General features: G+C 40.8%; 2 protein-coding genes and 1 long non-coding RNA gene across 11 annotated transcripts; 1 reads left to right on the top strand and 2 right to left on the bottom strand.

Moving 5' to 3' along the window:
- Positions 1–12,458: 12,458 nt before the first annotated feature.
- On the bottom strand, positions 12,459–16,079 carry IL17A (interleukin 17A). The gene is made up of 3 exons (XM_086370508.1): positions 15,947–16,079; positions 14,592–14,788; positions 12,459–13,245 (listed from the first exon to the last, which is right to left on the bottom strand). Exons 1-3 carry the CDS (start codon positions 15,971–15,973, stop codon positions 13,008–13,010), a joined length of 462 nt encoding a protein of 153 aa, XP_086226634.1. The 5' UTR covers positions 15,974–16,079; the 3' UTR covers positions 12,459–13,007.
- Positions 16,080–48,663: 32,584 nt separating this feature from the next.
- On the bottom strand, positions 48,664–62,695 carry LOC147346950 (uncharacterized). The gene is made up of 2 exons (XR_015152762.1): positions 62,006–62,695; positions 48,664–50,766 (listed from the first exon to the last, which is right to left on the bottom strand). It is a non-coding gene; the product is annotated as an uncharacterized LOC147346950 (long non-coding RNA).
- A 45,862-nt stretch (positions 62,696–108,557) lies between these two features.
- PKHD1 (PKHD1 ciliary IPT domain containing fibrocystin/polyductin) lies at positions 108,558–552,297 on the top strand. 9 transcript variants are annotated; one of them, XM_086370761.1, is made up of 67 exons: positions 108,558–108,765; positions 112,136–112,278; positions 115,093–115,170; positions 115,794–115,938; positions 120,206–120,314; positions 123,971–124,028; positions 127,890–127,968; positions 129,902–129,976; positions 130,977–131,041; positions 131,551–131,590; positions 132,510–132,580; positions 134,058–134,159; positions 135,171–135,266; positions 139,742–139,883; positions 141,975–142,089; positions 143,069–143,347; positions 143,813–143,902; positions 143,996–144,086; positions 145,064–145,206; positions 149,476–149,600; positions 150,356–150,531; positions 153,229–153,367; positions 155,533–155,660; positions 158,431–158,615; positions 159,517–159,639; positions 160,704–160,809; positions 163,039–163,311; positions 165,711–165,841; positions 168,592–168,727; positions 172,936–173,131; positions 173,826–173,893; positions 176,482–178,077; positions 180,750–180,893; positions 187,241–187,460; positions 194,785–194,935; positions 240,399–240,555; positions 260,972–261,184; positions 285,394–285,604; positions 286,015–286,172; positions 289,598–289,789; positions 293,560–293,685; positions 297,053–297,109; positions 297,350–297,480; positions 307,084–307,196; positions 308,641–308,746; positions 310,854–310,988; positions 318,597–318,732; positions 322,296–322,542; positions 337,515–337,692; positions 339,541–339,736; positions 352,003–352,068; positions 358,564–358,692; positions 389,485–389,622; positions 403,959–404,072; positions 406,484–406,571; positions 425,811–425,965; positions 427,473–427,625; positions 433,097–433,975; positions 435,350–435,518; positions 437,108–437,265; positions 506,540–507,548; positions 518,360–518,495; positions 519,679–519,766; positions 524,746–524,853; positions 530,956–531,114; positions 535,326–535,448; positions 548,071–552,297. In XM_086370761.1, exons 2-67 carry the CDS (start codon positions 112,227–112,229, stop codon positions 548,523–548,525), a joined length of 12,210 nt encoding a protein of 4,069 aa, XP_086226887.1. In that variant the 5' UTR covers positions 108,558–108,765; positions 112,136–112,226; the 3' UTR covers positions 548,526–552,297. The 9 variants fall into 9 exon arrangements, 8 of the variants coding, with proteins under 8 accessions (XP_086226887.1, XP_086226889.1, XP_086226893.1 ...); XM_086370768.1 differs by having other exon boundaries at positions 108,571–108,765; positions 132,515–132,580; XM_086370763.1 differs by lacking the exon at positions 135,171–135,266.
- Positions 552,298–576,716: the final 24,419 nt, after the last annotated feature.

Genomic DNA, 576,716 nt, shown 5'->3' with positions numbered 1-576,716 from the left:
AAGGAGAAATTTGATTAGAGTGAGTGTTGTAATATTTAAAACTTTTCCCCAATGTGAGAAGTGGAAAACTACTATTGCCATGTTAGCTTTTTAATTTGTGATATTTTGATATTTAAATGCTTCGGAACTCAATTTCCTCCTGTTTCTCTACCTTCACCTAAAGTGCCATCATAACTTGTTTTTTATCCTGATGAATTTATTTTTCACTTGAGGTAACCACAAGGTTGAGCATATGATGGAGATTTGGCCTAAAATGATAAAAATAAATAAGCCATTTGATAACATGCCCCAGAGTAGACAATTTATGCTTTCAACATGAATGGCTCCGTCACAGGGTGTAGAACATAATACATATGCTGGTGGTTTTCAATACCAGGGAACAGACAGAACAGCATAAAAAGGATGAAAACTTACATTTATTTCAATGTTGATTTGTGTGAGTGAGATGTTTTTATTGATGTTTTGAACATAGAGCTTTGTTTTTCAGATCAGATCAGTCACTCAGTCGTGTCCGACTCTTTGCGACCCCATGAATCGCAGCATGCCAGGCCTCCCTGTCCATCACCAACTCCCGGAGTTCACTCAGACTCACGTCCATCGAGTCAGTGATGCCATCCAGCCATCTCATCCTCTGTCGTCCCCTTCTCCTCCTGCCCCCAATCCCTCCCAGCATCAGAGTCTTTTCCAATGAGTCAGCTCTTCACATGAGGTGCCCAAAGTACTGGAGTTTCAGCTTTAGCGTCATTCCTTCCAAAGAAATCCCAGGGCTGATCTCCTTCAGAATGGACTGGTTGGATCTCCTTGCAGTCCAAGGGACTCTCAAGAGTCTTCTCCAACACCACACTTCAAAAGCATCAATTTTTCGGCGCTCAGCCTTCTTCACAGTCCAACTCTCACATCCATACATGACCACAGGAAAAACCATAGCCTTGACTAGACGAACCTTTGTTGGCAAAGTAATGTCTCTGCTTTTGAATATGCTGTCAAGGTTGGTCATAACTTTGCTTTCAAGGAGTAAGTGTCTTTTAATTTCATGGCTGCAGTTACCATCTGCAGTGATTTTGGAGCCCAGAAAAATAAAGTCTGACACAGTTTCCACTGTTTCCCCATCTATTTCCCATGAAGTGGTGGGACCAGATGCCATGATCTTCGTTTTCTGGATGCTGAGCTTTAAGCCAACTTTTTCACTCTCCTCTTTCACTTTCATCAAGAGGCTTTTGAGTTCCTCTTCACTTTCTGCCATAAGGGTGGTGTCATCTGCATATCTGAGGTTATTGATATTTCTCCCGGCAATCTTGATTCCAGCTTGTGTTTCTTCCAGTCCAGCGTTTCATGATGTACTCTGCATATAAGTTAAATAAGCAGGGTGACAATATACAGCCTTGACGAACTCCTTTTCCTATTTGGAACCAGTCTGTTGTTCCATGTCCAGTTCTAACTGTTGCTTCCTGACCTGCATACAAATTTCTCAAGAGGCAGATCAGGTGGTCTGGTATTCCCATCTCTTTCAGAATTTTCCATAGATTATTGTGATCCACACAGTCAAAGGCTTTGGCATAGTCAATAAAGCAGAAATAGATGTTTTTCTGGAACTCTCTTGCTTTTTCTATGATCCAGTGGATGTTGGCAATTTGATCTCTGGTTCCTCTGCATTTTCTAAAACCAGCTTGAACATCAGGAAGTTCACGGTTCACATATTGCTGAAGCGTGGCTTGGAGAATTTTGAGCATTACTCTACTAGCATGTGAGATGCAATTGTGTGATAGTTTGAGCATTCTTTGGCATTGCCTTTCTTTGGGATTGGAATGAAAACTGACCTTTTCCAGTCCTGTGGCCACTGCTGAGTTTTCCAAATTTGCTGGCATATTGAGTGCAGCACCATCTTTCAGGATTTGGAATAGCTCAACTGGAATTCCATCACCTCCACTAGCTTTGTTTGTAGTGATGCTTTCTAAGGCCCACTTGACTTCACATTCCAGTATGTCTGGCTCTAGGTGAGTGATCACACCATCGTGATTATCTGGGTCATGAAGATCTTTTCTGTACAGTTCTTCTGTGTATTCTTGCCATCTCTTCTTAATATCTTCTGCTTCTGTTAGGTCCATACCATTTCTGTCCTTTATCGAGCCCGTCTTTGCATGAAATGTTCCTTTGGTATCTCTGATTTTCTTGAAGAGATACCTAGTATTTCCCATTCTGTTGTTTTCCTCTATTTCTCTGCATTGATCACTGAGGAAGGCTTTCTTATCTCTTCTTGCTATTCTTTGGAACTCTGCATTCAGATGTTTATATCTTTCCTTTTCTCCTTTGCTTTTCGCTTCTCTTCTTTTCACAGCTATTTGTAAGGCCTCCCCAGACAGCCATTTTGCTTTTTTGCATTTCTTTTCTATGGGAATGGTCTTGATCCCTGTCTCCTGTACAATGTCACAAACCTCATTCCATAGTTCATCAGGCACTGTATCTATCAGATCTAGGCCCTTAAATCTATTTCTCACTTCCACTGTATAATCATAAGGGATTTGATTTAGGTCATACCTGCATGGCCTAGTGGTTTTCCCTACTTTCTTCAATTTCTGTCTGAATTTGGCAATACGAAGTTCATGGTATGAGCCACAGTTAGCTCCTGGTCTTGTTTTTGTTGACTGTATAGAGCTTCTCCATCTTTGGCTGCAACGAATATAATCAATCTGATTTCAGTGTTGACCATCTGGTGATGTCCATGTATAGAGTCTTCTCTTGTGTTGTTGGAAGAGGGTGTTTGTTATGGCCAGTGCATTTTCTTGGCAAAACTCTATTAGTCTTTGCCCTGCTTCATTCCGTATTCCAAGGCCAAATTTGCCTGTTACTCCAGGTGTTTCTTGACTTCCTACTTTTGCATTCCAGTCCCCTATAATGAAAAGGACATCTTTTTTGGGTGTTAGTTCTAAAAGGTCTTGTAGGTCTTCATAGAACTGTTCAACTTCAGCTTCTTCAGTGTTACTGGTTGGGGCATAGACTTGAATTACTGTGATATTGAATGGTTTGCCTTGGAAACGAACAGAGATCATTCTGTCGTTTTTGAGATTGCATCCAAGTATTGCATTTCGGACTCTTTTGTTGACCATGATGGCCACTCCATTTCTTCTGAGGGATTCCTGCCTGCAGTAATAGATATAATGGTCATCTGAGTTAAATTCACCCATTCCAGTCCATTTTAGTTTGCTGATTCCTAGAATGTCGACATTCACTCTTGCTATCTCTTGTTTGACCACTTCCAATTTGCCTTGATTCATGGACCTGACATTCCAGGTTCCTATGCAATATTGCTCTTTACAGCATTGGACCTTGCTTCTATCACCAGTCACATACACAGCTGGGTATTCTTTTTGCTTTGGCTCCATCCCTTCATTCTTTCTGGAGTTATTTCTCCACTGATCTCCAGTCGCATATTGGGCACCTACTTACCTGGGGAGTTTCTCTTTCAGTATCCTATCATTTTGCCTTTTCATATTGTTCATGGGGTTCTCGAGGCAAGAATACTGAAGTGGTTTGCCATTCCCTTCTCCAGTGGACCACTTTCTGCCAAATCTCTCCACCATGACCCGCCCATCTTGGGTTGCCCCATGGGTATGGCTTAGTTTCATTGAGTTAGACAAGGCTGTGGTCCTAGTGTGATAAGATTGACTAGTTTTCTCTGAGTATGGTTTCACTGTGTTTGCCCTCTGATGCCCTCTTGCAACACCTACCGTCTTACTTGGGTTTCTTTTACCTTGGGCGTGGGGTATATCTTCATGGCTGCTCCAGCAAAGCGCAGCCATTTCTCCTTACCTTGGACGAGGGGTATCTCCTCACTGCCGCCCTGCGATAACTGTGGTTTTTTCCCAGCTAGAGTGGATTCTTACCTTCTGTTTCCCTACTTGTCATTCCTGCCACCAGGGGGTGCAATGGCCATGATTTTGGTGGCCTGGATGTTTTAAAGTTTTATTTTGTCTTGTTTTATTTACTTTATGTTATTTTGGAATCAAGATTGCCGGGAGAAATATCAATAACCTCAGATATGCAGATGACACCACCCTTATGGCAGAAAGTGAAGAGGAACTCAAAAGCCTCTTGATGAAAGTGAAAGTGGAGAGTGAAAAAGTTGGCTTAAAGCTCAACATTCAGAAAACGCAGATCATGGCATCCGGTCCCATCACTTTATGGCAAATAGATGGGAAAACAGGGGAAACAGTGTCAGACTTTATTTTTCTGGGCTCCAAAATCACTACAGATGGTGACTGCAGCCATGAAATTAAAAGACGCTTACTCCTTGGAAGGAAAGTTATGACCAACCTTGACAGCATATTCAAAAGCAGAGACATTACTTTGCCAACAAAGGTTCGTCTAGTCAGGGCTATGGTTTTTCCTGTGGTCATGTATGGATGTGAGAGTTGGACTGTGAAGAAGGCTGAGCGCCGAAAAATTGATGCTTTTGAAGTGTGGTGTTGGAGAAGACTCTTGAGAGTCCCTTGGACTGCAAGGAGATCCAACCAGTCCATTCTGAAGGAGATCAGCCCTGGGATTTCTTTGGAAGGAATGACGCTAAAGCTGAAACTCCAGTACTTTGGGCACCTCATGTGAAGAGCTGACTCATTGGAAAAGACTCTGATGCTGGGAGGGATTGGGGGCAGGAGGAGAAGGGGACGACAGAGGATGAGATGGCTGGATGGCATCACTGACTCGATGGACGTGAGTCTGAGTGAACTCCGGGAGTTGGTGATGGACAGGGAGGCCTGGCATGCTGCGATTCATGGGGTCGCAAAGAGTCGGACATGACTGAGCGACTGATCTGATCTGATCTGATGTTATTTTTAATTATACTGTCTATTTTATTTTTTGGTCTGAGGTTCCAGGTTTCACATATTGACTTTCTCAGAGCCATTTTTACGTAATTACATACCTTGCATTCATCACATAATTTTATTAAAAATTAAAATGATTTATTCAAATTACCAAGCAACTGTTATTTTTAAAATTTCCAGTTTTCAGATCATAAAGGCATGACATTTAAAAAGAAATAGGTGTTACTTTAAAATCGGATATTATACAGAAAACATGAAAATTAATCATTCTTCATGACCCAGACTAATTCCTGTTAGTATTTTTATTCCTGTGTTCCTAATATTTCCTTCTTGTTTTTAATACCTGATTTACAATAATTGAATAGTTTTCTATCTCTCATCCTGATTTGTACTCAGGTATTTTACTACATTTTTAACATTTCAAAATGTTTCATGATATTTATGATAAGCTATGATAGTTTTGTATGTAGTTTTATTAATATATTTTAAAATATTATTTTTCTCTAATAACTTTCTAGATGATTAGTGGTCCAAAGAGTATGAATATTTTTAAGGTTCTTGAGTGAAATTATCAAATTGCTTTTCATAAAGCTGTATCTGTTTACATTAACTAGCAGTGAATAATTGCTCAATTTGGCACGTTCTGGCCAACCGTATTACAGTTAAAAAGATAAGTCTGGCTACTTTGATAGGGAATTGTTCAATGTGAATTTATTTATTAAGGGTAGTAAATATTTTTGCATGTACTTCAAAGACATTTTGATGCCTTATTACACTGTCAGTTTATAGCTTTTGAGCAGATGTTCTGAATGCTTGTCTTGACAATCAGCATGAGGTTTTCATTATTATACATAAAACAGATAACAAATAAGGATCTAATGATCCTTATTGCACTGTGCAAGGAGTGCAAGGAGCTATGGTCAATATTTCATAACAATCTACAAGGGAAAAGAATCTGAAAAAAATTATACTTACATATGTGTATCTGAATCACTTTGCTGTACACTCAAAACTAACACAACTTTGTTAATCCACTGTGCTATGCTCAGTTGCTCAATTTGTGTCCAACTCTTTGCAATCCCAAGGACTTCAGCCCATCAGGCTCCTCTGTCCATGGAATTTTTCAGGCAAGAATACTAGAGTGGGTTGCCATTTCTTAACTTATATGCACAGTACATTGTGTGAAATGCTGGGCTGGATGAAGCACAAGCTGGAATCAAGACTGCCAGGAGACATATCAATAATCTCAAATATGCTGATGATACTACCTTAATGGCAGAAAATGAAAAGGCACTAAAGAGCTGCTTGATAAAGGTGAAAGAGGAGAGTGAAAAAACTGGCTTAAAACTCAACATTCAAAAAACAAAGGTCATGGTATCTGGTCCCATCACTTCATGACAAACAGATGAGGAAACAATGGAAACTGACAGACTTTATTTTATTGGGCTCCAAAATCACTACAGATGGTGACTGCAGCCATGAAGTTAAAAAACACTTACTCCTTGGAGGAAAAGCTATCACAAACCTAGACAGCATATTAAAAAGCTGAGACATTACTTTGCCAACAAAGCTATGGTTTTTCCAGTAGTCATATATGGATGTGAAAGCTGGATGGTTGAGTGCCAAAGAATTGATGCCTTTGAACTGTGGTGCTGGAGAAGACCCCTGAGAGTCCCATGGACAGCAAGGAGAGCAAACCAGTCAATCCTGAAAGAAATCAACCCTGAATATTCATTGGAGGGACTGATGCTGAAGCTGAAGCTCCAATATTTTGGCCATCTGATGCAAAGAACCGACTCATTGGAAAAGACCCTGATGCTGGGAAAAACTGAAGGCAGAAGGAGAAGGGGATAACAGAGGATGAGATGGTTGGATGGCATCACCGACTCAACGGACATGAGTTTGAGCAAACTCCAGGAGATGGTGAAGGACAGGGAAGCCTGGCGTGCTGCAGTGTATGGGGGTCACAAAGAGTCGGGCACACCTGAGTGACTGAACAACTCCACGGGATTATCCCAACCCAGGGACTGAACCTGTGTCTCCTGCCTCTCCTGCATTGGCAGGCAGATTCTTTACCACTGAGCCACCTAGGAAGCCCCAAAATAGTGTATTAGGAGGAGATGAATGCTGTTGAAGAAAATTAAATCAGGGAAGTTGCAGAGGGAGGGTCAGGGGGGTCAGAGACACTTTCACTGAGAAGGTGATATTTGCCCAAAGACTCAAATGAGGGGAAGGAAGACTGTGAAGCTTCTAGTAGTGAGTGTGCCAGGCAGAGGGACCAGCAAGAGCAAAGGCTCAGAGGTAGGGGTGTGTCTGGTACTCAGGTCCATAGTCTAGATATTCAAAAGTAAAAACAAAAACAAACTGAGACCCTGTTCTTTAAGAGGTGAATTTTAAACGTTTGCTCATTTTGTTCCTTATTTTATACTTCCCATGTCTTTTCCCCCCAGTATTTTCTTGTGCTTTTGCTTTTGGCTTTCATCCTTTGTGGAGACTTATCTTACGATTTGTTTACACTGACTGATGGTTACATTTAGATTTTAGCTTATTTATCACATTAGGTGACTTTTAAACCATCTACTTATCAAAGCCAAGAACGGAGTGATAACTTTTGACCTCACTCTAGTGAAGCTGAGGAATTTTCTGCCTTTGTATCGTGTCCCTTGTTTTCATTCCCATTTTGGGGCTTGGTTCCCTGAATTTAGATCACAGGTTTAGAGGATGGTAATGATCTAGATCATCTAGATGCTGATGCTCAATCATCTTGATGCTGATGATTATTATATTATTATTAGCTTTTTTTTTTAAGATATATTACCTTTTTTTTTTTTTTTACAATTTCTTTTGTTTTTTTTTTTTTATTCACTTGAAAAGCTTTTATAACATCATTATAAATATTATTTAGACTTAATCCAATGAATAGTTTGTTTCAGAGCTCACAGGGATCCAGGATATAAAGAGTATAAAGAATAAAGTGCCTATTTGAGTTATTGAATTCTTAGCTTTGATTCATCTGTCAGCCAGCCAAAGTCTATCTCTGAATGTTGTTTTTAACCATGAAGATGCCCACATAGAATTTTTCTCTGTCCTCACATGCTTGAGAAAGCCTTCTAGTTGACTTCACAGAATATTATTTGATGGAGCATTTTGGTTTGAGTCATTTATTTTTTCATTTGACAATTATTTATTGAGAACCAACATGTTAGACATTGATCTTTTTTCTTAAGCAAAATTCATACTGAACCATTGCATACAGAGAAATGTGCAGCTCTTAAGTGCATAACTCAATAAAACTTCACAAATGTATCATTTGATGATCAAAGAGGTCTTGTCTGAACAGAAGCTGTCTGATCTATACTTTCTGTTCTTCTGGACTTTGAAAATTTTACTCCATTATTTCCTGGTGTTTGATGTGGATAAGTCTGACATCAATATAATTTTGGTTCCTGATTTGGTATTTTATATTTTCCTCCTGGATGTAGGCTTATATCTTCTTTATTTTTAGAAATTCAGTTCAGTTCAGTTCAGTTCAGTCGCTCAGTCATGTTCGACTCTTTGCCACCCCATGAACCACAGCACGCAGGCTTCCCTGTCCATCACCAACTCTCGGAGTCCACCCAAACCCACGTCCATCGAGTCGGTGATGCCATCCAACCATCTCATCCTCTGTCATCCCCTTCTCCTCCCACCCCAAATCCCTCCAAGCATCAGGGTCTTTTCCAATGAGTCAGCTCTTCGCATCAGGTGCCCAAAGTATTGGAGTTTCAGCTTCAACATCAGTCCTTCCAATGAATACTCAGGACTGATTTCCTTTAGGTTGGACTGATTGGATCTCCTTGCTGTCCAAGGGACCCTCAAGAGTCTTCTCCAACACCACAGTTCAAAAGCATCAATTCTTCGGTGCTCAGCTTTCTTTATAGTCCAACTCTCACACCCATACCTGACCACTGGAAAAACCATAGCCTTGACTAAACGGACCTTTGTTGGCAGAGTAATGTCTCTGCTTTTTAATATGCTGTCTAGGTTGATCATAACTTTCCTTCCAAGGAATCACCATCTGCAGTGAGCCCAGAAAAATAAAGTCAGCCACTGTTTTTAGAAATTAAACAAGCTTAACATACTTGCAAGATATTTTACATTTAAAAAAATACTGAGATGGATGAAAATGGTCAGAAGGTACAAACTTCCAGTTACAAGATAAAGAAGTCCTGGAACTGTAATGCATAGCATGGTGATTATAGTAAATAACACTCTATTGTATATTTGAAAGTTGCTTAGAGAATAGATCTTAAAAGTTCTAATCCTAACCAAAAAAAGTTGTAACTATGTGTGATGATCGATTTAGCTAAATTTATTGTGGTAATCATCTTTTGATACATGCATATATCAAATTATTATGTTGTACCCTAAAATTTTCCCTTCTCCAAGGGATCTTCCTAACCCAGGGATTGGACCCAGGTCTCCCACATTGCAGGCAAATTCTTTACTAGCTGAGCCACAAGGGAAGCCTAAGAATACTAGACTGGGTAGCCTATCCCTTCTCCAGTGTATGTATCTTCCCAACCCAGGATTTGAACCAGGGTCTCTTGCATTGCAGGTGGATTCTTTACCAACTGAGCTATCAGGGGAGCCCATTGTGGTAATCATTTTATGATATATGCATATATCAAATTATTATGTTGTATACCCAAAACCGTCTAGTCAAAGCTATGGTTTTTCCAGTGGTCATGTATGGATGTGAGAGTTGGACTGTGAAGAAAGCTGAGTGCTGAAGAATTGATGCTTTTGAACTGTGGTGTTGGAGAAGACTCTTGAGAATCCCTTGGACTGCAAGGAGATCCAACCAGTCCATTCTAAAGGAGATCAGCCCTGGGTGTTCTTTGGAAGGAATGATGCTAAAACTGAAACTCCAGTACTTTGGCCACCTCATGTGAAGAGTTGACTCATTGGAAAAGACTCTGATGCTGGGAGGGATTGGGGGCAGGAGGAGAAGGGGACAACAGAGGATGAGATGGCTCGATGGCATCACCGACTCGACAGGCATGAGTTTGGGTAAACTCCAGGAGTTGGTGATGGACAAGGAGGCCTGGCGTGCTGCAATTCATGGGGTCACAAAGAGTCGGACATGACTGAGCAACTGAACTGAACTGAACTGATACCCAAAATGAACACAGTATTATATGTCAATTACGTCTCAATTTTTTAAAAAATAAAGGAAAATATCAGAATACCTAGAACTAAAAAACCAGAATTAAAAACAAGTATCTCACTGTTCCACTGCCTTTAACCCCCTCAAAATGTTAAGGATATTTCCACTGTCCCCCTAATGTCTCCCGCATTGGCAAGCAGATTCTTTACCACTGAGCCACTTGGGAAGCTGAAGAAGCTCTCTGGGGCTTCTTTAATAAGGGCACCAATCTCATTCAGAAAGGGCTCTACCCTCATGACCCCCCCAATGGTCCTGTGTCCCAATTCCGTCACTTTGGGGGTTAGGATTTGAATTTTGGGGGGACACAAACATTCAGACCATACTGGCAGGGTATGAACAGAGGAAAGAGAGGGTGGTAAAGGCATCAAGACAGAGGGGCCATGACACAGGCACTGAGGGAAAGACAGCGTGGTGGTCACAGTGAGGACTTGATAATGGCAGGGTGAAACATCAAGTGGGAAGTCACATGAGATGAAAAACAGGGCAGGACCAGGGCCAGGTTATGTCTGATTGTGTCATGTCTGATTTTGTGCCACAGATAGATACTGGAGGATGGATTGAAGGGAAAGGAGCAACAGCAGCGACGACAGGCGGGATGCTGTTCCAATAGCAGGAGAGAAATGAGAAAAGATGAAGTCCTGAACCTGGGCAGGGGGAGGGTTAAGTGGAGAACTTTCAGGAAGTGAAACTTCATGAGTCTGGGGATGTGTGGGTGTCAGGAGTGAGAAAGAGGAAGAGGGGAGTCAGGGATGCCTCACAGATCTCCAGCAGAGGTGATGGGGTGAATGATGGTGCTAACCGAGGGAAATGAAGGGAAAATGAAAGTAATGCATATCAGGGGAGAAGAGGCTTGGAAAGCAACCATCTCTTCCCACTCTCAAAATTCCCAGGAATACAGTCTAGTGAGAAATCATGGTTTAGAACTGTGGTGGTATATGCCATTTTCTCGTCCTCCATCCCAAAGCAAAACACCAATTATTTTCACCACTACTATTCAAGGAAAACAAGAGAAATGAACAACAATACTTTAAGGAGAGGTTTTAAAGCAGAGACTGTGAGACAATTTTAGTAGTAGCTGCCAGTGAATCTCTTGTATGAAGACCATGATGGGAGACAGTCATGAGACTCAAGATCTCGGGGTGCAGAAGCATTGGAAGGACGTGGCTGGAGAAGATGACCTTGGGTTTGGAATTGGCAAAGAAGCAGAGAAAAGCCATGGTTCTCTGGGTGGGGCTGGAGTTCATAGGGAATAAAGTAGTGCAGAAGATGGTCTTTTGAGAAGCAGGGAGCCTGTGGGACCAGCTTGAGAATTGTCAAGGTTGCCCAGAAGTAGGGCAAGATGACATGCTTGGCCATGATGGGGAAATATAGTTATGACTTGAAACATGAAACTACTCTGGAATTGAATACAGTTTGGTTTTTATTTTACTTAGGCTGAACTTTTCTCATGCTTGAAGTTTGTTTTGCCCCAGTGGCTCTTTTCAGTGTCCTGGACTTCACTGAATTAGAGGCCAAGGGCTGGAGGGGCTGTTCTAGGGTTATGGCCTGAGAAGAGAGAAATGTTCTTTTCTAGGTCTCTGGTTGACATTAATCTTCAAAAGCAGCCAGAGCTCAGGGAGACACAGGCCATTCTAGTCTGAAAACAATGTTTTCTCCCAGAACTTCCTCCTTCCTGCCAAACCTCAGGTCCTATTTTGGGGAGGATCTTTTTTTTCCTCCTGTATGTTTTTTAGCAATGATATGTCATTTTCCCAAGGCCATTGTTTCTATTTGCTTAATTTGTTCCAGAGTGTATGTGTCCGCAGCACTGGATAATAGTATGAGGGTCTCCATCGTCTATTGTCTTTTTTTTTTTTTTAATATTTATTTGGCTGCTCCAGGTCTTAGTTGCAGAATGTGGGATCTTTAGTTACAGCACATGGGATCTAGTTCCCTGACCAGGGATTGAACCTGGGCCCCCTGCCTTGGGAGCTCAGAGTCTTAGCCACTGGACCACCAGGGAAATCCTTCTATTGTTTTGAAAAGAGTAAAACTGAGAATCTGGAATTGGGGTGGGTGGAGGGTATTGCTACTCAAAGGCATGCTTTGTTTTGTTCTATTGATAAATTTGCATACCGTTCTAAATAGGAAAGAGCTGACCTCTCTGAAGGGCTTCCTTGGTAGCTCAGCTGGTAAAGAATCCTCCTGTAAAGCAGGAGACTCCAGTTTGATTCCTGGGTCAGGAAGATCCCCTAGAGAATGGATAGGCTACCCAATCCAGTATTCCTGGGCTTCCCTGGTGGCTCAGGTGGTAAAGAATACGTCCGCAATGTGGGAGACCTGGTTTTATCCCTGAGTTGGGAAGATCCCTTGGAGAAGGGAACAGATACCCACTCCAGTATTCTGGCCTCTCTGAAGACATTTTAATGAGAAAAGAATAAAGAAGCAAATTTTTTCCCCAAACTTTATTATTACAAATTGTTTTTATGACAACAGTTTAATAGAGCAGTTAGACTTGCTGTCTCTCTTGTAATGCCTCAATAATTTACAAAATTAAGTTAATAAATATGAAACTAAATTTAGTCTCTTTTCAGCTGTGTTATGTACTCCAAACAGACAAGCAAGAGAAAATTCTATAGCCATATGTAGTACAAGCTCAGACATTTTCAACTGCTATTTAATCCTATCTAGGATTTCCCTAGGCAAAACAGATACTCATATATTTCACCTTTTTTCTAAAGACTAATGAAACATAAATAGATCCATAAATAGCTCATATAAATATAGGTTCTACCTTTTAAATAATAATATTCACAAATCTGGAAACTTGTCTTAAAAGAATAGAAAATAAAGCATGTAATACATCAAAGTGGAATCTTATGCCCCAAAGTTATTTCAGGGCTTATTAAATACATAAATGATGTTAGTTAGAAAAGGGGCTGGGCCTACTCCCCAGGAAACCTAACTAATTTGGGGAGTAGGGGTCAGGCAGAAAGCTCTTAAGCCAAATGGCGGACAATGGGGGTGACGCAGGTGCAGCCCACGGCCACCAGCATCTTCTCCAGCCGGAAGGAGTGAGGGCAGTGCTGAGACTCCCTTCGGAGGACCAGGATCTCTTGCTGGATGGTGACAGAGTTCATGTGATGGTCCACCTTGCCTTCAGCATTGATACAGCCTGAGTGGCTGCACTTGGCCTCCCAGATCACAGAGGGGTACCTCTCAGGGTCCTCATTGCGGCTGCAGGGGAGACAAAAGCCAGGAAGAAAGTGAATTCCTGGTAGAGCAGTAAGGAAATCAAACAGGAATAAGCAAAGGGAGGCAAATTGACATGATAGGCATTGCAAATTCTCTAAGTGCTATTAGTCTGGAAAACAAGCCATTTGGGAAAAACTTGGATTTGGAAGCCCATGAAATGTTACAGAAAAAAGAAACAATGATCAGCTTTCCCCAGGTTCTTTGAAGAATAAACAAAAGAAGACAGACTGAAACTACAGAAAGGATTTGTTTGTCATAAAGGATATTTTTTTAGGGTGCATTTGATAGATTAAAAAAACTAAGAGTCATCTAGAAACAAGATAGCTGCTAATCTGACTTAATGAAGTCTGTCTTTGAAACAAGAAAGGCATCCAAATTTATCTGACAACACACTGATGGAGCAGAGCCCACGGGTGACAGGAAGGGCTGGAAACAATATCTGAAGCCCCTCTGTAACTTTCCCTTCTCCCTCTCCTCTGGCTGAGAGAGTGATTGGACTTAGTTTAAGTTATTTGAACTATTCTTGGTAAGTAAGTAAGTAAGAAGAAAAGACCCTATAGACAAGTGAATCTGTAGGCTCCACATAACTGAGATCATTTGCCTGAAATCAAATTATCAAAATGCATTTTGTATTTGATCCATCATAGGGTCTAAAGGGGAGCCTGGTGGGCTACAGTCCATGGGATCACAAGAATCGGACACGACTTAGCGACTAAACCACCACCACCACCACCACCACTAGATGTATTAAAGACACAGCGAATGTCAGTCTGTTGGGGATGTAATTCAAGACTAAGTCAAAAAACGGTGAAACACCCAATGGAACACTTCTTCTACTGGGATTCAAGCTAATCCAGTAGCTAATCCACTTTTCCCAGTGCTAATATAACCAAGAAAAGCACAAAAATCCCAGTTAATTGATTGTTGTTGTCAACAAACTCTACCAGGGTATTCTCTGGTAGCCCTGGGAAAGAGAATTCCAGTACTAATCTCCCATGCTAAATGTCTGTTTCTTTTTTGGGTAAATAAACAATAGACTTGGGGTGTCATAAATATCAGAATGATGACCACCATTCATTTAAGTGGATTCTGGGGACATCGAGAACTCGTAGGCTAGGTGTTATGGATGGGCTGGGGAGAGCTGTGATCTATGAAAGAAATCTGTAGAAAGAAAATTGGAGAATCACTAGTTTGAACAATGGCTCTTCCAGGTTTGACAGGTGATTCTGAATGAGTAATATCACCCCCCTCAGATGATTTAACTGGCAGTCTGATGTGTTCTTCTGATGTAGAAGAATGCAGAGGTTTTATCTGGGGTGCTTACGTACTGGAGAGTCCAAGGTGAGGTGGAGCGCTTGTGATAATCGGTGGGCCTTCTGGAGTTTGTGCTCCGGTTAACGATGTTTAGGTTGACCCTCACATGCTGCGGGAAGTTCTTGTCCTCAGTAGGTGGGCAGCCTGGACTCTGTGGGATGATGACTCCTGCCTTCACAAGAGCCACCAGACTCAGAAGCAGTAGCAGTGACTGGATGGAGAGAGAGGTAGATTGGGTTAGTACTACAATGGTTTTTGTTAACACACTGTGGTAATGATTAAATTGCTGATAGTAGAGAACATTCTATGGTCCAGGACAATCTATACTAAATTTTCAAATATGTTAAGTGAAAAGCTGATGAGATGACTAAAGTGACATTAGGACCATGGCATTTCTACCAGTCTTGAACATTTTTTTTTTAAGTAGAAAAACCACATTATTCATTGGCTGACAGTAATTTTAGTGAAGATGGCAAGTCATCAATATATCAGTATATGCATCACTCTCAGGTCTTTGGAAGGGTAATGACCTTGATTTTCTAGGAAGAAATGCCCTTCTACACCATTGATATCTCCTCTTACATTTTGTGAAACATTGCATAAAAGGGAATGCACACCTTAGACATAAAGGGCTGTATAAAATCCATGTGGAATCAGTTAGAAATTCTGTTGGTACCACTGGCAAATGTCCAAGCCCAAACTCAACACCCTCTTATATTTTCTTAAGTATATTTCCCAGTTTTTCTAAATTTACATATATTGATTCTGTAATCAAATTGGGTTTCAAAAAAGACGCATGTATAACTTTAGATTAGAATTAAAAGGTCTCTGTTTTTAAAATATTGTTAAAGCATCTTTTTTGAAATCCAATTTGATTACAGAATCAATATATGTAAATTTGGAAAAGCTGGGAAACATACCTAAGAAAATAGGGTTAGTGTACCAAGACTATAGTATAATAATACAATAATGGAAAGAAGAGTCACTGCCAAAACATTAAATCTTCAAGGGTAGTGACCCATCTTATTTTGAATTAAAGAAAAACACTGTGGAAGAATTATATTAAATCCCTTGTACCCAGAGAAACAGATTTTCAATAAGCATTCTCTCTTACAGCACAATGTCACGTTGACACTTCTTGTGTGGTTTAGCCCCAGTCTAGCTATCTTTCAGTTTTAATCTCATCTTTCAAACTGATATGCACCAGTTCTTGAAAATGCTCAATAATGACAAATATCTATCAAGGGTTTCATTTCCCATCCTATATAGACTGTATTTCCATAGTTAGAATCCAGAATTTCATGCCCGCAGTCCAGAAATTGATCTGGCCTAAATCGAGAAGAGAATCACACATCAGTTCAGGACTCACCATAGATGAAGTTCTCATAGAAGCCATGGTAGTTCCTTCCAGTTCACTGTAGACAGATGAACTTGTGCTCGCTGTGAGATGGACAATGCGTAGTGCTATCGTCTCTCTTTTTATAGGGTTTTTCTCCTTTTGTGGTCGCTTGCGTTGGCGTGTCGGAGTGAGTTCAGGGGTGACACCGTTTTGGTTAAAAGTTCCATCCCAAAATGAGGTCAAAGAAAAACCGCCCCTTCGTGACGGGTAATAATCTGCTTCTGAAGGATAATGGGAAGAACAGAAATCCATTTTTTAAAGACCATGTCCTCTCTTCATTCTTCAAGGAACTATGACTTGTCAGGGGCTGAGCTGAGACCGAGAAATTATTTATTTATGGGCAAGCATGAAGCTGCCATAAAAGATGTCCTCTCTTTTAACAGATCATAGGGAAATAAAAGTTTGGCATCACATTCAAACTTCTGACAGTCTTCTTCTGCTGTATGCCTTGATTTCCCATTCTATAGTGCTTTTCCTCACCAGATTTCCTAGCCAGGTGTGGTGGGCATCATTCCAGAAACTACTCAAGGTCTTGCCATATAAACAAACCAACAAAAGACCAATACATAATTTCGTGATGACAGGATATATTATTTCACTGATTTAACACCTGCTTTGTTCAACATCTACTCTGCCTGAGGAACAAATAACTAGATTTGAGAGACATGAGATTTACTATCAAAGACATGTCTAACACTGCATGTTACCAAGCAACTTCCTCAGGAGGAAGAAGGAATGAAGAAACATAGTCAGACAAAGAGAGGAGTTGAAAGTGGAGGTAGAGACTGCAGAAAGGTGGTGAGGGTAGAGAAAGGAAGGACAGCAAAGAGCAGACAATGATAACAACAAGAAAGGAGGGGAGAGATGGGGGATAAGAAGGAAAAAGAGAAGGAAATTGTTCCTCCTTCTTTTTCTCCACTCTCTAAGTAAGTGAACTTTGATTTCAGGTCCTTGAGAAAGGCTTCTCCTAGGGAATATTGACGTCTATCCCAAGGATGATAAAATGAGGGATGTAGATGTGGCTGGGGACATGTCACCCTCTCTCTGCCCCTTCTTTGCAGTGGGATGTTCTTCTGGCTAGACAGACCCTGACCAATCAGTGAGGAAGACCATGAACAGATGAATCTCAGGGGTAATGTTAGATGGATGATCTTGGTAGATTAAGCAGCTACAGATAGAAGAGGAAGTGGGATGCAGCTTGCCCTGATTTCCTTGATTCTGCTGTTGACCTCACCACCTACCCTTGGAGACATGGAGTCAATGTGAGCTCCCCGTCCCTCCTCGACATGTGATCAGGTAGCCATCTTAGCAGCTACTGTGTCTCTCACATCTATTTCCTATTCCCAAACCTACTGCCATTCCTCTAACTCAGACTCTTACCCACTTGCATTGTTTTTTTTTTTAATTGAAGTATAGTTGATTTACAAGGCTGTTTTAATTTCTACTGTAAAGCAAAGTGATTCAACTATACATATATATACATTCTCCTTATATTCTTTTCCATTATGGTTTATTATAGGATGTTGAATATAGTTCCCTGTGCTATATAGTAGAACCTTGGTGTTTATCCATCCTACATACAATGGTTAGCATTTGCTAACCCCAGCTCCATTTCTTGCCCTCCCCCCACCTCACCACCTTGGCAGCCACATGTCTGTTTTCTACGTCTGTGAGTCTGTTTCTTTTCCATAGATGGGCTCATTTGTGTACTTGAACTGTTTTAATAGCCACATTTGCTCCTCCCAATTGCTGTCTTCTGCCCACCTTCGACATTCCTGCAATAACGATCTTCAAAGTATGGCTCTGATTGTGTCTTGTCTCACTTGGTTGTGTACAGAACAAAATGCAAACCCCTTCAGTTCAGTTCACTCAGTCGTATCCCACTCTTCGTGACCCCATGGATCGTAGCACGTCAGGCCTCCCTGTCCATCACCAATTCCCAGAGCTTGCTCAGACTCATGTCTGTTGAGTCAGTGATGCCATCCAACCATCTCATCATCTGTCGTTCCCGTCTCCTCCTGCCTTCAATCTTTCCAAGCATCAGGATCTTTTCAAATGTTTGACTTAGTATTGAACATCCGCAAACTTTACAGTTTTACCCTCCACCACACTCCATGACTTAGACTCAGGAGTTCCTGATTATTCTCCTACAGATGGCCCCTGGATTAATGATGGTTCGACTTACAATTTTTTCAGCTTTGCAATGTGCAAAAGTGATATGTGTTCACTAGAAGCTGAACTTCAGATTTTGAATGTTGATCTTTTCCCAGGCTGGTGATATGTGGTGTTGTCTTCTCTTGTGATGCTGGGCAGTGGCAGCTCCCAGTCAGCCATGTAATCATGAGGGTGAACAACTGATATACTTACCACTGTCTGTACCCAGACAACCATTGTATTTTTCACTTTTAGCACATTATTTAGTCATTTATATGGGATATGCAATACTTTATTATAAAATGAACTTTGTGTTAGGTGATTTTGCCTAACTGTAGGCTAAAGTAAGTGTTCTGGGCACACTTAAACTAGGCAATGCTAAGCCATGATGCTTGGTGGGTTAAAGTGTATTAAATACATTCACATCAAGATGTTTTCAATTTATCAGGATGTAACCCCATCCTTTTTTTTTGGCCACACCTCTCAGTTTGTGGGATCTTAGTACCCCAAACAGGGCTTGAACCCATGCCCTCTGTAGTGAAAGTGTGGAGTCCTAACCACTGGATCACCAGAGAATTCCCTGTAATACCATCTTAAGTCAAGGGAGATCTGTAATGCCTGCACATTTTTCATTAGGTACTGTCTCTGAAATGCCCTTTCTCATCCTCAGTTTATATCAAAATTCTCCTTGTCCTTCCAGATCCAGTTCAAATGTATCTTTGGGGTCTGGAGGTCCCTCCTGATCACTATAGTTGGAACGAGCAGCTCCCGCAACACGAGATTTTACCTACCTCTACAGTAACTTGTTATTTATTCTTTTGGTCACAACTGCGTGGCTTGTGGGATCTTTGTTCCCCAACCAGGGATTGAACCTGGGCCCTCTGCAGTGAGAATGCAGAGTCTTAACCACCAGAAAGCCAGGGAAGTCCTTGCTTCATTTTGTACTGTATTTTATTTGGCTGGGAAGAGTATGTTTAAGACAAATGTTTATTTCCAATTTAGATTTTATTGTCATCCTTCAAAGCCAGCGTGTTATTCTTTGTAACTTCCATGGTACCTCATGTGGGGCTTTATACAACATAGGTCTTCACAGATTGCTTCTGTGTTGCTGGTTTCTCTCAGCTACACATCTGTCCGTGTATATTTTTAGTGTATCACCTGTCATTTGTTTGCGTATCTGATTTTCCTGCTAGAAAGATATTAGTCTTTGTATTACTTTACATAGTATCTAGTAAATAGGAAGTGCTCAATATTTTGACTGAATTACAATATGAAGAATGTTTGGGTAGTTTGGAATCTTGACTATTCCTTTTGGGACCCAATTGCATCCCCATAACCATACTAAGCTAACACTTTGACTTTCCATCCTGATCATTTTGAAGGCAGTGTGGTAAGGTTGTGATCTGTTTTGGACCATCCTTAAATGGAGGATTTCTTGCTTCTGCTGTCTGGTAGGGATGAGGTCAAGGTGAATGTGTTTGTTGGCCAAAGCGGACAAACTGATTCTAGTTGTCCTGTCTGTGTCTGCCTCCTGTGTCAATGAAATACACCCTGTGTGCCCCTTTGCAATACCAACCCTTGCTTTAACATAAGGATGGGAAGTAAAGTGAGTTTTCACAAAAGTATAAAAATGATCATTTTGAGGTGGTGATCGGGGCCGGTTGTGCTCTGTCTTGAGCAGCACAGATTTCTCAGATGCACACTTGAGCTGGAGAAAGAGTCAGAAGTAGAAAGATGGTGTGCAGAATGGGAAGGGTTGTTATCTACAGAGGCAGCTGGTTCAGGCTTATACCCTAGCTTGTTGAGACAGAAGGAATACTGGACTGGAAATTCATAGCTCAGGCAGTAAAGAACCTGCCTGCAATGCAGGAGACCCAGGTTCAATTCTTGGGTTGGGAAGATCCTCTGGAGAAGGAAATGACAACCCACTTCATATTCTTGCCTGGAGAATCCCATAGACAGAGGATCCTGGCAGGCTACAGTCCATGGGATCGTAGGAGTCGAACACGACTTAGTGACTAAACCACCAGAACACCCAATGAGAGAGCACTTTGGTTTTTGCTGTAGTTCTGCCATTAACTACCTATCCCTTTGGGTACTTCATGTCCTTGAGGCTCAGTTTCCCTTTTGATAAAATTAGTTTTTGCACCAGGTGATCTTTGATTGTCTGAATTTTTAAAGAAAGAAAATAGTGGGAGAACAAATAGGGGCAGTAAATTAGGGGTGATGACTTCGCTTAGTGATTTTCTTCAGATTTATCAGTCCTGATTCTTGGAAGGCTGGGGAACAGGTACCCACAAGTAACCAGGAACTGCAACCTGGCTGTTGAGAGCTGGGTAAGGTGTGGGGAGGAGAAGCAGGTGGAGGCTGGGAGGCTGGCTTCCTGGGAGCCAAGCATGCTTTGGAAGAGATGGTCCTAGTGAAGTGTCTCTGGGCTTCTTGACTTAGGGAAATGATCTTCAAATCTCCTTGACTGTGTTACATTATCAAACAGCATTCCCTTCTACTTATAGTAGAGAATAACATGGGAGATGGAAGAATATATATTCCTTAAATTAAGACTGTCATTAAAAAATTAATTAAATAAATAATTTCTTGCTTAGGTGGTGGGGTTACCATGGAGATAATCACTATTGTCTTTTTTATTTCTACTCTAGCGCCTTTTAAAATAAAAATAGCACTAATCTGAGTAGAAGAGGAGGCCCTGTGCCATCATTAATGATTTCTGTATCAGGTAAGGGTACTGGAGTCGGTTGCCATTGCTTTCTCCGATTACACCTTAAAGACAATGGCTACTCAAAGAAATGGGTGTCATGTTGTCTCATGGTGTTCACATCACCAGTAAGCCTCCTTTTCTCTTGATTTTCATTTACTATAGAGAGGATAATGAGTAGCTGCCAAGAATCTTTTTGGGTTTTGAATTTGTGGGCCAGCATACAAGAAGCAATGTCAGACACTTAATAGGAAGACATGGTTTTGAGGGAAGGGAATGTTTGCAGCAGAGTCATTTGGAGGGCCTTGGGGAATCAGTACAGTTGGGATTTAGCTGAGGTCCAGATTTAGATCCAGTTGTTCAAAATCTAGATCATCTAATTTTGAAGTATTAATAGTGTTATGTACCAGAGGCTCGGCTCTGAGGTTAAAGCTGATGTGTTTAAAGGATCACAACTTACTATATGTGAAATCACCATGGTTTTTTTTTTAAATAAGAAAAATCAACCTTAATATCAGCCTGATAGTATCATTGCTCATCTCCAGAGCAAAGCTGTTAAGCATTCACTATGGCTGTGTTTCTGAGGCCTGTCCTGAATGATGAACTGTTGGGTGGGAATTCTGCAAGGGTAGGTAACAGACTTTCCCTGAAATCGCTGGTGGAGGAATTTCCCCCCTTATGTGACATGATAAATTGAAGGAGCTCTTAATAGAGAGAAGCTCTAAATGAATCATTGTTAATGGACTGGTGAGGGCTGAGAGGTGAGAGGTAGAATCCTTTTCCAACATCTGGATTCTGTTTTTTCACCACTGGTCATTCTAACTCTTGCAGGGTTGTTGATGAAGATACGCTGTAAACAGCTCCTGTGAGTGACTAATTATCTTTCTTCTGCTATTCGTTTTTTGAAATTTTATTTTATTTTATTTTTTGCTATTCATTTTTGATGTTGTAAGAGCCTAGATCTAGCCCAGACCAGACTATTTTTATCTGATGGAGTCAGATCGCAAAACTCTTTGTACGTCTTTTTCTTTTTTTCCATTGGGATATAGTTGCTTTATAATGTTGTGTTAGTTTCTGCTGTACAATGAAGTGAATCAGCTATGTTTATACACATATCCCCTCTCTCATGGACCTCCTTTCCATCCCCCCCTGACCCTCTTTACCTAGGGTCACCACAGAGCACTGAGCTGAGCTCCGTGTGTTATACGATAGTTTCCCTCTAGCTATCTATTTTACACATGGTAGTGTATATATTTCAGTCCCATTCTCCTGATTCATCGCATCCCCTCCCCGTATCCTGTGCCCACATATCTGTTCTCTACATCTGCATCTCTATTCCTGCCCTGCAAATAGTTTTACCTGTACCATCTTTCTAGATTCCACATACATGCCTTGATATATGATATTTTAACAAATTCATCCTATGTAGTCAAAAGAATGTTGATCAGCTGTGACTTTGGCCACCTGAGGGATTTGATTGACAGGTATTCTGTCCCTGGTGACTCCCCAGTAGTCCATTATGCCTTCATCATCTGGGTAAATGAGATTTGCTCTTACACATCTTTCCCGGACTGAAAGCATTGAGATGATATTTGGAAGATGTGACGAAACCAAGCCATACAAGAAGGAAGATATATCACATCACGTCATCTTAAAACAACCGCAATCCATCAGTGTTTCCCCAGTGTCTACATGAACATCCACAACCCAACTCATCAGATGAGCATGTCAGTTTCTCCTTTGAGTAATAATTACTACTAACCTCATGGAAACCAAGCCTCTTCCTTAGGTAGGTTTTTCACTAGCATTTTACTGAAACACTGATTTAAAGTGGGTCAGAAAACTTTCCATTTCTTTTCAAACCAAAGCATTTAGAATTCTATCCCAATACGTTAGCAGGCAAATGCAAATTTTCTTTTTATGGGTGGGCTTCCCTTTGGTAATGCTGACTTCATCTGATACCTTGAGAATTAAGGTCAGAAAATGACTGAAGTTTCAAGTCTGAACGGATGTCACTGAAAAGTAAGGTCTAAAATTAAACAAGCAAACCAAACCGCACACTGAGGTTGGGCCATCAACTTATCAGTTTTATTTTCTTTGCAGCAATTTTGAAGTTAATATGATTTAGAGACAACCGCAAAATGTATTTAAATGCAAGATTCTACATGCAGACCCGGAACAAATTGCGAATTGGTTTTTCTTTTTAGACAACATAGAGGATCCTCTGGTGAGGTGGTTTCTCCGAAGACTGGAAATATAGTAAAATCAATACATAGTGATGCTATGTTCGTTTATTCCAAAATCCTTAGAAGGACTTGAGATGATTTATAACAAAAATTCAGATAATAAAGTAGGTAAAAAATATGAATCAGGCCTGGCAAAAAGAGAGTCAAAAGTCAAGATCAGGGGAAAGAAAACCCAAAGTCTTAGTCTATTGAGTTTATATTTGTCTCTGAGCTTTCTGGCAGCCAAAGAGAAAGGTAGATACATTCAGTTACATAGTTCTCATTGTCAGCAAGGAAGAAGCTAGCTAATTCCTTAGAACAGACAGAGTTTTTCTTATCATTACCTTTCGAAATAAAATTTTCATACGGGGCTTATACGGGGCTCCTGTTTGACATGTTCTGGCAACAGACATTCCCATAATGAGATATCAGCCTCACTTTGGTAGCTGTGTGCCTTTGGGGAAATTATATCATGTACATCCCAGTATCCATACCTATAGAGTGGAGAATATGACTCATAGATTACTGAAAGGAGTAAAGTAAATAATATATGTATCAATGCTGCTGCTAAGTCACTTCAGTTGTGTCCGACTCTGTGTGACCCCGTAGGCAGCAGCCCACCAGGCTTCCCTGACCCTGGGATTCTCCAGGCAAGAACACTGGAGTGGGTTGCCATTTCCTTCTCCAATGCGTGAAAGTGAAATCGCTCAGTCGTGTCCAACTCTGTGTGACCCCATGGACTGCCACCTACCAGGCTCCTCCATCCATGGGATTTTCCAGGCAAGAGTACTGGAGTGGGGTGCCATTGCCTTCTCCAATATGTGTCAATACATATTGACAAAATATTAACTTTTATAGGAACACCAGGGCAATAGAATCTGACAGAGTTTGTCAGATTTTTTTTAAAACCATTGAATCTGAGAGTCAGACATTGAATCTGACTAGTTATCTGCTAATTGAATGTCTACTCTTTGGGCAAGTAGGGAGATTTCTTCAGGCTTTCATATGGCTGAGGTGAAATAGCCCTTCATTTAAAAAATTTTTCTTGAGCATGACTCCATAGTAAAGAATCCATCTGCCAATGCAGGACACATGTCTTTAATCCCTGGGTCAGGAAGATCTCCTGGAGAAGGGAATAGCAACCCACTCCAGTATTTTTGCCTGGAGAATCCCATGGACAGAGGAGTCTGGTGGGCTACAGTCCATGGGGTCACGAAGGGTCGGATGTGATTTAGTGACCGAACAGCAACAGCCTGTTCTATACCGGGCACTGTGTGTGCTGTGGGGAAAGAGCAGGGCACCAGCAGGAAAGGCCCTGCTTCCAAGGAGCTGTCATCCAGGGTCATGCAGGTTCTTTATTCATATTCTGTACTTTTCAGACTGCTTGCTGATAATGAATTGGGTTTCTTAGGCACTATGATAACTTGGAATCAAGTCCTGGTTTATATACTGCTGCACTGATGATAAGGAATTTCAAGATTTACCTTACATTGTATTGAACTTAACTCAGAATTGTCACCCCATATATATATATTTATGTACATATTTTATATCAATCTATCATCTCTCTATCATCTATCTACACATGCACAAGCACACACACACACATACATTTTTCTTCTGACCATGAAAGTGATATACGCTCTTCTGTTATATACAATAGAGGAGACCTGGTTGTGGGAGCAAAAGAAAGACAGCAAAATTAACACGTAATCCTGGTTATTAGAAACAAACTTTAGGATTACATTGCTCCTGTTATTTTATAAAACTGGTATCATTTGAAGTGTATTACTCTAGTTTAAAAAATATATTAAAAAACTATAAGTATTTTATTTTACCAAATTGGATCATGTTATAATATGCTTTGTGACCTGTTTTCTCATGTTACAATATATTCTAAACATTTTTTTCCCTTTTTAAAGCTTTTTTGTTTGTGTGTATGTGAAACGGATTGGCTACCTAACATCCTGAAAATGAAAGAATAGCCGACCATTTAACCAGTTGCTTTTGTTCAACATTTTAATCGCTTCTATGTTGTCATTATTTCTTTGATTTTTCTGTGTCATCTCCCCATAGCAGCAACAAGTCTCATACCTAGGTGCTCAATAGAATTATTGTAGAGTTCCACTTTTGCAAAGTGACTGCATTTGACAGAAGAGCAGTGCTATCAAGACCTAAAAACAAAGGAAGAGAAAGACCCACAGGGTTATACATGCTTGGTTATGTAAGTAGAGCGTCCATCATGAATTCATAGCACTGGGTTTATTATTGTTTTTAATAATGGCGTCATTCAGAAGGAAGCAACCCCAACCTAAGAGTTAAAGAATGACTTGGTGACAAGGCCGTACAGGATGGGTTAGGAGAGCCAAGTTTTCTTTGTAGTTACAATGGTATGAAAAGTTTAACTATAATGGAACGTATTCAATATTTTAATGATTCAGTTCAGTTCAGTTCAGTTGCTCAATTGTGTCCAACTCTTTGTGACCCCATGGACTGCAGCACGCCAAGCCTCCCTGTCCATCACCAACTCCCAGAGTTTACTCAAACTCATGTCCATTGAGTTGGTGATGCCATCAACCATCTCATCCTCTGTTGTCCCCTACTCCTCCTGCCTTCAATCTTTCCCAGCATCAGGGTCTTTTCCAGTGAGTCAGCTCTTCGCATCAGGTGGCCAAAGTACTGGAGTTTCAGCTTCAGCATCAGTCTCTCCAATGAATATTCAGGACTGATTTCCTTTAGGATGGACTGGTTGGATTACCTTGAATATTCTTGAATCTCAAGAATATTCTCCGATACCACAGTTTAAAAGCATTAATGCTTCGATGCTGAGCTTTCTCTACAGTCCAACTCTCACATCCATACATGACAACTGGAAAAACCATAGCCTTGACTAGATGGACCATTGTTGGCAAAGTAATGTCTCTGCTTTTTAATATGCTGTCTAGGTTGGTCATGACTTTCCTTCCAAGGAGTAAGCGTCTTTTAATTTCATGGCTGCAGTCACCATCTGCAGTGATTTTGGAGCCCAGAAAAATAAAGTCTGACACTGTTTCCCCATCTATTTGCATGAAGTGATGGGGCCAGATACCATAATCTTTGTCTTCTGAATGCTGAGCTTTAAGCCAACTTTTTCACTCTCCTCTTTCACTTTCATCAAGAGGCTCTTTAGTTCTTCTTTGCTTTCTGCCATAAGGGTGGTGGCATCTGCATAACTGAGATTATTGATATATCTCCTGGCAATCTTGATTCCAGCTTGTGCTTCCTCCAGCCCAGCGTTTCTCATGATGTACTCTGAATATAAGTTAAATAAGCAGGGTGACAATATACAGCCTTGACATACTCCTTTACATATTTTGAACCAGTTTGTTTTTCCATGTCCAGTTCTAACTGTTGCTTCTTGACCTGCATACAGATTTCTCAGAAGGCAGTTCAGGTGGTCTGGTATTCCCATCTCTTTCAGAATTTTCCAGAGTTTGTTGTGATCCACACAGTCAAAGGCTTTAGCATAGTCAATAAAACAAATTGATGTTTTTCTGGAACTCTTTTGCTTCTTCGATGACCCAACAGATGTTGGCAATTTGATCTCTGGTTCCTCTGCCTTTTCTAAATCTAGCTTGAACATATGGAAGTTCATGGTTCACATACATAAAGCCTGGCTCGGAGAATTTTGAGCATTACTTTACTAGCGTGTGAGATGAGTGCAATTGTGCAGTAGTTTGAGCATTCTTTGGCATTGCCTTTCTTTGGGATGGGAATGAAAACTGACCTTTTGCAGTCCTGTGGCCACTGCTGAGTTTTCCAAATTTGCTGGCATATTGAGTGCAGCACTTTCACTGCATTTTTAGGATTTGAAATAGCTCAACTTGAGTTTCATCACCTCCACTAGTTTTGTTCATAGTGATGCTTCCTAAGGCCCACTTGACTTTGCATTCCAGGATGTCTGGCTCTAGGTGAGTGATCACACCATTGTGATTATCTGGACATCACCCGATGGTCAACACTGAAATCAGATTGATTATATTCTTTGCAGCCAAAGATGGAGAAGCTCTATATAGTCAGCAAAAACAAGATTGGGAGCTGACTGTGGCTCAGATCATGAACTCCTTATTGCCAAATTCAGACTGAAATTGAAGAAAGTAGGGAAAACCACTAGACCATTCAGGTATGACCTAAATCAAATCCCTTATGATGATACAGTGGAAGTGAGGAATAGATTTAAGGGACCAAATCTGATAGAGTGCCTGATGAACTATGGACTGAGTTTCGTGACATTGTATGGGAGCCAGGGATCAAGACCATCCCCAAGAAAAAGAAGTGCAGAAAAGCAAAACGGCTCTCTGAGGAGGCCTTATGAATAGCTGTGAAAAGAATAAAAGTGAAAGCCAAAGGAGAAAAGGAAAGATACACCCATTTGAATGCAGAGTTCCAAGAATAGCAAGGAGAGATAAGAAAGCCTTCCTCGGTGATCAGTGCAAAGAAATAGAGGAAAACAATAGAATGGGAAAGATTAGAGATCTCTTCAAGAAAATTAAAGATACCAAGGGAACATTTCATGCAAAGATGGGCTCAATAAAGGACAGAAATGGTATGGACCTAACAGAAGCAGAAGATATTAAGAAGAGGTGGCAAGAATACATAGAAGAACTATTTTAATGATTATAAATTATTAAACAAAAGATTTATTTGTTCAGCCTTCTTTAAGTTACTTGTTTACTGGTTTGCATTTTCCCATGCTGAGAAAATGAGTGATTATTTTACTCAAAATGCTTTCCCACCAATTTTTGCTTGATATGACAAAAATAAAAATTGTGTTGATATCAACAGCTTTTTTAAGGGAAGTATGCTGTCTTGTCCCATAAGAACATGAATACAATGTGATCTATTTATAGATGTATGACAATCAAATATAATAATAAAAATAATGCTTAAGATACATTGACAGAGAACTATGAAACTTGTTAAAATTGTAGGCAATGTTATTTCAATGGTAATAGCCATTAAAGACATCAATAAAAATATTTGCAATAAAAAGGCTTATGATACTATAAAAATAGTGGTCTGCCATATGGTTGATGTCAAATAAATGTAAATGATACAAATTTTGTAATGTCACAGAGAAAGACATTTTTGGGTATATTTATCCATTCATTTAATCTCTATAACAATCTTGTACTTTGACCCTATAACTATCCTATATATTTAGATACTATTAATTGCACTCATCTCACACGCTAGTAAAGTAATGCTCAAAATTCTCCAAGCCAGGCTTCAGCAATATGTGAACCGTGAACTTCCTGATGTTCAAGCTGGTTTTAGAAAAGGCAGAGGAACCAGAAATCAAATTGCCAACATCCGCTGGATCATGGAAAAAGCAAGAGAGTCCCAGAAAAACATCTATTTCTGCTTTATTGTCTATGCCAAAGCCTTTGGCTGTGTGGATCACAATAAACTGTGGAAAATTCTGAAAGAGATGGGAATACCAGACCACCTGATCTGCCTCTTGAGAAATTTGTATGCAGGTCAGAAAGTAACAGTTAGAACTGGACATGGGACAACAGACTGGTTCCAAATAGGAAAAGGAGTTCGTCAAGGCTGTATATTGTCACCCTGTTTATTTAACTTATATGCAGAGTACATCATGAGAAACGCTGGACTGGAAGAAACACAAGCTGGAATCAAGATTGCCGGGAGAAATATCAATAACCTCAGATATGTAGATGACACCACCTTATGGCAGAAAGTGAAGAGGAACTAAAAAGCCTCTTGATGAAGGTGAAAGAAGAGAGTGAAAAAGTTGGCTTAAAGCTCAACATCCAGAAAATGAAGATCATGGCATCTGGTCCCACCACTTCATGGGAAATAGATGGGGAAACAGTGGAAACAGTGTCAGACTTTATTTTTCTGGGCTCCAAAATCACTGCAGATGGTGACTGCAGCCATGAAATTAAAAGACACTTACTCCTTGGAAGGAAAGTTATAACCAACCTAGATAGCATATTCAAAAGCAGAGATATTACTTTGCCAACAAAGGTTCATCTAGTCACAGCTATGGTTTTTCCTGTGGTCATGTATGGATGAGAGAGTTGGACTGTGAAGAAGGCTAAGCGCCGAAGAATTGATGCTTTTGAAGTGTGGTGTTGGAGAAGACTCTTGAGAGTCCCTTGGACTGCAAGGAGATCCAACCAGTCCATTCTGAAGGAGATCAGCCCTGGGATTTCTTTGGAAGGAATGACGCTAAAGCCGAAACTCCAGTATTTTGGCCACCTGATGCGAAGAGTTGACTCATTGGAAAAGACTGTGATGCTGGGAGGGATTGGGGGCAGGAGGAGAAGGGGACGATAGAGGATGAGATGGCTGGATGGCATCACTGACTTGATGGACGTGAGTCTCAGTGAACTCCGGGAGTTGGTGGTGGACAGGGAGGCCTGGCGTGCTGGGATTCATGGGGTCGCAAAAAGTCGGACACGACTGAGCGACTGATCTGATCTGATCTGATCTGATCCATATTACAGAAAAGAAAACTAAGGTTTGGCAGGTTTCTGTAACGAGTGTAAAATGATCTACCTGGTAGGTTGCCACCCTGAAATGAATCAAAGACATGATGATTCTCAGGCCTGTGGACTTTTCACTGTGACCAACTGAAAACATTAATACTGAAAACATTTTAAAAACTTATTTTGCAAGTGATTTTCCAACTTTTTGAAGCTGACTTTCTCTTCTGATATTTTTAAAGTTTAAAGATTATCAAATAGTTTTTCTTTCCTCATCCATTTTATGGTATCACTTCTTGCATTTGCCCTTGTCCATAATCTTTGTTTTACTGATAATCCCTCTTTGTCTAGTGCTATGACTAAGACATTCCCAGCTTATCTTCATTTTGTGATTCCCTCAAAGTGGAGATTTTATGAAAGTGATGCAAGGAGGGGCAGAGAGAGGTGTCTATGGTCGTGGTGGTGGGTTAGTTGTGTCTGACTCTTGCGATCCGTGGACTGTAGCCTGCCAGGCTCCTCTGTCCATGAGATTCTCCAGGCAAGAATACTGGAGTGGGTTGCCATTTCCTTCTCCAGGGGATCTTCCCAACCCAGGAATTGAACCCAAGTCTCCTGCATTGCAGGCAGATGATTTACCAACTGAGCTCTGAGGGAAGCCTAAGGGTGTCTATACATCTGTGTTTCACTAAGGGTGGAGATAAGATGATTAGTGCTCACTTTCCCAACCAGATAACAGCAGCAGTAACTGCCTTTATTTTTCTTTTTTCCTATAAAAAAATGTGGGGGTTGGGAGAAGTAGAATTTAAGCATGAGAACCACATAGATGATGGCTATGAATCAGACTGGTTTTCTCTTTGATCTGAAAAAACTAGGCCATTACAGTCATAATGCATTTTGGCTACCGTGAAAAACTTTGCAGAAGTCAGGCTTTTAAACATTAAACTTGTATTGAGTTAAACCTCATGAACTTGATGCCAAGTATAAGAGGATAATACATGAAGAGCAGTTAATTAAAATTTTTTTCCAATGTATGCATCATTTAAACATGTTTGCTTAGAATTCAATTGCAAGTATATACCATAATCTATTAAATCTCCTATTAGTATATTTAAAATTCATCATTATCCATTATCCATCAGTACAATGATAAATATCTTATTCTTTGGATCTTTTCTCAAATACATATTATTACTATAGGATATATAACTCTTATAGGGTTTTTGTATTATTATCTACATTTTACCAAGATGTTTTGAAGACTATATAGTTTCTTTGTAATAGAAACTCAGTGGGGCTAGTTTAAGAAAAAATGTGGAATTAATTATAAGGACATAAAATGGTTCAGGAAAATGAAGGCTAGGAATTCCAGAAGGAAAAAACAAGAGTTAAAAAGCCAATGGGAATCAAGCAGTTGCTTTCTCAGTCTCTCAAACACCTTCCTCAAACTATGTCATTTCTTTCTCTGTGGATTCCTTTTCTCTGTACTCCTGGCTCTGCCAGAGCATATTCAAGGTCCACTGATAGGCATTTCTAAGTTTTAAGCCATAGAATCAGGAGCATCTGATTGGCTTAACTAGACTCTCATGTCTAATCAGCTGGGGTTGAGTGGATCATATTGTACAAACAGGGCTGCTGGGGAATCCAAGTTTGTGGTTAAGTTAGCCCTAACCTCAAAGAAAAGGAGTCTGGTCTGGGAAGACATTCTAAGTGGTGTGTGTACTCTAGTAAATTTCCTCCTTTGACAGAGGACAAGCATCTATCTGTAGGTGGCAAAGTAATTTCTTTCCTCCATACCATCAGATCTTGGTAAGGATGCCTCTAGCTCTCTGAGCTTTGTTATTCCTCCTCAACATGAGTGATACGAGTGTTTTTATTTTGCTGATGACATTATATTTGAAATATACATGTTATATAATATACTTGTTTTATACAATTTATATATGTAATGTGCGTATATCTCTATATTTATGAATAAAATTTTAGAGATCTGTATTCACTAGACTTAAATGTATTAAGTTGCCATTCTTAGCACTGTATACAATGCATACAGAAAATGTTTAATACATGCTTGTTACTGTCTTTTCAAGATAGTCTTCCTATCTGAAAAGGCTGGATGCAGAACAATTATCTGCCCACTTTTAAAAACAGTTGCATGTTTTATATAAGTCTATGAGGATCCTGATGAACTGATGTGGTTTGTAAGCTTTTCTTTGATAAGATCTGCTGAATAAAGCATGTACAGACCAAATGTGGTGAGCCTGACACCCGAAAGTGAGAGATGGGGAGCTAGGGTCCTGTGTGGGCTAAACACAGCATCTGCTAGACATGACGAGTGAACAGCCAGCAAGGAAGTGGTTGACGGACCATTTGACCGAGGTGAGAAACTCATCTGCATTTATACTTGTTGCCAGAAGACATACTTCAGCAGGGTGTCTGGTGTAAACGTACGAAACTCTAAAAGTGCTTTCGTTTGGGAAATTGGATTTCAGCAGAAATACATTGCCCACTGGTTGTATGGGCAATGTTCATCAAACATCCCCATCCATCCATCCATTCACCCATCTTGTAAACATTTATTGAACAATTACTGTATAAAGAAACAGCAAGAACTATAATTTTAGAAGGAGTATTGGTTGAGTCACACTTAAAAGTTTACAAACGAATAGGAAAGCTTTGAGTTAGACACATCTGGATTCACTCTGCTGTCTCCTCACTTTGAGACTTTACTCAAGTTACTTAATACTCTCTAAACCTCAAGTTCCTCACCTTTAAAGTGATAATAATAAAAATAAAAAAATAATACTTGTACTTATGTCATAAAGTTATTGTAAGGTTTGGAGGAGATACTGTAGGTAATGCTTTTTGCACAGAGCCATAAATATTATGTGCTATTATTTCTAACCATCAAAATGATATTCATCACCAACCACAAATGAGTTTTCACAAGAGGTCAAATATGCATTGTGGAATCTATAGAAAGAAGGTAAATTCTGCCTGTCACAAGCTGTCACTGTAAGGAAACTGCTGCACAGGGGATGTGTCCATAAAATAAGACATCTGAAGAAAGAAAAAGCCAGTTTATCAGAATACTTTGCCTGCTTGTTGCTAAATATAACTTGTTTCTTGTTTATGCACTATTATATCCAGGTGGGCTAATTTTTTTCACTTTTCATCTGTAGGTTTGAACAGCCTGCATGAATGGCTTTAGACTCATAGACCTACGGAATGAAAAATGAAAAAAAAAAAAATTCAGAGAGCTTATTCAATCAATAAGTGTTCTTAAAAACCTGCTGAAACATCTATGCTTTATCTAAACACATTCAGAGAAAGAGATATTATAACTGCTTTGGAAGTGTATCCTAATTTCTAGTTGAACGCTCTCTGTTTATAAATTCAATCAATGTGTTTTGTTTTATTCTTAAGTGATATCTTCTAAATTAATGAGGCCCAAAATTTTTTCACTGTCTTTGACTTTATATATATATATTTAAAAATTTTATTTTCTTTGGGCTTTCTTGGGTCTTCATTGCTGTTTTAATGGCTGCTCTCTTGTTGCAGCACACGGGCTCTAGGCTCATGGGGCACAGGCTTAGTTGCTCTGCTGCACTTGGGACCTTCCTTGAGCAACAATCAAACCCATGTTCCCCCATCAACAGGCGGATTCTCAACTACTGGATCACCAAGGAAGTTCTCACTGTCTTTTAAAAATTGAAGTTTAGTTGATGTACAATATTATCTAAGTTACAGGTATACAATATAGTGATTCACAAGTTTTACAGGTTATGCTCCACTTATAGTTTATTATAAAATATTGACTGTCTTCCCCATGTTGTACAATATACTTGTAGCTTATTTTTTTTCTTCCCCTGCTGCCTCCCTTCTGAGCCCTGGTTCCAGTTGTCACTGAGTCCTATTGATTTTCCGTGTTCTTCTGCCATGTGATAAGAGAAGTTCTTCCTGCCATTGTTCAGGTCCCCCTTCCCTTGGGCTTTTCCAACTGCCATTGCTTCCTGCTGGAACTTCACTGCCTCCAGACCCTCCTCCTTGCAGCCCATCCCACTCACTAAAACTGCATCCATCTTCCTTAGCCATCACTCTCCTCAAAGGTTTTCCTGTGGAAAGTTATTACAGGATAGATAACACTTGGGCTTCTCCCCTTATCCATCAGGGTCCTCCATGTGTGGGACTGCCCTTCTTGTCCAGCCTTGACCTTTATCATTCTCAGCTCTGCTTCTGTCTAGACAATTTTCTGTCTTGCAAACACAGTGTTCCAACCTTTTAGCAGGTCTTTGCTCCTGTAAATTATTTCTTCCCTCTCTTTTTGACTGTTGTATGGCTAAATGGTTCAAAAATGGTAACATTATTAATATAAAGGTTTAAACTTTTGCTAGCAATTTGTTGTAGGACAGAAGAGTTGAGATGATCAGTGGATGACATAGAACTTGTGGATAATCTTCTCTGCTTTCACATGAGCTGGGGACTGTATGGTTTCCTCAGACTAGAACCGGGGAAATGTGGGAGGTTCTGAGATGGATTCTTGATTTAGGGCTCATGGGTTTCTAAGAAGTCTATGGATAAGATTCAAGGAATATGCAAACTTACTAAAATTATAAGTAAAGATGCATGCATATGAACATTGTTTTGGGGGGAAAGCATCCACCACTTTCATTAAGAGAAACAGGACATTTGACAAGAAGAAGCTTCAGTTAGGGGGTTGAGTGGATGAAAGAAGATAGCATGACAAGATAGTCCCTGTCTCTTCTGGTTGGAAGAGACAGGGGCTGTATGGGACATATTTAAAAGATTAAGAACAGGATTCTGGGAACTTCCCTGATGGTCTAGTGGTTAAGATTCTGTGCTTCTATGGTGGGGGGCATAGGTTCCATCCTTGGTCAGGGAACTAAGATCCTGGCTCCTCATACCCAAAAACCCAAACACAACAACCCACATGTTCTGCCCCTTAAAAAAAAAGCAAAGACCAAACTGGATTCTGGAAAGAACTGAGATTTTTTTTTTGGACAGGGCCACCTTGAATGATTTCAGGTAAAATTGTCCTTGAAGATGAAAAGAACAGAGATCTGTTTGTGTTTCGAACATACTGTTGACTCAAGAAACTTGTGATTAGGGTTTAGTTATCTGAGTTTCATGTCTATTATTTTGCATGTTCAACTTTTTTTTTTCACTTTCAGATTTTATCATAAGTTTTTCCTTTTAATTTTTCATACAGATGTTTTAAATATGTGAAGCTGATCTGTTTTGAAGAGGAGGAAACATAGGAAAGTGATGGGGTTTTGTGGGGAGGGTGAAGGGGACTATCTTAGCCCATGGTGTAGTTACTCGGGGGGAATGTCCTTTCCACAGCTCTGACAGATGTTTGGCTGAAGTCCTTTACTTATAGCCCTCCCACTTCCAGAGATCCATAGCCTAACTATGCCTTGGTCATGCTCAAATCCAGGAGAATATAACTCTCTACTGACCTTCTGACAAACCTCTTACTCTCTCTTCCTAAATCCTTGGTTCTTAACCAGGAATGAGATGGTGGAGCTTTTACAAAATAACCCTCCACCATACTGAGCACTGGAGAAGGCAATGGCACCCCACTCCAGTACTCTTGCCTGGAAAATCCCATGGATGGAGGAGCCTGGAAGGCTGCAGTCCATGGGGTCTCAAAGAGTCGGACTCGACCGAGCGACTTCACTTTCCCTTTTCACTTTCATGCATTGGAGAAGGAAATGGCAACCCACTCCAGTGTTCTTGCCTGGAGAATCCCAGGGATGGGGGAGCCTGGTGGGCTGCCATCTATGGGGTCACACAGAGTCGGACACGACTGAAGTGACTTAGCAGCAGCATACTGAGCACACGTATGGACCATTTGGTCAAAGAAAAAAAAAAAAAAGGATTTTTCACTTGTCATGTATGGTTTATCTTCCTAGTAATACTCTTGGCTCTTTCATGGGTGCTGGAATCAGATCCATAGGTTCAAATTCTGGCTGTTCTACAGCCTACATTATTTTATGTGAAGTACACAAGGCTTCCCTGGTAGCTCAGCTGGTAAAGAATTCCCCTGCAATGTGGGAGACCTGGGTTTGATCTCTGGGTTGGGGAGATACCCTGGAGAAGGGAACGGCTACCCACTCACAGTATTCTTGCTTGGAGAATACCATGGACTGTATAGTTTATGGGGTTGCAAAGAGTCGGACGCTACTGAGCGACTTTTACTTCACACAAGCTTGCTAAACCATGGTTCTTCATTTAAAATAGATTAATTGGTATTGGATGGTAATGTAACAAACTCATTACAAAGCATTGGAAACTAATAGATATGGATAAGAATTGAGATTGATAATATTTAAGGGTAAAACGAATATACGTAGTTAAGGCTAAAGTATCTGAAACAATGCATCCTACATTTTCCATATACTAAATATTACCAAAAAGTAAGGCTTTTTTTTTTTTTTTTAAATGAAGGAGATGCTTCGAAATAAGTTAATCCAAATTTAACAGAGAGGAATTTGTTGGTAAATTAGATTTCATGATAGAACTATAAGGTATAAGAGGAGAATGTCTAATAGGTTTCAGGCAATCAAGTCTAAATAAGGGCAGGGAAAGATTTTTAAATTAAGAGCTATTATTAAAATTATTAAGTGAAGAAGGATGCATAGTTTATATTCCCTTACAAGAAGATCAATGTTTGCTGGCTTAGCAAAATAGGTTGAAGCTATCATTTAAAATGCCAGATTGCAACATGTTAATTTTTGAATGTTAGCGAAATAGATGGATTCAGTGAAGATTCTTTTATGACCTATTTTCTAAGGAAATAAAGTTTCAAGTTTGCTAACAGAACCTACGCAAATGAAAGTGATCATAACTCAATAATGACATAATGAGAGAGGGAAAAGAGTTCTAAGTTTCCAATAAAGATTTTCCGATTGAAGTTAAAAATCTGACAATTCAATCTCTTTAAGAGATAAAAAAGATACATATCTTTGAAAAGTTAGCAGACAGTTTAGTTTTCAAGACTTGTGAATATAAGAGAAACAGCAAGTAATGGGAAAGATATCTTGAATAATAAGAATCTTATGAGTCTGAATTTGTCTCCAGGTGGCAATTAAAAAAACAGGCTGGAAAATGCATCAGAGACAAATATTTGGATATATAAGAAGAAATGAAATTGTAACTGGAATTAAATCTTCACTGTTAGAACAATAAAGATTTTATTATTATTTATGTTTAATAAAATTAAAATATTTATTTAATACTAATGAAGGACAGGGAAGCCTGGCATACTGGAGTCCATGGGGTTGCCAAGAGTTGGAAAAGACTTAATGACTAAATAACAACAACAAAAATGAATACAAATGGAAAAGAAAAAAGGTTGGAAAATATACTTTTTTTTTTCAAAATGTTAATAATGTTTTACGAAAATGGATATCATTATGAGCTTTGCTCTTCAGATATCCTTGGTGTAGAATTTTGCAGAGGGCCAGCATCTTAGCACAACTGGGAGGAAATATCCTCTTTCTTGTATCAGAGGTCTGGGACTTCCTTGGGTGCCCTTCAGGCATCTGAGCCAAGGACTGCCAGGCCCCAGAGGCACGGTTCATCTGTAGCATTCCTGGTTATCAGAATACCGGCCTCCCTGGTTATCAGATGTTGTCAGATCCCCAGCACCTCAAATATTCTGAGATATTGGGGATCTTCTTGGAAAGCCTCACCTATCTTTCTTACTCTCATCTAGACAGCAGATGAGAGAGAATTTTGCTGTGGACAAGTTTGATTTGGTTCACAGACCTCAGGTCTAATGCTGTAAGAAGGAGTCTGAAATGGGGTGGGGATGGAGGAAAACGCACACAGCTATATTTCCGTTAAGGGAGATGTACTCCACATTTGAATGAGTCTGAAGGATCAGGTTTGAGATCAACTGATTATGCTGGGGAGTAAAACTTTCTTGTTGGCCACAGGAAAAGGAGAAAGAATATTTAAAGCTACAGATACAAAGCTTAGGTTGTATTTGCATTTAAGGAGGCTGAATGCACAACTCCTTCAAAACAGGGTCTAATGGTCGCATTCCTCTCACCAGCCACTCACTGTAGATCTTGAAATGCCATTGTTGGGTGTAAATTTCTCTGCCTATCCTCTGGAACTCTCTTTTTAGTAAAAGAAGTGACATTAAGTCAAGCACATAGTGGAGTGGGTTACTTACGCCCTCCTGCCTTGACTAGGAAAAAAAAGCACAATGTGAGAGATGTGAGTTAAGCTTTGTTTGGGCCAAAATGATGGTTATAGCCTGGGAGTCAGCCTCTCGGAGTTCTACGGAAGTGTTCTGACGTGATAAGGTGGGAAGAGGTCAGTACCAACGAGATTCTGATGAAAAGAATACTTGCAGCCAGGCACACTTTTTGGCAGAAGTGTGCCTGGTTTTTTCTGCTAGTCACAAGGAGAAGATGTCTCCATGAATGATTTTAGAGCTTGCCTAGATATGAGAAGATGCAAGAAGTTGGGCTCATAAAATCTCCTGAAAATACCTTACTATTTGAAGGTCTGTTCCGCCAGTTTTTCCCAGAACACAAAGTTCTTCTTTTCTGATCTCCACCCTGAACTCTTTGCAGGGTGTGTTAAAGGTTAGCAACTGCAGTGACTAGTGACTTCATGCTTATGGAACCAGATAGCAACCAGATTAGTTGGTGCCCGATACTCCAAGGGCACCTAGGAAGGGAAGAGAGGAAGCCAGGGATAAAGAGGGATGTGGAAATCGTGCAGAGAGGTGTTGACAGGGCAAGGAGATTAATTTTCCTGCTTTATCCTGTGCTCAGAGACCTGCCGTATATTCCCAGTCCCTGGGCTTGTAGCCTTGTCTAGGGCCTCCTTCACACGTAACTCCTCTTTCAAATTCAGTTCCAATTGCAATGTTGGGAATCCGCAGTCACATGCCCAGGACTATTGTTTTTGGTTTGGGGGAGCTTTAAAGCAAATAACACTTCTTTGCGCCTTTTGTAAAGGTGGAATGTGTACAGAAACGTTCACATGATAAAAAAAATTCCCCTCTCACCCCTCACATCATAAAAGCATGACAATAAACACTATTAGTGTTTTGGTGCCTTTGTCTATTGTCACATGTGACTGAAATTAACCTGGATATACAATTTTATATCTGACATTTAAAAAAATTTAAATGGTATGATACATATTTCTTTATATGATTAAAAACCTTTGTAAATATGTAAATAATGGGTATCTAAATTTTCTTCCTGTGGATTTTTCATCACTTGTTTAAAATTTCCGTGTTCTTGAGTGCTTAAACTATTTCCCATATTCTGCTATAGTGCTGTGATGAACAACTCTGTGGAGCGTAAATCTGTCTCTACTTTGGATTATTTCTTTAGGACCCTAAAAATGAAATATATACAGTATGAGCATTTTTGAGACCCATGTTATATACTATCGAGTTACTTTCTGAAAACCAAGGTTCCGATTTATACTCCTAGCAGATGAGAGTGCAGTTTCTACTATACATATAAAAAAATTAATAAACTGAAAGCCAGTGAAAAAGAGTAGGGAGACCAGAAGGGGGCGCTCTCACACTCTGTGAGGATAGTAGAGCTCAACATGAAGAAGAAAGACTGCTTTTCTGACAAGGAAAGGCCATGGACTCTTGGTTTTCTACAGCCCTCCCAACGTTTTCCTCTCTACGTGTAAAAGCCACCTCGTTCCCCAGTGTTGAAGGGACTTACCCGTAGCTCATCATGGTTGCAGACCTTGAACTGCAATTTTATACTGATCCGGTATAAACTCATCTTTGCTGGAGAAATATCTGGCAGTCTGTTTCAGGTCAACAATGTTATTTAATTCATTGAATGAAATGAATAATAATTATTTATTGAATCCTTACTGGCATTGTTTTCATAAACAATCCAAACTATGAAAAACACTGATAACAATACATATCATACCAATTCATACACAAAGGAATGCATTTAACTGTTATAATTTACATTTCCTTAAAGACTGACATACACAGAAAATTTTTGTGGGAGGAGTTATTTCTGTGCTGACACCTGGGGCTGTCCAGGGGTGGGCTAGAATTTTTAATTTGTACATGGGAGACTGGCTCAAGACCTGAAGAGAATCTTCTTCTATTAATTCTGAATGACGAAGGTCTTTAAAATGAGCTCCACCTCAAATGGATACCTCAGAGAGGGCTCCCGAGGCAACCGGCATCTTCAGTGATGAGAGCAAACCTTTGGAAAATAGTGCTTACTATTTGCAAAGAATGTTCCAACTGACCCAGTAAAGTTGTGTATTGACCCACCAACTCCTTCCAGCCACTCTCAGAAGCGTTGCAGGAAGAGGGACCCCTCCTAGGGCCCGAAACTGGGCTCTTGTCTAACATTCAGAAATGAATTGTCCAAGGAGACATATGTGCTGACAAAGCAAGAGATTTTATTGGGAAGGGCACCCGGGTGGAGAGCAGTAGGGTAAGGGAACCCAGGAGAACAGCTCTGCTGCGTGGCTCGCAGTCTCAGGTTTTATGGTGATGGGATTAGTTTCCGGGTGGTCTTTGGCCAATCATTCTAATTCAGAGTCTTTCCTGGTGGCGCATGCATCGCTCAGCCAAGACGGATGCTAGCGAGAGGGATTCTATCATTGACTCTTCAGTGCTTCAGCTAAAAATCGAACGGGACTGAAATCTGTGCTTTTCCCCCCAAAATTCTTTGGATCTTATTTATGACCAATTGCTCCTGTTGGCTTGGACATAGCTTATTCACTGTGAAAACCTGGTTCAATGTACATCCTATAATTTCTAAATGTTTATTAACATTATTCCCTGGAAATGCTGAGTAAGTGCATGTGTTAATACAGTTAGAGTAAGTTAGAGTAAGTTCTTCTGTTTTTAAACCCTTGCTGTCAACAGTTTAAAGAAGTTCTTGAGAAAAAAAGAAATTGTCTTACGATTCACCAGGGTTTGAAAAAAGTCTGGGCTTAACAAAGGCTGTTGAGAGATGCTTTTATTGATGTTTCAAATGCAGGAAGCATTTAACGAGTGGTAAACTATCCTTCTTACTAGCAACTGCTGTCATCTGGTGGCAAATGTGAGAAATAGCAGAAAACTTCACTATCCACAGGTATTTTCTTTTTTGATGTTCAGTGAAGTGGATTGGGACTTCCCTGATACCTCAGTTGGCAAAGAATCTGCCTGCAATGCAGGAGACGCCAGTTGGATTCCTGTGTCGGGAAGATCCCCTGGAGAAGGGAAAGGCCACCCACTCCAGTATTCTGGCCTGGAGAATTCCAATTGTATAGTCCATGGGGTCACAGAGTTGGACATGACTGAGCGACCTTCACTTTCACTTTCAAAGTGGATTGAATGTTTTCACTGTGTTTGCCCTGAGCATATAATCAACTTCAGTGCTTATGACAAAGCCAGGATTTATTATAAACTAAACCTCAGCTCATCTTTCTTTAGCCTATGGTAATAATAACTGATATTGACTGAAAGTGTATCAAAGACCAGGGCCTGGTTTCAGTGCTTGGCGTGAATCATCTTATTTAATATTTATGAGACTTCTGTGAGATGTCTATCATTATTATCTTCATTTTAACCCACTGAGGCAATTACTGATTGAGTAATTCACCCAAATCACACCACAGAGAAGTGGTAGAGCCAGAATCGTAATCCAAGAGATTCTGATTCCTGCCTCCATGATCTTTTCTTTTAATTAAAACTGTTTTTATTGGAGTATAGTTGATTTACAATTTTGTGTTACTTTCTGCTGTACAGCAGAGTGAATCAGTTATACATATATATATATATATATATATATATCCACTTTTGGTTTTTTTAGATTCTTTTCCTATATAGGTCATTGCTGCTGCTGCTAAGTCACTTCAGTCGTGTCCGACTCTGTGCGACCCCATAGACGGAAGTCCACCAGGCTCCTCCATCCCTGGGATTCTCCAGGCAAGAACACTGGAGTGGGTTGCCATTTCCTTCTCCAATGCATGAAAGTGAAAAGTGAAAGTAAAGGCGCTCAGTCGTGTCCGACTCTTTGAGACCCCACGGACTGCAGCCCACCAGGCTCCTCCATCCACGGGATTTTCCAGGCAAGAGTACTGGAGTGGGGTGCCATTGCCTTCTCTGATATAGGTCATTACAGAGTATTAAGTAGCATTCCCTGTGCAAAAAGCCCAATTTTTAAACACTTCCTCTAGAGGCGGTTTATAAGTTAAAAGTTGTACCCATGATCTTAACCACTGCTTTACTATGGAATCTGAAGCTAAGATAGCCAGAGGAAGAACAAACTGGAGGTGGGAAACTTGAGTGTGAATTTTAGCTCCGCTGCCATCTCCTTAGTAGCAATTCCTTGTTCCAAAAAAAGAAATACCTGTAACATGCAATATTGTACATCAACTATACTACAAACACACAAACCAACCAAAAAAGACTCACATCAGCAGGATCTGAACTTGGTCCTGTTCATCTCCTCTGGGTCCCTTTTTGTTTTTCATGAAGTCATGGGATTGGACAGCGGTTTTCAAGCTGTTGTTTGCGATATGCTAGTGTTTCCAAATGTGATGGGGTCAGAGAGAGAGAGAGAGAGATGAAAGGGAAGGGGTTCTTGGCCAGCGGGGTTGGGACTCTCACGCCTACTCCTTCACATCTTTTACATGACAATCTCCTAATTAACTTTTGGGTTCTACAAATTATATAAAGGCTAAAAAAAATTTAGAAACAAGAGGGTCAAACTCTCCTGGTGACTCCAGAAATACTTGATGGAAGGACCATCCCTAGACAGTTGCAGGTGGGAAGCATCACCCAGACACCAATGATCTTCAAGAGAGGAGCAAAAGAAATTCATTCCTATGTGGACGATCCCATAGCATTGTGAAAGACAGTTATTTCTGTAGAGTATTCAGAATATAGACTTATAATATGCTTACAGCAATAACAGAGCTCTTTGTCCATCAGGGAGAACCTAAGAGGAAGCCTCTTTTATATTCAGAATAGGGTGCAGATTTAAAGGAAAATTCTTTGAGAACTTTTGAAGCTCTTTCTTTGGGGGAGCATGGTTTAATTCAACAGAAGCAGAAAAGAAACAAAGCAAAGCATGCACTAGCAGTTTTAATGTTTCCAGCAAATTTTTGCCTACCAGAAATGCATCAATAATGATAAGCATACTTATATCTCATTTTACTTGAGCTTGTATTGTCTCGATTAATCGACACTTTGGTTGCTTATGGGATATACAGTCTTTGAAAGTTTTGGTTCTGGGTAATATATTTTACCTCAGGTATTGAAATCTGTGCCCATTCTGACCACGGCACCCACTGCATAGCAGGTATCCAGTAATTGAGGAATATTACTGTTGAGGAAATTATTGTCCTTTCATGAAGGAGCATGCTACATTGGAAACTACCCAAATTAATTCTTTGGCTCTGAGGTCTACTGAATACTCACTTGCTTATAAAGTTGATTTTTTTAAGTTTACTGGTTTCCCCCATTTTATAGATACAGAAACTGAGGCCGGAAAAATGACTTTGTTCCACTGTGTTACGAAAAGTCTGTCAAAGGGAATCAGAACCTAGGTTTTCCTGATGGCTGGATGTTGGCTATCTAAAAATTCAGTTTCCTGAAAGCCAATTCACCATCAGTCAATGCACTGTGCTTACTTGTTTCTTTTCAAGTATTTTAAATATTCAGGTTTGCGTGACCTACTTTCACAGCTGCGTTTTAAGGGGTGTTAAATTGATTCTCTCCCCGTCACCTGCCACCACACTTGGATGCTGAGGGTAGGGGGAGGTGGAAGCTGAGGAAGGGAGGGGGGCTGATGGGGGGCTGGTTTATAGACTAAACACTATAAGACATTTTCCTTTTCAAGAGTGTACTAATGAGTCATCATGAATATATTCTCTTTTTCCTTCTTTGGATCATGGGATTCTTGATCTACTAAATGTCACTAGTTGGCTTAAGATCTTTCCCCCTCCCTGTTTTGTTTTATTCCCACTTTCTCTTCTCATCTACCCCTGCGTTGCCCCCATCTCTGGCAAATGAGCTTGCTGTGTACCTTTTTGCTTGTTTGTGATCTTCCAGACTGGGTATTGTTTTGTGCACATGATTTAACTTACCCAAATGGTATTGTGTTCCAGATCACGTTTGTTTTCATTCAGCTCTCTCCAGACGCTGTCAGAGGGCATCCAAACGGTTTAGAGCACGTGTCGTCCACTGCTTCTTACCTCGAGATGCCCACTTCACCCAGCCCCTCCCTCTGTGATGGAGGCAGCCACCGGCCTCTGTCTCTACCTGAAGCGAGGCTGCAGTGAATATTCTGGTGCCTGCTCTTTTACAGACCAAATGGGCAGAGCTTTAGGCTGTACACCTAGGAGCAGGAATTCTGAATCATCAGAATTCACATGTTTCTATTCTGAGAACAAGAATTCCTGACGTTTCAGTGGAAAATTCTATAAACAGATGAGACCCACTCCCACTTAACCTTCTGTGAAGAAAGAATTGAAAACTGTCAGGGGCTGAAACTGTGTGTGTGGCTGAAAATTCAGCTATTGTTGTTTTTTTTTTCCAGAGGAAAAACTCAAGAGGAAATGGGTTTTCATAGCATTAGGGGAATTCATGGGGCGAACGAGGGAGAGTTTTCCGTAGCAAGATTCTGTCAAGGATGTGTATGAAGCTTCTTTCCTTAGACAGAGGATGGTCAGGGCAAGGTCCACACTTGGTCTTGGGCGGGGAATCAGAGGGTCACTCCATGGGGGTAAAGTCAGTGTTCAAATTCAGCCCCCCACCGCCCTTGTCAAAGAGCCATTAGCCTTTTACCCAAGTCATGGTCATATTTAGATGATCTTACTTACATAACACCCCCAAACTGCATTTCCAATCATGACCTGTGCTCTCTCTTCAATATTTCTACTGTTTTGAATGTGGATACCACTGGGGAGTAGAAATAGGGGTTGGGGCAGAGGAATACTATATTCATTAAAAGCTTTAAAAATGTGAACTTTGTGTATATGCAGCTTTGAGAAAAATAAAAAATTTAAAAATATTAAAAAAAACTCTGCTGCTAATTTTTTGTTGTATAAGTAATACCTACCCACTGGACAAAATTTAGTAAATTCAGAGAACCGCTCCCAAGCTTCACCATCTAGAAATATTTATGACACACCTCTAACGCTACCTGGGCTTCCCAGGTAAAGAACCTGCCTGCCAATGCAGGAGACATAAGAGACGTGAGTTTGATCTGTGGGTTGGGAAGATCCCCTGGAGAAGGGCATGGCAACCCACTCCAGTATTCTTGCCTAGAGAGTCCCATGACAGTGGTGGATACTGTTTACTGGGTCGCAAAGAGTTGGACATGACTGAAGCAAGGAGATCCAACCAGTGAATCCTAAAGGAAATCAGTCCTGACTATTAATTGGAAGGATTGATGCTGCAGCTGAAACTCCAATACTTTGGCCACCTGATGTGAAGAAGCGACTCATTGGAAAAGACCCTGATGCTGGGAAAGATTGAAGGTGGGAGGAGAAGGGACGACAGAGGATGAGACGGTAGGATGGAATCACCGACTCGATAGACATGAGTTTGAGTAGGCTCCGGGAGCTGGTGATGGACAGGGAGGCCTGGCATGTTGCAGTCCATGGGGTCTCAAAGAGTTGGACATGACTGAGCGACTGAACTGAACTGAAGCAATGTAACACACATTGTTAACCAAAGCGACATAACTCACATTGTTATAGATTCTTTCATATTTTCTCAACATGTACATAGACATTTTTTCAAACAAAAATGAATCATGTCATTTTGCTTTTGTCACTTAAGAATATAGCTTTAGAATAAACTCCTAAGTCAAGGGGTGTTCATTTGATGCTGTGTGAATTGGAATCCCTTTGTTTCCAGTGACAGAATTTCAGTGTTGTGTGTCTTGGGATTAAGTAGATGCAGGACTTAAATGCTTCCAGGACTCTCTATCTCTTCTCTCTTTGGTTGCTTTTTATGTAATCAGTTCATTCTTCTCTCTTACTGAACACTGGCAGAAAATATTGGGACCTGTTGTGGAATTTCACACCTTGCCATTTGAACTCTCCAAAGAAGTTTATCCCTGATTTTTATGGATCTCAAATCCAAAGTCCCACAAAGGGCACACTAGGTCACTGTGTGGTCAGGAAAGGTTCTCATAGAAACCTGGTGAGTGAAGTGGAGGAGGAATTTTAAGAAGAATGGACAAGGAAGAGAGACCACTATTAACAGAAAGGGAGGATTCAGAGCAGAGAAAGTAATAGCATCTTCCATAGATTTGTGAGGATAAACTATACTCTAGTGAGTTTTGGGATTTCCTGGAGACTGGAGGCTGGCCTCTTTACCTCGAGACGGTAAACAGTTTGCCTGCAATGCAGGAGACCTGGGTTCAATGCCTGGGTTGGAAGGATGCCCTGGAACAGCTACTGATTCCAGTATTCTTGCCTGGAGAATTCCATGGACAAAGGAGCCTGGCAGGCCCCAGCCCATGGGGTCACAAAGAGTCAGACATGACTGAGTGACTTTCACTTTCAGTGAGTACACACCAATATTCACTCTACGCAGCAATGTAGTGGCTGCCCATTGGCCAAAGTCTAAATGTTACTGGGACTATCGTCAACAAGAGCTTCGTCTTACGGGATTTTTATGTTCTGAATTCCCGTGCGATAGATGGCCCTGGCACTACTTCCCATCATCTCCTCCCGGGGAAGGACACTTCAGCAATTTCTGTTTGTTGTCTCCCTCTTAGAGACACTGCTTGCCGGATGTGGGGGTGGGGGCCAGTTTGAAGGTGACCCAGAGCTGTCAATTTTGCCAACTGTGACACTGTCATATGCTGTCTCTTCCTGGCACAGGTATGATGACTATACAGGAACACACACCAAAGGACACAGCAGCCAAAGCAAAACCACATGCCCCGGTGGGTGGCTTAACCTAGATTTTGCCCTGAAAAGCGGCCATGGCAGGATGAGCAAGCCCAGCCCTCAGGCACGATGCCCGGCTCTGACTGAGCTTGAATCCTGACTAACGCACAGTCTGGTCTTGGGGGACTTTTGGACAAAGATGTCAAGATCGTTCATAGTTACCAGAAAAAATGCTTTCTGAAGTGTTCTGCCTTTTTTTTTTTTGGTGGCTGGTGGAAGCAAGGATACTTTTATTCCTCTTCTGGTTTTATGAAAATCAGACAGAAATGTAAATTTCACTCATATTGTCAGGGGTTGAGTACAGTTATATTCTCAGGGGCTGAGCCAGGGTGGTATGCTGAGTTTGGATGCTCTAGCCTGTGGCTAGAGCCATTTCCAGAAAGATGCAGTGGCCAGTGAAATGGAGCAGGACCCTGTAGAGCTCCAGGGCACAAAAGCCTTTCTGTGTCCTTCCCCTCAACCATTTCCTGATTATGGGTAATAGCCTTCAGTCTGCCTGCATGACCTTCCCTGAGTTCCAGCAGAAACAGGTTCAAACAGTTGCCAGTTAGGGAAGGGAGAGGATACAGAGGAGGAACAGTCAAGAAACAGCAGTGCAGCCTTGGAGTAAAGCTCCGGTTCCCCCTCAAGGGACATGTGTGTGTGTGTGTGTGTGTGTGTGTGTGTGTGTGAGTGCTCAGCTGTGTCTGACTCTTTGTGACCCCAGGGACTGTAGCCCAACAGGCCCCTACGTCCATAGGATTTTCCAGGCAAGAATACTGGAATGGATTACCATTTCCTCCTCCGGGGGATCTTCCTGACCCAGAGATTTCCTGTTTCCTGTGGCTCCTGCATCTGCAGGCCTTTTTTTCCCTGGCGGCACCTCTGTATATGTTGTTATGTATAGCCCTAGCTCTTGAACAGTATCTTTGAGCTGTTTTGCAGATACTGAAACCGTACTAGGTGGGAGAAGTTAAAAGCATGCTCCTATAGGCACAGAGACCCCAGACCTGTTGAAACTGGAAGGTTGATGATGCTGACCCCCATTCACCTCACCACCAACCAATCAGAAAAATGTCCATGAGCTGATCAAGCCCTCTTTGAAACATTTCTATAGAACTCCTCACTATCCACTCCAGGTGGGGACACACAGTTCTGAGGACATTAGGCTGCTGCGGCCCCCTTTACCTGGCAAAGCAACAGAGCTATTCTTTTCTGCTGCTGCTGCTGCTCCTAAGTCACTTCAGTCGTGTCCGACTCTGTGGGACCCCATAGACGGCAGCCCACCAGGCTCCCCCGTCCCTGGGATTCTCCAGGCAAGAACACTGGAGTGGATTGCCATTTCCTTCTCCAATGCAGGAAAGTGAAAAGTGAAAGTGAAGTCGCTCAGTCGTGTCCGACTCTTCACGACCCCATGGACTGCAGCCTACCAGGCTCCTCCGCCCATGGGATTTTCCAGGCAAGAGTACTGGAGTGGGGTGCCATTGCCTTCTCCCACTCTTTTCTACTTTATGCAAAACTCTGAGATTTAATTTGGTATTGGGGTACAGAAGCCAGATACAGCTTCACCAAAGGCAAGGGTGAGTGGATTTAGACGGTAATGTTTGCCTCCTGTTCTCTGAGTAGCGTTGGAAGCCCTGTGACCTGCCAAGGGCAAGGAGATGCTTTTATAACCACCCAGTAGGTGGGAGGAGGTAAGTGTTCTTCAAGTCAATCCATGTGTGGGTTGCCTCTTCCTAACAAAGACCAAGATATTCTTTAGTCTTAGATACATACCGCCCTGTTTCATCAGGTATTTTAGCCATAAAATCCCAAATCTGCAAGTGTTCCTGTCTGTACCTGACATTGTCCATCTAACTTTTACCCAAATGATCTCTGCTCATCTGAGTGGAAAATCCCCTCCTTGTAAGGTGAACCCGGTCATGTTTGTTCTCAAATCGCTTAATCCTCTCTGAGTCTGAGTGGTCTGTCACTGTGCTTCGGGATCCCGCTCTCTCCCACGGGAGATGAACATCTAGCTCCTGGGGAAGGCAAGAACCTGGAGGCAGAGCCAGCTGGCCAGCATCCTACCCCTATTCTGGGATCGTACCAGCACGCTGCATTTAAAGAGATGCGCAGAAATAGTCAAACCAGAGATCACAGGATCTCATACTTTGTGTTTAGAATGAAAAATCAAGGTGATCACTTATTAAATACATTTTTATTGAACATCAGCTTAGTTTCAGGAACATTTCAGATACATTGTCAAAGACTTAGAAGTTTGTTCTGCACCCAACACTAGTTTTATGCCTTTACATTTTCATTTCGTTTTCATGAACACCTCGTGAGGTATACACATCATTAATATCTCCATTCTACATATGACGGAATCTGGGCCTAGAGAGGTCAAACAATTTGCCCAAAGTGGCACAGCTGGTGACGGGCAAGGATCCGCCAGTCTCATTCTGGTGCCTGTGTCTGAACTCCATACACTATGGCTTTCCTATACTTAGAAGGACACATTGATTACAGATGTGGTTGCAGACTGGCATCTTGGCAGTGCTCTCAAATGAGTTTTCCAGGCAGGATATTTCCTTAAGGTAAGATGGTCAATCTCATGTATGAACCATTGATTTTTTTTTAGTAAAACTTATCACATACTAGTAACACATACCAGAGTGAAGGCATGCTACATGATAGTAGAATAGTTAGAATATAAAATTACTGTAATGAGGTTTCACTGATTTTTTTTTTTTTAGTTCTTCTTTCTGTTTTTTTTTTTTGTTTGTTTGTTTGTTTTTAAATCTGGTCTTTCCCTTCCAGTTATGAGTGCCTGTGAACACAACTTTGTCTTTGAGCTGTTGTATCTACAACAGCCATACACCAGCTGCCATTGGTTGGGGGCTTGTATGTATTTCTTGCTAAGCATTCCCTTTTAAAATTCTCAAATCGACTGTAAGTATTATTGTCCCCATTTTACAGAAGAGGAAGCTAAGATTTATATAAGGTTAACTGAGGCTCAGGGAGGCTACACCAGGACTAGTAAACAAGAGGGGCAGGATTCAAACCTGGTCCCCCTGAACCCCCAGGCACATACATATAATCACCAAATAAGCTTCCCTGTGCGGAGACTTGGTGGCTCCTGGGCATCGTGAGACCACACTGGTGTCAGAGGACAGAATGTGAACGCAGGCTTCTGTAATACCATCAGCAAATATAAGCCTACCTAAAGTACTGAGCATATCCTGAGGAACACTGTTAAAGATAGACATTATTTTGGCCACGCCATGCAGCATGTGGGATCTTAGTTCCCCAAGCAGGGATCAAAGCTGCATCCTTGCATTGGAAGTATGAAGTCGTAACCACTGGACTGCCAAGAAAGTCCTAAAGACAGAAATTTTGAAAGAGAAATTGGAAGGCAGGTCAGGATCCCTTCTTTAGTAGCAGGTAAAAATGATTGTGGGCTTTCCAACTCCCTTACATGTATTCTCATTCCATTCCTCATAAAACCATATGTGGTAGGTACAATGGCTGTTATTATTCCCATTTTATAGATGGGAAACTGAGTCATGTGTATATTTCTTAGTGAGTAGCTCTCTTTGGGTGGACTTGTTAGTAGACAGTGTGCCAGGCTTATATAATGGGCTGTGTAAAAGAATTATGTTTTGGTTTGACAGAAAAAACCAAAATTCTGTAAAGCAATTATCCTTCAATAAAAAATAAATTAATTAAAAAAAAAGAATTATGTTTTGGAAACAGTCATGCTGTGACTTGCAATTCCATTGCATTGTGCTATATTCATAGATTCAATTTCTTTACTTAGACTCTTAGCCCCTTTGAGCTGGAGCCCCATCTCCTAAGGGTCATGCTCTCCCCTGGGTGGTCCAGGGCTGAAGCACAGCCCATCCTAAAATCCTTACTGTGTGTCAAGAGCACGTGAGTGGGTCTAGTTGCGGGTGCAGGCACAGAGCTCTGTGTGTGGAAAGTAGAACTCTGGCTCACTTTTGAAGCCAGGGCTCCCTTTTTCTCCCTTCCTGAGAGCATGAGAGTGTGATAACAAAATCAGTCATTTTCTTAAGAGAAACGGTAGTAGGTACTTTCAGCCACAGAAGGCGAATCTCTTCTGTTTCTCCAAGGACTGGGCTTTGCCAGCCCTGCTGTAGCTGGTTGAAGGGGACCAAACCTCTCAGGAAGACGGACTTGGTTCCGTTTGACCAGCCAGAGCAGGGGGCAGCTCCTGGGGGAGGTGACTGCAGCCTCTAGGGCGAGGATTCTTGGTGTGTCCCGAGCATCCCTGGTTCAAGCCTGCAACACAGAAGGAGCTGGCATTAGCATGAATCAGATCCCGGGAGCTTGCCTTGTCCAGAACGCTCTCTTTGGATTTGTGAAAACCATAAATAATTTGTATTTTGCATTGCACAACTTTATGTCTTTTATCCTTATTCTTTTTTCAAATATGAAATTGTGAAGAACTAACATGATATAGAATTGTAGAATTTGGAAAATAAAAATCTCCCACATTTTTCGCTCCTCTGATTTTCCAAAACAACATTCTGAAGTAAGCTTTTGAATATCTTATATCATAATGTTTAAAATAGTTTATAATTTTAATTCAAATGCAGTATATTTATGAAAGAATAAATGTAACACGTGTGTAAATTATGACACATAGTGATGAAATTAATACCAACAACAAACAACTGTTTACCTTAGAAAAAGAACTGGTGAAATCAATACTATTGAAGCTTTCTGCATGCTTTTCCTAGTTTATCTCTTTAGTTTCCCCTCATAGGTAATTATTATTCTGAGCTCTGTTTTTCATACAATTTAAATGTTCTTCTTTATAGTTTTTACCAGAATAAAATATTATTTCCTAAATAATTTATTGCTTGTTTTTTTTTTACATAATAGTATCATACAGGAGGTATTCTGCTATAATGGTATTTTCACCTAAAATGATATTTGTAAGATTTATCCATATTTTGTGGCAGCAGTCATTTATTAATTTTAATTATTTTTATAGCTTTCTACTGTAAGAGTATACATCAGTTTCATTAGTCATTCTCCAGGTGATAGACAGTGAGGCTGTTTGGTTTCGACAAATGGCCAGAATTGACTAAATGGTTGTCCCATGGAGGTTGGGAAATCTTTGATTCTTATATTTTTTGAAGGAGAAGTCTGGGCTGCAGTGTGTAGGAACCTGTAGGCTGACCTTGCAAAGGAAAAGCAACGTTGACCAGTCCCAGACATCTGACGGTGGGCCCAGAGACCTGGTAAAAACTGCTCTTCAGGTGATTCTGATGAAGCTAAAGTCAGAACCACTGTGTGAGCAGAGGTACCCACTGGTTTCTCTGTGTTTTTGGGAAAGTGTGGCCAAGGGGTCAAGGAGCTGATCAAGGAGGATATCTTCCCCAGGAAGGTGGCCTGGCTATCTTCATCATGCATTTGAGCAGGTGAGGGAAGAGATAAGAAGAAAGGATATTTTGAACAGTGCTGGGAAATTGCTCTTGGGGGTGGGCTTGCCAGCCCTTTTATATCCCCTTCCTGATGAAGGGAGTGAAATGAAGCAGAAAGCCTGTGGCCTTGGAGTCATACTTACCTGGGATCAGATCCCATGGATGGCTCCTGGCTCTCTTGCTTTTCAGAAGTTAAACCTCAATTTATGCCTCTGTGCAGTTGGGGGAGCATACCTACCACACCGACTTGTTGTAAGTCTTAGTGGAAACAAAGGAAAGAGGTCCAGGGGACCCTTTCAGGGGTCATGGGAAAGTCCTAGGGACAATCCCCACTGCTTCTGAGGTCAAGAGTTTCACTCTCAGTGCCAGTTTGTCCTTTAAATGTTTCCCTTCCCTTGACTGCAAGTATTTTCATTTTGTCTCTGAAGCTGTGGAAACCACTGACAGGAAAAAGCCGAGCTGGTTTGCCTAGCCAAGCAGACCTCTGCCAGGGGCGTCCCAGCTTGAGAGCACTGCCTGGGGTCAATAAGACACCCCAGAAACCGAAGTGCTCACCGAGGCACCAGAGAAGTGGCAGGTGTGACAGTGGTGGAGGACCAGGGGTCCCGCCAACTGTGACTGGTCCAGAGTGATGCTGGTGCAGCCTTTCTTGTTCTGAATCCCCGCCTCCTTGGCTGGCATCCTGCAACTCTGCAGATAAGTACCTCATCTTTACCCTCTGCTCCTACCTGTGATACAGGTGTCTTGCAGCCACAGCTTATGGTTCACTAGCTCTTCCCCTGGCTACTGCTATCCTAGCCCAACAATCCTCTGGTTCCTTCTAAGGAGCAAGGGTTAGACAGGCAGCCATGCAGGTGGAGGTCAGCCAGGTGGAAAAAGTGCATTGTCCAGCTCATCCGTCAAGCCCCTGGCACTGCAATTTCCTCAACTCAGGACACTGGTCTTCATCACCTCTCCCCTATTCTTCATTCACATCCTGCCGCACTCACACATTACAACCCCAATTTCTGAGCAGATGACATTAAATAAATCTTAGGGTAGGAAAAGGAAAACTATCTCTGGAGCAGGTATGATTTAGAAAAGGGAAGGGCTGTCACTGAAAAGAAGCACAACTTGGAGGTATCTGCCCATTTTACAGGTTTGAAGACAAAGCAATGCTTGTAAAAGAAGGGCAATAATTTTCTTTGGGAGATAATGTACTATCATATACCCATGTCAGCAATTTCAAAGTAACATGATCTAAAGGAAGGGTTTCTCGACCTCGGCATATTGACATTTAGATAACTCTCTGTTGTGGGGGCTGTCCTGTGCATTGTAGGGTGTTTGGCAGCTTCTCTGATCTGTGCCCACTTGATACCGGTAGAACTGCCTAGTTGTGACAACCAGGAATGTCCCCAGACATTGCCAAATGTGCCCCAGGCGGGGGGCTAAATCACCTCCAGTTGAGAATTGCTGATCTAAAACTGTAAGTTTCTCTGTTCCATCCTGTAGCTGCCCCATTGGTAGTAATTCTCCCACATTCTTCTAAGTTTCCCCCAATTTTCAAGGAGCCCAGTTTGGCTGCCCTTGAAGGACATCTGGTGTCTGGAAGAGGCAGGCAGGTGATGTCACCTGTATTGCTGCAGTCCGGGGAGGGGTTCAGCCCCTTGTGCTCTGGGTGCTGTCGTCCAATGGGGATGGCAGCCTTCAGTGCTGACAACTCAGCCTTCACCTGCCATCGGCTTTGTAAACATGGTGGCCCCTCCCTTTGTCCTTTCCTTCCCTCCTTATCCCAAGCTCTCATTCTGGGGCTTCTCAGTTCCAGTTAACAGCCCCTTCCTGTGTATCTCAGCACACATCCATCCAATCTTGCGGTGTCTCCTTTTGTTGTTTGGCTTGAGAACTTGTAGTAGAAGTTTAGTGTGGTCCCAGCCCTCATGTCACACACTCACCCAACAAGAAGGAAGCAGAGCCATGGGATGCAGGAAGCCCCCCTGAGGCTGGGCATCAGTGAGGGAGGGAGATCCTTCTCAGAGCTGGGATTAGCTGATGGCTAAGCCTTGGGGGACCACAGTTTCTCCTCATAACTGAGGCCTTCCTCTCTACTTCCACCTCCTTCCTGGTGTGGGTTCAGGCCCTTTAGGCTCAAGGCTGGGAACAAAGGGGTTCAGGGAAGAGGAGAGAAAGGAACTAAGCCAACTGGATGAATGAATCTCTATTCTAACACCTCAAACCTTTTCCATAGACAGCCTCTGTCAGTACTGCTTGGTAACAGGTTGTGATACAAAGAGGAAAAGACAGCAGAGCAGGGTCAGGGGACTGGCTGTGTGATAAGGCTGGATCCCCTGAGCCTCCCAGCTCCTAGCCATCTGCAGTGAGAACCCTTGGAGATGCAAAGAACTGCCTTAACACACCAGTAATGATGAAGCAAAGTGATACAGCCAGGTATGAAGGCTTTATGGTTCAGTTTGGTTGATAGAAACATCTTTCAGGAGCAAAAGGACAGGAGGAAGGAGCTTGGATGGTGAGGGCTGACCTTGTGACAAATCTTCAGATGATGTGTGCTCTCCTCGAATGAGGAGCTAAGTGTGGGGAGATGGCCACGGAGGGCACTCAGGGACCACAATCAATGTGCCTGATCCTTGGGTGGAGGATGAAATCTCAGGAGGGAGAGAAAGGATGTGGGGAGGACTCCAGGCAAGATTTGGAGGCTCTCCCTTTCTCAATGAGGATGCCTGTGGGCACAAGGCCGGGATGGGGAAGAGGGGACCAGGTGCTCTGGGTGGGACCGTGGGGCCGAGGAGAGGCGCTCGCCGAAACCACACACTTCCTTACATTCCATAGCAAAGTAATCCGTATGGGGATATAAAGAAGCATGTGGCCTTGGGAAGCAGTCTTGGCCCCTGCCTGCTTCCTCCATCGTCCGGATGCAGCCCCACATCTCAGATGGGGGCCCCTCCCACTCTTCTCCTCCTCTAGGTGCTGAAGCTTGGAGGATAGGGCTCCCGGGACCTCACGCCATCACCCCAGCATTCCCCTCAAACCGTCCTGCGACACATCTGTTGTGAGGCACAGGGGTGCTTTGGGGCGGGGTGGGGGTCCAGCCCTTGCTCTACTGTTTGCTCAGGAAAAAATGGCACCCAAGTTTCTCTAGCTTATTTTCATTCAGTTATAATGTATCAAAACTTTTATTATTACTATTCACTAGTTTGCCTTGGTTTTATACAGGTCAATATGATTCTGTTTTAACATTTGGAATCCCATGAAGGAAAATTAGAGAGAAAGAGAAAGAGAGGGAGAGAGAAAAAGCGGGCGACAGAGAGCATCCTACAGAGATGCTATTGTGCACATGCGCAGTGAAGGACCCCTGCTCGGACCGTACCAGGCCTTCCTGCGCTTCCTACTGTGTGTCTGTCGTGGGCACAGTTGATGGGCTGCAGCTGCCACGCAGCATTCTGAGCACCACTGTGGAGCAGATTCTGCTCCCCCTTGCTCATCACCTGCCCTACTATCCGTGAGGTCCAAGCTGCAGAAAAGTGAGGGACGCTGGCAGCTGGGGAGTCACCCACAGTCTGGACAGGCCACCCCGGCTGAAGAGTGATGGGGTTTTTCAGCTTCAGAGGATCGAATACTCTGCCAGGAAACAGAGAGAATGCAGAGGGAAGAATTGTGCCCCAAGGAAGGTTTGGGCCTCACAGCGTTGACAAGGGCAAGCAATGAAATCTAGTAAAAGTAACACAAATAAGAACAAAAATGTTTTCAAGCATGTTCTGTATGACAGAGATGATTTTTGGTGCTCTGACAAGTTCCTTGAATCCTCTCTACTCTATGAAATAGCTGTTAACCTTCATCTGGTTTTACAGTTCGGGGTTGTAGAAATGAATCTGTTCACACATATGTAAATGGTAAGCCCTTAAAAGAGTGAATCAGGTTGGAAGGACAGTCTTGGATCCACCCATGGAGATAGGCTTGGAAGTTGGGAATTCAACGGGAAGCAAGGGAAGAAAATGTCTATAGGTTTTATACTCTGTGAACATTGATTCCTCTGCAGCTGTACCCTTGAGGTGGTGGCTTATCTACCATACTTTTTCTCAGGAAAATGACACCCCAGTCAAAATCTTTATGGCTGATCTCAGGAATTATCCAATAACTCATTTAATCCAATCCAAGGGCTTATGAGTCAACTTCTGCTGTGAAAACAAAGTTGTCCCCCATAGTCAAGTACAAACAGTGTGAGTGAGAATGTGGGACTGTTCTTTCTCCCCCAGGTTTGGGGGCTGTGGTCAGTTAAAACAAGGGCTGGTGGGGAGGAGAGACAGAGCGACCAATGAGAAGTTGTAGCTGTGCCTTTGAGATCAAAATGTCTCATCTCTTCCACTGAACCAGAGAACTCAGAGTTGAGTACAGGTTCATTTTAACTGGTTAAATCCTTCACATCTAGATCTGAAATGCCATGCATGGCACATGCTTTTCAGGAATGAGAATTTGCATAAGTGAGAGAGACTGAAGTTTTTGGTCCTGAGAACTAGAAAGAGCCAGTTTTAAGGGACCTGTCCTTCATAAACCAGCTGAGAGCCAGAAGTGATTAATTCATGTAAGGATACAAAAAAAAAAAAAATAATAAATTTCCAAAGAAATGATGCCAGAAAACCAAGACCATGCTAACCATCGCTGGGGTGAGACTGTCTCTAGCATTTGGATGTGAATTATTTTGTCTTTTGGTCAAGCCCAACCTCATATGGTCAAAAGATTATTTAAAAGTTCCTTTCAACATTTCAGACAAAACCAACAATAAACTTTGAAGAACCAAATACTTGATTGTTTTGAGTCTCATTTTCCTTTTCCACGTCATCTAACTTAAAATATCAGGAAGGAAATTCATGGCAATTCATGGAACAGATGTGGAAATGAAGGGAAAGGTAGGCTGGAAAAACAAAACAAAGCAAACAGCTGTAATAAAATCAGAATCTTTCAGACCAGCATAAATGGGAGGAAAAATTCTAGGAAAGGACTATAAAAACATGTTTCTGAGTTTTGTACAGGCCAATGGACATTGATACAGCAATTGGCTTTAGGTCTTTTTCCCAGATTATTTTTTTAGCTTCTTACCTGCCCAAATCTCCTGATTTTGGCTGGTGGTGTTAGTAGGAAGGATGGGGAGGGATGTTGTGTCACATGGCCACAAGTGTGCTCTATGGTGTTGGTGAAATCACTACCCTTTCTCTTTCATTCCTGTAATAGTTGTATAACTCCATCTGCCCACCACAGAGTGGGTTAAAGATTAATGAGATAACACATGTGGAGGGTCTTGAGTTTCATAGAACAGGCTGATGGCCGTATAAAATGTCACTCAACATGGTATTGAAAACAAGATTTATTTTCCCCTCCTTCTGCCCTGTAGTCAGTGGATCACAAGACTTAAATTTCACTTGTTCTTGAGAAACTCCATTTAAAAGCATTCAGAACTTAAGTAACAGTCAAGGTAGCATGAAAAGCATAAGCAGAAATTACAGTTCTTTCCTATTTCTTTCAGCAATCAGGGCAGTACTTGAATATAAGTGTCTCAGAAACAACATGAGAAGGAAGGATGGTGGTTTCCCATGAATGGCCTCAGAAAGACTCTTGCATTTGGGCAAAATCAAGGATGAGCTAAAACAAGGAGAGGTCTGAATGATAGACAATGGAAGCTTCAAGATTACTGCTGGCAGAGGGGTGTAGGTAGGAAGGACCTGGCTTGGGCATCTGTGCATTCTGGCTCTGTGACTCTGAGCAAGCTACTTAACCTCTCTGAACCTGTTTCCTCATCTGTAAAGTGATTGTAATGCTACTGATCCAACAGAAGGCTTCAGTGAAATAGATGGATGTACAGTGCCATGAACCCAGTATTAGAAGTCTAATAAATGGTCTCTATCACTCTTGTTACTACTATTCAATATATTCTTTATTAATTAATATTAATATGGCAGCAGAGACTACCCACTCCATGGAAGTCCTTATGTCTGACCCATTTTAAAGAGTTTCATCCACATGACAGTTGTACAAGGGGTGGTTCTAAGATATTTGGGAAAGCTTAAATATTTTTAAAAAATACATCTTTCACAATTTTGGTTTCCCTTATTTAAAAAAATCACATTTGTAATCATTTCGTATGTCTGAAAAAGATTTGTTAAGGAAGGGAATTCATCAGTATCATATCTGACAAGGATCAACAGAGGTTCTGAATATCCAGAGCTCTAGTCTCATTTTCAGGACTTTTAGGAAAAGACATGAACGGTGAGACACTCAGACTGTCCCCTTATCCATCTTAAAGCCTTGCCCTCTGACGACAGAGCTGACCCTACCTAGTCAGCCCTGTGCTGGATGAAGAGAAAGCAAGACTGCGGGAAAATCGCCCCCATTTCACTCTCTGAATTTCAAGTAGAAGCATCTTAGTTTTCTCTCTCCCTTCTCTGCCCCATAGAAAGGCCTGATAAAAGTTTCTTACAATAGAACCCAAAAGTTGATGCTTTTATGGGGATTAGGATCCTTCTGGTGTCTGCAGGAGGAACAGTCCACACAGATGCATCTACCCTGGGAGTCTGAGCTCTTGTGACCTGTACTGGAGTCACTGCCGGTGTGCTCAGTGGCTGCCATGAAACAGAAGCTATTCTGGAGTTCACCGAGGCTCAGGCCAAATTATTTGGGGCTTACCATCATCTGGCTGAGGGGGTAGGAAATAAAACAGTGGTCCCTCCTTTTAAGGCAAGCCTAGGTTAATGTGTGGAGACAGAACCTTATTTTTCCAAAGGCTCAGCCAGACATCTTGCTATTTTTAGAGGACTGGCCAGTCCTGAATGTTGATTCCATCATGGGCATGAGCCTGATTTTAACTTCCCAGGGCCAGCCAAGAGCAAGGGCAGCTCCCAAACCCATCTTCTCTCCCTGCAGGCACCCTGCCACTTCTCTCAATGGTATTTCACCATCACTGCCATGCTTACCCTGTTTCTCATCAGAGCTGGAGGGCTGAACTGATACTTAGGAGGAGGCTGGGGCAAGGGGATGAGCAGAGAGAGCTGGCATGATACTAAGTCACTTACTTCTTTATGCTTCCAGCCATTCTGTGAAGTACCTTTCATTACACAGGATGAAACTCACTCCAGCAGGTTAGATAACCTGGAGGCAAGGAGTGGTTAGGAAACACCCACATCACACAGCTGATAAATAACTAACCTAGGATTTGAAGGACCTCTTTGATCCAAAGCACACATTCATTTCATGTGCTGTATATCCCAACCTCATCTGAGCCTAGAGCCATAGAGGCACCTATTAAAACCCCTGTTCCCAACAACCCAGAGCCACAGAATCAGAATCTCCGTGGGACTGGCCCGACATTCACATTTTAAACAAGATTCTTCTAGGGGATTTCTAGGCTCTGCAAATTGGGGAAGAACAGCTCTGGGAGAGCTGCTTTCAAACATAGAGAGAACATTAGAATCATAAGGGAGCTTGTTAAAAATGCAGGTTCTTCTGTCTTGCCCGCCAAAGCTCCTGAGAAGCCAGGGAGCCTGGACTCAGGAATCTGCATTCTCAATTATTCTGCTGAAAGTGGGCAGAAGACTTTGAAAAACAGGGACCTAATAATAAATAAGAAAGAGAGAAGTAGATACTAAAGTAATGAAATCATTTAATACTGGAAAGGACTCATTTGACAGCAGTCCAAGGAAAATTATTTAGTTTGGATTTAAGGAAGAATTTCTTGCAGACATGACGACAAATGGGTGATCTCTTTCTACTATGTGAACAGTGAACATATTAGTAGCAGAAAGGGGAGCAGGCACTGTGGTCTGTACCTGGCCACTGACATCTTATCTTTTCCATGTTCCTGAATCTCAGCTTCTACCTGGAATGTTCTTTTCCCTTTGCTTATCTTCACTAGTTAAAATTTCTCTCAAATCTTAGTTCAAAAGATACTTGCTCCACGAAGTTTTCTCCCAGTTTCCCCTCTTCTTCTTCTTTGTTTCTATTGTTTGCACCTGTCATTGGGCATGCATCACATCTCACCCTGCTGTTGGATTCCCTGGGTACCTGTAATGCACACGTTTCCTCACAAAAAGGGCTAGGACCTGACAGCTTTGTTTTTGATTCCCCACACTGCTGCTCAGTGAAGGCCTTTTGCTCAATAAGGGTGGAGGAGATAAAGCCATCACCGCTGTTACTCTTACTATGTAAGTTTCTCAGCACTGTAACAGGCAACTTTTATTAAATATTCCTATTTTGCTGATGAAGGACACAAGGCACTGATTGAGAGATTGCTGTTTGTGGAGGGGTCTCTTTTAGAAGTGATAGCGCTGTAGGCGACCAGAGTCCCGCCTGTAGGGAGATCTGAGCTCTGTGTTAAGGAAAGAGCACTTTAAAAAACCTTAAGCTTCGAATTTGGTATAACAAAGTCCCCTGGAGGGCTGGCTAAGGCACAGAATGCTGGCCCCACCCCAGGAGTGCCTGACTCAGTAGGTCTGGAAGTGAGAGAAAGTGAAAGTTGCTCAGTCTTATCAGACTCTTTGTGACCCCGTGGACTGTATAGTCCATGGAATTCTCCAGGCCAGAATACAGGAGTGGGTAGCCTTTCCCTTCTCCATGGAATCTTCCCGACCCAAGGATAGAACCCAGGTCTCCCATGTTACAGGCAGACTCTTTACTAGCTGAGCTATGCCTGAGAAGCAGTAAGTCTGGAGTGGGATCCAAGACTTGGCATCTCTAACAGGCTCCTGGGTGATTCTGATGCTGCTGGTCTGGGAACCACACTTGGGGGAGCCACTGCTCTAGTTTAATAGTATCTGAATAATTCAGGGGCAAAGAATCAGCCCTTACATTCCGAACTTTCTAAAAATGAGGAGGTGAGGAAGAGGAGTAAAGCCATACAGAAGCCAGAAAGGCGTGAGCTCCATTCAGGGGTGAGGTTGTAGGAGCTTTCACCAGTGAGGGTGCAGAGAGACACACAACACTCCAAAGACAGAAGCCCAGTCTATGAAGTTACTAACTGACTAAAAGAGTTTTCAGTTTGAGGGGTTGTACACAACTGGGGGCCATTTCTTTGGCTCCCAATTCTTACGAATAAACTTCAAATGGGATTTGCTGAAGAATGGATATAAAATGAGGTGGACATTTTTTTTGGGAAGCTATCTCAGCAGAGGGTCCCCTGACATATGACCTCACATTGTACTTGCAGAGGGATCATAATGATAACACAGCACAATAATACAGAATATTGATAAAACTCTGTAGCTCCAAAATCTCTCTTTTTTTTTTTTTTTAAAAAGTGCACCTGTTAAATTGAGTGAAGATCAAGAATCGCTTAAGATCCAGGGAACACATTAGAGAATCTGGTTCTTGTCCTAGTTTTCCAAAGAAGTACATTGCTCAGGGACTTCTCAGTTTTTTAATAAGATGGAGCACTTCATATTGTTATAGTGGGGACGTCTGTGGGGTCATCGGAAGAAAATGCTCCCATTCAGTGATTATTTGAGATACATGACAGATTAGAACTGCCTTTGCATTGCTTTGAAGAACATTTCAACATACATTCAAAATAACCAAGGCACTGAAAGGGCAAGAGACCAGTTCAAGGTCACAAGGTCCGAGTCTCGTTCATCCCTTCCCCAAGTCCACCTCTTCTTTAGGCCATGGAGCAGCCCCTAGGCGACTGTGGAATCTCTACCCTCTTCATCAACTGTCTGTTCCACCCACCCTCCTTCCCCTCTGCTTTTGCTTCAAGCCTCAGCACACAGAATCGGGTTCACTGTCGGGACCCAGCCAACAAGTCAGTCCCACACACCAATCATGTGGGCTGGGGCGATTTCTCTCCTCCAATTCCCCTGGCCTGGCTCTGCCTGATGGAGCTGGATTCCAGCGATGTCCTCCCCCGCCCCTGTGGGATGCAGATGTGAAGCTTCACCTGCTTCTGGAGACACCGTGGAGCTGGCTTCAGATGACAGAAGCAGGCTGCCCGCAGGGCTTCCCCAAAATGCACAAAGAGAGAAAGACAGATGGGCCAGGCAGGAACGGCCAGAGGACAGTTAGAGGAGAAAGCCCTCCCCCTACCCCACCACCCGCGGGAGCAGCTCTGTACCTACCTGGGGAAAAGTTGCCGCCGGGTCCCTCCTCTGTATGCCTTCTTCCCTGGCAGGCTCCAGCCCCGTGGAGGTGTTTGGAGCGTGGATTTTTTTTTTTTCCAGAGCTAGCAGTGTTGGCTTGCATTTCTATGCCTTCCTGTCAGAATTCTCTCAAGGAAACAGCAGCTGGTGAGCTCAGAAATGTCAGTCAGAATCTTGGCCTAGTTTGGGGCCTTGAAGATTCTTGCAGAAAGTTAAAAAGGTTTCTGGGCCAGTGTCTCCTTTGGGTTTTCCCTCTCCTGCTTCTCACCTTTTCCATCTTCTATTTTATTTATTTATTTATTTTTCATTTTTACCTCAGGAACTGGCTACTTAAATCGCCTGCCTCTGTCTTTCTGATGGTTCCCTTTGGAGTCTGGCTATGGCGCTTCTCCCAGTCAGCCAAACTGCCTGGTGATTTTCTAAGCATTTAGCTTGTGCGCTTACTCCTTATTTTATCTCCTTACTTGTTCCCTTTTCCTGTTTCCTCCTTTTCTCTTCACGCACATCTTTTTAATCATCATTTCTCCTTATTTGTGTCAGGTCTGCTCACTGGCTCTTTATCCCTTTCGTTCTTTTTTTTTTTTTTTTCCCTAGCTTTACCTCTTATTGTGTCCTGCCTAGCTCTGCTGCCCCCTCTCCACCTGTTCCCCGGGCAGGCTTGCTCTCCGCCTTCTTCGTCTCTGCCCTCAGAAGGCCAGCCTCTGCCTTTTGTACCCTCCAGCCCTCCGCCCACCCCCAGCACGCTCTCCCACCTGTTTGTGTCTTTTAAGGGCCTTGGTCATGTCCATGCCTTCTGTCCACCTCAATCACTGCAGTGACGGGCCTCTGAAAGCTGTTAAATGACACCTCTTCAGCTGTCCCCTCGCAAGGAGAAATGCCCTTTGCTAAACCCTTTCTCACACAGACCAGTCTAGAGTCATGCTTCTGTTTATGGAATACCCTGTTATTTTCAAGAGTACAGAACAGAAATTTATTTCAAGTGAATGAATCTCCATCTCTCGGCACTAGGTTTCTTTGAAGTGATGTTAATACATAGCTTTTCTGGTGGCTCAGATGGTAAAGAATCCACCTACAATGCAGGAAACCTGGGCTCAATCCCTGGGTTGGGAAGATCCCCCACAGAAAGGAATGGCTAACCATCCAGCATTCTGGCCTGGAGAATTCTATAAACAGAGGAGTCTAGCAGGCTATAGTCCATAGGGTTACAAAGAGTCGGACAGGACTGAGTGACTTTCACTTCACTAATATGTAACACCTCAGATACAGTCCTTTTAGCGTGTCTCAATTTTGGCCACTTTTCGAACCAGAGAGTGCTCCTAGTGGACTTATGGAAAACGTGGCTAACTGGGGACTTGAAAAGATGCTCAGTTGTGTATATTTAGTATGTCTGTATGTGTGTGTGTGTATGTTTGTGTATGTGCTCCAGTTGCTCAGTCGTGTCAGACTCTGCGACCCCATGGACCATAGTCCACCAGACTCCTCTGTCCATGGGATTCTCCAGGCAAGAATACTGGAGTGGGTTGCCATTTCCTACCCCAGGGGATCTTCCGGGCCCAGAGACTGAACCCATATCTCTTGTCTCTTGTGTCTCCTGCACTGGCAGGCAGATTCTTTACCACTAATGCCACCTGAGAAGCCCCGTATTTAGGGGTAGTGCCTGCCAAATTGCAGTGTAACATAGAAGGCACTGGAATCATAAACAAATGCCTACATTCCCTGACTTAAAAGACTTAAACAGTTTCTTTTGAGGATAGGACGTGTATATGGAAAAACAAGTATATGAAAAATATGATAATTGCAAACTGATAGTACACTGCTATTGGCATTCAGATACAAGGAATGATGAGTGGGGGCAAGGTTGGGAAATCTTCCTGGAGGATGTTGGGTTTCACCTGGGTCCTGAAGGTAGGGGGTCTGACATACCTGGAGAGATGAGGGAGGGACTTTCCCAGGTGGGTGAACACTTGAGCAGATGCCTGGAAGCAGATATGTACAGAGAATGCTTAGGAAATCCTGATTAACCTGAGGCCAGATCCAGGACTTTGTAAAGGGTCAGCCTGTGGTGCAATTTTGGAGACAGAGCCCATATACTCGTAATGGGAGATTTCTATTTCTAAAAAAGAGTTCCTTTAGCCAACCCACACCTTGATAGGTGCTTAATTTTATTTATTTATTTTTCTTTTTTTTGTTTATTTTTTCTTGTTTTCTAGTGCCTTCATTTTAAAAAGAAAAAAATGCTATAGTGTTATGATTTCTACAATTTAGGCATGTGTGGATTCTTTGAGAATTAACATCTGAAAAACCACAGTCTGAAATCTATTGCTATTGAATATAGAGAGAAATGATTTCTTTCCAAAGCCCAAATATTAAGATTCTGTTTCGTATTTAATTCTGGCATTTGATATTGAAGGCCTGCTGTTATAAATGTAGACAACTGCTCATCCCACTCATTTTCAGTCTGTTTCCAGTTCTGCCTCCTTCATGAACCTGCCCCAAACTCTGGTTAACACCAATCTTTCCCCTTGCTCAAGGCTCAGATCCCAACGTGGTTGGATTATGCATTTGTTATAGGGCTATATCTACTTTATTTTTTAAAATTAATTAACTAATTTTATTTTTGACTATGCTAGGTCTCTGTGGCTGTGCGTGGGCTTTCTCTAGCTACTGTGAGTGGGGGCTACTCTTGGTTGCAATGTATGGGATTGCACTGGTTTCTCTTGCAGAGCACGGGCTCTAGAATGCTCGGACTTCACCTCAATAGTGGCTCAAGGGCCCTAGAGGGCTCAGTAGCTTCAGCAGGTGGGCTCTAGAGCACTGGTTAAGCGGTTGTGGTTCATGGGCTTATTTGCTCTGTGGCATGTGGGGTCTTCCCATACCAGGGACCGAACCTGTGTCCCCCCACATTGTCAGGCAGATTCTCAGACACTGTCCCAAGGAAGCCCAAGCCTATATACAATTTAATGTGTCATTATACTGTTTTAAAATTTGTTTCACAATTTTTTGTATGTGTACAAGTGTTGAATTTACAAGGTTGTAAACGCCTCGAGGTCAAGTTTACACTTATATTTACTTCTTCTCTTGACTGCAGCACAATGTAAGGCATACAGTGGGCTCCTAAAAATACAGTGGCACTTTACAACAAAATTTAAAACCATCAGCCACCCGCCGACGGGAGGTAAGCATTTTTTAAATGTTGTATAAATCTTTTAGCTCTTCTGAGATTTATCGAGCACCAAAAGAGGGAAATGAACTTAACTGAATGATTGATCAGTATAGATGTTTATACTTCACATTTTCAAGTCACACTTTATTGTGAGCCTCAAAGACTGCTTGGAACAGGTAAGTCAGGTATAGATATTTGAATTTGGAAGATGAGCCATCAGAGGTACAATGAAGGGTCTTACTGAGGGCTAGACAGCTAGCTACTGAAAAAACTATTCTGAAATTCAAATCTTAGAACTCCTAATACATTTCTTTTTTTTAAATCTTAGGTTAGGAATTCTGATTTCCTTGGTAAAAAGGTACTTTGCTTTCCCTGAACAGTCCTTTAAACCAGATTGGTTTTAAATTTTTATTTATTTATTTTTATTTTTTATTGAAGCATAATGGCTTCCTAGGTGACTCAGTGGTAAAGAATCTGCCTGCCAATGCAGGTTTGATCCTAAGGTCAGGAAGATCCCCTTGAGTAGGAAATGGCAACCCACTCCAGGATTCTTGCCTGGAAAATCCCATGGACAGAGGAGCCTGGTGGGCTATAGTCCATGGGATTGCAAAAGAGTTCCACATGACTCAGCAACTGAGCGCACACACACGGTTGATTTACAATGCTGTGGTAGTTTCTGATGTACAGGCCAGTGATTTAGTCATATAAACCAGGTTGGTTTTTAACAAGGCAAATTGACGGGTGAGGTAGAAACAGTAACGAGGCATGGGAGGCTCTTTTCCTGAGCTCTTTCCTGGTGAGGTGCTCTTCCCTGTGGAAATCTCCAGAATCCAGGGAGATGGTAAATCTAGAGCTGGTCTGAGCAAAATTATCCTCAAGATTAACTATCTCATTTTGTCATTTCATTTAATATGTGAGGAATCCTATAGCACAGGGAAGTAGAATCAGCATCTTGTGATAAATCTATACTGGAAAAGAAACTGAAAAAGAATATATATATATATATATGTAAATGTGGGTTTCCCTAGATGGCTCAGCGGTGAAGAATCTGCCTGCCAATGCAAGAGATGTGGGTTTCGATCCCTGGGTCAAGAAGATCTCCTGGAGAAGGAAATGGCAACCCACTCCAGGATTCTTGCCTGGGAAATCTCATGGACAGAGGAGCCTGGTGGCCTACAGTCCATGGGGTCACAAAAGAGTTGGACACGACTGAGCAACCAAGCAACAACAATGTGTAAATGTATTAAATATATACACACACATATATATATATGAATCACTTTGCTGTATACTTGAAAATAATTTGATATTGTAAATTTACTATACTTCAGTTAAAAAAAGGAAAAAAAAAAAATACAGTCAAGGAATCCAAGGCCCAAGTTGGCAAAGAGACTTTTCCTCATTCACCAAACTAGCATCCTCTGACCAGCTCTGTGCTCTTTGTATCATATGGTCAATTGGCTCCTGTTGTTAAACAGCCCCTCAAAGGGCCTTTTCCCCACCAAGGTGACCCCAGGACAAAGCAGTGATGGTGGAGGGACTCCCCAGGATGACTTCCTTGTGGCTGCAGACGATCACCTAGAACCCCTCCAACAGTGAGCAGAAATTGGGGGTCGGGGGAAGAGGGGGAATCCTTCATGGTGATGGGAATGCAGAAAACAGATCGTCCCATGTAGAACATGGGCTTCATGCTTTGTAGTAGGCTCAGCTACTGCATTTCATAAGGGCGATAATAATAATAATGAAATCATGGGATGATAATAATAAATCCTTTGAGATGCTGCCAGAGTTGTGAATAGGAGGCTTTAGACACCAGTGGGCAGCTGCTTGGCTAAATGTGGCCCCCAGTTGTCAAGCAGAGACCCACCCTGATACGAGAGAAACAAATCAACAAGGATGTGCAGGGCATACACAGGGCAGAGCTGCTTGGAGGTGAAGGTTTCAGTGGAGACCCTATTTCTGCCCTTGAGAAGTCGCCCAAACGGTCAAATTTGACTTGGAGGCATTAATGGCCCCAGGCACTGGTTTGCATGAATCAGAGATCGAATATCATATGCCCTGGTTGGTTATCCTGGTTTCAACCAAATTGTTGACAGTTGCAAGCATCGTGCGGAGAAGGCAATGGTCACCCACTCCAGTACTCTTGCCTGGAAAGTCCCATGGACAGAGAACCCTGGTGGGCTGCAGGCCATGGGGTTGCAAAGAGTCGGACACGACTGAGCGACTTCCCTTTCACTTTTCACTTTCATGCATTGGAGAAGGAAATGGCAAGCCACTCCAGTGTTCTTGCCTGGAGAATCCCAGGGACAAGGGAGCCTGGTGGGCTGCCGTCTATGGGATCGCACAGAGTTGGACATGACTGAAGCTACTTAGCAGCAGCAAGCAGCGTGAAGCTGGACACACCTGAAGGTAGTGTGAGCAGGAAGTTCTGCTAACTTTCTCCTTTCCAAGATGGTTCAGTTTCTTCAGAACTGGAAGGCAGGACTTTTTAACCTCCTGTGTGGGTGCCAGGAATCACTGACTCTCATCTCAGTCTCCTCATTTGCAGACTAATGATATTAATAATAAGTAAACTACCTCCCTTATTTGGAGGATTAAATGAAGTAGCTTATTTACTATGATATATCTCAGGTGGTGCTAGTGGTAAAGAATCCTTCTGCCACTGCAGGATATGCAAGAGTTGCAGTTTCAATCCTTGGGTTGGGAAGATCCCCTGGAGTAGGAAATGGCAACCCACTCCAGTATTCTTGCCTGGGCCTGGGGGGCTACCATCCATGTGTCCCCAGAGACTCAGACACGACTGAGCATACACATAGACACACAGACACACATCCTGAGGGGGATCCTGGTTTATTTTAGTTGTATTTGAGTGAGTGAATGCTAAGCAGTGTGATGGAAGAACAGAACAGTTTGAATTTCATTCAGCAGTGGATGGGGTTCCCTGGGAAAGGTTTGCTTTGAGGCATTTGCTTATAAATGTTCATTTAGTGGGAGATGGTCTAGTTCAGTAAAGAAATGGAGTCCTGAAAAAAACATTGACAAAATTCAGCACCCATTTATGATTAAAACTCTTCAAAAAAATGGGCATAGAAGGAACCTACCTCAACATAGTAAAGGCCATATATAATAAGCCTACAGCAAACACTATTCTCAATGGTGAAAAACTGAAAGCATTCCCTCTAAGATCAGGAACAAGACAAGGGTGTCCACTTTCACCACTATTATTCAACATAGTTTTGGAAGTCTTAGCTACAGCAATCAGAAAAGAAAAAGAAATACAAAGAATCCAGATAGGAAAAGAAGAAGTAAAGCTCTCATTGTTTGCAGATGACATGATACTGTACATAGAAAACCCTAAAGATAGTATCAGAAAATTACTAGAGTTACTAAGTGAATTTAGCAAAGTCACAGGATACAATCAATACACAGAAATCACTTGCATTTCTATATACTAACAATGAAAATTCAGAAAGAGAAATTAAGGAATCAATCCCATTCACCATTGCCACAAAAATAATAAAATATCTAGGAATAAACTTACCTAAGGAGACAAAAGAACTGTGCACAGAAAATTATAAGACACTGATGAAAGAAATCAAAGATGACATAAGCAGATGGAGAGATATTCCATATTCCTGGGTAGGAATAATCAATATCATGAAAATGACTATACCACCAAATGCAATCTGCAGATTCAATGCAATCCCTATCAAATTATCAATGATAATTACCAATGGTAATTTTCCAGAGAACTAGAACAAAAAATTTCACAATTCATACGGAAACACAAAGGATCCTGAATAGCCAAAAAGTCTTGAGAAAGAAGAATCAAACTTTCTGACTTCAGAGTATACTACAAAGCTACAGTCATCAAGACAGTATGGTACTGGCACAAAAACAGAAATACAGACCAAGATAGAAAGCCCAGAAATAAACCCATGCACCTGTGGAACCTTATTTTTGACAAAGGAGGCAAGGATATACAATGAGGCAAAGATAGCCTCTTCAATAAATGGTGCTGCAAAAACTGGACAGCTACATGTAAAAGAATGAAATTAGAACACTTCCTAACACCACACACAAAGATAAACTCAAAATGGATTAAAGACCTAAATGTAAGACCAGAAAATACAAAACTCTTAGAGAAAAACATAGGCAGAACACTTGATGACATAAATCAAAGCAAGATCATCTATGACCCACCTTATAGAGTAATGGAAATTAAAAAAAAAAATAAGTAAACAAGTGGGACCTGATTAAACTTAAAAGCTTTTGCACACTAAAGGAAACTATAAGCAAGGTGAAAAGACAACCCTCAGAATGGGAGAAAATAATAGCAAATGAAACAACTGAGAAAGGATTAATTTCCAAAATATACAAGCAGCTCATACAACTCAATACCAGGAAAACAAACAACCCAATCAAAAGTGGGAAAAAGACCTAAACAGACATTTCTCCAAAGAAGACATACAGATGGCTAACAAACACATGAAAAGATGCTCAACATCGCTCATTATTAGAGAAATGCAAATCAAAACTGCAGTGAGATATCACCTCACACCAGTCAGAATGGCCATCATCAAAAAGTCCATAAACAATAAATGCTGGAGAGGATGTGGAGAAAAAGGAACACTCTTGCACTACTGGTGGGAATGTAAATTGATACAGCCACTATGGAAGACATTATGGAGATTCCTTTAAAAACTAGGAATAAAACCACCATATGATCCAACAATCCAACTCCTAGGCATATGCCCTGAAGAAATCAAAATTGAAAAAGACACATGTATCCCATTATTCATTGCAGAACTAGCTAGAACATGGAAGCAACCTAGATGCCCATTGACAGATAAATGGATAAAGAAGTTGTGATGCATATACATAATGGAATATTACTCAGCCATAAAAAGGGACACATTTGAGTCAATTCTAATAAGGTGGATGAACCTAGAGCCTATTATATAGAGTGAAGTAAGTCCAAAAGAGAAAGATGAATATCATATACTAATGCATATATTCAGAATCTAGAAAAATGGTACTGAAACATTTATTTGCAGGGCAGCAATGGAGAAACAGACATAGATAATAAACTTATGGACATGGGAAGAGGGGAGGAGAGGGTGAGATATATGGAAAGAGTAACATGGAAACTTACAGTACCATATGTAAAATAGATAGCCAACGGGAATTTGCTGTATGTCTCAGGAAACCGAAACAGGGACTCTGTGTCAACCCAGAGGCATGGGATGGGGAGGGAATGGGAAGGAGGCTCAAAAGGGAGGGGTTATATGTATACCTATGGCTGATCATGTTGAGGTTTGACAGAAAACAACAAAATTCTGTAAAGCAATTATCCTTCTATTAAAAAATAAATAAATTAAAAAAATCTAATCAAAGGTCATGCATTGTAAAAAAAAAAAAAAAAAAGGAGTCCTGGACGGTTAAAGTGACTTCTCCGTCACTAATATCATTCGTGGAATAATCCTCAGAGCTGGGGTCAGAACCCAGGCCCACATTCCTAATCTTACAGAGTCAGCCAGGCTTGTGCTGAAGGCCTGAGCTGCTGTGCTGTGTGCTCAGTTGCAATTCGACTCTTCGTGACCCTCTGGACTGCAGGCCTCCAGGTTCCCATGTCCATGGAATTTTCCAAGCAAAAATACTGGAGTGGGTTGCCATGCCGAAGGCCAAGCGAGAACAAAGGAGATCACGATGGTGGGAGTTACCTGTCAACGGAATGCTATGACATAAATGCTCAGTGTTCTTTGAATGAGATGTGTCCCTCAAGCACTGTTACTCTAGGACAGGGTGCTTTCTCCAGGGTGATGGCAGCGGTGTGAGGCCTTGGCCACCAGCTGCTCCCCCGAAGCTTTCCCAGCTGCTGCTCAGACCAGCGCTGTGGTGGGGGAGCCCCGTGGTGGGTATTCCAAGAGCGCAGATTCCTTACAGGATGGGGCAAAGCAGGTCAAAGGCAGAACAGTTGAAGCTATTTGGGAAACAGGTGGGAACAATGAAAAATTCATTTGGTTAAAAGTGGGCTTAAGTCAACACAGAAGTTGTCCCAGTTGCTTGGTTTGGGAAGACAGTCCATGCAGTGCTTAATAGCTTTGCTTCCTTTCTCCCTCCCACATAGCCTCCTTCCTTTCTTTTCTTTTCTTTTTAGTTCTCTTCCCTTCTTTTTTCTCTTCCTCTTCCTCCCCTTCTTCTTCCTTCTTCCCCTAGTCCCCCTTCCCCCTTTCTTTCCTCTCTATGTCTCTCTCCCTTCCTCCTTTCTTGTTCTTTGTTCTTTTTAAATTTACATGTGAGGCTTGGTCAGAATTTAAAAGAAACTAGAAAAGTGATTGAACTCTCTGAAGAGATAACTAAATGAAAGTTGATTACCAGTTAGTTGATTTTTTTTTTTTAAATCCTGTTCTATAACAGATCAGATCAGATCAGGTGAGTCGCTCAGTTGTGTCCGACTCTTTGCGACCCCATGAATTGCAGCAAGTCAGGCCTCCCTGTCCTCACCAACTCCTGGAGTTCACTGAGACTCACGTCCATCGAGTCAGTGATGCCATCCAGCCATCTCATCCTCTGTCGTCCCCTTCTCCTCCTGCCCCCAATCCCTCCCAGCATCAGAGTCTTTTCCAATGCGTCAACTCTTCGCATGAGGTGGCCAAAGTACTGGAGTTTTAGCTTTAGCATCATTCCTTCCAAAGAAATCCCAGGGCTGATCTCCTAACAAGAGGACTTGATTTCCATGCTGGGGGAGGGGTGGTGGGGGGGCGGTGGTGGGGAGTAGGGGGTAGTGGGTGGAGGAGGGGGAAGAGATTAGTTAAATGTAAGGGAAACTAAATTTTATCAGGTCCCCTGGCCTGGGTCAGCTGCATGCTTTCACACATTTCTTCATTTAATCCTCACAAAACTTCCCTGCCCCCCACCATTAGATGATAAACTCTTCAATGGCAGGGGTGTCTTCTTTGCCTTTGGTATTCTGTCACGGATTTCTGCATTCAGATTGTTATTTTAAAAAATGTAGCTTATGTCTTTTTTTGTCTCTGCTCCACTTCATTTCCAAGGGGATATATTCTCTAAAAGATTTAATTTTAAAATTATAATTATTTGAAAAACTTTATATTTCTGGTATAAATATTGACATAAGTTCAAATATTGTATCATTCTTTTGAATACATCCAGTGAAACCTAATCATAGCAATTTGACATTTGTCACTTTCTTTAAAAGAATATGAAAGCGAGCTTTTCTAAACAGTTGGAATTTTGTAATGTTCTTTTTTTTTTTAAACTTGTATTATTCTGTTTCATTTCTCACAACAAATTTTACCCTAAAGAGTACATTATGTTTGAAAATATTTTATTACCCTATCAGATTTTGCTACGACATAATATAAATATCCCAAGATGGAAATTAAATTTAAGAAGTTTGTCATTAAAAATTAAATAAAAATTATTTTAATTTCCTGAGACTTACAGAGCTAAGATTAAAAATTTTCCTTTGGACTATAGCCCTCCAGGCTCCTTTGATAATTCCATCATTACAATTATTACTAGTACTGAGTTACTCAAAATAGCATAAATATATTGCAAATAATATTACTAAATGTAAAAATTAATATTTATTGGAAATGCATCTCTCATGAGATTGATAGGGCTTTAAACATTTTTTCTTGGGTTCATACATCCATGGTTGGATATTGCTAACTGTTAGCGTAGAGGTTTAGCATCAAATTTTTTCCCCCCCATTTATAGATATGAACACTGAGAACATTTGTTCACATAAATAAGAAGATGGGAATGGAAGGAATTTTATGGTGGTGATCTCTCACAATTTTTTGATTCACATCTGATTTTATGCCAGAAGTTAAATAGTATCTTGTTATCAAAATTATTAATGATCCATCACTCACAGCTTGTTGGGGTTCTCCTTTCAATTTTGTTGAAAACTATGAAATGGAAACTTTACTTGCAGAAAAGCTTGTTACTTGGTTATTTTGCTGGGAGAGGCCCTGACTGTCTGGCCACATTCTTGCTAAACATGCCAAGAATGTGAGGTTCTGGCTGCTTTTTATCCAGACCACTTATCAGAGCAGTGAGCAACCTTGAGATGGTAGGATCTCTGTCCAGATGAAGAGCAAGACTGCTTCTGCTTGCTATGAAAATCTCAAATCCTCTAAGCTCAGGGTGCTACAAACCCACAGTGTACACAGAGTCCATCTAAGTCCACTCATCTACTTGTGTTGCCCCCATGCGACTTGGATCACACAGGAAATCAGTGCAAACCAACATAAAGTTCATGCTTCTTGCTGTGCCAAGAGCAATGGTCAGCTTCTGACCCAGGAGTTTCATGGCTTTTGCCAGCATTTGTGGAACCTTTAACAGACTAGTTCATCAGGTTTCAGTAGAGTAAAACCCCAGATCCTTCACAGATCTTTGTGTATTATGTTTAACTTCTGAGAAGAATACCAGGAAGGCTTTACCGTGGCTCACTGAATGACTGTTAATTGTAGCATTCACTCTTTTACATGGAGGCACTCTGCTTACTATAATCCAATCAAAGTGTTAGAAAAATCCAAAACTTGTTAACTTCAATGCACCCTTGTCAATATATTTTTGAAAAACACTTTAAAACTCTTACCATGTACTTTAAATATACATATTCATCAAAAATTTGGAGCCATAGATTTAGCTCATTCAGTTTGGAGGATGTCTGCCATTAACACTTGATTGGCAAAGCCAGTCTTTATCATCAAACCCATCAGCCAACGTAAACTTGAGTGTGTGATTGTTGTGTTCTCAGTCCTGCCTGACTCTTTCTGACCCCATGGACTGTAGCCCCCCAGGCTCCTTTGTCCATGGAGTTATCTAAGAATACTGGGGAAGGTTTGCCGTTTCCTTCTCCAGGGGATCTTCCCAACCCAGGGATTGAACCCTTATTTCCTGGATCTCCTGCACTGGCAGGTGGATTCTTTACCACTGAGTCACCTGGGAAGCCCCAAATAAACTTATTCAATATCATATATCTGTCTTTATTTTTGTGTCTCAGGGTACAAAAGCATGCAAACAGGCATCTAAACTGGAGGGAGAGTCCAGATGACTGCCTTTTACATTTTTTCAATCACAATGGAAACAACTTAAAAAATCATTCACTGTTGTACTTAAAAAAAAAAAATTATTTAATTCATTTGTTCGGTTGCACTGGGCCTTAGCTGCAATACGAAGGATTTTTCTGTCTTTGTTGAAGCATGCAGGTCCTTTAATTATGGCATGAGAACTCTTACTTTGCGCACATGGGATCTCATTCCTTGACCAGGGAGCGAACCCCAGGCCCCTTGCATTGGAAGCTTGGAGTCTGAGCCACTGGACCACCAGGGAGGTCTCTGGATTTCACTGTTTTGAATTAGACTTTTTCTTAAAGTAATGGAGTGAGAGTTTCACATCTCCCTAAGGAGAGACATCACATCTCCCATCAGGGAGACATACCACCGGTATAAATAAGCCACATTTCTATCCATGTATGTTAGTATTTTATTAATAATTAAAGTATTTAAAATGAATAAAAATTAAATTTGGAAAATGGTGCAGGCCGAGGGCACAGATAATTGTACTGTACACAAAGTAGAATGGCATCCATGGTTTGGCCTTGTACCCAAGGGAATGTCAGTAGTACTAGCAGAGGCCTGTGGTAGGTTGTACACTTATTTGGGATAAATGAAACTCTCCCAGAGGAGTCTCAGAAATTTTGGTGTAATGGGGAGAGTTGTAGGAAATTAAAGTTCTGCTGAGCACGTGGGGAAGGGCAAGTGCCATGACATTTAGGTTAATGACACCCCATTTGTCACCACATTCCAATGTATGAGAGCGTCCAGTGGAAACTTAGGTTACACATAAAACCTTGGTTCTTTGGAGCAGCAACTGCTGAAACCTCTTCCTTCTTCTCTATCAGCTGCCTCTTGAATTACCTCCCCCAGGGCCCTCCTTCATTTCATAAAAGGCTAGGGCTGGGATGTATCATGTTTGCAATGCTTCGGAGTGAAGCAAGCCTTTTTCTTTTTTCCAAAGCAAACACTGGAATGTTCCCTCTAAACCCTTTGATGGACTAATTGAGATAGATCTCCAGGCCTCCCGGGATTTGAAGGGGGAATAAGAGGTGGTCCTCACAATGGCCGTGGGAAAATGATGAGAATAGAAAATGATGGTTTCTCACGTGTCAGTAAAGAACATTCGGCCTATTCAATATATTCGAATGTATTATTTGAATATTCAGGGGCCCCCAACCTCCAGGATTTAATGCCTCATGATCTGAGGTGGAGCTGATGTGATCATAATAGAAATAAAGTACACAATAAATGTAATGCACTTGAATCATCCTGAAACCATCGCCCCCCTCCCCCCCCCCCACTGTAGTCTGTGGAAAAATTGTTTTCCACGAAACCTGTCCTTGGTGCCAAAAAGGTTGGGGACCACTCAATATATATAATCTGACTTATTTCCAGGTTAAAATGTACAGCTGAATAATTGACTTATTTTACTTTTTCATCTTTATTAAAGTATGATTGACTAATAAAAATTGTGTATCTATAGGGTGTACAACATGATTTGTTCGAGCACTTGAATGATTGATTTAGTCAACTTTAGTTGGCATCTTACTATTAAGAGAAATCAAATTTCACTATATTAACAAGTTTATTCATTCCCCACCCCCCCAGATTTATAAGAATTGAAAGTCTTGGAAAGATTTTGCTTGTAAATTAGATCAATATAGTGTTCATGAGACAAATCAAATGTATTAAATTCATAAATAAAAGTTGAAATATTTAAGGGACTTTAATTAAGTAGGTTAGTTCCAAAATACTAATCCAAGGCCCCTTGAAAAGTGATAGCTAAAAACTCCTAAATTTATAGACAGAATAAGATTTGTAAGCTGAATATGAGAGCTGGATGAACTTTTGTTTTATTTGTGGTTGTTTTGGAGTTTTCTTTTTTCATTTGTAACTTCAATAAATTAAACAATGATTTTAAATAACAAATAAAATAAAATGATGATTTCTCTCCATGGGTGGGGAACCAGCCATCCCACCTGTTCCCAGCTCAGCCCTGCCCTCAGAGCCCAAGGCTGGCAGGTTGCCTAGTTAATGTTTAAAACAAAAACCTGTTGAACACAGAAAGAAAGTCTTTGAAAGTACAAAAGGCCTTCACACTGAAGGCCCCCTCCTAAATCTCCCCTGGGTAAAGAGCACTGGACGCATTATCTCCAGTAATTCTTGGTGAGAAGGCATCGGCTTCTCAGGGAAGGTATTGCTGGTATTTAGGTCAGGAATAATAAAGTTCTCAGGAAGAGCCTAGAAGTTTAGGGCGAGGGAGGGGGCACTGAGAAGATTAGTGGGCCCCAAACACAAGTGGGTCCAGAGAGGGTCTTGGGTCCTTTAACGTAAACCAGCCAGAAGGTTTGCCACGAGCTGGGTCCACACAACAGCTGGGGTCAGCCAGACTGATTTCTGAGAAAGGCCGTCCTGTCAGCAACACTGGGAGAATGTTTTGGAATTTTGGTTAGAAGTGGTTAATGTATGCAGCACGAGGGAAGAACTAAGTAAATATTTGACGTTCAGCTTGTGATCTGGAGGAGAGGAGGCAATGGAGGACTCTCCTGAAATAGAGGGTATTTTATTTGGAATTGTTTGATGATAATGAAAGAACTTGGAATGGAATGTCCACGCCCCTTCATTTTCAGCGTGGGGTGTTCTGAGGGATGCCCTCCTTTCCCTACTCTGCTAAGAGGTAGAGGTGGTCCCCTTAGGGAGTATAAATGTCTGGGGTATAACAAGGATTGACCTCAAAGGGGGACAAGTAAATAGTTATCGGAGGACCTTCACCTGGAGTGTCATGTTCCCACAAACAGTGTCTGGAGAGTGGATGGGCAAGGTTTTGGTGCACAGAAAGGACAATGGCTAAAATATAAACTCAGCATTTGTTCATGGATGTATCCTAAGTGCTCAGACCAGTGTTTGCTACATGAATGGCTTTGCTCACATGACGGGAGGGACCTCCTGCTAAGGCCAGTATAGCCTCTGGCTGCAAGGGTGCTTCTCGCCAGGGTGGCTTTCCCAGTGCCCTGCACCTGCCTCCTCCAGGCCATGTCTCTCTCACCCTTCCTCTAGCCTTCTTACACTAAAAGTCAACTAAAAACTGTTGCTTCTATCCCTTTTTCCAACTGACAGCATGTCTGCTTCCTGTTTTAGAGTAGCCGCCCCAATCCCTAGGTATACCCCCTCCAAAGGGGAGCTATGTTTATAGTTTTCAGATGAATAAAAGGAGACAAAAAGCACAATTTAATAGTCTATCCAGATATTTGCTACAGGGCAAATAAATGATCTGCATGTGAAGTGTGACTATCTATCACCTCTGTGTGCTCCCAACCTGTACTTCTAAAAATTCTTAGGGGGCAGAGATGCTATTTATAAGATATTTTGTGGCATAGAAGAAGTGATGAATTTTTATTCCATAAGAGATAAATACTTGGCCCAGCAGCAGCCAGGTTGATGCGTCATGCTATATCTCATGATGGAACAGAATTGAGGAGCAGAAAAGCAGATAGGATATACAATTCCTTCTTCTTTGTCATTCATCCATTAATTCAACAAATATTTATGGCACCCTGACTCTGCCTTAGGCATTGTTGCTGGAAACCTGGATGCAGTGGTAAAGAACCCTATTTTTCTGGAGCTTAAAGTTTTTCTGGGAAATTAGGTGTTTTCTACCTAGGTCAGAGGACAGAGAGAGGAGTTAAGAGATATTTAAATTTGTCACAATCTATGAATTCTTCCAAAGAAGTATAAAAATAGAAGGCTGGTAGCATTTTTGATGCTAAATTAGCCTGCTGTAACTCAGTGGCTCAGTGGTAAAAGATCTGCCTGCCAATGCAGAAGAGGTGGGTTTGATCCCTGGGTCGGGAAGATCCCCTGGAGAAGAAAATAGCAACCCACACCAATATTCTTGCCTGGGAATCCCATGGACAGAGGAGCCTGGCAGGTTCTCTGCGACAGTTCATGGGGTCGCAAAAGAGTTAGACGTGATTTAGCAACTTCAAAATGACAAACAAATAAACAAAAAAGGAAGGTTCTATTAACCCTAGGAGAGATATAACTGGACCACAGGAAGAGAATTAAGAATGATACATAAAAAATTTTTCTAAGAAAATCTGGGAGTATGTCAGTGTATGTTTTTAAGGTCAGTTTTAATGTTGCAACTACTAATACACAACTTCTTCCTAGCTTATTTCTTTAAAAAATTTTTATGTGGACCATTTTTAAAGTCTTTATTGAGTTTGTTAAAATATTGCTTTTGTTTTATATTTTGGTTTCTTGGCTATGAATCAGGCAGGACCTTATCTCCCAGATCAGGGATCAAACCCACACCCCTGGCATTGGAAAGTGAAGTCTTAACCACTGGACCACCGGGGAAGTTCCTTTTTCTAGCTTATCTGTGACTGAACCTGCAGAAAGCCAGAGTGGATACTCTATGCTGTTTGGATGGCAAGATCGAAGAGGGAGGAACCCATTCATCTCGCCCCTCCTCACACACAGAACCTCTGCTTCCTTATAACAATGGTGGCTGGGAGTACACCTCCCAAGCCCCCACAGATACAGGAGGGCTGCATGGGGCTGAGCTGATGGCTGAAACCAAAGAAGCCCCAGACCTGTGGTTGAAGCAGCTGCATGAGTCATAAATTGTTTGTAGAAGCAGCCCTAGTGGCTGTCTAAGGGGAGGGGGCAACAGGAGCAGCTACAGTCAGGACTGATTTCCCTTTGGTTTCTCCATCCAGCTCAGAGTTGCAGGATTCTAGGTTCTTTTCTGGAGACAGAAATACAAAAGCTGGGCTTCTTTTAGATTCCTTTAGTCAGGGCAGGGCAGGCAAGCTCCCTTCCTTTTTGTGTGTGGTTTTACTCTTAGGCTGATTTCCATTTCCGAGAGAGCACTGAAGGTCCTCACCCTTGTGAGGGTGATAAAGCTTCCCTTCTCTAGGTCTTCTAGGGCTCTTCTCATGTTGGTCTTTATGGCATTGTATATGTCCAATGAGCTGACTCTTCGGAAAAGACCCTGATGCTGGGAAAGAGTGAATGCAAGAGGAGAAGGGGATGGCAGAGGATGAGATGATTCAATGGCATTACTGACTCAATGGACATGAATTTGAGCAAACTCTGGGAGGTAGTGGAGGACAGAGGAGCCTGACATCCTGCAGTTCATGGAGTTGCTGAGTCAGACATGACCTAGCAAGAGAACAACTACAGCAACCTATCTTTTCACAGGTGAGAGAAAGCAGCACTGTGCATTTGTCTCAGCTTCACTGTCTTCCCTTGCAGATTACAAATAAAAACCTTGACACTCAAGTGGGGTCCCATGCCTGTCCCCAAGGGAGGGCCATGCACCACATGTGGCTGTCTCCTTCTGGACATTTTGGTCTCGGCTGATACATCATTGCCTGAAAAGGACATTCCCTTAATATTTAAATATGCTACCTTGTCCCTCCTATCACGTCATCTTTTACTTTTAGTTATTGATGTCTCTCACTATTTGCAGTCAGCTGTTCATTTATTCTTTACTTGTATATTGACCATCTTCTCCAACAGAATGGAATCCTTATGGGAATGGAGACTTTAACTGCCTGACTTAATCTCCTGCCTGTGCCTACAAAGGTGTCTGTCATATAGTGGGTGCTCATCGTCACCCAGTCACTTCCTGGGTGCCTCAGCAGTAAAGAACCCACCTGCCAAGTGCAGGGGATGAAGGAAACATGGATTTGATCCCTGGGTCAGGAAGATCCCATGAAGGTGGGCATGACAACCCACTCCAGTATTCTTGCCTGGGAAATCTCATGGACAGAGGAGCCTGGTGGGCTACAGTGCATGGGGTCCCAAAGAGTTGGACACAACTGAATATACATATGCACACACCAATTACCCATCTGCTCATGACCCTTCACTTTTTCCTATCTTAGAGGGAGTTAAGGTCTTGTATTTCGATAACCTACAAGGCCCTCCAAGCTCCATCTCTCAAGCACCACTTGCCTCTCAAGTACCACCTCTCTGAGCTTGCTTTCTTTCTTAATCCACTCTGGTCAGACTGGTCGGCTCATTAAACACTGGGTGTGCCAAGAAGATGCCTTTCTCACGCTCTTACACCTGCTGTTCACTTGCCTGGAGCCCTCTGACCTGACACATCCATGGGCCTGTTTCTTCATTGCTTCTTATCTTTATCTGATGTCTTCCCTCCCTTCCTATCACAGCCTTTAGTCCCACGCTGGCATTTCTTCTTTTCCTTCCTTTATTTTCCTCCTTGGCACTTAACATAATCTAACCTGTTATATATTATACTTGCTTTTCTTGTTTATTTTCTCTCTCCCACTAGACAGTGGGCTTCCCTGATAGCTCAGTTGGTAAAGAATCTGCTTGCAACGCAGGAGACCCTGGTTTGATTCCTGGGTCGGGAAGATCTGCTGGAGAAGGGATAGTCTACCCACTCCAGTATTCTTGGGCTTCCCCTGTGACTCAGCTGGTAAAGAATGCCTGAGACCTGGGTTTGATCCCTGGGTTGGGAAGATGCCCTGGAGAAGGGAAAGGCTACCTACTCCAGTATTCTTGCCTGGAGAATTCCATGGACTGTTTAGTCCATTGGGTTGCAAAAAGTCAGACACAACTGAGCAACTTTCACTTTCCCACTAGGCTGTAGTTCTCTGAGGGTAGCGGTATTTGTCTGGTTCACTATTATATTTTGGTGCTTGAGCAGTGTCTGACACTGAGTAGTTCACAGTAAGCATTTACTGAGTGAATGAAAAGTGAGGGAGAACTTGGTGTTCTCTGTCATAAATTCTGGACTGATTGGAAGCCACTGAACACTGTGAAGGAGAAAAATGTCAGTTTTCCGTTGGAAAAAAGATTGATTTGGGCACTTGGGATGAATGGATTGGGAGAGCAAGTGTGGATATGGAGTGATAAATTAGGAAGATTTGCAAGAGTTTAGGGGAAAGAGAGTGGTAGCCTGAACTGGGGCTGGGGGAGTGAGAATGAAGATCGCGGATGTGTTAGAAACTGTTAAGATTCTGAATATGTAAGTCTTGGGGACTGATTAGAAATGGGAAGCTATGGTTGGAGACAAGATGTGGAGTAGGAGAATGTATGCATACATATATCTGATTCACTTTGCTGTACAGTAGAAACTAACACTGTTGTAGCCATGCGTTCCGGGAAACAAACTCACTCAGAAGGACAATGCAAATAGTGGAGTGCAGTTTATTACCCCAGCGGGCCCAAGGCAGAGTCTCCTCTTAGCCAAGGACCCTGACCAGCATTTGTGAAAATCTTTTATACCCCATGTGTACGTGTCTGAACCCACCACTCCGAATTCCTTGAGACTTACATAAACCAAGGAAAATACAATCCCAATAACCCCATCATTCATGTGCTATGTGCTCGTGTGCTCAAACAGTCAAACAGTTAGCCAATAATCAATAAACCCGAGGTTACACTCCGATAGATACAGAAAAATTTATGGCCTGTCTGGAGGAAGGGGTGATTAGTGTATGTTTTCTCTTAGGCGATGAGTAACCTAGATACGATCTTCAAGGTTCCCCTGTCTGGAGGGGGTCTTATCCTTCTGTTATTGTTTTCGTAGGCACTGAACACAGAGTCCAGAGTCTGTTGGAAAGGTGGCCGAGCATGACCAGCATGAACAGGCCTAAGATGGAGTCCAGGACCTATGAATTCCGTCTTCAACACAACATTGTAAAGCAACTCTATTCCAATGAAAATTTTAAAAAGGAATGGGAAGCTAAGCTGCATCAAGAATGAATCTAAGGTTTCCCTGTGTGAGTAAGAACCTGTGTGAATGGTTTGTTGTTCTATTCCTGGATACAAAAAACACTGGAGGAGGAAGAGATTTGAGGCAGAAGATCAAGGGCGTAAAGTCTCTGGCCTTGCTGAGTTTAGGGCATCTGAGAGATAGCGGAGTGGAAATACTGTGTTTGCAGTTGGATATTCAGGTCAGGAGCTCAGAAGATTCGAGTCATCAGCACATAGATAGTACATGAAGCCATGGAAATGGATGATAAACAAAAACCAGCATCAGGTGGCATCTGTGAGATTAAAATTCATCAGACATTTTTATAATTCCAGTATGGCTTTATCGACTGAAAAAAAAATGCATACCCAATTGATAAAAGTTGAGAATTGTGACTTATTTGGCAGACTTTCTGAGGACTCCAGCCTGGGAGGCAGCCTCTCAGACAGCTTTGAGGGACTGCTCCGAAAAGGAAGGGAGCCCGAATATATAGGGGTTTGGCAACAAAAATTAGGTAGTCAGAACATCAAAAGATGACTGTTAAAGAAAACTGGATATCTCAAGTTAGTGAATTTAGTGCTTTTCTGTGTATGGGAAGATCCAAGAATCTGGGCTCATTGAAATCAATCCTTTGCTATGCACCTTAATTATCAAGGGCCAGTATCCTGCTTTTCTCCATTCTGAATCCCCTCAGGGTGTACCATTGTGTGGCTTGATGACTGCAGCATCCTTTGTTTACTGAGATGACAAGTGACATTTTTCATCCACAGCTGTTTCTCTCTGGGAAGGCTGGTTTGCCTTTCCCCCTCCTACGGGGGGAGGAGGCAGTGGGGCAGTGGGGGGAGGGTGTGGGGGGGTCAGAGAACTCAGCCTCCACCTCCAACCTGAATTTTCGGTTGGTCCTACATGCATCCCTCCACCAGGGTTACCCTGGATAAGACTGCACCTCTGTCTTTAGACTTAGTTCTATTTTTGAAAGTTTCCCTTCTGCCATCAGTCCTGAGTCTTCCCCAGAAACCAAGTTAGTGAGGGGATGGTGACAGTTACCATCTAACCCAGCTGTTGATGGGGTCAGTTTTCTCCTGAAGCTTTTGGACCTGTGTTCAAAGGGGGCTGGAAGACAGATGGCTCCAGAAAAGAGAAGTTCAGGACTAACAGAAGGGCTTTATTATTTTTTATTTTTTAATTGGAGGATTGTTGCTTTACAATGTTGTGTTAGTCTCTGCTGTACAATAGCATGAATCAGCTATATGTATATGTATATCTATATATTCTTCCTCTTGAGTCTCCCACTCCACCTCCATCCCACTCCTCTAGAGCACTGAGCTGAGCTCTCTGTTATACAGCAGCTTCCCACTAGCTATCTATTTTACAAATGGTAGAGTTTATATGTTGGCACCCCACTCCACTACTCTTGCCTGGGAAATCCCATGGACGGAGGAGCCTGGTAGGCTACAGTCCATGGGGTCGCCAAGAGTCGGACACGACTGAGCGACTTCACTTTCACTTTTCACTTTCATACATTGGAGAAAGAAATGGCAACCCACTCCAGTGTTCTTGCCTGGAGAATCCCAGAGACAGGGGAGCCTGGTGGGCTGCCGTCTATGGGGTCGCACAGGTCGGACATGACTGACTCGACTTAGCAGCAGCAGAGTTTATATGTTAATGCTACTCTCTCAAATCACCCCACCCTCCTCTTCCCACCCTGTGTCCCAGAAGAACTTTAAGTTGAATGAAGATCTTGGTGCAATTTCGTGAGCATTTTGACATCTTTGCATCTGAAATGGTAGTTGTAGGAAACCATGCATTTATTTTAGGCTTGTTTTATTCTTTCTTATTTAAAATGTTGGGTTTTTTTTTTTTAATTTAAAATTTAAAAAAAGAATTGGGGCCACATCCAGTGGCTTATAGTATCTTCCCTGACAAGGGATTGAACCCGGGCCACCACAGTGAAAGTAGACCATGATGACTAAAAAAGATGTACAACTTGAGTGTTGCGAGTTAAGTTTTTTTGGGGGCAAATGAGGACTGCAGCCCAGGAGGCAGCATCTCAGATAGCTCTGAGAGACTGCTCCAAATAAAACTTAACTCACAACTCTCAAGTTGTACATCTTTTTTAGTTGACAGTTACGGCAACTGATGAAGCGACCCAGAGTGGACTTCCTTCCTTAGCCTGGACTTAACGAGGAACCGGAGCTTTGGTAACAGCAGTGGCCTCTTGCACCCATCCACCTCCTCGGGGAGTGTAGATGAATTTGGGTAAGTCTCTCCTGGTTCTCGAATCTCCCATATTGGTTGAGATTCTGAGTTTTATCTGGTGGTGGAGCAGATTACCTGCCGCCTTCCAGTAGGAAAGATACTGTGGGGGCGGTGTGTGTGTGAAACATCCGGGGGATACTCACTCATGATCTAGACACTGAGTGGGGCTTGGTTGAAAGTACTGAGATATTCCCACCCAGTCAAAAGATACTGGGTGTCAGGAGTTGGGGGAGGGTGGCTGACTGAAAGATGCCAGGGCAATTGTCACCCAGTAGAAAGGTACTGGGCGGGAAAGGGCTCAATTGGGAAAAAAATTGAGGAATACTTGGGACCTGACTGAAAGATTCCGAGGTTGCTCCACTGTAGGGGACTGAATGGTCTTGGCTGAGTGGTTAAGTAAGAGGCTGATCTGACACTTTCCCTCAATTTGACTGCCATCACAGAATTTGTCAGGATAAAAGTGAGGAGAATGCAAAGAAAAGGGACACGACTCCTCCTTGCCTGTTTCAGTTTTCTCAGGTGACTGAGGAATTTGCAGGAGTGGTGGAGGCCTTGTCTTCATACTGTGCAGTGGTCCCATAGGGAAACCCACTCATTAATTAAAATACTTGCTCGTCCAGGGGTCGTACAGAAGAACTGGCCATTCAGCAATGTGAGGAGCCTTGGTGGTCTTAGATTGCCAGAGGCAGAATCTGAGACGCATAAGACGAGCTGAAATGATTCTGGGGTGACTCCTGGAGGAGTTAAGCTCACAAACAGCACTTGGGCCCATTACACAAGTTCACTAGTGATTTTTATCCCTGACAAATTCAGCTTAAAATGGGAAACAAAATCTCTCAAAAACAGAAACAAAGGGGTGTCAGAAAGCCAGCCTCTGCCTAACACTCCAGCCAGGTCATGTACAATACATATGGAGCTCATACTTGCAAGTACCTGGTTAATTGGAGAAATTATACTAAAAGAGATTTCGATCTAAAATGGCCAAATTGGGGTTCTTTTGGTATTTCAAAATTGATGTTTTTGTGTGCACAGTTAGAAAAGGCCGGCCGTGCTTACTTTGGTATCTAGAAGCTTCTAAAAGAGGAATTAATAGAGAAACTTCTTTGCAGGAAACCAACAAGAAATTGTGTGAAACTGTATCAGAACTAAAAAAGGCTGCTAGCCCTGACTCTGCCAGGTCACAGGTCTAGGGGAAAGGGGAAGTCACATTTGGCATTTATGCCATTTGGCTTTTGATTTCTGGGCATCATTTTACCATCTTTTGGGGGCACTCTTGCCTCTTGGATTTTGATTCTGGGCATCACTTTGCCTTTTTTTTCATTTGGAGTGTGACTCCTGGCTGGTGAAGTTCTGGTTTGGTTTGGTTTGGTCTGTTTTGAGCACACAGACATCTGGTACAAACTGCTGGAGTTAGTATGGGAATTGCTTACTCTAAGGTTCCACACTCCATCTGGGAACTCCTGGGAGAAAAAAGGTTTTTTTTGACTTGTCAATCAATAGCTATGATCCAATGACAAGAAAAATGGCCTAAAAATATTAGATCTTTATTGACATTGGATAGGAAAATGGACCAAAGTTTCCCCTATGTCCAGGACTTCCTCCTGTATCTCTTTAAGAATTCTTGCCTTGAGGAAATAACTTCTCCTAATCCTTTATACCAGAAGCATCACTATGAATAAAGCTAGGGAGGTGATGGAATTCCAGTTGAGCTATTTCAAATCCTGGAAGATGATGCTGTGAAAGTGCTACACTCAATGTGCCAGCAAATTTGGAAAACTCAGCAATGGCCACAGCGCTGGAAAAGGTCAGTTTTCATTCTCATCCCAAAGAAAGGCAATGCCAAAAAATGCTCAAACTACCACACAATTGCACTCATCTCACATGCTAGCAAAGTAATGCTCAAAATTCTCCAAGCCAGGCTTCAGCAGTACATGAACCAGATGTTCAAGCTGGATTTAGAAAAGGCAGAGGAGACAGAGATCGAATGGCCAACATCTGTTGGATCATGGAAAAAGCAAGAGAGTTCCAGAAAAACATCTATTTCTGCTTTACTGACTATGAAAAACCCTTTGACTGTGTGGACTACAACAAACTCTGGAAAATTCTTAAAGAGTTGGAAATACCAGACCACCTGACCTGCCTCTTGAGAAATCTGTATGCAGGTCAGGAAGCAACAGTTAGAACTGGACATGGAACAACAGACTGGTTCCAAATCAGGAAAGGAGTACATCAAAGCTGTGTATTGTCACCCTGCTTATTTAACTTAAATGCAGAGTACATCATGTGGAATGCCAGGCTGGATGAAGCACAAGCTGGAATCAAGATTGCTGGGGAAAATATCAATAACCACAGATTTGCAGATGACACCACCCTTATGGCAGAAAGCGAAGAGGAAACTAAAGAGCCTCTTGATGAACGTGAAAGAGGAGAGTGAAAAAGTTTGGTTAAAACTCAACATTCAGAAAACTAAGATTATGGCATCTGGTCCCATCACTTCATGGCAAATAGATGGGAAAACAATGGAAACAGTGACAGACTTTATTTTTCTGGGCTCCAAAATCACTGCAGATGGTGACTGAAGCCATGAAATTAAAGGACGCTTGCTCCTTGGAAGAAAAGTTATGACCAACCTAGACAGCATTATTAAAAAGCAGAGACATTACTTTGGCAACAATGGTCCATATAGTCAAAGCTATGGTTTTTCCAGTAGTCATGTATGAAAGCTGAGTGCCGAAGAATTGATGCTTTTGAACTGTGGTGTTGGAGAAGACTCTTGAGGGTCCCTTGGACAGCAAAGAGATCCAACCAGTCCACCCCAGAGGAAATCAGTCCTGAATATTCATTGGAAGGACTGATGCTGAAGCTGAAACTCCAATTCTTAGGCTACCTGATGGGAAGAACTGACTCATTTGAAAAGACCCTGATGCTGGGAAAGATTGAAGGTGGGAGGAGAAGGGGAAGACAGAGGATGAGATGGTTGGATGGCATCACCAACTCAAAGGTCATGAGTTTGAGTAAGCTCTGGGAGTTGGTGATGGACAGGGAGGCCTGGCATGCCGCAGTCCAAGGGGTCGCAAAGAGTTGGACATGACTGAGCGACTGAAGTAACTGATACCTTTATACCAGAGTTCTCTAGATCACTTATCTAGACCATCTCTAATTCCTGAAACCAAAAGAAAAAAAAAGGGAAACAAAGCCTTTTAGAATCTTATTTCAACCATTGTTTACAACTACGGAGTTTTGTATTGTGAAATCTGATTCATAGTAAGTTTGGAAAACAAAGCTATAGGGTCTCCTGTGTCTATTTGGATATATGTATGTCTCTATGTGTCTTTGTTTTTTGGATAATATTGCTGATTGCTGAGATCAGTTTGTAAATGAGTTCTAATCTAATTGGCATCAAAAAAGAAAAAAGTAAGCGCTTACAAATCAAATAATTCTAAATACAAGAGAAATTAACCTAAATGAATTTCAGGTTCATGTGAACTGGGAAATGTTTAGTATTAAATACCCGATATTAATGTTTGTTTGTTGATATAACTAATACAGACATTCTAAATAATTAACATTAGGCAGAATATTTTCATTGTTTAGGAATGTCTGTCTAAAATAATCTCTCCAGATTGGGGTAACCTGAATTTCTAAGGGTTGTGCTAAACTAAATATTGAAAGTTTATTGAATCAGATTAGATCAGATCAGATCAGTCGCTCAGTCGTGTCCGACTCTTTGCGACCCCATGAATCGCAGCAAGCCAGGCCTCCGTGTCCATCACCAACTCCCGGAGTTCAATGAGACTCACGTCCATCAAGTCAGTGATGCCATCCAGCCATCTCATCCTCTGTTGTCCCCTTCTCCTCCTGCCCCCAATCCCTCCCAGCATCAGAGTCTTTTCCAATGAGTCAGCTCTTCACATGAGGTGGTCAAAGTACTGGAGTTTCAGCTTTAGCATCATTCCTTCCAAAGAAATCCCAGGGCTGATCTGCTTCAGAATGGACTGGTTGGATCTCCTTGCAGTCCAAGGGACTCTCAAGAGTCTTCTCCAACACCACACTTCAAAAGCATCAATTCTTTGGCGCTCAGCCTTCTTCACAGTCCAACTCTACCATCCATACATGACCACAGGAAAAACCATAGCCTTGACTAGACAGACCTTTGTTGGCAAAGTAATGTCTCTGTTTTTGAATATGCTATCTAGGTTGGTCATAACTTTGCTTCCAAGAAGTAAATGTCTTTTAATTTCATGGCTGCAGTCACCATCTGCAGTGATTTTGGAGCCCAGAAAAATAAAGTCTGACACTGTTTCCACTGTTTCCCCATCTATTTTCCCATGAAGTGGTGGGACCGGATGCCATGATCTTCGTTTTCTGAATGTTGAGCTTTAAGCCAACTTTTTCACTCTCCTCTTTCACTTTCATCAAGAGGCTTTTGAGTTCCTCTTCACTTTCTGCCATAAGGGTGGTGTCATCTGCATATCTGAGGTTATTGATATTTCTCCCAGCAATCTTGATTCCAGCTTGTGCTTCTTCCAGTCCAGCGTTTCTCATGATGTACTCTGCATGTAAGTTAAATAAACAGGGTGACAATATACAGCCTTGACGAACTCCTTTTCTTATTTGGAACCAGTCTGTTGTTCCATGTCCAGTTCTAACTGTTGCTTCCTGACCTGCATACAGGTTTCTCAAGAGGCAGGTCAGGTGGTCTGGTATTCCCATCTCTTTCAGAATTGTCCACAGTTTATTGTGATCCACACATTCAAAGACTTTGGCATAGTTAATAAAGCAGAAATAGATGTTTTTCTGGAACTCTCTTGCTTTTTCCATGATCCAGGGGATATTGGCAATTTGATCTCTGGTTCCTCTGCCTTTTCTAAAACCAGCTTGAACGTCAGGAAGTTCACGGTTCACGTATTGCTGAAGCCTGGCTTGGAGAATTTTGAGCATTACTTTACTAGCGTGTGAGATGAGTGCAATTGTGCAGTAGTTTGAGCATTCTTTGGCATTGCCTTTCTTTGGGATGGGAATGAAAACTGACCTTTTCCAGTCCTGTGGCCACTGCTGAGTTTTCCAAATTTGCTGGCACATTGAGTGCAGCACTTTCACAGCATCATTTTTCAGGATTTGGAATAGCTCAACTGGAATTCCATCACCTCTACTAGCTTTGTTTGTAGTGATGCTTTATAGCTAGGTCATTTCCAAATAAAATAAGATTTTGAAACATTTACTACTGAACACTAATTTCCTCTTACAGAGAAACTAAAGAGATTTGGGACTAAAAATGAATGATGTTTGGTGCCATCCTAAAATGTTCTCTCTAGGAAAGCAAAGGTTTTAGAAATTATCACTGGTATTTATGCTCGCAATCTATAAAATACTAATACAAAAATCAGTTCTTAGTTTCTTAAGGAGAGTAGGAAGTGTGTTTTTGGTAAAGAAGTTATGAGGAATGAAATTGCAGTTTGTGAAGGAAAAAGGAAGTAAGCCTGACTTACAGGTGGCTTTTTAGGATGGAAGAACAAAGCACTCAGTACAGAAAGTGATAAGAAGGCTTGTGAAAAGTCAACCATGAGAAAAGAATTTTTTACATGGTTTAAAATAATTTTAAGTTTAACTTTTAAATAAAGTGAAAGTGAGTGAAGTCACTCAGTCATGTCTGACTCTTTGCGACCCCATGGATTGTAACCTACCAGGCTCCTCTGTCCATGGGATTTTCCAGGCAAGAATACTGGAGTGGGTTGCTGTTAAAGTAGGCTGGTGCAAAAACTTGAATTTAGCTTTTCTGTCTGTTAAGATGACACCTTTTCTTCAGATGTTGAACTGCCTTTGATAATAGATTTAAGTTTCTTTTATCTCCTCAATGATCTGTTCTGAAATCCTTTATTGTTACTTTGGCTAAGTGAATAGCCAATGACCTATAATGGTATCTGACTGAGTGTTCTAAACCTTTTTGATATTTGTTGACAAAACTTCCTAAATCATTCTAATGAAGAAGATTTGTAGCTAAATTTGGGACACTTCAGAGGGCCCCTGAAACGTCCCAAAGAGATGTTTACACTCTTTAGATGTTACACTTGTTAGGTTCATTTATTACACAGAATTACTTGGGAAGTATTGTCAGGTGAGTAATAAGTCTCAGGTTATATTGTATGGTTAATGTTACTAATATAGACATCCTAGAAACTAAAATTGACTCTTGGATTAACTCTCACTTCTAAGTGCCCCTATGAGGACCTGGTCTATAGAGAGGCCTGCTGATCTCAAACTCACCTTAAGATGAGGCTCAAAAAGAAGAAACTGCACTGCACTAGGAGAAGAAGATGACAGCAGAAGTAGACAGCTTGCCCAAGATGCTGATCTGGTTTGTATGATCATTTGTAATGTTTTCTTGATTCCTTGGACCTATACCTATCAATCAAATGTTTTCTATCATGGACACTATTCTATGCTAGTTTAAAACTCAATCCAATTGTTGGATTGTGGCCAATAACCTGTGTCTAGTACTTCTGTTTTACCTTGGTGGATTTTTGTCCTCCAGGGCTCTGATTGGATATCCCATAGGAAATTTATTTTAGATGAGAGTTCAGTCATGTTCTGTCTATTCATGACATTACTAGATGGGATCCTTTCATCTGGCCAATTAATAATACCTGCTCTGATGTTCGGAGAAGGCAATGGCACCCCATTCCAATACTCTTGCCTGGAAAATCCCATGGACGGAGGAGCTTCGTAGGCTGCAGTCCATGGGGTCTCGAAGAGTTGGACACGACTGAGCGACTTCACTTTCACTTTTCACTTTCATGCATTGGAGAAAGAAATGGCAACTCACTCCAGTGTTCTTGCCTGGAGAATCCCAGGGATGGCAGAGCCTGGTGGGCTGCCATCTATGGGGCCGCACAGAGTCATACATGACTGAAGCGACTTAGCAGCAGCAGCAGCTCTGATGTTGGCAATAGATTTTTCTCTTAGGGTCATTCAAACTCAATCAGAGTGACAAGCTAAGTCTCAATAAAAAAAAAAAAAAAAAAACTAACTTCTCATCTATTAAAAGGAAAATTCCCACAATTATGGGATGGATCTATATGGTTAACACCAGGCTACAATTATTTAGGTTTAAAAGCTTCTCTATTTTGGGAACAACTAAATCATACTAAAAATGATCAACCTGGTAATATCATGAGACAAGGCCAGGTGGTTTATGAACTATGCCTATTATTACCCTTAGAGAGAGTGATTGTTATGGAACTCAGTGGATTTGTGACACTAATTTATGGCCTTGACATCTACAGGGATGGATGCGAAGGTGTAGCCTGGGATTCTCATGAATTTAAGGTCATACATGTTAGCAAATTAGAGGTAACCCCAACCAATCTACCATTGGTATGATCCCAATTGGTCAAAGATCTGTATTCTACTGGTATGACCACTTATCAGCTTTTTTGGTGTGTGCCTTCATTGGAGTTGGAGGATGTAATTGGGCGTATAAGAAGCCTTAACAACTTTCATAAACTTTAAATGATAGAAGGAAAGTTATGACCAACCTAGATAGCATATGCAAAAGCAGAGATATTACTTTGCCAACAAAGATTCGTCTAGTCAAGCCTATGGTTTTTCCTGTGGTCATGTATGGATGTGAGAGTTGGACCGTGAAGAAGGCTGAGCGCCGAAGAATTGATGCTTTTGAACTGTGGTGTTGGAGAAGACTCTTGAGAGTCCCTTGGACTGCAAGGAGATCCAACCAGTCCATTCTGAAGGAGATCAGCCCTGGGATTTCTTTGGAAGGAATGATGCTGAAGCTGAAACTGCAGTACTTTGGCCACCTCATGTGAAGAGTTGACTCATTGGAAAAGACTCTGATGCTGGGAGGGATTGGGGGCAGGAGGAGAAGGGGACGACAGAGGATGAGATGGCTGGATGGCATCACTGACTCGATGGACGTGAGTCTGGGTGAACTCCAGGAGTTGGTGATGGATGGACAGGGAGACCTGGCGTGCTGCGATTCTAGGGGTCGCAAAGAGTTGGACACGACTGAGTGACTGAACTGAACTGAACTGAACCAGATTATTAGCCTATTGAATTCTATGATGAGAATTTTCCTTCTTCTTTCATCATAGAGAAATTTCTCTATGATGAGAAAGGCAGTGCTACACAACTGCAAGGCCCTTGACACCTTACAGCATCTCAGAGAGATATCTGGGCTATAATTCAAAGTAAATGCTGTATTTCCAAACCCGATAAATCCTTTAATGTAACACACTTGATGAACCATATGAAAAATCAGATTTCTGCTTTAAGTGACCCATTCCCTAATCTTGATGATCTTTTAAACTGGTTTGGTGTGGAAGGCTCATGGCAGAAATATTTACTTTTAATTCCACTAATGTTATTAACTATACTATTTGTATTTTGCTTGTTTCACAAGATTATTGTTTCTTATATTACCAAGTGTATGACTGAGCCTCCAATGTAAATAATGATGACTAGACTTGAAGCAGTTGATCAAATATATAGCTCAATATATGATCAATGATTGTAATAGTGTATCTCTAGATATGGGAATCAGAGAAGGCAATGGCATCCCACTCCAGTACTCTTGCCTGGAAAATCCCATGGGCGGAGGAGCCTGGTAGGCTGCAGTCCATGGATGGGATTGCTAAGAGTCCTACACGACGGAGCAACTTCACTTTCACTTTTCACTTTCATGCTTTGGAGAAGGAAATGGCAACCCACTCCAATGTTCTTGCCTGGAGAATCCCTGGGACCGGGGAGCCTGGTGGGCTGCTGTCTATGGGGTCACACAGAGTCGGACACGACTGAAGCGACTTAGCAGCAGCAGCAGCAGATATGGGAAGATGCAATGAAAGGGAACACTTTACTGGGCCATAACTAGAAGACAGGTGTCCAGAGATCTTTGACTATTAAGACCTAGTCCAGTAATAGCACACTGAGTGGCCTATCAACAAAAACTCTCTTCAGAACTGGGACAAAACCTTGTATATTGACCTTCCCCCACTGCTGCTTTGGCGCGGTCTCTCAGAGCTCTCTGAGATGCTGCCTCCCGGGCTGCAGTTCTCATTTTGCCCCAAATAAAACTTAACTCAAAACTCTCAAGTTATGCATCTTTTTTAGTTGACAGCCACAAGGGAAGTCCTAAAATTTTTAAAAAACTACATATTTATGGTAAAAAAAAATTCAGTGTAGAAGAATGTAAGTGAAAAATATAAATTCTCTTTCTTCCTCTCCATTAAAAAAAAAAAAAGCTGGTTCCAGTGCTCATCCTGTTACATTTTGTTTTAAATTCAAATTCGATTGGGTGCAGCAAGTTGGGGTGATTCACTCTTGGGTTTCTTTGTGGCAGCTGTTTGCCATGAATGAATATCTCGCTTGTCCCAGGGGTCTTCCATGCGGCCTCTCCGGGCAGCACCTGGGAGAACAGTCAGATCTTTTCATTCTTGGGCAGGAGGTGGCGTGCCCTGAGGACAGGCAGCTGCCTCCCTGTGGGAGGGGAAGGAGCAGGTGGGGCTAGAGGCCACATGCCACCAAATCCCTTGCAAATTTTCCTCCTTCCTCAGCCCGAGGCTGCCAACCGGGCTGAATACCACAGGGAGATTTTTTCCACTGTGAACAACTGTCCCGGGACAGCAAGCTGGGATTACATTTCAGGAATCTTGCGTTGCCCTTGAGAAGCCGTGTGGACGGCTGTCAAGTATGTATAGGGGATAAGAAGGCTCCAAAGAGAGATGATGAGTCAGGAGGCACTGGGGTGAAAGGGGCGCCTTCTGTGGGGGTGGGGGTGGGGGTGGGGCATCCTGATCCTTCCAGGCTTCCCTTCAGCCTTTCATGGAAGAGAATGATCAAACTAACTCACATTTTAAAGATTTACTTTTTGTTTTATTTAATCTTCCTTTTCCTTTCCTTTGAAATTTTTTTTCATTTTAATTCAGTTTCCAATCCAATTTGAAATATAGTATTGTGAAGTTGATTTATCTTCAATGATCTATTAAAATTCATGGAACATATAACAATATTGTTGTACTTATTTTCTTTCCTAATGTTATTTGACTCTGAAACAACATTAGTTATTAATACTTTTATTCCCAGCATGAGCTGTCTCAATTTTTTTTTAAATCACACGTGTTATATATGAATTCTAATTCTAAGTCGCTTCAGTCATGTCCGACTCTGCGTGACCCCATAGACGGCAGCCCACCAGGCTCCCTCGTCCCTGGGATTCTCTAGGCAAGAACACTGGAGTGGGTTGCCATTTCCTTCTCCAATGAATACCTCTTAGTAAAATATTCAGATAACCCCCATCTTCTCATTTGAGGGCATTTTACAGTTTACAAAGTGTGTTCACAATTATTCTCTCATCTGATTTTTACTAGAAGGTGTTCTCAGCTGATGGTCTATATCTGCATATTTTTGAAAGACTCTGGGAGAACAGCCCTGGGAGGCAGACTTCTAGAGCAAGCGTGGACAAGAGAGATGGAGGAAGAGGGAGAAGGTGGCTGCCTGGAGATGGGAAGTCAGAGAACAAATGCGGTCTAGTTCCCAATCTAGTTCGGTGAATTTAGGAGGCTCTGCATGGTCCCCAAGCCTAGTCCCACCCCTCTGTTAGGTCACCCACCCCCATCAAATCAGGTGACTTCTACATCCCATGCCTGTGGAAGGAGGATACCCTGATTTGGTGACCAAGGGTATGACAGGGGTTCAAGGAGGCAGCCACCTAGAGTTAAATAATAAAACACAAACAACAGACCCTGGGGAATGATGTGAATACCCCAAGCCCGCAGCCTGCCCTCCCATCTTGCTTCACACCCTCTCTTCTTCTCTCCCTTCTTCCCTTCCTCCTCGCCTCCTGTCTCCCCTCTATGCAGCCCATCCTCTTTACAGCCAAACCACCAGCTGAGATGGCCCTTCTCCATTTCCCCCCATCCCCTTGAGTGCTATTTTATGTGCCTTGGAGTTATTTAAGTCAGTCCTTGGAACTCATTTTATCCATACTTCATCTGCATAATAAACATGTTGACATGCCCCTGAACATGTGGGGTCTCCCTGGCTCAGAGTGCCACCAGAAGAGTCCTATTTGCAGGAAACAATGATGCCATTTCGCTCTTCCCAGAATGTCTCTAAGCCCTACATGCCAGAACTTTTAAGATTAAATCTCTCTGCTCCTCAGTTCAGTTTAGTTCAGTCGCTCAGTCGTGTCCGACTCTTTGCGACCCCATGAGCAGCATCCCAGGCCTCCCTGTCCATCACCAACTCCCTGAGTCCACCCAAACCCATGTCCATTGAGTCAGTGATGCCATCCAACCATCTCATCCTCTGTCGTCCCCTTCTCCTGCCCTCAGTCTTTCCCAGTATCAGGATCTTTTCAAATGAGTCAGCTCTTTGCATCAGGTGGGCAAAGTATTGGAGTTTCAGCTTCAACATCAGTCCTTCCAATGAACACTCAGGACTGATCTCCTTTAGGATGGACTGGTTGGATCTCCTGGCAGTCCAAGGGACTCTCAAGAGTCTTCTCCAACACCACAGTTCAAAAGCATCTTCTGTGCTCAGCTTTCTTCACAGTCCAACTCTCACATCCATACTTGACTACTGGAAAAACCATAGCCTTGACTAGACGGACATTTGTTGGCAAAGTAATGTCTCTGCTTTTGAATATGCTATCTAGGTTGGTCATAACTTTCCTTCCAAGGAGTAAGGGTCTTTTAATTCATTGGCTGCAATCACCATCTGCAGTGATTTTGGAGCCCCCCCCACCCCCCAAAATAAAGTCTGACACTGTTTCCACTGTTTCCCCATCTATTTCCCATGATTTGGGAGCTCCCAAAATAAAGTCTGTCACTGTTTCCACTGTTTCCCCATCTATTTGCCATGAAGTGATGGGACCAGATGCCATGATCTTCGTTTTCTGAATGTTGAGCTTTAAGCCAACTTTTTCACTCTCCTCTTTCACTTTCATCAAGAGGCTCTTTAGTTCTTCTTCGATTTCTGCCATAAGGTTAGTGTCATCCACATATCTGAGGTTATTGATATTTCTCCCCGGCAACCTAGATTCCAGCTTGTGCTTCTTCCAGTCCAGCATTTCTTATGATGTACTCTGCATATATGTTAAATAAGCAGGGTGACAATATACAGCCTTGATATACTCCTTTCCTGATTTGGAACCAGTCTGTTGTTCCATGTCCAGTTCTAAATGTTGCTTCCTGACCTGCATACAGATTTCTCAAGATGCAGGTCAGGTGGTCTGGTGTTCCCATCTCTTTAAGAATTTTCCAGAGTTTGTTGTAGTCCACACAGTAAAAGCCTTTGGCATAGTCAATAGAGCAGAAGTAGATGTTTTTCTGGAACTCTCTTGCTTTTTTGATGATCTAGCTGATGTTGGCAATTCGATCTCTGGCTCCTCTGCCTTTTTGAAATCCAGCTTGAAAATCTGGAAGTTCACGGTTCACATGCTGTTGAAGCCTGGCTTGGAGAATTTTGAGCATTACTTTACTAGTGTGTGAGATGAGTACAGTTGTGTGGTAGTTTGAGCATTCTTTGGTATTGTCTTCGTTTGGGATTGGAATGAAAACTGACCTTTTCCAGTCCTGTGGGGCCACTGCTGAGTTTTCCAAATTTGAAGGCATATTGAATGCAGCACTTTCACAGCATCATCTTTCAGGATTTGAAATAGCTCAACTGGAATTCCATCACCTGCACTAGCTTTGTTTGTTTGTAATGATGCTAAGGCCCACTTGACTTCACATTCCAGTATGTCTGGCTCTAGGTGAGTGATCACACCATTGTGATTATCTGGGTCATGAAGATTTTTTTGTATAGTTTTTCTGTGTATTCTTGCCACCTCTTCTTAATATCTTCTGCTTCTGTTAGGTCCATACCATTTCTGTGCTTTATTGTGCTCATCTTTGCATGAAAGTTCCATTAGTGTCCCTAGTTTTCTTGAAGAAATCTCTAGTCTTTCCCATTCTATTGTTTTCCTCCATTTCTTTGCACTGATCACTGAGGAAGGCTTTCTTATCTTTCCTTGCTATTCTTTGGAACTCTGCATTTAAATGGGTATATCTTTCCTTTTCTCCTTTGCCTTTCACTTCTCTTCTTTTCACAGCTATTTGTAAGGCCTCCTAAGACAGCCATTTTGCCTTTTTGCATTTCCTTTTCCATGGGGATGGTCTTGATCACTGCCTCCTGTCCAGTGTCATGAACCTCCGTCCATAGTTCATCAGACACTCTGTCTATCAGATCTAATCCCTTGAATTTCTCACTTCCACTGTATAATCATAAGGGATTTGATTTAGGTCATACCTGAATGGTCTAGTGGTTTTCCCTACTTTCTTCAATTTAAGTCTGAATTTGGCAATAAGGAGTTCACGATCTGAGCCATAGTCAGCTCTCGGTTTTTGCTGACTGTATAGAGCTTCTCCATCTTTGGCTGCAAAGGATATAATCAGTCTGATTTTGGTATTGACCATCTGGTGATGTTCATGTGTTGGAAGAGGGTGTTTGCTATGACCAGTGCGTTCTCTTGGCAAAACTCTGTTAGCCTCTGCCCTGCTTCATTCTGTACTCCAAGGCCAAATTTGCCTGTTACTCCAGGTGTTTCTTGGCTTCCTATTTTTGCATTCCAGTCCCCTATAATGAAAAGGACATCTTTTCTGTGTGTTAGTTCTAGAAGGTCTTGTAGATCTTCATAGAACTGTTTAACTTCAGCTTCTTCAGCATCATTGTTTGGGGCATAGACTTGGATTACTGTGATATTGAAAGGTTTGCCTTGGAAATGAACAATGATCATTCTGTCATTTTTGAGATTGCATCCAAGTACTACATTTCTGACTCTTGTTGACCATGATGGCTACTCCATTTCTTCTGAGGGATTCCTGCCCATAGTAGTAGATATAATGGTCATCTGAGTTAAATTCACCCATTCCAGTCCATTTTAGTTCGCTGATTCCTAAAATGTCGATGTTTACTCTTGCCATCTCCTGTTTGACCACTTCCAATTTGCCTTGATTCATAGACCTAACATTCCAGTTTCCTATGCAATATTGCTCTTTACAGCATTGGACTTTACTTCTATCACCAGTCACATCCACAACTGGGTGTTGTTTTTGGTTTGGCTCCATCTCTTCATTCTATCTGGAGTTAGTTCTCCACTGATCTCCAGTAGCATATCGGGCACCTACTGACCCGGGGAGTTCCTCTTTCAGTGCCCTTTTTTTTTGCCTTTGCATATGTTCATGGTGTTCTCAAGAATATTGAAGTAGTTTGCCATTCCCTTCTCCAGTGGATCACGTTTTGTCAGAACTCTCCTCCATGACCCGTCCGTCTTGAGTGGCCCTACGTGGCATGGCTCATAGTTTCACTGAGTTAGACAAAGGTGTGATCCATGTGATCAGATTGGTGATCGTGGTTTTCAGTCTGAGCTTCTCTTCAGATTTGATTAATTTGTGTGAGCAGCTCATGAAACTGAGGAAAACATTTTACTTACTAGAAAACTGATGTATTGTAAAAGGATAAAACTCAGGAGCAGCCAGATGGAAGAGATGCATAAATGAAAACATGTGGGAAGAGGCATGCGGCTTCCACGCCTTCTTTGGGCATACTACTCTCTGACATCTCTGCGTTTCTACCAACCTGGAAGCCCTCTGAACGCAGGTCTTTTTTTTTTTTTTTTGTAGAGAGTTCATTACCTTATATGGCATGATTGATTAAATCATTGGCCATTGGTGATTGAACTGTCTCCAGTCACTTTCCTCTCTCTAAAGGTTGGGAGTCTGTGGCTGAAAGTTCAACCTCCAGTCATAGGGTTGGTCCCCTGGCAACCCACTCCCACTCTTAGATACTTATCAAAAGTCATCCTATTAGCATAAACTCAGGTGTAGTTCAAAGAGTTTTGTGATGGATATCATAAGTCATCTTTACTCCTATCACTTAGGAAATTGAAGGGATTTTTGGGAGCTCTGTGCCAATATATACTTATTACAAATCACATAATTATAGCAGAATTTTCCAAAGAATGTTCAGAATTGGAACCCTAGTTCCAATGAAAATGATGAATCTGTGAAATATGTATTTGGGAAATACTTCAAGAAACTTAAGTGGGATTCATTTCTGCAGGACCTCAGAGGCTTTATCTATTTTAATTAATTTTTATTGGAATATACTTGCTTTCAACGTTGCATTAGTTTCTAGTGTACAGCAAGGTAAATCAGCAATAGATATACATATATCCTCTTTTTTTGGATTTCTTTCCCATTTAAGTACCACTGAGCACTGAATAGGGTTCCCTGAGCTATACAGCAGGTTCTCTGTCACAGGATTTAATAAGCCAATATCCGTTGTGAATCTTTAAGGAAGGGTGTGTCAGAGGCATCAGTGAAGCCCTAACACAAGGAAGGGTGTGTGTGTGTATGTGCTCAGTTGTGTCTGACTCTTTGTGACCCCATGGACTGTAGCCCACCAGGCTCCTCTGTCTATGGAATTTTCACAGCAAGAATACTGGAGTGAGTTGCCATTTCTTTCTCCAGGGCATCTTCCTGACCCACGGATTGAAAGCTCATCTCTGGTGTCTCCTGCATTGGCAGGCATATTTTATTTACCACTGAGCCACCTAGGAAGTCCAAGGAAGAGTATAGCTCATAACATTTTACACGCTATTTGATCACAGAGCTTGTTTTCTCGTGAACTGTCTTTCTAAGTTATTGAGTTACACAGAATGTCTTTTTTAGGCTCCCTCAAATGAAGGAAGTTGCTCTAATGCCACTCTGTGAAGTTGATTGATGGGAAGATACTCTGGGCTAGACTGGGTTCTGAGGTGCCTGAAAGTTTACATTTTGGATGGCTGTCTTTTCCAAATTAGTATTTATTTGCTCACAATGGTCTGCTTCTGTGTTCACCTTCAAGGGCTCAATACTGCCCCCTAGTGGGTCCAGTCGGATCCTAAATTTTCTGTGCCATTGTCCTAAACTTGGGAAGTGACCTTGGCAGTTTCTAAAAAAAAAAAGAAAAAGAAAAAGAAAAAAACCCACCTTTTCAAGTTACAAAAAAAGATACTACTGTTATGATACCTGATATCACTTAAAAAAACTTTACGACACAATAATAATATGTGTTTGTTTTAGAATGAGAAAATTTAAGGTAAGTAAAATGAAGAAAATAAAAATAATCTACAATCTTACCTCAGGGTTAACACTTATCATTCTAACATGTATGTCCATGCAGTCTTTTTTTAAATCTACATTTATCTAAAAATTCATACTTCCCCTGATCCTAAACTAAAAATATATTTTTTCCGGACTTTTTCTTGTATGCCCATTTTACTTGAACGTCAGTTAAGAACCTACTCCTTGAGCACTTTTGGTCCTTTTGAAGGAGGCAGGAGAGGAGACGGAGTGAAAAATTTAAACATTTAAAGGGGTGATTCAGGGGCTAAGTGACCCACTATGTCTTACGGGTGATTGCACCAGTGTCTTCCAAGAGGGGCACATACACTTTAATGGCACCAAATGGCAACCCTTCCTGGCTGCTGCTATAATACAATTATATAACAATACAGTATTATATAAACATATAAACGACATCTAAGGCTGTGGCTTAACGCAAACGTAGTGGCTTAAACAACATGGATTTGTGATCTTACAGTCTGGGGTCAGAAGTCAAAGTCAGTTTTGTAGGGCCAAATCAAAGTTTTTGTAGGGCTAAATCAGTTTCGTAGGGCTGTTCCTTCTGGGGGTTCGTCTGTTTCCTTGCCTTTCTGTCAGCTTCTCAAGACCCTTGCATTCCTCAGCTCGTGGTCCTTTTTCTCCCAACACCTCAAACTCTGACTCCTGTTATCACATCCCCTACTACTAACTCTGATCCTCCTGCTCCTCTCCTATGAGGACCTTTGTGTTGATACTGGGCCAACCAGGAGACTCTCCCCATCAGGACCGATAACTTCATCACACTGGCACAGTCCTTATCACCATGAAAGGTCACATTTTGACAATCCCTTCTGGGCATTAGGATGTGGGTAACTTTGGGAGGGCCATTCATTATTCAGTCCACCATACTGAATACGTTTCTTCTCTTTCTGCTCCCCTCCCCCTGTCCTCCTCACTTCCCCTCCTCCTTCTTCCTCTTCTTTGTTTTTGAGAATTTAAGGTGAGAATTAGGTGTTCATTTTCTGGAAATCATGGTCTCTAAAGGCCAATTAATCTCGTCGATATAAGAGCTTGTCAGATTGCAGCACAAAGTCAAATAAAGCCCACTTGGATCACCTGCCTTGGCTGAGAGCTGCACTTCTGGGATGGACACAATGGTCTTTGGCCATTTACTGCACTGGGGGATGATGGGGCATTTCTGGCAGGGCCCAGAGCTGGCTGCCAGGAGCTGTTGTGTCCCATCCTTTCCTCCGAGTGTTCCCTCCACTCCTCTGGCTTAGCTGTGTGCCCCCTTTGAAGTTCTGCAGCAGTTGTCGTCTATAAATAGGGCATGCCCAGCCCCATCAGAGTTCTCAGATGAAGGGCAGAGCTCACTTACAAAGCGCTGAAACCGCAGGACGGTGTAGGGAGAGAGCCTGCTTTCATGCTTCTTCTCCAACCTCTCCTCAACCCTCCCACCTCCAATTTCATGTGAAAAATACATGAAGGCCCCAGAGAGAATAATCAAAGCTCTGTCACACTTGGAAGACACTTTCTTGCTTCCCTTTAACAAGAAGAAGAGAGAAATGAGCTTCTGGATAAGAGCCCAGGAGCCTATATCAGTTCAGATGTGCCCCAGCATCCATATCTCCTGGAGGTCTTCCGGTTGTAACACCACAGATGACTACATTATCTGACTCTAAGATTCTGGGTTATCTCATCTTACCCTCATGACTGTCCCTGGAGTCGGGGTATACGAGTTTCCATCTCTCAGATGGGGAGCTTTCCCCCAATTTCTCACTTCTAGGAACACAAAGGAAATGGTAATATTTGAACTTGTGGGGGCAGAGTGAAAGGTTTTTTCCCAAGTACCTCTCACTTCTCTCTGCCACCTCTGAGCACGTCATGGGGTCGGTGCCTTGTTAGTCCATACAGCAGAATGCATGTACCAGTTACAGCTGAGAAAGCACATTTGGGTGTGTGAGCCACCAATTTGGTTCTCAGGCTTGACTCCACATTCGTTAGCTGTGACTTTAAAAGAGCTACTCGATAGTTCCAAGGTCACGATAAGTGGGTACAGTAGCCCATATGGTTGTAATAAGCCTTACTGGGAGCCTCCTCCTGGCATGGTAGCCCTAGGTAGCTGGACTTCTCAGGGATTGGCTCAGAGTTCTAAATGTAAGTATAAGTGTACCAACCTACACTGCAAAACTGTGTTGTGACTTAGCCTCGGAGTGGCGTCATCTCCAGTGATCACCATTGGTTATAAGTGAGTCACAAGTCTATCTGGGTCCAAGAGGGAGACATAGATTTCCTTCCAATGAGATCATTGATAAAAACTATTTTTAAAGTACTGCCACACTATGCATCTTCACAGACATCTGAATGGTTTTCTTTAGATATAGTAATAGCTCTAAGTCTTACTGAGCAATTTTATCCGTTACTGGTTGTTTTCATTGTTTAATTCTGAAGGCAGTCTTTACTTTTAGGTTTTTGTAGTTCCCCTCATCTTCATGTGGGGCTTCCCCCATAACTCAGTTGATAAAGAATCTGCCTGTAGTGCAAGAGACCCGGGTTCGATTCCTGGGTTGGGAAGATCCCCCAAAGAAGGAACTGGCAACCCACTCCAGTGTTCTTGCCTGGGAAATCCATGGACAGAGGAGCCTGGAACACTACAGTCCATGAGGTCCAAGAGTCAGACACGACTTAGCGACTAAACCACCACCAACTCATTTTCACCACCGATGTTGTCCCTTATATCAGGTATCAGACTCGGCTATTTTATCAGCTGTGCAACATTTGCCAGAGAAGGGGGAAACATTTCTTTCATTTTCAAAACAATTTTCTCTAGGATATAGAATTTGACCGTATCATAACATTCTGCTGCTAAAGCAAGCATTCTACTGGGCTGCAGATATTTATGACTTCTATGTCACTCATTCTTTTAAAACAAAATATGAGATATACTTTAGACATCTCTGCTGGGCTCCTGACTCAGATATTAATAGTAACATGGAATCAAACTAGAAAAAAATTAATTGCTTTTGTATTGTGGCTCCCTGCTGGTATGATTTATTTTAAATTCTGCTGATCCCAGGGAGAAGATACTGTATTGTCTGTAATTCAGAAACTGACATATGCTGTTTTCCCATATTTCCCACAAATGCTCCAACTTCAAAGAAAAATATGCTTCTGTGGTCTGGAAAACACTGGATATCACAACATCTATTTTATCTGACATGGCGGGAACTGAATTACTTGACATGTAAGTGGATTTTAGAAGCAACTGAATACAATCTGTCTGCCTTGAGTGCCAAAGCCTTTTAGAAAATTATTGACTATTTCTGGACTAGGAGCTGTCTAAAGCATAGGGGTGAGTCATCCTGGTGGTTTTCCTGGGACTCTCCCTGTTTAACACTGAAAGCCCCATGACCTTACCTTGGAAAGCTCCCAGTTATAGACAAACTGAGATAGTTGGTCATGCCCTAGATTAGATATGAGCTTGATCTCACCACTTTCTGATCATCCTGTGTCACTGGTATGAATCTAGCTATGCTGAGTGTTGTGATCCAATGATGCCCTCAGGATGTTTGAGGTATATAACCCATAGATTTCCAGCCTATATGATGCTGGAGTAGCCGGTTAGCTCTGCTTATTCAAATGAGGAAACTGCCTGTAGTTCAATGTTAACTCCCAAGTACGTGGACATGATGAGTTATTTTCACCTGTAACCCCCAGGGCATCCTTGTTGGTTTTTAGGACTCTCATCAGGATGATAGAGGGCACGACAGTTTTGATTCCAGGTAAGTGGGGGTCATTATTATCAAAATAAGTTAATCAGCAAAACTGACCTCAGACAGGCGCAGTAATGAAGGATTACTTTTAAATAATTTTACTGTAGTGGGAAACTTTGTCTAAAGAAACTAAGAAACAAATATTTGATCAGAAACTTAACCCCTCTAGTGGAACAAATTCATTTCTTTTCCAAATATGAGTTCATATATTCATTATCCTTTGGCTCCAAATGTAATCAGGGGTATGATATTGAACCAGAGAGAATATAATTCCTTTAGCTTTGTTTCTTTATGAAAAAGGGAGGCTAGGGAGACTTGTGGGCTTCGCAGGTGTTGGTAGTGGTAAAGATCCTGCCTGCTAATGCAGGAGACATAGTGAGACTCGGGTTTGATCCCTGGATGGGAAGGCATGGCAACCCACTCCAGTCTTCATGCCTGGAGAATCCCATGGACAGAGGAGCCTGGTGGGCTACAGTTTATAGGGTTTCAAGAGTTGGACGTGACTGAAGACTTAACATGCATGCAGGGAGACAAGGTGGAGAAGGAAATGGCACCCCACTCCAGTACTCTTGCCTGGAAAATCCCATGGATGGAGGAGCCTGGTGGGCTGCAGTCCATGGGGTCTCAAAGAGTCGGACTCGACCGAGCGACTTCACTTTCACTTTTCACTTTCATGCACTGGAGAAGGAAATGGCAACCCACTCCAGTGTTCTTGCCTGGAGAATCCCAGGGATGGGGGAGCCTGGAAGGCTGCTATCTATGGGGTCACACAGAGTCAGACACGACTGAAGCGACTTAGCAGCAGCAGCAGCAGGGAGACAAGGAAAAGGAAGGACTTGAGTAACTTGAGTTGGGTCAATCTTAGACAGGTGAAAGGGGACTTCACCTGTCTCACTTCACCTGGGGAAGACTCTGACCACACAGGAAATGTGAAGGGTATGGTTGTGCCATAGTTCCAGGGCTAGTCACACAAATGGTATAACTCCAGAGCCCCAGTTACAAGTGAAAATCTTACTTAGATGAAAGGGCCGTGTTAATGCTGTGCTCCAGGTTCATTTTCTATCAGAAACATGCCTATGAGTTGAAGAGGATATGATAAAACAAGTTCGATAAAGAGAAAGCCAAAAAAAAAGAAAAAAATAGAAATAAATGCATTGAGCATTCCTGGTTTCCATTTAAAACCTGCTTTTGACTTTGACGGCCCTCATCTACTGCAGAGTGTTTTTCCTCAAATGAATTCACAGGCATTTCTTTTCATCTGATTGTGTGCCTACAGTATATAAGGTACAGTGCAAAATGATTTGAAGGTACAGAGGGAAAATACCAATTTCTTTCTTTAAGAAATGTGGCGTCTATGGGGGATGGCCAAAAAGTTCTTTTGGATTTTCCTAATATCCTTATTGTATAGAAAAATCCAAAAGAACTTTTTGGTCAATCCTATAGTTTGAGAAAGACATGTATAACCCAAATGTTTTCAGGCATCACCTTACTCAAGAGGTCACATTTACGGTGGTATTCTCACTCATTTTGATGACTTCTAGCTCTAAATTTTAGGGCTTCCCTAGTAAAGAATCTACCAACCAATGCAGGAGACTCAGGTTCGATCCTTGCATCAGGAAGACCCCCTGGAGCAGGCGGATTCTTTACCACTGAGCCACCTGAGAAGCCCTCTTGATGGCTAGGCTGCCAAAAAGAATGATAAATATCCATTGCAGGTTCTTTACTCAAGGATAGATGGGGTTAATTTCTGGAAACCTCTTATTAAAGTAGCAAGAAGTAAAACACAAGTTAAGTCTTAATCACGAGATTTGACTAAAATATAGTAAACTAATCTGATCATGATTTTGTTTCCCCTGCCAAATAGGAAGCACTTTGAGGGCAGAAACTGTATAATGTTCTTTATAAAAATAATTTTGAACCATCTAAGTGGTTCATGAGTATAATTTCTTTTACGAAAATAAAAATTACCAATCGTTTTGGAATCCCCTTTGATTATCTCCCCCGAACCTGGTCTGTCTGTTCTTCCTTGTTTCCCATGTGGCTCAAATGACGCTTGTGGACCTGTCCTGGAGGGTCTAGAGTGGAAGCTGGGGTTCAGGAGGGAGGAGGGTGGCCGGGTGATTGGCTCCCTGGCCGCCTGATCTGGCCAGGCCTCCTCTCTCTACCCTACTGGCTGCTGCTGCTGCTAAGTCACCTCAGTCGTGTCTGACTCTGTGCGACCCCATAGACGGCAGCCCACCGGACTCCCCCATCCCTGGGATTCTCAGGCAAGAACACTGGAGTGGGTTGCCATTTCCTTCTCCAATGCATGAAAGTGAAAAGTCAAAGTGAAGTCGCTCAGTCATGTCCGACTCTTAGCGACCCCATGGACTGCAGCCCACCAGGCTCCTCTGTCCATGGGATTTTCCAGGCAAGAGTACTGGAGTGGGGTGCTGTTGCCTTCTCCGACTGGCTGCAGTGCTAGCAAATCATTCTGCTTGTCACTGCTTGCCAAGCTGTGATGCACAGGAGATTTGGTAAAGACTCCCATACTTACTGGGCTTCCCTGGTGGCTCAGCTGGTAAAGAATCTGCCTGCAATGCAGGAGACCTGAGTTTGATCCCTGGGTTGGGAAGATCCCCTGGAGAAGGGAAAGGCTACCCACTCCAGTATTCTGGCCTGGAGAATTCCATGGACTGTGTAGTCCATGCGGTTGCAAAGCGTCGGACATGACTGAGCGACTTTCACTTTCACTTTCTTTCCCATACTTTCTAGAGGATAGTTCCACCACAGTCGTGAGAGATGTGTTGTATTTCTGTGGGTTAAGTCTTGCTTGGGATGCTTCCCAGGTCTTTTGAGGTGGACATTCAGGGCTATCAAATTCTATTAAAAAGGCTTCTGTCTCAAAGGAAAGAAGATGAATTTCTTCTGGTCAGGAACCACTGGGCATGGCTGACTCCATCAGGAAGCTGGTGATGTGAGCTGGAGTGGGTGGTGGGGCAGAGACAAGGAAGTCAGACATGGACCAAGTACGGAGGTGGTGCTGATCTCCAAGGTCAGATGCGTGTCTGATTCCTCATCAAGAGAGTCAAACCAGTGACTGAGACCTGTGGTCTGGGTCCTAACAGGAGGTGATGGGTGGAAGCCAAGGGCTTCCTCTTGGCCAAAATGCAAGGTCAGGAGGGAGGAAGGGAAGTGAGAAAATAGAGAGGGCTTGCATAAGCCCTTTCTTAGCAAGATTTTGAGCAGATCATCTCCTGTCTGCTTCTTTAGGTTGCAGTGAAAATCACTCAGTCATGTCCGACTCCTTGCAACCCCATGGACTATACAGTCCAGTGACCTCATGAACTATACAGTCCATGGAATTCTCCAGGTCAGAATACTGAAGTGGGGAACCTTTCCCTCCTCCAAGGAATCTTACCAACACAGGGATTGAACTCAGATCTTCCACATTGCTGGAGGATTCTTTACCAGCTGAGCCACAGGGAAGCCCAAGAATACTGGAGTGGGTAGCCTATCCCTTCTCCAGAGGATCTTCCAGACCCAGGAATCAAATCCAGGTCTCTTGCACTGCAGGCAGATCCTTTACCAACTGAGCTACAAGGGAAGCCCTTTAGGTTGCAGGGCAAAGGCAACTCGCACTTCATGTTGGAACTGTTTCTGTGACTTGCTCTTTTGTTATCATAATCACACCTAACTGCCCACGGAGAATCCTGCCCCTCTGCCTGACTGTTAAGCGCCTTTGTTTATAACCCTGTCCACCTGTAGATGGTAAGAAGGAAGAAATTAAGACATCCCTTGCCTCAGGCTTGCCAGTCTAGGGGATATTTGTAAGATTAATGGCCTTTTTACTTTGTTTCTTCACTCCCCCCATCCCTGATCTGTAAAAGAACCTGGCATCAGACCCTGATAAGGAAGTTATTTTGAGATAGTCTGCCATCTTATTGGTCAGTGGGCTCTCCTAAACTCGCATTCCTTACCCCAACATCTCGTCTCCGATTTGTTGGCCTGCCATGCAGTTGGACTCAGTAACATTTAGACTCACCCCGCATAGTGAGAATGCCAACCTGCGGCAGGGCATTTAGCAGCCTTTCCTCTTGATGAGAAGTCAGAGACTGCTCGTGAATGGGGACCAGCCCTTCAGTGGCCCTTTCTCCTGGGCCTGTGTTCGATCACTGACTTACTGGCAAATTCTTTCAATCATTGAATACCTGTCTGTCTCATTGGGTAAACTTTCATCTAAACATCTTATCTAAGGTACATGTAAGTGGAAAAAAAATGTTAAGACTTTCTTTGATCGTTAATAAAAGATCGTGGGGGAAAAAGCCTCAGTAGCTTGTGTTAATCATTAAACTTGCCCCATGGTCAGCTCTGAATTTTTTCTTTAGCACAGGTTTGGCTGGGACACAAACAAGTTAGGTGAGTTACAGCCTGACAAGTTACAGCCAAGTAAGTTACCTGTGCTGCCGCGGGTGGGCTCTCACCAGGTAACACAGCCATGGGTTCCTGAGAGGAAGAAGGTCATTCTGAAAGGAACAAGGTCGTTCTGAAAGGAAAGGACTCCTCCCTTGAGTCCAAAGGAGAGAGGAACAGGAAAAGGTACTGTTGGGTTCAGAAATGTCTCTGCCCTGTGTTTTCTAGGTGTTGCCTTTTTGCTAATATGTTAAACAAAGGAACTGGGGGATATGATGTAGTAACCTCCCAGGTTTGTCTTTTCAAAGCCCCAAAGGGAGCGGGGCTGGGAAGGGGAGAGAGAGGAGGAGGAAGAATGAGGGCAGAGTGGGGAGAAAGACAGGGGAGAGAGAACTGACCCGAGGCACACAGCTCTCCTCTGGTTGAAAATATTCTGGTTAAAGTATTTAAATGGAGGCTGGGTTTGTTCTTAGGAAGAATTAGTGGATAATCATTTTAAGAAAAAATACATTTGTTATTGATTTGATTGCTCTGTTTTAGAGGGAAGATGTAGGTCTGAACATAGAGGTTTTTTAAAAATTAATTTTTATTGGCGTATAGTTAACTTACAATGTTGTGTTAGTTTCTGCTGTACAGCAAAAGGAGTTAGCTGTACAGGGACGTGAATCCCCTCCCTTTTGGACTTCCTTTCAGGTCACCACAGTACTTTGGCTAGAGTTTCCTGTGCTTTAGAGTATGTTCTCGTTAGTTATCTGTTTTACACATAGTCTTTATTGATAGTGTATCTGTGTTAATTCCAATCACTCATTTCCTCCCACCTGCCCCCTCCCAACACAGGGTTTTAAGAAAACCAACATGCAACTATTTACTTCTGATATTCTAAATTTGGGAGTAGGCACCAAAATAAAATGTTAAAATCCCAGTCAGATTGAAAATCGACTCTCCTGTGCCTAACATATTCTGTTGGGTGTGACAAGTAAATCAAATCCAGTGCTTTTGGACTATAAGTAACTCCTGGGTACTTTTCTCTAGGCAGTAGATGTATTTCTGAAAATTAAATGTTTGAAAAATGAATCCTATTCCAAATAGGTGTAAAATATAGAGAATTTTACAAGTTAAACACCTGCTTAATCTACTTGAAAACTTTAGAACTCCTCTTGTAAATGAGAGTAGCTTCTGCTCCTACCCCAACTGCTCGGTACTTGAAGGCAGGTACAAAGATAATTTATCTCTGTTTTCCCAGCTCCAGTGGTACAGAATCTGCCTCTAATACAGGAGACATGGCAAGAACTGTGAGTTCGATCCCTGGGTCAGGAAGATCCCCTGGAGAAGGAAATGGCAACCCACTCCAGTATTCTTGCCTGAGAAATCCCACGGACAAAGGAGCCTGGAGGGCTACAGTCCATGGGGTTGCAAAAGAGTTGGTTGGACACGACAGTCACTAAACAACAAAAGAAAGCACGGTGCTCAGAGTATATTAGGCATACGATGAATGTTTGTGGAGTGGAATGAGCTACAGGTGATTATCCATTGCACTGTCTTAATTCGGACATACCTAACAGATACGTTTATTCTTAGGCTTTTTGTAGATACTCTTTTCCTGGGCGTTTATTTATTTATTTATTTTGTAATGGTAAAACTATTTTTTCTGGCTTCAGTGTTTTCTCAACCCCTCCCCCCCCAATATCAATGAAAGGGGTTTGTTACATTGAGGATATAATGTTAACATGTGGAGTCTTGCTTCACCTGTTACGAGGTCAAGAGGGGTGGATGTTGCTCCACCTCCTCCAGGTCATGGACAGGGCGTGACCACCAGTCCACCTGCAAGCAGGCCTCCTCCCACCCCACCCCAAGTACTTGAAATGTACGTTTTGCGCAAAGGTTCCACAACAGGAGCTGTTTTCAGAGATGCACTTTTCAGAGAGCCATGTGGCATTGGGATCATTGGGATTGAACACGTGACGACGCTGTTCAAGCCTCTGTATAAACTTTTAAGATTGTGATGGGTGGAGATCTACTCATCTTGCTAACACCCAAGACAAGCCTGGTATGTAAGTTTTCCTGCTTATGAAACCCGGCACCTGCCAATCTGGAGTGTTTGCGTCCTTCTAAGGTGTCTCCTTGCCCTCCGTTTTTGGAGGCCAGTTAATTTTTTTCTTAAACCTTTATTTATTTGGCTGCACCGTGTCTTAGTAGCAGCATGTGGGATCTAGTTCCCTGACTAGGGATCGAACCCGGGCCCCCTACACTGGGAGTATGGAGTTTTAGCCACAGGACCACCAGGGAATTCCAGTTAATTTATGAATCTACGTGGGGGACAGATTCCGTGGAGAGGCAGATCCTGAGTTGGGCCCTGAAGGAGGCCAGGAGTTCATTAGGGCACAAGAAAGTTGGGGGACTCTAGAAAGGGCCCAGCAGGATCCAAGGCAGAGGCTGCCGTGTGGGGAGCTTGCTGGGTTCAGCGAAAGGGGAAGTTGGAACGATGAGGGGCAGGTCCTGGTGAAACTGCGGAGTCAGAGCTTTCTGTGGGACGCAGAGAGCCTTTGAAAGGAAAACTGACCTTTGTGAGTGTCTTCTTTGTACCAGGCCCTGTGTTAATTTCTTTAGGTATATATCACCTCTGCTGCTGCTAAGTCGCTTCAGTCGTGTCCGACTCAGTTATTCTTAATAAAAATCCTCTCAAGTGTTCTTATCCTCTGTTTGACGTGATAGAGGTTTTGCTTTGAATTGAAAGCATTAAACAGGACAATGCCACAGTGAAAGCAGTGTTTAAGGAAGCTGATCCAGGCGTGGTGGATTGAGGTAGAGGGACCTGGGGTCCTGGGGTCCAGTTTGGAGGGTCCAGCTTTGTCTTCCTGTTTCTCCCTCCCTGTTTCCTCTGCTGTGAGAGTAAGATGCTGCTGCTGCTGCTTGGTCACTTCAGTTGTGTCTGACTCTGTGTGACCCGATGGAGTGTAGCCTGCCAAAATCCTCTGTCCATTGGATTCTCCAGGCAAGAGTACTAGAGTGGGTTGCCATGCCCTCCTACAGAGGATCTTCCCCACCCAGGGATCGAACCCTGGTCTCCTGCATTGCAGGCAGATTCTTTATGGCTGAGCCACCAGGGTAAGATAATGTCCAAATTTCCATTAGCATCTGTTTTTCAACCTGTTACCATGTTTAACATTCATTTTGTTAAGCTCTTTACTCTTTTTGCATGTTGATTGCTTCCTGGAGGACCGAGACTTCCAGAGAACAAAACAAAACAACCCCCTCCCCCCATCACCATTAGCTAGTATTTTGACTCTGGGATTTCCTTACTTTTAAAATATAAGTGTTTAAGAATGAATTAATGCAAGAGGTTACTATTACTTACCTAGGTTATGTATGCATAAAATGAGTAAATGAGACAAAGAGAGGGGGTAGAATAGTGATGATTTTATATAAGATTCTTAGATTGTCCTTTTCTTGCAAGTTGGGATGATGGTGGGTCTCTCAGAAGATCCTTAATTTTCCAAGTTTTAACACAGCAAAGCAATTGTATGTAAGCCAAAATAATAGTCATCTTTTTTTTCAGTTTGTTTTTATAAAGCTATGCAGCTCCAATCAAAATTGAAGATGTGTTTAATGTCTGAGCAATTTTGAAAGGATCAATTTCAGCAGACAAGATGACTGGCTGGCTGATCTCTCTGACAAGTATCAAAGTACTACTTCTGGCAGGTGAGTGAATGTGTTTTGAAGAGATTTTAGGGAGATCACAGCAGGCTACCTTGAGAACTAGTTTACTGATACTTAAATATTATTGGGAAAGGTTGAAGGCAGGAGGAGAAGGGGACGACAGAAGATGAGACGGTTGGATGGCATCACCAACTCAATGGATGTGAGTTTGAGCAAACTCTGGGAGTTGGTGATGGACCTGGAAGCCTGGCATGCTGCAGTCAATGGGGCCACAAAGAGTCAGACATGACTGAGCGACTGAACTGAACTGAACTGAACAGAAATATTATTGGGGATGACCTACTAGTGTCTGCTCTAAGACTGAATTTTCTCTGCTTAATAATTTTCTGTTTATTAGTTGATGCTATGCTAAGTTACTTCAGTCATGTCCGACTCTGTGCGACCCCATAGATGGCAGCTCACCAGGCTCCCTCGTCCCTGGGATTCTCCAGGCAAGAACACTGGAGTGGGTTGCCATTTCCTTCTCCAATGCGTGAAAATGAAAAGTGAAAGTGAAGTCGTTCAGTTGTGTCCGACTCTTGGCGACCCCATGGACTGCAGCCCACCAGGCTCCTCCATCCATGGGATTTTCCAGGCAAGAGTACTGGAGTGGGGTGCCACTGCCTTCTCCTTATTAGTTGAGGTTGTACATTAAACAGTTATAAATATATACTTTAATTTTTAACAGCCAGTGGAAGTTGCTATTATAGTCTAGAGCTTTTAATAATAACTCATAATCTTTTTATAATTCCTTTTTGAGCCATACAATGCAGTTCTTTTTAGATTTTATTACTTTATCTTCCCAAAGGAAGGCTTAGCTTGTCTTAGCAATGAATGGGCAACTAAAAATTTCTTTTCTGAAATTGTGTCACTACTTTTCTCAGCAAATTCGGTTATCCTCTGTATCTTCTTGGGGGCTTCCCAGGTGGCACTAGAGGTAAAGAATACGCTTGCCAATGCAGGAGACACAGGTTCAATCCCTGGGTCAGGAAGATCCCCTGGAAAAGGAAATGGCAACCCACTCCGGTATTCTTGCCTGGAAAACCCCATGGACAGAGGAACCTGGGCTGCAGTCCATGGAGTCGCAAAGAGTCAGACACGACTGAAGCAACTGAGTGCACACACATCTGATACAGCTTTGAGGGCGAGTGTGAGCTGGTCTGGCCAGAGTGCCACCAACGATTGTGTTCTTGTGAATGTGCCTTTACTGTTAGTGCAAGTTCATGTTCCCAACGTAGAGTGAGGCCAAACAAACAGAAACGTCAGCGTTTGGAGCAGAGAAACGTTTATTGCAGGGGTGTCTGAGGAGAATGATAGCTCATCCCCTAGGGGAAAAACAAAAGCCAAACAAGCCTGAGTTCTCTGAAGATTTTCAGGAAAGCCGTTGTAAAAGTCAGGTGAGAGTTGGGGGGTCATCGGGTCAGCTGTCACAATTCTGACTGATGGTGGTGAGGTAACCGGATGCTGTCACAGAGGTTAACATTATCAGTCCTCAGGCTCCTGAAGGCCTGGGGCTCTGTGCTCAGGCTCATCGAGTAGTTAACATCTTCCGTTTGGTGGGGGATTTTCACATTTGCAGAGCACTTTAGGAAATGTGAATCAAATACTGTTATCCTGATACGTCCTGTTATCCTCAGAGAGGACGAAAAGCAGAGGCTATGGGGAAAAGCCTGTCGACGCCCCCTGTCCCCCACCTCCTGGGAAGGCCCCATGGGGTCCTACTCAGTTGCATCATCACTCTTGGGCACTGTGCCACCTGCATATATGTACATGGATGCCCTGGGCTTGCCAGAGTTGGCGTGGCTTTGATGATCCTTTAACTTTTCTGATACAGAAAATGACAAGTGTTTTATAGGCTTCACTGGGGAGCTGATTTTTGCTGGCTTTACCTCGTACAAGGAATGTCCATCCAGGAGCACCCTCAAAGATGAGGCATTGATAACGTCATACTCAGCCTGCAGTCTGTATGGGAGAACCCAGTGTAGCCTACTGTGCAAGTCTATAGTGTTTTTTTTTTTTTTTTTTTAAATTCTAGCACTGATTCATGCTTCACTGCTTCTCTGAGCAGGCAAAGCAAAAATTTAGAGGATTTTGTATTTGGGGAGTCATTCTGATCATGTATTCAAAAGAGGATGGTGTACTGAGTAGGAAGATTAAAAATAGAGACAGCTTCTAAAAGTTTCTGGGAAGTGGAAATATTAGAAATAAGTGGTAACTGTAAATACAACCTGATGAATAAAGAATTTGATGCAGGAGATGCAGGAGACACAGGTTCAATGCTTGGGTCAGGAAGATCCTCTAGAGGAGGGCATGGCAACCCACTCTAGTATTCTTGCTTGGGAAATCCCTTGGGTAGAGGAACCTGGTGGGCTACCGTCCCTGGGGTCACAGAGTCGGACATGACTGAGTGATTAAGCACACACACACACACATAAAATATCCTGATTAAAGAGTGAGAAAGAGGGGAGACATATTTCGGCTTCCATTAGGAACCAAAATGTATCCTTGAAGCTTCTTCCAAAGGAAGTGGAAATTCAGGATAGTCTTGGTGAACACTGGGGTTTTGGATGTCTAGGATCAGTCAGAACTTTTCCTAAAATGGGAGTTTTGAAGGCGTGATTCTCCAGACTGAAAGCAGAAGGGACACTTTGTCAGAAATGCAAATTCTTGGGCTTCACCCAGACAGAAGCAGAAGCTCGGGGTGGGACCTTGTTCTGGGCTGTATCAAGCCCTACTGGTGATTCTGAGGAATGCTGAAAGGAAGCTGGGGGACTGAATTTGCACACTGAAGCCACTGTCTCTCCTATTCACTTACAGTGCCTTGTCTGAATATCCACATTGAACCTGAAGAAGGAAGCCTCGCAGGGGGAACATGGATCACAGTCATTTTTGATGGTAAGTCTTGGTCTTGCCAAATGCAAGTTTCTTATTTACTGATCTAAAGAATCCTAAAGGATGTGAGTCTTTGGTTTCTTCTTGTCTAAGGCCAGATGTAAAAGAGGTCCTGAAGGGGGATGGACCTAGGGAACACCCTCTCTGTTACTATCAACAGGTGCTAATGTCACATCACAGCATTCCGTGTTTGGGTCCATTTCCTTATTCTGAGCTGTGGAGTGGACTCAAGGAACCCTGATGAGATGATGCACATGTAGCATAGAACTTAGCAATGTGACCCCAGAACCTTGGTTATCTTCCTTGTTGATAATCCTACACGCGGGAGTTTCTAAACCATGGCTCAGTGTCTCCATCTTACTCCACAATAAAGAGTAACTTTCAGGGTTGGAGAATTCTTTCCTGGATTTAGACGGATGGACCTGAAAAGAGAATTTAAAAAAAAATAAAGTCATAAATGAGAACACTCATTCATATGGCACTCAGAAATGCCTTTGGAAACAAGGAGCCTTTGAATTTTAGGTAAACTCAGTGCCTCCCACTGCCCCCTTGTGGCATGTTTTTGTATTGCCCAGTGTGGATTACAGCTCTGTTCAGCCTGAGACTCATCTGTGCCTTGTGTTCAGGTTTGGAGTTGGGTCTCCTTCATCCCGCCAATGGCTCTCAGCTGGAGATCCACCTGGTGAATGTGGCTCTGCCAACGCTGCCCAGCATCCCCTGTGACGTCTCCCCTGTCTTCCTGGATGTTCCAGCCGTGATGTGCAGGACCAGGTACCCGGGACAGGGAAGGCCAAATGGGATGAGTACTTTCTTCATCTCTGTAGCTTTTGGTGGTGAATTAGAGCAACTTCTGCAGTGATTGCATTTACCAATATAGTTCCCTGTCAGGGCTTTAAGGCTTAATGAGGATGAGATATGGGAAATGATGAGACTCTGGGAAAGATTTTTGAGAATTTTACGCTATTTATAAGGAGGAGTCGGATTATGTTTCCAGTTGTTGATTTTTTTGCAAGGTTTCTATTGATATTCAGATTTTAATAAATGAGGCCATTTTACCATCTTCTTCCCTCGTGGCTCAGATGGTAAAGAGTCTGCTTGCAGTGCGGGAGATCCGGGTTCAATCCCTGAGTCAGGAAGATCCCCTGGAGAAAGGAATGGCAACCCACTCCAGAATTCTTGCCTGGAAAATTCCATGGCCAGAGGAGCCTGGCAGGCTACAGTCCACGGGGTCACAAAGGGTCAGACATGACTGAGCAACTGTTGCTTTTGGAGTAGGCATAATTGTAATGACTGTACATTAACTAAAAACCATTTAGAAAGGAAATTCACCTTAGTCTTCAGTTTCTTTGCTGAGTTCGATGTGATGTTTACAGGATTCCAGATTTTCTATCGTCCTACTTAAGTTTTCATTGGCCAGCAAAGTTTACACTAGTTCATTCTTTCTTTAATATCTTAGACATGCTGCCTGAAAGTGGATCATTCGTTAAGAGAAAAGGAGATTATGATTTCCTTTTGTTTTCTGTTTCCTCTTTCAGGAAAGCTCCCCCTCTTCTATCTCTGCCTATTGAACCAACCATACTGCACACACTCCCTCGCCCCTAAACAGCCAACTGAGTATCATCTTTCCCTTCCTTCACAGGGGGACAAGTAGGAAGTGAAATCCAGGCTTTGAGGAAGGAACATGTTCTAGGAATTCATCCACATGATGTGTGTGTTTGTGTGTGTGTTACACACTTTCTTGTGCAATTCATCTTCCTTGAGGGAGGACCTTTTTGTAATTTACACAAAGACACAATATGCACAGCCTTAGTGGCCAGGTTTGCTCAGCTTTTTGTTTCTCCTGACACTATGGCAGCTGCTCACTTTTCAGATTCATCCTCATGAAACTAAGTGCTTTGAGGACAGAGGATGTGATCAACTCATCCTTGTAGTCCTTATGATGCTGAGCACAATATCTTGCTAGTAGAAGATGCTCAATAGATATTTCTTAAACTGAAGTTCCTTATAGCATTACTATAGGGAGAGATGATTTCCATAGGTTATATAATATTTTAGGGGATAGAGTTCTTGCAAGAACTTGCTATGAAATAAGTCAAAGCTCTAACAATTTGTATGTTCTATTTTCTCAACCCCAACATACTAATGACTTTAACATGCACCATTGACTTTATATCACCATTTTAGAAGAAAAGAAATATAACCCTCTTAAATGTACTCATTGATTGGAAGATGAATATCAAATTAAATTAGCACTCAAACGTGAGAAAATAATCAATGAAATACTGTTATTATAATAAAAAGACGTCTGAGTTTGCAAAATTTGGCATTGGAGCGTCTAAATCAGCACTGCCCAACCAAGATATAATGCGAGCCACAAAGAAAACTTCACATTTTCTAGTAGTCACTTAAAAAATGTGAAAGAGGTGAGATTAATTTTAATGATACATGTTATTTAGCTCAACATATCGGAAACACTGTCATTTTGCATGTAATCAATATGTAAATTATTAATGAGATACTTTATACCCTTCTTTGCCTACAAAGTCTTCAAAACCCAGTGTGTATTTTACCTTAATAGAATATCTTAATTGGTACTAGCCACAATTCTTCTTTTTTTAATAAATATTTAATTATTTGTTTAGGGCTGCACTGGTCTTTGTTGCTGTGTGCAGGCTTTCCCTAGTTTTGGGGAGCAGGGCCTACCCTCAAGTTGCAGTGCACAGGCTTCTCATTGCGGCTGCTTCTCTTCTTGCAGAGCACAGGATGTAGGGTGTGCAGGGTCAGCTGTGGCACACAGACTCAGTTGCTCTGCGGCAGCATGTGGAATCTTCCTGGAGCAGGGCTTGAACCCCTGTCCCCTGCATTGGTAGCCGGATTCTTAACCTCTGACCCACCTGGGAAGTCTGGGATTAGCCATTATTCAAGCGCTCAATAATCACATATGACTAATGGCTAGCACATTGGACAGTGAAGATTTAATATTTAGGGTAATGCTAAAGATTTTAAGAGAAGTTTTGGAGGGGAGACACTTCTAAAATCTAACTCTGTATTCATCATATTCTCCTCTCACAAAAATCAGACTGAATGGTGGCCTTGAAAAGGCAAAGAAATCACTGTGATCTTCACGAAAAGAGGAGAGAAGGTCTAGGACTCTCTGGGGGATAAGGGGAGTGTTTATGGGCTGCTGGAATAAGTGTTAAGTCAAGAGTTTTTGGCAACATGTAAAATCAATGCCTTTTATCAGAAAGAGCCTCAGACTCAGGTCCTACTTTGCCCTTCACATTGGTGTTTACTTACCCAGATCCCTTAATCCATGAATATGTGGTTGTTGTTCAGTTGCCAAGTCGTGTCTGAGTCTTTGTGACCCCATGGACTGTAGCCTGCCAGACTCCTCTGTCCACGGGATTTCCCAGGCAAGAATACTGGAGTGGGTTGCCATTTCCTCCTCCAGGACATCTTCCCCAACCCAGGGATCAAACCTGAATCTCCTGCGGTGGCAGGAGGATTCTTTACCACTGAGTCACTTGGGAATCGCCTCTATATGGAACTCATTATTTTTTAAATGGAAACTAGAGTAGATTATCTATCAAAGTCCCTTCCAACTCTTTACAGGACAGAATTTTTAAAATTTCAGGTACTTTCAATAAAAGATTCATAACTTTTGCTGAAGGATCCAATCTTTAAAGTCTAGTGAATGCATGGGTAGAGGAGGTAAAAAGTGAAATACAGGAATCCTGGGTTAGCTCTGCTTCACAGGTGCAGAGGGCTTCCCAGATAGCTCAGCTAGTAAAGAAACCGCCTGCACTGCAGGAGACCCTGGTTCAATTCCTGGGTTGAGAAGTTCCCCTGGAAAACAGACAGGCTACCCACACCAGTATTCTTGGGCTTCCCTGGTGGCTCAACTGGTAAAGAATCTGCCTGCAATGCGGGAGATCTGAGTTTTATCCCTGGGTTGGGAAGATCCCCTGGAGGAGGGCATGGCAGTTCACTCCAGTATTCTTGCCTGGAGAATCCCATGGACAGAGGAGCCTGGTGGGCTGCAGTCCATGGGGTCCCAAAGTGTCGGACACGACTGAGTGACTAAGCACACACACACACACAGGTGGAGGAAGGAAGTCCGAAGTAGTGAAGTTGGACTGGTAGCTTTGGCAATTCATGTTTTTTTAAAAAATAATTTTATTATTTATTTTTAATTAGAATATAATTGCTTTACGGCATTGTGTTAGTTTCTGCTTACAACAGTGTGAATCAGCTATAAGTATACACATATCCCCTCCCTCTTGAGCCTCCCTCCTGTCCCCTTACCCCACCCCTCTGGGTCATCACAGAGCAGCGCTGAGCTCCCTGTGCTCTCCAGCAGCTTCCACTAGCCGTCTATTTCACACGTGGTAGTGTAGAGATGTCAGTGCTACTCTCTCAGTTCATCCCACCCTCTCCTTCCCCACCAGGTCCACAAATCCGTTCTCTACATCCATTTCTCTATTCCTGTCCTGCAAATAGGTTCATCAGTGCTATTTTTTCTAGGTTCCATGTATATGCGTTAATATATGATATTTGTTTTTCTCTTTCCTGACTTACTTCACTTTGTATGACAGACTCGTTATTCATCTGCTGCTGCTGCTGCTAAGTTGCTTCAGTCGAGTCCGACTCTGTGTAACCCCATAGACGGAAGCCCACCAGGCTCCCCCGTCCCTGGGATTCTCCAGGCAAGATCACTGGAGTGGGTTGCCATTCCTTCTCCGATGCATGAAAGTGAAAAGTGAAAGGGAAGTCGCTTAGTCGTGTCCGACTCTTAGCGACTCCATGGACTGCAGCCTACCAGGCTCCTCCATCCATGGGATTTTCCAGGCAAGAGTACTGGAGTGGGGTGCCATTGCCTTCTCCGCTTTATTCATCTACATCGCTACAAATGACTCAGTTTCTTTCCTCCTTATGGTAGAATGATATTCCATTGTATCTGTGTACCACGTCTTTATCCATTCATCCGTCGATGGCAATTCATGGGTGATTCATACGGATTTCCACTTTCTGCCTTCAGATCTCTGCTGCCTGAAGCACAGGAGGGTGTGTACTCCCTGGAAGTGCAGGCTGGGGGACAGGTGGTAGGCAGCCCACATCCAGGACCACAAGACAGCCGCACTTTCAAGGTGGGTTCCAAGGAGGGAGGAAAGTGTGTTTGCCTGATCTGAGGGTGTGCTTACACTGTCGACAAGCAAGTTACACCTCGGCTAGGGAGTCTGTCTGCCTTGCCAGGATGAGAGGACAGGTAGATGATAGTTATGGGGTTTCTGAGACTATCTTAAGAAAGTTAGTATAGAGCATGTGAATGTTAGGATCTCGCTAAGTGCTTTATACTCATTAACTCAATTTTATGGGGTAGCTTTTTATTACTGATTAAAAGATTAGGAAGGAAAGAGAGGGGAAAGAAAAGAAACACTTCCTAAAATCGCACATTAGAGATATCAAGTCCTTCAGTGGTTCCCAGAACTCGGTAAGTTGATGAAAATTCACCAGGGGATGCAGTTAATGAGAGGCATTACATCTGCTTTTACAGATGAGAAACCTGAGACTCAGGGAAATTAAATAATTTGGCCGTGTCGTCAAGTTCATAAATTGTAGAGCCAGAATTTGAACCTGCGTTTAAATCCTCATTTAAATGGAAGCCCATAGAGGAGCCTCAAAGATTACCATTGGGCATCAGTGGTTCATCTTACAGAGATCATTTGGAGTATCAATGTGGTGAAGGGACTCAGGGACCCAAGTTGTACCTTCCTCTCTGCTTCCCGGTTGATTTCTGCTTCTCTTTCCAATCCTCAACCGAAAGAGCATTTGCTGCTGCAATTCTCCTTCAAGCTCAGAGAGACAGCCAAAAGCAATCAGGGCAGGGTGGGGTGGGGGTGGTTTGGGGAGAGAGAGTGAGAGTTCATGAGCCAATGCTTGGGCTTATTTTAGAGGTTCCATATGCATTAATTTTACATTGGGGCTTAATGTTGTTTAGTCTACTGCCCATTTCAGATTGGTTTTATTAATACACTAAAATAATCTCTGAAAGCATAGGTTCTAGATTTTCCATAACGGGCAGTGGTTCAGCAGGGCCCCTTGCCATGGTTGTACTTCCCACAAGGAGCCTCCATTTAAGAGGGTTCCTAAGAACACAGTTCAGTTATTAATTAATGCTCCTGTACAGCAAGTCTTCGTTTTCCAAATTCATCTCTCATACAACCTGCATTTTAATATAGGCAATTCATCTTTAGAATTTGCCATCAATTCACATTTGGCAACTTGTTTCTCCCTCCAAGGGAATCTTGTTTTCCAGAATTTTGCTTCTGCACATATGAGGCAGAAAGAAAAAAATTATTCTTTTTTATTAAGACTCGCACCACCACCTCTACAGTGTCTCAATGAATAAAACAGAAGAGAGATGGCCGGGCATGGTCCTTAATCACCATCCTGTTTTTGGTTTTGATGGCCTTTCACCCCAGATAATAGTTTTCCTACTGATTAAAAGATTAGGAAGGAGAGAGAGGGGAAAGAAAAGAAACACTTCCTAAAATCGCACATTAAAGATAGCAAGTCCTTCAGTGGTTCCCAGAACTCGGTAAGTTGATGAAAAGTCACCAGGGGATGCAGTTAATGAGAGGCATTCTGAGCTGAAGGAAACCCGGTGTCTGCCTTTGTTTGGGGACTGGGGCTAGGGGAACCGTGTGTATTAAAAATTAATTCCACCTCGCCAGTCCACTCCAAAGAGCCTGCTGCAGGCACTGACAAGTTAGAACAGCTCACAGAAGGTTTATCAAGCAGCTGGTGGCTCGGCTTTGTCACTCTCATCCTCTGCTTCTCAGCTCCCCATCTTGCTGCTGCCGACCCTACTTGGGCTCAGGGATCAGCATGAGGAAAGCCGGGTTTGGAAGCTCATTAATTTTTCACTCTGTCATGTCTCTAGCTTGGTGGGTGACCAGAGGCCTGTTTCTCTTTAAAAAAGTACAGCTTTATGTCATGTCAGCTCACAGAGAAATCACGAGTGGAGCCCTTTCCGAGGTTTCCCTCTGAGCCTGCTCCACCACCCTGAGGACCCGGGAGGGATGATCAAGCTCTCTTTCCCCTGCTCTTCTGGAGGAAGGCATACAGCTGAAGGGTAGACCCTGTATTTTAAGCTGGAAATCGACGGGTGTGTTTTCTTGTGTGGTTTGGACTTAGTTGTTTCATCTGCCTCCGTTTCTAACTTCTGGGAGATGGGGCAGTAACCACTGCTCTATTTCACGAAGCTCCCATGATAAAGTCCCAGTGGGCATGACAGTGGTCTGAAAGGTGTCCTGGTGGAGGTGGAGGTCTGGGTGCAGGAGGAGGCTGGGAGAGAGGGAGTGTACATTTGGCAAGTGTGTGTGGAGCTGTGTTAATCTTTATCCTTGGGTGCCAGCAGAGACAGCTCCCAGCCTGTGAAGTCACAGCATTCTTATTTTGACCCCCAGACTGTGCATATTTTCTGTGCACTCTTTTCTAACCTTTTCTGTTAGGAAGGGAGGAAACTAACCTTGATGACAGACTGCACAGATGTGTGAATCAATACGTAAAGCCCACACTTGCCCAGACACCATCAAAGTCCGTTGATTCACGATGTCTGATGAGGGCTGGTGATTAACACTGGAGTTACTCTTTAGTGACCTTCTCCCTGGGAAGGTGGACTCCTGGGGTGTTGGAAGCTGACCAAGCAAAACAGTTTGCTGTCTTGGCTTTGCAGACGGGAGGTACAGTAGGTTTGGGGAGGGAAGGCGGTCTAGGCGCCTATAAGAGGTGGGGGTGAGGGTAGCAGGATGGGGAGACTGGGTCTCCTCCTGGGTGAATCATTAGCACGTGGCTCAAACCGCAGCCAGGGCAGTCCATCCTTATGACTCTCTGTTTCTTCCCACTGGCCCTGTAATCTGGGACTAACCCAGAGGATGACAGGTGGTATGGAATTTCTGGAATTGTCTCCTTTTCTGCTTTGCTTCCGGGCAGTGTGTCAGTTGTTTCAGATGGGGCCTCTCCATGCATTCACAAAAATGTAAATGTCTCCTTATACCAGGCTGTGCCCAGGGATGCAACCAATGACTTAGGCCTTGCCCCTGCCTCTCTGGAACTTATAGCTAGCAAATGACGCGCTGCAGGTGACCTGAGTGCCACGACCAGGCTTCCCCTGCCTGTCCCATCAATGCTGGTTTCCTCCTTGGAGAATAATGTTGCTTCTCATTCGTTGCATCATGTTCCCCCCCACAACAGGCACCTTGCATTTTCCCGAACAAATCTCCCTTTCGTATCTTTCAAACTTCTAATTTTCATAGCTTGCAAGGTGCTGACTGATAATAATTTAAGTTGCAATCCTTTCAATTTAAATAAGCAAATTATTGTCCAGAAAAGTTAAAAAAAAAACAAAACTTTAAGACCCCAAGATATCAAGTTGCAATAAAGGAATTAAAAAGTTGGTATTTTAAAGCGTGGCTTGTCTACCTTTCCTTTGGTAAAACATGCTCCTGGTATGACCGGTGGGCTGGTAGAAACAGATTTGCCCAGGTGTGAGTGATAAATGGTGCAGGGAAACACATGACCTTGTCAGAATCCCTTGACCTCATCCATGGAAGAACTATGATAACATCTATCGTCTCTGCTTCACAGAAATATCATGAAGATGAAAAGTAGTAGGAGTGATTTGAGGAAATACAGCGACTTGCTTCCGTAGATGAACGACCTGTGAGGAATGACAGGCTTCTTGTGTATGTTTTTGTGTTGTTCTAATGAAATGCTCACCATGATAACATTTTCTAAACAGTTTTCCAGGGCACAGACACCAATTGTTTACAAAGTTAATCCACCCAGTGGAGTTCCAGGTAAGAAATCTATTAACAAAGGAATAAATAAGAATCTCTTTACCAAAGCTATTGTAAACTCTTCGACCCTGGTAAATGGTCTCCATAAACAGGAAAATCTTACCACTTCTCTGATGTTGTTTTGAAGGTGAGTGTCAACCTCTGGTTTACTTTAAACCTGGTTTGGTTTCACCTCTGGGCACTTTTGCTCTATTAGGTCACTGATAATCAAAGGAATCCTTACGTGAAAAGAAAAAGAGACCAGCAAAATCAAACCAGGTGTTGCTGGAGAATGGAGAAAATAGATATCATCATCACTCCTAAGTTTATAATCATCCACATACTGCTGCTGCTGCTAAGTCACTTCAGTTGTGTCCGACTCTGTGCGACCCCATAGACGGCAGCCCACCAGGCTCCCCCGTCCCTGGGATTCTCCAGGCAAGAACACTGGAGTGGGTTGCCATTTCCTTCTCCAATGCATGCAAGTGAAAAGTGAAAGTGAAGTCGCTCAGTCGTGTCCGACTCTTCACAACCCCATGGACTGCAGCCTACCAGGCTCCTCCATCCGTGGGATTTTCCAGGCAAGAGTACTGGAGTGGGGTGCCGTCACCTTCTCCACACCCATGTACTAGCAAACCTTTATTGACCCTTGCTGGGAGCCAGGATCTGTTCTAAGCTTTTGGTTTATATTATCTAATTAGATCCTCATAACACCTAGTGCTATAAGAACTATTATTAGTTCCATTGTTTAAAGGCATACCCCTAACGAGTGGTCAAGCTGAGGTTTGGACCCAGACAGAATCTAGAGTGGGCCCATGTACCTTACATTGATTGTATTTTGTATTGAGCCGAGTTGGGTGCCAATTGGAAGGCCATTAACTCTGGTCCTCATCCTGGGAGTTTGTTTATGAGTTAGCGAGCACACGGATATGCAGAGACCAAGAGGACAGAAGAGAAGAGAGAACGCTAGTGGGGTTGAGGCTGGACGCAAAAGAAAGCATTGCAACTAAGGCCTGCCAAGCCTGCTTTAAAACTAAGTAGTAAACAGAGCTAGGATTACATACAATTTGCAGTCTGATTCTTGACGAATTCCTACACGTATTTTAGGTTTCTTGTTTGTTCAGGGATTCCAGGTGGTATAAGTATGGGGATACAAGTTGTTCAGTTTTTACTTGTGATTGGGTCTCAATACATGAACTGATCTAGTTTCGAATGGCTCAAGAATGTCGAAATGAATATCTTACTCAATGAAAAGTGTCTGTACTTTTTGGCGCATGTGTGTGTATAGACACACAGATGTATGTGTTTTTTAAATTACATCCTGAAGAATACGAATTTGGCATTATTAGTCACATTATTCACAGATCTGCTCCATTCCATTCATCTCAATAATCAAGACATGATCATGTTTTATGAAAAAGAGATGTGACCTGTGAAAGTCACATGCTGTCATTTTGCTCCCCCTGTTTGGACGATAGAAGCCTTGTTAGGATGAGGGATGAGGAGGGAGCCTATTGTGAGCAGTGTGATGCAGGGCATCAGCTGGCACTCAGATTAATCAAGGCCATTTCCCCCACCCAGTTTGAGTTCTTCACACTGTCTTTTCCACCTTCAGGGAGAACTGGTTGGAGTGGTCCCTCTGGGCCGGATCCACACGGCTGCATCTTCAAAATCACTTTCCAGACGATTACTCTCATTTCCTTTGGGAAGCCTGCCCAGAGTAGCAGCCGCAGAGATGGGGGAGGTAGCGGGGACAGCAGAGATATTTTGTGAGCAGTTGATTTCCTATATGTGGTTAACAGTCCTCCACTGTAACGTGGAATCCACCCCCTACCTCCCCCAGCACATGGTCTGGCTTGGCCATTTGTCAGCTGCTGTTGGGCTTCTTTGTTTAGAAATAAAACAAAAACTCGCGGGAATTCCTAGTTTCTATAACCTCCTATTCGTTTTTAAAATTGTGCCCATCAGTTGTAGAAATCATGCCTGCCAAAGCCAGGAAACTGATCATTTAGCCCTAATGAAATGAAGGTGAGTTATTTTGCTAGATGGCAACAGTAGTAGAGACCTTCAGACTCTACGTGCTGTGCTGTGATTAGCTGCTCAGTCACGTCCAATTCTTTGCAACCCCAACCCCATGGACTGTAGCCCACTGGGCTCCCCACAGGGCTCCTCTGTCCACGGTGATTCTCCAGGCAAGAATACTGGTGGGTTGCCATGCCCTCCTCCAGGGGATCTTCCCAACCCAGGGACTGAACCCAGGTCTCCTGCATTGCAGGCAGATTCTTTACTGTCTGAGCCACCAGGGAAACCCAAGAATACTGGAGTGGGTAACTTATCCCTTCTCCAGGGGATCTTCCCGACCAAGAAATTGAACCAGGTTCTCCTGCATTGCAGGCAGATTCTTTACCAGCCAAGCTACCAGGGAAGCCCTAGGCTTCCGCCAATCCCATGACCTTTGTCTAAGTCGACTAACTTCCCACTCGTTGTACTCTGGTCAAGTGCCTGCCGTACTTCCTGGAAGTTTTCCATTGTTTTAGGACCAGTCATCCAATGACTGCAGCTAAAATCACTTCCTATTAATAAAACATGTGCACAGTATGTCAGGAGCATTACTTCTTGGTCATGTTCTTTTTTTGGCCTTAAGTGTAGCCATGAAGAAATTCAAAGTCCTCTGAAGTCAGTGGCCTCATGAGCCCTATAGGTGCCCTTCTCTCTTCTAATTTTGAGGTTTTGTCTAGTTAACCAGCACCTTTCTTATCTCTTAGCATTGTGATACTGGAAGATGACAGCCTCAATGGTTAAATTCTATCATTATTTGGAAGGCATACTCTTGCAGGTTGTGGGATTGTGTGGTGAACTTGAACTGCATTGCCTTGCTATGTTTGCTTCAAACCTTGCTTCATGCCGTTCCACAGATCTGAATCTAGGTGTTTTTCAACTGGAGGAAGTCAGCTCAAGTAGCATCTGGTATGGGTCCCAGAATGTTTCTGAGAAGGGGCTGTTCTAGATTTCTTTCCCAGGTCCTCTGAGCAGAGAAGTTGGGGGTAGTGCTGAGAGTGCCCTTAATGAAAAGGGTTGTTGATGCCTGCTCCCCTATTCCTACAAACTCAAAAGAGGCGAGTATCAGGGGAAAACTTGCTACCCAATGGAAATCTCTGCAAATTGCATAGAGGAGACCCAGCTGAGCAAGTCATCCTCATCAGTGAGCAAGGCAGTGCCAACTGTCTGTGGATCCCCATTTTGCCAGATGTTTGAACATAAGTATTTTTGTTGAATGAATACTGTGTGCAGTGGCTCATTCTTTAAGCCAGGGCTCTGTTGCTCTCTCGTGTCCTTCTTTCTGACTTCCTACCCGATCAGTTCATCCGTGACATTTATCTTTTGTACCCTGAGATACAGAAAAAAGTTTAGTATTTTTGAATATCCATCCAGATCGTGCGATATGAGCCTTCTCTTATCACATGTGTCCAGAGGAAAGTCACATGGAACACTCCCAAAGAATATTATTCTTAAATCCCGTGTAGGTGAGTGGTCTATACACAGCCAAGAGGGGAACAAGGCAGTGTATTTCAGCAGGCCCTCCCTCCCTTCCTCCATCCCTCCCTCCCGGGGACTGAGGAAGCTCTGCTACTCCTTCTGCTCCATACCAACGTGATAAAGTCTGCAATGGCAATGGTTGATTGTTTTTGCTTCTTTGATTGATGACTGGCTCGTACTTGGTGATCCTTTGCTGTTGTACAATTTATAAAACTGTGTTAGTATTCTGAGTCATGACCAGTTTGGCCATTTTGAGTAGAGATAACTGAAAAAGAAATACAGTGTATGTTATATATTTAGAGTGTGAGCTGAATAGGTTAATTAAAAAAATTTTTTTTCAAACAGGAAAGCTAATACATGTGTATGGCTGGATTATCACTGGAAGGTCAGAAACCTTTGATTTTGATGCTGAGTACATTGATAGGTAAGTGTGTGCTTGTTTCTGTGTTCGACCTGTTACAGATACGCAGGATTGCTCCCTGAGACCGGCTTCCTTGAGAGCAATAAATTGTGAGCAGTCGGCACAGAACTGCTATTTTCCTCTTCGCAGTTTATGGTCCCTGGTGAGCTGGGCTTCAGCAAACTTGGCTAATGTAATTGCAACTGGTCGATTAAGTTGGTCCATTTATTTACTGACAACTAGTCACTCTGGGCACAGTGTGAGTTGGACTGTAATTGCATCTGTGGCTTTTCTTTCTTGATTCTTCCCCTTTTCCCTCTTGTTTCTCAAGCTGGAATAAATCCTTTATAACCATGTGTGAACCTGACCACTGTAACATCCTTGTTTGTTATCCATCTGTATATTTAGAAATTCTGTTAGTGTGATCAGACAAAAATGTGGAAAATGTACAGAAAGCCATTGAGCTATTTTTAAAATTTATTTTATTGCAGTCTAGTTGATTTACAATGTGTTAATTTCTGCTGTACAGCAAAGTGATTCAGTTTTATGTCTATCTCTCTCTCTCTCTCTCTCTCTCTATATATATATATACACATTCTTTTTCATGTTATTTTCCATTATGGTTTATCACAGGACACTGAATATATTTCCCTGTGCTATACAGTATGACCTTATTGTTTATCCATCCTATTAGTATATGTAATAGTTTGCATCTGTTAATCCCAAGCTCCCGATCCTGTCTTCCTCCTCTTCTCCTCCCGCTTAGCAACCGCAAGTCTGTTCTCTATGTCTGTGAGTCTTTCTGTTTTGAAGATAAGTTCATTTGCATCATATTCTAGTTTCCACATATGAGTGATGTCATATGGTGTTTGTGCAAGCAATTGAGTTTTTAATATTTTGGGGGAATGATTAGGGCTTCTCTAGTAGCTTCGTGGTAAAGAATCTGCCTGCCAAGCAGGAGACATGGGTTTGATCCCTGGGTCAGGAAGATCCCTTGGAGAAGGAAACAGCAATCCACTCCAATATTCTTGTCTGGGTGATTTGATGGACAGAGGACCTTGGTGGGCTTGCAAAGGGTTGGGTACGTAGGATGCCGATGTGACTTTTTTCATTGGAGACTTTTAAAATGGAAAGTGAATTGAGATGTTCGTGAGAACCTCTAAGCAACTGTGGTTACTCAGCATGAAGCAGTTAGAGTGAGGGTTTATAAGGTAGAAGGACCACAGCCTCATGAGATGCTCTGCTGAGGGACGCCACATAGTATGTCTAATTTTTCCTCTACCCCTTGGATAGAGTGGGGGAATCCTCATGTTCTGCTACAAATCTTTGATTTTGAAGTTGACTGCTTTCAGGATCTACATTTCTGGCATAAAATAATGGTCAGGGAATTCCTGGGCAGCCCAGTGGTTAGGACTTGGCACTTTTCACTGCTATGGCCACAGTTGATCCCTACCTAGTTAGGGAGCTAAGATACAGCACGCTAGGCTGCGGCCTAATAATAATAATAAAATAGTCAACTTGTCTTGAATGGAAATTACTCTTCCCATGGAGGCTTGAGGCCCCAAGTACATCCCTGACGATATGCCATACTCAGTACTTGGTCCCATCACAGCCTTGGTCTGGGATACTGTTTAGGAGGAACACAGGCGTACACTCCTCAGTGGCTCTGTGTAGACCCAGTATAGTCAAGGAGGAGATGATGATGATTTTTCTGGAAGGGGCAGTGCTCCCTCACTGGTGTGAAAGTATGGGCCACAGATGAGTGTTGTGCATCCTGCCCTAGGGTTGAGGGTCTGATTTAGCATCTCCTCTGGGGACAGTCCCCAGCCACCTGCACTAATGCCCCATAAGTTAAGAGATGAATGTTCACAATAGTGTTTCCTCTGAGTTTTTCCAGAAATGTTTGCAGAGAGCACTCCCTCTTGACTTGTGTCTGTTGTTCCCCTTTTGTATCCAGTCCACTGATTTTGGAAGCTCAGGGAGACCAATGGATCACTCCTTGCTCTCTTGTAAACAGACAGACAGGATCCCGGTGAGTATCTTTCTTGCCAATATCTATGTTTTTAGGCTCTCCCACGTGGGCATAGCACACACATAAACATCTATTTTTAATTTAAAGCACCCATGCCTGTTGACTGCCTCATCTTTAGACTTCCTAGAAATGGCACAGTCATCGATTCACAATGCAACCTGAAGTGGGTTCAGAAAGCTTTCTTGAAAAGACAGGTAGCTAATAATAAGTGCTTACTGCATGAACACTTTCACATTGAAGGCAGCCAATAACCTTGTAAGTACATACAGCTCTTAGTCTCACTTTACAGATTTGGGAGCTGAGGCACAGAGAGGTTAAGTAATTGCCCAGAGTCTCACTACGAGCAAGTGGCAGAGCTGGGATTTGAACCTGGGTCCACTCACTAGCCTCTGGAGTTCATCCTGTTAACCACTGTACTATATCCAGAGTTCATCCTCTCACCCACTGTACTGTATCGACTAGCCAGAGGAAAAAAACACTAAAGTTTCAATTGTTCAATTGTTTATTTATTACAAGGAAAATTTAGAAAATGAGTATCTATGTGCTTACTTTTGAGATAATCAACATTTTTCTGGCTTTTTCAAATCACTTGGGACTGAGTGGGTTAACCTTCTGTACCCTATGACTTACCTTTTTGGGACTAGTGTTTAGAAGAGGCAAATTGTATAATGTGATTTCTTCCTGGTATCTTTCATTGGTTTGCTCAGAATTTTCCTGTTTCAGGTTCAAACTTGCTAATAGACTTTTTTTGGGGGGAGGGTGATAATGATCTTGCTGTCCTTGTCATAAAACAGACTTTGGAAAGAAAGAACCCAATGGAGGTAAGGAGTACGTTAAATTTTGTCTCTCACACTATGTGTTTGACTGGTAGTGTATGTATTGATGATAACTCTAGTTATAATTTTATTTTGTTTTATAACTTTCCTGGGTAAAGAACCAGAGCTTCTGAAGTGAATTGCCAGGTAATTCTTATCTCTTACCTTTTCCTGTTTTTCCCTAGCTATCCTATTCAGGAAGACCATGGTCTTGGGACTCTGCAATGTCGTGTGGAAGGCAACTACATTGGTCTGTTTGAGAAGTAACAGAATTTTAAAGTCTTATCCATCTGTGTCTCTGTGTCCAGAAAAAAACTATTTCAAGAATTGGTTCTCCTGAGAATGATACTAATAATTACCATTTGTTGAGAATTCTCTGAGAGACGCTCTAGGAAGCAGCTTAAATATAAACTAAATTAATCCTCACACATGCACCTGTGAGGCTGGTGGGATTGTTCTTGCTTTGTAGGAGAGAAAGTTGAAGCTAGTAACCAGTGGAGCAGGATTTATCCTTCTTGGTCTAACTCCAAGCCAGTTCTTAGCTGCTCTATTGCTATTACATTTATCCTTGTATTGTTAGACGTCGCCACTGCTGATGCAATGCGAGTCTGGAACGTGTTTATTTCGAGCACTGTTAGAGACGTTAAGGTGCGGGTGGTACCTTGGTGATCGCTGGACTTCTTGCTTTATGATAGCAATGTTCTGGCCCATGTAGTTCATGCAGGTTCCTGTATTGATGCTTATTTCTGTTTGTTACAGGCTCCCAGAATGTTAGTTTCTCAGTATTTAACAAAGGAAAGTAAGTAACTGGGAGGAAGCAAATTTATTTTTATCTTACATTATCTACTCTCTTGTCTTGCTTAGTTTTCTTTAACCTTTTATAATGGAAAATTTCAAATGTATACAAACAGTAGCGTAATAAATCTCCAGGTACCTACTTGATTCTTTTTTTACACCTGAGTGAATATAACTGTGTCCTGTGCACTCATCTTGAAGTGACATAAATGTTTCAATGGGATAAAGATACAGAATTTGGGGAATTACTTAAGTAATCTCATAATACTGGAATTTTATTTTATTTATTTTTTATTTTTTTTATGGAATTTTAAAACAGTACATAGTTCCATAAAGTGCTTTGTGTCATTCCAGGAAATGACTTCTTTAAGATGGAAGGGGTCCAGATTTTATAGAACTCTGGAGAGAGAAATGTGGAGTTTGGATTTCTGCTTGCCTTACCTCATATTCTGACACTATGTACTTTTCAGTGTTTCCTGAAAAGGGCATTGCCTAGCTGATATTAATTTCATTGTGAAGATAATAACACATGACCTACAGCTACTCAGCTCAACATAGGGAGATTTGCTCTTTGTGTCTCTGACTCTTTTTTAGGAAGGAATAAAACTAGCATCTATTGACTACCTCCCACGGGCCAATTCCACACCAAGCCCTTTCACATTCATTATTCCGTTTAATGCTAGTCACACTCTGTAAAGTAGGTATTATTATTCCCATGTAATTTTATAGATCAGAAAACAAACTTTGCCCCATTGGTATTCTCTAGTCATCAAAAGGAGCCGGTATCTAAACAGTTTTAAAGATCACTAAAAGTTAGTGATCTTCTTTCAAGCAGTTAATCTAAAAAATGAAATCCCAGATGCAATTTTCATCCAAAACACAATTTTGTGTTTTTGTTTTTTTTTTTTTTCCTTTTTTTGGAGGTCAGTGATACACAAGGATGCATGGCTGGTCAGTGCGAAGCAAGACCTTTTTCTGTACCAGACGTACTCAGGTACCATTTTCCTTCACGGTATTTCTCCCCCCTTCCCTCACACCACCCTGGACCTTGAATTCTCTCTGACTTCCTCTGGCCATTTCTCTATGATCATTAACACCTAAAGCTTTCCCTGCAGTCATTGATGGCCCTTTGGTTTTGTGTGAGAATAAGTTCCTTGATGAGTGTTGACTTTATTTACTATATTAAATTTTTGAATATTAAATTTAATATTTATCTATTAATTATTGAAATTAAATTCAAAGTAAAATTAAAATATTAGAAGAGGCTTGGTCATGGATTTTTATACAAAATCTAGGGATATAAACTGAGTAAAAGAAAGGGGAATCATCCTTATTGTATGTTCTAAGAGAATAACAGAAAAGAGATGGTGCTGAAAAATCTAAAAGCACATCTTTGTAGTTATTTTAGCATCTCACCTCTGAGTATTCATTCAAGGATTTATGATTTGCTGATACAGATGCTAAGTTTGTGTTGTGATGAGTATACAAAAAAAACCAAAATCTGAAAAACTGGAAACTTGCATGAAATTGTGAACTCAGTCTAGGACTAGAAAGCTGACTCCTGAAAATGAGTGCTAGCTTCTCAAGTTGAGTACAATCTCAAAACCACTGAAAAGTTGTGAGGCTGATTCAAATCCCAGAGGCAGCAGAAATCTACCTTTGCCAAAAGTGCAAGAAATTTCCTAAGTGAAGGGGTCGATGCCATTCACTCTGTAGGTGGCCTACCTCCGTCAAAGCTGGATTTTGACCCTTGCTTTTGTTTTGGAGTGGTAACCACTCATAATTAGCCTCTTTGTACCTTCAGTTAATGAGAGAACATGACTACTTGTTCGCTTTGAGGGGATGAAACTTAGAACTCTCAAAGTTTGATCATAGGAGGGGAAAAGATCAGAAAAAGTTAAATTCCTGGGGACTTGTGGCATATGACAGTGTAACTCATTCTTTGCTTAGAGCAAATCACAGACTCATATGTGTAAGCTGAGACCTTGACCAATGCATGCGGAGTTGAGGTCTCTATAAAGTATAACCTATTGTTCTGTGATGTATAAATAGGGTCCTTGAAGTGAGGAGACAGATGTCCTAAGAAAGCCTCATGGTATGCAGGGATTTTTGCTGACAGCATGAGCAACCATGGGGAAACTCATGGGAAAAGCTGCAATTCCCACTCTTTTTAAATATTGATCCTGTATAGTGGCTCAGACGGTAAAGAATCTGCCTGCAGTGCAGGAGACACAAGAGATGTGGGTTCGATCCTTGGGTTGGGAAGATCCCCTGGAGAAGGACATGGCAATCCACTCCAGTATTCTTGCCTGGAAAATCCCATGGACAGAGGAACCTAGCAGGCTACAGTCCATGGGGTCACAAAGAATTTGATAGGACTTAGTGACTCAACAGCAGCAACATGATTATATTATTATTCGGGTCACATCCTGGATTATATTTGGAAACTTACTTTTCTTTTCCTCTTGCAGAAATACTGTCTGTGTTTCCAGAAACTGGGAGCCTTGGGGGAAGAACAGACATCATAATTATAGGAGACTTCTTTGACAACCCTGCTCAGGTTACCATTGCAGGTAAGTTGAAATGACTGAAAAGAGTTCATACTTGAATGCTGTAGGATATTATATATCTCTTTTGGCCTGGAGAGGGTGGAAGGGAAGCAATCTTTGCCTCTTCTGACTCCTCCTGGGACCCTGTTCCACGGTCTTTGTCCTATGTTTGGTTGAGACTGGGAAAAGGAGGGGATTTTGGCCTTGCAGCTCTGCAAACATGTAACAGAATGCCCTGTTGCAGATACCCTCACAAATCAGAGCAAGTCCCTTTGGTGTCCCCATCTGGGGAGGGAAGAGAAGCAAGGGCATAGCTCCTTTTCACAAAAGTATTTCTTTTAAGGGCTTCCCTGGCGGCTCAGATGGTAAAGAACCTGTCTGCATTGCAGGAGACCAGGGCTCAATCCCTGAGTTGGGAAGATCCCTTGGAGAATGGTTACCCACTCCAGTATTCTACCCTGAAGAATTCCATGGATAGAGAAGCCTGGTGGGCTATAGTCCATGGGGTCCCAAAGAGTGGGACATGACTGAGTGACTAACATTTTCACTTTATTCACTTCTCACTCCTTCTAAAAGGCAACCTCACCCCCTCCTCCTTAGCCCTGGTTGTAGGAATAAGCAGGAGTGGGTGGGCATTTGTTACACCAATTCTTCTGGAATGCCCCCTGGACAAATGCTTTTGTGGAACCTGCCTAGAATCCTTTGTTCTGCCTGATGGGATGCTCTTCTAGCTGGTGACACCAAGGATTCTGGACGATGTTTTCACACTCTCCTGTCACAGTTCCCTTCCCTAGCTCGGTCATCTCCACGGAACGGCATGGCTGACATTGCTTTCTTCCTGATTGTTCTAAGTGGCCTGTGTTCCACTGCTCTACATTCTCTCTTTCCTGCCTCCTCCCACAACTTTCTACTCTCCACTTCCGGCCTTTTGCCCTGCTACAGGAGCCTGTCTACTTTAGTGTGGTCCTCTGGCCACATCTGTATCTCCACTGGTATTGCTACTGACATCTGTATCTAATTTAAATTTCCCCTCAGGCATTCCGTGTGATATTAGACATGTGTCTCCCAGGAGGATTGAGTGTACCACCAGGGCCCCAAGTAAAGGTGCAAGGCTCTCTGCTCCTCAGGCAGGTAAGGAAGTCGCCACGGTGACATTTTTTAACCACAAGGGGCAGGAAGTGGAAAGGAAGGCGTTTGAATCTGGTCTCAGCTGTTTGATTGGCTGCTCAGTGAGTCCTGCATCATGGATCAGAGCTTTTCTTTCAGAGGTATTCTTAGCTTTACTCAGATGCTTGACAACACCCGGGACTCCTAGCCCCAGGCGACTGAATGGCCAGTGGGTTCAGTGGAAACCACAATCCAGGAAGTGTAACTGCCATCAAAACGTTCCCATAGTGATTGGTGGAAAAGCCTGAGCTGCCTCCTCCATGCTCTGGGTCAGTTGCACTCCAGTTCATGCTCTAAGAAGACAGAGTAACAGACTGCTTCTTCTATGCTCATAGGACGGTTAGATGAGGCAGAGAGTGGGGTGTAATGGGGTGCATTTAAATGTTGTTTCTTTGCTGTTGTGGGCACTGTCTGTTACTCTGAAAAGTAGAGCTGTATTGTGATGGGGCCACCAGAAACAGAGGGGGCAGGGGGCAGGTTCCACTGGTCCTTTTTCACTATTTATTTATTTTTGGCTGGATCTTCATTGCTGCACATGAGCTTTCTTCGTTGTAGTGCACGGGCTTCTCCCTGTAGCGGCTTCTCTTGTGAAGCACAGGCTCTAGACGCATGGGCTTCAGTAGTGTGACACACTGGCTTAGTTGCCCCATGGCATGTGGGATCTTCTCGGACCAAGGATCGAACCCATGTATCCTGAATTGCAAGGCGGATTCTTAACCACTGGACCACCAGGAAAGTCCACCTTCTGTGTTTAAACCTCCTACCCCATGTCTACAAATTGCAAGTGCACCAGGGAAGCACTTTTCTGGGAAGTGTTAGAACAGGATCTCAGGTGTAGTTAGGGATGAAGGGTAGTTGGTGTCTGGAGTCCTACATGCCCCACAGGGGCTGACTTCACAGTTAAAAGCACAGGCAGGGGAGTTCATCTCCTGAGTCTCATCGAGGGGAAAACTTTCTAAAGAAAGGCCATTCGGGTGTAAAAACTCATTCAAAGCGTAGGCTGGGCATTCTCCAGGTCCCTGATCTGTGGTCTTTACTCAGGGAAAGCTCTAATCCAAGGTAACAAATGACTATATGAAGCAAGTGATGGAGAAAATGTGAGTCTGAATTCAGGGAATAGAGAGTCTGATTCCTATCACAGCGGTTCCTGCTGGAAGCTACCAGGGTCGTGGTAGGGGAATTTCCTGAGTGCTGCTGATTTTTTTAACTTGAGGAAGTAATTTTTATTGCATTTCTAGGCTTCCTTATTACATTTAGCAGGCAAGTTTGAAGAATGTTGCTCTAAAATAAGATCAAAAGAGTTTAAAGTGTACATTATAAATAAAATGTATATGGAAAACATAATGTGGCAGTTCTGGATGGTTGACAGTGTCCTTTATACAATGCTTTTGGAATTTCTTTTATGGAAGAGTAGTAGGGTGGGGTGGACAGGCAGCTGTTAACATTCGATCGTTAGCTCTAGACAGGCAGATCACAGTCTCCTCCCCAGGGCCCTCCAGGCTGTCTGGTCTCAGGCTGGCGGGTGAGCTGGGGGTCTCAGGGACAGGATGAGGGCTGTGTCCTGCAAAGCTCCCAAGCCCTCACCCCAGCCTCCCATTGACCGGCGCAGGTCTTGAGTCAAGGACGACTTCTCCCCTTATCTTTGCCTCTGCGACCTAATGGCGACAGGGGTCTCCATGGGTTGCAGTTCATGGGATGCAGCCCCGATTTGGGCGGCCTGAGGATCCTGAGGGGCAGCTGGAGTCCTCTGTGATGGTGACTGGGTAAGGTCTGGATACCTGAGGGCACCGCCAGCTGAGAGCTGCCTCCTCAGCTAGGCTGGGCACTGGCAGGAGGACCCAAACTTGAGTGCTGGCCATACATTCCCTGGGCAGGGTAACCGGCACCCGCAGGGACCCCTCCTCCTCTTAACTAGGACCTGGATCTCAGAGGGTGAAGGTTGAGCCTTCTTGGGACCTTGCCATTTCTTGTCAGAACGGAGACTAACATTTGTTTTGATGGAGACTGGAACATTATGGCCTGACCTCAAGAACAAAAGATCTGACACCTAGAAATTTGCAACAACTAATAACGCCCCTCCCTCACCTTCCCTATAAAAGGACTTTGCTGAAAAGCTTTCAGGGAGCTTGGGTTTTTTTTAAAGTCGTGAGCCACTCTTCTTGCATGGCTCTGCGGTAAACCTTTCTCTGTTCCAGGCTCCGATGTTTTGGTATTGTTTGGCCTCAGTGTGTATCGGGCACACAGCCCTGTGTTGGGTAATAATGAATAATAATTCATGCATTGGGTAACAGGACAAATGATCCTGTTTTGCAGCTGTTGTCAGAAGCAGGCGTGGGGCACTTGGCAGTGTTCGGTCCTTACAACTGGGATGGCGGTGCTACTGACCTCTAGTGGGTAGAGGCTGGAAGTGCTGCTAAATATCCTTCAGTACAGCCCTTAAAACGCATTGCAGGCAGCACCAGGGAAGCCCCACAACGGAGTTATCCAGCTCCAAATATCAATCCTGCTGAGCCTGAGAAACCTCAAATAGTACATTAAAATATGCTGTTATTTTTCTGCTTATTCCTTATCTGTTTCCCCTTCGTAGGATTTAACAGGGAATAACAACAGGAATTAAAAATAATAATAACAGCCCTAGCTATCCTTTACTGAGTACTTATATTTCCGGCTCTTCGTGTATATATTTTAAGCTCCCTTTGTCTTTTTCCCTCCAGATTTGTCAAACTGACTTTACTTCTCCCCACGGCTTTATTGAGATATAATTGCCGTGTAACTCAGCTCCCTTAGTCTTTAGAGCAGTTTCTCTGTTTACTATTGACCCCATTTTGATGCAGGAGAAAATAAAGATGTGAAGCAGTTTGCTCAAAGCTGCCCATTAAGTAAGTGGTAGAGCTGGACTCTGAACCCATCCATGGGTGATTCCAGAGCTTTTACCGTCAACCCAATTAGTAGCCAGTATCGGAGAAGGCAATGGCACCCCACTCCAGTACTCTTGCCTGGAAAATCCCATGGACGGAGGAGCCTGGTAGGCTGCAGTCCATGGGGTCGCTAAGAGTTGGACACGACTGAGCAACTTCACTTTCACTTTTCACTTTCATGCATTGGAGAAGGAAATGGCAACCCACTCCAGTGTTCTTGCCTGGAGAATCCCAGGGACAGGGGAGCCTGGTGGGCTTCCGTCTATGGGATCGCACAGAGTCGGACATGACTGAAGTGACTTAGCAGCATTGATAACACAATGCAGTATTTTAAAAAGCAGAGACATTACTTTGTTGACAAAGGTCGTCTAGTCAAAGCTATGATTTTTCCAGTAGTCATATATGGATGTGAGAGTTAGACTATAAAGAAAGCTGAGTGCCAAAGAATTGATGCTTTTGAACTGTGGTGTTGGAGAAGACTCTTGAGAGTCCCTTGGACAGCAAGGAGATCAAACCAGTTAATCCTAAAGGAAGTCAGTCCTGAATATTCATTGGAAGGACTGATGCTGAAGCTGAAGCTCCAATACTTTGGCCACCTGATGTGAAGAACTGACTCACTGGAAAAGACCCTGATGCTGGGAAGGATTGAAGGCAGGAGGAGAAGGGGACGACAGAGGATGAGATGGTTGGATGGCATCACTGATTCAATGAACATGAGTTTGAGCAAGCTCTGGGAGTTGGTGATGGACAGGGAATCCTGGTGTGCTGCAGTCCATGGAGTCACAAAGAGTCGAACATGACTGAGCAACTGAACTGAACTGTACTGACTGATTACACATATGTCTTTGGTCTCAGGGTTTTTTTTTTTTTTTAATATAAAACACAAATAAATAGATGACATTTAGAATGTTATGTAATGGCAGCCTGTCACATGATTTGCTGCATGTTCACAAACTGAGGTCAGGACTCATGAAAAATGTGAGGATTGCCAATTTTTGGGGACAAAGAGGGTTTAGGGAATAGAGTTCTCATGACATTAAAAGTGCACTGAAGTGCACTCCTGGCTTCACAAGCCTTTTTTGCTTTTTCGAATTTTTCTCTTATCTGGACACTCCCATTAAAAAGCGCTCCTTGGTTTTTTATGGTCCTCTGAGAAGATGCCCCTTTACTGCTCCTTGTCAGGTGTCTCTTTCTCAGAGGCTGAATTCTTACACCTAGCAGTAGTTTCCACCTTCTAGAACATTTGTATTATCTTTATTTATTTTGGGGGGTATTCTTTCACTTAAATTTATTAGGATAAAGTTGCTTTACAATATTGTGTAAGTTTCTGCTGTACACCAAAGTGAATCAGCTCTATATACAGTCTTTACAATGTCTCACATGATTACTCCATCTGGGTCTCAGTTGACTCACCTTCTAAATCGTTCCCGTATCATCTTCATCCTGAATCTGTAGTCAAGAAGTTCCCCCGCTTGGGGGAGAATCCCCCTCTGATGTTTATGAGGCATACGTGTCTTACAGGCAATCGAGGGCTTCTCTTTGAAGTTGGAGATGCTTCTGAGGACTTGGACCTGACTGAAGCCACCCCTGGGTACAGTTGGCAGATCGTCCCTAATGCCAGTTCCCCATCTGGATTTTGGTCAAAGGAAGGGCAACCTTTCAGGTATGTTTGTAGGAAAAGTGGATGTCCAGATCACAAGTGAATCTACTGGCCTGGGTGAGGCTAGGAGACAGATGAGTAAGCAATGAGATTTCTGGGGGAAAATGTAAAATATCTACTAACTCAGCAGTCACAAAGTTTGATCACTGTTTTCAGCCGATATTGGTTATGTTCATGGACCACAGGCCCTTTATGCGTACATGCTAAATTTTGATCAATGAGTAAAATACGTATGTTGTACAGCTTAGTTTGAAATCTGCTTTGGGGAGGACTATTCATCAGAATATTTAGCTGGGTAGGCTTGGAAGCTTGGTAAAGAGCAGGGCAAAACTTCCTGTAGGAATGTGGTTAAGAGATAAAACCAATATCTGGATGATGCTAAAGAAAGACTCGAACAGTTGCCCTTTGGGCATATGAGGGAGCAGAGGCTGAGCAGCCAACAGCTCTGTGGGAACAATTATCCAGTGCTGTAGGTCAACCAGATGGGTGGTGTAGAGCAGGGGTAAGCTCCCGTGGGCTCGGGAGACATTGTTTTCTACAGCAGTGACTGCAGTGTGGTGAAGTTTCCCTGTTTAGATTTGTCTTTTTAATCCCTTCAAGGATGTGGCCAGAATTTCTCATTATTTTAACGTGGGCTTAAAAATGTAGAAAATAAGAGAACTGTGGAGACATAGTGTGCTCTAAGCTTGTATATAGGGGTCTATATCCTTTAGGTGTGATGGATCTCTTCTTTTTTTGAAACTCTCCTCAGAGAGGTTGGTTATGACTCCTGTATCTGAATTCTGTGCTAAGTCACTTTAGTCATGTCCAACTCTTTGTGACCCTATGGACTGTAGCCTGTCAGGCTCCTCTGTTCATGGGATTCTCCAGGCAAGAATATTGGAGTGGGTTGCCATGTCCCCCTCCAGGGGATCTTTCCCGCCCAGAAATCGAACCTGTGTCTCTTACATCTCCTGCATTTGCAGGCGGGTGAATTCTCGTCAATCTGTAACCACTTTCAAGGATTTGACTCTTCTACTGATTTCTTTTGGCTGTGCTGCATAGCATGTGGGATCTTAGTTCCTCAACCAGGGATCAAACCCATGTCCCCTGCAGTGGAAGTGCAGTCTTAACCACTGGACCACTAGGGAAGTCTCTTGGCCATTTTAAAGGTTAATTCAGTTGTGAAAAGGAAGGCTTTGTTCTCTGTTCATTGAATTTCAGACATTGAAGGAACCAAGTAGGGAAGGAAATCTGATCAGAGTTAAGTTTCTATTGTCTTGAAAGTTGTACTAATTAGATATCTAACCACCAGTATATGGTTTTAAAGTGGCAATAAATAGTGTGTGTGTGTGTTTGGTGGCACCTAGTACTGCAGCTTTGTCATAGTTTCTGAGGACCATAAATAATGTTCCAAAGAAAATCTTTCAGCTATATTCAGTGTGTGTGGGGGCATCAAGGAGAGTCCCACCTCAATAGATAAAAGAACATTTTGATTATTTGGTATGACCTGTAGGTTTCTCTCTGCCATTTCAAGGATCCCCAAACCAGAGAGCAACTCTTTCTATTCTTTCTGGCATTCGTTTCTGTAAAATTCAAAAATTTAAAATAAAACCTTGGAATATTTATTAGTATGATAATGATGGAACTTTAGTTATTTTCAAAACTATTCTCAGAAAATATTCTCTGTATTCTTCATATGTAGATCAAATCAGAGAAAACTCTGATTGAAGATCTCTATTTCTAATAAGAGAATGAGATTTACTATTGATTGAATGCTTACCATGTGCCAGACCCTGTACTGGCCATGTTTGGTAAGTGATCTCAGCTAAGCCCCCAGGTGATCCTATGCTGTGGCTACAGCATCTTTTCCCAAAGATGATGCAAACTGCCTGGGGAGTCGTGCCAGTTCGAAGTGATGGGCTGAGATACTGAGCCAGGCAGGCATCACAGGAAGAGATGCATCCAGAGGGCTCTGGCCAGTCACAGGCATAAGAGTCAAGTGTTTCCTCCTCATTAACATAAAGACAAACAAACCCAAGGGCACCGTAGTTGGGTCAGTGATACCGGGCTTGGCTGCCCTCACGTCTTTCTCTGTGTTCCTCTGCTTTCCAGAGCACGGCTCCGTGGGTTCTTTGTGGCCCCAGAGACAAATAATTACACTTTCTGGATCCAGGCTGACAACCAGGCCTCTCTGTATTTCAGTTGGTCGGAGGACCTGAGGACCAAGGTATTCACCACCTTCTTGTTTTCCTTCTTCTTGTCCCCAGTCCCTCACTCGTGAAAAAAAAAAAAGCAGGAAGTCAAAATGAAGGCTTTCATGGTCTACTGATAGTTGTAACACACTGTTAAGCAACCAGAGACTTTAATTTTTTTTGGTGCGTTCATGTGTGTGTGTGGGTTTTTTAAAATTAGAAATGTTAAAAAGTTGAGATATAATCTACATGATTTTACTTTTTGAAACAGAGCTTGCTGGTCATTATGCTACATACCTTGTTTCTAAACTTCACAGCATCTTGTGAGCTATGTCTCTTTATCTCCATTTTCCAGATGAGGACAATGAGGCTTAGAAGGCTTGTATGACCAATCCAGGGCCACTGGGGTGATAAAGAGGCACATTAAGAATTCAAATCCAGATTTGTCTGACTCAGAATTTGTTTTTACGACTGATTCTGGGTGTGGATGTAGCTAGTTTTATGCAGGAATTTTCTGGCCAGTTTTGAAGGATAAAATAAGTGTTTTAGCAAACAACCAAAATTCCTTAATGCCATTGTCAAAGAAACACAGTATTTTCTCTCAAATGATGAATATGCTTCTATGAAATTACTTTGCTGGTTGGGTGGAGAAGCATCATAGATTTTGATGTGGTCAAGTCGTTTAGATTTCTCAAAGGGTGTCATATGATTTTACCCACAGCATCACGTAAAGTTAGGGTTTCAGGTTGGCTCTTCCAGGTTTACACATGGCCCATCCATCTCATCTGAATACTATGTGATTTAGACAGAGAGAGAGAGAGAGAGAGAGAGAGAGAGAGAGAGATGACTGGAGAGGCATGCATAGAATAGTCCTAGAAAGTTTAGGCTAACTTGTTGGAAAAGGCAGAACAGCCCCCAAGTCCCTTGTTAGTAGATGTCTAGATGCTTTTTGTTTGAGAAAGAGAAGCCCAGAAGCTTCACAGTATCGGTCCTGATGTGTTTACTGGGGTGCAGGTGAAAATGGCCTCTATCAGGGTGGGCACTGCCGACTGGTTTGACTCCTGGGAGCAGAATGGGAGTGACAAGACCCAGCAACAGAAGACCCCCAAGCTGGAGCTGCTTGGGGGAGCCAGGTACTACCTGGAAGCAGAGCATCGAGGGAGAGCCCCCAGCAGTGGGGTGAGAATTGGTGTCCAGATCCACAACACCTGGCTGAATCCTGACGTGGTCAGCACATACCTCCGGGAGAAGCATCAGATCCGAGCTTGGGCCCAGAGACTTCCAGAAATCCAGGTCTGCCTGTGTTTTTTGTCCCATGGGGTTAGATTCAGGGGCTGAACTCTGCAAGGAATTTAGTGCTGGCTGGCTGGGAGCCAGGAGACTTGAGCCATAATGATAACTCTCCTACAAAAGAGATTGGACATCCATCCAATAGAGTTGAGAGGATTTTTTTTAAAAGGAGTCTTACTGTTGTGACGCCCTGATTCATGGACTTAGTTTTGGGTACCAAAGTCCTGGTAAATCTTCCTTTGGAAACGTATTCCTCAGAGAGGAAATAAGGTCATCCTAACACTCACGCCCATGTCTGCATGCCTGTGAGTGTATACATGTGTGATTTCATAGCTCTTTGACCCACTTAGGTCCTGTTTCCTGGTGTACTGTCTATAGCAAGTCAGGGAAGTATGTCTTATGTTCCTAGACTGTCTTTTTGGCTCAGTGAGCACATATTCTTTAATTCTGTCTCTCTTGACTTTATAGATGCTGACTCTGTCTGGCACGGGGAACTTCTTCCTTACCTGGGACAACGTTTCTAGTCAGCCAATCCCTGCAAATGCCACAGCCCATCAGGTGGGCATTTTATTCACATAACGAGAGGTGGGGGAACTAGAGGTAGTCTTTACATCCATGGCATGAGCTCCTGGTCATTTTTCTTATTAACAGATTCAAACAGCCATTGAGGAGTTACTTGCAGTCAAATGCAAACTGGAACCCCTTTCAGCGAACATCTTACTCTGGCTGGGATTTGAACAAGGTACGATTCCTGGTTTGACAAATTCTGACCTTCTTCTTCACGCTTATCTTCTCTCTCTCTCTCTCTTTTTTAATGTAAACAGGGAACAATCTTCATTTCATCTCCAAGGTCACTCTGTTCATTTCAATGGAAACTGGATTTGGACACAGTGTTTAAGAGAGAGGCTGCATGTTTGGGAGGGAGCTGCTTGGTGTGGGAATCAGAGAAAGAAAAGACATCCCTTCTGTGCTGTCAGGGGAGCAGAGAGTTGGAAACGAACGATGCTGGTGACTTAGGCTCAGGAACTGCATCTCATGCCACACGTGGGAAAGAGCAACCGATATAGGAGAGACATAGCAGAACAGTGCAAATCTTGTTTAACTCAAATCATATCTCAAAGGAATTCTTACATCATGCAGTAGTCTGTGCTGTGCATAGTATCTTGTGTCAGTCGTGTCTGACTCTTTGCGACCCTATGAACTGAAGCCCGCCAGGCTCCTCTGTCTGTGGGATTCTCCAGCCAAGAATACTGGAGTGGGTTGCAGTTTCCTATGCCAGGGGATCTTCCCAACCGACCTATTGAACCGAGTCTCTTATGTCTTCTGCATTGGCAGATGGGTTCTTTACCACTTGGGAAGCCGAAGACGGTAGTCTAACATATTCCAAATATGTGAGGATATGTTTTAGAAATCGTAAGGTGAGCTAAGTTGCAGTCAACACACCTTACCTCTTTGCTTCTCAATATTTTTTTTTGTGTGTGTGTGGTACACATAGAAAATGATAATAGATTTTTAATGCTCTGGAGCAGACATAATGTATTTCTCATAGGTGGAGCCTTCGAGCTGGAGGGTGCTGGCCACCCCGAGCCCTGCCCGGCTTGCCCAAAGGACTAAGAGGCCGATGTCATGGAGAACCCATAACCTATTCCTTGCAGACATGTTGTGGAGCTCTGTTTGATAATTACTCCTGACTTCCTATTTTATCTGAACTTCATCCAGGGTTAGAAGGTTCCACCTCTGATGGGCACCTCACCAGTGGGACAGAGCCCTTCTGTGGGAGGTTCAGTCTCCATCAGCCTCGACACCTTGTCCTGACACCTCCAGCTGCTCAGAAAGTCTACCGGCTAGATCAGTACACACATGTAAGTAGCAGCCATGGTGTTTGCAGGCCAGGTGGGTAGGGAGGGGTTGAAATTGTTCTCTGGGATGGACAGTGGAGAAACAGAAGCACAAGGCAGTGGTTACCATGACTCACAAGCTGTTTCAGGCTGAGGTGCTAGGTTTTGGGTGTGAATAGACACCTTGGGTCCTCCGTTAGCTAGTTGCTGCATAGAAATGCCTTTGTAATAACTGAGACCTATGGAAGCTTCTGGGCTTTCTAGGTGGCTTAGTGGTAAAGAATCCACCTGCCAATGCAGGAGACGTGGATTTGATCCCTGGGTTGGGAAGATCCCTTGGAGGAGGAAATGGAAGCCCGCTCCAGTATTCTTGCCTGGAGAGTCCCATGGACAGAGGAGCCTGGAGGGCTATAGTCCATGGAGTTGCAAAGAGTTGGAGTTGGATTAATGACAAAACAACAACAATGACGACATGGAAGTTTCCATATGCTTCAGTGTTTTCTTTGGTCTCCAGGTATGAGAGCAGACTCTCCACTCAGACTCTCTGGTTTTGAATTCTGACTCTATACCCTGCATGCCCTCTGTGTTTTATCTTAGTTTATTCATCTGAGAAATGGGTGATAACAGGTCTGCCTCTCAAGCTATGGAGGAAGAGTGTATGAGGTAATCCAGTGAAGTGCTTGGGCAGCGGCTAGGACTTGTTTAAAGCTAGTTATTATTTATTATTTATTTATTTATTATTATTTATTATAATAACTAGCTTTAAACAAGTCCTAGCTGCTGCCCAAGCACTTTACTGGATTACCTCATATACTCTTCCCCCATAGCTTGAGAGGCAGACCTATTATTATAGTTACTGTTATTATTGATGGATGGACTGACACATTCCTCCAGTACCTCATATCCTTTGCGTTAATAGCTCTGCTCTTTGGGAACCAGTGTGAACCTTCCTGGGATAACTGAGCTCACGGCAGTGGTTTCAAGTCCTTTCTGAGTGAAAAAAGAGTGGGAGCTGGGACTAAACGGTTCAGGAAAGGGCAACACCCAACTTCCAGCCTTTCTTCTATAGCACAGGCGCCCAGCAGGTGGTGGTGGGGATTTAGCCCACACTAGAGGCCTTGGAATATGGAATGAAGCAGGGCAAAGACTAATAGAGTTTTGCCAAGAAAATGCACTGGTCATAACAAACACCCTCTTCCAACAACACAAGAGAAGGCTCTATACATGGACATCACCAGATGGTCAACACTGAAATCAGATTGATTATATTCTTTGCAGCCAAAGATGGAGAAGCTCTATACAGTCAACAAAAACAAGACCAGGAGCTGACTGTGGCTCAGACCATGAACTCCTTATTGCCAAATTCAGACTGAAATTGAAGAAAGTAGGAAAAACCACTAGACCATTCAGGTATGACCTAAATCAAATCCCTTATGATGATACAGTGGAAGTGAGAAATAGATTTAAGGGCCTAGATCTGATAGAGTGCCTGATGAACTATGGAATGAGGTTCGTGACATTGTACAGGAGACAGGAATCAAGACCATCCCCATGGAAAAGAAATGCAAAAACGCAAAATGGCTGTCTGGGGAGGCCTTACAAACAGCTGTGAAAAGAAGAGAAGCGAAAAGCAAAGGAGAAAAGGAAAGATATAGGCATCTGAATGCAGAGTTCCAAAGAATAGTAAGAAGAGATAAGAAAGCCTTCCTCAGTGATCAATGCAAAGAAATAGAGGAAAACAACAGAATGGGAAAGACTAGAGATCTCTTCAAGAAAATTAGAGATACCAAGGGAACATTTCATGCAAAGATGGGCTTGATAAAGGACAGAAATGGTATGGACCTAACAGAAGCAGAAGATATTAAGAAGAGGTGACAAGAATACACAGAAGAACTGTACAAAAAAGATCTTCACGACCCAGATAATCATGATGGTGTTATCCCTGAGCCAGACATCCTGGAATGTGAAGTGAAGTGGGCCTTAAGAAGCATTACTACGAACAAAGCTAGTGGAGGTGATGGAATTGCAGTTGAGCTATTCCAGATCCTGAAAGATGATGCTGTGAAAGTGCTGCACTCAATATGCCAGCAAATTTGGAAAACTCAGCAGTGGCCACAGGACTGGAAAAGGTCAGTTTTCATTCCAATCCCAAAGAAAGACAATGCCAAAGAATGCTCAAACTACCGCACAATTGCCCTCATCTCACACGCTAGTAAAGTAATGCTCAAAATTCTCCAAGCCAGGCTTCAGCAATACGTGAACCGTGAACTTCCAGATGTTCAAGCTGGTTTTAGAAAAGGCAGAGGAACCAGAGATCAAATTGCCAACATCCGCTGGATCATGGCAAAAGCAAGAGAGTTCCAGAAAAACATCTATTTCTGCTTTATTGACTATGCCAATGCCTTTGACTGTGTGGATGACAATAAACTGTGGACAATTCTGAAAGAGATGGGAATACCAGATCACCTGACCTGCCTCTTGAGAAATCTGTATGCAGGTCAGGAAGCAACAGTTAGAACTGGATATAGAACAACAGACTGGTTCCAAATAGGAAAAGGAGTACGTCAAGGCTGTATATTGTCACCCTGCTTATTTAACTTATATGCAGAGTACATCATGAGAAAAGCTGGGCTGGAAGAAACACAAGCTGGAATCAAGATTGCCGGGAGAAATCTCAATAACCTCGGATATGCAGATGACACCACCCTTATGGCAGAAAGTGAAGAGGAACTAAAAAGCCTCTTGATGAAAGTGAAAGACGAGAGTGAAAAAGTTGGCTTAAAGCTTAACATTCAGAAAACTAAGATCATGGCATCTGGTCCCACCACTTCATGGGAAATAGATGGGGAAACAGTGGAAACAGTGTCAGACTTTATTTTTCTGGGCTCCAAAATCACTGCAGATGGTGACTGCAGCCATGAAATTAAAAGACGCTTACTCCTTGGAAGGAAAGTTATGACCAACCTAGATAGCATATTAAAAAGCAGAGACATTACTTTGCCAACAAAGGTCTGTCTAGTCAAGGCTATGGTTTTTCCTGTGGTCATGTATGGATGTGAGAGTTGGACTGTGAAGAAGGCTGAGTGCCGAAGAATTGATGCTTTTGAACTGTGGTGTTGGAGAAGACTCTTGAGAGTCCTTTGGACTGCAAGGAGATCCAACCAGTCCATTCTGAAGGAGATCAGCCCTGGGATTTCTTTGGAAGGAATGATGCTAAAGCTGAAACTCCAGTACTTTGGCCACCTCATGCGAAGAGTTGACTCATTGGAAAAGACTCTGATGCTGGGAGGGATTGGGGGCAGGAGGAGAAGGGGACGACAGAGGATGAGATGGCTGGATGGCATCACTGACTCAATGGACGTGAGTCTGGGTGAACTCGGGGAGTTGGTGATAGACAGGGAGGCCTGGCGTGCTGCGATTCATGGGGTTGCAAAGAGTTGGACATGATAGAGCGACTGAACTGAACTGAACTGAATGAGAAGCATTTTTGGTCATCACAACCGGGGAAGTGTTAGTGCCATCCAGTGGGTAGATTCTAGGAAAGTTGCTACACGTTCCTTAATGCACAGTGTAAGAAAAGCACTCACAGAAAAGTCCCAGTCCTAAATGTCAATAGCGCCACAGTTGAAAAATCCTGCCAAACAATTTTACTTAACTCTGAATTAGAAGCCAAGGATGCCGGCGAGTTCAGGTTAAGGAGTGAGACTCAGACAGGTTCAGTGCCTTGCTTGAGGTTGCACAGGTATCTGGGTCACAACAAGGGATTTCTAATTGAGATCTCTAATTGAGATAAAAAATCCTCACAGCCACACACAGTGCTAGGCATTGAATAACTCTCTGTTGGATAAATAGCAATTTGCTCTAAACTAAGGTAAGATCCGGAGAAGGCAATGGCACCCCACTCCAGTACTCTTGCCTGGAAAATCCCATGGATGGAGGAGCCTGGTGGGCTGCAGTCCATGGGGTCGCTAAGAGTCAGATGTGACTGAGCGACTTCCCTTTCACATTTCACTTTCATGCATTGGAGAAAGAAATGGCAACCCACTCCAGTGTTCTTGCCTGGAGAATCCCAGGGACGGGGGAGCCTGGTGGGCTTCCGTCTATGGGGTCGCACAGAGTCGGACACGACTGAAGCGACTTAGCAGCAGCAGCAGCAGCAAGGTAAGGTCTAGGAGGGCAGGCATGGTCTGGCTGTCTCTAGGTTGGTTCTAGGGGGTGGGTTGTCCTCAATAAACATTACTTGAACAGCTGCTTCTTAATGACAGAGCTGAAGCTCTTGTTTTGTGTCTCTAGTTATGCCTTGCATACAGAGGCCATGAGAATACGACCCTGAAGATGACTGTGTCCTTCACAATTGGCCTTCAAAACCCTGTTAAGAACATCACGTGTGACTGGAGTCTCCTGGGGACCAGTCCTAAGTAGGTACCCGCAGGTAGCTTGTCTGCGGGCAGGTGTGGTGGGAATTCGCCAGATGGTATGGCTAACTATCCTGGGGACAGTGACTCATGGCAGGTATTGTCTGATAGTGGGGTCTCGGACAATAATTTCAGCTCTGAACATGTTTTATTTGGCAAAGAAGTTTGATTTAAGAGCAGTTAGTCGTTACATATATAAGGAGTCTGACATTTCTCATAGAGATAGAGTCAAAGACCATCATATGTGGAAGAGATTTTATGGAACATTCCTTGACATTACAGATGAGAAAAATCGGGGCCCAGAGAATGTGTGATTCACTGACATTCATTCAGCAAGTGAACAAAGATGCTGGAATATGATTCAGGCATTTTGATCCCTTGATTCAGCACTCTTTCCACATCTCTCAGGGGTTTTGTAAGTGGTTTTAAACCTAAGTGAGTTTTAGGTTTTAGAGACCACTAATCATCTCTGTGGTTAGAGCCTAACATGTGATCTGCTTAAGACACACAATTGTATTATAATTTGAAAGTACTGCTGACATTGTTATGAATGGATGGTGGACTTAAACGTGACTCACTGGTGTTGTGTCCCAGCCAAGTTGAGCCCATTTTGGATGGGATGCTGGTACCATGGCAACCAGGACTGTGTGGTCTCCCAGCTGCATGGTCTTCGGGCCCAGGTTGGGGAACTGGGGCTCTCAGGTGAGAGGACTGTGGTGCTCACGGGAGGCCCGTGTCTGCTCTGTGCTTGTGTTCAGCTGGCAGTTCACCTGCACCAACCTCTGGAAGACGTGTGTGCATCACTCCTCGCATCTCCAGCTGCCTCCTGCAAATTCCCCAGTGCTGGTTCATCAGATTGACCTCCTCCCTCTGTCTCCAGAGATGGGCATGTTCTATGTGGATGAGATTATTATTGCAGACACAAACCTAACAGGTGATTATCAGATCTACTCTTCTCTATGAACTATCCATCAGATAGGGTCCTCAGGCTTTTCTGGAGGGGCTGCTTCTCTTTTAATGGAGAGAGAACAGATGATTCTCCATCTTTCCGCCTCGATCCCAGGGAGAAGATGAAGTTGTGATTGTGTGTCTTTGGCTTTTATATCCCTCTAGCAAGTTCCTTCTGTTTTCTGTTATTTACCCCAATGTTTGCTCTTGCTTTGGATGCCTGTCATCTTATCCCAATTTTACCACTTTCTGGCTGAGAGGCCTTGGTTTTCTCGTCTATAAAATGGCATAATGAGGCCTCTACCCCATGGGATTACTATGAAGATTAACTGAAGTGTGATGTAAAGCACTCATCATGGGTCCTGACTGTAGTAGGTGCTCAGTAAATATGATCAGTTATTACTACTATTATCATTACTACTGTCAGGCCAGCAGGATTTCTCCCCCTCCATCTGTTAATATCTGTCATAAAGGTGCTGTGAGGAACAGAGCATCATTGGCCCTGAAATGGGCCACAAGTCTGATTGTACAACCCTTAGGGCCAACTTGGTGTTAGAGGGTCATCACATCCTCATGAGAATAGCTTTGTCTTTCTGCCCATCTGATTGCTCCCACGCATCACTCAGAGCTCAGGCCTGGCCCCTCTCTGCACAAAGTCCCTTGATCTCAGCTGGCTTTGTTTGTCTTAAGGGCAAGGTGCTCACCAAGGGTTCCCCCGAGGCCACGTGTGACACACATGCCAGGGACAGAAGGCCAGAGGGGTGGTGTGGTTTGCTCCTAGGGCCTCTAGGTTTCCAACTGGTTCACTCTCCCTCTTCCATCACATCCCTTGTGACTCTGGCTTTCCTGCTTCTCATAGCTTCTCTTTCTCTCTTCAAGGAGAAAAGGATGGAATGGTCATTTGCGTTCTGATTTTCAAGTTGTGCAACTTTTAATGTTTTACCTGAAAGTTGCAGAGCTAAGGGGCAGGGAACTTGGGGGTGAGGGGTAAGAGAACTCTCTTTCAAGCCCTGAAATTGCATCATTTTTGATGCTCTTCAGAATTCCATCTCTTACCTGTTCCAGTGATTTGAGTGTTTTGGGCATCTGGCATCGCTGACTTCAAATTCCATGTTCTGACACACAGAAAATAATATTCAAATAGTGTGCTGGGATAACTGTCTGAATTCCTTGGTGCCCAAGACTGGCTGAGGCCTTTGGTAACCCCAAATTCTGCACAGATTCCCAGAGGGCTAATGGGATCAATATTTCATACACTTGAACCCACTAACTGGGAAACTCAGGACTAGATAATAGGTATCATTTCCCTTCCTCCTCTCCAAACCCTCAATGCCCAGGATCCCAACTCTTTCTCACGGCCATCACCTCTATGCACCCAAATGCTCCAGCATCTGGAGCCATGTACGGGTGAGGTGGGGAGGGGAGCAGGGAGGCAGAGGGCAGAGATAAGAAAGGCAGGAGGTGGCTTGGGTATAACAATCTGCTTCCCACTTGGTTCAGTCATCCTGCTGGCAACAATTTTTCTATGAGGATTATTTAATAGTAACATAAACTATATACTTGGGCTCCATATTCATATTTAATTGGCTGACATTTATCTGATCAGCTTAATATTTGATTATATTCTCCCACCTAATGTCCTCCATGAAATTTCTTTTTATTTAGTGGTAGCTACCAAATACTTCTCATTTAATTCTCAGAACCCCTAAGATGGCCCTATGATCCCCACTCTATAGATTAAGAAACCAAAGCTAAGAGGGTGCTGAGTGTCTTGCCTCAAATCTTTGGGGATGTGGGGGACATTGAAACCTAGAGATCACTGGCACCAGAGCCATTTTTAATGACTCCATACTCAGTAGAGCAGATGAACTTTTATCGAGCACTGGCTCTGTGCCTGGTGTTGTGCTTAGCACTGGGCCTGCAAGGATGCTGCTTTTCAACTGTTTGCTGTCTCGATGGCACAGACTTGGGAAAGAAACTGCATTTACATGGTGCCTAATAGAAGGGAAAGAGGATATTACGCTGGCCCTTTAAACCTGCCATCTCAGTAAACTCTCCCTGCCAAAATGCAGACTGATGTCTATCATGAGTCCCACTTTAGCAATGAGAAAAGAGTCTTACAGGGGTATGGTGATTAGCCAAATGGTCACCCAGTAGAAGTGGAAAATCAGGATTTGCAAAATGGTCTGTCTTAAATGCTTGCCCTGTGTCTGCACACATGGTGACACCATGCAGTGGATAAAACTCAAGTATCTCTAGGATCTGCCTTGTGTGTTCCGTGTTCCTGAGGGGATCATCTTGCATTGCTGGAGCTGCCGGGACTTGGAGAAGGAAAGGAGGAAGAGAGGGGCAGTGCACACCGCCACAGATGAGCTGTGTGTTTGCACGTGTGTGTGGCGGCAGGGGACCTCCAATGGAACAGGGAATGATGATTGGTTGGCTTGGGGCTTACTGAAGTTTGCTGTGGAATTAGTCATTGTCTTCTTATATCATGACCTTGCATTTTCCTTTGGCAACTGAATTCCTCCCTCTTCCTTTTCTCCTCATGGCAGCAGGTAGGTGGGAATCTCTGTTTTCATGGTGTGCTGAGATGTGAGTGACTCAGACCCTCCAGCAGGGACCATCCACCCAGCAGGTCTTCCATCTTGATTTACTTGATGATGTTTGGCTCCTCGGTCTCCAGTTTCTCAGGCGGACACTGGTACAGCTCGCCCTGGCGGGAATCTGCTAGAATTGCTCTCGGTAGTGGGATCACCTCCCGTCTACAATGTGACCTCCTGGTTGGCAGGGTGTGGCCTGGAGCTCCCGCTCATCACTGCAAGGTAGGGAACCATCTTTGGTCACCTGTCCCTCCTTAAAATTGCTAACTGGCCTTAGGAGTCACAGCAGTGAGACTTTTTATCAATCAGGAAATTTTACCTGCCTTGCTGCTTACAGCAATAGTTCTCAGTGTTAAGAATGCTGCATCAGACTTACCTGAAGGTTGTGTTAAAACACAAGTTGCTGTGCCATAACCACACCATCCTAATTCAGTAGGCTTGGTGGCAGGGCCTGATAATTTGCTTTTCTAATGAGTTCCCAGGCAATGCTGATTCTGTTGATCTGGGGGCTAGTTCCTAGTTAATTACTTTACAAGTAGATGTATTTTTATGCTTTTCAGAGGTTCACATTACCACTGTTTTCTTCTTGCTACTCTTCTTCCATTCCATTAATAAGATTAATATATTAATTTTACTAGAATTCTTTGAGGCAAAAGGAAGTACAATTCATAGACAAAGGAACAAAACCAGCCAGTTCTGAAAGCTCACCACCAGATGGCACTAGAGCCACATAAGCGTTGATTCGTCAATAAACCGTCTTGGCCATAGTTTACAAAGCAGTAACTAAGAATCAGGCTCCTCCAAGCTCCTGGAACACATGCATGCTGTAATTCGTCCTTTTAAATGTTCACTAAAAGCCGTAGGATGGGAACGACTGAGATGCCTTGTCTTTAAAATTTCTTTTCTCCCCCTGTATCTAACATGTTCTGGAATGAGTTCTCATTACTTACACCGTGCTTGAGACTTTTTATCAATGTTAGAAAGCTTGAATCTATATTCCACATTTCTTGACAATGTTTCACGGTCCTCTGGGTAGAAAAGACAAAAAGTCATCAATAGAATAAAGGAGGGAAAGGCTTTTGGTGATGGAGAGGGAGACGTCAGATGAGCCCCCTGTGATCCTGTGCTCCAAATGCCAAAGTTATTAACTCTGAAATGATGGAGTATAATCTAGGTCCACACTTAGAAAGGTGCTCACAACCTCCCCTTCTGAGTTTTCTCAGGCTCCTTAGCTCCTTCTGGAAGCCTTCAGCCTGAGAAAGTCAGGACAACACAGGATGGCCCCCAACCAGATAAGCCTCAGTCTAACTGTTTCTGTGTGTTTGTGAGTATGCACATCAATACGTAGTACTTAAGTAATATTACTGATCAAAATCACACATGTTCATTGTTGAAAATGTGGAAAGTACAGAAAAGCACATAGAAAAGGTACAAATCACTCATAACCCCTCTGTACAGAGATACTTTCTTTTAACACGTTGAATCCATGTTCTAAAATACTCTTTTTCCTCACACACACATATACATATATACACAAAATACATGTATATGTACTATATATTTATATATATTTGGTAGCTCAGACGATGAAGAATCCGCCTGCAGTGCAAGAGACCTAGGTTCGATCCCTGGGTTGGGAAGATCCCCTGGAGAAGGGAATGGCAACCTACTCCAGTATTCTTACCTGGAGAATTCCAAGGACAGTGGAGTCTGGCAGGCTACTGTCCATGCGGTCACAAAGAACCGGACACAACTGAGTGACTAACACTAACTAATTATATATATTTACTTTTTAAACCTCAAGTTGGTACAACAGATAAGACACTGTATTTGCAACATGTCCTTTTCCCCTACTGGTATAAATGGAATATTTCCCCATTTCATTAAGCATGCTTTTTAATGGCTGAATAGTATTCCACTGCATGGTATGTCATGATTTATTTGACCCACTTATTGTACTGAAAGCAGGATTAGGTATGCAGTGTGCATGCAGGTGCTGGATAAGGACTCTGCTAGATGGAGTGGCCTGTTTCTGCTGGGGATACTGAGTGCAGAGGATCTGTGGATCAGGGTGAGCTTTCATCTGACTGTGAAGATACAGTCCACTGTGCATCAGGACCAGAGCAGCGGAGGCTACACTCCTCACTCTTCACTCTGCCTCTGCGTTCTCCCAGGATCAGTAGAGGGGGAGAGTGGAACACCCTTAGAGACCCCTCATATTCACCTTTCATTTTCTCTGCTGTGGTGGGAGAGGGATTATTTTGGAGCTCATGCTCATGGCCTGGAAACGTGGGAGACTGTGTGGTCCTTGAGATGGAGCTGTGCTCTGTCTGGAGCAGCTGCTCAAGGGTCCTTGTGGTTAATGCTTTGTTTCTGACATGTTGCAGCGCTGTGCCCACTGAAGGAGCAGAGGAAGGATCCCGGTTGGTCCAGGTGACAGCACAGAGACTGCAGAGGACAAGTCCACCTTTAGGAGGACACTTTCGCATCCAGCTTTCTGACACAGCGATTCCTGGTAAAGGGGCTGTAACGGGCGCAGCATTTCTTGTTGAAGCTTTCCGTGGCATCCCCAGGCAAACAACATCCTGCCGATAGGGTGACAGTCTTAAAGTTAGCATACTTTGTTAATTTTCCAGTGTCTGAGAATGACTTTTCTAAAATTAAAGATCTGGGATATCCTTGTCAATATGATCCCAGTCTTTCAGCTTTACAGATGAGGAAACTGAGTGGATTAGCTTCCTACGGCTGTCATAACAAATTATACAAGCTTGGTGGCTTAAAATGACTGAAATGTATTTTCTTAGAGTTCTGGAGGCCAAAGTGCAAAATCAAGTTGTCGGCAGGGCCACGCTTCCTCCTCAGGCCTAGGGGAGGATCTGTTTTCTGCCTCTGTAGCTGCTGGTGGCTGTTGGCATCCCTCGGTGCAGTGCATCGTCCCAGCCCCTGCCTCCTGGTTACATGGTCTCTTCCTCTGCCGTCTCCAAACTCCCTCTAAGGATAAATAGGACTGCATTTTTGACCCACCTGGATAATCCGGGATGATTCCCTCTTCTCAAGATCCTTAATCACATCCTTTGCTCTATGATATAACATCATAGTTTCCAAGAATTAGGATGTATCTTTTTGAGGGCCACCATTCAGCTCAGTCTACTCAGGCTTGCCCGAAGCTCATAAAAATAGCTGAAGCAGGGTCCAGATATGAACTTGAGTATTTGCTTCTCAAAGAGTTCAGTCTTCTTTTCTAGAATTTCATAGACCAAGATCCATGGTAGCCACCGCCTTTCTAAATTAAACTCCCAAGTGATCCCACATGATATTGAGCGTTTTAGAAACCGTATCCATGGGGTCGCAAAAATTCAGACATGACTGAGCGACTGAACTGAACTGAGAAACCATATTAAACGTAGAAAGAGCTTTCAACTGCAATGAGGATATAAATGTTTCTAAATCTTCAACTATCAATGTATATACATCTCATCAAGGACAGGGTTAGAAGTGATTATAATACATTATTTATTTAGTAACAACATAGGGGAAGTTGGGGGCTCAGGAGAATGTAAGAGTGGTTGTCCAAAAGTTGGCAAGTGGTCCAAAAATCTTCTACCCTCCTGAGAAGAAAGATGCTGGACTTGCAAAGAAGTCCATCCTTGGCTGGAGGAATGGAGTTTTTCCTCTAGTAGGACAGCTTAGGAAAAGTAGATGGCCCTGAGGCTATTGGAAACTGTAAGTGTGTGAGTAAGTGCTCTAGAGCTCTGCCACTGTGAAGCCCATTACTGTGCTGTTTCCCTTCTCACAATGAGGGAACTGCAGAGTACCTGTTGAGAGATTTTTTTTTTCCTGCCATCATCTTCTGTTGCTGATGCTCTTCACATCACTGTCTGCAAAACAACTGGGGGATAAGCCAGCCTTCACCTGGCCATTTGAAATAGCCCTCAAATGATGTATTCATATAGGACAATCTTTTTTTTTTTAAAGATGAGTTTTGTTTGCATTTTGGAAATGCAGTGGTATTTCATTAACACTCCAGGGCAGTGTGGGATTCAAGAGGAAATCTCTTGAGTTGGTCAAGGCAATCTGGGTTTTAATCAAAACCCCTCTCACTTGTTTGGTGAGCTGTTGAATCACATTGGGTTTCATTTTCTTCATTTCTTAAGGAGGCATTAGGTACTCTTGCCTGGAAAATCCCAGGGACGGAGGAGCCTGGTAGGCTGCAGTCCATGGGGCTGCTAGGAGTCAGGCATGGCTGAGCGATTTCACTTTCACTTTTCACTTTCATGCATTGGAGAAGGAAATGGCAACCCACTCCAGTGTTCTTGCCTGGAGAATCCCAGGGATGGGGGAGCCTGGTGGCCTGCCGTCTGTGGGGTTGCACAGAGCGGGACACGACTGAAATGACTTAGCAGCAGCAGCAGCAGGTTATCCAGATGACCCACCTCAAAGGGTTGCTGGGGTAGCTAATGAAATGGAAACTTCAGGTAAAGCATGAAACAGTTTTCAAACACAAGCCCAGAGTGCAGTTATTTCTCTGCATGGATGTGTGATGGGGAAGCAGGTGGTTGGGCTTAAAGGAAATTCTAATAGAGAAACCAGAGTTCAGTGCCAACATTCCTCAGCTTGGTTGGCTCTGTTTTTATAGGTGTCAGCTGCTTTATGCCTTTCCACTCCTTGTGGAAGGTGGCCAACTTTTCCCTATTCACAGGGCCAGCTACACTTTTTTTTTCCTGGGAAAAACTCAGTATTTAATTAGACTTTCAGGACTTACCAGTGTTTGGAATTCACATTTTGAGTTGACAGTTGAGATAGTTTTGTCTGATGTGACTGTGTTCTCTGCTTGAGAGATATGATGCTGGTTAAAGGAATCGTGATATAAAAAGTGAGCATCTACTTATGCTTGCCTTAAAAATTGCGTAACTGGACTGAGGGTTCTCTTGAAGCCACATCTTGAACCTGAGGGTCTCTGCATATGTGAAGGCATTTTAACCTGTATTCTGCTGTCTTGATGATGAGATGCTACAAGGTGGAGTAATTAGTTTCCTGTATTTTCTATATTGCACTTCCCTGGTAGCTCAGCAGTAAAGAATCCTCCTGCAGGAGATGGGGGTTTGATCCCTGGGTTGAGAAGATCTCCTGTTGAAGGAAATGGCAACCCACTCTAAGATTCTTGCTTGGGAAATTCCATGGAAAGAGGGGCCTGACGGGCTACAGTCCATGGGGTTGCGAAAGAGTTGGACACAACTTAGCGACTAAAATAAGAACATTTTTGGTGTCATGACCTTCTCCCACAGGTGTCCCTGTGCACATCTCAGCCAGTCACCTCCAGAAGCTCTTACAAACCAGCGCTGATGACTTCACATCCAGGTACCTCAATGTTAGTGACTTCACTGTGACGGAGGATCTAAAGTCTTGCTATGAACATGTGTGGACCTTCTCCTGGTCCAGCCGGGTTGGGGACTTGCCCAACTTCATCAAGGTATGTATGGCATCCCTTTTGGCTTTATGGACTTGGTGCTCTGAAACAATTTTGTGAAAAAAAAAAAATCAGAATTATATGAATGAAAACTGTCATGATTTGTGAATTTGTTGGAATACTCAAGTAAAAGAGCTCAATGATCTTTCTGAAAGTTTCAAGGTATGTTTTGTATCTCATATTCCTGATAAAGCAATTTAAGTATAATGTTGCCTTTCCTAACATGATGTAGGTAAAGAAATTGTTGGTCAGTGTCCACCATACAATAATTCTACATCTGTTATTGGATCATTTAAGCAGATGTGATTGACTTAGATTATCATGGAGGCAGATGGCAGAGCAGAAGGAAGTTTAGGAACGGATTTGCTGTCTTCGGATAATGACAAAACCAGATGCTCTTGCATATTTAGGGTTTTAAAAAATAATCTAATGATCATCTAGCATTTGGTTTTATGAAGTGAAATCCAAGGTGAAATTTTATTCTTGTTATTTGGTGTTGTGGGTCATCTGGTTTTCAAACAAAATCCTTGGGTGGAGATGGAGGAAGGACGGAAGTCATCTCATGGCACTTGTTTCCTGACATTTTATTTTAGTATTTGTATTGTAAACTTGTAAAATAGAAAAGCACATGGGAACAAAATCTCTTGCAAGACTTGAGAGATTAGCATAGTGTGCATTTTTTGGTAACTCTACTTGCAAATAAATATTCTTCTAGTCTACTGGGGCTTTCATTCACCACTACTTACTGTTAGGCTTCTAGATTTCAAGCCCGGTGTCACTCTATTTTCACTTTCTAGCTATCTGATTATTGTAAATGAATGTGAAAACACCCTTTGTCATTTGTTTCAAGCAAGATTAGACTTCTGTTCCATGGCAGGATTCACCAGAAATGTGACCATCTTAGGTGTCTAATGAAAACCTCACCGGAGTGAACCCTGCTGTGACCACACGTGTGGTATATGATGGTGGTGTCTTCCTTGGACCCATATTTGGAGACATGTTGGTCACTGCCAACCAACACACTCAGGTGAGAGCAGATGGGCCCCCCAAAGTGAAGTACTGGTTTCCAGTCTACTGCAGCCCCTCCTGATTTGTGATGTGGGCCAATCCCAAGGGTCAGTGTTCTAATTTGCAAAATAGAGACAGCCCTGGCTGTGCTCTTTCTACTTCCACAGGGTTTGGAGAATACTCTGAAAATACAAGTGCTTTGTAAACACAACATCCAGTTGTTATAATTGCTGATGCTCTTATGGCACCCAAAATAGAGAATCTCTAGCTACCTACTTTTTATACCTCCTCACAGTGGCCTTGGAAAGTAAATGGGCTGAGTCACCTCCTTTTCTCTTTAAAATGTCTTTTGCACTTTCCCCTCTTATAAGTCATGTGCATTCGAGACAGTTTTAAAATGCAAAATCTATAAGAATAATATAACCAATACCTGGGTACCCAAACAAGAATTAACAATTGCTAACATTTGATGCATGATCCCTTCCTGCCATAAGCAAACACTATCATAGATGTAGTGTGTACTTAATCCTTATTTTATAGGCAAAGACTGAGAGTCTTATCTTTTTCACCACTTTCATCTACAAGTATTGTAGAGTTCTATTAGATTAACCTTAGTCCCAGTGAGAGGGAAAGATATATAATTTATTCTTAGGGACTTCCCATTCTAGGACAAAAAAGACCCCAACCCAAGTGTCCAAATCCACTCTAATCTTCAGTTATATTGGCATTTACCAGCAAAGATAGGGCTTTTCACAGGCAGTAGGTCCTAAGTTAAAAAATATAAGGTGTTAAAAAGTCCTTGCACAGTTTGAATTTACTTCTATGTGAGAGGGAATTTACTCCAGACTGAGCCTATCTAATTGTAAAAATATTAGGTTTCTGCATATTAACCATCATTTAAAGATAGCCTACCATGTTGAGTCATGCTTTACAACTGAGAGTCTATTATTGGAAAATAGAAGGAAAAAATAAAGAGTAGGTGAATCACTAACACATTTCAGTTTGGGCAAATTTCACACGTCCTTTAGGAATACCCTTGAGCATATGAGATGTGTACATTTTAATGCTCTTGCCTTTTTCTAGGTGGTTGTGCGAGTGAATGACATACCAGCTTATTGTTCAGGTTCCTGTGCCTTCCAATACCTTGAAGGGTCAACTCCCCAGGTCTACTCGGTGTGGTATGCCCTAGGTATGACGTGTACTTGACATTGAAATGGGCGTTGAGTTTATTTTTTGGTTGGAGTGTAGTTGATTTGCAATGTAATGTTAGTTTCAGGCATATGGCTCAGCGATTCAGTTTTATATGTATATATACCTATAAAGTGAAAGTCAAGTCGCTCAGTTGTGTCTGACTCATTGTGACCCCATGGACTGAAGACCATCAGGCTCTTCAGTCCATGGGATTCTCCAGGCAACAATACTGGAGTGGTTTGCCATTTCCTTCTCCAGGGGATCTTCCAGACCCAGGGATTGAGCCTGTATCTCCTGCATTGCAGGCAGATGCTTTACTGTTTGAGCCACCAGGGAAGCCACACATCCCTATAAAACTATGTGTATATATACGTGTGTATGTGTGTATGCTGTGTGCTCGGTCATGTCTGACTCTTTGTGACCCCATGAACTTTAGTCTGTTAGGCTCCTCTGTCCATGAAATTCTTTAGGCAAGAATACTAGAGTAGGTTGCCATTTCCTGTGTGTATACTTGTTTGCTCAGTTGTGTCCAACTCTTTGCAAGCCCATGGACTATAGGCCACCAGGCTCCTCTGTCCATGGGGATTCTCCAGGCAAGAATACTGCAGTGGGTTGCCATGTTCCGCTCCAGGGGATCTTCCCAACCCAGGGATCAAACCCAGGTATCCCACATTGCAGGCAAATTCTTTACTCTCTGAGTCACTAGGGAAGCCCTTTTCCAGGTGATCTTCCCAACCCAGGGATCAAGCCCGTGTCTCCTGCATTGGCAGGTGGATTCTTTACCACTGAGCCACCTGGGGAGCCCCATATATATGTGTATTTGTTGTTGTTCAGTTGCTCAGTTGTGGCTGACTCTTTGTGACCCCATGGACTGCAGCACACCGGACTTCCCTGTCTTTCATCATCTCACGGAGTTTGCTCAAACTCATATCCATTCAGTCAGTGGTGCCATCCAACCATCTCATACTCTGTCGTCCCCTTCTCCTACTGCCTTCAGTCTTTCCCAGTATCAGGGTCTTTTTCCAATGAGTCAATTCTTTACATCAGGTGGCCACAGTATTGGAAGTTCAGCTTCAGCATCAGTCCTTCCAATGAATATTCAGAATTGATTTCCTTTAGGATTAACTGGTTTGATCTCCTTGCAGTCCAAGGGACTCTCAAGAGTCTTCTCCAACACCAGAGTTCAAAAGCATTGATTCTTTGATGCTTAGCTTTCTTTATGGTCCAACTCTCACGTCCTCACATGACTACTGGAAAAACCATAGCTTTGACTAGACAGACATTTGTTGGCAAAGTGATATCTCTGGCTTTTAATATGCTGTCTAGGTATGTCATAGTTTTTCTTCCAAGGAGCAAGCATCTTTTAATTTCATGGCTGCAGTCACCATCTGCAGTGATTTTGGAGCCCAAGAACATAAAGTCTGTCACTGTTTCCATTGTCTCCCCATCTGTTTGCCATGAAGTGGTGGGACCAGATGCTATGATCTTAGTTTCTTGAATGTTGAGTTTTAAGCCAACATTCAAAAAACAGGTATCCATGTATACACATATGTATTCTTTTTCAGGTTCTTTTCCCTTATAGATATTATAAAATATTGAGTATAGTTTCCTGTACTATGCAGCAGATCCTTGGTGGTTATCCATTTTATGTATAGTAGTATGTAAGTGTTACTCCCAAACTCCTAATTCATCCCTCCCACAACCTTTCCCCTTTGGTGACCATAAATGTGGGTTTATTTCTTGTGCGTGTGTGTGTGTGTGTGCACGTGCGTGACATGGGGGGTTACTATTTCTGTGTGTGAACTTTAAGATCAGAATGATCTGTTGGAGGGTATGTCCCTGGTGATGGCTGAATAGAAGGTACATCAGCTCATGGGGTGAATGTAGAGTAGCACAACAAAAGGACAATTTTGAGCTAATCTAAATGAAATGGTCACGATTTGAAATGGTAGATTGTTGATGACTTAAAATGTTGCATATTCTTTGTCCCTTGTTTTGAAATATTCTTTAGTTTTTCCCCATTTTTTAACTGGTTAGTGATTTGTCATTACTAGTTTGAGAAAATTTAAGTGGAGGGCTCTAGGCTATTAAAATAAACACAGATTCCAATATAAGTCAGCATTCAGTTCCTTGAATTTTGAGAGGAAGATGAGAGGGAATGGATATTTGACAGAGTTCTCATAAATGGAGTGATATTGCTGAGAGATGGTTTCTTTCTTCTTTTAAGATGACATGGACCTACTGGTTTATATTACGGGAACTAGTTTCTCTGGTGACTACAAGGCCCTGCAAGTTACAGTGAACAAAACGAGTTGCAACGTTATTTTCTCAAACCAAACAAACGTGGTGTGTCAGACAAGCCTGCTGCCTGTTGGAGTGCATCAGATCTCGATGTTGGTGAGACCCTCTGGTCTTGCCATCAATGCCAGTGGAGGAGGCCTCTTCCTAAATGTGGAACCCAGACTGGACACTGTGGAGCCTTCCCGAGCTGCAGACATTGGTAATCTGTGGGCACCCGCATTGCCTCTGATGCTCTGAGACCTTCGTTCTTGCCAACCTGCAGGAATCTAGTCTCGCCGCATAATAAATCCATATCCTCTGTGGCTCACAGGTTTTTGTTTTCTGCCATCAGCATTTCTTCTAATGAGTAATGGATGTTTGAGCCCTCAAATGAAGTCACTTGCCACATCAAATGCCAAAGTTTGGTTGATGGTGTCAGGCATCACGAGGTCAATCATTAAGTCACTGGGACAATCTGATCAAGAGGAAATGACACTAGCTGGGGATTTGGGACACGTGGTTTTGTTTTCAGCCTGCCAACGTCAGAAGTGTGACCTTAGATATTTCATATACTCTGTGGGACTTAGTTTCCTTATAACGATGAGGATGGGCCTGGTATCATTTACTGAGCACCTCTTCTAGGCAGTTGTACACTCTAAATGCTAACAGTTGCCTGAAAGATGGAATTATTATCCTCATTTTTCAGATGATATAATAGGGTTCTAAGAGAAGAGTGATCTGCTCAAGGCTTCCTGATGAAAAAAGTGCGAGTGGCTAGGACTTCAGCCTATGAATTTTGAGGGGGACACCGTTCAGGACTCCTCTTTCTGGTATTGAACCTAGGGCTGGGGGACCCAGTATGTGGCTTGAACCCCTTAGTCCCCTGGAAGGGTCCCTGAGCCTGTGACATTCCCCTATTCTTCTGTGTCGCCTGTGAGGGTCTTGACTTGATTGCTTCTCTTCCCTTCCCACCCGACTAGGTATAGATCTTTCTTACAGCCTTGGTTGTAAGAAGAGCCTTTCTCAGCCTTCAGGTTGTTAGCAGTGAGCTCTGCTCCACATGTAGGTGTATCTTTGATGTTTGTGTATCCTTCTACTCTGCTGTCCTGATCTCTCCAGATAGAGCTGTTTTATAAGATATTTTAAATGTCCAGCCGAAGATCCCTTTACTTTTATTATTGGAATTTTGTTATTGGCATGTATTTTTCATTGAATTTTAAAATCAGCTGGTTTAATTTAAATTAAAAAAAATTTTTTTTGTATTTTTATCATAATTGCACTGGTGCTTTAGTTTAACCCAGAAAGATATGCCACCTTATGATGTTCACTTTCTGTACATTTACTTTAGTTTTCTTATTTAGGTTTTAACCCATCTGTTAGATTCATCAACAGCATTTCAAAGCTTTCTTCAAGTTTCTTCATATTCTTGAATTGCTCTTGTCAAGATTGTTTCCAGATATTGTATCTTTTATGTTGCTATTGTATGTTGGCTCTTCTTCAGTGTTAGTCTTTAACTTAGAAGTCTATTGTGGTCGTGCTCTGAATCTTCAGGGCATGTTTATATCTTTAACTTCAGGGTAATATTCCATTCAGTCAAGTGATACTGAAAGGTCTCTGTCAGGCTGTACGTTTCCTTTCTCACCCCGACACATGTGCCATCTCCCCACTCTCGTGTGTCTCTATTTGGTGGCTTTACTGCCTCTCCTGTATCCCTTTCTGGAGAGATGGCAGACCAGAGTCATTGCTCATCCACGAGAGATGGGCTACCTGTCCATCAGATGGATCAAGGGCTGCCCTCCAGGTGGGATATCAGTGTGACTGGTGCCATCGCTCCTCTTGTTGACATTATGATTGCTATAGTTGATCCTCAGTGGTCAGCGCAGAAGTCCTGATGACACCAGGTGCTGATGACAGTCACTTCTATATCATCATGGAAACCAGAACCTTGTTGGTGTGGTACCATTATCACAAAGCCAGAAAGGCTAAGGCTGTCATTTAAAGATGAGGAAATGGAAATTCGCTGGTGATCTGGTGGTTAGGACTCTGCACTTTTGCTGCAGAGAGCATAGATTTAGTCCCTGGTTGGGGAACTTAAGACCTGCAAGCCATGCAGTGTGGCCACAAATTAAAAAAAAAAAAGAAGAAGATGAAGGAGATGAGACCAGTGAACTCAGGGACAATGGTGCAAATGACCTGCTGTAAGTGGCAGAGCAGTCTGTGGCCCTGACTCTGGGACCCTGTTCTTTCTACCATTTTATTCTTCCTCTCTTATACTCTTTTCTTGGGAAAAGAATTTAAGTTTTATAGAATTGACAAGGATGATATTTAAAAATCTTGAGCAGAAAGAGTTTTCGGAAACCATTTACTTTATTTCTCCTTTCCATGACTGTGTTGTATCCCTATGTTTTATTCTTGAATATCTCCTTTTCTCTGCCCTCTAGTCACTGTATCTCCCACCTTATTTAGCAGTTTATATCTTTAACTCCAGTCTCTTTCTGCATGTTGAATGTGCCTTGGGTTTTAACTACGCAGCTTCATATTTTTATTTCACCTATTTCTCTAATGGGTTGTCTACTAGCACAGCTGTGTGTCCCATCTGAAAGTGTTGCTTTTTTACAGGAGGTCTCTGGGCCACCATCCGAGGGTCTGGTTTGGATAATGTTAACCTGGTGTTATTTGGATCCCAGTCTTGTGTCATTAATGTCACTACAAGCAACTCACGAAGAATTCAGTGCAAAGTTCCATCCAAAGTAAGTGGAATCTTTGGGCATCTCCTTTCTGGGTAGATGACCATTATTAATGTGTAGTTAATTAGGGGGAAGGCAATGGCACCCCTTGCCTGGAAAATCCCATGGATGGAGGAGCCTGGTAGGCTTCAGTCCATGGGGTCGCTAAGAGTTGGACACGACTGAGTGACTTCACTTTCACTTTTCACTTTCATGCATTGGAGAAGGAAATGGCAACCCACTCCAGTATTCTTGCCTGGAGAATCCCAGGGATGGGGGAGCCTGGTGGGCTGCCATCTATGGGGTCGCACAGAGTCAGACACGACTGAAGCAACTTAGCAGCAGCAGCAGTAGTAATAGCAGCAGTTAATTATGTGTAAGGTTCTCAGTGGATCATTTCTTAGAACTAAGTTAACTGACATGATCGTCTCATCATGAGCGCATGCTTACTTATATTGTTTACAAGGACACACTTTTGCTATGAAGTGGGAAGCTGACCCCACCAATGTTGCTTGTAATTAGCATCAGTTAATATCTTTTAAAAGAAAATATCCATGCTCCCTTTCTTGGTCCTGCTTGTTCTTAGTCTCCGGTACCACCGTGCAGACTGAGTCAAGTAGAACCAAGAAAGGGAATAAAAATAAATAAATAAATAAATAAAAGAGAATGACCAGACTGTCCCAGTCCACACTCTTAATGAATATTAGTGCCACTGAGTAAATATATTAATCTAGTGTACATTCTGAGTGTTGGTTTGCAAGACATATATCTTATAATTTTACTTCTTTTTCAAGCAAACAACTTAGTTTTCATAAGCAATTTTGTTTTCTGGCATGGATGGGACTGGTGAAACTTGGAATATTCTAGAATGTCTGAATGTATGCATGCTAAGTCACTTCAGTCATATCTGACTCTTTGCAACCCTATGGATTATAGCCCACCAGGCTCCTCTGTCTACAGGATTCTCCTGGCAAAAGTACTGGAGTGGGTTGCCATGCCCTCCCCCAGGGCATCTATCTGACCCAGGGATCGAACCTGGGTCTCCTGTTTGGCAGCAGCTTCTCTACGACTAGTGCCACCTGGGAAGCCCTTCTTTTCTCCAGGGGACCTTCCCAACCCTGGGATTGAATGCAGGTCTCTTGCATTATAGCCTGATTCTTTACTGTCTGAGCCACTACTCAGTCCTGGAATGTCTGGTTCCTGTGAAATAAATAGCTTAGTTAATCCTAGTTACTCCCTGCTGCTCCCCTGTTCCCTTAGAAGCAAGTCCCTTAGCTTTCTCATCCCTCTTCAGTTGGTTCTGTTTCATAGATGGCACAAGAGGTTTGGGTCCAGGTCCTTGCCTAGTGCTGTGGGAGAGAGTCATGCTCGCAGCTGAGCTTGAACCTCCTATTCAGAGTTCACTTCAGTGCCATCAACATTCCTAGCACACCCATGATCCCCAAAGAAGGCTGTTTGCCAAACAATAAAGATCTCTGAAAGAAGAGAAAGTTCAGAATAATCTTTGATCTTTGATCTCATATTTTTAATCTCATCCAGTTATTCAAATATTATGAAATATTAGCTTTTATATATAAACTGCATGCAGTTCTACCATACATTTGTATTGTGATTCATTTCCTGTTATTGGACATTTAAATAATTTCCAAAGTTTCCTATATTTATCGTGTACTCACCATGTGCCAATATAAAAACACAGACATATAAAGCTTTTGACACAGGTATCTGGTTGTCTGAAACTCTTTTTAAATTAATACTCTCATCGTCACATGGGTGCCTGCTTTCTGATCCCTTGGCCAACATTGTCAGCACTTCAGTATATATTGACCATTTTAATGGGTAAAATTTTTACTGATTGAATTTCTTTCACCAGAGAGAATAAATATTAGGAAAATCAACTTTTAAACTTGAACCAAGCAATGCCTGCAAAGTTCAAAAGAAAATGATAATACAATCACACTCTCTCCTACCTCACTTCCCCATTCTTCAAGTCCCCCTTTCTGAAACAAATACTTTCAATTCTTTTGATTATAGTTACAGAAGCATTTTTTGGTGAAATCAATAAACCATATTTACATTATTAAACTATTTAAATGATAATGGTAGAATCAGGCAATATGTATTTTTTATAGTTTGTTTTTTCTTAGAGTTTTTTTTTTTTTACATGTCTTCCTTGTAATAAAAATACTCTGTATTAAAAAAAAATTCTTTATATCAGTTGCTCTTTTTTCTTGATGCTTTCTCTTCTGCTTCAATTTAACTTGGTGATTTCCAGATTTATTTTACAGGTTTCATCCTAGTGTTTCCCTTGATTGCTCTCCTGAATAGATTCAGTGTTTCTTGGAATTTCTTTCTCCTTTTTTGGTTATTGTTTATTTTTTGAGGTCATATCTGTAAGAAATAGTCCAAGACAGAAAATGTGGGCGGGAAGTTCTCTGCGTACTTAAATGTCTGAAAGTATGCTCATACTTGATGGATAGTTTAGCAAGATATAGAGGTTTATTTGAAATTGCTCTCTTTTTTTTCAGAACCAGTTGATGTGTTAATTGCAAATCACTCTTATTTACTCTTTAATCTGTTAGATACTGCACTTACCTTACCTATTCTAAGTACTAGTCACTGTGTGTGTGAGAGAAAGAGAGAGAGACTTGAAAGTAGCAATTATATTCTTTAAAAACAATTTTCTTGAAGTTAATCTTTTAAACTAGTTCTATATGGACTTCACTCACGTCAGTCTTATTTACAGAGTTTTGATTTTTAAAATTAATTTTCAGGGGGAAGATGGACCTACTGTGAATGTGACTGTTATCTTGGGGGGCCATCCTGTGGTTCTTGCCATGGCATTTACATATGTCTCCTCTTTAAATCCAGTAATTGTGTCTCTCAGCAGAAATGGAAGCAGCATAGCAGGTAAAATACCTCATCCTGGAGGATATTTTCATTTTAGACCATTGAGCCTATAAGAAAGGCAAACAATGGCCTTATTAATTTTTAATGAATGTAGTATTATATTTTGGATGGAAGTTATTTTTCTGAAAACCTGGAGACTGATTTTCTCATCTTCGTGTGCTCAGTTGCTAAGTTCTGTCTGACTCTTTGTAACCCCATGGACTGTAGCCCACCAGGCTCCTCTGTCCATGGGATTTTCAAAGCAAGAATACTGGAGTGGGTTGCCATTTTCTCCTCTTGGGGATCTTCCTGGCTCAGGGATTGAACCCACATCTCCTGCACTGGTAGGCAGATTCTTACCACTGAGCCACTTGGGAAGCTCTTTCTCATCTTAGCCATCATTAAATAAATCTCCTTATATATATTTTTCTCTCTGTAAAATTGAGAACTATTTCTATCTTGAAAATGGGAATTCAGTGGTAAAAACTCAGTAAATATTTATTGCACCCATCATGTGCCAATAATAATAGCACAGACATATAATCAGAATTCATCTTTGTCATTAATTGATAGAATTATTAGCCTCAGTTTACAGATTAGGAAACTAAGGGACAGAGAGAATAAGTAACTTGTCTAAGATGTTACTTGTAGTAAGTACTAGAGCAGGGATTTGAACTCAAGCAGCCTGGTTGCAGATTCCAAGCATCCAGCCACTTATAGTTTACTATAAAATGGCATTTGGGGCAGCAGTTCCTATTATAGCAATTATTTGATATGATTAGAGAATAGTATATTCTGATGAACTTTTTCCTTGAGAGACATGTATAGAAAAAATGAATTCTTTAACATTCCAACTGCATTAAATGACTTAATCTTTGATGATTTAGATGATACAACAGGATGGAATTATGACAATTTATTATCATGTCTGGATAGATTTGGAAAAGTAGCGGGTAGCATGGTGTTTTGGTTAATTGGATGCCAGACGACAGAGTTTATGGCAGACATGTCTAAGGGTTTATTATACAAGACCATCAAATTTCCCAAAGAAACAGCCTGGACTCCATCCTTCTGGTACTATTTTCATTTTCCATTGCTCAAGAGTACATAAATAAAGGGAGGTGTCCTTTAGCTTCTCAATATTATTCAGCTCAGATAGTGCAGAAGAAGAATTTGCTGCCTGAGGCGACCAAAGTGTGTAAAATTCCTTAGTGGTATAGATTCTTCCCAACAAAGTAGAAAAGGGAGGAGGGAGCCCTGTGTTCTATTCAGATTTCAGTGATTTTGGCTTTTAATAAAATTCCCCACCTATAATGAAAAGAATAAATGCATTGCATCAGTGCCTCAAAGGCATCTCATATTAGCTTGACAGTTGACCAAGAGCCCAAGGAGTTCATGTTATTGATATATACAACATGATGCATTATTTGCAGGATTTCCACTTGCATTGAGATCTTTCTACAGGCAGAATAAAGAAGAACATGTTATAAAACCCCAAGTGAGGAGTACCCTATTGGGAAAGTCTGTTTCGAAAGTTGGAGGGTATTAATACATATCTCCATCAAGAAGATGCTGATGCTGATGATAACAACAGAGTCAAGAAGAAATCAGAGAAAGAGGAAGAGGAGCAGGGGAAGGAGGAGGAAGAGTTTGATGTGAGGGACCGTTAGTGTGGTTTTTGTCATCAGCGCTAGATTTGAATGAATCCCAACTTAACCACTCCCTGGGCAAGTTACTTAAATTTTTTTTTTTTTTTTTTTTAGTGAAAAAGGCGCTGACATGTTTATTTTTAATATTTATTTGTTTGTTCTTAGTTGTGGCACTCAGGATCCTTGATCTTGTTATGGCATGAGAACTCTTAGTTGCAGCAAGCAGGATCTAGTTCCCTGACCAGGGATTAAACCTAGGCTGACTGCATTGGGAGCATGGAGTCTTAGCCATTGGACCACTCCTTTAACTCTATTTTTAGTGTCTCCAGTTGTTAGGTGGGAATAATCATTTCAAGGCCATTGGGAAAAATGGAGATAAAGTACGTAACAGTACCTAGCCCACCCAGGAACTAACATGGAGTAAGCACTCGATAAATGCTTTGTCGAAGTGAACACCGTCATTCTGCCAGATACTGAATGTGGAATAAATGGGTCAAAGACGACCTCTGTACACTGGCCCCATGTGACTTGCCCCTTTAAGCAGGCTGGGATCCATCAGCTGAAAACTCTGCCAATGCCAAATTCTTTCACCCCCAGTTGTTTGAAAGAAAGAAAGAAAGAGAAGTCACTCAGTCGTGTCCGACTCTTTGTGATACCATGGACTGTAGCCTACCAGGCTACTTTGTCCATGGAATTTTCCATGCAAGAGTATTGGAGTGGGTTGCCATTTCCTTCTCCAGGGGATCTTCCCAACCCTGGGATAGAACCCAGGTCTCCCTCATTGTAGGCAGACACTTTACCATCTGAGCTACCAGGGAAGCACCGCGCCCCCTGCCCCGCTCACAAGCATATTTATTTAACCTTTTAGAGCCTAGCTGCTTTACACACCCTAAAAAAACACATTTAACATGTTATAGCCATAGATCAGATCAACCTGGGGGACTCAGAGCCATTACCACCCTGAAAAGCTCTCTGACCCAGAAACTACCCACAGGGATGCTGAGTGACTCATTATGTGAGGGACATAGAAGCTGCCTCTCTGATCTCTTTCTCCCCTAGGAGTTCTTGGCCCTTCTCCTCTTCTGGGTGGCAGTCTCTGACTGATGCTTCTGGAAGGTCTCCAGCTGGCAGATTTCCCCACCTATGGAACCTGTCAAAGTACCATCTCTATAAATCTTGTTCTGTGCTACGGCCACCTTGTGATCATGTCTTCTCAGTCAACCCTGAAATTTTTGTACTCACTACACTGAGCCTTTAGACCTGACAGTAGAAGTGAGGTTGGGAAGACAGGAAGAAGTAAAGAGGACGCGGAACAGAGAAGAAAATGAAGTTAGCTTTCTTCGTCTTCAGCCACAGAACCATCTTTAACTTGGCCTCTTTCCATACGATCCTTACCTGTATCCACATGTACCTAGAATTCCAGGAAGTCACCCCTTCTCTTTCCTTCTCTCCAAGTCACTGGGTGATTAACTGAGAAATTGCTACAAAAGGCAAAGCTTTGGGTAAAACTGAAGTTTTTAGAATCAAATTGTAAATCCTTGACTCTCTATCAGTCCCTATTGGGATTTATCTTTCAAATTGAATTTCAGGCACCGTCTTGCCCACAGGGCCTTTCTTGATATTCAGACAGTGGCTCTGATTTGAACAATGCCATGCCTAATTTCCGCCTCTTTATGGCTTGTCTTGTTCTGAAGCTTTTTCGGCACCTATTTTTATTAACTTTAGAGGTTCTTTGAGGGCAAGGACCATATTTAACTTATTTTGTGCCTCTGTGGCATATTCTTCTTTATACTCAAGAAATATTTGAGATAAAATGAAGTGTATTTATTTTATTCATGTACAATGAACGCTCATAGTATACATGGCATTTTAGTAGCGTTGCTAATAAACTAAAAAGGCATTGAGATATTTACAAGACTGGGCTCAGGCCCTCACATTTCCATTAATCATCTCTGAGACCTAGACTTCTGAGCCTTGGTTTCCTCAAAAGCAAAATGCTGGTCCTGCTAACTGTCCGAATAATGTTATCGGGACAGTGTGAGGATCAAATGGGACAGTATAGGTGAAAGGACTCCATAATTGTGAATTGTTGTTGTTCAGTCACTCAGTTGTGTCCGACTCTTTGCAATCCCATGGACCGCAGCATGCCAGGCTTCCCTGTGAATGACTGAATGCATATATAGCATTGCTATGGGGCTCAGTGCATACTGGAGACAGAGTTTTAGATTTTCATCTTCAGAGAAGTGGAGGCTAAAAAAGAGGTCACGAGGTGTTACTTCCTGGTGGTTATGCAGACCATCATAACTACTTGATTTGCCTTGACACTGAGATGAACTAGTGCTTCTTGAGTATAATCGTTCTGACCATTTTGCTTTCTGTGCCCTTGAGGTTATAGGCTGTAGCTCCATTAAAAGAGTTGTAAGTTTCATGAAAAAAAATTAGGTTGACATTAAAACTCTTGATTAGAGTATTATGCACAGTGCTGACCACGTGTTTAATCCGGAAAGATAGTTTTAGAATTGAATACGTGACTGAAGCATAATCCACTTCACAGGGGCTAATGGATTTTCTTCAACACAGGAGGTGAGATCCTTTCCATTGGAATGCTGCTGCCAGTGAACCACACAGATCTGGATGCTGAAGTCCGCATTGGGGACACCAGGGCTTGGGTCCTAGCGCAGACACCTCAGGGCCTGGAGGTGGTGCTCCCCCCGCTGCCTGCCGGGCTCCATGGAATCTCAGTCTCCATCAATGGAGTCCACATTCACGCACAAGGGTGAGGTGGACTCCTGCCATTCATTACAGCTCTCCTGATGGTCTAATGATTCAGTTGAAGAATTCTAGCTTTGAGTTAGGTCATTATTTTTTTCTTCTTCCTCTGAAGCTAAGAGATAAACTCATGAGAATCCTAAAATTTGAACAAATCTTAGAGATCCTACAGGACAGTTCACTCTCAAGTCCAATTTTTGGCTTACCTGTTGGGGAAAGGAGAACTTTCTGGAGCTAAGATGTCATGTCTCTTGGTTGGGCTGGGGTGGGGTGGGCACCTCTATGTCAGGAGAAAGAATCTGTGCTTAATAAGAGACTGATTTCACTAAGACTTTAATTAGACTGTATCTTGGTCTTTGAATAAATGCTGTCAATTACTGCACAAGCTGCTGTCGGTCCTCTTCGCCCTGAAGTCCCTCTGCCCAGCATTTCTCCGAAAGTTCCCTCGCTTCATTCAGAAAGTAGCTAAACTCAGGGAGACTGATGTGCCCACCTGATGTGCATGCAGAAAAACGTCCCCCAAAGATTCTTTTCTACACTATTTCCCTCTTTCTCTGGTGGGCAGTGCTGGTCTCATATGCTTTCCATCACAGCCCCCTTTCTCTTTTCTTCTCTAACATACACATCTCTGCTGTTTTGTGCCTTCTTTTCTCTTCTCCTGACTTTCAGTTATTTCATGGCCATCTCCTCATTTTATGTAGGGTGCATCTTCACATCCAGTACATCACAGAAGTCTTCAGCATCCAGCCTTGCTGTGGGTCCCTTGTGGGTGAGTGGCTCTGACCTGACTGGTTGCATTTATTCTGCAAGTCTACTCCCTGGGTATTCAGATTTCGTTCCTGGATTAATTAACTAGTGAGACCAGAGATGGGGCTTCAAGGAGAAGCCCTTTTCCCTGCCCTGGGAACTGAGTAGTGTACTTTGGAGAGTGTGAAACTCAGGATTCTTTAGCCCAGTGAGTTCAGAAAATTAAAGAATTTTTATGAAAAAGACATGTGCCTGGTTTTCTTTTTTTTTTTTTTAATGGAAAGAGGCTGAAATATCTAAAAAGTGGCACATCTGGAGTACATATCACCAAATCACTTTGCTATACACCAAATGAGCAGAAATGAGCATAATATTGTAGATCAACTACAGTTCAATTGAAAAAAATACACAAAACAAGTGAAGAGCTTCCTGAGTTAGCCATTTCGATACTGCTTATGCAAGGAGAGGAGACATGAGTCTCTGGTGTCTTTACTTGCTCTGGGATGTGGATGAAGGACCAGAGTCAGGAGATGGATGGGAAGGAGTGGGTGGAAGGGAGGTCCAAGAGAGAGGGGATGTATTGATATGAATAGCTGATTCACTTTGTTGTTCAGCAGAAACTAACACAATAATGTGAAGCAACTATACCTCACTAATTAAAAAAAAAGAAACACAAATGCCAGTATGGGAGATGTCAGCACTGGACAAATAGAGAAATATAGAAAACTATTCATTTTCAGGAAAAAAAATGAAAGCTATGTATTTGCATGTGATAACCATTGTGACAGTGTATGAAATAGCACAGTATTCATTAGAATTTTCTTATTGAAGTATAGTTGATTTACAATGTTGTGTTAGTTTCAGGTATACAGTAAAGTGAATATATACACACATATCCATTCTTTTTTAGATTCTTTTTCCATGTAGGCCGTTACAGAGAATTGAAGTATTCCCTGCATCCTATAGTAGGTACATTATCCTTTTTTGAACGTAGTATAATCCTTTTAAAAGCTGCTTTACTTTACCACTGATTTGGTGATGATAAGGGGTTTATGGCTCCCATCCCTGTCCTGTAGGGAGGGTGTGATTGGCCCTCAACTAGAAAGTGAGACAATATGACTGTAACAGCAAAACCACAAGCATGTTTCAGTGGCTCTTGATATGTCACATACAAATACACGTATGAGTATACAATATATGGATTACTGAAACATTATATAGACTAATATAGAAGATAAGTAGAAGAATTCAACAAATTTAATTTTTCATCAGTGTGTAAGTTGAATATCAGTTCAGTTGCTCAGTTGTGTCCAACTCTGCGACCCCATGGACTGCAGCACGCGAGGCTTCCCTGTCCATCACAAACTCCCAGAGCTTGCTCAAACGCATGTCCATCGAGTCAATGATGCCAGCCAACCATCTCATACTCTGTCATCCCCTTCTCCTCCTGCCTTCAATCTTTCCCAGCATCAGAGTTTTTTCCAGTGAGTCAGTTCTTTGCATCAGGTGGCCAAAGTATTGGAGTTTCAGCTTCAGCATCAGTCCTTCCAATGAATATTCAGGACTGATTTCCTTTAGGATTGAGTGGTTTGATCTCCTTGCAGTCCAAGAGACTCTCAAGAATCTTCTCTAACACCACAGTTCAAAACCATCAATTCTTTGGTGCTCAGCTTTCTTTACAGTCCGATTTTCACATGCATACATGACTACTGACAAAACCATAGCTTTGACTAGACAGACCTTTGTTGGCAAAGTAATGTCTCTGCTTTTTAATATGCTGTCAGTTTGGTCATATATAGAACAATATACATATACTCTGCATAATAATACAGAGAATAATATGGAATAATAGGGCAGTTAATACAACAGATGATAAGACTGGAGAATTTGATTTTTTATTAATGTATATATTGTATATCGGAGAAGGCAATGGCAACCCACTCCAGTATTCTTGCCTGGAAAATCCCATGGACGGAGGGGCCTGGTAGGCTGCAGTCCATGGGGTCACTAGGAGTCGGACACGACTGAGCGACTTCACTTTCACTTTTCACTTTCATGCATTGGAGAAGGAAATGGCAACCCACTCCAGTGTTCTTGCCTGGAGAATCCCAGGGACGGAGAGCCTGGTGGGCTGCCGTCTATGGGGTCGCACAGAGTCGGATACGACTGAAGCGACTTAGCAGCAGCATGTTGTATATATGCGTATATGAATTACATATATACTCTTTCTACATAGTAATATATAGAATAATGTAGAATAGCATGTACGATAATACAGCAGATGACGAGAGCACGTCAAGAAATTTGATTTTTCATTAGTGTCAAAGTTGTCTAGGATCTATAAATATACTTGAAAACGTATTTTGTCTTAAACTTTATAAACATTCTTCTTATGGAATAATTTGTGTTGTTTTACTGCCATGTGAATTTCAGCCCATCTGACTCCTGCCAAAACAGTCATACATTTAACACTGGTGGGGTGAGGCGAAAAATTTCACTAACGCTTACCCCACCTTTCACTTAGTTGTTCTGGGGCTCACACAGCTGCTGTGAGTTCCTAGTTCTGAAATACCAGCTTCTCAGTTTTTTTTCTCAATATTTGTGCTTCAGGTGGAACCATCCTCAGCATCTCAGGAAGAGGGTTCAGCAGGGACCAAGCTTTGCTTTGGGTGCTGGTGGGCAATTGGTCCTGTGACATTGTGAACTCAACAGAGACCAGCATCTGGTGTGAGACCCCGCCGCCAGCCCCCCTGCCGCTGAGCGCCCCAGTCCCTGTGGAGGTCTGGGCTGGCAGCAAGCCCTTCCCCCACCGACCTTCACCTCGCCTGGTGGGGAAGGGCTTCACCTTCATGTATGAAGTGGCAGCAACACCAGTGGTCACTGCCATGCGGGGAGAAGTCACGAATCACAGCCTGAGGCTCTATGTGGAGGGACAAAATCTCTTCGACTCAGTGGTCCTTCTGGGTAACTTGAGCTGTGATCTCCAGACTCCGTCTCCTGGGAGCAACTTGAGCCCGGCTGGGTGCGCTTTTCCTCTTGACACTTTGGAGGCCGGCCTGTATCCTCTCCAAGTACACCAGAGGCAGATGGGGTTTGCTAACATGTCTGCGGTGCCCCAGCAGTGTGTGGTGATGCCTCAGATAACCTCCATTTTCCCAACACGCGGGTCCACTTGCGGAGGGACTGTTCTCACAGTGAGGGGCTTGGCTCTCCGCTCCAGCAGGGGGTCAGTGGAGGTTGACCTCTCGGGTCCCTTTACTTGTGTGATTTTGAGTTTGGGGGACCAGACAGTCCTCTGCCGGATTACCCCCGTGGGTGACCCCTTGCCTGGTACTTCCTTCGCCTTGAATGTCACTATCCTGGTGAATGGACTTCCCAGCACGTGTCAGGGGAATTGTACTCTTTTCTTGTGTGAAGAGACAACTCCTATCGTGGATGATTGGACCACAAACATCAGTGGGTCTCTGACCACAGTGCTGGTTAGGGGTCAGAGGTTAGGTATCACGGCTGATGAGCCAGTGGTGTTTGTGGATGATCGTCTTGCTTGCACTGTGGCTTTCCGTAATGCAAGCCACGTGGCGTGCTGGATAAGTGACTTGTCCCCTGGACCTCACTACCTATCTGTTTTTCATGCAAGATATGGGTATGCCTGTTCTGGTAACTTGTCCAGACACTTCCATGTTTGGCCTCAAGTGTTTCATTATTTCCCCAAGAATTTCAGCCTCCATGGTGGAAGCCTCTTGACCTTGGAGGGCACAGCCCTGAAGGGACTGAACTCCACATTAGTCTACATTGGCCAGCAGGCCTGCTTGACCGTGAGCCTCGGTTCTGAGCTCATCCAATGTGCTGTTCCTGCAGGGAATGGCTCTGCTGCCCTGGTCATAGAGGTAGATGGACTTTCCTATCAGATGGGTGTCATTGGTTACAGCAGTGCCTTCACTCCTGAATTGCTCTCTGTTTCTCAGACTGAAGATGTCTTAACCTTTTCGGTAGCCCGGATCTCAGGAGCTGCAAATGTAGACATTTTTATTGGGATGTCCCCTTGTGTGGGTGTCTCTGGCAACCATACCCTTCTCCACTGTGTGGTCCCATCCCTTCCGACCGGGGAGTACCAAGTCAGAGGTTACGACCGCATGAGAGGGTGGGCCTCGTCCATCCTGGTGTTCACTTCCAGAGTGACCATCACAGCAGTGACCGAGAATTTTGGTAAGTCGGACAGATGAGGCAGAGAGCTTTCTTCATGTAAGTGAATTAATAGCTCCTCTCACCACTCTACAAGGTAGGAAATCAGCATCAGTTTGAACAACAGAAGAAGAGAGAAGCCGGTTGGCCTCTTACAGTCCCAGCTTCCTCCTAAAACTTTGTCATGCTCCAATTATGAGGCATTTTTTGTTGTTGTTGGGGAGATTGTGCATATTCTCTAAGTGTTTGATTGTCTTTTAATTTGATGCATTAACCCACTTTAATTTGTGTTTTAAATTAAATAATACCATTTGTAAGAGCTCATAATTTGATCATTTAAGTAGAGCATAAATGCCTTCATCTATTTTTAGACCTATTTGCCAATTTGAATTGTTTTAAATGTATTAAATATGATTAATTTTTATCATTTTGTACTATTTCACACATGAATTCATACTCCATAAATAACAGGCCAATTGTGCAGTACAGCTGCATTGGTTGAACTTTCTCTCCTTTGAGATATACTGCAGTGTGCTTTGCCTTTTCTTACAGGGAAGGTTTGGGTTTCTGTTCCCTTAATGTCTTCCTGCATTTAAGATGGGGCTTCCTAGGTGGCGCTAGTGGCGAAGACCCCACCTGCCAATGCAGGAGACATAAAAGATGTGGGTTCCATCCCTGGGTGGGGAAGATCCCCTGGAGGAGGCATGGCAACCCACTCCAGTATTTTTGTCTGGAGAACCCTATGGACAGAGGAGCCTGGTGGGTTACAGTCCATGGGGTTTTAAAGAGTCAGACACAACTGAAGTGACTTAGCACATAAACACACTTCAGTTCAGTTCAGTTCAGTTGCTCAGTCGTGTCTGACTTTTTTTGACCCCATGAATTGCAGCACGCCAGGCCTCCCTGTCCATCACCAACTCCTGGAGCTCACTCAAACTCACGTCCATCGAGTCAGTGATGCCATCCAGCCATCTCATCCTCTGTCGTCCCCTTCTCCTCCTGCCCCCAATCCTTCCCAGCATCAGAGTCTTTTCCAATGAGTCAACTCTTTGCATGAGGTGGCCAAAGTACTGGAGTTGCAGCTTTAGCATCATTCCTTCCAAAGAACACACTTAAGATAGTTCAAATGTGATTGTAATGCAGAAAGTTTAGAAGTCATGGAGTAGGGTCTTAGATGGAAGAAGTACCAATCCATTTTTTGGAACAAATGTGTCTGTCCTCAGCTGGGTGAGATACTATAGGGATTGGGGCTTGTTTCTAAGTCTGTTACTATGTTAGCTGGGTAACTTTTTTAAGCCTCAGCATTCTTATTTGATAAAAGGTTGGGGCTGGTTTTTCCTCCCTAGTTCCCCTTTCAACTCTCTAAGAATCCATGATTTTTAGGCAAGAGAGCAGGGGTAAGAATGTACCCAGGCAAAAACTTGGTCAGGTGGCTGTGTAAGTACCACCTAGACTTGACATGAAGGTGGGAGAAGCTGGAATCTCAGCATGGACTAGAGATTTCAACTGGCATTTTCCTTTATTGGTTCTCATACTGAAGCAAAACATATTGTCTTGACTTTACCTATTGGATAGGCATACTTCCTACATGGCCGGTAGAAGTGTAAACCAGGGCAACATTATTTTGGAGAGAAATATGGCCATATCTTTCCAAACTAAAAATTTCCTTTTCTGTTGACCTAGTAATTCCACGTCTAAGAGTTTGCATCATTTTTATTCATATAAGTGTATAGTCCATTGCAGCACTTTTAATTGCAGCAAAAGGGGAGAAATTATGGAACTATTCCTGATAGCTCAGTTGGTAAAGAATATGCCTGCAATGCAGGAGACCCAGGTTCGATTCCTGGGTTGCGAAGATCCCCTGGAGAAGGATAGGCCACCCACTTCAGTATTCTTGGGCTTCCCTGGGGGCTCAGCTAGTAAAGAATCCTCCTGCAATGTGGGAGGCCTGGGTTCAATCTCTGGGTTGGGAAGATCCCCTGGAGAAGGGGAAGGCTACTCACTCCAGTATTCTGGACTGGAGAATTCCATGGACTGTATAGTCCATCGGGTCACAAAGAGTCAGACAGGACTGAGTGACTTTCACTTTTACTTTCAGCAATCAACAGGAAAATTGCTCAGTAAATTAGGGCATAATCATATAATGGAATTCTAAGTGTCTATTAAAATGAAGAGCTGGATGTCTCTCTCTCTCTATATATATATAGAGAGAGAGACTTGGAAAGATGTTTATGCTGCATTTCTAATTAAAAAAAAACAAGTCGTAGAATGCTATGTATAGAATGATCAGTTTGTAGTAAAATAGTCTATATGCTTTAGAAAATCCTAAAGGCTTCACAAGAAACTAGATATGTCTTTTTCTGGGGAGTGAGATGAGTAGGTAAGGGAAGTTTTACTTTCATTTTGTACTCTCCTGTATAAAAAGTTTATAAACTATAAACAAGCATTATTTTCATACATAAGAATCATATGACACTTTTCATAGGTTGTTGAGTATGACTGGGGTTTGACAGAACGGGCTTCAGAGCTCAGATCTTAGTGAGAGGAAACTGAAAAAATCAGGGATCTCAGGCCAATTGTGTGGACTCCATTAGGCATGGAAAGAAGGGTGGGCAGCAAGAAAGCATAGGTTTGAATTTTGAGAAAAAAAAAAGATTTGCCTCTGTGATGGTAAACTCCTCATTTTGTCTTTAAAGGCCGCCTAGGCGGGAGGCTCGTGCACGTGTTTGGAGCAGGATTTTCTCCCGGGAACATCTCAGCTGCCGTGTGTGGTGCTCCCTGCCAAGTCTTGGCTAATGCGACGGTGTCTGCCTTCAGCTGCTTGGTTCTGCCCCTCGATGGTCAGTAAAAACACCAGATTTGTTTTATAAAGAGTAGGTGTGAAATTAGCATACTTTGGTTAACTGCATCTTTTTGGTAATTCATGCTCTCAGTTCAGTTCAGTTCAGTCGCTCAGTCAGGTCCGATTCTTTGCGATCCCATGAATCACAGCACGCCAGGCCTCCCTGTCCATCACCAATATTGACTCAATTTTTCTGTTTGTTCCTATGGAAAAAGTTTTCTCTGATCCCCATGTAAAGTGATAGTTAGCACTGAGGACCGCCTATTAAGATGACTCATAATAGCTTTTTTTGTCGTATTAATAACAGCAAAAAATTTATCACATATTTTTGACAGCAGTTCTGTGATGACAGGGAAAGTGATTCTGAGTTGTGAATACTAGTTTCAATGGCAGCATAGCATCAGGGAGAAAATAGTCTCTTGGTCTCCTGAGGTGGGGCTGCTGGAAATGTCTGCCTACTGGAAGTACTAGCGAAGGGATTACATCATCCGGCTGGAAATGTCTTGCACATTAGTGTGCTCAGGTCCTGAATCTTATTATAGGCAAAAGGGTCAATGTTGACATTATCCTTTTATTCTGTAAAGTCCAGGTAATTATCTGAGCCGTAACTCAGTAAAATAACCATGATCTCTCATTGCTTTAAACTTTGTTGTAGTTTGTTGCTCTCTAGTCGCTAAGTCATGTCCAATTCTTTGCGACCCTATGGACTGTAGCCCGCCAGGCTCCTCTGTCTGTGGGATATTCCAGGAAAGAATACTAGGATGGGCTGCTGTTTCCTTCTTCCGGTGATCTTCCCGGGATTGAACCTGCATTTCCTGCATTGGCAGGCAGATTCTTTACCCCTGAACCACCTGGGAAGCCCTTTAAGTTTTGTAAAATATGGCATGGGAAGCTATGTCTTTGTGGGGTGAGGGGGTTAGAATGCAAAGTGCAAGGCTTGATTTTCCCATGAAGCTCACAACGCATACTAACTGCCCACTGAGCTTCAGAAAAAGAATGTTTCAGGGATGAAATTGCCATTAATCACTACAGGGTCAGCTAAACCACCTGATTATCTTATTTGCATAGTCATACATCTTGTACCTGTGCACTTAAAAACCATTTACCCTCATGTTTTCTGTGTAATGCTTTAAGTTACATTCCTAATTTATGTGTTTGCAACTTGACTGTGGGTAAAAGACTTATAGTGATAAAAGCATCGCTTCATCTGAACTTGGACAAAAATTTCATGATGTATAATACTATTGTGATGGCAGTTTACACTGGATCGTCTTAGACCAGAAGGAGGAAGGAGAGGAGGGGGAAAAGTTGGGGGAGGAGAAATAACCCTTGTTTAAAATACCAGAATCTGAGGGTCTTATTATCATCATGTGTATAAGCAGAACATTATAGAAGAGAGTATTATTCTACTTAAGACTCTGCAGTAGGATATTTAGGATATGGTAGAAAATTTAAGTTAATATATCTGTTTCTCTGCTCTCACTCCTATGCAAAGAACTGTCCTGGCTTAGGGGACATGCAAAATCAATGTTTGATGAAAGAATAAATAAGGGAATTGGGAAATGGTGGAAACATAAACTGTTAGTTGCTCAGACGTGTTCCACTCATTGTGACCCCTGGACTGTAGCCTGCTAGTCTCCTCTGTCTATGGTATTCACCAGACAAGAATACTGGAGTGGATAGCCACTCCCTTCTCCAGGGGATCTTCCCGAACCAGGGATCAAACCTGGGTCTCCTACATTGCTGGAGCATTCTTTACCCTCCCAGTCACCAGGGAAGCATAGAATCAACCATTTCTAGGTCCTAATATTTAATAAATGCTGCTACAGTTTTTTTTTTTTTTTTCTGGGGGAAGGTGTGGCTTTCACATATACACTGTTTAAATCAGTCAACCCCTTGCTATTGTTTCAAGACAACCAGAAGTACAAACTTAAAAACCATGAAGTCAGGGTTAGAGAATTTGTGTTTTATTGGGAGTTTCATAACTCATAGGAGAAGAATAAAATAATTATATTTAATGAGATTTGGTTAAATTTATAAAAAGACTTCAAAATTTCTTGATATTTTGAGGAAAACGAGTGAGAAGCTGTGACTCTTACGCTTACCACTAGGTGTCAGCAAACACTCATTGATTGTGCAAGGGCTGCTCATTTATTCCAGAGAAATGGATAATTTGACTTTTCCTTTTTCATTAAAAAATAAGTCTTTTAAAAGATGTCTAAAGATGGGGAGGAACTTATGAAATCCTACTCCATTGGTTTCTTACGGAAGATCCAAGATGGAAGTTGGAGATTCTATGAATCTCTGAAATTGAAAAAAATATTTTATGACTATGATTATGTATTTTTTCCCCCAAGAAGTAGGTCTATAATGGACATCAAACTGTCAGAGGGATGTATCTCAGAAATTCTTAAAAACTACTAATAATTACCCTTCCTTAAGAAAGGACTGTACAGAATCAAGTTAGTTAAGAATCTGCTATACTTTAAAAGATTTTTTTAGTGGGCACTTTCACAGCAGTAACCCCCTCAAGTGGTTCCACAGTTACTCTTTCCAGAGAAATCTGCCCTTTTACCTAATGCTCCCCGCTCTATTTTTTTCACCTTAATCAGTTGGAAAGCCCTTGGGAAAGCTGAATAATTTCAGTTCTTTTAACATAATGCTTCTCAATGATTTTATTATTGAGGATTATATTATTATGGAAGGATTATTGAAAAAAATTATTATTACTGGAGCAGCAACAGTAGCAGCACCTGGGAGTCTGTTAGAAACGCACAACTTTGGGAACTGCTGTATCAGTAAACATTTTGGCGTTTCTCTTCTGAGACTCTAGAAATATGGAATCACTATGCTGTATCCTTGAAACTAATATAGTACTGTAAATCAACTATACCTCAATAAATTTTTTTTTAAAGATGAAGCTTTTAAAAAAGTCCTTTTGCTGCTTTGGGGTCTTTTGTCTTTACTTTGGGGCTTCTCCAGTGGCTCAGCAGTAAAGAATCTGCCCGTGATGCAGGAGATGGCAAGAGGCCTGTGTTCGATCCCTGGATCGGGAAGATCCCCTGGCAGAGGGCATGGCAACCCACTCCAGAATTCTTGACTGGAGAATCTCATGGTCAGAGGAGGCTGGCGGGTTACAGTCCATAGGGGTACAAAGAGTTGGACACGACTGAAGAGACAGCACACACACACACATCTTCACTTTTCCCTCAAATTATACTTCTAATGAAAGAAGACTTTTACTTTTGCATATGATAGGTTGTTATAGCACCTTGTCAGTTTAACACTCTGTTTAAAATCAGCAAGATATTTGATCTTTTGGTTTCCTGCATTTATATCTTGACTTATACAATATGACTTCTTCATGGAAACTGATTTTTTCTGTGAGGTGCGAAAACCTAAAGTGATTAAGGTTGCACAGCTATTTCGTGGCAGAACCTTGAGTAAAATTGAGTAAAATTCCTGGATTCCGATCCCCAGCTCTGGGCATTTATCATAATCCACCTTGTCAATTTGCATCCACCTAATCACCCGTAATGAGTTCATTACTTTATAGGTGTTAAGCCTGTTTTTATTTGCCCTAGGGCTTACTAACTGGAAAGTTCTCATATTTCCTCTGTCCATGTGAGAGTCTTACTTTCCAGACGTTTTAACTGCTCTAATTCTTTGGAAACACAGTCACAGAACCTACGATGTGTCAGGTGCTTCAGAATGTACCAGCAAAAATAGTAACTATTTTTGTGTGAATGAGTAAAGGCAAACCCTCTTGTGTACTTGCCTCATCCCTTGCTGCATGCAGTCATGTGATATGGGCAGGTGTCTTAGCTTCAAACTCATAGTCCTTGATAACGCATGTTCTGTACCTGAGTGAACAGGCTACCTCCTGAGGTAGAAGACTAGAGAAAATTTGCTTTTTTTTTTCTATTTGATTAAGGTTTTCAGGCAGAGGTGTTCCCAAACCATCTCACGTAGAGATGTGTTCGTGCTTAGTTGCTTGGTCATGTCCAGCTCTTTGCAATCCGGTGGGCTCTAGCCTGCCAGGCTCCTCTGTCCGTAGGATTCTCCAGGCAAGAACACTGGAGTGGGTTGTCATTTCCTACTCCAAAGAAAGTAGGAAATGGCAGACTTGTTCATCCTCCTGTTAAAGGTTATTGCCAGTCTGCCTTGGTGATGCTTTTTACACTGGGTCTCGTGACCTGGGAAGAAATGGTCTCAGGGTCAGAGAGCTTCAAATCATTGCTTTTCTTCTTTATGAAATGTTAATCGAACTCTCTGTATGAAAATCAAGAACTTCAGTTAATCAAGAGATCCCATAAAAATAATGGGAAGTCTAGCCACAAACCTGGGGAAGATGTTAATAAGCATGTAACTTCTTTAGGATTAGCACTCAGAATTTAAAATGGCACAAATCAGTAAGGAAAAGATAAGCATTCCAGTAGAACAAAGGGGCGAGTGACCTACACGGGAAGTTCATAGAAGAGAAAATAGGAGTTATTACTAAATATACAAAAAGCTGTTCAACCTAAAAAATAATGATGAAAATGCAAATTAAGGTCACAATGAAATGCTTTTGTATACTCACTGGACTGACCAAAATTAAGTCTGATAATCTCAAGTGCTGGCAATTATGTGCATTACTGGGAACCCATAAAGATAGGAAAGTAAAATGGCACAAACAATTTTCTTAGAGACATATCCTCTAGAGAAAATGCATCACATATTTGTAGTGGCAAAAGCTGGGAAATTCCCCAAAGTCCATTGGTGACAGAGTAGGCAAATATATTGTAGTACTTTCACTCAAAGCAGTGTTGAAGAGCAATGAAAACAATGGAACAGCAGTTATGTGTGATAATATGGCTAAATCTTGGAAACATAATGTGGAGTGAAGAAAGCAGGTCTAAGAATATTATGCCACGTATAACTTTCTAAAGTTCAAAAGGAGGTAAAAGGCAGCCACCTTCTGTCTAGTGGCTGTTTCCGAGAATGAGGAGGAGAGTGGTAGACTTGGCCAGGAGCGCGTCAATTGGCGAGCATCGTGCTGGTGTTAGACTTTATGTTGGCTGATCCTGTGGTACATTCACATGAGTTTTTTTTACTTGGATGATTTATATTTTACAAAAACATGATTTATATCCTTCTGTATATATTATGTATATCTAATACATTTAAAAATTAATGTATTTTATTAGAGGATAATTACAATATTGTGGTGTTTTTTTTCATACACGGACATGTGTTATTTATTTTTGGGGGTATAGTTGCTTTGGGCTTCCCTGGTAGCTCAGCTGGTTAAAAAATCTGCCTGTAATGCAGGAGACTCCACTTCAATTTCTGGGTCGGGAAGATTCCCTGGAGAAGAGAGAGGCTACCCACTCCAGTATTCACGGGCTTCCCTGGTGGCTCAGATGGTAAAGAATCCACCTGCAATGTGGGAGACCTGGGTTCGATCCTGGGTAGGGAAGATCCCCTGGAGGAGGGCATGGCAACCCACTCCAGTATTCTTGCGTGGGGAATCCACATGGATAGAGGAGCCCGGTGGGCTACAGTCCACGGGGTCACAAATCAGACACGACTGAGCAACTAAGCACAGCACAGCACGTACTTGCTTTATCACGCTGTGTGAGTTTCTGCTGTATAATAACATAGATCGGCTAGGCGTGTTAAGTCGCTTTAGTCATGTCTGACTTTTTGCAACTCTCTGGACGTAGCCCACCAGGCTCCTCTATCCGTGGGATTTTCCAGGCAAGGATGCTGGAGTGGGTTGCCGTTTCCTACTCCAGGGGATCTTCTTTACCCAGGGATCGAACCCAAGTCTCTTATGTCTCCTGCATTGGCAGGTAGGTTCTTTACCGCTAGTGCCACCTGGGAATCAGCTATATGTGTATATATATCCCTTCCCTCTTGAACCTCCGTCCCACTGCGCCTCCTTCCCATCCCATCTATCTAGGTAATCACAGAGCACAGAACTGAGCTCCCTGTGTTATACAACAGGTTCCCACTAGCTGTCTGTTTTACACATGGTAGTGTATATATGGCAATCCTAATTGCTCAGTTCAACCCACCCTCCCCTCCCCTACCCTGATGTCCACATGTCCATTATATCCATTTTCTACATCTGTGTCTCTATTCCTGCCCTGCTAATAGGTTCACCTGTATCATTTTTCAAGATTCCACTGATGCATTAATGTATGATGTTTGTTTTTCTGATTTTTAAGAAGAGTAAACGAGGAAGTTTATTTTCCTGTTGGTCAAAGTACAGCACATGGGCTTGGTTGATGAAACAATGTGAGGCCTTCAGTTCTCTCTGTGGTTATCACCTAAACCAGCGGTGACTGTTTCCTGCAGTGTCCTTAGCTTCCCTGTGTGACCTGAGGCCTGAGGAGGAGGACTGCGAGACCGCCAGCTGCAGCTATGTGCACTGTGATTTGATCATCACTGTGGGGACAGAGAGCCTGCCGGAATCGTGGCCTTACTTCTACATCTGTGAAGAAAGTTCCCGATGCCTCTTGGCACGAGATCATTGGACAGAGTCTATCCTTCCATCGTTCTCAGGCCTCTTCATCAGGTAACTCAGTCCTCTCCCTCCCTGACTTTGCACACAAATGCGTGGCCAGTGGATTGATGGAATCATCAGGAACTCCATGTTGGGTGGACATGGCCCTGGGGCCAATGCTGTTGTCGGAGGGACTGTTCCATTGTGGATTCCAGCCAGCCTGCATATCAAAGCGTCTCCTGTCTTTTCAAGTGTTCAAGAGAACATCTGAAAAATCTGCCCAGTAAACAGCCCGCTTTGTTCTTGCTTAGATTTTAATATTTATCTTCCGATCCGAAGCAACATCTGGTGAATGCCAATGGGGAAAAAGATTAGACATTATGAAAAACAGAAGGCTCTTTTCCCCTCTCCTTTTTCTTTTCTTTCCAAACAGATTCACAAGTATGAGAAAAAGTCGTAGAGAAATCCAGCAGATTGTACAATGTTTATTCAAAAGAAGTGGGGGTGTACAGGCAGGACTGTAGATTTTGGATTTAGAAGTTATAAGCTTATAAGGATTTTTTTTTTTTGAACTTAAAAAACAAATACCACAACTTTCTGGGTAAAAATCACCTTTTCTAAACAAATTTTTTAAAAAGTGTGGCCATGTCGGTTGCTCTACATGGACTTCATTTTCACAAGCAGCTCCTGTTCTATGAAGTATGATGTTTTAGTGCTGAACGTGGCCCAGTGTCCTTCTTTATTTCTTATCAAGAGTGGTTACATCCAATTATTCAATGAAGGCCTATTTCCTCATTAAAAAATAAAACTAAGACCGACTACCCAGAGGAACAACAAGAACCAGCCTTTTTCACAGCAGTTGGACTTTCTGATGTCCTGGAACAGTCCGTGTTTAGAGTGAATTTGCCACCAGGAGTTTGGATTTAGTGAGAGGAAGAAAGGGCCTCCTTAAGGTTGTTACCTGGACTAGAGGGGAAAAGCTTGCTTAGGGCTCATCAGAAATGGGGCTGCAGCTGGTGCTCAGGGAAGACTGGATCTCAGCATGCTGACGCTGGGGACCAAGTGTATGTCAGCTGGTCCTGGCTCCCCAGAATTAGATAACTTTATTTCGGTCCCTAAGCTATTCTTTGGAGTTCTTCTATGCTCTTCTCTCTAGGAGGTGGCTGAGGGCAGCTGAGCCCTGTGCTCATTCACTCAGTTGTGTCCGACTCTTTGAAATCCCATGGACTATAGTCCTTCAGCTCCTCTGTCCAAGGGATTCCCAGGCAAGAGTACTGCAATGGGTTGCCATTTTCTTATCCAGGGAATCTTCCCGACCCAGGGGTCAAACCCGTGTCTCCTACACTTGCAGGCAGGTTCTTTACCACTGAGCCTCAGACCCTACTAAAAACTATGTCCTTATCTATGAATATCATTTGCAATATACACTAATAACCTTATAATTCTTCATATTCTAATTCAGCAATTTCACTTTCAAGATTTTAAGAAAGCAGTTAGAAATATGTAATATTTATGAAAAACTATAGTCTTTGAAGTTTTAGGTATAAAAACAACAACAAAAAAGCTGAAATGAAGTAAGTGTTTATACTAAGAAACCTTGAAAAATCATGATGGATAATATTTAACCAGACAGAGAAATGCTTACAATATATTAAGGAGTGAAATGTGTAGGTTATAAAATATTGCATCAATGTAATCCTGAAAGTGTTTATAGTACCTGCGTCTGTAGGCATATATGACAAGTATTTGGGAAAAGACTAGAAGGAAGTATTCCAAAACACTGAGGGTGCCTAGCCCTATGGGGCTGGAGGACTGATCATATTTGCTTTCATCATTGAGTTTTTATGTAATTTTTTCAGTGACTATGTACTAATTTCTTAATCAGAAAACACATTATAAATTATACAAGGGGAGTTAGGAAAATCATGTGCTAAATGGCTTACCTTGTTCCTCTTAAGATTGTGAGCCCATGGAACTATTTTCCAGGATCTTTACAAGGGATCCATTTCATCAAATGGTTTACTCCTCAGCCAGCCACTACCACTATAAATTTGATGTCATTTGGCAAAGGCAGATATTCATATCTGCAGCAAAAATATGCCTGATTTGTCCATCTACCCATCCATCTATCCAGTATTTATCAAATGTTTACTATGCTCTAGTTATCAGAAGCTGGTGATTCAATAATGAATAGGATGCAAAGTGCCTACTTGTAAGGGTCAGGAGGGGGCTAGACAATAAACAAGCTGGTCATGTGTTGTGCTAAGGGCTATAGAGTGATAGAAAACAGTAAAGGCTATTTTTAAAAAATTATTTTTACAACTGAAAATTTGTAATCAAATTGTATATTTGATTCACAATACTGTGTTACTTTCAGGTATACAGCCAAGTGATTCATATATATATATATATATATATATATATATATATATGTAATATATTCTTTTCAGATTCTTTTCTCTTTTAGATTATTTTAAGATATTGAGTAAAGTTCCCTGTGCTATACAGGAGGTCCTTGTTGGTCATCTATTTTGTATATAGTTGTGTTTATACGTTAATCCTAAACTCCTGATTTCTCTCTCTCTACCCCTCTTTCCCCTTTAGTAACAGTAAGTTCTTTTTCTATGTCTGTAGGTCTATTTCTGTTTTGTCAGTAAGTTCATTCATATCATTTTTTTTTAGATTCCACATATAAGAAATATGATTATGATATTTGTCTTTTGGCTTACCTCATTTAGTATGATAATTTCTAGGTCCATCTAAGTTGTTGAAAATGGCATTATTTCATTATTTTTTATGGCTAAGTAACATCCCATTGTATGTATGTACCACATCTTCTTTATCCACTCATTTGTTGATGGATACTGAGTTTGCTTCCATGTCTTGGCTATTGTAAATAGTGCTTCAGTGAACACTGGGGAACGTGTATCTTTTAGAATTATAGTTTTTTTCCAGATATATGCTCAGGGTTGGGATCCCTGGCTTGGCTCAGAGGAGACTTTTCAGAAAAGGTGTCTTTTAAGCTGAGCTAAAGACAAGTGTCATTATGGAGAGTCAGATAGTGGGTGCAGCAAGTACAAATGACTCATCAAGTTTCATGAACTGTTAGAGGTCAGAAGGGCAGGAATAGTGTAGGAAGAAAATAAAGTGGCTAAAGATGAGCTCGGGGAGGCAGGAAGACCTTGAAGGCCATAGTAAGGAGTTTGGATTATATTCTAAGAACAGACTAAGTATCTTTCTAAAATCACACTGTCAAGCCTTGGTGGTATTGGGGCTAGAACCCAAGGCTTCTGACTAATGGTGTACTTAGCATGATGCTATGTTGTCAGCATCAGCAGCAAGAGGCTTGGCTGGGCTGTGCAGGTCCAGGAGATGAGACAGAAGAAGCAATTTCAGGCTAAGTGAGGGAGACAGAATGACAGCCTGTGTTTTTATTGCCTCCCCTAGAGAGCGAGTACAAGGAGATTACCTGCTTACCTTTGGGTCTGATCAGACCAACTGAAAGAGAAATAGGTCAGGACTCAGGAAACTTAGGCTCTAGAACTCTCTACCACCATGTGGACCAAATATTCTTTCCACATTCTGTCAAAATAAATATTTGTGTGCATGTGTATACACATGCCCACTATATAATCTAGCTGTGTATTTCTCTACATATGCATATGTCTATATTTAAATCTAGCCAGTTGCATTCCTTAATTCATAGGATGATTGTGGAAGAAAACATGGCATAGTAATTATTAAGAAACTTTGAAATTTTGCAAATGTTAGTCTATTGTTGATATCCTGGTGTCTCTGCTCATCTTGGTGATGGCTTTTTAATGAAAAGTATTCTAGTCAGATAATCAGAAAGGAAAAGAGAAAAGAAATAATGAGCTAAAAGTTGTGAAAAAGGCTAAGGAGCAGAAAGGGGTTTTAACTCTTTTAGAGCAAGAAGAACATGATATTTTTCACTTTATTCTTTTATTGGGAAGCACATGCAGGCACACAGAGTGGGAAGCAGCCTGGAGACCCAGGACGATGGGAGGCAGAGTCAGGGGTGCTATGGTGGGCTGGCCTATGCCTGACTTCACAGAGGTGGGGAGGAGGTGGGCCCTTCCACACCATGATCACTGGTCTTTCCCAGGAAGATCAGTGGCCCCAACATGACATCTGCTTCTTCTGACATGTGTCTGAGACTGTGGGGAGCAAGCTGTCTCCTCCTGGAATGGTTTGGAAAGCCACAGCAATCCTTGCTACAACATTGACAGATACCAGCAGGACCTTCTGCTGGGGGACCAGCTATTGGAGGACTTGCTGAAGGAACAGGCTTTGTTTAGTTGGTCTAGGACTCTGTCAGCCGGAGTGACCTTCCGATGGCAAGTGATACATATCATGCTTCTGGAGTCACTAGTGGAGTCACAATGGAACATTTCACAATTGTTCCATTGTGAAATGGAACAATCCACTGGGAACTGGAGGGCATTGCTACAGGCAGGTGGAAGGAGGGCAGGGCAACTTACCCCTTTTTTACTCTGACATTTGCTTTTGAAGAAACTAGAAAGGGTAGACGAAGGCTCATTAGGAGGTAGAAGCTCATGACCAACAAAGGTTGTAAAGGAAGTTGGTTGCTTCTCCCTTGGTATCCGAGATCATCCTATACTGAGTGCAAAAACCCTGCTCATACGAGTGAAGATCCACAGGGGGAAATGAATGTGAGAGCAGGGCACAGAACAGGCAGAGGTGACAGCAAATATTCTTTCTCTTGCCTAAAAAGCAAAACAAGGGGAATTCTGGAAATGTAGAAAGCTAGGCTTGTATTATCCCTGACAAAATTCCAGAATGAATTATTAATCAGATGGTTTGTGATTACTTCAGAAATAGAAGTAACAATCTGGGAACCGATTCACAAGGAATAGGATGGGGTGGGAAACCAAATTCGTTTCCTCTCTGGTGACGTTAGAAGAGATTTACAATGGTAGTGGCGAAACTACTATTCTGTTAAACTATTCTACCCACTCCTGTACTCCCACCTCTAGTAGCAAAAGAAAGGGTCTCCCTGCAAAGCCCGAAGTGCCCTGGCACAAACATAGAGTTGCTTTGAAGTCAGGTGTTTCACTTGGAAGGTGAATTTTGCGTTCTACTTCCTCATATTTCCATAGGTATCTAAACATTACATCATATTTTAATTTAGAAGTTAAGTTGGTTTTCTTTTCTTTACTGAAGCTTTGAGTGCAGCCAACACTCCAGGAGCAAATGGTGTGGCTCTGTCTACCCACTGGATGATGGCTCAGTAGCTACATTACAGGCTCAGATTCCAAATGTATCTGAGCATTGGGTCCACATCAGTGAGATGACCTAGAACAATTTACAATGAATGTAAATTCCCACATTGGCATTTCAACAATAATACCACCAACGTCCCTACCACTCAAAACTAACAATGGCTGACTTTATCAGCCACTTCCAAGTGCCAGATTCTGTACAGATCCGTTTGTTGGCTTCATTTTGCTCCATCCCCCAATACCTTATTTTATTTAAATATATTCAACTTAATTGGAGGGTAATTGCTTTACAATATTGTGTTGGTTTATGCCCCAATACCTCTTGAAAACACATTTTTTATGACTAGTAATTTCATTTTATAAACATGCTTTATAAACCAAAGCTTAGAGAGTCATGTTTTCACAATGTCAGATGGATGGTAGATATCTGTTTAGGGATTTGAATCTAGTTGGTCAGCTTCCCAGCCTCAACTCTGCATGCTAATACTCCTCAGAAAATTGTCGTGGCTCTGAGACTTCAAGTTCACTGTCATCTTAATTTAAGCTTGAAAGTGAAAGTTAGTCACTTAGTTGTGTCTGACTGCAACCCCCTGGACTATAGCCCGCCAGACTCCTCTGTCCATGGAATTCTCCAGGCAAGAGTACTGGAGTGGGTTGCCATTTCCTTCTCCAGTTTAAGCTTGGGGGGCTACAAAATAAATACAGTATTAAGTGCCATGGTGAGGAGAGCCTAGGTAACGGGAGACCACAGCCTCAAAGGTCAGCCAAACTGGGGTGCACGATGTTAAAATATTGACACTGTACGGTAGGTCCAGAAGATAGTGGGTATGGGAGTCACGTCTTGGATGGATATGGAGCTGAGAATATTCTAGCCTGAAGACGAGGAGATTAAGTAGGTGTAATAGTTATCCTGCTCATTACTTCTAACAAAGTGTGGGGGAAACCATTTTTGACATTGATTTGAAAAAAATATGGTTCGACATGATAGTTTCTCAGTGACCTTTTGCCCTCTTCATCACCAATTCTGGTCTTCCCATGGGATCAGCCATCTTGGCTGTGATGCTCCATCTCAAAACTTAGGGGTACTGCTCTAGGAGTTGGGAGCCCTGCAGCCTCATCTTGGAGCTGACATACTTTTCATGTTTGACTTTATGCAAATCCTCAGGTCTCTTTGGGTTACACTTTTCTTATGCCTCTACGTACTTTACTGGCTGAAATGAGATCATACATATGAAATTGTTAAAAAATGTAAAACATCATGCATTATTATAACTAATCATCTAGGAGCTAGTTGCAACAATGCCTAAAGCCAGGATTATTCTCAAGCAAATATCACACCTGTTGGGGGCCATACCCTGCAAACTCCATGGTCTCGTTTCCTCTGGACCACATATTTTTAGACTTTCTGTAATGCTACACTGCTGTTTTTCATTTTGAATCCACTCTGGCTTCTCTCCTTAAAGCAAGAGGACTTTTAAAGCAAGTGGCTGGTAGTATAACTGGCACATATATCGAATCTCCTTAGTCTGGGCTGTTAAGTAAGTTTAATTAATTTACTAAGTTAATGTTCCACTGCTAGCAACAGAGACTCATTGCCATCAGCTGGGGAGAGGGAATTGAAAGCCTAAATGAGCTCATTTTTTCACAGTTGGAATTAGGGACCAGTTAGCCAGTTGTGTGGGTTTTCCAATTTCTCCATCTGCCCTGGGGGCATTTAGCAATTCACTCCCCAAACAGAGTGTAAGAACAGGAAGAGAGAAGGGGTAAAGAAAAAAAGAAATTTTTTTCCCCAACATTTGCTTCCATTTTTGAAACTGGAAGTATTATCTGTGTATTGCTTATTCGGTTGGGCTTGGAGAAGCTTTTGCTAAATGTTCCTGATAGATCTGGAAAAGAGAAAGGCCTCAGTGAAAGATATTTACCATGTGCATTTTCATTGCAGGGTGCGCAGATAAAGGGAAAACAAATAAACAATAAAAGAATGGAAACAAAATTACAGAAATTTGCAAAATTTGACAAATGGTGGCCTGTAGTTGCCACAAGCTAATGGCTTGCAATGATTAATAAGAGTAAAAATAATTGCATTTCATTAAGATTGATGACACCCCATTTAACCTCCCCTCTCGTTTCAGCCCTAAAGTGGAAAGAGATGAAGTTCTCATCTATAATAGCTCCTGTACCATTACCATGGAAACTGAGGCAAAGATGGAGTGTGAGACGCCTAATCAGCCAATTACCGCCAAGATTACTGAGATACGGAAAAGCCGGGGCCAGAACACTCAGGTATAATCAAATCTTTTTTACAGACTGATTCAAACAGCTCAAATTAAATTTGTAATATTGTGTACATTAAAAAAACAATTTAGCCCAAATGGCAGCGATATATAATATTAAATGCTCTCAAACTTTGAGGAGCTGGTCTAATGCACAGCATCTGAATTCATAGTTAGCTATGGTTAATCATATATTTTCTCAAAAATAAATGAGTGCTGCCTGGGCTCTTTTAAAGCAAATTCTGAGCAGATAATCTCAGCATTTTGTCCTGCTTTCCATGAGCATGTTTGAAAGAAGCTCTCTGTGGTTTATTTCTCCATGAAATAAATGGCCTACAATTCAACCAGGCGCTTCTGGAAGGTTTCCAAATCACTCAGCCATCTTCATTTGGTGGGATGACAGTGTCTGCTGGCCTGTCCCGTTCGTGTGTGTGCCGTACAAAACAAACAGAGTGGAAACTTCCACTTCTGAGAGGATGACATGGAAATGAGGACCAAAGAGGGAAAAGGTCTGCAGGGTCATCTGGCCCAGCCTCCCTCCTTCATCTATCCGTTTTACATCATCTTAGCCACCCCTCCAAGGGGCTCTTGTAAGAAGGTGTTCTTAAAAGTCCCCAGTGAGAAATTCCACAGCCTCCCAGAGAATTTTTGAAAATTGAAATCAGAGGCGAAGTGCTCTTTGGAAATATATCAGATAATCTTTTACGACTCTCCGGGCTGCTCATGGTACACAGATAAAAAATAATATTTATTGAGCACCTACTCCCTTAGGTGTCTTTCTCTTTATGAAAGCAATCCTCAGATCTTCCTCTTTTGTCTCTTTTATTGAGACAAACCTTTACTGAGTGCCTATTAAGTGCCACACAGGGTCGTAGATCTTGTAAATGTTGCTCAGATGAAGGCTTTGCAATCCCAAACTGTGCTTCCTGGGTTCGTGAGGCGTGGTTTTCTCTAACTTCTGGGCTGGTGCTGAAAATGCATGCTATGATAAGTAACGTGATTTTTCTGTTCCCTGTCTGCCTTCTCATCTCCCCCTCACCCAGCCCCCCAGGATCTCCCTGTCCAACCTCCCTCTTCCCAGGCTTCTCATGCCCCTTTCCTGAACCTTCAGGTGGTTGTACGGGCTGTTACTTCCTCCTTCATTGTGTCTGCCTGCCGCCCCCCCTCCTCCGCAGAATGCACCTCTTCCTTTCAATGCTTCATTGCATCAACAGCTTTAATTCTTCATCTGCAGCACTATGGTCCCCTAATAACAGCCTCCTCTTCACGCCAGTGCCCCTTCTCAGCAGTTGGCTGGCAGTGGTGTCTCAGAGGTTTACGGTAGTGAGCGAGCCTGCTGAATTAGTCTCGAAATGTAGAAAGAGAACTGTGGGCTGAAGACTAGCTCTGGGACACTGAGCAATCCTTAAGACTTTCTGGGCCTCTGTTTCTGCCTCGGGAAATAAGCTGGGTTGTTGGTCTGCTCATCTGAACAAATGTGGTGACAGAGAGGAAGAGGCAGGTAGCACAGGAGTGAGGAGTGGGCTTTGAGTTGGACTGCTGGGGCTGGAACACATCCGTTGCTCCCTGGGGGACTTCCGGCAACTTAGCCCCTCTGTGCATCAGTTTTCTCGTCTGTAAAGTGGGGATAATAATGGTACCTGCCTGATAGGGTTGATGTGAGGATTCTAGTGTGCGAGCTGCTGTGAATTGCATCTCACACACAGTCAATGTCCCGTGTTGGCTGTTCTTGGCCGTGCTGTTTGCTAGTTTCAGTGCAAGAAAATGAAATAGGATCATTTCTCTGCAGTGTTCACTGCTTTGACCAGATCATTTCACTTAGATTTCTTTGAATTTTCTATCATCTCAAAGACTAACTTTGAATTTTTTTTTGAGGATTAGATGTCTGTCATCTTTAAATATTTATCTTCCTGCCTCCCTCTTTGGTAACCATCAGTTTGTTTTCAGTGTCCATGAGTCTGTTTCTGTTTTATAAATAAGGTCATTGTATCATTTTAGATTCTACATGTAAGTGATATCATAAAATATTTGGCTTTCCTGTCTGACTAACTTTGCTTAGTGTGATCATCTCTAGATCCATCCATGTTGCTGTGAATGGCATTATTTCATTCCTTTTTATGGTTAATATTCCATTATGTGTATGTGTTTATATATATATATATATATATACACCACATTTTTTTTTATTTGTTCATCTGTTGATGGACATTCAGGTTGCTTCCATGTCTTGGCTATTATAAACAGTGCTGGTATGAACATTGGGCTGCATATATCTTTTTGAATTAGAGTTTTAATTTTTTCTGGATTTATCTGGAGCAGGACTGCTGGATCATGTGGCAATTTAATTTCTAGTTTTTTTAAAGAACTTCCATACTGTTATCCATAGTGGCTACACCAATTTATCAATACATTCCCACTAACAGTGTAGGAGAGTTCTCTTTTCTATCTACCCTCTCCAGTGTTTATTATTTGTAGATTTTTTGATGGCCATTCTAACCAGCGTGAGGTGACACCTCATTGTACTTTTGATCTACATTTCTCTAATAATTGGTGATGTTGAGCATCCTTCTCCTTTCCCTTTTCCCACTCCACTTGAATATTTTGCTGAAATGCTACTTCCTGAATGAAGTCTGTCCTTCCCACCCTATTTAAAGTTACAACCCAGTGCTGCTTACTCCATGTGTCTTACTGGCAATTTTCCTTTGTCTGTTCCATTTTTTTCCCCCTAGACCTTCTCACCTGCTAACATATGTAAGGTAATATGTTATTACATAAAATAAACACATTCTGTTTATTTATTGTTTAGTGTCTGACTTTTCTTGCTAGAATATGATCTCCAAGGAGGCAGAGTGTTTGTCTGCTTTGTTCACTGGTTTGTCCAAAGTATCTAGAACTAAGCCTGAATCAATTGTACAAATGGACAATAAAATAAAATATTTTATTTTAATATAAATTAAAATAAAAACAGGTAAAAGAAACCTTCTCACATGTTCCTTCTCTAATTGCATCCCCTGAAGATTCCATCTGAAAGAAGGCACACACACACAGGTATAGATATACCCATTTGCACACACAGGTGTTATTGTGTCATTAATATTGTTCTTCAACTTGCATTTTAAAAAAACCTATTGACAGTCTAGGATATCAGCTCCTGAAAAGAGGCACTTTGTTTTGTTGCTTCTGTTTCCCAAAGCTTTGAACGATGTCTAATACACAGCAAATCCTCTTAAAGTTTATTGAACGGACAAATGGATTTATAAATGAATGCATGCGTCATGGTCATCTTTCCATTTTAGCATAGGTACATTTTTCTCTTCTTCAGAAAATATTGTATTGCTATGGTACATCAAAACAAGAGAAAAGATATCAGGAAAAAAAAACCCAACATCTAAAATGTTGCTGCAAAACGCAATAAGGTGCCATAAAACAACCAGCAGTTTTGAAGAATTCTTCAAGGATAAAGCGTGGGTTGCATTGGATGGGTAGAGAAATCAGAGCAGAATAAACATGATACAAAATCAGTTTAGAGAAAACTGATAAAAAGAGTCCACTATACTTTTCAGTGGAGTTCCCAGAGAAATTCTAAACTTGAGAGTCCGGCAGGGCAGGTATCAGAGTGACTAAGGAAAGAATTGCTTGGGAGAACTGCTAGGGCCTTTTCCCTCACTTTTCCCTCTCTCTCTTTGTCTCTGTCCCCGTGGTGGCTCTGTGGCTCTCAAGATGAAGTCTTAAGAGTGATTCACAAAGCAAAAAGGGATTATTTTCTTGGGGACAGGAGATGGGTGTGGTCCTTTGTGGGTTATCAGTTTCTTTTTTAACCTTGGCCCAACCCAAGGCGACTCTGAGATTCCAGGACAGACTCAGGGAGAGAAGGAAGAAAAGGGTGGGGAAAGCCACGTTCTTCTCATTTCTGCCTCCGAGGAATCCCTTTACTTTTCCTCCACTCATCCAGATGTTTCACCCAGCAATTTCCGTTGTGCTAACTTGAAGAGGTTTCTGTGAACATCTGATCTGCCACATCAGTGGAAAAAGAAGTCAGAAACAGTGCTGTTAAAGTTATCTGGCAGGTGATTTTAAACCTAGCATCCTATACCCTGTACAACACTATTTGGAATAGAAACAAAATAAAGACATATATGTTATACACAATTTAGAAAGTTTATCACCCTGTGCACTCTCTGAAAAATGAAATGCTCTGGCAAGCCATAAAACGAATCCAAGAAGATGGAATGAGGAATAAGAAACTAGTGAACGAAGAACCTGAAAATAGCAAAACCAGAGAAAAACGGTTAGAAATATGACTGTGAAGCTTAATATAGTTAAGAATGGACTCTTAACCAAACAGAGGAAGGGACCTCCTGTGTCAAGGAGGAGGACAAAAAATAAATAATAAAAGGAGGACAAAAAACAGAGGCATAAGCACCCTTCTTGATTAAGTGGGGAGATTTTTGTAACACAAGCACACCATGTCAAGATGGAAAGTATATGGGGAACGTGGATGAATTCATGGGGAATAGGAACATAAAAATGAAGTTCCTGCAAAGGGACATTTAGATAAAAAACAGGACAGTTTGCCCCACTGGACCCTAGGAGAGCTTTGGATTTAGATAAATTTAGGTACCAGGAAGGAGCTTCCCTAGTAACTCAAGGGAAGCTAGCTTCCCTAGCTTGTAAAGAATCCGCCTGCAATGCAGGGAACCCCAGTTCATTTCCTGGGTCAGGAAGATCCTTGGAGAAGGGATAGGCTACCCACTCCAGTATTCTTGGGCTTCCCTCGTGGCTCAGATGATAAAGAATCTGCCTGCCACGTGGGGGACTTGGGTTTGATCCCTGGGTTAGGAAGATTCCCTGGAGGAGGGCACGGCAACCCATTCCAGTATTCTTGCCTGGAGAATCCTATCGACAGAGGAGCCCAGCAGGCTATAGTTCATGGGATGGCAATGAGTCAGACACGACTGAGTGACTAAGCGCGCTTGTGCATGCGCGCTTGTGCATGCGCACATGCACACACACACACACACACACACACAGGTATCAGGAAATGGACAAGAGTCTGGAGGGGTTGTTTGAAATCTCTATAAAGAGTAGCTAGAGCCCAGGACAGTACTGCTGGCAGACCCAATCAGACATCTACTTACCACTCCTTCCTCCAGGAAGCAGAGACATAATTGATGGACATACTGAATTAGTGAGGTATTAATTAGGTGCTTGATGGAACCTATTAGTTTCCAAATAGGAAAAGGAGTATGTCAAGCCTGTATATTGTCACCCTGCTTATTTAACTTATATGCAGAGTACATCATGAGAAACGCTGGGCTGGATGAAGCACAAGCTGGAATCAAGATTGCTGGGAGAAATATCAATAACCTCAGATATGCAGATGACACCACCCTTATGGCAGAAAGTGAAGAGGAACTAAAGAGCCTTTTGATGAAAGTGAAAGAGGAGAGTGAAAACGTTGGCTTAAAGCTCAACATTCAGAAAACTAGGATCATGGCATCCGGTTCCATCACTTCATGGCAAATAGATGGGGAAACAGTGGAAACAGTGGCTGACTTTATTTTTGGGGGGTCTCCAAAATCACTGAACATGGTGACTGTAGCCATGAAATTAAAAGAAACTTACTCCTTGGAAGGAAAGTTATGACCAATCTAGGCAGCATATTGAAAAGCAGAGACTTTACTTTGCCAACAGAGATCTGTCTAGTCAAGGCTATGGTTTTTCCAGTAGTCATGTATGGATGTGAGAGTTGGATTATAAAGAAAGCTGAGCGCCCAAGAATTGATGCTTTTGAACTGTTGTGTTAGAGAAGACTCTTGAGAGTCCCTTGGACTGCCAGGAGATCCAACCAGTCCATCCTAAAGGAGATCAGTCCTGAGTGTTCATTGGAAGGACTGATGTTGAAGCTGAAACTGCAATACTTTGGCCACCTGATGTGAAGAACTGACTCATTTGAAAAGACCCTGATGCTGGGAAAGATTGAAAGCAGGAGGAGAAGGGGATGAAAGAGGATGAGATGGTTGGATGGCATCACTGACTCAGTGGACATGAGTTTGAGTAAACTCCGGGAGTTGGTGATGGACAGTGAGGCCTTGTGTGCTGTGGTCCATGGGGTCGCAAAGAGTTGGACACAACTGAGCGACTGAACTGACCTGAACTGTCCAGCACAGAGGAGGAGGGGATGGAGAATACAAGATTTCCAAGTTGGAACATTGTTTACTCTTAAAGAGAGGTCAATCTCTCCCAACCCCCTACAAAATTCTTTTTTTTTTTTTTGCCCCCAGCTCCAGTATCCTGGTAATTCAAATTCTATTCTTTCCAGAAAGAAGATTGGAAGATACTTTTTTTTTGGAACTAAAGACCCATGGATTTGGACATTTGGAAGCCTCATGACATCCCACTTACACAAACTGTCCACTTCAATTTTTAGTGCATTGCTCTTAAATGTGAACAGACAGACTTCTGGTTTTGGCCACAGGAGAGTGATGTTTTAGACTTACCCACCTGCTGGGTTTCCCTGGTGGTTCAGTCGGTAAAGAATCTGCCTGCAATGTGGGAGACCTGGGTTCAGTCCCTGGGTTGGGAAGATCCCCTGGGGAAGGGAATAGCTCCCACTGCAGTATTCTGGCCTGGAGAATTCCATGGACTGTATAGTCCATGAAGTTGCAAAGAGTCGGACACAAGTGAGAGACTTTCACTTCCACTTCACTTTCATCTGCTGTACATGACTGTAAAACTAGTTAGAATATATTTCAGGCTTTGGATAATAGACACAAGGCTGTGATCCTTGAGAGAAGGGAAACACACAAGGAGAGCAAGCAGCTTTCTGTCTGGGGACACTATTCTAGACACAGCATTAGGGAGAGAAACCTCAAGCAGAGAGATACAGCAACACTGGGGGGTCATCGGAAGCTGGAGCTCAGGGCTGCTTTTGTAGGTAGGAAGCATGGAAATGGAAGTGGAGGTGAGAGGGAGAGAAAAATATTTAATGAGATAATGGCCAAATGTTTCCCAAATTTGATAAAATACAGTCTCACAGATCCAAAAAACTTGAAAGTCACTCAATTGTGACTTTCAGGGAGTCACAAGGAGATCCAACCAGTCCATTCTAAAGGAGATCAGCCCTGGGATTTCTTTGGAAGGAATGATGCTAAAGCTGAAACTCCAGTACTTTGGCCACCTCATGCGAAGAGTTGACTCATTGGAAAAGACCCTAATGCTGGGAGGGATTGGGGGCAAGAGGAGAAGGGGACGACAGAGGATGAGATGGCTGGATGGCATCACTGACTCGATGGACATGAGTCTGAGTGAACTCTGGGAGTTGGTGAGGGACAGGGAGGCCTGGCGTGCTGTGATTCATGGGGTCGCAAAGAGTCGGACACGACTGAGCGACTGATCTGATCTGATCTTATCTGAGTGATGCTTGAGGCTGCAGGATAGTATCGATGGGGAGGAAAACCAGATTTTGTGGGGATAAAGAGTAAGTGAGTGGTGAGTAAACACAGCAGCTGGTGCAGATCACAAGTAGGAAGAGAAAGGACAGATGAAGATTGAGGGTGGGCAGCCAGTGCCTTTCTCATGCCCATACTCACCTCGATATCATTGGCACTAGGGATGGTTTCTTTTCTTTCTTTCTTTTTTTTTTGGTATTTTAATGTACTTTATGTATAAGGTCATTAAAAAAAATTAGTTTTCATTGGAGCATAGTTGCTTTACAATGTAGTGTTATTTTCTACTATACAGCAAAATAAATCAGCCACATGTCCCTTTGGACTTCCTTGGGAACATGCTGTATAATAGCACAGGGAGTTCTACTTAAGGCAACTGTGGTGACCTGAAAGAAATGGTTTCTTATGTTCAAGGCACTTTGATTCAAGCGGGGATCTTTAAGGATATTACGTGATTTGACTAGACAGAATCTCTGCAGGTGTCTCACCCTATTCATTCTTGTGTGTGTGTGTGTGTGTGCTCAGTCGCTTGGTTGTGTTCATTCTTCTAGTGACTACAAAATAAATTTCATGTGCTCCTGATGTTAGCTGGTTGAATCACTGCCATTTATTTTAGAAATATTTATATTTTAAAATGCACTTCAATGCCTGGATTGCTGTTAAAAAAAGTAAGGCCCCTCTGCTTAATTTAATCCCTAATTTCGGCTTAAGGACATTCTCCTAGAAAATTGATGCAAAACAGTGATGTGACAGATTTTACATTTATAAAAATAATGTGTGTACCTAATTAAAGGCTAATTTGAAAAACTGCTTTCTATTCCCTAATGATTTTGTTTCTTCTGTTACTGAAACCCCATAGCACTTTCCCACTTTTGTCTCCTTTCTTTTCCCCTCCTTTTGGTCTTATTTCCTTTCCTTTTCTTTTTTCCCCACTCTTTTCTCTCTTCTCTTCTATTACTTTCCCTTCTCTTCTCTTCTATCCCCTAACTCCCCCTCACTTTTTTCCCCCCTCTCCTCTTTTGTTTTTTTCTCCCCCGTCTTCCTTTCTTCCCTTTAAATCATCTCTTTTATTCAGTGTTTATCCTCAGGCTGTATGCTTTTTCAAGAGATGCTTTTGGAAGTAGGGTTGAGCTGGTTGTTAAGCTTAGGGCCTAATAATTAAGTGGTAGTCACTTCCCAAGATGAATGGGTGTTTAACTGATTTTCCAGAGTTTTTCCTTTTTTTTTTTTTCTGCATACAAAACAATTTGTTTTTATTAGAGATATAAAAGAGGAGAAGGGGACGACAGAGGATGAGATGGCTGGATGGCATCATTGACTCGATGGACGTGAGTCTGAGTAAACTCTGGGAGTTGGTGATGGACAGGGAGACCTGGTGTGCTGTGATTCATGGGGTCGCAAAGAGTCGGACACGACTGAGCGACTGATCTGATCTGATCTGAAAATCACATAAAATTTCTATAATCCTATCACTCAGAAAGACACACATGAACACTGTCGCCAGGCAAATTTTTAAATGAGAATATTTTTAAATATAAAACATTTTTATAATCCACATTTCATCTTAAATATTTTGTAAAATTTTGATATTATTAAATAATTTTACAGTTTTTCAGGGGTTGCATAGTATTCCATCATTTGGATGTTCTATATTTTTTTGAGAATATTTCTTCTTTTTAAAAAATTAATTTATTTATTTTAATTGAAGGCTAATTACTTTAGTGGTTTTTGCCACACATTGACATGAATCAGCCACAGGTTTACATGTATCCCACTGTCCCAAACCCCCCTCCCACCTCCCTCCCCATTCCATCCCTTTGGGTTGTCCCAATGCACCAGCTTTGAATGCCTGTTTCATGCATTGAACTTGGACTGGTCATCTATTTCACATATGGTAATACACATGTTTCAATGCTATTCTCTCAACTCATTCCACCGTTGCCTTCTCCCACAGAGTCTAAAAGTCTGTTCTTTATATCTTTGTTTCTTTTGCTGTCTCACATTTAGGGTCATCATTACCATGTTTCCAAATTCCATATATATGCTTTAATATACTGTATTGGTGTTTTTTTTTTTTCTGACTTACTTCACTGTATATACTTCACTCCAGTTTCATCCACCTTAGAACTGACTCAAATGCATTCTTTTTAATAGTTGAGTATTATTCCATTGGGTATATGTACCACAGCTTTCTTATCCATTCATCTGCCGATGGACGTCTAGGTTGCTTCCATGTCCTAGCTATTGTGAACAGTGCTTCAATGAACATTGGGGTACACGTGTCTCTTTCAATTCTGGTTTCCTCGGTGTGTATGCCCAACAGTGGGATTGCTGGGTCATATGGCAGTTCTATTTCCAGTTTTTTACGGAATCTGCACACTGTTCTCCATAGTGGCTGTACTAGTTTGCATTCCCACCAACAGTGTAAGAGGGTTCCCTTTTCTCCGCATCCTCTCCAGAATTTATTGTTTGTAGACTTTTAGATAGCAGTCATTCTGACTGGTGTGAGATGGTACCTCATAGTGGTTTTGATTTGCATTTCTCTGATAACGAGTGACATTGTGTATCTTTTCATGTGTTTATTAGCCAGCTGTATGTCTTCTTTGGAGAAATGTCTCTTTAGTTCTTTGGCCCATTTTTTGATTGGGTCGTTTATTTTTCTGGTATTGAGCTGCATGAGCTTCTTGTATATTTGAGATTAATTCTTTGTCAGTTGCTTCATTTGCTATTTTCTCCAATTCTGAAGGCTGTCTTTTCACCTTGCTTATAGTTTCCTTCATTGTGCAAAAGCTTTTGTTTAATTAGGTCCCATTTGTTTATTTTTGCTTTTATTCCCATTACTCTGGGAGGTGGGTCATAGAGGATCTTGCTGTGATTTATGTCAGAGAGTGTTTTGCCTATGTTTTCCTCTAGGAGTTTTATGGTTTCTGGTCTGGATTTAGATCTTTAATCCATTTTGAGTTTATGTTTGTGTGTGGTATTAGAAAGTGTTTTAGTTTCATTCTTTCGAGTTGTTCCTTTTCGCTAAGGATGTCCTGCGGTTCTGCAGTCAGTTCGCTTCGTGGTAGCCTCCTCCACCATCCAGTCCTCATCTGTTTTGAACCCAGGAGGGCTTCACACAATTTTGAAGGGTGATGGGCCACCTCACTTGCTTAGCTTGTGGGTAGAAATTTTTATGTCTAGGGCTTGACTCTCCAGATCTCTCTTTTCCTTTGCCTTGATGATTAAATGGCAAGGGCGTGGGGCCAAGTTATAGAGGAAAGCTGGTCCATCCTGGAAACTTGCCAACATCTATAATGGACTTTGTGTTGTACCCATGAGGATTTGGGGCTGTTTGTTACTTCATGTAATCTAGCCAGTCCTAGCTATAGACTAATGACTGCATCATTAACCTTTAGCCTGGTGACTGGCTCACTGCATTCCACATGGTCCTTTAGTTCTTGTCTGTGAGTCCACATAGAATAATTTCCATGTAGAATAATAATCCTGATTTATGTTTTCAGTGGCAGGGACGGCAAGAAACTCCTGATATGGGACCATTAGGCAGAGCTTACAGCCTGCTGGGAGTTAGTAAGGTAAAGCCAGCCTCTTTCCAGACCCTGTTTCCCCACTTCCCTCCCCATTCATTGGTGATGTGCTTCCAGTCCCACCTTTATGTCCTGAAGATTTTCTGTGGAATTTTCTGCACTGAGAAATTAGTCATCATGTTTTGCAGTGTTGTTGCAAGCTGTGGAAGTGTGGGGGGATATGTGGCTTTTTCCCCTCATAACTCTACCTGTGCTGAAATCTTGTCTATTTCCTCCTGAGAATCACTCTGGAACATTATGTGTGAAGAAGATTTATTCCAGTGGAGCAGATCTTTATATCTGTAGTCTGTAATTCATATCCGTAACTCTGTGGAATCCATGTGTAGGTATTTTTCCACACACTCATGTGCTTTCATTTCTTTCTTATAATTTTACTTAAAAATCTTCTTATGAAGATTTCAATCACAAGGGAAGAAGAGCATGACTCAAATGGACTTAAATCATAAAGCAACTCACAGAATGGCTCATGGGACAGGAAAACTCATTCAGGAGTCACAGGTGTGGCCTGACCCAACAGTTCTGTGCTCACTTAATAAATGGCTCTTTCCATGTCTCTGTTCTGCCTTCCGTGGGGCTAGATTCAACCTACAACTGCCTTTTCTGCAGCCAAAAGGTGGTTGCCAGTAGTATTCAGGGCTACTTGCTCCCCTATCTACCCTGCATGTGAATAAAAGGGTCTTTTGTGGGCACAGTTTCAGAAGGAGGAAGTTTCCTTTCCAGAAGCCCTCAGCAAATGTCTTTTCATGACTCATTGATCCAAACTGAGTTGCTTGACCTTACTGCCCTTTGCTCAGGTGGTACGTTTTGCTGGCTATTTTTGGCCAATTATTGTGGGTCTTGGAACAGAGTCAGTGCCACCCCTAACACCTGGGTGAAATATGACAACAGTGATGGCTGGAAGGAAAGATCTAGAGCTATTGACAAGGGAAACTGGAGAATGACACTGGAGGGTCAGCCAACAATCGACCTCAATGGCTTCGCTTTTCTTTCTCTGGCTCTAAATGAAGCCCTCTTCCTCTGAGTCTCCTCACTGATCTTTTGTGATAAACTCAGGCATTGCTGTTGCATGGAATTTTGATGGAGGTGAGAACAAGGTGCCAATAAGGGATCTGGCTAAGTGAAAAGGAAAAGAGCGTTTGGTAAACCTCCCTTTAAATTCCACAGAGTGTTTGCTTTTAACAAACAAACAAGCAAATGAGAACGCATCATGACCACATAAAACACACATACCTCCAGTAGCCTGCAGGACCTCAAAACCTGTAATGTGTCTCTTCTGTGGTGTGCATCTTCCTGATTCAAAATGACAGGAGTTGTTTATATGATGTACCAGCTCCCAATGGGGATGGCTCATCATTCAGTTCTAACCTTCTTCTAATAATAAGGAAACAAGCAATCTAGGGAAAGAAATGATCTGTTTGAGTGTTTGTTTCTCATAATGGGTCTTCCCAAACACTTGGCAATTATTAGTTGATCCTCTCAGTGCCCCTGTGTAATGAATACCTATGTATACAAGGCGTGGGGTAGACACAGTCAACTGACCAAGGCCCCTCCATGAATTAATGTCAAAAACAAGGACCTGGACTGTTAGGCTCACAGCTCCAGTACCAGTCATCTTAGAGCAGTGCCAATTAACTTCTTTTCCTTCCCAGAGGGGAAACGTATGCACGGCCAAGCAGAAGCAAATATATTTTGTTCCATTTCTGCTTGGCACCAGTGAGTATGCATTCGAAGGACATCATATGATGACTTTACTAAGACATTGAACAAAAGCAGCAATGTGGCCAGCAGAGAGGGCAAGGTACTCCTGCACTGGGATAATGAAATTATTGTCCTCATTCCTTCTCAAACATCATTTACTGACAACTCTTAGGATGCCAGCCATTGTATTAGTCCCAGTATAGGAATGCCACATGCTCCCTTTGAGAGATAACAGAAGACTTTGAAACTATGAAGGACTTGGACAAAATAATTTGGTCACCTTCCAAAGGGTTGGATTAATTCTACAGATGAATTAGATGCAACCCCTACCTTGTGGAACATTCTCTTCACTAGGGTAGATATAAAAGCCCAATAATTATGCTATAAACAAAAATGTAATAAATGTGGTAATAAAGGTATTTGTATTTTACTGTGGAAAATTGGTGAGGGCCAAGAAATCTTCTGGGTGGAAAAATCATCACCTAGAAATCCCTGGAGGGTGTGCCATTTTTATCTGGGCCCAAATTTATGAGGATTTAAAGGATAAGGGGAGAAGAGAAAAGGTTTACTAGTGAAGAGATGAGTTTTACAGAATCCCAGGGGTGGGAAGACATGGTTGTTATATAAGTAATTGTATTTGGCTGCAGTGTAAAGTTTGAAAGGAAGTAATGGGGAAGAGAGTCCCTGGGAACAAAGGTTTAGAAACATAAACCGTTCTGAGTGTCAAACTAAGGCATGTGGATTTAATCCACGTGGAAATGTAGGACTGTTCAACACTTTGTAAATTTTATAGCTGCCATTTTGTCTCATGAAATATCCCTTAGAGCTCATGTCAGGTGGAGCACTGCTGGCTGAAGTGTGGCCCAATGTCAGGCTAGCCCTGACACTTGTAGCTCCTGTTCTGCAGCTGAAGTGCAAGTGTTCATGGGGCAGAGCTGAGGCACGAGCCTGGGAAATGAGGCATCAGGAAGCGGCAGCTGAGAGAGGGTTGAGGATGGGGGTCCTGAAGGCAATATGGAGAGATGTCCTCATGTCTCACTGAGGTACAGGAAAGCACAAGTGATTCTCTTTGGTATTCTGGATTCCTGTGAGTTACAGAGAGCAGCCTGGGACCAGTGGTTGGCCTGAGAGCAGATGACCTGGGTCCTAACTCCAGGCTTGAGTATCACCTACCTGTGTGGTTCTGGGCAAGTCCTCGGGAAAACCAGTTTCCTCATCTGTAATGAGCAATGGGACCATGTCAGCATTTTCTAATGTGAGTTCTCTGAACAATTAGTAACAAAGAATAACCCATTAGAAAAAAAGAGTCTGTGGTTGAATACGTTCGGGAAACGCTGCAGGCTCACTTGTACGCTGGGCATCATGAAGTCCAGCGATATGTTAAAGGCAGGCAGTTTCACTCTGTCGAACTTACTTTTCCCCAGACTTCTCTGCTCACAAGAATCTGACTTATCTCTTCCTTCCATGCAATACCCCTTGGCTGCCTATGGAACATCTGGGGAAATTCTGGAGTAGATCATTTTAAGGAAAGGACTGTCTTCACATTCTCTGATCCTGTGTTAACTGTGAAGGTTTCTTCTCAGTTTTGGATTTTACAAATCCAAAGGAAGTCTTCTCCTCCAGTCTGATTGAGGGAATTCCTACCTGTAGTACAGGATTGGCCATCACCCCTCAATCAACTTTCAGAATCGAGGCAAGAAGTTTTTTAAAAGTGTTTTTTAAAAATGCTTTGAGATCCTTGAGGAAGGAGATCCCTGGTGGATTTGTCATATGACTTCATTAGAAACCTTGTATGCTAAGAAGCCTTTGACTTCACCTCCTAGTTTGGAATCATCATATTTCTAACGTTACTCTATTAACCAGGAAAGAGCTGAGGGATTATTTTTTTATTCTTCTTCTCTCTCTTTTTTTTTTTGCATCTATATATAATGTAATTTAACCTAGGAAAAAGACACTGATTGTCTGTCCCACAGGACTTAATTAACTCCCAGCTTCACAGTGAGCCACAGAAATAATAAGAAAAGGAAAAGTTCGGGTGTTCCATACCTGTCCACTTCTACCTCTGGTGCATAATGAGATGTCAGGAGAGGTGACACTGACGAGATGTGTAAAACACGCTGATTGCAGGAGGCGGCCAGCTGCCTGCTCAGCTCCTGGGAACCCTGGCCAGGCTGGAGGAACTGCGGACCCAGAGAGCACTACTTTTCTTCAGATGACAATTTCCAGCATCCTTCCCGCCCACCACCCTGCCATCTGAGCAGTGCTTTTGTTAACCTTTAGCTCTGCCTTCTGCACCCTGGTCGGATGTTATGACAATTGTCATAGGGCAGATGTTATGTTTATTAAGCTGCCTGTAGCAAATCCGGATGAACAGTGCAGGGTTCTACCAGCCAGCCCTCAGGGGAGCCCATTAAGAAATTGCAGGGCTAATAAAAATCATGCTGGATGAAATTGCAATCCTCTGGTGCCACTCTCGGATGGGTTGAAACTGGTTTTAAATTTTCATTGGGGCAGGGACTGAAGGTTTAAACTGGGTCCCTTGTCCCAGTAGCCCTCAAAGTTGCACCTTCCTAACTCAGACTAGAAAAGTGCAGGGAGAGGACATGCTTGCCTCTCTCTTTGTGTGGGGTTTCTGTACATTTTAGATAGGAATTCATGCATGTTTCTTGCATGCTAGCAATGGGAGAGGCTCTGGAAAAAAGCCTCACTCTGCTGAGTGGCATGAAATTTGGCCACAGTTCAGGTCCTCTAGCTTCATACTGGTTGAAGCCTTCAGCATCCAGGCCTGAGGTGGATGGTGCCTTGAAAATGCAAGGGAAACAATTTTTGGTTCCCTGTCTAGGTAAAAGTGTTCTAAAACTTCCCTGTCCTGGTAGCTTCACGAAATGGAGATTCTGTAGTTTTCTTGGAGAGCCATTCCAGCATGGCAATTCATCTTCACCCTATATCCCATCCAGTCCAGGGGTCATGGTTTCAGAAAGGAGTTCTTCGTTCCTTTGTGGAATCTGTTTTGCTTGTGGGCTTCCCTGGTGGCTGAGACCTTAAAGAATCTGCCTGCAATGCAGGAGACCCACCTTCAGTCCTTGGGTCAGGAAGACCCCTGAAGAAGGAAATGACTACCCACTCCATTATTCTTGCCTGGAGAAGTCCATGGACAGAGGAGCCAGGTGGACTACAGTCCATAGAATGGCAAAAAGTTGGACTCAGCTGAGCAACTAACACTTTCACTTTCTTCTGCTTTTAGAATTCACCATTTCATCTGGATAGGTAAATTGTTTTTAAACGTTAAAATGAAACAGCCAAGTTTATAATTGCTGTTTGAGGGAAGACTGAAGAAAATGGAAGGAAAAATGTAATAGGGAATTTCAGTAGCAGGTATGATACCATCTAGGGTGATACATTCTGTATTTTCCTGAAAGAAGCACTACCGAGGGAAGGAGGTAACATTGACTGAATACTGACTCCTTGTCAGGGACTGAGTGAAGTCCTTTATTTGAACTACCTGTTCAATCCTCAGAACAGAGCTGCGACATGGTTACTGTAATTATCTCCAATTTTGTTTGTTTGGCTGTGCCGTGGGCATGCAGGATCTTAGTTTCCTGACCAGGGATTGAATCCATTCCCCCTGCGTTAAGAACAAAGAGTCTTATCCACTGGAACACCAGGGAAGCCCCTACCATCTCCAATTTACAGATTCATAAAGGCTCAGGGAGCTTCTGTAGTTTGTTTCAGGACTCACAGCAGGTAAGTGGCAGAGCAAAGACTCAAGAACAGAAGAATTCCAGAGCCTGTACTATTACCAAAATAATAATTTTAATAATAATAGAATAGTCATTTAGCAATATTACTAAAATAATAATTCTTTTTGAAAATAATTTCAAGAAATAAGCAAGGAAAGCTGTCCTCTTTTATAAGCAATTCTCAAAATGTGAAGCTACAGTATAAATTTGTGGATCTCTGGGTAGTGGAGAAAGTACGAGTATACGAAAATGTAACTCTCAAGCTTCAACCTTGGCTGGGAGCATGGGTCTACTTCTGGCCCCTCACCCACCACGGCACCTTCAACCCCGGCCTTCTTGTGGGCATTGACTTACCACTAGTGTTCTAGATCCTTCTAGTGAGATTTTCTGCTTCCACTATCCTCCTGCTCTGACAGTGATTTCACTGGACATGCTCTTATGTGGACTTGCGTTTGTTTATGCTGGTGGGGGCTCGGTATTTATATTTTATAACTACTATAGAAATAAAGGTTTATTGAATGAATGCATGAGTGAACATCATTAAAGCTGATGATCACCAGATAGAATGTTATGCGTGCTTAGCTGCTCAGTCGTGTCCGACTCTTTGCAACCCCATGGACTGTAGCCCACCAGGCTCTTTTGTCCATGGGATTTTTCAGGCAAGAATATTGGAGTGGGTTGCCATTTGCTTCTCCAGGAAATCTTTCTAACCCAGGGATCGAACTCACGTCTTCTGTGTCTCCTGCATTGCAAGCAGATTCTTCCCCTGCTGAGCCATTAGGGAAGCCCACCAGATAGAAACCAGGTCTCAAAAGTTTCACTGTGAAACTTTCAGAAGCTGTTATTGAGACTGGAGACATTGGGGAACACAGAAGCCTCCTACTCTTACCAAAGACATAAATTATACAAACAGTGATTTACTCAGAAAGGCCTTCCAAGTTCAGAGGAAGGCATTTGGCCTTCCAAACAATAATAGTTTCGCCATTTGTCAACTGTGTTTTCCTGAGGGTTACTGAAATAGAGATCTGGGAATTCTCTGGAGATGCAGTGGTTAGGAATCTGCCTGCCAATGCAGGGGCATGGGTTTGATTTCAGATGTGAAGATTCCACATGTTGTGGAGCAACTAAGCCTGTGAGCCACAGTTACTGAGCCAGCTTGCCCTAGAGCCCATGCTGTACAACAAGAAAAGCCATTGCCGTGAGAAACCTGCGCACTGCAACTAGAGAAGAGCCCCTTCTTGCCACAACTAGAGAAAGTCCACGTGCAGCAATGAAGACCTAGTGCAGCCACACATAAATAAATAAATGAAAGAAATAGAGATCTGCTTGACAGGTGATTTTCATGATATCTTTCTGAACTGTTTCATTAAGTTTTGATAATGTGGGCAATATTTAGTAGAAATGACTAATTTCTGCAGTACAGAGAGAACATTGTGATTTCCTTTGCCATGCTTATTATCTTAGTGAAGTAATTGGAGACTAGACCTGTAGTTCCAGAACATTCAGCTTAATTTTCTTTTTTTTAATTTTCTGGGAAATGAGGCTTTTTTTTTTGCTTTTATTTAAAAACATCTTTTCAAGTTCTTTTTATTTTCTTTATTATCATTACACCGGGTCTTAGTTGTGGGACTTGGGATCTCTGATCTTCACTGTGGCATGTGGGATCTTTTAGTCATGGCACTCAAACGGTTAGTTGCAGCATGGGGGATCTAGTTTCCTGACCAGGGATCGAACCAGGGTCCCCTACATTGGGAGCATGGAGTCTTAGCCACCGGGCCAACAGAGAAGTCTCGAGACAATGTGTCTTGTAAGCTAAGTTAGGGATGATGGGTGCTATTGTGGGGGACACACGGGGGTCATAATTTTTAGGCACTTCCCAATATCACAATGCACCTAATTCCCATTTCTGTCTTTCTACTATTTTGGCTGCTCCATTTAAGTGCTTAGTATACACACCAAAACAAGACAAAAATACCTTTTCATCTTATTGAAAAGAGGATACATACTTAGAGTAGACAATGTAAAACAAGATAATAAAACAGACAAAAAAGATCTTCTATAATTTCAGCATTCAGTTGCTTTGATCCTGGCCAAAGGAATGTTGGCCAGTGAAGTCATGAGCCAGGAAGGCTTTCCCAGCTCCTCCACCTCATAACCTTCAAGCTGGAGAGAGATGGCCACTCCTGATTTCAGTGTCTGCAGGTATTGAGTGTACAAGTATGGTACTTGCGTGAAGTAATTAAAAGGCTTTCTCTGTATGTTGAATGAATAAATTTGAAAGGGTCGTAAGTTCAATTTTGGCAATGTGTGGGGTGATATATTTATGACTATATATCTATCCATAAAGTACATCATTTGAGACAATATTTAAGACTTTGTTTTGTCCTAAGAAATCATCCTTTTCAGAAATCAGCATCACAGAAAACTGACCCAGCTCTTTACTGTGTTATGCACTTTGAAGACACAGTTGGAAGAGCAGTGCGATTGGCCTATTGAAGGTAATATATTTATTGGGACCTATTTTTCCTTAACTTTTAAAATACACAATTTCAAATATACTAAAGTAGAGAGACTAACATAATAAATGCCATGTACCCATCTCCCACCTTAAATGGCTCTCAACTTTTGTTTTTTAACAAAACTTGAAGATTATTTGATACAGGTTACCTTTGAAAGCAGAATCTGCTGGTGGGATTTTTAAGGATGAAGGTAGTTTTTAACCTGGGAATCTCTCATAGTTTAGTATTTCACACAGGGTATAAATGCTGTGAAAAGGATGACTATGTTTCACATCTATTTGAATTTATAGGAACATGAGGCATCTGGGGTTTAGATTAAAAATGGTCTCTATATAAAGTTTTCCTTTGAGCTTCCCTCTCTCTCTCTTTTTTTTTTCAATTTATGTCTTACTTTCTTATTCAACTTCTATTTAAGTTCATAAAATCCAAAAATCTCCAGGTATTATATATTTGCATTTTATAATGGAATTCTTGGAGACTCAACGGTTATAATGACATAAAAATAGGCGGTGATGATTTTTATTTAAGAGTTGGACCATGCTTGGTACCCCACCAACTCCCATTGCCTGACCAACTAAATGACCATTTATTAGCTTTAAAACAATAGTAGCTTGTTTTAGTAGCTACTTAAAATAGTAGCTTCAGTATATGGACCTGTCATATGTGATGGGCATATGGCATATGACTATTTTGTACATGTTATTTTCATAGCACATTGAGTAGACATTAGCTCCATTTTGCAGGTCAGGAAATGATGCTTCTGAAAGTTGAGAGGCTTATCCAAGGCCCCATGGCTACAATGTTGGTCCTGGGATGTGAAACTTCCTCTTCACCATGATGCTGCATGCTAAATAAGTGACTAAAAATGATTGCAAATGGTATGTGGGGGGTGAAGAGAAGACAGGATGGGAAAAGGACGGAGTAGCATGAGTTAATCAAAAGAAATGTTTCATTAAAATCTCATGTCTAGTGGAATTAGAGCAACACTCTGTGAGTTTAGTTTAACTTTATGGGCATAGCTGGATTTCCTAAGGAACAAAAAGTGTTTCAGTTTTATTCTGAAAATTTTGCCCCCCTCCCCCAAGCAAGATTCTTTTCCTAGCCTATAACTGTTTCCCTGGCCCTGGAATTTGGAAAGGCTCTGATAAAAGGGAGGGGCTTCACTCATTCCCACCTTGATTTTGTCTGAAAAGATGTCTACTGGAATAGAACAAAGAAACAGGCCAAACAAGGGAAGAAAAGGACTCGGGAGCAGATGTTCTCAGGCTGGGAGGTGACGTCTGCGAGTCAAGATGGCAGCCCAGTAACCACGGGCTACAGACGCGCCAAGATAAATGGTTGACCCCGGCCTGTGTCAGCCCACGATTGATGCCACTAACAGTCCTACTGCCTTCCCAATGAGTTTTTTTTTAAAAAAAATCTTTGATAGAGTGTGTTATCTAGTTACTGGCATGAGGGCAATAGCCCGGAGGGGTGAAGGAAAAGGAAAGAATAAAAGGTCACTCCAGGAGGACAATCTCTGTTGGACTAAATGAGAAAAAAGGATCTGACTCCAAAGGGGAGGAAATAAATAAATAACAGTAATAGCAGCTGCAAGGTGCTTGGATGGATAAGTGAGATGCGGTCCCTTTGCTTCCCTTCCTTTATATTCCTTCCTTCCTCCCTCTCTCCTCCTCCCTCCCTTTCTTGCTCTCTTCCTCTCTCTCCCTCTATTTTCTTTCCTCCTCACTCTCTCTCTCTCCTTTACATCTCCCCTTTTAAAAAAAAATTAACATAGGCCTTGAGCTGTTCTAGAGAATTTCCTACATGTAGCCATAGATTTTGTTTTTTTCCCTTGAACTTTTCTAATGGTCTGATTGGGATTGTTAAGTCTTAAAAAAAAAAAAAAAATGTCTAGGAGAGGTGAAATTAAAGGCCTTAATAGCCTCCCACTTTGTCTGTAAAAGAATGACAATTCAAGTGTAAAAGGTACAAAACAAATAACATGAGATTCCTCTAGATAACAGGAAATACGTCATTATAATATGGTATTATTAACTGTTTTGTGATGGATATATGAATTCAATTCTGTAACAACTGTCTCGCCTCCCACCCCCTGACACACTCAACCCTGAAGGGTGCCCACATGCATAGTTTTTTCACAAACACCTATATATACTTTTTTTGGAGAGGCAGGAATATAATTGCTTTTACTCAGTATTGCTGCATGCACTGAATTCTACTTCGTGATAACAGAATCTTTAATTGGCTCATTTAGTCTTGAAGGACATTTTTCAGAGGGAAAAGAAAAGGAGAACTGAGGTTTTGTTTTGTTTTTTTCCTAAAAGATCATGGCTTTAATTATGAATTTTTGCTTTTTACTTGATCTGGAAAAACCTAGTTTTTTTTTCTGCCCTCATCAAGTGTTTGTACAAGGTAAAATGGTTTCAGGGCCAGAAGCCTGAAGACTGGGTTGGACCTATGATATTAATACTATCCTTTGAGAGGAATCATGTTGGATATAAAAATATTGTTCCTCAAAAGCAGCTCTGGAAAGAGCAGAGACATATACTGTAGGCAGAATCCATCCTCTGGATGGCCAGAGCAGTTTAACAATTTGACTTCCTGGCCTTATGACATTGGCTCTCAGTAGCCAGTGCTGGATAGGGTCATCTTTAGTTGGCACAGGTTGGAGGACCTGTTTTGCCATGTTTTCCTCTGTCAAAGGCATCTAAGTAATGCTAAGAGATGAGTATTGTTGTTGGAAATTGTGGTTTCTAGTCTCTGCCAAGACCATCTTACTAAGAGTTCCAAGGCTTGATTTCTCAGAGCCATCATTGTCCTCATGTACATGAAGACGCTAGTGCTTCACAGCATTTTTCTGCAAAGGTTTTTAAATTTAAATGAGTCTGCAAATGTGAAAACCCTCTGAAAGTACTACAGTGCTACTCAATTGTCACAACCCCTGTATCAGTGTGGATTCCATTGTTGTATGGAACTGGTGGTTGGCTGTAACATGTTACTTGTAGAATAGAGCAGTGACATGATAGCTCCTGTAAATTTCCACAGGATTGACTGAAGTGGGAGCAAGGTAGAGGAATGAAATTTTAGGGCTAGCAGAAAAATATGTAATGCATTACTTTTTTTTTGGTTTTTAGTAGTTTCTAGCTTGGCACCATAAAATATATGTTGTACAATTTTGCTTGCTTATAGAATTAATATATTTGATATACTAAATTTAAAAGTAATATTTATTTGTCAAATATTTGTCTCTTGACATAGTATGATATATAAATTACATAGACAAATGTACAGATCTTAAGTGTATTGTTCATTGACATGGATGTACCATGAAGCACACACTCAAAATCAAGTTATGGAGCATTTTCATCATCCCAAAAAGATGATTTCACTTTTTTTTTGCCACAAATAGTGATGCAACAACTGAAATCTATCTTCTCCTTGTTTTTATTTAAGGAAAAGTATGAGAAAAGCAAGAAGTAAATCCCTGGTATAGGTCAGACACTGAGTTGGTCTTCATATATATTAGTTAACTATATACTTTATAATTATAATGGCCCCTGAAGAATCTTCATTTTATGGTTGAGGGACTGAACTTCAAAGAAATTATGTGACTGCCAAGGTCACACAGTGAGTAAATGGTGAAGTTGGGATTTGAATGCATGCTGCTGCCTTCCAAAGCCTTTTTTTTTTTTCCCCTTCTTCAACTGTTAAGTTGAAATGATTCTTAAGATTTGGGGACCCAAGGGTCTTCCACAGAATCAGAGGTATTGCAAGTCTACATTTTCAGGAAAAAAGAGCTAAAGAAAAAGAACTTTTTCCCTATGAGGGGAGAAAAGTGATTGGTTGCAACTTTTGATTGGTGGAGCTCTGTTTCTGGGGTTATATTTTCCCCATCACTTTGGATTTCTGAAAACTGTGCCATTCTTGAGACTGTTTGTACTGCCCTTGGTTGTTCTTTAAGGCATAGGTTCCTCACGTCTGGACACAGAGCAGTGAGCCCTGGTCCCAGCCCTGCGTCGTGCTTTGTCCTGGAGCATCCTCCCTGCCTTCTCTGCACGTCTCAGTTTTCTCATCTGTAAATGGGTTGATAAGATAGACTCCTCACATGCTGGTTGTGAGGCTCTTCCAGGGTTATGACAGCGCAGGTCTTAGTGCAGTGCCCAGCATCTGATGAATAGTGTTCAACTGGTATTTACCATTATTGTTGTTGTATTTGCCATTCCTTCCAGTCTCATGCCTTCTACCCTGAAGTTTCAATCGGTTTGGTTTTTATTTTGATGTTTTTCAAATTCAGATCAGTTGAGAGTGCTCCCCAAATGGGGAGGATCTGAGAGAATAAGGAAACCACTGAGTCAGGGACTGTGCTGGGCACATGCCTTGCCTCATCCCTGGAGTGCTTTTTGGTCCTGTGGCTGGAGTTCTTTGGTGATGCCCCGACACCCCCTGCAGCCACCACTCTGCCTGATACTTGCTCTGATACTCGTTTTCTTCTAGATGATGTGCCCTGGGGGGCAGTTTGGGTGCCCAGCTTGACACCTGACATTAGTAGGTGCTGCCCCGCTATCTTTTGAATAAATGGCATTTCCAGATTTCATTCCTGGACCAGACTTCTCGTCTATTTTTCTTGGTGGGGGGATGAGGGATAATGTAGGAGTTAATTTTCTGGACAACCAAACCATTGTCCTTAAAATACTGAGCCATGTTTATTTTGGATGCTATCTTCTAGAACAGAGCAAAGGCTTTTCTGACTTTTTGACCGACTCTGAAGTGAAGTGAAGTGAAGTCGCCCAGTCGTGTCCGACTCTTTGCGACCCCATGGGCTGTAGCCTGCCAGGCTCCTCCGTCCATGGAATTTTCCAGGCAAGAATACTGGAATGGGTTGCCATTTCCTTCTCCAGGGGATCTTCCCAACCCAGGGTTTGAACCCAGGTCTCCTGCATTGTAGGCAGATGCTTTTACCGTCTGAGCCACCAGGGAAGTCCTGACTGACTCTAGGGAGCAGAATCAGAAGTTTCTTGGATGCTTCTGGGTCATTAGCATAAACCTCAGTGAGTTTACTTTTTAGAAATAACACTTCCACCAGAGGTAGTATTGAAAAAGCAGAAGGTGTGTGCTCTTTGCCAACGGCCACGAGCACACTGGCCTTTTGTCTTTGCTGTTCAGACTGCAGGTGTCTGTCAGGCCGGGCCGCTGTCAGCAGCCTCCACTTCCTTCTGATCTGTCCTGTTCTCTTCTTCATTGACTGCGCAATTTTGGCAGATAGATATGCAAAATCAATGTAAAGCAATTCTGAGTGCAACGTTGAAAGATACTTCTTGAAGAAGTTCATGAGCTTGTGTGTGAATCTTGTGAAATTAACACTTGCTCCCCCCCGCCCCGCCCCCCTCCACCATTTCTCATTAATCATCTTCATGACTGAGGGATGCATCTTCTACCATGGAGACCTAATCTCGTGATCTTAGAGGACCAGAGCCAAGTGCTATATGTTACTTACACTTCTGCTGCTTCTTCTTTTACATACTTGACACAGATAACTATAGTTACACAGGTTTCCCCAGAGAGAATCATTCTTGTTTATCACTAAGTTTTTACTTCACGCTCTCACGTTTATAATGGGAAATATGCTAAGATGAAAAATAAATTGATAATACAACCTGTGCCTTTTGTTAAATAATAGCTATCAAAAGTACATTCTGATGCACTCAAGATTGACAAAAATTATTAGAAAAATTCTGCCCATTGTATAACTTTGAGAAATACTTTAAAAGTCATGTAACATGTGAGAATAAGGAAACATACAAAGATTCTATTTGGTACTTAAAAAAAAAATTAGAGTCTGATTATATTTGTTTTTTTCTTGCTATGAAAATAGAATCTAGTAATGACAAAGTATCTTTGGACAAAGAGCCCACCCTTCCCACTTCCTCCTCCTCCGGTGGTAACCTCTGAATTACTGTCATGCTTTGGAGTCCTTCTCAAGCCTTTCTGTTTTTGGTGTTGTAGAGGTGGCCCAACTTGGTTTGGTAAATGAAACTTTACATTGTGTGTGATTTCTAGGTCACAGATTCTGAACTTCCTTTTCTTTGTAACTAAGCTTCTGTCTGCATTCCTCAGAGGCATTCCAGATTAGATTAGAAATTTTGCTTCTACTTTTGCTGGGTTGGGGAATGCCTCAGGCAAAGAATACCCCTAAATTCTCCAGCATAACAACAGCCTTAGGGAAAGGGTGGAGGTCCTGAATTTCGTACTGATATTGACATCTGGGCATGCTTAAGGTCAAGAATCCATACAGGATCACGGAACATAGAAGAGTGCTCTTAGGACTTTGGCAGGAGATCCAGAAGAGACCTGCTTTGTTTGAATACATCATGGAGTTGGAGGCTCAGTGGACAGACTGTGCAGGAGTGGGGTATGTGTAAATATCCATTTATGTCAGGCTCATTCACTCTTCGTCCTCTTTCTCCCTTCTTCAACAAGTCAGTGTTCCGAAAGCCTTCTTTGGCAAAGAGTAAAGAGAGGAGAGTAGCTTTCTTGACTTGGTTAATGATGGATTCACTCTCATTCAGTGAACCATGATTTTAGCTGAGAATGCAGGCCATCTTCTCAATCTCATCAATTTGTTCACTGTGCTCTCTTTGGAAAAGGTTTGTTTAATGGCCTTGCCAACAACACAAGTATTTTCGTCTTGCCTTTTGAAAGGGTTGACTTTTTTTTTCCCTCATGGCCCGCTCCTTTGTCATAACTCCACATTCTCAGACCCGTCCTTACAATCCAGGTTACTGTAGAGCAAAGAGGTTCATTAATGTGTTCCTGCTAGACTTGAAAACAATTAGAGCCGTGACTAGGAGGAGTTCAAGGGGACCCCCCAAATCCTGAAACCAAACAGACATCACAGGGCAGGGATAGCAGGTAAAGTGGTTGCTATAAACACTTTCTCTTGAAAGCTGTGTCTTTTCAATAAACACACCGTTAGGCCCTAGCAAAATATTTCCAGTTGGCGTCATGGGTGGTGCAGTGCTGGAAGCTGTTAGCTCATGCTCAGTTAAATTTCAAATGTCAAAGCTCATTAATAGTGATTTTAGCCAAAGACAGCTTGTAAGGAGCTGTGCAAACTTAACTTCCTCAAATAAAACGAGAAGAAAGATGACCATTTAACATTGCTTTTCCTCCCCCTGCTTTCTTCACCTCCGCTTCGAGTTTGTTTTTGGTTTTATTGACAGTAGGTTTCAAGTTTATATTCTGCATTTCCCTTAATTTGCCTTGTCCTTTTATCCCCCCCTTGGGAAATAGGCCTATTACAAAGGTGTCGCGATGTTTCTTTGAGTTTTAGGAGGAGTGTTTTGTCTGTTTGAAGTGGGCCTGGAGGAGTCTGTGAAAGTGTTAAAGCAGACGGTTCAGCTTTTGAGAGACAGAAACACACTGGGATATGATTATGTGTTCAGATGCTGTTTCCAGCCTTGTCTGAATACAAATGTCAAAGGAGATTCTTTTTACACCAATAACGATGCTTCAAATTAAAATAGGAATACAAGCTGTATCCTCATTATTTGAGGTCTGGTCAGGTCTCACCACTCTGGTCACCACTCTGGTGACCACTCAGCTTTCAAATCAAATGAAAACCAGGAAAAAAATTTTTTCTAACCAGAATTTACTTGTGCAGTTGTGATTGTGGGGTGGCTTGCTGAGTTAAATTCTGTGAAAAACAAATTCATTAAGTCACCAGTTACAAATTTGACATCAACTTGGCCACCTATATAGATCTTGGATTTTACTAGCAGCAGGGTTTACTATGCTCTCTTCCTGAATCTTGCAGAGGTTTCCTGGGTGTCATGTAAGCAACACCTGATTTTCAGCTTTGGTGCAGGAGGCCTGACTTACCCAGGGCAAATGTCTCAGAGGTGATCTAGGTGTGGCTGGCTCGAAGTTTCTTTTATTGGACCCTGTGACTACAGTTGTCTTGAGGAACTTGAGCTTGGACTGCACTGAGGTTTTCGTGTGACTCCAATCAGAGTAGAGGTGGAGAATATGGGTGGATGAATATGTAGGGTGAGTGTGTATCAGGGGATGGTGTTGAATCAGGAATTTCTTCTGAAAATTTATGACAATTGCCTCTTGGGGTGAACATGGGTCCCAATCAGAAGTTTATGAGCCCTGTGTCATTTTCCATTAAAATAAAAGGAATTTTAATTCCCCCCCTAAAACGTTTGTTTAGATTTTTAAAAACGCTTACTGATTTGGACAAATGTTGTTATGCTGAACAGAGATCATTAATTGTGAACAGTCCATCTTCTTGAAATAAGAACCCAGTTTCATTATTAAATGGATGGGTGTCCAGTTATTGTTTATAGATTTTGATGATATTTGATTTCCAGGTAAAGGCTTTAATAACATGAGATCATGTTGAGTAGACTATTTGGTTCAGAGTATTAAAAGTTTGCATGATTTCTTTTTAAAAGTCAAGTAATTACATTTTCTGTAAGCAGGATCATGATCTGGGAAGTATTTCTAAGTATACTCTTTTAGCTTTTATCTTTTCTATCTTCTCTCATAAACATCCAGATTTTGCCCTTCTGAGAAAAGAAACAAGCGTATGCAATATTATAAGAATTGGCTTTTATGTTGGTTTCTTCTAGACAGTGAGCTTCCTGAGAGCAGGGAATTATGTTACTTATCATTTTATCCTTGGGGCTTAGCACAGTACCTGGCTCAATAAATGTTTATTGGCTGAATATAGTAAAACTTCATTAATTGATACACTAACAAGACTGTAGGTGGAATATTTAACTTAAGAAAAAAATCAATTTTATGGACTTTAGCACATTAATTATTTGCATGTAAATGGAAGCTGCAAATTACAAATAAGTGCTATCAATTTATTGAGGCAGGTCTAGAGGTGCACTGCCAGCAGACACAGCCCCAGAAATTTGGGTTGTACCTTGATGAATATATTCTGCAGTCTTTTTTAAAAAAAAAAACACTAAATCATTTTAACAGAGGACAAAGACATTGTAAGAGGAAGATTTTTGGTGTCACTGTAATCCTGTTTACTGCCTGCCTGTTCACATAACTGGTCTAACTCATGAAATTTGGTCTAATTGACTTGGTGGGAATCCCCTGTAAGAGTAGTTTTTCAAGAGCCTGAGAAAGCCATCACAGAGACATTTAAAGTGGAGCCAGACTGAGATGATGGTATTGCCCAGGAGAGGAGGGGCTTAGCACTAGCGTGGCCATGATGTGTTTGGAGATGGTGTGGCTTTGGGTATGAAGCCCTTCTACTAAGCTCTTCCGCTGGTTCCCTTGAATCCCATCTCATTCGGCTTCGGTGAGGAGGGACTGGAGACAGAAAATACCGCAAGATACCAAACATCATGGAGATAAGTACTCAAGCAAAAATTCACAGCCCAGTGGGTGGAGAAAAAGGAGACAGCTCATTTCAGGGTGAGGGGACACCAGCTAAAGCTTCAGAGAGAAAAGGGGATGACCTGGCTTTTGAAGACTGAGCAAGCGCTTCCCTGCTAGAATAGGGTAGAAAGGTCTTCTGGACGAAAGTTATAGAGGTCCACCTCCAGGACTGGAGGTTGGAGATAAGTAGCAGAATATGTCTGGGGAGCTGCAGGAGATTTCTGTGCGCCATCATGCAGGGAGGAGGTGAGTGGAGTGGGGAGGCGACCAGGGACTAGAAAGCACAGAGGACTCATGGATACACTCAGGCACATGCACTCACAAAAACAAGGGGACAAACCCACTCTCCACAGAGCAGCAAGGCAATGCTGAGCCTTATTTTCATTTTTGGTTTTGCGTTCCTTTATCTGGTTTTAGAACCTTGAAAAAGTCATTTAACCTTCTGAGCTCTAGTGCCATCATCTGAAAAAAAAGGAGACAGGAGGCTCTAAAATTCCTCATTAAACACAAAGAAACATCTCCCCCACCCCATCAGTTTTTAAATTGTAGTTAAATATGCATAATATAAAATTCACTGTTTTAGCCATATTTAATTGTGCAGTTCAGTGGCATTAAATAATTCACATTGTTGTGCAGTCATCACCACTGTCTGTTTCTGGGACATTTTTGTCTTCCCAAGCTGAAACTCCATACCCATTAAACACTACCTCCCCATTTTACCTGCCCACAGATCCTGAGCACCATCATTCTACGTTCTGTCTCTGCATGTGGCAACATAGGTATCTCATCTAAGTGGAACCGTATAATATTTATCCTTTTGTAGCTGGCTTACTTCTCTTATGAGCTTCTGAGCAGCTTTGGGGAATCCCTGAACCTCTTAATGTCTTCAGGGTTCATCCATGGTATGGATTCGCACATTTTGTTCATTCATCTGTTGGACGCTTTGTCTACCTCTACTTTTTGGCTTATAATAATGATGCTATGACCACGGATATACAAATATCTGTTTGAGTCCCTGCTTTCAGTTATTTCAGGTATAAAAACAGAAGTGGAATGGTCAAAATTATATGGTACACCAATGTTTAATGTTGCGAGGAACTGCCATACCACTTCCAAAGGGGCTGCACCATTTTACATTCCTACCAGCAAGGCACAATACTTGTTATTTTGTTTGTGTTTTTGTTTTAACTAATAGCCACCCTAATGACTGTTAAGTGACATCTCATTGTGGTTTTGATTTGCATTTTCCTAATGATTAGTCATGTTGAACATCTTTTCATATGTTTATTAGCTATTTATAGATCTTTGGAGAAATGTTTACTTAAGTCCATTGGCCATTTTTATTGTTATTTTGAAGAGTTTTATTATTATTTATTGACCACACTGAGTGGCATGTAAGATCTGAGTTCCCCAACAAGGGATAGAACTTGTACCCCTCCATTGGAAGACAGGGTCTTAACCCTTGAGCTGCCGAGGAGGTTCCCCCCCATGCCCCTGCCCCAATCAATTTTAAATAGGGTTGTTTGGGGGTTTTTTTGTTGTTGTTGCAACTCAGAATTTCTTTATACATTCTGGATATTAATCCTTTATCAGATACATGATTTGCAAATCCATTCTTCTATTACACAGGTTGGTTGCCTTTTTCACTCTGTTGATAGTGTCTTTGATATACAAAAGTTTTTAATTTGATGAAGTCCAGTTTATCTAGTTTTGTTATTGGTGTTGTGCTTTTGGTATCACAGTGAAGAAATCATTTCCAAATCCAAACGTCATGAAGATTTCCTCTATATAACAACAAAGAAGCATCTTTTATGTAAATTATGTTGACCTAAGTTCTGTCTTTAAAATTAAAATCTCTAGCTTAGTCTGAAGAAGATTAACTTCATTTATCTTCTGCTCTTGCCTCTAAACATCCTTTCAGTAAGGTCAGTCGCTCAGTCATGTCTGACTCTTTGCGACCCCATGGACTGCAGCATGCCAGGCTTCCCTGTCCATCATCAACTCCCAGAGCTTGCTCAAACTCATGTCCATTAAGTCGGTGATGCCATCCAACCATTTCATCCTCTGTCATCCCCTTCTCCTCCTGACCTCAATCTTTCCCAGCATCAGGGTCTTTTCCAGTGAGTCAGTTCTTCACGTCAGGTGGCCAAAGTATTGGAGTTTCAGCTTCAGCATCAATCCTTCCAATGAATATTCAGGACTGATTTCCTTTAGGATTGATTGGTTTGATCTCCCTGCAGTCCAAGGGACTCTCAAGAGTCTTCTCCAACACCACAGTTCAAAAGCATCAATTCTTTTGGGTACTTCTTATCCTCTCAGTTGTTTGAGGAATTAGGCAAGGTGTCAATGATCTATGTCCATTATTACATTGTCTATAAATGTTCTCAACATATTCAAAGGTTTAAAAATGTTTTAAACGAAGGTTTAGGTTTGCTTTGGGTTGCTCAAGTGAAAACTTAAAGACTGGCAGAGGAAAAGCTACGTTCCCACCTCAGCTGTGTGTGTGTGCACAGTTGTGTACGACTCTTTGCCACCCCATGGACTGTGGCCCTTCAGGTTTCTCTGTCCATAGAATTTTCCAGGCAAGAATACTAGAGTGGGTTGCCCTTTACCCCAGAAAGAGGAATGAGTAACAAGGAAATGTTATTTCTTTCTTCTTTACGTGATTGATAAGGAGGTGAAGTGAATTTTTTCTCAATTTTCTGAAACAACAGAAATTCCTTTGGATAGATCCTAGGCAAAGGAAATTTCACCTGAAGGAGTTGTCCAGAAGTAGGAAATGGGGAATATGGAAAGCTGTGCCATGTGCTTGCCAACTTTTTCATGGCATCCATTGATATGGCTCATACCTACCAAAAATGCATTATTTTTTGGCCGCCGCATGCAGCTTATGGGGATCTTAGCTCCACAAGCAAGGGTCAAAACTGTGTCCCCTGTAGTGGCAGCAGAATCTTAACCACTGAACCACCATGGAAGTTCTGAATGCATGTTGATTGGCCCATCAGGAAAATTTGAGAAGAGCTCCTTGTGCACGCATGCTAAGTTGCTTTCGTCATGTCTGACTCTTTGCCACTCTCTGTACTATAGCCCACCAGGCTCCTCTGTCTGTGGGATTCCTCAGGCAAGAAGTAATCTTGCCAGTAGGAGTGGGTTGCCGTGTCCTTCTCCAGGGGATCTTCCCTACCCAGGGATAGAATTGTGTCTCTTACATCTCCTCCATTGGCAGATGGGTTCTTTACCACTAGCGCCATCCGGGCTTATTGGGAACTCTATTTCATCCCATTGGGAAAACGGGGAAAGAAGAAGCTTCTATTTGATTCAGGCGAAAAAGAGCTATGTGAATAATTAATCCTCAGCCAGTTGAGGTCCTGATTTTCCGCAGAGGGATAATGCCCCCAAATTGGGAGAACTCCTGGAAAGGTGCTTTGCATGTGTTATGTTACGATCTCTGATCCCATACTGCTTATTGAATTAGTCCAGTCTCGGATCCCTAGAAGGTTGATTACTGCTGCTTTAAGGCTCATTCATGGGGGTCTTTGTGGCTTTTAAACGTCCAGACTTCTTGGGTGATAACTATGCTTGTGGATTGTTTAGTATGTGCTGAGGGTTCTGAGTTTTCTGCCTTTAAAGACACAATAAAGACAGTTTTTCAAGTGTTTGTATAAACTTATGTGTATATGTTATACATATACCCCTGTTTATACATTATGTGCATTGTATACAATGAATGCCAGGTGACTGGAAAGCAAATGATTAAAGTGCATTTTGCTATCTGGAAAGTCTATGGAACTTTATGATTTTTTGGAAGGGTTTTGGAAAATTTTTCTTTATGGGGTTTTCTCTAAAGAAGAGTTTGTTGGAAAAATGCATATATTTCATTCATTTTATTTATCATCAGTCAAAGCAATAACTTACACATATATATTTAAAAAACAGTTGAGAGCACCTTTCTTTGAGATAATAAATAGATGGCAGTTTAGTTGATTTTTGGAAGCTTTATTTTTAATCACAGGGACATTTAAATTATGTTGCCACTGGGCTTGCCACACCTACCCATACTGATACCTGGCATATGAAAATTTGGAAAAATAAAACATTGACATTTTCCCATCATGTCAAAATAGCATGTGGTTTTGATCCTGAGAGTGGAGGGTTTCCATCAGACTGCTGTATCTGAGATCTCTGGGTCTATTTCTTCCTTTGCCTGGACTGCTGTTCCTGGTAGTTGGCATTATTCAATTATCTCTACATTTTAACCTTGGTGTTTACCTCTAATGTCGCTCAAGTCAGTAGATGATTCATTGCATCTGGAACCAATAAACAGGGTTTGGCAGAAAAGGGACAGTGTGTGGCGGATGCGTTTAGAGGGAAGGGAACAATGCACTTGAAGCTGGGCTCTAAGAGCTTACAAATTCAGTTATGCATTTGTGGGTCCAGGGAAGGGTCCCATAATGCCTGCGCCATAGAGAGTGCTCAGTAAATGTTCATGAAGCTGATGGTGATGATTTAATCAACACAACCAGTGTATATAAGAAAAACATCTGGACTGCAGGGAACAGGCAAGTTCCCCAAATTCTAGATCCTTAAGATGGCATCCCAGCTTTGAAATCCATCATTTAATCTTTCTGGGCTTCCTCATTCCCAAGTAGGACGGATAATTTTGTGGCATTAGCATTAAGAAAAATCATCTTTTGCATCATCAAATGCCAGACTATATATGCGTGAATGCTTAATGATAAAAGATTATGCTACTTTGATATCAGGGGATCTTAAAACCTAAATTAACATTTCCTTTGTCTTCCTAAAAAGTATGGTAATCACTATCCTTAAAGAATGCAGGAAGAGTTATGTAGTCAAGATTGATGAAGATAGCATGTCCAGGTACAGAATGGATTTCTCTGGTTTCAGAGCTTGGTTTTCCTCTGCGTTGCCTTTTTTTTTTTTAAGTAAGGGAATAAAAAGCCAGATTCTCTTCTCTCCTTGGGGAGCAATGCAAGCAAAAAAGTAATGCTATTAAAACCAATTATATTCAAAATACTATTTTCAGAAGTCTAGTCGAAATCTGGGCTTTCAAAAATTCTTCGTCTCTCCCGAAGGACATGCATTATGGTTGTGTTTAGGATCAGGAAGGTTTTGCGTTTCTTCAGCCTAAAATAGAGAAAGGTTGTGAAGACACAGCAGCCCTATGACATTTTCTGTTTTTCTTCAGCTGTCTTAACTTTTCCTGAGCAAATGAGTTCTCAGGTCTTAAACTTCTTGGCATTGTAAATGAACAACAACAACAAAAAAACATACAATCCGAAAAACTGTATTGCCAGTCCTGTGTGCTGGGAGTCACTTGTACAGTGGGAGAACCATCTGACTTTCTGCCCAGCACCACTGTCTTAGCAGCTTAAGACAAGGCCCGTTTGTTATCTCCAAGTTTCTGCAGGTCAGATGTCTGGGAGCAGAGTAGCTGGGGTCTCTATACAACATCTCATAAGGCTGAAGTTAAGGTGTCAGCCTAGTTACATCCTTACCCTGAGCTCAAGGTCTTCCTTCAGTCTCATTCAGGTTGTTGGCTGAAATCAGTTTCTTGAATCTACAGGATGAGGGCCTCAATTTTTGTTGGCTGTTGGCCAGGGACCAGTTTGGGTCCTTGAGGCTGCTCTTAGGTCCTAATCACCTGGTTCTCTCCATAAGCTGGCAGTTTGCTGCTTCAAAGTCAGTGAGGGCTCTCTCTTTTAAGGGCTCACTTATATGTCTATCCCCTTTGACTAACCCAAAGTCAGCTGATTTCTGAACTTAATTATACCTGCAAAATTCCTTCACCATTGCCGTATGATGTAACCTAGTCATGGGAGTGAGATCCCATCCTGTTCATCAGCTCTGTTCCTACTTCAGGGGAGGGAAATATCTGTGGCATGTATATGAAGGGGGATCAAGACTCCTGGGGGATATCTCAGAATTCTTAATATACATAGTATGCTCAAATTTGGGGATTAGAGAAGGTCTCTAGACATGGCCTTTGTGAAAGTCAAGTTCTGCTGGCCTTGCAGTCTGTTCCATGTCTTTCTGAAGGTCACACATTTCACTGAAACCTGAGTGCCAGGGAAGGGACCCATTATGGTCTATTTCGGAGAAGGCAATGGCACCCCACTCCAGTACTCTTGACTGGAAATCCCATGGATGGAGGAGCCTGGTAGGCTGCAGTCCATGGGGTCGCTAAGAGTTGGACACTACTGAGCGACTTCACTTTCACTTTTCACTTTCATGCATTGGAGAAGGAAATGGCAACCCACTCCAGTGTTCTTGCCTGGAGAATCCCAGGGACGGGGGAGCCTGGTGGGCTGCCGTCTCTGGGGTTGCACAGAGTCGGACACGACTGAAGCGACTTAGCAGCAGCAGCGTGGTCTTTTTCCATTCCTGGAGGCTTTTTTAAAATTGTATTTTTAAAAACTGTTTTTTTTTTTTTTTTGGTTTCATTATGTAGCATGTGGGATGTTAGTTCCTTGACCAGGGTTGGAGCCCGAGTCCCCTGCCTTGGACGTGTAGAGCCTTCACCGCTGGACCACCAGGAAGTTCCTCCATTCCTGAAGGCTTTACTGAGCTGTTAGTTCTAGCTTCCAATGAGGTGTTCAGGTTTGAGGTGGTCTCTGGGGAACTTAGGAGAGAGAATTTTTACTCTTGGCAGACTACCTATCTCTATACTCAGTGTTTCTCAAAGCTGGCCATGCCTGATGCCCACACAAGCACTGGAAGAAGACTTGACTTTGGTTCTGATCCAAATGTAAGGAATCGATGTGATGTCACCTGTAGCTCAGACAGTAAAGTGTCTGCTTACAATGTGGGAGACCTGGGTTTGATCCCTGGGTCGGGAAGATCGCCTGGAGAAGGGAATAGCAACCCACTCCAGTATTCATGCTGGAAAATCCCACGGACCAAGGATCCTGGTGGGCTACAGTCCATGGGGTCGCAAAGAGTCAGACACGACTGAGCGACTTCACTTCACTTCACTTCACCTCAGACCTAGAAACGTGCCTGGGCATGTCCTTGCCCTCTGTGATCTGTGGGCTTGATTCCTCCAAAGTGGTGGGGCAAGGAGGAAAGAGGGGGGAAACCATGGAGAAGACTCAATTTGTTTCTGTTCATCAGAAACCTACCCACTTTCTTAATTGATTGTTCATTACAAAGTAGCTTGATGCTTCTTTAGCCTGGAAGCTAAGTGTAATCAACTTTTGTTTGTTTCTGTAAAAAACATTTTTTTTTTTTTGCCCTTGAGGAGATCATTATTTCTATTGTATGAAGATGGTAGCCCAAACATTAAAAGTAATTAGAGCAGATGGCAGTGAATACGGCTATTGTAAAATACAGGGATGCTTACAAACTGGTTTTCATTCTCTTGGCTTCCTCCTTTTCTTTCTGCCACCACATATTCATTTTGCTTCCCTTCAGGTATAAAGGGGAGGGGAAAAGAAAAGGAGGAAGAAAAAGGTTCCCCTGGTACATGAAACTGAGGAGCTGTCAAAAGGTTCATAGCAGGGAAAGTGAGCTCCCGTGTATTCAATCACTGAAATTAAGTGTTTTCGAAGGTGGTGCAGTCACGGGTCCATTGCATGGGGAAATAACATGCTGTAGTCCATCACTTAAAATGTTAACCTTGTCTCTTACTAGTGACTGGGAACAGAAACACGTGCTCTGCGCTCGCTGGTTAAATGGCAGCGTGTCAGCTCTGTGGAAAAGGCTAGCGTGTATCTGTCAGTCTTCTGATTTGGCCTTATGTGTGTATGTGTACATGCCCATGACACACACACACACACACACACACACACTCACTTCCACTTGCCCTTATGTAGCCTTCAGAGACCTGGCTTATTGCTTACTGGAAAATGAAGAGAATTGAACCAGTTTCCAGTGTTTCAGTGTATAGTCTTTTGCTATCCAGTTCCCAGGTTCTTAGGTAGTTGTATTACAATTATTTATTTTTAATTGTAGAAGGCTCTATTTTGAATATATTTCAGTACTGATGGAATATAGATATACTGTTGTTGATTAGTCACTAATCGTGTCCGACTCTTTTGCGACCGTGTGGACTATAACCCACTGGGCTCTTCTGTCCATGGGATTTTTCCAGGCAAAAATACTGGAATCGGTTGCCATTTTCTTCTCCAGGGGATCTTCCTCACCCAGGTATTGAATCTGACTGTCCTGCAGTGGCTGGTGGATTCTTTACCACTGAGTCACCCAGGAATCCTATAGATGTAGTGTTCTGAGCATATTTTAGGTACCTAGACAATATCAGTGATTATTATTATACTGATTATATACATCAGAATATATCAGGAGTAAGCAATTTTTTTCTACAAAGAGCCAGGTAGCTTTTAGCTTTGGTGGGCCATAGAGTCTTTGTCACGAACAGAAAACAGCCAGAAAACAGTATTTAAGTGAATGGTCAAACCGATGTTCTAATAAAACTTTATTTTTATTTCAGCTATAGTTTGTGAACCCTGCTATAGACTGCTGAATGTTTTACTTGATTCTTTTCTCTGTGACATGAAGAATTTGAGGTCTTTATGCAGTTGGAAAAATGACTGAATGCCCTTCTTCAGCAAGAAGATAACAGAGCTGTGCAAACTTCTTGCCTCCAGACCCAGCCGCCCTCTCTGGGCTCCTTGCTGAGCTTGCAGCATTTCACACGTCTCCTTTCTCAGAGCACCTCTGGCTCATACTCCACCTCTGCTCCCATCTTTTATCTGAGAGGCTGGACCCTGATCACTCGATATGAAATAGATTCTCCCACACTGGCGCTTCTGTTCTACTTCCCCTTGCTTTTGCTTTTCAGATCACGTGATTTGTTTTATTTATTTATCTTTACCTCCCTAAGATATAAGCTCCCCAAGAGCAGGGTTTTGTTTTATTTTGTGGTCAATAAATATTTGTTGAATCCAGAGATTCATCTGCTCCTGCAGGCAAGGAGGTTGAATAGAGTCTATGATGATTGAGTGAGATAATATTTGTTTTTTAAAAATTGTATTGAAGTATAGTTGAAAAAGCAAGAGAGTTCCAGAAAAACATCTATTTCTGCTTTATTGACCATGCCAAAGTCTTTCACTGTGGATCACAGTAAATTGTGGAAAATTCTGAAAGAGATGGGAATACCAGACCACCTGACCTGCCTCTTGAGAAACCTGTATGCAGGTCAGGAAGCAACAGTTAGAACTGGACATGGAACCACAGACTGGTTCCAAATAGGAAAAGGAGTACATCAAGGCTGTCTATTGTCACCCTGCTTATTTAACTTGTATGCAGAGTACATCATGAGAAACATTGGGCTGGAAGAAGCACAAGCTGGAATCAAGATTGCCAGGAGAAATATCAATAACCTCAGATATGCAGATGACACCACCCTTATGGCAAAAAGTGAAGAGGAACTAAAAAGCCTCTTGATGAAAGTGAAAGAGGAGAGTGAAAAAGTTGGCTTAAAACTCAACATTCAGAAAACTAAGATCATGGCATGTGGTCCCATCACTTCATGGGAAATAGATGGGGAAACAGTGGAAAGAGTGTCAGACTTTATTTTTGGGGGCTCCAAAATCACTGCAGATGGTGACTGCAGCCATGAAATTAAAAGACGCTTACTCCTTGGAAGGAAAGTTATGACCAACCTAGATAGCATATTGAAAAGCAGAGACATTACTTTGCCAACAAAGGTCCGTCTAGTCAAGGCTATGGTTTTTTCAGTGGTCATGTATGGATGCAAGAGTTGGACTGTAAAGAAAGCTGAGCGCCGAAGAATCGATGCTTTTGAACTGTGGTGTTGGAGAAGACTCTTGAGAGTCCCTTGGACTGCAAGGAGATCCAACCAGCCCATTCTGATGGAGATCAGCCCTGGGTGTTCTTTGGAAGGAATGATGCTAAAGCTGAAACTCTAGTACTTTGGCCACCTCATGTGAAGAGTTGACTCATTGGAAAAGACTCTGATGCTGGGAGGGATTGGGGGCAGGAGGAGAAGGGGACAACAGAGGATGAGATGGCTGGATGGCATCACCGACTCGATGGACGTTGAGTTTGAGTGAACTCCGGGAGTTGGTGATGAACAGGGAGGCCTGGCGTGCTGCGATTCATGGGGCAAAGAGTCAGACACGACTGAGCGACTGAACTGAACTGATAGTTGATTTACAGTGTTAATTTCTGCTATACAGAAAAGTGATTCAGTTATTATATATATAGATAATATATATATGTATTTACATATATATGTATAATGTATATATGTATTATACTGTTCAGTTGAGTTCAGTCGCTCAGTCGTGTCCGACTCTTTGCGACCCCATGAATCACAGCACGTCAGGCCTCCCTGTCCATCACCAACTCCCGGAGTTTACCCAAGCTCATGTCCATCGAGTCAGTGATGCCACGGTTAAGTGCACACAAAAACGTTAGCCATTATGAATAATCTTTAAAATTTCATATTTCAGAAATTTAAAGTAGTGAGGGTAATGTGTAGGTTTTTCAGTTGTGAGGTGAGTGATACTGTAAGTCACACGTCTAGCACTGTGCCTGGGGCGTAGGAGGCATTGGTCATGGAATAGTCTTCAGGCTTATAATTCAGAAGAGACGTTACTTAGGGAGATTTAGAGATTCAAGTGGAAGAGAAGATGAAGAAAGTTTCTGCAAATTTGTTCTGTCTGCAGACTGTACTAGTTCCTTAAGCTCAAGAGTGCTAAAATAACTTACCTGGATGAGGCACCGAGCTAATATCAGTATTGTTAGAGAAATCATGGCATGTAGGATGTTCACAGAAGGGAGATAGAGGCTGGTGAATTGCCCGGTTTTCTAACAGGGACAAAGTTAGGTGTGAACTGGGTCCCAGTTGCTGGCAGAAGGTGTTACTGACATTTCTTTGAGTCATCGATGTGCTGGGCAGTGTGTGTGTGTGTGTGTGTGTGTGTGGGGGGGTACTTTCTGATGTTATCTCATCATCGTGAAGGGTTTATAAGCACTGAGAAAAGAAGTGATCACTGAGAGCAAGCATGAGCCCAGTAAGAACAAATCATGCCAAACTAATTTAATTTCCTTTTTGTTCCCTAAGGAGTTATTAGTTTAGAGGTCAGGGGCACTATTTGTAATCCTGGATTTGTAAGTGGTTGGCTTTTCCTACAATGAGCATTTTTTGGGTTTCATAATCAGCTGAAATAATCTCAGCCTGTGTTAATTTATATATAGTGTCCAGGTTGAAAAAAGGAAAGGTAATTAACACACTGGATTTCACCTGGTAGGCAGTCTTTACCAGAGTTAGCCATCTAATTTTCTGAACTCCCATAGTACCTTGCTTATACTTTTAATTATTGAATTAATCATGCTTTATATTAATTACCAAGCTATATATCTTTTTTCAATGATAACACAAGCACCTTAAGAACAAGGATGAGGTCACATGTATCTAAAAGAAATACCTTTACACTAGCTCATTCAGGAAAGTTTGGGATTTTAATTGGCCACCATGCAAAATATCACCCAATATTATAATGCAATTATTAAAATAGCCAAGACTCTTAATTGGGAGAGCAAGTGTTATTTAATAAATGGTATGAAGTCATTTCACTATTTGGGGAAAAAACAAAGCTAAGATAAAAAATAAGGATAAATGGAAAACTTCCCACCAACATAAATTCTAAATTAGTTCAGGATTAACATACAAATGTAAAATCCTACAAATCAAGAAGAACACACATTAGAAGTGCTGTTTGTGTCAGAATGAAAGAAAGGAGTCTTATGTGTAAAAGAATGGGGGATGTTACAAAAGAAAAGGTCTGTACATTTGGTTTGATAAAAATTTAAAACATTTCTATGTAAAAGATCACTGAAAAAAGTAGAAAAAACCTGCAGCTTCATATCAGATTATCTTAGTTATGAAAACAATATTTTAAATTATGGGTTAGCGATTATGAGCTCACAAAAGAGTTGAGTATTCAAACATATTTTGGCGGTAAGTACTGTGTGCCAGGTACTGTTGTAGGTACTGCGATACAAGGGCTTCCCTAGTGGCTCAGTGGTAAAAAAAACACGCCCAGCAATGCAGGAGAGCCGGGTTTAATCCCTGGGTTAGGAAGATCCCTGAAGAAGGAAATGCAACCCACTTGAGTTTTTTTTGCTTGGGAAATCCCATGGACAGAGGAGCTTGGCGGGCCACAGTCCAAGGGGTTGAAAGGAGTTCGTCACGACTTGGGAACTAAACAACAACAGTAACTGGAATACAGCAGAAAACCACGATGTTCTCCTGAAGCTTACAGTCAACTGGGGCTTAAGTAACTGTGAACAATACACAATATTTCAGTGATGGTGAGTAAGTTCTTTGGAGAAAACAGAGCTGTGTAAAGTGGGGAGAGAGTGTCAGTGATAGGGACCTGTCTTTTCCTATTGCCAGGATTAGTTTGCTGAAGCAGGCATTCTGGGGAGGTGTCAACTAGTTCCTTCTTGTCTTTGTCATCCAGGAGACACTGTTGCTAGAAAGATCCCCACACCCTGCCTGCTCCACCATCCCTGCTTAACACAGATGCTCGCAAATAGGTCTTTGCTCTGCCTGGTGTTCCAACTTGATGATCAATGATTTCTCTCAAGGTAACTCTGGTGGTGTTGCAAATACATTTAAGGTGACACCTAAGATTTGCAGACACTGCACATTCCCTGAAGTTCAGAGAAGTGCTGACAAGCTGTAAAGGAAAAAACAAATTGCGTTCTCTTCTCGCTGAGCCAGGAAAGTTTTTGCTTGTGTTTTATTTGGTTTGGGGTTTTTGTTTTGGCTTATTTGGGGCTGTAGGTTCTGAGGTAAAAATGAGGTTGTGTTCTGAATAGTTTCCAAATCTTTATTTTTATCCCCCCTCATATGCCCCCATATGCCCATAGGCAGATATTCTTCATCTGCAGAATGGGAATGAGTGATTTGTTTATCTCGAAGTTGAAAACCAGAAATAAAGGCTGAACACCTTGGGGACTATGGTAGAAAGAGGTGTAATTTGGTGCAAGTGAAACTTGCATTGACCTGGGAGTTGAGTTGGTGGCACAGAGCCTGGCTTGCACCTAAAACATTACATTGGTATCAACTGAGAGTTTTTCAAATGTATGGACAAGAAGTCTTTTTAATGATACTGTTGGCATTCTTTTTTGCTTGATTGGATCAAAATGATAGGAATGGAAGGATAAAGATGTTGGGAAGTGGGCCACCTCCTCTGTCTCGTGCAGTTATTGCCTAGGAAGCCCGTGGAATGGAATTATACTACCATTGTGTCTGCTATGAAAATATAGAGCTAAAATTCTTATAGTGGCATACATATTACCATGGATTCCCTGACAACTTGAAATCGTGGAGATAGTTGATTCTTCTACTTCCCAAGGTGCTGTCAGACACGTGAGGGTCCATTAATGTTTTAGGCCTTTTAGTATTTAGTCATTGTTTTGTAATAGGCATGAATTATCAATAACATTTTATATAATTTCAAGATATCTGTATTATGGTAAAGAAAAGTTTTGGGCAGAGAGAAGCTTAGATCTTTTAAAAGTTAATGCTTAGCATTGATAACTATTTGAAATGTACTACACTGAATAAAGGGCTTCCCAGGTGGCACCCACCTGCCAATGCAGGAGACATGAAAGATACATGTTTGATTCCTGGGTTGGGAAGATCCCCTGGAGGGGGCATGGCAACCCACTCCAGTATTCTTGCCCGGAGAATCCCATGGACAGAGATGCCTGGTAGGCTACAGTCCATAGGGTTGAAAAGAGTTGGACGTGATTGAAGCGACTTAGCACCTATAGCACATTTTATAAATATATATGTGTATATAAATATATATGTGTATATAAATACATATGTGTATATAAATATATATATACACACACATATATACATACATTGTATATATAAGGCTTCCCTGGTGGCTCAGAGGTTAAAGCGTCTGCCTGGAATGTGGGAGACCTGGATTTGATCCCTGGATCGGGAAGATCCCCTGGAGAAGGAAATGGTAACCCACTCCAGTACTCTTGCCTGGAGAATCCCATGGAGGGAGGAGCCTGGTAGGCTACAGTCCATGGGGCCGCACAGAGTCGGACACGACTGAGCAACTTCACTCATACTCATTGTATATACAAACACACTCACACATATATATTCTTTTACAGATACTTTTCCATTCTAGATTATTCAGTTCAGTCGCTCAGTTGTGTCTGACTCTTTGCAACCCCATGGACTGCAGCACACCAGGCTTCCCTGTCCATCACCAACTCCTGGAGTTTACTCAAACTCATGTCCATTGAGTTGGTGATGCCATCCAACCATCTCATTCTCTGTTGTCCCCTCCTCCTCCCCAGTCTTTCCCAGCATCAGGGTCTTTTCCAATGAGTCAGCTCTTCGCATCAGGTGGCCAAAGTATTGGAGTTTCAGCTTAAGCATCAGTCCTTCCAATGAATATTCAGGACTGATTTCCTCTGGGATGGACTGGTTGGATCTCCTTGCAGTCCAAGGGACTCTCAAGAATCTTCTCCAACACCAGAGTTCAAAAGCATCAATTCTTCGGTGCTCAGCTTTCTTTATAGTCCAACTCTCACATCCATACATGACTACTGGAAAAACCATAGCCTTGACTAAACAGACCTTTGCTGGCAAAGTAATGTCTTTGCTTTTTAATATGCTGTCTAGGCTGGTCATAACTTTTCTTGCAAAGAGCAAGTATCTTTTAATTTCACGGCTGCAGTCACCATCTGCAGTGATTTTGGAGCCCCCCAAAATAAAGTATGTCACTGTTTCCATTGTTGCCCCATTTATTTGCAATGAAATGATGGGACCGGATGCCATGATCTTAGTTTTCTGAATGTTGAGTTTTAAGCCAACTTTTTCACTCTCCTCTTTCACTTTCATCAAGAGGCTCTTTAGTTCTTCTTCACTTTCTGCCATAAGGGTGGTGTCATCTGCATATCTGAGGTTATTGATATTTCTCCTGGCAATCTTGATTCCAGCTTGTGCTTCATCCAGCCTAGTGTTTCTCATGATGTACTCTGCATATAAGTTAAATAAGCAGGGTGACAATATACAGCCTTTACGTTGTCCTTTCCTGATCTGGAACCAGTCTAGACTATTACAAGATATTGAGTATAGTTCCCTGCGCTATGCAGTAGGTGCTTGTTGTTTATCTGCTTTAGATATAATAGTGTGTTTCTTAATTCCAAGCTCCTAATTTATCCCTCTTGAGCTTTTGGGTCTGTTCTGGTGGCATAAAAGGAAGCTCCACCTTAAACAGCTCTAGGCTGAGAAACTCAGTCTGAAGTATCCTTTTTTAAATAAAGGGATAGGATTTCTCTAGAGTCCTTTCCGTCATTGATCTTCTAGAAATCCAAGTGTTTTGCTTTTCATATATTTTGTCATAGTGAGTCGGGACTGATTTACAGATAACCTGGTTTGCCGTCTCTGGAGTTGTCTTTACCATCTTTCAATCTTTCCCATCTTCTCACCACTTTATTCCACTCCAATTTCCTCCTGTCACCCCTCCCCACTTTCTCTTTGTGGATTGTACAGGAGTGAATTAAAGTATTACATGAATGTAGAATGTCTAGCCTTATAAGCAGATGTTTCTGTATTTTTACCTCCCTGTGCCTAGCTTCAGTGTGAGATCAGTAGAGTGCAAAATTTCCCTTCTACTTTTTGAGTCTGTGGATGCTTATCCTGTGGGCATGTTTCATACAGCTCACAACAATGCTCAGGTACCACATCTTTCCTTTTTCTCCATCTTGCTGAGACTACTTATCACTGTGCTGAATGCCTTGCCATCTCTTAAATTGGGATGACTCATTGACTTTTATCTCCTTTATAGATGCAGAAAATGAAAAGATCCTACTTTTCCTTATTCCCAAGCTTTGTTGGTGGTGAGGTTCAGTACAATCTGGGACTAGAGAGCTGGGGGTCAGTATACCCTCTGGAAAATCTATTGACTCTTCTAGGAGCACATTTCTCTATTTTCTGTGTCTGAAACACTCCAGGGCACTGTTTTCTGTGGAGGTGCAGTTATTGGCATTATAAACATGCCTCGCCTTCCCTCATCTTCTCTCATCTGCCTCTTAACACCTTATCAGAGGACCTTCTAGACATCTATTTTATAGGAACCGGGGCTTCTCATTAGGTTGGAATCTGGGTGGGAAGAACTGTGGGGAGAGAGGCATGCACTTGTCATCTGTATGACCTTGAGCTAATCACCTTTTCCGAGAGGATTTCACTACATTCATAGAATTACAGTTCCATGGCTGCACAGGACATGTAGACCTGTTCACTGCCTCTTTCATGAGCCAGAAACTGCTTTCTGTGACTTTCACATCCTTCGTTGGAAAAGCACATGACTTCATTGTGACCATAAATTAACAGGGAACCAAGAGCTCTGAGAGGGAGATTGAGTGGGGTGAAGGGTGTTTCCTCCTCTGGGCTCCTCACAGTCCTGCTCTGGCTCCTCCCTCAAAGGTTCTGGGTTGTCATCTGAAGTCAGCTGGCGTTCTTGCCATGCATGAGCTTTGCTGCCTGGGATGCAGTTAGCACAGAGGGAAAGGCAACAATAATATCAAAAGAGGCAAAGTAGGAGGATGGGTCTGAACACATGGAGAGAGGAGTTTTCCTATAAAACAGAAATGCTTGCAGTAGAGCCTGTGAAAAATGGCACCAATTACATAAAGTGAAATGCCACCCATTTAAATTCTCTCTGTTCCTGACTATTTATGACGTTTTGTCCAAGACTCGATACATGTCTCTACAAATAAAAAATGGAACCAGTCCCATCTGTTAGGTATAAGGGGGCTGTGCTGGGGGAAAAGGTAAGAAAACATTAGCAGCATGTCATTGGAGAACTCCAGAGGCTGAACACAGAGGCCCTTCAGTTACAACTTTGCCCCTTCCGTATTTTCCTCTTTTGGAGTTAGTTGTAGGAAGGTGATTCATTTTATTGAGAGGTTTAAAATTAAATTTAAATTAATTTGAGTTTAAGGAGTTTCTATTTTGATGGATCACCCAGACTATCCTGCTTTTAAATAAAGCAAAATAAAATAACAAAACCTGTTTTCCAGGGCAACTTTATCTTTCAATTCTGCGGGAGGTGGTCCAGGGCTCACAGCTGGTTTCCCCAGAGACCGCCACAAGAGGGCGACAACGTCACGGTGGAGAAGGGCCAGCTGCTTCTGTTGGACACCAACACCAGCATCCTCAACTTCCTCCACGTGAAAGGTTCGTGGAGTTTGGATATGGGGGTGGCATTATTACATATGATCCTGTTATTTTAGAGGCAGGGATCCGGAGGACATTTTGGATAAGTTCCAGCACCTGGTTGACAATTTATTCTCAGAACAAATTGAGATTTCACTATGAAAGGAAGAAGTGATCAGAGGGTTCAAAACGAAAGCCTTTTCTTTTGACTCTTAAAAACACAGAGCTTGATTATTTTAGTTTTTCAAGTACAAAAGGGTGAACAGTGTTCTCCAAGAATATGCTTCTTTATTCAAGCCCTTTGTATGCATGCTTGTCCCTGGCAGCACCCACAGTATAGCAAAAGGCTCTGAAATCAGTTAATGCTGCTGCCTTTGAAATTCCCTGCCGAGAAGGCAGTGCCTTCAGGCTTTTACCCTGTTGTGGTTTTGACTTCCTGGTCCCGTGGAAAGTCATATAAATAGGCTTCCTTATTGCAAAACCGGCCACATAGCTCTAGGGTCTGGGAATTTGGGAGAGATTGAGAATTTACATTTTAACTCCTCCACCCCACCACCAAGTGACTATGTCAGTTTTTTCTACCTCCTCATGCATTTGTTTCCTTATCTGTTAAATGAGAATAAAAATCATTGCCTACTTCAGTAGTAGATAATAAGGAATGGTTATCAAAGGGACTCTTGTTCATCGGCAAATGAAAATTACTTGGGAAATGTGATTAGTTATGGAGATCTATAAAACGGCACCAAAGCACCATTCTTTACTATAAATATATTTAACATTTATAGGAGCATTTGTTCTTGTTAAAGTAAGAGGGTGGCTATATGAGGGAGAATAAAATATTTTCCAGGGAATAAGCTGATGGAGTGTGACTACCCATCTCTTAAAGGTGGACTCATTAAGAATTTTACATTCTTTACTCTGGAAGCTGCTTTTTTCCCCCTCTGGCAGCAAGGAGAAGTTTTCAGGCAAATCACTTAATTAGTACCCTTTAGGAAAAGGGTCTGTGAGCTTGGGTTCCTGACTTGGCTTTGTGGTGTGTGCGTGTGTGTAGCCAGTGGCTATGGGGAGTGCTGACTTATTGACAGCTAGCAGCTACCTAAGGACTGGCAATGACAAAGGAAAATTACAGACTTCAAGTCTCAGCTCAGGGAAAAGATGCTCTTTTCAAGCCTTTAACCAGGACTCTCACCACAGGAGTCAAATTCTGTTGGAGGATGGGATGCCCGTCAGGCACTCTAGGGTCTTTTCCTAACCTTGATACCATTTGGGAGAAGTTTCCAAGCCAAAAGTCGTCAAACTCAGCCCATCTGAGGGTCTGGATTTCCTAATAGTCCCCGGTAAATGTTCCATCAAGGAATGGTATTTGTCCATAGGGCCAGAAACTAAAGATGGAGAAGAGGCATCAGAGGGAAAGCAGAGAGTAAGGGGAAGGCCGAGGCAGGTGGGTGCATAACCTGACTTCCAGTCTTGGAGATTTCAAGATCCAAGTATCCCAGATACTCGCTCCAACCTGTCACCTTTCAGTAGTGGTTTTTCTAAGTATTCCCGGTTCAACACTTCACTCTCATTATTCAGTGTAAGTGACTAGGTTTAGAAGGACAAACAAACCCTCATCCTGTGGAGAGGGAAAGACTGTTGTGTGAAGGGTCTCCCCTCTCTCTTGGGAAGTAGGCCCATTGGTAGGATTGTGAAGGTAAGCAGTGGACACCAATTTCTGTATAAACTGGAAAGTATGAGACCTGGGAAAGGACACAGATGAAATTTGGTGCAACAGATGACTTGTGACTACTTACTAAGTGGCCTAGGAAATCTGTATGAGACATAAGAAGCAGTGAAGTATAACACTTAATACAAATGATGTGCATTACTACTAAAGAAAAAGTAGTTAGGCAGCAAGTATAGAAGAGTCAAATGTCTAGTTATAAAATGTGTTGTAAGGATTTCCCTGATGGTCCAGTGGTTAAGACCTCACCTTCCAAAGCAGGGATATGGGTTTGATCCCTGGCTAGGGAAAATTTCATATGCCTCATGGTCAAAAAACCAAAACATAAAACATAAACAATATTGTAACAAATTCAATAAAGACATTAAAAATGGTTCACATAAAAAATCTTAAAATAAGATAAAACATGTTGTTGAAGGTAAGGTAGGATGTGGATGGGAATAATCCGAGTGTCCAGGATGTAAGATTAGAGTTAGTGGAGAGGCGGTGAAAAGCATGTCTTTGTCCCTGAGACAAGTTTTGATTGTGTAGATATCAATATATGCAAAGACTCGAAGTGGGAGGGACTTCCCCATCTCACTCGGTAGCCAATGCATGCGTGTTCAGTCACTCAGTCATGTCTGACTCTCTGTGACCCCATGGACTGTAGCCCACCAGGCTTCTCTGTCCATGGGATTCTCCAGGCAAGAAATACTGGAGTGGGTTGCCATTTCCTCCTCCAGTGGATCTTCCCATCCCAGGTATTGAACCCATGTCTCCTTCGGCTCCTACATTGGCAAGTGGATTGTTTACCACTGAGCCACTTGGGAAGCCAGTGGCTCAGGCCAAAAATCTTGGCAGCATCCTAGACATCTTTATCTATCTCATATCCCATGACCAATCCATCTGTGACTCTTGTTGGCTGAATCTCCAACATGTGTCCCATTGTACCAACCTAGTCCTAATCAACATAACTTTTTGGATGAGACCATCTCAAACAACTTCTTTGTTGCTTTCTATGTTTCTAATTTTTTGGTGTTCTTTAGTAGCAGGACCCAAGTTTTTATTTGGGGCAGCAGTATACCCAGCTAAAATGCTGTATTTCCTCCTCTCCTCTGTGAGTAGACAGCCTGTGGCAAAAAGCTGGCCAGTGAGCTGTAAGGGGAAGCATGCCGCAGGACACCTAGCACGTGTCCTAAAGTAGGGCTGACCTAGTAGGAGGCGAGTCCAGCTTGTCCCTCCTGCTTTCTCGTCTCTGCTTCCTGGAATGTAAATATGATTGCTACATTTTTAGCTGCCGTCTTGGACTGTGAACTGACACCTTAGAATGGGGAAATAGGAGAATGGAAGACATCGGGACCATGATGACTTTTGAGTTGCGTACTAGCATGGCACCTGGGGCTGCCTACCTCTGAAGTCACTTTCGTGATAGAAAAATATGCCTTCATGTGTTTAAGTAATTGGTATTTGACTTTTATGCTGTATAGTAAAATAACCCCCAAAAACTTATTATCTACATCCTTTAAAATATGTCAGATCTTATCACTTCTTTTTTCAACCTACTCCTACCTCAATGGCTTCTCATCTCATTAGGAATAAGCTTCACACCATTATTAAACTTCCAGTCCCTTCATTGACCTTGTCTTCCTCATTCACTCTGATCCAGCTCTTCTGTGAATATACCAGGAACACGCCTGCCTCCAGGCCTTTGCACATAATGCCCTTTGCCTGGAATATTCTTCCTCCAGATGTTCATGTGACTAGCTCACTTATTTCATTCTCTGTTTGAGAAAATGTCAACTTATTACAGAGGACTTCCTGGCAATCTTTTCTAAAATTATAATAATCCTATTACTCTATCCTTTTCTTTTGCTTCACTTTTCTTCATAACACTTACCATCACCACATGACATACTATAAGTTTACTTGTTGATATACAGTCTATTTCCTCTGCTAGGATAAGCTCAAAAAGGCAAAGGATTTCCATCAATTATTTACTGCTGTCTCTTCAGTGTTTAGGACCGTGCCTGACCCTTGATGAGGGCTCAAAACACATGTACTGATTGTTGAGTGGATGGACGATGAAATGGTGCAGAGTTCAGGTCCTGGATGAAATTTAAGAAGTCTCAGATAAATTTTAAATCCTTGCTCTCTTGAATATCAGTTTTCTCATTTTCTGTAATTTACTTTTACTCTCCTTAGTTGTACATGTGAAATCCATCTATATACATATGTACATATATAGACATAAATTTAGTATATATAAATAGTCACCAGAGATAGGTACATAAATTTACATATAGTCACATACATACACATATATATACATATACACATCTACATAAAAAAGTATATCTTCATGAGTTAAAATCCACTGCTAAGTTATTTTTCTGTTTCTAAAAGGCATATGAAGAATGCTTTCCCTGGGGAAGAGCTCCAGCTCTCAACTCTGGTTGAGATGGCATAGTTCTAAACCCCTTGGTCCGTAACAGGTCTGAAAGTACTTGAAGGATAAGAAAAATCCAACAGCAGTTCGCTCTCTGAGTATCTGTTACTATCTTTTTCATACCCGTTCATGACCAGAAAAATAGCTCTGTGACATTTTCTTTGTTCTTGGACACCATCTGTGGGATGAGACAAAGCATGAAAGATTTCAAGCCAAAAAAATAATGACTTCAAAAGATTTTAGCGAACAAGATATTATAGTGAAAGTACTTTGTAAGCCATTTCTACAGTATTGTGAAGAAAATGTTCTACATAAAGTATGTACACACTTTGAAAAGATTAGTGCTAAATTGAAGTGTAACTAGATCACCTGAGAACTGCATTTGGAACCACTTAATGAAGATACGGCACCCTCCATATTACTTTTCCACTCATGGAAACCAGAATCCTAATATATACAGGGACCAGGCTTCTCCGTCAGGAAAACTAACACTTATACATATGGCCCTTGAGAATTCTGAACTTAGCTGTGCCTTCTGTATAGTTCCATGTATAAAATAGAACTTTTTTTTTTTTCCTTATAAGCATAGCTTATAGTAGAAAGGAGGATTATATAAATTTCTTTGAGACAGTTGGAAAATGGCCCCCAATGACTAAGTTTTCACCATTATTTTTGCTGCTGTATATACTGATTCCTGAACTTTTTGGGAAAATGGCACATTATTTTGTGACCATGATAAAAGCTTGAGCTCTCTCTCTTAATATTTCATGTTAATTAGTGAAAGACCTAGAACTTTTGCTTTTTACCATTTCAATTTCTTCCCTCCATTCCTCTTTCTTTTTTTAAAAACTATTTTTTAGGGGGTACTGTTCAACACAAAAGAGAATTAACCCAATCAATTAATACTAATGAGCTGGGATGGAAATAGGCATATTGCCTTGATTTAGTTAATTATATTTTTCGTTCTTTTATGTTAAGATGCCCAACGGCCATAGGCATCGCTGAATTAAAATTTATTATTTTATTCCAAGTAATTATGATGAGCCATAATAACAAAGACGGAACGTTGCCCTCTCGTCTGCGCTATTATGCATTCTGGGCAAGGATTTGGGGCTTGTGGTCTGTCGCTGGAAAAGCATCTTTATTTTCTGAATGAAGCGATGACTCTGTCCTGGTGGTCAAGCCACTTGATGTCAAGTGGCCTAGAGCTTAATGATTAATAAAGGGTCAATTAGGGGAAGATGAACTCTGGAAACCTCTTGTCCCTTGATGTTGGGCTATCAAGAGGAAGATGTTCTGTAGTTTCTTATTCAAAGTGCCATCACTTTACAAGGCTGGAGCAGAAACTTGTGTTGTTTAATAGTACACTGGCATCCTTTCACATGATTTTCTATTTCTTGGTCTAGTGGTGTATACAAAGCAGTTAAACGCTTGGCAGGATTTTGAGCCAGAGAGAACTGAATCTGAATCTGGGCTGTGCTTCTTACTGGCTTCTGTGACCTTGGGCAAGTTGCACAGACTCTGTGAGCCTGAAGTTTCTGCTCTTAGAGTAAGACCTGTTTTAGTAACAGCAGTAGTGATAGCAAATTGCTCACATTTATTGCTTGCTGTTGTGTCGCCAAACTACACTGATCACCCAACTCCTGTGGATGTTTTGGGGACTAAATGAGGGAATGTTTCTAAAACCCTAAGCACAGGGTCTGGGCCAGCGTAAGGATTTGATTCATGTTAGTTGTTTCTTTTGGATTGCAGGGGATAACCAAAGAGATGGCTGGATGTCAGGCCTAGGTTGCAATTTTATTTACAGCTAGCGGTTGCTTCTATATACAAAGCAAACTGAATTACTGAAAGAATTAGCTGGGCAATGAAGACCTCAGATGACTTTTGCCTCCGTTATCTTCAAAAAGCATACTAAAGTGTTTTTTCTTTCTAACAGCAAGGAGAGGGAAGGATACAGAGGTGGAAGCAGCAGTTATTCACTAGGTTGCCTCTGTTCTCCTTGGCATTTTGACTTTGTGGAAGAAGGTTTTCTGGTGCAGTTGGGAATGTGGTCTTGCTGGCTCAGACAGTAAAGATTCTACTAGCAATGCAGGTGACTTGGGTTCAGTCCCTGGGTCGGGAAGATCCCCTGGAGAAGGAAATGGCAACCCACTTCAGTATTCTTACCTGGAGAATTCCATGGACAGAGTAGTCTGCTGGGCTACAGTGCATGGGGTCACAAAGCGTCTGACATGGCTGAGCGAGTAAGATTTTCATTTTCACTTCACTTTCACAGTTTTGAGGACACGCAGATCATTTTAGTCTGTTACACTGGGGATTTCTATAGTGTAGCAATGCATATTCTTGGTTTATTGAGATGAAGCATCTTCTCTTGGCCAGGTTCATTGTAGAGTTTCTTTTTTAAAAGATTAAAAACAATTTTATTGAGGTATAGATGACATAATGTAAATTTCAGGTGTACAGAATAATGATTTGATATTTGTGTATGTTGCAAAATGATCACTACAATAGTCACGACAGATAGGTACAAATATTTTTCTTGTGTGGTGGAAACTTTTAAGATCCATTCTCCTAGCTATTATACTTTCAAATATGCAATACAATATTCCTAGCATATAAAAAAGCAGAGACATTACTTTGCAGACAAAGATTTGTATAATCAAAACCATGGTTTTTCCAGTAGTCATGTACAGATGTGAGAGTTGGACCATAAAGAAAACTGAGCACCAAAGAATTGATGCTTTCAAACTGTGGTATTGGAGAAGACTCTTGAGAGTTCCTTGGTCTGCAAGAATATCAAACCAATCAATCTTAAAGGAAATTAACCCTGAATATTCATTGGAAGGAGTGATGCTTAAGCTGAAACTCCAATACTTTGGCCACCTGATGAGAAGAACTGACTCACTGGAAAAAATCCTCATGCTGGGAAAGATTGAAGGCAGGAGGAGAAGGGGATGACAGATGATGAGATGGTTGGATGGTATCACCAACTTGATGGACATGAGTTCGAGCAAGCTCTGGGAGTTGGTGATGGACAGGGAAGCCAGGTGTGCTGCAGTCCATGGGGTTGCAAAGAGTTGGATACGACTGACTGAACTGAACTGAACTGATGTGCTTCAGTTTTGGTTAAAGACACTTGTGACTAATGAAAGCCAAAAAAGATTAAAAAAATTTTTTTTGAATTGATAATGAAATGAAGAGAGTGCTTTAATTAATTAAATTCAAAAAATTGCCTCGACTTTTATTGTCTTAAGTTCCTTTTTGCACTGACTGCATATATTAGCCTTTTGATTGCATAACACATGCCTAGAGAACTTTCTTTATGTGAACAATTTATAAACTATGTCAGTATTTGCATAGTAGTTCATTCTTTCCATCTGAAGTTTCCATGGCCAACATTGGTGATCCCGATGCTGGGAAAAATTAAAGGCAGGAGGAGAAGGGGACGACAGAGGATGAGATGGTTGGATGGCATCACTGACTCGATGGACATGAGTTTGGGTAAACTCTGGGAGTTGGTGATGGACAGGGAGGCCTGGCATGCTGCAGTCCATGGGGTCGCAAAGAGTTGGACACGACTGAACTACTGAACTGACTGACTGATTATTAACTGTAGTCACCATGCTGTACACCACATCCCCGTGCCTTATTCATTTTATAACTGAAGTGTATACCTTTTGTCCCCTTTCATCGATTTCACCTACCCCTCAACTGGCCACCTCAGGCTAACATCAATGTGGTCTTGATATCTGTGAGCTCAGATTTGTCTGCTTTTGTTTGTTTGTTTTTTAGTTTCCTCTGTAAGTGAGGTCATATGGTATTTATCTTTCTCTGACTTATTTCACTTAGCTTTACGCTCTCAAGTTTCATTCATGTTGTTGCAAATGGAAATATTTCATTCTATTACATTTTATCACTAAACAATATTTCATTGTCTCTCTCTCTCTCTCTCTATATATATATGCAATATCACATTTTAATTATCCATTCATATATTAATAGGCATTTAGGTTGTTTCCATACCTTGGCTATTGTAAATAATGCTGCAATGAACATAGAGGTGCATATATCTTTTTGAAGTAGTGTTTTGTTTTCTTCAGCTACATACCCAGAAGTGGAATTGCTGGATTATACGGTAGTTCTATTTTTAATTTTTTAAGGAACTTCCATATTGTTTTCCACAGTGGCTGCATCAACTTACATACCCACCAGCAGGGCACAAGTGTTTCCTTTTCTCCAAATCCGCCCAGCCTTGTTATTTGTTGTCTTTTTGAGACTAGCCATTCTAGCAGGTGTGATATGGTATCTCATTGTGGTTTTCATTTGCATTTCCAGTTTTATACCGATATTGAGCATCTTTTCATGTACTTGTTGACTCTCTGTATGTCTCCTACTGTTTTTTCATCCTCATCAAGGTTTGAAGATTTCAGAGCGAGGTATTAAGAGCTATAGCCAGCACAGCCTTTTTATCCCAGGTTTTTAACTTGATTCCTTTTCATTAGAACCAAACTAGGCTCAGTTTCAGTAGATGCATGCTTCACAAAATGCTTTACAATGGAGCAGTCTGGAAATGCTATGAAACAGGGCTTCCTGCGATATCTGTGTAGTGTCTCTGTGCATCAGGACCGTGGGAGTCATTGGGCACCTTACCCCGTACCTGCAGTTTTAAGACTTCATCATAGCAGCTTGGATTCAAAGGAAATCCATCGAAGGCATTTGATACAAATGAAATAAGCTGCATTAATGTTTTTTTCTTTCTTTTCCTAACTCTATAATGTCTCCGTCAACATGGGAGGGCTTTGTGGGCTGATACAATTTGTTTCAAATGGATATGTTTAAAATAACATGTAGCAATTGGCTGCAAAAGGAGAACTGAGTGAACTGACTTCTTGCAGCTGAACTGCAGCTACCCTTCAAGGCAGGAAACGGGATGACTATGTACAGATGGTACAACATGGTTGTCTGGGGTTTGCTCAGCAAACTAGGGGCCTGAGTTCAAATGTGAGGCAGTCTCGTGACTCTCCTGTGGTTTTGGGTAGAGTTCTGGGCCTCAGATCAGTGCGTAAATGATTCCCTCCCGTTGCAGGAGGAGAGTGGCTTGTATAAATCTGTTGGCTGTTAATTTTTTTGAATTAATAATGAAATGAAGAAAGTACTTTAATTAATTATACTCAAAAAATTGCCTCGACTTTTATTGTCTTAAGTTTCTTTTTGCCCTGACTGCATATGTTAGCTGTTTGATTGCATAACACAAGCCTAGAGAACTTTCTCATCCGTAGCCCCGAGTGGGAAGTGTGGTAAACGGGTTAGAAAACCTTTTCCCCATAGTTTCAAGCATGCTCCTCAAAAGGGCCTGGGCTACACAGTGACCTTAAAAGGGGAAGTCAGGTGAAGTCAGCAATGGAAAATACTCACCTAAATTCTGGGAAATCCATCCTTAACTCCCTTAATTTTGTGCATTTCTATGTGTCAGTCTTTTCCTGGCAACAAGTTGGTATTACTCATTTTATGAGGGGACCTTGCTTGTATCCAAAGCTAAGTGGGCCAGTGATAGAATTTTTAATAGGCTGAGAACATATCATTCATATATATATATATATATATATATATATATCATGTAACTTTTTTATGAATTAGTTTTATACAAATTCTTTAAAAGCTTAATATTAGGGTGTGTTGTTACTGCCCTTTACCTTTTGAGAAGGTGCAATCTAGGCAGGTAAACTTAAGAAAAAAAGGATCCAGGTCCGTTTTTGCTCAGTATTGTCTGGACTATTATATCTTCTTGTACGTAGCTGTTCAGTCACTCAGTCATGTCCGACTCTTTGCGACCCCACGAATTGTAGCACGCAAGGCTTCTCTCTCCATCACCATCTCCAGAGTTTGCTCAAACTCATGTCCACTGAGCTGGTGATGCTGTCCAACCATCGCATCCTCTGTCGTCCCCTTCTCCTCCTGCCTTCAATCTTTCCCAGCATCAGGATTTTTTCCAGTGAGTCAGTTCTTTGCATCAGGTGGCCAAAGTATTGGAGCTTCAGCTTCAGCATCAGTCCTTCCAATGACAATTCAGGGTTGATTTCCTTGAGGATTGACTGGTTTGATCTCCTTGCATGCTGAGGGACTCTCAAAAGTCTTCTCCAACACCACAGTTTGAAAACATCAGTTCTTCAGCACTCAGCCTTCTTATGGTCCAACTCTCACATCTGTACATGACTTCTGGAAAAAATGATAGCTTTTACTATGTGGACTTTTGTTGGCAAAGTAATGTCTCTGCTTTTTAATATGCTGTCTAGGTTTGTCATAGCTTTTCTTCCAAGGAGCAAGTATATAGTATGTGCATGCTGCTGCTGCGGCTAAGTCACTTCAGTTGTGTCCGACTCTGTGCGACTCAGTAGACCGCAGCCCACCAGGCTCCCCCGTCCCTGGGATTCTCCAGGCAAGAACACTGGAGTGGGTTGCCATTTCCTTCTCCAGTACATGAAAGTGAAAACTGAAAGTGAAGTTGCTCAGTTGTGTCTGACTCTTAGTACATAATAGGTACTCAAATGGTTGTTGAATGACTGAGTTTCTGACCTGAAGAGTCAGATTCATGTTGGCTGTGAATTTTTCTGTAATCAGAGCCCTTCCTGGTATCCTCAAATGTTAGTGGGTTAGTCCAGACAGTGACCAATTTCATTTAGTACTTGTGTATCAGGAGATCAGAGACAAAGGCTTTTTCATGTGGGGGACACTTGGCTCTGAAACCCCTTATTTCTCCCAATCAGACATGACTTACTTTATTTACCTCCAGAGAACAGTCCCAGACATACTTGATTAGCCTTAAATGAAAGATAAGCTGTTGCTGTGAGAAAGGACATGCTTTCAGTAGATGGGCAGACAGACAGATAGATAGATATTAAACAATTTACAGTTTGTGTCTTGACAACTTGGATATTGTAACATGAAAAATGCTATTGAAAGGGACCAGTCCCTTCCTAGCACAGAAGCTACAATATTTTCAGTAACAAAAGATAAATATTTCAATCGTCGTTCCTTAAGACCCTTCAGGGACTTTCTATTAGCCTTTTGCGTCAGGTTTGAACTCCTTGGTATGGTTTGCAAAGTCCTTCGGGACTTGGTCTCTCCCTACCTTCTCTACCTCATTTGTTGATTAATGATTCTTGCATGCTCTTTGTCCATACTGGGAGTGAAGTCGGAAATCAGGGATGCTTAAATAGCTAGAATTTTTGTGCAGGTTAAATTATACCAAAGGCAGCTTTTCATTACTATCATTTCCCATGTACTGTAATATTCCTGGGGGTCAAAGGCAGGATGTACTCTCATTTTTTAAATAAATACTATGAGGAAATGACTGTTATCATTCACTTATAAAATTATCATATTGTAGGCGAATCATTGTTTACAATATTCAGAGAATAATTATATTTGGAACCTTTTAAAGTTAAAAAATAAACTTAAATTAAAAAAATTAAAAAACAAAAACCCACAAAAAAATAATGATTTTTTTAATTGAACAATATTTGTTTTACAATGTTGTGTTGGTTTCTGCCAAACAAAAAAAAAAATCAGGCATAAATAACTATATGTGTCCCCTCCTTCTGAAACCTCCCTCCCCAGCCCCCAACCTTTTAAATAAACAGATTGCTGAGAGAAATGTATGAGGTTTCATGACTGGTTAAAAAAAAATGTGATTGGGTCAGTGCTAACTGAATTTTGATACAGAGAAGGAAGGAGATTATTTCAATGAATGAGTAACTTGGTAGTGACAGAGATTTTTGCCTGCCTGGAAAAGACAATTTCTTCTCCCCCTGTTTTCTCCTTTCTTTCTGAGGTCTTAAGTGACCTTTTAGAAACCCAGCTAAGGGCCTTCAGAGTTTAAATATCAGAAACTTTGTTGGTAAAAGAAAATTTTGATTTTCTGGAGGAGGAATGGAAATCAAGGTTTAGTTAAGCAGTAATTGATTACAATATAAACAAAGGCACTTATTTACATCTGAATATTTTGAATTCCTTTAGATATTTCTCTTCCATTATATGTTCACCCTTTGTAATTAGTATAGAATTAATTAATAAAAAAGATAACTTCATGATTTTTAAGTTTTATAGAAACAGTAAAAGGCTGAGTCATCATCTTTTTAGGTTATCTGTGAAGCTGACCAGTTCACTAAAACCAGGGAGCAATGAAACTTGGAGCAATGAAACTTCACTGTGACCTTCTGGAAGTACTGACTATATTTTTTACACTTTTATCACGGCACCTAGAAGAAGGACTAGGAAATAACAACAAATGTTGGTTGAATGACAAAGTGAATTAATCTGCAATTCCAGTCTTGTATTTCTCAACCTGTTTTAGACAGCGGACACATGGAACAAGCTTAATTAACCTAGAACAGTGGTTCTCCAAGTGTGTTCCCTGGTCAACAGCAAGAACATCACCTGGGAACTTGCTAGAGATGCACATTTGGGGACCCGTAGCAAATGTACTCTGGGGGTGGGGTGACACCTCCAATCTGTCTTTTAAGACCTCTGGGTGATTCTGTACACTCCCTGATAGCTCAGTTGGTAAAGAATCCCCCTGCAGTGCAGGAGACCCCAGTTAGATTCCTGGGTCAGGAAGATCCGCTGGAGAAGGGATAAGCCACCCACTGCAGTGTTCTTGGGCTTCCCTTGTGGCTCAGCTGCTAAAGAATCTGCCTGTAATGATGGAGACCTGGGTTCGATCCCTGGGTTGGGAAGATCCCCTGCAGAAAGGAAAGGTTACCCACTCCAGTATTCTGGCCTAGAGAATTCCATGGACTGTATAGTCCATGGGGTCGCAAACAGTTGGGCACGACTGAGCAACTTTCACTTCACTTCACTTCAAGTTTGAGAACTACTAGCCTGAAACAACTTGATGCCTGCTGATGCAGGAGACACAAGACTCGAGTTTGATCTCTAGGTCAGAAAGATCCCTGGAGTAGGAAATGGCAACCCATTCCAATATTCTTTTTGGAAAGAAAGAATCCCCTGGACAGAGGGGCCTGTCGGGCTACAGTCCATGGGGTTGCAAAGAGTTGGACACTGAGTGCAAGCATAAAATAAAGCCTAAAACAACAAAGGAAGCCATAGAGGATTGTCTGGACTGGAAACCAATTAACCTGGTCCAGCTACTTTTTTCCCAAAGGCTATGCGACCCTTTGCAAAGGGCAGTGGAAATCTTGCTGGCTGCATTGAATGTGCCTGTCCTGAATGTGGAATTTTAGTTAGATACACTTGTCTCTCCTACCAGGGAAATCTGAGCTGATGAAAATGATTCTCCCAACTGCTATTGTTTCATGGCTCTGTGTCAGTGATTTTATTTCCGATATGTTTTCTCCTCCACGTTGCCCATTTTGACTAGCACTGCCAGGCTAATTAAGGAATTAGTATGTGGCACCCATTCGAGGAGGTGTGTGATTCTCTTTCTGCATCCTGAGAACATTTTTGCAAACACTTTCTGGTTCATATTTTCTTTTTTTAATCAGGCAGAGACATTACAATTAAAATACCGTTAAAGTGATTCTGGCAAGTATTGCAATAAGCATGTTTTTTAATTAAAGGAAGAACAGGGGGATGCATAAGCAGCCTCAGCTAAAGGGGAGAATTTCCTCCGATATCTATTTTAATTGAAATGAAAAAAAGACTCTGGAAAAGCAGCAGCAGCCTGTGTGTGTGTGTGTGAGACTCCCAGGTTGCTAGGTTGAGGTGTTCTGTGCTTGATTAATTAGTAGCCAGCCAGAGAGTCCATTGCCTTTGCCCCCAATCCTTAAAGCCTGATTTATGCCTCACCTCCCCCATGAATATGTGAGAGCCCCGGCATCTATTTCCTGAGCTGCTAGTGGATAGGATTATGGAGCATGCACTGAGCTCTCGGGGGCTCTCGTTTGCCAGCCAAATTGATTTTCCGCCTCTCTGGCCGGGGACAAGCCCACCTCGAAGGCTTCCAGGCTCTGCTCCAGTGGATCAGGCACAAGCCTAATCCGGATCTCACCAACAAAGGAAGCTGTGTGCATCCCCATCAGAATGCAAGCTCTGAGCTGTGGATACCTTCCTTGAATGCTGGCCTTCTCTTCTTCCTCACCTTCTCCTGACACCTACCTGCATAGCAACAGAGTTCTGAAGGGTACAGTAGGGTGAAGCAGAGCACCCCAGCTCTGCCCCATCACTCAGCCCACACTCCTTATCCAGGGACAGCAGGAACCATCCATCCTGAATGTATGATCATCTCTAATTCTCCAGGGGAAGAGAATTCCATAGGCTCCCCTTGTGGAATAACTGGAAAGGTAACACAATACAGGATGCTAAAATTTTTAAGGAATTATTCAGAGTTGACACAAAAAGCTGAATGGAAGCTCATCTATGTGGATAAGCAAGCTGGATAATTTACATCTGAAAATTTAGGTAGTTCAAGCTTTGAGTACATGAATAATCTAGTTTGGTGACACAGATTGATCTAATGAATTGGGGATTGTCAGATTTCTCCCTGCATCTTGCCTCCATACATCTCTGGGTTTCCTTCTGCTTAAAATGGGAGTCATTCTCCCCAAGTTCATTCATTACCTGGCACGTGTGTCCTAACCAAGTGTACTCTTTCTCTGCAACCTTTGCCCTCAGATCCTCCTCAAAATGACACTAACTTTGCCATTGTCATCTGCCACCTTCCTAGTTCTTAAAGCTCTTCCAGGAACCCATCCCAACCTTTTGATTCCTCTCCAGTTTACTTGTTTCACTGACTGACCCGAAAGAATCATTCTACTTCCTCTCTTTAGTCTAGTCTGTAAATACTAGATGATAGTCTTGTCTTTCTTCTGCTCTCACTCTACATATCTGCCTAGGGAGACCTCATTCTTTTCTATAACTTCAACTCCTATTTATCTCACAAGTATTTAGTGACTGCTTTCCAAGCTCCCCGTATGACAGGCGCTGTTCTAGGAACAGGGACTGCAGCTGCAAATTAAACCTGGACTGTAAGAGAATAAAGTTGTATTACATAAGCCAAAAAATAAATAAATAAATAAAATAAATAAACACACCCAAATTCTTGTTCTCTTGGAGTTTATATTCATAAGGAAACAGTCGTATTGCATTTTGTGTTAGACGCAGCAGGGGAGAAGGATCAGGAGCTGGGCGGTGGTTTGTGATGGTCGGGGGATTTGCACACAGTGAGGGTAAAGGCTGTGCTTCAGGGGAGCGAGGGTCAGAGTGGCAGAGGACTGTGAGCTGGGGGGAAGAGACGGGGGAGAGGGGGACGGAGAGGGCCAGCCCTGCTGGGTTTGGTGGGCTTTGGCTCTGTGTGTGGTGGAAGCTGTTGGAGAATTCCCAGCAGAGAGGTGATGCAATGAAGTTTACATTAAAAATCACATTGTTGTTTTGAGAGTAGACCCTAGGGTTGGGGCAGGGGCAGAGCAAAGAGCTGAGTTACAAGGCTCTATGCTTACTTGGAGATGAGATGTGACTTAGATCCCAGTGATGGACGTGCAAGTGGTGAGAGGGGCCGGATCACAGGGATGTTAGGAAGGAAGAATGCACAAGATTTCTTGGAGCCTCGGTTGTGGTGTGTGAGAGAGTAAGTGTGGCCTCTAGGACTTTCAAACTGAGCAATGGGAGGGATGGAGTTGCCATTTAAGGAAATGGGACAAGACAAGGAGCTCACTTTTTGGATGTTCTAAGTCAAGAAAACTTTGAGACATCCATATAGAGATACCAAGAAACAGATGGGTCTACGAATCTTGAACTGAGGGCAGAAATGGGCCTTGGGAGTCATCTGGGAGTCATCGGTGATTAGTGTACGATGGAGTTTGAAACCTTAAGACAAGGTGAGAAAAGCAAGGTCATGTTCATAGAATGATTGGAAAAGTGATCAAGGGGCTGGGTCCTGTGACACTCCAAGTGTCAGTGGTTGAGACAGTCAGGAGGAATCAGGCAGAGGAGGCCGAGAGGAGAGGCTGGGAGTGGGGAGGGATCCAGGAGAGCACAGAACTGGGTGGCCGGGGGATGGAGCAGCAAGCAAGGACTGAGCACACATGTCAGATGCCACGGGTGCTCAGCAAAGATGAGCGCTGAGCACGCAGCCTTGGATTCAGCAGTGTGATTGCCACTTGTGACCTTGATAGGACCAGTTTTGGTGGAATGGCCAAGCAAAGCCCTACAGGGGAGGGTTCCACAGAGACTACAGGAAAAGAATTGGGATAGAAGATATAGCCAGTTCTTTTCCGGTACCATGTGGGATCCTAGTTCCCCACGTGTTAGTCACTCAGTCATGTCCGACTCTTTGTGACGCCACTGGCTGTAGCCCACCAGGCTCCTCTGTCCATGGCATTCTCCAGGCAAGAATACTGGAGTGGGTAGCCATTCCCTTCTCCAGGGGATCTTCCTAACCAAGGGATTGAACTCGAGTCTTCTGCATTGCAAGCAGATTCTTTACCATTTGAGCCACTAGGGAAGCCCCCTAGTCCCCCAACCAGGGATTGAACAGGCACCTCCATCCAGTGAAATCTCAAGAGTCTTAACCACTGGACTGCCAAGGAAGTCCCTTGATGAGTATATTCTTGTATGGTATAATATTTATACTCTAAGTGTTTTCTGTAATGGGGAAAATAGCTACAACTGTGTATTTGTTTTTCTTTAAAACACACTCATGCACACCAAATCATTTTGTGGTTATTACAGAAAATGGCTAATTGTGGGGTTAGCCCAAAGTAGGTTTTGATGTACTTTGCAAACATTCACTAGCTGCTAAAAGTCTCTTTTACTTCCCTTTAAAAGAAATAAAAGAGACATTTAATGGAAACAAATGATTACATGTAAAAAGTTGTGTTCATTTGTTTATTTTGGAGGGGAAGGAACAATAATGATGGTTGATTGATTTTTATAAAATTACCCAAGGTCACTCGTGGGACGTACTCAGCTTTCATGAACAATCGTAACAAGCAGTGTCAGGGTCAGAGCCAAAGGCTGATTTCAGCCCCGCTCTTTATTTCAGCTTTCAGAAATGGGGTCAAGCTCTATAAAGTGGAGAAATAAAGTCCTCCCACTTCCCTCCCGTATTCAAGTAACTCTTCTTTATGTCAGCTCGGTATGTATTTGTCTTAAGCTAATAAAGTGTGCAATGAAACACTTGGGGCCTTGGCACAGAGGTAGATTGAATATAAACTTCCTGTTCTTTCACACCAACAAGCTTTTACCTTGGTTATCACATACAATTATTTCAACCAAAATTAGCTGAATTCCACAACAAATGTGTGTTCAATTGTGTCTGACTCTTAGTCCTCCACGCTCCTCTGCCCATGGAATTTTCCAGGCTAGAATACTGGCATGGAGTGCCATTTCCTACTCCAGGGGATCTACCTGACCCAGGGATCAAACCCAGTCTCTTGCGTCTCCTGTGCTGACAGACAGATTCTTTACCACTAACACCACTTGGGAAGTCCCAAATTTCATAACAAACTTTCTTCCATATTTACCTAGATTTCCCTATACATACTTGCTACTGATAAAGTAAAGAAGGAAGGCTTTTCTGCAGGTAATCACATTAACTAATTACTCCTACTTACAGTACTCTTGCCAATGCAAATTATTTTGGGGGGAGCTGAGCTTTTCTCCCTTCATTAGTGTTATTATTAGGTCCCATCAGTAAATGACTTTTTCAAATTTCTGCCAATTTTCCTCAGTATATTTAATATTTTGCTTGATAGTACAAGGGACAAATCCCCAATTTATAAATTTACCCACTAATCCTTGTAATCTGCCTCAAATCCTTTTCAGAATGAGGTGAGGTGTATCAACAGTACTAAAATTAAAATAAACCTCATATAAACAAGCCAAACTTACCTAAATAGGCAAGTTTGGCAATAGGCAAACTTACCTAAAAAAGTAGCATGTCTTTTTTCTTAAAAGTAACTATCATAAATAATGAAATTAATGAAATAATTACTGAAAAGTATTTCCTAATTAATGAAAAAGCTACCTGGTAGGGTTTGCTAAGTGGATAGAACGTGAGTGTCTCTGACAGGTGGTCCTGGGTTCTAGTGCTCGCTCTGCTTCCCCCAGCCCACTATCTGCTCTGAAATATGGAGTGTGATGTTGACCTCCTAGGCTGGTTTGGAAAGGTTGTTTCAGAGAACATCACTAAAGATATTGGTATAGGATATGTGCTTAATACATATGTGAGTTCCCTTGTTTTCGCCATCATCTCATTTGAATTCCTCACTGTGCAGGTAATCTCTTTCTCAAGTGACATTCAAAGCTCCCTGCAGTGTAGGTGGTGTCGGGAGAACAAGAGGTCCATGTCTCCATCAGTGTCAAAGGCACACTTGACTGCGTTCTTTGTGGGTGTAGATGTCAAGTGTTCCAGAGACAGAAGGAGCCTCAGTGGGTGCATAACTCTGTTCTACACGTCCCTGAGGAGCAAACAGACCCTCCCTTGGCACTGAGTGGGACAGATGTGGAAACCGAGACGTCTAAGGCCCAGCAACTTTGTGAGACATATTGAGGGTCATTCAGAGGCCAACACCAGAGTGGGGACAGGTATCTGATTCAATACTCCGTCTCCATCATGGTTCATCTCAGTTCAGATTTCCTGACTATAGATATGGTGCGACCCATCGTTGGACCCATTGTTCAACCCGTGTTCCACTAGTTGAAGATTTGGGACATTAATGACACATGGCTGTGAATGAAAATGTTCTAGTGAATGCAAGAATGTAGCCTGTACCACAGGTCGCATTTCTTCCCTCTTGTTCACAGCCGGATTCATTTATTGTTGTTCGGTCATTCAGTTGTGTCCAACTCTTTGCAACCCTATGGACTTCAGCATGCTAGGCTTCCCTGTCCTTCACTGTCTCCTGGAGTTTGCTCAAACTCATGTCCATTGAGTCAGTGATGCCATTCAACTCATCTCATCCTGTCATCCTCTTCTCCTCCTGCCTTCAGTCTTTCCCAGCATCAGGGTCTTTTCCAATGAGTCTGATCTTTGCATCAGGTGGCCAAAGAATTTGAGTTTCAGCTTCAGCATCAGTCCTTCCAATGAATATTCAGAGTTGATTTCCTTTAGGATTGACTGGTTTGATCTTGCTCTCCAAGGGACTCTCAAGAGTCTTCGCCAGCACCACAGTTTGAAAGCATCAATTCCTTGACATGGGACTCATTACTGCATTTCTAATGATTATTCTTGTCATTGTAATGAGAATGGAAGGAAAAATTAAAGTCAGACTTTAAAATCAGAATTGCCAGCAGGCCCTTTGGAAAACTGGTAAGGATTGTGGTGCTATTCAAGCATCAAACCTGTAGGTCACCAAAGGAGAGTTGCTTCTTGGGTCAGTCACCTTAGAGTGTGATCAATTTGCCATTTTTGAAAAAGGGACATCAGGACAACAGAGGCTGAGGTGTTGAAAAGAGGTGGCCTTTTGGAGGGGCTTGGCAGGTGAGGGTCTCAGAAACAGGGACTCTTCTCAGGCTTGTTAAGATACAACCACTGGAATTACTAAGAATCAAATAGTTCCAGCCTCCCCTTTCCTTTGGCTCCAGACTTTCTTGAGAAGCAAGGAAATCATGACCGAGTTGATGGTAGGATAAGGCATCATGATTGACAGTTCTACTCAGCTCTGTTCAATGGAGCAAAATAATTCCTTGTGGAAATTAGGGTCTATTATCCCAAAGAAATAGAGTAGGAAATGACACTCTACCCCAGTATTCTTGCCTGGAAAATTCCATGGGCAGAGGTGTCTGGCGGACTACAGTCCATGGGGCTGGAAAGAGTCCGACACATCTGAGAGACTGAGCATATCCAAAGAAAAGGATAATGGATGTTGGTCAGCTAAAGTGCAAAAAATTTCATAATGCCACCTAATTACACTGCCTTTTACCGTGTCTTATAATTGTGGCATTATTTTCTTCTATTCCTATTTCCTGTTTACTGTTTCCCTGTTTTTTTAAACTTAATTTTCTAAGCTGCTATTACGTGGTGAAACGGTGACCTCCTCATTTCTTATTTAACCACTCCTAAATTTCTAGGCATTTAGGTTATTGTGACTAAAAACACTATAAATAAAGCTGCTGTGAATTGTGATAGCTAACCTAAGCTGACTTAGTAATACTGTGCTTCTGCTCCTTGATGTCAGATGACTCAACTGTGCTTCTAGGAAAGAAGGTGAGATAAATCTAAATTTCAGCAGAATCATATAAATGAAGAAGGTTTCATCAGACATTATAACTGTCAAAAGAAGCTGAGCCTCATCTTCCCAGAGACTGAGTGTCTTCTCTGTGGCTCTTAGGAGGGAAGTTGATCTTCCTGGACTTGGGACCCATCGAACTCAGAACACACTCCATCCTTGTTTCTGATGGTGGAGAACTCCGGATTGGATCTGAGGACAAGCCCTTCCAAGGCAAAGCTCGGATCAAACTCTATGGGAGCTCCTACTCTGCCCGCTTCTTCCCATATGGAGTCAAGTTCCTGGCTGTGAGGAATGGAACTCTTTCCCTTCATGGTGAGTGAGGCAACTGGCCAGAGGAACTGAGGAAGAGCTTTGTCTAACCAAGGTACAGACAATGGGGAAAATGGCTAAAACTACTCACATCTCTTTGGCTATTAGTTGCTGAGGCAACAAAGTGAATTAAAACACGGGCACTGTTTCCTTAAATAAGGAGTATTTAATATTAATATTTTTTACTGTAGTATTTGCTTTACAATGATATGTTAGTGTCTGCTTTATAGAAAGCAAATCAGCTATATGTATGCATATATGCTCTCTTTTTTTGATTTCCTTCCTATTTAGGTCACTACAGAGAACCGAGTAGAGTTCCCTGTGCTGTACAGCTGGTTCTCACTAGTTATCTATTTTATACATAGTATCAAGAGTGAATGTCAGTCCCAATCTCCCACTCCATCCACCCCCTTGATATCCACGTTTGTTCTCTACATCTGTGCCTCTAGTTCTGCTTTGCAAATAAGTCCGTCTATACCATTAAATAAGGAATATTAATTGTGATGCTACTCACCGCAGAATATACTGTGGTTCTCAGTTATTCACTTGCCTTTCTGCAAGAGGATTATACACCTCTTCTCTCTGTCAGGTAACTTTCAGTTCCTCCCTGTGGGTAGACCATATTTCCTTGTCCCAGTGAGAGTGGGCTTCACCTTGGACTTGCTTTGGTCAATGGAATGGGAGCAGAAATGATGTACTTCATGGTCAAATCGAAGTTTTAAGAACCAGTGTAATACTTTGAACATTTTTCTGTTTTCTTTCTGCTTGAGAATATACCATCTCCTATAGGAACAGGGGCAGTCCCTTAAGCTTGGGCACAGCTGCATGTGACCCACCGCTCCCCTGCGTTTGAGTGAGGAATAAACTTTTGTTGTCATGAATGACTGAGATTTGTATTTGTAACTGTGGCTTAACCTAGTGAAAACTGACCAGTGGGCTTACTTACTGTTACTTAGCCTACGCGGGTGGCTGTGTACACTCGTGGCATCACAGACCAAGCAGACAAGCTTGTTGTTGTTGTTGTTGTTGCTGTTTTCCCCTCCTGGGAACAGGGTTCGGTTGGAGTTCTCCCTGGAATCCTGTTACAGGTGAGTTGGTGTTTATAGATTCCTGGGGAAAAAACAGATATTAGGTTATAGTGTGTTTCTGCTACAATTTTGTTTGCCTTTTGCTGACCTCATTGCACTTTGCAAAATAGACATTTTTATTTTCCTCGAGATTCAAGAAATTACTTTGTGTGCCAGGATAACCCTTAGCATCAACTAGAAAATGTAAGTATAGCATGATGTGCGTGGAGTGTCTTTCAGTGGGTACTGATAAACTTTTTATTACATGACACGAGCCAAAGGCAGATAAAAAGTGCAGGCACCAGACAGTGGCCCGATTTGGGTTTCTGGAGAGAAAATGTGGTGTCTTCTACACTGGAATATCTGTGCTGACATAACAAAACAGGACCCTGCTACCTCTCATTCGGTAATTGTTCTAGACATGGCATGTTGCTATGCTGAGGAGTCAGTCTTTTTTTGCGACATCAACGGTTTGTCCATTAAAAATTGTGGCCCTCAATCATTGTCTCCTAAAAGCCCTCTTCTGCCTTTTTTCAACTTACTGTGAGTAGAAGGGGGATCTTATCATCAAGCATTTATTAAATGCTGACCAGGGACCAGCTAGAGAGATACACACTGGGAGTGCATTTTGTAAGGTTGAAAAGCCCACAACTGTCTAGACAGAAATTCAAAACACCTACAATATTGATTCTTGTATTCTACTTCTAAGCAGTACCTTTTTCTTCCCATTTTCATCAGCTAGCAGTTATATTGATCTTATAGCCCAGATCCAGGAGGGGCTTCTGTCTGTTTACACAGCAGTGATGATCTCCAATGGTTGTTCTAGTCTAACAGCCACTTAGACCACCAACCCAATGTGCTGCTGTTTACCCTTGAGAAAAAGGCACAGATCAGTATTTCAAGCAGCCTGATCCTGAAAGATCCTAAAGCTTTAGAAGTATCTGTAGGTTTGAGAGCCATTGTCCTATGAGATGCAGATGGCGTAACTCTTGCCTGAAGTGGAAATTCACCTGAAGAAGGAAGAAACTCTCCCAATTCTTTCACTCAAATTCTTTCATTCCAGTGCCTTCTTTCTCATGTTCTATTATGAAGGGTCAGAGAAAGACTTTACAAATATACCTTTGTGTGCTTATATTGTAAATGTACTCTGTGCTTCTAACCTCTGTGTTTTAATAGATGTCAAGTTAAGAAAATCCCTAGGACCATTGTTTATAATTAATATACGGGGCAATTAAAGCAAAGTAGATGCCTCTAATGTGTTTTAAGAATCCTGAAATTTCAAAAGTGTTGCTACCTTATCCTGGTGATGTTATTGGATGCTGAAAGCGCAGACACCTCCTCTCCCTGGCTTCCCTCATTTCCATCTTCTCCTCTCATTTTCCTCCTTCTCCTTTCCCAACCCTCTTCCCCTCCCTCCTTTTCCTCCTCCTCTTCTTTCCTATATTCCAAGGGTTAGGGTGTCATCAACAGCTGTCTTACCCCTTTCCTCACAGTCCTACCAATACAGGCATGAATATCATCTCTCTCATGAAGCAAAGCTTGAACATGAACACAGGCAAAATCAAGCTGTTTTCCTGATTGAGTTGCTGCTGCTGCGTCTCATTCATTTGAAAGAAAAAGTGTGTAGAAAAGAGCTGAGCCACTGGGTGGGAAGGATCCCCAGTCACAGCCTGTGATCTGTCAGCCCTCTCCCTTCTCTCTCCCTCACCACCTGAGGTCTCAAACAGACCTCCCCTCTGGCAGCATGGTGCCATAGCATGGTTAAAATCATTACGTAATTTCACTGGCCTTTTCCCAGGGCCAGAGGTGGACCTGGTGACACTGGGGCTTTAGGGGAAAACTAATTATCTTTTGCTGTCAAGTATGCAGAAAAGTGAGCAACTTGATTCAGTGCTTTGCCCCCAGCAGGTCCCTAAAGACCCGACTTCACTCAGCTTTCCAGGATGCTATAGGGAGGGGAACCACCAACCTTCGTGCATGGAAGATGCTTCTCAGGAAGATTCTGAAAATCGAGGTTTCTGGACCTCTCTTCCAGAATCTGAGTCTGTGGGCTTGGCATGGGATTTGATTCAGGGAGCGCACTGACTGCTCATGGAGAAAGGCTGTTTTTAGTGGTTCATGTAAGTTTGGGAATCAGAAATCAGCCCAGTTCTGCCGCTTATCAAGTATGACCTTGGGCAAATCTATCTCTATAAAACCAGAAAAACACAGTTCCTGCCTTGTAGACTTACTGCTTGTGAACTGCTCCAAAGTATCCAGCACATGGTAACACTCCAGCACTGTTAGTTATGGCTGTTCTGATGACATTTTCCCCCAAAGCAGCGAGTCCCCTGTACCAATCATCTCATGTGTGTGTGTGTGTGTGTGTGTTCACATGTGCGTGTGTGCTCAGTCTCTCAGTCGCGTCTGACTCTTTGGGATCCCAAGGACTGTGGCTTACCAGTCTCCTCTGTCAATGGCATTTCACTCAGGCAAGAATACTAAAGTGGGTTGCCATTACCCACTCCAAGGGATCTTCCTGACCCAGGGGTAGAACTGCATCTCTTGTGTCTCTGCACTGGCAGGCGAATTCTTTACCACTGCACTGCCTGGGAAGCCCCAGTGATCTCATAGTTTCTTTCAAGGATAAGAGGGGACTTCTACTTGACATGGAACCAGCTCTGCTTGGAGAGTTTTCTCCTTATTCATTATATTAAAAAATTACTTATTTATTTGGCTGCATCTGGTCTCAGTTGTGGCACACAGAATCTTTGTTGCATCATGTGAGATTGTTGTAGCACATGGACTCTTTCGTTGTGGCTCAGTAGTTGCTGTGCATGGGCTTAGTAGCCCCATGGCGTGTGGAATCTTAGTTCCCTGACCAGGGATCAAACCCTCATCCCCTGAATTGCGAGGCAGACTCAACCACTGGACCAACAGCGAAGTCCCTCTTTATTCATTTCCTTGTCTACATTTCATCACCACAAGAGAGAAGTTTTAACGTTGGAGGTCATGAAGGAAAAACACTTCCAGGCACCTTTGTTCTGTTTCCAAAACTCAGTGAACACAGTTTGATTTTAATCTCTGTGTTGCAGCTGCTTCCTAGCAGTGGATAAACACCATTGCTGGGCATGATTACAATGAAGGCTTCTTGGAAACCATTTGCATGGGTTCCAGTCTAAGCAAAAGCAGAGCACTGCCCTGCTAATGAGGCTTTTTCAAGTGTTTTATTCCCAACATCCAATAGGAAGAGGCCTGACTGATGGATACAAATTTCACTCCTAGAGGATCACACCAATGGGTCTGCGTTTCAGTGGCAGGCTTTCCCACCTTCTCTGTTCCATCTCATTCATCATGGCTGCCCCTCGTAACCCTTCTGCTCTAGTTGATTTTTATCATAGATTAAAGTTGCTAAGCAAACAGACTTTGTTGTTCAGCTGTCACCAAGAAAGATGGAGCTGAAGGCATGTTTTTCATGTTTTGCTTTTAATGTAGAAAAATTCTCTTATACTCCTATACTCAGCTGCCCTGCCCCTACCCCTTACACACACTCATACACACACACACGCACACACAGCCCAGTATGTCTTTCTCTTTCTCTGGGTTTAAGAGTAGATGGGACAGCTTGGGTTCTGAATCTCTGGTGATCAGATGACTCAGTAAATTGTGTCGGCTGTATGCTTTGCTATGTTAATATGGCTAAAGGCTTGCAGATTCTTACAGAGTGTCAGTCTGGGGTTTTGGGGGGCTATTGTCAATGAGGAAATTTCACCCTCACCTTTTGCTCCCTCCCTCTGTCTGCCAATCCAGGTTCACCACCCCAGACCAAGTGCCAATCACATGTCACTTTTCAAGGGGGTTGCTGTCAGCCTGGGCAACTTGAATTTTTGACAATGTAATTACGGCCCTTGCTTCCACAGTGGGAGGCTGAACAGGATGGTGGGGCTTTTTATTGATTGTTCAAAAGGGAAATTTATCAATGTCTCTCACTTCATTTCCAGTTCCTCCCTGAGAAATTTGGCTGACAGTTTCTCAGCAGAAAAAGCCGTCTTCTGGCCTTGAATGGACTTCTGTCTTTGTCCTTTTCAAGAAATTACAAGATCAGGCATTAAATATAAATGGGAGTTTGTGGGGAAAGTAAGACTGTGGGAACATGGTTGAAGGAAACAGTGTAACGTTATGAACAGGAGACTGTGATAGGAATAAATAGGAAAAAGGGGTCTAAACAAGCAGGTTTAAATACAGCTTACTTCCCTTCTCAAAATACCAAACATCTGTATGTAAACTCCATGCTTTTTATGAGTACTGTCTATGGGCATGCTTACTGTGTAGCTAAAGTGTATCAGGCTGTCTGGAAGCATGATGTTGTGTGCATGGAGTTGACACATGTGTCCAGGGTGGTGGTTTTCCTACTAGACTCCACAAAATCTGAACATTTCTTGAGGGAACTGCAGAGGTTCTGCAAACAATGAATTATTTGGGGATCAAGCTATAAAGGTTTAAATTGCTCAAGCAACTGCCTCATTGTTTTTACTTCTAGCTTAAATTTATGTTAAAATAGTATTTCACTTGGAATAAAGAGTTCTAGTGCGAAAATGGTGATAAAAATGACTCAAGTAGCTTATCTCTTCTTTTTCTTTTTTTAATTGAAATACTGTTGATTTACTATGTTGTGTTAATTTCTGCTGTACAGTGATTCAATTACATATATATATATATATATATATATATATATACACACACACACTCTTTTTGATATTCTTTTCCAATATGGTTTATCATAGGATATTGAATATACTTCTGTGGCTATGCAGGCTTCCCCAGTGGCTCAGCAGTAAAGAATTCATCTGCAATGCAGGAGACATAGGAGAAGTGGGTTTGATCCCTGGGTTGGGAAGACCCCCTGGAGAGGGAAATGGCAATCCACTCCAGTATTCTTGCTGGGAAAATTCCATGGACAGAGGAGCCTGGTGGGCTACAGTCCATGGGGTCACAAAGAGTCGGACACGACTGAAGCGACAGCATGCATAGGCGGTTCTAAACGGTAAGAGCTTGTTGTCTGTCCATTCTATATATAATAGCTTACATCCCTCCTACCCTGTTGGTGGGAATGTGAGTTGGTGCAACAACTATGGAAAAGAGTATGAAAGTGCCTCAGAAAACAAAAAACAGAATTACCATATGATCCATCTGTCTTTTGTATTCTCTTGGTGCTGGGGCAGGTAGAAGAAGTGAGGCAGGTGCTGAGGAAGATGAGGCAGGGAGGTTACCTAGCTTTTAACTGAACTGTGCAGTTGTATTCTCTCTGGATAATACTGGTTGATTGTTGATTCTCTCTCTCTCTGATCATTGGAGTCCTACAGAAAACCTTCCCACTCTTTTCCAGTGTGGAAGCTCCACCTGAGTTTGCAGTCCCCTTAGCTTCCACCAGAAATTTGGCTCAGATTAAGCTACCTTTCCCAGAATCTACTTGATCCAGAGGAAACTTACAAATCTTTCCATACCACAGATGTCCCACTCACAACCCTTTGCTCTAAGTCTCCTCTCCCCTTTTCAAATAAGCATGGAGAGCCCACACATATGCTGCTGTATATGTAGACATCCAATCTGGGAAAAAAGAAGCCAGTCTCCTTTTCTCACAGGCATCTCAAAGGCTGATATCTTTGAAGCCCCTTTTCTTTGATGAAGTGGAGAGAAATAGCCTCAGACCTCCCTCTGTGGGAAGGCAAGGAAAAGGCTGCTCACGGGGCTAATGACTCACCCCCATGACTGAGAATTTCTTTGAATTTCCTCTCTTTGTTGATAGTGTAGCTTGAGGTGGGGTCCATCCAGGAATGGGCTCCAATGGCAGAATTAGATTAGCCTCCTTTAATAAGCCCCAAGGAAAATCTGCACCCTGTCTGTTCATTTCATTGTTCAGTTGCTCACTTGTTTCTGACTCTTTGTGACCCCATAGACTGAAGCACGCCAGGCTTCCCTGTCCTTCACCATCTCCTGGAGTTTGCTCAAACTCATGTCCGTTCAGTCGGTGATGCCATTCAACCATTTCATCCTGTTGCCCCTTTCTCCTTCTGCCCTCAATCTTTCCCAGCATCATGGTTTTCAAGTGAGTCGGCTCTTCGCATTATGTGGCCAAAGAATTGGAGCTTCAACTTCAGCATCAGTCCTTCCAATGAATATTCAGCTGATTTCCTTTAGGAGTGACTGGTTTGATCTCCTTGCTGTCCAGGGGAACTCCCCAGAGTCTTCTACAGCACCACAGTTCAAAAACATCAACTCTTTGGCGCTCAGCATTCTTTATGGTCCAACTCTCACTTTTGTACATGACTACTGGAAAAGCCATAGCTTTGACTAGATGGACCTTTGTCAACCAATGATGTCTCATGTAACTTGAGGCGGGGTCTATCCAGTGATGGCTCCAATGGTAGAATTAGATTAGCCTCTTTTAATAAGCCTCAAGGAAATTCCCTGTCTGTTCATGGCTCATGTACAAATATGGATGCTTACCATCTTTTGTCCCTAGCTTGGGTCCTCTTGGTTGGGTTGAGGGAGCAGAAGTCTCTGCTTGGCAGTTTGCTACATATGTGAAAGGGTGCTCCAAAGGGATTTTGGGTTAAAAGAGAGAGAAGCTGTTTTGTGTGTGTGTGTTTTGTTTGATTTGGGGTGGGTGGAGAAAGTAAGCTCAAAGTGAGAGGAAGAATAGAGGAAGATGTATGAGAAACATAAAAAACCTGCTTTCTGTAATCTTAAATTTATAGACGCTTCAATCCAACACTGGGGTTCTAATCAGCTAGTATGTTGTGGCAGATGGGTAACTACTCAGTCAAGTTAATGTTGGTCAGTGTGGTTCTGGACTTAGAACCCTCAGCGTGCAGGATGGCCAGTGACTGATGACTGCTTCTCTATTCAGAGCACATGAGAATTGGTCCCTAACTATATGTCTCTCAAAATATGACCAACACCATCAACAAAAGTAAGACAAATATTCTCTGTTGCCTTGTAAGCCTTCAAAAAAGTCAAAATACAATTATTCTATATGCGCATATCTGGTAAAATCTCAATTTATTCTTAGCTGAGATAACTTAGAATTTGTAATTGCTTGATCTGGGCAAGAGTGACCTTGGAACAATGGATAAGAAAGGGTTCCTTCCAGTAAGAGTATAAAGCACACTTTAAGGAACTTTAAAAATGTTAAAGTGAACATGCTGTTTTTAAGGTCTTAGGATTTTAGGTGTTTACTTTGAATGTATCCTGCTAATTAGAAATGAGTTCTAGCTATTCGATAATCCAAGTACAGCAGGAACCCCACTTAGAAACACATTATAAGCTACTTTAAGTTTCTATATATACCTGAAAGTGTTGGCATTTGTCAGGTCTTTTTTGGTTGCAAGTGACAGAAAACTCCATTCGAACCCCCCAAATCAGGGCATTTATTGCCTCATATAACTGAAAAAACTTGAGGCACAGCTGAGTCCAGGTGCCTCAATGAAGTCATTAGGACTTTGTTTCTCTGCAGCTCTCGGTTCTGCTTTCTCTTGAGTTGCCTTCATTTTCCAATCTGCCTCCTGAAGGCAGAAATATGTTCCTGTGGCTCTAGATGAAAAAATGGCTCTTTTCCAATGACTATTATACCCCTGAGTAAATTACAACATTCCCCTCATCAAAATTTCACATCCCTCCCTCTGAGTTTTCCCTTTAGCTTTTAACACTCTCTAGCATATCATATTGGAGAAGGCAATGGCACTCCACTCCAGTACTCTTGCCTGGAAAACCCCATGGACAGAGGAGCCTGGTAGGCTTCAGTCCATGGGGTCGCTAAGAGTCTGACACGACTGAGCGACTTCACTTTCACTTTTCACTTTCATGCATTGGAGAAGGAAATGGCAACCCACTCCAGTGTTTTTGCCTGGAGAATCCCAGGGACAAGGGAGCCTGGTGGGCTGCTGTCTATGGGGTCACACAGAGTCAGACACGACTGAAGTGACTTAGCAGCAGCAGCAGCATATCATATATAGCTTATTTGTCATATATTGTGCTTATTCTAGTGTTTTCCCTAGTAGAATGTATACATCCCAAGGGCAAAGATTTTCATGCCTTTTTGTTTTTTTTTCTCATTGACAATATCCTCATTCCCTCCAATAGTGCCTGTACTCATAGTAGGCTTTCAACAAGTATATGTTGTGTGAATAATTGAAATGGAAAGCTTAAACAGAAGCTTCAGGATTAGCTTTGACTGTGTTTGAGTCATAAGCCCATCACTGAAGCTACTGCTATGACCAGGGAAGTGGTGGTCTTATTGGTTGGGATGGAACAAGAAGTGGGACCAACTTTCCAGACCCCCAAGACTACACAATCTGTGACCAAGAGAGGATGGTTTCTTAAGATTAGAGGTGTGTGATCTAACCAGAATAGGGGAATGGGCAGATAAAAGCAATAGCTTTTATCTTTTTAAAAGTCTACTTTAAAAATATCTGACAATCTGTTATTTTTACTACTTTTGCTAATTTGAAATTAAAATCAATAAATGTTAACTGGATATTTCAAACCTGTTTAGTTTGGCTGGGAAAAACTTCCAGTCAGTTAATTCACTAAGTAAAACAAAATTTACTAGTGATAGAAAATTTGGAATTAAAAATTTTCTGATAACTGTGTTTCACTTTATCTAGACAGTGTTATTGAAAGAATGAGGTTGAGTCTAAGATATTTTTTACTTAGGGAATCCAGGACTGCATGGATCTTGATCTAGACTGGCCGCTCTTTTGTGTAAATATATACATACTGGGTAATGGCCATCTAAGGCATCAATCCCCAGTATTAGGATTTAGCCCAAGCAAGGGAACCTCTCGTGAGCAATGGTGTGACTAATTCTTGACTAAGCTGTGAAGAGGAAGGACAACTGACCTTTGAAAAAAGTCAACTTTCAGTGTTTCAGTTTCCATACACAAGTTGAAGATGATTCTAAAACATTTCTCATGATGCTGTTAGGTGATTAAATGAAACAAAACATGTACAGCACTTAGCACAGGAGAGGCATTGAGTGATACCTGCATATCTACTCAGTAAATATTAAATATTGTTGTTATTATTATCATGTGCGTACTGTTTTGATTTGATGAAGCTGCCTTGTTATTCTGAGAGGGATGGGATGGTGTTTGTTGCTTTCCAGTAATCCGTCAACTGGAAACATTCCTGATAGCCCTCTTGTCCAGCCTTCTTCATATTATGTCCATCACCAGGTTCTGACTTTAATTCTTGAAAGACTCACAAGTCCATTTGCTTCTTGCCACTTCCATGACTACAACCTTAGTTTATGATGCCATCAACTTGGGCCTGGACTTTTGTTTAAGCTTTCTAGTTTATCTTTTAGTTGCTATTTTCACCCCTCTCCAATTCATTGTTTACCCTGGAGCCAGAGTGATCTTTTAAAAATGCAGATCTGTTCACATTACACCACTGCTCAAAACTCTTCAGTGGCTTTCCATTGTCCCTAAGATAAAGTCCAAAATTTCTAACCTGTTTATAGCACCCTCTCTGAGGTAGGTTCCTATATTTCCTGGTGTGTTTTCCAACCCTCTCTCATTCTCCTCCCCCACTGCTTTTTGGTCTTAGTAACCTTCTTTCTTAATGATTTTTTAAGACTGAAAAAGATCTTAATGACCCAGATAACCATGGTGGTGTGATTACTCACCTAGAGCCAGATATCCTGGAGTCTGAAGTCAAGTGGGCCTTCATCACTATAAACAAAGCTAGTGGAGGTGATAGAATTCCAGCTGAGCTTTTTCAAATCCTAAAAGATGATGCTGTGAAAGTGCTGCACTCAATATGCCAGCAATTTGGAAAACTCAGCAGTGGCCACAGGACTGGAAAAGGTCAGTTTTCATTACAATCCCTAAGAAAGGCAATGCCTAAGAATGTTCAAACTACTGCACAATTGCACTCATCTCACATGCTAGCAAAGTAATGCTCAAAATTCTCCAAGCGAGGCTTCAACATATATGAACTGAGAACTTCCAGATGTTCAAGCGGGATTTAGAAAAGGCAGAGGAACCAGAGATCAAATTGCCAACATCCGTTGGATCATCAAAAAAGAAAGAGAGTCCTAGAAAAACTTCTACTTCTGCTTTATTGACTACACCAAAGCCTTTGACTGTGTGGATCACAACAAACTGGGAAATTCTGAAAGAGATGGGAATACCAGACCACCTTACCTGTCTCCTGAGAAATCTGTATGCAGGTCAAGAAGCAACAGTTAGAAACAGACATGGAACAACAGACTGGTTCCAGATAGGGAAAGGAGTACGTTTTAACTTATATGAAGAGTGCATCATGTGAAATGCCAGGCTGAATGAAGTACAAGCTGGAATCAAGATTGCCGGGAGAAATATCAATAACCCAAGTAGGCAGATGACACCACTCTTACGGCAAAAAGTGAAGTGGAACTAAAGAGCCTCTTGTTGAAAGTGAAAGAGAAGAGTGAAAAAGCTGGCTTAAAATTTAACATTTAAAAACTAAGATCACGGCATCCGGTCCCATCAGTCAGTTCAGTTCAGTTGCTCAGTCATGTCCAACTCTTTGCAACTTCATGGACTGCAGCATGCCAGGCCTCGCTGTCCATCACCAACTCCTGGAGTCTACTCAAACTTGTCCATTGAATCGGTGATGCCATCGAACCATCTCATTCTCTGTCGTCCCTGTCTCTGTCATTTGGTCCCATTACTTCATGGCAAATAGATCGGAAAATAATGGAAACAGTGACAGACTTTATTTTCTTGGGCTCCAAAATCACTGCAGATGGTGATTGCAGCTGTGAAATTAGCAGACACTTGCTTCTTGGAAGAAAAGCTATGACAAATCTAGGAAGCATATTAAAAAGCAGAGATGTTACTTTGCCAACAAAGGTCCATCTAGTCAAAGTTATGGTTTTTCCAGTAGTCGTGTATGGATGCGTAAGTTGGACTGTAAAGAAAGCTGAGCGCTGAAGAATTTATGCTTTGGAACTGTGGTGTTGGAGAAGACTCTTGAGAGTCCCTTGGACTGCAAGGAGATCAAACCAGTCCATCCTAAAGGAAATCAGTCCTGAATATTCATTGGAAGAACTGATGCTGAAGCTGAAACTCCAAAATTTTGGCCACCTGATGGGAAGAACTGACTCATTGGAAAAGACCCTGATGCTGGGAAAGATTTGAAGGTGGGAGAAGGGGATGACAGAGGTTGAGATGTTTGGATGGCTTCACCGATTTGATGGACATGAGTTTGAGCAAGCTCCAGGAGTTGGGTGATGGACAGGGAAGCCTGGTGTGCTGCAGTCCACGGGGTCGCAAAGAGTCAGACATGACTGTGACTGAACTGATCTGAACCTTCTTTCAGGGGCTTTCCTGGTGGCTCAGTGGTAAAGAATCTGCCTGCAATGCAGGAGACCCAGGTTCTGTCCCTGAGTTGGGAAGATCCCCTGGAGGAGGGCATGACAACCAGTCTAGTACTCTTGCCTGGAGAATCCCATGGACAGAGGAGCCTGGCAGGCTGCAGTGCATAGTGTTGCACAGAGTCAAACATGACTGAAGTGACTAAGTAGCAGCAGCAACCTTCTTTCAGGATTCCCTGTTGGCTCAGTGGTAAAGAATCCACCTGCAATGCAGGAGACACAGGAGACATGGGTTCAATCCATTGGTTGGGAAGATCCCCTGGAGGAGGAAATGGCAAACCCACTCTAGTATTCTTGCTGGAAAAATCCCATGGACAGAGTGGCCTGGTGGGCTACAGTCTGTGGGGTCCCAAAGAGTTGGATGTGACTGAAGCACAACTTTCCTTTAGCTTATTAAATGGTTAATGTATTCTAGATTTTACATTTTTTATGTTTTTGAGTAGCAAAAGAAATCCAGCTTTGTTAAGTAAATGGAATGCTCCATAGGCAGGAGCGTGTGATTTTTCCTTCAAAGAGAATTCTTCCCCATGTATCATCAAAGCAGTATTATTAATATTACTGCTTTCAGCCTGGTCCTGAAGAAAGAGTATCATTAAATTGGGCATTATATTCAGTATTTGTTAAAAATTGGATTTTTACTGAGATTCTGGCACTTTATATTAAAAATTTTCAAAGCTACTTTCCATTCTTCCCTCTCATTTAACTCTCACAACAACTCTGTGAAGTAAGAACCACTGGGATTGTTACTTTCATCTCAGAGATGATGAAACTGGGGCCTGGAAGAGGAGGTAACTAATATTCACTCCATCCTCTTCAAGGGCTTATGATGCACCTGGGCTTTCTGCTATTTTACATACACATAGCTGGTGTTTACCTGTGACAGAAAGACAAACACAAGATACTCCTTCCAGGTTTCTGGAATGTTCTTCTTCAGTTTTAATTTTCTCTGGTTATCTATGTGGGGCTTTGTTACTTTTGATTCCCTTTGTAGTATTTTTGATAGGGGGACAAAGAACCTGCTTCTTCCCCAGTTTGTTATTTGCCTTTAGTATTTTTATGGAATTTTCTGATTTCTATAATGGCAAAATTACAGATATCTTCTTTTGTGGTTTCTGCCTTTGATTTCCTGGTTAGAAAATTCTCACCTATCCAAAGACTATATAAAAGTTTATCTGTTTGTTTCCTGGTACGTTTTTATTTTTTTCACATTAGTGTCTTTAATCCAAAGTCAGAAGACAATGGCCTGTGGGCTAAATCTGGCCCTATTTTTGCAACAAAATTTTATTGAAGCTCAGCCGTGCCCATGTGTTTAGGTGTGTTTATGGCTACTTCTTGATTCCGTGACAGAGGTGAGTAGTTGCAACAGAGGCAATCTGGCCTGCAGACCAAAATCTGTTGTTTGGCTCTGAATAGAAAATGTTTGCCAATCCCTTCTTTAGTTCATCTAGAATTTATTTTGATATAGTGGATAAGTTCATTATCTAATTTCTTTTCAAATGGCTAGTCCATTTTCTCAACACTATCAATTCAACAATGCAATTATGCTATTCTGAAAAAATGCCTCCAAATATGTTCATACCCCAATTCCTAGAACTCATGAAGGTTTGGCAACAGCAACTTTGCAGGTGTGATTAAGTAAAATATTTTAAAATGGGGAGATTATCCTGGATAATTCAAGTGGGCCCAAGTTAATCACACTGGTCCTTATCAAAGGGATACCGGAGGAGTCAGAGGAGAAGGAGATGCAATGATAGAAGCAGAGAGAGGAGTGAGTGTTTGAAGATGAAGGAGGGGCCACAAGCCAAGGGATATAGGTGGCCACTGGAAGCCAAAAAAGACAAGGAAACAGATTTTCCTCTCAGAGCTCTAGAAGGAAACAGCTCTGCTTGAATTTTTAACTCAGTGAATCCAGTTTCAGAATTCTAACATCTAGAATCATGAAACAGTACATTTACATTTTTTAAAGACATTAATTTTGTGGTTAATGTGTTCAATCATTAGGAAACTAATATATTCCTTTATCATATGTTAATTTCTTATTTGATAGAGATACAAATAACTGTCTTTTATAAATAAAGAGCTTTTAACAACAAATTTAAGTTCTGGTGTTGGGTGTGAATAGACTTATCAGTGCAGTTAATGCAAATGACCAACATGAATTTATGTGGGGAGTGCTTGGGTGTGTTCACAGTGCTGTGTTCACAGGGGAGAGAGATTATTCTTTATTTTTTTTGAGTTTTCTCCAATCTTCACCTCATTAGTAATCACAGAAATGCAAAATAAAGTAAAAGTGATTTTTTTCCCTTAACAATCAATTTGGTCGATATTAAAAAGAAGTAGAATGTCTGAGGGATGGGCATTCATATATACTGCTAGTGTGCGTAGAGCATGTACAGTCTTTCTGTGAGACAATTTGGTAATAAAATCAAACAGCCTAAAACTAGGCATTTGCCTTGATATAGCAATGTCACTTTTAGGAATTTAAAGTAGTGAAATGATCATGAGTATGCCTAAAAATTATGCTAAAGAATGGTCACATCTGCACTGTTTATAAAAGGGAAATATTGAGAAAAAACTGAATATGAAAAAATAATGGATTAGTATTTAAAATAGACATTTAAAAAGTGATATACTATGATATTATCATGATATTACACAGTATATAATACAGATGAAAGATGCTCCTACTCTATTAAGTGAGAAAATTTATCAAAATGATATGTACAGAATTATAGAATTTTTGTTTATACATATATGAAATGTCAACATACAAATATAGGGAAAGGATAGAAAAGATATATATTAATCTGTTGTAATAATTGGTGATGAATGCCTTTATTGTTGTCTTGCTTCTCTTTATTTTTATGTTAAACATTATACATTTATTGGTTTTCTAAAAAAAACAATGCCATTAAAAATTAGGTCTTTCTTCACTGTTACTCCATTCCATAGCATAATCCATAGTAATGATTATCAAAACAATTGTCTAGAAATATATCTGGGTTTTTATATATATAATATATTTGACCATGAATAGAAGTGGGTGTTAAAGATAAGTGCAGAAGCCTTTAGCTCTGACCAATGGATCTTGCTCCTCTGTCTAAAGAACTTTCCACACTATTCTGTAGGGCCTAGGAGGCTCATTGTTCAACTGACCTGAAATCCTCACAGGAGCTGGGAACAGTGCTCTAGATATTTCCACTTATCTTACATGATATGATTTCCTTGGTATTTTGAACTTTATCCTTTGATTCTTCTCAGTCACTTTTAAATCGTAGCACCAACAGTAAAGCTCAGAGTGGTTAAAAACAAAAGTTAGCCTTTCTTTCATAGCTCTAGAAAAGGCCTTCAATCAGAGTAGGGCTCATTGCACCATCCAGGTAACCTTGGTTAGCCTTGATCTAAACCTTTCTGCCAAATGAATGGCAGAATTCTTAGCACTGGGGGCAGATGTAGTCCCAGGTCTTGTTCATTGCAGTGCAGAAATGTTTGCTGACCAGCTGTGGGTGAAGCCCGTTGGTCTGCGTCTATACAGGATGCCTTAGCCAGTACCACTGGAGATTACACCAAGGCTGCAGAAGGCTTTCAGTGCACACACAGAGTCAGGCTTGCTCAGGATTCCCCTGCCAGGGTTTGCCTTCATCCAAGAGAGAAATCACAGCAAATGTTTCTCAAGGGCAGGGAGAAATGTACCTGCAAAATGCTTCATTCCATCTCTTTGGTCTGCCAGATAGTCTTGTTTTAATGCTAATATCACAGTCTTCTAAATAAAAGGGATCTCCTCTAATTCACAAATAGTTTGATTTCAAAGAATTCTCTTCTAAGTTGGTTGTTTGCAATTTGGAATGCATTTGTTCAAAGTTGGTTGAGATTAACACATACACATTACTATATGTAAAATAGGTAATCAACAAGGACCTACTGTATAGCACAGGGAACTCCACTCACTATTTTGTAATAACCTTTAAAAGAAAATAATCTGAATATGGATATGTATATATGTATAACTGAGTCACTGTGCTGTACACCTGAAACTAACACACTATTGTAAATCAACTTTACTCCAGTTTTAAAAAGTGCTGATAAACCTTGTGGTTAATGACCCCTCTTGGGTGGGTCCTGCTCACCTTTCCAGGCGCATCCCCCCTGCACCTCCTCAGGTCCCCTTCCCTGCCATGCACCTGCGTTCTGGCCTTGCCTCTTCTATGGCGGTTATTTGCATGTGTCATGTTACTCCTCACCACTGAATGCATCTTCGCTGCCTTTGCCTGGAGGGCTCTGCCCATTTTGTTCTCTGCTCAACTGTGGCTTATCCTTCAAGACCCAGCTCTGTTATCACGTGTTCTGGGAAGCATTCCTGGAAACAACCCCGTCCTCTGTGTGAGTGAGGTGCTCCATATCTCTTCATTGGTGGACTCCGAGTGTCCTTCTGTCTTAGCACTTAACAGAGTACATTTATGACTTTTTGTCTATTTCCTGTACTGTTTACGGACACTGGAAGACAGTGACTCTATTCCCTTTATGTCTTTCTTCCCAGTGCTTCACAGATGTTCATCTACACCAAAGAAAAAATAGCATTCATTGTTTTGCTGTGGATAATGGTGAAGCTGCATACAGAAATAGGGAAAATAATTTGCATATATTTGAGAAAAACATTTCTAGTCCTTTTGTGAGTTTCTTTCTGTTTCTATTATGTTGTGAACATGATTTTCATGAAATGATTCTTTCCTCCCTCCCTCCTCTTTTCCCTCCCTTTCTTTTTTTCCTCTCTCTCCCTCCTCACCCATTCCCTTACTGATTTGGAAAGGTCTTGGCAGTTATTCACTTGGAATAAATTGAAAGATTGAAGTCCTACAAAACAAACAGAAGATAATTAGTGATTTTAAAGTGTGTTAACCCACAATGATGATTTTCTTTCTTTCCATGCCTGTTTGGCAGGATGCTTGTCTGGGCCAGTGTAATTATGGATGAATGTGCTGAAGTGCTTGAACAATAATTTGTAGGAAATACAATTTTGAGTAGAAGTCATTAGTGGGAATAAATGAATAACTTGTTGGTTAACAGGTCAATGTTGAAAACCCAAATAGGTTAAACATTGTATTAACTTATGAGTCAAGAGAACAATCTTTTTTTCTGTAAGCATATGCATAAAATTATTGAGCTTTTTAAACTGTATTTTTATATATTTTTTGATTTGTGGAAAGAAAGGAAGAGGGCCACCTGACCTGAGTTTCTGAAGAAGGACTTCTTCTCAAAATTCTGTAGTGACCTATATGGGAAAATAATCTAAAAAGAGTACATATGTGTATGTGTGCATGTGTGCAAAATTGCCTCAGTCGTGTCTGACTGTGACCCTATGGACTGTAGCCTGCCAGGCTCCTCTGTCCATGGGGTTCTCCAGGCAAGAATACTGGAATGGGTTGCCATGCCCTTCTCCAGAGGATCTTCCCGACCCAGGGATCGAAACTGCATCTCCTGTGTTTTCTGCATCGGCAGGCGGGTTCTTTACCGCTGGTGCCACCCGGGAAGCCATGTATTACTAATTCATTTTGCTGTACATCAGAAACTAACATTTTAAATCAACAATACTCCAATAAAAATTAAAGTAGTAAAAAAATCTATCACAAAGAGTTCTGTAAGGTGAAATGACTCACATTTGAAATGTGTACAATGCTGCCTTCATCAGAGAAGTCAGTCAGTGTACAACTTTTAAATAATATTTATAAGATAAAGGATATAATATTTTGCATATCAAAGCTAATTGGGTACAGTTAATATACAGTTATTTCCAGAGGCTAGAATTCCATTATGTGTCCAGTTCTTTGGTTCTGGATTCAGAGGAGCCAGTTTCAGAATTTGGTGCTGACATCTCCTACTGTGTGATTTTGTCTTCCAAGTATTATTTTAACTTCCTAATCAGTACAGTCTGTTAAAAGGACAAAGAAAACAAAACCCAGAAAACCAACAGTTCTTACTTCAGAGTAACACTGATTAGCACAGGTTGGAATTATTTTAAGTTCTCAATAATGTTCGTGTTATTTTTCAGCTTTTTACATACTGGATATTATATATTTATTGAGGTACATTTCTGATGGAAGTTTGTAGGTGGTTGTCTGGATGGCAATAATCAAAATAGTTTAAATCCCTATGAGTTGAGTGCTAATCAGACTGTGCTAGAAATTGTGACATTTGTAAAAGAGACATGATGGAAGGCCTTGCATTCAAGGTGGGGAGAGAGATATATGTACCGTAACAATTACAGAATAACTTGATATGAAATACGTGGTGCTGACTATAGGTTGCATCACTCAAGTTTCTCCAGGCTCCCTGAACCCTTTCAGCCCGTGATATTTGAGTAGTGATAACAAAGAATATTTCTGCCTGCTTTGACTCTCACAGAACCTCCAGCCCTTCGTCCCTGCCTGCTTGATACAGGTGTTCTCATGACAGATATCATCAACTAGTCCATTTTCCTTCTATTTTGGTTTTCTTGATCATTGTCTTCCCTTCAGGAAGGTCCTGGGGCTTCCCTGCTGCCATTGTGTTGGGCACCTGCCATGGAAATACTGAGCACAGGGTACCAAGGGTGCAGGCTTTCATTGCTGCCCAAGTGGGCCAACCCTCAGGTGTGGAAATGTGCTGTGTTCCATGATGGAACCAAAGGCCACTAGCTTTGTCACTTGGGGTGCCTCCTGACCATCTGATTGCCGAAACTTTGGGGTGCTTGCTTCTCCGTGTTTCGGTCATGATTTTTTCCTCCTTCAGTACTTACTTATTGAACACTTATACAGAAGACACTGAGATAGACATGACATGTGCTACTATGACACTGTGCAGATATAGTATAACTTCTGCTGCCATGTTTAATAGCGGAGATGGAGAACAGCAATAATAGAGGTCAAGCCACATGTGCTAAGGGCCAGAGAGAAGAGGGAGACACTGATATGATAGATGCTGAGTTTGACCTAGTTTGGAGGTCTCAGAGACTTCTCTGAAGGACCAGGTTGAACATCACTCTGAAGAATGAGGCAGAGTAAATAGATGAAAGAATCCCAAGCAGAGGAGTATCAGGTACAAAGTCCATCTAGAGAGTTCCCTCAGGGTCTTTCTTCAGGTTCAATCATGGGTCCATGAGAGAAAACCCATGTCTGAGGCATACCCCATAGCACCCTTGTCGTCCTTGCCCGTCTCTTCCTTTCATGCAGAAGAACTCAATCAGATGACCCACAGACCAGCCAGACATGCCTTGGCATGCCTAGTCCCAGATGTACACAGGCCTTTTACTCAATAAGAACCGCCCTTATTAAGACCCTCAATAAGAACTGTGGGTCTATAGGAGTCAGTGGACATCAGCATGGGCTGAAACGCCTCCTGAAGTCCAATGGAAGAGGTGAGGCTTGAGCTACTCTTAGAACAAGTTGGGTGAAGAAGTCTGGATACCTGGTGGAAGGGACAGGACAGGGGCAAAGGGATAGAGAGAGTCAGGGATGATCTTGTTAAATGAGAAGAGACTTGATTTCCTGGAATGGAGAGTTTATTAAGGAGTCAGAGATGATAAAGTGGAGTTTGGTTATGGAGACTCTTGAAGGTCCAGAAGGGAATTCGGGAATTTGTTGCTGAGTACTGTAGGCAGATCATTGTTGTTGTTGCTCAGTCACTCAGTTGTGTCTGACTCTGCAACCCCATGGACTGCAGCAGGCCAGGCTCCTCAGTCTTTCACTATCTCCTGGAGTTTGCTTAAATTCATGTCCACTGAGTCAATGATGCCATCTCCTGGAACTTGCTCAAACTCATGTCCATTGAGTCAGTGATGCTATCTAGCCATTTCATCTTATCCCATCCTCTATCTAGCCACCCTCTTCTCCTTTTGCCTTCAATCTTTCCAAGCATCAGGGCCTTTTCCAGTGAGTTGGCTCTTTGCCTCAGGTGGTCAAAGTATTGGAGCTTCAGCTTTAGCTTCAGCATCAGTCCTTCCATTGAATATTTAGGGTTGACTTCCTTTAGGATTGACTGGTTTGATCTTCTTGCTGTCCAAGTGTTTCTCAAGAGTCTTCTCCAGCACTACAGTTTTAAAGCATCAATTCTTCAGCACTCAGCCTTCTTTATGGTCCAGCTCTCACATCTGTAGATGACTACTGGGAAAACCATAGTTTTGAGTATATAGGCCTTTGTTGCAAAGTAATGTCTCTGCTTTTTTAATGTGTCATCTAGGCTTGTCACCCTGCTTATTTAACTTATATGCAGAGTACATTATGAGAAATGCTGGGCTGGAAGAAGCACAAGCTGGAATCAAGATTGCTGGGAGAAATATCAATAACCTCAGATATGCAGATGACACCACCCTTATGGCAGAAAGTGAAGAGGAACTAAAAAGCCTCTTGATGAAAGTGAAAGTGGAGAGTGAAAAAGTTGGCTTAAAGATCAACATTCAGAAAACTAAAATCATGGCATCTGGTCCCATCACTTCATGGGAAATAGATGGGGAAACAGTGGAAACAGTGTCAGATTTTATTTTGGGGGTCTCCAAAATCACTACAGATGGTGACTGCAGCCATGAAATTAAAAGACGCTTACTCCTTGGAAGGAAAGTTATGACCAACCTAGATAGCATATTGAAAAGCAGAGACATTACTTTGCCAACAAAGGTCCGTCTAGTCAAGGCTATGGTTTTTCCAGTGGTCATGTATGGATGTGAGAGTTGGCTGAGCACCGAAGGATTGATGCTTTTGAACTGTGGTGTTTGAGAAGACTCTTGAGAGTCCTTTGGACTGCAAGGAGATCCAACCAGTCCATTCTCAAGGAGATCAGCCCTGGGATTTCTTTGGAAGGAATGATGCTAAAGCTGAAACTCCAGAACTTTGGTCACCTCATGTGAAGAGTTGACTCATTGGAAAAGACTCTGATGCTGGGAGAGATTGGGGGCAGGAGGAAAAGGGGATGACAGAGGATGAGATGGCTGGATGGCATCACCGACTCGATGGATGTGAGTTTGAGTGAACTCCGGGAGATGGTGATGGACAGGGAGGCCTGGCGTGCTGTGATTCATAGGGTTGCAAAGAGTCGGACCCGACCCAGAGACTGAACTGAACTGAAGGCTTGTCATGGCTTTCTTTACAATGAACGAGTGTCTTTTAATTTCATGGCTACAGTCACCATCAGCAGTGATTTTGGAGCACAAGGAAATAAAATCTATCACTGCTTCCACATTTTCCCCTTCTATTTGTCATGAAGCAATGGGATTGGATGCTATGATCTTAGTTTTTTGAATGTTGAGTTTTAAGCCAGCTTTTTTACTCTCTTCTTTCATCCTCATCAAGATCCTCTTTAGCTTCTCTTCACTTGAGGTATCTTAGTAGGCAGATACTGCAGATTAATGAACAAACAAGGGATGCAATTAAAAAAGAACAATGCACAATCATCATAGGATTAAAAATTGTTTGTAGAAGGTCTAGCTCAGATGATTATTACATTCATTTTGACATTCTCAAGTTTGAGAATATTTGTCTGGGATAGCTCAGTTGGTAAAGAATCTACCTGCAATGCAGGAGATCCTGGTTAGATTCCTGGGTCAGGAAGATCCGCTGGAGAAGGGATAGGCTATTCACTCCAGTATTCTTGAGCTTCCCTTGTGGCTCAGCTGGTAAAGAATCTGCCCACAGTGCAGAAGACCTGGGTTTGATCCCTGGGTTGGGAAGATCCCCTGGAAAAGGGAAAGGCTACCCACTCCAGTATTCTTGCCTGGAGGATTCCATGGACTGTATAGTTCATGGAGTTGCAAAGAGTCAGACATGACTGAGAGACTTTCACTTTCAAGTTTGAGATGATGGTAATTCATCCAAATATTCATATCTGCTATATAGCTACAAATATGAGGCTGGCACTCATAAAACACCCAGACTGATCTTTTAGTTATACAGATAGAAGTGTGCTATTTTTGCAATGAGAGTGAATATGTTATGAGATAATTTTACTGCTTTCTAGAGGCTCTGTCAACATTTGAAAGGCCTTAAGTTTATGTTAATAGTTAAAAAATCCACTTCAAAATTCCCTGTGAATTTTTCCATTTATTTTGACTTGACTGTTATTTAGAAGAATGCTTAGTTGAAAAATATCTTTGTCGTGTCAAATTTTGGTTCTGACACATGTAGCTGCTTGTTGATAGGTGCATAGTAGGATGCTCTTTGCTTATTGATTATTATGAATTATTATTGATCACAGTGTATAATCATATTTTGCCATCATATTTTGTCATTGACAGACATTTTTGATGCATGGTAGAGATGTTTCTGTGTAGACTTTGAAGAACAGATCATAGAAATTCACACATATATAAATATGCATATACACTGAAATAGACTTTATTTTATTTATTGTTCCCAAAGGTTAAAACATACAAACAGCAATAAAATTAAAATTATTTTCTTTAGACATGATTTATGTGTTAATTTTCACCTGCTCTGTAATTAGAAATTTTGAACTCTGGGAAATTTTTTTTAAGATAAAATTATTGCCCGAGTAAACTTCAGAAATTATATCATTAACCCAGAGACCTTTCTAAGCCTAGAACAACATTGCTGGTACCAGTACCACTGCTCTCCAACATAGACAAATAAATAAGGAGGGAAGTTTAAAATAATTTGAAAATGATTTATTGTTGGCCACCTCTGTAGTTAGAGAGTCAAATATTCTTACTTTAGTTTAACAAGGGAGGACAGGAAGCTGCTGTGAGCTAAAGGTAAATTATGATCAATTGCGAAGGAGGAGGAACTGTACCAAGGAGAGGAGTTGGGAGGAAGCCTTGTGTTTTCTGAGGTACTGCTCCAGATAAAGGCTGGAAAAAAAAATCTCTGCCTTAACCTTTGTTGGAAAAGGCCAGAGTAAACTACAAGTCTGACTACCTTCTTGAATCTTTGCTGGTTAAGGAGCAGCTTGTGGTTTGGGAAGGGTCAGATAGTTGCACTGGAACCTAAAACAAACCCAGTTATTTAAGGTCACACATTCCACTTTTTTTCTGCTCTGCTTAGCCATCCTATCCCTAGATACACCCCATGTTAGAGTAAGAAGGGATTACTTAACACACCAAGACTTAGGTGGATCATTCTCATGGTAATTTTTATTTTTAACTCTACCATCACCATTTGTACAGTGAGTTGAAGTCTTAAGTTTAGAAATTCGTGGTGAACTTATATCTTGGAGGACCTAATAGTCATTGGTTTTAATTTGGAAGAACGAGGTGATAAATTTTATTCTCAAAAGTGTGATGCAGAGAAGGAAGAGAGAAGACTAAAATATATTGAGGGGTTGTTATGTGGCAAAGTCCACACTACATGTTTCATAGATATTATCTCATCAAATTGTCTTAAATCCCTAGGAGGGAAAGCTTTGCTGCTTCTGCTTTGTAACTGAGGAAAGTGAAACCCACCTCTAAGTATATTATCCAAAGGAACATAGTTAGAATGTGGCAAGACTGTGATTCAGCTATAAATTTATTATGACTTCAACCCTGTGTTTTTCACCCCATACCATTCTCTGTCTTGAATTATTGTCACCATGCAACAGACAGGAAAACTAATACGCAAAAAGTAATACAGTGATATCACCTTTGGTGATAGCACCAATGCTTATAGAACCTGAAGCCTGATTTCCCAGATTCTTCTTTCACTGAAGTCTTTGGCTGAATAACATCACATTCATATTAAGTTTTAAAAATGTCTAAAGGCAAGTTTCCCTTGGACTTGCTTTAGGTTCACTCCCAGAAGTAGTGGTCACCCATCTTCGAGCAGCTGCCAATGCCCATGACACAGTGTTGGCTCTGGAAGATGCTGTCGATTGGCATGCTGGGGATGAAGTCCTTGTCATCAGTGGGATGGGTGCTGAAGATGCCAAGCCTAAGGAAGAGATTGTCACCGTGGAGACTGTGCATAGTACAGACCTCCAGCTGAGGTCACCCTTGAGGTACTGCATGCCAGCTTGGCTCCATTTAGATGGAAGATGAGGTCTTAACTGTGTAGGTGACCAACACAGCTGGTCAAAAGACATTTGTTTGTCTTTCAATAATATCATTTACATTAAATCACAGTAGACATTTTGGCAAGAAAATTACAAAATATGAAATATTTGGAAGATTTAGACTTCTTAAATAAGTTTCTCTTGTAAGACTAGAACTTTTGTCTTTTAGTAGATGGTCACTGCAATAGTCATCATAGTTCCTAATTTTCACATACATGTGGCTATTTTTTACTCTTCTGTGTCTGAGTTTCTAAAGAAATAAAGTCCCAGATGGAGGATTAGGCTAATTTAATGGCTTACTATTTGTTATAAGACTTGGAGTGTTATTTTCAGATTTTTTTTTTTTTTCTTTTCAGATATTCTCACAACTCCACAGAGAAATGGGTGGCTGGAGAGCACCATGTTTTAAAGGTCATGCTGGTTCTACTCAGCAGGAGTATTACCATACAGGGAAATCTCACTGATGAGAGAGTGCAGTTCCTTGCTTCATGCCAGGGGACCAATGCTTCAGAAGGTAGAGAACGATTTGTTGGGAAGTCTAATGGGTGAAAAACAATGTTCTTACTATTCAATGATATGTGGTATGGTTGACTTCTTTCAATTAGTGTGTTCCTAATATAGTAAGAAAGTGAAGTTGCTCAGTCGTGCCTGACTCTTTGTAACCCCATGGACAGTAGCCTGCACCAAGCTCCTCCGTCCATAGGATTTTCAAGGCAAGAGTACTGGAGTGGGTTCCCATTCCAGGGAATCTTCCCAACCCAGGGATCGAACCCAGGTCTCTCACACTGTAGACAGATGCTTTACCTTCTGAGCCACCAAGTCCCCTGCAAACAAATGAGTTATCTTCTGAGAGCATGTTCGTAAGTCCAATTTGTAAGTTCAACCAAGCTGGCCTAGGCACTCAGCTCACACAATCGGCTATATAGTACTGTACTGTAATAGGTTCATAATATATTCCATACAAGTAATACATAAAAAAAGCAAGCAACCACAAAAAAATAAAGAAAACATTCTCAATCTCACAGTAAGGTACCTTGAAAAGTGCAGTAGCACAGTAAAAGAGCTGGCATATAGGGGCTGGCAAGAGCTACTGACTGGAGGAGAGAGAGGACTTGGAAGATGGTAGAGTTAAAGGATCATTAGCAACAGGAGACGGAGGGCAAGCTGCAGTTTCACTCATGCCTGACATTGACAGAATGCACGCTTAAATCTTTGAAAGTTTGAAACTTGAAGGTGTGAATGTAGGGGACCTGCTGTGTTCTGTAGATTTCAGAATGCTCTTGATAAATCGTCATTTCCTCTCCTGCCCTCAACCCCCTTGTGAAAGAGATAGGCAACAGTATTTGCTTGAGAAATTAATTAGTTCTTTGAGGAAAAGATATTCCTATTATATAATAAAATCTGGAGAGTTGAATTAAATTTTCAGGTCAGAGGTTATAATGAAATTGATTCCCATCCTTCTCTACAATTCTCAGGAAAAGTGCTTAATGCGAGAGTCAGTGATACAGGCAGCATGTTCTAATGAGTTAGACTTGGAAGGCTCTTCCCTCCCCCCACCATTCCCACTTTTGGAGTTTGTTTTCTGAGTGAAACTACCACATACTTTAAGTAAGTGGTTGAAAAAGTCAATCTATCTTCGAGAAGAATAACAGGCACTGAATCACACTGATGTACCTATTAAACATCTATTTCAGGGATGGTTAGTTTAGTAGGTTATGTTTTGGTTTCCCAGGCTGTAGATTATGAGGCTTTCACACGTTGGGAAGACATCATTTTTCAACTTTGGTCCAGAATGGTGTGGGTGTCAAGGATGACTCCCAGGCATGAACTCTGGATGGATGAGGAGGCTGTTTACTGAGATGGGAAGGGAAACAGGTTTGGGGGGTGGGAGGGTAGAGATCATGAGTTTAATTTTGTACATGTTGAGATGCCAGGCCAGCATGTGACTGGAGATGTCTGGAGCCTGGAAGAAATGTCAAGTCCGGAGTTAAAGATTTGAGTCATGTCTATGTATAGAGGCCTGTGGGGATAATGTTGGTATATGGTTGGGTAAGAGGGACTTTGACCCTGCCCCCCACCCCCTAGTCATCTAGTTCACAATTGTGTCATTCTGCAAAAAAAACAAAAAGTTTTCATCCAGTGGGTTGGAATGCAGTGACTGCTAAATTTAACATTTCTGCTAAACTGGCATCTGCGGTCAATTACAGACTCTCTTGGTAATTCTCATACAGGTATTCTCAGATCATATTGTGCAAAACATGGCATTTAATCATGCTCCAAGGGAGATCATGCCTCTGGGTTTGGGCTATTATAAATCTGTTGTCTCCTAATGAAAAAAATAATCCCTAGTTCTACCACAACTCTTATATATGACTAAAAAATTCCAAAAATAAAATAAAATTCATAGACCTTCATTTGAAAAATAACTTATCATTCACCTCTTCTTTTTATGGAGCTCGAATATGGAAACAACGTAGCCAAAAACCATAACAAGAGGCCTAGATGCTGGAAAATATGGCTCACTGGCATACAATGGTTAAATGGTGATAAAATGTACAAATACCAAACACCTCTTTATTCACCTCTAATATCATTTCATGGCAAATAGATGGGGAGACAATGGAAACAGTGAGAGACTTTATTTTGGGGGGCTCCAAAATCACTGCAGATGGTGACTGCAGCCATGAAATTAAAAGACACTTGCTCCTTGGAAGAAAAGCTATGACCAACATAGACAGCATATTAAAAAGCAGAGACATTACTTTGCCAACAAAGGTCCATCTAGTCAAAGCTATGGTTTTTCCAGTAGTCATATATGGATGTGAGTAAGACTGTAAAGAAAGCTCAGTGCCAAAGAATTGATTCTTTTGAACTGTGGTATTGGAGAAGACTCTTGAGAGTCCCTTGGACTACCAGGAGATCCAACCAGTCCATACTAAAGGAAATCGGTCCTGAAAATTCACTGGAAGGACTGAAGCTGAAGCTTCAATACTTTGGCCACCTGATGCAAAGAACTGACTCATTGGAAAAGACCATGATGCTGGGAAAGATTGAAGGCAGGAGGAGAAGGAGATGACAGAGGATGAGATGGTTGGATGGCATTGCCGACTTGATGGACATGAGTTTGAGTAAGCTCTGGGAATTGGTGATGGACAGGAAGCCTGATGTGCTGCAGTCCATGGGGTTGCAAAGAGTTGAACGTGATTGAGCGACTGAACTGAACTGATATACATTTTCTGAGACTGACAATAGATGCCTGTTAGAATGATCCATAATTTTGTATTAGTGGCTCTTCTTCATTGGTTTATTAACCTGGATAATAAAGAGTTAATTCAGGAGATGATTTCTTCTCCATCCTGAGGTTAGTTCACCCTACCAAATGCCATGTGTCCTCACTAGGGCTCTGCTGGGACTGAGGCGTTGGTGTGGGAGTGGCTCAGTCATTTCTCTGGAGTTCTTCTCCATTTCTTTGATGGCATCATTGCTATGTCCCCAAACCATAAAGCAGCAAAATATTGGGAAAACCCCACTGGACAGCAAAGAGATATGATTACATTTAGCGCTCACATGTCTTCTCTTCAATTATCCACCCACCAGAGGGTCATTTTATTGCACACTCCCTCAGGGGGATCTTTTGGATTGTAATAAGCATCTATTTAGGTTGGGTTTATGGGTTCTAGTCAGCCTTTTTGTGATAATAATTAAGGTGATTGATTCGGGAGCTTCTGGAAATAATAGAGTGAAGGCAACATCATGTTCTAGTTATCAGATGTTTTAATTAATAATCCAAAGGGGAGAATTGAAGTAAAAGGGAAGTAAGGTTATTAAATAAACAGTCAGGGTCTGTCCTTTGTGCCACAGTGCCTTTCGTACTGGGAGATTTGATTAGAATCATGCTGTACCTTCTTCTGTGCCCCTTGTCTTCATTCTGTGTCTCAGGTGATTTGCAGAACTGTTTGTATTCCAAGAGTGAGAAGATGCTGGGATCCAGGGATTTGGGGGCCAGAGTCATCGTTCAGTCCTTTCCGGAGGAGCCCAGCCGGGTCCAGTTGAAGGGAGTGCAGTTCCGGGACTTGGGACAAGCCTTCCATGAGCATGTGAGCTGCCTGATGCTGGTAGGAGCTATGAGAGGTGAGGAGGCCCAGGCATGATGTCTCATCTTTCTTCTTCTATATTCAAGGCTCTCTTTGCAAGGGGGTCCTGGTAGGTGGTATGTGGGAACATGGGGGATTCAGAGATGGATAACTATACTGTAGATCTATGGTTCAGAGAGTCACTTGGAGAGCTTATTAGAATTCGCACGTAGAGACCCTGTCTCAGACAAATTGTGATCCAAAGTGAGCCTAGAAAAACTGAATTTTTAACCTTCTGATTCTGGAACAAGTAGTCCATGTTTCCTTTTGAGAAATGTCACTATAGGTACAGCAGATGTGGAGGGAACCACACAAATCCATGTTTTGAATCCTGCCACTACAATGTACTGGCTTTGTGACTACAGATAGATTGATATTAAATAGTATAAATTATCAGTCAAGGCTAGTGGAAAGCACTTTGGGAAGATGTCCTAACATAGAGGAATCCCCTGCCTGAGAAAAGTGGGGAGAATGGCTGAGAACCAGGCTCTCTTCCTGGGGAAGCAGACAGAGTGTGCAGACCTTGACCAGACCTGAAGAGACACGAGGGAAGCAGCAGACATCCAAGGCAGGTGGGGACAAGTAGATAAAAAGATCAGAATCAGAAAAGAAGAACATGACCAGATGTACTGATAAAGGCTCTGAAATCAAAGTTGGAGGGGTGTAGGAGCATCTAGGGTGAAATTCCAATGCCAGAGTCTGATATACGGAGTTGAGAGATGGGTACAGATGCTGAGCGATGAGGACAGCAGCCCTGTCGCAGTCACGCTCCCCTGCCCTCAGCACCTCAACACCCACACAGCCAAGCTCCAGAAGTCAATGCCTGACAAAGCACATCAGGGCATATGGGAGGTTCAATGGGGCTTGAAAAGTGCTAGAATTACAGCAGGCATTGACAAAGTAATCCATGAGGTCATTGAAGGCAGGATCCTGGCTAGCAGCATTTTTTTTCTCACTTTAAATTATCTGCTTGCCAAGAATACTTCTCCTAATTTTCTAAGATCTTTTCCACCTTATTTATTTCTACACTCGTTAGGGGGATGGGTCCCTCACATGGTTCTTTCCCAAGTACATTAGGATGATCAGAATCTTTGTACCCTTCTTTCTGGTTCTTCGGTCTCCTGGTGCTTATAATGCTGAGGTATATTTGATGTGGGTCAGTTCCAGTAGAAGTGAGGGGAGCAGTCACATAGGAGTTATCAATTGAACATAATCAACAGCTCCCCATCAAAAATATACTCAGTCTGCCTCCTCAACCTCTGCTTTAGAGTACCTGCACATTTATTTATTTATATATTTATTAGGTTTTATTTGAAAAATGGTTCAGTGCTTGGACTTCCCTGGTGACTCAGATGGTAAAGAATCTGCCAGTAATGCAAGAGACCCTGGTTTGATCCCTGGGTTGGGAAGGTCTCCTGCAGAAGGGAATGGCTACCCACGCCAGTATTCTTGCCTTGAGAATTCTGTGGACAGAGGAGCCTGTGGGGCTACAGTCCATGGGGTTGCAAGTTGGACAGGATTGAGCGGCTAACACTTTCACTTTCACTTTTCAGTGCTTAACCAAAGTTTGAAATCCATTGAATTAATACATTATCCCCTGTAGGTCTCTGTTAAAATGCAAATGTGTTTCCTGGGAGGGGGAAACCCATTAACCCAGAGGTTAGAAACTTCTGGCATGCTTGCCAAAGAATCCTTTATTGTTTCATGCCCTACAGGCTCTCATAACCTGTGTGGCCAGCTTGTCCTCAGTCGAGGGAGTTAGAGGGTGTTGGAATCTTTGCTTGGTGTTTCCTTTAGAGGTTTACTGTTCCCTGAACTCATCCACTATAGCTCTGTTAACACATTAGTCCTTACTGGTTGTTCAGATGTACCATTGTATTCTGAGGGGCAAGCAGTGATGTTGTGGTGGAGACCTGGTCAGGAAAAGTCTGCAGCAGGCAGTGTTTCCTACATGAGTGGATGTGGATGCGCTAACTTATTAGTGAGTGATGTGAAGGCATCTGGTGCTGGGATCAAGGCGAATCTATAGACCTTGTGTCTATGGAGACACTGTAGTTGAGATTTTTCTGCTGCTGCTGCTGCTGCTAAGTCACTTCAGTCGTGTCCAACTCTGTGCGACCCCATAGACGGCAGCCCACCAGGCTCCCCCGTCCCTGGGATTCTCCAGGCAAGAACACTGGAGTGTGTTGCCATTTCCTTCTCCGATGTGTGAAAGTGAAAAGTGAAAGTGAAGTTGCTCAGTCGTGTCCGACCCTCAGTGACCCCATGGACTGCAGCCTACCAGGCTCCTCCGTCCATGGGATTTTCCAGGCAGGAGTACTGGAGTGGGGTGCCATTGCCTTCTCCATGAGATTTTTCTAGATAGTCCCAAGGTCAAAGGTCAAATTATTACATAAACCAAAGCCATTTTTCTAATACTTCAAACATTTGGTATCGATATAATCTCTCTCCCTGTCTGGAAATAATACAAAGCTTCTTTTTCAGGATTTATAATTTTATTATCCAAATAAAACGTTTTAATTATTTTAATGTGTTTTCTTCATCAGACTCAAGATACACAAATGCAGAATTTACTTAGTTTTATTCATCTTACACCTCTGGCACAAGACATAATTCCTGAAATATATAGTTGATACTCAGTAAATAGTTGTTCATTAATTGATTCAGTCCACATGTATCGATTTGGGAGGTCATAAAATATGTTCATGGAGCCAGTGTAATGATTTTCTTAAATGTCAGTTTCTCTTAGCACAGTAGAAGATATTTCCCCTCCAGTTCCACAAACCACCATATTCAAATGTGAGAGTTCTGGTCCTCAGACTGATCTGTAGCTTTACTTACAATTTGGATAAATCAGGAATTTGGGATTAACAGATTCACACTGCTATATGTGAAATAGATAAACAGCAAGGACCTATTTATTGTATAGCACAAGGAACTGTGTTCAATATTTTGTAATAATCTATCATGGAAAAGTTTATGAAAGGGAATGTGTATATATACACATATATATATATACATATATACACATATGTATGTATAACTGAATTACTTTGCTGTATACCTGAAATATCGTAAATCAACTATACTTCAATTAAAAGAATAACTTCATAGCTCAAGATATAACGACTACCTCTCCTCATGCTGGATGCAGTTTTCAGAGGTCAGAATTGGTCTGTAAGCCTTAGCTGTTTGTTTCTTGAGCTGCTGTCCATTACACTGTGATGAGAAGTGGAAGTGAAATCTCTCAGTCGTGTCCGACTCTTTGCGACCCCATGGACTGTAGCCCACCAGGCTCCTCTGTCCATGGGATTTTCCAGGCAAGAATACTGGAGTGGGTTGCCATTTCCTTCTCCAGGAGATCTTCCCGACCCAGGGATTGAACCCGGGTCTCCCACATTGTAGGCAGACGCTTTACTGTCTGAGCCACCAGGGAAGTCCAAAGAGTAGATACCAAAGATGGCGGCCACCAGGACATCTTGAGAGCCATGCGTTCCTCGTGATTTGGCCATGTTCTCTCTTTCTCAGATGGTTTTCTTTTCTGACGTGTGGCCCTTGGATTCCACTATGGTGATCTTTGGTGTCTTTAAGATACATTGGTCTAAGCTGCCTGTTTTTAAATTTCTGCTGCCAACTCCTTATTTCTTGAATTTTATTATTGTGTGGAAGAATGTTCGTAGTTATATTCTAGCAGCATTTGGGGATGATCAACAGAATGTGAGGAGCCTTTGAGATTCCCTACTGTTTACCATCCTCTTTGTCGTTCAGGTTCCTACCTGCAGGGTTGCACAGTGCGGCGGTCCTTCAGCAGAGGCCTCAGCATGTCCCAGACCTCAGGCCTGAAGGTGGACAGTAATGTGTTCTATGATATTTCAGGCCATGCACTGCTGGTGGGTAAGTGAAATCGGCTTGTTTAACTTCGACATTCTGGTGCAGGACACGTTATTTTTTAAAAAAGAATTATTGTTCCCAGATTTGAATTTCCAATTTGTAAAAACTTTAGTCTCTGATCTTTAGAAATAGGCTGTAGTTAAAAATTCTAGTTGTAAATTCAGTCTTTAATTAGCTTACTAAGCTTTACCCATAGGAAATTGATTTTTATTTTTTGTTTCTTTAAATTTATTTAAAAAATTTTATGGAAGTATAGTTGGCTTATAATGATGGGTTAATTTCTGCTATACAGCAAAATGGTTCGGTTATGCACATATATATATATATGTATATATTCTTTTTTCATTTTCTTTTCCATTGTGGTTTATCACAAGATATTGAGTATAGTTCTCTGTGCTCTGTAGTAGGACCTTGTTTATCCATCCTCTGTATAATGGTTTGCATCTGCTAATCCCCAACTCCAAATCCTTCCCTCTCCTACCCCACTACCCCCCTGGCAACCACAAGTCTGTTCTCCATATCTGTGAGTCTGTCTCTCAGGAAACTGATTTTTAAAGATAGACATTTCAGTTCATGTTAATCAATATACAATAAATATAAAATTTATTGTCAGCAATTTCAACAGTAATTCAAAGTCACATAAATATGTCTTTGTGCAGCTTCATGAAGCATCAAACCTGGATGGTGAACAAGGAATTAAACATTTTTGAATCCTGTTCTTCACTACTTCTGTGGCTTGTCGAAGAAGCCTGTTTTAAGAATTTTCTAAATGGTCATCTGTATTGACATTTGTTTCCTAAAGTCCATTCCCTTTGTGATGCTTAAAAATATCAGACTGTATCATCTTAAAGCCCTTTAAGAATTTATTTCTTTTAGAATATAATCCAGAATCCTTACTCTGGCTTAAAAACCTTCCTTAGTGAGGCTGCTTCTACTAACCTTGGTATACCTCTCTTGCTCTTTTTCTCTCCCTCTGTGCTCTCACTACACTGACCTCTTTTAATTCTTTCAAAAAGCCACACATTCTCCTGCCTCAGGACCTTTGCACAGCTCTTGCCTTCTGTTCATACCATTCATTCTCCTCCTATAATAGCCCTCCCCAACACTCCCAAATCAAGTCTGTCTGTTTAAACTCTTTTATCACCATTCATTACTTACTGATTTAAAATTATACATCATGTTTCTGACCATCTGATCAATGTCTGTTTTTCTATTAATACCAGATTTCATGAGAACATCATCTCCTTAGTACTTAACAGAATTTTTAAATAGTGCATTTGGAGATATATTTGTTGAAATAAATCTATTAATGAACAAAAGGTCTTTGGTTATATCAGAATAACCAAATCAGAGGTTTTCACTGAAAGGAAAACTATAATTGTACTTGTTAGCTAGTGTTTTCTATTTAAATTAATTCTGTGATATCATCAGTGGGAAAATTTGCATGTTTCATTTAGGAATGATCTGTTAAGATAAAAGCTGGAAAGGTTCTAACTGTGGAAGGAAATAGTTTAGTGAGAAAATATGGATCATGTAAACTAACTCCAGGGTTTCTCTGATAGCTCAGCTGGTAAAGAATATGCCTGCAAGACCCCAGTTCAATTCCTGGGTCAGGAAGATTCCCTGAAGAAGGGTAGGCTACCCACTCCAGTATTCATGGGCTTCTCTGGTGGCTCAGACGGTAAAGAATCTGCCTGTAATGTGGGAGATCTGGGTCCAATTCCTGGATCAGCAAGATCCCCTGGAAAAGGACAGGTTACCCACTCCAGGATTCACAGGCTTCCCTGGTGGCTTAGGCGGTAAAGAATCCGCCTGCAATGTGGGAGACCTGGATTTGATCCCTGGGTTGGGAAGATCACGGGGAGGAAGACATGGCAACTCACTCCAGTATTCTTGCCTGGAGATTCCCCATGGACAGAGGAGCCTGGTGGGCTACAATCCATGGGGTCCCAAGAGTCAGACATGACTGAGTGACTAGGCACAGCACAAACTAACACCAGCTCTAAAAGGCTAAGGGCTAAGGACAATAGAAGTTATCAGGTGCAAGACAGTCTTTTGATTGGAAAAGGACAGGGCAGTCAGACTAACACATGGAAGGTTGGCGTTGCTTATTTTTACCTTTATTGCTGTAAGGGAAAAGTTTGTTGAAACCTGGTGCAGAAATTCAGGGAGGCACCATAACAATATTATTTTAGGGGGAAACAATTTTGTGAAGTTGGCATTAACTAGGCAAGGAATGAAACCTGCAGGAGGAATTTATCCTTGAGTGCTTGGATATCGTGAGTGGAAGCTCTTTGACCTCTACTGTATTGTAGGTGATGGAATTAGAATATCTGTCAGTGAATTTTAGATAAGATATTCAATCCATGCAAAATAAGTTTGCAGACTCAGACACATGAAATGACATAGGAAACCCAGATATCTGAAGACCTAGAAGAAAGGGGATCTGTGGGGCTGCTCTGTATGGATGCTACATGGTTGACCTCTCTGTAGAATCCATGTGTGCATGCTAAGTTGCTTCAGTTGTGTCTGACTGTTTGTGACGCTATGGACCGTAGCCTGCCAGGCACCTCTGTCCAAGGGATGGAATGCTGGAGTGGGTTCCCATTTCCTTCTCCAGGGGATCTTCCCGACCCAGGGATTGAACCTGTGTCTCTTAGTCTTTTGCATTGGCAGGCGGTTTCTTTACCACTAGTACCACCTGGGAAGCCTTTCTGTAGCATGGGCCATGCTCTTTTATTCTGTTCTAGTTCAAACCTCTGATCTGAGTGTGAGTGTCTCAGATCCTGTCTAGCCTGTTCATCCAGGACATTCCAGATCTTCCAGGGGATGAGAGGGGCATGCAGATGGTTGGTGGTCAATTCAAAGAGCTCAGGGTAGGGCTGGATGTAACACGGAGTGTGTGCCATTTAACTGCAGAGACAGTCACTTAGATTCTTCTTAAGAAGTAAAACACTAGATCTATTTCTTTGTTATTTTTATTTAAAATGAGCTTCTGATTTCTCTGATAGCTCAGTTGGTAAAGAATCCGCCTGCAGTGCAGAATATCCTGCTTTGATTCCTGGGTCGCGATGATCCCCTGAAGAAGGGAAAGGCTACCCACTCCAGTATTCTGGCCTGGAGAATTCCATGGACTACCGTTTATGGGATCGTAAAGAGTTGGACACAACAGAGCGACTTTCACTCACACTCTGATTCATGAAGTTCTAGAACTAAAAGGTTCACATAATCTGTGTCTGTCTGATTCATAGATAAAATCACACACACAAATTGAAGCAAGCCACACCAAAACAAGAAATAGTATTAAAGGAGCTCTCATTTTCCTGGGTGGCACGAAATGTGCTGAGGTAACATCATCTTTTGTTCTCAGGTACATCCCCCGAGATAAGGTATATCCTTTGGGAGGTTACTTCTGGAGGAGGAAAGGGTAAATATGTAAATTGGTTTTAAATTTATTACCATCTATTTAAGTTGTCATACATTTTATAGACAGGGCTGCTGGCAGAATGTTAGATGTCTTAAATTCGTTGAACACACTAGATGTTTACAGCTGTCTATATAATATATGTATATACATGATGAGAACTCTAATCTATATTAGTAGAAATAAGAATGTTGGGTCGAGTACATTTTAATTATGTTGGCAAATCCCCTTTTCTTAAATTAGACTGGTCAGAACAGGGAAACATAATAAGAAACAATGTGATCATCCGTGTTTCTGGTGCTGAGGGACTCTCCAGTCCTGAAGTGGTGACACCCTCTGGTATCTACATCCGCCATCCCACCAATGTTATAGAGGTAAGAGCTTCAGATCCTCTAGGGAGATCAGAGCTGAGAGGCATAATGTTCACTCTGAAAATTATCCTGAGTGGCAGCATCAGTGTTGTGGGATAAATCATTTACTTTCTGCACATTGATAATGGGAAACTACTTTATGATTTTTGATTACACAGCTTTAGGATATATGTAATCATTTCCTCAGAATTCCCATTAACATTCTTTGAGGCAATATCTATATGAAGTGAAATGAAGTAGATATTGATTACTTTCTGGTCATAAAATATCTTCCTGAGTTATATGTGGTGGTCACTGAATTTGGTCTTGATTCTGATAATAATTATTAAAATCTTCATTATGCTACTGTATTAATGTGGTCATACTGTTGCCCTTTAAGAGTGTTCAGAACTGAGGGTCAGCAGAGTTGTGTGGTGTGTGAGAGCATGTCAGATTCCAGGATGAACAGAGTACAGTTGACCCTTGAACAACACGGGTTTGAACTGCATGAGTCCACTCATACTCGGATTTTTTTCCATAGTAAATGCTACACTCTCATATTATCCACAGTTAGTTGAACCTGCAGGCGTGGAACCATGGACACTGAGGAATCATGTATATGGAAGGCCGATTATACATTTTACATGAATTTTTGACTGCATAGAGGGTTGACACCTGCAATCTCTGCAATGTTCAAAACTCAGCTATACACTCTGTTGGCCTTGGTTTTTTTTTTTTGAATCCCATTACTTATTACAACTTAACATTACTTTTTCTTAGTAAATTTCTATCTAAGCCGTTTAAGGAATTATTTTTTTCTGGTAGTTTAACCACAAATCTGTGAATGAGGAATGGCATCAGAGTAGTGGGAAGGCCATTTAGTTTCCCCTTTTCCAAAGGTTTTGTCCCATGGACTATGAAAGGGTTAAGGGCCTCACTCTTCAGGACATGGCTCTGAGTATCTACTGTGATAATTATGCCAAGTTTCTGAGGAATGGAGAGAATGAACATCTCTCTCTCTCTCTCTGATCATCTGTTTTTAATTACCTTCAGCTGAATAACCCCTAATAAAAGTCATGGTTATCTCTTCAACCCTCAGCTAGACTCTTAATTATGTTTATTCCAAGCACAGCACTTACACAGTATTTTAGGTGCCTAATAGGGGCAGCTAATATGCCAGTGAGGAAAGGAGGCAGAACTGCATGGATCGAAGGAAACCCAGCTCTAGACACAGAGCAACGAGAGCAACATTTAACTTGTTGGTGACCACAGGGCTTGTGGCATAGCCATCCCAGAAAGCTTTGGGGACTTAAGAGCTATGTTTTGTATAGTTTCTTGGATACTATGATACATGATTCGCAGAATCATGACTACTTTGAAATGCCTAGAAGAAAGGACACCTTCAAGATGCCCAGCTCATCTTCTTGTAGGAGACTGCTGCTGCTGCTGCTAAGTTGCTTCAGTCGTGTCCGACTCTGTGCAACCCCATAGACGGCAGCCCACCAGGCTCCGCCGTCCTTGGGATTCTCCAGGCAAGAACACTGGAGTGGGTTGCCATTTCCTTCTCCAATGCATGAAAGTGAAAAGTGAAAATGAAGTCTCTCAGTGGTGTCCGACTCTTAGCGACCCCATGGACTGCAGCCTACCAGGCTCCTCTGTCCATGGGATTTTCCAGGCAAGAGTACTGGAGTACTCTGCCTGCAGTAGAGACTAGAATGTATCTAAATCCACACTGAGTGTCAGGGGTGCTGCCTGCTTTGCTTCACTGGGTAGAGTCTTGTCTCTGGGGCAAGTGTCCTGACTACTAGTTGACTAGTAAGAAATGAGCTGACTAGCAGCCACTATGAGGAACAGTATGGATGTTCATTAAAAAACTGAAAATAGAGTTACAGTATGATCTGGTGGTCCCACTCCTGAGCATGTTTCTGGAAAAAATTAAAACTCTAATTTGAAAAGATACATGTACCTCAAAGTTCATAGCAGCACTATTTGGAAAAAGTGAAAACTCTAATTCAAAAAGATACACTCACCTCAATGTTCATAGCAGCACTATTTATGATAGCCTAGGCATGGAGAGTTCTTGCCTGGAGAATCCCAGGGACGGGGGAGCCTGGTGGGCTGCCGTCTATGGGGTTGCACAGAGTCGGACATGACTGAAGTGACTTAGCAGCAGCAGCAGCAGGCATGGAGAAGGCAATGGTATACCCCACTCCAGCACTCTTGCCTGGAAAATCCCATGGACAGAGGAGCCTGCTGGGCTGCCAGTCCAGGGGGTTGCTAAGAGTTGGACACGACTGAGCGACTTCACTTTCACTTTTCACTTTCACGCACTGGAGAAGGAAATGGCAACCCACTCCAGTGTTCTTGCCTGGAGAATCCCAGGGATGGGGGAGCCTGATGGGCTGCCGTCTATGGGGTTGCACAGAGTTGGACACGAGTGAAGCGACTTAGCAGCAGCAGCAGCAGCAGGCATGGAAGCAATTTAAGTGTCCACTGACAGATGAATGGATAAGGAAGATGTGGTGTATATGTATATATATATGTAGAATTATTTAACCATAAAAGAATGAAATAATGCTATCTATAAAAACATGGATTAGAGATTATCATACTAAGTGAAGTAAGATAAAGAATGACAAATATCACCTGATATCACTATCTGTGGAATCTAAAAAAAAAAAAAAGGTACAAAAGAACTTATTTACAAAACAGAAATAGACTTATAAACATAGAAAACAAGCTTATAGTTACCAAGTGGGAAAGGGAAAAGTGGAATAAATTAGGAGTTTGGGATTAACAGATAAATGTTACTATATATAAAATAGGTAAACAAAGACCTACTATATAGCACAGGCGACTATATTCAGTGTCGTGTAATAACCTGTAATGGGTACGAGTATGAAAAAGAATATATGTTTGTAATTGAATCACTTTTCTATATACTTGAAACTAACACAAAACAAACAAGCAAAACAACATGAAGCAAAAGAAATGAGCTGGCTATAGGTGCAGAGAACCAGAGGCCCACATGCAAGCTCATAGGTCACCTGAGACTTTGTAGACTGATCTGTGTAACAGTGCACAGTCAGCAATGAATATATTGATCCCAAAACAGGTTTTTTTGATTCCTGTTAGATGCCTTCCCTTTCCATTCATTTACTTTCTTCCTCTTTACAAAGTTAAAAAACAATACAGTGCATGCATTTGGAGAATGAAATTTTAGTTTAAGGTGGTAACATAAGTTCATTAAGTACATTCATTGGGTATATTCCTGACATTTTCATCTTCAATGATCTTAAGATTCTGTTGTTAAAATTCTGTTATAAAATGATCTTAAATTGGCTTGTTAACTTTTAGTCCCTCACAGTGTCTGATATGTAATAGTTGCTCAATAAAAATTAATTGAATATAATAAATAAATGGATGTAGGTATAATTCCATAATCAAAGAATGGGGGGAAGAAAGAGGAAATTAAAGAATGGATCACAATATCCCTCAATCATTTTGATGACTGAAAAATAAGGTGTTTCATCTGTGTCAGCATTTAGATCTTGTAGAACTCATGTCTGAGTGTTAAATTTTGCACAGTCCCCTCCAATTTTGCCGCTGTGCCCCTGGGGTTCTGCTGTACTGTCTCTTTTGTATTCTGTTGTCTAGCATGTGCCACAACCAAGGGACATAGGTGTAACTGGGCATATGTGTCAGAACCTAAAAATTAGGAACTTCTCTTAGTGCCTATGAAGGTCATTTCAGTCATTGGACAAATAGTAAGCTTGTGTTTATTGTATTTTAAGTGGATGATACACAGAAAAAATGTATCTTAGAAATATATTTTTATTCTGAAGTGATAATCAGAAGGCTACAACAGTGATGGGCTGGTGCATGAAGTGCAGTTTGTGAGAGGTGTGTGTATGTGCAGTTTGGCAAAATATTTTTTTTTAAGCTATGCGTTACTATGATTCAATAGGATTTTTCTTTTTTAAAAAGTTTTAATTTTGAAATAATTTTAGACTTAGAAGTTGCATAAACAGAACCGAGAGTTCCTATGTGCCTTTTCCCCAGCTTCCCCCAATGGTACCTAACCATAACCATTGCCATAGAGCAGTGGCACAACCAGGAAACCGGTATTGGGACTACATTATTATGTAAACAAAAGCCTTTATATTTGAAGGTGACCTAATCCCAGTGGCTGGACAACCAATCCAGAAAGCCTACATTATAGACATTGACCTTGAAATCTCTGGCCTAGCCTGGCAGGCAGGAAGAAATGGAGTTGATCCTTAATTAAGTCTCTGCAGTGATTTGTAGTTGTATATTGTTCCTAGATCCAGAGACTAGGACCAAATGTTCTGCCCAGTGCATGGAATTCACCTTGGCTGTCAGGCAGCCATCTTTACAGTTCACTCACCTTCAACTCTGCCTGGTATAAGGATATTTCAAGTGAGATATTCCTTTTTAGTTTTCATAGCTGCGAGTGGTTCACTTGCCTCACTGCCCAGGCTGCCACTAAGCTAAATTTGGGGCAGTTTCTGTGAGAAGCAAAATCTTAGCTTTGTGTCGTTCTTCCTAGTGAGGGCTCAGTGTGGTAGTCCTGTTTGAGTGTCCAAGGAACTTGAGGTGTTCCTTTATATACTCCTTAGATAGGTTTTGCCAGGCTTTCCAGCAAAGATCGGTGGTGGTTCTTCCATGCATAACCTGTAGCATTGGGAGCATTTCATCAGTGTCCTGAGTCTCTGACTCCTTTGTGGGCATTTCTTGTTACCTGCCCAGACGCTTCATCTTTCTCATAGACTGAACCTAGTTTGACCTCAGGCTGGAAGGTTTTTGCTCTCTATCAGCGAGAGACCGTACACTCTGAGTGCTCCAGAACCTCCCATATGTATGTGGGCTTTGAACATTTCCCATGACCAGACCCCTATTTAGAATAGCCAATGGAAAACCCCTAAAGACCAGTCCTTTGGAAGCATCCATTTGATTTGTAGGGAATTTGTTCTGGTTTGTGAATCAATTTTGTAAGGAATTCTGTGTTTAAAGGCTGATTTCAGCTCTCTAGCTCTCTCCACTCAATAGCTAATGTATATTTAAGAGCTGCCTGAAGGGTTGACTCACTTTTTTTTTTTTTTTTAGTGACTACAGATGCACACCTCAAGGAGCTGGCATACTTGGGCAGTTAATTTCTTTCTGGAATTTCTCTTCCTTGAATGTCCATAATACATTGACTTCCGCAAAGAATTGATTTCCACACAAAATTCCTTGCTTGCCTTAAACCCTTCCCCACAAGCCGCTGGCTACCTGCATACATATGTGGTTTCTTCTCATGAATCGTTTGTAGCATACCCAATTGGAATGGAGAGTAAAAAGGGCTGGAAAGTAATGCCATCCGACTGTTTAAGTGCTTCTTTTATGAAAAAAAGTGAGCCTTATTGGCTAACAGAAGACCAAAGTTGCAAATATCCTGCCCAACTATAAATGCACTTGGAAAGCATTTACCTATGATCACCCAGGTGCTCCAAAAATACTAATGACACCAGGGCAGATGATTTAACAAATTATTCATTCTCTCAAAATACATGCCTGTCTAGCCAAGACAATGAATAAGGATGAAGTCCTTGGAATATATTCTGGAAATACTTGAATCTTTCCCTTCCTGGTAGAGTCGTGGTAATGAATTAGCATCTCATCGCTAATGAAATAGAAGTGTACATTCAAGTTGAGAAGATCATTTCTAACCTCTTGTGAACCTTTCTTGTGGTTTGTATACTTGCAGAAGAGGCAGGTGTTTCAGAAGCTCCCGTTATCTAACTCTCAGTTCTCATATACTCGTGGCCTTTCTAGTGACTCATAGGGCGGTGGAGACACAGCCACTCTTCACTGGCTGTGTGGAAGGTGGAGCTTCATATGTGCTTCTCTGAGGAAGCTTCCTGTTGTGTAACCATAATGGAATCAACAGTCACATTGCTTGCTTGTGTTTCTTTGAGGGCACTTTTATTTAGTGCTTCCCCTGGGCGCTTGGATCTGTCAACTTAGGAACAGCGATTCTTTCAAAGCTGAGGATCGTAAGTGCATGTCTTGTTTGCTAGCTGAGCGAAGAATTGCGATAACTGATTCAATTGCTAATAAGTGTTCTTTGGGGGAGTGTCTAATAGAAGATTTGATTGTTTAAAAAGATATAAATACCCTCCCAGTAAAAACTGTCAAAGTATTCTTGTTATAATTACCACGTTTTTATATTTAGGTTGGTCTTTCCATCAACATTTGGAGATAGGATACTGGAAAATGGGTATGGGTCATTTCAAGAACACATACAGACTATTTTTTTTAACCATGCTAATATTAGCATGGGCTTCCCTGGTAGCTCAGATGGCAAAGAATTTGCCTGCAATGCGGGAGACCCAGGTTTGATCCCTGGGTCGGGAAGATCCCCTAGAGAAGAGAATGGTTACCCACTCTAATATTCTTTACTGGGAGAACTTCATGGACAGAGGAGTGTGGCGGGCTATAGTCCATGGGGTTGTGAAGAATCAGATGCAACTGAGTGACTTTGAGCAAGAGAGTATTTGGGGCCATAACATTTGGGGCCATAAGATTCTTTGGTTGTGAGAGCCTGTCCTCTATAAACCAGCATTCTTGATTTCTGTCAAATTAATGCTAGTAAAACCCCTCTCTTTCTGAGTTGTGACAACAGAAACTGTCTCCAGAGATTTCCACATGCTCTCTGGGGAACAATATCATCCCAGCTGACAACTACAGCTCCAGACTCGCCCAGCCCCCCAAGATAATTGGGGTCTTAAAGATGGCCCAGGTCCCCTGAAGTCACGTTAGCATCTTTAATAGTGATTCAGCTTCATATTCAATGATATCCAAAAGTCACTTTTGGCATGTGGAAAGATATATGATTGGAATTTTAAGTGGCTTCAGGAAGTGGAAGAAGAACTCAGAATCCAAAAGAATGAAGTGCAGTAGAGAATGGGCCTCTGGTGCACAGATACAGAAGGTGTTCTGTGGCGGAGTGAAAAAGTCCTGGCTGGTGGGATCCAAATCCCCGGAGTGATCGAGCCTTCAGCGCCCCCAGTGGATGAGAGGCTGATGTTCAGGAAACGGCACCTATGATTATGTCAGTAAGCCCTGGCCCACCTACCAGGTCCCAGCAGTGTTGTCTCCCTGCCAGGCCTCCCATCTCAGGGTCAGTTCTGGCCTTCACTCACACTTCTCCAGAAGCCAGCAACCTCCAGGGGCTGGGGCACTGGTTTCTCCTTTCGCATACACCAGGAGTTGAGTATTGTTGGTTTTAAAACATCCTATTTCAGGGCTCCCTTTACCCCTGTCACACAAGGTGTAGAGCTGAGACTGGGCAGCTTGTTCCCTGGCTTTCCTTCTCTGGGTTCCCATGGGACAGGACAGATGCCCACAAGTACATAGGATGTATCTAGCATCCTGATCTGTTGGCTGTTCATTCCTCCCACTAAAACAGAATAGCCCACATAGCATTGACTATTGCCTGGGGTTAAGAGGTTGTAAAGTCAGTGGCTACAGGGATCAGCCTGATATCATAAAGAACTGAAGCAGGAAAGGTGGGGACTTTCCAGGTGGGGACTTCCCAGGTGTTCTTGTGGTAAAGAATCCACCTTCCAATGCAGGAGACATAAGAGACGTGGGTTCAATCCCTGGGTTGGGAAGATCCCTTGGAGGAGGGCATGGCAACCCACTCCAGTGTTCTTGCCTAGAGAATCCCATGGACAGAGGAGCCTGGCCAACTACAGCCCATAGGGTTTTAAAGAGTAGAGCGTGACTGAGTGACTTAGCAGCATGCATGGCAGAGTCATCCATAGTCCAAGACAGCAGGCTTTTCTTAGCTCCAGCTAATCTATGGCTATCCCACAGGAGTTGGGCTCAGAATTTTTTTTAAAAAGTGTCTGAGTTTTTATCTCAAGTCTCCTGGTTTTAAAATGGTGCAATAAAATGCACATTTTTGTAAGCATTGGATATAACCAAGCAAAGTACCTCTGTGTCCAGTATTACAGTCTTTAGGGAGTTGGCTTTCTACTCTGTCTTAAAATATACTATATAATGATGGATATTTGCAGGTATTTAATTGAATTATATAAAAATAAGCTCATTGTGTTGTTTGCTCAGAATTACAGCCCCAAACTCATATCATCAATTGGAGAATTTAGGTTTTATATGAGCATGAAGTGAAGTGAAGTCGCTCAGTCGTGTCCGACTCTTTGCAACCCTGTGGACTGTAGCCTACCAGGCTCCTCCATCCACGGGATTCTCCAGGCAAGAGTACATGAGCATATAAAAGGCATTAAATTATTTAGAAGGTAAATCTTATCAAGAATTACAGGTGATTGAAATGATTGAATGGTGACAAGAGTACCTTGAGGGGATTTGAGTTGTATTTGAACTCAGCGGCTGTGTCTCAGTGGAGAAGGTAGTGGCAACCCACTCCAGTACTCTTGCCTGGAAAATCCCATGGATGGAGGAGCCTGGTAGACTACAGTCCATGGGGTCTCTAAGAGTCGGACACGACTGAGCGACTTCACTTTCACTTTTCACTTTCCTGCATTGGAGAAGGAAATGGCAACCCACTCCAGTGTTCTTGCCTGGAGAATCCCAGGGATGGGGGAGCCTGGTGGGCTGCCATCTATGGGGTCGAACAGAGTTGGACACAACTGAAGCGACTTAGCAGCAGCAGCAGCAGCTGTGTCTCAGAGCTAAGGCATGGATAGTGCTATTACTGGCCTTCAGCCGGTAGTCAAATCAGTGATTTGTTCAGAGGATCAGAGAGAACTCTTTGTGGAGACTTGGCTTTAGGAAGGCCTTTGGCCCCAAGTGTTTTTCACATAACAAAGAGAAGAGCTTGGATTAGGTGATACAAGTAAGCTCGTCACTGTGGAAATTTACAAGGATGTGTTAACATGAGATTCCAGCTATTGAGGTGGGGCAATTAAAGTCCAGTTGAACTGCCTGGAGGAGGAGGAATGAGGATATATTTGTTTTGATTTACAGTGTTCTGTTTAATCTCTTCTCTACAGCAAAGTGACTCAGTTATACATCTTGATGTTCTTTTTCACATTCTTTTCCATTGCAATCTAGCACAGGATATTGAATACAGTCCCCTGTGCTATACAGTAGCACCTTGTTGTTAATTCATCTTGCATATAATGGTTTGCATCTGCTAATCCCAAACTTCCAGTCTATCCTCTCCCACCCCTCTACCCCCTTGGCAACCAGAAGTCTGTTCTCTATGTCTGTGAATCTGTTTCTCTTTCAAAGATATACTCACTGGTGTTGTATTTGAGATTCCACATGTAAGTGAGACCGTATGGTGTTTGTCTTTCTCTCTGACTTACTTGGCTTAGTATGATAATCTCTAGGTTCATCTATGTTGCTGCAAATGAGATGATTTCATTCTTTTTACTGGCTGAGTGATATTCCATTATACATACGCAAACCTACACACACACCCCACAGCTTGTTTTTCAGAATGAATGTATGATCAAGGTATATCAATATGACTTGGTAGGAATTAAGTGAGAAAGAAGAATGAGCACATTTAAAAGTGTTTCCAGCGGCCTTATTGTAATGGACTAACTATGATTAAACTATATTTAATTTCTGCAGGGAAACAGGGTGTTTGCTGCTGGTTATGGCTACTTTTTTCATCTTGTGACCAACCAAACATCCCAAGCTCCACTTCTCTCATTTACACGGAATAGTGCACATTCTTGTACAAGGTAACTTTGGGGAAGTTCATCTACATTTTGGGTGTAACTTTTTTTTTTTTTTTGTAGAAGACTCATAGAGAAGGTTGAATAATGCTTGGCATCCATGTAAGCTTTGATGATATATCTGAGTGAGCATCTTCGGTCATAAGTTTGGTGGTGAAGGGAAAGGGAACAGAGAGAGAGGTCATTTGAGGGGGCACAGGACACAGGACGCCTTTTGTGGCCAGAGAACAATTTCATAGAGAAATGAATTAAACTCCCAAGAGACTGGGGGCACTTGGGAGGCCAGAATGCCTGAGCTCAGGAGCTGAGTGGGGAGACGAGGTTTGGAGAAGAGGCTCTTTGCCTGTGACTTGCACACTGTGAGATGTCAGTGACTAGTTCAAGGTCTTTGCTATTTAGAGGATGCAGTCATCTGCTAAGAGCAAGGACTGGGAACCATGGTAGAAAAGTAAGGAAAATGTGAGCTTCAGAGTCAGTCGGGACTTGATTCAGAGCTGGACTTTGAGTAACTTGCTTTTGTCTAAAGAGTCAGACCTTTATTTGTAAAATAGGGCCACATCTCTATTGAAAGTTTGATTTGAAAATTAGAGATGACTTATGTTATACACCTAAGAGAACATCTGGAATATGGTAAGAACTCAATAGTTGATAGAAATAATTCTATTAAACAATTTATTATTGATATTATTATTTTTGGCTGTGTTGTGTGGCTTGTGTGATCTTGTTTCCCTGACCAGGGATTGAATCTGCAACCTCAGCAGTGAAAGTGCAGAATGCTAACCACTGGACCTCCAGGGAATTCCTCAATATAAATGATTCTGATAATAGTTACATTAGTAATAGTGAGACAATATTGTAATGATGGGAAATTATAAGGAGACTAGAATGAGGATTAAGCACCATTGTTCAGCCATGTTGAAGTGCTGGCTGAGGTAGGATCAGTACATGTGTCATGAAATTATTATTAAGATAGTGAAGTTTTTTTATCTAGCAGCTTTCAGCAACCCTGGGATATGAGGGGAGAAGGTATCCAAAAATGCCACAATGCTAGGCCATTTCAGGGAGAAGCACAAAAGTTGCACGGGTTATAGGCTCTGGTATATGGCTTCCTCAGCAAAGGGGTGGATCTAGAAGAAGGCTGATGGAAGAGTGGGGCTCTGTAGGGCTAGTCAGGGGTGTCCAGGTTCCTAGGAAGGAGCTGATAGAATTTAGAGGGGCTGATGGAATGGAATAGCACCACAGCAACCTGCACCTTGTTGAGATCCAGGAGCAGGTCACAGAGGGTCACAGAAAGAAAGGCTGAGGGATGGGCAGTGACCCTCAGAGAGAAGACCTCGTCTTCAGTCTCACTTATTCCCTTATTCAGTATCTTCAGTTTTATATTTTCCAATGAGTGGGACATATGGAATGCAGAAATCAGCCAAATTTCACTCTTTATCTTTCTCCCCAGGTCTGGTCTCTTTGTATACCCTAAATTCCAGCCTCCTTGGGATAATAGCGCTGGCTCCACCCTGTTCCAGAATTTCACAGTTTGGGGAAGTGCAGGTGGTGCCCAGGTATGTTTCTTTAATTTTTTAAAGTTAGAAATGTCATTCATTTTCTTATTCTGCATCTCTACTTAAAAGGCGATGATTGGTTTCTGGGGGAGGATTGCTATATTATCGCAGCTTTAAGGAGCCAACAGCATCATAGGTGTGTGTGTCAAATAGTTGTTGAATGAACAGATTCCTCATCAGCAAGCCAAGGTTTGTCCATCCTCTGTGGTGACTTTTCAGAAGCTCTAATACGGAACAACAGAATCGTAGAGATTTGCAACCAAGAAGAATCAAAGGAGGTCATCTATTCTTCCCCTCACATGCTTATTTGGGGAAAAGATTAAGGCTCAGAAAGTAAAGGGATTTGCCAAGGGTCACACCGTTTGTTAGTAGCAAAATCAGGTGCAGAGTCCAGACTGCAAAAGTTGTGTGCTTGATACCTAACATCCGCTTTCAGTCATAAGAAAAAGTGCTGTTCATCAATGAAACACAAAAATTCCAGGTCAAAGTGGCATTCTCCCCTTTACCAATGGGCCAAATTTTATTTTCTTTGAAAGAAAATGTTAGTGTTAACTCATTTACTTTTCTTTATTGCAGTGACTTCTTATAAGAAAGCTTTGTATGCTCACTATTACCAATACCATGTAAAAATTATCCAGGGTCTCTATTTGGTGTTACACAGAGAAAATTACATACATTTGGTCTCTGCCATGGAGAAATATGGAGCCTAAGATACAAAGATGAAGAGATACATCTACAGGACATGCAGAAAATAGAATAAAACATATAATTAAGTCACAGTAAGAAGGTTAGGTATTTATTTCACATATTCAACATAAGGAAAATGATCATAGATGGGGGGAAATTTTGTACAAGATACAAAATTGGGGTAGCTAACAGGAAGAATCCCAGTTGTACTAAATATTTTGTTTTCATTAAATTTGATAAAGTACTTTGTTTCTCATTAGCACAGTGAATATAGTGGGGACAAATCCCTCTTATGCAGAGAGACAATTTGTACCTTCCAGAGGGTCTGATGCCTGTAATGAAGTAAAAACTGTTGTCAAATTTGTTCAGATCATAGCTATATTGTTTACACAGACCTCTGTGTCTTCAAAGATCTATCATTCTATAAAAGGTAGAGTGGGAAATGCAAGCTATTCAGTTTTCTTGAAAAGTCAAGCACAAAAACTGATTGACAAGTAAAAGCACTAACCTATGGTAAATCAAGGTTGCTGCTGCTGTGTCGCTTCAGTCGTGTCCGACTCTGTGCGACCCCGTAGACGGCAGCCCACCAGGCTCCCCTGTCCCTGGGATTCTCCAGGCAAGAACACTGGAGTGGGTTGCCATTTCCTTCTCCAATGCATGAAAGTTTACCTTGGCCTTATTTAATAGGAGACTCCCACTTGAAGATACAAATGTAAACATGGCCCTATTTAATAAACAGAGGGGTGACTGTATAAGTTTAACTGGCAGTCCTGACCTCCACCCTGATTTTCAAAATGGTTGAACTGAGAGCTGGGAGAAGTAAAAAGTCTTGCTGAAGATCACATAATTAGCTAATATCAGTGCCAGGTTAAAAACTTAGGCCTGGGTTCCCCAAGCTAGTGTAATTCTTTCAACTCTAACAAGCGTGTTTGGTTAATCCTTGATCCTTGTTTGGAGCCACTAACCTAAGCTGTATACACAGAGAATGTATTTTGAATCTATAGTCATGCTGAATTACTTATTTCACATTTGCAAGTGTTTGACAATCTTAGTTAATAACACTGAGGTAAATATTAAGTACTGGAGTTCCTGGATGTTTTGTTTTTCTCCATTAATTTTGTGTAATTTGACAGTTGCAAGCTTATTTTAAATACATGAAGAATTCACATTGACCTTTATAATGCCTCAGTTGTTAGGAAGAAAAATGAAAAGCGCAGAGGGGATGTTACAAAGGGGGCTAGTTAATGCTGACCTCACGGCAACTTTGGGTTGCCTGCACAGATATTGATGGACAAAAGCAGCTTAAATATGATATAGCACACTCATTTGTACTTAATCAATAATTAAAGAAGCTACAGGAAATCTGCAAGAAAAGCTGAGCCTCAGACCTTTGACATAACGTATATTGTTGCTTTTATAGATTTTTAGAAGTAGCAATCTTCACCTGAAAAACTTCCAGGTTTATGCATGCAGAGATTTTGGAATTGATGTCTTGGAAAGTGATGCAAATACATCAATTACTGACAGCTTACTACTGGGTCATTTTGCCCACAAGGTAAGTGCCTTCATGTGATTCTTTTAAGTTGTTCATCAAAACAGAATCATATGTTCTGGGTCCTTTGATGATTCAGGATATGTAGTTTTAATAGAATTCTTTAGCAAATCTTGTGTTTAGTTGGTCAAAGTTAGAGGATTCTTTGATTTGTAGCAGTGGTGATATTTATCATAAAATTCAAGCACACATAAGATTTCGGTGTGTTGTGTTCATATAAATCACAAAAGCCCTGAGTGGCTCACAGAACTCTTATCTGGTTGCGATTTAGGGTTTTTATCCACACCAATTAAAAAGTCTAATAATTTTAGGTTCATTTACTCTAACCTCACAAAGTTTATGAAATAATGTGAGTCCATTTCGTCTTTATGGACTGTGGTTTGCCAAGTTTCAACATCAACATTTTGTTCATAGGGTTCTTACTCTATTTAGGGCCCCCTCCCATAAAAAAAATGGTGATATAAATTTGTGTTGTTTGCTGTAGTTTACTAGGGTTTCTTAAGTGATCCCCTAATATTTACCTCAGTGTGTGTATCTATGTGATAAACATCAAACTATGGATGACTTCCCCACCACTGCATGGCCAGGGGACAAGAATGTAGCTGAGCTGAGGACTTCTTGGGTAAGAAGTACTAGTTCTCAAGGGAAGTCCATGGCTGCCATTGGTTTCCGACCTATAATGAGTCCCTTCGTTCTTTTTCTTGAAGGAGTTACATGCGTTTTAGTGTCACAGTTCAGAATAATCATAGATGGAGGGGACCTAGAGTACTTCTGGGGACCAAGAAGAGTGTTCTCTTTAGCTCATTCCTGAATGCTTTGACGAACTGACATTTAAGTGATAAGTTTTTACTTTGCTGCTTCCTTTGATGATTCATAACTACAGATACCAATATTGAGTTTAAAAAATCACTTTCTTATTAAGCTACATTTTCCTACGTTTAATTCTCCAGCTTCCTTCCTTCTTTCTCTTCCGAATCCTTGTTTTTAGGAGGGAAATACCTGCCAGTTTTTCCTTTTCTCTGAAAAGATTACCACCTTGAGAGATGATTCTTCGGTTCAAGTTCCTTAGTTTTCAAGAGAGATGAGATCCAGATTTAGATTCTGTGATGCAGTTTGACCTAAGGCCCATAAATTTCTCAGAAACAACCTTAGAGAAGATGCTAAAAACAAAACGCCCATCAAGCTGAAGAACCAAGTGTCCTGGCAAATTAATGTCACGACATCTTAATTGATGCTAAATAGACATCATAATTAGTGGAAGAGTGACATAAATTAAGATTCAGATTATGACAAAAGGGTGCTTATCATAACAAATATAATCTCACCCCTGGGGTATAATTCACCAGCGATGCAATACAGCTGAGAACTTCTCAGTCTCTTAACAAGTAAGTGCAGGACCAAAGTCCTTGGATGGAAAATGTTAAACAATTTTTTATAGGCATGATCTAGGTCTTAGTTAGGCATCTGAATCTTAAAGCCATGCAATTTATTGTGTATATGTATGACATTATCACATATACACAATGGAATATTAGTCAGCTATTAAAAATGAAACTGGGCCATTTGTAGAGACATGGATGGACCTAGAGGTTGTCATAGAGGATGAAATAAGTCAGAAAGAGAAAAATGTTATAAATTGATGCATAAATGTGGACTCTAGAAGAGTGGAACAGATGAACCTATTTGCAGGGCAGGAAAAAAGATGCAGATGTAGAGAACATGTGGGCACAGAGGTAAAGGGAGAGTGGGATGGGTTGGGAGATTGGGGTTGCCATATATACACTATCACGTGTAAAGTAGATCACTCGTATATGCAGGGAGCTCAGCTCAGTGTTCCGTGGTGACCTAGAAGGGTGGGATGGGGAGGGGGTGGAAAGGAGATCCAAGAGGGAGGAATATATGTATACATATAAGTGATTCAATTCATTGTACAGCAGAAACTAACACAATATTGTAAAGCAACTATATCCCAATAAAACATAAAGTCATGTAATATTAGAGATAAATAATACCTAAGAGAGGATCTAGTTAGAACTCCTGAATTTACAGGTACAGAAATGGAAGCTTTGAGAAGCCATATGAGAACCCAAGATCATGCCCAGTATTGTAGAGCTTGGACACCTGGATATCATGCCTGGTCCAATATTCATTTAATTACATATGGGAAAATGGCCTTGGCACAAAGTATTTATTAGTGCTTACTCCAATATTCTCTGAAGTGTTTTCCATGGAAGGCTAGTTCCAAGAGAGGGTCTGAGAAAAGGAAGATTCTTAGGTTAATTACATATAGGATGTGCTAGGCACCATGGTAAAAAGTCTGCCTGCCAAGGTAGGAGACACAGAAGACGCAGGTTCGATCCCAGGATTGGGAAGATCCCCTGGAGTAGGAAATGGCAGCCCTCTCCAGTATTCTTGCCTGGAAAATTCCATGGACAGAGGAGCCTGGCAGGCTACAGTCTGCAAGGTCCCAAAGAGTCAGAAAAGACTGAGTGACTGAGCGTACACACACATACACATGCTGTTTACTGTCCCTCCCATCCTCTGAAATTCACATTGCGTATTAACCCGTTAAAGTCTTTGCAAAGTTCTAGGGTTAAAAACAAACAAACGAAAAATCTATAAATCTTTATTTAGCACACTATTGCTCAGATTTATTTGGGAACTGCTTTATTGCTGTATAAAATTGTATTAGTTGTTTTTTTTTTTTTTTAAAAAAAGGATGCCAACCTCTCTTTGGTTGTAGAAATCTGACTTTAGCCTCTTTCTTTCAAATCTGCCATTTCTTTAGAATTAAAAATTTCAGACACTTTGGCTTAATCATTCTCAGACCTTCCACCTGCCTGTTTTGGTGACACACAATGATCAGTGAGTCATGTTTTAAAACAAACACTAGTTTCTGGAAGAATTGTTTATTAGAAAGGATTTTTTCCCATTAGACATATTTGTTTATGTTGGTACTTTCATACCCAACATCACCTTGGTATTGAGATGAGTAGAATAATTTTCAGTGAGAATGGCTTTATTATGCAAGAAAAAGAGGTGTGCAAACCATCACTATACATCCAAGCTTGGTCATTGTGGTTTGTTTATTCTGCTGTCCTAGCCTTGCTTTTAATTAGCACCCCCTTCCACAGTCTCCAAGATGTCCTGATTTGGATATAAATTATGATCACCCCACTTTTGGAAGTATCTGTACGATGGTTGCCTTTTTGCTGTTATTGTAATTCATTCAAGCAAATGATACTACTTAAAAAAAAATCTTATTCGGGAAAATGCTGCTGAGGTTGCTTCATTCTATTTCTCTCAGGGTTACTTTTCATTTTCACTGGTGGATCTGTCTTCCTCAATTTAGAACTTTCATCTTTTTGTTTCTCTAAATTCCATCCTAGGTCTCCTTCTTTTCTACATATACTTGCTCTCCCTGGGAGAAATCTCATTTTCTCTAGTGGTTTCAATTACCATCCACATGCTGATGTCTCCCATATATTTGCATTTATTTCTACCATTTTATCTTGTGCTTTCAGTTTGGAATTCATTATCTATGCTTTTTTCCCTACTTTTAAAACTTGATTTGTCTTGCATTGAATAATATCTTTTTTAATATACACTCATTTGAAAGTTATTCATTCTGTTAAAATCATATAGGTTCTTGGACTTAAATTTGTGACACGCCTGCTCATCTTCACAAAGTTTTAATTACATTGGCACTGTTAAACTTCACCTGAGCCATGCAAGGACCTTAAACTTCTTTAACTCCTTCACCCTCTCGTCTCATTCATTACTTTTCTCTAGTATTTGTTCTACTTTTTAAAACAGATGTTTCATGGAAATATGACATTTATGGGGAAAAGTGCACAGATCACAAGTGAAGCGCTCTATGAATTTTTGTAAAGCAAAATCACATGCACACCACCCAGATCTAGAAATAGAACATCATCAGTTCCTCTAAAACCCCTAATGTCTGCTCCCAGTTAACCCCAACCCCTACCCCCCAGCCAAAGGAGAACCATTATTCAGACTTCTCAAGTATAGGTTAATTTCCAATCTGTTTTTGAACTTTATGTAAATGGAATCATACATCGTGCAACTCTAATGTGCCTGGCTTCTTTGGCATATTATTATGTCTGTGAGATTCATTCATGTTTTTATCTGTTTCAATAATTTATTCTTCCAATTGTTATGTCATTGTTGTTGTTCAGTCAGTAAGTCATGTCCAACTGTTTGCAACCCCATGGTCTGCAGCACACCAGGCTTCCCTGTCCTTTACCATCTCCCAGAGTTTGCTCAAACTCATATCCATTGTGTCAGTGATGCCACCCAACCATCTTGTTATCTGTCATCCCTTTCTCCTCCTGTCTTCAATCTTTCCCAGAATCAGGGTCTTTTCCAATAAGTCGTCTCATCACATCAGGTGGCCAAAGTATTGGAGCTTCAGCTTCAACGTCAGTCCTTTCAGTGAATATTCAGGATTGATTTCATTTAGGATTGACTGGTTTGATCTCCTTGAAGCCCAAGGGACTCTCAAGAGTCTTCTCCAGCACCACAATTCGAAAGCATCAGTTCTTCCCTTTTATGGTCTGTATCATAGTTTTTAAAGCCATGTTGCTATTGCTGGACATTTGCCTGTTTCCAGTTTAGGGTTATTACAGAGAAAGATGTTACGAACAATCTTCTCTATGTATCTTGGTGTTCACAAGCATGCATATCTGTTGAGTATGTGCCAGATTTTAAAACTGCTGGCTCAGAGGCTGGCCCTTTAGCTTTAGTGGATGATGCCAAACCCCACACAATCCCAAGTGTTTAACTTGTACCACCGGTTTGCAAAAAGTGTTTCAGAGCTAGGTCTTGGAATTTCTCTTGACCAACATTCTGTAGAATTTCTTCATGTCTCTGTAGTATTCTTGTTCCTATTTGCCCCATCTTCCTCTTTTCTGATTTAACTCTCATTGTTTTAGCCTATGGCAACTTTTTAAACTGATGGTCTGTGGAAGGTAAAGATTTTGACCTAAAAATGGAGACCCCGTTCTTGGAAGGTTGTTACTATAGACCACTAGGTTGGAGTTCACTTTGCCTTGATGCTTTGGAGTTGATGCTTCATCGTCTTCTATCTTCTAGTCCTGAAGTTAAAGGGTTTTTAGATGCTTCATGGAAACCATATATAGGATGGATAAACAGGGAACTGTATTCAATATCCTGTGATAAACCATAATGGAAAGTAATTTTAAAAGGGATGTATATGTAACTGGAGGACTTCCCCAGTGGCTCAATGGTAAAGAATCTGCCTGCAATGCAGGAGATTTGGTTTGACCCCTGGGTCAGGAAGATCCCCTGGAGAAAGAAATGGAAACCTACTCCAATATTTTTGCTGGGTAAATCCCATAGAGAGAGGAGCCTGGTGGGCTACAGTCCATGGGATCGCAAAACGGTCAGACATGACTTAGTGGCTAAACAACACAAATGTATATAGCTGAGTGACTTTGCAAAAAAAACACACAAAAAACCCAGTTTATAGATACTCTAATTCTAAGTCTTTTATATGTAACCTATTAGTTTTTCCTCTTTGGAGATTTTTGGGATCTCATCCTTGTCCCTGGTATTTGTAATTTCAGTATGATGTAACTTTGCTATGGCTTTTTCTTCTAACCACTCTGCTAGGCAGTGGGCAGGACTTTTCAGTCTGCAAAGTCATATCCTTTCCTTTTGGGAAATTTTCTTTACTTATTTCTTTGATAATTATGTCCTCTATATTTTCTGTTTTATTTAAACTCATTATTTTGATATTAGCTTTCCTGAATTACTTCTGTAATCTTCGTAATTTCTCTCTGATTTCCCGTTGCCTTTTTATCCTACTTTCTTAGATGTTTTTTTCTATTTAATGTATTAATTCTACTCTCCTATTATTTTTTTTCTGAAAAATTTCTTTTTAGGCTTCTTCTTTCATGAACATGATAGTCTTATTTCGCTGGTGTTATTAAGTTTCCCTTCTGATTTCTATACTGGCATTGTCTCCACTGGGTTTTGTTTCTCCTGTTTGTTTCTTTTTCTCACTGTCTTCCAGGTGGAGACTCTTGACAGTTTCTGGTGATCCTCAACATACATCTATTTTGGGCAGTGAAAGAGTGAGGCAGTAACAGCTTGATTAGATGGTGTTTGTTGAAGAGGTTTTACAGGAAATCCTGGAAGCAGTTTTTGTTGTTTTTTAGACTTTTTAATATTTATTTTTTTATATTGACATACAGTAAAATGGACTTTTTGATGTACAGTTCTGTAAATTTTTAACATATGAGTAGATTTATGTAACTACCACTAAGATATGGAACAGTTGCATCAGCCTGAAAAAGCCCTCCCTTTGGCTCCATCTCTGTAGCTACACCTTCTTTTCACATCCCCGTGGAGGTCACTAATCTATTCCCTGTCACTGCAGCTTTTTCTTTTCAACAGTCATACAAATGGGATAACATAATATGTAACCTTTTGAGACTGACTTCTTTCACTGGCAGATACCTTTGGTATTTATCTAACTTGCTGCAAGAAACAGTATTTTATTCCTTATTATTGTGGGGGACAGTATTCCACTATATGGATGTACCACAGTTTATTCATTTGTTGAAGGACATTTGAACTGTTTCCAGATTTGGTGATTGACTACAAATAAAATTGTCTCACCCATCTGTTTAAGGCTTTTGTATGAACCTAAGTTTTCATTGGAGAAGGCAATAGCTCTCCACTCCAGTACTTTTGCCTGGAAAATCCCATAGATGGAGGACCTGGTAGGCTGCAGTCCATGGGGTCGCTAGAGTCGGACATGACCGAGCGACTTCACTTTCACTCTTCACTTTCATGCACTGGAGAAGGAAATGGCAACCCACTCTGGTATTCTTGCCTGGAGAATCCCAGGGACGGCGGAACCTGGTGGGCTGCTGTCTGTGGTGTCGCACAGAGTTGGACACGACTAGAGCGGCTTAGCAGCAGCAGCAGCAGCAGCAAGTTTTCATTTCTCTAAAGTAAATGCTTAGGAGTTGAATTGTTAGGTCAGTGATATGTGCATGCATGCCAAGTCGCTTCAGTCCTGTCTGACTCTTTGAGACCCCATGGACTGTAGCCTGCCAGGCTCTTTTGTCCATGAAATTCTCCAGGCAAGAGTATTGGAATGGGTTGTCTTGCCTTCCTCCAGGGGATCTTCCTGACCCAGGGATAAAGCCTGTGTCTGTTACGGCTCCCGCATTGTCAGGCAGGATCTTTACCACTAGCACCACTTGGGAAGCCCCTAGATCAATAATAAGATTATGTTAACTTTGTTAAAAAGTACCAAACAATTTTCCACAGTGTTTTTGCCATTTTGCATTCCCACCAGCAGTGTATGAAAATTTCAATTATTTTTTTTTTCTTCATCAGGGTTTGTTTTGTCACTAATTTTTATTTAACCCTCTAACAGGTGTGCAGGATATTGCATTGTGATCCTTTGTGATATGTATGTGCTTTACAAATATTTTCTCTTAGTCTGTAGCTTGTCTTTTTACTCACTTAGTTGCTTTTATTCATGTATTAAAATTGTATTTCATTTGGCCGGTTCTCTTATGTTTCTTTCCTTATCCCCTTTCCAAATCACAGGCAAACCTGTGTATGTCAGCTGGGATCAAATCTCCCAGAAGGTGGGAACTGAGAGTTTCTAACACAACCTTTGTGAATTTTGATCTCACTCACTGTGTGGCCATCAGGACCTGTTCAGGCTGCTCCCAAGGACAGGGTAAGTTGTTTGAGTAGATAAGACAAATAATAAAACTAGTAAATAAGTCCAGTATGCACATAAATGTGATAAATAGTGTCAAAGCCATTGGGAATCATTATTTCTTTTACTTACGAGATTTCTTTAAGAGGAACTAAAGATCTTCTTGATGAGGGTGAAAGAGGAGAGTGAAAAACCTGGTTTAAAACTCAACATTCAAAAAACTAAAATTGTGGCATCTGGAACCATTACTTCATGGCAAAAGAAGGGGAAAAAAATGGAAGCAGTGACAGATTTTATTTTCTTGGGCTCCAAAATCACTGTGGATGGTGACTGCAGCCATGAAATTAAAAGATGCTTGCTCCTTGGAAGGAAAGCTATGACAAACCTAGACAGCATATTAAAAAGCAGAAACATCAACATCACTTTGCTGACAAAAGTGTGTATAGTCAAAGCTATGGTTTTTCCAATAGTCATGTGCAAGTATGAGAGTTGTACCATGAAGAAGACTGAGCACCAAAGAATTGATGCTTTCAATTTCTGGTGCTGGAGAAGACTCTTGAGAGTCCTTTGGACAGCAGGGAGATCAAACTAGTCAATCCTAAAGGAAATCAACCCTAAATATTCACTGGAAGGACTAATGCTGAAGTTCCAATATTTTGGCCACCTGATGTGAAGAGCTGATTCATTGAAAAAGACCCTGATGCTGGGAAAGGGTGAAGGCAAGAGGAGAAGGGGGCGGCAGAGGACAAGATGGTTAAATAGCATCACTGAATCAATGGACATGAATTTGAGCAAACTCTGGGAGATAGTAAATGACAGGGAAGCCTTGTGTGCTGCAGTCCATGGGGTCTCAGAGTTGGACATGACTTAGTGACTGAACTGCTCAAATCTCCTAAAAGAAATTCTAGAGGAGGCCAGGTGCTCCCAATATGGTTCTTGCAGCTCCCTGGCCTTTCCCTGCCTGGTGCCTGTCATACTCTATTATGATAGTTCCATGTCTCTGCTGGATTCTGAGCTTCACAAATGCAGGGACCACAGCTCTCTCTCATATTGAAGTATAGTTGATTTACAATATTGTATTAGTTTCTGTACAACATAGTTATTCAATATTTTTATGGATTACACTCCATTTAAAGTTCTTAAAAGTATTGACTATCTTCCCTGTGCTGTACAATATATCCTTGTAGCTAATTTACTTTGTACATAGTAGTTTGTACGCCTTAAGCCTCTCCCTTACTGTGCCCTACCCATGTCCCTCTCCCCACTGGTAGCCACTAGTTTATTCTCTATATCTGATCACACCTCTTTTGCTCAGAGTTTTATCCTTAGTAACCAGTAGTCTGGTGCCCAGTAGGTTCACTGATTAAATCAATGAATGGAGTTGGATGGATATACATATGGATATGAACTAATACACATACAAGCTTTCCTGAAAGAGCTAGAGTCCAGGAACCTTATGGTTTCAACAGCCCAAGGCTTTTTGTACACACAGAGAGACCATAAGAATTCTTGTTCACTTGTTAACCACATCTCAGAGGTGGTGAGAAATACCTTGGAGAACTCATGGGCTAAGGCGAAAGAACTAGAGAGCAATCTAGTTGATTTGATCGTTGTAAACAGACAAACCAAGTGGTTCAAGTAAATATGCTCTTGTGGTTTGAATTGCCAATTTAGATAATTGTTTGCTTTTTTAATTAAATGAATAATCAGTAAGTCTCCACTTTGCTTTTTATCCCCCCTCTATAGACAGAGCCAAAAATTGTTTTTATTTGGGTGGCATCTGAGTTTAAGATTGTAGTAATAATAATAGGAATGAAAAATGCCTTAAGACAATCACTTCAAATATTAATTCCTCAGTTAGAAGCTTCACTGTCTCATATCATTCATAAGACACTGAAAAGGAGCAAGATATTCCTTATGAGCTCTGATTTCTTCTCCCTGGATGTCCTTGGCTAAGCCATCTCTTTCATTTGTTTAAAAACTATTTAGTCCAGATTCTGTTTAAGGACCTGAGTGGTACAGAGATGAAAAGCACATAGTTCTTGTCTTCCAGGAGCTTTCCATCTAGGCACAAGAATAAATGTCTGAGCCAATGAATGTAATAGTATGATGAATCCAGTACTTGAGGATTGAGCAAGGTCAATGAGGGCAACAGCAAGGAAGGGGGTCAGGTAGACTTTATCATAGATTACCTTGAGCAGGATTTAGAAGGGTGAAGAGAAGTTTGCAAGAGGAAGAGGCAGAGAAAAGTTTTTACATATTAGGAATAGCCTATGCAAAAAAAAATTCAAAGAGCAAGTTATGATTAAGAAGTTGCAAAGAAATACAATATAGCTGACTTATAGAACTGCATGTGGTGTTAGATAAGCAACAAGTTGCTTTCCTGGTGGCTCAGATGGTAAAGAATCTGCCTACAAGGGAGGAGACCTGGGTTTGATCCCGGGGTTGGGAAGATCCCCTGGAGAAGGGAATGGCTACCTAATCCTGTATTCCTTCCTTGAGATGACAGAGGACAGAGGAGCCTGGCGGACTACAGTCCATGGGGTCAAAAAGAGTTGGACACGACTGAGTGACTAGCACAGACACACACAGAAGTTTCTGAGGTGGAATTGTAGCATCTTGAATGAATGACAGTTGAGTGCACAGACTCTACTGGGATGAGAACGAAAGCATTAGGGCCTCTCTTTGTTTATATCTTATTTTACATTTTTCCTTTTTTTATGTGTTTTATAAGATACATAATATAGCAATATGGTAGCATATATCTAAGAGATGTGTCCTGAGTTTTTAAATTTTAATGACAGGGTGGGGTGAGTATTAGAAGACCACTGCCATTGTTTCTTCCTGGGCAACTGACTAATAGCAGAACCAGTGAATCATATGAAGGGGGTGCGGGGGAAACCCTGCTAAGACATGTAGCCCGAGAGCTGATACCTATCAAATGTGTTACTATTTGTCCATGTGACTGATTGAATATGGCTCTTGAGGGCAAATGTTTAAAGTATAAATCTCATAAGAAGTGGGGTTAGATTTGCCTTAGAAGAACTAGAGCAGAGAGATGGAAAGACCAGCCCTCAGGACCTTTAGCATTTGGTAATTAGTAATGTTCGGTGTCACTCCCAGTAGACCGCCATTTCTCACCCTTGGCATTTGGGACTGGATAATTGTTTGTTGTGGGGGCTCCCCTGTGCCTTGTAGAATGCTGGGTAGCATCCTTGCCTCTTCCCACCAGATGCCCTGCTGTCCACTCAGTTGTGACAGCCAAAAATGCTTGCAGATGGTACCAAATGTCCCCTGCAGGGCAAACCACCCCTGGTTGGGAATCACTGCCTGAGAATACAGGCTGCATGAGGACAATGCCCCTACTACTCTCATTTCACTCTGTCTGCAGCACATAGCACAGAGCCTGACACATAGTCAACTCAGGATATATATTTTTTCTTGGACAAATCAGTCAGCAAATTGTTAAACTGTATAAACATGCAATTTTAAAATACTGAGAATAACTCAGTGACTTCAGTTGCCATTTGTGATCACCTTCTTTTGTGCCCCTGTGTCACAGTCTTTCTCCCAACTTACAGGTGGGTTTACTGTGAAGACCAACCAGCTGAAGTTTATGAACTCTCCGAACTTGGTAGCATTTCCATCTCCTCATGCAGCCATTTTGGAAGACTTGGATGGGTCTCTGTCTGGAAAAAATAGAAGTCACATTCTTGCTTCTGTGGAAACACTTCCAGCTTCTTGTGTGGTCAAAGCTAGCTTCAGCCAGCTTGTCCATGGCAGTGTCTGTGAGGAAAATGTTCTCTTTCATCGGATGTCTATTGGTTTGTAAGTTGAATTAACTCTACATTTTGACTTGTCAATGGACACGTATATATCATTCAGGTTGTTGATATTTGTAGAAGAGAAATTGTTTTGCAGATTCCGTTTGGTGTATTCAGGTCTACAGAAGTGATATGGGATAATTTTGACAGCTGTCAGATCATAAGTTTATGGTAGTTTTAGGCTGATTTAAATGACAGCTTATTTTCAATAATAGTGGACCACATCTCATAGCCCTTGACCACTATTGGCATTTTGAGTTAATAATTTCCTCTCAAAAAGACTTGCAACCAACAAAAAATTGAAATGTATTTAAATTAAGAGGAGTATTAATAAATTCCAGTATTGTCCATTCTCATTTATATGCACCTCCTCTCCCTGAGCTCTTTTTAAGTGTTTGCTATGCTCCAGGGAAGCATTGCTGATGCTCCCTATTACTTGTGAAGTTGCTTCACACCAGTTCATTTTCCTTGTTAATTTTGTGAGCTATTGGATTTGTACAATACATATCCTATTTAATATTGGAGCAAGAACTCCTTGTTTATGCTACTTGGCCTACTATTAAGTCAGGAGCTTGGCTGTTTATAATGCATAATAGGATTGCTTCTGCCCCCTTTAATTTCCAGATAATGATTGCTGAGTGACTAGGGTTCTACCATTTACCTATTTCAAATGCATTGTATATAATTAGCCACACTCCTTTCTCTCCTTTGTTTTAAGTGTCCTAACTTCATGAATATTAAGTCAGGTGCTTCAGCCAGATCATGCTGGCATCTTATTTAAACAGGTAAACTCCACAGAAAGGGAGTCAGTATGGTCAGGTTTACACTAAGTCTGCATTCTGAATGCATATGCCATCTGTATCTTGACATTCTGCTTTAGACACCTTAGTGATACCCTGCTAGCATGGAATTGTCTGAAAACATTCCACTTTTACTTTTCAAGCTGTTTATTATTCTATCTAATGTTAATGGACCCAATTCCAGTGAGTAATAACAGTATGGAGCAATATGTTTTCATTTCTAATCATTTTGATTATGCAGAGCATGCCTTTGATTCTTAGGGATGCATCCTGATTTTTATTATTTTTGTGATTTTAAAAAAGATGTTTTTAATGGCATTTTGAGGTTTACAAAAGTGAACCATTTATTTCTTATATGCATGTTTTTTTAATGAAAAAATAGATTTGTGTAGTTAAAAAGAACATTATGTGCTTGTATAACACTGATTTCTCTGGGTTCTTGATATTCCTTTTCTATGTCTTGAAAACCTACTGAGAGACTGTCTCTGAAGGTGGCATTTAGCAGTGTGGCATTAGAAGCCTCTGCAGTTGTAATCCTTCTGAGCATCTGTTCTTGGAGGTCTTCAGGGCAGGACACCTAGGTGCTTGCTCTGGCAGCAAGTCATGGTCCCAGCACTCAAGGACTGACAAGGTCTAAAGGAGAATAATCCTGATACTGTATTCTGAGTAGATTCAGAAGATCCCTACTAGGGTGAAACACTTGCCTTGGTTTGTTTGGAATTTTCTTGGTTTTAAAATAAAAAATCTCATGTCCCAGAAACCCCTTCAGTCTTGAGAAAACCAAGATGGTTGGTCACCCTACTCCCTAGGCTTCTGTTTAAACATTTTCAGGTTGATTCACAAATCTGTGGACAAATGCTCAATGACTCCAAGCCCAAGGGAGGCTCAGCACACTCCCAGTTCTGAGTCTCTTAGCCCTGTGTCCTCATCTCTGGGGTGAGATGGTTAGATTAGATGATCTCTAAGGCCTTGCTAGTCAGAGTGCATCAGTGGGACCTGGGACTAGATGCAGAGAATCTCAAACTCAGCCTAGACGTTCTGAGTCAGGACCCCTGGGGAATTTATACTCAAGTTTTAGAAGCACTGCCTTAAGATCTTTCTAACTTGATCTTTCCAGATTCTATCCCCAGTTATTTGTGTTCAGTGACTTGATCTCTGTCCCAGAGCATTATAACCTCATTAGGAACATGTCAGAGCTAATGAGCAATTTGAATTCCACGTAGATACAAACTTTGTGGCATTTCGTGGAGAAAGGACTGATTTGCTGTGCTGTTTTCCCTGGAGCGTGCACCCTAAGAGTTGATTTGCAAAGCTCTCACAGTCCCCATCTTTTGGGGTTGCTTGCTGATGGGGATCTGATGTGGCACATGGTCCCTGCCCTCTTTCCTTTCAACATTTAGCCCCCTCCTGCCTCCTCAGCCCAGGTTCCTAGAGGGTAGGGCGTGAGGTCTGCACAGCTGCCTAAACGGGGCAACCCTGCCCCCTAACTAACAACTGAGTACTTGGGGCGTGAGCTCTTCCTCGGAGGCTCCTCCTGGCCCATGTTCACTATAGGTTCTGTGTTTGACATTGACAACCTTCTTCCCTCACTACCTTTTCCAAGAGTGATGGGCACTTCTGGTTTCGTAGCTTCCTCTGACTTCATCCTCACAGTTGTGTTGACCAAGGCATAGAAATGTTTAAAGTTGGCAATAATAATTAATATTTTGGTGAAGAAAAGTTTCCTACCCTCTACGAGGCAGAGTCGAAATTCTGTTTTGTTAAAAATAATGACATTTTAGTCTGGGTGAGTTCTCTCTCACTACAAGTTCTAAAATGTGCTTTCTTAAGGGGCCACTGGTGTTCAGGATAGCATTTCTTTCCTGACTTCTGTTTCTACCAATCTCTTTCTCTCAACCCCATCCTTCCTGATAAGACCAGGAAGTGGTAGCTCTACCAGTAGAAGTCAGGACCTCATTTCAGAAAAATGTCAGCACCATTTGCTCCAGAGGCCTCATCATGGCAAAATGGCTCACATAGTCCCTGGATTCATTAATCCTAAATTTCTTCTGTGTAGAGATGCTTACTTGGGACAAGGATCGTGTCACCAGTAGGGTACTGTGTGCTCCTTCTAGACCTCCTTTGTAAGCTTTTCTTCCTGACCCTTCAATGCTAGTGTTCCTTAAGATTCTTCAAGAAGCTTTCAAGTTATTCTCTTCCCAAATGATCTGGACTGTTCCATAGCTTCAGTTAACATTCACTGATGGTGCTTTATGGAAGTCCAGACCCATTTATCCAACTGCCCTTAGGATCTGCCCTGTCCAGTATTGTAGTCACTTACCACAGGTGGCCACTGAACACGTGAAATGTGGCTCATCCAAATGGAGATGTGCTGGAAGTGCAAATTATGCATCTTGTCTCTAAGACTTTGTATGAAAAAAAGGATGTAAAATAGCTCAATGATTTGTTTATATTGATCATCTTGAAATGATAAGATTTTGAATATATTGGGTTAAATATATTATTAAATTAATTTTATTTGTTTCTTTTACATTTTTTAATATGGCTATGATAAAATTTAAGGTTCTATCTGTGGCTTGCATTTATGGCTTGCATTGTATTTCCATTAAGTGGTAGTGCTTTCAATATTTCTGTTAGAGTATTCAGCAGCCATCTCAAACACAACCTGTCAAAACCAAACTTAAGGTCTTTATTCCATGGACCTATTGGGTGTTAAGAATCTCTGGGTGTTCAGACAAACGATGCAATTACCTGAACCAGAAATGGGAGTTATCCTTGACTCATCTGCTCACAGAAATCACCTACCATGTCCAGTCCATTTCATCTCCTAAAAAAAAATCCCTTTTGAGTTTTACTACTTCTGTCCTTCCCAACTTCTCTAGTCCAAATTGACACTCAGATGCCACCTGTTTAACTGCAGCGGCCACTTAGCTTGCCACCTTGCTGGGATCCTGTCCTTAAACTTGTGAGTCTTTGTAGATCAGATCTGGTCCTGCCATCCACACATTCCCTTGCTGAGGCTTCATCAGGACCTTCCCAGTGCCTCCCAGTGAAAGCCGACCATTTTTAACGTCTCAAGGGCACTTCATGACCTACTCCTTTTTGTGCTATACTTCTAGGATCCTTTCTCAATGCTCTGCCCTCCTTTCCCTAAATTTTAAGCTTCAGACACACTCAACTTCTTTGTGTTTTTTGATCCAAAAGGTTCAGCTTCCATGAACTCAGCATGAAGGTAGTTTACTCTGGTGAGCTTCCCCGAGCTTTCTGCACAGCATTGTATCCCTGCTGTGTGCTGGCTGTCTGTACTTTCTCTAATCAATACTCACACTCCTACATAGCTTGTAAATCACCCCTCCCTTCTCATTCATGGTAAGTAGGACAAGGATAACGGGATTTGTTTGTTTCTATTATGGTACCCAATACCACGTTGAACGTAAAGTGACTCAATAAAATTAGTATTGAATACATAAATATCATTTAAGAAATTGTGGACTCCCCCAAATCTTCCTCTCATGTTCTTATTGTCCATTTCTCTCTTAGGACCTATTTATGAGGAGTCCACAGCACTTAACTTTTCTTTAGAAGATCCAGGATTAAAATACTATCCTGTCGTTATTTCTAAAATTCCTAGAAACATCAAATACTTAAGAATATCCTTTCATAATGTCTTCTGGGCTTTTGCTTGCCTGGGGCTGTCAGTTGATCAGACAATTTATTTTAACAGCTGATTTCTTCTCAACCCCGCCCCTACCCCACCCCTACTGAAATAGCAGTTTGCATACATTTGCAAGCATTTTCTTTTCCTGGTGGTATAGATGCACAGAATTGTGATGGGGAGAATGAGAACCAACTTTCACAATTACCATCTGGGAATTATTTGTTTTTTTGGTTTAGAGCACTCTACAGCTCTTTCAGTTGATACAGATTTATTCAAATATCAGTAAATCAAGCCTTGATCTGTCTTCCAATTACGTACTGAACCGAATGTGGGGGAAATTAAAAGAGTTTACAAGATGTTGTAGGTTGGCCAACCAGTCGTTCTGAGTTTTAATAGGAAGTACATAAAAGAAAGTCTGGCTATATGCATATGTTTGAAATTATTTTTCAAAGGCTGAAGAATAAAGAAGTAATTAAGAATCATTTGTGGGTATAAATCATAAACCACCCTCCCTCCGCCACTTCCTAGGTATGTTCCTGGACAAGTTACTTCACCTCTTTCTGCTTCAGTTCTCAAGACAGTAAAAAGAGCAAAATGTTACTTCACTCACGGGGTCGTTGTCGGGCACGAAGTAAGTGCTCAGTAAATGTTGTCTTTCGAAAGCCTCTACATTTATGATTGATAAAACAACATATAAAGTTACTACTAATAGAATAAAATATAGATAATTATGTTTCTGAGAAACAAATGCCTGGCAAGGGAATTAAGTTTGTTCAAATGAAACTTAATCCAATTCTTGAAAGACAGGGAACACTTTCCAATAGTCACGAGACATCGCACTGATCCAGAAACCTCCCAGAAAGTCATGGAATCTGGAGTCTTTCCGGACACAGTTTTTGATTCACTCATGCCCCCAATGCTTTCTGTTTCTTCCTTCCTATTTCTCCTAGAAAAGGTTAATGTTGTTGTTGATCACCTTGATTCTTAGATCTTGCTTAATATCCTCTCCTGTAGAGCTTACATTCAGTGTTTACCTATGGAACTGCTCTTAATGTGTCAGTATTCAGAGTACGAGGCACCCCCTGCCTCTTGAATGTAAAAGTAAAGAAGAGTTCAAATGGAAATTGTGGCCTAGCTTTTCCTCTAACAATCGCCTAACTCTCTTCCTAGGGATAAATAGGCATAGCATCACTAATGGTATCTTTTCAGTTCTCAAAAAAATAAAAAACATGTGAGACAGGGAAATTCCAAGAAGTTTTATCCTCTCTAGGCAGCAGAGGTTACAGAAGTAAAATAGAAGAAGAACTAAACCTAAAAATGGAGCCCAAACCAAGGAATAGCATCAATAATACTCCACGGTTATTAAATTTCATGAATAATAAAGGGGCCCAGGGGTGTGCTGGTACCTGTTTTACGACTAGAATAAAAAGCCTGATTTGTAGCGTTTGCCTAATTCCTTGGTGGAAATACTCTCACATGACTGGGCTAAGGCTAACATCATGATGTCACTGAACATGGAGTTGGGAAGAAGGGCTGGTGATGAACTTGTGGGCAGGTGTCAGTCAGTCCTACCGTACCAAGTGTGCATAGGGATAAAAGGGAGGGTGGGCTTTGTAACTACCTGCCTGCATGGAATTGTTTTTCAATATTCCTGACAAGTAGTTGTCTACCTTGCAGTTGTGTAGCTCTAAGGGTAGTATTCTCATATTCTGAGATAGCCATACCAACTTCATCCCACAGATTAAGCTAGAGATGCAATAGAATCTAAAGTATGGGTAGATAGAGTATAGATAGCTACTGCTTCTCTTCAAGGATGAAGGTGTAACAGGCAAGAATTTTTGTCAAGTATGTTGCAAAAACTGTAAATACTATGTCTGAGGAGATGCTAGGCTGATTTGGGGACTTAACAATCATTATTGCTTTAGCTGACTCTGAGAAGAGATAAACAGAAATATACATCAGCAAAGTCATGGAGAATGACTTTGAATCCTCCATCATGGAGGACCCATGATGTCAGGATATACCTACCAGAAATGCAAGGATTATTATTTTTTTGTTGAAGCGTAGTTGATTTGCAATATCGGGCCAGTCTCTGCTGTATAGCAAGGTGACTCAGTTATATACATATATATGTTTTTTGTAAACATTCTTTTCCATTGTGGTTTACCACGGGATAGTGAATATACTTCCCTGTGCTCTACATTAGGACCTTGTTGTTTATCCGTTTTAAATGTAATAGCTTACATCTACCAACTTCACACTTTCAGTCCATCTGTTTTCCTTCTACTCCCTTGGCAACCACACGTCTGATCTCTACATCTATGAATCTATTTCTGTTTTATGCTATGCTATGCTAAGTCACTTCAGTCATGTCCGACTCTGTGCGACCCCATAGACAGCAGCCCACCAGGCTCCCCCGTCCCTGGGATTCTCCAGGCAAGAACACTGGAGTGGGTTGCCATTTCCTTCATTTGAGCCATATTTTAGATTCCACATTTAAGTGATATCATACAGTATTTTTCTTCCTCTTTCTTAGTTTACTTAGTATGATAATCTCTAGCTGTATCCATGTTGCTGCAAATGGTATTATTTCATTCCTTTTTATGGCCAAGTAATATTCCACTGGCCATAAAAATCATTTTTATCCACTCATCTGTCAATGGGCATTCAGTTTGCTTCCGTGTCTTGGCTATTGTGAACAGTGCTGCTATGAACAGAGGGGTGCATGTATCTTTTTGAATTATAGTTTTGTCCAGACATATGCCCAGCAGTGGGATTGCTGGATCATATGATAATTCTGTTGTTAGTTTTCTAAGGAGCCTCCGAGCTGTTTTACACAGTAGCTGCACCAGCTTACATTCCCACTAACAGTGTGTGGGTGAAGTGAAAGTGAAAGTGTGAGTTGTTCAGTCCTGTCTGACTCTCTGTGACCCTATGGAATGTAGCCTGCCAGGCTCCTCTGTCCATGGAATTCTCCAGGCAACTATACTGGAGTGGGTAGCCATTCCCTTCTCCAGGGGATCTTCCCAACCAAGGGATCAAACCCGGGTCTCCTGCAGTGCAGGCAAATTCTTTACCATCTGAGCCACCAGGGAAGCCCTAACAGTGTAGAAGGGGTCCCTAGAAATGCAAGATAATTAAATCGCATGGCTTGCATCCCTGTACTTGTGCTATTTTTTATGTGAATTTAAGGATTGTTACAAGTTTGGGGCAAAGACTGAGGGTTATGATTTCTTTTCTCTTTTTAGGTTTCTTACTCAGAAGGAGAAATATTTGTTTCTCCGTCAATAAGAGTGTATACAGAAAACTTCTTATTGACACACATCAGATAGTACTGGGTGATGGCAGATAGGTAGATAGAATAGTCATCTTCTGACAAAGGCTTCTTTTTTTCTTTTTGTTAAAAATGTGTTTGTTATTGTTATTTACCAATGGGGAGAGGCAGTTTATTTATAAGCCACAAAAGCAAGGGGATAGCACAGTTAATTAGCAATCTGTGTAAGATGGGCTACTTATGCAAAAATAAGACTCTTCAAAACAAAAGACGTGGAGAGCCTCTGACAAGAACTTCTTAGGAGTCCAGTGTATTTTAAAGATGCTAGAGAAAAATAATAAGAGAAGGCAATGGCACCCCACTCCAGTACTCTTACCTGGAAAATCCCATGGACAGAAGAGCCTGGTAGGCTGCAGTCCATGGGGTTGCAAAGAGTCGGACACGACTGAACGACTTCACTTTCACTTTTCACTTTCATGCATTGGAGGAGGAAATGGCAACCCATTCCAGTGTTCTTGCTTGGAGAATCCCAGGGACGGATAGTAGTGGAAAGGGTCGCATGGTGGGCTGGTGGGCTGCCTGTTGGGCTGCTGTCTATGGGGTCACACAGAGTCGGACACGATTGAAGTGATTTAGCAGTAGCAGAGAAAAATAAAGACACAAAAATCTGTTGGCTGTGCTCAACATTTTGATTTTGTCTTCTTTGTGCAGTAAAAGATGAGAGTAACATCAGCAAGCATGAATATCCAGGCGATGCTGACAGCACCATTTGGGGCTAGTTATTATGATGTGTTGGCTTAGGAGATGCAAAATTATAAAGGGTTTACTTCACAATTGTTCCAAAGAGAGGGCATTTAGAGCTCAGTGAAGTGTTTGTCGTAATACACAGAGATTAAGTGTAAGCCAATGGTAAACACAAACCGGGGAGTTAATATTTGTTCTCATTGGTGTTGTTGATTACCTAACAAATCCTCTGTGGGCAGTATACACTCAACAGTTCCACATAGTATCTGGGCACTAAATTACAGAACTGTTGATGCAACGAGTATTGTGACTTGGGACTTTGGTTGGGGAGTTTATCAAGTGATAAACTTGATATTTATCAAGTGATAAACTGTTATATTTCTAAAGGAAGATGTCCCTGAATTAAAAACAGCCTTGGTGATTTAAAAAAAAAATATATGCTCCCTCATAGAAAAGGAAAAGCTTGTAGTTTTCTTGTCTTTTTGATTGTATCCAGGAGCTGTTGTTGACACCAAGGTAAGGGTTAACATTTCAAATGGACTGGTTGCCTCCTGATTTCTTGCACATAAAGCCACGCGAAGTTCAGGGAGAGACTTCTTCCCCTAGTAATGAAGCTCTCTGCTGCTAATGGCCCATGCAGACTCCCTTGGCTCCTCCAAATTAGAAATACTTCAGTGTGCTCCTTTGCTTCATTAACAGTAAAGAGAGGGAGATTGGTGGCTATTTAGGGCACGGGGAAATTAGTGGCTATTTAGGGCAAGAGAAAATTGTCGTAATTATGGTTGGTAAATTCTCTTCATGGTATTCTTCTATTCTGAATGTTCTTTGGGTGCTTTTCAGAAGAGCCCACCACTGGCACCGCTGGCATTTGGCCTAGAAGGACGGGAGCTGATTTGACTACGAATTTTTGGCCCTCAGGGTGACAGTCAACACAAGGCGTCTTGCCTCCTCGAAGACTGGTCTTTGCCATTTGGGTTTGGTTTTCAGAATGCGCATGAGACCCTTTCCACTACCAACTGTGACAAAGGAGTATTTGATAACCTCCTTCTCTACTTGTATCGCTCTAAAGAAAGCTCATGCTGTCCACAAATGCCTGTGAAATTGTGTCCCGTATGAACCTCTGCTGAGATAGATGGGGCAGCTTGGTAGAATCCAAGCAGTGTATGAAGAAGGAGGAGGAAAGAATGATTTAGGATCACAATGTGCTATGGTTGGTTCTCCAGTTGATCAAGGAGTTAGCATCAGTTTGGATACTGGTTGGAAGAAGGGGATCAAAAAGAAACTACAGAAGTCCTAAAGATAAGTAGAACTGAATTGATGTTAGTATTTGAAAATAGGGTCATGTGTATAAGGGTCTTTAGAAACTGGGGAGTATGGCCTGAAAATGACTCCTTCAGTAATTGCTACTATGATCTGTAGTAATGGAATCTGGATAAATTAGATCCTAAAACTGATTTGTAAATGTCATACTGATAGAAAATTAAGAAATAATTAAGTCTCATCAAAGTGACCAGGGGGATTCCTGAGGCCTCACTGCTGGAATGAAGTATTTCTGGACATAAACATGATGTCTTAAGAGAAGAATGACAAAATAAGGGTTGGTAAGGCGAAGACAGTGACAAAATATAGACCAGATGAATTAAATGGGAACAGATGGATGCATTTGAACAAATAGAATTCTTTTTTGTGTGTGTGTGTGTGTTTCTTTTTTTTTTTTTCTAATTTTATTTTATTTTTAAACTTTACATAATTGTATTAGTTTTGCCAAATATCAGAATGAATCCGCCACAGGGATTATACTTCTTCACAATTACAAGTCACCAGGGGTCAATAACATCACAAGCACAGACAAATAGAATTCTTTTGTTCTATAGTTAAAAATAAAACCAGGACTCTAATCTAAAAATAGTTTAACTGAGAACACTCCACTTGGATAGAAGAAATCTAAGTTCATAAGGAAATCTTCGCATTTTCCTAAGCCAGGCCCATTGTTAGTGCAGTTGCTTACATGTGTGCAGAGGAGGTTTTCTGACCACTCAGTTCAGTTCAGTCGGTCAGTCATGTCCGACTCTTTGCTACCCCGTGGACTGCAGCATGCTGGGCTTCCCTGTCCATCATAACTCTTGCAGCTTGCTCAAACTCATGTCCATCAAGGCAGTTGATGCCATCCAACCATCTAATCCTCTGTCATCCCCTTCTCCTCCTGCCTTCAATCTTTCCCAGCATCAGGGTCTTCTCCAATGAGTCAGTTCCTCGCATCAGGTGGCCAAAGTATTGGAGTTTCAGCTTCAGCATCAGTCCTTCCAATGACTATTCAGGACTGATTTCCTTTAGGATGGACTGGTTGGATCTCCTTTCAGTCCAGGGGACTCTCAAGAGTCTTCTCCAACACCAGAGTTCAAAAGCATCAATTCTTCGGTGCTCAGCTTTCTTTATAGTCCAACTCTCCCAAAGAAAGACAATGCCAAAGAAGTTCAAACTACTGCACAACCACACTTATCTCACACGCTAGCAAAGTAATGGTCAAAATTCTCCAAGTGAGGCTTCAACAGTATGTGAACTGTGAAATTCCAGGTGTTCAAGCTGGATTGAGAAAATGCAGGGGAACCAGAGATCAAATTGCCAACATCCGTTGGATCATTGAGAAAGCAAGAGAGTTCAAGAAAAACATCTACTTCTGCTTTATTGACTATGCCAAAGCCTTTGACTGTGTGGATCATGACAAACTGTGGAAAATTCTTAAGGAGATAGAACTACCAGACCACCTCACCTGCCTCCTGAGAAATCTGTATGCAGGTCAAGAAGCAACAGTTAGAACTGGACATGGAAAAACAGACTGGTTCCAAATTGGGAAAGGAATACATCAAAGTTGTAAATTGTCACCCTGCTTATTTAACTTATATGCAGAGTACATCATGTGAAATGCCAGGCTGGATGAAGCACAAGCTGGAATCAAGATTGCTGGGAGAAATATCAATAACCTCAGATTTTCAGATGACACTACCCTTATGGCAGAAAGCAAAGAAGAATTAAAGAGTCAGAAAGAGTGTTCTTTCTGACCACTAAAGATAAATGTTCAAGTCTTCTTGGCAAATATCTTATTGATAATGAGGTTGACTGTATCAAGATCTGATAACTTATCATCAAATGCTTATCTCTTTTGATTAATACATTTACAAGAAGTATTCTAACACTCTTGTTGTTTTCTGGGTAGACTTCCCTGGGACAAAACATCACTAAACAGCCAGCAGCCAAAGTGTTCTAATCTACTTAACACTCATTTATTGATTCAACAAACATTTGTTGAGCACTCACCATGTGAAAGACAGTTTTATTTCTCATTGCAGATTTTAAAATGGAAATTCTGATTTATCAGTGAGTATTTCTTGGAATTTTGTCTTGTGATTCATTTTCCAGAGCCAGTGTCTCTGTGAAAGCTGAAGGGCTGCACTTTCAGAACCTGAGATGCTCGGAATTATTTTCTGGACTGTGGGGAAATTCCACCTGATATATTGACCTTGGTACCCATGGTGGCCACCTCATTTGCCTCTTTGGGATTTCAACTTATCTCTTCTTATCACATTTGTTTTACATTTATTTCCCAGAAGCCTGTCTTCATTTATTAAATATATTAGTTGGGCCAAATTGTGCTGGATGATATCCTGGGATGCTGGGACTCATGTCTTCGTAATGATTGAGGGGGGATGGCCAGACAATACAAGGAAGAAAATTAAGCCTTCTCCAACTTGTCTGAAATGAAAATTTAGGAATAAATTTCATAAATGGAGAAGGAATTTGAGGATGTGAACTCCCCATAACTGGAAGAAATAACAAGATAAAATCTGGAGGAAATTCCCATAATGGGTTGGATGTTAGAACAAATGATCCCCATATCCACTCTGAGTAGGAATATGAGCCCAGATTTCCATTAGTTCTAATTTAAATCTTGGTATACATGAGGGAAAAAAAGGTCCTTCATACCCCAAACCCAAAGAGAGGAAGAAGCCCCTCCATTTCAAGGTTTTTTTTTTCTTTTGACCACACCACATACAGGATCTTAGTTCCCCCATCAGAGATCAAGCTTGCGTCCTCTGCGGTGGAAGCACAGTCTTAACCACTGGACCACCAGGGAATTCCCCACCCCAAGATTTCTAAAGGTTCAGTGAATGCTGTGTAGAGACATCTGGGAAACGGCAGTTCATTTATTCCAAATGCCCTGAGTATTCTTTATCCCTTTTTATCTATTAACAGATGAAACAAACACATTTTCTTACAAGAAAGAATGAAAGAAAAGAAAGTGAAGTCGTTCACTTGTGTCCGATTCTGCGACCCCACGGACTATAGTTTACCAGGCTCCTCCGTCCGTGGGATTTTCTAGGCAGGAGTACTGGAGTGGGTTGCCATTTCCTTCTCCAGGGTTTCGTCCCGACTCAGGGATCAAACCTGGGTCTCTCACATTGTAGGCAGATGCTTTACCATCTGAACCACCAGGGAAGTCTTACAAGAAATATACATCAAATACTATATCACCAGGGCTAAAGCTCATGAGAGGATGTGAGCGTGTTTTTAAATGACCAAATATCCTGGATAAACCTTGAGACAATAAAATAACTAGACAGAGTGGCAAACCAGGTACATCTGAAGTTCTTTCTTCCATGAGCTATAGGCAGACTTACTGGGCTTGAGATGGTTATTGAATACATCGATTATCACGTTGTTTCACAGCTGCTACAGGAGATACATACTGTTGTCTCCATTTGAAAAAAGAGAAATGAAAGCTTACAGAGGGTAAGTGAGTCCCCAGAATTCATACACTTAGTTCATGCAGATATAGACTTCCAATTTACACACAGTTAACAATGGTCCCCAAATGTTTAACACGAAAACCAGTCTCCTCTTTATACTGTGCCACTCAACTGTAAATTGACTTTTGATTTGCTCACGCCACCCCTCACTTTGAAAACCCAACATCCTCCGTCATTTCATTTCCTTCTACTGTGAGAATTTAATTATCTGCCTGCAGCAACATGCCACAGTCGAAGATTCTTATGAAAACTAAACCAAAGGGGAAGGACAGTCATATTATGTGTGTGTGTTTTTTTAACTTTTGCTTTAATTTTTCTGTCACTTTGACTTTCTTTTAGGGTCTAAGCAGGTGGAAAAAATGTATTTATGATCTGGTAAAGACTTAAAAAATCACTTTCTAGGAGAGTTGACTCATTGAAAAAGACTGATGCTGGGAGGGATTGGGGGCAGGAGGAGAAGGGGATGACAGAGGGTGAGATGGCTGGATGGCATCACTGACTCGATGGATGTGAGTCTGAGTGAACTCCGGGAGTTGGTGATGGACAGGGAGGCCTGGCTTGCTGCGATTCACGGGGTCGCAAACAGTCGAACACGACTGAGTGACTGAACTGAACTGAACTGAACTGATGGGGAATAAGGTGTAGAAACCCAAAACTTTGTTTCTACCTGTGACGCTCACATAGTACGTTTGCCATCCTCTGTCTCCATTTTCCTCATGGTGAGATACCATTCTTCTAGAAAACTTTTCTGTAAATTGGGAAGTTGGCACCAACTGCTTTGGGGAGAGCTCCTCCATGCAGTTTTTGTTCGTATTGTTGTTGTTTATTGTTTAGTCGCTAAGTTGTGTCTGACTCTGCAACCCCATGGACTGTAGCCCTCCGGACTCCTCGGTCCGTGAGATTTCCCAGGCAAGAATATGGGAGTGGGTTACCATTTCCTCCTCCAGGGAATCTTCCCAACCCAGGGTTTGAACCCGCATCTTCTACATTGCAGGCAGATTCTTTACCACTGAATCACCAAGGAAGCTTTTGCTCGTATAACAAATATGGTTTGGGTACCCATCTTGTGCAGAGTCCGATGCCAGGGGGCAGGATACAGAAAAGAGGAAATGTCTCTAACTTCAGGATGTCGCGGTCTTTGTTAACAAGCAAAACTGCAAATCCCTCTGGCACTGAGTGATCATGTAAGGCCACGAGAGAGGTCTCAGGGTCCTCTTTGTTCTGGGGAAGCTACTGAGGCCATTGCTGCTGGGCAGTTGGAGGTGGACTCTGTGAGTCCAGGCACATCAGGCTCTGGGCGTCAGCCACTACTCCCCAGAGAGATAACTAATAACTATATAGTGTGTGTTCTGCTGCTGATAAACCTGGGCCATGGCAATATTCTGACCATGGACATTTCTCTGTTAAAATAATCGTATCTAGTTCTGGCCTGTATGAACTCATTAGAGTGGCATTGATTAGTGGCCTAAGATCTGAGTGTTACAGGCCACTGCAGATCTGAGTGGAGCACACATGATCCAACAGCACTCTCCCACTGGGCATTTTGACCCATGGTGTGACTTCTAAAACCTCCATAAGCACTGGGGAGACATAATGGAGAAAATGGGAGATGGCTTACAGCTGATGGAGAGGAGTGCCTTAGATCCAGGATGGACAAAAACTTACCACCCACTTTTTTCTTTTAAATCTCCCTAGAGCCAGTGCCTTGAAAGTTTCTCAAGATTTAACCATAACGGACAGCAGAAACAAGACAACCACTGTCAGTTATGTGCATGACACTCTGTCTAACCCTTATGGCTGGATGGCCCTGCTCTTGGATCAAGAGACCTACTCCCTGCGATTCGAGAGCCTTTGGACTAGCAGTGCTCTGCAGGTAACACTGACATCCACTCGCTGGTAGATTCCTTTCCCCGGGGGTTCCCAACTTTCCTTCTGTGACATAATAGTCTGCAGGTATTAGCCTCTTCTGGTGCTGATCAAGCAAACTGCAGCAGAATTTTTGCCAGATGAATGTAACCTGAATTTGAGATATGATTGTTTTTTTTATTTTAAACTTGAAACTTGTAGAATCTGTTTAAACCTCACTTTGAACACAATATGATTCTGCCTGAAAATTTAACTTTATTAATACACTGACAAATAGCTTCTAAGCATCCTATAGATATGCAGTCCTATGTTACAGGTTAAGAACCAACCTACCCCAGGGAAGTGTTTCATAGCCAAAAGGAAATATCTTCCCAAGGCATTTTTACATTACACACTGCCACCTTGTGGTCAAAGAGTAACTTGCAATGAAGGTCTGTCCTTTCCGTTGTTAGGTTGAAGGAGTCAGATGGTTAGGGGAGGGATGGTAGGAATAACCATGTGGAAAATGGGTGCATTTCCCAAATAGCCCGTTGGATTCCCTTAAGCTCCTTTTCTTCCTTTTAAGCACATTTCTTTCTTTCAGTCTCATCACACACACATTCTTCCTAACGGTCATGAGAGTAGTTCTTAGGGAGCTGGAGGCAGGCGTGCCATTTGTTGTTCAGTCGCTCAGTCAAGTCCAACTCTTTGTGACCCCTTTGAATGCAGCACACCAGGCTTCCCTGTCCTTCAATATCTTCCGGAGTTTGCTCAAACTCATGTGCATTGAGTCAATAATGCCATTCAACTATCTCACCCTCTGTTGCCCCCTTCTCCTCCTGCCCTCAATATTTCAAAGTAGAATCTTTATGATACCTTCACCAGGGCTCTCAGGAAGGGTGCCCACCTCTCTCTCCTTCCCTTGAGGTTCTCATGAGAACATTCTGGAGAGGTGAAGGCAGTAGAATGGTGACTCTGGAGGTGGACACCTGGGTTTCTGTCCCAGATCAGCACTCGCCTACGTCATGATGTGGGAAAATTTACTGAACCTCCACCTGCCTCAAGTGTCCTCCTCTATAAAATGGGGACAGCACTAGTAACAGTTCCCAGGGCCTTTCAAGGATTGAATACCTGGATATGAATGATACCTGAGCACGTGGCGAATGCTCAGCCATGTTAGCCGTTACTGTTATAAATGAATGGCACTCCTGCCAATGCCTGCTATTTGAATCTTGGGGAAAACTGGGTGGGAATTCTAGACGTGGCTCTGTCTCTTCCCACTGGTTAACCTGAGACAAATTACTTCGCTCATCTGAACTTTGGTTTTCTCCTCTAGATTGTTAAACAAGAAGAGGGCTTCTCTGGTGGCTTAGATGGTAAAGAAAGTGAAAGTGAAGTCACTCAGTCATGTCTGACTGTTTGCGATCCCATGGACTGTAGCTCACCAGGCTTCTCTGTCCATGGAAGTTTTAAGATGGTAAAGAATCTGCCTGCAGTGCAGGAGACCTGGGGTCAATACCTGAGTTAGGAGATCCCCTGGAGAAAGGAATGGCAACCCACTCCAGTAATCTTGCCTGGAGAATTCCTTGGACAGAGGAGCCTGGTGGGCTATAGTCCATGACCAACAAAGAGTTGGTCACAAAGATTGAATGATTAGCACACACACACACAAGAAGAACCTTACAGCTTTCAGTCCTCACATTGTATGATTTTTGTAGCTCTAGTTATGAGATTATTGTGCAGTAAATTTGAGTAAACCCATTTCCCACAAGAAAAGTACCCGGTGTGAATGGTCCTGTTTCTAAACTACTCCATCCTTATTGGCAAGAGTTTTCCTTTCTAAAAGAGCACTTTTGCACTTTTCTCTCACTTCAAGTACTCAGCAACATTTGACAACTTTGCTCCTGGAAATTACCTGTTGCTGGTGCACACAGACGTGTGGGTTTACCCTGACATCCTCATAAAGTGTGGGAGTCATGTGGGGCGGTCCCTCTCATCTCTTCCATCGCCTGGCCAGGACCAAGGCTGTGACTGGTTCTTCGACAGTCAGTTGAGACAACTCACCTATCTGGGTAAGTATGATTGAGAGAGCATGTGGAGTGCATGTAGTCAGAAACCACTCTTCCTTTTGGAATTTCATTGGTGCTGCGAAGTGATGAAGAACTGAAAGGGACACCTGTGTGCTGTGATTAGGTGATTGTGCTCCGAAATCAGACTGCCTGTGTTTAAATCCCAGCTTCAGCGCCTGCTAGCTATGAGACACTGAGCAGGTATTCTTTCTAAGCCTCAGTCTCCTCCTCTGTAAAATGGAATAATAAAAGGGCCTACATGAAGAACAGGAAATTAAGTAAAGGATAAGATGTAAAATTCTTTAAAGCAGTGTCTGATCCAGAGTGAGTGCTTAATAACCTGTGATCGCTATTCACATTTTTCCTTCATGTTAAGCATTGTATTTGTAGAAAGGTCAACTGCACATGTAACGACAGGGTGGCTGGCTGCCATCACAGGGACAGGGGACAGCAAAGAGTGCAAGGTGACAGAGAGGCAGGATGAAGAATGTAGTCAGTGTGGAAGGTGAGAAGCTTTGGAAGGCAATCTGAGGACAGGAAGATGAGATGTACAGAGTGCTGAGGACAGGGGGATGGGCTGCCTCATCCTGTGTCAGATGCAGCATCAGGGTGCAGGATCCAGGGGCCTTGTTTCGTGGAACCAGAAACCCTACTGTGACTGCTCAGTAACGGGCCTGCAGGATTTCCTTACTTTCTTATTGTGCGTGTTTCACGGCAGCCCCGTATGTGACTCAGGGCCATAGACTTCTTCTGACTTCCTGGAGCTCATCTCTTACTGCCTTTCCATATTGTTTCACTGATCACTCTGAGTGCCATGATGTCTACTCATGCTAACCTTAGCTCAGTGGTCTGTAGGAAGGAGAATCTGAAAAAATGAGTCTCTAGAATGACAATTTTGTTACAAATTAGTCTTCATAGATCTTGGTCTAATTCAGGACCATGTCAAGCATGGCAAGACCCAGCCTCTGCCATGAGCCAGACTTGGCCCTAAAGGCTTAGAGAGCTGGTAGGTGTCCCAAGTTCCACGTCTCCATCACTCGTGCCTAGCCATAGGTCGGCTGCGTCGGGTCACACTTGGGCCCTGGTACTCTTACATTTTCATAGCACGAGAGAAGAGAGGAGGGTGTTTCCCGGGTTCTTAAAAGTGTTTGCCAAGTGGATTGCTGTATATTTCATTTGCACTGAAATGTACCATCCAGATTTTATTTTGGATTTGATCCATCTATAAATGTAACCTCAAACTATAAAACTTCAAGATGGACAGAGATGCCTGACACCATTTTACCACTAAAGTCAAATACAACCATTAAGTAAGAGCAAATAGTTGCTGTTAACTTTAACTGTGGCTATTCATTTCATGTATATTTTGAAACAAAATTTTAATTTCAAATTGCTCTTGTTTTCAACCTTAACATGTTTCTGAGGAGCCTGTCTTGTTCATTGATGGGATTTTGTTCACGAATTGCACTCTAGTTTGAACAGTCACAAAAAGCAAGCATGATAAAGGAACATTTGTGGCATACAGAACAAAAAAATCAAGTCATGCAGTTACAGATTTTTCTTCCTCTTTGATGGCATTATTTATTGAATTAATAGCAGGTTATACTATTGTGCTGTATTTATACATATGTTCTAAATGCATGTCTGTATAAGTGTCTCTGTATTTATATGTATATTTATATGTACATATAGAGGATATAGGTGAATATTTGAATATAAACCATTTTTATTAGGCAGATGGCTTTTATTAATTAAAGAGTCTTTGTATCAGAATCCTTTAGTATCTCCACTTTTGAACAATGTGAGTTGGTCAAGGAACAGGAAGTCACAGGGGGTTGATGGAATGTTTAATAAAGTTAGGGACCCTTGTTCCTTGGAGAGGATTTCCAGGACTCCAGGTCGTGACTTTCCTGGTCATTTGTGCCTTTGAGTGCGTGGAGTACATAGGTAACGAGAGCCAGTCCTGTTCCCATTCCCGGGCTGGCACAGTGAGGACGTGAGGGTTCGGGAGGAACCAAGGTTCACAAACAGGTCCCCCATGGTGGTGGCCCATGCAGCGATATTGGGTTGTGTATGATGGGTTGTGACTTTTTATACCCTCTGTAAAGTGTGCACCACCACTGTGAAGTTGATGAGGAGGCGACCATGTTTTCCATAGACCAACCCCACTACGGCAGTGATGTAGTTGTAGCTGACGCCTCACAAAGGCTCAATGCAGTAGTTCCAGTTACATATTGATTAGCTTGTTGTGAAAGTCACTCAGTCGTGTCCGACTCTTTGCGACCCTATGGACGATACAGTCCATGGAATTCTCCAGGCCAGAATACTGGAGTGGGTAGCTGTTCCCTTCTCCAGGGGATCTTCCCAACCCTGGGATGGAACCCAGGTCTCAGATTCTTTACCAGCTGAACCACCAGGGAAGCCCTGATGAGCTTGTTACTTTCGCCTAATTGTTTTTTGGGCTGTGCGACTTTATAAGTCTGTGACGGGGTAACTTACATAAAGTACATTTAATCTAAGAAGAAAAGAGAAGACTTCACAGTCAAAGTAGACATATTTCTGGAATTAAAAAGAAAAAGAAAAAAAAAAAACCTCATAGCGTTGTGTGTACAGAAAGTTCATTTTATTGTAAGGGAGCTGCTTGACCTCCTCCAGGTCCACTGAGCTTCCTGTCAGACTCTGGGGGGTGGGCGTCGGGGAGACATTGCTCTTTCACCCGCCGGCCTTCAGTTCGGAATCCTGCTCCACTGATGTTTGGCTGGCCTTCACTCATTCCTTGACCACTTCTAAGTGGCCCTTCTTTTGTATTGTTTCTTCATAACCCTACCACATCCTCCTCAGAGAGGAAGTTTTAAAAAAATCCCAATTATCTTCATTTCCTCCATTTGGCTCCTTGGTGTATGATTTAAGATGCCTGACTCCTTTCCAACCCAGCGAGATTGGCAGAGGGTGGAACCCAGGCATTCTGGCTCCTGTCTGTGCCTCTCCACTAGGGTGTGCTGCCCACTCAATAATCGTGGACCCCTGACCAGCCAGGCTGGGGGGTGCCCGGCAGGTTTCCGGGAGAACGCTTCTCACTGATCCCCAGTGACAAAGAAAAAAATCCCGCACATACAATATTCTTTGACCCTTCCTTTTTTCTTCTTTACCAAGGCAAGTTTTGCCTTTGTTCGGCAAACGTCTTTACAGAAAGCAGCTTCTTTGGAAAGCTCACGGCCAGAGTTTGGGGCTTCGGGCTTTAATCAGTGGCTGGCTGGTTATTTTACCTGGGGCATGGAATTATAAATGTTCTCTTCCTCTGTGGCTACATCCATACAATGAGGTTAAGCTTACTTATCTATTGGAATTGTGGTACAAAACACCCAACCTCTTCAAGTGTGATTAGCATGCGTTGTTACTTCACTATACACTTTCTCAGTAGATGATTTCTCTAAAACGGTTCTTTCTTCCCCCACCTCCGCCCCCACCCTGAAGATGAACAACCTCAGGTGCCTTGAACTCAGCGTACCTGTCATAACTTGTCTGCAAGAGTCTCATTCTATTTTCCTTGACTAGCTTTTGTAAGATAACAGATTCATGATAACATGACATGGATGATATATGGGTCCCCTGATTGAAACTTAATACCACTTAAGCAATTGTTACCCACAGACTAAGATAACCTCGCTCATTTAAAAACATCTCTCTTAAGGAGATTGGTTCAGGTTGCCTTTCTAATGCCCCTGAGATTTCTGCCGAATGAACCGCTTAAACACAGACCACGAGTGAAGTCCTTGCGTGCTATAGTTTGTGTGAGGGTCCCGGAGGGGCAATATTTGCTAGAATAAACTGTTATGAATGGCAGTCACGAACTGTCACTTCTGCGCCATGCTTGTGACAGGTCTGACTGTAAAACAAGAGTTCCTTTATATTTTCAAAGTCGGAGTCAAATCCAGAGAACCCCTTTCTCAGTTTCTGCTCTTGGATTCACCAGCACTCCCATCTCTGCCTTACGCATGCAGTCAGATTCCCACTGCCTCTGTCCCTGCAGTTTTTTTTTTTTTCTCCAGGAATGTTTCAGTTCATGGTGAACTATTTTTATTTTTTAGTTACATTAACGCTATGAAATAATTAGTCAGCTAATTAATCTGGTGTACAAGCTTTGTAGGATTCTTCAGCTGTCAGTCAGGCCCAGGCCCGAGGCCTACATCTAGTCTCAGCACTCTCGCCCATGTGATTCCCGTTGCCATGGCTACTGGGTACATCTGCTGACACCCCACTCTCTATTTATTGCTTAATTAAGAATTTCACGCTCAGCCCTTATCTGCCTCTAAGAACAAGCGCACACTGTTAAGAAATTCCGAATTTAGGCCTGGGCACAAGGAAAGCCTTTCTTGCGGGGCTTGGCTGGACTGGAGCCTCTCTAACGATCTTCTCAGCATCCCAGCCGCCACCCTTCAATCAAAAATCATTAAATGGGGCAGAGATAATGAGCATGTAGCGTATCAAAGAAGGATGTTTGCTTGGTCCAAAGGAGGAAAAGCTGCTAGGCCCCATGCTCTGCTCCACTTCAAAGGCAGATGAGACCCCTTGTCACTGGGGCCTGATAAAGCCTCATTTGTTCTGGGCTTGACTTATGCAAAAGGTCTGGTATGTCAGAGTCCCATCTCACAGACGTGGGATTCCCTCCCCCGGCACCACTTCTTGCCTCCACCTCCACCGGCCCCCTCCCTGGCCTTCCGCACACGCTCGTGTGTCAGCTCTTAGGCAGCTGGGCCCCCCAAAGCATCAGGCGGAGCGTGTAATCACTGACTCCACGCTGACAATGGCCACTTGTAGGGGGGTGGCCAGGAGGAGGTCTTCATCACAATAGGAACACAATTATTGCAGCTGCTAGGGAGGGCTATGCTTCTTCCTGTAGAAATAGAATAGGACTTGCCCCAAACAGGAGGACAAGGTTGGGGGGAAGTGGTGGGGGTGGAGGGGGTGGAGAAAACAATCCTGAGTTGATTATTCATATTCTGACTCTTGGAAGCCTGATGCAGAACCAGTGGGGTCCCAGCAGCTGTTCCCGCACCGTCCTCTTCTAATAATCGTGCATTCTGTCTGAGGTCAACTTACTTTTGACCCCGTCCTTTTTATACAGGGATGAGGCTCTTTAGGGCAAACTGTTGGGTTGTGGCAGGGTGCATTAAACACTCACAGCCCCTTCCCCTTGCTCTATCCCCCGCCCAACCAGCAGCCGGTGATAAATTCATATCAGATGCCGAGCTATTCACACTCGCCCTCCTGAGTTCACACAGCCCTCACTCGCGCAGGGGAGATGCAGCCGAGCTGGGATATTGTGCGAGGTGGCAGCTGAGAAAGTCCGCCTGCTAGGCTCAGAGGCTCCCATGTACCACCTTCTTCTCATCAGACTGAAAAACAGACACGTCTAGCCAGGCTGGCCACTGCTTATTTCCAAATGTCCCACTCACCAGGATAAAGACAGGCTCTTTGGCAAGAATCCGGGGCTCTTGTCCATGAGGGCAAGAGGGCTGTGGATAGAACGGCAAATGGACTTTATTGTCTGTTCCTATTACTCCAGAGAACTTAAGTCACATCACACTGAAGTCTCAGAAAAGATGCTTTAATTTGAGAGATCCTGAAAATAAGGAGTGTTTTCCCAACTGCCCAGGTTTCTCTCTCCTCAAAGCGCTAAGGTCCTGGGATGGAGCTGACTGCTATCTGGACCCTTCTGTTTCTCAGTGGGTCTAGGAAACCCCATGCAACTCCTCTAGGAGGAATCTTGCCAGAATCTAAGGAGGGAAGACTCAGCTGGCTCCCTAGAGCTCTTGGGGAGGATTCTGTGAGCAGGGCAGAATCATAATCCTTTGAAACTCTGTACCCATTCCCATGTTGAGGCCCTCTGAGGCAATCTATGGCATTCTAGTTAATAAATTAATTTACATTCTTATAGAAAACTCATTCCCCAAAGATCCCCCAAGGATTTTGTACCAGTAATATAGAGAGTTGACTTCAGGGACTTGCATGACAAACCTTTATGGCAAAAATAGAATGGAACAGGAGCTGTGGATGTGAGAAGTGATTTTTGCTTCCCAATTACAAGCAACTTCTCCAAAAGGAGAAGGAAGAAATGGAGAAAAGGAAAGAAAGAAGGAAGGAAGGAAAACCCAGGAGTCAGAATCAGATACTTTTTCTAGGAATCACTCAAGATTAAGGAGCTCATTCTCAGTGATGCTGGTGGCTGGCTTTGGTTCATGCAGGTCACAGGTGGTATAACCAGTATCGTGACTTGGATTTTCTGACTGTTTCAGTACTGTTTCTAGTATATTAGTGTTTTGTTTTGTTTTAATCCAAGCTTATGTTCCTACCCTTGTAAACCAAATCTTCTTTCTTCTATTTGTAGGAAAAACCTATACTTATTAACAATGCTTCTTAAACTTTAAGCATTAGAGTACCACCTTCGCACCTTGTCACATCCTACCTCCCGTACTATTACTTCCTTGATAATTTTCTTAAGTCGACTTCCACACTGTTTTATTTTTAAAGTCCATCTCTTTTTAAGCAATAATATCCATAAAATCATGGGTTTAGTGACCTACTTGCTTTCTCTAAAATATATTAACATCCATAACTATTAAAACTTTTATCCTACTAACATCATCACATTTACTTTATATTTTGGAAGTAGACTTTGACCTTCAAGTTTTTGGTATAAATGATGAAAAATAAGAATTGTGAATGTAAGGATCTTTTTTTTTTTTTTTTTTAAATTCTGGGTCCCTTTCCTCATTTGCTAAGAACACCTGCCTCTGAGTAAAAATCGCGTTTTGAGAGTAGGGTACGAAAAAGGTTGTAAACTCCCTTCCATAAGCGCTTTCTAAGTGTGCCTCCTGGGCACACAGCTGGAATGCTTGCTTCCAGGTTCCCTGTCCCCTGCCAGAGGCTCTGGTTCTGTAGATCTGCACAGGGCCCAGGAATCACACACCTGCTGCGCAAGTGCAGCCAACATTGCTCTGAGTCAGAATAACAATTGTGATTGTTCTCTGAGTTAATTAAGAAGGTATAATTGAGCTAACTCTCAGGACTGTTTAATGTAGATATATTTGTCGACATCTCGATCAAATTCTTTTGCTCTTAAAAAATTACACCCTTTAAAGAATGAATGTTGGGAGTAATAGGAGACTCTTAGAAGGATTTTCATATCCTATTTCTTTGAAGGTCTTGAAAAGATCCTGAGTGATGAGGGCTGAGGTGACTCAGTGGCTGTCTCTGAGAGGCTGGAACCAGACAAGAGTGTGGTCCTGCAAATCAAGTTTTAGCTGCCCAAGAACCAGTTAACAAAAAAGCCTTCTCTGTGGCTGGGTGAAAGAAGTGATTTCTAGGGAGCAAGAATTGAACAGGGAGGGAGAAGAAGAGCAGGAGGGTACAGGAGTTGTGAGAAGTGGTAGAGGCCAACAGGGCAAGTGAAGATGAAAATGCCAAGAGAGGATCAACCCAAGAGCTGGCCCATGAAGATGGTGCTGGAAATGGGTCCAGGGCCCACAGAGATGGAAAGCAGGCATGAGTTGATAAGACTGGATGGAACTCACAGACACAGAAGTAGTTGCTGTTTTCTGTTCTGTCCACATGCAGATAGAGGGTGACTCATCCTAGATAAAGGTGGGCTGAGGGAGAAGTCCCAGGGTGTGCATAGTAAGTTGCCTACATACAAGCGAATTCAGTTCCATAATTAATGCGTAACTTGTGCATAAGTCCAGCAAAGTTAACCTAGGTACCCAACTAACACAATCAGCTATATAGTAGTGTACTGTAATGGGTTTGTAATACTTTTCACACAATACATAAAAACCGAACAGACCCCCAAATAAAACATTTTTAAACTTGCAGTATAGGACCTTGAAAAGTACAGTAGTACCGTACAACAGCTGGCACACAGGGGCTGGCGAGTGAGCAGGCAAGAAGAATTACTGACTGGAGGAGGGGAGGAGGTGGGAGACGGTAGAGCTGAAGGAGGGTCAGCAAGAGGAGACGGAGGGCAAGGAGCAGTTTCAGTGACACCTGACGCCGATGGCCGTGGCTCTGGTTCCTTACTGGAACAAGATGCACTTGCACGTCTTTGAAAGTTTGCAGCTTGAAGGTTTGTATGTAGGGAGACTTACTGTACAATCCTCAGAGGCCAGGTGAGCAGGGGATAGAATGAAGAAGAAAACAGGCGAGGGATCTATTGCTAAGATGCCAGATGGTTTTTCTTTTCAGATAGACAGGTACTCTTCCCCTCCAAAATTCCAAGAGAAAATGGGACCTGCTCTGGGAGAGAATCAATTAATTTTTCTCTTCCCTAGGGCCCTCATGAGGACAGAATTTGCCAGCACAACACATCACTCTGGCAGGCACTAGAATCAGATCTACTTGAGTAATTCCTCTCTCACCGGGAGCCATTTTCTTACACGTTTTTCTCTTTCTCCTGGATGTCTGTGTTTATAGCAAGCTTAGATCATATAGCACTCATCAGAATAATTTGGCCATAATTGACCTAAAGACTTCTTTTCTTTTTGAGGACCAACCAGATATTCTTACAATCTGGGAAGGATCAACAGCAGTGAGTTTCCATTGATAAACAAAGGAGATTAACCGTTCTCATCTTACAAACACAAAATCAGAAATCATAAGCACTGAGAAAACATATGTACAGTATCACAGCTTGTGTTAGGCTCTTAAACTCTCCCTGAGTCAATACCTTTAGTCTCAGATGATTTTTATCCTTCTTTGTATGTACCCAAATTGGAAATGACACTGCATTTATACTGTCTTTTATAGAGTCAAAGCACTTTAGCAAACTTTAGTGGATCTGGTTAAGTTGCTTACAACTTGGAATACTAGGGCTCATCATGATTAGGTGCAGCTGTCAAAAGAGTAAAAGCATTTTTTTTTTTTTTTTGGTTTTGTTAACTGGCTCCTAGAAAAATGAGCATGTCTTAATAACAGTATTGATGATGACTCACATGTATTGTTCATTGAAACCAAGTCCTGTGCTAAGTGTGTTACCTGGATTATCCCATCTTTTCTTCCTGATCACCCTATGATGTAGGTAATAGGATGATTCCCATTTTTAGAAGAAGTGAGTGAGGCTCAGAACTTGTCAGTTACCCATGTAGAGGACCTGGAAGGTCTAGGATTCAAATCCAGGCTGCTGAATTTCACCCACAAGCTTCCTGTTTACTCTCTGTGGTCTCTCTCAGCCTAGAAAGGGTGTTTGGGAAGAAGCAGCCTACTGCATCAGCGCACGTGCTCAGAGGCAGCCCGCAGGGGCCATGTGGTATAGGAAATCAGACTTTTCTCGTTTTTCCTACTTTTGGTGCCTGTGCCGCATTTTCTCTGCTACTGAAACTGCTTCTCTTCTCACGTCTGCGTTGAGGAAGAGGTTGCTCTGAAGGTTGGGGCCATCTGTATACCTGTAGAGGCTGAACAAAGCCAGAATCTGCCCAGCTTGGAAGCCACTGGTACAGAGGTGCAGGCGTGAGAGCTCGCTGCTCCAGGGAGCCTTGGTTTACTAGCAACAGGGCCTGGGTGAGGGCTTTAGTGGACAAAGGAAAGTGAGACAGCCTATCATGAGAGTCAGAGATGTCCAGGGTTCACCTTTTCCGTCTTCTGGGTAATCATCACTGCTGCCTATCAGGACTGTATAGTCAGTGTTAACTTCAGCGCCGGACGCTGCACTGCTGGTGGGATCCTTTACACCCAGGGGATTCTGGATGCATGGATTACTTTCCCTTTACTTCAAATCCCCTCCTCTATGTAGTGGGGAAAATGCTGTTTCTATTCTCCCCTAAGTATAAATATTATATATTTTGGGTTAAATAAATCATTATAAAATTGCTAGAGTAGCTTTGAAAAAGACTCTTTACATGTGACTTTTTTCACTTTCTTTAACCTCAGGGGCTGTGTCTTAAGGAAGAAGGCACAGATGTACTAAAATTTACAAATGCCTGGAGATTATTAATAAGGATAATTGAAATAGTTTTTATTGAAATCTAGTTGATTTACAATGTTCTGTTAGTTTCTGCTGCACAGCAAAGTGATTCAGTTATACCCACCCCTACACACACATATATTCTTTTTCATATTCTTTTCCACTATGGCTTCTTACAAGATATTGAATTTTCCCTGTACTATAAAGTTGGTCCTTGTGTTTATTTATGTATAGTGTTGTGTATCTGCTAATCCCAAACTCCTACTTTGTCCTTCCTCCATCTTTGGCAACTGTTCGTTTGTTTTCTATATCTGTGAGTACAAGGATGATTTTTATAACATCTTTAAATGAGCTAACTTCCCTTTCCAAATGATTCTCGGATTTTTTTTTAAATTTACCTTTCCTAGAGTTTGATTCTATTACAATATTTTATTCCTTTCTCTTGTGCAAGGGTATTTTATTGTTATAGACTTATGCATGTTTTTAGATGTCATTTTGTCATAAATTTGACTTTTCTTTCTGATTGAATAGAATTTTTTTACTACTTTGTCTTTGAGTTCCTTTAAAAGGGTTATTTCCTGCCTCCAATTGTTTAATTTGTTGAAATGGTGAGTTATTAATACATCCTGGCATCCAGAGTAGAGCAGTTTATCTAGATTGGTTCATGAAAGTTAAGATATACATGCCCAGCAATGTCTAGGATCTTAAGGTACAGGAGAAAAATCCCTCTCTCAGAGATTTAGAGACAGACCTTAGGATAGAGGCAGTCCTGAATTCACCACAGTTGATGCACAATAATATTTTCTCATTGAGAACGACCTTGCTATAAGTATCATAGTTTGGTTTTAGGAGTGCTTTTCAACTTTAGCAAATGCATATAGATCAGTGTGAGTAGAAATGGATATTAGGACATTATAGGGAAAAAAAAGAGATGTTGAGCTGGTGTCTTTATTATTAATTATTATTATTAAGTTAGAAAAGTGGGTGAAATGGGCAATTGTATAAAAAAACAATATAAGCAAAGTTTTGGAAGGAATGATGAAGGAGAACACATGAAGAACAGGTTGGCCATTGTGCCTGGTCTCAAAATGTGTACAGTGTAAGGAGAAAGCCGCAGACACACACATTTTATAATAGGGAAAATATTTTTCACTGAAGTATAGCTGATTTTCAATATTATATTAGTTTCATGTATCATCATGATTCTGTATTTCTGTATTCCTGAAGATGATATTCTACTATAGGTTATTATAGAAAAATTTAAAATGGAATAATCAACAAAGAAAGAATAAAATCAGAGAGGTCTCATCATGGGTGTTTTGCGGACTTAATGTTCTGAAGCTTATGCTTTGTAATTAGAAAGAATGATCCTTGGTCTACTCCAAACCTGCCACAGAGGAAAGGGTTTAGTGCTCCAGGGAGAGGCAAATGGGGGGCATGAGTGGGACCAAGGCCCCAGGGCTGCAACCTTCAGCATCATTGGGCTCTTCAGTGGTGGGAGACTTTGGCCTTCATGGCATCTGATAAGGCAGAAAGGTAATTAACCAATGAGAGGCAAGGTGTTACTGAAAAGTGGGGTTCGTGCACCTGATTACTAATTAATCAGGCGTGAGAGCACCTTGTAGATGCATTCACTATTTAATTATAGCAGCCTCTCTTGGCAAAGGAGCATATGTTCCCAGCTTAATCTACTGGTTTATACTGACATCAAATTGTCATTATCAGAAGGAATCAGGCCTTTTGATTATTTTCACTAATTTATTGAACACTTAAAATTAATGAACCCCAGGCCTTTCAAATGTGCTCAGTTGGTTTGGAAGATAGGAGGAGAAAGTGGAGGGGGGGGGGAGGTTGGAGAAACAACTTCATTAAAAGGACAATTTGCCTGGATAAAGGTAAAGCAAATACATTTCATGGGTAATCTGAATTCTATTGGTGAAGAACACATGAATTCCAAAAGCTGAGCCTCCAAACTGATGGAAGGGAAATAGGATATGAGGGATGTCCTGCTGACCAACACTGGCCTCCAAAAAACATATGGTTAAAGGATTTTTTTTCCCCCTAATTATTTACGTGCCGATTCTCTTGGAAACCTTACTGTGATTAAGTTTAATCGAAAGCAAACAATCAAAATCAAATGTTGGAAGTCAATTGTTAGACTAACTAACAAGGACTGCATTTTTTTTTAAAATTTTGAAAATGTAATTAGATTGGGGAGAATTTAACATAAAGTCGTCTTTCTCACACGTGAATATCTGTTGTATTAAGAGAATCTTTGTATCATATCCAAGTTGTGATTCTCTTTTGTATTCAGTTTCAGGTGAGGGCCAAGTTAAAGTAGTTCTCCAGGTGAGGAAAGGTGTGGACCCGACTATTTCAGGTGAGTATTAACCCACCAAATAGAACTGCCGGATGCAAAAAGATGTCTTCCCATCATTTTATAAATTTCTCCCATCATATTTTTTTGTAGGGAAGGGATCAGCCCTAACGCATTTATGTCTGACAAGTCCTCACTGCGTCACCCCTACAGCTAAAATATACGGATGCATGTCAAAGAAAGATATGAGTGGTGCATTTTAAAACATTGGAAAGTAAGAATTACAACATGTAAATAAGCACGTTTCATAAATTATGGACCATATGTGCACATAGGAGTCCAGATCTGCAGATGGGCCATTAGGCCCCCACCAAATGGAAAGAAAAATTCAGGGTATCTCAAAACTTTAATTGTTCCCAGTAATTTCAGGAAATCAGGGTAAACAAACCCTCCCCAAAAGTCAGATGGTTCTGTGAAATCTTCCTAACTCATAAAAGCTAAACTCTCAAAGACTAAATGACTCATAAGCACCTTCTAATGTATTACGTTGTTTGTTTTTGTTTATTCTGAGGCAGTTTAACTATACATTTGCAGCCGGGATAAATCTTTTCAAAGGCCGAGTTTTCCTTTGATTTCCAGTGGCATTTTTTTGTGTTATGTCAGAGAAGAGCCAGGCTAATCAGAAAATGATCTAATTCCTCCATTTATTTTATTTTTTTAAAGTTCTCCATTTAAATTAATAAATTAACGAGGTTAAGGTATTGCACTAAAACTATAAACTGACCTTGACTATTCCATGCTTATTTGCCTGAGAAGAATGGGATTCTTTGTTTTTATATCTGTGAACTGCCATCACCTTTGCTCTTTATGTTCCTGGTCCTTTTTCACTTTTTTCCTTTAGGTGACTCACAAGTCTCTGTTGAATCTCCCATGTGATGTGTAGGAGGCCACAATGCTGAGCAAGATGGAGTGCTCTTTGACTTCATGAGGTCTTATGGTCACTAGGAGGTGTCAATCAAATGACTAATTAATCAAGGAATATGTTCCTTTTAAAATAATTGTTACCAAAGAGAAGTATCATGATTGTTTTTATGTTCAAACTCCCCCAGAAGAGATGCGATTGGTTGGGTGAGGCCTTATTTTGTAGAGAACCACCTGTAGGGGGAGCTCTTATGCCAGGTCCACTGGGAGGATCCCGGACCATCTCCACCTGTAGGTGGCCATTCCTGGTTCAGACAGCTTTCATCAGCATAACATGCCACTCAGCACTTAGTGTGAAGAAGTCTGTACTAAGGACTCTTTGGAAGGACATTGTGGGTAGCTGGTATCTGGGACTTTTCAGCAGGGGTCAGTTTAACTGGGAGATGCTTCACTTGGCCTGTCAGTTGCAGCATGCTGGATGAATAGAAAGCTGGTGCTTCACAGAGTCGTAGAATTTTAGTAAGAGAAGGAACCCCATAAAGTATCCTATCCACCTGCCTCATTCTACAAATAAGGACATGGAAGCCTAAAGATTAAGCAGTTTACTTAGTCACATTCAGTGGTTGAGCCTGGATGAGGACTCAAGTTTCCAACTCAGGCCAGTGTTCTTTCTGTTATACCGTGTAAACCCTAAAGTGTTCAAGCTACCTTTTTTGGTATATTTTAATTTGTGAGTTACATTAAATTTATTGTATATAGCCAATTTTTGTAGCTTATATAGATTGGGACACAAAACTATCCTAAGACCCAGGGAGTCATGGAACTAGTATGTTACCATTTGTTATATTCAAATATTTATTATTAATATGGTTCCAAGGGATTGATTGATCTCTATCATGTGGGATATAAGCACTAATGTCAAAATTATACTATGGGTGTGTATTTTGTTTAATGGAGAGCTCTATGAAAAACAGTAAAATGTTTGCAATATCAAAAATTCTTTGACAAAACAAGAATGGAATACACAATGGAGTTCCATCTATATGCTCCCCTTAAGAGATTCAATGAACATGTAATGCAGAAAATATATTTTGGGTTTAGGTGTTCTGCTACAGAGTCTTTTAGCCTTTTATTTAATTGAGGACCTAACCTGTGTATAAGACTGTGCTGGTCATTGTGGGGACGTTGGAAATGCCAAGGAAGCAGAAATTAAAGTATGTATGGGACAGTGTTAGGAAGAAGCAGAGAAAGTGGTGCTGATGAAAGCTGTTGTGTGGTGCTTAGTCAGGTTGGGGTAAGGATGTATGCTCGTCTGGGTCAGGATGGTACCCAGTTTTCTGAAGACCCCATACAGGTCTTAATGCTCCTCCGACACTGTGACTTCACTGGTTTTCTCTCAGTGTCCATGGCGCTTTATAAAAGATGAAGGAGAGGAAGAGGATGAAGCAACTCACATTAGGGGAAAGTAAAAATATTTCTGAGGAGCTTTTACCTCAGCCATGTTGTCTTTTCAGTGGGGGCTAATTGCAAATATTGTTGACAGTATTTACAAACATTCAGATGATTGGACAGAGAAGGAAAGGGCACCCCACTCCAGTGTTCTTGCCTGGAGAATCCCAGGGATGGGGGAGCCTGCTGGGCTGCCATCTGTGGGGTCGCACAGAGTTGGACACGACTGAAGTGACTTAGCAGCAGCAGATGATTGGATCCTCTTTTCCTAAATTTGTGCTCCCTTTCCCCACAGATTGGGTTTATTTCCTTTCTTCTGGCTTTGAAATCTGTCAGCCTTTCTCCTATTTCAAGTCAATCCATCCCTTCTAGCATCTTTTGAACTTTATTTTATCAGCAAATGAAGTTAACCTCTCCATCATTCCTGGCTCCTTCTGTTCAGTACCTCTCAATTAAAAAAAAAAATCAAAACAAAATTCATAGACACTGACTCTTCCACAAGTTGACATTGCTTCTGCAGACTTATCAAAAGATAAGCCTTCTCTTGATGCAGAGCAATAAAAAGCACTGTTTATAATAGTCAGGACATGGAAGCATCCTAAATGTCCATCAGCAGATGAATGGATAAGAAAGCTGTGGTACATATACACAATGGAGTATTACTCAGCCATTAAAAAGAATACATTCGAATCAGTTCTAATGAGGTGGATAAATCTGGAGCCTATTATACAGAGTGACATAAGCCAGAAAGAAAAACACCAATATAGTATACTAATGCATATATATGGGAATTTAGAAAGATGGTAATGAAAACCCTGTATGTGAGAAAGCAAAAGAGACACAGATATATTGAACAGTCTTTTGGACTCTGTGGGAGAGGGCGAGGGTGGGATGATTTGGGAGAATGGCATTGAAACATGTAAAATATCATATGTGAAATGAATCACCAGTCTAGGTTCGATGCATGAGACAGGGTGCTCGGGGCTGGTGCACTGGGATGACCCAGAGGGATGGGATGGGGAGAGAGGTGGCAGTGGGGTTCAGAATGGAGAACACATGTATACCCATGGCTGATTCATGTCAATGTATGGCAAAACCAATACAATATTGTAAAGTAAAATAATTAATTTTAAAAAAAAGGAAAAAAGGAAAAAAAAAGAAGCTGGGTAAATGAAGGATTAGATGGCAATATTTGGCTCACATAATGAATTGGAGACCATTTCAAGTGGTGACTGTTGTTGACTGACAAATTTGAGAGGGAAATGTTGGTCTTGAACAGTGTTCATGGACTCCAGTTTTAAGATAAGTCTAATTTATCTAAAAAGTGGGAAGACAGATCAAAGGCTCAGGATCTCGGATCATTTCCTCAATAAGTGTTTTGCATGATCAGACCTAATGTCTTTTCTTCCTCACTTCTAGTGTACTCCTAAGTCTGCTATAATTCAAGTGGTTCCCACCTCCAGCACTCCACTGACACTCTCTTCATCCTGCTCACCCATGCCCTGGTTGTCACATTCAGCAGCCACTTCTTATTCCTTCTCTTATTGGAACTTTGCTATTAACAAGATCACTTCTACTCTCTGGACATTCTTTATTTCTTAGTCTTCCAAGACATTCCTCTCTTCTGGTTCTCCATGTATATAGCTGATAGCTTTAACTCTTTAGGCTTCTTTTCCTCTCCTCTCCTTTCTGTATTAAAAATAGTCACCTGGAAACCTGATGTTAACTGTATAGACATCTCATAACTGCAGGAGACTAAACATGTCCTTCTCTATTAAGTGTTCTTATTTTAAGGCAAGATGGTATAAAATAATCAAATTCATTCATCATAACATTTCTTAGAATAGCAATTTCAAGATTTAGTTTGTTCAGTTAAAGACAGGTTTAACCCTACCATAGATAAGAGTGAAGATGACAAAAATGAAGAATGTTTCTAACGTGTGATACAAAATTGAAACAACTAAGGGTTTTTGAGGCTTGGAGTAGGGTTTTAAAGAACCTCATCATTGCCTGTTTAAAATATCACTGGAAATGAGAACATCTCTTTCTGTTTTGTGGTGTCTGTTAGTGGCCACCTCAACAAATATCCCCACCCTATCACCATCTGGGTATTTAGAGTATAGTACTGGAAAGAAAACAAAATTGAAAAGAAACTTAGAAAGTTTCTTTGTAAGAATGTATTATATTATTGGTATTTATAAAATATTTCTATTTTTTAAATTTTATTTTTTTAAAAATGAAGTATAGTTGATTTATAAATTTATAGTTGATCTATAGTTTCTGGTGTACAGCAACATATATATATATATATATATAATTTTCTTATGCTTTTCCACTATGATTTATTATATAATAGTAGATAAATATAAAATATTTCTAAAACCTCTTTCACAATAAAGTTTGTTCCAAGACATCGCCTGGTTTCCATGGTGTGGGATATACTTTGTGCTAATTAAATTGTCTAGGATTTCTACTTGACCATAATCCATGTATTTTTAAGTTATCCTGGGGCCCTAATTAGACCATAACCAGCAGGGAGTTGGGTTCATACAGACAAAATAGTCAGGTGTTCTCCATGGTTCTGACCTTAGGCATTTTGTCTTTCCACACTGTAGTCCCAAGGAGCTCTCACAACCCATCCTCAGATTTTCAAATATGGCCTCTGGGCCAATGATGCCAAGATCCATCTCTCAGATTCAGAGTTCTTTCCCATCCTTCAGATTCACATCCATCCCCTGCTTGCTGTGCATCTCTACCTGGAGGCCTCAAAGACACCCCAAACTTTAAATGGCCCAAACTGAATTAATCAAATGTCCGTCTTAATGGGCATCTCCACCAGGCACCAGCTATGCTGGAAACCCCGGCTGACCCTTGGCATTTTTCTTACCCTTCCCGCTCTGACCTCTGGTTGTTTTTCTGGCCCTATCTATCACCCGCCTCTTTGCGACTGTATGACTCAGCAATACCAGATTGCTTGTATTCCTTCCACATGATCTCTCATTTCTTGCCATCCATTGTGTTCATCCCTCTAGAGGGCAGACTCTCAGTTCATATCCTCACCCCCTTCACCTCAATTGGGTCCTAAGCCTTTAAGTGCAGCTCAGATGCTCCGACTCCAGGAAGCCTCCCCTGGTGAGGTCTCACTGCCTGCCTTGGTCAGGTACCATCAAAGATAATTCCCTTCAGAATTCTATCCCCCTAGTATTTACTTATATACTTACACAATGTTGGTGCCTCCTGGGGGGCAAGCATGACATTTTATTTCTTTTCTTTTTTTTTTTTAAATTGTATTTTATTTTTAAACTTTACAATATTGTATTAGTTTTGCCAAAGGTCGAAATGAATCCGCCACAGGTATACCCACGTTCCCCATCCTGAACCCTGCTCCCTCCTCCCTCCCCTACCCTCCCTCTGGGTCGTCCCAGTGCACCAGCCCCAAGCATCCAGTACCGTGTATCGAACCTGGACTGGCGACTCGTTTCATACATGATATTATACATGTTTCAATGCTATTCTCCCAAATCTCCCCACCCTCTCCCTCTCCCACAGAGTCCATAAGACTGATCTATACATCGGTGACATTTTATTTCTTTTTGCACTATTTCACTGTTTTTTTAGGACAGTTCTGATAGAGGAGGCACTCATTATTTATGCTTATGAAGTTAGCAAGTACTAGAGGAGATTCTTTCTCTCATTATGTGAGTTTATGAATCTCCCAGAAAATCTGCCAAGTAAAATAAGAACTGAATGTAAAATTACAAGTTATATGATCTAAATTACATAAAAATGCTGAGAGATTCTGGAAGGAAACACAAATAAAAGGTTAATGGCAGTTATCTCTAGGTGGTGAGATAGTAGGCAATTATTATTTTTCTTTTTCTTTCTGTATTTGCATTTTACAAATGGCTCATGCTAAACATATGCTGTGCTATTCATAATAAAGGCAAAACACAAGTGTTTAACTGCAAAAGTAGAATACATTTTCCCTTCAAGTGGAGGTAATCCAAGGATTGAATAATTACTTATTTTATACATGATGAATGTTTTCATTAATATAAATATCTGAAGGCAGCTTTTTGTGGGAAGTGAAAATGTCACCAGGATCTTAATATAAGGGTAGAATTTGCAAGTTGTCATAGTGAGTCAGATTTTCATCGTTACCCTTGTTATTTTCCTTTTGTTTTCTAGCTTCTGCCTCTGTACCAGAGTCAGTTTTAAAATGGTCCCTCCCTGAAGCATGGGAAGGCGTGGCTGAGGGCTGGGGAGGACACAGAGGTGCCAGTCCAGGCCCTGGGGAAGACGTCCTGATTTTATCCAGTGAGTGAAACAATCCATGGTGTGAATAATCACAGATAGACTGAATCAGGCCAATCTGGGAATTATCTGTCATTTAGATATTCTGAACAACACGGTAAAGAATGTGAAAATAAATAGGCAATTATGTCTACAGCCTTCTCTTTTGGGTTATTACAAGAGAGGAATTTAATAACCCAGTAAAACCGGAAAAGATAGTTCCGCCTACCTTCATTAAAGGTGGGGTAAATAGCCCCATGCCAAAAGGAATTAGACTAATTCACTAACTGGATGATTTTTCTAATATGTCCAAGAACAGATTTATAGAAAATTTTAGTGTTCTTATATTTGAAAGACACGGAGAGTATGGAAAGAAGCAGTTTGTAAATGCCTCCTGCTCTTCTGCATTTGTGAATCTTTTAAACATGGGACTGAGAAATGACAAGGTCTTCTATTGCCATGGATTTTCAAAGATGATGGGAAAGGAACAGATAAATCAAATAGAAAAGCAACATTCTACCAATCTATCATCTCTCCAATCTCTCACCTATCTTTTCATCAATCCATCTGGCGGCTTCAGATGGTAAAGAATCTGCCTGCAAAGCAGGAGACCCGGGTTCGATCCCTGGGTTGGGAAGATCCCCTGGAGAAGGGAATGGCTACCCACTCCAGTATACTTGCCTGGAGAATTCCATGGACAGAGGAGCCTGGCGGGCTATAGTTGATGGATTCACAAAGAGTCAGACATGACTGAGCGACTAACACACTTCTACCTAGAACTCTCTTTTTGTTTAAATAAGAAGGGAAAGATGATTCCTCAGATATACAGATTTACGCATCATACTTGTAAAATTCTTCTTTCTTAAGAGAGAATTCTTGAAACTCCCAGAAAATTTTCCTAGCCTGAGAAAAATATTCTTCATAGAACAGATATAGTTTCTCTAAAAGACCTATTTCCATTTATGATTTAATTTGAACTTCTAAAGATAATACTGAATAAAAGAGGATCAGTACTTGAAGAAGAATATTTGGTCATCTGTGAAATAATAATATGCTAAAATATTAAACAAGTTCTTCCCTGTAGCTCAAATGGTAAAGAATCTGCCTGCAATGCAGGAGACCCAGGTTCAATCCCTGGGTCAGGAAGATCCTCTGGAGAAGGGAATGGCAACCCACTCCAGTATTCTTGCCTGGAAATTCCCACAGACAGAGAAGCCTGGAGGGTTAGTTTGTGGGGTCTCAAAGAGTCAGACACGACTTAGTGACTAACACACACACAATATTAAACACAGGTTGACAACTAACAATATTCAGGAATCATTCTTCATATATTAACTAATTTAATCTTCATAATAATTCTGCAATACAAGTAATATTATCATCATCCCCATTTTTACTGACATAGAAACAGGGGCCCAGGGTGGTTAGGGAACTTGCCCAGGGTCACACAGTTTGCAATTCAGCAGAGTCAGGATTTTGACACAGGCAGTCTGTCTCAAAGTCCTTATTCTTAACCAATCAAGTACATTCCCTTTCTAAAAGGACTGCTGCTGCTGCTGCTAAGTCGCTTCAGTCGTGTCCGACTCCGTGCGACCCCATAGACGGCAGCCCACCAGGCTCCCCCGTCCCTGGGATTCTCCAGGCAAGAACACTGGAGTGGGTTGCCATTTCCTTCTCCAATGCATGAAAGGGAAAAGTGAAAGTGAAGTCGCTCAGTCGTGTCCGACTCTTCACGACCTAGGAGTAAACAAAAACAGTGGTGGTGTCGTTTGCTTTATTCATGATGGGACGAGAAGGCAGGAAGATCAAAACATACTGACCACCTTCTGCGTATTGGTGGGGTGCATATGATACACAGAGATGAGGGCTGGAGGAGGGGGCTGACCGATACAAACTTAAACTGCTTATTATCATCCCACCCCCTATCACCCACCTCTCTCCATGGAGGATGGAACTTTTCGAATAAACAAGCTCATGAGTCATTCCTATACGGAAAGGAAAAATCTGTTCTGTCTCAGCCATCTCTTTGATGAATGTAGCCAGTGGATTGGCCCTGGGCTATGGTTTTTCCCACTAAGCAAGCTGTTTCCCCCACCCCATGCAGGAAGCACCAGAAGCTTTTGAAGGTTGCCAAGCTTTTAGTATCCTTTGGGACCTTTATGCTGAGCGACAAGCAGTCTTTGCTTTCTTGCTTGGCATTGCTGTTGTCTGTATCCACTGTGTGTCCTGGTTTCCAGGGTTCCTGGCATTCTCCATCTTCCTTCATTCCTTTCTTCATGGTCAGCTTGTAAGGTGGACCCAAATTCTTCACAAAGTTGCTCTTAAGGAGCACAAATCAGTGCTTTGGAAAAAGGCGGGGGTGGGACACAAATACGGGATATCTGAAGTGTCTCCCAGTTGGTCCTTCAGTATTATTGTAAAAATGAAAGTTAAGATTTTTAAAACCTGCCATTATTGTTCATTATTTAGTTTTCAATTGGAAAATAAGTGAATGAGAACAGATTTGTAATACATAATAAATGAAATCCTTACTTCTTATTGCCTCTCTCCTCTAAAAAGCCCTGTCTGTTGATAATTCTAGAAAATGATCTGAAAGTGGCCAGTGTTTGAAATCTGTTCTGTTGAGGGTCTAATGCAGGAGCTCTGCTGGATTACTTCTCCCTTTTGATTTTTGGCAAACCCTGATATTTTGACCTTTGATGGCCCCTAGGGTTGAATTGCCCTCTTTCTGCTTATGGTTTTACTGTCTTGACCTTTTTCCTGGCTGCTCTGTTTTCTTTCCTCCTTTGCTTCCTCGAAATCAAGAGTTTGTTCATTCAAGTCTGGCACAAAAGAGACACCAAGTATTGCTTGAATGAAGCACACGGTCTCCAGGCTGCCGTCCACAACTTAACACCAGAACTGAATCTGTGGGTTTCATAGGATTGACCCAGGGTGACTGCAGCTTTATACAGGTCTATAGAAAATAACGCTTTCTCCTTCGAACAGAGTTCTAAGAATTAAGATTTTCCTGATGATAATGATGATGGTCCCAGCAACTGTAATTTGAGTGCTGGGTATGTGCTAAGTGTTTTACATGGATGTTCTCAGTTATTCCTCACAACTACTTTGAGTTGGATCCCGTTGTTATCTTCTTCTTCTTCTTCTTTTTTTAATAACTGAGGGATTTGGTACTCAGAGAGGTTAAGTAACTTCCCAAGTTTCTGCCAGATAACAAGTAGAAAGGCTGGCAGAGGGAAGCAGACAGTTTGATTCCAGAGCCCTGCCTCTTTACCACATATATTTTAAAAAAACTCACCATTCCTACTTGCTCTGATACGCTCAGATCAGACTCCATATTATACTGAATTTATACTTCTCTTCTTACTGTTTCCATTGTTCCCTTCACTTTGAATTAAAAAATACTATTTATTGAGTACCTGGCATCTGTCAGATATTCTCTAGGAACGCATTCAATCTCACTATATTCTCATTAGGTGCATACACGCAGAGAAGCTGGAAAAACTCCCCAAAGAGGTATCTGATGCAATGAGCCATTGGGGGGAGTACCCACTTTGCATCTGGTAGCAAGTGTAGTTCTAATTCAAGTTAACATTCCTTTTCCAATTCAGTTTAACCAACAATAACTGAACACTCACTGTGTTCAAGGCACTGAACCAGGACCTCTGATCAGCTGTGATCTCAAGCAGCTGGTAAATTAGCTGGGTTGATAAAACACATACTAAAGCGTAATAATACAACATGCAGCTGTAATGAACAGAAGTATTTAGAATCAAAGTGTCTCAGGTGAGAAGAGAGCTGGCCCCGCAGAGCAAGAGGCATTTGAGGAGGACCTTGATGGATGGGGTGAAAAACTGAAGGCCAGTTATGAGGGTGAACTGGGGAGGAAGCAGTGCTTTAGGAGATGCAGGATGGGCTTTTGACTAGGATAAACCTGGGTTCACATTCAGATTCTGACATTTACAAACTGCATGATATGGGACAAGTGTAAATGCTTCCCACGTTCACTTTCTGACCACATGAGGGCTATAATTAACACATCATCATGTTGAAAGGATTAAATGAGATAACGTCAGTACACATGACCACTGTATGGAGTGTTGGTGATAATGGAATCAGAGATGAAAGCTGTGATTTTTAATGTGTCAGGTGCTCTTTTCTTTCATTTTCCCATCTGGCTGCCCCTCTTGGCCTCTGGTATTAGCCACACTTTGTATTTGCTTTCCAATGGCTTATTATTTAATTTTCACAACATCCTTGGGAGCTAAATAGGTAATAACTATTATTACAGTAAAAACCCATTTTTACATAATACGATTTTAATGGAACTGCTGATTTTACAAAATGAAAGTGACTGGTAAAGAAGATTTAAGTGATACTTTTGAACCTCTAATATAATTTTATGATGTTTTGTGTATTTTAATTCATTAATAAAGGAAATGTGTAGAACATTCCCATCATTATTCAAATAGAATAGCATAATTTTTCAATAAAATTCTTAGGGTAAATTGCCTATTTCCATTTTCTGGGAAATCAATTTTATGGAATGACCTCAGACCCATCCTATTCCATAAAAATAGGACTTTACTGTACTAATAAAAGATATCACTATTTTAAGTATGGTACCATTTTCCTTCGAGGCATTCTGTCTTTATAGACGTTGGATTTTGAAAAAGCTGTAAATTCTTCTTGGTGGTGTTATGGAGTGAGCTGAAGTCATCGTGAAGAATTGGCTTTTGTAGTTTAGTTTATGATGACTTTGCTTCACGCAAACAAGTATATCTGGTTGTCTTTGCCATTTAATTACTAGGAGAATTGGTCTAGATGTGTTCACAACATCTCACAGAGTGGAAACGAGTTCTAATAAGCCATGCAAATCTCAGAACTTCACAAATGATCCTACTAGCGTGTACTCCAGGTTTTATCCTGAACTGACCTGTGAGGATTTGATGCTTCCAGTTCTTTCTCTGAAGGAGTCTTATCCACGACAGGATGACACCCTGTTGACACAGAGCAGGCTTAATGAAAGGAAAATGTGTTATAATTCTAAGGGGTAGGATTCTGTTTTGAAGGGTACAGATATGATATCATGTAGCCTCCAGCATGATTTTATTTTTGCGTGTATGTGTGGTAGAATTCACTGTGTTCCATTTTCCCGTATTACTTTGAACTGTCTTTATTTGAAGAGATGAATGGAGAAGTACTGGTTTTCTTTCATAATAGTTCCTCTGTTTGTTCTGATTTTCAATACTTGGGTACTTTAAATGGCAGTGAGGCTCATCAAAGTCCTGTGATGTTCAAAATCAACAGTGCTTAATGCATTTCCTTGTTAAACCGCAAGGCATTAAGGTTGGAGATATGAGCTAAGATGACCACAAATCAGGAAATAATTTTTTCTGGGGAAGAAATTTTTACAAAATGTTCTAAGTAGAGCATTATTAGTTTGATTTACTTTTTTTTCTTACCTGAAATGAAAAGTAGTTTAAGGTAAGATGTTCATAATACAGAGATTTGGGTCTGCAACATCAATCAGAAACCAAATACTATAAATACCAGTGTTGTCTCAAATAGTTTCAGAATTCTGGTATTTTTTAAGTTGGATCAAACAGAAAGGCACACAAAGAATCACCCCCATATATTCTGGATTGCTAGCAAGTGGGAAGGGTGAGTTAATTTAAACTTGAGTTACTGGGGTTCTTTGTATGGTGGGTGCACATCTTCAGTATGCTGACTACAGGAGTGCGAGTGTTCTGGAAATCTGTCATTACTTAAAAAGCCACCTAGAAACTTAATAGCTTAAAACATACCTTTTATTTTGTTCATAATTTTGTGGGGAAGGGCTAGACTTTGGATCTTCATGCTGGAGTCTTTCATGAATTGCTGTCAGATTATGGTTGGGCTCATCTAAGGTTCCAGCATGTCTGGGTGGCCCGAGAGAGCTCATCATGCAGCTGGCAGGTGACTCTTGTTATTAGCTGTGAGCTCGACCAGGGCAGTCAGCTAAGAGGACTCAGTTCCTCTCCACATGGGTTTCTATATGGTCTTGGGTTTTCTAATAGCGTGGTAGCTGGATTCCAAGAAGGAACATCCTAAGAAGGAGTTCCCTCCAAGTGAGCAGTTAAGTTGTAGCTGTTCAGTTGCTTAGTCATGTCTGATTCTTTGTGATTCCGTGGACTGCAGCATGTCAGGCTTCCCTGTCCTTCACTGTCTCTTGCAGTTGGCTCAACCTCATGTCCATTGAGTTGGTGATGTCATCTAAGTGTCTCCTCCTCTGTCACCCCTTCTCTTCCTGCCCTCAATCTTTCCTAGCATCAGGATCTTTTCATGAGTTGGCTCTTCATATCAGGCCTAAGTATTGAAGCTTCAACTTCAGCATCAGTTCTTCCAATGAATATTCAGGGTTTATTTCCTCTAGGATTGACTGGTTTGGTCTCCTTGCAATCCAAGGGACTGCCAAGACTCTTTTCTAGCACCACAGTTCAAAAGCATCAATTCTTTGGTGCTCAGCCTTCTTTATGGTCCAACTCTCACATCCATACATGACTACTGGAAAAGCCATAGCCTTGATTATATGGACCTTTGTCGACAAAGTGATGTCTCTGCTTTTTAACATGTTGTCGAGGTTTGTCATAGCTTTTCTTCCAAGGAACAAGCGTCTTTTAATTTCATGGCTGCAGTCACTGCCCATGGTGATTTTGGAACCCAAGAAAATAAAGTCTGTCACTGTTTCCATTGTTTCCCATCTATTTGCCATGAATTGATGGGACTGGGTGCCATGATCTTACTTTTTTGAGTGTTAAACAGGTAAAAGACCAGGAAGAAAGCTACACACCTTCCAAGCCAGACTAGCAGACTGAGAATATCATGACCATCATGACCATCACACTGTCTATGTGTGATGTAAAGCCTGCCCAGGTACAAAGGAGGAGAATTAGGCTCTCCTTTCACTGAGAGGAAGAGCAAAGAACTTGCAGCTGTCTTTAATCTACCACTGTGCATGTGTTTATGTATGTGAGTGCATGTGCACGCATGTAATTAAGAGCAGATGTACCTGACTTAATTCAAAAGGTTTGAGTGTTTAGGGTCTTGTCAATTTGTGCTGTCTTCCCTCTCTGGGCAGACATTATTTAGATTCTGTTGGCTTATGAGTCAGAAATTGAAGAACACCAGGAGACAGACTGGTCAAAGGATTTTAGTTTATTCTCTACTCCCTACCATGCTGGGTGTTATGCTAGTGCTTCTTCACTGCCCCCAAAGTGGGGTTCTTCAACCCTTGAACATAATTAGAGCCCTGATCTGGGATTTCTCACCCCGAGATGGCTGAAGGATGGCAGTGTTGGGCTGCAACCTGTGTCCAATTCTGTACACGCACGACCAGAAGCCTCTTCTTGGGCAAGAGGGGTGCCTTGGCGTGAGGGCAGAAGTAGAGCATGAGTATGTTGAACATTTTACTTCTTTCAGGGTAGAAATTAAATGTCTGCAAGGACAACAGTCAACATTTCCTTTACCTTATTTAGAACATGAATGTGAAAGCTAATTCTTTAAGATTGTGTGGGGAAGAACAAATATGATTTCAAGAGACACTTGACACAGAAATTTTAATCAGCATTATTAGAAAATAAAAATAAAGAAGTAAAAAGAAAATTTGAAACCAGAGATCCAAGGACCTTTAGATACTGTAGTCATCTCCTTCTTTTAGGCAGTTTCTTGGAGGGGAGCGCAGACCTCTGGGAACCTTGCCTTATGGTGAAGGGTGTTGAGGCTATGTCCTTCCCACAAGAAGGAAATATCAGGATCCCAAACTCCTTGGGGCAAGTATTTCTACTGACCTCCTCAAATAGTTACGAAAGGCTTAATGTAACCTGACTTTTCATATATTCAGTTATTTAAGAATATACCACAGAAGCTTACTATTTAAGGCAATCTAAATGCAAAATCCTTTGCAATATGGTATCCTTGGGTGAATTGAATGATTATCAAGCAATTTAGTTTTATTTGAAGCATTTTTCTATGGATTTAATTGTATTAAGTAAACATTAATATATATATAAAATATGGATACAAGTTAATAGAATTGTTGAACTGGTAGGGAACTTAGTGACACTCAGATGAGCTAAAATAATGCAAGTGGTCTATAAATTGTAAAATCCTATGAACCACATTATTATCATTATCCAAACGTATATGAACTTTTGTATCAAGGATAAGAATAGGATTTCAGTTTCCATGTCTTCAAACCAGTGCTGCAAATTGTCTGCTAAAATTTATAAGAAAGAAACTGTTGCTTTATTTGCTATATTTTAGATAATTTGTGTCCTTCAAATAGGTTTACTTTTGAGAGACATACTTGAAGTCTAGGGAGTTCCTTTAAGTTGTGATGACTGTGATTCAAATGGCTTTTTACAAATGAGTAACAGGGATGCCCTAACTACCAACCCAGACCTGTGATAGGGCATCCTTGTCAGTGGTGGAAAGCCAAGAGTTGAATGTTTTTTTAAGTATTTTTCCAGCTGTATATTTTTCCCCATAGAAATTAAATTTCAATTAAAATAACAGCAGAGATTTTTAAATTTCCTGCAAGTGAGAAAAGGAACATAATAAAAATATATTAAAATAAGTTGATATTCTTTCTTGAATCTCAATTTGTCAGTCTGTTTGACTCAGTCATGGCGCTTGTTTCTGGACTAATTAGAACTCACTTAGAATCTTCTCTTGGGACCCAAGTCATGTAGACCCTGACACTCTTTATGGCTTGCTAACTTGCTGTAACTAATTGGAGTTTCAGTTTAATTGAGCAGTTTTCAAACTCTTTTCTGTCCTGACTCACCTAAGAAACACACTCATTGTCATTGTCCATTAGTATTAGGATCATAGCACTTTTTTAGGAGGGCAGGGTCTTCAGATCATCATTTGGGTAGGGGGAATATCAGCAAGTATGAAGTGTGTAGGAGACTCAGGGTTTATTTTTGTACTTACCCCACCCACAGAATCACTACTTTTATAAGTTTACAAACTCCCAACTCCAGTCTCCCAGAAGTGTGACCCTTCTAGACCTTTGGGTTCTAATTCTTCATCCATTCATCAATTGATGAACACTTAGGTTGCTCCCTATCTTGGTAATTGTAAATGTGGCTATGAACATTGGGTGTGTGTATATTTTCAAATTAGTATTTTGTGTGGCTTTTTTTAAGATATATACTAAGGAATAGAATTGCTGGGTCATTTGGTAGTTTTATTTTTAGTTTTCTGAGAAACCTCCATACTATTTTCCACAGTGGGTGCACCAGTTTGCATTCCCACCAGCAGTGCATGAGGGTTGCCTTTTCTTCACAAGGGAGGAAATTAAAAGAAAGAAAATTCGTTAAAACTTCCCTGATGAGACAGTAACACTTGTAGTGTGGCAGCCCAGTTGTCCATATACACGTTGTTTCTAGAATATAGCCAAGTGTTCCAAATGAATAGGTTATATAATAAGCTTAGTCTAACAGAACTGGTCAATTTGTATAGCTCAGTCAGTCTGGGAAAATAGAACAGGCTATTTTCTCTAAGGTAACATTATCATTTCCTAAAGGGATACAGTATTACAAAAATATAAATCAACACAATAGATGAATTTTTAATAAAAATTTAGACTGTATATAATTGTTAAAATGAGTTTAGTTCTGGAGGTAAGAATTTATGGTCATATTTTTAACAGGCAATAGTAGCCCATCAGAGTACATTGGTGGAGTCCGTTCAAATTCAGAACAGTGAAAGCAGCATCCAGAGATTTTGGTATTTACTTTGGGGTGTTGATCTTAGGAACTCATCTCTTTAGAGTCATTAGTAATTAGAGCGACAGACTACTCTGGTTTATCCAGAACTGAGGAGTTTTCTGGGACACAGGACTTGTAGCGATAAAACCTGAAAAGTCCAAGACAAACCCGAACAAGCTGGTCGCCTTACTAAGAAATCAGCTTTCAAGTTCTTAACGACCCCATAGTCTGTTATCTGCACTGCCACAAATTTGCTGAGAATTAATGAAATTTTTCCTTGACTTCAATGCAGAAACCTATATTTTTACCTTGCTTTATTCCCCTAAGAAATTTGCCTCGTGGAATTAATATTCTTTGAGGAGACACAGGCATTTCTTACAAGAGAAGGGGACCTGAGTGCTTGCATATGTATTTTACCTCCTGGTTGGGGCCGGGGAAGTTGAGCCGAGGAAGGAACAGCTGCCTACGGGGCCCTTAATCTAGAGCAGGGCTTTTTTCACTTGCTCTAATCGAATTACTTCTTTTTCTCTTTACTTTATGGTCTGTTTTCCATGCAGATATTCTTGGAATGTCGAATTAAATAATTCATGATTTCCCAATGATTGGTTTAGGTATAGTTGCCATTTCTTGAATTGATTATACTTTCTGGAGGGAGCTTTCGGAGTGTCTTCACATGCAGAGCTTTAAAGATAAGAAGTTTGCCCATTAGAGGTACAGCCCAGCCAGAAGGGGTGGACTAGCGCAGCAGCTCTCTGTTGACCCTTGGGGGTCACCACGCTTTTACGCAACCCAGGGTTTCTGAACTACTCGTGTGCCCTTGGTTCCTTTATCAGTCTCGTGAAGCCCGGATCCAATCTCAAAATAATATTTTTAATACATAAAAAAGAATAGGCTTATAAAAGAAAGCGGTTATGTCGATCCAGCTATCAAAATACTAAAAATTGAATTTGTGATGTGATAATATATATGCTTCTTTACTAGAACATTAAATAACGCTATCTAGTTCTGTGCTAATTACTACCATAATGTCGATGTTGCCATTGTAGATATCCTTCAAAAAGGGCTGCCATAGATTCCTTCTCTCCTTATAAACGTATTCTGTTCCTCACTGGGAGAAGTAGGGCCCAGGTCACAAGAACCTTTGCATAAGAAGACCATTTTGCCTGGATGGCTGTCTTGCTATCAAGATGCTCCCTTTTGTGGCAGAGTCCTCAGGCCATGGGACTTGAACCCTGTGGGAAGGCCATGTTTTTAACACTGGTTGGCAGGCTTGGACGAGCTCTGTTAGTAGCTGGTGTCGATTTCCAGCCATGTAAGTGATCTCTCTTGGATGTCCAGGGCTTCCTTGGAGCCCAGTAATGAGGTCTTACTGGTAACTCTGAGGTTTTTTAAAAACTTTATTTGAAAACACGTTAAAAAATCTCTTATTTTACACTTATGTGAATATTTCTCAGAATTTATTTTTTTGTATTCCAGAATGTTCCCTTAGAAGGGAGATTCCTCTGTTTGACTTATTAAGAGTCCACATAGGCCCTGAGGAGTTCACTGCCTTCAGGCTGTCAAAGAGAGTGAGAGTGATTAAAACTCCTCCTCAAAGTGACCATTATAAACTAATAATATTAACAACTGCTATAGAAAACATGCAGAAAGTTATGAAAGCATATACCATCAAGACCAGGACCAGAATGATGTGATTCTACCTAGGTTAACCATATTGTAAGGCTAATACAATCATTAGATATTACCTTTTAATGGCACCCCACTCCAGTACTCTTGCTTGGAAAATCCCATGGATGGAGGAGCCTGGAAGGCTGCAGTCCATGGGGTCGCTGAGGGTCGGACACGACTGAGCGACTTCACTTTCACTTTTCACTTTCCTGCATTGGAGAAGGAAATGGCAACCCACTCCAGTGTTCTTGCCTGGAGAATCCCAGGGACGGGGGAGCCTGGTGGGCTGCCGTCTATGGGGTCGCACAGAGTTGGACACGACTGAAGTGACTTAGCAGTAGCAGTAGCAGTGGTAAGTTTACCCAGAATTTCTCAAATTGTTTCCTATGAAATTAGCTGTTTATAAGCATCACACATAATGTCCATGGAATTCTCCAGGCAAGAATACTGGAGTGGGTTGCCATTTCCTACTCCAGGGAATCTTCCCAACCCAGGGATCAAACCCAAGTCTTCCATGTTACAGGCAGATTCTTTACTGTCTGAGCCACCAGTGAAGCCCTTAAGAAGGATACCAACATCAAATGACTTGGGGAAATTTGGGACTAAACACAGAAAAATTATTTCTTGCATCTGATTTTTTCAGAGCCCTTTATATGATAATATAGATTGTGTAATTTCAAGGGGGGATATAGCATGTACTGTTTCTGAAAGATATTTAACCCTGTAACTCTTTTATTCACAGAACAGCTCACGATGCCAGGAGTTTAGGGAAACCCTCTGAGTACAAAGTATTCTCACACTTAACATGCCATTTCCAACAACCCTATGAGGTTAGGCATCAGTTGTATTAGATAAAGCTAGGTCTTCTGTGAGTAACAAAGACCCGAAAGTAGGAGTTTCTCTCTCTCTTATGTCTCTTTTGTCTGTTCTGTGGCATCAAGGACTTGGACTTCATTTATTTTTTTGCTCCAATATGTGCTGTTTTTCCATTCCCAAAGTTACTCTGTGGTCCAAGATGTTAGCTGGAGCTCCAGCCATTGCACCCACATTCTAGGCAGCAGGCAGTATGAAGGATTCCACCTCTAAGTCACATGGCTGAATAGTCATAACTAACTGAAAAGGACACTGCGAAATGTAGTTTTTTTTGGCTAGGTGACAATGTATTCAGCTAAAAACTGGAGTTCTTATGACTAATGGAAAAGAAAAGAGATACTGGGAGATAACTGGTGGTCTCTGCCACAATTATCTCTCACTTTATAACTGAGGAAAACGGACTCCAACAGGGATGCCCGAGTAAGAGTTCAGAGACCATGGCGAGAGCACAGATTCAAATATAGGCCTCCAGACTCCTTGAGTCTCTCTAGTTCATTACAAAAATCCCTACTTAAACAAACATGTAGAAGGGATCCAAATAGAGCCTTTCAAAGGCTGTGATCTAAAGGGTCATGGTGATATAAACAGATACACCACCATAAAAGAAAGGAAGGGATATCTGTTTCTTAGAGGTATATCCTCATATTTGGAAATTAATAACACTAGATAAACAAAAACCCGTAAGTGCGATATGACTGTCCTTTGCTGTGGGTGTGTTATTAATGCTTTATTGACCAGGGGGTTTTGGGGAAAACTAATGCCTGTGGCTGGCAATTTTTATTTTGGCTGACCAAAAATTAATTCTGTTATTTCACTAACACTCTGAGGGTTATTGCATTCAGTAGTTACACTGGACACACCTGTAAAGTCTTCTAATTTTCATAAAATATTGTCTTCACTTCACTCTTTTGTGGAGGCAAAGCATTCTCTAGCACCATGTGAATTTTCACTTTCTGAATCAGAATCAATCATTAAGGGTTTTTTGTCTTTTTGTTGGTCTGATATTCACATAGTCTGAATCAGAACTATATTCTGAAGAACTATCATCTTCAGAGACACTAATATGTATCGCTTGGACAATCAGAGACTTTTATCTACATAAAATACATCAAAAAATTCTTGTTTCCTAAAAATTTTGCAATGTGTCATTTTTGAAAATTTTACATTTTTAATATACACAAGGTTGGAACAAAATCCTAACAGAGCAAAATATGAATGATAAAGACAATCATAAGGTGTAGAATGAACTCTTGATCAATTTTAAGCCCTAACAACTTTTCAGGGTGATGCTAATTGTATCAGTTTCTAAAAACATATTGATATGTCTCTGGTCAGTGAAATTCCGGTAACAAAAGATCATTAATATGTCTCCAGTCAGTAATGTTTTAAGATTAGTATTCTGTTTGTCAGGCTGCCATGAGCTGCAGGACCTGCACTGTGTCTAACAGCTTGTCCTCTCTTTCCTGCGTTTGTCACATCAGTGATGCTCTGTAAGCCCTGGATCCCATCTGAAGCCATCTGTTTGCTTCTCTTTATTTACATGATAACATCACCTGATGGCAAGTTAGTGTTTGGATAAAACAACACTGGTCTTACCTGGATTGAGCTGGGTTTTTGTCTGGTTTAAGGACAGTGGGCTAACCCCCTGCCTGCATTTCTCGGGCAGCAATAATGTTTGCACAGAGGTGACAAGCCTGCTGCACTGTGCCAGGCCTGGCTGGGCTGTGTGCACGGGTGCAGATGGCAGGTGAGGCTCTGTTGTCTTCCGGCACACGATGAGTACCAACAGGAACCTCTCATCTTTGTGTTCCTGGGTCCACGATAGCTCTGGAACAGAGGAGATGTTGTCTGCGTATGTGTTAATGAATGAACAGTGAACTGGATGGAATGCTGATGAATCCCGGACTTTCTCTTCCATTCATATGATGGCATCCTTGCTAGACTTGTAGGAATGATTTTTGTTGGCAAAGTGAGACAGATGCCTAGATGGTTGCTCAGTGGACATGGCTCTAACTCTGAATCGGAGCCTTGACATTGAAGCCAGGTCCCTTTCTCTCCTCTTTGCCCATCATAAGATGGGAGGTGGTGTGTGGACATACTTTGCTCTTGAGAGATCTCTAGGGGAATGTGTCTAGAGTAGGGTTTCCTCCCATATGTTCTGGCATTTAGGATTCCAACCCTCTGCACTGTGGGAGTTTTTCTAACTAAAAATCACCCCCACCCCACTCTTTTTTCCTATTATTGTATAGTTGATTTACAATGTTTCAGGTATACAGCAATGATTCAGTTATATATATATATCTATCTCTCTCTCTCTCTCTCTCTCTCCTGCATCCTGTATACAGCATGGGTGCTCTGTCCTGTCTGAATCTTTGCAACTCCATGAACTATAGCTCCTCTGTCCATGGAATTTTCTAGGTAAGAATATTGGAGTGGGCTGCCATTTTCTACTCAGGGGATCTTCCCGACCCAGAGATTGAACCTGTGTCCTGCATTGGCAGGCGGATTCTTTTACCACTGAGCTACCTGGGAACCCCATATATATATATTATTTTTCAGGTTCTTTTCCATTAGACATTATTACAGTTATTGAATATAGTTCCCAGTGCTATAAGTAGATCTTTGTTGTCCATCTATTTTGTATGTAGTGGTGTGTACCTATTACTCCCTCCCTCTTTCCCCTTTGGTAACTATAAGCTTGCATTCTATGTCTGTGAGTCTATTTTTGGTTTGAAAGTAAGTTCATTTGTATCATTTTAGATTCCACATACAAGTGATATCATATGATATTTGTCTTTGTCTGACTTACTTCACTTAGTATGACAATCTATAGGTCTATCCATGTAGCTGCAAATGGCATTATTTCATTCTTTTTTTATGGCTTAAACATGTACCATATTTTTTTTATCCATTCATCTGCTGATAGACATTTAGGCTGCTTCCACATCTTATACATAGGATTTACGCTTAGCAAAGCTACCTCTGGCAAGGAAATACACACATGCATGTAGAGTGGTTCTCAGATTGCTGACTCTTACATCCTTTTGGGGGACAACCAGAAAATTAGCTCCTAGAGGTACAGACGTGTCTTTGAGAACCCAGTGTTGTGGGGATATGAGAGTAGAGGCTTCCCTGGTAGCCTCGGGACCACTCTCACTCCTTATGTGAAATATCCTGCCTGTAGCCCTCTGACATTGCCCAGGTTGCTTTCATTGCACAATGAGGGGGACCAAGCACTGGCTTCATCATTTGTGTTATCCTTAATGCTCATAATAACCACGAGTTGCAGAGGGAAGGGTGTCAGTTGCTATCATTAAGTCATGATCTGTTGCCTTAATCTTTTATCAGCTACACAGAAATTACTTAGGCTTGATTGTGCTATAAATCACCATCCTTGATTTTCTTCTTGTCTTTTTCTTCATTTAGTTGGTTTGCTTTAATGAATAGCACTGACATGTATCTACATGCATGCACATGGGGGTTTCTGGGAGGTCGGTCTAGGTATTTGTTAGCTGCCTGATGCCGTGGCTTCTGAATGGGATATGAAAGATATCCATCAAAGAGCACATAGAACATATGAGAACATTTATTCTATTTTTTATCCTATCCTTTGAAAGTTTTTTTGTGTATGTGTTATTATGTAGATAATATTTATTACTAGTATTCAGTTCAGTTCAGTTGCTCAGTCATGTCCGACTCTTGGCGACCCCATGGGCTGCAGCATGCCAGGTTTCCCTGTCCATCACCAATCCCAGCGCTTGCTCAAACTCATGCCCATTGAGTCGGTGATACCATCCAACCATCTCATCCTCTGTCATCCCCTTCTCCTCCTGCCTTCAATCTTTCCCAGCATCAGGGTCTTTTCCAAAGAGTCAATTCTTTGCATCAGATGGACAAAGTATTGGAGTTTCAGCTTCAGCATATTCAGCATATTCAGGACTGATTTCCTTTAGGATGGACTGGTTGGATCTCCTTTCAGTCCAAGGGACTCTCAAGAGTCTTCTCCAACACCACAGTTCAAAAGCATCAATTCTTTGGTGCTCAGCTTTCTTTACAGTCCAATTCTTACATCTATACATGATTACTGAAAAAACCATAGCATTGACTAGATGGACCTTTGTTGGCCAAGTAATGTTTGCACTTTTTAATATGCTGTCTAGGTTAGTCATAGCTTTTCTTCCAAGGAACAAGTGTCTTAATTTCATGGCTGCAGTCACCATCTGCAGTGATTTTGGAGCTCCCCAAAATAAAGTCTTTACTGTTTTCATTGTTTCCCCATCTATTTGCCGTGAAGTGATGGGACCGGATGCCGTGATCTTAGTTTTCTGAATGTTGAGTTCTAAAGTCAACTTTTTCACTCTCCTCTTTCACTTTCATCAAGAGGCTCTTTAGTTCCTCTTCTCTTATGCGTGGCTGCCAACAATCTGGAGATGACCAATGCCAGCCTTGTCCTTTTCAAGCATGTTTCATCCACAATTCCTCACCCCTTTCAAGATGGAAGCCCATGTGAAAAGCAGTTTCCTGTGGGAAAAAATACAAACATACAAAATCTGGCAGAGGTGTGGGTCGGCAGTGGCTTGCACCAGAGTCAGGGGGCACTGAGTGTGGCAGTGTGTGCAAGAAACCTTTTGAAGGAGGTCGCCATTATCTTCATTACCTCCGCCACAGTTTGGCCTCAGGTCAAACAACAGGGACGGAACACAGCCCAGCCCATCAACAGAAAATTGGGTTAAAGATTTACAGAGCATGGCCCCGCCAATCAGAACTGGGTTTCAGTTTCCCCCTCAGTCAGTCTCTCCCATCGGGAAGCTTCCATAAGCCTCTTATCCTTCTCCATCAGAGGGCAGACAGAATGAAAACTACACGCACAGAACACTAACCAAACTGATCACATGGACCACAGCCTTGTCTAACTCAATGAAACTATGAGCCATGCTGTGTAGAGCCACCCAAGACAGACGGGTCATAGTGGAGAGTTCTGACAAAACGTGGTCCACTGGAGAAGGGAATGGCAAACCACTTCAGTATTCTTGCCTTGAGAACCCCATGAAAAGGCAAAAGCATAGGAAACATTAGTTTTACATGTACATAATTAATCAATAAATTGATAAGTAAATAAATATTATTGAGAATACATAATTAAAAATTTGCTCATATAAAGAAGGACTACTTGGCATTTATTTGAATTTTAATACCATATTGTTTACTGACTATACTAAGAGTCCTCATTATTTGTACTGTGCTGTGTATGGAACACGTCACTGTCCCTCTATAAGTATATTGTTTTATATGTTTTAGAAATTAAGTGACAAAACATTAAATTAGAATTTTGACTTCAGAACCCATTTGATTTTGAAAGTAGGTTAGCCTTTATGAAAAACTGAAAAACCGAGTCGTCGAAAGCAACAGTTTTCAGTTTTCTGAAGGCCTGGCCATAGGTATAGATTATTCCAGGGGCTCCCCAAAGCCTTCACATTAAATCTCCATGTCGTTAGTTTGGATCACAAGGTCCTTTATGATTTGGCCTCCTTGCCTGCTTGCTCCCAGTGTGTCCTGCCACCCAATCATATGCATCTACTTCCTGTTCTTGGATGAAATCATACCCATCTACTTCCTGTTCTTGGATGAAGTCAGCTCTTTCTCCCCTTAGCTCATTTATACTTCCTGTTCTCGCTGCCTGGAACTTCCCCACCTCTCCATCCCACTTTTCCTCCTCACCCTCTTTCCCACCCTAAGAATCTACCGGTTGTTCCTTTCTGTCTTTGAACACTCCACGGAGTGTTACCATGTCCAGAAAGTGTCCCTGAGTCCCATTTGATGTAATTCTCTTTCGTCTGTGCTCCTGCAACACCTTGGGCCTATTTTCATCATATACTCTTCTTCGATGATTTACTATTTATGTTTATGTTCCCTTGATGACAGAAGCCATATCTTACTCAACTTGTACTGATGAGAAGCACGTGATATGGCGTGGAGCCGATGCTCCATAAACACTAGAGTGAATGACAGGAAGTGAGATGCAGGTACTGCCTAGTCGGTTTCTGCTGAAGTTTCTAGGGGGTTTGAAGCTGAAGGGAGAGCTGTCATGTCAGTCTGAGAATCTGGGCACATGACGGGGAATGGAGGGTGGTGCCAAGAACTTTAGCAACTGACTGGACGGTGTGGACCTTGTCTGGGAGCCCTGGTGGTCTGCCGCCGTACCCAGCCTGGGACTCTTTCAGCGCCAGGATTTATTCAGGTTCCTTGGGCTGGAAGCTTACTCTCTGTGAGTCCTGCTTCCCACAGCTAAGAAGATTCTCTGTGCAGGAGAGCACGGGCTCATTCCTTGTGCTAATGGAGTTCTCTGAACTCTTGTGTTCCCAGTGGGTGCTCTCATTTCTCTTCTCCCCTGGGGAGCCGGTGGCCTTCATTCAAGCTCCTCCTCTGCACAGCTTGCCTCCTCCTTGCACCTTCCACCTGAGCTGCTGATGGGCCTCCCGTGGATCAGCACCTGAGGACCTGCTGGGCCCGGTGTGGCTTGCCGAGCTGGAGCTCAGAGCTCTCTGGGGGTTTACTGTCTCCCCAGCCCACAGGCCTCCCGCGGCTTAGCATCTAGGCGGTTGACACACCTCCTGTGGTGTCAGCTAGGGAGCAGCTTGAGCATCTTCTGTTTGCTGGGAAATCATTTCAGAGGTTACCTTTTCTCATTTGCATAGTGTGAATGCACCTGGTTTTGTTTCCTTTCTTTTTTTGGTGAAACTATAAAAGGAAGAGGGTATATAAGAAAATGTCAACACTTGCTTATAGCTGTGACATTGGCTACAGCAAAGGGGCCCAAGTTTTGCCATTTGGCAATTAGTGTAGGCCTTTATCATAATGCTGGTGAGGAAATCATTGTAACTGGGGAAAGAGTAGGAGTAGAGCCAGTGTCTTTCTGTATCCTGGTGTATGTAGTAATACTCGGTGTGTATTTAATGATATCTTACGAGTCTGAATGAATTAAAAAGGCTTCCCACACATCTTAAATTATCTCATTCATCTGGAAGTGCCACTTCAGAGGAGGCTTTCGGCAGAGCAAGCTGGCCCTGCAGTTCAAGTAGAAAGGGAAGGAAACAGTTAAAGGGTTTTAAACTGTTAACGAGGGCTTTTCCATTTTTCTGGGAAAGCAGCAGTTTGCATGGAAATCACAGCTTTTATACATTAAGTATGGTTATGAGTCTCTTCTCTAAAGCTGTGTGAGAAATGTGGACTTTTTTCCCCAAGGGAACGAGGGACCAAAGGAGAACTAGGACCAAAGAGGCATGTAGTTTCATGCCAAGGTTTTCCAGGTAACAAAGAAAAGAGAGACAGACTGGTCGGTACTCGGAAAAGAGAGGATTTTATTGATAGAGTTTTGCCATACCATGCTTACCTCAGGGCTTCCCTGATAACTCAGTTGGTAAAGAATCCCAATGCAGGGGACCCCAGTTCAATTCCTGAGTTAGGAAGAGCTGCTGGGGAAGGGATGGGCTACCCATTCCAGCATTCCTGGGCTTCCCTGGTGGTTCAACTGGTAAAGAATCTGCCTGCAATGTGGAAGACCTGGGTTTGATCCCTGGGTTGGGAAGATCCCCTGGAGAAGGGAAAGGCTACCCACCCCAGTATTTTGTCCTGGAGAATTAGCCACATTCAGAGAGGACAACTTTAGTGCCAGTTTTTAGAAATTCTCCTATTTCACTTTCTCTTCTTTTCCCATCCTAATTCCACCATAGCCCATCACAGGCAAACCCAAATCACACGACATAGTAAGAACCATCTCAGCACCTCAGTGCCAAGTGCTGGCCCTACCTTTACTAGGTCCCAGATTACTAGAATAATAGTAATCAGAGATGCTGGGTTAAAACCAGAAGGTCATAAAATATCATCAGCAAAAATAATGCAGGAAATAGGAGAGATATTCAAATTTAATTTTTTGAGCCCCTAAAGGAATACATTATGTAAATATATGGGGATAGAAACACGTAACACATCAAAGATATTTAGATCCTTCATTTGGTAATAGTAACAGTAATTACAATATTGTGTTAATAGTAGTGCTACTGGTAAAAATAGCCTCATTTGTATAACAAGATAATAAAATGAGTTCAGTATTTTTATGTGCCAGTTAGCCAGTTATTGTGTTAATATTATTTTATCTCACTGGAACTTCACATTCTATGCACAAGGAAACCAAGATTGAGACAGAGGTTCTTAACCTTTAGCATGCATGAGGTCAACTGAGATGGTTATAAAATACTAATGATTGCCATTTTGAGCCAATTAGCATGAAAATATGTCTTAAGTATTCATATGGACTTTAAAAAATTAATAATACCTTGGAGATAACATGTCTGTAAAAAAAAAATCTACTTCATCCTTTTAAATGACTACATACTATTCCAGAGAAGAAATGTAACATGATTTATTGAACTACTGTGTTACTGATGAACTCAAGTTTTTCTCACCAATTTTTACAAGAAATATTATATAAAAATTATTCATACCTTATTTTACGAATAGGCAAATTTCTCTGGGCTAGTTGATTTCCAAAGTGGAGTCCATAGCCCACCTACCCTTGAAATCATTCGGGTACACTCACTGATTTTCAGTCTTTTGAATGTATGGAGCTTTCCCTCACTTCATACTTTTCATAGGTATTACTTTCTCTGTCTAGAGCACTCTATCCCCATGATATTTTGCAATTTTCTTTGTTAGCACTTAGCACTATTTTGTGCCTATGTAGTTATTTGTGTGATTATGTTTAGATGTCCATTTCCTCCACAAAAACTTAAGTTGCATGAGATCAAGGCCTTTGTCTCTTTGGCTCACCAAATAATGAAGTGACAGGCATAGAGCACTCAAAAATATATATCAGGTTTAAAAAAACGAATGATAGCTAAACCTTTCATGCCTGGTAAGTGTAGGCACAGTAATACTCTTACGGTACTCCACCTAATTAGATAGTACTCCACCTAACCCTTACTGTTGCCTCCATGAAGTACTATTTCTCTTATTTTGCATGTGGGGAACAGAAAATCAGCGAAATCTAAGCAATTTTCCTGAGGAATGGCTTATTTGAGATTCAAATTCAGGTCTCTGAATTCTAATTAGGTGACCATTACATTGTACCTGTTAGCTTCTTGGACTAATAGTAATAGATGGATTAGACAGTGTTCTTGTCTTACATTAGTTCTTTATTGAGGCTTTATTGGGACTTATTTTGGAAGCACAAAGCATTAAATAGATATAATTTATTGGAATTTACCAAGAAATTCTTAAAGGCTTTGGGAATTTTTAAAATACATTACAATGGAAAATATGGAAATGTTGAGAACAATGAACACCTCTAAAGAAGGTTGAGTGCAGAAGAACTGATGCTTTTGAACTGTGGTGCTGGAGAAGGTTTTTGAGAATCCCTTAGACTGCAAGAGATCAAACCAGTCAATCCTAAAGGAAATCAACCCTGAATATTTGTTGGAAAGACTGATGCTGAAACTGAAGCTCCAGTACTTTGGCCACCTGATGCAAAGAGCTGATTCATTGGAAAAGACCCTGATCCTGGGAAAGACTGGGGGCAGGAAGAGAAGGGGGCAACAGAGGATGAGATGGTTGGATGGCATCATCAATTCAGTGGACATGAGTTTGAGAAGACTCTGGGAGATAGTGAAGGACAGGGAAGCCTGATGTGCTGCAGTGCATAGGGTTGCAAAGAGTTGGACATGACTTAGCAACTGAACAACAACAACAACATAAACACTGAATTTAGGAATGAAAATATAGACTAGTTTGCTCAGAAGTTATAAATTCGGTTCAGTTCAGTTCAGTTGCTCAGTCATGTCCGACTTTTTGTGACCCCATGAATCGCAGCACGCCAGGCCTCCCTGTCCATCACCAACTCCCAGAATTCACTCAAACTCACGTCCATCGAGTCGGTGATGCCATCCAGCCATCTCATCCTCTGTCGTCCCCTTCTCCTCCTGCCCCCAATCCCTCCCAGCATCAGAGTCTTTTCCAGTGAGTCAACTCTTCGCATGAGGTGGCCAAAGTACTGGAGTTTCAGCTTTAGCATCATTCCTTCCAAAGAACACCCAGGACTGATCTCCTTTAGAATGGACTGGTTCATGGGGTTCTCAAGGCAAGAATACTGAAGTGGTTTGCCATTCCCTTCTCCAGTGGACCACATTCTGTCAGACCTTTCCACCATGACCCGCTCATCTTGGGTGGCCCCACATGGCATGGCTTAGTTTCATTGAGTTAGACAAGGCTGTGGTCTGTGTGATTAGATTGACTAGTTTTTTTGTGATTATGGTTTCAGTGTGTCTGCCCTCTGATGCCCTCTCGCAACACCCACCATCTTACTTGGGTTTCTCTTACCTTGGACATGGGGTATCTCTTCACGGCTGCTTCAGCAAAGTGCAGCCGCTGCTCCTTACCTTGGACAAGGGGTATCTTCCTCACCACCGCCCCTCCAGTTACAACACATTAAAATGTAGAATAGAGATTGTTTACTTAATATTTATTAGTCAAGTACTATATTCTAAGTTTTCTTTTAAGCATCAGTTATGTATTTATTAAATAATACATATGGTTTTAAAAACAAATAGAGTATAAGCATTTTATTTTTAAGGAATTTAGTGATGTTTTGGAGAGTTCCCCTCCCCCTGTCAGTTAGAGAAATAATTGAAAGCTTGAGAAAAAATAATCAATAATATTAAAGAAAAATAAAGAATCTCATAGTTTTCTGGATGCATTGCTCTTTCTAGTGTAAAGCAGAGACGAAAAGAGAGGATTTTTTTGCTCATGGGGGAAATAAATTCATTGAGTATAATGTTTGCCACATGCCTAAACAGCCTCATTCAGGAGTGAATCACTTATTTCATAGATTGTCATGTTTTTTTTTTTTCTTCAGGATTAAATTATTAAAACATATTTAATTACTGTAAGTTGGTTTCATTATTTTTCTTAGGGAAACAAATCAAAACAAAAGCTCACATAGGAAAATAAATTTGGTGCCTCATTTGGCTTTAACACTAACTGCTGCATATATTAATAAAAACTGAATAATTGAGTTACCTGAGATTTACAAGTTTATGCCTCTTCACATATGAATGCATCATTCACTACAAGAGTTGGAGAGGAATTTAATCACAAAACTTCAGGTTAATACAGATTCATTAATGATATATTGAGGTCGATAGAGTTATGTGTATAAAGCCAAACTCTAGTTTAATACCTGACCTCACATTTATCAAAAACTCTTCACTTTTAGGTCTTCTGGGGATTGCAAGGTCTAGGTTTTTGCTGTTGTTGTCTCGTTTGCTTGTCTTTTTGAGTCTTGAGTCCTCTGAGCTATCAGAACCCCTGGACCCCTTGTTTCAAATAGTAACACCAGTGACCATGGGCATGCAGATATCCCTGAGATCCTGTTTTCATTTTTTTGGATAAATACCCAGAAGTGAGATTGTTGGATTATGTGGTGGGTCTAGTTTTAAGTTTTGAGGAACCGCCATACTGTTTTCCGTAGTGGCTATACGAATTTACAGTCCCACCGACTGTGTACTAGAGTCCCCTCTTCTCCAATTTCTTGGTGGTGGTGATTTAGTTGCTAAGTTGTGTCTGACTCTTGCGACCCCTATGGACTATAGCCCACCAGGCTCCTCTGTCCATGGGATTCTCCAGGCAAGAATACTGGAGTGGGTTGCCATTTCCTTCTCTAATTTCTTACCAACAGTTTTTTATCTTTTTTTTTCTTGTTAAAAGCCATGCTAAGCATTGTGAGGTAATATCTTGTAGTTCTGATTTACATTTCCCTAATGATTAGTGATGTTGAGCACATTTTCTTTTTATTTATAATGTAAATTTATAATTTAAACAGTTTATTTAGTGTTGGCTATGCTGGGTCTTTGTTGCTGGGCTTTTCTCTAGCTGTGGTGCACGAGCGTCTCATCGTGGTAGCTTCTCTCGTGGAGCATGGACTCTAGGGCATGCGGGCTTCAGTAGTGGTGCCTGGTCTCAGTAGGTGCAGCTCCTGGGCTCTAGAGCACGGGCTCAGTAGCTGTGCTGCATGGGCTTGGTTGCTTTGTGTCATGTGGGATTTTCCTGGACCAGGGATAGAACCCGTGTCTCTTGCATTAGAAGGCAGATTCTTTACGACTGAGCCACCAGGAAAGCCCTGTGTATTTTCATGTATCTATTGTCTGTCTTTTTTCTTTGGGTGAAATGTCTACTCAGTTCCTTTGCCCATCTTTTAATTTAGTGGTGGATGGACAAGAAAGATGGGAAAATGAAGAGATACTCGTCAAAGGGTACAAGGTACAGTTATGCACGATGAATAAGTCCTAGAGAACTGCTGTACGACAAAATGCCTATAGTAAGCAGTACTATGTTCTATACTTAAAATTTGCTGAGAGGAGATCTTGTGTTCTTATTTCAAACTAAGAATTAATTAAAAGGCCTAATTAATTAAATAGTTAAACTTTTGGAGAGAATGGATAGGTTTATGGCCTAGATTGTAGTGATGTTACATGGGTATACGCATGCGTGCATGCTCAGTAGCTGACTAAGCATGACTAATGTCCAACTCTTTGTGACTCCATGAACTGTAGTGGGCCAGGCTTCTCCATCCATGGGATTCTCCAGGCAAGAATACTGGATTGGGTTTTCATTTCCTTCTCCAGGGACATGAATACATGTGCATCTCTAAACTCACTAAGTTTTATACATGAAATATATTCAGCTTTTGAATGTCAATTATACATCCATTTTTTAAAATATTAAGTTGTCTTTTAAAAAGGCAATACCAAGTTGGCTGCTCTGAATTCTTTGAAGCCTAATGGAGAGAATGGAGGCATAACAGCATCTCAAGATTAAAACAAAACATAACAAAACAAAGAAAGCCTGGAATGAGAAAAGGCACAGATTCTTTTCTATTTCTATAAAAACAGCAGCACCTTCTGGTATTTCCCTTTCAGAATTCGGGCTTTAGAGGACTGATCTGATACAGTTGGTAATTTTACTTAAAGACCTTCCTATTAAATAGATTCAAACTATTTTTGAAGAACAGATGGTATAGACTAGAGGAAGAGATAAACACTGTATGTTAAACATTTTATTGATCAATTAAAATATCATAATTTAAAATGTTGATTCTGCTGTGGGAATTATGCATGTCTGTCTGTGATGGAGAAAGACACTGAGATGGTGTATGTAGGGAGTGGGATGGGAATTTATCGTCCAAAGTTGAAATTGGACTCTTCCCATGAGGTGAGAATGAGATGAGCAGCCTCCCACCGCCCCCGCTCCCCGCCCCCCGCCCCATTCCACACACACACACCAGACAGGCAGATGGCTCTTCTTCAGGTGTAAGGAAGCTGGCTTTCAGTCTTGAATCATGTGCCTCAGGGTGCTTTGAAAACTGCCTATTTTTAAGATCAGTTTGAAAAAAAATGATAGAGTAGAATAAAGAAACCACCTGTGTGGATTTGAAGAAAAAGTCAAGCTATAAAGTTAGCAGCTCTTTGCAAAGAATATAGTTATAGAAAAACTGCATCCTTATCTTCTAGCACTTCTTTGTTCTGCTTTTTCTACAAGAGCATGAATTCTTGATAAATAAATACCAGCATCTCTGTAAATTATTTGACATTAATTTTCTATTTGACGTTAATAAAGTCTATTTGACATTAATTTTCGTTAATGTTAACCTTTCATTCCTATGAATTACTTATGTGTAACAATTTCCATTCCATCATAAACAAACTTTTCTTGGATGTTTTCATTAATTGTGAGAGGATATTTGGGTAAATCGTGAGATTCACCAAAAGCTAACCAAACATAAAGGAGATAAAACATCACCAATCATTGTGTACATATGTATATCTAAGTATCTAAAATAGTTACTTTAGAGACAGAAACATTCTTTTCTTTTTCAAAAAGGAAGATTGGGTCATTTAATAGTGATTGAAATGGTATTGAAACTTATTTTTCCATTGGTTCACATATTTATGAGAAAGTATTGGAGCTAAGACTGAATATAGAAATAAGCTTGTTAATTATGGAAGGTGCAGGAAAATAGCAAGCCTGCAAATAGCCTTGTATGTTCTACTCTGCCCTTGTGTGCCGTGACTTTCCCCTTGATGTCAGAGCCATGTCCAAAGTTGGTGTAGGCTGTGTTCCTGCCAACAGCAGGTTTGTAATGGAAACTGTCTTCACCACCCAAGTTATGGACCTGATACAATGAATCCCACACAAGCAGTGGGTCTGCCTGCCCCCAGTTGTGCCCCGTTTTATTCTCAGGATCTGTGTCCTTTGCCCTTGGTCTTTTTCTACAGGATTTAGATGAATGTCAGACCCTTGAAATGCTACCCAATAGTGACCTTGATTTTCTGACTTTGCTGGGGGAAAAATTGAGTTTAAATCTAGAGTTGAAATTATATGCAATGCTATGGTAGTCAGGTCATTTCTGATACAAAAGAAGACTTCACTTGCCATTAGAGATATCTGTCTTTTGATTTGGCTGAAGCTTTCTGGTCTTAAGGGTAGCTATGCATTTACAGAAGATGAATGCTTCTTTTTTTTTTTTTTTTTTTGTAGTTGCCTTGCCTTTGATACATGGGGAAAGTTGGGTAATTCTTTCTCAGTATTAATTTTAAAGATATTATTTATAAAGGTTTATCCTTCTTGTTGTCAAAATACAACGCTTTTAGGGGTGAAAAACCCCAAGCACTGCTTGGGGAAAAAATACTAGAATAAAGATGGCGGGATGGTTAGTGTTTGATGGATGAACGAGTGGAAAGAGGGTGTAATTCGGAACCAAAAGGCACTACCCCATGGCTGGTCCTGAGCTCCTTTGGGGGCAAAGCAGTCTTTAATTACATCTGGTACTCATTAATTCTTTTTGGAGTCTCTTTCCAGATCTGTTCCCCCATCAGCCTCCCATCGAGCAACAGAAATTCCAGATGGTTCCCTCCATATGCCAGTGCTCATTCTCTTAAGTAGGATAGATTGGTCACTGACAGAGCAGGATGCAGGAGCACTGGCCAAGTCAAGCCAAGGTGAAAAGCATTGGGCCACAGTTACATTAGAGATAATCCATCGTTCATGTTTCTAAGTGCATTGTATGCATAACTGCTTCTGAATGTTTTCTCTGAAACATCTTGAGTAATTTCCTGGAAAGCATGGTACTTCTAGACAATGTGGCATATTGATCCTAATTGTCTACACCTGGAGCAGAGAGAGGTCCTCTAGAAGCTGTCATTATAGCTGAGAGTCGTTTTGGACCTGATCTGCTCTGGAGCCTACTTTAGGATGATTTTTTTTTTGTCTGCATCAATTGCAATGCCAACTGTCATGTCTGTTATTGTAATGCAAAGAGAATTACTTGATATAAATCTTTATAAGTCAAAGGTTTATTTCATCTTTGCAGAATTTTGTTGTAATACGCACATAGAATTTCTATTTTGAAGTTTTGAGAATGAAGATGAGGTTAATCTCCATATAATAAAAAAATATGTTGTTTCAAGTATATTGCCTTGTGTTTATTTATCTGTCTTCATCTGATGATGGGAAACATGTCTGACTCATCTTTGAGTTCTCACCACCCGGCAAGATGTGGCACATATTGAGGAAGGAAAGGAAGCAAGAAAGAAGTGTGACTAGATGGATCCAGGAAATTTCAAAGTGCAGTTGGCACTGAAAGAAATAAGAATAGTGTTTCTACTCTTCTTCATCTTATTCTTTGCTTCTAATCGCTGTTGGATTTTACGTGTACGTGTGTGTGTGTGTGTGTGTGCACGCGTGCGTGCACTCTTTGGTGTTATTTTTTGAGCACCTACCAAAGTCTGGGTATTGTTCTATGTGCTCAGCAACTCAGTGTGACCATGACAGGTATAGTCTGTGTTGTCATAGAGCATATAATAGTTAGGCTAACTGTGCTTCGTGGGCAATTTATTGGTATATTTGGAAGGCAAGACAATTAGGAAAAATGTCTTCTAAGGGGAAACGTGATAAAGACCAAAGGGAAGATTTTAAATTCCATGTAATTGTCACATTTTAACTGAAAGGTATATTCAAAAGAAGCCTAATATCATCTTGTGTGTGTGTGTGTGTATGTGTGTTGTCAGTATTTTGTGGATGAGAGAACACATTTATTGAAGAAGTTAAGTTACTTTGTACAATCAGGTTCAATAGTCAAACACTGGCAGAATGGGCCACAGACTGGAAGAGACAAAGGTTATTTGTATCGAACTCTTATATTTAAATGTGTTTGCTTGAAGTAATTTCTGTCTTGCTTTTGAAGTCACAGTAAAGTTATGAACTTACAAAATGTATGTGAAACCTATAACATTCTCTAGATATTTCACTCTTTTGTTTGAATGTATGAAAAGGAGCAGACGTGAAATTGAAATACATACTTTTTTCATCTGTTTAGTCTGATTATTCATTTTACATCAGTCACTGATAAACTTTGGAAATTTAAGGTGTGTAGGGAACTCAGCATATCTGAGCAACATTTATGGCACAGCTTTATCTTTGATGTCATAAGAGGCACTAGGGATTTCTTAAAAGGGGTGTTGTCTTCTCCTAAGGAATAACAGTTGGGAGAGAAAGACATAATTACATTGAGGATCAGCCCAGTGACAGCTCCTTCCTTATAAGCAATAATCATGTGTGTAATTATCATAAAATTTTTTAATGCTGTGTGTTATAAGAAGGTCCAGGGTATCAATAGAGAGTAAAAGAAAGAGATTTCCATAGAGGAGTGGTGGATCCAATGCGGAGACTTAATAGCAGATCTAAAACTTTGTTGCTTCAGATGGATGAGTGTGTGGTGCGGATGCTGTTGGATCATCCTTACATCCTGAGAGCCAGCGTTCTGCTATTTAACTGAGACACGAGGGGAGGGAAAAGGTGTATTTAGGAGAATTTAGGGATCAGGTCTAGAGATGTCACACTTCAACTCTGCCTACATTTTATTGGCTACCCTGAGCCACATGGCTTCATTTAATTGGAGAGGAGGGTGGAAAAAGTTGACTATGAACCCAGGAATAAAAGGGAAATGGTTGGTTTACAACCCTGCAGTGTCTGCCATGGGAAGGTGTGGTGGTCTTATCCCTCGGACAGAAGGCAGGGATGAGAGAAGACAACTCCTGAGAAGTCAATTTGTGGGGCAGGGCCTTAAGAACAACAGGTTGCATTGTTTTCTGGAATCAGATGTGAGCTTATGTTTAAAAATTCCTTAAATATGAAACAGAAATAGACCCACAGCCATAGAGAATAGACATGTAGTTACCACGGGAGAGAGGAGGCAGGGGAGGGAAAGATTGGGAGTTTGGGACTGGCAGATGCAAACTGCTGTATATGTATAGTGGATAAACAACAAGGCCCTGTTGTATAATACAAGGGACTACATTCGATGTCTTATAATAACCTATAATGGAAAAGAATATGAAAAGTCACAGATATATATGCCTAACTGAATTACTTTGCTGTATACCAGAATCTAACACAAGACTGTAAATCAACTATATCTCATTAAAATAAATTTCAGAAAATCCCTTCAAAATCTTTGCGTGTGTGATTATGGTATTAAGATGTAAGCAGAAACGCTTATTTGATATCTTCAATTTGGGCTGAATTACTACTGAACTTCAGAAAGTAACACTTACTACTTTGGCACACATGAAGCATTTATTGTTTTAAAAGAGAATTTTTATTCATGTATTATTCTATTGTCACTTTCAAGCAAAAACCAATGTTTTTTTTTTTCTCCTGAAGTTATATGGAAGCTACTTTTAGAAAGGTGAGATGAATAATAATGGTTTCAAGTTGCCCCATGAACTCTGTGAGTTCATCCAGCTACTGAAAACAATACAAATAATGAATGTATTAAGCGTTTATTGAGCATGTAACAGGCACTTGGTTTTCTTGGTGGGAATGGGGGATTGAGAGTGTCTTCCTAATCCTCTTCAGCACTTTATATCTATTGATTCATTTAATCTTAACAAACATCCTATGAATGAAGAGATATTTTTATTATCATTCTCATTTTATAGATTAGAAAATTGAGGCACTGAGGAGTAAATAGTTGGTCCAGGCAGCTAGTCAGTAGCAGCTTATTCACAGCCAGATAGTCTGACTTTAGAGGTCAAGGTCGTAAAGTGTGGTTGTCTACCTTTCAAACACCAGAGCCTCAGGAGGGGCAGGGACAAAGGGTGTGGAGCTTATCTGGACACTTGCTTTAAAGCAGGCTTGGGGCAGGGTTAGAGTCATAAGCAATGCCTTTGGCCATGCCCCTTGGTTTGCAAAGCAGGGGAAGAATGTATTCATTCTTCTCTTTTCCTCTGCCACTTCAGGAAAGCCTAGCCTTTGCAAACACTTTGTTTTTCCACTTTCTGGCCCTGACCTGGCCCAAGCAGCAATGCCAGCGGCTCCCGAGCTGCCTGGAGAACCCAGTATAAGTCACTGGAGGAGAGGAGGCAATTCTTGTCTTGGTTACATGTCTGAGCAATTTCTTTTCCTTCTGCAGACAGGACTGTTCTTGTGGATACTGATCTTCCGCCCCTCAGAGGCCTCTACGTGATGGGGACTCTAGAATTCCCTGTGGACAGAAGCAACGTTCTAAGCGTGGCCTGCATGCTCATTGCTGGTGGGGAGCTGAGAGTTGGTGAGTCAAGGGCAGCAGGACTGGGAGCAGAGAGAGGCTTTGGGAGAGGATAGTGTCTCTAGCAGGTTGCTTAAGGGGGTCTGGAGAAGGCTGAGGCAAGGAGGAAGTTTACTAGCAAAAGTTCTCCCCAGCCAGCTTTGGACACAGACAGAGGTGACATTTGTTGGTCACTCCTGTCCACCGCTATCTGCAGTCATCTGACCCCAGGGTCCTCACGCTCATTGCAGGGCTCTTTTTGCTTCCACCAGGCCACACATCAATTCTCCATTTAGTTCTCTGAGTGAGACTTTACCTGTGGCTCACCCTTCCAGAAGATCTCGTAGGATGGGTTGGTTAGCCCTTGATCAACCAACCCAGAAGAGAATTTCAGTTGCTGTGGTAGTGCAGATCCTTCAGAGAACCGACCTGGGAGCGAAGCTGATGTGCTCAGCCTGGGACAGTAAAGAGAGAAAGCTGGGGAGAAGGCAAGCAACTCACTTGTCTCCCACTGCCCCACAAACCCATGGACTCTTCCATCTAGTTATGTTTTATGACTCCCTAGGAAGCTGATGGAAGGGCCACAGATGCAGTGGGGCTAGGAGATGAGGGTCCTCCCCCTGGGAATTGAGGGGTGTTGCAGGAGAAGTGGATCTGGGGTGATGAGTTAACCAAGTCTGATACATTGAAGGGGTGAAAATGTTAGACATTCAGTCGTGTCTGACTCTTTGCGACCCCATGAACTGGAGCCTGCCAGGCTCCTCTGCCCATGGATTCTCCAGGCAAGAATACTGGAGTGCGTAGCCAACTTAAAAATGTGAGTTGTCTATTTTATATATAGTGTAATGTGGAGAAGGCAATGGCGCCCCACACCAGTACTCTTGCCTGGAAAATCCCATGGACCGAGGAGCCTGGTGGGCTGCAGTCCATGGGGTTGCGAAGAGTCGGACATGACTGAGCGACTTCGCTTTCAGTTTTCACTTTCATGCATTGGAGAAGGAAATGGCAACCCACTCCAGTGTTCTTGCCTGGAGAATCCCAGGGACGGGGGAGCCTGGTGGGCTGCCGACTATGGGGTCGCACAGAGTCGGACACGACTGAAGCGACTTAGCAGCAGCATGTATATATCAGTCCCAATCTCCCAATTTATTCCCACATCTTATCACTTGGTAACCATGTCTATTTTCTATATCCATGACTCCTGTTTTGTAAATCAGTTCATTTGTACTTTTTTTTTTTTTCAAGATTTCACGTGTAAGGATGGACATATATACTTTACTATATACAAAATAGATAACTAAAAGAAACTGCTGTATAGCACAGAGAATTTTGCTCAATACTTTGTAATGGCCTAGGTGAGAAAAGAATCTAGAAGAAAGAGTTCATTATTTGAATGAGAGATGCAGGAAGCTGCATGGAGTTGGTTGTCAGACAGCAGTGTTAAGTTGTGTGTGACTGGGACACACTTGGTACTGAGAAGGACGTCTGGGAATAAATACCCAGATTTCACGCTCTGTCCTCCCCTGTCTCCTGCTCACGCTACCATTTAGTCAAACCCAGCCTGAACTCCGAGTCAAGGCTCACTGATGTCCTGTGTGTGGGTCAGCTGCATCCCAGGGCTGTGAGAGGAGGAGGGCAGTGTTTGGGAGTGAGGTTTGAAAGCTCTCCATCACATTCACTGGTGGAGAATGGTTCTTCTGTTAAAGCAGCCACAGCTTTTTCCAGCTTCATTATGCCAACCGCATTGTCACCTCTAACTCCTACTGTTTTTACATGTGCTGCCTCAAATACAGATCTCTGTGTTGTACACTTGCATAAGCATTGCTTTGTTTTCACCTGGGTTTTAAGGAGACGTAAGCGCAATATTTTTTACTCATCTCTATTTCAATCCATCTTTCCACAGTGGGGAAATTCTTTTGGCTCCTGATCTTTTCCTCCCAGATTGATGTCACTTGCTCATTGGTTTAATATTCTGTATCCTCATCCAGTTAACTGATTGAAATATTAAATAAAACTGAGCCTTGTTCCCGTTACTGGAAAACTTATTTTACGTTGACATCCTCAGTTGCTAAGAGAGGTCTTTTTCATAAGTTTTTTTTAGGTCTCTGAAGTCACTTATTACTGTAATTCAAACTTGCTGCCTGGAAGTTTGTACCTTAGAAGAGAAATGACACAGTGGCACTTTCCAGTTTTGACTTACACATTTCAAATCCTATTTTAGTTTTGCCCATTCCCAACTACACTTTCATCTGTTACTAGACAATGGCATGTTCTTTTTCTCTCTGCTTGTCCATGTGTTCCAGGCCTAAAGGTTGATTATCCAAAAGGAACCCATCTGCCCAGTCCTGTGTGTATGATGCCTGAAGGGAGACTTTCAACCCATCTGTCCCATCCTACCACACCCTAAAGAAATCCCGACATGAAATAGATAATAAGACTAGTTAGCAAAGAAACCTAATAGATGTGGGCATTGGCGCAGAGCACTGCCAGAGACTGTCTGCTATCTGATGCCATTTGATCCCAGTCCCGGCACTGTGGAATTATATTTCTTGGTGGTCCTGCTTTTAAGGCAACTGGTGCTGGCAAAAGGTACCAATTGACTTTTAGTAGGGTGGAATCATAATGTTAGCATTAGATGGGAAGTTTAAGATCAAAGCTCCGCTTCAAGGGCTACAGCTGCATCACAAATGCCAAACTCAATTTCATTCTCTGTTCAGTGGTTGTCCTGTTAGTCTGATAAAACACTTAAGATAAGCTGAAAGTATTTCACTTGTTTGTCCATCCTATCATTCATCCTGATTTTGCTCACTGCCTACCATGTGCCAAGTTCCACGAGAGAGGTTGGATGTACAGGCGTAGAAGTCATGAACCTGGCTTTCAAGAACTGTCTCAATAAAGCAGCAGAGACAAATAAAATCATAACTGAAAGTGTCACCTCTTCCGATGTGGAGAGGGATTAAAGATAAAAAAAGAGATCTGAAAAGACCATATTTGTGGACAAGCATTATACCTTCAGGAAATTGCAGAAAACAGGTATGTCTGGATTGTAGGATTTATAAAATGGTGGTAGCCAATGAAGCTTCTTGGCCTTATGCATTATGTTAAAGAGTTTGGGTTTTCTCATGAAGGCAGTGCCCTGGCACTGGATATTTTTAAGCAGGGAAGTGACATTATTAGGTCCGGTCTTAGAGCCATCAGTTTTGGCAATGCAACGGATGTACTGGAAGGGGCACAGTGAAAAGTGAGAAGGCTATAAGGTGTTTCAGAAAAGAATCTGTGAAAGATCGAGTGAAGACACTGGAGCTAAAGAGGAAGAATGAATTAGGGAAGTACTGCGGAGGTAAAAAATTCCTAGAATCAAGTGGCAATTTTGATGTGAGGTGAGGAGATGATACTTCCTAGGTTTCAGGTTGGGAGATCTGGGTCCATGGCGAGGCTGGGACAAACCTCCTTCCCACTACTTTTTAGTTGAGTGTGTGTGCCAAGTCACTTCAGTCATGTCCAACTCTTTGCCACCCTATGAATTGTAGACAACCAGGCTCCTCTATCCATGGGATTTTCCAGGCAAGAATACTGCTATGGGTTGCTGTGCCCTCTTCCAGGGGATCTTCCTGACCCAGGGGTAGAACCTGTGTCTCTTATGTCTCCCGCATTGGCAGGTGGGTTCTTTACCACTGGTGCCACCTGAGAAGCCCTTTTAGTTGAGTGACTCGGCCAAATTACATGAGCTATTTCTGCTTCAGTTTTCTTATCTCTAAAATGGGAGCAATAATAATCAGGCTTATTTTATCGAGTTTTATAGGAACTGAGTAAATTAATGGGATCACAAAGAGTCGGACATGGCTTAGCAACTGAACAACAGCAACGACAATATTTATTTATTAAAGGCTTCTTTGGTGGAAGTGCTTGAACAGTGTCAGGCACCTAGTAAACCTTTAGACACAAATGTTAAGTTTAAGTTTCAGTGGGATGTATAAGTGGTAATATATAGAGGACAAATAGATTAATGAGAAAGCTCAGAAGAGAGGACTGTGCTAAATATATATATTTGAGGGTCATCAGCCAAACATATGGAATCAAAGCTGTGAGATAGAGACGGCTTTTAAGGGTAAGGGAGGAAGCTGAGCTCAGGAAAGAGAAAGGAGAATAAACAGCTATAAAGGTAGATGGACAATGAAAAGAAAAAATAATGTCTTGAAACAAAAGGAGGGATTTGCAAGAAAAAGGGAGTGGTTAGTAGTAGGAGATACAGCAGAAAGAATAAAATCAGGAAAGTAAATTGACCATCTTATTCCAGCTTTTAACGTCTTTATTTTTGTTGTTGTTCAGTCACTCAGTTGTGTCTGACTCTTTTGCAAGCCCTCAGACTATAGCTTGCCAGGCTCCATGGGATTTCCCAGGCAAGAAACCCGCGGTGCATCGCCATTGCCTTCTCCAGGGGATCTGCACAACCCAGGAACTGAACCTGCATCTCCCGCATTGGCAGGCAGATTCTTTACCTGCCACCAGGGAAGTTCTTTACTTTTTTTACAATGGCTGTCAAATATACTTTTGACACAAAATGTTACTTTGCATGTTGAACAAAGAAAAAAATTTCCTGAAGGAGAGTAACTTCTAATAAGTTTAATGCCACTTACCTATTCTTTAACAACTTCATGTTTTGGCTTAAAATACACAGTCTTAAGTACAATTGAACAGATTCAATTTCATGTTTGAAAATGAACAGTTGTCTCTATTGAGTGATGTCATCAAACTTTTACATGCTTTCATGAGTAGCAAGCTTTCTATTGGACAATAAAATGGAATGAATCATAGGTTTAAGGAGAAAGTAGATTTACCCCTGTTTCCATCCCCTTCCTCCAGCCTTCCCTCACTTTCTCTTTCACTGAATGCCAACTCAGTGACAAGCATTCTTCCGCTGACTTGAGTATTCAGCAGTGAGCCAGACAGATACGATTCCTCCTTGTACTCTTTTGTTGGGGGAAATAGACAATAAAATAGCAAAATAAAAGGGGACATAATTTTAGATGGCAATGCACGCTCTGAAGGAAACTAAATAGAGAAGTGAACTGAAGAGAGGTGTTGGCACTATAGATTAGGTAGTCAGCACACAACTTTCTGAAGAGTCGGTGTGACTTGAGACCATAGAGACAACAAAGAGCTAGACTTGCAAAGATTTGAACAAAAAAGTTTCAGACAGAAGGAAGACCTGGTGCAGAAGTCCTGAGGCAGAGCTAGGCATGCGCTTTACATGGTTGTGAGGCAGAAAAGCAGTCACTGTAGCTGGAGACCAGTGAAGAGAAGGCATGAGTTTCATGGGGTGGGCTGGATTTTGAGCTATGCTGTGTTGTTTTCTAAAGCAATAAAGAACACAAGTGAGTCCAAAATCTGCAGAAAATTGCTTTTTTTCCACTATATTATTCATTTATTTATTTTTTCTAACACTAACAGTCATACAGTCGAGAGTGAGGCTAATGAGTGAATGTGTAAATCAGTTTTTACAGTGTTTATATATTTATAGTGAAGTAAAGTAATGCTCAAAATTCTCCAAGCCAGGCTTCAGCAATACGTGAACCATGAACTTCCAGATGTTCAAGCTGGTTTTAGAAAAGGCAGAGGAACCACAGATCAAATTGCCAACATCTGCTGAATCATTGAAAAAGCAAGAGAGTTCCAGAAAAACATCTATTTCTGCTTTATTGACTATGCCAAACTTTGACTGTGTGGATTACAATAAACTGTGGACAATTCTGAAAGAGATGGGAATACCAGACCACCTGACCTACCTCTTGAGAAACCTGTATGCAGATCAGGAAGCAACAGTTAGAACTGGACATGGAACAACAGATTGGTTGCAAATAGGAAAAGGAGTACATCAAGGCTGTGATATTGTCACCCTGCTTATTTAACTTCTATGCAGAGTACATCATGAGAAACGCTGGGCTGGAAGAAGCACAAGCTGGAATCAAGATTGCTGGGAGAAATATCAATAACCTCAGATATGCAGATGACACCACCATTATGGCAGAAAGTGAAGAGGAACTAAAAAACCTCTTGATGAAAGTGAAGGAGGAGAGTGAAACAGTTGGCTTAAAGCTCAACATTCAGAAAACGAAGATCATGGCATGTGGTCCCATCACTTCATGGGAAATAGATGGGGAAACAGTGGAAACAGTGTCAGACTTTATTTTGGGGGCTCTAAAATCACTGCAGATGGTGATTGCAGCCATGAAATTAAAAGACGCTTACTCCTTGGAAGGAAAGTTATGACCAACCTAGGTATTCAAAAGCAGAGACATTACTTTGCCAACAAAGGTCCGTCTAGTCAAGGCTATGGTTTTTCCTGTGGTCATGTATGGATGTGAGAGTTGGACTGTGAAGAAAGCTGAGCACTGAAGAATTGATGCTTTTGAACTGTGGTGCTGGAGAAGACTCTTGAGAGTCCCTTGGACAGCAAGTAGATCCAACCAGTCCATCCTAAAGGAGATCAGTCCTGGGTGTTCATTGGAAGGACTGATGCTGAAGCTGAAACTCCAGTACTTTGGCCACCTCATGCGAAGAGTTGACTCATTGGAAAAGACTCTGATGCTGGGAGGGATTGAGGGCAGAAGGAGAAGGGGATGACAGAGGATGAGATGGCTGGATGGCGTCACCGACTCAATGGACGTGAGTCTGAGTGAACTCCGGGAGTTGGTGATGGACAGGGAGGCCTGGCGTGCTGCTATTCATGGGGTCACAAAGAGTCAGACACGACTGAGCGACTCAACTGAACTGATTTTTATGAATAGATTTTTTTGCTGTAAATGCTTTCCTGTATTTATTTTTAAACCAGGCTCTTTTCTTTTTAGTACAGCAAATTCCCATTGGCTGTTTAATTTTACATATGGTATTGTAAATTTCCATGTTACTCTCTCCATACATCTCATCCCCTCCCCAAAATAGCTACTTTTTTATAATCTTATGCGTATGACTTTAACAAGACAGAAATTAGTTTAAGACCTTCATGAATATGGGAATTCTAGAGATCTGGATCATAAATCTAGTTTAGCAACTTGTTACACAACTTCTGGAAAATTCCCCAATAGTGGACTTATAACTATGATATCTTAGACCTCAGAGATTGTGTGAATCATCTGTATCAGCATGTAGATGATGGAGCTGAGACCCACAGAGATTATTGATTGGTTCCAAGGTCTCATAGCTGGTAAAGAGCAGGACCAGAGTTAGAAGTTATTTTAGTCACTTCAAATCTTTGTCCTTCAAGCCTTTGCCCAAGGATTACCTTTACTATGAACATTTTCTGTCTCCATTCAGTAGGTTTTAGTGTATCTTTTCTTCTGGCTCATTCTATCATTCATATCATCATTATTGCACTCATTTTTATGTTATGAAATGGTATGTTCTCATGAATGTCTTCTCTGTATTAGATGATAGACTTTACAATATTTTTGTAACCTTTGTACTTAGGACATAGTACACTTCTGATAATGTGCCATAACTGACTAGTGTATATATAAATGAATGAACACATCTAAGTCTGTCTTTCAGCTTAATACCTTTTTCTTGCAATACATCCAGTCTCCTGACACTTAAATTTCAACATCTGCGAGGACGGACTTGTAGTGTTAATGTATAAGCGACTATGTTTCCCCACCCCCATATGGGAGAAATAAACGGGGGTAAAAACACATTGAAAAAATTGGTGATCTTGTACAAATCTAAAGTATTTTCAGTCTTACTCTGTCTAGGAGAGGAAGACTTATAAAAATGCCTGACTCAAAGCCTGTTCAATAAACATTGGTTTGTTGAGTGTTTAAATGTTTGTATTTCTTTGCCCAGGAATAGCTGTCTGTACGCATCCTTTACACCACTGTCCTTTTTCAGATGAGACATCATTTCCATGCTTTAATTTGTATGCTTTGTTATCTTAGATATCAGTGATGTTAACATGTTATTGATCCAAATGTGCAACTCGATGGAAAGTGTTTTAATCTTATGCATACTTTTAAAATTGCAAAAGGAAAATTCTCTCGTGATAGTTTGTAGGAGAATTTCAGAGAGGGATAATCAGTAATAATATATGTGTGTCTTTAAAACTTCACAGAAATCTCCTTGATCCCTAAGTAAACAACACATGCCCCACATTTCAGTGTCCCTGAGGACTCTGCAGAACATTGTACCTGGCCTGTCAGAGCCAGGTCACATGATGCACTGCCTAGTCACTCAGTAATTATGGTAGGAACTGGGTTTTTAGCCTAAAAGTTGTCACATATTGTTTTGCAGAGCCCATGATGGGTATTTGTCAGCCCTGTCTCACATTTGTAGCCAGGAGCCTAAGGTCATCATTAGCACATGACTTTGATTGTCAGGAAATGAAGTACTACGTGTATGGAAGTTTCATTGCTTCCATGATTGGGACTGTCTCAATCCTAAAGAAGAAGAAAAATCCATACACAGTTTATTGCCTTCCAAACTGACAGTTCTGTAAGGCTCATTGGATGATTAAGTAATAAGAAGGAGACAAACCAGAGAAAAGTGTAGATTAAAACATATCCTCCAGCTTAAAGCCACAATACCCAATAGTCAGACTTCTTGAGTTGCCAGAGAGAATCCTCAGATGATGTTTGTTTAAAAATAATATATTAAATAAAAAACCCAAGCCAAAAAAAATATTCTTTCAAGTTTATGATTAAAAATACAACAAATTAACTATATATTTCATATGTAAATTTAAGGGTACATAGATATCTGTTAAATAGTTTGTAACTTAACTAATATAGATCATCAGCCAACTAATCAGTTTCTGTCTACACTGATCGTTCTCTAATCAAACTACTGGTTAATAAAAAGGTGAAATCAAAATAATATGGCTTATAAATATTGTACTTATTTAACTACAAGGGCAAAAGCATAAAACCTGTGTTCTTTATAGGTTCAGCAAGCACTAAACTCCATTTCTGTGAGGTCCTAAGAAGATTGGTAGCCCACAGTTAAATAACACATATTTCAATATCAGATCAATAATAGAACTATCTATTTTCAGATGGATATTAGTTCTCTGACAAACATCACATTTTTCTTAAATGTATAGGTTTTAAAGCATGATCTATCTTGGGTTTGTCTCTACTAGACTGACTTAACAGTAACCATTTTGGTAAATAAACCTTAAAAATATGCATTTTTTGTATGTCAGTTATACTTCATTAAAGCTTTAAAACATTTAATGGTTTAGAGAAGCAGAAAAACAAACGTAATTTTGACCAATTTTCATTCTTTTGATGAATAAGTACTTATTGACGAGTATCCTTGAAATATAATCACTTACTGTGTTTAGAATATGACATGTGTATAAAATATAACACATGTACAGACAAGTTCATAAAATAAAGAGCACATAAACAGGAATCCATGCTGCTGCTGCTGCTGCTAAGTCACTTCAGTCGTGTCCGACTCTGTGCGACCCCATAGATGGCAGCCCACCAGGCCCCACCGTCCCTGGGATTCTCCAGGCAAGAACACTGGAGTGGGTTGCCATTTCCTCCTCCAATGCATGAAAGTGAAAACTGAAAGTGAAGTCACCCAGTCGTGTCCAACTCTTAGCGACCCCATGGGCTGCAGCCTACCAGGCTCCTCCATCCATGGGATTCTCCAGGCAAGAGTACTGGAGTGGGATGCCATTGCCTTCTCCATGCTAGTGGGAATGTAATGGGATCTCATGATTGTGTTAATTTGTGTATCTCTAATGTGATTTGAGCACTTTTGAAATTTTTCTTGTCTATTTGGTATCTTTTTTTTTGAAGTAGTTACTCTCTTGCCCCCTTTTAAATGATGAATTATCTTTTTTATATTGATTTGTTGAAGTCACTTACATATTTTGGAAAGTATCTTTTGTTAGTTATACGTGTTGCAAATACCTTTGCCTAATCTGTGGCTTGCTTTTTCAGTCTTCTAATGGTGTTTCTAGATAACTGGAAAACCTTTATTTTAATATAATTCATTTTATAGATCTTTCCCTAGATGAACTGTATATTTTCACTGAAATATGGTAAGCAAACATATGCTGTATGGTTTTAATCCTTTTAAATTTGCTAAATTTGCTTTAGGGTCATCATATGATCCATATTTGTGAATGTTTTATTCAAGCTTGAAAAGAATATGTTTTCTTTATGAGTCTATTTCCCATCTACACCTATTATTTGTTAATTGTATTAGTCAAAACTGTTACATCCTTATTATTTCCTTGTTTATTTTATGAGCAGTTGTGTTTAATTTGACACTGTTATTTTAGGTATATCTACTTTTCCTTATACTTCTTTTAATTTTTGCTTTATTTACTCTGAAGCTATGATGCTAGGCACATACATACTTAGTATTCTTATGGGTGAAATGAGTCTTTTTTACTGTGGAGTATCTGATTGTTTTCTGCAAGAGGACTGGTTAAAATTACCTAGTTCACTGTTTGGGGGACAAACTATAAGTGAACTCTGCTAGAAAGACACAGCCTTTTCTCTCCGGGAGTGTACTGTAAAGAGTAGGAAGCCTAATAGAAGGCATTTAGAATACAGTTTTGAAGCATTGAGGGAAAACACGGGATGTGTGGTAGCCCACAGAAGGCCCCTTAACACAGATGTAGTTGACAGGAGGGATCGTAGAGAAGGTTGCCTCTGAGCTTGGTTTGGTCTTGTTTGGGGACTTGGTTAAGGTGGCTCAGCTCTTTAGCGTGGCAAGGAAACTGACAGGCAGGGGAAGGGAGTAGTTCTGAAGGCATAAATTTGTTTCCAATCATTTGCTATTTCAAAGCATTTTCCAATGTTCGCAATTATAAATAGATAACACTGCAGAGGAGAACTTTGGGCATTGACCTTTGCCTGTGTTCCATACTATTTCTTTAGGGCAAGTTCCTCAAAGGAGACTTACTGCAACAAGGGGCCCGGACCTTTTTATGCACACAAGGGGACATCTAGTTCAAGGTCATAGGAGGCTTTTAGAAATAAACTACAGTGAAGCCAAGTTTTGAGGGGTGATTAGGAACAGGACAGGATGAGGCAGGCATATAAAAGCCTGGGGAATCTCACGGACACATAGGAGGGTAGAGGGAGCAGAAAGTAAGTAGTTCAGTGTATGTTGGCTTAGTTACCAGGTATGGAGAGTCATGCTCAAAGGGTGGACTTTACGTGTAAACTAGGTTTGTAATTGATTCTACCAAAGAGTTAATAAAATCATATAAGGCCCTTTTCCCTTTTTCTTACCTTTGAAGTTCATGGAATCCATTTGTACCATATTCCTCAAATCATTATAATAACAGTTATCTTTTATATACCAGAACTTACTTTCCTTCCATCTCCCCAGGTGATTTTAGCATCTGGAACGTATTCTGTTTCCCCTCCATTGCCCACCATCATCCTAAATTGTGACAACTTCTCTTTACTTCTTTCCTGTTCCTCTGTGGCCACGTGTTCACTGATGGGACTTTTCAGCCTAAGCCCAGCTCCCCCGCTCTTTAGCTGTGTCATTTCTTAAATGCTCCTTAACCTCTCTTTGTTGCCATCTCCTCATGAGAACCTTAGCGATATCCATCACTGGGTTGTGAGAATTCAGTGAAATCATGTATGCAAAAACACCTGGCTTGTCTCTGCAGCATGGCAACAACAATTTCCCCTCCTTTGTGAGTATCTGCATCCATCAAGCCTGAAAATGCCTTTTGTTACAGTTTAGAGCATCTCTAAGCAGCTTTAGAGAGGAAAATCGGAGAATTGTATGATTCCTAGATCCTTCTCTTAGCTATGGTTCCTCTCAATTAGGGACAAAGCCCAGGCTGGTGAGGGCGCTTCACCTTTCTTTTGCTGGATTTGAGCATTCAGTGAGGAGTTTGAACTTTAAGGCTTCTCATTGAACAGCTTCTACACATTCGAGAGACACTGTTTTCATGTTAACATAGCATGTCTTTCCTTCTCTTAGGTCATTCTTGCCTTCTTTCTGCTTGGTCCCTGTTCTCCATGTTTCCCTTCCCCCACATCACAGTGAAGAATCCAAACTCTGGCCATTTCAGATACCCAAAGATCACGGCAGGCTGACTAATTTTGCCCAGACTTTCTGTGAAAGCTCCGCATGTGCTGCTGTTTTGGGTTGCATAATTGATTTAATCTCTGATTTTAGAGGAACGTTGAACTCTTTTCGTGGGACTCTGCATACATTTCTCTAGGGCAAAAGCTGTCCTACTTTTTTTTTTTTTTTTTCTCTCTGGTATCTGTTTAGTGCTAGGCCATTTTCCCCCCAAGAATCTAAACTACCCTCCGTGAAATAAATGAAATCACAGTTGGAAAACAGCTTACTGGACAGACTTCAAACCGCCAGATAAGAGCTACACCGCACACATTTTCTGAACATTCTCCTCCTCCCCAGCATCCCTTCTTCTGCTCTAGCACGTCTTTGTTTTGGCTAAGAGGATATATTAGCCACTCAGCTGAGTACCTAGGTGGAGCCACCAAGTACCATCTTATTGAGAAAACAGGCTGTGGGGTCTAATTCTTGCATGCCCATTGGCCTACTGTTTGACTCCAGGAAAATTTACTTATCTCTCTGAGTCTTACTTTGAACACTCGTTTGTAGACCGATGGCTATGAAGCCTGGACTATAGAGCTAGGTATGCAGCAAGCTGGCAACTCACACTGAGCTTTTGGCTACCCAGGTATACATGGGGTGCCAACTGGGGAACATGATTTTATGCCCCTGAAAGACCACTTAGCCAAAAGAACAACCAGGACATTTTAAGTTTCCATTTACTTCTTATCATATTTGGCAGCCTCATTCTGGGTTATGTTTTCAGGCATTTCGAAGTGGAAAGACATGTTTGATAGCAGATGTGTTTTGTCTGCTTCTCTTATCCAGTTTGGAGATAATCTTCTCATTAGTTGCTTCTTTAAAAATCTAATAAGTGTACTAAGTTGTTTTAGTCATGTCTGACTCTTTGCGACCTTATGGACTGTAGCCTGCCAGGCTCCTCTGTCTATGGGATTTTCCAGGCAAGAATACCATTTCCTTCTCCAGAGGATCTTCCAGACCCAGGGATCAAACCCGCATTTCTTACTTGTGCACTGGCATTGGTAGGCAGGCTCTTTACCACTAGTGCTACCTGGGCTTTGTAATATTTCATATCCTCTAAGATATATTCCAGGACTTCCCTGGTGGCTCAGATGGTAAAGCGTCTGTCTACAATGCGGGAGACCCGGGTTCAATCTCTGGGTTGGGAAGATCCCCTGGAGAAGGAAATGGCAATCCACTCTAGTACTATTGCCTGCAAAATCCCATGGACAGAGGAGCCTGGTAGGCTACAGTCCACGGGGTCGCAAAGAGTCAGACACGACTGAGCGATATATTCCTGAAGATATATTCCTGAAGAAAATAATCTTTGATAGGTTCATACTCAGAAACACAGTTTCAGTAATTTCCCCAAACAATTCTATTTCTGTGAAAGTGACCAAACTCTGCAGTTTACATCAACAACTGCTCATTGAACATCACAGCCTGAAGATTGTGTCCTTATGCTGTTAAAAGAGTTTAGGCTTAGATAATAACCTATTATTTGTTTCATAAAACACAGCACAAACAGATCATTGTTCAAATTCAGACCATTACTTACTAGTTGGATAAATTTAGATGAATTCCTTAGCCCCTGTTCCTCGTTCTGTATGAGTATTTAACACTGAGATGAGAATCTTACTTCTCTGGTGTGTTGTGAAGATTAATTGTTAAAATACATGCAAAGCAATGTGGGGATCCAGCCATAGACAGTGTATGTCAGGTTTTGCTGGAATAATGCTGGGTAACAAAGAATCCCCAAGTTTCAGTGGCTCTCAACAACAAATATTGATGCCAGACTCGGTTTGACTTGGTTCCAGCTAAGGGGTTTTGTTTGGGTCTGCTGCATATGTTTCTTCATCCAGACCCTGGGGGCTATTTAAGGAATTCTCCTTGCATGGCAGGAAATGTTATTATAAAAGATCAGATGAAACTTGTCCAGCATTTTAAAGCATCAACTCAGAACTGGCATTACTGTCACTTCTACCCAAATTTCATTGGCCGAAACAAATCATGTGACCAGGCTCACTGTTAATAGGTCAGGAAAGTACACTCTGCCTTAAAAAGAGTAAATATTTGCTGAGCAGTAATCCAGTCTCCCTCAGACAAGTTTGCTGCATCTCATTTCTCCACCTTTTCTTATTTCATCTGTGCAACATTGGCTGTTTTCCACCTGCTCTATTTTATAGCATCTATTTTGCACCCTCAAAATTACATCACAACTTCCTTCTATCTCCTTAACTTCAAATAAATTTACATTATATATTTTTCTTTTTAAACAGGTACTTCAGAAAATCCCTTAGAAAAAGAAAAAAAGCTTCTAATTCTCCTTAGAGCTTCAGAGGGAGTCTTTTGTGACCGTTTCAGTGGAATTCATATTGATCCAGGAACAATTGGTAAGAGTATAATGCCATTCTTATTAAAAATGAAATATATGTATTTCTGATAGGGAAGTATCATTCATAGAACACCTGCCAAATTCCAGGCAGTCTCCCAGAGAATTTATATTTATGATTTCATTTAATGGCTCTCTGGTAAGGAGTATCCATTCTAGAGATGTCAAAACTAAGACTCAGAAATGATAAACAATATGCTGAAACCCATGGAGTGTTATGCTGTTAGAACCTTAGATTTTTATCCAGACTGGTCAGACACCAAAAGCTGGACAGTCTGTGTAGTTATTCATAATATTTTTAACTGCTAAATCTAAAGATTATTAAGAAACATTTACTGTTGACAGTTTCTTATTTGAAACTGCCATAGTACCAAGTCCTATTTTAAAATTCATCTACAGAAGAACAAAGAAACTGGGACTGAGCTTGTATAAGTATAATGTAAGGGCCACACAATAAAGTAGTTTTAAGGGAAAAGTATAGGAGACTTTTTATAGATTTCTGGTATTTTCTTATTTTCTCTGTATGGCAATTCCAATTTTATTTTATTTTTTTTTATTTTTTATTTTTTTTTTTCAATTCCAATTTTATAAGATCTCAGTCACTCAGTAAAATGGAAACAATCATTGTAGGATAGTATGAAGTTTGATAACCTAGTTTCATAAAGTATAGCCCTTGCCATATAATACTTTGAGAGTGCTTTATTGCTTCCAAATGATTTTTCATAGGTGCTATTTATCTTTTTATGAACATGAGGTTAAGGAATATTTTACTTTTTTCCAAGTTGACAGACTAGATGGATCATAACAGGAACACAGACTTTTTTGGTCTGGTAACCAGTATGTTCCATGGAGTGCCACCAAAGACGTGAACTGGACTTGTGTTAGGAGTATATGAGGGTGTGCGGCTTGATTCCCAATGTCAGCTGTATTGCCAAAAAAGTGTTTTTTGAAAATTTCTCTGATGCTAAATTGAAAAAGGAATGAAATGTTTGTCACCGCATGAGTAAAATTTAAAATAATCTCTTCAAGTATTATAATCTCCTTGAAACAACTAAGAAATTGTGTCGTTTTGCAGTAAACCTTTGGTGACTGGGAATGATCAGGAAATCTTTCTGGTAAATTAAAGGAAATAAAATGGTTTATGTTACAATCTTTGTTGTTAGAAATTCTTCTGAATTACTCCATGTCCCTCTCCTATCTAGATTTCTTAGCTAATAATGGAAAAGATTAATTTTTTGATAATGATGATATTATATTATTGTTATGAAAGACTGATTCCACAACATGTCCTGAAAGTGGGAATATTGTTTTCATTTCCACTAATCCTTATTTTAGTTTTATTATCTTCTGACTTTTTGCTGAATTAGAGTATGGTAAAATTGTGGGTGCTGACACAAATAGTTGATTAAGTTCTAATTAATTGAGCTTTTTTAGTTCACATTGGATGAAAGCCCAAAGCATACTATTTATGCCTGGCTGGTGTTTACTTCCTTTATTTATGCATTTGCTGCTAAAAATTATGAAATCTTTGGATTTCAGTACAAGGGGTACATTAATCCAGGGGTATGAAGGCAATCAATCCATTTGGGTGCAGGAAGAAAATACTAGAACCTTCTATTCAAACATGTATAAATATATTCATTTATATTTATGGTTATTTACCTAATAACAAATAAATATACATGTTAAGGGTGCACAGTCATAATTTTGGTGCTGCTTGATTTCATGCTCAAAACATATTTAGATGACTAAAATATGGAGAATTTTGCCTCTTGTGATTTTAAATAGCAATAAAATGTGTAAGAGGAAAGACCTGAAGGAATAAAACTGGACTTCATCAAGCATGTCCCTGGTAAGACTTTAATTTATGAGTCTGAAATAAATTATATTTTGAAACAAAGGAGTTAGAGATCTATCCTTTGATATCTGTAATGCAAAAAAAAAAAAAAAAATCTGAAGTCCAACCACTGAAAATAAAGCTCATAGCACCAAATCTTTTTCTTCAGGAAACAAAATTACCCTTTTCTTTGGAAAATCTACTGTATAACACAAAATATCAAAACCAGTTAGCTTCCAACAGAGTTGCAAATAGTTTGGAGACACTTAATGGTGGAAATATAACTAGTTAGCTGGTAGAGTGGTCTGTTTTCCAGCTCTTGGATTTCTAGATGGGATGTAGCATTCATTTCTCTATAGCTTTAAAGAGAAAAATGTTTCATAGCCATGTGAGATATAGGTGACTTGCTGAAAATAAAGCACTTAAATGTTCTTTTTATACTAAGGTGGACATCTTAACATATAGTTTCTGTATCACGTATCTTGCACAATAAGCCCTCCAGTGAATTTTACTTGTGTGGTCTTAATTTTCTTGGAAGGAGTTTCCTATCAAACTGTTGCTCCTTTTATTTTCAGGAGTGTTTGGGAAAGTTCAGCTTCATAGCGCTTATCCTAGGAAATCCTGGACACGTCTTGGGGCTGACATAGCTTCAGGCAATGAGAGGTAAGGAATGAGAGTAATTTAGGGGGATATATTTTTTGGTTTAACTTGCTTCAGCTGGAGGTTTTGTTACAATAGGAAATTAAATTTTAGATTAAGAATCATAATTCAAGGTTAGATAAGTGGGAAATATTAAAGGCTACAAGGATTTAAAATATTCTCTGTAACATAATAGAAGAACAAACCAAGCAAAAGGTAGGGGAGGATATAATTTATTTAAGGAGTAAATTTTATTTATTTATTTTTATTGTTTATTTTTTAACTTTCTGTTTTGTATTGAGGTACAGTTGATTAACAATGTTGCAACAGTTTTGGGTGAGGTTCTTAGCCATATATATGCATATATCCATTCTCCCCCAAACTCTGCTCCTGTCCAGGCTGCCACATAACATTTGCAGAGTTCTATGTGCTGTACAGTAGGTCCTTGTTGATCTATTTTAAATATAGCAGTGGGTACACGTTCATCCCAAACTCCCTGACTATCCCTTTCCCCCATCCTTGCCCCTGGCAACCGTAAGTTCGTTCTCGAAGTAAGGAGTAAATTTTAGATAATACATGTTTACTGCTGTCAGTAAATCTTTAAAAAATATGAATTCTATGAGATAATAGATGAAATATGAGGTGGGACTACAATATCTGAATTGAAATGATGAGACAAAATGAGTGAGATGAAGTATATAAAGAACGTTATGGAATTTAAATTCAATGATGGAATTTAATAATACCTTGATGGCAATAAAGAATGAAATCACCGCTGCCTCAAAGTGAGTGCGTTTGTGCATGCTAAATCGCTTCAGTTGTATCTGACTCTTTGCGACTCTACAGACTTGTAGCCGGCCAGGCTCCTCTGTCCATGGGATTCTCCAGGCAAGAATACTGGAGTGGATTGCCAAGCCCTTTTCCATGAAATGAGTAGGCAACATAAAAAAGAAACTGATGGAATCTACACAAATGAAAAGATAAGATAAAGAGATAAAAATAATAAAAGAGAAGGTATTAGAGAACAGAAAATAAAAGCACATTTTGGTAATAGCTCTTTTAAATAAGAGTCCAGAATAATGACACCACAAAGAATAATTAAAACAACTAAAAACACATAAAAGAGTTGGAATTAGTTCCATTTCATTTGAACAACATTGAGAATCATGACTGCTCCAAATCCTCACAGCACAAGAAAAAACAGTGAAAAAAGTAAGAGAAAAACAAAAGAAGACATAAAGCTTGATAACATTAGAATTCTCTACACCATTAAATGTCAGAAGATAGTAGTGCAAGAACCTACACATGTGTAGGGAAAATGATTCTAGGCAAAGGTTTGGCTTATAAACATAGACCCTGCTAAAATGCTGTTCGCATATGAAAGCAAAATATACCTTCCACTTTCCAAGAACTGAAAAAAATTAAAAACTGTGTTCTAATAAAGAGATTAAACTGAATCTAAAATTTAAGAGTGCAAATAAAATCCAGAAATTGTAAAAAGATTAATAAGAATAGGCATAGTAAGGAAAGTTTTACACTAGATAACATGATATAGAAATGTAAATCTCTAAAAAACATGATAGGAAATTACCAGTAACAGAAATAGTAATGAAAGTACAGATATGAGTATAGATATAGTAAGGTAAGTTTTATATCAGATAGTGTAATATCTTATATATGAAATATATAAAGTAAATCTCTAAAAAAAGAAAGGAAATTACCAGAAACAGAAATAGTAATGAAAGTATAGATATGAGCATAGATACAGTAAGGAAAGTTTTATATCAGATAGCGTAATATCTTATATATGAAATATATAAAGTAAATCTCTAAAAAAAGAAAGGAAATTAATAGAAACAAAAATAATAATGAAAGTAATGAAGTTTGCTTACCTCTTTCAGTTTAAACCTTTAAATTAGATTAAAATTATAAAGAAAAAATGAAGAAATATGACTAGTAAAAATTTAATTGGTATATATAAAATATACATTTGTTTACCCCAATATAATTATAATTAAAAAGTTTAATAAATTTTAATAAATTATATACAACATAATCACAGTAAAATAAACAGAGATTAACACAAAATTTTAGCCAACTACCTTAATCTTTTGCAAGATGTAAGAAAAAAAATGATATATCTTCTCCTAAATAACTTTTGTATTAAAGAGATCAAACTTTTATAAATAGAATACTTGGAAAATAACAGTAATAAGAATTGAATAAGACATGGCCATACATGTCATCACATTAAATGCTTTTATTGTTGAATAAGAAAATATAAAAATAAATGAATCAGGTCGTTAGTATTAGAAACCAGAAACAAAATAACCACAAGCCTAATGAAATCAATACATACCTGATAAAGACAGAAATTGGTAATTTACAAAGTAGGAAATTAGTAGACTTGATTTTTTTTTTTAGAAGTACTGGTAAATCTTTAATAACTAAGCACACAAAACAAAATATAATTCAGAAATGGAGATTTAAATATAATAGATATTGAAGAGATTAAAATTGTAATCTAAAAATATGTATATCTATAGAGTATCATTCTGAAATTAAGAAAAAATAAGTTATATATAGAAACATAAATGATCATAATTGTCTAAAGAAGACTAAAAATTGAGAGAACCAATAACAGCAAAAATCATAATGTTATCAAATATTTATTTCCAAGAATACATTTCGCTCAAATAAATTTATGGCATGTTCTACTCATTCATTCAGTCATCAAATACTTATTGTGTTGTATAATCTATTCCATAGCATAGAAAAATATATGAAGATTGCCAATTTGTTTTAGCAAGCATGTATAAAATAATTTTTAAAACAGCTGCTAAAGATAACTCAAAAAGAGAAAACTGAGGCAACATCCAAGTTGTATCCTAAATAAAACAGCAACAAATGAAATCCAGTAATTTATTGGAAAATGAGTGATTAATTCAAGAGAAGCAGGATGGTTTGAAACGAATTAATTAATATAACTTACCTAAATAAAACAATATAAAGACTAAGAATTTGTTCAGTTTGGTACAAAACAGAAATGCATTTAGTAAAATTCAGCTGGCATTCTTGGAATAAATGATAAATTAAGACTATACCGATATGTTTCTTAATGGGGTGGTTTAGTCATTAGTTGAGAATCACTGCTTTAAGTAATAATACAAAATAAATAATTAAAAATCTCTCTTATACAAGCAACTTTCTTTTCTATTGAAAAACTGACATTAAAAATCGTTGTATATTACAGCTATCATTAAAAATAGTTATCAAATTTTTAGCCAATATATTGAATCAAGTAAATACTGTAACTAAAAAAATCAGCTGTAACTACCAAGAGGAATTCAAATTATCGTGTTTTTTTTTTTTTTTTTTTGCTGATTATATACACTTTTGTTCTAGAAAAGTAGAGAATCATCTGAAAAAACAACAGGAGCATTCAGTAAAAGCACAAATCAATAGGCTTTTAATATGTGAGCAATAAAATTTTAAATTACAGTGTACAGTGTTATTTAAAATTTCAATTGAAAATATCTATAAATAAAGAAGTGAAATTACAGGAGCCATAAAAGCAGATCTATAAAACACCAGTCAAAGGCATAAAGGAGATTGGAATAAATGATGATGCATAACATAAATGGAAAAACTCAATGTTTTAAACATGTCAATTTGATGCAAATTTAATCACAAACCAAATAAATGCATTTTGAATCTGACTCATTAAATCTATGTCTTTTGGTACAATAAATACTTGAAGATAGCCAAACATTATCAATTATTTAATACATACACACATATGTATATATATGTATATTGCTTTCCTGGTAGCTCATTTGGTAAAAAATCCTCCTGCAGTGCAGGAGACCTTGCTTTGATTCCAGGAAGACCTGCTGGAGAAGGACTAGGCTACCCACTCTAGTATTCTTGAGCTTCCCTGGTAGCTCAGCTGGTAAAGAATCTACCTGCAATGTGGGAGACCTTGGTTTGATCCCTGGGTTGGGATCCCTTGGTGAAGGGATCTTTCATATATATATATATATATAAAGGTGTGTGTGTGTATATATATATGTATGTATGTATATATGCATGTATGTATATATATATGTATGTATATATATGTATATATATATACACACACACACCTTTAATGTGAATATATGTATATATATATACATATATATGTGAATATATATATACGTATATATGTATGTATGTATGTATATATGTATGTATGTATGTATATATGTATGTATATATATGTATATATATATACACACACACACCTTTAATGTGAATAATTATTGTTATTGGCACCAGAACAGGAGAGACTATATAGCAATAGACCCAGGTATGTATCATTATTTAGAATTGGAATAAATTAGCATATATATATATGCTATATATATATTAGCATATATAAATTAGCTATATATATTAGCTATATATTATATATTATATATAATTATAATATATATTATAATAAACAATATATATAATATATATTATATATAAAAACTAGCATATAAAATTAGCATATATTAGAATATATCAGAATAAATTAGCATATATATAATGTGAATATATGTATATATATGTATGTATGTATATATGTATGTATGTATATATGTATGTATGTATGTATTTATATATATATATATATACACACACACACACACCTTTAATGTGAATAATTATTGTTATTGGCACCAGAACAGGAGAGACTACATAGCAATAGACCCAGGTATGTATCATTATTTAGAATTGGAATAAATTAGCATTTCAATTTTAAGGGCTTCCCATTTAGTTGAAAATTTGTGCTGGAATAATTGGTCAATGCTTGGGAAAAATATAAAATTAGATTCTCACTTTATCCTTTACTGTAAATTATCAGTTCAGTTCAGTTCAGTTGCTCAGTCATGTCCAACTCTTTGTGACCCCATGGACTGCAGCATGCCAGGCTTCCTTGTCCATCATCAAGTCCCAGAGCTTGCTCAAACTCATGTCCACCGAGGCAGTGATGCCATTCAACCATCTCATCCTCTGTCATCCCCTTCTCCTCCTGCCTTCAATGTTTCCCACCATCAGGGTCTTTTCCAATGAGTCAGTTCTTCGCATCAGATGGCCAAAGTATTGAAGCTTCAGCTTCAGCATCATTCTGGACAGATTTCCTTTAGGATTGACTGGTTTGATCTCCTTGCAATCCAAAGGACACAGTTCAAAAACATCAGTTCTTTGGTGCTCAGCTTTCTTTGTAGTCCAACTCTCACATCCATACATGACTACTGGAAAAACCATAGATTTGACTATACAGAACTTTATTGGCAAAGTAATGTCTCTGCTTTTTAATACGCTGTCTAGGTTTGTCATAGCTTTCCTTCCAAGGAGCAAGTGTACTGTAAATTATAGAGGAATTTAAAATGACTAAATGTTATAAAGCAAAACCATAAAATTATCTGAAGAACATTTAAGTAAATATTATATAATTTTGAACTAGGAAACACTTGTGGGATCATAACAAGAATTACAACAAACATAACAGCAAGAAATAATAGATTTGAAAACATTAAAAAGACCAGTATTTTTACATGTCAGTTACAAAATAAAATGGCAATTGACAAAGGAGAAAATATTTGCAATATACAATAGTACATATGGAGGGTTAATATTTTTGTATGTAAAGCACTCTTAAGAATAAAAAGAAAACAATATGAATACCAGAAGATCAATTGCTAAACAGTTGAATGAATTGCATGAATCACAAAAGAAGACATGCATATGACTAACAAACATATGGAAAAATGTTCTGTACTAGAACTGAAATAAATATTAAGCAAACGAAAATTAAATGCCGTTTTAAAATTTCACATTGGCAAAAGTGAAAAAGAATGAATTCCAGGTGACAAAAAGGAAGAGATACAAGCAGTGGGGATGGGGGAGAAAAATTACATATTAGCCTACTTTTGTAACTAAAAATAATATTTAAGTATGGATATATGTAAATAAAGAAATGTCTGAAAGACATATAGCACAGCAAGGAAACTGTTGATGAATTGATAGATAGCTGCTGCTTTGGTGTGTTTTTCTCTAAGTACAGAATATCTTAATAGAAAGTTGTTATTTTTGTAGTTATACTAACATTGTTATATATTGCAATACAATTTTTGTGAATTCTTACCATATGTCAGACATTGAACAGTGGCCTGAATATACAATTACCAGTGAAAATTGACATGATCTCTGCCCTCAGACATTAATCAAACAAATAAAGAGTAATGTAAAATTACATCTGTGATAGAGGCTATGAAGGAAGGTGGTATAGAATTCTGAAAACATGAGAACTTGAGGCAATGATTGAGGTTAGAGAAGGCTTCCCTGAAGAGTGATTTCAAAGGTGGGGACTGAAAGATGAGTGGGCATTCACTAAGCAAAGTGGGGCAGGGTGTGTGTGAAGAGTACTGTAGCCAGAGCAGACAGCGCTTAGTCATTCAATAAAGAGCTGATGAGCATTTACTATGTGCCAGGTGTGGCTATAACCACTGCACATTTAGAGGCAAATTTGAAGAAATGGCTGTCATCTGGGAGTCTACATCTTAGTGGAGGGAGATAGACAATAAACAAGCAAATCAAAAAATATGAAGGACATAGTTACATAGTTATAGATTATAAAATGTGCTGCTGCTGCTGCGAAGTCGCTTCAGTCATGTCCGACTCTGTGCGACCCCATAGACATAGACATATAGACCCCATAGAGCCTACCAGGCTCCCCTGTCCCTGGGATTCTCCAGGCAAGGACAGTGAAGTGGGTTGCCATTTCCTTCTCCAATGCATGAAAGTGAAAAGTGAAAGTGAAGTCGCTCAGTCGTGTCCGACTCTTAGTGACCCCATAGACATAGACATATAGACCCCATAGAGCCTACCAGGCTCCCCTGTCCCTGGGATTCTCCAGGCAAGGACAGTGAAGTGGGTTGCCATTTCCTTCTCCAATGCATGAAAGTGAAAAGTGAAAGGGAAGTCTCTCAGTCGTGTCCGACTCTTAGTGACCCCATGGACTGCAGCCTACCAGGCTAGTAAGGAAATAAACTGGGTGGTATGATCCAAGATAGCTGGGGGATATGAGGTGTATCCTTTTACACTGAGTGGACAGGGAGGATCTTTCTAGAGAAGGGAAATGACAGAAGCCAAGTCACATGGTACCTTGTTTACATGTGAGAGATCAAAGGGAAAGTTACAGAGCGTTTTCTACAGAGGAATTGATGGAATCTGATTTAGGTTTTGAAATTGCTTAGACTTTCCTGGTGGCTCAGTGGTAAAGAATCTGCCTGCAATGCAGGAGACACGGGGTTCTATCCCTGGGTCAGGAAGATCCCCTGGAGAAGGAAATGGCAACCCACTCCAGTATTCTTGCCAGGATAATCCCATGGACAGAGGAGCCTGGTGGGCTACATTCCATAGGGTCGCAAAAGAGTCAGGCACTACTTAGCACTACTTAACTACTAAACAGCAACAACTGGTGCTATGAAATTGATGTATCATGAAGACAAGAACAGAAGCTGGGGTATCTGGAGGTCAGCTGAGGTAAAAAACATGGTGGCTGGGACTGGGGAGGAGGCAGCGGAGATGGAGAGAAGAAATGATGCTGTCTGATTGCTGATGAATTGAATATTGAGATGGGGGAGTCCTTCTGGTTTTTTGATTGATCAACCTGGTGGGTGGTGGAAGAATGCACTGAGATGGGGAGATTCGGAGAGGAACAGACTTGTCAGGACAGACGATGGCAGGGATGTGCTAAGTTGGAGACACCAAGTCGAGATGTGAAGAAGGCAGTTTAATACAGAACATAGGGCTCAGTGAGACCATGACAGTGAGGCATCCTGTTGATGAAGTAGATGGTGTCACTGATCTAGAAGCGTATCAACCAGGAGAGGAGAAAACTGGAGGCTGGACATGAGACTGAGGCCAGTCTAATTTTTAAGAAGTTGATAGAGGAGGAGTTAGTGCAGGTGATTGAGGCAAAGAGACCCAAGAGGTGAGTCTGTGCTGGGAAGAAGAATGGAGAACATGAGGGACCTGAATGCCAGGATGGCTGATGAGAGAACAGACCAAGCCATGATGACAGGGCTTCAAGGGTTAGTTACAAGGCAGGGCTATATTCACTGATGTTATCAAGAATTTCAGTGTTTAGCCTCCTAATAGCATCGTGCAACTATTTTGGGCTTTGAAGGGGATTGTATGGGTGGGAGGTAGCACCAATACTCACATTTTTATGTCTAAAAAAATCATTCTAGGTACAACACAGACAACAGGAGGGGCCAAAAACAGATCTAGGGACGCTACTTAGGAGGTGCAAGTGAGAGGCAGTGTAACTTGTAGTGGAGAGAAGTGTGTAGATGTATAGACAGGAGACAAAATCTCTAGGATTGTTACCACAAGAGTGTGGGGTCCAGCTGCTCGCTGCTCAAAAGTCAATAAACAGGCCAAGCTGATGGAAAGCAAGGTTTCCTTTATTTCAGATGCTGGCAACAGGGTGTGGGGAGGGTGGTGGACATCTGTCTAAAGGTTGACTCTTCCTCCCTTACAAGCAGGGGGTGAAAGCTTTTATAGGCAGAGTGTATGTGTGTGAGGAGGGAGGAGGTGCTGCATGCAGAAACAGCATAGTCATCTCTAACGGTCATTTGCAAATTGGTCATCAGTGGTCTCACCAGTATCATCTTGGTTGTTTTAAGTTCAGTTCAGTTCATTTGCTCAGTTGTGTACAACTCTTTGCGACCCCATGGACTGCAACATGCCAGGCCTCCTTGTCTATCACCAACTCCGAGAGCTTGCTCAAACTCATGTCTATTGAGTCAATGATGCCATCCAAACATCTCATCCTCTGTCATCCCCTTCTCCTCCTGCCTTCAATATTTCCCAGCATCAGGGTCTTTTCCAATGAGTCAGTTCTTTGCATCAAGTGGCTAAAGTATTGGAGTTTCAGCTTCAGCATCAGTCCTTTCAATGAATATTCAGGGTTGATTTCCTTTAAGATTGACTGGTTTGATATCCTTGCAGTCCAAGGGACTCTCAAGAGTCTTCTCCAACACCATAGTTCAAAAGCATCAATTCTTTGGTGCTCAGCTTTCTTTATAGTCCAACTCTCACATCCATACATGACTACTGGAAAAACCATAGCTTTGACTATATAGAACTTTGTTGGCAAAGTAATGTGTCTGCTTTTTAATATGCCGTCTAGGTTGGTCATAGCTTTTCTTTCAAGGAACAAGCGTCTTTTAATTTCATGGCTTCCATCACCATCTGCAGTGATTTTGGACTCAAGAAAATAAAGTCTGTCACTGTTTCCATTGTTTCCCTATCAATTTGCCATGAAGTGATGGGACCGGATGCCATGATCTTAGTTTTCTGAATGTTGAGTTTTAAGGTAACTTTTTCACTCTCCTCTTTCACTTTCATCAAGAGGCTCTTTAGTTCCTCCTCACTTTCTGCCATAAGGATGGTGCCATCTGCAGGTCTGAGGTTATTGATATTTCTCCTGGCAATCTTGATTCCAGCTTGTGCTCCATCCAGCCCGGCATTTCACATGATGTACTCCGCATATAAGTTAAATAAGCAGGGTGACAATATACAGCCTCGACATACTCCTTTCCCAGTTTGGAACCAGTCCGTTGTTCCATCTCCTGTTGGTTTTTTAGTTAAACTAAGTTCCATTTGTTCCCATTTCTTTGAGGCCAGTTCTCAGAATTGTGGCAGCTCATGTTCTGGGTAGTCTGGTCATCATGTAGTTAACTTCTTCCACCTAGTGTTTTAGTATCTATAAGACAGCACACAGGATATGGCTTAGAATATTATCTATAAGCCTTTGAGAAAGAATGAAAGGTCCTTGACTATGATTAATGGTTATATTATTATTATTTATTCTCCTTATTGTTTTTCTTTGTTTCCACATTTTTTTACTTCTCTGATTGATCTTATTTGACTAGAGTTTTCCCAGACAAAAGGCAGGCAGAGGATATGGTGGGAGGGAGTGGGCAAGGACTGTAGGATCCTCTCCATCTCAGGATGAACTGGGCATGAGGTGCTTTCCTGGTTCTGGTTTGTGTAAATGGGTGGCAGCACCATTCACTAGTGGAGGACTAAATTTGTTGGAAAAGACGAGTTCAGATTTGGTCATGTTGAGTTTGAAGTGCTTTTCTGATGCTCAGAAGAATTTGTCAGGGAGGCATTTCTAACAGGAATCAATAAGAATCTTTAATTGTTATCAGGTTAGCAAGTTGGAATTTGGCAGGAGCCATATGAATGGATTTTTCTTATAAGAATGTGTTAAAAACCTCATTCAGAATCAAGTTATAGGCTATTCTGAAAGAAACTCAATTTTATTAATTAAAACTATCGATAGTAATTAACTAGCTGCCACTTACTGAGTTCTTATCATCTAGGCTCATTCTGTGTCAGACATCTACCAAGCATCGTACATACATTATCTAACTTAAATTTCTCAGTGCTACAAGTTAGATGTTACTATCTGCACTTTATAGATATAAAAACTGAGGCTGGAGAAGGTAAGTAAAATTTCCAAAGTCAGAAAGCTATAGTTTCTGAGGTTGGATTTTTACCATAGCTTGTCTGATTCCACTTTTTGTGTTCTACATACTACAAATATTAAAAATACAATCATATTAAAAACAAAATTATTTAGTATCAGTCCTGAGGAGGCGTACTTCAATACATTTATATATAATGATATATGGTTATCATAGTGCATTCATTTTATGGATTTCTTTTTTTAACCTTTTATGTGAAATAATTTAAGATTCACAAGAAGTTGCAAAAATAATAGAATTCCCATGTACCCTTGATTCAGCTTTCCTTGATGATATCTTACATAACCACAGACTATACAATTCAACAAGTTGATATTAGTACAGTATTAACTGAACTACAGATCTCAATCAACCTGTTTCTTTAAACACTGGTCTACAATCTTCCTTCTATTCAGATCAGATCAGATCAGATCAGTCGCTCAGTCATGTCTGACTCTTTGCGAACCCATGAATCGCAGCACGCCAGGCCTCCCTGTTCATCACCAACTCCCGGAGTTCACTGAGACCCACGTCCATTGAGTCAGTGATGCCATGCAGCCATCTCATCCTCTGTCATCCCCTTCTCCTCTTGCCCCCAATCCCTCCTAGTATCAGAGTCTTTTCCAATGAGTCAACTCTTCACATGAGGTAGCCAAAGTACTGGAGTTTCAGCTTTAGCATCATTCCCTCCAAAGAAATCCCAGGGCTGATCTCCTTCAGAATGGACTGGTTGGATCTCCTTGCAGTCCAAGGGACTCTCAAGAGTCTTCTATTAAAAGCCAATTTAATATGTCTTTCTAATATTCCTTTTCTTTATAGTTTATTATAAGATATTGAATGTAGTTCTCTGTCCTATACAGTAAACCCTTGTTTATATTATATATGGTAGTCTGCATCTGTTAATCCCATATTGCCAATTTATCCCACACCTCCATCCCCTTTGGTACCCATAACTTTATTTTTCACGTCTGTCTGTTTCTCTTTCATAAATAAGTTCATTTGTATTATTTTGGGTTACACATACAAATGATACCATAAATATTGTCTTTCCCTGTCTGACTGATTTCACTTAGTATGACAATTTCTGGGTCCATCCATGTCGCTGCAAATGGCACTATTTCATTCTTTTTTTTTAATAGCTGATTAATATTCCGTTGTGTATACATACCATGTCTTCTCTATCTTTTCATCTGTTCTTTGGCACTTGGGTTGTTTAGTATTATAAATAGTGCTGCTATGAATGTTGGGGTGCGTGTATCTTTCCAAGTTAGAGCTTTTGTCTTTTCCGGATCTGTGGCGGGGGGGGGTGGGATTGCAGGATCATAGGGTAACTCTGTTTTATTTTTTAAGGGAACTGCTATGTTATTTGCCACAGTGGCCGCTCTGCGGGTACACTTTGTTTGGAGTATTCATTGTGTCTCCTTCTGCTACACTCTCACTTGGGCATTCCATGTGCCTTTCTATAACAGCTTCTGTACTGGCTTCCTAAATGTTTGACAAATGCGATTAGAGGGTCAGAAGTACCCTTGCATCTCTTCTTTACCTTTACACTTCCTATGGATCTTTAAAGATTCCATCACACCTCCCACAGGACATTCAGTCTCCCCTCCAGCACACACTGATTTTCTACCATTTTAATCAATATAACATGTGATTCTATGATTTATGATTTTAATAAAAATATGCTTCTTAGTGATTGATACTAAGCTGCTTCAGGTATGCATGTCCTGTTCCTCCAAGTAGTGTTCTACAGGAGAGGAAAATACTGTTTTTTTTTTTAATCGATTTGGTGTATTATTTAGCATCCAGCACACAACAGAAATTAAAAAAGAGTTCTAATAAGTGTGTGCTACACTGGACTGATGGATCTTTTCTGGAAATCAAACCTTATGGAGCCTGTTGACTCAATGGCATCTTGTCTAATAAATTAGAGTATTGAATTTAAATTAGAAAATTATTATAATTATTTTTGTGCTCATTAATCAAACCTCATGATTATACTATAACAACTTAGTTCAAATATTAGAACATAGAGATGGTGGCCTTATTCATTTATTAGCAGGAGTTCAGGATCACATTGTAGTATCCAAAAGAAGATTGTTCCTTTTGGTCCAATGAGCTGGTGGGTCCTAATCTCAAACTGGCTATTGTCTCCATGCTTGGAAAAGACATATGAGTTAGGAAGGGAGGAGGGACATAGATTCCTACAATGAAAATGAGCTGGAACATTGAGGACAGCAGATTAAAATACTTTTAATTATGCAATTAACTAAAAGTGTATTTCAGGTAAAGTACTTTCTCTGAGTCTCAGTTTCTTTTTCTATAATAGGAAAACAATAATACTTGGTTAATAGAGTAGTTATAAGGATTAAGTGAATCAATGTGTATAAAGCACTTAGGCCGGTTTCTGGCACCAAGTCAGTCTCACGTCATGGTAGTTATTACACTAACCAGGATTCTTTCAATGGAAAGTAAAAGTAAAAGCAACCCTTCTTAATCCATTTGGGAAATTGCATCGGGCCCTCCCTCCACCTCTCCTGTTTCTCTATTTCAGTCTCACTTGTTCCTACTGAAGAGATTTCCACATTCTGTAGGGTGCAACTGAACCCCGAAGCTGTTGGCTTTTCCTAGCTTTACCATTAGAGAGAAAATTTCTCTTTCTCCTTAGTTGCAGTTCAAAAGTCCAGGAGACTACAGTTGCTAGCACTGTATTGTATAACTTGCTAAGAGAGTAGAACTCGAGTGTTCTCACCAAACAATAGCAAAATAAGGGTGAATGTGTGAGGTGACTGACATATTAATTAGCTCAGTGGGGAAATCTTTTCATAATGTGTATATCATATCAAATCAGCATATTATATGCTTTAAATATCTTGAGTGAGTGAATGAAAGTTGCTCAGTCGTACCTGACTCTTTGTGACCCCATGGACTATATAGTCCATGGAATTCTCCAGGCCACTGTATTGGAGTGGGTAGCCATTCCCTTCTCCAGGGGATCTTCCCAACCCAGGGATCAAACCCAAGTCTCCCTCATTGCAGGCGATTCTTTACCAGCTGAGCCACAAGGGAAGCCCTACAACTTTATTTTTCGATTATACCTCATAAAGCTGGAAAAGGGAAAGGATTTTAACTAATGAAGGCAGGTTGGATCCCTTGGCCACCCTTTGGCAAAAGGTGTGCAGCTCTCACTAGGACCACTTAGTGTGGTGAATGAGGAGATCAGGTCTCAGAAGAGATGTGATGCATTTCCTGGAACAAAGGAGAAAATAGATCAGGTAGACAAACAGTTGAGGGCTTTCCCGATGGAGATGTGGGCCCAGTCCCTGGATTGAAAGATCAACTGGAGGAGGAAAATGGCAACCCACTCTAGTATTCTTGCCTAAAAAAATCCCGTGGACAGAAGACCCTGATGGGCTACAATCCAAAGGGCCTCAAAGAGTTGGACATGACTAAGCATGGCATGGGATGGCAGACAAACAGTTGACCCCAAAGACCATTCATATTATCACCGTCACCATCAATACCATTATAGGATTCAGTTTCTTTAAACACCTCACATAATTCATTGGAGTCTGAGGGTCCTCGGCCAGTTTCAATGGCAATTGACAAAAGAAAGTTTAAACAGGAGTTAAAAAAAAAAAAAGCCTCAGTATTACTAAAGATCAGAATTCTGTGGCTACTCTAATTCCTCAGGGAAGAACATTTTGACATCCAGCACTCTGAACCTATGGTCAAGTGCATCTGTTGTCATTAAGATTTCCCTAAAGTTTAATTAAATTCATTAAGTTATAGGTATTTCTATATGAATGCTTTTTACATGGTGGGAAAAAGTTTTAATTTTGTAAGTATATTTGTTTCATTCTTTGTAATTATGTTCGTTTGACCAAAAGTATTGCATTTTCCTCTAAACTAGGTAAATTTTAATGCAAAAATAAAGGAAGCTGCTGATATTTTGTTTATACTTTTCAAAAGTTATCTTTCAGGAGACTTTTGCAGTGATTATTCAGTTTCCTCTCTCTTCTCATATGGTTTCCATTTAGAGCCAATTATGTTGCAAACAACTCTTTTTATTTTTTGGTTTATTTATTATTTTTGGTGTGTTTTGCTCAGAAAAACGAGCGAATCTCCCCTCTCCCCTGTAGCTATAAGATTCTTATTAGTATTAATCAGACACATGAAATCGAGCTGGGATTCAAATCCTTAAGGCTTAAGCTAGGATTTCTTGAAATGGTTGATGGGTCTTCCTTCAAGTAGGAAGAGGGAATCTTTGAATTGAAGGAATTTAAGGAATATTGATACTTGACTAGCAGAACTGTCTAGGCTCTTAACACTGGAACCAAAATTTTCCCTGAATTTACCACTATTGTTGTGTAGACACAGAAGGAGCCATGCTCCCTTGCCATTTGTATATTTTCTTAAGAGATACAGAATCTCAAGATTTCAGTAGTATACAGGAGAGAGAATTGTTCGTAGATCTGTAAGGTTTTGGAAGCCATCATGACAAAAGATAAGTTCATTTATATTTTTATTGTAAAGTTTGAATAATAATTTCAGTAACTCCTTTTCTCTTTGCCTAGAGAATTGTGAGGAGCTCTGGGGTTTACATAGCTGGATAGTGCTATTTCCATTAAATATTAACTATCAAGTGGCGCTAGTGTTAAAGAACCTGCCTGCCAATGCAGGAGACAGAAGTGATGTGGGTTCCATCGCTGGGTTGGGAAGATCTCCTGGAGTAGGAAATGGCAACCCACTCAAGTATTCTTACCTGCGGAATTCCCATGGACAGAGGAGCCTGGTGGGCTACAGTCCATAGGGTTGCAAAGAGTCGGACATGACTTAAGTGACTTAGTACACACACAACAATGTCAAAGTTGAGTAGCCACAGAAGACAGTACAAAATCATTTACAAAGCAGTGGTATCTGTTTTGTCAAAATGATGAACAGAAATGGGACTGGGTGTTCAGTGGAGAAGATTCCCATGGGATGACTTCTTGAAGGCAAAGGAGCTTCAGTAAATTTTTAAGGCTGAAGAGCAGAATATAGGAGATGATATTTTAATTGATAGGTGAGAAGCACATTATCTATTTCTTGGCAGAGTGAGCAGGTTCATCAGGTTGGAGCAGAGGACTTATATAAGGGAGTTGAGGGATAAGGCTCTAATTATTTCTTAGTTTATATTATGGTTCATACTTTGTGTTGCTCTGTGGGCTTCAACAAATGTATAATGGCATGCATCCATCCTTAAAGTATCACACAGAAGAATTTACAGCCCTATAAATCTCCTGTGCTCCCTAGGGAATGAGTTTTAATTCTCATTTTTCACAAGGAACTTTCCTGAACATTGTCATGACCTATGTCTGAAAAGCTCTATTCAACAATATAAATAAAAAATAAAAAGATTATCCCAATAATACTGGCCATGAAGGAGAGGATTGATTTCAGTTATACTCCTAATTGGCTTTGGTGTGACTTTATATCCATCACCTGATTTTCTTTTTAAGAAGTAAATTTTTTCTTCAATATACTACTTGGTAAGTTAGAAAATTTAGATTTAAGTGAAAATGACTAATAAACTCACCTTCCATTGGCGAGGTGACATTTTTTAGTGTACATCTTTCCTATTTTCTTTTTTCTGTGCATGCATTACTTTTATTAAAAATAAATGGGCATGTTATTTTATATCCTTTTTTTCAGACAATGAAAAAAATGAACACTGTAATTAAGTGTTTTGCTATAGTGTGCTTTTTAATGACTATATAATAATGCACTGTGGGGTTCTCAGGTGGCTCAGTAAAGAATCCACCTGCCAATTCAGGTGATGCAGGAAACTGGAGTTTGATCCCTGTGTTGGAAAGATCCCCTGGAGAAGGAAATGGCAACCCATTCCAGTATTCTTGCCACGATAATTCCACGGACAGAGGAGCCTGACCAGCTACAGTTCATGGCGTCACAAAGAGTTGGACATGACTGATCACGCACACGCACAATAATCTACTGTTTGAGTTACAGATCTCATAAATTCGTGGTTTATGAGATTATATAAATTCATAATATAGTCATTATGAAATGTAGGAGTTTCGCTTTTTATTATACGTGAAGAGCTAAGAATCAAACAGATAGGATGATGTCATTTAATGGAAAGAACTTGAATTTGATCAGGAGACTTAGGCTTAACTCAACCTCTGACTTCATTTAGTTATCCAATCTTGAGTTTTGTTATTTATTCTTTCTGAATCTTGGTTTCCTTGCCTTTAAAAGCTAAGGGTTGTTTTATTATTTTGTAACTGTGAGTTTTCTAGGATGTCATAGCAAATCAGCAAAGCATGTCTAAATTCTTTAATTAAAATTGTATAACTGACAGTAGTCTTTTCTCTGTCTTTTCCAGTCTCTATTCTTCTCTTTAACCTCAGGCACATCACATAGATTTAAATTAATTACAATCTTTGGTTAATAAAAAATTTACACCATTGGCCCACAAATGACCCCCTATAACTTTTTTTTTTTTGGAAAGAGATGGGTATACCAGACCACCTGACCTACCTCTTGAGAAACTTATATGCATGTTAGGAAGCAACAGTTAGAACTGGACATGGAACAACAGACTGGTTCCAAATAGGGAAAGGAGGACGTCAAGGCTGTATATTGTCACCCTGCTTATTTAACTTATATGCAGAGTGCATCATGAGGAATTCTGGGCTGGAAGAAGCACAAGCTGGAATCAAGATTGCTGGGAGAAATATCAATCACCTCAGATATGCAGATGACACCGCCCTTATGGCAGAAAGTGAAGAGGAACTAAAGAGCCTCTTGATGAAAGTGAAAGAGGAGAGTGAAAAAGTTGGCTTAAAGCTCAACATTCAGAAAACGAAGATCATGGCATCTGGTCCCATCACTTCATGGGAAATCGATGGGGAAACAGTGGAAACAGTGGCAGATTTTATTTTTTTGAGCTCCAAAATGACTGCATTTGGTGATTGCAGCCAGGAAATTAAAAGACCCTTACTCCTTGGAAGGAAAGTTATGACCAACCTAGATAGCATATTCAAAAGCAGAGATACTACTTTGCCAACAAAGGTCCGTCTAGTCAAGGCTGTGGTTTTTCCAGTAGTCATGTATGGATGTGAGAGTTGGACTATGAAGAAAGCTGAGCACTGAAGAATTGATGCTTTTAAACTGTGGTGTTGGAGAAGACTCTTGAGAGTCCCTTGGACTGCAAGAAGATCCAACCACTCCATTCTGAAGGCGATCAGCCCTGGGTGTTCTTTGGAAGGACTGATGCTAAAGCTGAACTCCAGTACTTTGGCCACCTCATGCGAAGAGTTGACTCACTGGAAAAGACTGATGCTGGGAGGGATTTGGGGCAGGAGGAGAAGGGGACGACAGAGGATGAGATGGCTGAATGGCACCACCAACTCGATGGACATGAGTTTGAGTGAACTCCGGGAGTTGGTGATGGACAGGGAGGTCTGGCGTGCTGCGATTCATGGGGTCACAAAGAGTCGGACACGACTGAGCGACTGAACTGAACTGAACTGAATGTTATATATGAATCATCTGTGAATTCTCCACTCATACAGTAGACTAGTGTCTGCTAGTCAAAATCTACTAGTAAAGGATGTTTACTAAACAAAAAATGTCTTCTAGTCACAATCTAAGTTGTCATTTTTAAATGTAAATGTCATCTGTTTCATTCATCCATATGTCTCTAGCCCTATAGTGTGTGGCATGTACTGTTGCTCAGACAATGTATGTTTCTTGATTGAAAGGCCTTCACATGGACCTGTTGCCAGGATGAAACTTTACTGGTAGAGGAGACACTATTGTCAGTGCTTGCTAAAGTATGAACATTAGCAAAAGAGCCAGGCGATTAATATAAACTTATGCTGTTGAAGTTGGTAATGACTGTAACTGGAGGATAAAGCAGACATATTTACTAGGGAAAGATAGGCAGCAGCAAATGACTGAACAAAAACCTTTATTAAATGGTAGTTAAGAAAAAACAAAAATTAACAAAACTCTCATTACATATTGTGATGAAAACACAATGCTTGGAACATAGCACCTTCAAGAAATGCATACCTTTGTCCCTGCAATAACAGGGGGATAGGAGAGAAAACTCCAAATAGTGTCACTTTTCAAATGAAGATATGAAACTCAGAAGAGTGACGTGACCTCTCAACGTCCCATAGCTACTAAGTGGAACCTCTAGGATTCACACTGTATCTGCTTGGCCATGAAGATATGAGCCTTAAATGTGTGATGAGAAATTGTCTGAAAATATTATTAGAAGTCTTCAGAAAATGTGAGAAAAGATCCCTTCTGAAATACCTTTATTATTTGAACTGTTTCCCAATCAAGGAAGTAGACTTCCATTTTAGGAAACCATATGGAGAGGGCATTACTAAACTCTCAAAATTTTACCCTTTCTTATTCTTTTGTCTGGTGCTTCATGGCCGCAGAATACCTTGGCCATCCCTGTATTGCATACATGTAAGCCAGGAGATGAACTCCATTAGCATTCATGTTTTGCAGAAGTCTTTTTTCTCCGTCTTGACTTGATGTTTCTACTTTCCTCTCCCTGGTGGGAATTGCCAGTTGCAGCAGATTTCCTCTTCTCCCTGGAATGAGTAGATCATATCTGAGTTGCACTGTCAGTGTACTTGATACGATCTTTATGCTGTTTCAGAATTATAGTAGAGGACACAGTGGATTGGCGACCCCATGACAAGATCGTCCTCAGCTCCTCTTCATATGAGCCTCACGAAGCAGAGGTCCTCACTGTGAAAGAAGTCGGGGGTCACCATATTAGGATCCATGAACGTCTCAGACACCGACACACCGGTAAGGCTTCGGTTTGTTAGTTAAGGGAAGTGAATGAGCCAAGAAAAACGTGTTCAGCAACCTGCCTGGGGACCTTGGATCCAACCGGCGTTCAGAGGGGATGGATAATACTTTACTGCTGCCCTAGGCTCATCCTAGAAGGCTTTATCTCCATCCCTTCATTAATTTTATTGCCTAATTTTTTTTAAAAAATACTTTGATGTGAGGGTATTTTTTTAACTTTTTATTTATAATGGCAAGCCTAGAAGCAAGCAGAAGGGTTAAGAAACTTGTTCAAGGTCACCGGGCATTTTCATGGCTAAGCCAGAATAAACCTCATGGGAGATGAGTTTCCAGTTCATTTCCTGGCACATTGAATCACACAACCACTTAGAATGTGGTAGTTATTGTAAATAATGACTCCTTACTTTTTCCATACTTAGGAATGTGTCCTTTTTGACATGAAGTTCATTTTATGTATTGACTACTGCTACTGCCCCAAATTATAAATGCTGCTGCTGCTGCTAAGTCGCTTCAGTCGTGTCCGACTCTGTGCGACCCCATAGACAGCAGCCCGCCAGGCTCCCCCGTCCCTGGGATTCTCCAGGCAAGAACACTGGAGTGGGTTGCCATTGCCTTCTCCGAAATTATAGATAAATAAAGTCAAATACCTCTTTCTTTTTTTAAAAAAGTATTGAATATTTTAATACACTATATACACTTAAAATACATTGCATATAAATAATAAATAACCATCTTTCCTGGTTCAGTCTAATAAATGCATTTAACCCAGGAAATATAGCTAATAAGTAATATAACAGGGTAATAAAGGGATAAGGGGTTATTTTTTTAGTTTCTGATATTTGAGAGGGAAATACATGTTTTCAGCAGGGTCATGTCTAAAGCTTTCTAAGTCATAGTTTTAAGGATGATTTTATTTCTAAACAGTGGCAGGGAAAAGAAAACTCGTCATCAATCCCTGCCTGTAATATGCAAACATGTGCAATACAAATACAGAGGGAGGGGGGCTATGCAACAAACATGCGAGACTGGGGAGGCTCCTTCTGAGAGAGATGAGCTTCAGACCTGCCAGGAGAGGGCGCTGCCGCTGCTGTTTTGGTCCTGTCGCTGCCTCAGTGGATCTGGGATTCCTCACTCTGAAGAAAGAGGTTCAGGAACAGTGCACTACTAAACGCGGAAATCTCACACTGACGAGTTAAAGGGAAGGGTTTGGGGACCCCACTAATTGGACCGGTCTGCCCTGACATCCCTGTCCCAGTACCCATCGTGACTGAGGAGAAATGAATTCTTGCTCAGATACTCTCACTCTTATCCCAAGGAGAGACTAGTGAACGGGCTTTTTCATTTCTCAGCAGACATTTGTGGAGACCGCCCGAGGAAAAGCAAACCTTAATGTTGGGAGGACTTCCGCGGGGAAACGAGTGTTTTCATTTGTCAGGTTCGCTGAGTCCCTAACTGGCGATCTCCGAAATAGGTTTTTTAAAATTTTTCTTTCCTGTTGCCCCAGGAAGTGCCCACGTCATGGAGGGTGGCCGACACATTCGTTTGGCTGCTGAGGTTGGTCTTTTGACCCGAAACATACAAATCCAGGGTGATACATCATGCAGAGGGGGTCTACTTGTGGGGTCCTTCAGGAAGTCCAGTGTGGAAGAGTTTTCAGGTAAATGAAATTTTAAGTTACTAAGCACTATGAATTGGATGCTATGGGACCCTCCGAAATTACAATAGTGGGATTTTCATTTATAAAACAAACTGTTTGGAATAGATGCTCATTTATGCTCTGAGAAGCTATGAATTTTCAGTCCTAATCTGTGCTTAATTATCATGTGATGTTAAAATAATATTCTAGCTATCAGCACATAGGCATATTTTTACCTCAGAAAGAAAAAAAAATATAAAGCAAAGCCATCTTCAGCAGATGTGAAATTTCCTCTGCTTTGAAACTGTAGATGATTTAATGACCACTTGAATTTTATCTCTTTCCTGAATTTCTATTACTCTTTCCCAGTAGCATGCTTTATCTGATGGCAGACCTCATCTCATGCTATAAATTAATAGTGTAAATTTAAGTAAGAAGATTTCCATATTCTAGACTGCTTTAGGGATCAGTTCAATTTCTCTCATTTCCTTCAAGCTTTAGCTCTTCCGGGGTATTGTGAAATAATTTTATTGGTACCTTATTTCTGAAACTTGGGTTCCTTAAAAATGATTTCAGTGTTGTTTCCTAGTCAAATAAAGCTCCATCTTAGAAAGTCACTGTCTACATGAATATAATAAAGGTTCTGAGAAGGCTTAGAGTAAAGGGTCTAAGTACTTCCCACATATATTGAGCATGGAACAATTTTTGTGGGCACATCTGTTTTCAGTTCAGTTCAGTCACTCAGTCGTGTCCGACTCTGCAACCCCACAGACTGCAGCATACCAGACTTCCCTCTCCATCACCAACTACCAGAGCTTGCTCAAACTCATGTCCATCGAGTTGGTGATGTCCATCTCATCCTCTGTCATCCCCTTCTCCTCCTGCCTTCAATCCTTACCAGTATCAGGGTCTTTTCCAATGTGTCAGTTCTTCACTTCAGGTGGCCAGTATGGTAAAGGATGGTGTTTGGACCTTAAGTCAAAAGTTCAGGATTTCTGGTCCATAGAACAAGCTCTCTCTCCATAAACACTAGCTCCATCAGTTTCTTTCTTTCTTTTTTGGCCACATCGTAAGGTATAAAGTGAAAATGTTAGTTGCTCTCAGTCATGTCCGACTCCTTGTGACTCAATGGACTGTAGCCCACCAGGCTCCTCTGTATGCAAGATCTTAGTTTCCTGACCAGGGATTGAACCTTTGTTCCCCTTCTGGCCTCCGCATTGGAAGCATGGAGTCTTAACCACTGGACTGCAAGGTAAGTCCCCTTCATCACTTTTTAACAGAAGTGATCTAGATCTCCCTTCTTGGCTAGAGGACATTTGGCAGTATTTGGAGACATTTTGCTTGTCACAACTTTGGTGGAGCTTCTGCATTAGTAGTGGGTGCTCAACAGCCTACAATGTGTGAGACAGTCTCCCTCAAGAAAGGATAACCTGGACCAAAATGTCAGGTATGTTGAGGTGGAGTAACCCTGCTCTGGAAGGCTAGACAGGCTGAGTCCTGGTCATGGTGGTGGTCATGTAAAAACAAATCTACCCTGCAGTTTGTGAAGACAGAGAATTAGGAAGGGAGTGCAAGACGGGCTCCTTTACACGGTACCTGCAGGCCAGGCTAGAACCTGATCACGAGAGCAGGACAAGATGCTGGCTTTTATAGCTGAGCACCAAAGCTGGACCCTCACCACCTGCAATGCTGGCTCGGTTCTGAGCCTCTGGCTTGCTGGTTGGGGCTCCTAAAACATCCCCAGAAAAGGGACAGAGAATCTTAATCCAATGCTTCTTATAGACTAGGAACTACGCTGGTTTTCATGCCTGTTTTATCTCACTGAATCCTAATATCCCTGTGAGAGAGACATTTTATCCTTGGTTTTATAGATGAGGAAACAGAGTCTATAATAAAATTGCCTACTAATTCATAAAACTCCATTAGGAGCTATAGAACTTCTTGAGGGTAAGACTGAGGTTTTCAGCTCTATTTTCTTAGTTTGGTATTATAACTGCTCTGTATTAGGTCCTCAATAAATGTGAGTTAAATGAACAGTAAGAAAAGTCATCCAGCTTACAGGGTAACATTCAAATTCAAGCCTGATTCGGAAGCCGTTGATAAGCTTTTAATTTTGTAATCACTTTCAGTTCAGTCCAGTCTCTCAGTCATGTCAGATTCTTTGCGACCCCATGAATCACAGCATGCCAGGCCTCCCTGTTCATCACCAACTCCCGGAGTTCACTCAAACTCATGTCCATTGAGTCGGTGATGCCATCCAGCCATCTCATCCTCTGTCGTCCCCTTCTCCTCCTGCCCCCAATCCCTCCCAGCATCAGAGTCTTTTCCAATGAGTCAACTCTTCGCATGAGGTGGCCAAAGTACTGGAGTTTCAGCTTTAGCATCATTCCTTCCAAAGAACACCCAGGGCTGATTGCCTTCAGAATGGACTGGTTGGATCTCCTTGCAGTCCAAGGGATTCTCAAGAGTCTTCTCCAACACCACAGTTCAAAAGCATCAATTCTTTGGTGCTCAGCTTTCTTCATAGTCCAACTCTCACATCCATACATGACCACTGGAAAAACCATAGTCTTGACTAGACGGACCTTTGTTGGCAAAGTAGTATGTCTGCTTTTGAATATGCTATCTAGGTTGGTCATAACTTTCCTTCCAAGGAGTAAGGGTCTTTTAATTTCATGGCTGCAATCACCATCTGCAGTGATTTGGAGCCCAAAAAATAAAGTCAGCCACTGTTTCCACTGTTTCCCCATCGATTTCCCATGAAGTGATGGGACCAGATGCCATGATCTTCGTTTTCTGAATGTTGAGCTTTAAGCCAACTTTTTCACTCTCCTCTTTCACTTTCATCAAGAGGCTCTTTAGTTCCTCTTCACTTTCTGCCATAAGGGTGGTGTCATCTGCATATCTGAGGTGATTGATATTTCTCCCAGCAATCTTGATTCCAGCTTGTGCTTCTTCCAGTCCAGCGTTTCTCATGATGTACTCTGCATAGAAGTTAAATAAGCAGGGTGACAATATACAGCCTTGACATACTCCTTGGTAAAAAAAGTTGCAAAGATGGTATGAAGAGTTCCTGTATACCTTTCATTCTGTTTTCCCTAACATGAAAATCTAATATAACTCTGGTACATTTGTGACAGCCAGTAAATTAACCTTACTGCACTAGTGTTTACTGAACTTAAGATATTATTCCAGATTCCACATGTTTTTCCACTGTGGTCCTTTTTCTGTTTCAAAATCCAGTACAGATCCCCACATTGTATTAAGAACCCTTGCACTTTTCTGTAACATATTCCAGAGCCTGGATGATGTAAGACCTACAGATGTGGGGTCAAGGACGCCAGCTACAGTGTTGAGTGGTTACAGGGCAGAAAAGCCGGCCAGCGCTTAACAATCCCCACTTTTAAATCAGGTTCTTCTGTCATTCCCTTCCTTCTTCTGTCATTCCCTTCCTTCTGACCAGTAATAGCCAACAAGTTATGCTCAGAATTAGGATAAACATAAAGAAAAAACAGGAAAGCAGTTGTGAACAAAATCGTTGCTTAATTCTCCATCTGAATGCTCAGATATTTTAAGTATTTACTATTGATGAGTTTTCAATTGTTGATTAGTATGCACACAGGTAAAAAGATCTTATACAATTTAAAACCATGGATTAAAACCATGCAAAGATGACAAGAAAAAACACACTAAGTAAAACAGTAATGGTACATTGCCTTGAATGAGATTCTAGAACTGTTTTCCAGTCTGTAAGCTTTTACATGTGGACACACACTGGCATTGGTATGCTTTGTGCCAAAGTTCTCAGAGGCAGGTTCCATGACTGTTTTAGCTATGTGCTGCTAGCAAGGGTTGCTTTAAATTACATTGAAAAGTGGTATCACCCGACAAATAATTTGTAGATGTTTTCTCATTCTGTGACTATTTCCATACCATCAGCTAGTGTCTCTAACCAGCATCCTCTGAGAAATCTAGATATAGTGGAATTTTGCTTGACCCTTCAGAAAGACACACAGACTTCATTTGCCCTCACAGTAGTTTGGTTTTTCAATAGATTGATTTGCAAGGGTTCAGGTTTCTCATCTGTGAAAAGGGGGTGGGGAAGGTGGGGGATGAAAACTGGACTATCTTTGTGCTTTAAATACTGAAACACCACAACTCCCTTCCTTTTTAGTGAGGGAAATAACCTTATAGTTTACCTTGGACAGTAACTTTAAAAAAGAAGAATAAAGAAAAGAAGTGAGGGTCAAAGTTGTGGTCTTCCTAGCTAAGGACACACGATGTCTCTTCTCGTAGCACAGGGCTGTGCTCCAGTCATGGGAATCTCGGTGCAAACCTGTTTGTTGTATTCTACCATGTCACACATACTCTCCGCTGAGCCTCCATGGGGGTTAACAGTGCAGCCTCTGCACCCGTATGCCTGGGTCCAAGTCCGAGTGTGCTGCTTAACCCGTCTCTGCCTCAATTTCTTATCTGTAAGATGGAGATAACCACATCTATCATAGGATTTTTACAAAAATTAAGAGTATATATATCACACACATATACATTTATGCCTGGTATATAATTAGTGCTATATTAAAGTTAGATGTTATGTTTATTAATTCACCTCATTTCCCCCCATATTCATGTTATTATCTATTTTATCATGAGTCTATACACTGACTAATTAGTGTTCATTATATTTTTAAATCAGTCTAGTGGTTATGTTTTATACTGTATTTTAACAATATCTGCTTAAAACAGAACCAATAAAATCCCCAATAAGACTAAATAATTCATTGTCCTCCCCTGACATTACAAAAATGTAGAAAATCCTCTTATTGTGAAAAGGAAACAGGAAATATAATGTGGCTAGGATAACAATACAGGAAAAGAAAATTCAGAGTCTTTAAGGTCACTTAAAATATATTATTGGCTTTATCATGTCTTCATAAAGAAGAATGTTATGTTTCTGGACATCTATTGAGCAGAAGTTTTGTACTTATACTCTTCTTTAAAAATGATTAAGATGTTGTATATAGTTAGGCATTATTTTCTTTCATATAATATTTCTGTGGGTAAAGCTGTGACCCTTCACATGGGGTTACCAAAAAGGGACATGACTTTGGGGTGAGTGGCCAGGAAGCCATATTCCCTTCATTCTTAGTTGGTTCCTTGACCCAATCCTGAAGACGGGTACCCAGAATCTTTAAACTAGCTGTGCCCATCCCCAAAGCCTCTCTCCTTCCCCTGTCTTCCTATCATCTTCCTTTCCATCCTATGACCAGACTCTTAAGAATGTACAGGGAACTTTTCAGGAAGTACTGTGATATTTTTTAATGATTCAGGTTTTGTTAGTGAGACTCGATGACATAAAATATAGTGCTGGTGTTAAAACTAAACTATGATATTTAATGAAAAATCTGCATGTCCTGATGCCATTGAATGGACCATCCTTCTGACTCTTGAGGGGACAAAACAGTACCTGCTAATGTGCACTTTGCTTGCAGGTATCCTTCAGCTTTACAATGTGGAAATTCAGAACTTTGGGTCACCGCTGTATTCATCCATTGAACTCACTGATGTGTCCACAGGATCCTGGGTAATATCTTCTAGTCTGCACCAAAGCTGCGGTGGGGGCATCCATGCAGCTGCCAGTCAGGGGATCATTTTAAATGACAATGTGGTGTTTAACACTGCTGGCCATGGCATTGATCTGGAAGGTCAGGACTATTCTCTCTCTAAAAACCTTGTAGTTCTGATGACACAGTCAGCATGGTCTCCTGTTTGGGTGGCAGGAATCAAAGTGAATGAGGCAAAGAACACCAGTCTCCATGGCAATGTTGTGGCAGGCTCCGAGAGACTTGGTTTTCACATCCAAGGCCACAGGTGTTCCTCTCCTGAATCTCTTTGGTCTGACAACGTGGCCCACTCAAGTCTTCATGGCCTTCATCTCTATAAGGGGAGTGGACTTGACAGCTGCACTGGTATCTCTGGCTTCTTGGCTTTCAAGAACTTTGACTATGGTGCTCTGCTCCAAGTGGAGAACAGCATGGAAATAGAGAACCTCACGCTGGTAGACAATACTGTTGGCCTTTTCACAGCAGTTTGTGTGTCTTCTGCTCCACGGTATTATATCAGAAGTCTACAGATTGTGCTTAGGAATTCAGTCATTGTGGCCACTAGCTCATCTTTTGACTGCATTCAAGACAGAGTCAAACCACATTCTGCCAACTTGACATCATCTGATCGAGCTCCTTCCAATCCCAGAGGGGGTCGAGTTGGTATTCTGTGGCCGGTATTCACCTCAGAACCAAATCGGTGGCCTCAGGAGCCATGGCACAAAGTGAGGAACAGTCATTTGATTTCAGGCATCATGAAACTTCAAGGTAAGAATTTTGGGTTTCCAAGCAATGTAGTCTAATACATCTGTGCATAAAACCCATAGAACCTTTAATAGCATCTTGAAAGTGTATCACCAAAGGGTACAGTATAGTTTGGTGCTTGCTGTCCAGTTGATCAGCTACTGGGCATTGATAACCACAGGGGTGGTTTATTAATATAATGACAGTGAGTGGTTCATTGAGGAACAAAATTGGGTCATTAGTAGAGATGAACCTCAAGCCTGCCGTACAGGGTGGAGTAAATAAAAAAGAGAAAAATATTGTATAGTAATAAATGTATGTGGAATCTAGAAAAATGGTACAGATGAACCTAGTTCCAGGGCAGGAATAGAGATGCAGATATACAGCATGGACCTGTGAACACAGGGTCGGAGAAGGGAGGGTGGGAGATTAGGTTTGACATAAATACACTGCTGTGTGTAAAACAGATAGTGGGAACAGAGAGCTCAACTCAATGCTCTGTGTTGACCTGGAAGGATGGGATGGGTGTGTGAGATTCAAGAAGGATGGTATATATGTGGAGTTGGCTTAGTTGCTAAGTCGTGTCCTACTCTTGTGACCCCATGGACTGTAGCCTGCCAGGCTCCTCTGTCCATGGGATTCTCCAGGCAAGAATACTGGAGTGGGTTGCCATTTCCTTCTCCTGGGGATCTTTCTGACCTAGAGATTGAACCTGAGGCTCCTGCATTGCAGGCAGACTCTTCACCAACTGAGCTACAAGGGAAGCCCAAGATTGGGAATATACATACACACACATACACACACACACACTTTGCTGATTCACTTTACTGTACAGCAGAGACTAACACAAAATTGTAAAGCAATTATATTCCAATACTAAAAAATAGAAAAAAAGTCACTGCTCTATACACATTGAAGAGCTTTCACAGGGAAATATTTAATTTGATTATATGCCTGGTGTTGTTTTTCCTATCACACAGAGGAGGAAATTGATACAGGGAGGTTGTGCCTCAGTGAGGTTGTTAAGAATCTGGTGGGGCAGCCAGGATTAAATTGAGTTATACTGCAACCTATGCAGAAAATCTCTCTCAGATCTCTTTTCTACTATTGTATTCACTCCCCATTCAATTTTGACCAAAACTTTTATGGAAAGTATTGCTTGTAAGATGTCAGTGTGTTGGAATGCTCTTCTATTTTGCATACAATGTCCAAGCCTTGAAGAATTAAGGATATTTTAAGTCAAGATTTATGTAAACTCCTGGAACTATGCTGGGCAGTAACTGAAACTTACTCCTGGACATTAGTCTATGAATATTTAGTTATGTAGTCTGTATTTGCGGATGGTTGTTTACATGATATAATGTTATAATATTAATACTTTGTAAACATTTTTTTCAGATGTGACCTTTTCTAGTTTTGTGAAGAGTTGCTATAGTGATGATCTAGATGTTTGCATTCTGCCCAATGCAGAGAACACTGGAATCGTGCCTCCAATAATGGCAGAGAGGACCAGTATGCTAAAGATCAAAGATAAAAACAAGTTCTACTTTCCTCCTTTGCCAACCAGGTACCAGTTTTGGTATTTATAGTAACCCAAATTTATGGAGGAGTTGGTAATTCTCCAAGTACCTGAATATGTTTTTTAAACAAGGATAAAATCATCAATGAGATTAGAGATAAGCCTTTCTAGAAAGATACACCAGATTGATTAGCCCCAATTCTTTCCCCTCCTATATCCATGCCTTTGAGGTATGATTTTTGCACTCTCTGTCACTAAACAGAGACTGTTTCTCACATCCTTGAATCGGGGATATGCCCTGCTATGTCCTCTGGCAGACACAAGAGGCAGAAGTACTGAATTGCAAGTTTTATTGATATTAATTTTCTTTTATCTTTGTTAGAGATACTTCTCTGGGATGTTTTCAGAATGAATGGTAAAAATTGACCCTAATTCTTGAATCTTCTGTGGAGTACAGCATCACCAGTCTTCAGAAGGAGATTTGGGAGCCCTTGTGCAGGGACTGGTGGGGAAGGAGACCATGGCTGCTGTCAGGAATCCCTAAAATGAATGATATGACTCATATTTATACTCAGACCAGGCCTAACTACTACTGTTCATGAACAAATGATCTTAGAGTTGCATTAAAAAAATCTCTTGATTTTTTCCTTGTCTGAAAACTAGACAAGGAATTGTTTTTTCTCTTTGCCATGAGAGGGAGTGGGAAAGTCAGAAGGAGGGAGAATGGATTGCTTCATCTCTCCTGTAACACTGGGGAAATTTTAGTTGTAATAAAAGAATCAGGAAATCCCACCTTAATTAGAAAGTTTGTATGTTTGGTCCAGCACCAGTCTCTTTTTGATGCTCTCCCCTGAACCATTTTTAGAACCTCAACATTATTAGGTATACAACTTGTGTTATTCTGTCATTTTTTTTCTATTGTCCAGTCTTCCTTATGTTCATGTCTTACCTATGGGATGAAATAGTTTTAAAGCTAAATGATACTAGTATTTGATTCTTTGTTCTATTAATACCTGACACATGGTATACATGCAATAAATAATTAATATTATTACTAATGGTACCTAAAAATACTAGCCCCAGAGGAAATTGCATTGATTCTCTGTAATTCAGTGTTATAATTGCCAATAACTTGTTTATATGCCCTGCTTGACTCTAAATTCTGGTGCCTATCTTTATCACCATTGTATTCCCCACTGTACAAGTATTAGGTTTTCAGTAGATATTTGTTGAATGTAAACATCTTTTTTTTCTACATTATATATAGTACAAGTATAATTGATATTTATAATGATAATCTTAAAATACTGCAAGTCCCCAAAGTTCCATAAAGCAATGATTACCTTATGTTTAATAAATATTAGAAACAAATGTATTGTATCTTTCATTTTAGAAAACTAGTGATCTGTGTTAAGATTATATAACTTGATATCCAGAATATATGATTAATGTCTTTCTTCTTGACCAAATAACTGTGCAATATCTTTTACTATCATTTTATTTCTTATCTATGTACACATTATTAGTAATAAAATTTTGTTGAATTTATTTTTCACAGTGTCAGCACTACCAATGTATGTTTTCTTTTTGCTGCGTATCATGGAAATGAGACAGTTGCTTTCTATCGATATTCACAGGAAAGATTTAGAAACACTGGTCTGCTCTGAATCAGATTGTGAAAGCCCTGGAAAGTATCTCTTTAAGGATCTGGATGGGAGAGCCCTGGGTCTGCCTCCACCAGTTTCTGTATTTCCTAGAACTGAAGGAGAATGGACTGGATCCTTCTTCAACACAGGTCAGTGCGTTCTATGTGAACTTGACAACTCTAGCAGGGGGAGCACGAACAGAACTGAGGTGGTTTGGCTGTGTGGTCCAGGGGAACAAAGTATACTGGAAAAGAACTGAGCTGTAGAGTTGGAGTCTGTGCCAATGAGCTGCCCAGCTCACGTCTATCTCGGAAATGAAGTGAAGTGAAGGTCACTCAATCATGTCTGACTTTTTGTGACCCCATGGACTATACAGTCCATGAAATTCTCCAGGCCAAAATACTGGAGAAGGAAGCCTTTCCCTTCTCCAGGGGATCTTCCCAGCCCAGGGATGGAAACCAGGTCTCCCGCATTGCAGGTGGATTCTTTACCAGCTGAATCACAAGGGAAGCCCAGGAATATTGGGCGCTTTACAGCTGTCACTTAATAGCTCAACAGCTGTCAGCACACCACTGTTTTGCCCTCCATGAGATTGCCTGTGGTCCGTGTCAAAGGTACGATTCCTGACACCCCCCTGTGTACTGGTGAAAGGAACAGTCCTCTCACTAGCTTGGTCACCTGGGCCTGCAGTATTTCACAGTGTCTGCCTTGGAAGCCAGTCCTCTGGCTTCTGAATCCATCTTTCTCTTCCATCAGAACTAAAAGCTTTCATTCTGGAAAGGGTGGTAGAGTAGATGGCATGTTTTCTTTTTTGCCTTCCCTTTCTCTATCTTCTAATTATCCTTGGGGGACTGTGATCAAATCCCTTCTTCTTCTTGCTTTTACAACTTAAGCCCATTCGGCTATCAGTTTTGATTGCTGGACCCCTGAAGAGATCATCATCTCTCTACTTCCAGAAACAATGCGACTTTGAGTTTACATTTTCATTAAGGTGAAAACTACAGCAAATAAATCCAAAAAACTTCCCCAGATTTCTTCCCACTTCACTGGTTGATTCTTTTCAGACTTCTTTTCTAGGCTCCCTTTCTCTTTTGGGGCTTCCTTGGTGGCTCAGATGGTAAAGGATCCACCTGCAATGCAGGACACCCAGGTTCGATCTCTGGGTGGGGAAGATCCCCTGGAGAAGGGAATGGCAACCCACTGCAGTATTCTTGCCTGGAGAATCCCATGGACGGAGGAGCCTCATCTGTGGGGTTGCAAAAAGTTGGACATGACTGAGCAACTAACACTTTCACTTTTGCTTACTCTTTTGAAGTTCTGAATATTTCAAGACATCCTCAGACCTCTTCTTTTCCTATCATGCCCCCAAGTCCAGAGTTGAAAGTACCATTTAATGTTGATGACCTCCAATTTATATCTCCATCCCAAACTCCTCCATGAACTGTGGTATGTTATATCCAAATGACATCTGGGAAGTATAATTAGCATGTCAGATTCAGTGTGGCCCCAAATGGAATTCTTGAACTCTGTCCCCATCCACAGCTTGTTTCTTGTCTAGTTGACCCTACCTCAATCATTAATACCATCATTCTTTCAATAAATCCTTAGGTGGTTGCCTACCATGTGGGGTTGAAAAGCTGTGTATTTTATTTTTTCACTACTCTTTGTCTTGGTTGTGAAACATGATTCAGTGGTGATACTCCAATAGGTATTATTACATTATACTCCAATAGATATTATTACATGTTGCTTACCATCAGTGTGTGGACAAGTTTGAGCATGTGTGTGAGTGGCTGAAGGTATATTGGAGGTGTGTAGGATGGACTGCCTTAAACGCCTGATGTTTTAAAGCTTTATAACATTTTATTTTATTTTTTTTCCTGTTTAACAATTTATTTATTTTAATTTAATTTTATTTTTTAACTTTACAATATTGTATTGGTTTTGCCATATATCAACATGAATCCGCCACAGGTATACACATGTTCCCCATCCTGAACCCTCCCCCCTCCCCATACCATCACTCCGGGTCGTCCCAGTGCACCAGCCCCAAGCATCCAGTATCATGCATCGAACCTGGACTGGTGACTCATTTCATATATGATATTATACATGTTTCAGTGCCATTGTCCCAAATCATCCCACCCCCTCCCTATCCTACAGAGTCCAAAAGACTGTTCTATGCATCAGTGTCTCTTTTGCTGTCTCGTATACAGGGTTATATCTTGTTACCATCTTTCTAAATTCCATATATATGCCTTAGTATACTGTATTGGTGTTTTTCTTTCTGGCTTACTTCACTCTATATAATAGGCTCCAGTTTCATGCACCTCATTAGAACTGATGCAGAGAAAGCCTTTGACAAAATTCAACATCCATTTATGATAAAAACTCTCCAGAAAGAAGGAATAGAAGGAACATACCTCAACATAATAAAAGCTATATATGACAAACCCACAGCAAACATTATCCTCAATGGTGAAAAATTGAAAGCATTTCCCCTAAAGTCAGGAACAAGACAAGGGTGCTCACTTTCACCATTACTATTCAACATAGTTTCGGAAGTTTTGGCCACAGCAATCAGAGCAGAAAAAGAATTAAAAGGAATCCAAATTGGAAAAGAAGAAGTAAAACTCTCACTGTTTGCAGATGACATGATCCTCTACATAGAAAACCCTAAAGACTCCACCAGAAAATTACTAGAACTAATCAATGACTATAGTAAAGTTGCAGGATATAAAATCAACACACAGAAATCCCTTAAATTCCTATACACTAATAATGAGAAAATAGAAAGAGAAATTAAGGAAACAATTCCATTCACCATTGCAATGAAAAGAATAAAATACTAAGGAATATATCTACCTAAAGAAACTTATATATATTAGTTTATATATTATATTTTCTACATATATATAAAACTATAAAACACTGGTGAAAGAAATCAAAGAGGACACTAATAGATGGAGAAATATACCATATTCATGGATTGGAAGAATCAATATAGTGAAAATGAGTATACTACCCAAAGCAATTTATAGATTCAATGCAATCCCTATCAAGCTACCAATGGTATTCTTCACAGAGCTAGAACAAATAATTTCACAATTTGTATGGAAATACAAAAAACCTTGAATAGCTAAAGCAATCTTGAGAAAGAAGAATGGAACTTGAGGAATCAACCTGCCTAACTTCAGGCTCTACTACAAAGCCCCAGTCATCAAGACAGTATGGTACTGGCACAAAGACAGAAATATAGATCAATGGAACAAAATAGAAAGCCCAGAGATAAATCCACGCACCTATGGACACCTTATCTTTGATAAAGGAGGCAAGAATGTACAATGGATTAAAGACAATCTCTTTAACAAGTGGTGCTGGGAAAACTGGTCAACCACTTGTAAAAGAATGAAACTAGAACACTTTCTAACACCATACACAAAAATAAACTCAAAATGGATTAAAGATCTAAACGTAAGGCCAGAAACTATAAAACTCTTAGAGGAGAACATAGGCAAAACACTCTCCGACATACATCATAGCAGGATCCTCTATGACCCACCTCCCAGAATATTGGAAATAAAAGCAAAAATAAACAAATGGGACCTAATTAAACTTAAAAGCTTCTGCACAACAAAGGAAACTATTAGCAAGGTGAAAAGACAGCCTTCAGAATAGGCGAAAATAATAGCAAATGAAGCAACTGACAAACAACTAATCTCAAAAATATACAAGCAACTCCTACAGCTCAATTCCAGAAAAATAAATGACCCAATCAAAAAATGGGCCAAAGAACTAAATAGACATTTCTCCAAAGAAGACATACAGATGGCTAACAAACACGTGAAAAGATGCTCAACATCACTCATTATCAGAGAAATGCAAATCAAAACCACTATGAGGTACCATTTCATGCCAGTCAGAATGGCTGCAATCCAAAAGTCTACAAGCAATAAATGCTGGGGAGGGTGTGGAGAAAAGGAAACCCTCTTACACTGTTGGTGGGAATGCAAACTAGTACAGCCACTGTGGAGAACAGTGTGGAGATTCCTTAAAAAACTGGAAATAGAACTGCCTTATGACCCAGCAATCCCACTGCTGGGTATACACACTGAGGAAACCAGAATTGAAAGAGACACGTGTACCCTAATGTTCATCGCAGTACTGTTTATAATAGCCAGGACATGGTAGCAACCTAGATGTCCATCTGCAGATGAATGGATAGGAAAGCTGTGGTACATATACACAATGGAGTATTACTCAGCTTTATAACATTTTAAATGAAGATGCTATAGGTTCCAACTGCAGGATTCCTATAATAGTATCTGCTGTTTACCATGCTATAAGTACAATCTGCATCTTCTTGCCATGAGGGAGACAGCACACAGTAAATGGTGCCTTCTGGGTATCAACAGGATTGGAGTGTTTTTCTTTGACTTCCAAAATAGGAATAGATCCCTTCTTCTCTAATTCAAGTCCCTTTTCATTTTTTAAACCATTCTTTTTTGCTACTTTCCAATTCTTGTCCACAATCTGGTGGAGGATAGAAGGACAAATTTAATTTTAAGAGAGTAAAAATGTATTTTTTATTTTCCTCTTCATGACAAGAATCTGTGATCGTCTATAAAACAGTGGAAACAGTCCAAAAAGATTAAAATGGAGGCTGCTGGAACCGGCTCTTCTATTTATTCCAAATGGCATTGAGCTGAACACACCCTTTTGACGTTTTTCCATTTTATTAACAAACACTTTGGAGTCCATTGCCTTTGAGGTTTATTTTTAATTTGAAAAATACAGATTCTATTTGCACATAGAAGTTCGCATGAAAAATTCAGACAGATATCCACAGGTCCCGACATACTGTCTGATGCTCTGGTGTTGGGAGCAAAAATTATCCATGTGGATCAGCTGTGAGCAATACTGTGCCAGTGGGTTTTGCTATCTGTGTAATGCAGGGTATGTAGCCAGGGGAAAAGTGAGCTGTTCATTTTGTTTTGTACTTATCTGTAAGTTTGCATGTGCAGCCAGTGTTGAAACACACATGGCAACAGAGTGTAAGACAGTTAATCCCAAGCAGGAGAGCCTCTAAAAACCATTTGCATTTTATTCTGGAAAGAATTTCTTTTGAACATGGAGGCATTTGATCATCTGAAAGTCTAAAAGTATTTATAAAAACAGAGGCTTGAAATGAATAACTTCTTTAGGTAGAACTAGACAGGTACTAGAACTTTTTACCCTGGCTTCTGTCTCATTTCCTGTCTTTCCCAGTATACAAACCTCGTGGCCTAATTCGTACATATGGGCTACTGATGTTATTAGGAGTGGGCTGAAAGAAGTTAGAAATTTGGTTCCAAGGGTATTTTACAGTTTCTCAGCCATGATGTAGAAAGTAGAAAGGGGCTGTAATGGTAGCTAGCATTCCTTGAGCACCTTTTGCATGCAGAGTGCTGAAGTTGCCATTTTCATTTATTCAGCAAATGCATTTGAGCATCTGTAGTCTACCAGTGCCGTTCTAAGGATGGGAACTGTAGTTGTGAATAAGATAACATTCCTGCTTTCATCAAACTTATGTTCCAGTGGAGATATATCTATATACCTCTGCTTTTTTATACATCTATATCTATAAACAAATAAATAAAAATATTCTAATAGTGATGAGAGGTATGAAGAAAATAAAACAGAATTTGGGGCCAGAGAGGTAGTTTCAGGTGTGTGTGTGGCATGTGTTGTTTTGTGTAAGGGAGCTGCTATCAGCGTTATGATTCCAGTGAGGCCAGAATGAGGAGCATGGAATCACTGCTGTGAGCAGAGGGAGGAGCTTTCCAGGGAGAAGGACCAGCCAGAGCAGGGGCTTTGATAACAGAATGGGCCTTGCCTCTATATATATATAGCAGATCTCTCTGAAAAGATCATGCAAGCTGCTATGGAGTGAATGGATCATGGTGGGAGCGAGGCTGGGAGCAGGTGGTGGAGTTAGAAAGCTGGGGGTTAGGGCTCCACAGATGCAGGACTCCATGGTTGGTCCACCATCCCGTGCTGCCCACAGACTGTGTGGGTCCACAGTGAGGTGATGACAGAAATGTCACACATAGACAGAGCTACTTGACAGTAATTGTATGTCTGTTGGATCTAATGAGCAAAAATTAGAGCTTTCATTGTGTATGCTAATTTGTCTGATAATTTGCATTATATTTTAATGTATTGGTTCTCAACAGACTGGAAATTTTGAAACAAAAAAACCCACCCCGTTCTTCTTGCTCTTGTCCTCCTTGTCCTCCTACCTCCTATTTAGGAGGTAAAGTTGACGTGCTTAGCATAGTGGCTCCTGAAGTTGACTTAAAATCAGAATCATCCAGGACAGTAAACATTCATTTGAATGTGGGAGGATTTTGAATTGATAGGGATGTGAAGCCCCATCGGGCCTTTATGTTTAACACACACATGTACATAAATACACAAAAACACACATTTATACACATCTACATACACATCTACACACACATGCATGCACACACAGAGACACCCTCCCCAGGTAATTCTGCTGTGCTAAGGTTTGAGAATCACTACTGTAGAATTGTATACCCCCTTTGAAGTAAATAGACAGGATGTTAAGAACACAATATTTTTAATTTAAAAAGCAGGCAGTTTCAGTTTCTCATGAAGAATCAAGAATTAGCTTTCTGTGCCAAATACCAGCAGACATAAACATACTTGCTTATTTACACACTGGATATACTTCTGAAAGGGAAAAGAACATTATCTAAGAAGACAGAGAAGTATTTACAGTCTAAATTAAGTCTTTGTGTAATAAGAATATGTTCAATCTTTTTAAAAAAAATTATATTATTTTTCCTATTTTGAAGTGAGTTAAATGACCTCATTGTTGTATCACTTCCACAATATATCACTGGATAAAAATGGGTTCAATGCTAAGTTTATTTTTTAAACTCTATATTGAATCATTATATTAAAAGTCTAAACTCATGATAAGCTTTTCCCACACTTTCCTTGACATCATTCCCAGCAAAGTACTGTGATCTGAACAGGACTTCTGACCAAATCCACCAGGTGAGAGTTTCCCATTCTTTACCAGGAAAGGGTAAAAGACATTTTTCAACTCGTGTTACTTCTTGGACACTTTTTGAGAGAGAAAGTTATAAACCATTGTGGAGACCTTAAAAGTGACTAGCCTCAAATCAAAAATAAAAGATGAGGTTGATAAAAAAGAAAATAAAGCTGGCATTTGACTGTCAGCTCATAGAGTGATGAAGTGGTTTCTAACTGAATAATGGGGAAACTCAAGTTTCAGTATGAAGACGTGTGCTCAGCTGCCTAACAGCCAGAGAGCAGCCAGCATTTTTTCACCTCTTTGTTGCTAGATCTTGAAACATATCTTTTCTTTAAGCTTTCCAGGCTTCTCTTTTTTTCCCATTTGTCCTGGGAATGACAGCAAGATGGTATTATAAAATGGGAGAAGGAGAGGGAGGGAGAAAATGAGGGGACAGAACGGAGAGAGGAAACGGTTGTTAGAAAATTTGTCTGCCAGTATCTGTGCTTGTCGAGGTCTTTTTCTTCTAGCTAGAGGGGGAAATACCATTCTCTTTTCCCAAGCAATTATAGGCCCCAAAGATTGAAACTTGGTATATAGCTCTTTAATCTCAGCAGATATTTATGGTTAAACATTAGACTTTTAGGATTCCAGATGTCAGGGTATTAAAATATAAAGGCACAGTGGAGTCTCAGAAAATATTAGAATCTTTGGGATATGTGATGGCAGGGATTTTTATCCTGAGCAGAGGAGGATGAAGCTTCCAGGGACACTTTGTAAGATCCAAAGAGCCCCTTTCTTCCACCTTACTCTTTCCTTCCTCATGACTTGTCTGGGCAGTGAATGGTATCACAAGATTTGATTGCATTTTGACATAATCCACACTGTGAATCGGAAGGATTTTCCTGCGTGATTTGTAAAGGGTGAAGTATTGTAGAGAGGCATTATGATCTATGGAAACAATTTCCTTTTCCTTTCTTCAATCTAAACATCTTATTCCTGTGATGCTCTTGTATCTCAGCCCTACCATTAACAACTAATACTTGTTGAGTATATTTCTGACTCTCTGCTAAGAGTTTTGGATGAATGATCTCATTATTAGGGTAGAATGGACAGGATCTACCCTAAGAGATATTTTTGTTCACTCCATTTTTTCCATGTGGAAGCTGATGTAGAGACATAGGCACCTTGTCCAAGTTGTATGACTACTTAATAGAAGATTCACGGCTGCACCCATGTCTTTAACACTATATAGTACTGTACGTAGTACCCTCCTTCGATGTTTTCTTGATTCTTCCTCTAGATTGTCCAGGGTAAGCTCTCTGAGTTCTGTCAACTTTTCTCACACACAAAGCTCTGTCTACGCAGAACAAAGCAAACTGAAACTGTGTAATTATTCCAGCAATTATCCACCCCAACTAACAATAATAATAGTTACCATTTATCTGGCATATTCCATGTGCCACACATTATGCTAAGTGGCTTATAAACATACCCATTTGTCCCTACAACAGCCTTAACATGTAGGGATTATTATCCCTTTCAGCACTGGAAGGAATAGGGGTTTAGAAAAGTTAACTAATTTTTCATGGTCCCGCAGCTAGAATGTGTAGAACCAAGATTTATATCTGTATGTGTCTCACTCCAAAGTCTGGGCTTGTAAACATTTCTAGATAATTGTCATCGTGTGGTCTGAATCATCTGGTGGTACGCTGTACAAAGATATATTTAACTGAATAATTCACTTATTTCTACTTTACATGGTAGGAAATAGATGTTTAGATTTTTAAAAAAACTGTCAATTACTATAACATTTTGGAAAGACAATGTAATAGCAACCATACAGAAACCCTATATATGTGTGTGTGTGTGTGTGTGTGTGTGTGTGTGTGTGTGTGTGTGTGTGTGTATGTATATAGCCATTTTCCGTGAACAGACTAAATGGATTCTGTCACATCCAAGAAAAGCATTTTGCAGCATTAACCACTGGATGTTGTGTGACAGAAATAGCCTTGAATGGAGAAAAAGCTTTGGTCATGAGACCAAAAGAATATTATTGTAATTTTTCTGTAGCTTTTCCGTTTCCTCCAATTAATTAATGTAGAGCTTTTTTCCAACTTAGATAAATGTTTACTGAGTACTCAGTGATAACAAAGCACTGTGAACTGTTGGAGTAGCCTAGAAGAGACATCAAGGTAGATAAGAATGGAAGTCATATATGAAAGAGAGAAATCAAGAGTTGTATTTAGAAGCAACAGACACAGGGCTTCCTGTGTGTTGCAATGTAACAGCTCCCTTGTGGGATGCTTTCTGCTCCCACATACAGCTGGGACTCCATCTCTTTATGTCTTTGCTTCATCTAACACTCAATTCCATTACAGCTTATCTCATGCTCTATGGTCATCAATTTACAAGCCTGCCTTCTCTCCAGACTGAGTACCCTGAAGGCAAACATCTTTGAAATTTTAGTACAATCTTTGGAACATAATAGGTGCCCAGCAAATCTTTGCTGAGTAAAGGAATAAATGAATATATAGGTGACTAAGTGAGTTTAAAATTCAAGAGTTGAAGTTTGCTAGGCAACTGTTTTGCAAAATATGTTTTGTAAATTTAATCAATGTATGATTTTTTAAAAATTAATTTATTGGTTATAATTTGAGGCTAATTACTTTACAATATTGTGGTGGTTTTTGCCATATATGATTTGTTTTTGTATTTTTAAAGAGTGCTTCCCTTTCTCTTATCTCAGGAGACTGTGAAAATGTGATGCTTCACCAGATAAACGTTGAAACCTCTGACCATTCCCATTTTGAAGATTCATCATGTGCATTAAAATATTAGAGGTTCTGATAGTCTTGAAATTAAAAAAAAATACGGCTTAACTTTGTGTTATCCAATATTTATCAAACTTTTTGGATACAGACTATGTTTTTACACTACACATGAGTACTTCTTGAAATTCAGTTCAGTTCAGTCACTCAGTTGTGTCTGACTCTTTGCGACCCCATGGACTGCAGCACGCCAGGCCTCCCTGTCCATCACCAACTCCTGGAGTTTACTCAAACTCATGTCCGTTGAGTCGGTGATGCCATCCAACCATCTCATCCTCTGTTGTCCCCTTCTCCTCCTGCCTTCAATCTTTCCCAGCATCAGGGTCTTTTTCTTTTTTTGGATATTTATAGGAGCTTTATTCAAAACTGCCAAAACGAGGAAGCAGCAAAGATGTCCTTCAGTGGGTGAATAAGGAAATAAACTGGGGTCCATCCAGACAATGGACTCTTATGCAGCAGGAAAAAGAAATGAGCTATCAAGCCACAGAAAGGCAAGGATGAGCCTTAAATGCATATTCCTAAGTGCAAGAAGCCAGTCTGAAGAGGTTACATACTGTGTGATTCCCACTGTATGGCATTCTAGCAAAGTTAAAACAAAGAAAATTGATTAGTAGATTGGTGAGTGCCAGGAGTTTGGGGAGGGAAAGGGGTGAATAGGTGGGTCAGAGAGAACTTTTAGGGCTGTAAGAATAATTCCATAAAGAAGAATATAATAGAATCAGGGTCTTTTTCAACAAGTTAGCTCTTTGCATCAGATGACCAAAGTTGGAGTTTCAGCTTCAACATCAGTCCTTCCAATGAATATTCAGGACTGATTTCCTTTAGGAGGGACTGGTTGGATCTCCTTGCAGGCCAAGGGACTTTAGAGTCTTCTCCAACACCACAGTTCAAAAGCGTCATTTCTTTGGTGCTCCACTTTATAGTCCAACTCTCACATCCATACATGACTACTGGAAAAACCATAGTTTTGACTAGATGAACCTTTGTTGGCAAAGTAATGTCTCTGCTTTTTAATAGGCTGTCTAGATTGGTCATAACTTTTCTTCCAAGGAGCAAGCGTATTTTAATTTCATAGCTTCCATCACCATCTGCAGTGATTTTGGAGCCCCCCCAAAATAAAATCTGTCACTGTTTCCACTGTTTCCCCATCTATTTGCCGTGAAGTGATGGGACCAGATGCCATGATCTTGGTTTCCTGAATGTTGAGTTTTAAGACAACTTTTTCACTCTCCTCTTTCACTTTCATCAAGAGGCTCTATAGTTCTTCACTTTCTGCCACAAGGGTGGTGTCACCTGCATATCTGAGGTTATTGTTATTTCTCCCAGCAATCTTGATTCTAGCTTGTGCTAGATTCTAGCTTGTGCTTCATCCTGTCCAACATTTCTCCTTGAAATCAGTGTATGTCAGAATGCATTTTGGGGAATATTATCTCATATTAATCCATTTGCCTGCAGAAATAACATGCCAGTTGAAAAGAAATGATAAGATTACAGTATTTTGTATTTTGATGGTTTCTGGAAGGTCAATCAATTCTACTTCCTACTTCCCATTCAATGCAAAGATGGCCTCTATTGGTAGCTTTCTCAGAAAGTGGGAATTCATTCTCTTACAAGACTGCCAACTATATTCTGAATAATTTTAGTTGTTAGGGTCTTCCTGCTATGATTCCTACCCACCGATCTAGTTTGCTTTCTGGTTACAGAGTATAAGTAGTTCTTTCCATATTGCAGCTTTTTATATATTCAAAGGCAGTTAAACAGTGATCTTATAATAAACAAATATACCTCTTTCAAGCAAAGAAATTCTAAATTTTTCTGTTAGTCAACATATGACAGACTGTTTCAGAATTTTGCTTTCTAAACTGGCTTGTTTTGATGTTCCTTAACTTGTTGATGATTTTTCAAAATGTAGAAACCAGGACTCACCATTGCCTATCCAGAATAGCATTGTCCAATAGAAATAATAATGAAAATGGCAAGAGTAATTTAAATTTTCTAGGGTCCAGGTTAAAATAAAAAAAGGAAAAAGAAACAGGTGAAATTTAATTTAATAATATATTTTATTTAATCCAATAAATTCAGGTATTATTTTGAGGTATAATCAGTGTAAAATTATAGACATATTTGCATTTCTTTTTTCATACTGTCTGTGAAATTTCACATGCATTTTGCAGTTATAACACATCTCAATTCAGAAACTACATTTTCATCAGGAATATTTGATCTGTATCTGCTGCTGCTGCTAAGTCGCTTCAGTCGTGTCCGACTCTGTGCGACCCCATAGACAGAAGCCCACCAGGCTCCCCCGCCCCTGGGATTCTCCAGGCAAGAACACTGGAGTGGGTTGCCATTTCCTTCTCCAATGCATGAAAGTGAAAAGTGAAAAGGAAGTCGTTCAGTCGTGTCTGACTCTTATCGACCCCATGGACTACAGCCTACCAGGCTCTTCCATCCATGGGATTTTCCAGGCAAGAGTACTGGAGTGGGCTGCCATTGCCTTCTCTGGATCTGTATCTAGATTTCATAAACTTCACAACTCAAAAGTAGATGCATGTTCAAGTTGTTCCAAATATACCTAAACATTTTCATAACTAAATTATCAGTTTTACACTTTTAAATTATATTTAATTAAAATTATATACAATTTAAAATTTAGTTCTTCACTTGCACTAGTCATATTACAAGGGCTAAATGTATGTAGATGAGTATTTCTTCCTTTGCTCTGGAGGGACAAGTATTAAAGAAAATTGGTATTTTAAACCTTTGTTCTAGACTTTGTTAAATTTCATTTTTGTAAGTCATTTTTATCAGATACATCTGATGTTTCATCAGATACATATTTGGACTCGAGGATTAGAAACTAACCACAGAATTAGAGACCACCTAATTGGTTCTGAGCATGTAGCTCAAATCAGTAGAAGAGATAAACTTGACTTATGGGGATAATCTGTCATTAGCAGAACCTACTGTATAAAATATCCAGTCTTCTAAACAAATCATCAAGGTTTTCTGAGAGTGGGAATTTTACTACTCAGAATTTTACTATTTCCCAATCCTTTATTGAGCAATCTATTCACATTTCTGCAGAAGGAAATGGCAACCCACTCCAGTATTCTTGCCTGGGAAAACCCATGGACAGAGGAGCCTGGTGGGCTATAGTCCACGGGGTCACAAGAGTTGGACATGATTTAGTGACTAAACCACCACCACCACCATTCACATTTCTATGCTCTGTCATGGGCTTCCTTGATGGTTCAGAGGTAAACAATCAGCCTGCCAATGCAAGAGATGTGGGTTTGATCCCAGGGTTGGGAAAATCCCCTGAAGAAGAAAAAGGAAGCCCAATCCAGTATTGTTGCCTGGGAAATCCTATGGACAGAGCAGCCTGGTGGGCTATGGTACATAGGGTCACAAGAGGTCAGACTCAATTTAGTGACTAAACAACAATGCTCTGTTATATGAGAAGCAGTAACATCAGTGCTCCACAAGAGGGGCTATTTTTGAGTGTAACTAAGTGAAATTTCTTGTTTTTGCCATGATAAGATACTGGCTCTCTCCTTTCTCTTTTTCATTTTCTTGTCTTTTCTTTATTTCACCCTTCCTCCCCTGCTCTCTGGCTTGGATTATTTCTGCCTTGGATTATATCTCTGCTAGGAATTCATGGAATAGTAAACTGTGGTCTTATTCTTAAAATTTTAATAATGGAGGAATCCTTCAGTACTGCTTTTATTCCTGTGGTACAAAAATTACTGAAAGCTTTGGAAGGCAGACGCTCAGAGTTTAGCTGATTTTATGCCTAAGACAGCTGTTGTTAGTGATTTTGATTATTTTGTGTGTGTGTGTGTGTGTGCGTGCATTTTAATGGAAGGAAATACTTCCATTAGGCAGTCCCACCAAAAAATAAAGCGATTTTGCCTTGCCAATGTATACTAAATAAGTTCACGACTGAGACCTTCTGATATCGACATTATGAATCTGAAATATTCTTTGATTTAGTTTAAGTTTTTTCTCCATGTATTTGCATACTTGCTAGATGTAAAATCAATGCTATTTTGTGACAAACAGTAATTAAAATATCTTATAAACATATATGGATGGAACAAAATTTTTTAAAAGGTCAAAAATAGATAACAAATGCATTTAAAAACTTAGTTTATAACTAAGATGACATTTTAAATCATGGGAAAATAGAAGTTATTGATGTTGAGGCATTTGGTTAATCACTCAGGGAAAAAAATTAGGAATTCACGTTTTTCCCTTTATAAAAATGAATTTCATATGGATTCAAGGTGAAAAAATATATGGAATCACCAGGAAATATTGGTAAGATTATATATATTCTTAGTTATAGAGATTTTTCTTAGCATGAAATAAAAATCTAGTACACATATATAAATGTCTGATAAATTTGTCTTGTATGAATTTAAAAGTTCTGCAAAGGATATTAAAAACTACACTTAAAAATTAGAAAAAAAATTACAACTCATATAGAAAAGGGCTAATCTTAATATAGAAAAATATTCTTACTAATATTTAAGAAAAAACTATTCAAAATATATTCAAATAATTTTGAACTTCATTTCACAGATAAATACAAATGCCAAAAAACATACAGAAAGCCACACAAAACACAGAAAATGAGAAAGATGAGTTCTTTCTTAATCAGAGCATGGGTTAGGAGGTTTTACATGAGTTGAGCTGCCTGGACTGTGTCTACTTGCTAGATGGGCAACTCCAAGAAAGCTTCTAGTTTCTCTGAGCCTCAGTTTCCTCATTTAGGAAGTAGAAACATTAATAGTATATACCTACATGTTTGGGCTTCTCTAGTGTCTCAGTGGTAAAGACTCTGCCTGCAATGCAGGAGACCCAGGAGACGCATGTTCGATCCCTGGGTTGGGAAGATCCCCTGGAGGAGGGCACGGCAACTCACTCCAGTATTCTTGTCTGGAGAATTCCATGGACAGAGAAACTGGTGGGCTACAGTCCATAGGGTCGCAAACAGTTGGACATGACTGAAGCGACTGAGCACACAGTGAGATGATTATTTTAAGGATTACAGGAGAGCAACTCAACAAAAGTATCCACCACTACTACTAAGACAGTGATGACCATTGCCACTGTATTAACTATTAATATGTTTATTTTCACAGTCATGTTGGCAACTGAAGGTCTATACTTTGACTTCCACAACTCCATTTTTAGGAAATTATCCTAAAATTTTTTGTGAAATGAATAAAAAAGACAGTAAAACATATACAATGAAAAAGAAAAGACTCTCCGTCTTTACCCTCAGCAATCCTGATCTTCAGTGCTGCCCCTTAGAGGGAAGTTGCCGTTTTTAAAAATCATGTATATGTATTACTTATTATTTTAATAAGAATAATGACAGTAAAACAAATGGGAATCCTGAAATATGAGTTGGTTATTATGTAAAGCATGTCAGGAAAAAGGACACAGAAGAAAAGAAATTTTCCTAGACCTAGAAGCCAATCTCTCTACTACAGAATTACGGACTCCCTGTAGGACCCAATTCCAATTTGCTTAACTCCCTCACAGGAAAAATATTAATGAAATTGAATATAAGTTCCTGAAAGTAATTGCCATGGAGAAAGGGAGATGAAGCTGACTTTTTTTTTTCCTGTGGCTGTGGATAATCTCTTCCCTTTTGGGTGATGTTGGTGAGATGCAACTTTCCTTAGGTACAGCCCATGAGGACCCATCCCTACATCTAGGCCATATTCTGTCTTCTTGTTTGAGCACTTTAGAGGCAAAGGAGCAGATCCTGGAGTTATAAAACTCACAATGCCTATAAGCTACTCAGCTGCTCACCTGGCTTGGGATGGACACTAAGTAAGTACTAGTGACCACTGGTTTTTTTGTCCCATTTATTCTGCCTCTGACTGGGCTGATGACTTGAACATTTGAGCATCCAGCTTAACTGGTTCTTTTACCAGTTTTCTGCTGCCATGAGAGATTGTATAAATGTAGTGGAGTGAGTGAAAGTCGCTCAGTCATGTCCGACTCTTTGCAACCTCATGGACTGTAGCCCTCCAGGCTCCTTGGTCCATGGATTTCTCCATGAAAGATACTGAAGTAGGTTGCCATTCCCTCTTCCAGGGGATCTTCCTGACCCAGGAATCAAACCCGGGTCTGCTGCATTGCAGGCAGGTTCTTTACCGTCTGAGCCACCAGGGAAGCCCATTAAATGTAGTGGCTTAAAAGAACACCCATGATTGCCTCATAGTTTTACAAGTCAGAAGTCTGGATACTTGGCTGGTTTATCTGCTTAGAGCCTCTCAAGGCTGAAATTTAGTTATTGACAGGACTGCATTTCTTTCTTGAGTCTTTCTGGATGAATCCACTTCCAATCTGACTCAGGTTCTTGGCCTGATTCAGTTCCCTGTGACTATAGGACAAAGATTTCTATTCCCTTGCTGGTTGTAGGCTGGGAAGGGGGTAGGTGGGGCTCCTGCTTAAAGTTTAGGGCTACCCTCTCTCCCTGACTGTGACCCACTTCACCTGCAAAGCCAGCATCGGTGGCTTGTGTCTGTCTCGTGCTTTGAATTTCTCTTGCCTTCTCTTCTGCACCATCTCTCTGATTCTAGCCAGTGAAAGTTCTTTGCTTTTAAGAATTTATAGGGCTCAATTGAGCCCACACAGATAAACTTCCCATTTCAAGATCCACAGACTTTATCACACAACCAAAGTCCTTTTGCCATATTCACATGTTCAAGAAGAGGGCATGGACATGTGTGGGAGGTTTTTACCCAGCTTGCCATAGTTCTTTGCAAAGCCATAGTTGTTGTTTTAGAAGGTGGAAGAGCAAGAGCTAGTAAGCTGGAATACTGATGCTACCTCTGAAAGATTTCTTTTTTCTCAGAAAAGAAGGAAGACCTGGTTTATCTGATTTCAGAGGTATTATAGAAATATGGAGGACTCCGTGTCCTCTCTTCAGAAAGAACATCAGGTTTTGATGGAAAAATTATCAGTATAACTGTATTTATTTGATATGATTGTGTAACATTATGGTTCTTAAGCTTATTTTTGTCTCAGCTTTGTTAAAATTTGAAGCAAAAAATATTTTACAGGCATACCTCAGAGATACTGCAGCTTTAGTTCTGGATTGCCCAATAAAGTGAATATCACAAAAAGCAGGTCATATGAATGTATTGGTTTCCCAGTACATATAAGAGTTATGCTTACATTATGCTGTAGTCTCTTAAATGTGCAATAACATTTATCTAAAAAAAAGCAATAATACAAATCCCTTCATTAAAAAATACTTAGTGCTAAAAAATGCTGAACAGCTTCTGAACCTTCAGTGATTTGTCATCTTTTTGCTGGTAGAGGGATTGAACTATTGTGATAATAACGCATATATGACACAGAGACACAAACTGAGCAAATGCTGTTAGGAAAATGGCGCTGACAGACCTACTTCATGCAGGGTTGCCACACGGCTTCAATTTGTAAAAATCTCAGTATTTGCAGAGTGTAACAAAATGAGGTGTGCTTGTGTCTTGATATGCATTTGAATATGTATTTTTAAACATTAATTTTATCAAAGTTGCTTTACAATATTCTGTTAGTTTCTACTGTACAACAAAGTGAATCAGCTATATGTATATATATATCCCCTCCTTTTTGGATTTCCTCCTCATTTAGGTCACCGTGGAGCACTGAGTAGAGTTCCCTGTGCTATGCTGTAGGTTCTCAATAGTTATCTATTTCATACATAGTATCAATGGTGTGTGTGTGTGTGTGTATATATATATATATATACACACGTGTGTATATATATATATATATACACACACATATATACACATATGTCCATCCCGGTCTCCCAGTTCATCACCTCCTTTCCCCCTTGGTAACCAACCATACATTTGTTACATGTGTTTTAACTATGACTTTATTATAAACTGTCATTGATTGATCCTTTTGAACTGTGGTGTTGGAGAAGACTCTTGAGAGTCCCTTGGACTGCAAGGAGATCAAAACAGTCAATCCTGAAAGAAATCAGTCCTGAATATTCATTGGAAGGACTAGTGCTGAAGCTGAAACTCCAGTACTTTGGCCACCTGATGCGAAGAACTGACTCATGGAAAAGACCCTGATGCTGGGAAGACTGAAGGCAGGAGGAGAAGGGGACGACAGAGGATAAGATGGTTGGATGGCATCACTGACTCAATGGACATGAGTTTGAGCAAGCCCCAGGAGTTGGTGATGGACAGGGAAGTCTGGTGTGCTGCAGTCCATGGGGGTCGCAAAGACTGAGCAACTGAACTGAACTGTTGTTGATTATTTACCATGATAGCACTTCAAAATACAGCCTCAGTCACCAAATTACCCCTGAGTTAAGGCAACAGAATGTAGGCATTAGGAACTCCTGACTGTCCAGTGCTTGGTGATGCTTGGTGACACAAATGTAAACTTCTGCAGTAAGGGAAAACAGCTAGTTTTCCCTTGCTCTCTCAGACACATCGATAGCCCACCCAAATAGCTGAGTATGAACCTGCAAAAGCTTAGATGAGGGAGCACTGCATTTTGCAGCAATTAATTTTGCAGAGGAAGCAGTCTGTTTAAAGATGCCTGCAGCACTCACTAAAATGGGGGCTGTTTTTCAAGGCCACCAGAGCTGCAGTGGGCTCAGGCTGGTTCATCAACAAAAAATGCTAGAATATGGCCTCCTGGGTTTTGCAAAAGGAGGGACTGGAGGGGCAATGAATTATGCTCACCTGCTAGAGCTGGGTGAAGTCTGTAATTGTTTAGCCCCCTAGCACTCCCCTGCAAGGGTTAAAATGACAGAGATATTAGTTGGCGATGGCTAAAATTGTTGGTTTGAAGCTCTCGGCAATACGCAGACTGTTATTTACCGGACTTGGTCGATTTACTTCTTAATGCAATAATGACCTGTGAAATGAAACGTGAGCTAGACAATTGTTCCTCATTGTTTCCAGTAAAACAGCCCTTCATACCCCATTAAACCACCATTAATTCCATATGAAAGAGAGTCACGCACAAGTGCAGGATGGTCTCTCTTTCTCGGACATTCCTGCTCCTGTGCTCCAGTTTTATTTTTCTTCTTTTACTTCGTATTTCCCCTTTTCTTCCTCTTTCCCTCCATTTCTCCAAATGGAATATGGACATCCTGGAGTCCATGGTGGGAAATTCTTCCAAAGGAGTTACATCTCCTCCCAGAACAGGGGCAAGGTTTCAGTTGCCAAACCTCCACCTGGCTCTGTGTTTGCCTTGGACATGAAAATAGCTACAGAAACAGAAGAGTTTTGAAAAACAAGGAGCAGTTGTTTAGTCTTGTTTAAAAAAAGATCCAGATGCCTGTTCCAGATGGATAGGTGTTCGTCGTCCCACACTGGTTGCCAAGGAACTGCCTCCAGGTAAGCCAGCCATGTGGATGGGTGATACACTTTCTCTGGCCTCAGAAGTGGTCCTTCCCACATCAGGAGACACAGGAAGCCCCTCTCTGTTCCAGGAACCTGAATAGCTTTGAGCTGCTTTCCCTTATCCTGGGACCAATTCTAACTCCCCTGTAACAAAGGCCCCAGCCTGGAAGCACTAAGCCACGTGGCATGATAGCTGCTTCTGGAGCATTTCTTTTCCCTGACTCTTTTGTCCTTATACTGGCACCCGTCTTAATTTTTTTCACTGACACTGTGGAATGCTTTGCTATTCATTTTGCATTTTACTGAAACCAAGCAAGGCCCCTCTGTGTCTCTCATTTATTATTTGTAGGAAGAAGACTGTAGTCTCCTAGACTTTTCTGGAGTTCCAAAGAGCAGACTCAAGCAGTTACTAATTAGGGAAATGAGGGAATGCAGAAACAGAGGAAAAGCAGTCAAGAAACAATCAGTTCAGTTCAGTCACTCAGTTGTGTCCGACTCTTTGCAAGTCCATGAATCGCAACACGCCAGGCCTCCCTGTCCATCACCAACTCCGGAAGTTTACTCAAGCTCAGCGTCCATCGAGTCGGTGATGCCATCCAGCCATCTCATGCTCTGTTGTCCCCTTCTCCTCCTGTCCCCAATCCCTCCCAGCATCAGTCTTTTCCAATGAGTCAACTCTTCGCATGAGGTGGCCAAAGTACTGGAGTTTCAGGTTTAGCATGAGTCCTTCCAGTGCACACCCAGGACTGATCTCATTTAGGATGTACTGGTTGGATCTCCTTGCAGTCCAAGGGACTCTCAAGAGTCTTCTCCAACACCACAGTTCAAAAGCATCAATTCTTCGGCGCTCAGCCTTCTTCACAGTCCAACTCTCACATCCATACATGACCACAGGAAAAACCATAGCCTTGACTAGACGGACCTTTGTTGGCAAAGTAGTATCTCTGCTTTTGAATATGCTATCTAGGTTGGTCATAACTTTCCTTCCAAGGAGTAAGCGTCTTTTAATTTCATGGCTGCAGTCACCATCTGCAGTGATTTTGGAGCCCAAAAAAATAAAGTCTGACACTGTTTCCACTGTTTCCGCATCTATTTCCCATGAAGTGATGGGACCGGATGCCATGATCTTCGTTTCTGAAAGTTGAGCTTTAAGCCAACTTTTTCACTCTCCTCTTTCACCTTCATCAAGAGGCTTTTTAGTTCCTCTTCACTTTCTGCCATAAGGGTGGTGTCATCTGCATATCTGAGGTGATTGATATTTCTCCTGGCAATCTTGATTCCAGCTTGTGCTTCTTCCAACCCAGCATTTCTCATGATGTACTCTGCACAGAAGTTAAATAAGCAGGGTGACAATATACAGCCTTGACGTATTCCTTTTCCTATTTGGAACCAGTCTGTTGTTCCATGTCCAGTTCTAATTGTTGCTTCCTGACCTGCATATAGGTTTCTCAAGAGGCAGGTCAGGTGGTCTGGTATTCCCATCTCTTTCAGAATTTCCCACAGTTTATTGTGATCCACACAGTCAAAGGCTTTGGCATAATCAATAAAGCAGAAATAGATGTTTTTCTGGAAGTCTCTTCTTTTTTTGATGATCCAGCAGATGTTGGCAATTTGATCTCTGGTTCCTCTGCCTTTTCTAAAACCAGCTTGAACATCTGGAAGTTCATGGTTCACATATTGCTGAAGCCTGGCTTGGAGAATTTTGAGCATTACTTTACTAGTGTGTGAGATGAGTACAATTGTGTGGTAGTTTGAGCATTCTTTGGCATTGCCTTTCTTTGGGATTGGAATGAAAACTGAGCTTTTCCAGTCCTGTGGCCACTGCTGAGTTTTCCAAATTTGCTGGCATATTGAGTGCAGCACTTTCACAGCATCATCTTTCAGGATTTGAAATAGCTCAACTGGAATTCCATCACCTCCATTAGCTTTGTTCGTAGTGATGCTTTCTAAGGCCCACTTGACTTCACATTCCAGGATGGGAGAAGTGTGCTGCTGCTGCTGCTAAGTCACTGCAGTCATGTCCAACTCTGTGTGACCCCATGGATGGCAGCCCACCAGGCTCCCCCGTCCCTGGGATTCTCCAGGCTAGAACACTGGAGTGGGTTGCCATTTCCTTCTCCAATTCATGAAAGTGAAAAGTGAAAGTGAAGTCGCTCAGTTGTGTCTGACCCTCAGTGACCCCATGGACTACAGCCTACCAGGCTCCTCTGTCTATGGGTTTTTCCAAGCAGGAGTACTGGAGTGGGGTGCCATTGCCTTCTCTGTGGGAGAAGTGTAGACTACCCCAAAATATGCCTTAATGACATATTGATTATTTCAAATTAAAATTTATTCAAGTACCAGTTGAATCTAGAGGGACACTCTGACCCTCCTCTTGGTCTCTTTGAAAGGAGAAAATAAATCTCTCATGTGAAAGTTGCTTTTCTTGCATCTGGGGGTAGAAGGGACACCATTATCACTAGGGGCAGGGAATTTAGGGCCAAGAAGCTTGTATAAATAAACCTTGTTACTTCTTTCCTAATTTATTGCCCAAGCTTTGCTTAAATTTCTTAGTAATTGAGCATCCAAACCTAAGTTCCTTTGCTCTGGCAATTCCTCCCAAATTTATTGTTTTCATGTCTAAAAAGTATAAAAATGTCTGCTCTGGCCATTTCTTAGGCCCCATTTCTGTGAGACCTCTGTGCTCATAGATTAAATTTTGTTCCTTTTTCAGCTGTTAATATGACTTGTATCAATTTTTTTTTATTAGTCTGGCTAAAATAATTCAAGAGAAGTCAAGGGAAATTTCCCCATCCCCAACAGAGTCCATCAGACAGATACAAGATATATATATTTCCATCCAGAAAGTCCAGATTTGGCAATGAAGGTATTTTGTTTCCCCCTTCTCCTCTTGAGAGGAAGGGAAAAAAAGGGGAAAGATATTCTGAATCACCTAAATCACTCTTGATCACACACACACACTCAAAACAAAATCAAAATAACACCTATCAATTTTTTATATCCTTTCTACTTTTCAGTTCTGATTTTGGAGGTGTGTTTATCATTTGAAATTCTTAACAGTTGGTTTTTCTACCTGTCTTAAAGTGGTTCCACTTGTACATGAATTGTTCTTGAAGAGTCCATTGTTTTATAAGTAGCAACTCTGGCACTGGTTTGTATGATCAGATCAGATCAGATCAGATCAGTCGCTCGGTCGTTTGTATGATACTACCTGGTAATTGGACTTTCCGTGTGGCGCTAATGGTAAAGAACCCACCTGACATGAGAGGTAGGTAGGAGACATGAGACTCAGGTTCGATCCCTGGGTTCAGAAGATCCCCTGGAGGAGGGCCTGGCAACCCACTCCAGTATTCTGGCCTGGAGAATCCCATGGACAGAGGAGCCTGGCAGGCTATAGTGCATGAGGTTCCAAAGAGTCAGACACGACTGAAACGACTTAGCATGCACATACACACTTGGTAATTAGAAAGGCTAGTATATTCCTCATATTTCCCCCTCCACACAGGGTCCTGTGTGCTGGGAATTAATAGCGTAGGAGACTGGGCACAAACAAAGATTGTCTCCCTATAGGACAAAGAGAAAGGCTATTTACTTATTTAAATTTTTATTTTTTAATTGATTAATTCATTATTTTTGGCCACACTATTTAGACCTTCCCTATGAATTCACTTTTTTTTTAATTGAAGTATAGTTGATTTGTAATGTGTTAGCTTCAGGTGTATCGCAAAATGATTCAGTTATATACATACATATATATATTTTGGAGGCTTCCTTGGTGACTCAGACAGTGAAGTATCTGCTTGCAATGCAGGAGACTCAGGTTCAATCCCTGGGTTGGGAAGATCCCCTGAAGGAGGAGATGGTAATGCACTCTAGTACTCTTGCCTGGAGAATTCCACGGTCAGAGGAGCCTGGTGGGCTATAGTCCACGGGGTCGCAAAGAGTCAGACATGACTAAGCGACTAACACCTTTCACTTTTGTATGTATTTTATGCCTTTGGAAACTCTAAGTTTGTTCCTGATGTCTGTGAATCTGTTTCTGTTTTGTAAATAAGCTTATTTGTATCTTTTTTTATTCCACGTATAAGTGATATCATGTGATATATGCCTTTGTTTACCTTTCTTCACTTAATAAGATAATCTCTAGGTCCATCCATGTTGTGAACTCACTTTTTTAAATTAATTTATTAAACTTTTTATTTTGTAGTGGGATATAGCTGATTAATGCTATTCTGATAGTTTCAGGTGAACATGGAAGGGACTCAACCATGTGTATACATGTATCCATTCTCCCCCAAACTCCCCTCCTGTTCAGGCTGCCACACAACATTGAGCAGAGTTCCTTGTGCTATACAGTAGGTCCTTGTTGGTCATTCATTTTAAATATAGCAGTGTCTACATGTCCGTCCCAAACTCCCTAACTATCCCTTCCCCCCACTCTTCCCTCCAGCAATCATAAGTTCAGTGAACTCACTCTTGAATCTGCTGTACAATGGAGCTCATCACCTCATTCTTTCCTGGAAAACATATCTGGCATTTTACTGTTTACAGCTAAAATTACAGAGCTCCCAGGAACAAAGTGACTACAATCATATAGCCTATCAGACCAAACTCTCATTCCTTTTCAAGCCAGTATTTTGTCCCCTGTATTACAATTCCTTTTAATAAAAAGTTAATTACAAAATAAATCAGCAATTAGTGAAGTAAATAAGTGATTCATGGCTCATTTAAAATAAACTTCATTTTTTTTAAAGAAAAAAATAATAGAGGGTAACCCTTTATTGTTCAGAGTAGACTTATTCCTATGGTTACTGCATCTTTCAAGAGTTTACTGAGGTCCTACGTGTCCTTCAACGGGATGCCCTCTTCACTCCAGGAGGAAGTGAAGTCTTCTTCCTCAGACTGCCTTGGAATTTACTAGAATGTTGTTCTTCAAGTTACATTTTGCTTAGCATGATTAACTGTATTAGCATGTGGTAGTGACTTCTTTCTCTGATTTGATCATAACTTTCCTAAGGGAAGGACAGATTTATTATGCTATTTTTAGTTTAGTTTAACCAATATGTATTGATTTTCCATTACAATTTAATAACAGTTACTACTATTACAATAGTTTCCCTTTACTGGGTGCCTCTTACATGCAAGACATTGTGTGGCATGTGTGACCCCTTTGGGCCCCTCCCTGACTCCAGTTGCATTCCTTTCCCTTCCTCCTCTTGGAGAAACTACCTTGAATTTGGTGTTTCTCATACCTGTGTACTTCTTCATATTCTTTCTTTATTAATTTGGTTGGAAAAATGAATAAGTAAACTTTTACCCGCATAGGGGTATACCAGCTTCAGTGACATTCATCACTTGTTCTTTGTTCAGATGTCTCTCTGCCTTAGGCGATGCATTTCTCCTCCTGTCCTGCCAAGGGATTGGAATCCACTGTATTAGTATTGTTGAGAAAATGACAAGAAGATGCAAAATGCAGAGTGAGGTTGTGTTCGAAGAAAACACAGCCAAGTTTCCATTTTCTTGAGGGAGATGGGACACCTCTGCTGCTGCTGCTAAGTCGCTTCAGTTGTGTCCGACTCTGTGCGACCCCATAGATGGCAGCCCACCAGGCTCTGCCATCCCTGGGACTCTCCAAGCAAGAACACTGGAGTGGGTTGCCATTTCCTTCTCCAATGCATGAAAGTGAAAAGTGAAAGTGAAGTCGCTCAGTCGTGTCCGACTCTTAGCGACCTCATGGACTGCAGCCTACCAGGCTCCTCCATCCATGGGATTTTCCAGTCAAGAGTACTGGAGTGGGGTGCCATTGCTGTCTGTCCTTTTCTTCACCAGAGCAGGTGTTTCTCAAAATTCTGCTAATAGAATAGCCTTCAATTGTAGCTCTCAGTGTCCTGGGTATCTGGGAGAACTCCATGATGGGTAAATCAAAATTGTGAAGGTCTGTGAAAGTGGTTTAGTTCCAAATTCCTGCTATCTCTATATGCTAGTAAGAATTGGTTTTAGAATTTTTCTCGCCTTTCAGGAAAAAGCAAGGGGAAGGAGCTTGTGTACACTTGGCCTTCTCACTTACTAGCTCTGTGACCTTGGAGAGGTCACTGATGTTCCCTTAGCCTATTTCCTCATCTGTAATATATGTACAGCAATACCTGTTCTGCCTAATTTTCAGAGTTCCTTTTATAAAGAGATGAGATAACTCATGTTGCTTGTAAACTATAAAACACCATGAATATAAAGGGAAATAATTTTGTGTCTCATCATGGGGGGAAAATGACAAAGATGCTTATTCTGCCTGAGTAGACAGTATTTAGACTTGAAGCTCAAACATGAAAACCCTAGTTAGTTATTTCTATTTTATCTAAGATTTTAGCATCATGAAAAATGGTCTTGTTTTCATTTGCCTTAATGTATCCCTAGTCCTGAACACAGTTGTCAAAATCTATCTACTTACTGATCATATAAAAAACTGGTAAATATGAATCTTCTCTTGATCCATGGCTTCAAGAGAAGTTCCAAGGCCTGAGAACAAAACAAGAGTTGAGAAAACCTTCACCTTCTAAGACGCTTCCCTGGTGGGTCAGATGATAGAGAATCTGCCTGCAATGTAGGAGACCCAGATTCAATCCCTGGGTTGGAAAGAACCCCTGGAGAAGGGAATGGCAACCCTCTCCAGTATTCTTGCCTGGAGGATTCCATGGACAAAGGAGCCTGGCAGGCTATAGTTCTTGGCATCACAAATTCAATGACTAACACTTTTACTTCACCTTCTAAAGTGAGGCTCCAGAGTTCCATTGCTGTCAGTGACAAAAATTTTCTGTATCTGTGCTATCTAACATGGTCTCTACTAGCACATGTGTGTACTGAGCACTTGAAAGTGACTAGTGAGCTTTCCATTCAGTGAAAGAAACTGAATTTTACTTTATTTTATTGTGATTAATTAAAATCTAAACGTACATAGCTACTTGTGGTGAGTGGATACTGTGATGGACAGCGCAGGCTTAGACAATCTATGTTGTTATAAAGGAAGTGGCTAGAACCTAGGGTAACCTCTCTCTATGCCTTCAGGTATAAGGGAAGAGGAGAAAGGACACTTTTTGTAGGATTATACTGTAATTAACTTTCAATATTCTGTGAACTGTCCATCTCTGCTCACAGGGGCAGAGCATACTGCTTACCTTCTTATCCTCTCAAAGGAGTATTTTTTTCAGAAAAAAATATTTATTTTGTTTCTACTTCTCCCCACCTCAATTAGTATTCTTTTATTGCTTCTTTTCTGTGCTTAAACTTTGAAAATTTTCAAATATATGAGAAAGTATAAGGATAAGATTGTAAAACCTCTATGTATCCATCACTCAGTTTCTTCAGTTATCAACTCATGTTTAACTTTGTTTTGTCTCACTATCCACTCACTCCTACCCCGTCAAGATTATTTTAATGTTATGTATTTCAATATGTACCTTTATAAGATAAGGACTCAAAAACACAGAGGGACTTGGGTTTTAAGTTACCACTAGAAATTTACAGGCAGAGCCTGCTATCAGACACCCTGAAAAAGAGTCTGTAGGTGAGAGATGGGCTAAGTGACTTGTACTAAAGAAGGTTTCACTTCCCAGCTTGCTGAGCAAAGATCCCAGGCCCACAGTATTACAAGTGTGTGCTTATTAGTGGAGCGTATCACGTACCATTTTAACAGAGACTCACCCAAGAGGTGTGAGGTGACCTCAAGTGAGGGGTGAACACTGGGCATCAGGGGCTATCAGAAAAGTTGTAAGTAGCCATTTAGAAGCAGGCATCTCCATGCCAGACAGGCAACTGCAGATCCTGAGTGCAAATCTCTATGGGACCCACAGAAGAGCCTGACTCAAAAATGAGTCAGTTTTAAACATTTTCAATACTCAGAGGGTATCAATGCTAAGTTAGCTAGATGATAAATGTTAAACTCAACATTCAAAAAGCTAAGATCATGGCATCTGGTCCTGTCACTTCCTGGCTAACAGATGAGGAAAAAGTGGAAACAGTGACAGATTTTATTTTCTTAGGCTCCAAAATCACTGTGGCTGCTGTAAAATTAAGACGCTTTGACAAACCTAGACAGCATATTAAAAAGCAGAGACATCATTTTGCTGACAAACATCCATAATCAAAGCTGTGGTTTTTCCAGTCGTCATGTATGGATGTGAGAGTTAGACCATAAAGAAGGCTGAGTGCCAAAGAATTGACGCTTTCGAATTGTGGTGCTGGAGAAGACTCTTGATACTTCCTTGGACAGCAAAGAGGTCAAACCAGTCAATCCCAAAGAAAATAAACCCTGAATATTCATTGGAAGGACTGATGCTGAAGCTAAAGCTCCAATACTTTGGCTCTCTGATGCAAAGAGCTGACTCATTGGAAGACTCTGCTGCTGGGAAAGATTGAAGGCATGGGGAGAAGGGGATGACAGAGGATAAGATGGTTGGATGGCATCACTGACTCAATGGACGTGAGTTTGAGCAAACTCTGGGAGATTGTAGAGGACAGGGAAGCCTGGCGGTTCATGGATTCACAAAGAGTTGGACACGACTTAGCGACTGAACAACAACATATGTTCTTAGTTCTGAGAAACCTCTTCTGTTCTATATAGCTCCTCTCTCTCTCAACTCCAGGCACCAAGCTCAATCCTGGAAAACTGAGACTTCATAGTTAGTGGAGGAAGGGGGATCAAAGCAGAAAAATAATGCGAAGCCAATCATATTCTTCTCCAACATAGATTTCTCAGCTCGAAACGGACTCAAATTGAAGGAAGGAAAAAGGTTTCAAAAGGATTTGAGATTGCATTGGACTGGACAGGAATGTTTCATATATGAGAGTAATCAGAAAAGCTATGTCATCTACCTGGAGTTTCCTCCAGGATCTGAGAAAAAATTATTTGACAGCATGAGTTTAACTGGGAATGGGTTAGGAAGACTAAATTTCCTCTCTTGCACCTGCTGAGTCCAGCTCACTTGGTAAACAGATTACAGTCATAAGGATAATTGTACATTATTAATGATACATTGATAATGATGGTGATGAATAGCTAACATTTATCAAGTATTTGCAACCTGCTAGGTACTCCTCTAAGCATTTTATCTGTTTTAACCCCTCAGCTGGAGATTCATATGGAGTTGATTCCTCCCTAGGAGAGGGAGCTCTGATAACTGGATTGTAAGACTTTCTATGTCTCACTGGAAGATAAAATCACATATGCTGAAAAATCATTATCACCTAATAGTTACTGAACACACTTAACAAGCATTTCACATGCATTATTTCATTTACCACTTTAACAGCACTATGAAATAATTGCTCATTTCATCCATTTTATACATAAGTAAATTGAGGTTCAGAGGAATGAAGTCAATTTACCTTCTGACAGGTCTAGGCTGAGAATCTAGTGATGTAAAGCCTCAGTGTCTTGCTTTTTACCATTACCCTACATCTGAAGCCAGGACTACTGCTCACCTATTTTCTCTTCTTAAAAACGAGTACATCTATTATAAGGAGCAAGAAATTGTCCTGTTCAAGCAAAATTAAAAGTTGGTCAATTTGAACATTGTAAAACACTTTGGGTACTAATTAGTAATACAATTAGTTCCTCCCCTTGTCCCAAACAGTCAACTTTAGCATGGAAAAACAAGAATACAGAAAATGGCTCAAATGAACTGTCAGCCTGTATTCCAGCAAATATAGGAAAAACAAGAGCCAGGGCCAACTGTTCATTTCTGACCCCCTAGAGTCCTCCTGATCCTCGCAAATCTTCTTCCTCTCCACTTTATTTCATTGTTGTTCTTAAAATGAATTCCAAAACCCAAGAGAGGGATAAGGCTCTTACCAAGAAGAGAAAGAAAAAGCTATGCTGTTACGGTTCACTGTATTCTGAACTCTTGAAATTTGGGGCCTATTTATACTTCAAGACAAACAGAGATCATGTTAACAATAGCAGATGTTGCGAGGGGAGGATAGAGTTTATTACAGGCAGACCTATGTGGGGTCAGAAGCAATAGGCTCTTCCTGGGGAGGAAGTCGGATGGGCAGCTGCAAGGCTAGAAAGGGCTCATGATTGTATTACAGTCCAGACTTAGAGCACGGTGTGTTGCCCAGGTCTGTGGTTGGATACACATGCAGCTTCGCTACCCCTCACTCAATTTTCTTGTTGGTCTCAGGCGTTACTTCCAAAACTGTGTAGGTGGCTCAGATGCAAGGAAAACCTCTAACTGTTTTGAAGGGGCTAGGAGACAACTCATATTTGCAAATATGATTGGAAGCATTTATCTTTCGTTCCCCTTCTACATCTTCTAAATATTAGCATTTAATAAAATACACATTTCTTTCATTTATTTTGAACTGCCTCCAAAGCCAGCAAATACCAGAACCTCAAATATTATGATAGGATAGGTTCTTTATTGGTTTGTTTTCTTTTCATTCTTTCTGTTTTTACTGTGTGATTCTTTTTCATTATAAATCCTTATGTTTCCAACTCAAGGAGCCTGACTAATCAGAAGGGCTTCCAGCAGAGGTAGACAAATATTCTCAGTGTAGTCCTGAGACCCTGCAGATGCAGATAGCTCTGCTATTCACAGGAAATGAAGAAGGCAGGTCCATCAGAGACAGAGGATTTCCTCTTCAGATAAAGTATGTTAGCTGTTGCATATTAGTGATATAAAGCTCTGGAGGAGAGAGGCAAGATGGTCTAATGATGGGGGAAATGGCCTCCTCTTATCCTGGATGCTGTTGAAAGCAGAACCAGAGACAAAGTTCACACATAGGTTATTTATTTGGGAAATGATCCAGGAACAGAAGCAGGGGATAGAAAGAGTGAAACAAAGGAGGGAAAGCAACTCAAGATATTACAGGAGATGCTTGATCCTCAAGGACTTGTGAAGACCCTTTTGAATCATTCTCCATTCTCCCCATGGACAAAAGGAAAAGATACCTGTTCATGTCTCCGATTGGTCAAAACCCTAATCCTCACACTTCCTGGTTGCATGTGTATGAATGCTAAGTGGTTCATCTCATGGGCAGCATCAGAGAGGCCCAGAGCAGAAGGTAAAACACAGTCAGTTTTCTTTTGCATGGAAATGAGACTCACATCAGTGGCTGGAATAAGAGATAATTTGATGTGGTACACACGAATATGCAACACAGAATTGATTATTATAGGATGGTTGTTGTTCATAGTCAACTGAAATATATGAGATGGTGTTTGAAGTTGTCCTTGACAGGGATGGGTAAGAACACTCCATTGAAAGTAAAAAAGTAGGCCTTTCTTGGGACTGCAGTAACAGATTAAAAGTGTTTTTTTTCCAGTTGTTTCAGTGCACATAAGAACATGAATAGATTGGGCATACATACATTGCGGATAACCTGCCTTCAGTATATGAGAGAATAATATTGTTTCTGTGGATCTACAATTCTGAAAACAAGAGCTAGGCATGGGGAGAGCAGCAGGTGCAACAGACACAAACATCAGTTAGTTGTTTGAGTTGTTGAATAAACACAAGAGAGGAATGTGTAGGGGAGGAAAATCGTTTACCCATCTGAGGTTCATTGGCTGGAGTCCTACAACACAGACCCACAAAAGACAGATTAACAAGAGAAAAGCAAACATAAGTTCATTAATGTGGACATTGTGCATACACATGGGATAACTTGATGATGAGTAACTCAAAAGAGTGGTTAGAACTTGAGCTTAGACCTTGAACATCTTAGCAAAGAACAGTAATTGCAAAGAAAAGTGACAAGACAAAAGAAAGGGACTTTGAACTTCCAGAGGAGCTAAATTGTGGGGAGGCCAATATGGGCTTCCCTGGTGGCTCAGAGGTTACAGTGTCTGCCTGCAATGTGGGAGACCTGGGTTCAATCCCTGGGTCGGGAAGGAAGGAAATGGCAACCCACTCCAGTATTCTTGCCTGGGGAATCCCATGGACAGAGGAGCTTGGGATCCTCTGGGATCATGGACCCCAGTCCATGGGTTCGCAAAGAGTCGGACACAACTGACTGGCTTCACTTTCACTTTCAAATTTATGGAGACACTAATCATAGATCAGGGTTACGTGGTAATGTTTGTGGTGTGGACTTTTCTGGTACCATCTCTAGGCCGATAAGGTCTAGAGTCTCAAATGACTAACTTCAGTCCTTCCTGGTAGAGAGAGGGAGGGGAGACACTATTACAGAAGGCAGAGATCTTTTCCTGTATCTGCTATTTCTAAATTGTCTTCAGCTCAAAATAATCAATATGAAAACTGGTGGGGGTGGTTTGGGGGAGAGGAAGGGGAAGGCATATACTGCTACCCTTCAAAAGTTACCTAGAACCACTGTAAAACTTAGGTTTACCCACATCCTTATTTTACTTCTGTGATTATAATTAGGGGAAATTACAGTGAATTCCTGTGTGTTTGACTGTGGGCATTTAACATTATAAGTGCCATGCATATCACCTAATAGATTTAATTTTTATCTAAATTTATATTAAGATTAATAAGTTGACATTTTATCCTTGGAAATTGACAAGCTGTGTATGATGCTTCTCTCTATGTAGGCCACAAAGGATAATTTCAGCTCAACAGCACCAGTGATTAAACAGTTTTTCTGCCCATTACACAGCACATGTAATTTTCAGTTATTACTGCTGATTGAATTCAGGGCCAACTCAGGCAGAACGGTGAGGTAGGCACCGATTTTCATTGGTGTTTGCCTTCTCACTTCCCTTTTCTCCTTCAAGCATCTATCCTGGCCTTATTTCCAGTTGGGTATTTTCACTTTAATAGAAAATTGCTGCTAGTAAAAAGCCTTTAAGGTCCAACTAAATGAATCTTTCCCGGTGGACTTTTAGATGGAAATGGGGCCGTATGAGAGAGACATTTTCTGGAGAAGGGTAGCCATCAATCTGTGCAATGGGTGTTGCACATCTATCATGTTGGATTGTGAGAAGCAAGTCTGAGACAAAGTCTCTACTTGTGTCTTCAAAGTGTTCTTGAGGCCTTTGACCCTGTATCCCTCTGTGGCTCCATCTGTGTCCGCTTCATCTCTTCATAGTCAAACTTCTTGAAGGAAAAGTGCCCTGACTGACTCTTCCTTACGTTGTATTCAGTCTCTCCCACTGCACCATGGCTTGTTTCCTCTTTACTTCACTTAAATTGCACTGGCCAACATCAGTGATTGCAAAATACTGGGGGTTTTCTCCTTATCTATATAGTCTCTGCAGAATTTGACTGAGTCTGCTCCCTGATTCTTCAAGGAATCCAATGCCTTGGTTTCCAAGGCAACGTGCTTTCTTGGTTCTCCAACTTCTCAGTAGCAGAGTACTGAAAGGGGTCGGGGCCAGGGTGTAAATGTAAGGTCCAGCAGTATCCCCATTCTTGGATACACATAATGTATTTCCTTAATTCTTGTAATGAATATTCAAGCCCCTTTCTGACCTTCCTGCTGGTCTGAGTCTTTTCAAAAAAAAAATGTTTGGAATTTCCACTGCCCCAGCCATTGCCTCCTTCTCATATTCTCCATCTGAGTCCTCTTCTCCTCATTCCACCAAAGTTAGTGATCTTTAAAGTTTTGCCATTAACCATCTTCTTTTCCTCTTTTTTCCTCTCTTTATCTTATTAATGCCCTGGCCTTCAACTCTTAGGTCCCAAATCTTGACCCTTATTTCAGATTCACCCCTAACTTCCACATTGGCATACCCAACTATCTGTTAGACATCTCCATTCTACCTATGTTAGAATGCCTTATCTTCAGCCCTCCATCTCTTTTAAGTCTCCCAAATTAGTAGTCTCGTCACGCTTGCTGCTTCACCCTCTCAGCCCCTTCTTTCATGCAGTCACAATGACTTGCCAAATACATTAAAGTTGATAAATTCATCCTCTTTTCCATTTTACCCCTACTGCCTTGGTGTGAGCCTTTATCTGAGCTATAGCAGTGAATACTGTTCTCTCTCTCCCTACTCTTGGTTATTGATGTTCAGTCGCTAAGTCATTCCCAAGTCTTTGCGACCCCATGGACTATAGCCCACCAGGCTCTTCTATCCATGGGGTTCTCCAGGCAAGAATACTAGATTGCGTTGCCATTTCCTTCTCCAGGGGATCTTCCTGACTCAGGGATTGAACCTGTGTCTCCTGCATTTTTCCTACTCTAAACCCCTATAATTCTATTAATGCAGTCTACTCACGGAAGACATGCTCCTTCTAAAATGCAAATCTGATCACATAAACATCAGCATAAAGCTTTTAACTGGTCTCCCTTTATTTTAGAAAATAAAATCTCAATTCATTAGCACAATATCTGATAGGCTTTGTGATAGGACCTCCCCTTACAAGGCCAGTCCTCCTTTTAGGCCACTGCATCCCTCCACAGTATAATTAAACATTCCATGTTGCTTGAACCCTCTGTACCTTTGGACAGTATGTTCTTCTCAATAAGTCTCTTAATTTCATCAGTGAAATGAAGGGACTGTGGATACACTCCCTTTTTACAGGTATTGATTGATGGATGTGAATGTTAAGGAAGGACAAAGAAGGCAGAAGATGTATCATGTCTTATCTGGTTCCTACTGCCTCTCATTAGTATTAGCAGGACTGACAGAACTTTCTGAGGTAGAAAGACCTTCTTGGAAATGTGCTAGGAACTTTTCAAGCTATGATCATTACAGCAGAGATATGAATAGCCTGTGTCCCTCAGAAACAGCAGAGCATCTTCTAAACCTTTGCATTTGTGTTTCTAGCCAGATAAGCTTTCAGGGAATTAAAACCAAAAGTGGACCTTTTGGTGTAATGCAGGGAGATGCCAAAGTCATCATCGAATTGATATCTGAAGACAAAAAGTTATGAACCTTTTAGTGCTTCATTCACCAGCCAGGTTGCCACATTTTAGGTCATGGTTCACCACCAGCCTCCTCAGGAGAGAGGAGAAATAAGAATTTGGTTTCCTTATGAATTTATAAAATATGTGAATAGTTTGGGTGTTTACTGTTGCATTAGTTTGAAAGGTAAAAAATAATATTAGCGTTTTCTCCCTTCTTTCTTCTACCTTGGATTTGTATTGAATAATCTGGAGTTTTCTTGTTTGTTGTAAATTCTCATTTTAATTCTTGAGATGGCTAGGGAACAATTCTCCATGAACTGGAGCTTTCAAATAAACAGAACCTTAAGTGTCAGAATAAAAAAAAGTTATTGTAACAGATGTAGTAAAAACATAAATAAAATACTTGATTGTGTCCTCATTGTCCCTTTCAATCCAGGCAAATTACCTGGAATGCCTGTTTATAAAGCTATACAGTGAAAATAGACCAGAATGGTCATTCAGAAGGGACACAGGGATTCTTCATTAAATATTATAAAAATCCTTTTTGCTAATATTTCAAGAAGAGAAATATACATTTTTAGAGAAACTTTCAACAGCATTTTCCTAAGTCCTCCCTCTGTGTTTATGTAGCACTTTAAACAAATGTTTATGTAGCACTATTATATGTGTGTGTGTATATATATATATATACACACTTTTATTGCAGGCATGATACATGCCATTATTGTACTTTGTCCATTTGTCTTTCTGCTCTTTAATTTTAGTGCTTTGAGGGCAGGAGACCATTTTTCTTTGCATCCTCATCACCTACCAAAAACTCAGGAGAATTTTAGTAAATAATATTTAATTGAAGGCAACTCCAAACGAAAAACGGATTTCTGAGAATTCCAAGTCCCAGAGAAAGTTTGGTACATTCCCTGTCATTTATTGAGGTCTTAGAAGATAAAATTTATGGCAATAACTTCTGTTAATTACATTGTCCAAGGTAAGGTAAATCAGATACAAGTTTTGAATTTCATCCATAAGTTTGTGGACATTTATTTTTTCTCTTATTAAACAGGTATGTATATAATATCTTCAACTTTGCCAAAAATGTCAAGTCTTTACAAGAAAGGTTTGCTGCCCACTGTTCTATAAAATACTTTATATAAGTTTAAGGAATCATTAGTTTATAAAAATTTCTCTAATGCAACTTTTTAACACTAGCCTGAATATTAAAATTGTGAGTTCTAATTCTCACCTATAGCTATGCCTGACCTTCTTGTGTACCTTACTTGACTGGGCATAGGGCTGAATGCAGAATGGATTTTTAGTAAAAAGTGGTTAATTGATTTAGGTGTATGATCAGAAATAAATGCTAGACTCTTCAGACAGACTTAACTCTCTGCTATACATTAGCTAGAAGCTGGGGAAATCTGTCAAGAACTTGAGGTCATAATTCACACAGCTTAAGAGATGGCTCCAAATTAATATATCAGGCCAATAGGCTGATTGTTAATTATAATTTAATATTTTCAAACTGCAGCATTATTTCGAACTGCAGTGACACCAACCATAAAAATATTTTAAAAGATCTCAAAAGTAGGTAACCACACAAAAAAGGAATTATATAGAGTGAAATTAAAATCCACAGTTAATGTCTTGGTTAGTTAAGTATTTTAGTGAAAATTTTCTTTTTCTCTTTTGGTTACTGGGAAGTCCTTCCTAATTTCACTTATTAAAAGGGTACATTTTCAGCTGCCTTGATGAGGCGGTTGCATTGTAAATCCTGCCTAAATGTAGTTGAAATAAACCAGTCAAGAGTTTAACCTCTGTTTGACAAACTAATTGGCTAGGGGTTTAAAACCATCAGTTATGTAGTAAAACTGTATGCCCTCAATTAGGGTGAACTGATTATGTTCTCTTGGCTTCATGTCTGAGGAATCTTGTTAGCAGTTGAACTCTCTTTGTGACTTGCTCAACTCTGAGAAAATGACTCAGCCTTTTGTATAAGCATGAGGTTTTCAATTCCCTGCAAATTTCACAGGGCTTTCAGGTAATGGGCTGCATTTTACCGAAGGGAGTGATGTCAAGTGCACATGGAAAGAATGGTTCTGGCATATTATTCTTTCCTTAGTGAATCACAAATGAGCTCTTCATGTCTGATTTCTTCTCTGGACAACCCAGCTAAGGGGGTGGGATGTGCAGCGATATAGGAGTCCTTCGTGGGCTACTGTCTTCCCCTGAAAAACTCCAGATATAATCCAGAGTCAGTGATTCAGAGGGCTTAGAGAATAAGAATTTAGAGATTTAGAATAGAGAATTAGAGAATAAGGACTTAGAGAATAAGAATATGATCCTTATTAATGACATGAAAACTGGGAATCTGGACAAGACAGAATTCAGAGAAAGAAGGAAGGATATGGGGCCTGGAGACATCCTTCAGCTAGAGAGGAGAATTGAGTTTTAGCTATTGATGACACCCAGATGCTCCCTCCATTTATCAAAAGAGGCTTGATATTTTAAAGTGCCATGCATTGTTTTTTGTTTGCATTCTAGATCTGCTTTTTCCAGAAACTTGAAACTGGAGGTCTTTGTTCAGTCATCACAATTCATTTTATATTTTAGGTTCTAGTTTGTACTATGTCAGAACCCTTGGGGATTTTATTTGTTATGAAATCAAAATTAAAGCATATTTGACATTTTCTATTTGTGCTTCCTATGAGTGAGTACCTGGCAGTGATCAAGCTAAGGTCAATTTATAAAACATCCCCAGCTAATACACCCTATGCATATCTTTAAATTGAATAATTACTCAGGCAATTGATTACTAATTTTGTGTGTATGTATACATAAACACCTCATGAGTACAGAAGCCCAATCTGTTCTATTCATGACTACTCCTAGGATAATAATTCTCACTGAATATTTGTTTGTTGATCTAATGAGTGTGGTTCTGATTCTTGTAACAGCATGGTGCACATTTTTATAGTTGTTGTAGATACAAAAAGAATTAAATAAGTAGCTCAGAGCTATTGCAGCTCCCCTGACCAATGTTACAATACAATTTTGGAGGCTCTTATAGTATTGAATAAAACATTGTATTATGGCTTCAAATGTTTGATATCTGAATACTTTGTACAAAACACTTTATTGGAAAATAATGCTATTTCTCAATTGGAGTGCTAAAATGTATTATAACAGTTGATAAAGATATTTTTAAAGGAAGTCACTCTAGAATTCTTAAAACTGTCAACCAATGATATCAAGTGTTAGAATGAGGAGCAACTGGAACTCTCATACATTGCTTGTAGGAGTACAAAATTATATAGATACTCTGAAAATAGCTTGGAAGTTTCTTACAAAATTGTATATATGTACTTAACATGTGCGTGTGTGCATGCTATGTCACTTCAGTCATGTCCAACTCTTTGCGACCCTAAGAACTGTAGCATGCCAGTCTCCTCTGTTCATGGGATTCTCCAGGTAAGAATACTAGAGTGGGTTTCCATGCCCTCTTTCAAGGGATCCTCCTGGCCCAGGGATCAAACCCATGTCTCCTATGTCTCCTGCATTGGCAGGCAGGTTCTTTACCAGTAGCACCACCTGGGAAGCCCGTATACTCAAAACGTGCTCCAGAAATCCTGTTTATGGTTATTTACTCTAGAGAAATGAAAGCTCTATGTCTTCTCTAAAACATGTATTTTATGTTCACTCTAAAACTTGGAGACATATTGTTACCAAATGCAAGTTCCTGTGCCCAACACACAATGAGGTCAAACAAACTGAAGTGTCAGAATCAGAGAAAGGTTTATTGCGGGGAGTACAGAAGGGGTAGAAGAATGGGTAGCTCATATGGAAAAAGCCCCAAACTCCTCAAATGGTTTCAGCAAAGCACTTTTAAAGGCAGGGTGAGGAAGGGGCATGGGTGCGTGCTGTGTTTAGTAGCTCAGTCATGTCCGGCTTTTTGAGACCCTATAGACTGTAGCCTGCCGGATTCTTCTGTCCATGGGATTCTCCAGGCAACAATACTGGAGTGGGTTGCCATTCCTTCTCCAGGGGGTCTTCCCAACCCAGGGATTGAACTCAGGACTCCTGCATTGCAGGTTGATTCTTTACCATCTGAGCCCTCAGGGAAGCCTGGGGGCATGGTTAGTTGCTGTAAACTTCTTAGGATTGGATCACTTGCTCTAGCAGCTGTCCACATAGGACAAGTCACAATGTTCCTGTAAATCTCCAATACATCAACTATTCTCTGTTCTGCAACCTTTTATCTTTATATGAATGGACTCCTATAGGTCAGAACCTTCAGAATGGGCTATCCTGTGTATTTCAGGCCCCGGGCAACATTCTTTCACAAAGGAAGCAAGTCAGCATGACTAAGCACAGGCAATAGAATAGATCTAAAATGGAGTCAGATGTTTTCTTTCCTATTGAAAAATGTTCAGAGCAGCTTTATTGGTAATAGTCAGAAGCTGGAAACAACCCAGTATCCTTCATGAGGGGCCTGGATAAATAAGCTCTGGTATATCCATGCAGTAGAACACTGTTGTTGTTCAATCCCTAAGGTCCTCCTGACTCTTTGTGATCCATGGACTGCAGCCTGCCAGGCTCCTCTGTCTATGAAATTTTCCAGGCAAGAATATTGGAGTGGGTCTCCATTTCCTACTCCAGGGAATCTCCCTGACCCAGGTCTCTTCCCACACCTCTTGCATTCCTGCATTGGCTGGCAGATTTTTTTTACTATTGGTGCCACCCGGAAAGTAGAATACTACTCAGATAAAAAGGCACGAACTGTTGGTACATATTTCTTTTTTTCTTTTATTTTCTACAACTTTATTAAAGAATTTTAACTTTATTAAAAGTGAGTTTCTTTTATCATTTTGTGCTACCATTGTTAGCTTTAGTGTCAGTGCTGCTTTCTCAGTTCAGTTCAGTTCAGTCACTCAGTCGTGTCTGACTCTTTGCGACCCCATCAATCGCAGCATGCCAGGGCTTCTATTGATACAGGCAAGGTGGATGATTCTCAAAGACATGTGGAGTGAAAGAAGTCAGTACGAAAAGGCTACTTACTCTATGATTTCAACTATGTGATATTTTGGAAAGGGAAAAACTGTAAAGGCAATGAAAAAGTCAGTGATTGCCAGAGGTCTGGGTGTGGTGAGAATGGTATTATAATGGGGTAGCACAGGGAATTTTAGAGCATCATTGAGTTGTTTTGTATCCTAATTGTGAAGCTGCTAAGTCACTTCAGTCGTATCTGACTCTCTGCGACCCCATAGATGGCAGCCCACCAGGCTCCCCCGTTCCTGGGATTCTCCAGGCAAGAACACTGGAATGGGTTGCCATTTCCTTCTCCAATGCATGAAAGTGAAAAGTGAAAGGGAAGTTGCTCAGTCATGTCTGACCCTCAGTGACCCCATGGACTGCAGCCTTCCAGGCTCCTCCGTCCATGGGATTTTCCAGGCAAGAGTACTGGAGTGGAGTGCCATTGCCTTCTCCGAATTGTGAAGGGAGTTACACAAATCCGTACATTGTTGAATTCCATAGACTCCTGCACCAAAAGAAAAAGAATTACTGTATGATAACTTTAAAAAGAACATAAAGAAACTCAATAATATTTAAGCAATTGTGTAAGCAACTGACAGAGGCTTACTTACAATCAAGTGGTATCTTCTTACTTACTTACATACAAGTGATATCTTCACAGGCACATCTCAAATGGAGACCCTGGGTTTGAATGCCATGATCTAATTGTCTGAATGATGGAAAGGCAGAAGAGTCCAAGATAGTATATTTTTTGCAAAAGAAATAAAGTAGTATTACCCAAAAGGAAACTCTTCTATACTTACTCAAAAAGCAGAGCTGTGAGATCTTGTTTGAAGCCATCACTTTATTGTCCAGTTATGTAGATTTTTCCCTCTGGTGCTTATTCTGGCATTAATTAATATAACAGAACCTGAAAGAAAGATTAGAAATGTGTTGTGTTAGAACTAGCCTTGCTTTAAGGGACATGCATATTGATATGCCAGGAAAACTTAGACGGTTTTCTCACCACTGAGTTTTTTTTTAACCCAGTCTGGAGTCCAATGGAAACCACATATTTATTAAATGATTGATGTTTGTGCTCCGCAGGAACCATGGGAATTACCATCTGAGATCAGATCATTAGTCTGCCTAGTCTAACATCTTGCTTCTGGCTTAGGTAATTATCTGATGCTTTTGAGGGACATTTAAATCTTTCTTATAAAGCACTTGACCATTGTTTCACATTGTGTTGATTCTCACTGTTGAGATGTGGATGAGAAACTTGCACTGAAGTTTCTTTTAGTACAGTTAAGTTCATTTTCAAAATCAAATTTTATTTTGGCCATTTTGATGGTACTGGTTAGATCCCAAATGATAAGAAATGCTGTGATATACTTGCTCTAATTCTCAAAGATTTTAGTTTTCTATTCCACCCTGAGGCTACAAGAATGACTAGATAAAAACCCCATATAATATAACGTGTTTTATATTACTAGAAGTCTTATATTTTGTAAGATAAAATGTGATTTATCCTCTCCATGTTTGTAAGATGACTGTTCAGAACTTTATGTGCTATGGTCTCAGAGCTAATTATTCCCCAATAATTGATAACTAACAGCTCTTTAGACAGTTACTTTTTACCATTTTCTTTCTAATACATTGCTTTGATTCCTTAAGAATGAAACAATTTAATTGACTGATATAATGTGACCCTTTTCTGCCATCCTATCTCATAGATAGACATTAAATGCATAGGCAATATTTAGTATCATCAATTTATTTAGGATTTACATCTTCTTAATAAAGACTTTTAAAAAATAAATGTCAGGTGAGAAACTCATCCTTTACAAACACCCAGGAGTTGGAATTTAGGCTTCCTGCTCAATAAGAATATATGCTATTGCTGTTGTTTATAAGCAGAGTTGTAACTGATTTGTTTGCTTGCTAAGGAGGCAGCTACCCCATGTGAGTAGTAAGTAACCTAAGGATATGGTATGTAGAGAATCCTTCTACAGCAGTGATTTCTCAACCAGGATGCTCAACCCCCAGGGTCCTTTTGGTAATATCTGGAGACCTTTGGTTGTTACAACTAGAGGATTGGAGGTGCACTTACCAGCATTTAGTAGGTAGAGGCCAGGGATGCTGCTAAATATACTACAATGTCCAGGAGACTCTCAACGCCAAAGAACTGTCTAGTCCAGTATGTTAATCATGCCTAGATTGAGAACCCCTACAGTCAGCAAAAACAAGACTGGGAGCTGACTGTGGCTCAGATCTTGAACTCCTTATTGCCAAATTCAGACTTAAATTGAAGAAAGTACGGAAAACCACTAGACCATTCAGGTATGACCTAAATCAAATCCCTTATGATTATACAGTAGAAGTGAGAAATAGATTTAAGGGACTAGATCTGATAGACAGAGTACCTGATGAACTATGGACGAGGTTTGTGACATTGTACAGGAGACACGGATCAAGACCATCACTGTGGAAAAGAAATACAAAAAAGCAAAATGGCTGTCTGAGGAGGCCTTACAAATAGATGTGAAAAGAAGAGAAGGGAAAAGCAAAGGAGAAAAGGAAAGATATACCCATTTGAATGCAGAGTTACAAAGAATAGCAAGGAGAGATAAGAAAGCCTTCCTCAGTGATCAATGCAAAGAAATAGAGGAAAACAACAGAATGGGAAAGACTAGAGATCTCTTCAAGAACATTAGAGATACCAAGGGAATCTGCAAAGATGGGCTCAGTAAAGGACAAAAATGGTATGGACCTAATAGAAGCAGAAGATATTAAGAAGAGGTGGCAAGAATACACAGAAGAACTGTACAAAAAAGATCTTCATGACCCAGACAATCATGACGTGTGATCACTCACCTACAGCCAGACATCTTGGAATGTGATGCTTTAGAAAGCATTTAGTAATGCTTTAGAAAGCATTACTACAAACAAAGCTAGTGGAGATGATTGGACTCCAGTTGAGCTATTTCAAATCCTGAAAGATGATGCTGTGAAAGTGCTGCACTCAATATGCCAGCAAATTTGAAAAACTCAGCAGTGGCCACAGAACTGGAAAAGGTCAGTTTTCATTCCCATCCCAAAGAAAGGCAATGCCAAAGAATGCTCAAACTACCGCACAATTGCACTCATCTCACATGCTAGTAAAGTAATGCTCAAAATTCTCCAAGCCAGGCTTCAGCAATACGTGAACTGTGAACTTCCAGATGTTCAAGCTGGTTTTAGAAAAGGCAGAGGAACCAGAGATCAAATTGACAACATCTGCTGGATCATGGAAAAAGCAAGAGAGTTCCAGGAAAACATCTATTTCTGCTTTATTGATTATGTCAAAGGCTTTGACTGTGGGGATCACAATAAACTGTGGAAAATTCTGAAAGAGATGGGAATACCAGACCACCTGACCTGCCTCTTGAGAAACCTATATGCAGGTCAGGAAGCAACAGTTAGAACCGGACATGGAACAACAGACTGGTTCCAATTAGGAAAAGGAGTACGTCAAGGCTGTATATTGTCACCCTGCTTATTTAACTTCTATGCAGAGTACATCATGAGAAATGCTGGGCCGGAGGAAGCACAAGCTGGAATCAAGATTGCCAGGAAAAATATCAATAACCTCAGATATGCATATGACACCACACTTATGGCAGAAAGTGAAGAGGAACTCAAAAGCCTCTTGATGAAAGTGAAAGTGGAGAGTGAAACAGTTGGCTTAAAGCTCAACATTCAGAAAACGAAGATCATGGCATCTGGTCCCATCACTTCATGGGAAATAGATGGGGAAACAATGGAAACAGTGTCAGACTTTATTTTTGGGGGGCTCCAAAATCACTGCAGATGGTGATTGCAGCCATGAAATTAAAAGACGCTTATTCCTTGGAAGGAAAGTTATGACCAACCTAGATAGCATATTCAAAAGCAGAGACATTACTTTTCCGACAAAGGTCCATCTAGTCAAGGCTATGGTTTTTCCAGTGGTCATGTATGGATATGACAGTTGGCCTGTGAAGAAAGCTGAGTACTGAAGAATTGATGCTTTTAAACTGTAGTGTTGGAGAAGACTCTTGAGAATCCCTTGGACTGCAAGGAGATCCAACCAGTCCATTCTAAAGGAGATCAGTCCTGGGTGTTCTTTGGAAGGACTGATGCCGAAGCTGAAACTCCAATACTTTGGCCACCTCATGCGAAGAGTTGACTCATTGGAAAAGACCCTGATGCTGGGAGGGATTGGGGGCAGGAGGAGAAGGGGACGACAGAGGATGAGATGGCTGGATGACATCACCAACTCGATGGATGTGAGTTTGAGTGAACTCCGGGAGTTGGTGATGGACAGGGAGGCCTGGCATGCTGTGATTCATGGGGTCGCAAAGAGTCAGACACGACTGAGTGACTGAACTGAACTGACTCTATAAAGAGCAGAAGTTGTGTTTTTAGGATCAAGCACAGTGCCTTGAACACGGTAGATGCAGAGGATATATTGAGGGATTTTCACAACGGACCCTCTAATCAGGCTCCAGGCACAAAGGGAGGATATTTGTTACTATAATAAGCAGTGTTAATCGACCACAAATTTCATGATACACTTTATAGTTATTTCATAGCATGTTTGATTAGGCACACATGCAAAGCAGTTTATTAAGAGGATTATTACTAATACCATTTTCGTTTTAACCATGAGACTAAACATTGTTTTCCTCTCTTCTCCATTATAGTGTTCAAGGACTGGTCATCAGTTTTTCCTCGTCTCCCATGATCAGTGGCACACAATTTGGGGGGCACATGTCCCACCAGCTGGGGTTCTGTTGCCTGCCCTGACAGTTCTTTGCTTTACCTCTAACTTCTGGTTTGCTAATCCTCTCTTTAGCTGTTTGATCTCAAAGTTGAGAGGTTTTAGAGCAGAAAAATTCTGTTGATTGGTCTCTCTCTTTATTCTAGATCTTGAAAATAAACCTTTTGCAACGTGGTAGTAAATAGTAGGGTATCTGTCCTAAGAGATGGTTGTATAGCGTGGGTTGTCCAGGGAAAGTGTACAGGGGACAGGATTGGATATCTCAGTCCTTGGCTTGGGTGATTTTTGTCCAAAAACTTTTTGCTTTGTTGACTGGCACTTGTGATGGCCTTCAGTGTTGCTCCTGAGAACTCGCCTTCTAAAATCTTCAGTCCCATTTCCCCCTTCCGTGGGGATCAGTAATAGGTCCGTGAGCTACAGACCAACAAGCTGTCAGTCTGTCTGTCTGCCACCGCCAGATCCCTAAAGCAGGACTGAATTCAGGTTCACTTCAGAGTGCTATGAGTTTGCAGACTGGGGAAGACCCCTGTCTAAAAATCGCAGCACTGCTTGGAGCTTGTTGCTTGTAATTCTTTTACGTGAAGATAGACGTTCAAATCCACTAACGAGTTTAAAAGTTCAACTTGTAAATACGAACTATGAGTGCCAACTTGTTAGAACAAATTTTCACCAAAATTCAAATAAGAATAGTCAATTTTTTTTTCTTCTTCTGTAAGAATAGTGAATAGTTTAGGGAGCCCAAAGGTGGTAGAGTTTTTTGTTTTTGTTTTTTTTTGCTTTAAGAACCAGAAATACCATCAAAGGCAAAATTTTTCTTCCTTCGAAATTTCACTTCGAATTTGTGCCATTTTTCTTCTACTTTTCTTATCCAGATGTACAACAGATAGTGGAGCAGGGAAGAGAAAGGATTAAGATTTTCGTTCTAGAATTAACTGTTATCTAATAGAATCCCATACACATTAAAGTCTCTATAAAACATAAATTTATAACTAACATATTTTTCAGAGATAGTCATATAAACTCATGTTGTTATTTTGAAGCAATGATATCAAATAGCTATTAGTTATTATTTTTACAATCTGTGAAAAAAATGTTCCCCAAATCAATTTCTGAAACAGGTAGCTTCAACATCATTTCAATCTGAAGGATTATAGAAATGAGCCCTGAAAATAGGTCAGACAGGTCAAGCTTATTTCTTAATCACTACCAATTTAATAGATTATGAAATCAGGATTTCATTTTATATATTTTGTCTCCTTTTTTTTTTCTGCTGCTTTTAATTTTTTTGGCAAGCTGGCCATTCTTTATGTTTCAGAAATAACAGTATTAAATGCTATGGAGAAAGGTTAGAGGGTTGACATTGAGGTTGCATTATAAAGACAAGTTAAAAGCTTTAATTTATACTTGAAAATAACAAGATATGAAAGGATTTTGTGAAAATCCTTTGTTCATTAGATAATGTTTATTTAACAAGAAATGAGTGTTTTCAGTAAGATTAAACTGAGGATTTTATTAGAAAGACTTTAAGAAGTGAGGTCTCTGTTCTTTATACCCTGCTGATTTAAAGAAATATTACTAAATACTTTTAAGTCTATTTTTATTCAGTTCTGTCTGCTTGTTATTGGTTATAATAGACTTAGAACCTTAAAAGCTTATTCTTTTATTCTTCATTTTTTGTTTTAAAATTTTGGCAAGATTGTTTTCCTTGTGCTTGTTGTTATTCAAAGGCCCCAGCTGAGTCCTGATTCTTCTGTGGCCAGGGCTGTTGGAAGAAGACATGATACTGCCAGTTAGTGGGGAAGCTGGTAGCTAGGACGTCTCTTTAGTCACAATGTGGCTGTACAGCTGAATTGTCCTCTGTGCATCAGAATGATGGGACCACATCTCCTGGTTTGCCCCGAACAACCTAAGTTCATACTTGCTGTCCCAGTGTAAACGTAATACATCCACTGTCAAAAGTGTCTTGGTTTAAACAATAAAGGATATGGTTACCATCACCTTAAAAGGCTATATGGAGAAAATGATAATTGGATCAAGTGTTTTATTTTTTGATGGTAGTGGGAGTATGTGGTTTATGAAAAAAAAATCAATAAAATGAGATGATCCAGTAATAAACAGAATGTAGAAGACTTTTGTGGAAATTGAGATAGAAAATATTTCCAGACACTGCTGTAAAATGACAAGCCAAAACAGGGAGAGGGAGAAAAGATAAAAGTAAGCATCGTAACAGCAGGGCTATGATTATTAGGACAAAGCCAAGTGTTTCGGTGATGGTGTTAGTGGGGGAAAGGATGCATAGGAACCAGCACTCAATATTACTTTAAGAAACCCAATAAAATGCTTAAATAGCTGGAGAGGTCAAGGACTTGGGCTTTGGAACAGACTGTCCTGTGTTCACTTTCCTTAAGCTATTTAAAGATGGAAAAGATGCTTAGACCATATTTGCCTCATTTCCCTCATGTGTAAAGTGGGAGTAATAGTAGTACCTATGCCATAGAGTCATTGTGAAATTTAAATGTTAACGCTTATAAAGCACTTAAGGTGCTGTGGATTACGCTGTAAGCACTCAGTGCATGTAGTCTGCCATTATTATTATTGCAAATATTTTCAACAAACAAAGGAGGGGATGGCTGTACACTGTCATGAAGTGCCTTAAATGAAGCTGCACATGAGTCTTTTGAAGGCAGCATCACACACTGAGCAGCTCTGCAGCAAGATTGGCTGGATGGGAGTCCTGTCTCTATCATGTATTTGTTCAGCAAATTTCTGGACTTTTCTTTAGTCTCCACATGTTTAGATAAAGATGAAAATAGTATAGACCTTTTAGGTTTATTATTATGATTAGACTTGCTACAATCCTTGTAAAACCATTCCCTACAGTCTTGGGCATATGGTCAAGGCTTCAACCTATAGAATAACGTAGAAGTTGTTCTATAGGAACCTCTCCTTGTGGACTTACATATGTGTTGTGGGATAAGTAGGCTATGGACTTTCTGGGTTTCTTAGCTCTAATTATTCTTAGTAGAAGGTAATGAGTATGTGGTTCATACTGAGGCATAGAGTGGCTATAGAAAAGTGGGAGTGTTTGATGTGTGTATAATGCTTTGAAAGAGAGGGTAATTGACTCAGTTCTGTTATAAAGATGATGAGTTTGGGGTCCATTAGCACATGAATCAGCCTCTCTTTCCCTTTCTCTCTCTCATGTTCTGTTTATATGTGACCTTGTCCAAGGGACATATGTGTTATGAGATGAAGATCAAGAACTGAACCCTGAAGAACACCTTCACTTAAAGCATTGGATAGAGGAGCCTCCCCCACCCCCCAACCCCCGACCCCACAAGCAGCAGCAGTTGAGGAGAAACAGGGATAAGAAGAGTAGGACATAATGATATCCTAGGAATTAGGGCAAAAGAGTATTTCAAGAAAGACAGTAACAAATGCTATATGAAGCCAACTGTGATTAAATCAGAAAAAAAGCAACTGGATCTTAGAACTGGAACTGAGGCTTAGGCTTCTCCTAACATCCCTGAAAGCCTTTGACTGTGTGGATTACAATAAACTGTGGGAAATTCTGAAAGAGATGGGAATACCAGATCACCTGACGTGCCTCTTGAGAAACCTATATGCAGGTCAGGAAGCAACAGTTAGAACCGGACATGGAACAACAGACTGGTTCCAATTAGGAAAAGGAGTACGTCAAGGCTGTATATTGTCACCCTGCTTATTTTATTTAAATGCAAAGTGTATCATGAGAAACGCTGGGCTGGAGGAAGCACAAGCTGGAATCAAGATTGCCAGGAGAAATATCAGTAACCTCAGATATGCGGATAACACCACCCTTATGGCAGAAAGTGAAGAGGAACTAAAAAGCCTCTTGATGAAAGTGAAAGAGGAGAGTGAAAAAGTTAGCTTAAAGCTCAACATTCAGAAAACCTAGATCATGGCATCTGGTCCCATCACTTCATGGGAAATAGATGGGGAAACAGTGGAAAGAGTGTCAGACTTTATTTTTGGAGGCTCCAGAATCACTACAGATGGTGACTGCAGCCATGAAATTAAAAGACGCTTACTTCTTGGAGGGAAAGTTATGACCAACCTAGATAGCATATTCAAAAACAGAGACATTACTTTGTTGGCAAAGTATGTTTGTTCGTCTAGTCAAGGCTATGGTTTTTCCAGTAGTCATGTATGGATGTGAGAGTTGGACTGTGAAGAAAGCTGAGTGCCAAAAAATTGATGCTTTTGAACTGTGGTGTTAGAGAAGACTCTTAAGAGTCTCTTGTACTGCAAGGAGATCCAACCAGTCCATTCTGAAGGAGATCAGTCCTGGGTGTTCTTTGGAAGAAATGATGCTAAAGCTGAAATTCCAGAACTTTGGCCACCTCATGCAAAGAGTTGACTCATTGGAAAAGACTCTGATGCTGGGAGGGATTAGGGGCAGGAGGAGAAGGGGACGACAGAGGATGAGACGGCTGGATGGCATTACCGACTCAATGGACGTGAGTTTGAGTGAACTCCAGGAGTTGGTGATGGACAGGGAGGCCTGGCGTGCTGCGATTCATGGGGTATCAAAGAGTCGGACACGACTGAGTAACTGAACTGAACTGAACTGAAATGAACATCCCTGAGAACAGTATCAATAGAGTGAATGGGGCAAAATGTAGTTTGTGGTGGATTTGAGACCCATCAAAAAGATGAGACAAATTAATAAGTAACATAAGACAAAATAAAAATAATATCTTAAAATTATCTTTCCAATGAATTTGAGAGTAAATGGAAAGATAAGAAGGTGGGATACTTACACGTGCTTCCAGGTGAAGGGAAGATGTTTGAAGATCCAAGAGACAAGCAGCAGTTGATGAGGCTAATTTGTGACTTCCAAGGAGGAGCCAGGGCTGGGGTCGCCAGTGTAGACATTAGCTTGGGAAGGAAGGAAGATACCTGTTTCTTTGAGTCAGATGCAAAGAAGAGAGAGAAGAGTGACTGTTTTCAAATGTTAGGGGTAAATGTGGGAGAGATTTATTTGTGAAGTCAGTGACTTGGTCATGAAGGTAGAGGATGGGGACAGCTAAAGCCTTCACTGGAAGAGAACTTTAACTACAGGTGAGTGGAAAAGGGAAAAGGGATTTGTTGATACTACAGGCTCAGTTGAGGCTGGAGATAAAATATCTGTGACAGCACCAAATGATACAGTTCTCTTATAAAAGCTTTTATTCATTTTTTATGCTTTTAGTATATATTTTTATTTTTTCTTCCAGTTTTATTGAGATAGAATTGTTTTTAACTTTTTTTAAAAAACAGCACTGTTTTTAACTTTAAGATGTACAGCATAATGATTTGACTTACATATTTCATGAAATGATTATTACAGTAAGTTAAGGAATATCCGTCATCTCATATAGATACAAAATTCAAGAAGCAGAAAAATCTTTTATGTTGTAATGAGAAATCTTAGTATTTATTCTCTTAGAAATTTGCATATATAATGTACAGAAGTGTTAATTGTATTTGCCAAGTAGTACATTAGATGCCTAGTACTTATTTATCATATAACTGGAAGTTTGTACTTTTTGACGGCCTTCAGCCAGTCCCCCTCCTTCCATCCCTTGCCCCTGGTAACCACAAACCAAATCTCTTTTTCTATGAGTATTTATTTTTGAAGTATAATTGGCTTGCTACACTATGTTAGTTCCTGTTATACAACACAGTGACTTTTTCCCTATACATTTCAAAAATCATCACCTCAATAAGTCTAGTTACAATATGTTACCACAAAGATGTCACTTAAATTGACTGTATTCCCTACATGGTGCATTTCATGACTCGTTTATTTTGCAACTGGAACTTTTTCTTTTTTTTAATTATGTGCTTTTCTATAGAATCCTTTTTTTTTATTTTATTTTATTTTTAAACTTTATAAAATGTATTAGTTTTGCCAAATATCAAAATGAATCCGCCACAGGTATACATGTGTTCCCCATCCTGAACCCTCCTCCCTCCTCCCTCCCCATACCATCCCTCTGGGTCGTCCCAGTGCACTAGCCCCAAGCATCCAGTATCGTGCATCGAACCTGGACTGGCAACTCATTTCATACATGATATTATACATGTTTCAATGCTGTTCTCCCGAATCTTCCCACCCTCTCCCTCTGCAACAGAGTCCATAAGAGCCAAAGTGGTGGGCGTTGATACATAGCTTTGTTGTGGATGGAGATTTTATATGTGGACAGGGGAGAAGAGTGAGTGAGGAGATGTTGGGAGGACTGAAAATATTGATGATAGGGTCAAAGAGCAAATGGGGATGGAGGAAACGTTAGGTAAAGAATGGAAGGAAGTGAGGAGAAGGTGAAGAACCAAGACCAAACTTTCACTGAGGTAAAGGATTAATTGCAGCAGGAATACAAACACAAGAGTTTGCTTGTTTGGTTGTTTTTCTGAGGCTGAAGGTTTGGCTGGAGAGACTAGTTTCCTTTCTAAGATGCCAGAGTATAGCCATTCGAGGGGGTCCTAGCATGATGTCTGAGTGATAAAATCATTTTTGATGTGAACATTGAAAGGGATCTTTATTTAACCTAATCTCACTTTTTTCTTTTTGAGTCATCCATATTTGCTGCAACTTTTAAAGCAGATTGTGACCTGAGCAGTACATTTCTATTAACAAAACTTGCTCTCAGTTACTTTTCAAACTTCTTCACAACATACCTAGATAAGCTTATAATTTTCCTCCTCTAAACAATTCTTTTCTTTGGAAAACAAGTCCTATGTATGCGTAGTGACTCCTATTAAGTTGGTTCAGTTTAACATACTAATTTCGAGAGGCCTGGCACATGGAGTCGATAACTATAGAAGATGGAAGGTTTAAAAAGTAGAACCCAGAGTATGAAAAGTTGCTTTAACATTTAAAAATCTGTGTGGTATGATAACTACTTAAGGAGAAGATAAGATTTTTTCCACAAAGTATGATATTGTTATACTTTAGGCACAATAGCAGAACTAGTCTTTTCTTTTCCAGTCTCATGTTGGCTTATTTTAATGGATAAAAGTAGCATTTGTTACAAGGTGTATCAGAGAAGGCAATGGCACCCCTCTCCGGTACTCTTGCCTGGAAAATCCCATGGATGGAGGAGCCTGGTGGGCTGCAGTCCATGGGGTCACTAAGAGTCAGACACGACTGAGCGACTTCCCTTTCACTTTTCTCTTTCATGCATTGGAGAAGGAAATGGCAACCCACTCCAGTGTTCCTGCCTGGAGAATCCCAGGGATGGGGAAGCCTGGTGAGCTGCCATCTCTGGGGTCGCACAGAGTTGGACACGACTGAAGTGACTTAGCAGCAGCAGCAGCAATGTATATTAGCTTCATGGTCTAAAGTGTTTAGTTATCAAGCGGATTCTTTTAGTGGACCAAATCTTTGTCTCTCACGTGTTCTGAAGTGTATTCCTTGATGTTTAAGTGAAAAATAATCTAATTTTTAAGAAGGTAAATTTGAAGTTCTGAAAGAATGTTTAAGAATAGTGGATTTTAGCAAAACAAGGAACCTAGGCCTCCTTGTTCTCAAAATGGAGCTAGTGTGGTTTAATAAACCACACTGTTACATACTTGAAACACTGAAGTATTGATTTCCTCAGTAAAAATGAAAACACTCTTATAAAATGACTCTGGATTGTGCTTAGAAATTAACAAATCAATGTTTTCTGCACACTTCATCAGATAAATCCATGATGTCAAATCCTGACCAATGGCTGGTATGTCAGAAAGGAAATGTAATCCAGGTGACATGTGACATAAAAAAGTCACATTGCCTCACACCAACCCTCACTTAAGTCTAGCTAATTAGTGGCACTTTTTGATTAATTCAAGTGGATGGCCCTCAAGGCCATATTTGTAGAACTCAGACTGAGAGTTTCGTTACCCTCTGTGTTCTGATTTAAAATGTTTTGGGTATTAATTCACATAGTTTGAAAATATTAAAATAATTTCAGGATCACTTTGGATATTACCAAATTGAGCCTTGACTGATTTATTCATTCATAAGCTCACCAACTACTTGTTTTACAGATAACACAAATAACATCAGGTTCTAGTAAGATCTTTGGACTGAGATGTTAGTTGGGTTTCTTGTTTAGTTGCTAAGTTGTGTCCGACTCTTTGTGACCCCATGGACTATAGCCCACCAGGCTACTCTGTCCATGGGATTTCCCAGGCAAGAATACTGGAATGGATTGCCATTTCCTCCTTAAGGGGATCTTCCCAACCCAGGGATTGAACCCACATCTCCTGCATTGGCAGGTGGATTCTTTACCACTAAGCCACCTAGGAAGCCCCAGTTGAGTTACATAAGTGTAAAATGAGAGTAAGATTCTTGCCTTTATGGAGCTTACTTTCCATAGACAAGATACTAAATGATCCCTGTAAAGGATATGTGAATTATCTACTAAGTTAGGAAGTGAGAAATGCCATGGACAAAAAGTTAAAATGCAGAACATCATAAGAGGCAACGAGAGCATGTGTGAGGATAGCATGATCAAGGTGGGCTTCATGGAGGGGGAAATGTGAGCAAAGTAAAAAAAAAAAAAAGGTATAGAAATGGGTCACATGACTAGTCTGGGAGAGGAGCGGAGAGATTGCCTTGTTGGAGGACCTGAAGAGGGTGGATGGTCTGAGCAGAGAGACAGAGAGGAAGATGATCAGAAGATGAGGTCAGACATAAGGCACCTTGTTTTTTATTTCTGCAAAGAAGTCCAGCTTTTGGTGTGGTTTGAAAGATTCCAAAGTCTAATTCTCTTCCCATATAAAGTAGTGGGACAGTCGTACATCTGGACAAGAGGAGCATGGATCAGTTGTTCAAAGGGTTTTTCACCCTAAGTCTCTACTGCCTTTCTGAATTCAGGAAAGTAGGATTTAAGTGGTATCAGCCAAAGTGACCATCCCTCTGGAACAACACAATCTTAGAGCCAATCTCTGATGATTCTTGTCAGTCAGTGGTTTTCAACTTTAGAGTAAATGATGGAAGGCATTTTACCAGCCAGTGATCAGCACGAAAGAGTATTAAGGAAATATTTTTAGAAGCTTAAAAAGATGTGGATTGGTGTAAGGGAATTTGAATACAATTCTGGATAGTGAGTGGAATATGGATGAAACTCTGGCTCTGTGAACGTGGAAGCTCAGGTAAATGCTATGATATAAGGTGTTTGCATAGCAGGTGGAGTGGTATTTGTACTGAGGATAAATTTTGTTGGGGAAATACTGTAGCTTCACCCCTTACCCCAGGAGACTACTGATCTATCACAACACCTTTTTAATGACACCTTTTATCATCTCATTGTCTTTCCTAAGATAATACTTTGGCAGCCACAGCTACAGATGGATGCCAGCCTTTGGATGGAAATCTTTTTGCCAGTGTCAGTTAGCTAGAATGAAGAAATTGGTTTGGAAAATAATGAGGTGAAATTTGCCCAGAGTACAGTGGGGTAACTGCAAAGAATCTTGCTTTATCAGGTTAACCAAGTGCCCACAGGTTGCAGAGTAGAAGCTCTGGATGGTGAGGAAAAGTGAAAAGTTTTAGAATCATTGGAGACAAGAGCAAACATTTTCACATTTCAAAGGAGTAGTAGGAATTCTTTTTATTTTTCTTTACCCCATTTCCTAATATGAAAACAAGCATGCTCTCAATGAAATGAACAGTGGGAAATTTTAAAGCAAATAAAAGGAAATACTTCTACACTTAGTGCATAATAAGTCCATAGGCTTTTGGGTTGAGGAAGGTCAGGGAGTCAAATTCTGAAGAGGAAAAGTAAAGAGAAGAAAATCTGGTTAATTTTATGACCAATAATAACATTGAAATTATGCCTTAAGATAAGAATAACGAGGTTGAAGCTTTGGGGCATAAAATGATCGTCTCAGAGGACAGGAAGGAATTCTCCCACTCTTACCCCTAACAATTTGAATGGCACCAAAGGGTGGACCAGATGCATTATGGGGTGTAATATTTTCCCAGGAGGCAGCTCTTATTAACCTGGAAATCCATTCCTGAAAGACCAGTGGCTAGTTTTATCTGGAAAATCCTGTATTTCAGGGGAAATCAGCCTTGAATCCAAACAAAAAGAATTTTGTAGTTGGTGTAATGATAAACTCCCCAGTGATGGATACGGTCTACTTTTGCTTTCGACCCAGTGTATGAATGTGTCTAATCATAATATTCATATAACTAACTGAGTGTATCATAATGAGTGGAAATTGGCCTTTGACACAGAGCAGGTCCAATGGAAAGCACATGAACTATCCTTTAGGAATTAAAAATATGCTCTTGCCCTTTTGCCAGACTTTCTTCAAAGTTCACACTAGCTGCTTGTAGCTTCTGACTTTCTTTCTTGGCTGTAGGATGCTGCTGGAACTCTTGTATTCCAGATGGTAGTGAAGCCTCTGAATCCTTAGCTGTCTTTAAGGGCCCCCGTGTTAGTTTTGAGCCAGTTTTACCAAGTGGAGATCACCTAGGAGAGCAGAAGTCATCTATAGCCAGTCTCTGTGAACTTGCAAGAGCAGGAGAGCCATGCTATTATTATTAAATATAAATATTATTTATTATTATTAAACTATTATTATATGGAGCCTCCTTAAATGATAGATACAGTCTCGGTCAGAGAGTCGAGGCCTTCGGCGTTTCCTTTTACTATTGCTTCTAAACCATCTGGGACCTTAACCTTGTTTGTTCTTTGCCTCTGCATCTTGATTCACTTTTAAAATTGACTTCATTTACTAAGGTAAAGCATGAACATTGGGTAGGGCAGAGTGATTAACTCCAGTTAACAGAAAACCCCCCAATCTCAATGTTTTAACAAAAGGAAAACTTTTTGTCCATTCAAATATCGGCCTGAGAAGAGTGGGTGGCTCCTGGTAGTGACTCAGGGATCTGGGCCGCTTCTAAAGTCTGACTTTGCCGTTTCATAGTCCTTCAGGTCCAATTTCCTTATTTGGAAAATGTAAGCAATAAAAACATACCTCTACATTTGTTGTGACGATTAAATAAAATACGACATGTTGAATGACTCTCATGGGCTTCCCAGGTGGCGCTAGTGATAGAGAACCTGCCTACCAATTCAGGAGACATAAGAGACGCAGGTTTGATCCTTGGGTCAGAAAGATGCCCTGGAGGAGGGCATGGCAGCCCACTCCAGTATTCTTGCCTGGAGAATCCCAGGGACAGAGGAGCCTGGAGGGCTAGAGTCCATAGGGTCGCAAAAAGTCTGACACGACTGAAGCGACTTAGCACGCGAGAATGACTCTCAGGACCTGGCAGGTAGTACGTGCTCAGGAAGTTTTGCTGATTCTTCCTTCTGTGGGTGTCAGGCATGAGTGTGTATGGGGAGGGAGGGAGTCACACCAAGAGGAAGTGGGGCTGATACCTGTATTCACGCTGCTCACAAGCTCTAAAAGAGCTCACTGCATCTAAAGAGGAAGACTTGAAACTTGACTACTTCAGTCCTCTGAAGGCAAGCACTGTGTCTCTCCCTTTTTTGTTAACTGTCATGTTCCCAAAGTCTAAATCCTATCAGGATAATGACAAAAGCTAGGGTTAAATCAGTGCTTAAATATCAGAACTATATAACAAAAGAACTAGAAAATGAAACTCTTTTTTCTGTTTTCCCTTCCCGTCACCCAAGTGCCCCCAGATTTTATAAAAACCCAAGATGATAAGATAATGCCCAGGATGGCTGTCAAGTTCCTGATTCTACACTTTTTTAGACTTTGTCCAAATCCTTACGTGCAAACCATAGTAACAACTGCTTGTAATTTTGAAATCTTATATATGATGGTATATGATGGTGTGTAATTAAAATTTTGCTTAATCTGTTACCCTTTTCATGTTAAGCTTGTATACAGTGTCTGTTGGCATTTATAGATCTTTTTATGTGATTTATTTATTTATTTTATTTTTGGTGCATGAGCTTCTCATTGCAGTGCCTTCCCTTTCCTCTGAGCACAGGATCTGGACATGTGGGCTTCAGTAGTTATGGCTCCCATGTTCTAGAGCACAGGCTCGGTATTTGTGGCACATAGGTTTTGTTGCTCCAAGGCGTGTGGGATCTTCCCATACCAGGGATTAAACCTGTGTCCCCTGCATTATCAGGTGGGTTCATATCCTCTGTACCACTAGGAAAGTCCTGTAGATCTTTTTTGAAGTACTTGTTTTTATAGCTTTAAAAGCTGCTTTTTTTGTCTCTCATTTTGTATAAAGTGTTTGCTATAAATAAGCCACTCTGTCTGATTTTTTTCCAAGATAGGGCACACAAGTGGAAGGGTAGAATTTAAAGGGAGGACATTAAAATTTCAGTTTTTTTTTTTTTAATTGAAGTAAAGTTGATTTACAATATTGTGTTAAAGATATTCTGTTTCAGATGTATAGCAAAGTGATTTGATTATACATCTATGTATGTGTATATCTATATTTTTTCTGATTATTTTCTATTATTGGTTATTGCAAGATATCAAATATATTTACCAACTGAGCCACAAGGGAAGCCCATAATTTCCTATGCTCTACAGTAAATCTGTGTTGTTGTCTATTTCATATATAGCAGTGTGTATCTACTATTATATATCAGTAGTAAAAAAAATGTCTTTTACTATTTTTTTCTGTCTGAATTTTGCTGCCAATTGCGCATCCCAATAGTCCAGATGTGTTTTATTAGTCAAAATTGAATTCGAAAATATTCTTAAAACCCCTTCACCTTGCTGAACTGTGTTGTACCAGTTTTCAGAAGGAAAAGATGACTTGGAGGTATCTTATTTTTAAGAATCCTAACAAATTATTTGTTCGGGTGACTGGGAAGTGTCTGGTTAACCTGATCATGCTTCCCACCCGCTCTCCCTCCTGTCCCTGTTTATTGCCCTCAGTGGGCAGGTTGCTTGAGTAGCTGCCTCCTTCCTCAAACAACTTTCCCTGGCGTGTTTCCTAGACGTTAGTGCACTCATTGATTATGCCATCTCCCTGGAGCGCAATATTCATGTATATTCTTTTGCATGCATAAGAGGGAAACTGAGGTTCACGGTGGTCTGCTCTGTCTATTGTCAAAGGTCACAGGGAATAGGAAGAAAATGTCAATGCCATTGACATTTCACCCCGATATCTCTATCCATCCAGTCACAGTGCTGGCAAGATTCCCCTTGGCTTTCCTTTCAACATCTGACACAAGGAACACGATACTTTCAAGTTGAATTCATCACTTTCTGCTTCCAAAGAGTGGCAGCAGCAGGCTGTCCACTCCACTCGTCCTTCTGTGAAGCTGAAAAGACCATGTTGTTTCCTGTCCCACAAGTGGACCTTTTTTTTTTCTTCCAAAATAGAAGAACTAGGCACAGCGAAGTGTGCAAGTTGGGCCAGCTGTATACATTTTTCACCCATATTAAAACTGCCAAAATCCAAATGCAAGAACTCATTCTGAAAGACCTGAGCATTTCACTTGTCGACTTATGGACATTTTCCCCCCTAATGACATTAATAACCTTCTGTGTGCAGTATATTGAGGAAATTTTATGGCAAAGAAAGCAAATTTGCAGAGATTCATGGGACTACTTTTTCAAGGAGTGTTAGCAGAGATGACTGATTCTGATGTGTTATTAATAGAAGCAAAAATTATGATTAAATATCTGGAGAATCTTTTTATTTAGAGGGAAAAGTTCTAGTCCAAATGTTAACTGAGAATTCGAACATTTCATGTCCTCATCCTGTCTCCTGAAGACCAAACGAACAAACAAAAAGCTTCTCTTCATGTTCTTTGTTCCCTTCCCTAAAGCTGGATATATTATGTATTCTCAGAGAAAAGGATATGTATGAGAATAGCAAAGATGCTGTATCCATCAAAGTAGGGTGGATACACCCTGCAGATCTTAGTACCTCAAAAAACACAAAGGTTTATTTTTTGCTGACACTTCTTATATATCTTTGGTTGGCAGAGACTCAGTCTGAGAAATCAGCTTTATTCTTGTACTTTGCTGGTCAATCTTAGAGACAAACTTGGAACTCTTAGAGCAGGGGTTGGCAAACATATTCTGTAAAGGGCCTGATAGTAAATATTTTCAACTTCGCAGGTCATAGAGTTTCTTGTTACAATGACTCAAGTCTGTTATTACAGTGCACAATCAGAGTTTACAATAGTTTATAATGCATAAACAAATGAGCATGGGCTGTGTTCCAATAAAACTTTATTTACAACAATAGCCAGTGGGCTAGATTTGGCCTATGGCCTGTAGTTTGCCAATTCTTTTAATTAAGTTGTATAGCTCCAAAGGGACACTTGGTACCTCTGCGAAATGATTGTTTTTGTTGAGTCACTAAGTCACGTCTGACTCTTTTGAGACCCCGTGGACTGTAGCCCACCAGGCTTCTCTGTCCATGGGATTTCCCCGGGGAGAATACTAAGTGGGTTCCATTCCCTTCTCCAGGGGATTTTCCCGACCGGGGTATCTAACCTGGATCTCCTGCACTGCAGGCAGTTTCTTTACTGCTGAGCCATGGGAGAGGCCCCTGCCCAATGACTAATGACTAATGATTCTACTTGACCAAGAGAGCATAGGGAAGTACAAGCCTGTTGCTTCCTGAAATAAGCCTAGACTTTACATATGTTCACACACATACGTGGAAAATGATGAAGAATTAGTTGAGTGATTATTTTCATAGTTCCACAGACTTGCTTGATTAAACCTACAGGTCTTTAATTATTTACTGTTTTAAATGAAAATCTTTAAAAAAAATTTATTTATTTGACTATTCTGGGTCTTGGTTGCAGCATGTGGGAATCTAGTTCCCTGATCAGGGATTAAATCTGAGACCCCTGCGTTGGGAGCACCGAGTCCTAGCCACTGGTCCACCAGGAAGTCCCACCTACAGTTCTTTGAAAGTTTCTCTGTCCCCTCAGTTTTATCCTTAAATCAGAAAATCAGACTTTACACGGTGCCATGTTCATTTTCTCTTTAAGAGGCGGTGGAAGTGGCCAGTCAATCAAAAAGGATGCTGCTCAGCTCTGTTTATGCAGCCTTGGGGCCATGTACATTCACCTGTGGGGATCCTAAAGTGAATCAGCTTATGTACCCTGAAACATCTTGGGAAGGAATTTGGGAGGAGCAAGAGAGGCATTTTAGATGGCATTTTTCAGTGGTGAAGTTGCCTAGGGGACAAGTCATTGTCTTGCAGATCAGTTTTTGAGAAGTCTCCAGCTGTCTCAGTGCAGTCTGGGCATAGCAAACAGTGACAGAAAGGTTTTCAGTTCATTCTACTGTAGATGGAGCCTCACTCAAACCCATTGGACCACAAGATGATGTCACTTTATGTATTTGGTTCTAGCATACCCACCTCCTTCCCTAAATCACAAGACAACCCCACTTTGCCTCTCCTGTTTCACCATTATTTTATAAAGTTGAATGGTTCCATGCCTTCAGTCGACTCACCTCTTTCAAGTTTTATTGGTACTTACTGTTCTAAGAGCAAAATGTAATGAGTCCATTTATTTTTACACAATTCAACTCATTAATATATCTGACTTTTCTCCATAGGAAGTGTTTGACTAGATATAGAGAAATGTATACTCAGGCAGATCTGTCAGTTAAAGCAGAGATACTGGGAATCTATTATATAGGTAGCTAACTCTCTGCACATGACAATATCTGCTCATGTTGATTATAATCCATAACTTCTATAATTTTAGGGCATTTTTGCACATTATCAGACAGCAGAACACTTTGTAATCCATGTTAATAATTACATTTCAAAAAGATTTAAAAAAAAACCAAAAAAACAAAACAGCAAAGCAGGCGCTTGAACCAGGATCCATGAGCTGGTGATAGTCCTAAAATTTCATCCTCCTATTCAGTGATATTTATGTTGAATATGAGAAGATCCTAAAAGCAAAGATTACTTGACCATGACAAAGAGGACCACTTAAAAAGAGTAGCCTACATCTAAAAGAACTATGTCCAAGGTCCAGATGATATTTTTATGTAAAGTGGTGTGGTACTATACCTTGAAATTAATTGTCGTTGACTTCAAGGTGTGCTATGTTTCAAAATTTCATTTCTCAGATTAAATGTCAATGTCAAGTTGTCTCGGAGAAAGGCTTTAGTGTTTCTAAAGAGACTACTTTCTAAGTCTCTTTGTTTGGAAAAATAATAATGATGATAATAATACCACTTATTATGTCCCAGGCATTGTTCTGAGCCTTTTAAAGTGCATTGGATTGTCACATCTGCCTTTTGAGCTTGAAACTATTCCATTTTTCTTCCCACTTTGCAAAGGAGGAAACTAAGGCACGATGAAGTTGTTACTTGCCTAATATCACGCAAGGAATAAGTAGCAGAGTCAGAATTTGAACCACTGCAGTTTGCACCAGAATCCATATAAATAACCAGCATTTGTAAGAATACTCACTCTGCTCTAACATCTTTCACATCTGGAGCATGGGGATTAGCACTGGGATGCCAGTGGAGAAGCAGCAAAATTTAAGGACTTATAAACAACTAACCCATTTTATAGAGGAAAATCTGTGCTCTTTTTGAGCTTATCTAAATTGACCACAGATTCACTGAAGAGAGACCACTTCAGTTTATTGGGACTGTGGAGATAAGGGACATGTTAACCCCATTTATTTCAGTAATGGTCTCTTTGTAGATATTTTTCTTTCTAGAATGAAGGGAATGTGAAAGAAAAGGAAGCACTCTTTGCTGTCAGTCAATGGGTACTCAGTGAACTGGGTCATCATTGTTTGTCTCTTCCCTCTGACCTTAACTGTCCTTGGTTTGTCTCCCACAAGCTTCCTTGAAAACCCTCTGCCATACTTGAGTTCCCACACGTGACAGTCTGGCCTTGCAAAAAAGATTAATACAAAATATCTGCCAAAGGTTTGGTATTCCCAGCCCAGATCTTTATCTCAGAATAAGAGGCGGGGTGCAATTTATCTCTCATGAATCATAGGCATTGAGATGCTGGGAACATTTCACTGGCAGGAGGAATTGGCAAAAATAGTCCCAGTGGATTTCAGGTTTATTTGACTAATTCTTTCAGCACTTGTCAAATGAAACTAGTTTTGTTTAGGTAACAAAACAAGCTGTTTCCTCTGCCATTTCTCCACTGAGCAGTATAGGCACTTGTGGCGAACACACATTACTGCTAACTGTTATGATGTTTGCTGTCAAATTCATTTATTTATACAACTGCTGGAAAAAGCCTGCGGCCCATAAGCAGCCATGAAAGATTTCAGAGTCGTGGTGTGGGGTCATGAGAGGGAAAAAAGTCTCCACTGGTTATGAGAAAGGAACTGACACAGGAAACGGTCACATATGGTGCAGATTTATTGTGTCCGGGGTTTCCCATTCAAATCTCATTACACCCACAGCTCAGCGCTGGGCATGGCACGGCTGCATCCATTTCAGTTTTGGCATTCGACAGAATTACTGCTTCAGCTTCACACCAAGGACTGGAGAGGTGATAAGTTTATCATTCTGGGGAGGGAGTGTACCCGAATTGTATTTGTAAAGAGGGCTGTTGACTGTCCCTACCTTTTTGACACACGGACATCACTTTGTTCAAAGCTGGCAGGCAAGGTTTGCTAACAGAAAAGAAATAGGAGGTAGTGATAATAGGTGGGATAGAGGTGGAGAGTATTACAAAAGGGATGAAGGGAACAGTAAAGATAAGATGAAATGGAAACCAGCTGGAATTTTGCAGATTTTATTTTTTGATTAGTGGGAAAAAATAAGTGTCTTGCTTAGAGACACACGTGTGTGTGTGCATGTATCCACACACATATGAATGTGTGTATACGCATATTTTTTTCTGGTCCATATTTTCTAAAAATGAACAATCTTATGTGCACATTTTAGTGTTTTCTTCACCTTTAACTCATCTCTTTCAACATCTTTTATTGTGAATGCTTGCAACACTTACAGGGCTGTTTTAGACTCCTATGACGCAAATGCTATTAGTTGGAGATGAGGATAGTGTCAAAAAAGGCAAAAGGAGAGTGCAAAGTATTTTTAAATAATACTCCTTTTAAAATTATGATGAATGAATTGTTAGCACATGTTCATACCTGACTCTCAGCTGGCAAAGAATCCACCTGCAATGCAGGATACCGTGGTTTGATTCCTGGGTCAGGAAGATCCCCTGAAGAAGGGTTACCACTCCAGTATTCATGGGCTTTCCTGGTGACTCAGATGGTAAAGAATCCACCTGCAGTGTGGGAGCCCTGGGTTCATCCCTGGGGTGGGAAGATCCCCTGGAGGAGGGCATGGCAACCCACTTCAGTATTCTTGTCTGGAGAATCCCCAAGGACAGAGGAGCCTATTGGGCTACAGGCCATGGGATTGCAAAGAATCAGACATGACTGAGCGACTAAGATGTATGCTTGCATTCCTGGCTCTGCACATACATCATTACATTTGACCCTGTCCATCAGCCTATGGATTGGAAACCATTCTCAATCACATTTACAGAGAAGTGAACTGAGTCAGAGAGAGGATACTTATGTAATTTTCCTGTTGTTTTGCAACTAGAAGGTGGCAGAACCAGGACACAATGCAGATTTCTCTAACTGGAAAACCCGATCTCTCGCCCCCAAGACTGAACTTCCTGAATTTGCATTTACCTTGGCTGTTTTCAGTGCAGTATTTAGTGAATCAGCATAATTATAATAATGCAAAAATATTTTCTATGCCACTTATTTCAAGGAAAATATAGAAAAAAACATTTCCACATAGTGAAATCATATAACATAGTCCTCTAGAATGAGTTTGAATGGACTTTCATCACCAAAAATAAGAGGTTTCTTTTCTATTTAAAAATGGTGGATTCAGAAGAAAGGGCTATTTGATACTACCTAATCCTCTTCCTCATCTCATCACCACTTCATCACTTACTTTTATCTCCTGATCAGAGTAACACTTTTTTCTACAAAGGGAACAAATATTTCAAAATACTCACCAAGAAAACTCAGTAAAGACAGAAAGACCTTTCACAGAAGGCCTTCCAAGCATCTTTGCTTCATTCGTATAACGGTTGGTCTTGTGTGGTTTTCCATTTTTCTTACATTAGTTTGGAAATCTATTCCCATGGAAAACAGACCCAGGTTCAAGAACTTTGGTGAGATTGCTCATATAATGGGTACAGATCATAGAATCCATAGCTCCTGAAGTCTGTTAGCCCGTTAGCCCCATGGATGTTTATGCTTCATTGAGAGCTTGCCACAGATACTGCCTGTGCGATATCTTCAGTCCTTCAGAGCTGTCTTTACACTTGGGCATCTCTATTCTACCCTCTCTTGACTCCTGAGCATACAGAGTTACTTTGCCATGCCAACCACGAGCTATTAGATTGTCTTCCTCACTGAAAATGATGCCAGAGGAGACCCAGCTCCCATTATGCAAAGCAACCTGCAAATGCCTTAATTTTGAAGCTTCAGGACCTAAATTTGGAATACATTGAATGTTCCAGTTCATTAAAATTTAAGTTTCCCAAATTACATTTTCTTATAGTAATCTTAACTATCTATGTGGGTATGTGTGCAAGTATATACCATATTGTGATCACACAATAGACTCTAAGACTGATAATTCTAGATTCCAAATTAGCTAGGTTGTGTTTTGGTCATCTGTATTGAATCCATTGTTCACAAGAACATCACTTTTAATTTCTCTTCACTTTACAAGTGCAACATATGCCCATTATTTTTGAGGTTTAAAAAAATAATTTATTAATTTTGAATTCTCCATTTCAAAAACATAGACAGCTTTTCTCTATTATTTCTAAAGCAATCAATTTGTATATCTTCTTTAATATTTCTTTGCAAGATTTCAGTTACTCCCTTTGTATATTTAGGAACACGGCTTTGATATTTTGGAATTTTACTCCTCATAGCCTGAGGGTTTATAAATGGGGATAAATTCAACCTGTCTTCACTTTTTTTGATCTGTGGCCATTTATATTTGTTAAATTAGAAATAATGAGGTGTAAATGGTGTTTGACAGAAAAGAATTGTAAATGATTTCTTTTCATTTCTTGAAAATAAGAGAATGATTATATATTTTGTTTTTGTCAAAATCTGCTATACATTAGTGTACCATGAATTGTGAAATCTATCACAAAATGGCTAAAAAATTATCGAGGGAAATGGTGGTGTTAACCTCGAGGAAAAAAATCATTAATGTTGATGTATTTCATTCAATTTCAAACATATAAATTTCTCTCTTTTGTTGAAAAGGGGAAGATGGAAAGATTCTATGTGCCTTTGAGTCAAAACATTTATTTTAAACATACTTTTTTCTTTCCTTCTGATCCATTTTTCTAAATAAAGGATAGAGTTGTTTCTTTTTTTTTTCCTTTTCTTTTAATTTTTTTTTTTTTTCCTAGCAAAGACTACCCCTTTGGCATATTTTCTTTTCAAACGTGAAATGAGGTGGAAAATCCTCATTTCACGACAGGAAGGACAAATATTGACACAAAGTTAATATTTGTTAGAACCCTGGGAGCAACCTGAGTGTGTGTGTGTGCACATGCGCTTGTGCGTGCACACACACACATACACACACACTCACATACATACTCACCCACTTTCTCCTCTGCCTCTTCCTCTGCCTGGCATACCTAATACCCTTCCTTTCTAGGTTTTCCCGTCTATGGTTTCCAGTCTAGGGAAAGGTGGACAGAGTATGTTGTATGTAGTGTGTTTTAGGATGTTAGAGTACACACAAAACAAGTGCTTGTGTGCACACCTGCACACACATGTACAACCTGCTTCATTCTAATTTTTTCCACTTAGAGGGGAGCTTCTGGACTTGATCACCGGTCTTGTCCATCTTGAATGCAATAGCAGATGCTGAGCCGACACTCACTGGTCACTCGGCATTTATTAAGTCCTGTCCATTCTTGCCTTCTGGAGAGGAATGCCCTGGGGTGACTGTTTGGCTGCCCCTGACAGACTGGGTCACTTTATCTATTCACATTGATTATGAAAGTCAGCTGTGGACAGACCTTGGTTTTTTTTTTTCACCCTTCTTCTCTTAGCCTTTCTTACAAGCACCCCTGCCTGGATTTTCATGAGGAAATAATCAGATTAGGCCTTTCACGGTGAGTTCATATGGAGTTCTCTTTCTCCAGCGTGCTACTAACCGAATAAACGTGTTTAGTGGTAAATTGTAAATGACATTATGATTACCAAAGCCAGCATGGGTTTCATTTAAAAGTGATCAGAATTGCAGACCACAAAAATTGTGACTGGCAGATAAGGCCATTTGGAGAAGTGGGAAAAGAACAGACAAAAACAAGTGAGAAAGAGAATCATCACTCAAAATGAAATCCTTCACTAATGGAAAGAGGCAGGAGAGAGAAACCCAGGGAAAGAAAAGATGGAATGCTATTTAGAAAGGGAGCTGGACTGTCCCTGTGAGTGCTGGAGGGGATGTGACTGCATCTGGCTGTATGCATGCTCTTCTCTAAGGGGTTCATGTCAGTTCTCTCCCACAATGAAGTTAGTGGGAATGTGCTCTACAGCACAGGGAGCGCAGCTTGGTGCTCTGTGATAACTTAGATGGGTGGGACGGGAGAGATGGAAGGGAGGTGCAGGAGGGAGGGGAATTATGTATACTTACAGCCAATTCACTCTTCATTATATAGCAGAAACAAATACAACACTGTAAAGAAATTATATCATACTCCATTTTAATAAAAAGACCTACATCCACTTAGCAGCTTTGGAACCCTGGTGCTTTCCTGTGCTTGATTTTTTGCCTCATCTCAAAAATAAAATACTGGAATTGATTAATTCTGAAGATGAGATAGGAAAATGGGTGGTGAACTACTGATAAACCACCATCTTTTAGTCATTGGTAAGTTTTGGAGAAATAAAAATGAAATTTCTCATTTATGAACACCAAGATTCCAAGTTTGGCTATAAAACTAAAACTTACTTGCCAATAATCTTTAGGCTGTTGCCTTTGTTAAATTTGTGGCTCTATGTTCATACTTGAGGGATGCTAAAATTTTTTACAGGTCAAGCGGTAATATGAAAAAAGCAAATGCAATCTCAACAAATGCATGATTTCACAAATAACCAAAAATCTCTCTGTCAACAGGCTGTGTAAAGAGAACCAAAAACCTTTCTGTCAATAGACGGTGTAAAGAGAACTCCTGGCCACCCGATATGCCTCCTAAAGGGTTAATCATCCCAGCTGACACCACATCTAAATACAATCCCCAAATGAATGATTTGGATTCCATTCTATTTTGCCAAAAGCTTAGGTAGAAGTTTAAAGACGTTCTTCTTCTCACGACTGTTACTAAGTAATTGTGTGAATCATAATTTCTGTGAGTCAGTTTTACTGTCTATAAACTATGAATAATTAAACTTGCCAATAAGTTTTAGGTAAAGGTGGTTAGGAAAAGAAGAAGGGAAGAAAATAAGGGATGGAGGGAGGAAAGAAAGAAGGACGAATCACCAGCCTTATAGCTTAGAGGTATCTTTGAAGTGGGGCCATTTCTACCATTTGGCATTCTAGTCCCTGTTTGATTCTGTCCCACTTCCGGGTACCACTCTTATGAGTCTATGGACTTCCTGTCAGATATTTCTTTATCTGAAACTCTCCCAAGGAAACATTATAGATTATTTGCAACAACCATGGAAAAGCCACCATCTAAAACCTGTTGAATCAACTAAGCAGAGTCTCCCGTTGACAAAATTGTATGCAAACCTTCAGGACCCCTCTGATAGTTTCCATGCCACTGTATATATTCCATGCCAGAGTATAAAGATGCGATGTGTTTTCCTTAAGATTCCTGCTTGCCCCAGACATTATCCCAGGCCTACCACTACATACTACCTACTGGCACCTTCTGGAGATGTCTCCAGAACACGTCTTCCCTGATTTCATTTATAGGCTTATCCAAGCCTTTACGCCCTTCCTCCACCTGTTTAATGAATTAGTGAACAAGCTGGGAAAAATGCTTTGTCATAACAGAAATTATTTTGTGGACAAATCAGTTACCTGATTCAAGAACAGAAGATTCTTATCATCGACTGTAATTCCACTCTTAAGGTTTCATGTGAAATAATTGGATCTCTCATGATATTGAGCTATCAAATATTAACATTAATTCAAGGGACAATTCTCTCAATACACTTTTGTGGTATACTCCGTTATTGTGATGAGTTGGTTTAAACTGTATTCAAGTTACAGAATAATAACCTTATAACTAGATAAATTATTTGAAGAGTAGGAGTTTTGAAAAGGACATTATGTATCAATCAACTAATACACGTTAATGAGTTTCTACTGTGTTTGACGCAGGATGTTAAGTAAGCCCTATGATAACTGAAATATGAGATACAGTCTTAGGCCTTGAGAAATGACCCCTTAAGAACATTGGTTCCTAGTGTTTATGTAATTTATCAAAGTACATATAATTAGTAGCAGAGAATGATTGAAAATCATATCAACTAAGAGACTATTTTGTTCAGGGACAATTCCAAGAATTTAGCAATATACAGAGGTAACTTTTAAATACCTTGTAACTGCTGGATGAGAAGCAGAAAGAAAAAAGTCAGAGATCCACGAAGCTCGATAGAATGTAAACAATTCATCAATGGCATCAGCATGGCTGAAAAAAATGTTTAAAAAGAAGGAAAGTAAGCAGTAGGTTTAGAAAAGAGGAACTGGAGTGATTCAAAGATCTTCCACGAGGGAAGGCTACCTAAATGTCCCGTTTGAAAAGGGGATAACAGTAGTAGAGATCAGTGTATCATAGTCTCAAAGAAGAACTTCCATGATTATTAAGGTCATACAATTAGTTAATTTTCTTAATACTTTTTCCATGTTTTTGAAGATAAGTCAAACACACTCTATGTAATGGTGACCATTTAAAAATTTTTACAATTAAATCTATACATAAATTAATAATTTGACATTTAATTTAGCAAATTCAATTTGTTTAAGAGGTGGAACAATTAGAATTTTCAGTTTTGTGTCAGTTTTCAAGAATTAGGCTTATTTCATCCAAGTTTTTTGTTTGTTTGTTGTTGGTTTCATTGAATTTTGCTGTTATACTTATTTTTCTTTATATATATATATATATTTTATTGAAGTATAGTTGACTTACAATGTTTCATGTGCACAGCAAGGTGATTCAGTTATACATATACACATATATTTTTTGAAATTGTTTTCCATTATATGTTATTACAGTAAATCTTTGCTATACAGGTTCCCTGTACATCCTGCATTAGTAATAATTTGGGGTTTTTTTTTTTGGTTTTAATCTTTAGGCTATTTAGATGAATATGCACTAGGGCAAGTTAAAACATGTAGGAAACAATACATTTTTGTGACTATTAAGTTGAAGTCAGAGGAACTCTTTGTTAGAAGATAAAATATACTTTTGAATTCAGAACAAAAACTCTAGGCTCATAGAAATATTAGGAGTGGTGGGAATAGTGAATAATGCTGTCTCTTCAAATGCTTTCATCACGTGCAATCATACTCAAGTTATGCTCTGCTAAGTCGCTCAGTTGTGTCTGACTCTCTGTGACCCTATGGACTGTAGCCCACCAGGCTCCACTGTGCATGGAATTCTCCAGGAAAGAATACTGGAATGGGTTGCCATACCCTCCTCCAGGGGATCTTTCCAACCCAGGGATTGAAGCCAGGTCTCCCGCATTGCAGGTAGATTCTTTACCCTCTGAGCCACCAGGGAGTTGAGCTCTATTTAATGTCAACACTCCCAAATTACTACTTTCTTCTTTTCCTCCTTCTGTATTTCTTTTTTCTTCATGTTAGCGATAAAAAAAAGTTTGATAAAATGATATAGTCTGACATCCAAACTCTTTCACAATCTGGTCACAATATACCTTTGCAATTTTAATATACTTCCCATAAAATTTCTGTCCCAGCCACCTCAATCTATCTACCTCTTTCCCATTGACTCAAATATTATTACCTCCTTCTCATCTATTGTTTTTCCATTTTTGGAGGCCTTAGTGATTATTCCTTTTTCTTAATTACTTTGCTTTACTTTTACCATTTAGCTATTATATACATTATTAACTTTAAATAACATTTTATGTAACATATGCATTTAAATTATACTGCATGCCGCTTGCTCAGTCATGTCCAACTCTTTGCGGCCCCATGCACTGTATAGCCTGCCAGACTCCTCTATCCATGGGATTTTCCGGGCAAGAATACTGAAGTGGGTTGCCATTTCCTCCTCCAGGGAATCTTCCCGACCCAGGTTTTGAACCTGCATCTCCTCTGTCTCCTGCACTGCAGGAGGATTCTTTACCCACTAAGCTGTAGGACCTGTTATTTAATATATGTATCTTTCCATGTTTTTCCCAAGACTTTGTTGCATTCTCAGTATCTAGTACACTTGAATATTCAGTAAATGTTTCCTGAGGTTACAGGTGATGGTGAGCGTGATGGATTGGAAATCATCTTTGGGAGACTGTAGTTCTTAAGTCACTTTTTTTTCCCTTTATTTTATAGGTACATTTAGAGAAGAGCAGAAATGCACCTACCGACCCCTGATAAATGGCTATATCTGCAAACAGACTGACCCAGTGATCTTAATTCTCGACAGTGCTGATACCACTTGGGCAATGCAGAAGTTGTATCCAGTTGTATCTGTGACTAGCGGTTTTGTTGACACCTTTAGTAGCATAAATGCCAGTGCTCCCTGCTCCATTTCAAGGTCGGTATCTGCTTTCTATTCCATTGTGCCCACCAGGAAAATCACCAAGGTCTGCTTTGTGGATCAGACTCCTGATGTTTTGCATTTTTTTCTATTGGGGAACAAAAATACCTCTAAGCTCCTCCTGGCTGTATTCTACCATGAACTCCAGAGCCCATATGTTTTCTCAGGAGACAGATTCATTCCACCTACTCCAGTTCATTCAACTTCCTCACTGTTGAATGAGTCTATTGGCTCCAACTATTTCAGCATCACAGATAACCTCTTGTATGTTGTCCTACAAGGAGAGAAGCCCATTGAAATACGGTCAAGTGTTTCCATTCATTTGGCCCTCAATGTGATGTTTTCAGTTCTAGAAAAAGGCTGGGAAATCGTGATCCTTGAAAGACTAACTGTCTTCTTGCAGATTAACCAAGATCAAATCAGATTTATTCATCAGATGCCTGGAAATGAAGCAACCTTAAAGGCCATGGCTGATAGTAGAGCAAAGAGAAAGCGCAATTGCCCAACTGTGACTTGTACCAGTCATGACCGAGTAGGTCAGCGTAGACCTCTCATGGTAGAAATGAGCTCATATAGAGACCTACCCACCATGGAAATGATCTCAAAAGTGATGGTCATTGAAATTGGTGATCTGCCAACAGTAAGGAACGCTGGACTGACTCCATCTTTATCAAGTAACAAATTACAGAATTTGGCTCACCAGGTTATCATTGCTCATCAGACTGGATTACTAGAAAGTGTCCTGAATATGACTATTGGGGCCTTACTCGTGACTCAATCAAAGGGAATCATCGGCTATGGGTAAGTACTAATTATAATAACATCTAAATATGAGCTGATTTCTTTGATACATATTGCAAATGTCAGTCTATTTACACTGAATTACGTAAACTGTCTGCTTTTTAAGATAAGAATAAAAATGCCAAGAGCTATTTATAGACTTAAATTCTCAATTTTAAAATTTGTGATTAAATCTAGAGTCTTTGTGGTTATTCTATTTCCTAGGTAAGTGGGGATGTTATATTAATATTTTTGTACTTTAAATCTTAAGCGTAGACAGATTTTTCTAAGGCAACTTGTTTTCAACTTGTTTATTCATTCATTTATCATGTGATGCATTTTAGCAGTGGCTAGATTCTGGGGTTGCTAAAGTGAAACAGATATGATCTTTGCCTTATGGGACAAAAACACTATCACAATTTCATACAGCCGTGAGTTAAAACCCATGAATACCCATGGGGCTGATAAAAATCCTGCCTGTAGGGACTGAGGAATGGCCTTATATCTAGGAACATTTTGGAAAGATGACTAGGAGTTTACTAATTTAAAACAGTGATTCTGTTTGGGTTTTATTCAACCTAGGATTATAAAGGGCTTCCCTTGTGGCTTAGCTGGTAAAGAATCCACCTGCAAAGTGGGAGACCTGGGTTCAATCCCTGGGTTAGGAAGATCCCCTGGAGAAGGGAAAGGCTACCCACTCCAGTATTCTGGCCTAGAGAGTTCCATGGACTGTACAGTCCGTGGGGTCACAAAGAGTTGGACACGACTGAGCTGCTTTCACTTGTTTGGGCTTTCCTTGTGGCTCAGCTGGTAAAAAATCTTCCTGCAGTGTGGGAGGCCTGGTTTCAATTCCTGGGTTAGGAAGATCTGCTGGAGAAGGGAAAGGCTACCCACTCCAGTATTTTGGCCTGGAGAATTCCATGGACTGTACAGTCCATGGGGTCACAAAGAGTTGGACACGACTGAGTGATTTTCAGTTCACAGGATTATAAATCCCTGCAAAGATGTCAAATTGTGTGAGGGAAGATCATAATTGCTGCCAACTATGTTTATGGCACAGATCTGTGTAAGATCTCTAATATCCTTTTTGCTATGTTATTCTGACTCTATAAGCTTGTATTTTGAAATTCTTTACCAGATCGATGTTTACTACATATTTCAGAAGTAAATCTACCTGAATATCTCCCTGAGCCTAGTAAATGAAGAATTACATGAAGTATATAATAAGGGAAGGTAGATATAAATTACTCTCAAATTTATATGTTATGATACCCAAGAGATGAATTGTCCAGTCCAAGTTTACCTAAGACATCTGTCACGAGGTCAAGACTATTACAGTCCCAAGCTCCATTTTTAGCAGATACAAAAGAACCAGAGATGATACCGCAGACTGAGAGACAATATGAAATTGTCATAATGCTTGGGAAATATATATAAACTAACCATCTCACACATGCATGCTGTGAGGTTAGAGAGTACTCAAGAGAGTCAAGCATATAGATTCCCTGCCAGTTTGCTACCACCACTGAAAAAATAAGCTGAAACTCATGCACATGTTGAGTTGATACAGTTGATATTGGGTCCCTGAAATAGATACAATTATTCTGAACAATATAACTCAATGAAATTTTAGAGCATTCATATTCTTTTATTAAAAGATTTTTTGTTGCTGCTTTTTCACTACATTTGTGGTAGTTACAATAAATAAATAATTAGTATTTAATGGATATTAATTGCTTTTGTACAGCTGTCTTTAGTACATGTGGGATTGTTTATAAAATAAAAAGGAAAACAAAAAGATGCACCTTTACATTTTAAGGAGTATTCAAGAAATACACTGACTGCCTTTTTATACACAAAGCAATATAAACAAATGAAAAATTAGTTAGCGTTTTTGTATCATATTTTACCTGTATTTGGTGTTCCTCTTTCTTATATGGAAGAAATAACAAGAAAACTCAAGCAATTTTTTTTTTTTTTTTGGATTCTGGTTTATTTGAAGGGCTTTGGAAATTGCTAGCTTAGAATTAAAAAGTACTCCTAATTGCATAATTGCTCAAAATCTATTAAATCTTGGATATTTTATCAGGCACCAACCCTTCATCTTGTTGTTGACATAATCATATTATGCATGATGATATAAAAATCAGGAATCTGAAAAAAGTGATGCTACTGTATCTTGGCTTATGTTTAAATATATCTTCTTTAGCCCAATTTCATTTAGATCCCACTGAGTTCTTATGATCATATTCTATGGATGGGTGACTAAGAAGTTCTAGGACCAGGTCACTGCTAAATTTTATTTAGATTTTATGGTACTGAGCTTTCAATAGGTCATCCTTCCAAAATGACTGGTTTGTATATTATATAAAAAAGACTCGGTAAATATTTAGCTTTTAACTAAAAAGAGAGTAAAGTCAAAGAGTAGAAACAATAGAGGTAAAGCAGAGGAAACCCAGGAAACAGTATGGACCCAGCCCAAGTGCAGGTATGGGTACATATGTGTGAGGGAACATCATCGCATCACAAGCTTCAGAGAAAAGATTACTTTTATTGCCCAGCATCCATCAGAGACATCATGCTTTCACATTTGACTCAGATATTTCTGATTTAATAAGAAACTACTGAACATGTATTTTATAACATCAGTTTTCTGTTGGTTGCATTCTATTCCCCATCTCTTTCAGTTTCTTTAGTGTTTTAAGAGATGTTTCCAAGACATAAGGCAAAATAAAAATGTTCTGAAGCTAAGGAAAGACTGCTTCTGAAGTATATCTGAATAAATTGCTGCAGAATAAGAAATGCCACGTCCTAAGGGATCTAATGAGAACTAGCAAGTTTTCCCATGGTCCTAAGAATTGCACAGTATGGTAAACAACCCTGAAGCCTTGTGCAGGTCCCAGGGCCAGCCCTGTTTCTTTCAGCTTTGATCAGTGTCAACTGGGACTTCCACTGAACTCACTGGAAAGTCATTGACAAGCTAGTGACTTGACCTTGAGATTGCAGAAATTAGTCTGAGGACATAGACCTTTCCTAAATAGTGGAAACATTTAGGATGTTCGTGAAAGATTCACTCTTGTTAATTTAATGGGGTTGCATGTATTTCAACAAATTGAGGGCATATCAGACATTTACTTACCAAGAGGAGTCCTACCTGATTCCAAAAAGCTATCAACTTCTGCCTTGTGGGGAGAAATGGAGTGCTATTTTTTAATTAAATAATACACAGTGAATTGGCCTCTCCTCATCTTTATCCTCCTCTAGAGGCATCTAGATTTAAGTGTCTTCCACATGGCTAAGTCAGTTCCATGAGCCTGTTTTCCATCTTCCAAAACTTTGTTACCCTTTATTGTTGGTTGCTTTCTCCTCTCCTGCCTTCTTCATCCTTGTGGATTTACACCATTTTTATTCACTTTTGTTCTTTTAAGTAATTTCAGTGGAGTAGAGGAAACAGAGATAAACGTATATTCAACCTGCCCTTTTTAAACTTGGGGTTTCCCACTGGTGTCTTATTTTTATATTCTACCTTTTATCTGGAATACTGGCAGTAGAAAGTTGATTTTTGCTGTCTTAAATTTCTTTCCCTCTTGTCTTTTCTTTTCCCCACCTTTCTCCTGCTTCATTAACAGCCACAACAACAAAAAAAAACAACCTCTAAGTAATGTGTTTTGTCATATGACATACATATCTGTATCTTGTCTGGAAGTTTAGCTATTGAAATGCTAAAGCTATTTGTGGTTGGCAGAATTTCTGAAATTACAGTCCTAGTCCTGGGAACCTATGGATATGATCACATAGCATTTCCATGAACACACTATGTTATGTGGCACAGTTGGCCTTAAGATAGAATACCCAGGATTATCAAGGTGGGCCCGTTTTAACACAGGAGCCCTGAAGGGAGGAGAGTTTTCTCCTGCTGTAGCAGAATAAAGCAGAAGAGGAAAGCAAAAAGATTTGAAGTGTGAGAAGGAATTTAAGTGTCACTGCTTTTAGGATGGAAAGCACCACACAAGAAAAAAAAATCAGACCGACTTTATAAGTAGAAAGTGGACCTTGGCCGATGGCCGGCAAGGAAACAGGGACCTCTATTCCATGGCTACAAGGAAATGAATTCTGTGAACAATCAGAATGAGTTTGGAAGTGGATTCTTAGGCAGAGATCAGAGCCAAGCCTGTCTGAACTCTTGACCCACAACCTGAAGATCATAAATTTGTGACATTTTAAAAACCACGAAAATTTGTGGAGTTATTTTCCACAGCCATAGAAAACTAATATGCTATCTCACATAAAGCTCTCTGTTTATGATATTGCCATGAACCTTGGGCCCTAAAATCAGCTACAGGGACGGTGAACATGGTTCTGTGGCTGTGTGTATCTGTGTGTTTTTGTATCCATCACATTAGTAGCTTTTTAAGTTTTCTCATTCTGTAAAAGAAGTCCTTTATCAAACTGACTAGAATAGACAAGGAAATTAGGAGAGGCAGTTGGTGACACGAGTCTATTGGTGACACCCAGGCTCATTTAGCGTCTTCTTTTGTGCAGCCTCTCCCTGCCCCCTGGGCCCCTGCTTTCTGGGAAACAGCTGTTTGGAGTATGCAAGGACAGAATCTTCCTGTCATTATAGGAGGGTATTCTTCTCAAGACTGGCAGAATGCTCATCCTGGAAAGGATACCCGCTCTGCCAGTCTGTCTCTTTCCCTCCTCCTGGCAAAACCACAGCTTTGCCATTAAGGGGTGTTTCTGCACCATTTCTTCTCTTTACTGCAATACAAATTCACTGCTTTGTTGAGTGAGGTGGGTGGCAAAATTATCATAATGGTATTTTATATATGTGGCTTTGTGGGGAAATGAGATGCTCTGCATAAGTAAACTTTTCATTCAATTAAAAATTGTTTTTTATCACTACATTTTTAAAAAGACTTCATCTCTTGAACAAAAAAGAATACATATATTATCCAGTCTTATTAAATGGAAAATAATGTAGACCTATCACATTTTTATTGATGATTCATGGTCATCATTAAGGCTGTCATTTATTTCACAGCCCTGTTTCTGCAGTGATGCCCTTAGGGACCCTTGTTCTTATACTAAATAGCCCCAGACCACTAAATCTTTGATTCTACTTCTGCAGTTTATATTTTTTCTGCTATCTTCCTTATAAACAGGAGGTTAATTTTAATCCATTATTTCTGTTGACTTATCTGCATCCAGTAGTTTTCCACTCATATGTACATGTAGTTCTAATCCCAAAATTGAACTGTACTAACTTACAATAAAGTAATTTAAGATGTGTGCAGATGGTAAAGTTGTAGCTAAATATAGTAAAGACTCATGAAAACTTACATTTGAATGGTTTTTAATTTCCCAAACATTAATTGAACAGTTATTATGTCCAGAAAATTATATGGCTTATAAGAAATCTAGATGTTTTAAAATTAATAGATAGGGAAAATAAATATTTATATAACTACTAATAAGAGTATGTGTATTAAAATCTCATTATTCTATATCTATTACAAGGAAATCATTGATTCAGTATGGACCTGCTTAACCATTAGTTTTTCATAAAATTAGTATATTTTGTCTTTATAGTATTCATTAGCTAGTCAAGGCTTCAACTTAACTATTCTTCATGTTCCCAAGTACCTAAGAAGTGTACTGCTTAGGTTAAGTGGTTTGTTTTCCTCTTTAGACTATGACTGCTACAGCACCCTATTACAAATAGTAAATTTTGAATATTTGTGTATAATCTTAAAATATGTATTCAGAATTTCCACTATTTCAAATAAGATAGTCATGTTAGGTTTATTAAAAAAAATACCATTTTAAATGATTTTCCAACTAAAATGCTTAGATGTTGACCCCTGATTGATCTTGTTGAAAGATGTGCCATGTTTATTTTGTATACGCCTGGCACAAGGCAATGTATGCCTAGGGTTACTCAAATCTCATTTTGAAATGAAAAATTCCACAGATCCATAAGAATTTAATACTAAGTGTTAGAGCATAGCAGTAAGTGTACCAGTTATGTTGCAGGGAGGAAGCCAATTCTGACTCCATGTTGGAACTGTTTCTTTGACTTGCTTTTTGTTGCTTTAGTTAATTTAATCATACAGAATGGTTTGCCTCAGAGAATCCTGCCCCTCTGCCTGACTTAAACGAAAGCGCCTTTATTCAGAAAACTGTCCACCTGTGGATGGCAGGAAGGAAAAAGTAACACATCCCCTGCCTGAGGCTTGCCATTCTAGGAAATGTTTGCAAGATTAATGGCCTTTTTATTTTGCTTTCTCACCTCCCCTCATCTCTAATCTATAAAAGAACCTGACATCCAGACCCCCAAGATGGTTATTTTGAGGCACTAGCCTGCCATCTCAGTCTGCCAGCTCCCTGATTAAAGTCTCTTCCTTGCCTCAACACCTTGTCTCTTGATTCATTGGCCTATCATCCTAGAGTGAGCTTGGACTTGGTAAATGTTCAAGGGTGCATCAGAACTGGAGATTGGCCAGTCCAAGATAGGTGGTGGTCTCCACAGGCATTTAATGACCTCAGAGCAGAGGAAGTGCAGGGTGGGTACCGACGGGTCGTAGTGTTACTATGATAACATGTATTGGATGCTTACAATGTGCTGAGTTTTGAATCACTACGTTGTAGTACCAGAAAGAAAACATGAGATCATAAGACAATTTTTTCCCTCTTAGGAGTGGATGACAGCTAAGGGCATTTAGCTAGGTTTAATAGGGAGCATGCGGACTATGAAATATAAATAAAATGGTATGTGTCAGCTCTGAAGACGCCAGGAAACTCATCCTTGCCTTACAGACTCTTTGGAAGGATGCTCCTGAGGGACCAAGGTGATGGTGTATTTATCTCTGCATATCTCAGTGCTTAGAACAATATTTGTACATAGTGGAAGGGACATGTTTGTCCACTGAATTGAGTGGACATGCTTTCTTCTTACAGAGTACAGAATTTCACAAACTCCTTCGTAATTGAAGTTCCCTCACAGCATGTATTATAGATTCTGCCCCTATGTAGCCCATTTAAAGTAAGAATGATTAAAAATGCTCAGGACATCCTTAAACATTTAATCAAAACATGGAACTCTTCTAGAGGAACCTGACTCAGTAACTTTGAGGGGACAGAGGTTGAAGAGGAAGTGAGGAAGTACTTTCAATGCCCTCACCTCCCTCACCTCCCAGAGCCAACCTGCACCAATAGGATTTATTTATTTGTCTGCTCGGCTTACCATGCACATAGAGACTGTCCCCTCTTCTGTAGGGTACGCGTTTCAGATCTGGCAGATTAAAAACCAAGAGTTGAAGTGAATAGTGGTAATCTCTGAACTGGAGCATTTCTGTGTTTTCCTGGTTTTTCTCTTTTAGCTTGCACCAAAGAATTGAAGGGAAAAAAATTCTTCCACATACCTGACTGGTATTGGAAGCTGTTAAATAGTGGTTAAAACTGGGTGGATTGGAGGGAACTTTCCTCCCCCATTTTTTAAAGTTTGGCTGTAGGTCCTTCTGCCTGCAGGCTACAGTCACATTAGTGGTTGGAAATTGGATAACGACAGCACAATGACAAATCCAGGTTGCTTGCAATAAGTTGCTAATCCCTTTGCTTTAATATCGGAGCAGCGTATAATGATGTTTGGACATCACTCCAGTTTACTGACGACCCCACTGGGGCCAGCAATAGAACCTTACAACTGTCTAACAAGGCGTCAGGTGACTCCCGTCGTCACAGCAACGGACACTGGAATCTAATCTTCCCTCCATCCCTTCTAGCACCCAATAACGCCTAGATTATATAAGTGGCCCATCATTGCTTGGTAACTTGAATCAATTAACGTTAATTCGCACAATGCTATGATGTATTGTGATCACTTTCATTTCAGGGAAGGGGGAGAAATTGCTATAAGTCACCTAAAATGAGGTTGTCTGTGGTGCTGGGGTATTAATTGGGTGTCCATATTAAATGCAAAAGGAGCCCCATCGTGAAAGGAAAGTGGATGAGTGACTCTCTTGGCTGCTATTGACCTATCAGAAGAAGACAGTGCCCTTTTCCTTTGCTTTTATCTATTACAGTTTTCCCTATTGCGTGTCAAGTTGATGTATTATAAAAAATTCATTTGGTGACCTTTCACCCCCCTAGCAGATTAAACAATTTCACTTCGATGGCATCATTAACAAGACCCTGCATTTAATGATGATTTCTCTAAAAGGCCACGGAGATTCGATTTTAAGCTAACAGATTTATTGCACTATTATAACATATCGTAAAAAACTGTACCACCTACGGTCAGGTTTTAGGTTAGAAACTGCTTAAGAGTTTATGTGAAGCTTAAAGTGGTATTACCTTGGGATATGCTGTAGCGGCAAGTCTCTGACCTCCAGTGGGATGCTGTTTACATTTAATCAGAGATGTTTGCTCACAATAAACTTAAAAATGTGTCAGGGACAGGCCTTTTAGCAAGTGTTCAGGCAGTTGGTTCCCATCCCTCTGTCTCTAGACATCAGTGTACTTATGTCAGGATCTTTCTTGGATGGAGTCTTTTGGCTTTTTTAACCCACACAGCCTGTCTGCATCCTGTCCTGCATCAGAAAGCATTTAAGAAAGACAAGGGAAGAAATAGAATTTGGGAATAGTGTAAAATTTTCCGATAACCTGGGACCATAGAATGAATAGGTGGATTTAAAAAATCTGATTTAATTTTTTTTAAAGGCCCTTACCCATTGTGGCTAAGCAAAGTAATAAATGATGATCAGACTAGCGCATATTGAATTCCTAGTGAGTGATGGTCATGGTCTTGGCTGGTAGGTGACCAAAGGGGTTTGTAGGACCACACACGCCCTACCCCCCATTCTCCAGGATGCTCCAGGGAGAGGGAAATGGTTCCCTAGGGAAACTAAATAGTTTTTGATCTTCTGTATTTGTTCTTCCGCTGTTCCTCTTCTGAGGACTAATTGTCACCTCTGCCTCACATATATCCTCCACGTAAAATGAATATTTTATCTCCCCACATAAGAAAAAAGAATAGATTAGGAAATAAAGTAGTTGACTCACAAGCATTTAATTGAAATGGGTAGACTACCTTTTTTTTTTTTTTTTAAATCAAAGTCTTGTTAGACCTGAGTTAGGATATTTTGAGAGTAATCTATTATCCTATACTAGAGTAATGTATGTGATAAATGATGTCTATATATCGCCATTTAAATGTTAAAACTCTATTGCATGCCTCTGATGTGTAATACACAATAGGTTTAATGGGACATATAATGTTCATTTAATAAAGCTACCTTGGTCTTCAAACATTCCAAAGCTCTGGGAAAAAGATGCTTTGAGATATCATGAATTATGTAACTATTTTATTTATAATTATTCCATTTTATTGCTAAGTCACATCAGCAATTAATGTGCTCAAAAGAGTTGAAAAACAATATAGCTCTAAACTTTGGTCAAACCAAAGTTTAAAAACCTTTGGCAAACTACTTAAGTCTTTTTGGACCTCAGTTTCTTCATGGGTAAATAAAAGTGTCTGTCATTGTGTCATTTTAAAGATAATGATTTTATAGGTGGAATGCATAGAATAATACCTGTACGGGTAAGTGCTCAGCGTATATGAATTATAAATAAGTATTTTTCTCCCTGAGGGCTTCATTCAATTGAAATCAATTAATCAATGAATTCTACAGTTACTGATTCTATTTAGTGCAAGCATCTTGTGAAGACTGTGCATACAAAAGGGTTGTTGTGAGATTAAATGAGATAGTCCTTGCTCCTTGGAAGAAAAGCTATGACCAACCTAGACAGCATATTAAAAAGCAGAGATATTACTTTGCCAACAAAGGCCCATATAGTCAAAGCTACGGATTTTCCAGTAGTTGTATATGGATGTGAGAGTTAGACCATAAAGAAAGCTGAGCGCCAAAGAATTGATGCTTTTGAATTGTGGTGTTGGAGAAGACTCTTGAGAGTCCCTTGGACTGCAAGGAGACCAAACAAGTCAATCCTTAAGGAAATCAGTCCTGAATATTCATTGGAAGGACTGCTGGTGAAGCTGAAGCTCCAATACTTTGGCCACCTGATGCGAAGAGCTGACTCATTTGAAAAGACCCTGATGCTGGGAAAGATTGGAGGTGGGAGGAGAAGGGGACAACAGAGGATGAGATGGTTGGATGGCATCACCAACTTGATGGACATGAGTCTGAGCAAGCTCTTGGGAGTTGGTGATGGACAGAAAAGCCTGGTGTGCTGCAGTCCATGGGATTGCAAAGAGTCAGACACAACTGAGTGACTGAACTGAACTGAGTCTTTGTGAAGCAGTTGTGTGGGGAGGCTGTTCCCAGGCATCTCTTCCCAATTCTTTGTGGTGATATCATCTCGGTACCCACAGAATCAGCCAGGATGAATGTATTTATACCGTGGAAAGTGGAAAAGCACTAAAATCTGATCCTTTTTGGGGAAATCTGGTTTATTAGCATACTTATAAAATATCCCCACCTTCTAAGTGTTTTAGTCTGATATGATGCCTCACTGAGATTTTTTGGAGTTAATAAATTGTGATTAAATCTAAGTTCATAATATATGTTCTCCCACCCCACCCCTCACACACCTATTTCATCATTTCCTATGGCTAAGCGAACATATAAAGTACATATATAATTATTCTTTGGTTGTAAGTTCATGTTTGCTATACAGTGTATTATTTAGTTTCTAGAAACAAAGGCAAACTTTTTCACTAGTAATGGTGTATCATGGAAAACAGCTACTACAGTGGTATGATATCTAAAATCTGAGGCATGGATTCTCTTCTCTTTTTTAACATGTGGCAGAAACACAAGCAGTTTCAAAACTGGGAACTTGATATATGTTCGGCCTTATGGTCTTTCAGTCCTCGTCCAGCCTTCAGATGGAGAAGTGGGAAAAGAACTCACAGTCCAACCACAGCTCGTGTTTCTGGATAAGCAGGTACTTTGTGCACAGGTAACAGTCTTTACTTGGAGCCGGGTACCATATTGTATTCGGAGCATGTGTCAGACTCCGTCATCATCATAATACACGTGTACAGAGCACCCACCCTGGGACAGTTGGTGCACTTAGAACATCGAACTGCTTTCATTATTTTCCTTCCATTGCACAGCCTGCTTTCCTTCTACTTTCTGTAAAAAGTCCAGAATATGATTATGGATAGGAGTAGAATTCTAATACTTTTTCACTCCAAACAAATTCTTACAGTAGGTCTCAGGTGTCTTCTCAGAAATCTATCCTTCCCAAAGTGCTGGATCTATATCTGCAGAAGTCATTTCATATGCTGGTGAAGGCATTTATGCCATTACATTATAGTTCTATGTTATTTTAAGTGATTTCTCCTGTATGTGGTTAAGTACAGTATCAATAAGAGGCTTCTGCATGCTTCATTCTAATTTCAGTGTCCAAGTCCTTGGATTTTATCTTTTCTATATTTACTAATGTCATGGGTGGAAGAAGTGAAATATGACAGTTAAATCAACTTTCCACTCTTTAATTTAAAAAAAAAATGCGTCCCATGACATGCTTGTAGAGGGACAAAGCCCATGGGACTGAGGTCCACACTTTTGCTCTGGTCAGGCACTTACCCAGCTCTCCTGCTTTGTTCTCCTAATGTTTCCTTCCTTAAGGTTTTTTTTTTTTTTTTTTTTTAAAGCACCTTACCAGCCACAAGATCCACTGACACTTTTTAAAAATAAATTTTATTATTTTTTGACCCAACTGTGGGGCATGTGAGATCTTAGTTCCCCAACCAGGCATGGAACCCATGCCCCCTGAAGTGGAACTGCATAACCACTGGACAGCCAGGGAAGTCCCTTTCCTATCTTATTAACCTTCAGCAAACAGTGTCAGTCTCCTTTTCTGTAAACTTAGCTTTCCTTTGTCCTCTTCACTGCCTTGCCCCAAATTTTCTTGAAATAAACTCTCTTCTCATGATAAAATTATTTGATATATTCTTGTTAACATGACAAAGACTATTTATTATTTTATTTATTATTTTTCCTTTGCTTATTCTCATGAATGTGTGCTATATGAAAGATTCTGTCTGAATCCTCTTCTTTTTCGGTTAACTTCACAAAATTCTCTTCTGAGTCCTATTTTTCCTTTCTTTTTTTTCCCCCAGAATCGGAGAGTAGAGTCCTTGGGGCCCCCGTCAGAGCCATGGGTCATTTCAGTTTCCCTGGAAGGGACATTAGATTCTGTGCTGAGAGGTAGGTACTTGTGACATTTGGAGACCCGCTGTAAACACATCTGCCCAAAAATGTTTGCAACCACTGGGGATTCATAACAAAGTCACTAATACTCAGTATCTTTGGTAATTTGGAGAAAAAAAAATTCCACCACCAGTGTACAATGCCAGTGTCTTCTAAAAAGTGCAAAAGGTTGACAGGAAATGTTTAAGGAGCCATCTGCCCCGCAAGTATGGTGAGCATTTTTGTCATACCTGTAGCATATATGTGTGTGTGTGTGGTGTGTGTGTGTGAAAGTGTTAGTCACTCAGTCATGTCAGACTCTTTTCAACCACATAGAGTGCAGCTCTCCAGGCTCCTCTGTCCATGGAATTCCCTTCTCCAGGGGGTCTTCCCAACCCAGGGATCAAACTTGGGTCTCCTGCATTGCAAGCAGACTCTTTACCATCTGAGCCACCAGGGAAGCCTATGTATGTGTGTGTGTGTTCCACATCTTGGCTAATATAAATAGCACTGAAACAAATATGGGGATACCTCTTTAAGATCCTGCTTTTTTTTATTATTATTATTTTGGATAAATACCCAGAACTGTGCCTGCTGGATCATGTGGTATTTTTAGTTTTAATTTTGTGAGGCACCTTGGTACTCTTTTCCATAAAGGCTACACCATTTTGCATTATCATTAAAAGTGCTTGAGAATTCTAATTTCTCCTAGAACTTGCTAGAAACCAAAATTTGCTGTCTTTTGGCCTTTTTGAAAATAGTTGTCCTATTAGCTGTGAGATGACATCTCATTGTGGTTTTGATATGTTTTTCCCTGATGACTAGTGATGTTGAGCATCTTTGCATATTGCATATTTGCATGTGCATATTGCATATTTACAGATCTTCTTTGGAGAAATGTCTGTTCAAGGTCTTAGCCTATTTTTTAATTGGGTTATTAGTTTTTAAGCTACTGAGGTTTAAGAATTTCTTATATATTTTGCAAACTAACACCTTATCAGATAAATGACTTGCAAACATTTTCTCCCATGCTATAAGTTGCCTTTTCATTCTGTTAACTATGCAGAAGCTTTTAAATTTGAAGTAATCCCACTTGTCTAATTTTGCTTAAAGTGTCCATACTACCCAAAGAGAGCTACAGATTCAATTTAATCTCTATCAAAATCTCAATAATATTTCTTATAGAAATAGAAAAAAGCAATTCTAGAATTTTTATGGAGCTGCAGAAGATCTTAAATAACCAAAATGATCTTGAAAAATAAGAACAAAATGAGAGTCACCACTTCCTAATTTAAAGCATATTACAAAACTATAGTAAACAGTATGATACTGGCTTCAAGACAGGCATATAAACGAATGGAACAGACTAGAGAGCTGAGAAGTAAAGCCACTCACATATGGCCAACTGATATTCAGCACAGGAATTAAGGATATACAATGGAGAAAGAACTGTCTCTTCAGCAAATGGTATTGGGGGAAACTGGATATCCACACACAGAAGAATGCAGTTAGACACCATATAGGTTAGGACATTTATATTAGTTTGAGTGTTCTGTAATGCCTTTACAAACTTATAAACGACTCATTTACCAATTTAAACATTTGCCTATCTGCAACATTGCTGGTTTCCAAGAATGACTCCGATTTTACAGTTACTTCTTGCTCTACCCTGGCTTTGAGTCTAAGCTCATCCTCACGCCTCTTCAAGGTAAAATATGTGCCTTGCCATCCTTCATACATTACCTGTCTGTACCCAGTACCTTAGACTCCATGCCTTACCCCTACCTCATACCTACTCATCCACTGTACCTTACTCAGCCTCTGTTCTCTACTGTGCCCCACTCCTGACTCATACTACCCCAGACTCTTCATTACTTTTCTTTCAGTTATCCCAAGGATATCCTCACTGACTTGTTTAGAATCATACTGGATCATGCAAAATGAATAAGGCGTTAAACCACTTGTTATTTTCTTGTATTAACACCAAGTCATGCTCAAGTGAACGGACTCCCCTGGATCAGTATTGTCAACATTGTCCTTGTTTGGAGATTCAGTGTGAACATATGAGGAATGATCTGGGTGTCTAATATGCATACATGTTATGTGTGTGTGAATGTCATGAAATAGGAAAAAAATTATTTATAGAAATACCCACGTCACCAAACAGTTTATTTCAATTATTGAGAGTATCTCTCAACACCATCATGAATTATTTCTCCTTAACTTCAGAGAAAATGGAGCCAAAACTATTTGGCATAGACCACCTGACTCAAGTATTTCCTGCAGAAAAATAAATTAACAACAAAATCATATCTATATGTTTAACCTAAACCTTTTGTTCTGCAATTTAACTTCATGTGCTTTGACCTCAGTCAATCCTTTTCAGTTAAAAAAAAAGATTAGCTGTTAACCAAACAGTGGGTTTATACACGTGTGCTGTGTGTGTGCTCAGTCATGTCCAACTCTTTGCAACTCTGTGGACTGTAGCCAGTCCGGCTTATCTGTCCATGAAATTTTCCAGGCAGGAACACTGGAGTGGGTTACCATTTCTTCCTCCAGGGGATCTTCCCCACCCAAGGATCAAACCCACATCTCTTACATCTCCTGCATTGGCAGGTGGGTTCTTTACCACTATGCCACCTGGGAAGCTCTGTGGATTTATATACTCAAAGATGATTATTTTAGGTCCTTCAGATCCTTTGATATTTAACTATAGATCCTCAATGTAAAAAATATGTCGTTGATATTTTAAAAATGTCAACATTAATGATGTAATTGTTAGTGTAGATAGCTAGGGGTGAGATGGATAGTTGTGGGAATGGGTGGGGGTGGAATTTGGACTAAAAAGGTATTTTAAAACCCTATTCCTTATAGAATCACATTCAAGTAGCATTCCCTGATAAATCATGTAATCAACTTCAATCTTGCTTCAAGTCCAACACCTCATCTTCTCCCAGGTTCCCTCAGCCAGTCCCAGCTTGATCAGGGAGCCTGTCAATGACATTTGTCTGTTTTACAATTATCATTCCAGAGATATGGTGAGCCCCAGAGTAATGTACTGTACTTGGCAGAAACTGCCTACGCTTTTGGGCACATATGCTTCAAATCTGAGAATATCATAGATATATATGGGAATCTTTGTAGAGATCTCTGAGGCAAGCTGGTATTTAACACAAAAGCAAGCCCATTTGGAGCTAAAGTACTTTCCATTAGGCAGTTTGGCGGCTGTTCTATGAGGCAGACTCACTGTGCTCGCCGGACACATTTCGATTAAATGCTGCTTTGTATTCCTCCAAAGATGGGAACAATAAGGACGTTTGTCAAAGGAAAAACTGCAGCAAACGATTTCATGTTGAACATCTGTACTCTGCAGTTCATTGTTTGCAAGAGTTTATTGACCATAATTTTGATGCATATAGGTTTTAAAGAGTATGAACGGCATTTATCTTGGGCGCCTATCATTTATCTGAGTCTTGGCTTATTTATTTCCATTTTTCTGGGCATTTTTATTTATTTTGGGACTCTGAAGAGATGAAGGAAAAGATGTTTCTGAAAAGGGAAGTTTTAGTTAGCTCTGCAAAATTGATGAGGAAAGACAATGTTTTCCCAAAAAGGATTGAGCAATTGAATTGAAAAATGTAACACTGTGCATGTTCTATCTTTATGATACCTTTCAGCCTGAAAGATCTCAAAACCAGTTTTTAAACATTAGGAGCACTCTCCTGTCTCATTGTCCATCGTACCAATAATCACAGTGACATTTCCAAACTGAAATGGAGCAGCTGTTATTTAGCAAAGTCATTTGAGGATAGTGGAGGCAGAAGACTAATTCATGGCATTGTGAATGCGGTCTGGAGCTCAGTTTCCTTCTTTTGGTTTGTAAATGGATGGCCTATTGTTAGAAAATGTAAGCTTTCCTTTTTGCATTTTATTCAGAGAAACCAAAGTGCAGACAATCCAAGTTGCTGAACAGGGTAGTCTTTATCAGTCCTGATCTGACGCATAGCTGTGCTCCTAATCTATTGGCCTCACTCTGCCACCACATAAACTACAGATCCCTTGACTAGAAGAGAGGCAGAGCCTAGAAACTGACCACCAAGAAAGATAGTAGACTTTCTTTCTTGAGATACATTTAATAATAAAATGCATGGTGCATGCTGAGTCGCTTCAGTCGTGTCTGACTCTGTGTGACCCTATGGACTGCAGTCTGCCAGGCTCCTCTGTCCATGGAATTCTCCAGGCAAGAATGCTGGAGTGGGTTGCCATTTCTTCCTCCATGGGATCTTCCTCATCTGGGGATTGAACCCATGTCTTGTATGTCTAACCTGTATTGGCAGGCATGTTCTTTACCACTAACACCACCTGGGAAGTGGTGTATTCTTACCCAATAGTGGCTAAGAATACAAACTTTATGAAATCAGGAAGATTTGACCTATAACCTTCTCACCAAGTAATTTAATGTTTCCTGAGCCTGTTTCCTAATCTTTAGACTGTAGATAATAGTATATTTTGTGGTGTGCTGTAGTTTGTATATAATGAGGAATAGAATGCCCAATGTTTGGCAGAGTGAACTTTGATATATGTTAGCTGTTGTTACTATTATTCTGGGCTTCCCTGGTGGCTCAGATGGTAAAGAATCCACCTGAAAATGCGGGAGACCTGGGTTCGATCCCTGGGTTAGGAAGATGCCCTGGAGAAGGGAATGGCAACCCACTCCTATATTCTTGCCTGGAAAATTCCATGGACAGAGGAGCTTGGTAGGCTACAGTCCATGGGGTCACAAAGAGTCGGCCACAACTGAGTGACTTGCACTCACTATTATTCTGTCTTGACTTACTTGGTTTCAAGATTTGCCTAAGAGAAGCCTGATGGATTTAGTAACCTTTTTCATTAATTTTTTATTTATTGTCCAATTGCCTCTCTACAGAGATTACTTGAAGAAATTGCTCTAGCGTAGGTGACTAACATTCACTGTTTGGTTTTGTGTTTGTTTGTAGGATGTACTCACGCAGAAACTCAAGATGGTTATGTGAGCTTCTCCAACTTGGCAGTTTTGATCTCTGGGTCAAATTGGCACTTTATTTTTACTGTCACTTCCCCTCCAGGTAATTTCAACACAGTGTGTTTTTATTACCTGTTTCTTTCTTTCTTTCTTTTTTAAATATAGCTCTTTCTCCTTTATAATGGGACTAGCTCCTCTCATGAATAAGAGTCACTGTAGCTTAGAGAAAAAATTCCCCTGGTTATATCATTATGGTGTGAGAAGCAAGAACACATGTCGAAATTAAGCCTGAAGAGCAAGTATTGCTTCCTGGTAAGCAAGAATCCAAATGTACATTTTCTTCTAGTTGTTAAAATTTACTTTGAATGTTCTACTTTTTTTCCGATGACATTTGATGGAATTTGGTTGAATATTAATTTAACATTTTTAATTTATAAAGAAGAGAGTCATGGAGTACTGAGTTTTATGAAACCTTATCTTTTAGTCCTGCCTGCCTCCTCCACTGCCCCACCCCCACCTTGGAAATGATGACTATACACATTCAAAATCCTAGTACTTTAGAACTGTAGGTAGAAGGTGTGTGTCAACTGTTTATACAACCAGTTCTTTCTGAGAAAACGTTCAAAAGAAATCTCCCTTCTGAGGCATTCTTGACAAATTTCACTTTGTTAGAGGGTACTACTATTCAATCACTTTGTAGTGAATAAATGCTACTTAAACTTCAAAGGGAGATGAGTTTATGAAAAATATTACTCTCCCATTTCCATGATGAATAGGGTCCAGTCTCCACCCTACAAAGGAATGGTGAAGTTCAATTTTGGGCATCCTTTTTATAAAGGATTAAACTCTGATAGAGACACAATTACCACTTTAAAATGATTTAGATATTGCATCCATTATTGTAAGCTACCAGGAAAAACCTTCCTCACCTAAGGGAGCATCAGAAAAATCCTAAAAATTTTAGCATTACGTTTGAACTGAAAAGTTGATATTTATAATCAAGGATTAATTTGAGTCAGGGAAATTAGTCTGATACTTAAGACAGGCAACTGTGGAAAGTAGTTAATGCATCAGCTGTGGTAATGCAAGGCTTTTAAAAAATACACCAGAACAATCATGAGTGGATTTAAACCTCTTAGATATTGGAAATGGCAGAGGAAATGAAGTGTTTTCATGTGAGCTGTCTGAACCCCAGCAACAAATATTTAATAAGGCCAGATATGAGTTCTCCTTCATGAAACTTAAATTCTAACCATGGTATACTTTCAAAAAGTTAAAAATATGAAATGAAAATGTATGATGAACACTTGTCAACAAGTTATTTAACTTTTTAATGCGGGAACCAGGAGGATAGCAAGGTGTATAGTTCATGTAGCCTGGAAAGAAAAGACTTCTGAAATCAGTTTGCTATATTGGATACAGGGCAACCAAACTCTAATCTTTTCTGAGTTGTGTGCCTACAAATATCACTTAGATTCTTACTGGATGAAAATCATTTTAAATTTACCCGGTGTTCTACAAATTCACAAGACTGACCCCTAAATGTTAAACATTAAGTTCAAAAAAGGTGTGTTCCAGAGAATTTGATCAACCTTGGAAGAGTTTGTTTGAAAATCCTTTTTTATGACATTGATAAGATCTGTAATCTTTTTATTCCCCCTCTAGTTCCAAGTTTTAAACCATTTTCTTCTCTTTCTTCCCAAAGAGACTATCATTTGAGATCGGGTAGTATTGTTAATTTTGTAAGACAGCTATTCTTTTGATATCTGTGATGTTGTCCTAATGAAAGGACAGATTCATGGAGAATGTTCAGTGCCTTGACCGTGGGATTCCCAAAGATATATTTTGAAGGGTAACACATTCAGAGCTGGATATTTTGGTCCCAGCTTGTTGGATATTTAAAAGGCCATTACCCTACAGTTTTCTCAGTAGTTAACTAAGAGTAAATACTTCATCAAGGTTATTTGAAGGTATATGTTATAAAACCAAATGTAAACTGTAGCGTAGACAGAAGCTTCCTGGTGACGCTGTGATTTTGAGCTGGCCCTGGTGTTCACATTTACTGGCCTACTGCTTCCTTTAATTTCTACCTACAGCTTGCAAAGTCCCCTAACTGAGGAATTGTCTTGCATTTTTTCTTTATCATTTTCCTTAAATTATTCTTAGTCATTTTCAAGACATTCTACAAGGTGAGGCGAGGCTCTGTTTAAATGAGGACAGAAGAGATGAAGAAGAAATAGAAAACATCAGAAGGCCTGTCCTTCTGGTGACCCCATAACCTCATGTTCATTAACAGTATAGCTCTTGAGAGTGACTGCTTGTTTCCAGGTGTATCAATGTCTAGGGCTGGAATTATTTGGGAAAGCAGCTTATCCCGGCCTGTCCTTACATGGATAGACCAATCAGTGACAAGCTCTAATAGAAGAGCTGTGACAAGCGTTTATTCATGGATCTGTTATTGTTGTTTCATTTCTGAATCAAACAGAGGATTACAATCATTTTCATTATTTTCCCTCTTATCCCTTAGAGAGAGGAACTCATCTTTATTCCTATTTTATTATGTTTTGTCTCATATTTATTTATTTTTCTTAAAATGAAGAAAAGGGACAAAATTCAATATCTACTAATGTCCAGAGATAGCAGATAATGGCAAATGTGATTCCTGATTTTAGATCATGGCGATTGACCAACTGTCTTTCTAAAGTTTCCAAGATTGTCCATGTCTTTATTTTTTTTAATGGAAATAGATGTCACTTTAATCAATGTTTCATTAATTGTTGCATACAAAGACATACATTTCTTCAGCTCTGTAGATGCATCAAAGACATAATTAAGGACTTAGTTCTTTTAATATACATGTATATATTTATTTTCTATTGAGGTGCCATCGACATAACACTGTGTAAGTTTAAGGTGAACAGTATGTTGGTTTAATATATTTATGCATTGCCATATGATTACCCCTGTAGTGTTAGCTAACATCTATATCACATTACATAATTGTCATTCTTTTTGTTGTTGTTGCTCTGAGAACAGTTAAGACCTACTCACTTAGCGACTTTGAAGTTTATTATTCGGTATCATTGACTATAATCACTATGCTATTTTGGAAATATGAAAATTGAGGAACTGAGAAACTGCATAGGTTGACCAAGTATGTATGGAATCCTCATAAATCTTTCTAACATGTGGACTAATCCAGCTCATTTATCCATTTCTGAACTTCCTGAGACATTCCCCAGAGGGCAAGGTGTCTGTAGGTTTGTTCTACTGACTTCCCGCCCAGCCTTTCCACACGCACTGTCATTACTGTTGTCTAGGCTGTGGTTTCTTTAACCATTTCCTGGGTCCCTGGGACTATTAGAGGGCTCTCCAGGGCTGCCGGGCAGAGATGGAATGCATTCTGCCACCTGACCCAACTGCAGTTGCTATTTCTGAGTCTAGAATATTCCTCCTCCCTAAATTCACATGTCTTACTCACCAGTTCACCCAGGGTTCTCCTCAAATGTCATCTCCTCAGAGCGCTCTTTTCTGCCTCGCTCTGTCTACACCACCATCCCAATCTTGTTCCTCCCATCTCCAGCCATTCTCGGTCTTCAGCTGGGAATTCCTCACTTCCTGGTGTCAAGAGTATCTGAGTATTTGCTTGTCTGTCTATTGCCTGCCTGCTCTATTCTGCCTTAGAACCTAAATTCCAGAAAGGACAGGAATGCTGCCTAGCTCAGCATTACATCCCCGGCACATCACAGGCACAAATAAATATTTGTTTATGAATAGCTGAGTATACCGAGATTCTATCTAAGATTGCATTTGTTGAAAATATTTAAAAACTGGTAGTCTCCACCCTTAGACCCAGGTTACTGCTCTAGCCTTACAAACCTTAGGCCTGATTTCAGCCTCTGTGTCATTATCTGTGTTCTAAACACTGCCATGGCCTACTCTTCTATATCTCAGGTGGCTCAAGCCACTTCTTCACTCAGAATTTTTCCATTTATGACATTGACTTCAGAATGTTGTCACAGGTCTTTTGGCTTTTGACATGTAATGCCCACCCAAATTTGCCTCACATTTTTCCTTCATTAATTCCTGGTATTTCTTGGCAGTAATTTTTTTCAGTATAGATCGTTTTTTCTCTTTTCTGTCTTTATTTATTCAACTTTCACATCCCCACCTAGATACTCCCTCCTATGAAATGCTTTCCCCAAGCATATCAATGGAAAATAAACTTCCAAAGCAAATGACTTGCATCATTCTGGTGGCATGGGTCACGTTCTGATTTGTATTACATTTGTATGTGTTTCCTATTTCATTTATTAGCTTGTAAATATCTTAAGAATGAGAACAGTAACTTGTCTACTTGGTGAAGTAAACAATCACTGAGCAGTTATTGGAAAATGGATAAAAGAATAAAGAATTTTGTTTTTTTACTTCTGTGAATCCCTAGTAAAATCCATCCCTCTGTCTCTGGGCTAGAATTAGCTTATTCAGTTGTCCATAAAAAGCAACTAATTGATGACAAACAAGCCAACTATGGCTCAAGTATAAGATGTACACACAAGAGAAGCATTTCTAGATAATTTTGTTATAGTAGTTTTGGGACCAAGTCAGCCAGGAGTCAAGAGACTAGGGATCTAACTGTGACTTCCAATCCAGTGTCAGGTTCAGCCCAAGGAAAGCGCAGCAAAGAAAACAGTGTTTCCTTCAGTCGATGAAATAAAAGCTCTGTTTTTGCCTGAATTATTCAGATGAAAGCAGAGATTTTGGGGTTTGTTTGTTTTGAATGAGCTACTCAAAAACACCGGTTATAACTAATATATGTTCACAAGCAAGTGTTTTTCTTTAACTTTTGTCTGGAGATATAGTTGACGTATGATAAGCTATACATATTTAAAGTGTACTATTAAATAAGCTTTGATGAATCTATATGTTCATGAAACCATCCCCACAGTTAAGATAATGAACCTATCTATCATTCCCAAAATTATAGGCAAAGTTTTAAACTTTCTATTTTTGAAATAACATACAGTAAAAATGATCTTTTTGGTAGGTTATTTTATAAATTCAAATATATATATATATATATATAGAGAGAGAGAGAGAGAGAGAGAGAGAGAAAGAGAAAGAGAGAGAGAGAGATTCATATAATCACTACCGCAATCAGGATACAGAACATTTCCCAAAGATCTCCTTTATGTTTTTCCTCTGTCCTCTCATCCTCCCACTAATCCCTGCAACTTCCGATCTGATTTCTATCTCTATAATTGTCTTTTTTAAAATATCATATAAATGGAATCATATCCTATATACAGGGCTTCCTTTATGGGTCAGATAGTAAAGAATCTGCTGCAATGTGGGAGACCCAGGTTCGATCCCTGGTCAGCAAGATCCCCTGGAGAAGTTTCCAGAAAACTGGAATCCCACTGGAATTCCAGAAAACTGGAAACCCATTCCAGTTTTCTTGCTTGATGGGCTCCCAGCACATGGGGTTGCAAAGATTCGGACACAACTGAGCAACTAACACTTAACACACATCATAAGTACCCTTTGGAAATGGACTTCACTCACTCAGCATAATGCTTTGGATGTTTTATCTCAGTTACAGTTTCCTTCCTTCCTCCCTCCCTTCCTTCCTGTCTGTTCTAATTAGTGGAGCATAAAGTACTTTGGCCACCTCATGCGAAGAGTTGACTCATTGGAAAAGACTGTGATGCTGGGAGGGATTGGGGGGCAGGAGGAAAAGGGGATGACAGAGGATAAGATGGCTGGATGGCATCACTGATTCGATGGACGTGAGTCTGGGTGAACTCTGGGAGTTGGTGATGGACAGGGAGGCCTGGCGTGCTGCAATTCATGGGGTCGAAAAGAGTCGGACACGACTGAGCAACTGAACTGAACTGAAAGAGTGAATCTTCAGTTTTGCACTGGTGGAGGAAGTAGGTCTGAAAATACGAGAGCATTGGAAGAATTTTCCCATTGTAATGAACAGAACTGGAAATAACAATCATATGATATTGTTGGAATCTTTCAGTTCATCAGAAATAGGAGTCTTGCATTTATTATTGATTCATATATTTAATCATCTAATTCAATAAATATTTATTGAACCAACTATGTGCCAGGTACTGTTTTAACCATATCTCTTCCACAATATTTTATTATATTAGCATCTTATTATTATTTTGTATTTATTTGTTTTTCTGAACAGGGGTCAATTTTACAGCTCGCTCCAGGTCGTTTGCTGTCTTACCTGTGACTCCGTCCGAGAGATCCACCATTATCATGGCTGCCTCCTTGTGCTCAGGGGTCTCGTGGCTGGCTCTGTGCTGCCTCGTATGCTGTTGGTTTAAGAAAAGCAAAACCAGAAGTATGTAGATTGTTTTTGAATAAAAATGTCTGAAAAAATATACCATTATGTATAATATACTAACTATTCTTTTTCTTCCTGCAAAGAAACATATTTTATGAGCCTCTGGAGGAGGCAATGGCACCCCACTCCAGTACTCTTGTCTGGAAAATCCCATGGATGGAGGAGCCTGGTGGGCTGCAGTCCATGGGGTTGCTAAGAGTCGGACACAACTGAGCAACTTCACTTTGACTTTTCACTTTCATGCATTGGAGAAGGAAATGGCAACCCACTCCAGTGTTCTTGCTTGGAGAATCCCAGGGACGGGGGAGCCTGGTGGGCTGCCGTCTATGGGTGCACAGAGTCAGACACGACTGAAGCGACTTAGCAGCAGCAACAACATATGAAACAGGGTGCAGCCAAATTGCTCAATTTATAGAGACAAGGATTGCCTAATCCCAAATAACAGCAACAATATTCATAATATATAATAACAATAATAATAGCGACAGCTCTTATTTTTTGAATACTCATTATGGACTGGGTTCTAAGTACTTTAGAGACTTGAATTCATTCAGTCTTCAGAACAGCTCTGTCAAATAGGTACCGAGTACTCTGTCTGTGTTTCAGACATGGCACATGAAGCACAAAAAAGCAAAGTGACTTTCCCAAGGTCTCACCACAGGATCAAACCAGGTGGTTAGGCTCTCGCTGGAGCCCAGTCTCTGAAGCACTGTGTGGTACAGCCCAGGTGACCTTCCAAAAGGCAGATTCTACAATCAAGGGGAAATAGTTTTCTTTTTCAGAAGAAGGAAGAGAGTGCTTGGGTTTTTTGTTTGTTCGCCTCTTTTTCCCTAGGAGCATAGAAACTGTGTTCTTGGGCATTTTCCCAGGATCTGATCTTTTTTTTTTCTTTTTTGGGGTGGTGAGATGGGATATAGACATGGATAAAACCCTTGTGGTATTAGGAGATACTAGGAAAACAAAGTGATAAGGAAGAGTGAGTATAAAAAGGCAGAATGAGGAGAGGCAAAGAGAGAAAGTGAAAAATTAAGAAAGGAAATAGCAGAAAGTAGGGTGCCACCACCAGACTGTTCACTGTGATTGGATTTCTGAGAGAAGCTGGAGAAGGAAATTCTACTAAATGCTCTTTATTTTGAGCCAAGCTTCATATTTTTAGCTTAAAAATTGTGCTGTAGAATGTGTATAGTGAAAAGAATGGTATTTTTTTACAAACTTCTTTAATGTCTGATTTAAGAAAAGTCAGCTGGATTCTCTTAGCAGCTTCTGCATTTGGTTTGTTGCAATGTATTGTTTTGACTGAAGTATCTGAAGAAAATTCTAGCCTCAAATAGATACCTCATAGGAAAAGGAAGAATATTTTAATAACTTTTACATATACAGCAGACGTTCTTATTTGTTGCTGCACCCAAACTAGACCAGAGATAGTTACTTAAAGGTACATCTCAATATACTTTTTTATTCTGTTACATGAAAATGCACAAGTCTACCTTGTACTTTGAATTTTGCCCACAGGTGATTTTGAAAAATTATGTTTTGGCCATTTGGTAAATGTTGTTTCACTGAGTTATATAGATATACCAAATGTTGATATTAATATATTTCATTCTACAATTAAAAAAAAATTACATGTTAATATCAATAGAATTAGAAATTCTGTAAAGCTCATGGTAGTTTATAACAATGTTTTCTAAACTTCTAAAATTTCCAATGTGAGCTTGATTTCTATCACTGATGACAAATTCTATCAATTATTTCTTTAAAGTTACAGGCTTACTTCATTTACTTATAAAAGAAATCTCTCGAATACCCAATTTTGAATAACCATAATTTATCTTTCAGTTTTTCTTTCAAGTGCTTTCAATGTGAAAATGGTGTTTCATGAAAAAAAAAATCAATCAGTTTTGCTCAAATCAATCACAAAAGTGCTTTTTCTTGAAACAATCATCATGTCTCTTGGCATGGCATTATCTGATGTTATATTATAATTTATTTGCTTATCATCTGCCATCCAAAGTGAAAGTGAAGTCACTTAGTCGTGTCCAACTCTTTGCGACCCTATGGACTGTAGCCTACAAGGCTCCTCAGTCCATGGAATTTTCCAGGCAAGAGTACTGGAGTGGGTTGACATTTCCTTCTCCAGGGGATCTTCCCAACCCAGGGATCAAACCCAGGTCTCCTGCACTGCAGGCAGACGCTTTACCATCTGAGCCATCAGGGAAGGGCAGGGACCTGATCTTTCATACTTACAATTGACTTTCTAGTGCCTAGAACAGTGTCTGGCATGAAGAATGTAAATGTATTTTTATTAATATATTTAGTGAATGAATGAATTAAAGCATCACTCAGTCAAGAGCTGACTGAAGATATAAACTGATGCCAGTTTCCTAGTTTTGATGTCATACTACAGTTAATGTAAGTTGTTGATGTGAAGAGAAGGCTAAGTGGAGGTACATAGGTCATCCCTGTATGTTTCTTTGACACTTTCTGTGAATCTATAATTATTTCTAAATAAAACCTGAAAAAAATACAGTAAGTCCCCACATATGGATGAGTTCTTCCAAGAGCACTTTCGTAAGTCAAATTTGTAAGTCCAACCAAGTTAGCCTAGATACCCAGCTAACACAATTGGCTATATAGTACTGCAGTTTACTGTAATAGGTTTCTAATAATTTTCACACAAAATACATAGAACGCAAACACAAAAAATAAAGCATTTAAAATCTTATAGTACCTTGAAAAATACAGTAGTACAACGGCTGGCATACAGGGGCTGGCATTGAGTAAACTGGCAAGAAGAGTTACTGACTGAAGGAGAGAGAGGAGGTAGGAGATGGTAGAGCTAAAGGATCTTTAGCATTAGGAGTTAGAGGGTAAGCTGCAATTTCATGCAACCCTGATGTTGATGGCACAGCTTCTGGTTCCTTGGTGGGTTCAACTCTATCTACCCTCTTGGAAAAAGGATCCAGTGATATCTGGATAGTAGCTCTTTTTTTCTCATCATAGATGACACTAGCCCACTGGATTGCATTCTGAACAGCTTCTGCAACCTTCGTGTGCTGTTGTATGTTCAGGTCCTGTGCCTCAAATGCTAACAGTGCCTCCTCAAATAAAGAAAATCCCCTGGCCATTTCCTGCATCATGAATCTCTTTGGTTCTTCAGTTACTTATTCCTCTTGTCTCCTTTCGTCCTTTCTCTGGGGCTCCGACTCCATCAGGTCTTCATTAGTAAGCTCCTTGTGTTGCATAGCAAAAAGTTCATTGAAGTCATCTGCTTAAAGATCTGTCTTGAAACAAAGATACTGTACTACTGTACTCTATACAGTACTGGGCAGGAAAGCACACAAGAGCACAAGCACTTGCAGAGAATGCAATAATGTGACAATGTATGCCAGACACGTGACCTAACTTCTGTGATTGGACACTCAAACACATGTTTGAATCTTTGAAAGTCTGCAACTTGAAGGTTCAAGTGTAGGGCACTTACTGTACTAGGAACATTCTATAGCCACTCTGGTCAACAGAAAGATAACATAAACCATGTTCATGGTTATATGACGAGGCAGGTAGTGTCATTTTCTAGTAGCCATTTAACCTAAAATTAGCTGGAGCTGAAGCTCCAATACTTTGGCCACCTGATGTGAAGAGCCGACTCATTGGAAAAGACCCTGATGCTGGGAAAGATTAAAGGCAGGAGAAGGGGGCGACAGATGGTTGGATGGCATCATGGACTCAATGGACATGAGTATGAGCAAACTCTGAGAGATGGTGAAGGACAGGGAAGCCTGACATGCTGCAGTCCATGGGTTCTCAAAGAGTCGGACATGCCTTAGCAATGCTAGTGAACAACAAACCTAAAATACCAAGATAATATTTCAACATGTAATGAATATAAAAATATTAGGTGTCATGCATTTTTGAAAAATCAAGTGTGTATTTTATGTTTACAGACACATTTCACATATTCAGTCACCACATGTAGTGGCCACCATATTGGACAGTAGTTTTAATCCTCCATGTAGTGGTCAGTATATGGGATTTTATTTTAGTATTCCTTAAGCTCTGGGATATTGTGTGCATTTTGCTGCACATTTATCACAATGGTTTGGGGGGAGTGGACAAAAGAAATATCCTAATACTTAAGGCTCATTTGCAATAAATATGTCATTTTATTCTTAAAAAAAAAACACTTATTTTTTTCATTAATTTAGAAATTAAAAACGAAGAGATTTCTGAAACTCAGACTAGTGATCAAAGGAATCACAGCCATGTCTCACCCAAACACCAGGGGTCACAAGTAGAGACTGAAAAAGAAGTCACCATGATGGCAGAAGGTAAGCTTAAACAATAGGATAATTCCCACAAAGAGAAACAGACCCATGGTGTATGAACTGTAGCCTCCTGCTGGCTCTCAGTTTCTGAATCAATTTAGTTTATAGACCCTTCTTTAGCCTTTGTTATTTCTTCTCAAGGAAATTATACCCCAGCAAAAGAATACACAAGTCCAGCTGATTCACTCAGCTATTAACCAATGATTCGAGTTGACATTCATATACGTTTTTTCTTACTAGAAGATTATTGGTTTAACATTTGAATTCATTACATGAAGAAAAGGAAAACCAGAGTATAGGCATATAATCTTTCCCTCAGCTATTGCAAAGCTGCCAGTTTGGCAACATAATTGAATCTGGAACGAAGGGCCTGGAGTTGCCCAATACCAACTATGCAAATTAGATGGAATATAGAACCCTCAAGAAATGTCAGCTTTGTTAAGCTCTGCTTTGCTGCATAGTCGTACTTTTTGTGAAAGGTATTATTTGACTACATTGTGCATGATGCCAGATAATTTTTGCTTGTTATGTTGTTAAATGGCCATTAGAATTGCTGCCAAGCAGAGAAAAGATAAGCATTTGTTTCGGACCAATGTTCTGTGTTTTTGAGGACACAGAAATTACAAAGACAATGGGCAGAACACAAGATAGATTTGCCAAGTATGAATATGGTGTATGAAAAATACTAAATAACTTCCATAGATCTGAATTTTGAAACCTATGCTCTAAAGAGAAAAATATTGCTTGTTTTCTAAGTAATAACTAATTATCATGATATTTTCTGCTTGAAACGGAATCCAAATCTTACTGGTTCTGAGTGGATGTTTAACCAAACCATAGCAGTCTGACGTCATTCTGCTTCTAACGAGTTTAATGAACTCTGGTGACTGTGTGTGTATCTCTATATCGGTTTGCTTGCCCGTTTGCATTTTTTTCCCACAGAGGAAATGAGGGTTTTTTTTTTTAAGTTTCCTATGAAATTAGCCATCCATTTTCCATCCAGCTCCTGGACCTGCATCAGAAAGTAGTAGGAAATATGAGTGGGTGGGAGTGTGAAGGATGGAGTTTGAGAGAGGGGGGCAGGAACTCTTTTCTAGATTCCATCTAAGACTACTTTGATTTTGGTTTCCAGAAGCTTGTCCATAACATGGCATGCAAATTCAGGACATGAAAATGGTCCTCAGAATGCAGCTCTGTGAAGAACGGCATATTCAGCTGTGTTCTCCAGCAAACAGCAGGAGTGATGCTAATCTTTCCCCTAATCTAATATGACCATCTACATGAATCTCAGTTTCCCAGCTTTAAATTAACTACATTACGCAGTCCACAATGCTTGGATGTTTTATGAAGGGACATTTTTTATGTGGTGGCTTATTAATAAATTATCAGGAATGAAACAAGGGATAGGGCTCCTGTGGATGAGTTTAGATTGAAGAGATAGATGGGAGAACGAAAGAGGCCATTTTATTAGGACATCCAAGTTCAAGACAGAAAGATGTGTGTTCCAAATGCTCCCCTGGGGATCAAAGTGGATTTGTTTTCTTATCTTCTAAGCTTTGTCCACATCATAAGAACATTGTTTCCAAAGGAAGTAATGAGACATCTCCTGCCTTTCTTTGGAAACTATTACCAGCTATAAATACCTAATTACTGCTAGGTTTAAATAAATTTGGTTTTCTTTTATTATTACCATGACACTCTAATTTCCTCTTCCTTCTGTGTTTTTAAACTGGTGGCATTTGCTGATCAAGTGATTGGCCTGTCTCTCTCATAAGCATTTTGCAAACGCCAAGCATCACCATCAAATATTTAGCTGATAGAATCGAGCATTGCTGCTGTACAGTAGATACAGACTGTAAATTTATCATGTTACGGCTTTTACCAAAAATTGTATGTATGCAGCAGGGAAGGGAGTAAAGCATGTATCTATCCCTTGAATTTTACTTTTACCAGGGCCTTTGACATAGGGAGCATCTGAGCCAGTTTTTAAAATTCACATCTGCTTTTGTCATTCTGCTATTCACAAGATTTAATGAATTACCAACCTCAGTTGGAGAGGCAGGAGAAGTTGACAATTAAAAGCATAAAACCTGGGCATAGGCACGACTGAGTTTAATCTGATTCCCTTGTTGACTTTACTTCATGGCCTCAAGAGGGTCAACTGTCCTCTCTGTGCACTTTGATTTCCTCATCATGAGAATCGTCCTAACAATATCACCCATACTCAGATGTTGTGATGCTGATTGAGTGAGTGACTGTCACTATAAGCATGGAGAGATTTCTGGCACAGTGTGTATGCTGTGTGTGTTATTTATTATTGGTCTTGTTATTAGGACTCAGCTCTCCAAGACCTGACTCTACCTTGTCTGTCTAGTCTTACTCTGGATTCCACCCGCTTGCCCCTACTCACACTAACCTCCACCAGCAATTCCTGGGACTGGTCTAACACCTTCACACACACTCACCTGCACCATTTCCTCCGATAGGATTGCTTGTCATCACCTGTTAAAAATGAATGAGCTTAAATTTCATCTTCCAATACAGATGAAATACGTATGTATTTATTTCCTGATTTTTTTATACCTTTTAAGGTCCTCTCTCTGCAAAGTTACAAAGAAATGATACTTGGCCACCAATTCTTTATGGCTTTCTAATATGATGGGGACATGAGAATAATATTTTGGGGAAAATGAAAAACTCCAGGTGATAAACAAAAAAGGGTAAAGCAATCACCATACTGCTAAAGGAGAGGAAGACTTTCATTATCCTAAGTTACATGTTTAGTCTCTCTAGTTCCTAAATCATATCACACTGCCTCAAATCCCATTTGCTAAAGGCTTAATTGTAGGGTTTGCACACACTCGGGGTCCACAGAAGAACCGAGAAGGAGTCCTGCTATGCTCTGTGGAAACTCAGTTTTGTACCATTCTTCTGCAATTGTTTCCTTGTTCCCCTAGTTTGGCGAATAGCCCCCAAAACCTCCCAGGCTAGACACCTCAGAGTTATCCTTAACCCTTGGCCTTCCATTACGCCCTTGCCTTGTGGCTTGCTAGTTTTATCGATTCCACCTCTGCAGTGTCTTGGTTTACACCCTGTTCCCTCTACCTACTCCATTTGCCAGCTGCATCTTCAGTTCAGTCTCAGTTAACAAACTCCTTACAGATGCCCATCATCTATTCCCTCTCTTTTCCCTCTAGGACAATGTTCTCTGTATATATCTTAAGAATCTTGGTTTCAAGACACACTTCTCTCACATAACCATAATCTCAAAAATACCCAAGCAACTCCTGCAGCTCAATTCCAGAAAAATAAATGACCCAATCAAAAAATGGGCCAAAGAACTAAACAGACATTATCCAAAGAAGACATACAGATGGCTAACAAACACATGAAAAGATGCTCAACATCACTCATTATCAGAGAAATGCAAATCAAAACCACAATGAGGTACCATTTCACGCCACTCAGAATGGCTGCGATCCAAAAGTCTACAAGCAATAAATGCTGGAGAGGGTGTGAAGAAAAGGGAACCCTCTTACACTGTTGGTGGGAATGCAAACTAGTGCAGCCACTAAGGAGAACAGTGTGGAGATTCCTTAAAAAACTGGAAATAGAACTGCCTTATGATCCAGCAATCCCACTGCTGGGCATACACACCGAGAAAACCAGAATTCAAAGAGACACGTGTACCCCAATGTTCATCGCAGCACTGTTTATAATAGCCAGGACATGGAAGCAACCTAGATGTCCATTAGCAGATGAATGGATAAGAAAGCAGTGGTACATATACACAATGGAATATTACTCAGCCATTAAAAAGAATACATTTGAATCAGTTCTGATGAGGTGGATGAAACTGGAGCCTATTATACAGAGTGAAGTAAGCCAGAAAGAAAAACACCAATACAGTATACTAACACATATATATGGAATTTAGAAAGATGGTAACGATAACCCTATATGCGAGATGGCAAAAGAGACACAGATATATAGAACAGTCTTTTGGACTCTGTGGGAGAGGGCTAGGGTGGGATGATTTGGGAGAATAGCATTGAAACATGTATATTATCATATGTGAAACAAATCACCAGTCCAGGTTCGATGCATGAGACAGGGTGCTTGGGGCTGGTGCACTGGGATGACCCAGAGGGATGGTATGGGGAAGGAGAGGGGGAGGGGGGTTCAGGATTGGGAACACGTGTACACCTGTGGCCGATTCATGTTAATGTACGGCAAAACCACTACAATATTGTAAAGTAAAATAAAATAAAATAAAATTCAGCTATCTAGAAGGAATAGTCCCCTTTTCTCAACTTTTGTGACACTTCTCTTTTATTCACTTAACACCTTTTATATGTAATATAATTATTTGTGTTCATCTTGTCCAGATGCCTCCATATTAGGTCTGCATCTTTTCTAATGCCAGAGGGCATTATAACAGGAGACCATTGATGACCATTGTTGAGTGAATAAACTGAACTGAACTGTTGAGTGAATGGTGAGGCAGAGAGAGAATGGGTCCATCTCCATCCCCCCTCCCCTTTTCAGAGACCCCTGGATTCCAGCAATTCCTACAACAGCTGAAAAAAATAAGGCCCTTCGTCTCCTCTAAAAGAGATGGAGAAATTTTATTCTGGTTCATAAGATTAACAACAGGATAATGGCTGCACATCTTTTGGGGTCTTCAGTTTAGTTCAGTTCAGTTGCTCAGTCATGTCCAACTCTTTGAGACCCCATGGACTGCAGCATGCCAGACTTCCCTGTCCATCACTAACTCCTGGAGCTTACTCAAACCCATGCCCATTGAGTCGGTGATGCCATCCAACCAACTGAACCTCTGCATCTTCTTCTCCTCCCGCCTTCAATCTTTCCCAGCATCAGGGCCTTTTCAAAAGAGTCAGTTGGGGCTGGTGCACTGGGACGACCCAGAGGGATGGTGTGGGGAGGGAGGAGGGAGGAGGGTTCAGGATGGGGAACACATGTATGCCTGTGGCGGATTCATTTTGATATTTGGCAAAACTAATACAATTATGTAAAGTTTAAAAATAAAAAAAAAAAAAAAAAAAAAAACAAAAGAGTCAGTTCTTCATATCAGGTGGCCAAAGTATTGGAGTTTCAGCTTCAGCATCAGTCCTTCCAATGAATATTCAGGACTGATTTCCTTAAGAAATAACTGGTTTGATCTCCTTGCAGTCCAAGGGACTCTCAAGAGTCTTCTCCAACACCACAGTTCAAAAGCATTAATTCTTTGGCGCTCAACTTCCTTTATAGTCCAACTCTCACATCCATACGTGACTACTGGAAAAACCATAGCTTTGACTAGATGGAACTTTGATGGCAAAGTAATGTCTCTGCTTTTTAATAAGCTGTCTAGATTGGTCACAGCTTTTCTCCCAAGGAGTAAGCATCTTTTAATTTCATGGATGCAGTCACCATCTGTAGTGATTTTGGAGCCCCCTAAAAAAAATCTCTCACTGTTTCCAATGTTTCCCCATCTATTTGCCATGAAGTAATGGGACCAGATGCCGTTATCTTAGTTTTCTAAATGTTGAGTTTTAAGCCAACTTTTTCACTCTCTTCTTTCACTTTCATCAAGAGGCTCTTTAGTTCTTTGTCGCTTTCTGCCATAAGGATGGTGTTATCTGCATATCTGAAGTTATTTCTCCCAGCAGTCTTGATTCCAGTTTGTGCTTCATCCAGCCTGGCATTTCGCATAATGTACTCTGCATATAAGTTAAATAAGCAGGGTGACAGTATACAGCCTTGACATACTCCTTTCCCAATTTGGAACCAGTCTGTTGTTCCATGTCCAGTTCTAACTGGTGTTTCTTAACCTGCATACAGATTTCTCAAGAGGCAGGTCAGGTGGTCTGGTATTCCCATCTCTTTCAGAATTTTCCACAGTTTATTGTGATCCACACAGTCAAAAGCTTTGGCATAGTCAATAAAGCAGAAATAGATGTTTTTCTAGAACTCTCTTGCTTTTTCTGTGATCCAGTGGATGTTGGCAATTTGGTCTCTGGTTCTTCTGCCTTTTCTAAAACCAGCTTGAACATCAGGAAGTTCACGGTTCACGTATTGCTGAAGCTTGGCTTGGAGAATTTTGAGCATTACTTTACTAGCATGTGAGATGAGTGCAATTGTGTGGTAGTTTGAGCATTCTTTGGCATTGCTTTTCTTTGGGATTGGAATGAAAACTGACCTTTTCCAGTCCTGTGGTCACTGCTGAGTGTTCCAAATTTACTGGCATATTGAGTGCAGCACTTTCACAGCATTATCTTTCAGGATTTGGAATAGCTCAACTGGAATTCCATCACCCCCACTAGCTTTGTTCGTAGTGATGCTTTCTAAGGCCCACTGGACTTCACATTCCAGGATGTCTGGCTCTAGGTCAGTGATCACACCATCGTGGTTATCTGGGTCATGAAGATCTTTTTTGTACAGTTCTGCTGTGTATTCTTGCCACCTCTTCTTAATATCTTCTGCTTCTGTTAGGTCCATACCATTTCTGTCCTTTATTGAGCCCATCTTTGCATGAAATGTCCCCTTGGTATCTCTGATTTTCTTGAAGAGATCTCTAGTCTTTCCCATTCTGTTGTTTTCCTCTATTTCTTTGCATTGATCGCTGAGGAAGGCTTTCTTATCTCTTCTTGCTATTCTTTGGAACTCTGCATTCAGATGCTTATATCTTTCCTTTTCTCCTTTGCTTTTTGCTTCTCTTCTTTTCACAGCTATTTGTAAGGCCTCCCCAGACAGCCATTTTGCTTTTTTGCATTTCTTTTCCATGGGGATGGTCTTGATCCCTGTCTCCTGTACAATGTCACGAACCTCAGTCCATAGTTCATCAGGCACTCTATCTATCAGATCTAGGCCCTTAAATCTATTTCTCACTTCTACTGTGTAATCATAAGGGATTTGATTTAGGTCATACCTGAATGGTCTAGTGGTTTTCCCTACTTTCTTCAATTTCAGTCTGAATTTGGGGTCTTAGCAGTGAGCAAAATGTGATGCCTTCCTTCTAGGTGATGCTGTCTGCCGGCCACCTGAGTTCCCTCTCCCTGTGTTCCTGATGACTCCCTCTGTCTTTGTGGTAGAGTTATTGCTGGAGACCTCAGTGCTGCCTTCTCCAAATAGTACTCTGATCGGTGGCCTCTAATCACTTGTGTGCTTGTGTATGTGAAATCCATGTCCTCAGTGTTGATGGAAAACTGACAGGTGAAAAGGAGCTCCATACCATACAAGTGCAAATGTAAACATTAACTTCATGGATTTCTTATCTCTACCACATTTAAATCTTACTGACTATATATGGTGTGTTTTGTGAATGTAAAATAAAGACTATCAATTTACCTTTTGTAAATACAAATCTCTAGAAATGGCAGGGAGAGGAGAGGAGGGGGCTGACCTCAAGACATCTGGAAGCAGAGAAGAGCAAAACAGGACCAGAAATTTGGAAGTTATTAATAAATAGTATGTCCATATCATAAATAAAAAGATATGAACATCTCTTAATTGAAAAAACATAAATAAAATCTATCACTTATTCCTTAAAGAAAACTTAAAGAAAAAATTACCAGGAATAAAAGCCTGCCTGGTAAATAAGATGGGGAGTTCCAATGCTATTTGCAACCAAGATCCAGTATCATCTTTAACAATGGAATATTAGAAGAATTTCTACTTAAGTGATGATAAAGTACAGAATTCATTCTTGCCAAAATTTTATAACATATATATTTGGAATGGGAAGAAACAGTCAAATTTAAAGCAAAATTTAGAGGACAATTTTGGAGAAAATACATGTTGATTTACAGAAGATTGTTTAATGATAACTTAAAGATTCAACCATTAACTATTATATTTATTAGTAGCTTGAGTAAATTAGTCAATATAATGTCAGTCTAAGCAAAAATCATATTGTATAAGCCAGGGATATACAGTTAAGCAAGATAAATAAACAATAGTGACCAAAGAATATGCTGTCTTTGGGAAAAACAAGAGATATATGGGACTTACATAAAAAATAAACTGTATTTCATTGACGAGTTTAAGAACAAATACATAGGGAATTACAGCGTGTTTCTAATTAGATTAATTAATATTGCAAAGACCGTATTTATTTCTAAATTAACTTTGATTTAGGAAACCCTGGTGGCTCAGTGTTTAACACCATTTCAATTATTTTCTAGCAGTATAAGATGATTCTAAAATTCTTCAGAAACTATAGATCAATGCCAGAACACTACTTTTTTACAGGAAATGGAATTTCTGGCAATGGGCAAAGGTAGCTCAACCAGAGACACAATACTTACGTCACTCTTCTTCAGACAATGTGATACTGATACAAGAATATATGAGCATTAGGAGAAATAGTCTCAATTAGGTATTGATATAGATATTAGGTATAGAAATGTAAGTTATGAGGAAGATAATAAAAATAAAGAAAAACAGAAGCATTCGTCTATTAATGGGGCTATAAACTTGACTTCTTAGAACATTTAGTAATCTAGATTCATACTTCAAAAAATTGCCAGAGTAAACTTCGAATAGATTAATGAGTTAAATTAGGTTTACTAAAACATAAGCGTTGCTAGAGTATTACAGAAATAATAAAGTGGAGTCACTTATGGTATAATGTGGAATGAAGAGCGCTTTTTCTTTACCTTTTGAAAATGTCCATACTTCTTGATTCATCATGCATTTCGTACTAAAAACAGATAATAATTTTTCATTTAAAAGAACAAATAATGTAGAAAAATTATAGATGATAGTATTTATAATGCATGCATGCTCAGTCATTAAGTTGTGTCTGATTCCTTGTGACCCAGTGGACTATAGCCCAACAGGTTCCTCCATATATGGAATTTCCCAGATAAGAATACTGGAGTGGGTTGTCATTTCCTTCTCCAGGGGATCGTCCCGACCCAGGAATTGAACCCTGGTCTCCCGCATTGGTAGGTGAATTCTTTACCACTGAGCCACCAGGGAAGCCCAGTACTTATATTTTTCATTAATAGTAATTCTTTCCAATTAATAATTTAATGTTATTTATTAATTATTTTGTATATCTTCTTCAATATGTGGGCAGGACTGTTCCCCTTATTGTTCCCCTTATTCTCCACCAAAGTGGAGTCTATTCTTTATGTTGGTTGATCCACTGTCTGTCTTTCTGCTTTAGATCCTATTTAGGCTTCAAGATAGAGGAGCTTATATTGGGTCTTTCATACTGAATCCAAGTCATCCTACAGTAAATGCAGCACATGGAGACTAGGCTATAAAAATAGACAGGGAGTGGTGTGGAGGGAGGGGAATATTCATTGTTAATTTTCCCATTGCAAAGGAACCAGTGAGTGAAGTAAGTCAGACAGAGGAAGACAAATACTGTTGGATATCACTAATATGTGGAATCTTAAAAAATTTAGCAAACTGGTGAATGCTCAAAAAGCAAGCAAGAAAAAAAAGAAGAAGCAGCAGCTAAAAACTACTATCCACACAAATCTTTAAAATCATAGACTCAGGATATTGGTTGTCCAAGAAAGTTCTAGAAGCCAAAAGAGGTTAAGGATACCTAAGAAGAATTACAGCCAACTGTGGATGAACCTGAATGGACCCCAAACCACCAAGCCTTTCTCTTTTTCATAAAGATATATGTGCCCATAGTCTCCCTGAAATTTGATCAAACCCACCAACAGGACTCTAAGAGACATAGAGGGGCAATGTGAAATCCTATCTTTCCATTTTAATGGGGATTCACCAACAAGGTGGAGGAGGAAAGGAGGCTTGCTGTTGCATATGTTTTGATACTCACTATTCTTCCTTCCCTAAGACCCAAACATTCAGCTGAATGCCTTAGGACACATATCTGCTATAAATTCATTTTTTATCTAATTTGTCTGAGATCTAAGCTTCCTGTGGAGGTCCAAGATCAAAGGATCGGATTCTTTCTGATGTTGGCGCTGACATATAATGTGTGCTGACTTAGTTCTGTCTATAACCTCACAGTGGGAGGCGGCCAGCCTCCCTCGACACCTTTACACAGCGCACTTTCATTTCGGCTGGGGAGTCTGTCAGGTATGTTGCTGATTGGAGCTGCCATGTAAATAATTCATGGGAGATTTTTAAATGTTTTGGGGCTTGCAAAGGAAAGCTACGCTCGTGTTAGTCTTTCATGAATAGATGCAGACTTGAAGAACAAGGGGGAATAGATTTCCAAAGACGGTCTCTCAAAAATAGGATAACAATATCTTCAATGGATTGAAAACAGGTGACTTGCAGTGTTTGATTCCCCTTACATGAAGTGGTATTGGTTTTACCAAGGGATAAAAATTCAAAGCCCATTTTCCTTTTTTAAGTTTGCTTCTACCTGACAATTTATTATTCCTATTCTTTGGTTATTTGCTGATCTTGATAAACTATGTCTTTTCCTCCTGGTGGGAGTGGTAATTATAGAGATGACACCAAACTCAGGACTCAGCATAGGGCTGGGCTTAATAGAGGGACAAGGTTGATGGCAAAATAAGTTCCTTCCCTGAAGGAACTCAAAGTCCTAAGAGGATGGTGAGACTGTCATACAAGGAAAGGTGACCAATAATAGAAACAGTTGCACAAGTCAAATGAGAAACTCCAGTCAACAAGTACTGAGGCATAAATCAATGCCTTTGAGCTGTCAAGGAACAGTTCTGGAAGGATTTGAGGTCCCATAGGGAGACTAGGATAACCTGGAAGCTCTAAGCAAGAGAATTATCCCATAATTAGGGGAGAGGGACCATAACAGTTACAAGCTAGGAGAAATGACTGTGGAGGAGGAGAGAAGATGTGGATAACATGAGTTTCACAGGATATTACTGACACATCATCAAAACAATATAAACAACATGATTACTTTATCTTGTTTTACTGTTCCAAACCAGCAGTATATTATGTTTCCCTCTCCAGGGGATCTTCCCATCTCAGGGATCGAATCCAGGTCTCCTGCCTTGCAGGAAAATTCTTTACCATCTGAGCCAACAGGGAAGCCATTGTTTATATATATATATATAGATATAGATATATATAGGTTAAACACATTTATATTATGATGTTATTTGTATTTATATTATGTTATTTATATTTCTGCTATAATATTGTCTCTTACACTATGACACAGACTTGATGATTCTCTCCTAACATAAGCCAAGACAGGCTCAGTAAACTGAGAGAGAGGTATAATACACAGGTTTATCAATTAGCATTGACCTTGTATATAAAAGTATGTATGTATAAAAATTCATGTTAATGCATTTGATGATGAGAAATTAGAAAATCAGGGATGGGAAATGTCAGTGACAGTACTGCCACATACCTCTCAGGGGTGTAGGGTGGTTCTTGACCTTTCATTTTACTCTAAGGCACATGGAAGATGACATTACCACGTGTGCCACACTCTGATGCATGTATTTAGCCAAGCATTCTTCTTTTTTTTTTTCCCAAGCATTCTTCTTAACTCCCCTTTGCTAGCTTTGATTGTACACAGCATTGTTTGGTTCTCTCACTACAACTCTGGAGTCATAGATCTTGACTTCTGTACAGTAAGATGTGCTATTATGTATCTGTGGTCTTGAGAAGTTACTTAATGCCTATATCTCAGTGGCCTCCCTTCTAAAAGGGAGATGGTAATAACACTTACTTCAGAGGGTTGTTGTAAGGATTAAATTATGTATATATATACTTACATATATATATAAAACCTGGTGCCCAGCATATAATTGCTATAATAGTGTTACTTTAAATGATTATTAGCCTTTCTTTCTTCAAGGAATGCATCCTGGAATGTAAATGTATGAGTGGCATTAACAATCTTGAATTACCTTTAATTTGATTAAAAATAATAATTTAATAAAGTTATTTTAAAGTTGCACTATAGCACTTTATTGTTTATAAAACTAGCTTGATACATCCCTCAATACCCAATGAATTATGAGAATTAGACATTCATGAATTAGGAAATACTTTCTGAAGAAAGAGAGAAATTTGGGGAGGTGAGTAAAAGAAGGCAGAGGGTTTTGAAAGACAGGGTGGAAAAAATATTTCAGGCCGAGGGTGTGTTTAAGATAATTCTTATAGGTGAGTAATTATATATATACACTCTTATAGATACTTGTTTATTTATATATTTATCTCTGCATATGTTTGTTTTTATAAAATAAAATATATTCAAATTGTGAATTTGGCATAAAAGTCAAAAGTATTACTAAGACTGGTTTTACATTTATTAATACAGGTGTGAGTTAATCCACATAGTAAGGTCTGATTCTAGCCTAATTTTCCTATTTAAGCTGCCATGCTTACAATGAAAAATCCTGATTGACTTATTATGAACATTGTAAAAGTTTTTTCTGGGAAGCTATATTATCAAATTTGTATTAGACAATTTGTATTAATTATCAATTAATTAATTGATGGGTGTGGGAGACACGGGTTTTTTGAAAAAGTGTGTACTCCCAACGATATTTAGAAATTGGTAAGTTGATATAACTCTCAGTCTTTAATTATTTGGTGATATCTTTTCAGGAATGTTAAACATGCAAAACATGCAGTCAGCTGATTGAGAACTAAGTCTGTTTCTTTTTCTCCTTCTTGTCTGTCACAGATTTGAGGATGAAGGTCATGCTCGCCAAGCTGAACCAGCTCCCCCATCAGTCCCTGAATGGCGTGTCCAGAAGGAAGGTGAGCCACCGTGTGGTCCGAGAGGAAGGTGGCAGCCGAGAAGAGGCCGCTGTGCCTGCTCCCAGTATTACCAGTGTCACGTCGCCCAGGAACACCTGTACTCCAGGCTCTCCTGCTCAGCAGGTGTACCTGCAGGAGAGTGGGGGCTGGAAGGGGGCCCAGGAGCAGGTGCTGAGATACCAGCTGGCAGGCCAAGATCAGCTGCTGCTGCTCTGCCCAGACCTCAGACGAGAGAGGCAGCGTTTGCAGGGCCAGAGTCAGCTTGGCAAGGGGCACATCAGTCTAGGGCTTTCCCAGGAGAAGCCAGGCTCCTGTGGTGCCACCGAGGCATTCTGCCTCCATTCAGTACATCCAGAGGCTGTTCAGGAACAGCTGTGATTGAGGAGTGGTGAGGACATTTGGGCTGCAAGTTATAGTGTTCAAAATATATCTGGATCATATGAGCAGGGAAGATGAGGCCTGACCAGTTTGGACTAAGAAGGGAGAATATGTGCGTGTGTGCTCAGTCATGTCCAACTATTTGTGACCCTGTGGACTATAACCCACTAGGCTTCTCTGTCCATGAAATTTTCTAGGCCAGAATACTGGAGTGGTTTGCCATTTCCTTCTCCAAGGGCTCTTCCCAAGCCAGGGACCGAACCTGTGTCTCTTGCATTGAGTAAAGGCAGATTCTTTACCACTGTGCTATCTTGGAAGCCCAGAAGGGATAATATGGATTCTGAATTCTTTCTTTTCAACTTTAACATGGAAGATAGTCATATAAATGATGTAGGTTGAAACAATATCTGACATATCTTTTTTATTAATCATGAATCTTAGTCCAATACTAGGCAAGTAATAAGTTCCCAAATACTGATTTTTTTACTTGTTTTTATCTTAAGCTGGTTATCTTATTGATTTTGCAATTTTAATAAAGGTATAATGCTGATTTATTCAAGGGTTTCCCTGACAGCTCAGTTGGTAAAGAATCTGCCTGCAACACAGGAGACCCCGATTCGATTCCTAGGTTGGGAAGATCCACTGGAGAAAGCATAGGCTTCCCACTGCAGACTGATTTATTACAGTAGGGAGTGGCATTAAGCTTCTTCTAGGACAAGGTCCCCAACCTCCAGGCCACAGGGGTTTCCAACCTCCTGTAAGACCAATGGCAGCATTAGATTAGAAATAAAGTGCATAAAAAATGTAATGCTCTTCCATGAAATTGGTCCCCAGTACCAAAAGGTTTGGGGACCTCTGTTCTAGAATGATTACCCACAGTTCTTTGGGCTTCTCTTATTGAAGGGATCATGACAAAATCTGGATGGCTACAGCTGTTTCTGCAGTATTCAGTTCAGTTCAGTTCAGTCGCTCAGTCATGTCTGACTCTTTGTGACCCCATGAGTTGCAGCACGCCGGGCCTCCCTGTCCATCACTAACCCCCAGAATTCACTCAAACTCACGTCCATCGAGTTGGTGATGCCATCCAGCCATCTCATCCTCTGTTGTCCCCTTCTCCTCCGCCCCCAATCCCTCCCAGCATCAAACATTTCTTTATCCTATGGGAATATTTGAAGGACAAGAGAAGACCCCCTCTCTGGTCTATCAGAGCTTACCTCCCAACCATAAGGCACTTGCCTGATTTTTCACAAACTGATTTTATTTCACAACTTAAATTCAGTCATTATTAGGAGTCCATAGTTGAGCAAACACATCATTTTTGCTCCTCGTGAGTACTGACACATGGAAATTATGTTCTCCTGGGCTTTGCTGATATTTTAGTTAAGGACAAGAATATAAGAATAGCCAGTCTGGGTAAGGAAATGGTCCATGGACCCAGTAATTTTTTCAATAGTTCTTTCTTTCTTTTAATAACTGAGCCACATAAAAAAGTGGAAGGAAACTATATTGGGAGAACAGAGATGACCAAGTGGCCAAGTGGATTATCAGCTGACTTAATTATTAGAGAATTATTAGGGAACTGCATTTTGGGGAAGATAATGCGTGGGAGAGATCATACCATGTGCAGCCTCTCTAGGCTTTGTTGCTGAGGGTTCAGATGGAAACCAGAGCAGAGGGTTAACCATGTTGATAAGTTGAGTAAGGATATGAAAGGAAGCTTCACCCAATTCACACATTTGCAGAGGGCCCATTTATGTACAAACTAAATGATACTTTAAGCAAGCCCAACTGTGTATCTGGAAGATCTTTTGTATCAATGAGTGAAGCCAAGACAGCTAAGGTAAAGAAAATATCTAATAAGAACTTGCTCTCAGCTTTTATCTAAACCAGGATTTTCCAGTCTCTGAAAAATGAAAGGGATGTCTTACGTTTGTGATAGAACAGAGGAAGGAAAAACACTCTTCTGTGGCAGAATTTTAAACAATAACGTCCTGGAATTAGCCCCAGAGGAGATACTACTGGCAGAAAGTCATTGTCTGAGAGCATCAGTGAGAAAGTATGTCTCACTCTACACAAGCTGGTGGCAAAGTTCTCAATTTCTGTGTCCATTCTTTACATGTCTTACTGACATCTCAGACCTTAAAGCTGCCTCTGAAAGGAGGTAGGCAGCCTTCCCCAGGACATTATGCTAGCTTCTCTGGGTCCTCAGAGAGCTATGATTATTTAGTACAAAAGCATTTGTAGTTGAGGCTTTTGAGAAATATAAAAACTGCTTACTAAGGGTCTGTCTATACACTCTCCCTTTCACCACCTCCAATTCCAACCCAGGTGTCTTTCCTGAACTCTATACTGTTTATCGAACTGCCTACTGAGAGCTTCCACTAGATTTACCCTGCAGATGATGGCAGAAAGTCATCATTTGAAGGCGTTAGTGAGAAAGTATGTCTTCTGTCTTCCAGTATTACATTGCCCTCACACAATGGCATGACCTCATTCAGGCCAGAAATCTAGAAATCACCCACGACTTGACTTTTTCTATCTAACCCTTCCCCAAAGTCAGCTGGTGCTGCTTCTGCTAAGTCACTTCAGTCGTGCCCGACTCTGCACAACCCCATAGACAGCAGCCCACCAGGCTCCTCCATCCATGGGATTTTCCAGGCAAGAGTACTGGAGTGGGGTGCCATTGCCTTCTCCACCAAAGTCAGCTACCAGCTGTCATTTCTGCACCTTCTTTACACTTCTCTCAATTTCTACTATCTTCTTTTCCATCCCCTACGTGCTAAACCCTGATCTTTCTGGAAGGCAAGTTTGATCCTATGCTTGTTTGGGAACAGCCAGAGTTGACCTATTAACTCTATGCCACCAAAATCTAGGATCCCCAAGTCCAGAATGGACTCTTTGGACCTGAATAGCAACCAGATTATCCAGAGTAACATGGAGGGCTCTTGGATGTGTCTTGGGATTTCAGAGTCTGGCCAGAATCCCCAACCCATAGTTAAGGCAGTCTTTTTTTTCCTCCTCCAAAAATGGGAGAATTGGGTAAATTCTAGAGGCAAAGACAGCAGTTCTTGGTTCATTTATGTCTGAAGATGAGCTGATTAGATAAAGCCAACCCCAAACTTACTCAGACCATTAACATAGGGGACCCAGTAAATGTTTCCCAGCAGTATCAAAACTTACCCTTTCTTCAAATAAGTAATTTAAAATGTCTTGTTCCTGTGTAATTTCAAAGAACTTCTTGTCTCCCATTTCTGATTTTCTATGTTTGAAGGACTCCTTTCCCCCAAGATATTGAACAAACTAAAATTCTAGACCGTTCAATATTTGTAAATATTTATGGATGTTAAAGCTGAGAGGGATGATGGAAGCTGGAGTAGTTTTCATTATCTCTTGAGTTTGGGGGATGTGTACAGGGAAGGTACCAGTCTCTGACAGAGCTTCATGTGTCTCTCAGAGAGAAAGCCTTGGCCAATCTAACCAAGGTTGTATTCTGAAGCAGACTTGCCCATCTCATCGCCCAAAGAGGCTGCTGAGTACCAAGAGGCTTTAGTCCTTCAGAACCCTCCCCTTTCATAGATTATTCAGTTGAGTGATTCCCTTCCTTTTAGCAATCTAACTCTGAATGTATAAAATTACTTTACATTGAAATGTATGCAAACTATATGCAAAACGAATATGATGAAACTGAATATAGATCACATGCAAATATTATTCAACCAAGCTTCTATAAAATGTCATGTACATGTCAATAAAAGTAAAGGATTTTAATTAATTCTGTCATTTAAAATTCATGTATTTATTCCATATTTTGTTTCCAGAACTTGTATTCAGTGTCAATATTGAAAGAACTATAAGCAGAAGGAATTACTGTACTGAATGTAGAACAATTGATTTCAGCTTACACTATGTCACTATGAGCAATTAACAGACATATTTGAAAGACAAACTATATTTCCAGAATGTAATTTTTTTTAAAGGGACAAAACATCTTTTTATGAAGTTAAATGAGGTTTAAACAGTCAAATTCATAGATTTGGTTGTTTACAAATATTTCTCCTACCTCAAAACAGACTGGAGATTTATTTGCTTGGAACAATTCAGAAAAAGAATAGATTCTGCCCATCAATCTGTTCTGTTTTGAGACAGAAGTTTTGTTTAACACATTTGTAGGACTTCCTAGAACTTACTGGAGTGTGAGTTGATGTCTCTGTGCATGTGTCCTCAGTTGCTAAGTCATGTCTGACTCTGCCACTCCATGGACTGTAGCCTGCCAATCTCCTCTGTCCATGGGATTTCCCAGGTAAGAATACTAGAGCAGGTTGCTATTTCCTTCTCTAGGGAATCCTCCCCACCCAGAGATCAAACTTGCAACTTTTACATTGCAGGCATATTCTTTACCACTGAGCCACCTGGGAAGCTGATTTCTCCATATCATTCCTTATTTCAGTCTCAGAAATGATGACTCATTTATTATTATCACTATATCTTTTATTTTAAAATGAGTAGCCATAACAAGAGGAAAGAAAATCAATCTCCTTTCAAAAATGTGAGAAATATCATTCTTCTCTCTACTTTATAATAAACAGTTACTGAATCCTTACAAAGGTGCAGGGCAAAATTGGGGGAAAAATGTATCTGCTTCTTTTAAAAATTTTCTTTAATTTAGTGGTACATCTATCCAGAAGAATGACTAATGTAGAAAATTATTCAAGATATACCATTAGGCTAAAAATACATAAAGCAAGTTGCAAAAAATGGGTATAGTGTGCTTTTACCTATAGTTGATTTATGTACAGAAAAATTATGGAGAGATAGCCAATACATATTTTAAAATGAGCTACCTTTAGATAATGGAGTAGGGAATATGAGGAGATTTGTACTTCATATTTTATATCTTTTTGAATTTCAATATTTTCTTAAAATATACTACTAATAAAAATAAAATTTAGAAGTATTTTCTCCATGTTTTGGTTGTCCAAAGGTTAGCAATACCCAGGCCTAGAAATTGCTTGTAGGAAAAAACTTTTACAAAGAGAGAGGAGATGAGTATCTGTGGGAGAAGTAAAGAGTGGACAGAGAAGATTAATGGACTGGGAAGAGAGTCCAGGAAGGAATAAAAGGAAGAGTAGGGAACATCTCTGAATGAGGAAAAGAATGTTCCATAGTGGGCAATGATTAAAGTGCTAACAAGTCTACTTTCTCATCACAGTGTCCCTGGAATATCATACAGGGCATGTCACCGTGGGCCCCTCTGTGTGAAGGGCCTTAGGGTACAGGTGCGTATGTCTATGGGCTCAACATCTCTTAGTAAGATTCGAATATTCTGGCTTTTCCATTATTCATATTGAGGAAACAATGGGGAAGCAGTTGCTAACCCTAAGTCATGAATGGACCCAATATGACACTCAGAGCTGAGAATTCCTGCTGGATAACACGCCTCTCACCAGATCAGTGCCACAGCCTGCACTTCTTCCAGCCCTGGTCTGCTAGGACTTATTCTAAACCTAGATCAAGTGGTGCTATAACCCTAAACACAAAAGCTGCCTCTTGGGAGCAGCTGTCACAAAGCACTTATTAAGTAGGCTCCAGAGACTCAGACTTTTGAGAGATAGAGGCTTAAGTCAAAGGGCCATGAGCTTCAAAGGGTATGGTGTAAGAAATAATATGCTCCAAAGTTTCTTAGGGACTTCACTGGCAGTCTGGTTTTTAAGACTTCCCTTTCCAATGCAGGGGGTGCTGGTTTGATACCTGTTCAGGGAACTAAGATCACACATACTTCGCAGCCAAAAAAAAAACAAAACATAAAACAGAAGCAATATGGTAATAAATTCAATAAAGGCTTTCAAAGTGGTCCACATCAAAAAAAAATCTTAATTTTTTTTTAAATTTGGGAATAAATAAATAATCCTGTGTGCTTATCTACAATTCTGAAAACTGTAGAAGTGCTGTAATTTGGGCTATACATCTAGTAATACCAACCATTTTTTTCTCATTGGAATTTTTTCCACCTATCTTTATTCTATTCTCAGGGATGCCACTGACTCAGTTCTCACCTCTCTTATCAACATCATAAATCTCTCCCCATCTACTGGGGTGTCCCCATGACTGTCCAACATGGTTGAGTAGCTCCCACTTGAAAAAAAAATCAGACATTCTTTGATTCTATAGACCCCTTCATATCTCTTCCCATTTTCTTAACCCATTCCATTAACACTGTTTGAGACTTTTGTTCACAGGTTAAATTACTTCGTCCATTTTCATTTATTCTTCCAGGCATTCCAATGCACTTCTGTCTCCTCTGCAGAAGAGGCTGCTCTTATGGCAATTACCAGCAACCTCCATATTGCCAATTCTAAAGAATGAGCCTGTCTTCATCCTGTATGTTAACCCCATCCTTTCTTTTCCCCATTCTTGAAACAGTTTCCTCTCTTGCCCTTTGTGATACCTTCTCTCCTTGATTCACTCTTATGTCACTGAACATAATAAGCCATAGACTGAAGGCTCAACTTTGGTACTTTAAAAAAAAAAAATGTATTCATTTTTGGCTGCACTGGGCTTTGTTGCTGTGCAGGGGCTTTCTCTAGTTGCGGTGGCGGTGAGCAGAGGCTACTCTCGAGTTGCGCTGTGCAGGTTTTGTATTACGGTGGCTTCTCTTGTTGCCGAGCACCAGCTCTAGGGCACGCAGGCTTCACAGTTGCAGCATATGGGCTCAGTAGTTCTGGCTTCCAGGCCCCGGATGTGGGTTTAGTAGTTGTGGTACATAGGCTTCGTTGCCCTGTGGCATGTGATGAACCGTGGATGAACCAGTGTCCTCTGCATTGCAAGGCAGATTCGTAACCACTGGACCACCAAGGAAGCCCCAGACTTCGATTCTTGATCCAAAACCTCATGAGAGCCCCAAGAAAAATATCTCATTGAGCCTGCCCAGGCTTAGGTCTGAGAGCTAATATTGAACCAGTGGGATGTATCTTTTCTGAACCCCTTTGTCATAGAAAATAGCAGATTTCATAGTGAAAAACAACCTGAGTATAATATACTGGAATCCCAATCTTTACTCTGCAAAATTCTAGAAACATCAACCCAATACTTTCTGACTGTAGTGTTTCAGAAGAGATGTCAGAAACCAGTCTAAGTTTTGTTCCTGTCTAGGAATCATTAAAGATCACAGGATCTTTTTTCTAGACTATTTTAAACATTTTGATAATTCTCTCCATAGATGAGTCTTTTTGTATACTAGACCAAAATTGCAAAGAGAGGATAATGCTATTTGTAATAAGGAGAGAAAACTCAAATAGGGAAGGAAAACATTAGTGATTCATAGGAGAAGAGAGAGGATTTAAATAGATTTAAAAAGTGATGTTTCAGGTAGAAGAAAAATACATAAAAGTCACTCAACCCCAGATCATGGATCCTTTAAGAAAATGAATTAATGGTGTCGAATATAGGAAATAAATGGCTAGATGAATAATTCATAACTTTGTAGCATGTGAAATGATAATAAAAAGATGGTAGAAGTGATTTCAACTTAAAGTAGGCCAGATGAAAGAATACCCACTGTAACTAAATAATTTTTCCCAGTGTCTTGGGAAAAAATTCTTACTTCTTGGGGAAAATTGTCAGTAAATATTACATTTATTTCAGCGTCCTACTTTGTTAAGGTTTTACAGGCCTAGTTAAATGCTGTTTCTCTTGTCTAATTTAGCTAATGAAGGATCATGGGATAAATGAGATCTAATTTCTTCATATACCAAAGAAAGTTTGGATCAAAAATATTTGGCACTCTAGCCAATACTGCTTTTAGACTCAGATAATGGTTTCCACTCCAGGCCCTTGCTCTAGAGGACTCCACCCCCATTCACTCTTCCATGTAGGCAGTCCGACCATGAAGCCAGGAGCATGTGCCCACCCACACACCATGCCCACCCCCAGTGCCCACGTTGGAATTTTCTGCCCAAACAACCCTGAATCATCCACCAGGGCTTGCAGAGGCTGTTTCTCTAGATTCCTTCTTTGCTTGTCATATCAAGTAAGGAAGAACCACTTTGACTCAGATGGTATTGAGAAATATGCCAAACTATTGTTGAATAGTACTTTCTTGATGGATGGAAAGTAATCATGACTTCTATGTCTCATTTTATTCTTATGAAGGACATGTGTTAAGACATTCATCAACGTGTAACTCAAGTATCTTCTGGCTCACAGGGTCCTCACCTGCTGAATAAGAGCTTAGTGCCTTTGCCAAATTGCCCTGGTTATTTCTGACACTCAACGAAACAGACCCATATGGGACTTTTTTTGGGGATTCACGGTAACCCTACATACCCTCCTGATTCTCAGATGCCTCCCTAAGGAGGACCCCGTCCCATGCCTTGCTTTTTGTCTTCTTGATCTTCACACTTCTAGGAAGGCACCAGCTGACCTCAGCAACGTGCATTCTGTCTCTCCTGGGCAGGCACCTTTGGTCATACATAGGACAATATGACAGGCAGAGTTTAAGATGCCACCTGCTTTATCAGCCACCACATGATTAAATGAAGTGCCCATACATTATTTGATCTATGTTGGCTTCTTTCACTTAGAGAATGTTCTTCAGGTTCACCCATGTTGTTGCTGATGGCAGGATTTCCCTCTTCTCTATGACTGAGTGTTATAGAGAACTGCATATTGTTTTAAGTCAGTAAGTTGTGGTGATTCGTTACACAACTATAGAGACGCTATGGTTTCCATGAACAAAGGGGAAGATCAGTACTCTTGTATTTGCTCCTGTCTCTTGGGTGTCTCCTGTTCTCATTTTCAGCAGACATGAATCACTTCCAGCCCCTAGAAGCTTAAAGCCCTCACTCAATCTGCAGGTTCCCCTGTGGGCAGCTGGATGGCATCAGTCCTGGGGTCTCCCCGGGTGTCCCACTGGCACTCGCTTCTTCAGGGTGGAGGATGCTGGCTCTTAGGATTTCCAGACACCACAGATTTGTTCCCATCCCAGAACCAGGAGATGAAAACAAGCCAGACTGTCCTTGTCTTCCTCTCTCCCTTCTGTCTTCTCATTTCCCAGTGTCTCCCCAACTAGATTCTGATGAAAGTTATTTGCAGGATTCCCATCAGTTCCATGAGTGACAGGAGACTGATGTCAAGTGAGAAAATGAAATGTAAATTTTATTAAACACCCCCTCTCATCTCCACGTATCAATGCAGATTCCAGCTGAACATAGCAAATCAAATCCTGCCTATGCCCAGCCTCGGGGCACATGGAAAATCATTTCTCCTTAATACCATTCTTTTCTAGTAAAATATTTTTCTGTTTGGTAAATGAAAATTGTAAATGCAAACCTTGTATTAATCCCAGTGAAAAGCATATCTTCAAAATGAGCATCTGAAGGAGGGAGCAGAGAAGAGACAAGGGAAGATTCAGGGACAAAGGAGAAGTCGGGGACTGGGGAAACAGTATTTAGCTGTGTCATGCACAGTCCCGACTCATGGCTGCGCAGGGATGTGTATCCACAGAATAAATGGTGACATTCTTTGAAAGCTTGGACCATGAGGACATTTATCTACATGCTGTCCTGTCTCAGAGATAATAAAGATCTTAAATCTGATACACTGTCTTGAAATTGCATATAAATATAGAAGCTTCATTCTGGGTGTATGTGCACAATTACAGGCTTGTCTGGGCTTTTGCCCAGTGGTGTCTGACTGTGTGTAGAGAAAAATCTTGATTTGGGGATCTTAAAAGTTGAAACCAGTTTTGATTGCATATTTATTGTAGAAAAAATAACCCAAAATTTGAGCCAAAAATGAATACAGAAAATACCATAGCTATTTTAAATGCACACACACTATCCAAATTTCACTTGACAAATTTGAATGAAAAATGTAAATACTGGTTTCTGCTTTATTTTTTAAAGAAAGAAAGTAATTTATTGAATTTATTTTCTTTTAATTTCTTCAAATTAAGTGGATAGACTATTTTTGAAATGACGTTTTTTTCAGGAACAGATCTTTATTTAGATCACCTGTTCTGATTTGCCTGAGATTGGGGGGTTTCCAGGATATAAGACTTTCAGCACAAAAACCAGAAAACCCCAGAAAGTTCCACACATACAATGATGAGTTGGTCACCCTAATATATTACTATCATGAATCATACAAAATAGTCATGTCTTATACTCTGATAATGCTTCCCAGGTGGCGCCAGTGGTAAAGAACACACGTCCCAAGGCAGGAGACATAAAAGACATGGGTTTGATCCCTGGATCAGGAAGATCCCCCGCAAGATGGCATGGCACCCCACTCAAGTATTCTTGCCTGGAGAATTCCTATGGTCCATAGGGTTGCAAAGAGTTGGAAATGACTGAAGTGACTTAGTGCACACACACACACACACACACACACACACACACACACACTCTAATAAATTATTAACATTGTAGACTTTATTTTGGGGAAATGGTTTTGAGCAAAATAAACTTACAGGTGTATCTGGAAATGGTCTCCTTGACTTAGTCAAGCATGGCAGATAGCATTCAGGCTTCCAAAATAAGTGAGAACAACTCAAGCATTATACTTGTTAGCTGAGAAAATGGCGTTCTTATCTTTTCTTTTCTTGTGGTGAAGCTTTAAAGACTTTCTTCCTAGTACAGCTACAAGTAATCAATACAAACAAAAGCGGGGGAGGGGGCGTGGAGGAATAGGGAGATTTGGATTAACACATATACACTACTGATGTTACATATAAAATAGATAACCAATGAGAACAAACTGCATAGCACAGAGAGCTCTACTTGATGCGCTGTGGTGACCTGAATGGGAAGAAAGGCCAAGAAAGAGGGGGTATACGTATATGTACTGCTGATTCAGTTTGCTGCACAGTAGAAGCTAACACAACACTGTAAAGCAACTAAACGCCAATAAAAATGTATTAAAAAAAAAAAAGGAGTGTGAGTATTGCTTAGGAATGTGCTAGAACATAACTCGGAGAAGGCAATGGCACCCCACTCTAGTACTTTGCCTGGAAAATCCCATGGACAGAGGAGCCTGATAGGCTGCAGTCCATGGGGTCGCTAAGAGTCGGACACAACTGAGTGACTTCACTTTCACTTTTCACTTTCATGCATTGGAGAAGGAAATGGCAACCCACTCCAGTGTTCTTGCCTGGAGAGTCCCAGGGACAGGGGAGCCTGGTGGCTGCCTTCTATGGGGTCACACAGAGTTGGACACGACTGAAGCGACTTAGCAGCAGCAGCAGCAGAACACAACTGATGTCGCATAAACAAATGCTTTGAATTAAAAGATAGAACCCAGTTTAGATACAGTTTTGCATTTAATATCTGAAAATTAAGTCAAGTATTGGGCTAAATAGTGCATTCATTTTCCAAAAGAACTGTAACATTTCTTACCTAGCAAAAGTTGGGCCCTGAGATCTGAGGCCCTGAGGGCACTATATTTAGAATTTAAAAATAATGCCACACTATTTTCTGCACAAGAAGAGAGTTTATATGGAAATGTAAAATTTTTAACTTAAATTATTGTACTGGAATCCACAATCCTTGATTGCTTAATTAAATATATTTGATTTCTTAACTATTCTTCCTTTTTGATATTTTTGTGTACAAAATAACTAAAATAGGGTACTTTGCTTTAAAAATGGGTATGAATGATACATGTGAAGAACATAAAGGTAGCACTAACATAAGGCAAATTTGTAAGGTCATTAACATGTATATTTTGGGTTTGCCTAGATCTTTGTCTTATTTTATTTCTTCCAGTCTTAGTCTCCAACCCTTTTGTTTTCAAATCAGCTCATCCCAGATGTATTTCAAGCTCTGGACCTATCGTTTCTGCATTGTTCCTTCAAACTTACCCATCCAGTGACCCATTTTTGTCTAGAATTTCTACATAGTTTCACAGAATCATTTACACTCATGTTTTAATGTTACTTATATCACACCTTCTATGGTATTTTCATTTGAACAGATTGAACAGATTTCTCAAGGCAAGGCTTAAAGGAGTAGACCTAAAGAAATTCCAATTACTGAAGACAGCTATTTTATGAGAGGTCCCTCAATAATATACTAGTGTCTTGTTGCTGTTATTGCCATAAACTTCCTGCCTTAAAACAACTCAAATTTATTTTCTTAAAATTTTGGATGTCCAAAGTCTGATATCAGTTTCATTGAGCTAAAATAAAAATGCTATCAAGGGTGACTCCTTCCTCAGATTCGAGGGGAAAATCTGTTTCCTTGCCTTCTTCATCTTCCCACGGCAACCTGTATCCCTTGGCTTGTGGGCACTCCTCTGTCTTCAAAACACATTACTCTTACATCTCCACTCCAACTTCTTGATTCACATCTACTGGTTTTCTGATCTCCTGCCTCTCTAAGGACCCCTGCCATAACATTTAGGGCCTATCTATATAATCCTAGATAATCTCTTCATTTCCAGAACTTTGATTTTTTTAAATATTTTTTATTGTGGTAACAATCACTAATACAAAATATGCTATTTGAGCCATATTTATCTGTACCATTCAATGGAAGTAAGTACATTCACACTGTCATGCAACTCTCTCCATCTTCCTAATTTTTCACTTTCCTAAACTGAAACTCCAGTAGTCATATAAGAGGTGGACCATAAAGAAGGCTGAGCACCAAAGAATTGATGCTTTGAACTGTGGTGTCGGAGAAGACTCATGAGAGTCCCTTGAACAGCAAGGAGACCAAACCAGTCAATCCTAAAGGAAATCAACCCTGAATGTTCATTGGAAGGACTGATATTGAAGCTGAAGCTCTAATAATTTGGCCACCTGATGCAAAGGGCCAATTCATTGGAAAAGACCTTCATGCTGAGAAAGATTGAGGGCAAGAGGAGAAGCGGGCAACAAAGGATGAGATGGTTGGATGGCATCACTGACTCAATGGACATGAGTTTGAGCAAACTCCAGGAGATAGTGGAGGACAGGGAAGCCTGGCCTGCTGCAGTCCATGGCGTCACAAAGAGTTGGACAGGACTTAGCAACTAAACAACAACAAACTGAAACTCTGTCCTGATTAAGCACTGAGTCCTCATTCCCCAACCCCTACCCTGGGCCCCTGGCATCTATCAGTGTACTTTCTAACTCGATGAATTTGACTATTTTAGGTATCTATTATAGGAATCGAACAGTATTTTTCTGCATCTACTGTATACTGGGATGTATTTTTAAAGTTGATTTCATGTATGTCCTACAAACAGATTGTACCTTCTTTCCCCCTCCCCCACCATGCTATACAGCAGGTTCTCATTAGTTATCTATTTTATACATAGTAGTATGTATATGTCTATCCCAATCTCCCAGTTTATTCCCTGCTTTAACCCCTTTGGAGAAGGAAGTGTTAACTCACTCCAGTATTCTTGCCTGGAGAATCCCATGGACAGAGGAGCCTGGTGGGCCATAGTCCATAGGGTCGCAAAGAGTTAGACATGACTGAGCAACTAACAGTCAACAGTTTCCCCCTTTGTGTCCATATGTTTGTTCTCTATGTCTGTGTCTCTGATCTTTAATTTAATCACATCTGGAAGTCCCCTTTGCTATGTAAGGTAGCACTCACAATCTCAGGGATTAGGGTGAAGGTAGCTTTGGATCAACCATTATTCAACCTCCTACAAATAATATTCTCTCTTGTTACTTATGTCTATGGTGAGGTTGGTTCTGTTGGAAGGAAAAGTTAGAGGGATGACAAAACTTACCCCTCCATGCAGCTGAGAGAAAACTTGGGAATTGGGGATAGAGTCCTGCATGGTAGTAACCACCAGCATCACACACCTCTGTGGTCCCTGTTGTCATGAGGATGGAGAGGTCATAGAATGAGATCCTCTGTCCACTTCTGCCCACTCATCTCTAAAGGCCCCCCCAAGTGCTGTCGGGATGGGGTTACAGGAGCTGCTGGAAAGGGGCCATAGACACAAAGATCAAAGTCACTGAACCAGTTAGATCTTGAGGCAAGTGATGTTTTAGTGATCAAGAAATCCAATACAGAATATTTATCTTTTTCTTCATATGCACAATTTCCTCCTCCTTTCCTCCATGATCCGGGTCCTATACGTTCTTTGGGGCCTAGACAAAGTCTACCTCTGGTCTCTCGTGCCCCAGTGAGCTTTCCCTTGCCTGGGAGGTCTATGCTGTCCTCCTTAAAATACAAGCTCATGACCAGGGGAGGAGTGGCTAGTGACACTTCAGAGAATATGTCTGTTTCCCCAGCCAGGTGATAGACATACTGACACACAGACCGTCTCCTGTATCTTTGAGTTCTCCACCACAGTCCTAATCCAGTGACTTAGTAGCAGTGGATGTGGATGTGGAATGAATGAGCACAGGAAAACTAGTTTCCTAAATCAGACTGGAGGGGAGAGTTGTGCTTTACCATATTTGCCAATAAATATTTCTAAATACTTGTGATGGTCCTAGGCAATGAGGAGAGTAGTTGATATATGTTGATAGATTGATCAATAAATTGACCCTTAAGGTACTACAGCAGTTCAGTGGTTAAGACTTCATATTTCCAATGCAGTGGGCACAGATTTGATCCCTGTTTGGGGAACTAAGATCCCACATATTGTAAGACCAAAAAAGAAAAAAAAATGTATAATCACACAGTGTTTCATAAACACTTAAAGTCAATAATAAGTCTATTTCACTATCACACCACTTTTAGATTTTTAATTTAATGCTACCGTAAAGTTTCTGGTCACTGGCAAAAAATATTGTAACAGAGAAAAGGAAGATTAATATACTTAATAATCAAAAGCCTCTAAAAATTGTTTAGGAAAAGATGACCAAGGCCAAAACCCACCCCTAATTAAACTGATAAACATACTTCTCACAAAAGAAAAAATACAAATAAAAATAAACATGTAAAAAGGCTCATTTCAATGTGGTCAAACTGAATTCAAAAAACAAGGTGATACCACATTTCATTTATCCAATTGGCAAATACTTGAAGGACTTTTAATACCTAGTATATAAGAATACTCTATTGTTGGCAAAAATACACCCTAATAAGTATTTCCATGAATTATTGGGGTGGCTTTCAGTTGGCATAAACTTTATAGAGGACAATTTGATCATTATCAAAAAACTTTAAAATGTATACATATTTGTCTAAGTGAATCAAAAATGAAAGCTTTACCTAAATAATCCATTGGATTACCATTGCACTTATATGCCAAAATGATAGCTAATTCCCCAGACTATCCATAATTAAATCAAGAAATAAGTAAATGAGATAAATTGATACAGCCATATAATTAAAAGATGTTGATTCATTGAAATTATGTTTTCATATAATAATTGCATTAGAAATCCTTGTTTTTCACTAGTAAGTCAAATATGCAGGATGCAAAAAAAGCATGATCTCACATACATTTGTATGTTTTATTATGCCCATTATTTATATATGTGTGTGTTAACAGGAGTTATCTCTGAAAGATGGTTTTATTTGTTTCATATTCTCTTTTTTATTTTGTTTTATTCAGAATTTCAACAATTAACAAGTTACTTTGTAATCAGATAAAAATCCTTGTGGTTATTGTTATTTAGTCTCTAAGCTGTGTCTGACTCTTTTGTGACTGCATGGACTGTAGACCACCAGGCTCCTCTGTCCATGGGATTTCCCAGCAAGAACACTGAAATGGGTTTCCATTTCCTTCTCCAGGGCATCTTCCCTACCCAGGGATCAAACCTGTATCTCTTGCTTGGCAGGCAGATTCTTTACCACTGAGCCACCTGGGAAACAACCCTTCCTCTCCCCCACAAATCCATAAGTTCTATTTAAAAGGAACTAGAGGGACTCAGCGGAGAAGGCAATGGCACCCCACTCCAGTACTCTTGCCTGGAAAATCCCATGGACGGAGGGGCCTGGCAGGCTGCAGTCCATGGGGTCGCTAGGAGTCAGACACGACTGAGCGACTTCACTTTCACTTTTCACTTTCATGCATTGGAGAAGGAAATGGAAACCCACTCCAGTGTTCTTGCCTGGAGAATCCCAGGGACAGGGAGCCTGGTGGGCTGCCGTCTATGGGGTTGCACAGAGTCGGATACGACTGAAGCGACTTAGCAGCAGCAGCAGCAGCAGAGGGACTCAGACTTTATTTTTTTGGGCTCCAAAATCACTGCAGATGGTGACTGTAGCCATGAAATTAAATGATGCTTACTCCTTGGAAGGAAAGTTATGTCCAACCTAGATAGCATATTCAAAAGCAGAGACATTACTTTGCCAACAAAGGTCCATCTAGTCAAGGCTATGGTTTTTCCAGTGGTCATGTATGGATGTGAGAGTTGGTCTGTGAAGAAAGCTGAGTGACAAAGAATTGATGCTTTTGAACTGTGGTGTTGGAGAAGACTCTTGAGAGTCCCTTGGACTGCAAGGAGATCCAACCAGTCCATTCTGATAGAGATCAGCCCTGGGATTTCTTTGGAAGGAATGATGCTGAAGCTGAAACTCCAGTACTCTGGCCACCTCATGTGAAGAGTTGACTCATTGGAAAAGACTCTGATGCTGGGAGGGATTGAGGGCAAGAGGAGAAGGGGACGACAGAGGATGAGATGGCTGGATGGCATCACTGACTCGATGGACGTGAGTCTGAGTGAACTCTGGGAGTTGGTGATGGACAGGGAGGCCTGGCATGCTGCGATTCATGGGGTCGCAAAAAGTCGGACACGACTGAGCAACTGAACTGAACTGAACTGAGAGGGATTTCCCTGGCTGTCAAGTGGTTAAGACTGCACTGCTAGTGGTGGGGAGGGAGCCAAGTTCAATCCCTGGTCCAGAAACAAGGATCCCACGTGCCACTCAGCATGCCCCCCCCCCAAAAAAAAAAGTTTTAAAAGGACTAGAGACTCTACCCTCTGAGCTGATAAACACTTCTCCCCGACGCTAGCCTGGGAAGTGCCCACCTGTGAAAATTCACTTTGCACTGACTTGCCTTCCCCTCTACCCACTGTGGGAGAATCAGCTGAAGAGGACCAAGTTGCAGGAGAGGTGGGACACGCCAACCAGGGAGAAGTCATGGAACCTGAAGTCGCTTGGCAAGCCTCCCTTCCTGCTTTTATTCTTCATCACCTTGGTCAGCTTGGTTCACAATTAAGATGAACATAGTCTGCTCGTTCTAGTACAGCAGAAGGGCTTTTCCACTAGACCCAGGAGGAAATGTTATTCTTATTGCTCTTCGTCTTCAGTGTCCCAGCTCTGATGGGATGGAGGAAGTGTGCTTAACGGTGCAGTAGGCAGACGATGGAAGTGGTAATAACAAGAGCACTGACTAGACTCAATATTAGTGATGGTGCTGGGGAGCCGTCCTGGCTTTGGGCTGCCTGAAGGCAGTGGTGATCCCCTGCTTGTCCTGTCTGTCAGTCTATTTGATCTCCAAATGAATTGCTTTTGATAACAGCTATATAAATGCAGAACTGATCCGCTGGGCCTTCTTAAATGAGACTCCTCGCTTTCATCTCCCAGTCATTTCAAAAAGCAGATAGACTTGTTAGAGGTTTTAATGCAATGATTTATGTTTTATCTTGCCTGGTTCGAGGCAGCATTTATTTAGCACTAAATTCTTCCCGAGCCTCTATGGTGAGGGAAGAAACGTTTGAACACACAACATTTGGGGTTTCTTTTTTTAAAAAAATAAACTCAATAATATATGTTTTTCTCCTTTATTATGGTCAGGAAAGGCAAAAAAGTTTATTTTAAGGAAGAAGGGAGGGAATGGAAAAAGTCACCATACAAAACACTTCCATTATCAACCCCTTGGCAATGTTATGGAGAACCAGAAAGGACCAATATCAATTCTCCAATTCTATAAAACAAAGCATTAAATTTTCCCACCCAATGACTATCAGAAAAAGAAATCACATTGAATTTCAATTAAAACATAGAAAGATTCGTTTTCTCATCTTTGTTCCCATGTTTGCATTTTTATAAAAGAACAATATGTAGAAGTCCCCATTGTTTCTCTTTCTCATACTTGCACTTTCTAACCTCCTTCTGCTTTTATCACTTTCCCCTTGTATGAATGGAGAAAATTGTCTTATTAAAGAGAATGGAGCATCATTCATAAAACACAGAATATTTTCTAACAAGCTTTGTTCATTCACCACTCAAAGACTGTACACAAGCTTGTTTAAGAGATACAGTTAGGGGAAAAGACACAACCTGTTGCAACCAGAAAATGAAATAGACCTTGATTTCTCCTTCATTAGAGGAAATCTCTCCCTTCATGAAATACTGCTATAAGAAGCACATTGTAAATTGTATATTTGTATATAAATCAATTCATGTAAATGAATTGTAACACTTGCTATTTGAAATGGCTTTCAAATCAAATACATTATGATTTTCAAATAAAACTATAGCCCAAGTATGAACTTTGCATTGATTGGTAAAAAGGAGATTGCTGCTAAGTCACTTGAGTCGTGTCCGACTCTGTACGACCCCATAGATGGCAGCCCACCAGGCTCCCCCGTCCCTGGGATTCTCCAGGCAAGAACACTGGAGTGGGTTGCCATTTCTTTCTCCAATGCACGAAAGTGAAAAGTGAAAGTAAGTCGCTCAGTCGTGTCCGACCCTCAGCGATTCCATGGACTACAGCCTACTAGGCTTCTCCGTCCATGGGATTTTCCAGGCAGGAGTACTGGAGTGGGGTGCCATTGCCTTCTCTGAAAAAGGAGATTATTTTGCCATAAAACATCGTAACAATTTATTCCAATCATTGTGCAGTAAGACAACCTGCAATGGCATCATCTCTAAAGTGCTATATAATAGAGCAGAGAAGAAGAGACCACACGGTGTGAAACACATGGCATCTCTACTTCTAATAGGAGAGAGAATTGTTTTTTTTGATAAGTAGAGGGACTCATAATTCAAAATATCAAAGCTACCTGGAGATGGATTAAGAGTTTTTTCTACTTGATAGAAAACACATTTGTGTCCTGTGTAGGGTTTTCACTTTATTTTCCTTTTGAATCATAAGAACAGAGAAAAGAAGCATTTTAAATGCTTGAACATTTGGTTAAAGCAGCCTATATTGTCATCCTTGCCTTGAATGCAACAGGTTACAGCTGCTGGCAATAATTAGATTGCCCCTGTGATTCTTTTTTTTCTTGTTACTCTTTCTAAATGTTTATATAAATACTAAAATATGTATAAAGTTTCTTGAAACAAAATATGCAAGTTAAAGGGGAACTGGCAAATGCATCATTTTCTTGAAAAAATGCCTTATATTGATAATTATAAAAATAATAATTTTAAGAGAGGGTGGAATGAATTGGGAGAATAGTATTGACATATATACACGACCATGTGTAAAACAGATAGCTAGCGGGAAGCTGCTATATACCACAGGGAGCTCAGCTCTGAGTTCTTTGATGATCTAGAGGAGTGGGATGGGGGAGGGGTGGGAGGGAGGCTCAAGAGGGAGGGGATATATGTATACATACAGCTGAACTGATTGATGTTGCTGTGCAGCAGAAACTAGCACAACATTGTAAAACAATTATACTCCAATAATAAAATAATAATAATTATAGCTTGTAGTGATAAAAATATTTTCCAACTACTTATATTAAGTGATGCAGTAGTTTGAGTCCCCTTTTCAGATGAGCAAGGTAGTAAACTAAAGGCCGTATATCTTGGAGACAATATCGTGATGATTATTCACCTGATGCTTACTTTTCTGCCTTTCTGATAGGACACCAGATAGCTTATACTTTTTTTTTTTTAATACAGGCATTTTGGTTGAGTACAGAGCGCCATATAAAAAGCCTTGGGAAAGTATATTCTTAAAAAGGACTGTACCATTTAATATCCTATAAAGAGAAAAATTACAATAATGAATTTTAAAAGCTTTATAAATCACAGCTAAACTGATCACTGTGAAAAACAAACCTAGTTAGCAGATGATGTAGATTCAGTCCCTGGGTCATGAAGATCCTCTGGAGTAGGAAATGGCAACCCACAACAGTTTTCTTGCCTGGAAAGTTCAATGGACAGAAGAATCTTGTGGGCTACAGTCCATGGGGATGCAAAGAGTCAGACATGACTGAGCGACTGAGCATAGCAGCAATAGCACACTTAACAGATGGTCTAGTCTTAATCCCATGTTATACAATGTGAAGTATTTTATTACTATAATTATTAACAGCACTATTATTTTTTGCTCTGGACAATACTGAGGCTCAGAATTGTAAAGTGATTTGCCTAATGTAAGTCATACTAGAGCTAGTTCTGAATTTTGAATAAATTTGGATCTCTTGACTTTAAGACCAGGAACCTCCCAAGATACCAATGCTTTGATTGAAGGGAACTCAACTGGTTCTCAAGATGAGCTCCTCCCTAGTGAAAGACATGATTATGACCCATTTTCATTCTCCCATTGACAGGCCCTGGTTGTTCTTGTGGCTTCCTCAAGGCTGCAGAAAATTGGTTTCTTAAATGTTCACTCTTCTCTTTTTTGATTTGTGTATTCAACTTTCACATGATCCAAAATTTATTTCTGGAGGAGAATGTCATGAATTTTATTAGCCAAATGTATTTCCAAAAATGATATTTATTTGGGACAAGATCATAACTAGAGTATATTTTATTCTTTCTTGAAATTGTGCCAGCTTCATCATTCTCAAACATAATGCATATTTATATCTCTTTATGTATTAATAGTTGCACACTTCTCTATTTCTATTGTATTTATCTAAGTACATTTCTCTCCCTTTGCCTATAAAGTTTTGAGGTCATAGGGATCTTGATTTGCCTTCATAGATCAGGCTTAGAGAACTGTAAGTAAATTAAGAGTTCTCCATTTAATTCCATTGTATTAGAGATAGAAATAAAATCTAAATAGATTAAATAATGAAATTCTACAAAAGAAGCAAAGGGACAATGTAAAAGGCCATGATAAGTACGCCTTTTACTTACCCACTCATACAGTTTTAGTGGGGGCTTTCAAAAACTGTTAGCATATTTCTAAAATTGTATATGGACTTCCCTTGTGGCTCAGCTGGTATGTGGGTTTCAACCATAAAAGCAACGTCTCTCCCTTCCCATCTTCTTTGATTGTTTTTCATATACATGTGCTTATTTTAACACAGGCAGATGGTATAAGAAAGCTAGTATTTAGAAAGTGGGGCTCTGGAGTCAGCTATTGGGGTCTGAATCTTCACCACTTACCACCTCCGCAACTTTGGTCAAGTTGTTTAACTTCTCTATGCCTTACGTTTCTCTTCTGTTAAATAGCATAATAGTAGCCACTACCATGTGGACTGTTATAAACTGATCTATAGAAAAGAACATGCCTGGAGAGTGAAAACGTTCAATAAAGGGTAGTCGTCATTATTACTGTAACCAATAAATGGAGCAACATGAAAGAGTTAGTCACTCAGATGTGTCTGACCCTTTGTGTCCCCATGGACTGTAGCCCGTCAGGCTACTCTGTCCATGAAATTCTCCATGCAAGAATACTGGAGTGGGTTACCATTCTTTTCTCCAGGAGATTTTCCCAACTCAGGGACTGAACCCAGGTCTCCTGTATTGCAGGCAAATTCTTTACTGTCTGAGCCACCAGGGAAGCATGGCAAGTGGGAATAATCAAAATGTAACTCATCACCTTTATCTTTCACCACCTTTTCACATTTTATGGGCTGGAGAACAGCTTTCTCCCGCCACTTGATGAAAATTCAGCAGACCACAGGTTTTACCTGTCCTCCCACTTATACTAGATAGTTCTGCATACTTTGTGATATAAAAATGTAGCTTTTATTTAAGAAAATAGAAGTGGTCCATTCAAGATCAGTCAACACTTCAACTTCATAGAAAAGTAAGAGTCCACCTCCAGCTGGTGTGGATGGTCAGCTTGTGCAGGTGGTCAGCTTGTGTGTGTACTTGAGTTCTGCTTTCTTACTCTGTTCACCCCTCCCTCCTCTAGCTGCTGGGTCCAAAGTGGCACTTTGAAAAAAGACAAGAAAATACGTTTTGGCCATGTGGCAGGCACTATTGGAAATGGATGTTTACCCTCCCTGAGCCCCTCCCTTTGAGCAGATTTTTCAACCTAATTTTTATGTGGTTGTCAGAAGACAGTTGTTGGTGGGTGTCTTTTGTTTCTGAATATGTCAGGAATAGAGGCTTTGATTGCCTTTGTTCTAGACTAGTGGTCTCCAACCTTTTAGGCACCAGAGACCAGCTTCATGGAAGATCGTTTTTCCATGGACCGGTGGAGGCGGGTATGGTTTCAGGGTGATTCAAGCACATAACACTTATTGTGCGCTTTATTTCTACTATTATTACATAAGCTGCACCTCAGATCATCAAGCGTTAGATCCTGGAGTTTGGGAACCTCTGTTCTAGATTATTTTTCAAGGGAGGTTGTATAGTTAGCAGCCTCAGAAGACTAGAATAATGTCTCCCTCCAGAGAAAACAATAGCCATGTGTACTGTCCAGTATAAAAGATCTAGATTCCTTGAGCTCATGGTTTCTCTTCTGTAATGCAACCCACTGTTCATGAAGGTGTCATCTGACCCTTTCTGCAATTTCTATAGAAACTGGTGCTTCAGGAACTCGTGCAAGACAATGCTGATTTTTCTGGATATTGGTAGTGATGTGAGTAATAAAGCCTTGGTTTCTGACCCAGCAGTCTCCTGTCTTCTGTCAGCATCCATGAAATTGTGGGAAGTGATCTCCCCAGCTTGTGCAAAAGCAAAATTTCAGACCTTTCACAGTTCTTAACAAAAGGACCTTCCTTGGATCCTCAGAGACTTCTGCTTTGGGAAACTTCCTCTCAATTACATTTTCCTTCTCATAGGTGATGTATTCCCTGGATTCCCAACTCCCTCTTCAGTGCCTATTTTTTCATAAAATCACACTACACAGACTCTGTTAAAAAGTATTCACTCTTGGAAGAGTAGAACTAAAAATCTCCAAGCTGGCTCTCTCATGTGGCCAACATCTGGACCATAGGAAGTATGCATACTTTGCAAACATTGCAAGTGCAAGTCAATTCTGATGTTGATATATGCCACTGTAGCTCTCCATGGCATGAATTAGGCATCAGTCCTCTGCATTACCCAGAAAGGCATGTATTTCAAGTTTTACAAGTGATCCCGTAAAAGTCAGTAGCTCAGTGGTAGAAAATCTGCCTGCAAATGCAGGGGAGAAGGAAATGGCAACCCACTCCAGTATTCTTGCCTGGAGAATCCCATGGATGGTAGAGCCTGGCAAGCTACAGTCCACGGGGTCGCACAGAGTCGGACACGACTGAAGCTACTTAGCATGCATGCATGCATGCCAATGCAGGAGACCTAGGTTCGATCCCTGATCCGGGAAGATCCCACATGCTGTGAGGTAGCTAAGCCCATGCACCAGAACTATTGAGCCAGTGCACCTTCTGAAGTCCAAGCGACCTAGAGCCCCTAAATTGCAACAAAAGATGCCACCACAGTGAGAAGGTGCACATGGCAACCAGAGAGTAGTCCTGATTGCTGCAACTGGAGAAAAGCCTACTCAATAATGAAGACCCAGCACAGCCCACACCCCCCAAAAGGCACTTTCATGATTAGCAGTCTGGTCCATTCCTAAATATTGTATTGTAAAGATATAATAACCAAGATAAAATTCACTCAAAGGACTCCATAGCAGAATGGATATGACAAAGAAGTCGGTGAATTTGAAGATACATATATCAATAGAAATTATCTAGTCTGAACTATAGAAAAATATTGAAAAAGAAATATCCAATATGAAAAAGATAGCCTGACTAGTCTTAAAATAATTGATAAAATTGCATTGTTTTGAACTCCTTAATAAGGATCTTCCACACCCAATGGGTTTCAACAAATTATATTGGCAAAATTGGTCATCCAAAGGTGAAAAAAATAAACTTTGACTTTGTATAAAATGTAACTCAAATGGATTATGGATCTAAAAAGGTAAATGTAATCATATTTGTGGAAGAAAACTTAAGAGAAAATCTTCATGACCCAAATTAGAGGAACATTTTTTTGGGTATTCATCAAAGAAAATATTGCTGTTTCATTTAAAATTTTAAAAATTGCTCTATGAAAAACTCTAGTTAATTAAAAGACAACTATAGACTGACAAATACATTTATGTGTCACATATCCAACAAAGGACTTATATTCTGAATACAATAAAGGACTCTCAAACTCTGTAATAGTAAAATAAACAACCTAATTTTAAAATGGACAAAGGGCTAAATTAGACACTTCAAAAAAAAAAGAACAAATATGGTAAATAATCACATGAGAAGATGATCAAAATCATTAGCCATTAATGAAATAGTAATTAAAACTACCATATATCCATTTAGATAGCTAAACATTTTTTAAAAAAATTACAAGCACAATATCAAGTGCTGGTGAAGATGTGGAGGAAATGAAAATCTCATACATTACTGGAGATAATAAAAAATAGTTCATCCACCATAGAAATGGTTTGTCAGTTTCTTATAAAAAACAAAAATGCATTTACCCTATGATCCAACAATTTCTCTCTGGATATTAATCCTAAGGAAATGAAAACTTAATGTTCACACAAAAATCTGTACATGCATGTTTATCAGTCACTAAGTTGTTTCCGACTCTTTGCAACCCCATGGACTGCAACATACCAGGCTTCCCTGTCGTTCACTGTTTCCCAGAGCTTGTTCAAGTTCATGTCATTTGAGTCAGTGATGCTATCTAACCACCTCATCCTCTGCCACCCTCTTCTCCTTTTGCCTTCAATGTATCCCAGCATCAGGGTCTTTTCCAATGAATCAATATTTCACATCAGGTGGCCAAGGTATTGGCGCTTCAACCTCAGCATCAGTCCTTCCAATGAATATTCAGGGTTGATTTCCTTTGGCATTAACTGGTTTGACCTCCTTGCAGTTCAAGAGGCTCTCAAGAGTTTTCTCCAGCACCAGAGTTCGAAAGCATCAGTTGTTTGGCGCTCCACCTTCTTTGTGACTCTGTTCATAAATGCTTCAAGTTGGGAAAAAAAAACCCCAAAGGTCCTTCAGTGAATGAATAAACAAATTACGACACATCCATACAACAGAATACTGCTCAGGACACACACACACACACACACACACAACAACTAATTAACGCATACACAGCATGCACTATGGAAAGGCCTCAAATCCATTATGCCAAATGAAGGAAACCAGTCTCAAAAGACCACATGGTTCCTGGAAGAATTTTGTCACACTACTGAAGTAGATTCAGACACTCTTCATTTACTTTTTTTTATTGTTGTGGGGATGTTTCCGTTGTTTAAAACCAATAAGTGATATAACAATGAAGACAGGTGGAGTGGAGAAGTAGCTCAGCATGAACAGAGCTCAGAGCACATTGAAAATAATGATGCCCTGAGTCTGGGATTCTTTGATGAGGCAAAGAGACCTTCGTTACCCCTTTTGCTGCATCAAAATCCTGTTGTTACCCTGTGTTCCGGTAGAAGGAATATTCCTTCCTCAGGAAACTCCATTGGCTAACTTTGTTTCCATTTTGTTGAGTTTTTTAAAGGCTGTTGGTTTTTATTGGTGAAGAGAAGGGATGAGTCCATTTGTCTTTGTGAATCTTCATTCATTTTTTAAATTTTATTTTATTTTTAAACTTTACAATATTGTATTAGTTTTGCCAAATATCGAAATGAGTCCGCCACAGGTATACCTGTGTTCCCCATCTTAAAAAAAAAATTTTTTTTGTTGTGGTTAAAGTCACATAATATAAAACATACTATTTTAACTGTATTTAACCTCAGTGGCACTAAGTACATTCACCTTGCTGTGCAACTGTTACCATCATCCATCTCCCGAATCTTTTGAGTATGCATCCCTAGCCTCTCTTCAATAACAAATAATGCAATTTTCAGTTCCCATTGCTTGATTTTAGATAAGAGAAAGTCGACATGGGCTTTGCTGCTGGTTTTACTTGACTTTCTTCCACTCTTCTTGCTCTTGGGTTCAAGCAGCCCTCTTTTTTCCAGTGTTAGGGTGGTTGCTTTAAAATAAAGAGGATCGAGGAAGAGGCCATAGTGCTTTTGTTATTTCCCCCTATGTATCACTTATTAAACTCCTGTTGCCCTGACCATTGTCGCTTCTCACTGAAGTCTGGTTTATTTACTTGAAAATCTGATTTGTTTCATTTTATTACTGTGTTTGCGAAGTAACTGATATCAGATTCGGAGGGAAAGAACTGCCATTTACCAGCAGGCTGTGATGGCTTTGCCTCGGTCTGCAGGCCTGATTTTGAGGCCTCGTCTGCCCTGGGGCTCCCACAGAAATAAGATTACTGGCAATAACTGCTTCAACTGCTTTGAATAACAGACACAACTCAGAGAGCATAAAATTAGCATAAACACAGCACTGGTGTGTTCTCTCAGCGGATATGAGACAGGCAGGCTATGGAAAATTGACTGAAATGGGGTCAGACAACGTAGAAATCTGAAACATAGAAAATACCGCCTAAGAGACAGGAGGTATTACTACCTTTCTCGTTTTCTTTTATCTCTCTCTCCCTCTCTATTCATGCAGTTTTAATGATAAAATGTTAGAACTGATGAAGATTAAAGATGCTAAATCACTAGCCCCCTAAAATGCCTGCATTATCTTTCTAGACAAATTATTATTAATCATTTCTCAGCTTTTTTAATCCTGAGGGTAGAAAAATAAACACAGTTTCACAGGCTTTTAAAATTGATTTTCCTTTTTTTTTTTTTTTTTTTTGAGGAGGGGTGGGAATATAAGTTTGAAGATAGAGGGTTTGCTTCAGAAAGGAGGTAAAGAGCTGAAGCAGTGCAAGATTGTACCTTGAAACAATTCCTCCTATATCTATTTATCAAATAGTAAAATAAAATATGCTGCCAACAAACGTAATCAAGTCTAACATTCCAGGCAAAGCAGTGACACTGTGCATCTCATTGGGCAGATGGAAGGTATGATTTTGCTGTTTTAATAATACTCTGTCACATATGGGATACAGTTTTCAATACAGCTGCGTAGAGATGGATCCTGTTGCTTATTTATTTTTGGTGTGATGCTGGCAAAGGCCCAAGGTACCATTCCCCAAAATGGAAATGTTCTTGGAATCTAGGATTTTTGGATCTTATCCTGCTAGAGTCTTTTCGAAGGTTTATAATCTAGCACTTCAAATGTGGGTTATGGGGACTTTCCTGGCAGTCCAGTGGTTAAGACTTCACCTTCCAATGCAGGAGGTGTGGGTTCGATCCCTTGTTGGGGAGCTAGATTCTCACACGGCTCACTGCTAAAAAAAACCAAACCATAATACGGAAGCAATATTATAACATATTCAATAAAGACTAAAAATAAGTGGATTCTGGAGAAAGGGTCTAAGTGTTTTGGTGCCTTTTCCCTCCCAGGAGACTAACTTTATGTCGCTTCATCATAGTCCGTATATGTTCTCTTTTATAGTACTTTTTACACTTCACTCTGCTTAATGTCAGTCTTCCCCATGACTCTGTAAGTTTCATAAACAAAGAGACCCTTATCTGTCATATTCCCTTCTGTATTCCTAGTGCTTTGTACTGGGCCTGGTATTGATTAAGCACTCAACAACTATGGATTGAATGTGTGAATAAAATATGACTGAGGGATGGGAGATGTAATATTCTGAAGGCTATTGCACATTTTAGATGATAATTCTCAAAGAATCACTATCAAAATTTTGACTACATTCTTGGGATTATTGTCTTTGGGTTCTAAAAGAAGAAGGTGTCTTTAAAATATACACAACAAAAATGAGCTCTTGAGTAGTATCAGCACTTTAATGTTTCCATAAGCATCAGTGATAGAAAGTATATCTCACAGGGTAAGTCCAGCAGACCCTGAGGTCGTGAACTGCATCTGAGATGTGGTGTCCTTTCTTTTAACAGATTTGAAGGCAGTTAGTAAGTCTAGGTTGTCAGGTCCATGCTCATGTACTCCAGAGGTATCAAATACCACTAAGAGTTGCAGACTACCATGTTCCATTCCACTCTACGTTACAAAGGATTTTGGCAAGTCACTCCTCTGTACTTCTGTGCTTAGGTGTGTCTTATCAAGCACTGACTCTGTGATTGAATAGAGAACATTCACATTTAGTTTTACTTGTTTAGTTATAGTATACATTTCATCTTGGGATAGAATTGATTTGTCACTTTAGTCAAACAAAT

Source organism: Bos grunniens, chromosome 23 (genome assembly GCF_055505025.1).
Source record: "Bos grunniens cultivar Pamir isolate PY7600 chromosome 23, Bosgru_T2T1.0, whole genome shotgun sequence".
Classification (NCBI taxonomy): Eukaryota; Metazoa; Chordata; class Mammalia; order Artiodactyla; family Bovidae; genus Bos; species Bos grunniens.
Note: the sequence above shows the minus strand (reverse complement) of the source record. Positions and strands in the feature narration are given on the sequence as shown.

Bases quoted from the DNA above. Each gene is read 5' to 3' on its own strand.
- PKHD1 (XM_086370761.1), top strand. From the start codon at position 112,227: ATGACTGGCTGGCTGATCTCTCTGACAAGTATCAAAGTACTACTTCTG. The intron at 139,884-141,974 runs GTATGTTTGTAG...TCTGCTTTCCAG, and splicing joins AAGGAAGGGCAACCTTTCAG to AGCACGGCTCCGTGGGTTCT. The intron at 437,266-506,539 runs GTCAGTGCGTTC...TTTATTTTATAG, and splicing joins TGGATCCTTCTTCAACACAG to GTACATTTAGAGAAGAGCAG.
- IL17A (XM_086370508.1), bottom strand. From the start codon at position 15,973: ATGGCTTCTATGAGAACTTCATCTATG. The intron at 14,789-15,946 runs GTGAGTCCTGAA...CTCTCCATCCAG, and splicing joins CTATGAGAACTTCATCTATG to TCACTGCTACTGCTTCTGAG. The intron at 13,246-14,591 runs GTACGTAAGCAC...TCTCCCCTGCAG, and splicing joins ACCTCACCTTGGACTCTCCA to CCGCAATGAGGACCCTGAGA.